The following is a 576,716-nucleotide window of genomic DNA, read 5'->3' on the forward strand; positions in this document are numbered from 1 at the left end:
ATCTATCCCCATGCTGAGGAAGCCGTGAGTGGTGGGGAGTGTGTGAGAGGGTGCAAAAAGCCTTCTCTTTCTCTTGGGGAGCATTGGAGAGTTGAAGAGCACAGCTAAAAACACCTTGACTCCTAACTAGCCATCCTTCCTTAAGAATACCCGTTTTGTTTTCTGCCAGGTGCCTACTTTAGCAGCCAGGATCCTCTGGGAGAGCTGGGGACATCCAGTCCTGGCCCTGGGTAACTCCAGTGAGTGGCTAGGCTGGGGTGTTTTGTCTCCAGGAAAAGTCCAGGCTCTTTCAACCTGTTTCATCTTTGGCTTCCTGAATTTGAAAGGAGCATGAATCAAGCACCATACCTGCAGAGCTGGTGACATCTGTAACTCAAGGTGGAGGAAGGAGAACTGCCCAAGGGAACATTCCTGCAATAATCTGCCAGTGGGTACCAAATTCCTGCCCCCATCTCCCCTCGGTGGGCATTTCCCAAGAGTCAAGGAACCCACAGATTGGATTCTAGCACAGTCTCTGGCATGATTCGTAGCTGTGTGTCTTTGGACAAGTTATTCCAGTCTCTGAGTGTCACACAAAGGGACTTGTTTTGACTAGATGGGTCTCCACATCTCTTCTAGTCCATGCGCACTAGGATTTCAAATTGAAACTCTGCCACTATTCAGATTTTACATGCCCTTGGGGGATCTACAGCCCCTTTCTCCCCACATGTCTTGGCTGGAGCTCAAGTCCTGGGCTGGGCCCCCAATCTCTTAATCATTAAGAGTAGGGCTGTGCTTCACTAAGGGCCAGCTGGGCCTCTGACCACCTTCCTTTTCTCATATGAGGTCAGGCAACCTATTCTCCCCCCTAATTAGAATGAAGCAAGATTCACACACCTAGCATCATAATGGAGCCTGGCGAATAAATTTCCATTCACTGTGGAAGCTTTAGACTTCACAAGCAAACTTCAGTACAGATTTTTTAGCCAGCCTAACTACCTCCCAGAAGCTACATAGGTTCTAAAATTAATCACATCCTTTTATTTTCCCCCATTCCTATTTTACTTTGTTACTCACTTTAGCAAGATGGTCAAAGGTGTAGTTCAGCAGTTCCCAACCTGGGGTCTCTAGACCTGTAGGGATCCATAAAGGGAGAAGTAGAGGTCTTTGAGCTATTTTCAATATTTCCAAAGCCTGACAGAAACTGTGCATTATCCGAGATAAGGCTGCATAGTCTAAATAAAATGTTAAGTTGCTTAGCGTTTTAGCCGTATTCTATCAGTTCAATGTGTAGCTTTAGCTATCAGATGTTGATCTGAAATTGGAATTGGAAGGCGTGTGTGCCTTTGATGAATAAGAAAGGAGACACACTATTAGTTTTACATGCAGGTTGCTCATTAGACAAAATATTTCAAGACATGGGGTCTATGTGGGTAAAATAATAAAAAGCGCTCTTGATGGTAAATAAACTGGAATTCCAGGTCTAGCTGCCCATGAACTTAACCCACAAATTGCCTAAATGTTACCATTTTAGCCTTGCTTAAGGGGGTGCCTAAATGAATTTGTCAACTGCTATGATTCCTTTGCTGTGGGGTATACAGATCTGTTGTGGAAGAAGGCCAGGCATCTGCCTAGATAAGCGTTTTCCAAATTAGAGAACTTGAAGACATTCTAAGGGAGCTGTGGAAATAAGAATTATAGCAGGAAGAAATGGTGGGTCCCTGGAATTTGCTGACATGCCAAGGTCGGTATGTGTGTTTCTGGGTACATGTGAATGTATGTGTGTCTTGGGGCGTGAATAGGTTGGGGAGAATCTAGATGTGTATTTGTGTGATTGATGGATGGGTGTAGGTGGTTGCAGAGTGGAAGCGAGAGAGAATTTGTATGTGAGTGAGTCTATAGTGCGTGAGTGGCTGATAAACAAGTATCCCTGGAGTTACATGCAGTGTGTGTGTGTGTGTGTGTGTGTGTGCGAGGCTGGATATGGATTGAGTGGGAGATGAGTGGGCAGGTGGGGATGTGTATGCATGTACATAATTGTGTGTGGATATACAGGGAGTGAAGTGGAGCCCTGGAGCCTCCTGATAGAAACATTCGGGTGAAACTCTCCCCTAGGCATCTGCTGAGTGCAAAGACAATAGACAGAGTTCACGATTTCATGGATTCTAAATAAACAGAGGGCTAAATTAAGTCCACCTGAATCAAAACAGCCTGTAATAAAGGACAGAATCAGGGGGCTGTCTGATCTTGTCTTCCTGCCCCAGCTGCAGAGGCGGGCTGTTTTCTCTGGCCAGTTCTGCAACCCTGTAGGAGTGAGCAAGGGTGCTGGGTGGGGACTAGTGAGAGGAAAAAATGGCTTCTGCTCTGGACAGCTGCCTGGGTGCGACTAGAGTGAACAGCTAAGTCAAGGGTCTAGGGATTCTTTCTATGGGGCTGAGAAAGTGAAACATCGTCAAGAGATGGCAGGCCACCCTCTTGATAGCCTGTGGGGAACACAGCAGTGGGCTGTCACCTGTGCTGGTTTCCTGGTATTTTACAAGATACCTGTTGGCTGGCATCTCGAGAACTTGTGCTTCCATGAGCGGATGTGGGGGTGAAGGGCAGGAACACTGTGGCCTCCTCCTTATGATGGAGGCCTAAGTCGCCTCTGACCCTTCCAGCATGGGTGGCCCTGATCCCCTGTCTGCTCTCAGACTCCCCTGTCCACCTGACTCAGATTTTGGGAGACTCTTTCTCAAGAACAAAGGGTTCTTTAGCCCAGGATCTGTGGGTTCACAACAGGACCCCCATTCTCAGCACAGGAAAGTTTGGGGTCTTCTGTTGGCTGTTTTGTTTTTCCCTCCTGTTAGACTCATCCCACAACATATGGGGAAATTCTTTTGCTGGTGCCTTTTCCTCCAATCAGTAATTTCTCAACGTGTGTTTATAGACCTCAGAATGCCTGGGCTGAGGCCAGAAGGTACCACGCCAGCCAGTAGGAGAGGGATGAGGGCACTGTGGTGAAACTGTTGTATCCTTGGTGAGTCCAACAGGCTAGGTCACGTCCCTGGATACTTCAGTGCCCCATCCACCTCTCCTGTGCTCCCTGTCCCCAGCCTGTTCTGATGATCCATGTAGCAGACTAATGTGGGCCGCCGGCTTCCAGACCCTCCCAGCCCCTCTAATCCATCCCCTATATCACCAGACAAGTGTGCTTTCAAAAACCCACATCTGACCGTGTTACTCTCCATTTCAAAATCTTTTGTGTGCAACAGAATCTCTAAAATCTTTGTCCTGGGGCCAGCCCGTGGCGCAAGGACTTAAGTGCTCGCGCTCCGCTGTGGCAGCCCGGGGTTTGCCGGTTCGGATCCAACGCACTGCTTGGCAAGCCATGCTGTGGTGGCGTCCCATATAAAGTGGAGGAAGACAAGCACGGATGTTAGCCCAGGGTCAGCCTTCCTCAGCAAAAAAAGAGGAGGATTGGCAGATGTTAGCACAGGGCTGATCTCCTCACACACAAAAAATTAAAAAATAAAAATAAAAAATAAAATCTTTGTCCTGATATTTCAACTCTTTTTTTTTTCTTGCTGAGGAAGATTAGCCCTGAGCTAACATCTGTTGCTAATCCTCCTCTTTTTGCTGAGGAAGATGGGACATGGGCTGACATCCATGCCCATCTTCCTCTACTTTATATGGGAGGCTGCTACAGCATGGCTTGATAAGCAGTGCATAGGGCCACACCCGGGATCTGAACCCGTGAACCATGGAGCATGTAAACATAACCACTAAGCCACAGGGCCAGCCCCCTGATATTTCAACTCTTGATCTGGTCTTTACACTCTGACATTTTGTTGTTGTGGTTGTTGTTGTTGTTAACTGCGTTTACAGCATCTCTTTTTGCTCTGTGAAAACAAGTTTCTGCCTAAGGTTGTTGAGGATTGGCTAAGCAAAGACAAAAGAGGAAATTACAAGGTAAGGAGATGTTCCTGTCTGCCTACATTTCCTTCTAATACTTTTAAAATTGTGTTTGCGTTTAAATTTTTAATCTATTTGAAATTTACCTTCATGGGGGATTTTTTCCAAAATGGAAAGCACCCTATTGATGTATCCATCCTTCTCCCATCGATTTCAAAATGCTAAATCTATCATATAAAAAAAATCCGTATAGTCTTTTAGAGGATTTACTATTTTATTCTGCTGGTATATTTATCTATTCTGATGGTTGTCAAATTACAACCCATGGGTCAAATCTGGTCCACCACAGTCCAGGAGCAAAGAACATTTTTACATTTTTTGATTGTTTAAAACTATAATCAAAAGAATATTTTTTTGACGTGTGGAAAATACATGAAATTAAAATTTTAGTATCCATAAATAAACTTCTTATTGGAACACAGCCACCTTCATTTATTATGTCTTGTGTATGGCAGCTTTCACACGGCAGAAATGAGTAGTTACAATAGAAACCACATGACCCACAGAGCTGAAATATTTACTATTTTTACAAAAGATGTTTTCTCACCCCTGATCTGTTTATTCCAAAACCAACATCATATTTTTTAAATTAGTCCCATTTTATAGTATGTTTTGATACCTACTAGGCAGGTGAGGATTCAAGTTTTGTGAGGCCTAAAGCTTACCTAATTTGGGGGCACTTGCTTTGAAAAAAAGAATACCAAATTACAGTTAGAAAATTAGATATAGGGGCCGGCCTGGTGGCACAAACTGTTAAGTGCGCGCGCTCCACTGCAGCGGCCCGGGGTTCGCCGGTTCAGATCCCGGGCACGCACCGATGCACTGCTTGTCAGGCTATGCTGTGGTGGTGTCCCATATAAAGTGGAGGAAGACGGGCATGGATGTTAGCCCAGGGCCAGTCTTCCTCAGCAAAAAAAAAAAAAAAAAGAGGATTGGCAGATGTTAGCTCAGGGCCGATCTTCCTCACAAAAAAGAAAAGAAAAGAAAATTAGATATAAAAATGAGTATTTATTGAAAATGGGAAAAAGATCACAACATATTACACATTTTTTGAAGTTTTTAAATACTAGAAATATCACAAAATCCAGAAAAATTATATATTATCTATATCAACTAACTGACAACAGCTATTGTCCTCCATTTTGGGGGCTGTATACTCTGTATCATCTTCCTCACATAATAACAGTTTTGTTATATATGCTGTAGAGAGAAATGAAAAGTTATTCAAACTTTCCTCTAACAGTTTATTAAAATTTAGTTTTTTATTATTGATAGCTTTAAAAGTTTCTTTCAGCATTACATCAAGTTACTGGTAATTATAGGTAAAGTTTTAAGATTTTTGTCACATTTGGAAAAATGTCTGCTTAATTTCCTTTATACCTGAGCTGTAAGGTTTCAAAGCATTTCAAGTTTTCTTGTGCTGTGATAAATCTAAAATACTCTTAGAATTAACAATACTCATTAGCTATTTTCATGTCCATTTTCTTGTTGTAGTAGCCAATTACAAATTTAAATTATTTTTTTTGTTACCTACATATTGTGTCGAATTAGCAATAAATGTAAATATTTTTCCAGTGTGTTTCTATGATTCCTCATTTTCCTTACTTGGATTATAAATAATCTATTCATAACTTCTATTTAAAACATATCTTTCTCTTGATAACTATGACTTTTGTTATAATGTGGCGATTTTTTGTTATACCTTTCTCCTCAGGGTCTGCACGATTCTGTTCATTTTATAAGTCATCTTTATTGCTTTGGTTTCCTGCTTCATTTTTTTCTCTGACTTCTTTCTCTATTCTTTAATAAATAAATTTAAAGATGACAAAGGAAGTTACCTTTTATATCCATGCAAATCAGAAGTCTATAATTTTTCACTATTTTATTGAAACGTTCCAAAACTTCTTTTCCAAATTGCAGTTAAAAGAGTTTATTCAAGCTTTATCAACTTTACGAATAAATTTTGCATCTCATTTGCTTTCTGATTTCTCTCTTCAAAATAAAATTTAGAGTCCTGAAAATACCACTGTAACCGCACGGTGAAGCTTCAGCAGTGTGTTTTGGGTTTCCGGCTGAGGGAAGCGGGGTTCGGCGTAGACGTACGGGGTTCACAGTCACAGCTGTGTGTAGTTTGGTTATTGCGAAGCCATCTTGGTGCAGCAAAAGCTTCCAGCAATGGCCGCTGTGTCCATGACCCCATCATGAACCTGTCCTGTTGCCACTCCAGCACCACAGGACACAAGCTGAAATGTGCCAGAGGGCAAGACAGAGCAGAAAGAGATATACAGTTAGGAAATCTTAATTTGGCAATTTTCACAAAAACATATAATTATGTCAATATGCAGCTGGGCTCCTCCCAGGGCCCAGGAGGAGCCAGGAAAACCGGGGTCCTGAGGTTGAAAGTTCATTTGCTTCATGACAAATCCACCTCCGCTAGCAGGGCGTTGTCCGTTTTCAAAGTTACCTTGGCTCTACATTTTTCTCTTTCCTACAAATTTGAGAGTCAGCTTGTCAAGTTCCATGAAAGACTCTGTTAGGTTTTTATTGTGATTGCATTAAAGTTATAGATAAATTTGGATACTGTTCTCGTCCCCACTATACTAAATATTCCCACCAGGAATGAGCGATGTCTGTTCACTCCGCCAGGCCTCTTTGATGTCCTGCAGTGAAGTTTTCATTTCTCACAATGTATGTTTGTACTTGTTTTTGAAACTATTTTTGTTCATTGATCTTGAATCTCATTACTAAACGCTCTTATTAGTTCTATTTGTCAGCAGTCTCAGTAGAAGATTATATTGTCCATAGTAAAAAAGATATTTGTCTCTATTTTTCTGATATCTATAACCCTTTTTATTTTTCTTGTCTTACTTCATTAAATAAAACTCCAAGTACAGTGCTGATGCTTCCAGTAGGCACTTTTATCCCATAAAAGGAGTTGCTCTCTATTCCTGGTTTTCAAAGAGGTTTCTTTAGATTATTTGGTTTTTTGCTTGTTTGGTACAAATGTTGAATTATAACAAATACTTTTTTTACATGAATTAGGATAAGCAAATAATTTTCTCTTTGTATCTTAGTCTAGTGATTTACATGAATAATTTTGCTAATATTTCCTTATCTTTTTATTCCTTTCTTCACCTGTAATTTTTAATTCATCCGTAGCTTTGTCCCTTTTTAATTCAATTGTTTATTTTTGTCATATCTCATCTTTCATTAAGTAAATTGGCCAAATATTTGTCTATTTTATTAGTATTTTTTAAGAAAGAGTTTTTGGTTTTATTATTATCTATTATTTCTTTATTTTTACTTTTTCTGTTGCTTGTCTCTCTTTTTATCAAGTTATTACCCCATGGGGGTGTAGGGTTCCTTGGTACGTTGATGGTCTTTTTCCTAGCTCTTGAGTAAGAAACTTTGTTTATTAACATTTAATCTTTCTTGTTGACTAAGAAATGCACTTAAAGTTATAGATTTTCGTCTGGCACTTATTTAGCCACATCTCACAGATTTTCTACACAATTCTCCTGTTGTGGTTCATTTCTAGTCTTGGCAAAGCAAAAATCCTTTGTAAACAAGATACAAACCAGGCGAGCCATAAAAGGAAAGATTGGTAAATCTGACTACGTGAATGTTAAAACGCTCTAAAGTGCTAAGTTAAAAGACAAAAACAGACTTGAAAAAAATATTTCCTTTCCATGAAAGGACAATTTAATATTCATAATCTAATAATGATTCCTACAAATCAACAAAAAATAACCCAATATAATACTGACAAAGGATATGAACAGGATTTCACAGAAGAGTAAACAAAAAAAAGTGGCCAGTAAATAGGAGAAAGATGTTGAATATCCCAAGTAATAAGTTAAATGAAAATAAAAACAAGAGTATGAAACCCTTTCTCATCCAATAAATTGGCAAAGAGGGAGTCTCAGAAAAGAGAGTATAAGAGGGGTAGAGGCTCAAAGTTCATATGTAAAGAAAATTCAATAGCTATTCACAATTAAAACTCTCACAATCCACAACTGGAAGTAACCTTCTTCAACCTGATAGAGGGCGTCTATAAGACAACCAACAGCTGACGTCATATTTAATGATGAAATAGTGAACAAGGAACTAGAAAAATCAGGAACAAGGAAAAGGGATCTACTCACATTACTTCTATTCAACATGAAACTAGATATCCTAGCCATTGCATTAACATAAGAATAATAAATAAAAAGCATAAAAACAAAAAAGTACTAAGTAAAAGTGCCTCTATTGTAGATGACATAATTGTTTACATACAGAATCTCAGGGATTCTATAAACCAACTACTAAAACTACTAAATGGGGCCGGCCCCGTGGCTTAGCGGTTAAGTGCCCGCGCTCCGCTACTGGTGGCCCAGGTTCGGATCCCAGGCGGGCACTGATGCACCACTTCTCCAGCCACGCTGAGACTGCGTCCCACGTACAGCAACTAGAAGGATGGGCAACTATGACATGCAACTATCTACTGGGGCTTTGGGGAGAAAAAAAAGGAGGAGGATTGGCAAGAGATATTAGCTCAGAGCCGGTCTTCCTCAGCAAAAAGAGGAGGATTAGCACGGATGTTAGCTCAGGGCTGATCTTCATCACAAAAAAAATAAATAAATAAATAAAACTACTAAGTGAATTTAGTAAAGTCACAGAATAAAAGGTAATAAACAAAAGTCAATTGTATTTTTATGTTCTAGCTGCAAACAATTAGAATATGAAATATCAAAATTCCAATTACAGGTGCATCAAAGTATGTAAAATATCTAGTGATACATTTTAAAAGATGTGCAAGACCTGTACATGGAAAATTAAAAGAAAAAAACGTAGGAAAAATTAAAGAAGACTTAAATAAATGAAGAGGTATACCATGTTCATATATTAGAAGATTCAGTGTTATTAAGACATCAATTCTCCCCAAATTGGCCTATAAATATAATTCCCAACCAAAATCCCAGCAAGCTCTTTTTGTAGAAACCTACAAACTGACTCCAAAATTTAAATGGAAATGCAAAATATCTAGAATATCCTAAGAAATTTTGGTAATAAAAAAATTAAAATACTTATACCACCTGATATTAAGACTTAATGTAAAGCTTCAGTAATAAAGACAGTGTAGGTATTGGTGAAAGGATGCACATTTAGATCAATGATTAGAATAGAACATCCAGAAATAGACCCACACATATATAGTCAATTGATTTTTGGCAAATGTACAAAGGCAATTCAATGGAAAAAGGAAAGTCTTTTCAACAAATGGTGCTGGAACATTTGGATATATATATGACAAAAAAACACAAAAAACCACTAACCTCAATTCATACCTCATCAATGGAGAGCCCAGAAATATATCCACATTTTACAGTCGTTTGAGTCTTGACAAAGATGTCAAAGTGATTCAATAGGGATAAAAAATTCTTTTTAACAAATGATTCTAGAATAACTAGATATCTATATGAAAAAAAAATGGACCTCGACCCCTGCCTCACACCAAATACAAAAATTAAGTCATAATTGATCATAGACGCAAATGTAAAAGAGAAAACTACAAAGCTTTTAGAGGAAAACATAAAAAATTTCAGACTTGGCAGAAGTTTCTTACAGAAAACAATTGACATAAATGAAAAGATAGTAAACTATATTTCATCAAAATTAAAAACTTCTGCTTATCATAAGACACCATTAAGGAAATGCTTAGGCAAGCTACAGATTAGGAGAAAATATTCTTAAATCATATATCTAACAAAGGACTGCTGGAATCCTGCATATAAAGAACCTCTACAACCAATAATAAAAAGACAAACAAGTCATTAAAAATTGACAAAAGATTTGAATAGATACTTTAAAAAATAAGACATACGTATGACCAAAAATCAGACAAAAAGCATTTAACATCGTTTGGGATCAGAAAAATGCAAATTAAAACCACAATTAGATACCTCTACATACTTGCCAGATTTGTGTGTGTAAATTTAAAATGACTGACAATACCAAATATTGGTAAGATTGTGGAACAGGTGAAATTCTCATACAATGTTAGTGGGAATATAAATGGTACAATCACTTTTGAAAAAGGTCTATCAGTTTCCTATAAACATGTACCTACTCTATGACCCAGTAATTCCACTACTAGGTATTTACACAAGAGAGATGAAAACATTTGTACACAATAAGACTTGCACAATAATCTTCATAGTAATTTTATTCATAATAACCCCAAACTGGAAGCAGTCCAGATGTTCATCAATAGGAGATTGAATAAATGCACAGATATATATTGATACAATAGAGTAATACTCAGCAATAAAAAGGAATGGATTGCTGATACCCTCAACATTATGGGTGGATCTCAAAGACATTATTTTGAATGATAGAAGTCTTACACAAAAGAGTACATGCTATGAGATTCCATTTATATGAAGTCCAAGAAGAGGCAAAATTAATCCATGGTAGAAAATAACTAGAACAATTGTTGCCGCCGGAGGGTACGGGCAATGGCTGACTGGCATGGGAGCTTTCTGAAGTGATGTTAAAGTTCAGTATCTTTACAGGCATTTGGGCTACAGAAGGGTATGCATTTGTCAAAACTCATGTACATTCAAGACTTGTGCATTTCATTGTATGTAAATTTTATTTCAAAGGAAAAAAATCCTCTAAATGTATACTTAACTATAGCTGATGGCATGAATGTTGAAATATTCAGGGGAGTGTATACTGATATTGCAATTTACTTTGAAATGCACCAAAAACGAGATAAATTAATGGATGGGTAGAAGGATGGGTAAGTAGATAGATATCTGACAAATATAGTAACAACGTTAATGGTAGAAGCTCGATGGCAGGTGTATGAGTATTCACTGCAAAATTCTTTAAACTTTGTTGTATGTTTGAAATTTTTCATAATAAAATGCTAAAAAAGAAGAAGAGGAGGCTCCCAACTCCACAAACTTCTTAAGCTTGAACCCTGTAGGAGCCCTCGCTGTATCAACCTCATCAGGACTCTCCCTACAAAAGAAGGGAGAGGGCTCAGCTGGCTCCCAAAGCTGTTATAAATTCAGTAAAAAAGGGTCTTTTCCTACCCATGGCCCTTTTCCTTTGTAAAATGAGTGAGAATACAATGCTTTCCTCTAATGTTTAAGCATTCATTCGTGTCTTCAAATTCATAAAAGGGACAGTAGAGAAATGCTGAAAAACAAACATATTTGGAATTTGACAAATGCTTTTCTGTCAACAGTAAGGGAGAAGCTAGAGTGTGAGATATTGTATGCTTTGACAGAACTAGTCAATTATAGTTTTCAAAAATAATAACCTGTAGTTGTTAAAAAAAAAAATCAGACGTACACAGAAGCCAGAGTTTACCTCCAATCCATCTATTAATGCTCCCGGACTGAACAATCCACTTCTGGGAGATAAAATTCTTTGTAAAAGGCTTCTCTGCAGTATGGGATCTGAAGATGCTGACATGAGAGTTGCAGGTAGAAATCTAAGGAAGGAAAGAAACACTGCACTGAGACAGGAGTTGAGAGCCAACATGGTTTAGGTCACCACAAAGTTGACTTCAAAGTCTCTCTAACTCAGCCTTTTGGTGGTGCTGCCTTGGAGTCCACATCTCCCAGATTTTCCCGTTCAGTTCCAGGGTTGGGCACTTAGCTCATTTTGTTAAAGACAGCACAGCCAAAGTACAACTGTACATGTGTTCCCCTAGATGTGTTTGCCAGGCGTCTTTCATGTTAAGACATTATCACATCACAAAGAAGTTTTTGAGCAGGCTTCATGCCAATTTTCTTGTTTCAAACACGATCATTGGACACAGCAATAGTAGTATTAGGAATTTCTATTCATCGAGTCCCTACTGTGTGTAACACACTAGCTCACATGCTATGCCTACGGTAACTCCTAGCTTCAAAACACACCCTGAACCTCAGCTTCATATACTGGGATACTCAAGCCCAGAGGGGGTTAGCACCTCATGTTTCTCAGTTGGTAAGCACTGGGGTCAATATCTGAGTCACGTCTGCGTGTCTCCAAAATCCATGCTCTTCCCATTTCATCCTCTTCGTGCATTCTGTGACTATTCTGTGTCTACACCATACCTCTGTCTACCCAACTGAAGGCTGGAGACTCAAGAGGTCTCACTGTCTAAAGCAATACCACCAACCAAGTAATTCACAGCTAAATTGAAGTATTGAAGAAGAATATTGAAGAAGTGTTGACGGCCACCCCAGGCCCCAAATAGGCCTGCTTTTATGCCCAGGAAGCCAACCCAAGAGACAGGGCCTCCTTGGGCTGCAGGGCAGAACTGAGGCCTTCTACACCTAGAAAATGCAAGCCGCATCTTTTACCCTGAAGGCCTGAGGTAAGAGCTGAATTAGGAACTCCCCAGGTGTAAGGGGCATATTCTTACCAGTGAAGTGAATCACTCCCTGAAGCATTCCCCTCTCATACTGCTCACAGTTCCATGGTTTGAATATACAGTGAGATGCAGGTCAAGAGCATGGTCATCTACAAGGCTGGATTTTATCCCCAAGTCAGCCCGTCATTTACTCAGGGAATTTCCCAAGGCATGTAATCTAACTTAACCTAACTTAACCAACTAAAAATTTCCTCTGAGTTTCCTCCCATCATTAAGATTCTATGAGATTAGGAGTTTTAAGATACACTTTGAAATAATAGTCTTCAGAAATCAATTCCTCTCAATTATTTTAACAAATTCCTAGAAATATGCAGTATTTAAACAAGCTTCATCTCGCACAGTACTGGGGACAAAGATGGTGGCCTGTACCATATCCGGTGGAATTAATTCAGTTTCAAAATCAGTTCTGCAAGGGGAATATTATCCACATTTTACTATAGGGTCATTAAAACTCAGAGAATTTAACTTACCTACTTAAGATGGGGCAGAATCCAGATTTAAGTCTGGGTTTTACTCCAAGTTCAATGCTCTAACATATCATAAAGCTTTGCTTTTAGATCTGCAAATTCTGCAAATTTCAAACTCTTATTTAAAGGGTTTAGTCTTCATGACTTATGTAAGTCAAGTGATTACAGAAAGCCCATCCACTACGGCTGTGGTTCTTAACTGGGGGAGATTTTGCTTCCCAGGAAACATTTACCAATATCTGGAAATATCTTTGGTTGTCTCTACTGGGAAGGTGCTGCTAGCATCTAGTGGGAAAGACCAGGGATGCTGCTAAACATCCTACAATGTTGTACAATGTAAACAGCCTACTATTTGTGGGGGGCGGAGGGAGGCATAGGATGCCCCCCCGTAATAAAGAAGCATATTACCTAAAATGACAATAGTGCCAAGGTTGAGAAACCCTGCACTGGGGTGTAGAGAGGTGGGAGATGAAGGAAGGGAGGGTTGAGGAGGAACATGTCAGAGTTAATACTTATAAAAATTTACTATAGCATGATAGAAGATGTTCTCTTTCCTTTTGATGATATTTTTTTATCCAGACCCAGAAGAATTAAGCAGAATCAAAATCGGAAGACAATCATGTATCATTGGTGTTCCAGAGCATAAACAACAAATTTGACTTTTTAGGTCCTACAACCCACGTTCTGCCTGAGGAAGGGTAGAGATGTAGGGTTTCAAAGCTGAAAACTTTCATGGTCTTCTCAATCTGCAAGCTATGAAGCCTGAGCGTCGACAGTGGGAGGGGAGACGGCCACGGCAAAGACTTACTGCCAGAGATCTGATAACCCAAAAGTATGTCTACATATGCCACAGTTTCCAAGTGGTTGTAGTTGTTGTGACCAATAAAACACAAATTCATTTAAAAACCCTACTGAGTACATTGGCATTGTTTATCCTTTTAGTCAGTGAGTTAAAGAATTAAATTACTATTATGGCAGATCAGATTAGGGGTGATTGCTACTGAACTAAAAGAATTTTGTTGAAGTATATATAACCAGGGTAGTGCCTGAAATTTCCCTGGACCCAATATGGAAACCATCACCAGTCCTGGGTAGATTGATAGCTGTGTCAGTCCTGTGGGAGAGAGTGCAGAGTTGATTCTAGTTGGTGGAGAAATTTTTCTGCTTAATTCTGATATCAAATTAGTCTCCGGCATGATAACCAAGTCTAGGAATTCTAAATGCCTGGCCTTCCGGGTTCTCAAAAGGGCTCTGAGTCCAGTCTGCAGGGTGGAGGGCAGGGCGCACCCCACCTCCGCTGATGGCCTCAGCCCTGACCTAGTCAGCACACACAACATCTTTCCCCCATGGACAAATGACCCTCCTAGCCATTCTCTGGCAGGAGCCTTCTTTGCCTGGTAATAAACCCTGCTCCCCAACTGTGTGAAGGTGAGAATGTAACTTAGAGATAGAAAGAAAGAAAGGAACCAGATTTGGACATAATACCCTCACACAAACATCAGAGTGAAACCAATCGGGTGTTTTTATAACATCTGAAACTTAACCCACTTACGAAATATTCCTAAAAATCCTGATCATCATCTACCAAACGCAAAAGTGTTCTGGAAACTCACCACCTACCAGTGTGCCCCGACTTCCGGCACGCTGCTCAGAGCGTGTGTCTGGTCAGGCCCTGCATGCGGCCACGGGCACGCCTCCCCCGCACCTTTGGGGCCGTGTGGGGTGGTGGACAGCTCAGGCTCAACACTCAGCTAGACCTGGGTCAGATCCCAGCTCGGACTCAGACTAGTCATGTGATCACGAATCTACTTAACTACTCCAAACCTCAGTGTTTCTCCAGGACAAAAGGGGCCGGTAGAACCACTCACAGGGTTTTTGTTAAGGCAGAAAGACACAAGATGTGTTTAAACCAATGTTTAAGTCTCGTAGCGTGCAGAAGTCACCCTTCTCATTAATATACAGACACAATGATGAGAGCTCTCCACCTCCACAGGGAGGGGAACGCTGGGGGCCACCTCCAGGCTTCTGAGGATCCCGGCAGCTAAGGGAGCAGACACAGATTTTGCTGTCCCCTCTTGCATCATATTCATATTTCTGCTCCTTCAGTGTCCTCCTGCTGGATGAATTCCCAGTCATCCTGCTGGACGGCTCACACTGTGGCTGCTGTCCTCAGACTGCCCAGCTCTGCCTCAGCCTGAAACAGCCCCTCTTCCTTTGTTTCCAAGGCCCAGCTGATCCAAGGCTGGTGTGTAGCAGAGTTTACCAAGAGTTTGGAGCAGGGCTTGTCAACCTCAGCTCTACTGATAGTTGGGGCTGAATAATTCTTTGTTGTAAGGCCGACCTGTCACTGGAGGACGTTTATCAGCATCCTTGGTCAGTAGCCACTAGATACCAGTAGCAACCCCACCGTAATCACAACAACCAAAAATGTCTCCAGGCATTGCCAAATGCGTGGCAGACCAAATCGCCTCCTCTTGGAAACCACTTCTTTAGAGGTAACAGAGGAGGGATTAGACTGTGGCGTAAAGGAAAACAAACAGGTTGACACTTAATAGCGGCGGTCTCAGGGCCTTCTTCCCCTGAGTCCCAGGATGCTTCTACTGAGCTCTTCTCCTCCTTTTCCCTTTTTTGCAGACCCCACTCCCCATCGCTCTCCTCTTGGGCCTGTTGCTTGATTCAGTAGAATAATTTCTCTCTTTCTTAATCTCAGTTGACTCTTACCTAGACAAGCCCGTATTTCATGACCACCGATCCCATCAAAGTGTTTTCCTAAAAAGAGAAAGCCCTCTTAGGAGAAAAAAACAGAACTATTTCACAGTTGTGAGCAGCAGACCCAGGCTGCCTTTAAAAACAGTACCCCCCACCCCCATCTACAAATGTAGAGCACACAGCACAGTGTGTGGCACAGAGCACACACTCTGCAGATGACGGCTAACATCGTGACTGCTGTCCTTGCGTCCAACAGTGCTGGTACGTGTCCATCAGCTTCTTCAGTTATCCTACTGGGTGCCCTTCGAAGAGGAATTGAATCAATTCTTCTTGACTCTGGAATTGGCCTGTGGCGGTTCATTAAAAGAAGGCCTTTTTCTTCCATCACTGTATCATTGAGAATCACAGGGAAGCATAGTTTCCAATAATGAAAATGTCATCTGTTTAAGGTAGAAAGTCACATGTAATTTCTATTATATGTGACAATAATTCCTATCAAGGATCTGAAGAGTGTGTGTGTGTGTGTGTGTGTGTGTGTGTGTGTGTGTGTATGAGAGAGGGTGGAGTGGGGGCAGGGAGCCATGGGTTGGAGCACAGGGAGGTTATTTCAGGGGAGCACATGTGGCAATTGAACTAGGAGGGGGTTTAACACCCACTGCAGCTCATAAGGCTCGTTTCCCTCTTTGCGGAAGCTCTCCACAGCCAGCCCAGGGCAGACTGCTGGTGTTGTTGCCATGCTTCAAGGCCTCCTTGTCCTTGCCTTATAGTTTCCAGCTTCACGGTTTTAAGTGTCTCCCTTTGCCAATAACATTTCCCCTGCTGCTTATGTCCTTTCCGTCTGACTTCTATCGATTGTTTCCTCCCAGCCCTGAAGTTGAAAAGGCTGAAGCAGCTCATGTCCCCATCCTGCTGGCAGCCTCAACAGCAGTCCTATCCAAGCATGGCCTGGAGGGATCAGGCTTCAGCCCCAGACCATGTGTTCCATGTGAAGACCATTGACATCACAGCTACCTGGTCACGGGTCATAGAATGTCAGAGCTGGGAGAGGATAACTGAAGCATCTGTTCTATCTGCTCATGTAACAGATGAGGAAACAAAGAAGAAGAGAGGTGTAAGGACTTGCCCAAGGCCACCCAGATGGTCCGTACAGAGCTAGAACTTGAACTCAGGGCTTTTTCTGCCTGATTCACATTAGGACAGTTTCCTCTACTCTTCATTCCATTTTGGAAGCAAAGATCCATCCCTACTCTAGAATAACCCTATGTGAGGCTGCCACGGTACATGCAGCCCTCTCAAGGGGTAATTTGGTTGAGTACTCTAAGGGACCCAAATGGTAACTCAAATTTTGTTTGGGGGATTTAGGGTCTCAGCTACGCTGGGGGTAACCTCAATATGTCAGCAATTCCAGCGAAAACCCCTTCCGCCAACACAACCACAAGTCTTAGGATGCCAGATTCTTACAGAGAGTTATTGCTGTTTTAATCGCTGGGACATTCCATCCTGCTTTACACGAGGGGTGGCTTCTGAAAAAATTGTGTATCTGGTGAAAACTTGATTCATAAAGGCTCTGGGTCCACATCACCTTTTAAACAATTCACACTGAGCCATGGTGGCAGCTATGGTGGAGGAGGCATCCACAGTTAACACAAATAGGACTTTTTTTAATGAAATCACATTTTTTCATTGACTTCTATTATAATTCCCATGAAGCTCTAATGCCTCTTAATTTCTGATTGATCTTTAATGGGTGGTGGCTTTTAAGGCTTTGGCATTTTGGTTTTCTACTCTCTTTCCTTAAAATAAGCAGTTTGTGATCTGTCAAGGCCCATTTAAATACGCAGGGAAGGAAGCCATTAGGGGGACACGGTTATTAGGTAGTTGCTATTTAAACATAACTGTGGCAAATCCCTGGGTAAGCCAAAGACTTGTTAGGTAATAAAAATAATTGCCTTTTAATTGGCCTTTTTGGTAACTGTGGATTCTTTTTCTTCCTTTTTTTCTATCTAGCTTCCTCAGGAGGCAGTACAGAACATTGGGAACAATTCATTGAGTCAATCCAGTAATCAAGATTTGACACTCTGCCATTTATTTGCTTTGTCATTTAGGGCAAATCATTTAACCACTCTATGTCTCAATGTCCCCACCTGTAAAATGGGATTATCATGATGATCAAATTGGAACACAGGTTCGCTCCTTCTTTTCCTCTTGTGTTTTCTTTTATTTCTCAGGGCAAACTGGCCAAGAGAGTGGAGCTGAAGGCAACCAGTGCTGTTTAAGGACAGGGTGATCCTAGACCATCTGCTGCCCTGTCCCCAGTTGAGACTTATTGGCACTACCATGTGACCCATCGCTGGCCTTCAGCAATGTCCCTTTCTCCCCTGTGAGTGGATCCTGTAGGATCAGTGCCAAAGCATCCGCACAACCCCAAACACAAGAGGCAGTTTCAAGGTCCCTCAGCCTTTGCATATATTGTGCCAACCATCCAGCATCTTCCCCACTTTGTCCATTCTGCAACCCCCTTTGATGATTTCAGGAAAGACTCAGCACAAGCACCACCTCTCCTATGAAACCTTCCCTGACCAATACCCCTACATGGCCAACTTGACCTTTCCCACAGGCCTTATGTACAGGGTCCCATCATTGGCTCTATAAACTTCTGTGGAGCTTTCTTGTAGACACATCTGTCTCTTCAATCAGTTGGTGAGATCATTATACAGAACGAGCTTGACTTATTCAACATGTATCAGCATCCAACATTGTGCCCGACACAGTAGGTGCTCAGTAAATGTTTGCTGAATAAGTGAATGAATGACGTTAACTGAAGTTGATGGCTAGCAGGGTATTCTGGGTTGAATAGTGTCTCCCCAAAATTTATATCCACATAGAACCTGTGCATGTGGCCTCATTTGGAAATAGGGTCTTTACAGATGTAATCAAGTTAAAATTAGTTCACACTGGATTGGGGTGGGCTGTCATCCCACGACCAGTGTCCTTATAGGAAGAAGGAAATCCAGACACAGACACATAGACAGAGAGAAAACAGCCGTGTGAAGATAGAGGCACAGATTGGAGTTGTGCTGCCATAAGCCAAGGAAAGCCAAGGATTGCTGGCAACCACCAGAAGCTAGAAAAAGCAAGGAAGGTTTCTTCCCTGGTGCTTTCAGAGGGAGCATGGCCCTACAGACACCTTAATTTCAGATTTCCAGCCACCAGAACTGTGAGAGAATAAATTTTCATTGTTTTAAGCCACCCAGTTTGTGGTACGTTGTGACAGCAGCCCCAGGAAATGCAGACACGGGGTAAAGGCGTGTCTCTGGGCTGTGGAAGCAACCAGTGGAAGGGCTTCTCCAACCCTGTTCCTGTTGACCGAATGGTTCCTGTTGACCGAATGGACTCCCTAACACGTCTTCTCTCCAGCTTCCCCTCCCACTCACCCCCTCACAATTCTTTTAAAATTTTTCCTCTTTATTAATAACTCAAAATACCTTTCCACATCCTGCTCACCATTCATACGTTTCCGATCTCTCTTTAATATCCAGTCTCTCAACAAACACTTATGGAGCACGACTATGTACCACGCTCTTAACAAACGCCACACAGACATGCATGAGATTGACCTGCCTTGGGAGAGTTCTGAGTTTAGGGACAATGTTATTTCACGGAATTCTCACAACATCCTTATGAAGAATTTATAATGAGCCCCATTTTAAAGCTGGGAAACCTGAAACTCATGTGGGTCAGTTTAATGTCCTCAAGTCATACAGACAGTAAAAGCAGGGCGGGGTTCTAGACCCAAGACACCCGAGTCCTTCTACCATCTACAGGGTAGTTCTTTCCACTCCAGCACCCTGCCTGGACTTCCTACCTGCCCAGCAGGGAAACAGCCAGGGGAAAGTGAGAAGTTTCCAGAATGTCTCTCTTATTTGCTGTTTATTTTTCTCCCTCAAAGCTGGGGAGACAGCTCAGTGTCTGGGGTGCTTCTGCCTGGTCATATTCTGGCATTCTCACGGGTGAGCTTGGGCATGTTACTTAATTTCCTTGTGACTTAAGTTCCCCACCTGTACAATAACTACCTCATGGGGATGTGGTGAGAATTAAATGGGTAATTACAAGAAAAGCTCTTATTATGGAATATGGTAAGGGCTCAATAAATGTGAGCTCTACTCCTATGACCACTAGTTCCGTAGCATCATCGTTATTATTTTTCTCAACTTCCAGCTCCACCCCACCCCTACCCGCATGCCCATATTCCTCTAGCCAGTGCACATATACACCATCCTGAGAACTCTCAGCATTTGGAGTTCCAGCCCCTCTAATGCCCAGGTCCAGACAGACGTGTTACTTTGAACTATGTGACATTGCAGATATAAAATTGTTACTGACCTACAAAAATGGAACTTTCATATAGTTTAATCTAATAGATGCCAACTCTTTTTCTCCCTTAAAATGGAGAGACATAATCAAGGGTATCTGGCTAGCCTTCCAGAAGAGAAATTTAAAATTTTTTTAACTTTAATAATTTAAATTTTTTTTAAAACCAGCTGGAAGGAGCTATGGATGTGTCTGCCCCTTGCAGCCTCCCCTGGCAAGGAAGGAGTGGGAGCCCAGGAATGGAGTCCCTCTGGGCAGAAAAGGGTCCCAGAGCCCACATCTATGACGGAAGGCAAGCCCAGAGGTGAGGGGTGAACCCTCCCTCCCCCCTCTTGCACAAACAGTCTAAGATGGGATTTGGCCCAGAACACAGTAGTTAGCACTTTGGCTTCTAAAGAATGAGGAGGAGGATTTTAAAACTGTGAGACAGAGAACAAGAGGATCTGTTCTCAGAACGCCTGAGCTGTCCTTCTCTTCAACTCTCTAAGGGGGGACCGCAGACTGACTTAGGTCAGGTGGGCAGGGCTGCCTTCTCAGGCTCCTAACTCAGTTCCTTTGAAGGCTGCTCAGATCTGCTCTTTCTCCCAGAAAGCCCCACCTGCCTCCCTCCTCGTGTTAACACCTCATTAGCACCCTGCTAGCAAGAAAATCTATTTAAACAGCTCTTGCTGACACAGCAAGCCTTCCCCTCCCATTGAGGATTATCTCTCAGTTCCCTTCTGACAATGGCACAGCTGGGCGTGGGGCCCTGCCCAGCTCAGTTCTAAGTTGCCTGGCCTCTGCCCTTGCTCTACCCAAGCCCAGCCAGTGCATGCTCTCCCATGTCTGCCAGCACTGGGGGGGGGGGGGGAGGTGAGGGGGAAAGGGGAGCAGGAGGCTCTCTAGGATCTGGCTGCATGTGACTCCAGTAATCCCAGTCTCCTTGACTTTGACTTTACACATAGATGCCAAAGGAACCATCTCCTAGATGTGCTATTAAAGGACTCCAGGGATGTTCATTCCATCAGCAAAACCCATTCTCTCCACTGAAGCCACCTGAAACACAGCAGACATGGTCACAGAGGCATTATTATCCATTGACTCTTTGACTTTCTTTGGTGTATTCATCCAAATGACTTTAACAAACATGTATTAGACACCTACCATAAGGAGGCCCTATTTGGGGTTTGCTCTGGTCTCAATGTCTCTTGTCAGGGGGAGGTACCAGGACAGTAGGGTTGTGGGATTGACAGGCATTGAGCCAGAAGGGGAAGATCTGCAATGGTGAGTCTTGGAGGCATGTGACTCTCACCAGCTAAAGAGAGGAGCCCTGCCGTCTTAGGGCAAATTGAATGATCGGAGTATTTGTGCATCTGCTGGGGTGTGCAAAAAGGGAAGGATACAACTAGGGATATTAGAAGTTGCTAGAAATGTTTTAGTCTCTGGTCCTATTTGGCATCCCTCCGCAATGTTGGAGTTTGGACCATGTAGTGGACTTTTGGATCCTGCCCAGCCATAGTCCCTTCTAAGTGGAACTGTCTGGTGCCAACACCTGCTCAAAGGTCAGGTTAGGCAGCTATATTTTGTATCACATGATCCCTTCCCCTAGCACAGCTGATTGCACCAGGGCAGTACCCAAGAAGGGTGGTCCTTCCATAGACTTGCTGTGAAGAGATAAGCTGAGACCATTAAAATCCTCTTGTCCAATTAGAACACGCAGAAAGACGGAGCACACCAAGCAGAGGGCATGATGAAATGAAGCACAGAAATGCAGTTGGATATAGATGAGCTGTGGGCAAGCCAAATTCATGAAGGACCAGAAACGGTAAGTAAGCAGAGGAAGTGAGGGGGTGAGAAAGGAGCCCAGAAAGGAGCAGGGGTACAGGGAAAAGAGAAGAAAAGAAAAGGGGGAGAAGAGGAGGAGGGGAGAAGAGAAGAAGGGGTGTGGAGGGGAGGCAAGAAGTGGAGAAGGAAGGGAAAGGGAAAAGAAGAAACCCCACATGGCAACCCCACGAGAGGGAAAGTGGAAGAAAGAGAGAACAAAAGCTGCTTCCATCTGTGGTGACTGTCCAGTTCTTCCTCCAGTTCCCATTAAAATTACTACAAACTCCCTTTTCTGAGGTTTCTACTCCTTGCAACCAGAAGACATCAACTACAGCAGACTCTAGAAGATGAATATGCCTGTCCTCAGTGCTGGTGTGTAGATGGAAAATTACAGAAAGTAGGAAGTCCTGAGGCACAGCCCTCATCTGAAATCCTCAGGGCTGGCTACATTTCAGGAGGCAGACGTTTTCAGACTTGAGAAAAGAAGTACGTGCATAGACTGTGTGTTCTGTCGCATCTTCAGTAGGGTCTGAGGCAGCACCAGTAATCAAACACATAAATACGCCTGCAGTGAAACATGAATATACACACTAAATGGATAACCTCAGGTCAGATAAGGTCAATTTTCACAGCCAAATGAGTTCAGATCAGGTCAGGTTTTGCTGCCAACTAAGTTATGAAAAAGCTTCCATTTTCTGAACTCTTCCGGAATTGAGATAAGGCATTGTGGGCCTGCTGTATTTGCCAGGGAAATACCAAGCTCACTGTCTGTGGCCTTAGTTAAGGCAAAAACAGGGAAGCCCCACTGATGCCTGCTTGGGCCGCAAAGTAATGCCCACACAGGAAGCAGCCAGAGGGTCTTGGAATGTGGCCAACACCCCTGCTGGCAGCACCGTCCTAGCTTGGAGAGCTCGGGGCTCTGAAGACTCCCTGCACATCCATGTGCACTTATCCTTCTTGACCTTCCTGCAGAGAGGTGTCTCTTTTCACAAGACTCAGCAAATCCAGCCCCCAGGGATCTGGCCAAGAGTCATTGGCCTCGTGCCCAAAGACCTCATTAAGCACCGCCTGCTGTGGGAACCTGGGCCTTCCTGGAGCTGCTTCACCCTCCCTCACCCCCAAAGCTGTTGCTTTATTAGATTTCCTCACCTGTTTGCATTTTGTAAGGCGGAAGGGCCTCATCGGGCGTGGAACCCTTACCCAGCCTGCTATGTTGTCCAGAACCTCAGGGAAGAAGACCCAGGTCCATCTGGTTTGTTCTGATGGAGGAGTGGTGCTTGAGCCGGTGGGGTCTGCAGGTTCACCTCAATTCCCCAAACGTGAAGTGAGCACTTGTATGCACACGGCCTGCTCTAGACGCTTTGGGAGCACCTGCTGTGTGCGAGGCCCTGGTCCAGACGCTTCAGGGGACACACAGAGGAATAAGACCCAGTTGCTGTCCTCAAGGAAGGGAAGGGAGTAATAAATGTTCTTGTGGCGTGCTAAGTGCTAGATGCTTTACATATATTAACACACTGGTCCTCATGTCTGTCCTGGGAGCTCAGTGGGCTCATCTGACATTCCAGGTGGGGACTTGGGCAATGGAGGTCTTCCCTCCCAGGAGACAAGACCTGTGGAGCTAGAGGAACAATCTTACAAAGCAAAACCCCACTGTGGACAGGTAGAAACTTCTTAGTGTTTTCTCCCATTTAGAATGTCCTCACACCATATTTCATATAGATGTCTTTCTAAGCTGATGAGGTCGTTAGGACTTGGATTATCATTTTACATGTTATATTATAAAATAATATATACACATATAAATATATAACATATGTAATTATATATCATATAATATATTATATACATATATATAGTATATATGAAAATTGAAATACCAAGTAGATAACATACTTACCCAGGGTCACACTAGTATTTCTAAACTCAGCATTCTGGATGAATGTGCCCCAGAACCAGAATTATTCAAGTGACCTAGTTTTCAGGGTGTGTGTGTGTGTATGTGTGTAGTGTGGTGTATTGTGTGTATGTATTGGATGAGGCTGGGGACACAATGGGAGTATACATTAACCTTGATTGGAAATTGGATTAAAACTGATCAGGATGGGACTGTGAAGTAAAGAGTTTGAACTAAATAAGCTGTTTTTATTTCAATAAACAGTCACTGACCCTTTTGTGTGCCTGGTTGTTAGAAATGCAGTTATTGTTAAGACCCTGCCTGTGCCCTCGAGGAGCCTGCTACAGAGCAGGTGGGAGGCCTCTACCTGAGTCCCTAGAGAGCAGGGGGATCCTGCGGTCCTGGAAGATCCTGGGACAGCATTAATCTGCACCAGAGTTTAGCAGGAATCTAGCACAGAGAATGGTGCTCAAGAAGGCTTGGGTGAATGAATGAATGAACAAAAGCGTAGGTGAACCCTCAGTCCACGTTCATGCCCAGGGTCTGAGCTCATGTCTTCCTCCGGTGACACTCAGCACTGCCTGGGCCTTAGTGTCAACTGGACCTCAGATAGGAAGGGTCTTGCTCCAGGGAAGCCCATTCCAATGCCCGGAGCTCCACCTTTCCCCGAGATACCAAGGCCTCACCTCATCTCTTATAGCCCAGAATGGCTTTTTCATTTCTGCCTGGTAGGCATGACCTCCAGACCCCAACTTAGCTTGTTCTTATCAGCTGACCACTGGGACCAGCGTTTTGCTCTTAACCTCCTCTAGGGGCTGGAGTCAAGCTACTGGATTTTCACGTGTCCCAGCTTCCTGAACAATTTTGGGCTGGTTGAGTGGGTTTCCCCACACCACACTCTACCCTTCTGCTAGGGCCCCTGTGACTTTGCACTAGACCCTCTCCCACACCTGGCTGACCAGCTGCCCCTGTACCACCTGTTTCCCATCGCCACGCACTCCACCTGGTGGGCTGGCCTTCCACCCAACACCTGCAGCTGCACCTGCCCGCTCGGTGGCTGGGCCTAGTCCCAGGTCTCACTCCATCCCAAGGAACATATGCCATTGTGATTGGCCAGGTCATGCCTGGTGCCCTCACTAGATACAACAGCCAGCCTGGCCCCCAAACTAGGGGCTTGCTGGGGACTGAGACAGCTTTGAGAGAAACATCTGGAGTAAAAGAAAATCGGAGCAGAACAGCAGGGCCATTCATTCAACTGCCAGGGCTGGGCAACCCTGAGCCAAGGTTATTTGATACAGCTCTTCCCCTGGAAGTGTCACTTCTCCTGGGCTCTCCAGTGTAGCCTTGGCAGAGAGGAATTCTGATGACTGTGGGGAGGGAAGTGATGGAGGCCGTATGTATGCTGGATCATCACAAATGCGGGGGTGGCTGCCTCCAGGCTGACCCCCAGGGCTTAGTCCTGAGAAATGAGTGTAGGAGCAGCAGGAAGCAGACCTCTGCCCCAGAGCAGTGCTGCTGCCCATTCTGCCTAGCCCAAGTCTGGGGCTGCTCTCCTGACCCTCATCAGCCTCCCAAGTGTGGCCACTTGATGCTTGATGAGAGCTCAGGAAGCTTCTGGAAGCAGGATAGAGAGAGAGAAGAAGTGTGGCCTGTTAGACTGATAGAGAAGGGGGCAGCTTCCAGGGGCTTCCAGGGCTCAGCAAGGTGCCCGGTCCTGCCCCAGGGGCCAGAGTGCAGTGCAGAGCCAAGGCTGAGCCAGGGGTGCACCCCACAGGGAGCCCTTTGTTTCTGGGCTGGTTGTTTCATCAAGAATATTTATGAGGTTAAAGAAATTGGAGGAAAACAAAAATGTATTAAGACACCTCCCGTGTGCCAGGTATGTTCATAATCTGTGCATCTCATTTAATTGTCCCAATAACCCTGACAACCATCATTACCTTCATGTGGCAGGTGGTGGCACTTGTGGCCCGGAAAGGGTAAGACACAAGCCCAAAGGTGAGTGCCTGAGAGAGTGTCACTGATCCGAGGACTGCGTGGCTCTAAGTCCCCTCCACCACGTATGGTTCCACACGTGCCAATGGGATTAAAAACCAAAGAAAAGATAAACAAAATGCAGCACATCCATACAATGGAGCATTATTAGCCATAAAAAAGAATGAAGTACTGACACATGCTACAAAATGGATGAACCTTGACAACATTATGCTAAATGAAAGAAGCCAGTCACAAAAGGCCGCATATCGTATGATTCCATTTAATGAAATGTCCAGAATAGGCAAATCTATAGAGACAGAAAGATTAGTGGTAGCCAGAGGCTGGGGGGGGTGGGGAGAAATGGGGAGTAACTGCTGAATGAGGATGGGGTTGGGGTTTGTTTGGGATGATGAAAAAGTTCTGGAACCAGACAGTGGTGACATTTGTACAGCATTGTGAATGTCCTTAATGCCACCGAATTGTACACTTTAAAATGGTTAAATGACAAATGTTATGTGTATTTTATCACAATAAAAATACAAAAATAACAAAATGTAATCCACTTTACCTTGCTGACGTCGCTTGCAGGGGGGAGAAGTTCCAGATGCCCACTGAAACTGCTCAACTCTATGTCCCTCTAAGGCTGCAGGCTTAGAATAATCCAACCCCAATGAATGGGCAGTGGGAAAGGGAGTCTGTCCCTTTAAAACCTAACCACCCCTCATCCACACAGATGTATAGAGTTTGCAGGACCCTACTTGAATAGAAAAACATATACATACGAATGGGGCATCCATGCATGTAGAGGAAAATCTCATTCATTCACACTAATTACCATAATAATAACAGCTACAGTCTGAGGGGTCACTGTGTGCTAGGCATGATGCAAGGTGCTTTTGATTATACATATATAAAATCTTACAACAATTCAGCAAGTGTGGTTTTATTACCCCCACTTCACTGATTGGGAAACTGAGACTCCCGGAGGTTAAGTGGTTTGTCCAAGACTGCCGAGTTGATACGTAGCAGAACATGGATCCAAAACCTTTTTCCATTTCCAAAGTTTATGCATACCTAGTGGAAGAACTGCCTAAAATAGAGAAAATCCTAAATAATAGAATACGAATAAATTACTGTAGCTTCATTTTTTCCAAATACATTAACCAAAACTGGCAAATAGAATATTTCCTGAGAACAGTTTCTAGACGTTATGCATTACCTATAAATTGCATGCTAAGGTTTTGTTTGGAACTTGAGCTTTTATGTGCTGATTTGTGGTATAAATGTTCACTACTGGAAAAAAAATTATTTGCAAAGAATAAAACGGACTTCAGTCTTTAGCCCAGCGTGGAAAGTCAACAGTGCTAAATTAGTGGAGACCAATTAGTGAGGTTTGGATAATGTGTAACAGAGGTGGTTTCGTCACCATCCAGTCCCATCAAGGAACGCTTTTGGGCTTATCTTTGCAGGCAGCCGCCATCATCCTATGCGAGTCAGAGATCCCCTCCACTGTTTTCCACAGGGGTAGTGTGAGGGGGAAGTCGTCTTCCAAGTCCTGAGTACTTGAAGAAGGAATCATCCAGAAGAGGCAGTTTGGATGGACTTTGCGAAGTCTCAGGAGCTGGGGCGGTCTCTGTCAGCTGAATCACCCAGTGGCTATCTGCAGTCGCTGTTGATGGAGAGCCCTCGTGGGACAGCGACCTACTTGAAGAACAGCTCCTCGGCCTGGGCGCCACAGTGACCATCCAGTTGGCGGAGAGTGGAGGAGAGCTTGATTTCATGTTCAAGTGGCTCCCGAGGGCCAAGCACCCGTGGGGCTTTGTCCACACGCCCTCCTCTCCCCTCACCTCTCCAGTCCTCTGGGAGGGCTGAGAACATTAAGATTAGTATTGTTCCCACCTTGGCTTTATTCCTTTCCAGTCTATTGTCATGGGACACACTGCGCCAGTCACCTCATGGTCTTCCATTTTGATCCTCAAGATCTTGTACTGAAAGTTTAAGTAAAGTTATTTTTCGGTGTCTCCCATTTTAACCACCCTAATTCTTCTTGAACCAATGTGAAGCCTCCAACTCAGTGGTATCCAAAGTGGGGTGCAAGATAATTCATTTAAGTATGAGAAAAAGATATTAAACTTCAATATGCTTTTTCAAAACTTAAAGAAATTATGCTTCATTAGCTTTAAATATATATGGATCTACAGTAGTACACATATATATTTATAAGTAAATACACATGTATCTGTTCAACTAATAGGAGTGCACAATAAAAAAACTCAGAAACTCTTGTTTTCAGTGATTACAAAGGGTCAATATATGTAATGTGAGGAAAGGAAAAGAAAAATAAAAGATAACTATTTCAAGATGCTTCTGCTTTCATTTATTTTTACACATACTGCCAGTGGAGACTAAACGTCCTCTTGTAGCAGAAATAAAATACTATAACGCGTGATACAGTCCAGATAGATATTAATCTATCTGAAAAAGTGCTCCTAGCCCAATGGCGCCAATAGGCTGCATTGATCCTGTGATCTTGAAGGAGAGAGTGCAGAAGTAAGGCAGAAATTGTTGCAAAATATCTGATTTGCAGGGCTGCTTTTGGGGTTTGTTGTTGTCCACACATTACATTCTGTGGCTCTGTGAAGGATCTCATTTTAATGTGAAGCCGAGCTCAAGATTTGTGGATGTGGGCGTATGCAAATCTATGTACAGCATTGGTGAGAGAGGCAAATGCCCTTATCGGAAGACATGCTTCTAGTCCAGGGAATAATACGTGCCCTTATGCCTGGCTTTTCTGGCCCAGAATGCCCCAGAATGCAGAGCGAGGCTGAGTGGCCCACATGAACATAGACCTCAGCCTTGAGCTTGAGCTACTCACAGCCTCCTTCCTCCCTCAGCCTCAGTGCTCACTGAGATCATGTTAAGACCTGGAGGCCTCTCATGGGGGAGAGAATAATACAATTTTCTTATTGTACAATCCATTTCATTCCCAGCTGCGGGATTAAATTTATTCCTTTCTGAAGTGTTGTCTGTGAGAATAAATCATTTAAGTTTATATGTTTTCGTTGCTGTGGCAACTGTGTGGCTAATTGAATTCCAAAGTGTCTTTCTGGATTTCAAAGCCATGATAAAGAGCCAGAGCACTTAACAGTGGGAGTCAGAACAGAGGCAGAAGAGGCGGTGGAAGCAAAATTAAAATGACACGTTCTCCAACCGGCTCCTGAGATCCCAGAACAATGCCACTCTGAAGAGCCATGCAAGGGTGCAGGCGACTTCATCTGAAGAGAAACGCTAATGAATGTTGCCGGGGCTTCTCAGCAGAAGCACCTGCGTCTTCTGACCCCAAAGCTCATTGGTCTCCCTCTTCCTTTCCTGCCTGGCCTGCTCATTCTGCCAAGGGCAGAGGCTGAATCTTTTCACACTGAGGGTTTACTAGCAGTTAGTAAACACCTGTCCAATAAAAGCTTTTTGGATGGATTGGAAAAGGATTACCGGAGGCAATTTGAAGGAAGCTGGCTTTTCTTTTTTTTTTTGCAAGGAATATCAACCCTGAGCTAACATCTGATGCCAATCTTCCTCTTTTTTTTTTTTTTTTGCTTAGGAAGATTGGCCCTGGGCTAACATCCATGCCCATCTTCCTCTACTTTATATGGGACGCCGCCACAGCATGGCTTGAAAAGCAGTGCGTCGGTGCGCACCCGCAATAGGAACCTGCGAACCCCTGGCCGCTGAAGCGGAGCGTGCGCACTTAACTGCTGTGCCATGGGGCCAGCCCCAGGAAGCTGATGTTTTTTAAGGGACTATCCAATGCTAGACACTGTGCTGGGCATACATCCATCACAAACTCAAAGCAACCCTTATAAGCAGGTGTGATTGTTCCCCTTTTAGAGATGAGGAAACTTCACGCTTAGGTTTAGGGAACTTGTCTACTGAACATTCACTTCAGCGGCAGATGCAAGATGTACCCAGGTCCGTAAAACTCCAAAGCTCATACACACTTTACACTTTCAACTATTTTTCGCTAGCTCCCCCAATCACAAAAATGCACCATGTCCCCTGCAGCGTCTCCCTGTCTACATTAGCCCACTGCTCCTTCTCCTTTTCTGTCCCTCCTTTCCTTCCTTCTAACTTTCCTTCCTTTCTTCTTTCTCTTCCTTTCTTCCTCCCCTCTCTCTCTTGCTTAATTCTTTACTCTCTTGAACAACTTTATTCTTACTTGTGAATATGACATAGGCACACTATAAAAATTTAGACAATATAAAACAAAAAAAGGATTAGAAAAACCACCAAATATCTCACCACCACAAGTAATACCCCTCATTAGATGAGCATTGTTGCAAGCCTCCCTCTATACACATGCAGTATGCAGTTAACACTTTTTAATGTGCTCTAATGTCCTTCCTGTTTTAGATAAAATGATTGAATGGAGTTATGGCTGAACTTTTCCCGTTAGTGTTTCCCCATTATAAAAAACAATAATTACTGAAAATTAATCCATGGTTGATACAAAAAAACATTAAAATGTTGGAGTCATTTTTTAAATTACTTGTTTCATTTGGATAATGTTAACTAACACCCCATCAGGAGAAACATGGAAATTCCAATATTGGTTTCCATCAATTTTTGTTACTTACAGTATAATTTTTACATTATTCCATAGTTTTTAAATCCTCAATAATTTAAACAACTATAATTTAGATTAGATTCCATATTAGAAAAGATTCTCTGCTAACCCCCACAGGTTCTTCTTTGTGGAATTATTTCCCTGTTTTTATTGGGGGGGAGGAGTGTGGCAGAGGGACAAGAGGTTGGCAACACAGTGACTCTGTCTGTCCTTTAGCTTTGTAATTGAATGACAATTTGCTTCAGTTTATAAAATTCTTATGGCATACATTGTTGTTAAACCTTGAAGAAATTGCTGCACAGTCTTCTAACACAGAGGGTTTAAATGGCATTTCCTTTTTTAACCATAGTTCTACATTTAACTTTTGGATGAATTAATTTCATCCTCAAAGAGTTTTGTTTTGTTTTTTAAGTTGAGTCCACTGGTTCACCCGATGGCGGCCCCAATTTGAATGGCAGCAGAGCTGCCCGTGGTGTTCTTGACCCACACTCACTCCCACTGAACTTGTAGATGCTGTCCCACTGCTTCTACATATTGATTTTGCTGTGAAAAAATATGAGACCAGACTGATTTTCACTCCTTGAAGACTTTCTTTCTCATTCCTGGCTGCCTCAAAATTCTTTCCTTATATAAATTTAGGCAGAAAATGTCTTTATGTTCTCCTGGAACACGGTTTGACCTTTCAATGTACAAATTAATTTCTTCCTAAATTTGAGGATAATTTTCTTTTATTATATCTTCAAATATTATTTCTATTCCATTGTTGGATTCTCTTCTTCAAAGACATCATTTAACCTGAGTTGAATTACCTTTGACATCCACATCTATTCTCTTGTCTCTAATTGCGTTAAACTTCTTTTTCTTGCACACACAGTGATTTCCTCAAGCTTTTTCTCTGTGTCAGTAATTTCGTTTTTGACTATATCTCTTACGTCTCTTGCTGGTTTTGATTTATTTATTAGTCCTGAAAGGATACTATTATTGGTCTTCTCTGCTTCCTTAATTCCTTAAGGTCACTTTTTCTCTTTCAGTCTGGTTATAAAGCTCATCTTACTAAATTTCTATTATTATGTTGTTCTATAATTCTAAGCTCTCTTGGAGAAGTTTCTCCTTTTTTTTTCTCTTCAAGACTCAGCTCTATGAAGGTATTTTGAATGCTGTTTTCCTCTTACCCATCTATCTATTTATTGAGTATTCATCCATTTCTCTTTCTTTTGTTATCTATACGTCTATATAATTTTGTTATATATATCTATTCATCATTGCATTTTTTTACTAGTTCTTTCTTAACATGGATAATTATGTCCAGACTTTCTATTTATTCTGATCTAGAGTGGGTAAATTCTGTTTGACACTCTTCCTACTTTAACTGAAACCTTTATCCATCAACAGGAGTTTGAGGGTTGAGTATTGTGTGTCATCAATTTTTCTGTAGCCTGGGAAAATCAGGAAGGAAAGAAGGCGTGCCCAGCAGGGACTGAGTTTTCAGAGGACTCAATGAGGTGCAAATGTCCTTTGACAGAATGTCTGGCTGACATTCCAGCCACGGCTGGACACCCTGGAGGTGCACTTGGATGGCTCCCCAGACAGAGTGGAGCCCTGGGCCCTGGGCAACTCTGCTGACTTTCCTGCCTCTGACTAGAGTCTCACAAAGTCAGCAGGGGCTTCTATACCCAAGGGTTTGTCCTTCGCTTTCCTGCACTCCTGCAGCCACTTATCTGCAAATCTCAGCATTTTTTTCAACTCACATTATTTCTCCAGCATCACTTCCAGGGGCTGCAGGGAGGAACAGGAATGACAACAAGTCCACTAGCATGTTTACTATTATAGCTGCCACTTTTTTAAGTTTATGGCACGAGGTTATACCCCAGTCCCTATTCATTTTCTGCTAGAAAATTGTTTTCAGGTTCTTTCCCCTCTTTATCATTTTTAATTATTGGGAGAGATTCTGTGCCTCTGCTTAACTGCACCATCTTCATACAGAAATTCTCTTTTAGTTTATCATTCCCTCAAGCAGCATAATGGCCTTAGATTTAGAAGGTCTGTAGACATTGATGTGGAACCCAACTTGATCCCTATGAGAGTAGTTCTCAACTAGGGCCAATTTTGCACCCCTCCCCCAGGGGACATTTGACAATGTCTGGGGAACTTTGATTATCATGACTGGGAAGCTCTACCATCATCTAGTGGGTAGAGGCCCAGGATACTGCTGAGCATCCTCCATGGTACAATCTGATGCCAGCTCACATACTCACAGGAAAGCTACCCACAACAAAGGATCAGCTGGCCCAAAGTGTCAATAGTGTGGAGGTGGAGGAAACCTGCCTTAGTGCTAAGTGCATTTGGGCAATTTTTTTAACCTCCCTGAACTTTACCGACTTTGTCTTTAAAAATAATAATATCCATCCAAGACTGTTGCTAGATGGCAGATATTTTTATGTTAATGATCATCACAATAATATAATGATAATACTTTTCATTATTATCAGCATTATTATTAGTTGCAAAATTGTCATTTTTTGAACAGATGTATAAATGCAAGCAATTACCTCACCTATTCTGACCTTTATTTATTGCAAACAGAGTTGAATTCACTTTGGGGGCAGCATTGTCTTTCACTGACTCTTACCATTTCAACTGTTTTTGTTTGTTTGGTGGTGGTGGTTGTTTTAACTTGTACTGTTCATCTTTATTTCTCTCTTTAAAGAATCCTTGGCCCTTTATGAGAAGAACAGCTTCCTCTTGCCTTTTTTTTATTGAAAGTATATATTTTGCTTGCCTCCCTTTATATGACTGCCTCATAGTATACATGTCCTCCAAACTCACTCAGTTGTATCTATAGAGCAGTAAACAGCACCTGGAGGTGAGAGATAGAATTATTCTTAGACATCACCCAATTCTTGTCTTTTACAGATAGGAAAACTGAGTTCTCAGCTCATGGAGACTTGAGTGCCAGGACGAAAGTGTGAGAGAAGGACACCTTCCAGCATCATGGCCAGAGAATTTGACCCGGGCATTGGATCAGAGGGGCCCTAGAATGATTCTGACTTGATGTTGTGAAAAGAAGGCTTGAATGTTCTGCCTTGTCTTATTGGTAGAGAGTGGCCATAGTTTAAATATGCCCAGTGTTGGTTGTCTGCAGTGCACTCAAGCTGATAGTACAGAATATCATCTTGCCGTGTTCCTGTCTTAAGATCAATAAAGTGGGTGCAATAAGATAACCACCCAAGAATAATATAGCCTGACACTGAGGCAGCCACACTTTCTAGACTCTTCTTCCTTGCTCTCAAGGTCTCAAAGCAATATGATCACAGCTAGGCTTGAGAAAGAGCTTGTCTCCCTGGCCCATAAGATAACACATAGGAGGGAAATGGTGGCCCTGGCCTTGGACTTCCTGGCTCTGCAAGTTCATCTAACCAGCCCAGACCTGCCTGCCCAGAGGAGTCTTTGAGAAAAACTGAAATGTACACTTAATCATGTGCAGGTGCATATGTGTCTACATGTCCTCGTGTTTATAAAGGCAGCAGAGCATTATAGAAATAGAGCTTCAGAGTCAGGTGGATGTAGGTTCAAATTCCACCTCTGTCCCATTTCCTAGCTGGGTGACATTAGGCAAGTCAATTAACCTCTCTGAGATTCAGTTTTCTCATTTGGAAAATGGGAATAATAAAGTCCACCTAAACAACCGGCAGATGAACCTTAAATGGTAGCTTTTGTCTTTCTCTATCCCTCTCTATCACTCAGTTTTTGACAGGAGGACAAATTTTTATTTTTGTAAAATACATTCCAGTTTTGAAGCTCTGGGAGCTGTTATTATTCTTGGATCCATTAGTGGCTGCCATTGACCTTCTGCGTGTGTGACAGTCAGAGACAAATAGCCATGACCAGGCCGAGGGAAGCTTGAGAGAGATGGATTAAATTTGGGCAATGCTTGGAAAAGTGTGGAAGCTGGAGTTTTCTTTTATTGTTTGATTTAATGAATCTCAAAAGGGCTTGGCCTTGGGAGGCACAAATCAGTCGTGTCACGTCAGTGCTGTCGGGGCCTGCCTGTCCACCTATGTAGAGCAAAAGCCTCTCAGAGAGCACCCAAGCCCAGTCAGGGAGGCATTTAGTTCTTGGTAAGAGAAGCGAGTGATGGAGACCACCTTCAAGCAGATGAGGAAATTGATGATGACGGTGATGGTGACGCTGATGATGATGGTGGTGATAATTATGATATGATCCCTACCATTTATTCAGGGCCTAGTAAGTGCAAGACTCTGCACTAAATACTTTGTGCATATCGTCCCAGGACCTCCTACTGTAACAAGAGAACACTATATGACGATGTGTCTTTTACGTAAGAGAAAATTGAGGCTGACAAAAGTGAAATGACACACCCAAGATCCCCAGTTGTTTAATGAATGAGGAAGGCTTTGGGAGAATGAGGGGTATTTTTCCTTCCTAGTTGTTTGGGAGACAAAGTGATGATGAAGAAATAGAAATTTTCCTTGAGAAATCCTCACAGGTAATACGAAATAGAAACAAAATTTACTGTGCAGTTAGACAAACGTAGGCTTGAATTTTGTCCTTGCCTCATATTTGATTGTTTCCTTTGGAAAGAAAATTAATCTTTCTGAGACTCAGCCTCTCCAAGCCTCAGTTTCCTCATCTAGAAACATGAACATAAAAATACATAACTCATAAGGAGTGGTTATGACGGCTCAGGGAGGGTTTATCGAGGTGCCTGTCTGGTGCACGGTAGGTGATTAATTAAAGCTAGTTTCCTTCTCAGGGACCTAGAGGAGGGCCCAGAGCAGGGGAAGCTCAGGTTTGGGGGCCCAGGTAAGCTCTGCTGCAGCTGGACCGCAGGAGTTGAGAGTGAGACTGAGGGAAGTTTCAGCTGTGGGGGTAACACTGGGAGAACAACACAAACAGCACGATGGAAAGTGGCCTCGTTTCTTCAGAAAATATGTAAAGTTTCTATGAAAGAGATGCGTCCATGTTTGAAAACATGCCATTTATCTCAGGGAAAATTGCTGATCATTTTTTTCTGGATGTAAAATCCTACATTTGTAGGGTGAGAAAAAACACCATCATAACTCTCCCTGGGTCTTTTGGCCAACCCTTGATCTCTCCTTATTCAGTCTGAGAATCCTCTTGGACATTTCAGAACAACATCCCGCTCCTACTCCTCTGATTATGCTTGAAGGATGGAAACTTAAATGTGACGAGAGCATCAACTCAAGATAAGTGAGTCCAACTCTGTTTTGTCTGCATGAACCTAAGCCCCAACCAAGAATTGGAGACTAGTGGTCCTTTGGTTCCACCTGTGGACTAGAAAAGGAGGAATAAGAAAAATGACACGGTAGCCACCATCCAGGCAGAATCTGGCATTCCTGATATCCTACCTCACCAGACCTCTTTCAAGTGGTCAAACGCCATTTTCACTCTGAGTTACTTTTTGCCATTTATTCCCAGTGATTTTGAATCACAAGAGACATTCATCATAGGTGACCATATCTCTAACATACAGACAGGTGTCTGTCACGAGACACAAGAGGTAGCAGTTAAGTCCTCTTATTTTGGGGTGTCAGGGCCCTAACCTCACCCTGACAGATAGAACCAGGGGCTCAGAGCCCGGCTCATCCCCCAAAAGGACAAAGTCCCTGATGAGCATACCATCAATAAATACTAGAGCAGATGCCATGAAATTCCAATCAGAAGAATTTATAATGTGAAGTCAGATATTATATAGTGAGAAATAAATAAACAGAAATTGTCAGTTAAAATCCTGGCAGCTGGGGCCAGCATCAGAGGCAGTAAATGAACTAACTCCATAAATCACATTTATGATCAGCCCCATTGTGTGTAACTTTGACAGTGGGGTTTTCCATTATGTAACAGGAGACAGTGGCTTGCTGTGTCTCATAGAGATGGGAAATGAACAGAGCCGGTGTGTCCCTGGAGTAGTGACTTGAGGGTGTGAGACTACGATTGAGACATTGCCCTTCTTTCTAGGTCAATGTGTACATTAGGGCTTGGAAGAGTGTTCTGGCTTCCCACCTGAAGTAAAATCCAGGAGAATGTCAAGGGTCTCACTAAATTCTGTTTAGTGTATATCAAAGTCCTAGAACTTACCATACACAACACAAGAGCAAAAGGAGGGAGAAGTTGGCTCTGTTCTGGGAGAAACCAGGGGAGTCTCTTTATCAAAAAATCTTCTCTTAGCCATCATCCGAGTCATGAACTGAAATCCTGTCCTCCTTTGCCATCCTTCTGCATCTTTTACCCTTGCTCTTAGTAACCTAGACCATCTCTCTTCACTGTGGGATCCAGAGTGCGGGGTGAAGTCTCCACGCTCTATCACACCATAGTACATCTAACATGATAGTGCTTCTAAATTTATTACATCAAAGAATGAATGAAAGATTATCCTAAAAGAGATGTCTTCCAAACTGCATTCCCCTTCCGTGTTCTTTGGCTTAGAACCCTCCACTGCGCTCCTGGGCAGAAGCTTCTATCCATGTGATAGAAAGTATAGAGTGGGGATTAAGACCATGTGTATTAAACCCAACTGCAGAGTTCAAACTCTGTCTCTGCCTCAAGTAATTTGGACAAGTTATCTGAACCTCTGAGGCTGGATTAGCACATCTATACAATGGAAATATTAATATCTGCCCCAGTTAAAAGGATTAACTCATGCAGACCACTTAGCAGAGAGCTTGCTTGGGAAATAGTGACGTGTGACTTTAATATGAATGATCATTACCACGTCCCGGCACCTTCCCCCTTCCATGGCCTCTTTCTATTACATCTTAGCATTTGTCAGCAAAGGCTATTTGAGCTTGAGTGACAAAAAGGGTGTGTGAATATTCTCAAAAGTCTGAGGAGAAAAGGACTAATGACCAGGACCCTCATAGAGACTCTGATTGAATATAAAGAAGGTGCTTTCTCCTTGGGCACGGGCATCTGGCAATGATCTGTAGTCAGAAGGTGGCCTTACCAAGCAACATCTCCCAGGCTGTCCCATCCAACCTTCCCTAATAAAACTGAGATGCCCTGAGAGCTTTCCAAAGAAGCTGCCCCTCCCTACTTAACTGGCCCTTGCAGCTCATCAGCAAGCCGCAAGCAAGGCAGTAATTAGACCCTCTGCTGAGCCCTGCACTGGTGATTTGAATAATTGAGAACATTGCAAAGCTTGGTGTTGGGGGAAAAGAGAGGCTAAAATAGAACATCTCCCTGGTTAATAGCTATGTAACCTTGAGCATCCCAACAGGAGCAAGGAACAGGGCATAGCCTAGGCCAAGGGCCCCTGAGCCCTGAAACATCAGAGGAATGTGTTCTGAGAGGCTCAAGTAGTATTCCTGGGAGCTCACTCCTGTATATGTCTAAGATCCATGCCAAAAATTACCCCCTTACCTAGGACATCAGCTCTGATACTTGTGTCTGATGAAAACCCTCCAGGCACTTCTGCCATTGATGCTGTTATATGCAGCCCCCAGGTTCAGTCTGAGGGATGGCCAGGTGCTATTTCTGAAGTTTCTCTGTTAGACCATTGCTTCTTTGTGTCACCACTGGTGTGATGAATTTTTAGGAGCATGTTGTCTTTATACAACAATATCAGCCATGCCCTCCAGTATTGGAAGATACTTTCGTTTGAGAGATTGTCCCAGTTTTTGTTCACCTGAGAAGCCTGGGAATAGGCAAGTAGTTGAATGAGCTTATCAATCAAGGACCCTCCAGACCTAGAAATCCATAATCTTATCCACTCCTTGGATTGTCATTCCAAATTAAACGCTAAATAATGAGTCATGAGGGTGTGAGGACATTCTGAAGTGCAGACGTGAGCCCCCAGGGCCTCCTTGGCCTTGTGTGGAGTAGGAAGAACTCTTTGGAGAAGGATGAGGTTGAGGGTTTCAGGTGTGTGGGGTGGGACCCACTGTCTCTCACTGCACTTCCATCAACTGCCATCGCTAGACTAAATAATGAAAAGGCCAAGCCACCAGGCCTAGAATTTAGAGGACATTCAAAATCCTACTTTGAGAAACATCTACTTTTGCCTTTAAGTGGCCCAATTCTGCCACAGATGCTGCCATAGGAAACCACTGATGCAAAGGCAGCTGCATGCTGGAGAGGCAAGATATTGATTCATAACTTCCATGTTGTCAAGTTGTTCAGAATTCTGGATCTTGACTGTCTTCACAAGTGAGGTTCATGAGGCATAATGGTAGCACTTTGAATACGGTACTCATTTGTACATCTGGGCCTTGGAGAATGAGAAATCCAGTTCAACTCAACAAATGTCAATTAAGTACACGCGATGCACATATCACTACAGAGAAGATTGGCCCTTGCCTGGGAAGACTTAATGCAAGTTCCACTCACTCATAAAAAGGAGTTTAATCACAAGGGACTTTTGTCCCAAGCCTATAAGGGGCCTAACTATGACTTTGTAATTTATGTGTCCACGTGGCAAGGGCCAGGTGAAAAATATGATTTATTTCAAGGGACAGTTGAAGCACAAAAGTCTCTGTCCCTTAGGTATGTCAGCTTCTTTCACAGGAATAAAACTTTTGAAAAGGTTATTTGGGTTTTTTCCATTCAGAGCCATACAAATTATACATCTTTTTAAAAGTGGTATGAACAGGTATTCTAGGGATAAAGACACATTTGATACACGGAGATGAGGAAGATATTTGTATCACTGTCTGAAACCCAAATGTCGTGTAAGTTGATTCTCAGCAACAGGCTTTGAAGGGAGATGTGCTTCCAGAAAAGCTGCAAGTTTACCACCTGGTACAGCCAAGCAGCTGGTCTAGAAAGGTCTGGAGCATAACCTGGGGCTCTTGCATTTCCTGAATTGAATTCCTCTTTCAATACTTGAGATATTGTGTGGTGAGATCTAAACCCGTAAACCAGTGGTTCTCAGGCAGGGCAATATTTTGCCCCCCAGGGGACATTTGGCAACATTTGGAGACATTTCTAGTTGACACCCCCAGGGTATGGAGCAGAGGAGGAGTACTACTGCATCTAATAAAAATGCTGATAAACATTATACAACACACAGAACAGCCCCCCACAGGAAAGAATTCTCTGGTCCAAAATGTCAATAGTGACAAAGTGGGGAAACCCTGCCTTAGACCTTTCTCGCTCTCTGTTGAACTCTCATGAGTGAAATTATAGCCTGTGTTTCCCTGTCTCTCCCCTAAACCCATCAATGTGTTTGAAAGAAATTAAGGGCAATAAGTCTTGAAATCTCATTAAAGAAAACACATCATGTGATGTAAAGAAGAAAGAAAGATCTAGAGAAAGGAATGGAAATTGAAAAGAAAAGAGAGAGAGAGAAGAGTTTTAAAGTAATTATGCCAAAGAATCCTAAAATCTCTGGGGTAAAAGGATATCCGAGGGAACATATCTTAGCCCACCTTAGGAATTTAACTTAAATGACTGTAACTGGGAAGTTGAGCAACACGCGGAGTGATAGGATATAGAGCTGGAGGTAGCCAATCCTTTCCTTGGGCCCCGCCTCAAATCGTAAATGTGTGTATATTCTTCTTGAAACACTCATCTCAATCCAGTATCCAGCTTAGAGGCTACCTTACACATTGCGCAAGTCACTTTTACCCTCAGCAAACCAGAGACCCAGTTCTCAAGATAACACTAAATCCTACAATCTGTGCGTACGTTCAGACTTTCCCAAACTTTGAGCTACCCTTAAATTCAACACACTTCCCTACCAAATAATGAATCCAGATAAAACAAGGGCGTTGATGTTTTATACTTTATTTGAGAAGAGACCCTACATAAACTATGTCAGGAGGATATAGTTTACACACGATTTCATCAATCAATAAATGGAGTCGTTAACATAACATTGAAGATATGATACCATGAGGAAGACAGACATATGATCAAGGAGTATTTACAACTCTCACATATGATATATTTATACTGGAGATGGATATATACATATATACATGTACATGTGCATATACATACATATGTCCATACATACACACACATATATACATATATATGTATAAAATGTTTTTAAACAAAAACCAAGAAAAGAGTTTGCCTTCTTGTAGTAATTAACCATTTGAAAGTGAAGAATGGTTGGTTTTCATTAGTGTCATGGTGTTAAATCTCTGCCCCCACATTGAACTCCAACACTGATAGATTCCAATGAACACACGTTTGCCTTGGGATGGAAGTATGAGGGTGAAGAATGGGGTGATGAGTACGGGGCCGAGAGTGAAGGACATGCACAATGGGAAAAATGACCTTTGGTGATACCATTAAATCATCCTTTTGTATTAAACATAAATTATTAATACAATTTAAAAAAATAATTTTCTGTTTCCTTTTGAGGTTGGGGAGGAAGGAAGAGCAGGGTAGGGAATAGAGAAAGGGAGGGCACTTGCCTTTTCAACACATCCCTTAATATCAACTGAGAACACATTCCCCCGACACCGGGGCCATCTTACCATATTAGAATCCGTATTTTTTTGCATAAAGGACATCTTTACATAAGAATTGTAGACCATGAGCCTCTTCTCCAAAGGCAAATACAGTCATCATTTTAACTAAATTGATTCTCTGAGACTTGCCAGGATGCAAATAAACTTAGCATAACCCATGGATTTATTTATTGTAAAGGAAATGAATGGAAGAAATAGTACCTCAAGGAAGGGGCACTATTTGTAAAACCCAGGTTTACTAAAACCTCAGTAACCCAATATAAGTTAATAACTTTGGGATTCAAGTGATGAGAAGCAAGCATGATCAGCACTTTCCAGTGGCCTGGGAAAAAAACAAACAGGCATCATGGAGGAATATTTCTAAGTCATAAAGGAGAACTGAGGAACAATCAATTGAGATTAAAATAAATGAAGTAAAATCCAGTTGAGCACACCTCAACTCTGCTGCTGCCAAAGTTTCCACCAATGAATGATGGCTTGGCAATACTATATCCTTTGCTAAACTTTTTCCAAGGCATGCCACATTGTGTTTTTTTCCTAAACTCTGCAAGATTAGCTTGGTCTCAGAACAAGTATGTGTATGTTTCACATGTCTACTGCCATATACACCATTGCTCAGCAGTTGCTATAATCCAACTAACCCTTCAGTTGGCCGATATATTTATACATACATTGGGAAACACACACAAACACATGGGGTCTGACAAGATATAATCACTTTACATATATTTAATACAGAAAGCTTAGGGATGGGAGTGGAAATCAGTTACAACAGCACCTAAACTTCATTCGCAAAATTCCTCTCTGAGAACGTAATACCCTACTAGTGCACTGAAGTAGGTACCTGCTGATTTTCCAGATATTGAAAGTTTGCTGCACAACATCAGCCTAAAGATAAAGGGACATGTAATGTCCAGTAGCAAACAAATCAGTGTACATCATTTACACAGCAATAAATCGTTCATTTCCCTTGAAATAAGATATGTAAAGTAGCACTTAGTTTAATACAAGTTTTGTTCTGCTTTAGACCTAGCTGTAAAAAGCCAATCATGCAAAAAATTACCTCCAGTTTTAGCTGGATATTTAAAGGACACTTCTCCTGAAAACAAGTCCCTTTCACATAGGGAAGGGAAAATATCCCACTCAGAACAGCCAGCATTGGCTGCTAGTGGAAAATACAAGACTTTGGTGTTTGTAGGGCATTTGCCTTAAGAACCCAGAAGTAGCACTGAGCTCACTTTTAAGGAGACAGAGGGCTAGAAGTGCCCTTGAGAGTTTTAGGAAATTTCCAGAAAAAGTACTGAGAACCTCTACAGGATTTTATTCTCTGACCTGTTCCTTCCTGAGACTTCCATTGGCATCACCTCTACCTCTAAAGACGCCTTCTTCTGTATCTCCAAATTCAGACCACCTTTCCCCCTGGCCAGTAGATCATTTGTTTCCTACCAGTCAATCTGCAACTTCTTCCTTTCTGTTCTAAGCAAAAAGATTTTCTCTTATCAAGCTCTCCTATAGCTGTTGGTCCTCCACATACATATTCTTTCAAAACTAGGACTGTTCCTTGATTTCAATATAAAAAAAAGAGCTCCTCTATTCTACAGAATTCTAACAGAAAATTTTTGACCCTTCCCTTCCCCAGCCCTCACATAAATAATCTAGAGACACTTTTCCCATGGCTTTTTTTTGCATGGCAACTGTGAGCAATGGAATGAGATGTCCTCAAAAGGACAAGGAATGGAGGAAAGGATGGATTTTCCTCAGATCCACACCAAGGTTAAGAATTGCAGTCCTATTGAACTTGCTTCTCTGGGATCTGGCTCTAACCTGCTTCTACCATCTCATTTATCCTTAAAAAGAATGCTTTATGACCTTTAAATGTTACAAATTATGATAAGGAACACTGAAGAAGGGGAAGAAAGTGGAACAGTGGGTACGGTGGAGTGTTCAGAGACTTGGATGGTCCAGAGGCAGTTGAAGTGGAATTTATCTAACACTTGTGAAATAGAAAAAGTATTTAAGAGGAAATCTTCAGTGACTGTCGTACCTTCCTAGCACTGGGGCCATCCTGACATGAGAGGGGAGGATGCTGTCCATTAGTTAAGAGAAGAAAATGATGCCTCCAAGACGACATCTATGTGTTATTGTGCTATGTGACAACTGGCCAATCACAAAGAAAAGTGACAACATGTGCTTCCGCTACACTCATTTTCTCAGTGCATTCCTTCAGTCTGGCCTGATGGAGGCCTTAAGGGGCCATTTGCATTTTTCTATGGTTGTTCCAGGCAAAGTTAGCTGCTGAACAGCACTCAGGATTGAAGAGTGGCTGCTGCCTCACTCTAAGTCTCCAGAATGCCCAACAACAGCATCACTGGGCACTTTTCTGTCCTCAGAGTTCACAGTTTCTCCTCAACTTCTGTGAAATATTGCCTACAAATGCACACTGAGTGAAACATAGGCTCAGACATTGTCGGAACTGTGCAGAAATTTTAAAAATAAAGTGATTGCCAATAAGCAGTCCCCATTGGGGAGTTTACAAGTCAATGATGCCTTGTGAAGACTTTCTGCAGGAGGTGCCTGTGCCAAAGTGTGCCCTCCACTGATGTCCACTCCTCTGAGCCAGGAGACCTGGGTGTTAGCCCAACCCCCATCATTTGTTAGCAGGTCCAGGATGTGACAGAAACAGCTAAGCCACCAGGCTTGAAAGTAAATAGAAGATATAAGCACCAAAACTTAAGAATAAAGTCTTCCAGGTTGAGGACCCAATGGATAGGAACTAAAGGAAAAACCTGCCCTTCCTTGCCTGGAAGGTCATCAGGACAGCAGGTCTTTGGTTTAATTGAGGGAGGTGTTTGCTGTCCCTGGTGCTGAAAACAGATACGTAGGCAACATTGACAGATGGGAGAAGCAAGAAACTCCCTATCAAACTGAAAACTTTTTCAGCAGAGGCTGACTTTAGATGACAGGCCTCAAAATATGTTTTAAACGCCTCTTTTCATGTCATTTCCAATGAATGCAGCTATGAAGTGACTCTAGTTTGGGACAGAGTTAATGCATTGCGATAATGCTGATGGGGTAGTTCATCTAAAACACCTCCCCTTTCAGTCGCTACTGGTACACTCCCTCATGTGATTCAAGGACCCGAAACCCTGAGAAAAGGAGCCTATAAATGGATGTAGCATCATAGTCTGCAGAAACCGCCTACTGATTTCTTTTTCCTGATGCCAATTGCAGACATGGTGTTGATTTGGCTTACTATGACTAAATGTTTCTGAAGGAAATATTTGGGCAAAACTTTACCACACACTGAAACATGGGTCTCTGACTTCCTCTCCACCTCTAACTTTATTGTCACTTTCTGAGAAACTGAGCAGAGTTTTACTGTGCTCAAGAGAAAGTCTAAACTCATAAACAACTACTTCCTAACTGCCCCCAACCCACTTCCCTAGCCAACACACAGAGACACACAGAAATCTCAGAAAGTAAAACCTACTTGAGAAAGAACATGATTCTTCCCTTAACAGTACATGAATCCTTGCCAGAAAGAGCAGGACTGCTGTTTTCTCTCACATTCAAAGTGAGAATTTTCTTGCCTCAACTTGCTTTCTTTTCATTTTATTTTAACAATGCTCTTAAGCTCACCCGCCAAGGCCCACAAACATAACCAAGAAGAGTCCTTGATTCTGCGGGGTAACAGAAAATTAACATGGGTCATTTTTGGTTGCTTCCAACTCCAGTGGGTCAGGGGAGCCTTTGATTTTAGACATGAACTATAATCAATCTTTTCCAGTCTTGAAAAGAAAATATCCCAATGGCCCCCATGAAAGCCTAAATAAACTCTCAGAGAGAGGAAAGAAAAAAGTATTAAAATAAGTTATTGTTGCTCCTGTTAACATACCAGATCAAATTTTCCATATCCAGTGAGTTATTTTTCAAATGATACCTCTGAAATCCTTAAATAATCAGACTTGTCGCTAGGAAGTTACACAGTGAAATGGCTTGTTCAAGGCAGGCCTTCACAGTGCTGTGAGGGAGGTCATCTCCTGAGGACTATCAGAATGAATTCTGGAACATCGCCCTGAGCCAGCTTGCCTTCTCTAATTTCACACCATAATTTAAAATCCTAGTCATAACCCAATTTCGACTCTCATTTCAAAGAAAGCCAGAATGCTTTCTGTCTGCCGGACAGCTGCAGGGGAAAATCACCTGGACAGAGGTTCAGAACAGAGGTGTGGCTCTTCTATATAAGACAAAAAAGAAAAAAAAAATGAGCCCAAGGTGAAAAGAAAAAAAAGGAAGCTGAGATATTAGGAACTTGAGCAAAAGGTTTGTGAATTTCTTAGGATTTCATATAATCAGCTTTATTCTGATTTCTCTCTGGAGTGGTCAAAATTCTATTTTTTTTAAATCATGTATAGCACTTAGTAAGTTGCCTCACACCTGATTTTCGCTTGGAGATCTAAAGGAAATTACATTAAAAAGATTTAACTGGCCAAGTTGTCACCACTGTGAAGTATTTAAAATAGTAGCTGGTGTTACAAACACCTGGGATTATTTTAGGGGTCACAAATGACATCACTATTGGAACCTTGGTAATCTGGCCTCAAAATTTATTGTCAGGGGCTTCATTTTCAATCAGATACATTTCTCAGTGTGAATCTCACTCACACTTCTTTGTCGGTGCCCAAGGCTATTAGAAGTGTGTTTAGCATTTGGTCTTCACCCAAGCAATTCTTTCCATCTTACGATTATTTCCTCGTGTACAAAATGCTGGCCACAGAATGAACGTGATACTACTTCAGGATCATTATCACTTCAGGGGCTTCCTGCGAGATTAGTTTTACCACCCAATTTATAGAGGAAGCTTCGTATAGTCTTCACTTTAAAAAACATTACGTTTAAATCTACAGAACCACGTGAAGGTAACAATGGATGACGTGGAGTTAAACGCAACAGTAGATGACATTTGCTACAAAATGTTCAGGGTTCCATGTCTGAAAACAAAATCTATGAACAATCCCTTTTCAATGACAGAGCCAAATGGGTAAAACATCCTCTTTCTGCTGGTAATTTTGGAAAGGTATTTTCCATCCCTAGATGCCCAGTGGTCATTCAAAGAGGAAAATGCTGATGGTGAAATCTAGCAACCAGACTGCAGGAGGGATTTAAGGAAGGTGTACCTCAAAACACGACACATTCCCCAAAGCAGCTCACATTCAGTGCTCAGCAAGATTGTGTGCAACACTCACTGCCCGAGCGCGAGCTCCACTTATCCGAGGGGTCTGGTGGGGCCCACCCAGCACTTTGGCAGGTATGGTCTCATCTGGTGTTCATAATAATCCGGGCAGGCAGGGGTTGGTAGCAGTGCTCTTTTGTAGATCAAGAAGCTGAGGCACAGAAGAGATAATGCTTTTTCCAGGATCACTCAGTAGGAAATAGAAACTCAGAAGTCCTCTCCCTCCTGGTTCCATGACCTCCCCTCCATCCCACTTTCAACTTATCCTGCCATTTTATCATAGACAGCATTTAAAATAGACCCCATGTCTTTCCTAAAGAAATGAAAGTAAAAAATTTTAGAAATCTCATTGAAAATACTAGGGACCAGGAAAAGAAACAACATTGAAGTATCTCCAGAGTTATGAGAAAAAATGATATTTAAAAAACAATAGGGGTTGGGTTAGACATGATGAATTTGTTTTTAATGGTAAATGTGGGTAGTTAATCATAGTTTATTATTGTGTTTTTCAGAGCCACTTAAAGGACACATAAAGTGTCTATCGATATATAGTGATTTGTGGAACGGAGGGTCTGGTCTCCCACATCCTTGGGTGATTTCTTCCGCTTCATTGTTCCCTAAAAAGGGAGCATGTTCTCAGGTTCAGTTCTGTTCTTAAGGTATAAACCTTTCTGATACCATCACAGTAAAGATCTCCTTTGATTGAAAAAGACTCTTTGTCCCCCCTCAAAATTTGGATGCTGCTGCAAATCTGTATCAATATTATAGCCTCTCCACTAAACAAATAAACACTTTGCTGACGTGTGGTGCTCCTATTCCACAGGGACATAGTACTCCCACACCAATAGGAGCCTAAGAAAAAAGAAAAGAAAATGATGGTTTGCCACTTACCAGTACACTTAACAGCCAGAAAAAAAGCTAGAGAGATTTGAAGGAAAAGCTGCTTATAGCAAGGCTTGCCTCTTCTAACCAAGCCAGAAGGAAGGGATGACTTCAAAAAGACAGACCACAGCATTGTAACAGGCTTGTTGTCCCAGAGTCTCTTGTGCAAAAGCCACTGATGAGGTGCTAATGAGGAGCTAATTACTTGGTCCGAGGAGCTGGGAAGAGACTGATGGATGGCCGCGAGAACACACTGTTTTCTTCTCCACAAACGTAGGTTAAATCACAGGCATGGTTGATGTTCAGGCTAGGGAAGAGGGAAATGGGCCAGCTGGGCTTTCCCTGACTTTGCAGAGATAGAATTGGGCCTTTAAAGGGGGTGGGGGGTCTGGAACAGCAGTTGGATGAAGAATTCAGAGTTTGAAGAACATTCAAAGGAGCGCTGCAAGAGATGAATCGAACACAAGATAAAAATAGGACTGACTCTTCAGGGCGGGGGTGTTTGCACACTTGTTCTAGGTGAGACCTCGAGGAGATACATTTCGATGATAACTGATCTGAGCAATGGATGAGAAATAGATTGGCTTGCCCCATCACTGCAATCAGAGAAGGGGCAAGGTCTACAACCAGCTGCCCCCTGCCCCCTTTATACTTGACCCAGATAACTGAGGTGACTGTGCACAGTCACCTACCAAGTAACACTCAGTCTGGCTGGCTCACTTCCAACCCAGTGATCTTCTCATGTCCCATGTTAACACTTTCACTTCAAGTTCCAATTCTATTTGAATGTTTGGGTTATATATTTAATTGTTTCAGCCCCAAGGTAGGTTCAGTAATCTGCTTGAACTAGTTCACATTTATATTTGTACTTAATATGTATTATTCAGGCCCAAATTCAGTGCCCCGTCCCCCAAATTAATTAAATAAAATCTGCATCAAGATTGGGTTTGGTTTTGAGTTTCTCTCAGAAAACTAGTCTAGTCTTTAAATATGAAGGTTCTGAAAACTCAGGATTTAGTCTCACTTTAAAAAGCCCTAACTTCATAAATGATCCACAGTGCAAAAAGTCAAAGGTTGTGTGATGATAATAAAAGAAAGGGTGAGCTATAGATAAATTTAAGAAATCACACACCTGGTGAACACTTATTTGCACATACACACACATGGAGATGAGTAGGAGAAACAAAAATGAGGCCCATTAGCTTGTTGAACCATATTGGACCAATAGGAGTGTAGAAGCGTTTGTGTGTGTGTGTGTGTGTGTGTGTGCATGCGCGCATGTGTGCACATGAACAAGTATCATAATATAAGTAATAAAAAAGATGAATGCAGTCTGCACTATGTGAGCCTGAGCATCTAGAACAAAATACAACACTGATAACTGCTTTTAAATGAAGTCATCAGGTTTGCTTCTGTATGGTTGTGACATTACTTGGCCCAGAAATCTATTTTCCCAGTCAATAAACACTATGTCCTTGGCTGGAAACTTTCATTTCTCCTAAAGAAATATCTAAGAATATACAAGGAGATTCTTGTTACTCATATTAAAGACAAAAAGCAAAGTAGGAAAAACAATTTCAAAGAGAATCGGAATAAGTAAAACCCCAGAGAAATTTGTTCTCCGAACTTTAGGGCAAAGTATTATAAAATCCTGAGGGGAGTTTCCAAAAACAGCCGTGATGCTGTGGAGCAGATCTGCAGAGGCTGAAAGTGGCTGCGTCTGAGGTAAAGGGCCTTTCTCAAGACTTTTGAGGAATTAATAGCCTTAGTTCACAGAGAATTTGTGATTTTAACTTTGAGGTTTCACTGGCCGTTGCGCCTCCATGTGGCACCACATAGTGAGTTAGAAAGGGTTCGGGTCATTCTGGACCCCATCACCCCGTAAAGCGACAGCTGGCAAGCTGGGGCTTGGGTGACAGCTATATCCTTTGTCCCAAGCAGGACAAAAAGGAGCTGGGGCTGCCTCTCTTGTAAGGACCATAGAAAACACCTGCACAGACATAGGGCAAGCCCTTTGACTATCAGACCCACAGCCACCTGTGGCCACCTGGCTGCAGTCACGACCTGTTTCATCTGGACCTGGAAGTGCTGGAGGACTGGGGAGCCCAGAGCAGGACTCATTGGCACAGGGCACACTAATTCTTTATAAACCATTTCACTTTGCGCAGTGGCAAGATACACTGGGAAACTGTTTGTCATCAGCAGAATGGCTTTCATGCCTTGATTTACAGTGCCCTCAGGGGAAAACCAATACGATGACAACCACTGGCCCTCTGAGCAGAAAGCCTGGCTCAGCACCATGGTCAGAGAGAGGTCAAAACTCCGGCTCCCGGGGTCAGATTCCAGCCGCGGCTCCTCCACTCCTGGAGACTAAAAGTTCATGGACAGAGAGAGCAGTGGGTGGGGAAGGGAGGGGGGTTGCTGAGGGTAGGGCACTGAGGGTTCCTGACAGGATTTGCAGAGACACGCCACACACACCTCAACGAGCTCTGCAGTAAACCTCACTGCACAGGTTAATCTAGATGTCAGCGTTGTCTGACAGCACTGAACTTACTCCAGGGCAGGGCTCCTTCAGAAGTCTTAATAGAACAGTCAATTCCACCCTGTCTGTAGGAAATGAAAGTTTTCTGCTTTGTGTGCTGAATCATTCAGCGCCAATTTTCTCACTGTTTGAAGTCCACACTGTTTGTGGTCCTGGGATTCATCTTGTGTTAAGACTTGCACTGAGTTTGAGGAGCCGGATTGTCAGTGCCATGGAAGCAGGAGGACAGGAGCCAAAAGAAAAAGAAAAAAGAACAAAAATGGAAGAAAATCTGCTTACTGAGATTTACTTCTCTACTACGGAAAGCAAAAATCAAATCACCTGGACCAGGTTTATTTATTCACTCCAAAGGTGGGCTCGGAGGCGTGAGCTAAGTGTCAGGTAGCTGTTAAATGGAGGTGGAATGTGGACGCTTCTCCAAGAAAAAGCAAAACATTTAAGGAAGCTAGTCATTTGAATATGTCCTACCAGTTAACATATTACAAACTTCTTTTGTGTGTGTGTGTGATCCCCATACACTCTTCTCAAATGAAGGACGAACTACCAGGCTTAGACTTGAGCACTCACGTTTCTCATTGGGCTTTAGGGATGGTGCAGCTAAAACAGTGTCCAAGTATACAGTGGACACCTGGGTTCTCAGTCTACCTTTGCACATTCAGGAAGGATGTCTAAATTTATCATCGTCCAAAGTGAGGAGAAATCCCCTCCTCTCATAAGATGTTAAACTGAAAAGCAAGACCTGAGTGCCAAGGCACTTCCCAGAAGCAGACATCCAATAGGCCTTTCCTCATCTACATTATCTTGACACACCTTCTGTTAGAAACGTCTAGTATTCTTGGCCGTAAGTATCTCTTGCAAGCTACAAGCTTGGGTCATGGTACTGCACACAAAGCAATGTTTACCTTGGTGATTAGGAAAAATTAATTAATGCCAGGTAGCTGTAATGCCCTGCCTCTCTATGATGGGAGATAACCCAGCACGCTGGTTTAGGACATTGTCCCTACTGCACATGTCAAACCAAGCTTTGTTTTAAATTTGGAACTTAGTTAGCTAAAGAGGAAGGGGAATCCAAATTTTATTACTTTGATCAAGAATTTCAAGTACTTTGAGGCGGTCCCCCAGTCCCCAGGGATACCTTGGGAAATAGAAAAGTGTCTATGTTGGCCCACTGAGACTTGGGCCGGAAACATCACTTGTTGCAGAGCATAGAAGTATTTTAGGCCGTCAACAGAACTATGCCTGGGAGAATGCACCAGGGAAACAGACTCTATCAGAAGCCAAGATTCAAGTCCTTAGGGTGGAACAGCCTATGGTCCTGGCAAAAGTCCCAATACACAATGCAGTGACACAAATAGTTACCACATCCACCACAGTCAGCAATGCCTTTCAGGAACAGTGAGCAATTATCAACATCTCACATTCTCTCTGTCGCATTCCTCCTAGGTGGTGGGTTTAACTTCAGTGCTGGTGTACTCAATACCAAACCCCAAATGGAATGTGGTAGAAAAGGCTCCCATGTGGTAATCTATCAAACAACCAGGAAGAGTGATTTTCAGATGCTCAGAATGTTGTCATCAGCATAATTTAATTCAGGGAGCACCAAACGATCAAACTTTACAAGATGACGGATTTCCCCTCAGTACCTTTGTGAATGTCTCTTAGGCCAGTCCATCTCTGGATTTCTTACCCCTGAGAAATCTAAGGCTCAAAGAGATGAAGCATTATGAAATCAATGTGCTGACTCCAAGCGGACCTTCACTAAAGCCCTTCCAATTAAATATACAGATATAAGCATACAATGTCTACAGGCTATGCTTTCCCCAGGATGGCACTCTAGTGATGTTAAGCAATCTTGAAATATTTTCTGAAGTCTATATTGATATTTTAATAATGATACAAAAACTTGGAATTTTCTTTTAAAACCTATTAAGGGTTGGCCAAAAAAATTTATTTGGTATCAAAGAAGAAGTTGGTGCTCCAGGGACCAAAAAGGTGCCATTTTTTGCTCTAAGGCAAACGCCTTTCGGTATTCTAGCAGGTTGGCTCCCAACCAAAGCTGACAATAGACATCCCAGGGACAGTGGAGGGCAGCTCTCTGGACGGCCGGAACATGGGTTCATTCAACAAACATCTATAGATCTTTCTTTGCTTCAGACTCTGAGCAAAGCACAGGGAAGACTCCCAAATCTCAAGGCTGCAATCTCAAGTTGCAGCAACTGTACCTTGAGTCAAGATAATACTGCTGCTGTTTGGTTTGGAAAAGGACAGCAAGGAAGCCATTAGTCGTTCCTGAACAGAAAAGGACTTTGGTGAATCGTCTGAAACTTAAAATGGTGCCTTCTTTCCAACATCCTACCTCCTTAAAATAGCAGCTAATGGGAAAAATCTCGATTTTTGACCAACGTTTAGATTGCCAGTGGCCTGCATGACAAGTGGGCAGGCCTGTCTCTGTATCTTGGAATAATTTCTGCCAACTTGGGTATGTTGGTATTGAATGGAGTACATGGCTAGTTAGGAGGACTGCCCGGTGGAAGTCAGCCCAGGGGCCAGGTGGCATCCTCCCTTGAAGAGCACAAAAATGCGGCCCTTGGCTTATCAGCCTGGCTCTTCCCACCAATACCCCTCAAATCTAACAGTCACTGAGCCGTTCCTATTTGCCTTCTATAATCAATTTCTTGCCATTGGTAACTTTTCCCCCTCCCCTTCCTTACCTACCTTTCATTTTCTCTCTTATTTCTTACAAGCAAGTTTAAAAACAAACAAACAAACAAACAGCAACAACAACAAAAATACAGGTGGGAACAGAACATAGATTTTTTTTAACTGAAAGGGACCCCCAGGATATCTATTCCAACCTCTTAAATGTCTCAGATGAGAAATCTGACCATCTGAAAGATTAGCAGACCTAGCCAAGGTAACCTGGGTAACTAAGAGCTAAGCCAGGAATTCCGATAGTCTTTCCACCACCTCACACGTCCACCTAACTTCCCATGTATCCTGTACTCTCCCAGCATGACTAACTCACTTTTGCTTCTGAGTTGAGTCTCATGCAGCCCCAGAAATTGGCTGTCAGCTCTTCTGTTGGTGTTGGTTTCTGTAGTATTTAGCACCAAAAATACTTGCACTAGTGTATTCCGCAAAGTAAGCATCATGAGAGAAGAATGGTAATGTTCATCCTGAACCCAGAAGGACCAAAGATCCTTTGCCTCCAGTGGGAAGCATCTCTCCAAGGATGATTTGTGCATGATCTGCTGAGTGGAGGAAGCACCAAGTCCTTTGTCTGTTAACAAGAGGAGGCTTAGTGACTCTTAAGATCCACTCAGAGGTCAGGGACATAGTTAGAGGGCAGCACTTGGTTCATATCCAAGGCAAAGAAGAACTGGGAGGACCCTTGTCCACGGCACCCTACTCCAAGGTGGGCATCCAACAGCAGCAAGTCACTCTCACTCAGTCCAGGAAGGGACCAGGTGAGGATGGCATGGCAGGGAGATCAGCCTGGATGACCTGGAGCAGCCATCAACAGTCATGATGGAGCTCACATCAAGCTACACTCTCACAGCCGCTCTGTCCTGGTCTTTTAAAATGCAGATTTTGGTATGGAGGAATGAGAGTGGGGTGAACTGGAGTGGCCATATTGGCTAATGGGATGTCATTTCAAGAGTCATTTATCACATTAGGTTCTTTGAAAATAAATAAATAAATAAACCTTTGCCAGTGCTTCTCAGGTGTGTAGGAAGGCTTGAAAGGAGAAGGAGACCAAGTACTCCCTCAGGGCCTAAAGTAGCCTCAGACACTTCAGCCTCTGAATTGTTGTGGCATAGCCGCAAAGAAGGAGAGAAGTGTCTCACTGAAACCGACCCATGCCCAGGCCTACAAGCCCTCAGAGGCAGCTTTTCCCAACTTGTGCAAGGCCTGTGGAGGGCTGAAGGGCATTCCAGAGTGGACTGAGAAAAATGACACAGCAAGTCAATGCTGTTAGAATCTAAGAATTTCAGAGCTAGAAGGGACCAGAGACTAGCAAGTACAGCCCGCATTTTGCAGATGGGGAAACTGAGACACAGTTAAGTGAGTCTTATTGGTCCTGCCCCAGAACAGGAGAAATAATAAACTCAGCCCCCTCTCCAGAGCCCTAGAGTACCCATTCAATTTCCACAGCCCCATTCTCTGCCTCCTTTACTCTCCAAAAATCTTTATACTTTTTTACCTGCCGAGGTTGATAAATCAACATGCAGACTCTACACAGAGAGTCCAGCGAGGGCAGTGAGAAAGCAGGTCAACCTTCTCTACTCCCCCTTGCTCTTTTTCTTCTACTCTTAAGACAGGCAGCTGCTCACAATGAACACAAGGAAGCCATGAATCCCAGGCCAACACAGAGGCCTGCGGGACTAAGACAAGGGCAATCTGACAACTCTGGTCTCCTTCCGTGCTTCTTGTTCCAAGGAATTGCTTTCTTCCATTAGGCCGTGATGACTCAGTGCCCTGAGTTGAAACCCTAGCACGTTCCTCATACCTGGTTGCCCACCAGCCTCTAATCCCTTTCCATTGTCCCGCTGCTTCTTCCCAGACCATCAGTGGGAGCCACATTGTGTCTGTTTGGGGGATGATGTGGCAGCAACAGGAGCCTTTGAGCCTCACATCTCACCGGAAAACACTTTTCCCTCAGGCCCTCCCGATCGCTCCCTCCATGAACATCTTTCCCTTATTTACCCCACTCAAAACCAGGCTGCATAACTCCATCCAGCACTAACAGCCCCAGAATAGACCAAGGGCCTCCAGGTGGAAAGACAAGAGGGGTAATTGCCATAGGATAGCAAAGGATTCCTTTGAGGTGGTCAATCCAAAGAGCTCTCCTCGAAAGTCCTCAGGGCTGGAAGCACAGCACAGAGAGAACTCCACACCAAACCCCAGCTCACCTTCCTCCCCTCCCAGTCCAACTGAGCAGCCTCACTGATCCATGAATCCCAACCGTGGCCTATAGTCCGAGCACAGCTCTTTTCTATTTGAATAAAAACATTTGTTGGTCTAAAAAAAGAAGAGAAACCACAAACATAGAATTCAGTCCTGAACCCCACATAGGGATGCCCACACTGCGGCTGACCAGGACGTCCAGGCTGCCGACAGTCCCTTAAGCTGGCAGGGCATGGTACAGGCCAGAGGCCCCCAGGAGGCTCCAGTTGGGCAAAGGCCAGCCCATTAGATCGCTCTGTGCTTGGAGTACAGTAGAGGGGCTGGTGGCCTGGGAGGGGCACGTCCTCTCCTCCCCAGCAGGAGGGCTCTGTGGGGCCAGGCTGTTGGCTTCCACGAGCATTTCACTGTCATGTATCAGAGAGGCCCAGAGATCTGCTCCTGTTGCAGTCCTTGACAGCAGCAGCCGGGAAGGCAGTGATTCCCCGGGTGCTGGGGCAGAGGGAGCTGGACTCAGCCCAGATGCTTCATTCTCTCTCCCTGGTCGGGGCTCAGTCCTCATTAAGATGCCAAGCCTGCAGCAGCGGCCATGCATCGGACATCTCCCAGAGAAGCCTCGGCCCCTCCCCCTGCCCCCAGCCCACAAAAGCGATTTCTCAGCCCCTGCATTTTCACAGTAGCTCAAAGGCAGATGCATCAATCCTTCCAGGGGCTAGAAACGTGAGGAGAATGCCAAGGGGCTGGGTGCAGGTGCCAAATAGATTCTCCCCTGCTGGCTCCTGCCCACTCCACTGCCTGGCTCCCTGAAATAAGCATTGCCCAGCCTCTTGCTAGACCTGGCTCCCTCCCCAGCAGTGGGGTTACCTGGGACTTGGTAGAGGCCCAGGGAGTGGGGGCTAGGACCTAGGGAGGCAGGATGAGAAACAGAGGACCTCGAGGGGCATACCTTATAATGACATACAAGGAACTAAGTCTCCTGCTGTTGGGATCCTGCTGTGTCCATGTTCGTAGACAACAGGGAGGATGCGTTCCCTACCCCCTAAAACTCCCCAAAGGGCTGAATGTGGGAGGTGGGGCCAAGGAGTCTCCCCAGTGATGGAAAGACAGGAGGCAGTGCCCTGATAGGGTTTGGATTTCAGCTTTTCCTTCTGTGGTTAAGTCCAGAAAGTCCAGTTCTTGAAGTTCAGAGGATAGATGACACATGTCTTTCAAATTTAGGAAGGAACTTGAGCGTGGTTTACACCCGAGCTGGATGCAGGCCACTGTCATCATGGTGGTGGTGCTGTTGTTGTTGTTCTGTGTTTACCTGTAGGCACCATCATTGACTCCCAAAAGCATCAGGACTCTACTTTCTAGAATGGATAAATGAGAACCTTGTCTTGAAGTGGAGGAAAGGGGGAAGGCATGGGGGCAACGGTCAGGGGAGACATGAGACGTTCCAGAGGCCCCTGGGCCAGTGATATCTCCTTGCTGAGTGCAGTCTATGTGCTCTGCCCATGCACCTGTGCAGAGCTTAGGGGTAACACATCTGCCCAGGTGATCACCTGTGCACTGGTGATTTGCACTCCACCCTAGCTCCTCCCGTCCCAGCACGAAGATTGTCTTTCTGAATCGTCAAGTTCTTCTGCTCTGAAAAGCCGGAGCTAAAGAAGCACGGGCCACAGCTTAAGTCAACGGGAATTTTCATTTGCATTCGTAATAATATTTAAGATTTTCTGAGTTGTTACAGTCTTATGGTTTCTGTATCAGCAGCTTCTCTCTGTATTAGAGAAGAAGGTATCTCTCTGTAGATATAGATAGATAGATAGTTAGATATATAAATATATATATATATATATATATATATATATATATATATATGCCAAACTGCCTTCCAGGGTTTTTTCTTTCTTTTTTTTTCAGTGTTGTATGTGTAGCAGGCACTTGAGTTTATATAAAGATGTTTGCTTCAGTCAAGGATGGAAAAAAGGAGTAGTGAGGTGGAAAAGGAGGGATGTGAGGCCGAGAGAGAGGAGGCAATAGAGTATGAATTCGAGACCACCGGCCACCACTAGCCGAGGATGTCCAGGTAGATGGGGGTGGCTTTCCCCAAAGCATGGAGGATTTTGTAGATCTCCTTGATGTTCAGCCGCTGCTGTGGTTCCCTCTGCCAGCACCCCAGCATGACATCATACACCTCTTTGGGGCAGACTCGGGGCCGCTCCAAAACACGACCTTGGGTGATGCACTCGATGACCTGAAAAAATGAGAAGCAGGAAGTTATAACCAAAGCTCAGCCTGGTCCCTGTGGCACAGAGACAGCAGAAGGCAAGAACTTCACTGATAAGCTTCAATGCGGAGCTGGGGTACCCACAAGCACAGGCTGAAGGCTGGAGAAAGCACCAAGTTTCTCATCTGACCTATGCATGGGCTACTGGCTGGTTGTGCCCACTGCTGCCCTTTGCACTCCACTTCTTGGGCCAGGTCTTCATCAACTTCACACACACTCTTCCTTTTCCTTTACTCTTCCTCTCTAGTCCTGAATCTCATCTGGATGACTGAGCAGCATTCATTTTCCACTCGGCAGTGGGGATTGGTGTCTGACCTGCCTCTCCCGCTCTCATGAGGCTGCATGACTTTGAAACCCCCTTGCAGGAGCTCTGCACCATCTGGTCCCTCCATGCCTATCTCACCTTAGCTCTCACATCCTGGCAAGCTCCCCTCTCAGTCACAGCCTCTGTGCACATCACCATGCTTACCGCTAAGCCACTACATAGGTTCCCTTCTCAGTGAGGCCCATCCCCTCTGCTCTTTGCACTAAACCCAGTATTCCATTTCTGTCATGGTCCTTAACACTAGGACCAACCACTTGTTTCACCACTGCCCAGCTGGGTGGCCACTGTGATTCAGTTAACCTCATAGGATCTCAGTATCCTTATCTATAAGATGGGAATCAAATGTCTGTCTTAACTACCTCCTGAGACTATTGTAAGGACCAAAGGAGGCCAAGAGAGGGGACTGTATGGCCCAAAATACCGAAGGCAAGGCCATAAGGAGGAGTAGGAAGAAAACAAATAACATACGGCTGGACCAGCCCCAGCTGGCCGCATTAGGACCACGCCTTAATTTGTGGTTCATTTCCAATTCCTCAAAGGCACTTCTTTGCTGACACTGAATATGTGAATTTTCACAGGTTGGTTTTAATTTCTCCCTAACTCACTACTGTGTAACCTTGGGTGACTGACTTACCTTGAACTACAGAGTCCTCATTTGAAGATAGGTTGCGATGATAAAAATACCCAGAATCATCTTGAGTTGGGTACCTGAAAAAACGTTATTTCCCCTCCTTGCCCCCATTAGTCTGTACTTAGTTGGGCAAGAGAAGTGTCTTTTCTCCTTTTATCTCCCTATGCTGCCCCAACAGCACCTTGTCTGGAGTGTTGTCTCAGGTGACTCTGACCCTGCAATGGCTTGTCAAACCATCACTGTGTCAGCACCTTCCTGGTCTCTTTCGCCCTAGAGTCTGTGATGGCCCAACAGCCTCATTTCTTTGCCAGCCTGATAGGTGTCCAGCTGCTCATATTCCCGATTCTTATTAGAGCCCCATCTCCACCCTCCATTACCCTCACCTCCATGAAAAGGGATCTAGTTGAAACTGCAGTAGCAGCTGCTAATGCAAAGATCAAAAGCACTCAGCAGCGTCTCCTCCAACGTGGGGCTATCCAGGTGGTCATTTCCATAAAGAAATCCATTATCAGGGACTGCCAGCACTTGGCTGCTGTGGTGGGTGGAGTGGGAGAGGTGGCTGGGGGCAGGAAGCCTGCCTTCAAGGCCAATGCCCCACCAAGCAGTGTTAGAAATGACTATAAACACCTTGTTGGCTACTAGGAACCAGCTTGGGGATCCAGGACAGATATTCTACTGAAACCAATAGCACCATCAGTGCAGAGCCCCACTTGACTGGGGCCACCAAACCACGTGGAGGCTGTGCTCAGGGTGCCTCTGTGTGCACGCATGTGTGTGGGTGTGTGTACACATGCATGTGTGTGCCCGCACATGTGTGTGTTTGTGTTTACCACCAATCTCGCCCCCAAGGAAGACAACAACTATTTTTTTAAACACCATAACAAATGGGTTCTGTTAGATACTCTTTCATTTTTTTAAAAAGATCGTTAAAATGTTTTGTCCTACTTTGGGAATTGTGGTCAGGACACATTCAGCTTGTGAATGATGAGATATTACAGATTTAAAGAAACCTTCTTTTCAGTCTTTGAAATTCACTTAATTAAGTGGTGAGGGCATAAGAAAACAAAGATGAACATAGTTTCCAAGAAGAAAGACACTTTCTTGAATATTCAGATAAGATTGCAATATTAAAAGGTCCTAGTGTTCACATTTTCCCAGAAAACAGAAGACCATAAAAATAATTGCAATCTTTTATAGGTCTGCTGGGTTGGGACATCGAGCCTCTTGCTGTCTACAAACTGTACTGAATTCCCCGGGGCAACATGAATTTAGTCCAGACATAACTGAGAACCATCTTGACTGGCTTTGCAGGCAGGAGTCCTGTGACCGTGGCCAAGCTTACTCCGTGCTGCAGAAGCTCTCGCCTCTGAGACCCTGGCCAGTCTACTCTAGAACCCCAAGCAGTTCCCTTTCCTTTGCTCTGAATCTCGACAGGTGTTTGTGTGAAAAGTACTGAGTTAATATAGCTAAAGTGCTTAGAAAAGTGCCTGGCACTAAGTGTTAGCTGTTGTTAAAATTTGATTACTAATGTTTTTATTACTATTGTAAATCAAAATTATAAAACTATATAACGTGTTTATTATTATGTTTACTATTATGATCCATTTCATTCCCGAAAGTCCACACACAGCTCTACCAATAACACGAAATTTGCCTTCCCAATTCGCTATTGTGCACATCCCTGGACCTAGCATGCCTAAAACATCTGAGGATCCAGATTATTTGGGCATACCAAGTAGTAGGTGTTTCCACAAGATGGCACAATTGAAAAACTCAGCGTTGTTCTTTGTTTTCATTTTCTGTATTAGGGAAACATTTGCAATTTTTAAGTGTAGCAGAACAAACAGAACCGTGACTGGCGTCTCAATTTAGACATTTGATTTCACGCTCTTTTTACAATTATACCACATTTCCTACAGCTATAATTATTTTCCTACTAAGAAGCTCTCCGGAGCCTCCTGCTCATGCCTACATTTATCTTCCTGGCTCCAAACCCTACCTAGTCTTTTGTATACTACGTCTAAGTCCTGGCCCGTGATGTCTCTTATCAGCCTTCCCCTAAATTGAGGTTCCAATCTGTCCCCCTCTGTACCTCTGTGTTTGACAGCTGGAACCATGGCTGCTTTCCATAGGTGAAGATCTCCCAAAGGATCACCCCGAAGCTCCACACGTCACTCTCCGTAGTGAACTTCCGGTACATGATGCTTTCAGGGGGCATCCAACGGATGGGGAGCATGGTGTGTCCTCCCACCTAGAAGGGGTCAAGATATAGGCACATGTAGAGTGACCAGACGGCCAGAATCAGTCACGCCTGTCTGCACTCTTCATATGCAGATGCCATTCTCGATGCATCTTATTCTAAGACAGCCACAACTTGAAGCAACTTGTGTCAAAGGGCCAGTGGAGACACTGACATCCAAGATCCTCAATGCTGGAGGCAGCTAGAGTAGCCATTAGAGATAACACCTAAGGGAAGGTAGGTTCCTTGGTACGGAATGTAAAGAAAGATCACAAGATGATGTAAAGGGAGAGAGAAGGTTTCAGAATCCTGTACTACAGTAAATCTAACCTTGAGAGGAGGTCCAGAGGGAAGTCAGAGGAATCACTGAGGGAAGCCATCCAGTATCAGCATATTTGCAGACATCAGGGTAGACTCCTTGGCCAAGGTGGTTAAAGCACAATATGGTCCACATGCATCTAGTTTGTAGAACTATGACTTGAGCTTCTACCTAACAATCCTGAAATTCTCACCACAACCTAGGACTCAGTGTTTCAAGTGAAGGGGACAGTGAAGTTCCAAACCTGTGGAAGACTACATGCTACTAAGAAATCAGGGGCACTAAAAGAGAATTCATGACAGTTCTTAGTAAGATCTCAAAGGCCAGTAAGTAAGAGAGTCTTTTAAAATAGCCTAAGGAGACCCATCTGTGGGTCTACAGAGCTGACAGTCAAGGACAAGAGGAAGAGACTGACATTTAGGGCACCCTTTCCCGAGAAAACATTAGGGAAATCCTCACTGCTCAGCAGGTTAGTGGTATTGGCATAAGTGAAAGAAAATTCACAGCATGTTTTAGACTCAGGTACTAACTGCATCTTTAGTAAACAGAGCATCAGAAACGGGAACTTTTGGCTAATACATGCAATTTGTTATTAGAAAACTGCTTACCATTAATAAAAGGAGTTCTCTATAAATGTCCTGATGAACTATTAATCAGAAATTCTCATTTCTATGGTGGGCCAGTTGGAGGAATAATGATGAATACTTAGGAAAGAATGACTTCTTGGGAGATGGGCAATCTTGTGTCCAAAAAGGGAAGTTATGTTTGCCTTATCCACTTGAAATATTTTAGAAGATAAATGATAATAAGGATTTGCAAAAGTTGTCTTAAACCTGGGATTTTATAATCAAGATAGCTTTGTATCAAGTGTAAAGACAAATGAAGATGTTTCTTTTAGACAAGCAAAGACTCAGAAAGTTTACCACTCAGTCTTTCAGAAAATAAAGAAGCAGGAATTAATTGAGATCGTACTCATGAAAAACAGAAAAAGAATCTAAAATATACAATGACATGGAACATAATAAACAGTGCAGAGCAAATAAGCTACAAAAATGCAATTTATATCTAAATAATGGTTGTTAATTTGGTAGCAAAATGTAATACAGTGACTAATAAAGCCTTCCTGTAAAATAGAGACATAAAGTAAATAAAAATGTTAATAATGTTAATAGTACTACCCCTGATACTTTTAACAATACTTATCAAGAATGAAATTTGCAGATAATTTCAACCATAAGTGCATAGAAGAGTTGGCAGAGAAATAATCAAAAACATGACAAAGGCTTTGTCTTCTAGTAGAAAGGGAAAGGGAGATTAAAGTCATCAATTGTTGATTATAACAGTTTAAATTTAAATGTGCTTGCTAAAATTTTAAAGTAGCTTCCAGAATAGAAATAGCACATATAGTTTCCAAACCAGTTTTAGGAAAATAGAACCAAAAATTTCTAACCAATACCAAAAAGACTAGGGAAAGGAGGAGTGGGATAATGATAAATAGAAAGCATAAAAATGAAAAAAACATTTAAGTAATATCACGATAGACAATAAGTGCAAATGGGTTACACTACCTCTTAAATAAGAGAAAAATTTATGTTAAAAAATCAAGATGCATGTTATTTAGAAAAGACATATCTAAACGAAAACATCAGAAAATATTGAAAATGAAAGAATGCAAAAATACAATAAATAATAAAAGAAAAAATGAATATATAATATGTAAATATTCAATATACATTATAATATAATATAATAATAAATAATACAAAATATATATTGACTATAGAATACAGAATGTATTCACAATTGAATATACATATGAAAAAATATCAGAATGCCAAAAACGAAATGGAGATAAAGTGGTTTATACTATATTTGAAGATGGCAAAATTCACCATTATGATAATTATGAACTTTTATGCCCCAATTAACATAGCAACAATAATGTATAAAGAGTAAAGCAGGTTATAAAGAAAAGGGAACTGACAAATCTATAAGTATAATGGAAAATTAAAACACTTCTTTCACAAATTGACAGATCAAGAAGACAACATAAATGAAGACACATTTTAAAAATACAAACAATGAGTTAATTGATAGATTTAAGTGTTATATATGTCTTTCAACCTCCTTAAAAAGTTGTATATTATTTTCAATTATCTAAGAAATATTTATAAAAACGAATCACATATTATACCTCAAGGAAATATGAAATTCCAAGAGAAAAAAACAAGTAAACATAAAGTAAAAATAAGAAACATTTTCTGTACCAAATAAGATAGGAATTAACACCAAAAAGGAAAATTTTTTGAAAAGGTTTTCTTTGCACAATTGAAAAAACCTATTCATTAAAGAAAATAATTGAAAATAAAATTTAAAACTATTTGTTATAATAATTAAAGTCCTACTCATTGAAACCTATGGAATATAGCTAAACTAATGATTGGGAAACATACTATACCATTTAAGGATTTATTTTTACAATAGTTAAAAATATAATTAAATTAAATAAGGATTCAACCAAAAGAAAATTAGTAAAGACTTACAAGACAAGTTTATAGAAAGCAATAGAAAATAAATAATAAAGACAAAATGAGGAATTGGTATAAAAAAGGGCAAAGCAAAACAAACAACCAAAAGGGGAAAAAAACAGATTATAGCTGCACAATCAACTGCTAGTTTTTTTAAAAGTAATACAAACCTTTGGCAAGGTTAATAAGAGACATAGAGGAGACAACGTAAGATGTTAAGAACATTGCAACAATAAATTTGAAAATACAGATGCCCGTGATTTGTTTACTAGAAAATATTAATAAAAAAAAGAAAAGTAGAAAGCTTGAACACAAAAGCAATTACAATTGTAGTAAAAAAAATACATTTTTTTACATACATAAAAATACACAAAATTTAATATAGTTTAAAAAAGGTTCAGATGGTTTTATGAGTGAGTTCTACTAAAGTTTTCTATCCTATTTATACTTTTACAAAAGAAAAAAAAGATAAAAATTTTCCCAAGCCACTCTCTGTGGCTTGGATGTCCCTGATGACAAAATCAATCAAATTTAGCACATAGCCTTAAATATATGAATAAAGACATAGAAATTTTACCTCTATAGGTATAAAACTATCTGTTATGAATATAGTCTCCAAATCTGAATAAAAAATTATCAGAAATATATTATAAGAATTCCATATTATAACTCAATACTGTTTATACTAGAAATGTAAGAATGCCTCAGCCTTAAGGTATCTGTTTAATTTACTAAATTAAGAGATAAAAGAAGAAAAAACAACCTTTCAAAAGATGCCAAAAATTTCCAACACATTTTCCTGATTAAAAGCCTTAATTCATTAGTAATAGAAGGTAACTTCCTTTACACTAAATATCATAATTATTAATAAAACATTAGAAACATACAATGTATCTTCTGTCACTGATTTTATGCAATACTGTTCAGGTGGTCCTAGCCAATGCAATAAAGCAAGAATAGAAAACAAAGTAGAAATACCAAAAAGGAAGAGTCAAAACTGGTATTATCTGCATATGATATGACTATTGAAGACAATTAACTAAAAAGGAATTAGAACCATTATATGATTTAGTAAGTTATCCAGACATAAAATGAACATAGAAAAATCAAACTATTCTTATACACCAGTAGCAACAACTTCAAAATTCAATGGAAAATAAGATTGTCTGTACAAAAGCAACAAAAATGTTTCAAATTCCTAGATATAAACTTTAGCAGAAAATTTACCAGGTCTATTTAAAGAAAGGTGTTGAAAGGAAAGAACATCTGAACACATAAAAAGATATGTCTTTTCTTTGGATAGGAAGATTCAATATCATAAATCTCTCATTGTCCCCTCAAATTCATCTAAAAATTTAACACAATCTAAATGAAAACCCCAAAAGAATGATGTATGAAAATTGACAAGATGATACCAAAATTAATCTAGAGGAGTAAATACTTGATAAAAACTAAGATACACTTGAAATAGAACAGCAAGGGATATTTTGCTCTATCAGATTACAAAACATATTATCAAACTACAGTAATGAACACACTGTGTTATTGGCATAGGAATAGACAAATTTCATTGATCAGTGAAACAAAATAGAGAGTCCAGAAGTAGACTCATGTATAAATATTGGAATTTAATATATGAAATGATGGGTTAGTAATCAAAGTGTTGGGACAATGAACTATTCATTTAAAAAGTACACTTAGATACCTACCTCACACCATATACAAAAATCATTTCCAGATGGATTAAAGAGCTAAACATAAAAAAACAAAACAATAATAATATTAGAAGAAAACTTAGAAAAGTATTTGTATAACCTCAGGAGAGAAAGGCCTTCCTAAACAAGACACACGTTCAAGAAGCCATAAAATAGGATTCAGAGATACGACTTGTATAAAGTAAATACTTTTGCATGGCAAAATACAAAATAAGCACAGTTAAAAGACAAATGACAGAGAAAATATTTGCAGTATATGTAACCGACAAAGAATTAAAATCCATATATTATAAAGTGCTCCTTTAAATTAGTTAAAAACAAGCAACTCAATAGAAAAATAAGTAAAGAATAAGAGTAGACAACCCACAAAAGAGCTACAAATGGACACAAACATGAAGAAATGCCAATTAAAACAACAAAGAGACATATTTTCGAATGTCATGTGGGAAAAATTGAAAAGATTGACACTATTTGGTGCTTGAGAGGGTATGAGGGTTATTCTCAAATGGCACTGGTAAGATCGAGGCAGCTTCTTCTGAGGGCAGCTTGGCAGAATCTGTCCACACTAAGGATGTAAGTGCCTTTCAACCCAGAGATTTCACTACTAGGCGTCTTAGAAAAATACTTGCTCATGTAAGCAAAAATACTTGGTTGAAGGCCTTCTTTTTAAGGGCAACAATTTGTTCATCATTGAATGTATATGCAGCAGTTTAAAGGAATATAGTCGATTTATGTGTAGTGATAGGTAAATATGTCTAGGATATATTAAATGAAGATGCAAGATATTAAAATATATTAGCATTCTTGTTCATGTAAAAATGTGTTTACGTAAGAAAACATATTATAGGGTAATAATGTTTAACTCTGTAAAAGCAGAGAAAAAGGTCCAGAAAGACAACCATTAAATCAGTGGTTTCCTCTAGAGAGAGAAGTGAGAGTGAGCACAAACCAAAGAGAAAATTCTACTTTTTACTATATGTATTTGTATGCTATTTGAAATTTTATCATGATCATGTATCACATTTGAAAATTCAAAAGCAATAAAAGGAAAAAGTAAATATATGAATAAAGAGAAATCAGTGGACCTAATTTATTTAAGTTCTGTGTCAAAAGATGACATTTTTTAAAGAAAAGTTATGTTTGTGATAAAATCTAGTAGAATGCTTTATTGTATCCAGTTTCTTGAATAAAAAAAAAATTATACAAGTCAGGAATATAGGAATATTTCTCTTGATGAAAAATTTTAAATAATAGATTCTTCCAAATTGATGCTGGTGTTTGCCTTATTTGATGATTTTATACACAATCCAAAAGAAGTGTTCCAAATTGAAATCTCTAAGATTACAAACAGAGAGAAACTCAAGTATGCTCGTGTAAACTTTGATAAGTTTAAGTGTTTGGGCAGCAAAGTATTAAAAGGGTATTAATTGGTCATAGCTGCCTCACCCAGGAGAACTTGATTAAGATTTTCGGGGGGCAGCACCACAAATATGGGTGAAGTTCACACAGCATTCCTCCAGAAGTGGACTAAAAGATTTCAAGAGGCCAGCAATACAACAAAAAGAGCAGTAAATTCAGAAGTCAGAAGCCCTGGGTCCTGATGTGACTTTTGACAAGCGCTTAACCACTTTGAGTTTCAATTTCCTCATCTTCCACATAAGAGTTAAGCAACGGCCCTGCCTAAAGTGAGACGATGTATGTAATAACTCACTGAGCATCATTAAATGTAAAAGTACGCACATAAAGTGCCACGACTGGTCACTGCATGTGTCCTTACGTGCACTGTGCAGCATAATGAACCTAATTTCCTAGATTTCCATATTTCCAATAAGATCCACCTAGACTACATGGATTTTCCTCCAGGGCTACCTACATTCTTCTCCTACATTGGAAAGATCCAGTCTGGGAAAGGTTGTGGTCAAATTCTTCCTGAGTAAAAAATATTGACAAATATCCTCATGGGAAAACTTAGCCAGGCAAGGGATGAGCTGAAATAACAATCCTAATAAGAATAATATTGATTAATGCACACTGGGGACCAGCCACTGAGTGTTAAACGCATCTCTCATTTAATCCTCTCTCTCACTCTATGTAATAGGATTCCCTATTATCCCCATTTCCCAGATGAAGATAGGTAACTTGCCTAGGCACCGCATGAGAAATATTAGCTAATGATCCAAGCTCTCAATGAGATACATTAAGGATCTAAGAGCTGAGCCTTGAAGTAGGAAACATATAATAATAAGGCAAAGATTCCAAGAAATGATTCTAGAAATAAAAGAAATACATGGAGATCTTTGGATTATACTACCTTGGATGACACCTTCCACCACCTCTATTACAGTAGTCCCCACTTATCTGCAGTTTTGCTTTTGGTGGTTTCAGTTACCTGTGGTCAGCTGTGGTCCAAAAATATTAAATGAAAAAATCCAGAAATAAACAATTCATAAGTTTTAAATCTAAATAAGCCGTTATAAGTAGTGTAATGAAATCTCGCACTGTCCCATGCCGTACCACTCCATCCTGCCTGGGACGTGAATCATTCCTTTGTCCAGAGTATCCCCACTGTATTTGTATATACTGCTGATAGTACTTACTAGCCATCTTGGTTATCAGATTGACTGCCGTGGTATCACAGTGCTTGTGTTCAAGTGCCCCTTATTTTGCTTAATAACGGCCCCACAGCACAAGAGTAGTGATGCTGGCAATTCCAATATGCCGAAGAGAAGCCACGAAGTGCCTCCTTTAAGTGAAAAGGTGAAAGTTCTCGACTTAAGAAGAAAATCATATGCTGAGGTTGCTAACACCTACGATAACTTTTATTACAGTATATTGTTATAATTGTTTTATTTTATTATTAGTTACTGTTGTTAATCTCTTACTGTACCTAATTTATAAACTAAACTTTATCATAGGTATGTGTGCATAGGAAAAAACATCGCATGTATAGGGTTCAGTACTATCCGTGGTTTCAGATGTCCACTGGGGGTCTTGGAACTTATTCCCCGCAGATAAGGGTGGACTACTGTATTATGCATTCAGGTATTGTCAGCCTGGTCATCCATTATAAAGTTCTGTTTCTGTATTATGCATTCAGGTATTGTCAGCCTGGTCATCCATTATAAAGTTCTGTTTCACCTAAGGATGGCAGCAGCCACTGATGATCATTGCCCAGATCCATTATTCCATTAGTGGCTGCAAAAGGGTGACATTCTAATTCTAGCATTCCTCTGAATATATTAGTTGGAAATCTTCTATAAATAAAAACTTTCCTTCATTAACTATTTGGTTATGCTGATAACAGTTTATGTAGGAAACACTTGATTCTCTCCCTTTATTTACCAGTTCTCAGAATAATGAATTCATTACCTGGCATCCTCCAAAGGTGACCAATGAGAAGTTTGTTTTGCTTTGGTTTGGTTTAAGAAGCATTATGAACTCTTTTGTGTGTGTGTGTGTGTGTGTGTGTGTGTGTGTGTGTGTGTGTGTGTTTGTTTTAACAGATTTGGAGTGTTTCGATCTATTGTAATTTCTCTTGTTGATGTTTACTGTTCCATCTTTTGCCAGTGGCAGCCTCTTCAAGTTGGTGCTTCTCACATTACCCCAGTAGTTTTTGATGGCATCCTTGTTTTCCGACATGAGAAAATATTCAAGGCTCATCTTCTACATTTGCTGCCCCAGCCCTAGGATCAGCCATTTCTCCAAGGAGCCCTGGATCCTTTTGGTGGACAATGGAATTTAGAGACTACATTATTGATGCCAGGAGCACTCATTGCTTTTGGGTTGGTCATTATTTCTAGGTCATTATGGTGGAAATGGCTAGGAAAAACTTTTCTCTTAAAAGAAAATACATCACGCGTTCATATTGACTTTTCCAACTCAAGTTTAGGATTACAGAGCTTTTACTTAACTTCTTTGATTTTAGATCTGTATTTTTTTCTTATGCTGAAAATCTTGATTCTGACAACATTGGTAATATCACTCATTTGCTTTATTCTAATATACACTGTATATATATATATTTCAAAATAACAGTTCAAATATCATTACTAACAATATGATTACTGGAAGCCATCTACAATCTTTGCAGTTCTTTTATCCTTAGGATATACCTATTGGGGACATACATAAAACATTGCTATGTTTTAAAGTCATTTGAAATAATTCCTTTCTGTGAAGTCACCAACTTAATACACAGTTAGGTTTATTTGTTTCATTTCGTTTTTTATTTTTAATAATTGCTTTGCTTTTTCTTTCCCATTTGATTTAATGTTGCTCTATAATGACATAAAAACTCTTACACAGTTTCAGAGTCAAAAGCAAAAACAAAGTACTTGAGATCTAAGTCTAATTCCATCTCTGTTCACTCTCCTCATCTTGATCTCCTCCTCTCCCATAGGTAACCATTTTTTGTTTGTTTTTAGTTTATTCTTCTACTGTTTTTAACACAAGAAAATATTGATTATATTAATTTTCCTCACTTTCTGAGATAAAAGGTAACATCTCATACTTGTTGTATACTTTACTTTTTCCACTAGGGTTCCCCCACTCCTTTTACGGCTGTACAGGACGCCATTATGTTTGACCATATGCCATGACCGTAACCAGTTTATCCAATCAATCCACTATGGATAGGACTCAGGTTGTTTCCACTCTTGTTGTTGCCAACAGGGAAGCTCACCTTTTCCACAAACCTCAAGTGATTCTCACTCCCCCCAAAGAGTAAGAGCCTAGAATTCCCATTCGGGGTAACAGACATAGACTGTAGTGCCCACTGCAGTGGGTTCAATCCAGGGTCTGCGTAACTTTGGAGACACATGAAGTCTTTCCAACAGGTGCCCAGGCAAGGATAGTTTTAAAGGACTTTGCAGATCCTCAACTCTCATATGGATTTTTTCTAACATTGAACTCAGACTCCTCTGTGGTCCAGCAATTCCCTTTCTCAATTGTGCATAGACACACACACACACACACACACACACACACATCTGTCACTCTCAAAAGGAGAAACAAATCTCTTACTCATCCTGAATCTCAGGAGAGAAAATCTACAAATGAATAAACTCTGTGAAACATTGGTACAGGTGTTGAAAATGACTGTCCCTAGTAAGTGGGAAAATAAATCTTTTCTCAAGTCGGGTAGTTTCCAATTCTTTTTAAACAACTAAAGGGGACAGACCTAAAAGAATTATCAGCTAAGAGAAGATTAAAAAGAAATTTTCGTAAGAGACCAATATGTGATTTCAAGCAAAGAACTAGCTAATAGTTCTAAGAATTATGTCACATTGCTAAAACAAAACTCCTTCCTTTTCCATCATTTGTTTATTGTGAATAATGCTTCTCAGTTCTTATATTTATAAAAATGAAAAACAGGAATAGAATTGATCCTGAACCTTCCTTACTTTAGCAATAAATAATAATCATTAATGAATACATGGACTAATTAAAAAATAGAAGAGATGTATTTCCAAAAATATTACACTTCTTTTCTTTCACATTCATCAAAAGTTGTCAGTATTGTCATTTTATATGTACAGTATTTTGATCAAACTGCCTATTTTTGTGTATTACCAATAATCGTAATGATAACTCAATCCAAAAACTCTTAATGTCTAGAAACTTATGGTCATTGGACATTAAAAATTAAATTTAAATCTTCATACATATTTTTGTCACGCTAAATTATGATAGAGCAGCCAATAAAAGGCTTTCATGCATAAAACCATAATACATGAGGATAAAATTTGGTAGGGTAACTGGAATGAAAATATAAATGCAAGAAGAAAAAGGACCTGTGTACAACTGACTGTTTAAGAACTTGTTCATGTGTTTAACAGATGATGTATCAAACTGCTCTGGTATTTAAACTGCATTAGATACATTAAAGGAGTCGTGTATTTTTTTTAATGTCAATATTTACAATATTCTGGAAAGAGCATCATTTGCAACTATTTAAAATTATGTTGAAGATTTTAGATGGCAACTTAAAATGTGCAAGGGGTATACATGGTTTATCAAAATTCTTTCAGGGGCATAAAAGTTTGAAGACCAGAGAACTAAGAGACCAGAGACGAGATGGAGCACCTAGCAGTGCAAAATTTGGGGTCCTGTCTCTTTGGCTACAGTCTATCTTTCCCTGAGGTTGTGTCACTCATCCTCAGTCCATCAGCAGTATAAGGGGAGAGCATGTGAGAAGAGGGAAGCAAAAGCAGCAGCCTCACCCTCGGCCACAGATGCCTGCCTGACACCCCAAACCCCATTTCTTTCATTCAAGTCTTCAGCCCTCACTCCCAGCTGTGCCCTGAGGGCCAGGGGTAAGTGGGACTGAAGGTGTGGGAAGCTGAGTGGCTGCAGGCTCTCCGGTTCCAGTTTCCAATGGAGCAGAACGTCCTTCAGCAGAGTGTTCCTCCCGGGGCACCTCCCACCTCCCCACCCACCCACAGCCATCCCTTCTCTTCTGAGCCAACCTTTCCTGAACAAGGAATTGTCTTGCTCATTTCCGTAGAGTGACGCCACCTTTCCCACAGGCAGAGGAAACCCACGGTTCTGGGTTAAAGAGACTCATCTGAGCTCCAGAAGGCTCTCAGCCCTCTGCATCTAATTACACAGAAAAGGAGGCAGCTGGTGGATTCCAAAGAACACGCAGAAGGCCGCTCCTCCCAGAGGCTCAAAGTGTCCATCCTCACACAGCGCTAACGAGGTACAAGAGACAAAGTGATCCACACAGTCCAGATAAAGAAACCAAGACCAGCAAAGGTGATCAAACATGGATCCACAGGGCAAGGCAGTTCTGGAACCAATGGCAGAATTCAAGCTTCCTCCGCAATCACTAATCTGTATGGGCTGAGTTAAGAATCTGTAAGTAGATGAGAAGGCGTGGCTTTCTGAAGAGTTGTAAAAACTTTGCAACATACGTTAATGGCAAAATAGCTTCATCAGGATGTTATCTTAAAGACTGTCATTTATGGTAAGGGTCACTATTTTTTATTTATTTAATTTTAATCTTTCTTGATTGCATGTCTCAGAATATAGGAGTCTCCATATGCATTAAAAAAAAATAACAGGCTTAGCATATGCTTTCCTCATCCCTCGGAAAGTCTGGTTTCCCACATGACCCAGAGGCTTTGCCTCTTCCATTCCACTCTATACGTCTGAGGGGAGCATCAGCGAGGCAGGCAGTCACCTTGAACAGGCCCCCAGCAGCAGTCCCAGCAGCCACCACTACAGTCTCTAAGATCATTGCCACTCTTGTCCCAGAGGGTCAGGGGATTTCATGCACATGGGCTACACATCAGCATTAGCTACATCTAGTACAGTTACAGACATATATACATCTGGAGGGAGAATGTTTCCATGAACATACATGCACATCAATGCACATGCATGTGGGTACAGTCACAGATACAAACACAAGTCTGTTGGTCATGCCCTGATCACATGAAGTTGGTGAAGTCTCTCTTGGACATCTCCTGAAATAAATGGCCTAAATGTACCAGGAAAGGCCCAAAGTGCTCTTCTAATATGTCCTGTCTCCAAGACAGCAAACATAAATGGTTTCACTCTAAACCATTGATTAGTTTTGCTGATAGCTTCAAAACTTGTCAGAATGGCATAGCCCTCCTTCCTGGAGTTAACCCTTCTCACTGCCTACCCCCTCTAACTGCTGGCCTTTCTTAATAGCTCCTTCCGCACATATATGGGAGGCTGCCAGAGCCTTAGAAATGGCCATCTGCCCTTCGGGAACTCTCCGCACTTCTACCCTCTCTCCTTTTCTGCTCCCCTCTCCCTTCACTTTCTCCACTTGGCTATTCTGAGTTGCGGATGCTATATTTTCAACCAGCTTTTCACCTCTCCGCCCAGCCCCATTTGACCATTCACTAGTCAAGTGGCTTTCGTGTCTGAACCCATATTCCCTTCAGATGCATCTGGATTCCTGGTGCATCTTTGTGGAACCAGTCTACCCTGTGATTGCACTCTGTCCAGCTACCCAAATCCAAGTTCATCAGAATCCAGGATATAAAAGGAGAGATTCAACACTAAAGCTGTAGCTCATGAACATACAGGGCTGGGAAGGGCCTTGGAAATTACCTAGCCAGCCTCGGAGCATGGAAACCTTGGCTGGAAGAGAGGCAGTGACTTGTCCAAGGTCACTAAATACAGTAAATGAAATGAAGCTCAAATCCCATAGGGTCTTGTTCTTGTTTTTAATGTGAACTTATCACTGGAGAATAGCATACATACATAAAAGTATACAAATAGAAAATATACAGATTAAGTTGGATCAAGTTTAAATCTCGGCTCCATAGTTTCCTTCTTTCCACCCTGACGTGTATAGCCTTTGGGTCACCTGGCAGAACTCTGTGATTCCCCCAGTTGTGTGGCTGCACGCCTTAGGGATGTATTAGTTTGAATAGTCCATTGATTTACATCTACCATATGTGTGTGTGCACTCACAAATACATGTCTGTCTGCGTCTTCACCCCAGTTATAGCAATTTCATGAATGAAACATTTACACAAGAGATAGAGATTTTCTAGAGTGACATCAGACTTCTGACTTAATAAGGCAGACTTGTTTGCCTTCTTTTTGCCTCTCTTTCTCTTCCCAATAAAGTAGGGCAAGCTATTATCTAGCTTCTTGTAGACATAAACTGAGATCTCAGCCCCAGGTTGAGTAGGTGCTTGGAATTCTTTGAAGGGAAGATGCAGAGGAAACTCACAAAGACATCATTCTAGCCTTGCTCCCTCTGAGCAAGGCTTTGTGACAGCTTATGCAAAAGGCATCCATTTAGCAGAATCTCAGAGGAATGGCTGTCTCAGGCTGAGCCTCTAGCCCCAGGATTAGGAAAAACCCTTGGAGTCTTCCAAAATACAAGGAGTTTAAGAGCCAAACTGTTTAGCAGTGTGAGCCTAGAGGATAAATAGGCCCATTGTGATTCTCCCCAACTCTCTTACCTAGAGCTGCATCTGTCAGGAGCAAGTTCTTAGATGGAAGCTCCAGGAACACATACCTTTTATAACTTCCCCTTTTGTTTTCCCATTTCTAAATCCTGTCTAAATGCTGGCAGTCATTCTGAGACCTAACCGTCCTTTACTGCCCCCAAGCAATATATTTTTTATAGAGCAGACACTGCAAGTCCAAAGATGTGGTTTGAAAAACAACTTGGCCTTTATTTTCTTTTCCAAGTGCCTAGACTTGGAATCTCCTGGCTACACTCAAATCTTCTCATGGAAACAAATTTTAGGGACGTTGTTAAAAGAGCTCAATTCACTAAAAAAAGCTGGAGGTCTCAGCTCAGCTCAGATCCATAGATCCATGGATCCATTGGATCTAGACTGATCCATCCAGACCCCAAATGCTTGCTAAAATTAGTGGACAAAGGAAGATCGAAGAATAAAGCCTGCTTGTGATAAATCTAGATTTTTAATTTACCCCGCACCACTGAGGCACTGATAGGTTTTGGTTTCGATTCAGATTTATTTAGCAAAAATAAGATAATCCCTTTCAAACAAGATTGAATTTGCTAACTATTAAGACGCCAAAAAAAAATATCTGAAAATTATAACTGATATTGAAAATGGGCGGAGGAAACAGAGGATCCAAAGGAACTAAGAGGATAATGCATAACTCAGCCAATGCCAGTTACTAGCTAAGCAACCTTAGGGAATTTATTTAACCTCTGGAAGACTCAGCTTCCTCAGGTGTAAATCATACATCTGCACAGAACATGTGCAGAAATTAAATGTGATCATAAATGAAACAGGCATGGCAGGTTTTCAATACATACGCATATACCTATTACTTTGAATCTAAATGTTTCTTGGAAGATGTTAATTTCTCAATGATAATGTTATTGTTTATTGTACAGCACTTCCCAATTTTTCCAGGGCCTTGGACATTCTGCCCAGCGACCTTTCAAGAAGGAAGCACCATTCTTGATTTATGGATAAGGAAACCAGCTGAGGAATGGAACGTCAGCAAGTCTGGTAGGTAGAGGCCAAGCTACAAGTTAACCCATTGCCATACTCCAAGTCCTTCTCATTACGGATTTTGTGGGTTCAAGACAATTCCACCTACAAGCACTGGGAGCAGTTTAAAGTGACTTCCAGAAACAGCATGGCCACAAAGTCAGATCCTTGGACTATTTGGCTGTTTACAAAAGCAGAGTTTAGACACTCAGGAAGAGCAGCTAATGTGAATCTCAGGAAAGATAAGACCAGGCTAGTTAGAACATGGCGTTCTCCTACAGACTGAGCTCAATCACTGCTTATCCTATGAGTGAGGCCTTAAAGCAGGGAAAAAAAGGAAGAACAAGATGATTTGAATTTAAAAAAGCAAAGAATGAGACAGGATCTTTTTCCTCAAAAGGCAAACCAAGCAGTAAACTATCTCCTCCTGCCATCTTCTCAGTGACATTAATAACAATAACAATAATACCTCCTATTGATTGAACATCCCACCAGCCTTAAGATGACAGCACTGGATTCTTTAATCACAATTCTAGTTTTATTATATCATCTGATGAGCCCGAGCTTTTGGTCTGAGTGCAACAGTGAGCAGACAGCCGACGTGCGCCAATGGCTCTGTGAGAGAAAGAATTTTCCTAATAATTGATGGATTGTTCTCCCTCGCAAACCAGTGAGGCTCCACGTCTAAGTAAACTCAGGCTGGGTGCCCACATCTTAAGCTTTGGGTGAGAGAGAGGCTAGACTAGATGGCCTTCCTAATTGAAGGCTTTTTTTTCCCTAATTCCAAGGTTCCAACAGCCTGACACACTTGACCCTCCATTTGTGACGTCTGTTATGCAGACCCCATGCTTGGATCATGGGAGATCCTTCTTGCACAACCCTGTTGGGGTCCCAAATCAGCTGTCCTAGAAAGAGATGGCTTAAAACAGCCTCTGTTTGGTGCTCTTGATCTTTATTTATCTCAGACAGAACTTGTTTGGACTCATTAGAGAATGTTGATAAAGCATAGCCAGTAGCATGAAACTACTCTTGGAAGTGCTAATGTGGCGCGTTAGTGCCTACAATGACAGGGGTTTCTGCGCTGATCTGACACCTGTCGTCATTAGGGGCTGCTTCTGTACTACCTCTAAGAGAGGTTTTGCTAGCTGTGGTCTCTGCATTTTCCTTGTTATGAGAACTTGGAGCGTGATGTGGTTCACATGTCTCTCATCTCTCTGGGCCAGGGTTTCGGAAGAGGCAGGCAGCTATGTGTCTGGGCCAGTAAAGAAGTAAACCAAGGCCTGAAACTTCTGGCAAACTCTGCACCCTGCACACTCTACTCAGTGGTGCTGAACAGGGGCAAAATGTCCCATTAGAAAAGCCAGTGGGTGCAGAAACAAGTCCCCAGAGTGGGAGCAGAAGGTGGCCCACCCTAAAGCAGACCTTACGACATAGGCAGCATAACATCATGATACAGAGTTGGACACATGGCCACAAATTCATAGCCCTGTCACCTCAGGAAATCACTTAACTTCTCTGACCCTCATTTTCCCCATGTGTTAAACATCAACCAGTATTTACCTCCTAAGATGACCATGAGTAGTAAATAAAATAATGCACATAAAGCATTTAGCACAGTACATGGCACGCAGCAAGCCTCAATACTTGGAAGCGAGTAACAGTCACAGTAATTTTGTTGTGGTAGTGCTAGCAGCATTGTTCTCTTATCAATACTTGCAAGAAGCATTCTCTAGTTTCGGGATTAGATAATATAGGGGAATGTGTTTTGAACTTCTACGTACGCGGGTAGATGGGAGTATTTGGTGGCACTAAAGATTTAGGCTGGATTAGAATGTAAATTTCAAGTGTCCTTGGCTATCACTCTTTCAATGTAGGACTATCCTGAAGAAGAAGAAGTCTTTTTTCGTTTTGTGGTACGATAATAAGCAAACAGAACCTTGCCTCCTCCTCCTCCCTCCCTCCACTTGCCCTGTGCTCTTAACGAAGCATTCTCAGTCCTCCAGTTGCACTATTTAGTGCAGGTTGAACAGGTCAGCCAGAAAGACACAACTGTAGCCAGAGGTAAAATCTGCTACTTCCAAACCAATCCAAACTAATCATTCTAGCTGGAGGGAGACTCGGGCCTTTGGGCTCCCCTTTTGTTTTATTAACTGCCAGCTGAAAATGCCAGAAGGAGCTGGGGAAGAAGCGTAAAATGGAGGACAGGGAACACTTTGCATATTTTAATTACTTTAGTAAACAATACGTACCACAGCAGAAACCTACCATGATGGCGACACCCCCAGGCAAAGAGAAGTCGGAGAGCATCATGGGACGTGATATAAAATGTATGCAACTCCTCCTTAGACTAGAGGCTGCCTTATCCAGCTTCTCTGAGCTGGAGCTGAACTTCCAATCCATCCACTAACTAGCTGCTACAGCAGTTCCGACTAGGGCAAGGAGAAGGTGAACAATATGTGACTGTTCACACACCCAAAGCTTTCTTGAGAATTGAGTGCACCTCTTCACCCAATGGAAACTGGGATGCTTCTTTGAGTCATGAAACAAGACCCTTTAATTTTAAAGGATGGACACTTGGCACCTGAGAGGAGAGAGCTCACAGATCACTTGCTAGATCTCTGGCAGGACGACAAACATGAAGCAGTGGATAAAGTCCTCCATCTTCATTTAAAGGTAGAGGTTCAACTTAGAAAAAATAGCAGGTTAAATTCTCGAGGGAAGCCTGCAGATGGGTGATAACAGCAGTTGAAGCACTCTGTGAACTGCAAAGTGATTGATCAACATAAGTTAGTAGCATTGCTATTTTTATGCATCACAGGTTCCCAGTTAGCCCTTCCCCCGAGAAATTCCAGGAAAGGGATATTGATTAACCCACCCACACAGCCCTTACAGAGACTGCTCCAGCATCCTGGGAGAGAGGCAGCTGGAAGGAAGTTCTGACACCAAGGGAAGCCATGGAATTAAGTGGAAAGAGCAGTGGATTGAGACTTAGGTCATCTGGGCTCTAGCCCCGGTTCTACCAGTGTGTCACCCTATGGTTTTGGCACCCTGTGCTTCCTTTTGGTCTCAATGTTCACATCTGGAATAATGGCATAGTTGGACCAGAGGATTGCTAAGATTCCTCTCTACTCAAACATTGCATGAGATTTTCCAAAGTAAAATTTTCTTATTTGTATCAACATACCAAGAGCATTGAACCAAGCTCATCTCAACGTCCTTCCCAACATCAGCAGCATCAGCAGCCTGACTTCCCAGAGTTGTGTGTGTATGTGTGCATGTGTGTGTGTGTGTGTGTGTGTGTGTGCGTGTGTGTGTGTGTTGTAGGCAGGCCAAGAAGAGCAATGGGCCAGAACTTGGGAGCTCCAGGGCCCTGCCTTAGGTTTACATCATACCACCTGGCTCATCCCTGGGCCCCTGTGTCCTCATCTATAAAATTGGTAGAGTGAGGGAAAGCGTTGGGCTAGTTGATCTTTAGGTATCATCTAGTTCCAAAACACTATGATTCGGTGAAGCAAAGACTGGATAACCTCTGGATGCCCCTCCCAGCCCTGTGAGAAGGTAGAGTTCTGAGACGAACTCATTCCACACAGCCTGCTGCTCTACAACTGGGTCCCAGGGTGCCTCTTTGCAGGAAAGATGTGAGCCAAGGGTGGTCTCAGATGAAAGGGATGGAGAAGCTGTCCCTGCACACAGCATCTGGCATCCCAGGCTATAATCCGAGGCTTGCAGCTGTGGGCTGCTCCTTCTCCTTTTATAAACAAGCCCTACCCCTTGGCTTCTCCTTCAAGGTCAAAAGGCGGGGGAAGACTGCTCTGAGGATGAACCCAGGAGAAAGTCTTAAATGGTAAGCCAGGAATCACAGTTGGATGTTTTTTCCAAAGGCGTTCCTACTCTGTTATATACATTCATGTTTCCAAAAGCATAGAAAGAGGATTAAAGCAAGTGGACTTCTTATTTCCAGGCTAATGAAACTGGGATGAAGTACCTTTCTTGGGGTCACCTAGTGGGTCCCCGAGAAGTAGAGCTAGGCTAAGTCTGGGGTAGGTAATCCCCAAAGGTAGAGCCCTCATCTTAATTTATTTAAACCTCTGGTCTCCACCACTACAGAGATAGAAAGAGATGCTCTCAGTATTCCAAGGCTGGGGTCAGAGGTGGAAGCCTTGTCCAAGTGAACAGGGATACAGAACAACGACTTATTGAGGGTTTACACTGTGCTAAATGAGTTAAAATGCACTGCTTCATTCAATCCTCCCAATTGCCTTGGCTCTGGAGATTATTACTATTGAAAGCATTGCATAGATGAAGGAAGGGAGGAAGGGAAGGAAGGAGCAAGAGGTTAAGCAACTTACGTGAGTTCAAGAGGCTGAAGAGTGAAAGATCCAAGCCTCACATCTAAATTACTCAGATTCCAAAACCAATGTTCTTTTGAACTACCAAGTCAGAGTTCTCCTGCTTTTCCAAGTTGAAGGAAGACTCACTGGTAAAAATGTTTTAAGGCATACAAATTGATGGGTTGGGTGGCAGATTTTGGAAAATGTGATGGAAATCCTAGAATTTGATTTCTATAAAAACATCCATATAAGCCAAAGAAGGATTTTCAATCAGAAATATCTAAATCTGCAGATGCAATGGAATAAGTCTGGAGCCAACGTCGGCCCAAAGAGCACTCATAAAAATGACACCAGAAAACATTGTACATTCCTCCTCGTAGGCAGACTGGAAGAAGCAGTCAGTCGTGGGCTTTCCTTCCTCAGTCTTTCCTTGCAGCTTTTCTCTGCATAATGTCTGGCCTGACTCCTGCAGAAATGACACTGATTATTTAATGCCCAGTCAGCTGGGCTCCCCACGGCAAGGCCTCTCTGATGAAGCCAAGTCTTCGTTACTGATCATCTAAGTCCCAGACAATCTGCTGAACTGCTGCAGCATTTGTCATCACAATTTTCAAAACTCATTAGCCCTCATTGTTTGGAAATCTATTTCCCATTAATGTCTCTTTCTCTAAGATCATTGTCTCAGGCAGAAAAAGAGGAAGACAGAGAGAGATGGAGGGATGGTAGGAAAGTTGAGTGGAGATAAGAAGGAAGGAGGGAGAGAGAAAGTGACATATGTCAAGCCTGGTGATTTATTTGGGTCTTAGAAGTAATCACTTATTTCTGGATTTTAAGTCCTAAATAATTCCTAAATCTGGATTTTGTGATTATTGAGACAATACATTGCCTTTTTGCTTAAGATAGGTTAGGTTTTCTCTCACTTGCAGCTGAAAGAATCGTAATATAATACTGAAAAATTCAACTCTCAAGTTAGTCTCTATTTCTAGGAACAAAATGTCTATTTCTAGAAATGAATCTAAGAAGAGTCAGAGAGATCCCGCAGGCCCAGATAGAAACCAACCTGACCAGATAGGGTGGAACTCCACAGTGCCTTCTCTCACGCACCGAGTGTCCTTTTCTCCTTTGCCACCCTGCATGGCGGCACTTACATCCAGGGCTCCACTAGCCACAAAGCATCGCAGGGACAGAGTTTACAAATGTGGTTCTGAGACTGACACCTGAACTGAAAGCTTTCCTTGCATGACTGCATCCACCCAGATCGCAGGCTTCTTCAGCCCAGTGCATTTGGCTGGAGGTCACATTAGACATCTACTTCCCATTAAGGTTAACCACAAGTGCCAGATGGGAGGAGGCAACAAAAATCAGAGGAACTAGCTAATGCTCCAGAAAGGTAGGGACCAGCCCTGCAGACAGAGGCAAAAGAGACAGTGGAACTCATATTATTCCTGCCATCATCCCCAGACAGGAGGTCCTGTCACAATTCTTCCAGATACATGGATTTCTCATGAGTCATTTGTCCCAAAAGGATTGTGGAAACAAATGGACTTGACCAACTTTGAAGATAAGATCCAGAACAAGGAGCAAAGAATGTCATCACAAAGACTAGGACAACCTTCCTAATGAGCAGTCCTGGATGGCACAACCAGAATGATTCCCTTCCCTTCTCTGTCCTCTTCCCTTTGGCTCCCTCAGCCCCTTCACATGAAGACCTGAGCCTCACCCCATTCCAGGCCACTCCCGCAATGCTGCTCTGGGGGCTTGCTCTGTTCCGAGACATCTATTTTCAGTTCACCAGAGAGCAAAATGCCAAGGGAACTAGGAGTTCAAAGATTAATTACCTTTTAATGGGCAGAGTTCCTATCTCTGGATTAATCTCCAGGTGAGAATTCAAAGGACGGGCACTGGGAACACACAACCAATTTCCCTAAACTTATAAGGACACGACATACCACATAATTAAGAGGCATCTCCCACAGGAGAATGTATTAAGGTCTCCCCAAAAGGCCAGTCTTAACTATCTTGAATTGCAAGACTTGGGATAGCAAAGAAAAAATGGGAAATCACATTCTGCAATTTCCAGGCTGTTAAACTATGTTGGTTTTTGATTCCACCAAAGTCCTAGTGTATTTTAGAATACTCTCCAGCTCATAGACAACTTCACTGCAAACTGATCCACCTCACAACATCAAAGACAGCTGAAAAACACTAGCACACAAATTGGGGTGAAGAAAGCTCATCCTAAGCTGTCCTTGTGCGCCTTGGGCACACAAAGAGACAGGTATGTGTTCTCAGGTTCCTTAGAAAAACTGGGCTCGTTTGGGTGGGGAGATACACCCCTGGGCTCCCAGCATGCTGGTGTAAAGGGTGTGCCTGTGATCAGGTCTCTAAGCAGCTTCCTGGACTGGGGCACACTTGTGACCATGTGCCCTCACAGACTTGTGTCAAAGGCCTGGGCATTGTCCTTCCAGCTGCAACTAAACTCTTCCTAGAATTAAGACACGCCATGTAAGTGGCAAGGGGAGCCTTATGTAAGCGGTGAAAGAAGGAATATCCTTGTCAGCTTGAAATAGAACCAGTCGTTCCTAATCTTTATCCCTTTTTCCAACTGGGACTCCACAGAGCACATGGATGCAGAATAGAGAAGCCAACCAATGTTGAGACAGGTTACTATTTTAGAAGAAAAGGTAGTTTTCTTGCTTGTTCGTTTTTGCCAGGGAGGGACTCAGAGGGATAAGTCAGAGAAGAGTATCCTGGGGGAAGATGAATGATGCTTTGCTCCTTCGACCTTGGGTATCAAAGTGATGGAGGGAAACAAGACAACAGGACATAAGCAGTAAAGAACCAGGACTAGGGACCAGCCCGGTGGCATAGTGGTTAAGTTTGCGCACTCTGCTTCGGTGCCCCGGGGTTCACGGGTTTGGATCCCAGGCGCAGACCTACCCACTGCTCATCAAGCCATGCTGTGGTGGGGCCACACAGAGGAAGATTGGCACAGATGTTAGCTCAGGTACCATCTTCCTCAGCAAAAAGGGAAACATTGGCAACAGATGTTAGCTCAGGGCCAATCTCTTTCACCGAAAAAAAAAAAAGAACCAGGACTTGATGGGGCAGCCATAATTCAGAAGACCAGAGTGAGGGACATTCAAGTGCCTGGAGTATATTCCTAAGTGACACTGACATTGTGATAGTGAAGAAAATCTTTGGTAAATGACAGAGTAATAACTTCTCTCTATCTATATCACATATATTGTGGAAATAAAAGAGACATTGCTTGATGTACATTGAGTCCTCTGAATAAACATGTTATAGAAATCCAAGGGAATAACAGCGTTGCAAGTGGAAAGATCCTCTTTTAGCATAAAAGGAAGACTGGAGAGGGCTATTGAAATTCCAAAATAATTCTTCACTTTGCTATACCAGTTCTCTCTGGTGCATGGAAGTGGTGGTTTGCTTGCCACTACCTAAGTTTTTTTTCTGGGAAGTATATGAATGTACATTACAAATAAATACAAGGTCACACAGTGATATTGATGTTAAGTATAACCATAGTCAGATGTGGTCCAGAGACATCCTGCTTCTCGCTAGTAGTATTCTCAAGACTGGATGAGGTCAGTCTGTGGATTCCATTCATAAAAGCAGGCAGGAAATTTAGGATTCTTTTCAAACTCAACTCTTCACTCAAACCCCTGTTGAAAAACCTTTGTCGAGTCTCAGACCTCTGCATGCATTCTCCCCACCTCTATCACCTACACACAGACCCATGCACCGTCCCTCCTTCCAACGTGCGTGAAACCCAGGAACACTGACACACTGAAGTCAAGCTTCACTTCTGCCTAGGATGGATGCCACAACAGGAAGACTTGCTCTCATGCCCCCAAAATTTCCCATGCCTATCCCCATTCCCAATGGCAAAGACACATGGAGAAGCAGCAGAAGTTGCTGTACCTTCATGCACAGTCAGCAAAGACATTGACAACCACCCCAACACATCTACTGCCGCTGATCCAGCCATGCACATCAGCCCATTCGCAGGGCCTTGTGGTAACCCAGTGAGTCCTACCTCTCTTTTCTTTGTCCCACTTCCTGCCAACTGGTATCTACGGATGGATGCTGAGACTAAGTGATACGGGTGGGATTTCAGACTTAGTTCAACCTGGGTTTAAATTCTGGCTCCACTATTTTTAGTTCTGTGTTTAAACATCAGTGTCCTCATCCCTAAAGTGGGACTATCATAACTTCTTCATGGGAACAATATAGATTAAATAAATTGACTTGCTCCAAGCCCCCAGCAAGGTGCCTGACTGGTGTAGGTGCCCTGCAAATGTAAGTTGCCACCCCCTACCACCGCCAAGGATGCCAGATGGAAGAAGGAAGGGCCTTAAGACATCCTGAATGGCCAGTGCAAGATTGAGGGGCTTTCTACAAAGATGATCCCCAAGTGGATGAGTCCTCAGCCTTATTTGTTTTCTGATGCCTTCTCCATCAGTGACGGCAGCAGGAGATGAAACCTGACTATCAAGCAGACAAGGTGCTTCCAATGCCATGGTGACATGATTCTCCCTCTTCGAGTTTTGTCATTCCAAAGTTTGTGAGTATTTCTTGCTTTAGACTCAGAATTTCCAAGTCTGACTTGTTTCAGAAAAATTTTAGCCAAGCCATGAAAGCCTTCCTTGGTAAAATTAAATAAACTAAAATACATCATACTCTTTAGATGACTCAATTGCTTTGACCTCCCTGTCTTAAACGGCACACACTCACATATCACCACCACCACCAGTACCACCAAACACTTCTTTTTCTCTTCTCAATTTTCTTCTAAGGATCTATTATTCTCAAACATACTATATATTTCATTTTATCTTTACTTTCTATCTCTCCTATTAAAGGCAGAGATTTTTGTCTGTTTTATTCACAGTTGTATCCTAGCACCTAGAATAGTTCCTGACACATGGATAGAGTAACTGTATGTCGCAATTTACTGGGGAAGACTTCAGTTTATGCCTGTGGTATCTAGTTAATCATTAATAGCTTCTCTTTTCACTCTCAGAGGTGCCCAAGTTTAGACAATCAAACATATACAGTTGATTAATAATAAATATTTGTTGAATTTAATTAATTAATGTGACCAATTTGATACTTTAATTGAACCCATCAACTCCTGAAATCAAGAGTTTTACCTGAATATAACTGAAATACATATGATGTTTTACAAGCGTAAGAAGAGATTGATTAATCTCATATTATGGTCTTTCTTTCAAAATTCTTACAAGGCTAGCAAACATGTTCATTCTGATAAACTCTAGCTATACACAGCTGTTAGCATTGAAAACTCCTAAACTTTAATGCTGTTATTAGTAACAGTGCCAAGAGGAGACAGCCACAAAAATGTGATCCTGAGAGAACCTGGGAGGCTATGTTTAATTTACCTCCCTAACCAAATCACGAGAGAAATGAATGAAATCATAAAAGCATCCCTGTGCATCTGCCCAGGAGACTGCAGCACCAGGATAATACCCTGTATTAGAAACTGAGGCTTCTCACTTCAAAATGAACTACAACGCAACCAGTCAGTGTTTGGAAACAGCATCTGGCCTGTGGGAAAGCACTTTGAGATGACAAACAGGACTTGTGTCTTCCTATTTTGGGTGGGATTTTTAAGGCTGCGTAGGTAAATTTTATAGTTTTATTTTCCCAAGTGGACCATTCCCAGAACAGATGGAACAGCCCCTAGGCAAAAAAATGGAAGGAAGCCATCCAAATCAGTCTGATGATCAAGGCAAGATGGAACTTAGACTGACTCCACAGTATGTCCATTTCCAGGCCAGAACTTACCAGAAAAATTAAAATGGGGAGGGGGAAAAACTTTCCCCCAAATTCTTGGGGATATGACTCAGTCATGGAGCTCTGTAATAACTGTCCTGAAAATCAAATTTCTTAGACCAAGTTTCATCTGAGGTCAACAGGGAGACTGTCAGTTCTTCAGACCCTTTAGCCTATTCTTAGTTTCTTAAAGGGAGTCTCTTATGGAGTGTAGGTACCCAATGCATATTCAAAACTCAAGGCCACGCTTCCTAAAATGCAAGAAAGCAGCCAAACCATCGTCCATGCAGAGCCTCCAGCCTCCACCGCACACACAGGCCTGGACAGAATCCCTGGCAGCCATTTGAATTTCGGCAGCTCTCCCAGATGTGCACCTAATTTTAGCAGATCATGGCCCTTCCACCCCCACCATGCTTCCTCCCCATGAGACAGCCCAAGCATATCAATGGCTGTGGCAGGAAACTTCCATGGAAGTTAAATGATGCCCCATGGTGGGAGGCAGGGGAAGAGAGGTGGGAAGCAGCCCCAGCCCATGGAAGTTCCCCTCCAAAGCCTAGAAGCTGTCAGTCTGTGTGTGGACTGCCCTTCCCAGCCCCTTGGTCCCAGAAATGAAATCCAGACTCACTGTGGAAGCTGCTGGTGCTGCTAGCCTCTGCCGCTGCCATGGCACGCTGACCGGGCCCTGCTGGCATGGCCCTTCCTGACAGTGAGTTGGGGAGAGAGCAGGGTAGGGGGAGAGAGAAGAAAGGGATGAAGGCAGAGGAAGGAAGCATGGAAGGATGAAAGAAGAGAGGAGAAGGGAAGTGGGTGTATCTTTAACTGAATGGCATGTCTCTCCTGGCCACAGCCTCCAAACACCTCTCTCAAACCACTAGGGAGGAAGGCTGACCACACCAACCCATCTCCAAGGCCCTCACTCAGGAGTCCACCCCTAGATGCTACCCATGGCTCAGCAGACACACCATCACAACACTCCTAGTACATGGCACCCAGCTGTCTTCCTTTGTGAGCCACCAAGATCAAGTGGCTTCCCTCCAAGGGCTCAGTTCTATTCCCAACAGGATGAGCATCCTAGCAAACTACCACTCCAAAGAGAAGTGAATTTTATCTAGAATTTTCAACCAGATAGGTCAAAGAAATAGCAGCTTCTCCAAAGCTTGTGAGGGAATATTTGTTCTTCCTGTCCTCAGCAGAAAAATCACTGAAGTCACCACCACTTTGAGGGCTTCCCTCACAGATCTCCTTCCTGCCTTCCCAATTTGGAAAGGAGCTGAGCTAGCTGGACGTCATCTGTGTGGAACCTCAGCCCTCCTCCTCCATGGTGGCAACAGAGTCAGTGTGTACGTTCCCCATTACTACTCAAGGAAAACCCACATCCCTTCAAAGACCCCTTGAGAAGCCAGAGGAGAGGGTGCATTTGGCGGCCTTACAGGAGGGACTTGATGTAACTTAGCAATGGCATATCTCAGGCACCTGCTGGGTCAAGAGCTGTGTACAAAAGACAAGAGACACAGCCCCTACTCTTAGTCAAACCAGACAGAGAAGCACAGGAACGACCTGCAGAAGAAGCACATTTATGGAGCAGCACATCCATGTGTCTAACCAATAGGGTGATGCTGTGGAGATCATCCAGAGAAGACAATGAAATGGAGATCACTGGGTTTTGATAGTGCGGAACAGACAGAGAGAAAGAACAAAGAGAGAGATGAAAGAAAGAACAGATGGGAAGTTGGGAAGAAAAGATGTTATAGGCTGAATTGTGTCCCCCCAGAATTCATTATGTTAGAGTCCTAACCCCCTGTACCTCAAAATGTGACTGTAGGTAGAGATAGGGTCTTTAAAGACGTAGTCAGGTAAAATAAGGTCGTGTGGGTGAGTCCTAACCCAATAGGACTGGTGTCCTTAAAAGAATAGGAAATTATGGGGCCGGCCAGTGGCGCAAGCGGTTGAGTGCGCGTACTCCACTGCGGCGGTCCGGGATTCGCCGGTTCAGATCCTGGGCGCACCGATGCACCATTTGTGAAGCCATGCTGTGGTGGCATCCCATGTAAAGTGGAGGAGGATGGGCATGGATGTTGGCCCAGGGCCAGTCTTCCTCAGCAAAAAAGAGGAGGATTGGCAGATGTTAGGTCAGGGCCGATCTTCCTCACAAAAAAAAAAAAGAATAGGAAATTTGGACACAGATATGTACAGAGGGAAGCAGATGTGAAGAGACAGGGAGAAGACGGCCATCTACAAATCAAGGACAGAGGCCTCAGAAGAAAGCCTCAAAGCCTGCTGAGACCTTGATCTCAGACTTCTAGCCTCCAGAACTGCGAGAAAACAAGATTCTGTTGTTTAAGCCACCCAGTCTGTGGCACTTTGTTACAGCAGCCCTAGCAAATGTATGCAGAAGCCCTCATGCAACGGTGGAAATGAGCAAGTACCATCGTGCAATGGGGGGCAGTCTGGCTGGGGTGGGAGTAAGGGGGCTTCTTGTGGGAGGGTCAGGAAGGAGACTGGCAGAGTGCTCAATGGCCTTGTAGGCCAGGGTAAGAAATTTAAATTTTTGAGAAATGAGGATTCACTCAAGGCTCTTAAACAAGCATGTGGAACAATGGAAAGTTTGAGGAGTATGGGTAGGACACCTCTGAGACTGAAGGTGCATGCACTGATGTGAGAACTGGTCTGATCAGGGTGTAGACCAGAGTAGTTCCTGCCAACATGCAAAGACACTGAGGTGCTGTAAAGAGAGACAAGGCAGGATCTGATGAGGAATTAGGTATAAGTGATGAAGAGACAGGTTCATAAATGACCCCCCTTTGGAGAACCACCCAAGAGAGTTCTCACTGATGCTAACAGACTGCCTGTTTGAGAAGCAGGAGGAGGCCGTGGTGAGTTTTATCTCCAATAAGCCAAGTTTTAATCGCCAGTGCACTCTCCAGGGGAGACTTACAGATTAAGCAATCAAAGAGAGAAGAGGTAGAGGCTAAAAATGTAAATTCAAACAGCTTCTGCATAAAAGTGAAAAGAGGTTAGAGCCATGTGAGGGTGTGTGAGGTTTCCAAAGTTGATGTCTAAAATAGCAGCACCAGAACTTTAAGTGAGAGGAAAGGGAGGTAGAGAATGGCTAAAAAGGGGAACAAATTGTGGAGGGAGGCATTAATTCCTAAGGTACTGAACAAGAACGTTGAGCAGTAGGGGAGTGGAAGGTGGGAGAAAGAACGGGGCAGTTATTAATAATGTCATTCAACAGCTAGTTCACAAAAGGATTAGACTTTGTAGAGGAAAGGCATTTGAATTTGGCCATGATGAGATAATTAGTGACCCCAAAAAAGCAGAGTCAATAAAATAGGAAGATCAGAAGCCCAAAAATTAAGACAGAAGATGAAAACGACCTATTTCAGTAGTCGAGGAGACAAATGGAAGTTGGAAGGGGCAGAAAGGTCACATGAAGATTTTTCTTTAATGTGGAAGAGATCATAGATTTTAAAGTGGAAAGGAAGGAGAAAGGCTTCAAGGCATCAGAGTGAGACAAACATAGTCACAAGGAGAGGTGGACTAGAGATAGGACAGGCGACAGATGGTGAGGTGTGAGGGAAGTGAGAAAGAATGTAGACGCGTGAATTTGTAGGTATGGAGAGGGTGAATTTGGCCTAATATTTCATAGCATCACAGAAATACATACTTGACACAGTTCCTTGCACATGCATAACACAGTTCCTTAAATTACTATGCCACTGTGCACCTATCTAAGCACTTTCTATTATAGAGTTGACTCTTAGGATCTGAGAATTGGAAAAAAGTAAAACCTTGAGGTCATCTACTGCAACCTCATGTCCAAAGCATGTGTCTCTATAACATCTCTAAAATGTGGTTATCCGGATTTTCTGGAAAATCACTGGGGACAGAGAATGCACTATCTTATAGGGTGGTCCATTCCATTTTAATATAATAAGGGTAACTGCCTGTGACACCGTGCTTCACCACTCCAGAGTGTTCTAACCCTGCCACTCCTGTAGGTGAGGGAACGTGTTGCAGAGCCCATCCACCAGACCAAAACGATAGAGGACAATCCCCCAGAGCATCTCTGAATGTGATGAAACCTGGTTTTGTGATTTCTGATTGTCTCAAACTTCAGTGCCCTGGAGCATCATCCCAGATCGGTCATTCACCAAGAGGTACACATGTCTCCTTGTTTATCTCACTTAATGGACATTTTTGGAATGCCTACCATATACTAGATATGGTGTTAGGCACAAGGCATAAATGACTGGTGAAATAAGGCATGAATATTGCCTTTTCAGAAATCCCAAACTACTGTGAACAAATAAGCTGACAGATGTTCTTGAGAATACCTTTTCACAACAAACATGTAAAAAAAAAAATCACTTCCTGAAACACATGTAGAGGTACTAGGGCAGCATTCCCTGTCTCCGATCACCACCTCCCCTGCTCCTGGCATCTCTTCATTACGCTCCAGTTTCACTGGGTCTGTGGTACATTTTTGGGACTACACTTGGCTCAAATCACCTTGCTGTTGCTTGCTTTACTACCATCCTGGAGACGTCAAACTCCCAGAATTCGAGTCTCCTTGCTTTTTACTGTGTCCAGCCCTGAGTCACCCCAACCATTTCCTTCCTTTTCCTCGAATATCCCTGCCACAAAACCCTACTAGAAAAAGGTCATGGAACTAGCTTATTGTAGGTTCACACTTCTAACTCTAAACTCTATCTAATCTCACGGAGACTGTACTATACTGGTACACTATTCAAAAATTTTATTCATTGGTTATCATTAAAAAGACAAAGGTGGGGGGCAGCCCAGTGGTGTAGTGGTTAAGTTTGTGTGATCCACTTCAGTAGCCCAAGGCTCAGGGTTCGGTTCCTGGGCACGGACCTACGCATGGCTCATCAAGCCATGCTGTGGCAGTGCCCCACATATAAAAGAGGAAGATGGGCACAGATGTTAGCCCACAGCCAATCTCCTCAGCAAAAAGAGGAGGATTGGCAACAGATGTTAGCTCAGGGCTAACCTTCCTTACCAAAAAAAAAAAAAAGACAAGAGAAGGGCTGGCCCCATGGCTGAGTGGTTAAAGTTCTGCATGCTCTACTTTGGCGGCCTGGATTTGCAGGTTCAGATCCCGGGGGGGGACCTACTGCACTCATCAGCCACGCTGTGTAGCCATCCCACATACGAAATAGAGGAAGATTGGCACAGGTGTTGGCTCAGGGTGAATCTTCCTCACAAAAAAAAAAGAAGAAAGAAAAAAAACAAGAGATAACAAGTGTTAGTGAGGATGTGGAAAAAAGGGAACCCTTATACACTGTTGGTGGAGATGTAAATTGGTACAACCACTACAGAAAACAGTATGGAGGTTTTTCAAAAAATTAAAAATAGAACTACTATATGATCTAGCAATCCCACTGCTAAGTATATATCCAAAGAAAATGAAAACAGGATCTCAAAGAGATATCTGCACCCCCATGTTCATGCATAATTGTTCAAAATAGCCAAGATACAAAAACAATCTGTGTTTCTGTCAACAGATGCATAGATTAAGAAGATATAGTAAATATACAATGAAATGTTATTCAGCCATGAGAAAAAAGAAACACCTGCCATTTGGAACAACTTGGATGATATTTGAGGGCATTATGCTAAGTGAAATAAGTCATACAGAGAAAGACAAATACTGTATGATATCATATATATGTGGAATCTAAAAAAGCCAGTCTCAATAGAAACAGAGAGTAGAGTGGTGGTTACCAGTGGTTGTGGGATGGGAGAAATGGGAAGATATTGGTCAAAAGGTACAAACTTCCAGTTATAAGATGAACAAGTCTGGAGACTAATGTACAGCATGGTGATTATAGCTAATATTTTTGTATTATATACTTGAAAGTTACTAAGAGAGTAGATCTTAAATGTTCTCACCAGAAAAAAGAAATGGTAAGATGGAGGCGTTAGCTAACGCTATGGCGGTAATCATTTTGCAAAATATAAGTGTATCAAATCAACATGTTGTACACTTTAAACTTACACAATGTTATATGTCACGTATATCTCAATAAAACCGGATACAAATTCTATTCACGAATGACCTCACATTCCTTAAAAATCCTCGCTTGTGAATCAGAACATTGAACTCAACTCTGCCCTCATTTTTCACGCAATCTGAGGAATACCAATTAAACTCTCTGAGCTGCAGTTTACTTGTCTGTAAGTAGGAATAATAACTTCAGCCTAGTTGACCTCAAAGTACTTTGATGATGATCAGAGAGAAGCACTGGACTTGTGAGACGGAAGACCAATGTTCTTCTCTTAACTCTACCACTAACTAGATGCATGAACTTGACAAACACCTATGCTTTCTCTGGGGTACAGTGTCCTCATCTGTCAAATAAGGGGGTTTGACAAGATGATCTCCAAGTTCACTTCTGGCCAGGATTTCACAAGTTTGCCAGTATAGCTTGCTTACCCAATTTCAGCCCGGCATTTATCAGGGCTCTCACAAAATATGTATAAACAAAAGAGGTTAATGTGTGTAGGAGAAGAGTCCATTTGGGAGAAGTCATAACCATGAAATGACTATATTCAAAGAATGATAGTTGGATCAACATCTTCTTGGGAGCAGGACTGCAGCAGAAAACCCAAGTCTGGACTTTTCAACCTTCCAAAACATAAGAAATAGGCTTAAAGTTATTGCTGGTACATTAATACAAGTTGCAGATGGCACAGAGTTGGAAGGGAAAGCTGTATCTAGACTATGAAAAACCATGGCACAGTGGAACAGGGAACCTAATCTACCAAGAACAAGGGCATTTTTGCTGTACATAAGTTTTAAAAAAAAAAACTGCTTAAGTGAAGTGTGAAGGAAAGGCCAATAGAAGATAATGTAGGATATTGGGATACTAGTCCCATCTATGTGAACCTGGGCAAATAAACCTAAGTTAGCCCCAGTAATGCAGGCCCACCCAGCAAACCCCTTCCTCAGTACACAGTCCTTCAACATAGGTGCATTCAATACACTCACACTTCTGCCTCCTGAGAACTCCTCCACTTGTGAGAAGCTAAGGTTAGAGCACGAGTAAAAGGGTCCCGCAGAATCCCTGAATTGAGAGCACTGATTGGGATGGAATATGCCAGGACTGGAAACAATATGACACAGATGCCACCAATCCCCTTTCCTATACACACGGCAGACATCACCAGTTGATCACCACATGCTTTTTCACTGACTCTAGATGTAGCCGCCAAGTTCTTCTCATCACTCCACTCTGGCAACCACTACCAGTTAATCAGAACTGGTACCTGAGATCTATTTGCCATCCCTGGGACATATAATGCTTGGTATCAGGGCAATCAGATTTATAAGCGACCAAAGGAGTCATTTTTAGGCATAAAGGCAATTCAGTGATGTGGAAAACATTAGGGACTCTAACAATAAAGTGATTCCTCCCAAGTATTTGGAAATGAAGAAAATACGACTGGTCCCTTTAAGATCAGCATAAAATGGATGAAACTATGGATGTATATCCAAGGTCATCTGAAAAAGCTTGAGTGGCTTCCAGACCATCATGGCTCGATGGTACCCTGACTGAAGCAGATGAAGACAGAATATGTCTTTCAGAAGGGGCACTGGCTGGTCACAGAGGCCTGGAAAAGGGGATAGTCATGGAACTGGGTGGTGGCAACGTTCATCTCTCTCCTGGCTTTGGTCAAGGGAGAGAGAAGAATTTAAGCAAAAGACTTGGAGTATGTCTGAACCCTCTGGGATGGATATATCAGTCTTTCTTAGCTGGATGTTGCTGACCATTGGATTCATCTCACTCCCCTGCTCTGATTTCTTCCTCTTTAAGCAATATTCTCAACATGATCAGGCTTTCCATGCAGGCTGGCTTACTGGGAGTGAATGCTTTGATCATGTAGCCTTTGAATAATCTGGTCCCCTGTATGCATTAATAAATTGTCCTTCTGGTGCTAACCGCAGTCTCATGGGCATTTTAATTATTGTGAGACATTCTCTCAGGCCTCTTCACTGATAAGTAGATGTTTAGGCCTTGGATGGGAAATCAGATATAGCTGGCTTTCCCTTAGGTGACACCATTACATCTCCCAGATGTACCTACCAGAGTCCCTACACACTGACCCCGGGTGTCTGGCAAGTCGGGACCTATGAGGACCCACTTAAAGCTGCTGATGCCAATGGGGGCATTATTCCTTCCCCATTATAAACATCTGACACAGGATTATATATTTTTAAATTAAGCACTTTTATTGAGCACTATTTATTTATTTATTTATTTATTTGCTGAGGAAGATTCGCCCTGAGCTAACACCTGTGCCAGTCTTATTCTATTTTGTATGTGGGTTGCCACCACAGCATGGCCACCAACAAGTGGTGTAGGTCCGTGCCTGGGAACTGAACCAGGGTCACCAAAGTGGAGTGTGCCAAACTTAACCACTAGGTCACAGGGCCAGCCCCTATTGAGCACTTTTTATAAGAAAAATCACTGTGATGAAAATGGAGTGGGTTCTTTTGTATTCAAGGGAATTTATGCCATAGAAATCTCTAAGACGTGCATGTACCCAAATGACTCAAGGACATGAATAAATAAATAAATACAAAGATCAGGAAGTTGGGGTGGGTAAGGAAATGATCAACTTCGAGAACAAACTGGGCCACAAATCAAAGGTCCATCCTGGCTATAGAGGCTGGAGGGGATGACTCAGTGGAAGAGAGGTAGCCAAGGTTGTCATGGTGATTGGGACAGTGGGAGAGATGGTACACTGACCACCCCTGCCAATCAACTTCAGGACGTTGATAAACTTGACTCATTTTTCCCCAGAATGTACGTGATCATTTATTAAGCAGAATATACCAGTGGCAATGGTGGTAATAGTAGTGGTGGTGGTTCTGATAAAACCAACAGCACCCAAGCCAACAGCTCACAAAGCTCTTGCATATCCATTATCTCACGTTATGCACAATCACGAGCAGTGACCATCATTGCCTATGATAAGAAAGCAAAAGCAGAGAGGACTGGACTTCAACCAGCCTTCTCTCTATCTCCAAGGCTCTGGGGCATATGACCCTGAAATCTTCCTCTGGGGTAACAAGGGGTGGTACACACTGAGGAGGCCTGAAGTTCTAATTCCAAAGACATTTGTCTACCTTAGAATTCATGATGTTCAGTTATCAAAAGTTAGCAGTTGGAATTACCAATTCCACAACAGGAAAGCTCTTCCTTTGATCAACTAGAAGTGCTTTCTCTATCCTCCTGGGCTTCCAACAGACCCACTGGAATGTCTAAACCAGTCCCAGAGAAGCGAGTGGTTTTGTTTTTTATTTCCCCGGTTTCTCTTAAGTAGGCTATCCTCCTTTCAATTTTAGTATCCAGCACCAAAGACCATCATAGGAAATACTTTGGCTTGTAACTTATAATTATTTAAAATTTCTTATATATAATTTCTACCTTATTCACTTACATAGAATAATAATTACCATCTATTGAGTGCCTAATAGGTACCATGCAATTTGCATACATTATCTTATTTAATCTGCTCAACAGAAGAAATTGTTGACCTTTTTTTTTTTCAGTGAGGATCTAAGACTTAGAGAATTTAAGGAAATTTCCTAAGGTCACATAGTTCATAAGCAGAAGCTCAGGACTCACAGGAATATCTATCTACCTCACTCCAGAACTAGTGGTGCTCTGCTCACTTTCTCTGGACTCTCCCCCTCCCCACCTCAGCTTTGTCCTGTGGGATTAGCAAAGCCTGGGAAAAAAACACAAAAACAACAACAACAAAAAAGACAGCCAGGAGTAAAAACTGTGTATAAAATTCTGAATTTCAGATATGATATTGACCCAGTTCTCTGCCTCCTCCTCCTCCTATTTAGACGCAGACAGATCACAAAGTCTTGGGCTTTGAGGATTATGAGAGAAATACAATTCCCTATCAGAAGGAAGTCAAGGGAACACACTGTTCTCTTTACATGCAAATATCTTAATTACAGCTGGTAAAGAAGATATTTGTATGGAAATTTATGTATCTTTATATGTTATATATTCAGTTTGCCTCAGAAAAAAAAAAGACTTTATAATTGAGGAACCCATGCAGGGTCTGTTGTAATACACGCCACTGTCAGGCAATAAAGGCGCTGTCATTCCCGCCCTCCATGGGAGCAGAGACGAGTGGAGTGGAGTGAATCCACAACCTGATTCAATGGCCTCAGGCCACCTCAAGTTCTTGGAATTTCCTGACGGGCATCTCCCTGTCTTTTTTCCCCAATATCTGTCTCCATGGAGATAAGGCTGACTGGGATAGCGATAGGTCCATCCCATGCCTGTACCACCGTCACTGACAGGAGGAAACAACTGGATTTCAAAATCGCAGGGAGATGAGACCAAGTTTAGGAGACCACTGGAAACTTCTCTCAGGAAGAGGATGTTATTTTTGGCATGACAAGGGAGGGAGATACTTTTATTCTATTGATTCCCCACCAGTCAAGATACATCCAATGAATAAAATACAACTAATTACCTGTGAAAAGCACAAGGCCATTTTGGTCGCACTGAGCTTCTTAGCATTTTCATGAGTGTTACAATGCCTGTTTTATAATATAAACGTTTTTTTATCTCCACTAAGGATATAGGGTGAAATAGACTTACCTTGCAGCAGCTAGGATTCTGGCTAGACATAACTGAGAACTTCCCTCTTCTAAAGGGTATTACAAATTGGAAAGAAAAGGATAAATTTCTCACTGATAATAGCTTCCCTTTGCCACAGCTGGAAGTAATAAGGGGGAACCTGTGGAATCCTGGGAGATGTACCGGAATAGAGGAGCAAACCATCTGTCTGGGATGATTTTGATGCTATTCTGCCTGGGGCCACAGAGGTGATACAGACGACATTTAAGACTCCTTCCAGCTTCATGTTTCTTTAAAATTGAATGATTCGGCATTTGTTCATCTGTTTCTAATACTCTAGGGATGCAGAATGGACTGGGTGGCCTAAAAGATGCATTTGTAAAAAATCCAACCTGACCCTCAATTTCACGGTTATTCTTTTTCAAGCTTACCATCCAAAACTGCAAGAGGCTTTGCGTGTCCAGGCCCTGGCCAGTTCACCTTTCCAGGCCTCCCTGATTCCAACGGCTTCTCTTCCATACTCCACTGCTACCACCACAGCGTGGGGCCTCATTGCCACCTATCTTGGGCCATTGTCATGGCCTACCTTACTGGCCTCTGTTCCCTCAGTCTATCCTACAGGCCACTGCCTGACGACTTGTCCTCACACTCAGCCTCATTTACACTAAAACAGGTGACAAATCTTCCATGACTGTTCCTCAGCTACCCAAGTCAGAACAGTTGGTCTTTCAAGGGCTGCCGTAGTGGCCCCATCCTTCTTTTACCAACATTTCCTTCCATGCATCTCCCATGTAGCCTCAATTTTGGCCAGTTAAGTGTCACATTGTTCTAGACCACTCTCTCAGTTTGCCTGCCTCCAAACTACCTCTATGTCTTTGCTTGTGCTAACCCCTCTAACAGCAATGCCCTCCCAAATTTCAACCCACTGACTGCCAACCAACCCCTCAAAACATAAGTCACACCTCTAATTAGACGGGTTTTTGAAATTTGTAAACTTTTTGCATGATTTGCCTCCCTTTGGCTTATGGTGGAGCTACAAATTTTCATCCTGTTTTATACTCCCTATGAGATTTTAATTTCCTGAGGAATACAGATTGTGTTCTCTTCATCCTTGTACATAGTCAGGAATTAAATGGAATTCTGCTCCCAACACATAGACCTTGTCAATGGCTACGAGATTTGGCACAAGGGGAAATAAACCAGCATGGACAAGCTTGAGCAAAGGTACAAACTCGATCACTCATCCTAAGGCTGTATAAATGCTCTAACAATGACTTTGTTTTTGAGGAATCTCAAGGCTTAACACAACACCAACCTTCTCTGAGGCTTATCTATAAAGTGGAGGCTAATAACCCCTAACTACTTACTTCTCTGGAAGTTTCTCAGAAGACTCTCTTCTTCTCCAGGCAAAGCACTAAAAAGTGCAAAACTCCACAATCAGCACGTGTGACATGACCATTTCTCCTTCAGCTGGTTTGGGGGTGAGAGCTTATGTGATCAACTGGTAAGCCACAGAGAGGCAGAAGAATCAGAGGGACTCAAAACCAGAGTTATTCACTCACTGATTCCCTGCTGTTACCATTCTTGTCATCACTGTCACTATTATGTGTGGCTGGAAGAGCTGCGCTGGATCTTAACTGGGGTCCCGGTGCTCAGCTCTGCGGGAAGCCCCTCTGCTAAAGTGCTGCAAGAGTCTCACTGACTGGGGGCAGGTAATGGGTGACAGAATGCCATGGCTCCTTCTTCTTCCACTTGCACTAGAGTAGCTTTATGTTTATCTACCTATATCTACCTCTCTATCTATCTATCCATCCATCCATCCATCCATCCATCCATCCACCCACCCGTCTGTCTGTCTGTCTGTCTGTCTATCTATCTATCTATCTATCCATCCATCCATCCATCCATCCATCCATCCATCCATCCATCCATCCATCTATCCATCCATCCATCCATCCATCCATCCATCCATCCATCCATCCATCCATCTATCTATCCATCTATCTATCTATCCATCTATCTATCTATCTATCTATCTATCTATCTATCTATCTATCTATCTTTTAAGGTTCCATTTGAAGAAAAGGTTTTACTGCTTAAAAAAAGTTATGTTGGAAAACTATGCATCTAATCCAACCTTATGAGTTGAGAGTCAAGAAAACTGATCTAAAGTCAACATCATCAGAGTGAGTGAGTGAGTGAACCAGAACTCAGTCCTTTAAGCCCCATCCAGGAAAAGGAGTAGTGAAGCCATCAATGTACTTAAGTATGAAACTGCAGGATATTCCTCAAACTCTCAACCAAGTTTCCATGAAGTGACAGAAAACAATGCTATTGGTGTGGCCAGCATCTGTAGAGAGGTGAGAAGCCTTAAGACAATGAAGAAGAAAGACAGGAAGTGCTCATTTCATTTATGATAAACTCAGGTCCATGGCAAGAAAGGGATTTGTCCCATGTCAGTAGCTACCACAGGGACTAAACATAGCCTTCCTGCTTCTAGTCCTGCATTCTCGTCACCAGATTACTCACAGGTTGCCAAAAGCCCATGAGCAGAGATGGGAAGTACTCCCCAGGACTAGTATTTCAGAGGCAAATGCCCAAAATAACTTCTTCACCTCATTGTTAGAGTCTGATTGTTTGCACATCAACCTCCTGATCATCATGTCCTCTCCAAGTCATCTTCACACCAGATTGTGTGGGTTCCATGGCTCAAAATACCTGGTCTTGCCCTATATTCACTTCTGCACTTTGTGGAATGCCTGAGTTGCAGGTAGATGTCCCTGGCACTATCACTGGCTTGGAATAATGTATAATACGGCCCAAGAAGGTTGGAGGTCTAGAAGTACTGAGATGGATGGAAGAACCCAAGTAATTCCCATCATTGAAAAAAACATCAAGAAAGTCTGCCCAGTAATTCTTCTGCCCACTGGGCTGATTTTTGGCTGATTGCCCTAAATATCTCAAAGGAGAAAAAGAAGAAAGAGTAGAAAGCAAACTTCAGTCACTAAACTAGATCCAAGTATTGCAGGAAGAACCGATTTCAAAAATGGAGGTTGTTCCCTTATTTTATTCAGAAGGGAAAAAGGGGCTTGGATATTGAATAGCTCTGGTCTGGGGCAAATCAAGAGTAGAGAATGCTTGAGACAACTTTGGCTTTATTTTTGTACCTTCAGCCGTGTCTCCCTTCTAAAGAAACCAAGCCTCCTACTCACTTATCGTTATACACAAAACTTAGCCCCATAGAAGGTAAAATCTAGAGACCATAGAACCAGAACCCAACTCCAGATTTTACAAATGAAAGTGAAGCCTCTAATTGGCACCATAGACACAGAGCTGGCATTGAGACCAAGGTATTCTAAATAGCAGGCCTGTCCCTCAACAGACTTGGATTCCAAAATGTCTGATATTTTGTAGATAACTAGTGTGCAAATCCTTTGGTTTTAATCAAGGAAACAAAGTTGTAATACCCACAATTGGCATAATTCTATCCCACACACCTTCCTCCATGTTCATTCCTTCTGCAGCTTTGTGTAGCTTAATAGGTCTTAGCATTGAAGTTGTTTTTCAAAATTCACTCAAGATGTATGTACTATGGCATCAAGCCCTACAGTCGACATTCAGGCAACTAAAGCTCTGAGTATGCCCAGATTTCTACTCTATAGCCATGTCTCCTGGTCAGCACCAGGTACCCTCTCCCAAAGCTGAGGAAAAGAACAAACATACAGTTTAGGGACTAAGAATCTAAGGAGATTCCAAGCCCTCATCTAGCCTCCTAATCTAAGCTCTCTCAGAGAAAGTGAATTCCAACCCCGTCTACTTGCTGTCTAAAGATGGTGGCCAATGACTGTAGGGAGGTCTAAAGGATTCCTGTAAGAGTCTGGAGTTATAAGTTGCTCACAAAATAGGGTGCCTGAGCAGTTTCTTATAGCCCACCTACCCTGCTTCCAGGACACAGGGAATTGTAGAGCCCTGGGGCCTCCTGAAAGTGAATCGAGGGTTGCCCTGGGGCATAGGAGACCAAAAAGAAGACTATATGATAGGACAGTGGATGCCCTCACCCCTACTTGAACCACAGAAGTCCCACTGCCCCTAAATAACAACTTGGCTAAGTTCAGAGTGGTATCCTGGAGTGGATCCTGGGACAGAAAAAAGGATATTAGTGGAAAAACTGATAAAATCCAAAGTCTGTATTTGGTTAACAATTTGTACCAACGTTAATTTTTCAGTTTTGACAAATGTACCAGGGTCAGCAGTAGGGAAAACTGGGTGAAAGGTATATGGGAACTCTCTATACTATGTTTGCAACTTTTCTGTAAATCTAAAATTACTCCAAAAAAAATGTATTTATAAAAAATAAGAAATGGGAAAATCATATTTCTCTGGAATGGAATACTAACCTTCCCCCATTGTTCTCCTCCAGATAAACAGGAACATGGGTAACACATTATTAGAACATTCCAAAAACAGCAAGAGAACAATCAGGCCCAGTAACTGGGCTCTGGACATTGGACAGCCTGCATGAGATCCTCATCTTCTGATAGTCAGTGTAACTTTTCCTTCCCTCGTGCCTGGATCTACTCAGGAAAACCTAATGTCTGAACCATAGGGACAAGTCTGCTAAGTCCTTGCCAAATGGGATCAGCATCCTGCAAAGAGCAGTCGGTCCAGCAGCTGATCCTCTCCCAGGCAGTTAAGCAAGGGGTCAGGTCTCCCTACTATTGCCCTCGGAGAAAGGAATTAAGATTCTGAGGGTGGCTGGCAACCACTTGCCCAGGTGGGGATGAAAGGAGCTGTGAGAGACCCGCCCTCTTTGCACTGTTCCAGGTTTCCAGGAGGGCAGCTCTCCAGTCCGAATCCCCTTTCCAGCCCAGAGCTCCTTTCAAGAAACAACTTCTCTGATTGGTGGGAGATGGGCATGCAGACCCACTCCTTCCTCATTCTGATGGGCATCTGCCTGCCTAAAGAGAGCAGAAATGAGCAGCAAAAATTCCCCCTCTCCCCCACAGGGCAAAGCCTGCAATATTCCCAGGCTGCCAAAATTGGGCTAGAAAACCTTGGAATTCAGTATGAGAGACGGCTGATTGTTGCCACACAGCAAGGCACAGTCTGCAATGGTTCTATGAGTATTCAAATGCACATTATAATCTCCAGCTGCCTGCCTTCTCTATCTCAATGGACTCAGAACTCAGAATTTGGGCAGGGAAGAGGGGTGCCAGTTGAGGGATGGGTCTCCCAAACACCCCAACAAAAAGCAAGGGGCATTGATGGCATCTTGTGATCCTGAAAGTCAGTTGGCTTAAATTGCCTTCACTAGCCTTTATTTATTTATTTTTTTTAACAGAAGGGTATTCAAGGTTTGCTCTTTTTTGTGTGTGTGTGAGGAAGATCAGGCCTGAGCTAACATCCATGCTAATCCTCTTCTTTTGCTGAGGAAAACAGGCTCTGAGCTAACATCTATTGCCAATCCTCCTTTTTTTTTTTTTCCCCCAAAGCCCCAGTAGGTAGTTGTATGTCATAGCTGCACATCCTTCTAGTTGCTGTATGTGGGACGCGGCCTCAGCATGGCCGGAGAAGCGGTGTGTCGGTGTGCACCCGGGATCTGAACCCGGGCCGCCAGTAGCGGAGTGCGCGCACTCAACCGCTACACCACCGGGCTGGCCCGCCTTCACTAGCTTTTAAAGATAAAAGTAAATAATGAGCTATTTCATGGACCACTGGCTCTCCTCAACACACTGCCAGTCATTTGGCTTCCACCTAAGGGCCTCTCCCCACTGAGGCCAAGGACCAATTAATTAGTCAACAAGACGTTGAGGAGCCCTGGGCTTTCAGCTTAGGTGACTCAATAATCAGTCAACATTCTTGCTGGTTGTAAAATTGAAAGGCACGTTAGAGACCATATGATCAAGTCTCAGCCCCACTCTAACTTCAGGTCCTGATTTAACCAATCAGGGGGCTTCCCTCCCCAGCCCTCAGTTTCTGGATCTCTGTCTTATTCTCTAGGGACTGACATGGTAGGAAACTCATTTCCAGTACGTCAATGGGCCCTAGACATCTTTGGGATTCTCTTGAAAGCTCTGAGCCCTCAAAAACCAAAACCACAATAAAACACCCCACATGCAACATTGTTCATACAATTTCAGGAAGTCTTAGAGTTCCCAAAGCCCTTCCTGGGACCCTCTACAGGCTGAGAGCCTGGGCTTTTAGTCAAGGACCTAACCCTTCTCTCAACGGCACTGGGTGGCTTCAGCCAGAATGTGGAGTATATTCTGGATTCCCCCTTAACCACCATGGATTTGGAATAGAAGCTACTCCAGTTACATTTCTTCCCTGTTTTTCTCCTGGATGTATTTTCTTTTCTATTAACTTAGACCTCCTTTGATTTTGAATATATCGCCTTTCCCCACCCATTCCACAGGGTGTGTTTTCTTGTGAGTATGCCTTTTCTGCTTTCCAGGGGGATGAACCAAAGCACCAAGATGGCAGGTGAGGCCAAGCTCTCCCATTGCTTACAAATGTCATGTGACGCCCGGAATTTGCAAGCAGAAGACAAAACGGGGCCTCTCAGGATCTCCATGTTTTCTATGAGAGTAGCAATAGGAAGTACGAACACTTTGTCCTAACTTTCCTGATAAATCATCAGATGTGGGATATATGCTATTGGAATGGAATGTTGGAAGAGGAAGGAGTCTTTCTTCACCCATACTGTGGCAGAGGTTGCCAGGTGCTCATAACAATCCACATTCTTCTCTTCTACTTGGGGATACAGTTAGACTTCATTTCTCAGCCTCCCTTACAAATAGTGAGGTCTTGTGGCTAGTTCTTGCCATGAGGAGAAGTGACAGGCCCCACTTCCAGGTCAGGTCCATTAACCACGTGCATTCCTTCATGCCTGTTTCCCCTTCTGACTGGCTGGAATGGGGATGGACGCCTAGGGTGACCAAGGACACCACACAAGGAAGAGAATAGAGCTCCATCAGCCTGAATGACCATGTGGAGGAGGGCTACTCCTCCTCCAAGTTCACCTGCTCACACTGTTATATGACCTAGAAATAGGCTTCTATTTCTGTTGGAACCATTATATATTTTTGCATCTACATGTTATAGCAGTTTGCCTACCTTCACTAATACCCTTAGGTAAGCCTTGTTCAGAATGTCCATTTTGGAATTGGGGAAGACATTTATACTTTAGCTCCACTAATAGTGATAGTAATTAATATTTATTAAGCATTTATTATCTTAAGAGCTTTATATTTATTCACTCAATTCTTATAGCAAATACCTGTGAGGGGGGCTATTAGTCCCATTTTACAGTTGGGAGATACAGAAAGATTAAATAACTTGCCCAAGGTCATATAGCCAGGAATTATAGAAGCTGAGATTCAAACCCAGGCAGTATGGGTCCAAGAGCCTGTACTTTTTATTACTGTCATGGGGGCACCATGACATCCATAAAATCAAATATTCTACCAGCCAGATCAGCTTGTTCTACATTATTCTCACAGCCTAAGGGTTACTGTTGTCATCCTTTCCAAGGGTTTCAAAGAACCCTGACCCGGAATCTCCAGCTTAGAACCCAGGGCTTTGCCATCAGCTGCCAGACCTGCCTATGTCCCCATATGTGTGCCTGCCTGGACTTTGGCATACTTTCCGTCCTCATCTCCTAGACACTTGACTCCATCACCTACCAAGACCCCACTCTGACTTTAAGTGAGTCACCCCTGACTCAGACCACCAATCGCTGCCTCCTCTAGATATTGACTCCAGATGCTGCTTCTACCTGCTTAGACAACAGATTCCCCACATCATCTCCAGAGACTCACCCCACCTAGGTGGGCATCCGTTTGCCTGTACAGGCTCCTCTTGATCTGGCCTAATCCACTTTTGGACGAACTCCAAATTCCCACTCTGACTTCATTCATTCATTCATTCACATTTTTATTGAGTGTCTATCAAGTCCTAGGCACTGTGCTAGGCACAAAGGACAGTAGGATGAAAAGGAAGGCACACTTCCGGGCCTTTGGATCAGTAGGATGAGAGCAGCAGCCCCCTCTGATCCCATTCTTCCTGGATCTCAGCCTATCGCCTCCCCTCCAAATCAAAACATCTGAAACTACTTCTATTCTGTTCTCCTCTTCAGGACTCTTGAAATTTTTTAAAATTCTAGATTTGACCTCTCATCTCTGAGTATTGTCTGACGTTCCGAGAAAGATATAATGGTACCTGAACCCTGCCCTTGTCAAAGCCAGTTTAAAGGCAATCTCAGAAGCATTGAAGCCACAGGAAGAAAAGCTCCCTGTCATTTGACATAGTCTTAAGAAGGGAGAACAGATCGCTCTGGCACTGTGGTGCAGTGATGCTTGTTTTCTCTCTCTAAATATGTAATAGGAAATTAGGCAGTTCACCTCTGTAAATCGTTCACATACCACTCATGCATGAGCCAGATGGTGCCTCTTTAAGAAATTAAAAATGAAAAAGAAAGAAATAAGGAGGAGTTTATCTCTTCCTCTTCCCCTGTCCTCATCTACACACTCGAATCTGCACCGGGCAGGTGAGCACAGACACACACAACACACATACAGAGACCCGAATTATCTGCATATAGCTGTATTAGGCACCAGAAACCAGCAAACTCCTAGGCCCAAGAGATTTCAGTAACCTACAGTAGCGGAGAGGTGCTAACCTGTCCTGGGTGTCAGCTTGCAGAGAGAATCCTTCAGTGTTCTTGTTACCTAATAAATCCCTGCATTCCCCCGGAGCCTCAGCCAGTGCACCAAACAAAACAATCTTTCATAAATCACCCAAACATGGGCTTAGCTCTAAGATTCATGAACAGCAGCAGATAAACACTGACCAGAAGAACAGGCAAGGACCGAAGACCCAGTATTTCTACCTAAGTTGAAAACTTGGGAAGGAAATGTTCCAGAGGTGGTCAACTTAAAGACCCTACTCTTTTGGGGCAGCTGCATGATCCCAGCTCATTTTCCAGTGGTCAGGAGATTCCTCTCTCTGACCCAAGAACTGCATCTGGAAATAAGATTATCCCTGGAGTTCTCCTGCCTTGGTGTGAAGAGGAGTAAGGAAGATAATTACAAGTAATAGTTTATCCAGTAGGTAGTGTATTCCAGGCTCTTTACACAAATTAACTTGTTTAACATCAAAATAACTCTGTTGAGAGACTACGTTTGTCCTTATTTTAAAAATGGGACAATTAAATAGAGGTTGGAGAAAGTTCATTGAGGTCTCATAGCTGCTAACGGTGGTGTTAGGATATGAACACAGGTAATATTAGGCCCAAATACCGGACTCCCTTGTCACTCTGATATCTTCCAATATGGATAACAAGACTTCGAGGTTCATTACTGATGTGACTTCAGGCAAATCTATTTCTGCCTTTTGTTTTACAGAAGGTGAGGGAGGGGGAGCTGTGTATACATTAGGACATTGTGAGCAACTGAACATGAAGACATGATACAAGCTGCTCTTTAAATATAGAGAGTGTACTGTCTACCCACCATCAGTGGAATATGCAGTTTTCCAATGGTGCACTGTGTTTTTACTGCAATAGCTATCATATTTCACACATCCTTACGGACCAAAGACATACATTTTCAAGCCAGCTAGCCTCAGCTTAAACCTGGCTTAGAGCTCATGAAAAAGGAACTGTGGATACCTAGAGTATGGACATTTTCTCACCTCACTCTCCCTTCCTTAAATTCCAATCTGCCCTGGAGTCCATAGAAATGAGACGAATTTACTCCTTGCAGCTCTCCCAGGATTAAGGAGCAACAGTTTACAGTTGCAAAGCAGTATCATTTGGAACTGTGATCTTTCTTTTTCTCTTTTAAATTAGCATCAAGAAATAATAAATGCACTCCTTGAAGCAAGTTTGAAAGCTGAGTTTGCACACATTCTGGTCAGAAATTGTTTCCCAAGACCCTGGTGAAGCCAGTAGAGACCAGATTGGCATAATCAAACATCTGCCTCACAGAAAAAACAATGATCCATCCCTTGCTTTCATCAACCCAACATAAATCCGAGCTCAGCTAGACGGCCCAGCAATCCCCATTACACAGAGTGCAAAGGCAAATTAAATGGTGCCAGCTCCAGCTAGACTCACGAAACCTATGACCCATGGGCCCTTAGTAACCACACCAATGCCTCTCTTGGAAATGACTGAAGAAATTGGCCTAGATGCTAAAGAAAAACTCCGCTTTGATATTTCCTGGCAGGTCTGCCCTGGCCATCAGTCTGTGTCTACATCGTGCTCCATTTTCCATATCTGGGGATGTTGGACAGGGCAGGTGGCTCAAGAAACTGCCTAGTTTGCTGCAGACATTCTACTTTCCCCACTGTGTGGTCTACTTTACTTCATATTATTCTCTCATGATGGTATATCATCTGCCATCCTTTGGTTGTACCATGAGCACATCACTTTCTAGCCACAAAAGGCATTTCTCAAACATTCCATTTTTCTCCAGGCCATGGCTGAAATGAAGTGTCTTGAGTGACCAGTTTTAATATCTAGGCAATCTCATTCAGGCAAAGCCAGCAGGAGCATCCAGATAGAACTGATCTGCAGATGCCAACCCCAAACTCCCAGCCTCTTGGTATATCATGCTCAGGCCAAAAGAACAATCATATCTGGGCTCTTTGATCGTCCATTTCCTACAAAGAAGATGAGACAAATGGCTACCACGTCTTTTGACCTCTAAAACATTATCCCGCCCTCTCTTTGAACCACCTGTCCAAACTCCTCACCCACTCAATGTTCCCAAAGTAAATCTCCGATTTTCTTGAGGCGTCTGCCTCCTAATCATCTTGCAGAAGTTATCCCATTTCTATATCTCAGGTTGCACCCATATTTCCCCTTTTTGAGATAAATGACACTCATGCCTACTCGTCCTTTCCCTGGCAATAATAACACTGTCAGAAACCACTTAATGATCCACGGGAAGGGTATCCCCAAAGACTAAGGGAAAAAATAATTCTGGGAGCAAAATAAGACATCTGTTAATGTAGATAGACAACTGTATTGAAGTAAAATTGAACGTGATGTCTCCTCTCATAATCAGAAAGCTTTTTCTAAGGCCAACCTGCACCTCACTCCAAAGTTGGCAATGATGACATGTTTTCTTGCCTCATTTTTCCTAAGCCATTTGGATAATTCTGCTTAGCAATACATGAATTATTTTTGCTACTTTACTTTGGGTTCTGGCTTCTCATCAAGATCTACCTTAGAAGACAAGATAAGCCTACATGACATGGTCACCAGATAATTTCAGAGAATAAAGTGTGTTATGGGTGAGGCTGGATTGGGGACTGAGTTGGAAGATATTAAAATGTAGCACCAAGTTGAGCTTGTCTGTGTGTGTATTTGGGTGTACACACATATATATGAGTCTGTTTGCATGAAGAATGAGTATTGAGGCAAGTAGGAACACAATGCATATGTCATCGTAATGTAAGGATACAGTCAAGTTAAATGTCCAAGAGGAAGCGTGAAGTGAGCTATTGAGAGAATAATAAACAGGAATGTCGGATGCAGGAGTGCCCAAAGGGTGACCATCAAGTGTACTTCTGGGCGTGGGTGTGTATGTGTGTGCTCCGGAGAGACAGGGTTAATGGACAATGACAAAGACATGTGAGCAAGGTGCTAGTCTGCCGCTGAGTCCTGCAGCTGGAGCAGCCACCTTACCCTGTAGTAATCGGTGCTGTAGACATCTCTGGACATGCCGAAGTCTCCGATCTTCACCAGCAGATTGGCTCCAACCAGGCAGTTCCTGGTGGCCAGGTCCCGGTGCACAAAGTGCTGGGAGGCCAGGTACACCATGCCCGAGGCAATCTGACTGGCGATGTGGAGCATCTGGGAGAGCCCCAGCTCGCCTTTCGTCTGGCGTGGCTGCCCGTCCACGAGGATCATAGCATCTGGCCCATGGGCCCTGTGAGGGGTGGGGGAGCAGGAAGGGGACAGAGAGAATTCAGGAGATCAAGGAGAACAGCCTGCTTGACTCCCTATTCTCTGGGATGCACCACAGAAATGAGCAAAATTTCCCTTCTTGGCCTACCTATGGCCTATTTCTATCTATCCAAAATTATATTATGTGAGTGTGGATATGGGTAAAAGGCTACAACCAGATTCCCAACTAAGACGACGCAGATGTGCTCTGACGGATCAGAGAATAAATCTACTCTTTTAAATATTTTACTGCTCTCTGGGGGTTTCCCAGGGTCTAGATGTCTAGTGTAGAATGACTAATAAAACAACAACTAACCTGACAGAGCCCTTACAATGTTCCAAGCACTGCTCTAAGGATCTTAAATATATTAATTCACTTAATCCTCCCACCCCAATTTTGAGATAAAGAAACTGAGGCACAAATTATCAGATCACTTGGCCAAGGTCCCAGAAGTCCCAGAGTGGTCGTATGGGTAATCAGGAGGCAGACTGAAACCAGATGAGTGGTTCTAAGGAGAGCTTTAAACTTTAAGGAGCATCAGGAGGGCCTGCTAAACAGATTCCAGGGCCCCGCCCTTTGAGATTCTGATTGGCTAGACGGAGCTTGATTATTTGCATTTCCGACAAGCTCCCAGTGTGATGCTGCTGGTTGGCAGACCACACTTTGGGTAGCAAGACTTGAGTCCACACTCCTAACCTCTCCACCACACTGCCTAGGACTGGGTAACTTCTGTTGGTGGCAGGGCAGGATGGAAAGACCCTGTAACCCTGAAGCAGAAGCCTGGGGAGCCCCATCACCCGCTCCATCCCAAATCAAAGCCCAGATTTATCCTAACACCTTGCCCTGTCATATCGATCACTTTTAGTGTTCACTCTTTTCTCCAGAAAGCCCAATGAGCCGTAACCACACCCAGGGCCCTTATTTATGAAGTTGTGGGCCAAGGAGCCCTGGTGTACAGCAAGGCCTCGGCCTGTTTTACTGCTTCTCCAATTTCTACTGAAAGGCACCGTTAAATATGAATACGGTCATTTTATTATCTCCTGTGGTCTCTGCCTACCTCACCCCTCTGAAGGAGGACTATTGCATCAGCTCTCAAAGAAGGGGATCAGCAGGCAAGCCCACACTCCTGTCTACCGGGAGAGGATGCTGCAGTCTGCCCTCAAAAACCACCAGCTGGGAGATGTGAGAGCAGGAAGGGCCTTCAACTCTCTTTTTCTTCCTCCTCCCTTATATTGGGCATGACAGTGGTACAGAGAGGCACCCAGGAGCTCTCTTTAGACCGGCTGGTGGCACTTGAGGTGAAGGCACTGCTGAATCCATGGAGAGGACATAGTGGAAAATGGAGCATGTCCCTCTAACCCCAGGGGAACGGAAGCACGGGGAGAGAAAGATCTTGAATATTGAGAAAGGGTGTCACCTGTGTTAGAAACTACCATGGTTCACAGTTCTGATAAAATAATAATTGTAATAATTTTAATAGTAGCTATCATTGAACACCTAGCTACACGGAAAACTCATCTAGGTATTATACAAATATGGTCATTTAATGCTCATAACAACAAACATGTGAAACAGTTATTAACAGTCTTGTTTTCTAAGAGAGAATTAAGGTTTAAAACTTGCTCCAGGTTACATCACTAAGACATAACAAATTCAGGATGTGAACCCAAGTCTGTCTTATGATAAGGACAGAGTTCTCCAGGAAAGGAATAAATTTCATTGTGAAATCACATTTAGGAGGTTTAGAACATTCTACAGATATTTTCAATTCCTTTAGGGCCATTTTTGGAAATCCAGCTCATAAGAAGAGTCCATTATCTGCTACCAACTATTTCCATTTCTCCCTCAAAACCACAGCAACCTATTGAATGTCCAACTTCAAGGAGATGCTCATCAATTTTTGGTGAGTGTGCTGGAGTGTTCCATGATCTGCATCTGAACTCTGAAAATCTCACAGAATTCAATGAGATTCAAAAGGTGGCAAAGACCACACACTAGGTTTTGAGGGCCTGATTGTTCAACCTGCTTCCTGGGACCCTGAATTCCACAGACCTTCACACATGGCTCCCCCTCCACTTCTGGGTACCCCTTAAAGGTGGCTGATATGGGAGGCAGAGAAGTGCTAATTCTGCTCTAGTGGTGAGATGCTATCTTCTCTGGGGAAAGTAGACCCCCCCCCCGAAACTCCATCCAGAACTTTAGGCTGGGGTTCCGGTCTCTTACCAGTTCCATCAAGAGCATCTCAAAATCCAGATGATCTTGCTCCGGGTTTGGGGACGCTCTTCTTACAATAAATCCCATCTTTCTAAAGCAGTGCTATCCAACAGAACTTTCTATTGATGGAAACATTGTATACTGCACTGCCCAATATGGTAGCCACTAGCCACATGTGTCTATTGGGTACTTGAAATGCGGCTAGTGTGACCAAGGAACCGAATTTTACAATTTTATTTAAAGTTATGTAAACTTAAGTTCAAATTTCATATGTGGCCACCGTACTGGACAGCATATTTCTAAATTTATCCAAGGAAAATATGTTCTTTTTTTCAACCATCTCTTTCTCTTGATGAATTTGTAAACTTATGCCTTCTTATTCATCATCACAAAGTCTCTAGCAAGAAGGTTTCCAGGAGGGGTATAAGGTATTGCAATGCTGAGAAACATAAGAGACAAAGCGCGAAAGCTATTCGCACGATCAGGGGAAAGGATGGCCCTAGAATCCAGGAATTGGAAGTTATACGCTGGCAGACCTTCTGGGCTCCCTCCTTGGACACATTCTAGACTCTGCTTTTTTTTTCAGTCCACTTGGGATCAGGAAGGAGAATACAGATTACTTGTCATAGCATCCTCAACTTTTTCCCGCTAGAAATCAGGGACAAAGGCCTGAATCGAGCTGCTCAGGAGATGATGTAGAAGAATGAAAGGTTTCTTCTCATTTCTCATCCCCAGACTTGTGTTCAGAGAGGCAATATGACTTCTGGCTCCAGAGAGAACCCCGGGGTCTGGTGGGGCTGGGTTGGGGAGGAAGGGGGTGGACAGCTATCCTTGCTTACCTGAGGAACTTGTTCAGGTCTCCATGCTTCATGTACTCAAAGACCATGATGAGGGGGTCCCCATCACCACACACCCCATAGAACTTGACAATGTGCTCGTGCTGCAGGTTGGTGAGCAGCTCGGCCTCCCTCTGGAAGTCCTTCCGGGCAGCCAAGGTGGGATCCTTCAGGGCCTGGAAACAACACAGGACCTGGTTTTTAGCAATCAGAGGGCAGGGGTCTATCTGTTCCCCTCCCGGGAAGAAACCTGGTGCCCATAATAACAACACTGCTGGTTCCCAACAACTAAGATTTTAATTAGGGTTTAAAGCCCATGAGGCTAAGTCACAACAGCCAGGCCTGCCTCCTTCGTCCTTTGGCATTTTCATCCCTGTAGAAACAGAAATCAACTTTCTGACACCCACGACCCATCCACCAGCCAGTTATTTCAAACTATGTTCACCTCAGAGCCCTAGGCTTCCTCAGAGATTACTGGGAATGGCAGAGGCAAGGGGCTGCGAGGTGGAAGGCATCACAAAGGCCCCTTGTCCTAAGGTTTCCTTGAAGAAATGGTCCCACAGCTAAAATAAACAGTGGGAAAACCACTGCCCCTGTTGCTTTCACTTTGTAAATTAGCCTGTGCCTGCAGCCTACAGAAATCAGGCAGACAACCTAATCAAGTCTCCTTGCCTTTTTTAGTCCTTGATTTTAGATTGTGAAGGAGTGGATATTTGCAGAGAAATGTGAAGGCTTGGCTTCTAGAAGGCTCTGGTGTCCTCCTAGTAGGGGGTGAAGGGAGCATCGGGGGTAAATGGGACTGCAGCTGTGGGAATGGCAGTTAATGGGCAGAAGCCTGAGGATCCACCCAGGACCAGGACCGGATAAAGTGCCACAAAGTCTCAGGTTAGGATGGGAGGATGGGCATCTGTTGGCCACTGAAATGTTACAACTCAGCTCCAGTGGGAGTGGGAGACCCCCATGTGAGGGGGAAGCACCAGACCAGGCCACTTGCCCCCGGGCCCAGAAAGAGAAATGGAAGAACGCTGGTCAGGAGGGGTGTCAGCTGCGCATGTGGATTTTCCAGCACCAGAAGGGGGGAGACCAAAGTGGAAGACTTTGAGCACACCTGAGGGACTTTGGACAGGGCACTGCCATGGGGACGGGTCCCTTTCTGCAGGAGGAGGAGCCTGGGCAGGTGTGCTCACACACTTCGCCAGCCTTCCCACCTTCCCCACGAGGTCAGAAGGCAGGGGCCAAACATCCAGTTGCCTCAACTGACACCATTTAGTAACCTCAATAGACGCAACACAAGTCAACGAGGGAGTGAGTGTGAAATTTGCACACCATTTTCAAGTTAGTAAAAATCCAGACAGACAGGAGATTGTCTTGCATTCTCTCTGCCAGGCATTTGGCCTCTGTGGGTTATTGAGGCAGATGGACCTCCCTTGCAGTTCATTCTGCTGTTGTAAAGGCCTCCCTAGCCAGAGAATTTTTTCTTGCCACCACATCCCCCATTAGCTGAAATCCACAGGGCTGCCTTGGCTTAGAGCACTGCAGGAACGTGAACATGCAAAAATTGTATTGGGGGCGCCCATCAAACATTTATCAGTCATTAGCAGACATTAGAGTTGACAGGTTCTTAGCATTGAATGGGCCCCAGACACCATCTGCTTCCACCTGCTTATTTCCGGAGTTGGAGAAACTGAGGCCCAGCCCTGCCCAGGGATCAGCACACATTCACACATCTTAAACGACAGAAGTTATCATTAAACTGGACCTCAGAAACCTCCTGGTTTCAGGCTTCACAGTGCCCCCAAGTTCAACGGCAATGCCTCTAGGGCCATCAGGAGGGCCATGGTCTCTCAGCCAGAGATCAAGACCCACTCCAACTTTAACAAGCACCACCTTTCGTTCCTTTCAAAATTTGGAGGTTTCACCAAAAAAGCGTTTGATTAAATGATTCTATTGCTAACAAAAATGTTGGAAGTTATCTAATGATAACTGAGATCTAGAATGGGGGAGTGACTTGCCAAAGATCATGCAAGAAGTAATAGCTTGAGTCTGGAGCCCAGGATACTTTCCTGTCCAGCACATCTACTTGAATGAATCTATCCAATGAATTGGTCACTAGGCAAAGTGGTGCCTTGCCCAAGGCAATGGTGGGCACAGAAGTTAAAGATGTGAAAGGGCAGAGGAGAGGGTGGGACAGGCGAGGACTGTGGGCTGCCAGCACAGCAGCTGGGCCCAGCGAAGATGCCAGGCTTGCAGAGCAGGCCAAGGCCACAAGGAAAGTGAGAGATCCACTGGACCATTGCTGATTTTTACCAGCTCTGTTCTTAAGTGCTTTCAACTTCAGCTCTGGCTGCCTTATCAGGGAAGCTACCCAATAATAAAGAAATAGGCTGCCGTGTTTCCACCTACCAGAATCAAGACATTTGCAAAATCTTCTTCTTATGGGTGGAAGAAGGCAGGGAGTCATGATGAGAGGGAGCTTCTCCCGGTGACCCAGCTCCCAGCTGCAGCCCTGAGCTGCATGGGCTGGGCTGTGGGTATAGGATGACTGTCAGTGATTTATTTATTTTCATGAAGAATAAGAAGGAAAAAAAAAAGGAACCCCGCATGGGTGGGATGGGAGAACACAAAGATTTATGTGAACACTGGATTTATGAGAGGGAAAAGTAGATCAAATTTGGGGCCAGCCAAATGGCCTCTCTCCATCTCTGTAAATCATTCTCTTGCACGGTCCAAAACAATGGCAGCCATTGGATATTTCCGTTCTCAGCTCTCAAGCAGTGCCAGCCAGCATCCCCAAGGTTGGCACCCTACACTGCGAGGCAGATATGAGTTCCCCATTTGGGAGATGGGGCACAAAGCCATTGCTGTCTCTTTTAGTTTTCCCATACCCCTTCTCTCCTCACCTTCACAATAGGTTTTCCAGCTCCTGGGTCAAACCTGAAGTTCCTACGTAATTGGCAAAGGATCGGGTGCAGCAACTGGGGTTCAGAGCTGCAAGTGGCCCCAATCTCCAGGGATTGATGCAATTGGAAAAGAGATGATAGAAAGAGAATAACAAGGAAAATCAGCTCAGAGACTCTCTTGCCCCTCTCTGTGGAGTCCACAGCCAACACCTTCTTTGGATCCGGGAAATTTCAAAATGTGGCATGGGAGGTGCAGGAAGATGAGTCTTGCCAAGGGGTCTCTGAAGCCCTTCCAGCAGTATCCAGAGAACAGAGAGGAGAGCTGGAATTCTGCCCCCCTTGTCTCTTTCTTTTCCCTCCCACATTTGAAGGCATTGCCCTTTCTGGTCTTCCCCGCTCTATGCATCAGGTCTCATGTCCAGCCCTTGCCCTGCGGAAGGGCTTCAGTGGAGCTGTTTAGTAGGATGGGAGGGAAGTAGTCTAGATGGCAAGAACATTCAAATTTCCCAACAGTTCCCAAATCCGTCAGAGTCATTTAACTTCTTCATGTTGTCCAGCCTGGGAGTTCTGCTGCCTTCCATTTTTGTTTTCTTTTATTTAGGGGAGATATTTGAAGGTATGTTCCATTTTGGATTTCATTAACATACTGAAACCCATTTTATTATATGCACAGGGATACACACACATTCCTAAAGGTTGAAACACACACACACACACACACACCAATCAACCCTTTGAAATGAAGGTATGAAAATCACCTTTCTCTTATTCTCTCAAAATCCACTGTCACTTCACCTTCTTGAGATTCCCAAATGATTTTATCAGAGAAAAAGATGGGTAGTTACCACATACACAGGTGCCTTTCTCTCATCTGTCTCCCTAGCTTAAAACTGGCCATCAGCTTCCCACTGTTTTCAGGATAAAATCCAAACTCCTTCATATAGTCAGGGACTCTAAATATCAGATCTCCCCATCCCTCTCTGCCTCCTATCCTCCAATACACTCCCTTCCCCTCATTCATTACACTTCAGTCTCACTGGTCTTTCTGTCCTTCTTTCCCATCAAGATTTTATCTGCCTCAGGCCCTTGGCATGTGCTGTTCTTTTGATCAGAAAAACTCTCAACTGAGCTATATCCACAGGACTGGCCTGATGAGCTGCCACTGTCCATTACCTCTGTGGAACATACTGACTGGTGCCCATCATACCCTGAACACTCACTGCTAGTTAATATCCAAAGAGGTTCCTCTGTCTCAGAGAGGAGCTTACCAAGAGTCAGCAGTGATTGTCCCCAAATTCATTTATGACAGTGAAACCTGTTAATGTCATCACTTAATATAATGAAATGTCATGGAAATCAAAGAAAAAGGAGTGCATAGAGTGGACTGTTTTTATGGAACCTAGGATGAATACTTTGCAAGGACCTTCTAAATGTCAGTGGTTAAAAAATGTTAAGAGCAGGAGGAAATTCTATTTTTAAAAACTGAGAAAATAGTAAAATTCTGAGATTCTGCACTCAGATTGTTTCACAAATATTTTAAGTTCCTGATCCAATTTAAAGTAACTGAAACTGGAAATCATGAGCAACCAAAACAAAAACAAAACAACCCTCCAAATCAAAAGGAACCCAAAAGCTGAAGTTCAGACATACCAGAAGAAACATCATGTTAAATCCAAATAATTAAAATTATCAATAACAAAAACATAAATTTCCTGCAGATAAAATTAATTTTATAGGAAGGCTGACAAGGATGCTAAAATAAGTAAATGCTCAAAGAGGGTGAAGAAATAATTATTTTAAAGAACAGAGAAGGTATGCAACAAAAACAGAGAGAAATAAGATTAAGATAACAATAAAGTTAAGAACCAACGGATATCTTGGATATCAAATATATGGTCATTGATGTTAAAACGAAAATCTCCATAGACAGGACAAACTCTACACTAGATAAAGCCACAAGAAGAATTCACGACTTGGAAGAATGCCGAGGTTCACCCAGAGGAAAGCACGGAGAGACATGGAAGAGGAAAGGCAGCGAGGAAGGTCTCATTCCCTCATCTGTGAATGAAAGGGGTTGTCTGGGTTTGAAGGCAGCTCCACCACGGATTATCTGCGGGACCTTGGGCGAATTGCTTAACCTCTCTCTGTGCCTCCATGTCCCCTCCTATAAAATGGGGACAGTGCTAGTGCCCAGCTCTTAGGGTTGCTGTGAGAATGAAACATTAACATTCACACATGACTTATGGCAGGGCCTAGCGTACAGTTTGTAACTCTAACGAGTGTTGTCTGTTACATGTTGTCATCATCATTACCATCTTCTCCTCCTCCTTAAATACCCCTTCTGAGCTCTAGTATTCCATGACTCTGAGAGGTGAGCTACCTGGGCCTGTGTGTCTCCTTTAGTGCCCCCCCGTCCCCCAGTACCTCGTATAGGGCCAGGCACATGGTGAGTGCTCAATGAATACTTGCAGAATGAATAAATTAAGCATATTTTTAAGAATACGATAAATCCTTAACAGAAAAATCTTTTATAGTACACTGATATATCACTAAGCTAACACCAGTGCATCTTCAATGTAAATAAAAAATAAAATATTGCCAACTTCCCAGAAATGCCCCCCATCCTGTGCCTTGCCCCTCTGACGTGCTTGCTTTCACCCCGAAGGTAACCACTACCCTGACTTATGGAATTCACGTCCTTGTTTTTTTAAAACAGTTTATACTGTCTGAGTATGAACCCCTGGACACTAGAGTTAGTGTTAGTTAGTTTTACTTGTTTTTGAACTTTAAAAAAGTGAAATCATACATGTAGCATCATATATATACTTCTATATCTGGCTTTTTTCATTCAACATTGTGTTTTTGACATTCTTCCTCATTGTTGCATGTAGCTATACTCCATTCATTTTCCTTGTTAAATAGTTTTCCATTATATGAATATACTACCTTTATTTATCCATGTTTCCATTGATGGACACTGGGGCTGTTTCCAGCTTTTGAATGAATGCTTTACAAACATTCTTAGACACATCTCTTGATAGATACATAGATAGATAGATAGATAGATAGATAGATAGATAGATAGATAGACAGACAGACACACAGACACACAGATACCTGTTGGGAATAGGTCTAAAAGTGGAAGTGCTGGGTCATACAGTACACCAATGTTCTAGAATACCACACTGTTTTCAAAACAATTATGCTCCTTTGCATTCCCTCCTGCAGTGTATGAGAGACGCAAGCTGCTCCATTTCCTTGTCAGCACTTGGCGTCGTCATTGCTGTTAAGCCCTTCTGCTTGGTGGATAGTGGTGTCTCATTATGGTTCAATTTGCATTTTTTGGATGATTAACAGATTGGACACCTTTCTCATATACTTATTGGCTATTTGGATATTAGAAGAGACTCTTTTGAGATCGTTAGAGCAAGTGTATTGTTTGTCAAATTACCATGTAAATGTGGCACCACCTATTTACAAATATCATGAACTACATGGTTTTAATGTCACACTTACACTACACATACATAGAAATTATGCTCTGTCTCGTCCTGCTCTCCATTTATTTTATGGGTATTCCTCTTGTCTCCCCAACAGACTGCAAGCATCTTCAAAATAGAGGCTGTGATTTCTTCTCTTTGTTTCTACCATAGCAACTGCTAGGCAAAATTCTTACCAATTGATTTAAAACTACAATTCGAGAAAACCTAATCTTGAGTAATACTTGGATGCGTTTTCTGGAAGTCCACAATTACCCTGCATCCAAGAGGAAGGAACCTGCAAAAAGGAGGAAAATCTAGAGGACAAGGAGCAGGACACACAGTTTCTTGGCTGTTCTCCAGAGGAGATGAGCATTTCCTCCAGGGGCTGGTCACCGGGCAGCAAATGGTGTCAGATCCCAGAGCACTCATCTCCTCGGTGTTCCCAGACCCAAGGAGAAAAAGAAACCCTTTGAAAAGGATGAAAACAGAAACATCTTTTCTGCATTACCCAATCTGGGTACTGCCCCCCAACACCAGACCACTGGTGGGACAACATTTCCTAGGGTTTTAGACCATCACTTCATTTGCTGCTCCAAGTGCAATAAATGTTCAGTTTATTCACCCATCCCCAGACGGATGCTGGAACACCCAGTGGATTAGTGTCATCCCGTAAATTAAAAGTTTCAGAGCAGTGCAGATTCTAAGTTTAGGGACAAAATTAGAAAGCTTTACACATTCCTAGTGCAAGCTGTCTAAAGACGCCTGCACTCACCTGACCATCCCACGTCTACGGAGACACACTGAGCAGGTTTATTCTCGGCATGTCTACCAATAATAATCATTAGCCTTCTACGGCGGCAATACTCTAGTACTTTATTTACTTTCTAGAGCAGAGGTCGGCAGACAACACATATTTTTAAAAAAAAATAATTATTGGAAAACAGCCACCACCATTAGTTTATGCATTGTTTACGCTGCTTTCCCACTACATGGGCAGAGTTGAGTAGCTGCAATGAGGAGCGTGTGGCCCTCAAAGCCTAAAATATTTATTATCTGGCCATTTAGAGAAAAAGTTTGGCAACCCCTATTCTAGACGTCAATGCAAGCTTGGCAGGTCATATGTCATGTGTGTAAGCACATTCACTAATATCAACATCAAGACTCATGATGACAACAGAGATAAACAGCAGCTCCTCTTTATTGAGCATCGACTGTGTCCCAGGCAGCGACCTGTGGATTTTACGTATGTTATATAATTTAATCACCAAAATTTTAAGGAGGAGATATTATAATTTCTATTATACAGATAAGGAAACTGAGGCCCAAAGAGGTTAAGCGTCTTGCACAAGGCCACACAGCTAATCAGTGGTGAGGCTGAGACCCCCCACACCCCAGGCTCTCTGATTCCCAGGCTCTGCCTGTAGCCTGCACAGCACCGCCTGCATCCATGAGGTCATTTACCCGCTGTGGACGAGCTGCTTTGCAGATACAGAATGCTATGAGTACCGACACCCAAAAGTCACAGAAGCACGAAACTGCTGTTGTGAGGGCACCGTCAGAGCCTCAGTGCTAAGGATGGGACCCTTTTGAGGTCCAGGTGGGAGTCCTCATGAGGAACAGCATCTCCTGCTCCCAGTCCAGAACATCAGGCAGACATCACACTGGCCTCAGAGGCCTGCTCGCAGCTCCCACAGGGGCCACCCCACGCTCCAGAGCAGGGCTCCCGAGACCCAGAGATGCCTCAGAGAGGCTACTTGACTCTTGTTTGTGCCAATCATGTTCAAAGAGTTGTCCAACATTGATTTACAGAAGCTGCTCACTCCTGGAGGCAGGGCAGCGGAGGGCAACTACCGGTAGCAAAGTCACTTCTCTCCTGCCCCAAGCAATTCAGCTCCAGCTGCACAGCTGGCTCTGCAGCTGGTAATGGACCCATCTAGCAGCTGCCAGGAGGCAGATACCCACAGGCACACTGCCCCTTGGGGTCTGAACCTGGATCCCATGAGATGTTTCTAAGAATTTCTTCCAACTTCACTCACTGTTGTCCCTGTTCTCAATACCTGACCCCCACTCCATCTCCTTCCACTCCCAGTGATGTCTGCTGCCCTCGACTGGGGCTCCGAGGGCCTCCTTGAGCCACCCACCTTTCACCCAGCTCTGCTCCTAAGAAATGGTCTAGTGACTGTCCGGGCGGGACAACACATCCTACAAAGTCACTGAGGAGGGAAGAGGGCCAGCTGGGGACAGAGGTGAGCCCAGGGCATCCAGAATAAAACGAGGGCTGTCCACAGACCTGCCTTGTTCCTCCAGCCGTACCCCAGCACAGCTCTCTTAGGTGTTGCGGCTCTTGACCTCCAAATCCACAGTAAGTCGGTTTTGGTCTGGAGGAAACTTCATTGCCTTGGAGCAAGGGCCCTGGATGCATCTGACAAAGCCAGTTTCTACCATCTTCCAGCATGGAGTGAGCGTCACCTTGCCACTCCCCAGCCCCAGCCAGCCCTTTTCCAGAGGCCCACGTGCCTCTGGGATTTACCTTCACGGCCACCAGCATCTTGTCCTTGGTGGGGCTGAGGTTGTAGCACTCAGCCAGGAAGACCTTTCCAAAGGCTCCCTCTCCCAGTTCTCGCTTCAATACGATGTCCCTCCTCTTAATGTGCTGCACATCTGTAGGAGGGGGACAGAGAGGAGAGCAAGCAAGTCAGTCCTAGGCTCCTGTGCTCATGAGAGGCACAGGGTGTCAGGAGAGCACAGGGGTCTAGGGCAGGGAGTTCTGTTCCTGAGTCCACAGCAGGGAGAGGCAAACTCTAGCACCCCAACTTGGGCATGAAAACTGGTGTCACACTGTGGTTTGAGAGTCCGGCCCAGAATCAAATCTCAGCTCTGCCCCGACTAGCCCCTAACCTCTCTAGACCACCACTTCCTCAGCTGGAAAATGAAGTCAATACTAGCGAACACACAGAATTCTGGTGTAATTAGCTCTAGTTCCTGGAGAGAGCATACAGCAGTCTCAACAGTTAGTGTGCACAGACATCCCAGGGGATCTTGTTCAAATGCATATTCTGATTCAGTGGGCCTGAGAATCTGCATTCCTAACACCACCGCCACCACCCCCCGCCCCCACCACCCCCAGGTCCTGTCCATGTGCTATTGACCCATGGACTGCACTGTGAATAGTGAGGTCTCTGGAGCATTCCATAATTGTGTTGGAACACTGGATCCACTTTCTTGCTAGTTTTTGAAGCTGGGAAAGTTATTTCACCCCAGAGCCTCAATTTCCTCAACTGTAAAATGGGATTAACACCAATACCTTACTCCCTGAATTCTTGTGAAGATTAAACGAGATAACCCATACAAAGAGCTTGGTCCAGTGCCTGGGACAAACTAAACACACACACACACACACACACACACACACACACACACACACCACACACACACACACACGGACACACACTGGGTCTTATTCCAGCATAACGGCTGGAATGCCCCTAGCACAGTGTCTGGTTCATGATAGAGACTACTAAGTAGCAGCTAAAGTTATCTGGGGAAGCCTCTGACAAATCCCTCCCCTCTGAGAGAGAGCAAGACCAAGGAGATCACGAAAGCCAAGTCCAGAGCCTGCCCCAGAGCCAGGGGCTGTGCAAAGAGAAGGGTCGGCATTGCCTCAGCTAATGTAGCGACCTAATTCAAGTCTGTCTGCCAGGGGAAGGCAAAGATGTAACGTCAGCCCTCCTACCTATTTGGAAAGAATGTTACAAAGAAATTGTACCAGAAGTGGGCTGGCGATGAAAGGAGCCAGCCGGAGATTACTGACTGACCTTTCCATTAATTGTTCAACAGGCAGAAGCCCATTAACTACCTGTATTCATATTATGAAGAGCACTGCAGAGCCAGGGAAGAGGATTGTCTCAAATGACCTTGTCAAAAAATGAAAGCTGAAGACAGAGGACCGTAGCAGATTGTCCCCACGAGGAGGGAGAAATATGCCAGGGACAGAGGGGTGCAGCTGCAAGGCTTTGGATAGTGCTCTGGTTGGCTTGGGGATTCCTTTCAGAATAGGCTACACAAATCTTTTTTTTTTTTTTTATCAGAATTCTTGGTATCCCCACCATGTCCCTGATGACCTGCCCGCAAGGACCTGTGGGAAGAAGCATTTGCAGACCATTATTCTCTCCTCCCCAGGAAGACAGACGTGCAGACTCCCGGGTGCTAGTGGCTGTTCCTCCTAGGCCACAGGGCCACCAGGCAGCTGCTTTGCCTGCCTTTACAACAAGAATATTGAAAATTATTTCCCTTCTTTGCACCCTCTCTCAATCTTGCCCAGCCCCTGAGGAACGGTATTGTTGGCCTTGAAGGAGAAGGCTCAAGAGTCTCCCACTGAGAGAAAATGGGAGGTCAGGACCTCTCGAGGGAGGCCATCTGCTCGTTGCTGCATAATGATTCCCAGGTGACCACTGACAACGCGCAGCTTCCTGCAAGGTGAGCGTCCTGGCGTGGCCTTGGAGAGGAGATAGGGCTGGTGATGGCAGCTCTGCAAGGCCAAGCCCGTGCCTCTGAATATTCAGGGATTGGTAAAGAATAGGAAGTCAGGGGTACTGGGTTCAAGGCCTGGATCCTCCACAAACTACGGGCTTGCACACTTCATAAAACATCTTGGGTCTCAGTTTCCTTGTGTGTAAAATGGGTGTGGGGGTATAATCCAAGTTCTACTTACCCACTACATGAGCTTTATTGTAAAGGTTTGTAAACCTTTAAGTCCTCTAAAATGTCAGTGTTTGTCAGTTTTCATCATTATTGATACTATTTTACAAGAAGGGGACATGAGGACCAAGTCAGAAGTCCTCGACTGGTGGCCGAGATGGGACTAGAAACCAGAGCATAAGGTCATGCCGGAGTAGCCAAACCACTTGGGGACGAGCCACCTTCGGCCCCAGACCCCACCCCAACCCCAGGCTCCTCCGGCATCGCAATAGAACAGTGGTCCTCAAACCTGAGCTGCATCAGAATCACCTGGAGGGCTTGTTGAAACAGAGTGCTGGGCCCTTCCCCCAGAGCGGCCTGAGAATTTGCCTTTCTAATGAGTTCCCAGGTAATGTTGATGCAGTTGGTCCGGGTACCCCACTTTGAGAACCACTGGAACAGGAGGACATTGGAGGGTAAGGAATCAGCCAGCTGACGACAGATGTTCACCTTTGCAGCTTGGCCTCAACAAGTCCCAAGCACACCGATATCTTAGTCTTGCCTCACCGTGGCCCAAAGACGAGAGGAGGCCTGCAATCCTGGACTTACCTCCAGGCTGCTCCTCCCCTCCCTAGCTATGTGGCCTAGGCTGAGTCAAGCCCCCTCTCAGAGCCTCAACTGCTCATCCACACGATGGAGATCATGCCTCTCTTGCCTTCTTATGTTCTGGGCACATCTCTAAAAAGGAAAACCTGGGTCCCTAAGTCCACCTCCGGGCTGGGTGACCTCATCAGCTCCCCAGAGCTTCTCACTCAGCTACAGTGAGTACAGAATGAGAAGGGAGGAGCTCTATGGAGAGCCACGCTGTCCCACTGCTGTGCCTGGGTCACGTCTTGGAATCCTCCATCTCCTCTTGCTCCCTTGGCAGCGAGAATCACAGGCCCTGGAAGATTCAGACAAGCCAAGCAGGAGCAGCATACAGGGGGCCGTTTCTCGACACTTCCTCCCAGGAGTTGAGAGCCTGACGGCAGCTGCAAACCCTGGGCTGTGCGAAGGGGGAGCTTTGACAGCTGTGGTCCTTGAACGCAGCAGGGCGCAGGTGACCATGTTACTAGAAACTCATCTGCTCCCTATGTGAAAAAGCCCGAGCAGAAGCCTCCCACAGACCAGAGTGTCTTCCCCAAATCTGCAAACGGATCTTTTTCAGAGACGTGGAAACATCTAGTGGCTCAGAATAAAACAGCCTTGGCTCACTCTAGTTGTCTTCAGGGAGAAGTATTTTGAGACCAATACGTGAGCTCAGCCCATGGATGGGGTGGTGAGATCTGAAAAGGAGCAGCAGAAGCAATGGAAAATGAAAACAGACTCCATTCCCCCATGAATCCTCCCCAGGGAGGGAACCTCCTCCCAGCCACCGGGGTAAAAAGCCCTGCAAGGTAACCAGGGAGATTCGACAGAGAGGCTGGATCGTGGCCAAACCCAACAGGAAAATCACTTCCATGTGGACAACCCCATGTACCAACAAGACTCGAGACTTCAAAACATGATCTGAGCAGCTTCCTTCCCTGAATCTAAGTGGGAAGAAGTAGGGTAAAGCGGATTCATTTGTGCCCAGTCTTACTGTTTGCTCAACATTCGATTCTCACGATAACCCTGAGAGATAAGTGTTGTACCCCTGTCACAGATAAGAACATGGAGGCAGGGGGTAACTTTCCAAAGTTCACAGAGCTAAAGCATGGCGAAAGAAGGACTCTCTCTTCTGTTCATGGCTCCTGAGCCGCTGTTCTTCCATTACACAAGGCTGCCTCTCCTCTGCCCTCCCCTACTTTGTGGCCACCAAGACAATCTGGTCCACAGCAGCACAACCCTCCATCTTATGCTTCTTCTGCTCCTGCCCAATTTCTCTTAACCTGCTTATCCTGGGACTCCAGCACAGCATCTTCCCAAGGGAAAGTGTAGCAGATTCCCACCCCCAGAGGCCCTGGGAGGAAGGTGTGGGAGGAAAGGGCGCTGCCCAGGCCCTGGGGAACCGCTGGAGTGAGCCATTTCCATTTCTGACGTCCACGTGTCTATTTGGGCCACTGTTTGGACTTATTTTTAGCTCACACAGTGCTGCTCAGAGCTGCCTCTGGTGAAGCCATCTGACCTGCACGCCAAAACATGATGGATTTTCCTAGGAGGAGCGGGCATCAATCTCCTTTTACTGCCTGGCTGGCTAGCCCAGCAGAGTCTGGGTCACAAGGCTCAGAGGCCGGGACACTGGCAGGGGAGGGGAGAGAGGGAGATACAGCCCCGGCCGTGGGACGACCTCCCCATCTCCCGCAATGAGGGACTGTGGAGAGAGCAAGCGGCCGGTATCCCACGGGGAGGGATCTTTGGGAAAGGAAAAGGGTTCCTGGCTCCTCCAGCCTGGCTCTTCCCTCCCTCCTTATTTTGAGAGAGCCACCAATTGAGTTCCACCAGAGGAGGCCACCCGTAGAGCTTCTCATTCCCGTAGGACAGCTGGTTCATCAGACACAAACGCTGAATGAGGATTTCTGTGTTTCAGTCATGACTCAAAAATTTTCCTCTGTACCAAGGACCAAGATAACTATTCCACGTGTGTGGGATTCCCTTCTGGGAGGTCTTCCAGGCGTGGAGCAAGCTTTACCTAGAGCAGAATCCCTAATTTAAGGAGGTCACCAGGCACCTCTGCACAGAAGACCTCAGAGCCCTGAAAGGTCAGTGGGCGTGCTGTGGTTATCCCCTCAGCCTGCCTCTATTCACTGGGGCGGCCGCATCCTGGGGGAAAGAGAGGGTTGCCTGCAGTACCTCTGTGACCTGCACAGATCCACTGGACAGACAGACATGGCCAGAGACACAGGGGACCACTGTCAGATTCACCTCTATGTTCTGGGAAAACGGGGATGTGACAGGCATAAACTATTCAAGCCTGCCAACCAGGGATGAGTAAGAAGCATAAAACCCCCTGAAAGGTGTTGCTGAAAGAGTGAGGGCGTGGGAACAGAGACAGGTCTGTATCTGAATCCTTACTCTGCTGCTAGCTGTGCTTTACCCTCTCTCGGGCGAAGGTTCCTCATCTGTAGAATGGGACCGTTGAATATCTACTGGGCAGAGTTGTTTAGAGGACTGATTTAAAATTTTTAGATAATAGGAAATGTCTGAAACATAATGGACATTTAACAGAAGTATGTTTCCTTCCTTTCTGCAAGATCTTCATTTTAACTAAGAGCTCAATCTACCTGAGAACAAAATAGTGGCTTAGAAAGAAACTTGGAGCAGGACGGTGATTTTCTTCTAAAACAAAGTGGAATGAGGTTGCTCAGTGAGGAACCAGTGCTGACTCAAGGGGTCACCAGCAGCCTGTCCGAGCCTGCCATGGTGACGTCCAACCTCCTCCCCTTCAGAGTCCAAAATAGTTTGTGGGAGGAGGTTGGTCAGACAACGGAATAAAGACCTCAAAGGCAGAGACAGACACCTACTAAAGATTGCCATTGATCAGTAGAGAAAAACCAGATTTCCCAGGGTTGGTGGTTATAAATAATGGTGATCCTGACCCTGCTGTATGTCACACAGCAAAGTCAGTCCCCAAAAGCCAGCATGCTCCCTCAGTCAGAAGCAGAATGCCTTCCTAGAAATTCATGGGTCACCTCAGTGCTTGGGCTAATTATCGACCAGGAGGCCATGCATGTGGGCAGCACTGAGACGTCCTTCCCTGAAGGCGCTCGTCTAAGGGACTCAGAAGCAGGCCCTCCCAGCACCCCAGAGGGCTGGCCAGTTGCTTTCTTAGCTACCCCTGATGGGTTCTCCTAACCACCATGCCTTCCTCTTCTTCCCTGGCCCATGGTAATACCCAGTTCCCAGTTGGTTCCTAGGATCCTTGCTGAGACTTCTCAGATCTTTCCCCCATCAATTCTGTCTCATGCTGTGCTTGTCTCTTTCAACTTATTGTTATCCCCTTGTGCCCTTATTAATAATACAAATAATTGCCATCGATCAAGCACTCACCCTGAGCCAGGCACTGGGCTAGGCACTCACCATGCATTGTCTCATTCATCTTCACAACTCTCTTAAACACACTTGCTATCCCAGTGCTACAGAAGAGGACGCTGAAGTTCAAGGTGATTAAGCAACTTGCCCAAGATCACCCAGCTGTTAGGGGTGGCCCACAAGACTCTAAAGTCTAGTATGAGAAGTCTGTGTCACCTGCCATCCTACCGTCATGACAGCCCCGTTGTCTCTGTAACTCTCACTGCAAAGAGAGACACTGCTTTCTGAACTCACAGTAGAAATCAATCACATCTATAAAGACACAGAGAGAGTCATTTCATCATGGAACTCATTCTTGCCACCCTTGGTCATCACTACCTAAGCTTAACACGAGCAGCGAGGATGCCTTCTGGAGATGAGGATGGCACCAGAAGGCAGAAATTCAAGACCCCAATGCAGAAGAACAGAGGGTCTCGACGGCCTCGGGGGCTCTCACATTACAAGGTGAGTTCTGAGGGTGACTGCGTGCATGAAGGAGGAGGGAGATTCTTGGCAGGAGAGGGAGGAAAAGGGAATGAGGAGAGAAAGGGAAGATCTCTAGAAGTGTGTGTTTTCTTTTCACTGGCCAGACCCTAGGGTCTCAGGCTGCCAAAAATGCTCAGAAGAAAACATTAATTCCATACCACACATTTAATTACACATGAAATGGAATGTCTTTAAATGGAAAAGAATAATATTCCCAGAGCTCCAACTGTGGGTTTTTGATGTGGCAGGAGGGAGATAGAGGGCCAGCTCGGAATCTTTGAGGGGGAAGGAGACCGCTGAGAGGGCAGGACCCCTGCCTTTGCTAGAGGTAGGAATTTCTGCCTGCCATCACAGTCGTGCCCTCACCCCTTCTCATGGCCCCACTGGCTGCGTCTCACCTCATGCTTATGCGTGGCAGGGCAAGTGGAATTTTCCCTTCGGTAAGAGCATGACCAAGTAAATGTGCCCCCTGGCCGGTTACAGACCCTTTATAGTGGTCTGCAGCCAATCCAGCCAGCTCTCCACCTGGACAGATGAGCAGAGCTAAACTCTCCCAATAACTGCTCTTGCAAAGTGATCCCTAGATGATTTACAGGCTAGGAAAACAAGAGGACCTCCGGAGTTCATGTCAAGGATCAAGAGAAGATATTTCAAAGCCTGGAGAGCCAACAAAAGAACTCTGCAGAATTTTTCTCGGAGGTCTAGAATTTAAAATTTGTCCCCAGTTATCTACCAAAAGAGAGTAACAATGATATGGAAAAGGATTCCAGGTTGAATGAACACCAGCACCTTCTGCTGCAGTGCTGTCCTGGGATGAGGCTGACTCAGAGGTCTTTGTCTGAGACCCCGATGTTTCTGCTGGCCAGCCTATGTTCCAGCCAAAGGCTCTTCTCACTGAATTGGGACTTCCTCATGCCACATGATTTTCAGAATTTGATGGCTTTGTAAAGGGGCTCTGAAGGGTGCTGGCAGCTGCTCATGTCAAAAGGGCAACATAAGGTGTTATTGAGTTTGTAGACTGGGCCTAGCACAGGGCCCAATACACAGTAGGTCCTCCTTAAATATTTGATGAAGGAATTAATTAAGTAAAACGCCCTCCAAAGCACTGCTAGAGACTTTAGCAGGGATAACACTAAAAAGACGGAGGAAGGAGAAAAGCTGAGGGAGTCATAAAAAGAAAGGAAAGATGAGTGAGAACAGGACAGGATCCAGGAAGTTCCAAAGAGCAGCCTTATTTATGTCCTGGCTCCAACACTGGCCCCAGGAACCAGGATCACATTGAACCAGGACAGTTGTGAGACCCACATCCTAACCCTCAGACTCCAGCACTCAGACTTCTAAACAAAGTGCCCCTGCGGTCTGCATCTGCGGAAGCTCAGCGAACACTAGGTCTCCGCTCCAGGGCACGTGCGCACCCTGAGGCTAGAGGTAGCGGACCCCGAGACACCGTGTTCCCACCAAGATGAATAAATAAATAAGACACCCTGCTGTTTCTGGAAGCAGTGAAGAGAGAGGATCAGCAGAGGACTGTCTGTTCTGGGGCTATTTCCAGCTCACGTTTCCTGACACAAGAAGTTCAGAGAGTGAGGCTAAAGTTCAGATGTGTCCCTGCCCCCAGGTGCTACTTCCCAGAGCTGGACCACCATGAGCTCAGGCATTTACTGACACCACGGGGCCCCTGACACTGGCGCCCCTGACCAAGCCTACCTTTTCACACCCACTTCCTTCACTCCATGTCCTGTTGGCCCTTCCCATGGTGAGAGGACCCCTCTGGCTCTCATTAAGCCTTGACTGCCCGAGCCAAGAGTAAAGAGCAAAAGAACCCCCCAAGGAAAGCATCTGGAATTGAGAAGTTAGGTGCTGAAAGATGAAGCTCAGACTCCGACTGGGAATCTGTCCCTCTAACTTGCCCAGTTCCCCACTTCCTCCCCCTTTTCTGGCCTGAATGTTTCCTTTCCAACTTGACAGTGACAAACTCCCACTCGAAATGCCCATACAAGGGGCTCATTCTGCATCTCAGTCTCCCCAGAGGCTCTTCTCCTCCAGCAGCTGTCTAGGGATGCTGCCTCAGCCTCTCATCCCTGGCATCTAACTCTGTCCCCCAAGTCTATCTGGTGACATCATAGTTTCTCACCAGCAAACACAGAGCCTAATGCATTCAAGCTTGTTCCTTCCAGCTCTGGAGCTCTGGGCCAAGACGTAGACTGCAGGGCACCATAGAGCCATGCGGCTACAGCTTCACACAGGAAGTCTTGAGGTCAGGAAGCAGAAACGCCTATGAGAACCACAGGGTGAACAAGAGGAGGGCAGACCAAAGGATCACAATCACCCGCTCATGGAACATGCCGTTGGCCTCCATGACTACCAGCTATCTTGCACCCAATAGGAAACTGACCCCTTTCAGGCAGGAGGGGGAGGAATGGGCATTATAAGACTGGAATAGTCAGAGGCAACAATATATCCAAATATACAAAAAGAAATACAAAAAGAAGACGACAAGAAGGGGGACTTCTTGTAAATAAACAACAGGCTTAAACCAAGAGAAATGAGGCAGAGCATGGCTTTGAAAATAGGCAGAACTGGGTATGAATTCACATTCAGCATCACATCTTAGGAGGCAGCATTTGGCAATTTACTAAACCAGTCTCAAGCCTTGATGTTTTCATGAGTGAAAATTAGAAAATTTCCATCTCATTGAATTGTCATGAGGATTCAATGAAATTATGCATGTATAGTGATGCTTTTGAAGCATCTTGAATGAAGTAATGGCTGTAGAGATTCAGAAAGGAACATGCCAGTTCCTTCCTGCCACCCACCCTCTACTCAAACCTTCAGTGATCCTCCCTGATTACTTAATCTTTCTTAGCCTCAATTTTCTCACCAGTAAAATGGAGACAAAAAAAAAAAAAAAAGTGCTGGGGCTGGCCCAGTGGCATAGTGGTTAAGTTTCCGTGCTCCACCTCAGCAGCCGGGGGTTCATGGGTTCAGATCCCTGGTCAGGCCTATACACCACTCATCAAGCCACGCTGTGGCGGCGTCACACATACAAAATAGAGACAGGTTGGCACAGATGTTAGCTCAGGGCCAATTTTCCTCAAGCAAAAAGAGGAAGATTGGCAACAGATGTTAGCTCAGGGCCAATCTTCCTCACCAAAAAAAAAAAAAGTGCCTATTGCATGGAGTTGTGGTATCTTTAAGTGAGATAAGAGGTGTTAGGTGTTTAGAACAGTGCAAGGGCACATAGCAGGTGTTCAATATGCATTATCCTATAGTATCTATGCCTTCAGGGTAGTCTTTAATCCTAGTTCTTAGTCTTTAGTCTTAGTTCTGATATTTGGGAGCTCTGATAACCTGGCCCTAATCCCCAGGCTTCTTCCTCACGAATTCCCTACTTAAATGCATTAAATAGGCCCAACAGATGAATAGGCTGGTTATCCACTGTCCTCTGAGCCCACCTCATGAGTTCATTCCCACGCATCCTTACCCACACCATTCCTCCATCTGGGGTACGCTTCTCCCACTTCCACTAATAGAAATCAACCCATGCCTCAAGACTGGCTTTAATCCTATGTTCTTCATAAGATCTTCTCTCAATCCTCTTTAAAAAGATCTTTCTCTCCCCTCAGGATATCTACTCTTAACTGAAAAACAGGTATCCTGGACCACCTCTGCTTACTTTGCTGTTTCCCTACGTAAATCCAACTCACCCGGGAGTAGCTCAGAGAAAACAAGCTCAAAACACCCTAGCTACCTCACTAAAGCAAAGGGCATTAGTAAAGGCCAGTATCAGATTTTTATGTATACTTTCGGGACATGAGACACAGGATTCTGGTTTATTGGTGGGCACAGGCCCACAGTCTCCCACATTCACTAGCTGTAAAATGTTGCTGCTGCCTCCAAGCCTGAAGAAGTCTGTTCCCTCTCATTCCTTCCCCACCGATGAACTGAGTGAAGACTTAGGCACAAAGTACCCTAGGAAGCGAACAGGGTAACCAGTGAGGCCATGGAACCCCACCTTAGGGGGCTTTCTTTAGGAAGGTTCAATTTCAGTCCTTCCCAAGCAAGAGGTAGGGTTCAGGCCCCAGAGAGAAGGTGAACCATGGTTCTGAAGGAAAAGGAAGGCAGGACACCCTGTCAACGAGAATTTTGAAAGGAATATCCCCATGTGGGGCCCTCAACCATGAGATTCTTTATTCAAAAGAGACTCTTCTTTTCTCGTCTTTGCACAGGGCTTAAATTTGGACATGATTTGGCCCTTGTAGGACATACTTATGCCCTCTTTGAAAGGGCTTTTGCCCTGGGGGCGGAGGGAGACACCTCTCTGGCTGCTCTGGTGACCCAGAGTGTAGCTTCCTGTCTTCCCCCAGCTGTCCGGAGGGGTGGTGATAAACCTCACCTGCTAATCCCCACATCCTCCCCCTGCCCCAGGAGCCCCAGCTCCCTTACTCCTCCCGACTCAGCTCAGCTCACACATGCTTCCTTTTCAGTCCCGTTGGCACAAAGGGCTCTTTGCTGCGGGGTCACCGCGTGCCCACCCCATTCAACCCGGCCAGGTCTCCCTTCACCAAACCTCGGTGTTTGTACACCCGTTCGACCAGACTCTGTTGAAGACCCTTGAAGCCCACATCCACAGACTGTGGAGGCTGTCGAGGGGCCTGGGGAGTCCGTGGCTGGGTCCCTTCCAAGAGGGATGTTCCCACTTCCAGCTCCCACTCCTGGAGCTAAGGCATCCGCCAGGCCTCCTCACCCCCCCCCCAAGCACCCCCGCTCTGGTCCTCACTCTCTTCAGCCCCGTATCTGATGGGGTTCAAGGTCAGAGGTCGGAGCCTGTGGGTCCTGGCCATGCGGGCCCTCGGCGTGGGCAGCCTGAGCTTGGCGGTGCCAGCAGATTCGTTCCGCACGGCCTCCACGATCCCGGATCCAGCCTCCCCTGCCGAAGCCTGCTTGCTCTGCCAGGTGTTTTCCCACCACATCCTCTGAGCTGACTTCCAAGAGTTCCCCCACACCAGATGTTAAACGCACTGGCCGGTGGTTTCCTGGCCTGTCTCCTGATCCTCCCCCTACCCTATAATTCTGCAAAAACCAAGGGGAACGTCAGAACTAGTGGAATTCTGGGTGGCCCTACCTGACCCCTGGAATCCTTCTGTGGACTTGGCAGCTCAGATTAGGTCTATTCAAGTTCACCAAGTTTCAAGTTTGCTACCTCTGGCACTGGCTAAAGTCATCAGCAAACACTTGTATGGTGCCTTGGATCAGAAGATCATTCTTTCTAGTTCTCCAGGCGCCCAAAGAAACAGAGCCACATTGAAGTTTGGGCTTTGATTTTTTTCCTTACCAGTCCTTGGAAGATCCCAGAAGTTGGGGGCTCAAGCGGCTGTTGGGACTGTTAGTGGAAAATCAGGTGAGGAGAGAAGACCTTATTGAATATCACTAGACCTGTGGTGGTGACAACTGGCCACCTCTCATTGTTAGGCCTGGACACACTTGGGTGGTCCCCAAAACATCAAGAGGGGACCTCTGGGGCATCAGCCTCAGGAATCCACAGAAGACATACTCAGGAGCCCCCCAAGAAGCCATGCTCTCATCCCCTGCAAGTGGACCCCAATTCCCTCCTCCCACTGGCCCTGGGGACTCCTCCCCTCTCATTTTTCAAAAGAGATCATTGCTTGACATGGCGACATCTACACACCGTCTGTCTACTGCAGCCATCTTCCCCAGAGGCCACTGCGGCCTCCCTCTCCTGATCCTTACCACCCCTTTCTCCACTCTTTCTCTGAAAACAAGCTCTTCCTTCCCCTTGCCCACCTGCCCCTTCTCCATGTGGTTATTGGCCTTCATGACTGGCTTGCTCTTTACTGCTTTCTGCAGCTGCTCTTGTCCTGTCCCACCTTTTCTGCATGTGTGTGCGTGTGCGTGTGTGTGTGTGCATGCTTTCTTTTTCTCTGAAATAGATCTTCATTACAGGCTCCCCAGGCAGCTATGAAGGGCTCCTTGAACCTCTGGGGTGCAAAGCTCTAGCAGGGCCACAGGCCCAGGCTGCCGTCTCCCTCCTGCCAGCTCTCGGAGAGGCTAGCCTTTGAGCACGCGTCCCTTTGCACAGCCCCGCCAGGCCCCATGGACTGCAGCCAGAGGAACTATGTGAGACAAGCCCTTTCCCACACCACCTCTTTTACCCTATAAACCGGCCCTTTCCTTCTGTGTCTCTTCTCTGGGAACTTACCCATTTTCCCATTTCCAGCACAAAAAGTACAGAAGCTGAAGGACCAGGCAGCTTTGGCCTCCTCCTGCAAATGTGTCTTGTGTCAATTACACGTGGATGTCATCCTGTATAACTATTCCATATCTGTGAGATTTTGGATCACACATATGTGAATCTCCAATTACTCCAGGTCGTGACTTAGGCAGAATGATTTAGGATATCCAAGTTATAAAATAAGGAAGGAATTAAATATTTGGACTGAAGACTAGTCATGGAAAAATAAATGTTATCTGCAACAGAGAAAACCACTTGATAAATGTCTCATTGAAGTGAGGAGACCCCCAAAAAAGTTTCTAGCAGACCAGAGTTTGGTAAATGGACTTTCTTGTGCAATGTCCATGATCACTGATTTAACATGTGTGAAAAGCTGTGTCATGCTCTTCACCTGGTGTGCTGTCTGTTCTGTTTTAGTTTAGTGGATGTTAGAAATAAACAGATTAATAAATAAAACCACCTGAAAATGTGTTTATAAGTTCCCTGACAGGCACAGTAATCTCAAGGGGTCTGATTTTTTTATTTTATAAGTCCATTCATTTCTCATGTGCAATTCTTTGGCCATAGATTTCCCAGGAGTGTGGTAGGGAAAATGAACCACGAGACAGTGCTGTTTCCTGGTCCTGAAGGAATGGGAGAGCAGGGGTGGACAGGCATGGTGCACTTCTTATGCCATAGTGGTTAAAGGCCCACCATTGGCGTTAGACACACCCAGCTCTGCTATTGACTAGCTATGTGACATTGGGCATCTTACTTAATCTCTCTGAGATGACATCTCTTCTCATAAATGTGATCTACCTCAGAAGTTTGTAAGTAAGAGATAATATTAGTCTGTAAACCTCTTAGCACAGTAGAAGGCATCTAGTGAGCACTAGTTCTTTCTTTTTTTTTTTTTTGAGGAAGATTGGCCCTGTGCTAACAGCTGTTGCCAATCTTCCTCTTTTTCTTTTTTTCTCCCAAAAGCCGCAATACCTAGTTGTGTACCATGGTTGTAGAGTTGTAGCTCTTCTATGTGGGACGCTGCCTCAGCATGGCTTGATGAGTGGTGAATAGGTCTGTACCCAGGATTCAAACCGGCGAACCCCTGGCCATCAAAGCAGAATGGGCAGGCCCCAAGTGAGCACTGTTTCTAAGATTCGTTTCTGCTCTCTTATCCAACATCGCTCAGTTTGGGCTTCCTCACAAACGCTCACTTGCCTTGGCACCCGTGGACACAGAGATGAGCACAGATTCGAAGGTCCTTCCTCTTCTGAGAACACAGCCACTCCACCTGCCCACCAAAACAGGAATTGTCCACAGAAGCCTCTGCCTGCCGCTTTCAGCTGCAGAGAACTCTGATTGCTCCAGACCACAGGCCTTCAGACGGGGCCCCTGCTTGGCTTACGGAGGCTGTTTGTCATCTGCTGTCTATTACAGAGCATCAGGAGATCTGGGACCACGGTAAGGCACAGCGAAGCCAGAGTGGGTAACACATGATAAGCTCCCAGTTGGTGGAGGTCACTGGAGGAGTTGTTACACTGGCATACGGAGCCTTTGGAGGGGCTGAGTGGTGTGTCAGCAAGGGAGCAGCTCTGTGTCTGGGTCCTGGTTAAGAGAGAGCTGGAAAATGTCCACCCACGACAGCCTGTAAGGAACCCTTGCTCCAAACCTACCTGGCAGGTATGGCCACTGGCCCACCCCAGTCCCCTGCATGGTGGTGGTCCTAGACAGAAAAGACACCAGTTCAACAAAAATGGTCATTTTAATAGTGATAGAAACTAGGGCACCAACCCAGACTCTCCCACTTACTTGCTGAGGGGCTATTCATTCAATCTATAATGTATTCAACCAACGTGCATTCAAGTTACAGTGTGTGTCAGGAACTGGGCTACGGGCTGGGGACACTGTGGGGAACAAGAGACCCTCCTGGACCTCCAGGAGCCCACTCATCTAGAGCAGAAGACAGACACGTCACTGGGCAATGCCAATACAGTGGGATAAGCCCCACTGTGGGGTAAGGAGAGGACTCCGGGGCACCTGGAAGGGGCATCTAACTGAATCTTGAGGGGTCCGGAAGACTGCCGTGGGGGAAAACTATCTACTCTCTCTGAGCCTCAATTCCTTCATGCGTAAATGTGGAAATATATCTAAAAATGACTTTCACACAACATTCAGATGGAAAATAGTCCAGTTCTGTCATCCACCAACTTGGGAGTGGGGAGGTCATGTAGAGGAGAGCCACCCAGGAAAGCTGGCCTTGCTCTGATCACCACACCTCATTCTCTAGCTGTGCCTAGAAATCTCCCGTCGCTGAGGCACAACAGCGATTTTTATTGCCTTCTTATCCAACCTGCTTGGCTCTGGCCAACCCCGCTCAACATGACTTATGGAACCAGACCACCTGGGATCAAATTCAGCCTACACCCAGCATTTTGCTCTGTGATCTTGGGAAAGTTACCTAACTTCTCTGGTCCTTGGTTTCTTTATCTGTAAAAAAGGATGTAATAATAATAGGGCCTGCCTCATAGAGGCATTTTGAGTATAAATGTGTTAGTATGTGTAAAACACTTGGAAAAGTAAATTAGGCAAGCATCATTAAACATCAGCTACCATCATTGTACCGTCAAGATCTTCATTGTCATGATGACCACACTTTCACAGAGGGCACATTTATGCTGGTGGCACCCTTCCTGTGGTGTCATTGTTGTGTGGTGTCATTAAGAGCCTGAGCCTGACTCAAACCCGCCTCCACTGCCACTAGCTGTGTTAACTTTTGGAGCCTCAATTTCCCCATCTATGAAATGGGCTACTAAGAACACCTGTACCATGGTATTGTTGTAAGATTAAAATGAGGTCATATGTAGACAGCAGCCAGCCCAGCACCTGGAACAAAGGAAGCTCTCCGTCAATGGTAATGGCTGTGCTACTATGAGGTTAACACAGAGGAAATAAATGGTGACATCTCATCCAACTGCCGTCACTCTGTCCTTTCAGGAGGGGTGACATATTTCATATAAGTGAGAAATAAATCTCCTTCTGCTTCCTTTGCCTCTCAGAGATTATGAAAGAAGGCAAACATTTTAAGTTCCTGCTAGTTCTCCATGCTGCTAGTGGTTGGACGCGAAGCAGACGGCCCGTTGTTTAGTAGAGCACATTAATTATTATTCTGTGTAAACACAGAAGCAGGCTAGTGCTGAGTAAGGAAAGAACTCAGTTGTTCTGTACATGGAAGTGCAGTGATTGTATTTCTCTGGGGGGACATGAGCAAGGAGAACTTGAGAGAGAAAAAAGGAGAGCCTAGCAGCATAGGGGTGGCCTGTTGGTGGGGTGGCTGGAGGATTTTTAGGAACAGAAATGTCCATGATTCAATATTTGGTCATTTGTGTTGCTACCACATAACCTTCCCACATAACATCAAAACTGTAGCAAAGCCACTGTCTACACACAAACTCTGCATTTGAGTGATGTTATGAGCATAAAACACTGAACAACAGGCATGTGTCACGTATTGAGGATGAAAATTTGGAAGAGCAGTGGTTCATGTAGATGCTGAGACATTCTGTAAACTCCCCCACCCCAGTGAAAGCAGGAACTTGGAAGTTTTCACAAGAAGAGTGAGACAACCTCAGCCTACCCCATCCCTGGGCCTCCTTGGAGAGATGAGGTGGAATGAATATGTGGGGTAGGGCTCCAACAACTTCATCTGAAGGATGCTCAGCTGTCAGCTGGCTTGTGAAATCCTTCTCATTGTCCAAATCCCTACCTGCCATCTCTGCGTGGTGTCTAGTGGTCTTTCACATGAAGCACAGCCAAAAGAGAACCCTCAGTTCTTATCCCTGCACCTGGCCCTGCAGGGCCTCCCTGTGTGGGAAATGGCATTTCCATTCACTCAGTGGTGCAAGCCCCCAATCCACCAGATTTCCTTGATGGATCTTTCCCGCAGTGCCACCAAGCCCATCAATAAATCCTGTTGACTCTAGCCTCCAAACGTTTCTCAAATCTATCCACATCCCCAATAGATCCAATTCTTCCCATCCTGCCACAGCCATCCTCATCCAAGCCACGATGATCTCTCACCCGGGCAATGCTCTCCTAACTGAGCCTCCATTCTCCCCCCACCTCACTGCCATCCCTCATCCCCCACTCTGGAACACGGTCAGCCAGCCAGGGTCATCTTTAATAAAAAGTGAAGTGGGAAACTTGGTGTCTCTCCTCTGCTTCAAGTCTGAGTTTGGAGAGAAAGCCAAACTCACTTTATCATTGCTCACAGGATCTGACACAGCCTTCCCTCTGACCCCATGACCAGACCCTCCTCCACCACCCCACTCCACCCCCTCCACTCTATACCACTGCCCATCCTTCTCTTCTCATACATTCCAAGCTCAGCGCCACCTTAAAGCCCTCACAGCAGCCACCACCTGTCCCTGAATGCTTGCTCTCCAACCAATCAACTACAAGGGGTCACTTCTATCACAGGACACTGTTTTAATTTTCATGCATAGCACTACTGCCATCAGATAATTCTCTTACTGACTTATTTGTCTATCTGTTTACCATCTGGTCTCCCCAGTCGAATGCCAACTCTACAAGAGCTAGGGCTCTTTGTGTCTCCATCAGAACTGTACCCCAGCAGCTCAACACCTATTCGTTGAATAGATGAGTGACTGCCTTGGTGGGTTTTACTATCGTTATTTCACGGCTCCTGTGACTGAAAACATCGAGTGAGGACTGGAGATCTAGCACCAGCCAAAGCGGCTGCAGCCTCAGCAGAATTGAATTCTGAAACCAAGGCAGACATGGTAGTTATTAAACCAGGACAGTGCCCAGCAGGAGGGCAATCACAGCTCTGAATTAATATCGAGCCTAAGGCCACAGTCATCTGAGCATAGATTCTACCAGTAAACACAAGAATGCCAAAGTTAGTGAAAATCAGAACCTCAGGAATCCCACCTTCTCCTCAACCTGAGGCGCTACACTCAGGCTGGTCCTTGATCACAGCATTAACTCATTAAACCACTGACACAGACAAACAAAGGCCATTTCATCAACTGGAAAGTCCTGAACTTTCCACATTGCCATTAGGTGTGCTCCATGAACCTCTTCAAGGGTAATGGCTAGGAGGAGGCCAGGCGTGGAACCTCACTCAATCTCTGGGACACCAGGTGGGTGTCCTTATATGGCGCCAGCATATTCTGCCATGGGTGCCAAGTTTAATTCTCAGCATAGTGGGAAACTGAGGATGCAGGAGTTTGCCTGCTGTATTTCCCTGGCTGCATCCCACTTGGTGAAGTGAAGAGCAGACCCCAAATTTGGCTGCGATGCAGCCAAAATCAAATGTGCAGAGAAATTGAGTTCAGCCAAAACTCACAGTAATGGAAATAGGCAGTGTTTTGCCTCCTTTATAAATGAAAGTTCATCAATATCTGGGTCCCCTTCCCAAACAAGACTGACCCAGGACTTCCTTCCAAGGGGACCACAGAAAAACTCCTTCAGTGCGAACTGACTCACCCTCGGTAAGTTTGTTCTCTACTTCGCTAAGGAAATAGAAAGAAAGTCCCTCAATTCCCTCTCTCTTCAATTCTACTTACCTCATTTTTATCTTTCCCTCATATCTTAGATGAACTGACAGTTCTTTCTTTCCAAGGTTAACTCCTCCACCCAAGCTCGTGTCTTCAGTTTATTCCATTGACTTCTTGGGTATTGTCCCAACTAGTTTTTCCCTCTGTTCAATACTATAAATCTCTCCTTCCCACTGACTTCCCACCCCATCCTAATAAAAAGCATTCCTTGACCCTACCTCCCCTGGAAATTTCTCCCACGTCCCCTTCATCACCAGACTCATTGACAGGCAGTTTACCTACTCGGGCCATCTTCCAGTCTTCAGCGCATGTCTCAAGCTTTTACACTCTTACCACTTCCCTCCCTGACCCATCTGTCACAAAGTCATGGGGACCTCCTGATGCCCGAATACAACAGTTTTCTCTTAGTCCTCATTCAACACAGGGGCATCTCAAGTCCTTCACAGCCTAACCAACGCTTATGTGAGCTCTCTCATCATTAGCTATCTTCCCCAGGACTCGGGGTGCTCACTTATCTTGTCAGACATAGTGACAGGATAGTGACATATGATCAGGATTTTGGAATTCCAGGAAGCCCAGAACGTACAGATACTTATCACAATGTGGTGTATGACTTCATTGTGCATGGCCATGTCCCTGTGAAGCAGCGACCAGATGTGAACCATGTTTGTAACCCTGATGCATAGCCCTGCACTTTCATTAAGTTTAGACACTCATTAAATTATTGAATGTCATTAAGAGAATGTGTGCCACCAAGGCATAAAAAACCTCAGTTAGTTGTAAGGGTGGACTTCCAGGAAAACTGGACACACTCCTTCCTGGGAGATCTTTAAAAGGAAAGGAGCATTTAATTAATGCATTAATCGCTTTTGAAAAATGAACAACTATTTATCAAGCACCCACTGTGCTGGGCACTGTAGCATTAGCAGATTTGCAGATTGGCACGCCAGCTGCAGCAGGAACTGGGGAGGAGGAGGGAGAAATCAGGCAGGGAGGAAGCAAGCCAGGTCTGAAGTGGCTGCAGCGGCAAGGCCGATTCCTGGGTGTGCACCATGCTCTCTGAGAGCCCCTTCTTCCTGAGCTGGTGTAGGTCCTGCCAAGGGCACAGCTAGATGGAAAAAACAATGAATGCACACCAGCATGTTGGTGAGGGCACCAGCCCTCCCTCTGGCCTGGCCATCAGTGGCTAACTCCTGCTCCAGTCGCCTACAACTGCTTCTTTGCAATCCTGTTGCAAAGAGGGAAGAGAGCAGTCTCTCAGAGCTCCTTCCCATCCTGTACTTCCTTGATTCTCAGCTGCCCTGGTTTCTAGCAGGTTGCCAGAGAGCCTCATATGGTGGGCTACACATGCCTGAATGGGCTTCCAGGGCTAGTATCCATTGTCCCTCCCTCAGCCTGGCAGATAGGAAGAGCCAGCACCCAGGGATGCTGGAATACATATGGCATCTTGGCCGCCACCTCTAACAGATGACCAACGAACAGCTTGCTTGGGCTGTAGGAAGTGACACAAACCTAATTGCACTCATTGGTCTCGACTTCAATGCTCCTCCCAGGCTCAGTTTTTTTCTCCCTTCCCTGTTGCCACCAGATCTTGATCCTCAATGTCATCACCTTATGCTTGTCTGTGCCCCGACATGTTCGGGTTCCTTCTGTATCATCTGCTGTGCTGTCCATGCACCTTTCCTTTCCCCAGGACCTCATCTCCAGCAGACAAGAGCAAGGAACTCAGAAAAGAGGAGAGTAAATTTCCCCTCGTGGTCAGCTGCTGTCCCATGCCCACCTCAGAAGGATGCTAAGGGCCCTTTTAGAAAAAGAGGAGGAGGCATGTTGGAACCGCAGCGTGGGCTTTGCTGTCACCACTGAGAGCTGCAACAGAGAAAACATGGCTACCACTTGGCCTCAAAAGCTGCAGATTTAGATAACCTCATGATCAATCTCTCTGCCCCTTCATCTTTCCTGTTGCTATCTCCTTGAATCTACTCCAGCTGGTTGACTTCTCTCCAGTTGGGACCCCTCTTCTGCCTGAAGCGCAGATCACTGGGTTGGCTGGAAATGTCTTGCTCTGAATTGTCTGTGGCCTTTTTTATACAGCCAGCTTCAATCTCTACTGTCATGCTCCACTCAATATGTTCCCAGGAGGCCACCTGCTTAAAGGCCAGGGCAGGAGGTCAGGATACATGGGTACTGCCTCCTAACCCTCACTCTAACCTTGAGAAAGTCAAGGTGCCATGCTTGGTTAGCCATCTGGATGACATGTGAGATCAGAGGCTTCACTCAGAATCCCATTAACATTTCTGGACTGTGCAGCACAGATTCCTCAACCCTAAAACGTGGCAAAGCTCTGGCCAGAAGAGCCTTTTGGAGAGCAACGTTATAGGGATGTTGGCAGCACTTTGAAGTCACCTGGGCAAAGGTAATGGCTCCTACATGCACCAACTTGGCTTGCTGAGCTCTGAAGCCACCATGTTCCAGAAGGAGATGGTTTTCCCTAAGTTAGCTCTCAGTTACAAGAAATCAGCTCTCTATAATGAGAGCCCACCGGGTACCTGCTTGGGGAAACCTAAACGCTCAGAGGTGTCTGCAGTGGGCCGCAAGGCAGTGACACACAGCGCCTCCAGTGGGTACTGCCACTCAGCCATCTCCCTCATTCAGCTTAACTACCAAAAGTATTGAAATACCTGCTCTGTTGTTCATAAAATAATCCAAATTTCCAAACATAGGGGCTAGTGAAATAAATATGATATGTAGACACGATGGAACATTATCTAGCCATTAAAAATCATGCTGTGACTCTCTGTTTATTGAGGCTATGAGGAACCTCATTCTGATTTATTACTACTGAGGGTACACATTGATATAACCTATATTGGTTATATATACAAAATAGATACACCAAATAGCCTATGGGGGTGATTTGGGCTTATATTAATATTATATTTAGGTTCAACCATATTTATTTAGGTTTAGTATATTTAGATTCAATCCATTGCAGTTATTTATAAGAGCAAAATATTGTAAAGAAATTAAATTTGTATACACCAATGCAATGGAATAGTATATATCTCAAAAAAAAGAATGGGGAAGCTCCAGAGCTCCAAGAAACTGGCAGGGAAGATACAAAAAATTGCAGAATAATATGTATGATATGTATTATATGTGCAAAATGGAGGGAAAATGAGAACATATATTCATATTTGTTTATACATAATTTGTTTAAATGTAATTCATAAGGATGCATGATAACAGTGGTTACCTGTGTGGTGATGGTGGTGGTGGTAGGAATAACCTGCAGATAACGGACAGGTGTAGGAAGAATTCATATATATATATAAAATATATAATAATTGAGGTAAATAATACCTCAATTACATACATATATTTATTATATATATTTACATATATATTTATTATATTTACATATATTTGTTATATATATAAACTTTATTGAGGTTTTATTTACATACCACAAAATTCACCCATTTTAATGTACAATTCAATGATTTTTAGCAAATCTACCAAGTTGCGCAACCATCACCATAATCCAGTTTTAGAACATTTTCATCGTTCATTTACAGGTAATCCCCATTCCCAAGCCCAGCCTTAGGCAACCACTAATCTACTTTTTGTCTCTATAGATTTGCCTCTTGTGGACGTGTCCTACAAATGGCATTATACAAAATGGGATCTTTAGTGTCTGGCTTCTTTCCCTTAGCATATCATTTCTGACATTCATTCATGTTACAGCACGTATCAGTACTTCATTCCTTTTTATTGTTGAGTAGTATTTCATTGTATGTATATACCACATTTTGTTTATCCATTCCCCAGTTGATAGACATTTGGGTTGTTTCCACTTTCTAACTATTTTAAAAAATGTTGCTATGAACATTGGTGTGCAAGTCTTTGTGTGTGTGTGTGTGTGTGTGTGTGTGTGTGTATTTTTGAACCAAGTGAATATATTACCTATACAAAAAATTTTAATACTGCAAAAGATTAGTTAAATGGCACATGCAAACAATCTTATAAAAAAGGGAAGTAGCAAAATAATGTGTGTGTGTGTGCACGTGCACAAAGAATGATATGATTCTGTTAAATAATTAAATAAGTACATAAAAAAGATTAGAAGGCAGAAAGCTAAAATGTTAACAGTGTTGTCTCTGGGTGATGGGATGGTGGATAATTTATGTATTTGTGTGCTTTTCTGTATTTCGATGAATTTTCTACTGTGAATACAAATTACTTTTGTAATCAGAAAAAAATACAATGTTATTAGAAGAAGAAAAAAAAACATCCTTCCCGTTCAATTTCTCCAGGGTCTTTACCTCTCTGTTACAGAAAAATAACCTCCCAATACTCTACAAATGGGGGAGGGGAGGGTGCAGCCCATCTCTCTCTCTGTATAATGCTGGTCACAGCATCCGGAAAACTGCAGATCCCCAATAAATACCAATCAATTTTGGAGACCTCGAGATCAGTCTCCATGGCAACCTGACAAGGGCATGACACTATATGAGCACTGCCCTGGCATGAAGATGGTCCAGCAGGAAGGATGCCTGCCTCGGGCAACCCAAGGTTGCCAAAGGACCACGGTATTTAGCTGTGGCAATGGAATCAGGCCTCCAAAGACTCAAAGAGACTGACATCTCTCTAAATGATGGAACATTGAAAGTCTTACCGGATCATCCTGATTGTGAGGTTCCCTGAACTGCCATTTCTATTTATACAGCTGCAAACAGGTGTTATGATTCAGTATTTTTAAGAACTATATTTAATAACTGTGTCCCTCCTCTATGCTTACCTTGTGCATAATTTCATCACACTGCTTCATAATTACTCACTTGTCTGCACCAGGCCTGTCCCTTACATTTGCAGGACCTGGACAAGAGAATAATTAGAAGCCCACATCTCACGTGTCTGAAGATTTAGAAGTTATAAATCAAGCTAACACACTATTAAATAAGGTACATCCTCTCCTCTTGTTAAATATATTTTCAGTGGCCTGAAGGGCCAGGTATGAATTTAGACATCTCTGGCTCCTTGGAGTTATGAGTTGGGACATGTAGTGCCAGAGAGCTGGCCCCCTGCCTGCTCTTCTTCTCCATCCCACAGCAAAAGGGATCTCATGTGCATGTATGTGCACACCCAGCCTGAACCACCCCACGCTCACACTCCTCTCTGCCCCTAAACAGCAGCCCCTTGGCCCACCCTTGGGCTTAGCAGTGTGCACACCTGCAGTACAGCCCATCCTTAGGAGAACGGACCAACGGAGAGGCCTGCACATGTCCTGCAGGTGGGCTAAGAGCCATCTTGGTAAGGAATTGTGGTTTAGGCAACTGAAACATAGTCTAGAAGGCGGGTGGGGCCCAGGCTCCAGGTGGTCACTTCCCATGGCCCTTGGGCTCCTTGCCACTGAAGAAGGACCCTGAAAAGTATGGATCCCTCTTCTCCAAGACTAAGGGATACCTGTCTGTGTTCCCACTACCCTGAGTTTCTCACACCTTGGCACTATTGACATTTGGGGCCAGATAACTCTTTATTGCAGGGGCTGTCAGTGGCATCTACCCTCAGTTGTGTCAATCAAAAAGGTGTCCACATATGTCTGCTGGGGGACAAGCACCCCCAGTTGAGAACCACTGCACTAGACTATGAAGCTCTTGAGGACAGGAAATACAACTGATTCCTTTAGTGGCAGAGTGCATAGCACAGAGCAGATGCTCAATAATTGTTTGAAGGGTGAATGGATGAACCAACATCTGCTCACGATCTTAGAGGCGTTCTTGAAAGACATTACTCTTCTGGTGAGGACTGTGAAATACTAGTGACAAAAAGGTCCTCAGAATAAGCTAAGAGCAGTTCTTGATCCTGAGCGTATAAGTGATAGTTCTGGGTATAAAGGTAAAAACGAGAGGAGGCAGGAACACTGCCATACACCCAGGACTCCACAGTCGGTCAGCTCCCTCTGCCTGATGTGTGCACAGAGTTAACCCCAGGAGGCTCCCTAAGACATTACGCATTTCATAGTCCACTCTTCCTCTACCAAGCTGCCCAGGTTAGGAGAATAAGGGAGGGGCCAGGATCTCTAAACTTAAATAGACACTCCTATGGGACGTAGTAGAACACTGCTGAGCCCCACCTGTTATTTAGAAAAATCCAAATGTGATGCACAAGGAGGGCTATGCTGCACGTGATGGGACTTCTGACCTGCAAGGTGCTGATCATAAATTCTCTTCATCCCCCTGCCATTCATTCCTCCTGCTTTCACCACCACGATTTTGCAAACTCTGTTCATGCTGAGTCTCTTCAATCATCCAGTAACGTTTACTGCTACATCAAGCCCACGTTCCTTCTCCAGAGCAAGCAAACATCCACCACTCAGTTTTCTTTATAATAGATGAAGTCTTTCTTGTATATTTCCCACATTCCTAGCACCTCAGTATATGTCCAGTTGGGTTTGAGTTGGCACTCAGGGGGCAGTTGGTGACGTATGCATGAAGAAACAGGGTTCTGATGGAGCCCTATAGTTGGAGCAAAGTGCATGACTGGTATCATTCACTGGCACCAAGGAACGCAGACTTGATTTCAGAATCTGCTTGTGCCTCAGTTTTCCCTAGAACAGCAGGTCTCAAAATGTGGTCCAGCGACCCCTCGTGGCCCCATGACCCTATCAGAAGATCCACCCATCAGAACTATTTTCCTAGGAATGCTAAGATGGTCTATGCATTTTTTCACTCTTGTTCTCTCACAGGTATACACAGAGTTTTTCCAGGGGCTTCCTGACATGTGACAATGTCATTGCTCTCATGGCTAAATGGAATGTGTGTGTGCTTGTGTTTGTAAGTGTTTCTCAGTTCTAATTTCAATGACAGTAAATATAGATGAACATAACCCACATAACCAAAAGCTCTCAAGGGTCTTCATAATTTTTAAGAGTATAAAGGGAGAAGTTTGAGAACCACTGCCCTAGAGCAACAAGGCTGGTCACGCTTCTACATGGTTGAAAGTACGAAGTGGAGGAAAAATATTTGGAAGACCTTTCTGAGAGGTAGAGTAAGTGACCGAGTGTAAAAATAAGTACATTTTCAGAGTTTTATAACAGGAGTGTCACGGTGACATTTTAACTGCAAAACGTTCTCTAGGTTCTTTGAGGTGGAAAAAAACAAGTCTAGAAGAAAAAGCAGAAGTACTAATATTTTCAATAAAAGCAACACATCCCAAATACAATAGACCTGTTTGAAGGTTTTCCAATGATCTGATTTGCACTAGCCTCACCTCAACATCCCCAACCTGTCCCAAAATTGGTTCCATTTGTTTGCATCTCTGACAGCGTCAAAGGTGTGCAAAAACAATTAGAGGGAGAGTGACTGAGAGCATGTTTACACTATTTGTGGAGAGGGAAGAGAGAGCATCTGAGGTTTGTAATTTTAAATTTAACTGCAATCTTCAGATTATCAGTGGATTTCGATTACCCATGCTATAGACGTGATTATCAATCAGAAGCACTTTTTTTTAACATCTACACAACATCACTAAGCAAAATAAACAGATAGATGAAAGACCCCATTTCCTCTGGCTTTAGCACCAATCCTTCCATCACTTCTGATTTTCCCTTTTTTAATTTCTTTCCTTCCTTCCTCACCCCTCACGTAACGTGGATGCTGTTTTCTCTCCCCGCTCACCCCCAACCAGGTACTGAGGTATTTGAACACATGGCATCATTCATATGATAAAAAGGCATATGACAATTGCCTCCATTTTTCAAATGGAACAACTGAGAGATAATATCCACCTTCCCAGATCAACATGGCAAATTGGTAGTCAGGCCAAAACCGAGATGCTTCCCGCTCATGCTGGAGCAGGGGTCCCCTGAATCCTTGTTTGAAGAGGCACAGGCTGGAAGCTGATGGGGATGGAAAGAGATGGTAAAGGACATTCTGGAGACCCTTTAAAAGAAAGAGATAACTCCCCCTGCTCTTTGGAACAATCATTTCCAGGGATTACCTCCCCACAACTCCCATATCCAAGGACATTAATCTTCTCCATTAAAATAATAATAGTAATAATAATAATGGGTAACTCAAGGAGAGGTCAATAGCATGTCACCAACAAGAACAGCTTCCCCAGTTCAAGGCTGAGGCAGCTAAATAACGGAATGTGAACTATCATCTTAAGCCTGGCCACTCCTCGACAGCCTGCTTCCATCTTCTGTGCTATAAATAATTCAGAGTTTTCTTTCTTCTTAAATATCACAAAACCAAGTCGGAATCTTTATGTGAAGGATTCTGCTGTGTCCCTCTCTCCCTCCTCCTCTCCCTCCCTAGCTAGCCCCAGCAACTCCCAGGAGAGTGACCCCTCAAGCTTTAACATTTATTCTTTGACATTTCATACTATTTGTTAGGCAGAACTGCCTTCTTGAGATCAAAGTCGGAAATCTTGCCAAGAATTCCCGCTTGGCCCTGTCCAACTGTGACAGAGAGGGTCTGTTAACCCCCAAGTATCTGCTTCCTTCCTCATCCAGAGAAATTCACTAACCCCCACCCCAAAGGGCAGCCATCCCTGTCACTCTTACCCCCTCTTGCTTTCAAGCTTCCCAGCCCTTCAGGAGGGGGCAAAGGGCACTCTTCCCATGTGATACACGGAGACACTCAGCGGAGAGAGATGGACCCAAGAACCAAAAGATGCCCCCTCCCAGGAGACAACAGTGATTCATGGGGACACGGCATTTGGGACACCTGTCTAGGTAGGGTCTCTTACCTGAGGAAGAGCAAGCTCAGAGACAAATACGAAACAAGGGAAGGCAACTTACCCCAAGTCATTTTGCTAGTGGTAGTGCTGAGCTTGGGCTCCAGGTCTTCCTTTCTGTGTCTACCACTAGATGATGTCACCTCCACCAGCCTGGGAGAGTGGCCAGCTTTAGTGCTGAAGTCTTAATGACTTACCATTTTCTTCTGAGACAGCACAGTGAAGATGTCCTGCTCTTCATAAGAGCACCTACCCACCAGCTCCCAGAATCATTCCTGCCTCTGTGCAAAGCAGAAGGCAGAAGTGAGGGACTGAACCTACACCAGGGCAAAGGTGTCGGGGTGTGGTTGTTCATCTTGATATAAGAAAGTTAGAAGTTGATTAATATATCCTGCTTGGTTTTTCTTCAAATAGCTTCTGACCACACCATAACTCAGTGTTTCCTAAAGTGTGTGTGTAAGTCTATTAATAGGTATCAAGTGAAGAGCATTATATGTTTAATTAGATTTGGAAAGTGGTAGGACAGAAAGGTTTATTTAAAGCAGGACTTTTCAGGTCCTTTAATATCCTAATGTGCATTGTGAATCTACAAGAGGTGGCTATACCATGCAATATTCTCCAGTTATTTGATGGGCTCTAAGCATCTCATGAGACCAAAGGGAAGCATTGCTGTAGCCAATGAAAAAGGGAGCACTTGATCCTCACGACATCACTTATCTAACAACTGGAGCAAGAGAAAAGGTTTCTCTGTAAGTTTGGGATTCAAATTAAGCGAGAATCATATTACAGAAACTGATGTTTTGCCCAGAAAACTGATCAAGTCATGTGGGACGACAGTTGGTCAAGTAGTTGACCCAATAAAGTTACTAAGATGGCTAAAGATACCACCTTGAAAATGTGCAATGGGGTTATTCTGGTCTTCTTAAAGACCAGATTGGTCCTTTGGTTTCAGGGGTACTATGCAGCTATCACCTATTACGGTACCAAGAAATGCCAAATTGACAGGCATAAAAAGTGAACAATTCCATGAGTCATTCAAACATGGACTCAGAAGCTAAATTCTCCCAGGAAAGACATTCTCAGAATATGTTCTATATTGGTGGTGCCTCCTGTGCTCCTCACTGACTGTGGGAAAAAACAGACTCGAGTTCTCACTGGCCGGCTCTGCATCTGGATCCCTCTGAAGTAAAAGGCCTCGGTCCAGAGCTGTGGCCCTCAGATGGGAGCAACCAGAGAGAGTCATGAATCCTGGCCATGCCCTCTGGGCCAAGCTGAGCTTTCAGAGACTAACGCTCAGAAGCAAAATTGCTTTGAGATTTCCTCTAAGGCTCTCCGTCATGTGAGTTTTCTCTCAGAATTAACAGCGAGGGAATGCTGACACTTTGATGTATATGTAATACACAGGCTAGACTTAGTTAGCATCTAGCCTGTATTCTGGAATTTTCCTTCTCCCTGAGATTGTTTGTAGGAGGGCCCTGGGAGAGGCATCGACATTGGTCGGCCCATGGAATAGAGACTTTAGGACCCGCCCTTCTTGACTTTGGCAGCAGAAGGGCAGATCTTGGAGACTGCTTGTGTGGCTGAGAAACACTGGAAGTGAAAGAGCCTTTGTAGGTCCAGGGGTCTCCTGTGTCATGGAGTCTAAACCCTCTAAGCTTTAAACTCAAGCACTCTCCACGTCATGTGCTCCTGACACCCTCAAGAACCTAGCTGTGTGAAGTAAATATTTCCCTAGGCCTGAGCAGCTGATAAGAACCGTGTCACAGACTCTGTAGACAGACATCATTCCTCTGATGGCACCTATGAACCCTCCCCACAATCCCATACTATCTCTTTCCCTGAGAAGTCCATTTGGGGGTAAGGCTTGCATGATGTTTGGCCAAAGACTATTGCAAGCCCTGCAGAGTAAAGAACATTATGATGCAGCTCTAAAACAACAGCACAGGGACCAAAACAGGCCAAACCTAGTGTGAGCTTCAGAGTAAGAAAGTAGGTGGCATTTTAGAGCTCTGTAAAAGAAGTATCATCAGGCCATATTTGACAGCAATGAAATCATGTTACTGGGGATAGGTCATTGCCCTTCTCACTGCAAAATGAACTTGGGGACAAAGGAGAGAAGACTGTATTTTTAAGGGAAATAGGCCAATTGTTCCAGTGAGGTCACCAAAGACAGAACCAGGCTTCATTATGCTGCCATGGTAACAGCACATGGGTGGCAGAAACCGAGAGAAAAGAGAGCCATGAAGACAAGCTGGTTGTCATGGTTAGCCATCAAGGCCTCCAGCATTACTTACCAAAGTCAGGCTTGGTGGGGTTTTCTGAGCTGACATGATGCTCTGTCCCTCAAACTTTGATGAAGCCACAAGTCAGAGACTGCAACCCTGGAACTGATCGCTTTGGGCAGCCTCGCTCCCTGGTCTTCAAACCCTCTCCATAGCTGAGTGGGGAGTGTTGACCAGCCCTCCAAACTCTCAGACATCACTTGATTTCACTCTTAGATAGGGGGTGAATTGCTCAGTGTCTTTGCCTCTCAGAAAAGTCAAGCTCCATTCTTCTTGCCTTATGCCACATGCCCCTGTCTCCACCCTGAGCCAAATCAAAGTCAGATTCACCTACATCAGAGAGGCCTAGAGCAGCTCCTGTTTGCAGAGGGTCATGGGAAAACACCACGATCCTGAGAATCCCAGGGATGCCTCTGGTACTGTGCAGGAAGCTCCCGCATCTCCTGTTTTCTAGGCTTGAAAGTCTCACCAAGGCCCTCAGCCAGGACTTCTCTACCTCTGTCTGTTCCCTGGGAATTTGGTAACCCTGCCTTTCCCCTCTACCCCAAATAGTTCCAAATTCCTTCCCCAAATGGACCCACACAGACCTGGTCTTGCCTTGGGCTGGAGCCCTTTGACACAGAATTTGAGCCATCACCATCCTCTAAGTCCCCGTAGGGTTCATGCTTCTCAGAGCTCCTCCTGTCTTGCTTGTTTCTTTCTCTCTTTCATGGGAGCCAGCTTGCCCCAAAGGCCAGCTCCAATGTCTTCCTCGTTCTCCCCCACCCCAGAGCACACAGAACAGTTGAGCAATGCAGTCACATCCCCCCGGAAGTCAAAGGTGGTGGGGAAGGAAGATCTAGCCCTCTCAGGTACACATCCAGATATTTTGTGACAGGAGGGGAAGGTGTCCAGATGGAAAGGGACAAAAATGCAGAGGAGTCTTAGACTTTATCCCCCAGACAGAAATCTCCCAGAGCAAGCAGAGCTTTAATCCCAGGGGAAACTGGGGTGACTTTATGGAAGTTTTACCCACCGAGCAGGAGGAATTGGGATTAAAATCCTACCCAAATGCGCCTCAGAACCCTGATGGAATTTCCAAACCACCAGAAAAGCAGATAAGGGACCTTCTCTCTCGCCAGCACATGTCCTTCAACTCACTTTTGGGCTCCGGTAGGGTTGAAGAGGGAGTCTTATTTAGCTCGGGAATATATTGTCAGATAAGGCTGAGGTCTTCTCAGGAGGTGGGAAGTGCAGGGGCTGGTAACAGGATTTCTAAAAGCAAAATGCAGAACCAGACCTGCCCAAGGAAACTGGAGGCTGCAGGCAGCTTCGCCCATATCAACTGGCATTGGAGTGGCAGTGTGGTGGGCGGGGCAGAGCCAGGAGAGTGGGGGCAGTAGAGCCCCAGGCCTCGCTGGACAATCCAAATGCAAGCCAGGCTCCTCATCACTCCCACCCTACCCACTGCCCCATCGCCCCTTCCACTGTCACGCTGAAGAGAGTTCCCTCTGTCCTTCTCGGAAGAGCCTCAGAGCAGCCAGGTCACGCTATCCTGGCCCCTCCCTCATTGCTACCCTTGTTTTGCTCTTCCTTTCAGAGTCACTCTGGCAGCAATTTGTGAGTCTAGCCAGAGCTCAGAGTCAGTAAACCCTGAGGAACAAAGGCCCTCTGCCTAATCCGCATCTGGTGTGGTTCAGGAAACCACACAACAATAAAGTCGCCTGGCATTGATCTGCCCACTCTCGTGCTGTCTCCGCAGCATCAAACCCTCCCTTGCGCCTCACTACTGTATCTGAGGTGCTTCAGCCTCTGCTCATGCCTGGGCTTGACCTGTGGGAACGGGTATGAGCCAGGGGAGGTGTCGCAGCCCAGTCACTTCTGTGCTGAGGTCACACCTGTGGCGGGGGAGGTGGAGGTGAGAATGTGGCTGCTGCGAGCTTGGCTGCAGAAAGGAATTCCCACACAAGATGGGAGAGACAGGGCAGCCCAGAGGCCAGCTTCTTGGCTACCAAACTGAACATGCTTAGCCTCTGTCCTTTCCCTGGGTGAGAAGCACAGGGCTGAGCTTCCACACACCAGGAGGTCTTTGAGGTGAAGAAAGTTCAAACGGGGGTGGGGAAGCCAGTACCTTCCTGTCTGAAGCCGGTCACACTTGCCTGGACCTGGACAGCCTCACTGACCATCCTGAGGATCAGGTGTGTCTTATCCAACAAGTTCCTCCCGACATCAAAGATGCCCCCATCATCTGTTTGGGAATCTCACCAACTGCAAACGAGGGGATTAACCTTAGACCTAAGACCAACTACACTCTAGGCATCCAGGGTCACTAAATGCTAGAGTGGACGAGGAAAGAACATTGCAGACCTTTTCTGGGAGTCTTTAAAATCACTCTGTTCAGGTGGTTCCAGAAGAAATGTAGGGATGGCATCCAGACCCAAAGACCCCTGAAAGACTTCTTAATCTCGGTAGTGGGGTAAGGGGGCACAGTGATGGTGGAGTCCCCAGGACTGCAGTCTTCCAGGAGCAGAAGATGGGCTGGTTTATGGGGCAGCAGAGCAGCCAAGAACACTCTGAGGTCAAGGAGACCTCATGTCAGTCCTGGTTCTGCTGGTCACAAGCTGTGAAAACCCCAGGCTACTTCTTGACTCTTTCTGAGCCTCTGCTTCCTCATGGGTAAATGCGCCTGGTTCTGAGTAGGTGCTTCATAACGTCGACATAATGATTATTATTAATGCTCCAAGCCCCATTCTTTGGTGGTTGGCAACCAATTCCAGGATCCCACATAACCCTAGTGAGAGATTCAGGTCTTTCCAGAGCATATCCCTGGAAGGCCTCACACCTGTTTTCACCACGGTCCTACACAATCTTAAGGGCATAGGGAGTTCCCCACTCTCCAAGCTTCAGGGAATAGGGTTCAGAATGAGCGCCCCACAACTACCCCTCTAGAAGGCAGATCCAGAGAGCACCTGGCAAGCACACTGGGTTCACTGCCTGTGTCAGCTGTGAACCTGTGCCGCAGGACCGAAATGTCAGCTTGAGTCCAAGAAAGCCGCTGTGAAATCCTGTACGTGCGATTCCAAACCCAGATGGCCAGGGAGCTGCACGTCTTGCTGGTCCCCTGAGCCTCCCTGCATGAAGCCAGTCCAGGCTGGCATGCTTCTGGGCTGAGGTCAGCTCTCCAGGTCCGCCCTGTGCCAGCTCTGACTATACCACAGGCTCTAACATTCGGGTAAATGCCGTCAGACTTCAGGGCTCAGCAGAAAAACAGAAAACAGGGTCCAGGACACTAAACACGGCTCTCCTGTCTCAGCCAGGTCCCCATTCTGCCTGGCAACTTCCCCATGCTTCCCTGCCATCTGCCATAGTCTCTTCTGCTGCTACTCAGGACCTCCTCGACTCTCCTCAGATCTTCTCACTTGTGGCATAAGGCCGTACCTCACACTTTGTATACAAAATAGAAGCCACCAGATAAGAAGTCCCTCATTTCCTTGCTCCCAAACCTCTAAACACTCATCTCTCCTCTTGTCCCCTGCCACATCGGGAGAGCTCTCCCTCCACGAGGCTGGTGCTAGCCCCTCCTCCTGAGAGATAGTGGTTTGCCCTCCCACCTTCTCAGGGGCCATTTCTGTTCATCACCTTTTCTCTCAGGCATCGACAGGCCCTATGCATCACAATGAAGCAAAGCTCAAATCTCTCTCTTATTAAAAATGAAAGTTTTCCCTTGAACCCATGCCTCCACGGTCCCAAGGACAGTCCCAACCTTTGGGGCATCCCTGTTCCAACCCTAGAACCACTGAGAACTGGAGAATGTAGAGCTGGGGCAACCCCTACCCAGCCCACTCTAGAGGAGAGGAGCTTCCATTTGGGGTGGGGTGGGGGGGCTCAAACCAAACTAGACTTCAATAGGAGATTAAGTGAGAGTATGTAGAAAAGTACCAACCTAGCCTGATCAGTTCCCTGTTGGACTCCCACCATGAGTCGCCCACTTGACTTGACTTGTCTCACCTTTGTCCCTAAGTAAGCAAGCTCCAACAAAGCCTGCTGACGACAGTGAAGGGTCCAGATCCGCCCAGGAACCCTGCCCCAGCCCCCAACCTCCACTCCTGCTCCAAGTCTCCCACATCCCTTCCTCCTAAAAGAAAGTTGCGGAAGGCATTTCAACCCTTCCTGCTGTCAGGGCCCAGGGACCCAGTGCAGACAGATGGGCCAGCTCGTCTATGCATTCTGTTCTTGGTAGGATCCCAGGACCCTTTTGCTTCCTCCCTGCTGGCAGCCCACATGAGACCTGCCATGAGAGTCCGGCCCACCTGAGTGTGTATGTGTGTGTGTGTGTGTGTGTGTGTGTGTAGGTGTGTGTGGGGGTGGGTATGTGTATGCGGAGGGGTGTCTCTGAATGATCAGCAGGTTGGCCTGCAAGCCCAGAGCTCTCTGGGAAAGGTCACTTCCCAAGATCCACAGAGGAGGTACAAAACCACTCCATTGCTGATGCACTGCCTTGCTGATGCACCAAAGATAAAGGACCCCCAACCCCACTCCCAGACCCCCTTATACATCAGCTCCGAAGAGAGAATCTCTGTAAGCCTTGGCTGCTCGGACAACAGAACAGTCCCCCAGCCACCAAGGAGGCGAGCGTCTCAGCGGCCTGAGTTGTGTCTGGAGGAGTCAGATTTGAATCTTGCTTCTGCCTCTTGTGCTCTGTGACCCTGGTTGAACCATACCTCTCTGTACCTCTAATTCTTCCTCAGTAAGATGAGGAAACACTTCACCGTATGGGCTTGACCTATCTGGAGGGGACTCAATGAAAGCAATCAATGGAACAGATTGCAAACACCTTTGTGAACAGGACTGAGCTAGGAAACTGCTTTAAAAGAGTAACAGTAAAATAGGAAAAAAAAATGTGGGCAGTCTGGAATTTCTATATCTTTAATATTCTTTGCAAAATTGCCAAATAAGAGGTCTGATCCAGTCATTTCATTAGAAAATAAAGTGTTTATTAAGAAACTATACACTGAACACTCCTATAAGTCTCTGTGGAAACACAACGCCCCATTGTCATAGCACAAGGTGAGGAAAATGACAGAATAAAAGATGCTGGGATGGATGGAGCCTGGAAGGCTGGGAATGAGGTAATGATTTACAATAATTAAAAACATCATCCTCAAGCTTACTCCTTAAAGCCACACTCGGGAGGAGGCCCTGGCCCCAAGGATGGGCAGGACACAATGGGGAACAGCCTGACGTGAAGCAATGGGGAGCTGGAGGGGGGCCAGATAAACACACACCTTGAGGCTTGGAGAGACACTGAATCCCCATGTGATACTCTGGACACTCAGGTGCCTGGGAGGCTACCCCAGATACCGGGCAAGAACTTGGAAACTTTGTGTTTTTAAACCCCATGGAGGCATCTGTAGAATCAGGCTGGAACCTGACATGAAGAATCACCAGCCACAGGACCCAGGAAGGAAAACTTTAAGTGGGAATCTTAATTCCCATGTAAATTTGCCAAAGGCAGAGAATCCGTTATCTATTGCTGTGCATTGTCACCTCAAAACTTAGTGGGTTATAACCACCAGCATTTTGTCCTAAGAGCTCCCCATGGGAGGCCCATGCTCCATGCTCTCCACCACCAAGGGGGCAGCCTGTGCTGACTTCCCACAACAGAGGCACCATGAGTGGGTGGAACTGGGCCCAGCCCAAAGTCCACTCAGCCAACGTGGCAGCAAATCTGGGAGTGGTTCAGGCCCTACAACTGCGCCTTTCCTACAGAAACAAGGGACAGTCATCCCCTCCCCTCTCCCCAGTGGATCAAGTTGAAAATGGGGGAAACAAACCCCCTCTTTGGGAGAGGGTGGCCATGGAGTAAGGCATGAGTAAAAGCAAGCAAAGTAAACACATATATTGACCAGAGAACAGGAGGACACTTCCACTGGTGCCATGAGAGGGGCTGGAGGAGGCCAATTTTTACTTCTCTTCCCCTTCAGTTCATCTTGGCCTTGAAATGGTGGTTCCATTGGGTTCCGAAAATTCTGAGTCAAGAATAAGTGAAAGTGGGGGAAGAGAGCCAATCCTAGGATCATGGACTAGCAGGAAGGGCCTTGGTCCCTGATTCCCTTGGTCCCTTGTGGTCCTAGTAGGATGGCCAATTCACGGGCAAGACCTCCTGTAGCCAAAGCTTGTCGGAACTGCGGATCTAGGGGCCAAGGAGGAGCCTGGAGAAATCCCCCTCTCCAAAGAGTTTTCTAATATCACACTCACTGTGAGCCGTTCCAGACAGGAGAGGAAGTAGGGGGAAAGTGTGTCCAAAAAAAGTATGGTTTTCTCCACCAAAAAAAACATAGAAAATGATTGGTTTCCATTCTTTCCTCTGAGACCTAATCTGGTGCCAATACTTGGGCCTGGCTCCCCCTCCTCTCACCGCGCCGTCTCCACCTCTGCTTAGATGCTCTTCCCCACTGGAGGTTGCAGGGCGACGAGGTCACTAAGAGGACAGCCTGGTATCCTAGGGAGAGCCCACGCTTCCAAGCAGGGAAAGTGAGGCCGGAGCACGGCTGGACTTCATCAGGCTTTCTCGTGGTGGTTGGGTTGTTTTTGTAAAGCAAGAGAATGGCTACTGTGTTTAAAAGATGGTTCCTGGTGCACAGGTTTTTAATTCTCTTTATTGATTCTAAAGATGGTGGCAGGAGCTGCCTCGGAGGCCAGAACAAAAGGAGCACAGTGATGATTGGCGGGAAAGGGCAACCCTGCCAGTGGTGGATGGGAAAACACCCGTCTCGGTGGTGTTAAAGGGTGCGGGGGCACCGGTGGCTCATGCAGTTTCTACTTAGCATCCCCGGATCCAAAGAGAACAAGGCCTAGAGCCTCCAACCTCTCAGAGGGCCCAGCTACCAAGGTGACAGCAAAACAGGGAGGCTTAAAAGGAGTTTTTAAAAGCCATGACGTCCTTTGCTGAAATAAACATTGACATCCTCAACATAGATGCCATGGTTAAGAGGCTTGGAATGTCCGGGAAGGCTTATTGGATTCAACATAATTTCTCTGAAACCTATAAAAAACAAAAACAAAAAAACAGAAAAACAGAAAAAAGCAAAATAAAGTAAAAACCAAAACCCCCAAAGAAGATTAAAACTAGGAGGGGAAACAGAGAGGGAGCTTAAAAGGGGGGAAGAACTGGAGATATGGATACAGATATATTGGAAACAGCCAAATGAATTGTCAGCAAAAGGGAAGGATAGGAGGAGGGGATTAACTTAAAACTAAGCATGGTCAGAGAAACTGGAAACACTCCATTTTGCTGCGGCCTCCACTGAACCGAGGAAGGGAAGTGAGCAAAACATTTGGGGGCTTGGCCTTGGATTTCACGGAAGAGGAGAAGCAGCCTCATCTAAGTGGGAGGAACCCCTGACGATGAGCTGATAGGTAGGTGGGAGAAGGGTCTGCATAAACGCTAGGATCACTGGGGCCTCCCGGGTGGGAGGAGAATGCTTTCTCAGAACTTACATTCTTAAGGGATACCAGAGGGCCATTTCTAATCCTAGGAGCTGGAATTATATAGACCACCTTTGACCACACCTGGGAGTGGGGGCGCTATACTTCCAAGACTATAAGCTCTTTCTCATTCACTTTTTCATCTCATTTTATCAGGTCAGTGGAAGGCTTAGGAAATGATGGCTGATCTCTCAGCCGTCTCATAATTCCAAGTCTTATAGGGGATGGAATTATCCTGGAGGAGTAACATTGGTGGCCGCCAGGTCATGGGCAGACTCAAGCAAGGAGGACTTAAATGATAGCTCAGCTCCTTTCTGGATATACTGCCATGGACTGAATCAGGATGTTCAGAGATGTGAGTGTTTCTGACCAAACCTCCAGAAGGAGCTTTCTCAGTCAACCTCAAATCAAAATAGTGTCTGTAAAATAATATCTTTACAAGACTGTGTTTGTTTACATGTGTGTGTATGCAGACAAGATAGGAGCAAGCCTATCATTTCATGAAAGCTATGTGTAGACATGCGGAGGGCATAACGGGCAGCTGGACGCTGGGGACGTGATGGGGAGAGATTGAACTGGTTCCATTGAGACTTTCCCCTCCTCCTATCCCAGACATATTACGATCAAAACAGAGTTGAGTCATCTTGGGTGTTAGCAGCCCTCCCTCTGCAGGGAACGGGGTCAGATTTGTGAAGATAGATGGAACTTTCCTTGTCTATGACTTTATGTTTAGAGGGAGGCTCAATTTCAAGATGAGACATTTCTGTGATCACTTCCCTGTGCTAACCTGGGACAAGGGTTTTCTTGGGTCTAAGGCAGAGGAGAAGGCAGGCCACTGGTTTGGGCAGCCTGCCTAGAAGGTCTGTGACACCACTGTTCCTCTCCAGGCCATGGTTCTTCTCTTGCTTCTCCCATATCCCTCACCTGGGCCCTATGAAGCATCCTCCCCTGAAAGACTCCTCTAACCCAAGGGATTTTAGTACCAATCCCACACTGGGAACCTAGTCATCCCCCAGTCTTCTGGGACACATGGAGACTTAATGAGGTCTTAAGATCTTAAGAATCAACATTGGTGGGGGGAGGGGTCTGTACTGCATACAAAGATGTTAAAGGAGGTAACTCACCATGTGACCTTGGGTAAGACACTTCCCCACTCTGGACCTCAGGTTCCTCATATATATAGTGAGTTGATGGGACTAGATGATCTCTATTGTCCTTCAAGTTTAATATCCCATGATTGTCTATGTTTGAAAAGACCCCTGGCAGAAGAGGCAGACATGGGGGAATTAATCGTCAGTATTGAGCCCCAAGTGCAAAAACATAGGGAAGTATTTTTATTAAGTGCACGGAAACAGAAATCCAGGTGTTCCCAGCTTCTATACTCACACTGCTTTACTCATAGGGGCACCTGGTTTATTTTATGCACGAAATCTAGATACATTATCCTCTGAAAATGGCACAGTGGCAATAAAGAACTGTGCATGGGAGTCAGGGAAGAAAGATTTGCCATCATATGAACTCTGTCCACCCTTTCCCTAACATGCTTGTCCTCCTTTCCCTTGTTGGCCCAGAGCACCCTGAACTTGTGCCCATCACTGCTACTCTGGATGCCATTCCTGGGACTGGAAGGATGATTCTTACGACTTGGGTGATGACCATACAGGTCCAAGACCCTCTTTCTGGCACTTTCTCTTCCATAGAGGAAGTTTAGCTAATCTTCAAGAGGGATAACTTGACAAGGGGGAATGAGTAGGAGACAAGAGTGGGTGTTTGGCCCCTTAAAACCTTTCTTGCCTTAGATGGGGCATAAACAGCCAGACAACAAAAGCTGTTGGTTCTCTGGAGACCTGAGGACTACAATTCCTATGAAAGAGATAGCACTATAGCTCGAAAGTGAAATCTCCTTTGGAGGCCATGCAGCATTCGTGGGCCCTGGCAGGCTCCCTGTCAGATCCATTAAATGCAAGGGCCAAGCCTGCCTAAGCCTCTGCCAAGTGTCCCTGAAGCTGCCTCCATGAACATGAGCCTTTTCCCATGTGAGCTGGGATGTGAAGTTTGTTTTCTCTGGAACTCTTTCCCAGGTGGAGCCTTTCCAAGATTCTAAATGTTGAAGCCTGATAGCATAAGAAGCACAGCTCCAAAATCCTCCATTCCTCTCCCTCTTCCTCAAAACAATCCTGGAGCAGGAAGGAAAAGGCATCTGCCAAGGTGAGAGCAGCGGAGACCAGGATCAACACGGCCACTGACTGGGGAAGGGATAGATGGGCAGAGGGAAGGCCAAAGAGGGGCAAATACACCTCTGAAGAAGGCCTCCCACTCCAGTGGCCCACAGACACCCACGGCTAACCTTTTCCTCCATCTGTCAACAGCTTTCCCCAAAGTCATCCAGCACAAAGTTACTTGTAGGCCCTCTGTAATTCAGAACAGAGCCTAGTCTTCAAGGGATCTCCAGGTATATATTTCCTGAGAAGTGAGTCAGAGACCTGGGGATCATTTTGGGAATGGGAGGGGAGCTAAGCTGTGAAGGAAGAGGCTAGGGGAGAAGGTGTGCTGAGCACTCACAGGATTGGATGCGAGGTTTGGGAGCCAATCCCATTGAGCTAAAAGCAAGTTCAATCTTCAAGGGCAAGTCCTTTAATATTCACTGCAGCAAGAGAAGGGATGGCTCCTATAGCCTTGCAACACAAAAGATGGCCTAGACCTTCAACCTCTCTGTTTTTCTGACAATCTCCCAGATCCTAATCATCTCCCCATCTCTGGGCTTTCACCCAGCCCCACTCCTGTGCTCTGGCCTTGGGAGTCTAGAGCCTCCAGCTTCCCTGCGCCTGCCTGCATCTTCTGTCTGCATGCTCTTCACCCGACTTTGGATTTTCAAGGCCTCCATTTTGCTCCCTGCTTCTTCCTTATTGTTATCTGACATAATAATTTTATTACCTAATTCCACAAAGTGGTTTAGGTTATGGCCTTGATAAAGGGCCCAATACCAAATGGACCTCTATTGGATTATTTTCCAACATTTCCTCTTTAAATGTATTCGTTTGTCATCTTAAAGTTGCTACATCACAGTGACGCTTAGCACTTACATAGCATTTGCTGTAAGAAAAGCACTATATACTCAAGAGTGGGTTGAAATACACAGGAGTCCTGGCACTGAGGTCGTGGGTGGCTAAATAATAGGAAAACAGAGGCACAAAGCAATTCAGATCCTTGTCTGGAAAGAGAGTGAGAGCAGAAGGGGGCAACAGGATAGATGTCAGAAGTGGGGAGCCTGCTCTGCACCCTACCCCAGTAAGGGGGCATTCTTGACACAACCTCCCCACCTTTCCCCAAGAAGGAAGAAAAGGTGAAATGTTTTGACTCGTGCTGCAGGTAGGCATGGACTGAAGAAGGGAGCCCCAAGCAATGCCCAATCCTACCATCAGATGCGTCACCAATCACCCCGGAATCCAAAGATCTATCTAAGTTAGTGACAGGGCACTGCCTACAGCTAATTCAGTATCCCCCAATATCTTTAAAAGGTTGATAACATTAACTCCATTTTACATGTGGGAAACTAAGTCTCAATAATATATTAAAAAAAAAAAAGATAACCCAAGTTCACTTTGTGGCAGAGTCTGATATTGAACCAAGCTCTTCATAACCCCAAAGTCCTTATAATTAACTACTTTGCAACATAGCTTCCATCTGTTGAAAATCTCTATCCAAGACAAGGAGGCTGAAATGGAGGTCAAATGGAGGCAGCAGTGGTGGGGACGTTCTCCAGGGGAAGCAGGGCTTTAAGTTTAAGTACTTCTGCAAGGCCCAGATGAAGGGCCGGAGTTTTCTTTCCTTGCCTACAGCTTCTCTAGCTATGGAGATGAGCATCCCCATGTGGCACTGCCTCCGGCAGATGCCCATCTAACTCTTTCCCAGGCTGCTTCAGTTTCTGCACTAGCAAGCCTGCCACACCCGCCACTCTCACGATAACACTTTGCATGTATTAGGACCTTCCAAGTAAGGAATCCCAGCTCTATCTAGACATTGACTCCTTCATTTTGATGTTACTCCTGAGAGTTCAGCTTAGGAAGGATAAAAGATAAACCTCATGGAAGAGAGATAATAATGGATTTGGAGAGAAGAAGAATTATTCAGGACGTAGGCACACCAATAGCAAGAGTGTGGAATATCTGAGAATACTCCTGGGAAGACAAGCATGGTGCCCAGAGGAACTTTCTCCCCAAGGCCACTGTGTGAACACGCAGGGACAGGAAAGAATGCATGATGGTAAAGAAAGCTCCCTCATAGACATCTCTTGCTTCATTTCCTGCCTGTGTGGTGTCTCTCCAAGATCATGGGAAGAAGGTCACTAGTGGTCCCTAGGATGTGGTTATGGTTGCTTTGTTCTGTACCTTTGCCTCCTGATGTGGCTGTTGCTTTTTCAATCTAAGTTCTTTCTTCTCCTGCCATCAGATTCAATAGAAGCCTGGTGGCACTGATCCTGGTGGGTGAGACCCAAATACCTAGGCTTCCTGGCCCACAAACTAGCTTGCTTAAAACTCTCAGATCTTTTCCTCTGTTATTCTGAGGTTGCAAACCTAACCTATAGGCTATATGTGGCTCTAGGATGTGTCTTTTCAGAATAAATGTTCGGTTTCTTAAAAAAATTTTCACTTAGTTGCCAACATTTAAAACTTGGGAGATTTCACAGTTAAAATATCCCCATTCTAGCTTCCCTTAAAAATCCAAAGGTTCTGGCAATGCTGGGCCAACATTTCTGCTCAGTGATAAGCAGCTAGAGCAAAGTGGTGGCCACTCAATTTAGACAGGAAGTGTGTTCTCCAGTTTGCCATACTCCCCACCACTCCTTATTACCCTCCACCTGGCCCCTTCATTTATTTACAACACCTGCATGGGTCATCCTAGCATCTGAATTTAAAACTTTACAATAAACATAAAGCTAGCACGAAGTTATGAATTGTGTGCTAAAGACCAGGGAATGCCATCTCAGCAAGCCCCACTGACTGTCCGTATAATGACCAAACTTATGCTGCCTCTGGTCATAGTTAACAATTATAAATAAGGGGCTGGAAACCTACATTAGAGGGACAAACCTATTCAGAAAGGTGAAAGAATTCAGGAACTGAACTGTATGCGTAAGGGAGCACTGTGTTCAGAAATCAGGTTCCCAACAAGAGAACATGTTGGAGACTATTTACAATGCTGATGTTGAGGGAGAAAGTAGCATTTGTATCATCAGCTACCTGTGCCTTCCACATTGCTTGACATGTGTAAGCACTTGACCAAAGGTTGTCAAGTGCCAGCTAGCCAGACTTTTTAACACAGCTACTATATTTCATGGGGCACGATCTGACCTAAAATATTCTCATGTCCCTATAATAACAAACATGCTACAAAGGGTTCTATGAAAGATTGAAATGTACTTGGAACTGCAACGTCCCTTTTGTATACTTCACGGCTAAGAGTGTTGAACTGGGATCTCCAGCTTCAGTCCACAGTACCTCTACCTGCAAAGTCGCCTCAATACTTCTGGGAAAATAAGTGACGAGATTGCACTGGCCCATGTGCCAAGTGTGGTTCCAGCTGCGTACAGGTGCTCTGAGGGAGGGGGCTGAGGATGAATGTACCCCAAATGTGATTCAGCTCATGGAATCATGCCCACGGGAAGTCACAGTGGGAGGGCATCCATGCCCAGATGAAATAATAGGGCCTGGAACACTGAGATTCCCTGAAGGAATCTTGAAGGCTCTTATGACTCCCCTGGTGGTTACTTCAAGGCTCACACTCAAAAGGAGGAGTATGTGCCCAGGGGCTTCACCCTTGGCATCACTAAGATTGTCCTAACAATAAGGTGAGCTTGGCTTAAAGGAGTAAATGTTAGTCCCAGAGAAAGAGGAATTCCTTCCACTCCGTGACATGGAGGAAGTAACCTCTTAGAATCAAAATACTCCATATGTCATGGAGTAAAATTAGTCACATGGCAAAATCTGTTTAGTATTCTCAAAATTAACTATATAAGGGACAATTTGTAATACCGGGACATCTCGTCTTGGTTAATTGAGAGAAGAGAGAGCCTCAGGTATTAATAACTTTACTCTATTCCCTCCCTGCACTTCAAAATGCTTGTCTTTATATTCTGCATTTTTTTTCCTTTCTTGATTCTTTCTACACTTTTAAAATGTTTGAAATATCTCAAATATCAGAAAAGTGTAGAGAATAGCAAAACTATATGCCCATCACCCAGCATTAATAATTTATAATATTTTGATAACTTCTTTCCAAATTTTTGAGAAAAATAATACATGACACCTATGGTTGTGAACCCATGTGAGTCCACGCATGATCCTGTTCCTGCTCTTACCCCTCACCAGAGGTAACCACTGTCCTGAAACAGACGATTATCATTTCCAGGCATCTTTTAATAATTTTTCTATCTAGGTATATATCCATAAGCAAGTTATAGTATTGTTTTGCCTAAGTTTAAACTTTAAAACAAGGGATGTTTTCTAGATTTATCCATGTTGATACATGTAGCTCTCATTCATTAATTTTAACTGGTGTAGTCTACCATGTGAATATACTACAAACTATTGGATGTTCTACCAACTGACATTTATCTCCATTTTACCATTATTCAAAAAAAAAGTTGCAATAAATATTATTATACAAGTCTCTTCACATGCATGTGGGAGAGTTTCTCTAGGGCAGCAGTTGGCAAACTTCCTGTAAAGGGCCAGATGATGAATATTTTAGGCTTTATACAAATCATATAGTCTCTGTTGCTACTACTAAATTCTGCCATTGTAGTCTGAAAGCAGCCACAGACAACACGTAAACAAATGAACATGTTCCAATAGAACTTCATTGACAAAAACAGATGGAAGCCAGATTTGGTCCCTGCCCACAGGCCACCATTTGCTGACCTCTGCTCTAGAGGCTTGTTCCTCAAAGTGTGGTCATGTGGACCAGCAGCAGCAGCATCCACTGGGAGTGTGGTAGAAATTCAGTGGGGACTCTCAGACCCCACTGCATCAACATCTGCATTTTAACAAGCTCTTCAGGTGATTTCCATGTGCAAAAATGTTTTCGAAGAATGGCTTTAGAGGATATCCCTAGAATTTAGCATATATAAATCTTCACTGTATTGCTAAACATTTCCACAAAGTAACGGTACCAACTCATATTTCTATAATCACTAAATGGATGAACTTCTTACCCTGTATCCCCATATCTGATAACATCTGATGTTTGGTGGGTGGTATCTCCTTGCAGTTTTAAAGTGCATTTCTCTGATCACTGCTAAGGTTGCACATCATCTCAATTGGAGTTTCTTGTTCTGTGAACTCTCTATTCATATCCTTTCCTCATTGTGTGTGTGTATTATATACATATATATGTTATGTGTATATGTGTGTGTGATATACATATTATGTATGTATGTGTGCATGTGTGGATATATATAATTATTATTATATAATATATAATATGTACATATACATAATATATATCCACACATACATATACATTGTATATATAATAGTATATATAATGTGTGTGTGTATATATATATATGTTGTTGGTCTTTTTTACTTGTGGGAGTTTGTTATTTCTTCTGTATGCAAATTCTTTTTTGGATACATGCATTGGAATTATATTCTCTCAGTCTATGGTTTATCTTTTAACTTTGTATATGGTATCTTATATAGATTTGTTTTTAATTAATGTAGTCAAATGCATTATCTTTCCCTTTATGTTGTTTAAATCTATATCTTAATAAGATCTTCCCTCCTTGAAGTCATAAGGATATATTCCTTTTCTTTAAAAGTACTACATTTAACAAGTTCCATTAGAGAAGAATTCCAAATAATTTATGCAGCGACTCCTCACTGAAGGAGGTGGAGCTTAACTCCTCACCTTGAGTGTGTGCTGTTTATCAGCTTCCTTTCAAAGAGCATGGCAAGGGGAAAAACATGACTTTACAGTGGAGAATCCTGGCAAACACTGTCTCAGCCAGGTGATCAGGGTCAGCATCATCAGTGAGGTCATGTGATGAGCACATACGCTTGACATGATGTGATGAGGATGGCACTCACCTCTGTGGTCTTCCTGCCCAAAATCCATGACCCTAACCAACATGCTTAAATTGGGAGACACTCTGCATAAAATCTGACCAGTGCTCCTCTAAACTGTCAAGGTAATCAAGGACAAGGAAAGCCTGAGAAATGGTCACAGAATGGATGAAGCTAAGGAGACATGGTAACTAAATGTAATGTGGTATCCTGGATGCGACTCTGGAACAGAAAAAGGATATTTGAGGAAAAACTGGTGAAATCAGAATTAAGTATTGAGTTTGGTTAATAGTAACGTACTGAAGTCGGTTTCTTAGTTGTGACAAATGTAACATGCTGATATAGGATGATTACAATAGGGGAAACTGGGTGAGGGGTATAGGGAATTCTCTGTCTATTGTTGCAACTTTTCTGCATATCTAAAACAATTTTAAAATAAAAGTTTATTTAAAACAAAAAGTTCTACTTTTAAATTTCACCCAGAATTTATAATTTATTTTGTGACCAGTTTGAGATAATAATATAACTTTATTTATCCTCATGTGGTTGTATTGAATAGTTTCTCCCTTTCATACTGATTTGCAATGACATATCAAAAATATACACATACACATCTATCCATCTGTCTATTTATTTTTATATCTACATACATACATATGTATGTTTTCGGAGTGCTAAAAAAAAAACTATTATAGTTTGGCCTATTTGTCTCCCCTGTCTTAATTACAGTAACTTTGTCTTTTTGTCTACTAGAGCAAGACTCCTCAATCTTTATCTTTTTTAAAAGAAATACCTTGGTTGTTCTTTGTCTTTCATTCTTCTACGTAAATTACAGAATAAGCTTATCGAGCAAGTGTCTTCAAAAACCCTGCTGGGATTTTTATTGGGAGTGTATTTAATTTGTAGACTTGGGGGAGAATCAACATCTTTATTATATTGGTCTTCCTATTCACAAACAATATATATGCTCCATTTACTCATTCTTCTTTAATACTATTAATAATGTTTCATATTTTTCCATAAGATCTTGCATATCTTTTGTCAGATTTATATTTTTTACCTCATTTTTTTTTGTTTTATTTCATCTCTGCTATTGTAAATATGATTTGTTTTCAGTTAACTTTTCTATTGGTGTTGAGGGAATATATTGATTTTTGTTTATTGATCCTGTATTAGTAATTTTGCTGAACTGTCTAATTAGTTCTATAGTTGCTTTATAAATACCCTTTGATATTCTATGTAGGGTGATCATATCATTCATGATAAGGATGGTCATCTACCTTTCCAATGCTTATATTTCTTTTCTTGTCTTATTGCATTGGCTAGAATCGCTAGAATATTGTTGAATAAATGCCATGATGACAAGTATCCTTCTCATTAGCTTTTTTTGCAGATTTCCTAATTTTGGATTATAGTTAATTTTGAGTAGGAAGGTTTTTTTCTTTTTTTCTTCTTTTCCTTTTGTGCTCAGTTATCACTGTCTAATGTTTTTGTTGTTGTTATTATTGCTGCCTCCACCAGGACTCCTAGATCTTCAATTCCAAACCCATCCTATAATGATGGCTTGGGGCCCCTAAAGGGTAATACTATTTTAAAATAAAAAGCTTATTTAAAACAAAAAGTTCTACTTTTAAATTTCACCGAGAATTCATAATTTATTTTGTGACTGGTATGAGGTAATAACATAACTATTTTTCCTCAGGTGGCTTTATTGAATAGTTTCTCCCTTTCATACTGACTTGCAATGGAATATAACAGAACAGTCTTCAACCAGTTGTGTGGCTTAAGTCAGTTCATCATCTCAAAGACTCCATCTTTATATCCTCTCTCCTACTTCCTTAGGCTCAGAGATTCTTAGAGCCTAAGAAGAGCATCCACTGTGCTCTCAGATGGGGTTTGGAAACATTATTTTTTCAGATTCTTTTCATCAATGTGGAAGAATATCCCCAGCCCATGGCTTCAAGTAGTGACTCTAGCTCTGATCCCCTGAAAATCTGGAGCACATATAATTCTGCCAAACTCTCCAGAGCTAAACTCCTGTCCTTACTTTTTGCCTCCAGACTTGGAGCCCAGCATGAGAATGAATGTAGCTCTGCTCATCAACCTTTTGTTTCTGTACTATTTCTCGTCCATCAGGTTATTTATCTTGTTTTTAGGTCCAGCTATGAGTTCTCATATTTTTCTGTCATTGCTATATGTTTGGAGCAGAGGAGGTGCACTAAAGCATGAATTCACTGCACCAGCTTGAGCACGGCCAAATTATTTCTCTTTCTTTCTATGTTAGAGAAAAACATATTTTTTTTTTGTTTTCTTAACTCAATCCTATCTCCAACTTCCTTTTCAATTATTTCCGGTCTCTCTAGCATCTTCCATCAATCGTGTTCTATTTCCCTTTCTGCAGAAAGTTATATATAGTCACCTCTATCTTTTAGTATGTGCACATGTACCAAATCCACGTATGCCCATATTCCCAGTCTCTCACCTAGTAAATGATGGAGCAATGTCCTCTGCTTTCCCACACCATTTGCTACCATCTCATTCCCTTAGTTCCTTTGGGTACAAACATCTCATATGATTTGATCCCACTATAACCTCCACTATCTCACAGATCATTAAGGCTTAATTTCCCATAATCCAAGTTCTATTCCTTCCACAGAAACTTCCCTCTTGAAAGTCACCAATGGTTACCTCATGACCAGATTTTCTCCATTCCTCTTCACCTTGACCACTCCACAGAATGTGGAATCTTGACCACCCCATATCCCTCTCGACACTTATAATACTGTGTCACTCCAGTCGTCTTCCTACCTTACTACTCCCCTTCTTTCTGTTGGCTTCTCTTCCTCCACCTGTACCTATGACGGTTTCTCAAGGATCAGTGCTTTCACCTCTGGCTACCCAAAGTGTGCTTCGCAGACCAGCAACAGCAGCATCACCTGAGAGCTTGCTCGAAATAAAGAATCTCAGGCTCCACTCCAAACCTACTGAATCAAAATCTGCATTTTAACAGAATCCTCAGGTTATTCCTATGTACATTAAAGTGTGCCATTTTCTCATCTCTCTCTACTTCTCCCTCTACACTCCATCATTAATGTCCACTTCCAGGGGGGTGACTTTTAACATTTTAACTCCAGCCAAAAACTCTCTTCCAAATTTTGTTCTCACAAATGCCAATTGGCTACTTGACATCTCCATTATTGTGCATCATAACCAGACACTCAACATTTCTATAATCCCCAGCCCAAACAATTTCCCTTCCCAACAGGCCAATTCTTTAAAGTCACTACCATACTTATAATTACCCAGGCACAAACTCTTGGAGTCATCCTCATTTCTTGCCAACGTCTTCCTAATTCCCCATACCTAATCAAACATCAGGTTTCAATACTTGTTTTGCAGTATCTCATGTATACATCCTTTTACTAGATCCCCACTTCAGCAAAGCATGGCAGAAAGATCTGGAGACAGACTGACCTGGCTTCCGAATCCCTGTTCTATCACTACCAGCTGTGTGTGACCTTAAAACCTTAAGTAAACAATCTAACTTCTCAGACCCTCAATTTCCCCTTCTGCAAATATATTCTCATTGGAAATAGCATTATCTATCTCACAGGTGGTGTTGTGATTAAAAAAAAAAAATGAGGTCAGCACCTGGCAAGTGAAACACACTAGATGATTAACAAATGTTGGTTTATGCTTCCTCATGACCCACCTCAATTCTAGGGCCACTATTTTGGGCTTTCTAACATATTCCTCTGATTCTAATCCCTAGGTTGATCCATCTGACACATCATTGTCAAATTATATCACTAAAACATCACATTCACTAATCCACCACCTTGTTCAGGAGCCAACAGTGACTTGAAAGTTCCTTTGCATGAATCCCAAATGGCTTAGTCTGCCACCCTGGTCTTGCCACACCCTGTTTCTAACCAAATATTCTGGCCTTCTCACTTACTCCTCCCCGTTCACAATCTCTGGTTCAGATAAACTCGAAGCTGATCACACCTAACACACTTTAGCTTCTGTCCTCACGTTCATGGTATTCTGCTGTCCCAAATATTTATCTCCTAACTAATTTTTCCCATCCAATGCCCATTAATCTTTCAACATCAGCTCAAATCACACTGTCTGTATAAGTCACTTGACAGTTAATTGTGAATTTCTATGTGATATTTCTCCTCCTATTACCTGGAACTGTTTTAAATATATACTAGAGTGAAATTTTTCATGTATTTATTGTTCATTTCTCAATAAAATCAATTTTTAAAAACCTAAATATCTATAAGCACTTACACATGCCCAGGCAATGAACTAAGTACTGTGCATGGACTTCCTCATCTAACTTTCACAGCATCCATATCAGGTGATAACTGTTATGGTCCCTAGTTTGTGGATGAGAAAACAAAAGGGGTAGAGATGCTCACTAATTCATGCCAAGGTGCTCTGTTAACAAGATGCAGAGCCATCTTGAATCCAGGCTTTCTTATTCCAGCTCCAATGCATTTAACTCCTCTGCTATATTGAAACCCAAGCAGGAAGCATGTCTAACAGTTCTCTCTATTTCCCACCTGATAGATGACGATTTCAGAGAAGAGAAAACCTGCTTTTTAGAACCATGTGATATGACTCATGTGTGTGTGTGAATCTGTATAACAATATGCCACATTATTTCAAGGTTCTACTATAGTATCTTGGCATTTGCAAAGCATTTCTTCTTCTAAAAACTTTAAATGATTATGTTAGCCTCCAAATAACTCGGTGAGGTAAGGAAAGAAAAAAAATTGTTGTCTTAACATCAATGCCTCCTACCCCCATCTTGACCACATGGCCCCCCTAGAACCAAAGTCCGCAAGTCTGTCTGCTACCCCATGGTGCCTGACTCTCCTCAGGGACATGGCCATATTGTCTAGGATCTGATGAGCAAAAGGCAAAGGCCGAAGTCTAGCAGGAAATCTAATCAATAAAGTCCAAATCCCTGGACGGTATCAATTGTAGGCAGATTTTCTTAGAGCAGGGTACGGCTAATAGGATTGGGTAGCTTTCACATTCTAAATTTATAGCCCTAACAATTAAACAATATAAATCTATGAGTTGCTTTTCTGACTCTGAACTCCTACCATTAGTGATGATGAAGATATTGAAGATGATGATGAAGGAAAAGATAAGACAGAGCAAAAAAGGGTCCCACCGTATATTTGTATAAAGCATTTGTTCTTAAACTTTCTTGGGGCTTTCTTTAATTTGATGAAAGTATGCCTGTACACACAGACACACTAAAAAGACTCATTTGTTCTGGGCAGTGGAAGTGTCACGGTCTAGCTGAAGAGCCAAATTAAGAGCAGCAGATATATGCTGTATAGTTCACAAAGCATCGGCACTTTGCAATGACAGACACTGTGGCGGATGCCAGCAAATGCAAATGCAGGCTCAAATTCCTACTTTCATTGTGCTTCAAATCTCCAAACTACTGACATATGTTGAGGGCCTCCTGTGCTCATGGGCACTATGTTCAGAGCTGGGAAAAGGGAGAGGGAACACCAAGATGAGTGAGACACATTACTACCTAAAAGAGGCTTAAAATCCAGTGTAAAGACTGTGAAGGCTACACCTTTCCAAGCTTACTTAGCAGTAATTTTGCAAATACCTGAGTATCAGTCTTTCAAGATCAAAAACAAAAAAGGAAAGGGAAGTTTACAGTCAACTAGGGTCCTAAAACAAATGATTATAATATGGGATCTACTCTAGTGGATGTCAAGAGAGAGGCACCCGCCTAGAGCTGTGAGAGTTCAGTGGAGGAGTGATCACACACGACGGGGAAAGAGGAAGTGGGACAGATGGTCACTGAGCAAAAATGCATGGGGGGCATTGCAAATGGTGGGAGCAGCATGGACAAAGTACTGCAAGTGGGGGACAGTTATGGGTTGATTTGTGCCCCCCAAAAGATAATCCCAGTCCTTCAGAATTTGAACTTATTTGGAAACAATATCTTTGCATATGATCAATTTAGGATGAGGTCATTAGAGTAGGCCCTAAACCAATACGACTGTGTCTTTATAACAAGGGGAAATTTGGACACACACATAGACACACACATACACACACTGAGAATACCACGTGAACATGAAGGCAGAGATTGGGGTGATGCGTCTACAAGGAATGCCCAAGATTGCCAGCAAAGTACCAGAAGCTAGGAGAGATGCATGGAACAGATCCTTCCCTAGTACCTTCAGAGGGAACGTGGCACTGACGACACTGTGATCTTGGATTTCTGGCCTCCAGAACTGTGAGACAATAAATTTCTACTGTTCTAAGCCCCCAAGTTTGTGGTACTTTGTTATAGCAGCCCTAGCAAACTAAAACCAGGAATTTTGTTTTTCCCAGAAAAGCAGAGTATAATTTGGCTGGAACACAAAGCAGGAGTAAGGGAAAAATGGGGAACCAGCTCAGCAGGGGAGGTCAGGAAAACAGTGTCGGGGGAATACCCATGAGTAATCTCATAAAAATTGTTCATCACCAATCAAGTGACAGTAGTGGAGTTAAACTGGAGAGAATTTAGAAGTGGGGATTTGTATGAATTGATGGACAGATAGATAAAGACTGATAGATAGATAAAGATAGCTTGATGGATCAATAGATATGACATGGGTGGATACATGGATAAGAGATTTAGATTAAATGATGCATCAACTAATGGCAATGACCTTTCTACTTAATGTTAAAAATCAATTTCCAAAAGTTGAATTCTGTTTCCCAGTTTCAAAACAATGTCATGTAGGTTTGGGAGAACAAAAGTCCTATAAAGTCACAGAAATGACACACCTGAGAGAGCAGTCCCAGGGAGCCCAGGGAGGCCCTGGCACAGGCAGACAGAGCCTGCACTCAGCAACTCTATGCTACAGGGTGTGGGGCTCCTCCACCCTTAGGGACCTCACCCCTAGGGAGGGCCCTATGACCTCAGTTAAAACAGCCAGATGTAACAGAAAGGACTTCAGCTCATGAAAGCAGTACCCAAGAGTGGTAGGGCATTCCTAGGAGTTAACTACAGTGGGAGACAACCTCCTCAGAGCAGTTTGCATTTGCTATGAGGCTTGAAGGAGAGAGAAGATTTCTAAAAAGATGAAAAGGAAAAATTATTCCCAGCAGAGAGAACAACTTGAATGATGGTCTTAGTGGGAAAGTACAAGATACATCTGAGGATGTGCAAAGAGTCCCTGTTGGGAAATAAATGGAGACGATTAGCTTGGGAGGGAAGATGAAGGACCTTTAAGAGTTTGGGCTACGGATGAGTCTTGAAGGATCTGAAACAAGGGAAGAGTGGTGGTGGGACTAGGTAAGGCAGGGGCTCACAAGCTTTTTCTGTCAAGGGCCAGGTAAGAAATATTTCTGGCTTTACAGGCCATATGGTCTCTGTTGCAACTACTCAATTCCACCATTGTTGCATGACAGCAGCCATAGACAATACGTAATGAATGAGTGTAGCTGTGTTCTCATAAACTTTAATTATGGACACCAAAATTTGAATTTCATATCATTTTCACGTGTTACGAAAGATGATTCTTCTTTTGATATTTTCCAACCATGTAAAAATAAAACCATTCTTTGTTCCTGAGCTGTACAAAAGCGGGTGGTGGATTGGATTGGGCCCACAGGCTATAGCACGTGGACCCCTGGGGTAAAGGGTGACGGAAGCAGGCTGGACAGCAGTAAACTAGGGCTGGGATCATGGAAGGACAGCCAAGGGGATGGACTGCAAAGAAATGCAAAGGTAGCTCATGCAAATCAGAAACTTAGCATCTGATTAAATGTGGGAGGTGGGAGAGGAAGTGGGGCCTGGGCAGACCCAGAGCTCTCTAGTGTGAGGGATGATAGGACCATTAGCAACATTTCGGGGAATGTGAAAAAGAGCAGGTGTGGCAGAGCAGGTGATGCTTTCAGTACAAACCCAGGAGAGCATCCTGCAACCCTTAAAGGAAGCATAGCAACACTTGGAATAGGGATTAGCAACTTTAAACTCTTGACTTTATTTCATCAGACCCAAGGCAAGACGCTTGCCGTTCAACGATGCTCTTCAAGCTACACATTGCAGCACACAGTAATTCTCAGCTCCAAGCACTGTAGTACACTCCGTTCGGAGTAGAGCCGCTTTAGATTTGATTAGTGGAAGGACTGAGACTAATGTTAGGTCAATTTATTTCAGAAACTTTTTTGTGTGGGCATGAATTCTTTTGGAATTTCCCCGTGTCTATTATCCCCCTAAGCACACTGGCTGCCTTAGGAGACAGGAGATATGATCTCTAGGCTCTAGATTATTACTATAGTCAATTCATTCAATGCCTTAATGCCCCATTTCCTCTTCTGCAAATGAGGATGAAACAACCTTTCTTGATTAAGGAGCAAAGAGTAAGGTATAATTGCTGTGATTGTTTAACATGACAACAGGTAAAGGGGAAGGAGCAAATCCTACATTTCACTTCTAGTTCTACCATCAAGCAGGTGTGGATCACACACAAGTGACGTCACCCCCTGAGCTCAGTCCTACCACTGTATAATGGAGACAAGCACACTTCCCTTGGAGGAGTGTACAGATATGTACATGAAATGCACAGTGCAGTGCCTGGCCACAAGTAGCATGAACTAGAATCTAATTCCAAATGTAACCCACAGGCAACGTGCAATGACGCGGCCATACATGCGCTAGGAAGCGAGACAAGGCAGTGAAATGACAAGATATTTGCTTTGAACTCTGTTATAGAATCTCCTAATACTACAAATCCTTCAAAACTCCCAGGTAATGCTGGTATGAATACAGCTATATTCTTATCACCCTGTGTGACCCTTCTTAGGTTTATTATTCCACTAAATTGACAGGCTCTTGAAGGTATTCCACCTGCAAATATATACCCAGACAGACACACAAATAGTTGAGAGTGCGTGATTTTTTTATATGAATGCTTTTTGGCAGACCATGTGCTCTCAATTCCAAAAACACCACCCCTCCCTATTGTCACAACAGACCATGGGCCCGAAAAGCATTTGAATGTGTGAACTGGTATCAGACTGTGCAAATAATCATGTTTTCACCCACTGTAAAGACCTTACTCCTCCCCAAGTATCAAGTGTAATCAAGTCTTACCATTATCTTACCATATAGTGCTTTTGATGGATACATGTTCTTTGAAACCCATGGGGAAGATATGAAACTGGGGTACCTTTCCTACATAAAAAAATCTGGGGTAATGGTTTCTTCAGAGACATGCCACAAGCACTTAGATAAAACTTGTAACCCTTACGGACGCTTGTAGAGACCCAAATTTCACCTCATCCCACGCAATCTGCGTAAGTGGCAGTAGATTGAGAATTAGATGATCCCTGTGGGACAGAGAAGGGTCATTACCTCTCCAAGCTTCAGTCTGTCAATCTGTAAAGTGGAAATAAAACTTTTATACCTTGTCCTCCACGAGGCCATTATGAGCTTTAAACAACGTAATGTGGGAATCTGCTTTGAAAGTTGTAGTGCAGGATTTCTTAGCCTCAACACTATCGACATTTTGGGCCAGATAATTCTTGATTGTGGGGGCTCTCCTGTGCATTGTAGGATGTTTAGCAGCATCCCTTTACCCACTAGATGCCAGTAGCACCCTCCACCTTATTGGGACAACCCAAATGTCTCCAGACATTCTCAAATGTCCCCCGGGGGGGGGGGCGGTACAGAGTCACTGATGTTGAGAACCACTGCTATAGTGTGTTCTATACCAGTAGGGGAGGTCACTGCAACCTGGATTTCAGGACCAGGAGGAATCAGGACCCTTAATGCCAATTAGAGTTCTGTCTTCAGCCACAACATATTTTGATGCTCCCCAAAGCCATGGACCATTAACAGGACTGAGAACGTCATGGCTGCCTGCTGTGAATGTGCGTGCCATGGCTGTAGGCAATGTGGTCAAGGACATCTTGACTGCATGAGCTGTGGGGCAGTGGCCATGCCAGCAGTGGATGCCTATACAGTGGCAGTGTGTGCCATGGCTGTGTAGGAGCCAAGGATGCAAACAACCCATACTGGATTCTTAGGGGTGAGTTTTTTACAACTATGTGAGTTCATGTTCTGATGCATGCTTTTAATCCATGTAAACTCACTGCCAACCACCCCTTATTATACCATATTAAGAGGTTTAATCACTTTTAATCAGAGTCTTTCCTAGATGACCGGAAACAGAAACTAGAGAAATTTCAATAGCCATTATGCCAACCAAGAGCAATACAGACTCCATTGGAGCAATCTCCCGTGCTGCAATCATGCTAATTAAAGGCCCCCAGAAGAGTCAAAATAAAAATGTAAAATGAGATTTGTTCAGGACTTCAATGATATACTGCCTCACATGATCAAGTTCCAATAAACCTGGGCAGGGAGTGGGGGTGGGATAGGAAAGGCATTGCTGGCTGCAAAAGCTGACCCACAAGGCCCCAGGTGTGATGTACTGGGGTGGCAGAAGGCAATTCCATCAATCCTCAGCAATGGAGTTCCCCAAAGCCTCCTCATTTCCAGGCAGTTCCTGGGTCTCCCCAGAGTAAGACAAGGCTCCATGGGTGCTTCTGAAAGCTTCTCTCCTCTACCCGCCTGCCCACTTTGTGAAGTGGGTTTGGGCATGAAGCTACTGACTTGCATCAAAGGATATTTTAACCAACACTTCTACGAGGAGCACCATTGGATCTATTTTCAGGATGCTGGGGAGTGTAATTCTGCATCCCACACTCTGTTCTTTATGAGGTACTGTGGGAGAAGCTTCTGTTGCTCCACAACATTTACAAAAGTTATTCTTCCTCTGAATAGCAGTCTGTAACCTATGATGTTTACCTCTGTGCTTTGGCCACTAGGATGCCCAGAGCCAAATCTGCAAGCTCCCTCTAGTAGCAGGCACTTAATAGTCTAATCTTTCCACTAGTTTTATTTTATTTCCTTACTTATTCTCTCTATTTCCAGATATTGCCATCCCCTTCATTCATATTGTTGCATTGCCTCTGTATATTTTTGCAAACCACCTCAAACACTTTTTGCAATGAGAAGGGATATCACTGAATAAATAACATGTAGACGCCGTCCCTTCTCCCATGTAAATTTCATTTCCTATGCATTGAGTCATGTAGATATTTCCCTGGGAGGGATACAGTGGGCCCCATCCCACAAAGCTGCTGTGGGTATGGGCATGATGAGGAGCTGAGGACAGTGCTGAACTGGGAGAGTTCACCTCCAAGACTACATCTCTGAGACCTGGGATAGGCTTATGGAATTCTGAACTCAGATGAGGAAGATGGCATTGGGACAGACAACAGAGGCTTAGCGGAGAATATAAATGACGCTTATCACAAAGAGAGAAAGGGGGAGAGAGAAGCTCTTATATTGCATTATAATATGATTCAGCAGAACTAGCCACGTTTCCACCATCCTCTGTGAGAACCTACTCAAAAATATTGATTAAAATGCTGATTTTTCTCAGCTCCTGGCCCACAGACTCAGAATTCTGAGTATGCAGAGCACAAACTTCTTGGTGTTATGATAGTCATATTCATTTCTTTTGCTCCCAGTGTGGCAATTTGGGAGCCCTCAGTGGAAGCCACAGGATTCAGGCACAGGTAAGAGCTAACAGTCAGTGGATACATGCCCGTACGTTCATTCTTAAAATGGTGAAGTATGTCCATACCAGTTGGTAACTAGCCACTGCCTCTAGTACCCAGACCCTAACACTATTCAGCCAGCCCTAGCCCCTCCTCTGAGAATCTCCACAATCTATCAGGAAGGGCTCCATGCAAGGCCTGGTGCAGGCATCTGTTCGAATTGGGCAGTGTCCACGTAGGTTTGGTTTTTTACAGAATTTTTTTGACTGAGATATAATTTACATGCCACAAAGTTCATTGTTTTAAATTGTACAATTCAGTGGTTTTTAGTATATTCAAAAAGTTGTACAACTATCATCCCTATGTAATTCCTGACAGTTATCACCATCCTCCCACAAAAAACAAAATTACAATCCATACCTATTAGCAGTCACTCCCCATCCCTCTCTCATTTCAGCCCCTGGCAAACACTAACCTACTTTCTCTCACTACGGATTTGCCTATTCTGGACATTTTATTTTAATGGAATCATACACTTTCTGGCCTTTGTGTCTGGCTTCTTTCACTTAGCATAAAGTTTCCAAGGTTCATCCATGTAGTCACATGTATCAGTACTTCATTCCTTCTTACAGTTCAATAATATTCCATTGTATGGACATACCACATTTTTTAAAATCCATTTTGCAGCTGATGAACATGTGCATTGTTTCCACTTTTTAGCTATATGAATAATCCTGCTATGAACATTGATGTACCAGTTTTTGTGTAAACATATGTTTTTAATTCTCTCGATTATATAACCAGATGTGGAGTTGGTGGGTTAGGTAACTCTATTTTTAATGTTTTCAAGAAATACCAAACTGTTTTCCAAAGTGGCTGCACCATTCCACCAGCAGTATATGAAGGCTCCAATTTCTCCACATTCTCACCAGCTCTTGTTGTTGTCCAACTTTTTAATTATAGCCATCCTAGTGGGTATGAAGGGATATCTTAATATGGTTTTGCCTTTCTCTAATGACTAATGATGTTGAGCCTCTTTTCATGTTCTTATTGGTCATTTGTATATCTTCTTTGGGAAAATATCTGTTCAAATCATTTGCCTATTTTTCAATTGGGTTGTCTTTTTATTGAGTTGTAAACATTCTTTATGTATCCTAGATATAACTCCCTTATCATATACATGATTTGCAAATATTTTCTCCCATTCTGGGTTGTCTTTTCACTTTCTTAATGGTGTCCTTTGAAGCACAAAAGTTTTCCATTTTGATGAAGTTCAATGCATAAATTTTTTCTCTTGTTGCTCATACTTTTGGTGTCATATCTAAGAAACTATTAACTAATCCAAGGCTACAGAGATTTGCACCTATTTTCTCCTAAGAGTTTAATAGCTTTTTTTTAATTCTTACATTTAGGTCTTGGATCCATTTTGAGTTAATTTTTGTATATGGTGTGAGGTAGGGGGTCCACCTTCATTCTTTTGCATGTGAATATCCAGTTGTCCCAGCACCATTTGTTGAAAAGACTATTCTATCCCCATTGAATTGTCCCAGCAACTTTGTTGAAAACCAACTGAACATAAACATAAGGGTTGATTTCTGGACTCTCAGTTCTATTCCATTGATCTAAATGTCTATCCTTATGCCAAGTACCATACTGTCTCAATTACTATAGCTTTGAAACAAGTTTTGAAATTGAGGAGTTCAGGTCCCCCAACTTTGTTCTTCTTTTTCAAGGTTGTTTGGCTATTCCGAGTCCCTTGCATTTCCATATAAATTTTAGGATCAGCATGTCAATTCCTGCCAAAAAGGTAGCCTGGATTTTTGATACAGATCGTGTTGACTTTGTAGGTTAATTTACGGGATATTGCCATCTTAAGAATACTATCTTCCAATCCATAAATGTGCACCAGTTGTTAAATGAAAGTAACATTCGAAAAAAAAAAAAGTTAAAAAAGTATAAATATTTATGCATTGATATAATAATGGTCCTGGGAGGTTTTAAACTCCCCATTATTAGAAGTATTCACAGGGAAGGTTGATAATTTTGGCCAGGTGCAGTATAAAAGGGATTTCCTCTATATGATGGATATTGTTCCTTTAAAGTGAAAATCTAGAGTTTTTTTGAGTCTTTTGAGTTTTTTCCACTTCTAAAGCTATAAAGCACTCAGGATCACACACATGAACTGTACCACCATAAAATCTCAAAGGATAGACATTAGTTGAGTCAAGGATGGATAATGAAAGACTTTGTTCAAGATATCTCCACCAGAAACCTGACTCTGCCCTCAAGGAAATGGTTAATCTGTTGATAGTGCTTATGTGCCCCAACCCTCATCCTTGCTGACTGAGGTTGCCAGGAATTACAAGAGAGAGCCCCACCCCATCAGTATCCCCATCTACCACCAAACTGGGAACTGCCAGTTGAGGAATCTTTGGGATCTCTGCTTCAATCTTTAACTTTTTTTTTTTATCCTGGAGTAGCAAAGCAAAGCCATAGACAAACAGGTGTACAACTTCACTGTTAGTCTCACATTGAAATGGAGAGAAACAGTTGTAACAAACTAAGACTCAACTGAAAACCTGAGAGGCTATGCAAAAAAAAAAACAACTTCCTGGAAGCCCAGGGAAAACGACTTTGATGAATCAAAAGGCCCAGGTTCTTAAAAACCAACCAAAAATGAAAACAAGCATGGCTAACCAGGTAAATCTCAGCCTATCACAACAACTAGGATATATTTAAAAATACAAACAAAAGGCACACTCTTCAATCAAACAGAAGAGGAAAGAAGCCTGGCGAGCTTGGTAAGCAAGCCCACATCAGACACTCAATGAGTCCCAAACACTCAAGGGGCATTTTGCAAAACCCTCCAAGGCCAGAGAGAAGACTTTATGTCTATCAAAGGCAGCATACAAGCACGTGAGTCTTTAGTTCCACCCAATAATCACAGAGCAAAAGGTAGGCCTAAGGTTGAGAAGGGGCCAAAGGAGATAAAATCACTGAATTATCTGACTAATTCTTTACTGAGGCAATCAAATGCTAGCCACTCCCTTGTCTTTTGAAGCAGACAGATGTGGCACAAATAGAATGTTCTGGATTTAATTGATAACTATATGGAGATAAACTGGGAGGTCTAGAAGCAGCCACCTCTGAGCTTTGAAGCCACACTATGAACTTGTAGACCTGTTGACTAAACTGCTCTTATGCTCCATGGAAACTGTATGCCAGTGTGCTTCAGAGTTCCCTAGAGAAAAATCTTAACTGGCACGTTCTGAAGGCTTACTGCATACCAGGCACTATTCTGAGCACCTGCCAGATTTTACTTCCTTTAAACCACATAACTCCAAGATGCAGGTACCATATTGGCCTAATTTTACTGATGAGAAAACTGAGGTACAGAGAGAGGTTAAGTAACTTTCCAAATGTTACACAGTTACCAGGAGGCAGAGCTGAAGGTGAGATGCCTCTAGTAGCCACACACCTAAGTATGACAATACTCTGCTCCTCTAAGAAGCAAGAGGACTATGTAACAAATTTTCAACCAGGGAATCACTCTCGCTTAAGCCAATATAACATATGGAGGAATAAACACTTTTCCGTAAGGAAAAGTCAAGCCTGATGAAAATCCTCAAGAGAGTAAATAGGCACAAGGGTGTGGGGAACCAACTGCTGTGATATATTTGGATTTTTTTTGGCGCTAAGATTATCCATCCAATGGCTATTTTTAAAATGGAAGTCTCAATGGTAATTGAGGAGATATATCATCACGAATGGGAGACTGGTCAGAGTCTCTTGGAAATCCTTCCCCAGTCAAGAGCAAAGTCTCTTGCTTCAGGACCACACACCCATAAAAAAAGAGAGACAGGATGAGTATCTCTCCTAGCCTATATGATTTTCTCGAGGTGCTTCTGTTTGCTGTACCGTTGACTTAACTCCATACTCTACCTTATCTGTCTTGTCTCTCAGCATCTGTGCCATCCTCCACCCGGTCTGAGGCCTTATACTTCATCCATCATAAGCTCCTCCACTCTTTACCTGCTCCCTCCGTCCTCAATGTACCTCCTGGCATCCTTGATCTCCAAGAGGGACTACACCAGAATACCTCTGATTTTTAGATGATCCTAAGCTCTTCCAGGTAATATAACGCTAAAAGAAAAGATATAAAGTACAGGAACATCTCAAGAGACTTTCTGAATGTGCCTTGGGCAAGAGGAGGGGAGTGGCCCAGAAAATGGGCAGACAAATTTTCACATGGGCAAGAAAAGGGGAGTGCTTTTCATCAATGGAAAATCCAAACTATGCAGCCTACAGAAGACACTTAGGACAGATTGAAAAGTATTCCTTGAGGATATGGTCTCAATATGTGCTACTTTGGCCAAAAATACCAACACACTGCCAAATATTATCAAAACAGCTATTGGAAAAAGAACACATTGTCCTACCCTTGTGTAAATTCAAGGCACATTTGCATCAAGAAGAATGTGTGCACTACTGCCTTCCATGGGGCAAGAAAGATATGAAAAAGCTAGGGAAGGCTGAGGGGAGAGAAAACATTTAGAAGAATTTAGCAGGTGTGTAGAGAGTGCGAGAGGCCAAACAGAAAAGCTGTATAAGACTCAGCCTTGAGATACAGGGGTGAATGTGAACAATATCAAAGTTCTAGGGGAGCAATATCAAAGTTGTAGAACTAGGGAAAGGATTGGCTCAACTGAAAGATGATCTCCCCAGCATCCAATTCCTCTTGATCTGCACGAGCAGAAGGAATGGATGGAGTTTATCACAGCATTTCAGGATTCCATATGTGAAACAGCATGCTATTTAATCCTCCCAATGCCTAGCAAATGTCATTGATTATTACCATCTTATAGATGAGAAAAATGAGGCTCAGAGAGCTTAAGTAATTTGTGCAAAGATATGGTGGTAGAGCTGGGATTTAAACCTACATTTGCATAACTCCAGTGGTTTTCTACTGCATCCTTTTCCCTCTCTTGACCCATGGCTCCTTGCTCACTAGGATCCGTCCCTGTTAGGCTCACCCACACTGGTCTTCCCCGATTGATGCTGCCTGGACACACAGTGGTACCACCAGAGAGGCCTAAGTAGATGTCGCCATGTTGCCCTGAGGAGAAACCAGGGCAACATGAGCTTATGAGCTTGACCTCCAGGTCAGTCAATATGTCTGATGGCCCCAGGCAGGCCCATGAAGTAATAATGTCACCACCTAGGACGTTTTTGCTTAAACAAAAGTCTTGTGGGGATAAGGCTTCCCTTGTCAATTGCCCCAAATAGCCATCAGTGACTCCAGGGTCTGGCAATGGGCCTGTTTCTAAAGCCTAGAGTTTATCTGCCCGAAAGTCACACTGGTCTTCACGGATTCCTTCACAAAGGCACCTGATTTTACCCTCTGTATGGGCTCTGGCACCGCACTGTGTGGGAAACCTCCCTTTGTCTGTAAAACCTTTAGACTGCATGAATAGAATAGGTTACATCAAGCCTTGAGTTCTAGTTAATATTTCAACTCTGAAGGGGCCTCTTTTGTATTCTCCAAATCCTGGAATAACTGGCGTCTGCATATCCACAACCTAACAGCCAGACAGGGCACTAGAAAAAGATGCTAGTAGAGAATCTTCCCCCTTACTGACATGAGCCAGGGACCCCCACATCTTCCACCATATTTCACAGTCTGCACCCCAATCTCCACAGCACCCCATTTTCTCTCAACTAAGATTTTCATCCTTGAATAGTATTAGCAACCTGTCAGAGATAGAGTGATAAATTTGAAGAGATCTTTCTTCAAATAAATACGGTAATAAATAACCTTGGTAAATCCAAGGTTAACCAGAGCATCACAGGTTCATCTAGGAAGAACCTCTCATCCCTGAATATGCTGATGGGCACACGGGCTCCCCAGGAGGCAGCTAGGATATACAGCACTTCCCAAACTTATTTACAGAGGAACCCTTTCTTCAAGGGCTTCTCATAGGATCAGTGATCTTCAGAACACATGTAATTGGCAGCATCTGTAGCTGTCAAAATAGCTCCTCACTTTAAGAAAGAAAATTAAACTACCCATTACCAAATCCAGCAGGCAGTGGAGTGGGTGACTAAACAAGAATATTTCAGTCATCCAAAAAATCTTTTTCTATGACCTCTTATAGCTATTCTAGGCTTTTTTCTCCTTCTCCTCACTCCCTCCATAAGAGTGTAACTCAGGAAAGGGATTTAAATTACACAGGGACGAAACCTCTGCAGCTATTAATATCTTATATGTCTCAAGTGTCTTTCATCGCACAGTGCTTTTCAGATCAGTGACTGAGGCCGCTTCTCTCGTGCAGCACCTGGTGCGATGCCATGCCCCACCAGGAGCCCGTGGAAAGAGGATTACAGTGATCGTCGTACGCATCCACAGGTCATCTGAAAAGGGACTACTGGTGGCTGGTGGCGGCCTCAGCAGAGAGGCAGCTCTATCTGGGGGCAGCAGCCCTCCACAGGCACACAGCACACGTGGCTTCAGTTGGAAATAAGGGATAAACTGAGAAGCCCTGCCCCATGGGATGGCCTGCTTTTGGGACTTGAAGAAGCAGTGAGCAGCTCATTGATGCGAAAAATGGGCCAGAACATCTGTGGCTTCAATACTGAGATTTATGGGAAAAAAAGGCCTGAGCACAGACACATGCACACATGGAAACATGCAGATAAACAGTTGGACTTTCACATGCATGTACAAACACACAGACTTATATACACATAGCCTATGATGGACAGTCTCCAAACTGTGGCTGACCTAATACAGCACCACCTCAGAGACACAAAGATAACACCACAGGTCATTTTCACACTCCCTTCCTCATGCAAGGAAAAGTACCCAAGGCCCATCTTATGCGAGTCTGCTCAGCTGAGCGACATGTGAGGAGACTGCCAAAAAGCATGTGGAGCGCTTCAGCTGGTGCCACCTGAGGAGCAACTGAAGGACGTGCGAAGGTTTAGTATGAAAAGAGGGGAGACGTGGCCGCGGGCTCCACTGTGGGGAGGAGCAGGTGCCAAGGCCTTCCCTGTGCTAGGACGTGCTCTAGCCACGATGGGCACGACAGCTTGTGTTGCAGTCATAATAACTCTCCGACAGGGGCTCTCTATTGCCCCCATTTTACAGACAAGGAACCAAGGCTCAAAAAGCTGAAGTGGCTTATTCAAGACACACTAGCAGTTGGCAGAGCAGAACTAAAACCTGGTGTCAAATCCCGTGTCCTGCTCTCGACATGCACTGCTTGCTGAGTGGCTCCAGACAGAATGATGAGGTCCAGGGAGTGGGTCCCCAGGAGGCTGCTTGCAGGCCAAGATAGGGCGGCCTTTCTCACAATCAGAACTGTCTGCTAGTGGACTGGACTGCCCCAGAAAGAGCCAGATTTTGGTCACTAGAGGAACGAACTGAGATTGGATGACCACCTGCTAGGGACGAGAAGGAGATCCATGCACGGAAGGATCTCTCGTACCTCCTTCAAACCTAAGATTTTCCTCACGTGGACTTTTTTGAGAAACAAGAGAAGACCTGTACTTAGGAAAGCTATCTTATCTTCTGCCTTCAGCCTGTTTCCAGATATGGGAAATTCTGTCGTTAGGGATGTTCTCATTTGAATCAAGGCAAGGACTGAAAAGACAAATCTGAAGACCTGCATTCTAATTCTTCCTCTCTTCTACACACAAACCGCCTGTGTTTCCTGGGCAAGCCACTTGACCTCTCTATGCCTCAGTGACCTCATCTGTAACATGGGTGGATGAATGGGACACCTAAGGCTCCTTCCACCCTGTGATGCTGCATTTCCAGAAGTCCTCGGTTACCAAGCGAACATCCCTTCACAACTGTAGCTCCCTAGCATCATGGGCAGAGAGCAGTTGCCAAGAAATTATCTACTAGGATGACTTGGCCACATTTCTCTAGAGATGCAGAGATCCAAGGGAAGCAAAATATTTTCACACCCTGAAAAGAAAGAGGTTCCTATTCAGAAGGGAAGTATCCCCTGAAAGAGAGAACTAAAAGTAATTGGAGTTGGGCCCATCTGGGAGAAGAAAAAGGTCAGAATCCTGAGACTAACAGAGAGGACTATACTTCCAGAACCTGAGAGAGGAAAAGAGGTCGTTCTTGGAGAGGTTCCATGTGTAGGATGTTGGCAGGAAATGATAAGTGGAAAAGGAAGGTGAGGCACCTGGTTGTAATTGTATCAATGCCACCAAGTCACAGTATCTCTTGGGACAAGTGTCTTAACCACTCAGGGCTTCTGTTTCCCTCTCTGTAAAGCAACAAGATTGGACAAAATCAGTAGATGCCAAATTCACTTCTGCATCTGAACCTCATGAGAAGCTGGCAGGCCCACGCTCAGACCAGAAACCAGGATCTCAGGGTGAGGTCCAGGACACAGGGGTCTCTAAAAGCTCCTGGGTGAGTCCAATGCAGACGTCTGCGGATGTATGTCTGGTATCTATGGAACTAGGTGACCTTTAAGCACTTCATGTTTTAAATTCTCTGACTCCAGCAAGTGAGTCTGTTTTCCTGTCCTTCATCCCAGTCTCCTGGCACTTGAGGTTCTTGGTGGCGGTGGAGTTACAATAAGGAGTAACCAGGGCTCTGCCCCCAGCGATTCTTCATATTAAACAGATGCTACCATCCCTTTGATCCATGCTCCATTATTCATAAAGTCATATCAATTACTGAAATATTATCTTGACCACTACTGGGAAATGGAACAAATAAGATCCACCTCGTGAGCATCACCTCCTTTTGCTATCGTGCTGGAAGATTCCCTTTCCATTAGCAGCAGCTCAGATATCCCAGACTTCACAGACCAGCCCCCTTCTTGGGCTCAGAGAAGAAACAAAACGAGACTGAAGGAAAGGGATGTCAATGCTCCGCTAGAGGAGGATAGACTCCTGATTCTGTTTTCTGTCTGCTTCTCAGGGCCCGCTAGTTGAGGGAGAAGAGGTTACCCTAGCGGAAAGAGAATTGTCATCACCTACTTATTTTTGAGACTTTATAGCTAAAGAGGTCTGGGAGAAATCTCAGCCTCAGTGGCATATTCATGGAGTTTAATTCTCCCTGTGGTTAAAAATGTGGAGGATAATTCTAATGATGATGATGATGGTGATGATAGCTAACATTCAATTTATGGAGCTATTACTATGTGCCAAGCACTTTGCATACATTTCCTTTATTCCTTATTAAAAAAAAGTACTATAACTGAACATACCCATAACCACAGACCCAGTAATTTCAGTCATAAGTACATCTCCAACAGAAATATGTGTGTGTGTACATACACACATGCATATATACACGTGTGTATATATAGTCATCAAAAAGTATGGTTTAGCATTTTAATGTCCACAGCAGCATTATTTTGGATAGCAAAAAAAATGGATAAACCCCAATGTCAACCAACAGTAGGATATAAAGGAACAGTGGTACATTCACACAATGGAATACAACACAGTATTGAGAATAAACTAAGTCCAACTACCCAGTACAGTGTGGACGAATCTTACAACTAAAGCAAGAGTTAAAGAAACTAGACACAAGAATACATATTGTACGATTCCATTTATAAAAAGTTGAAAACCAGGCAACACTAATGGATAGTGATAGAAGGCAGATAATTGGTTACCCTTAGGAGGGGTTAGTCCTGACTAGAAGGGGCATCAGAGGGCTTCTGGGTACTGGTTATGTGGGTGCGCTTACTTTGTGAACATTCGTGGAGCTGTACATTTATGATTTGTTCACTTGATTTATATCTCAATAAATAGTTTACATTTAAAAAAAAAAGAGGGTCACAAACTAAAATGGCCACAAAAGCCAGGTGAGCACTGTAAAGAAGTGGGAGGAGTCAGGTGTAAGACAATAGGGAGTGAAGGGGACTCTGGCAAAAGGGAGAAAACATGCTCAGTCTAGAGAGGACTGCTTCCTCGAGGCTCTAGCTAACAGCTGCCATGCAGGAATGCAAGCCAGTGTTGCCAGAGCCTTCTAAGTTTTAAGAGAAACTGGAAAGTCAGAATTTTTATGGGAAGTTTCCCAAGTTTCAGTTGTTAGGAACCAATGCAAAAAATCGTATGCTTTGCATAGGCCAAACCACACACCTCTGTGGGAGGCATGTGGCCCTGGGGCTGCGGGTTTGCAACTCTACCCTGCAGGTGCTGTTTTGCAGATGAGAAGTTAAATGATTTACTTAAGCATTCACAGCTGTAAGCCCTAGAGCTGAGGGTGGAACTCAAGCCCAGATTTGTCTACCAGGACATGTGACCTCTGATGTTACACGAGGCCCCTCCCCTCCTATTCCCAGAGCCTCCTCGAATGCAGTCGGGGAGGAACACACCACAGAATGCTTTTCCTTCCCAATGATATTGTGGACTCCTTTGTCCTCAGAGTCACCAAATCTATCCAAGCCAAAACACATGATGTGGAACAGAGAAATCCTCTTCCTGGTCACGCATGGGACTTGGCTCCAATTGCCTTCAAATCTAGAAGGCAAGGCTACGTGGACATCTTCCCCATTTCTCACTGTCGTTTCACTGCTCTCTAGCTCATTTCTCCACTACCAGTCCCTCTTGATCCTTGCAATCTGGGGACAAACCTCATCCCTCTGCTCCAGGCCTCCAAGACCCAGCTCCTCTCCAGATCTCCTGGCCTGGTCTCTGCCCACTCCTTCAGCCTCTGACACCACCTGTCTTTTGCAAACTCTCTCTACCTGTGGACATGGTAGCCATTCCCAACAGCTCGGTTCAGTCCATCTCCCTTCCTTTTCTCTCCCTAGAATATGGCCCCAGCCCAGGGCTCTAGTTTGGAACTTCTGCTCTTCTCTACGCTTTCTCATTCTGCATCACTTCATTCTCAAAGCTCCAACCAGCTAAGATATGAATATCCTGGCGAAAGGAGAAAATTTTATGTAAAATAAATTGGAAGTTCTTTCTCCAAGCTTTTCAGTATCTTTTCCTGAAGTAAAAGGAAAAGGTTGAGAAGAATTAAGCTATGCTTTTTTTTATTGTAAATGATTAATACTATGTGGAAGATATTCAGATATTGCTAACATATTTTATTCCTAAAAGCAATTTAATACACTTATCAAACAGGAGAGTTTTATTTTAAAAGATACACATTATATTTTTGTCCACTTAAGGTCCAATAACAGAACTCATAAATGTAAGAACAAAAAGAGAGCAAAATGTATTTTTACCTCTGGCGCTGCTGGAATTTACATGCACACACACAATGTCAAAGAAGTGACACAGTAGAAATAGCCTGGGAAGCCAACGGGTCTAATTGTATCATTTGCAGACACAACTCACTGTGTCTAAATCACTCACCTGAGAGCACACCGTGGGTTAAGAGCAGTCACCTGGATCTGGCTTGCCAATTTTTAGTTCAGAGCTCTTGCCATCACACAAATACTGCCACCCTCACACGACCCAGGAAGGGGAAAAAAACCCATCTTTTTTGACAAATTTTCTTCTTGTTCCTTTTTGATCCATAGCTTGTTGGGGGATATTTTTATCCTCCAACAAACATGGCACACAGGCCTTTATCACCTGGCTCTGTCACATGCCTTACACCCCACTCACCCAGAACTACTGACTCTCCCCAGAACACACCTCTCCACTTTGAACATGCTGTTCCCTCTGCCTGGTCAGCCTCTCAACTGTTCCTACCTGTAATTCCTACTCACTGGTAAGCAAGTGCCAACATGCTTGAAAACTCAGTCTCCAGCTTGCTTTAAAAAAATCAAAATAGAGAGGAATTTGAGAAAATTTAGCTGGGGACTAATTAGAATGTGGCTCTACTCATACGTCCATGAAGGACTTACAAAATGCGTACATTTCCATATTGAACAGGAAGAGTTAGACACACCTAAATTCAATATATTAAAGGGCATATGCTGTATTCATATATTTTCAGAACCTTTGGAAATCATAATTAAATTCTCATTAATATGATATATTTTGACAAAATCACCTCCTCAACCTTGGCAATGAGGTGAAGTTCTAGGGTTGGGCCGTGGTTGGGATTAACTCCAAGGAGAAGCCAGGACTGAAGATGCACAGGCCCTAGCCACATGCATACAAGCCAGTCACTGAATGACGTCAGCGTAATGTGATACTGGCTCTACATGGGTAGACATTTCACATCACACATTATTTTAGAGGGGAAAATGTGACTCACAAATGATGTCAAACCAAATCTGCACGGCCAAATACTCCCGGGGCAACCTAGTAGGGCAAAAGTGTTCTCATGACATTTTGAAATTCCTTCTTGAGTGCAACTGAGGCAGACTGTAATAATCGTACTCATAGTCCAAGAGCTAGAATTTACCGATTGTTCCTAAACGCAGGCAGCTGTTTCAAGTCCCTCGCATACATTCTCTCATTTAATACATAGAAAGACCTGATGAGACTGGTCCTCTCACTATTCCCATGTCACGACAGACACATGGAGACTTCAAGAGATGGCACAGCAGCAAGACCAGGCTCCAATGTCCAAGTCTACAGAGCCGGAGCTCCTCATGTCCATGGCCTGTGGACCACCAAGGAGAATGTACATGCTGTTCTTTGCAGAATTCCACGTTCAGCTACCTGACTCCCATCCTACCATCTCTACAACATCTACAAACCCACATGACAATGGGCCCCTGGATGGATTGGGATAATCCAATGCAGCCATTTTGACACAACTGCTAGGACATGGAGGTTTTGATAGAAGGGAAGCATGTTCACACAGCTTAAAATACAAACCTCCACACTTGCATCCTTATTATTCCCAAGAAGCGTACAAAGCCGGCATCCTTACCCCCTCCCTGACCCCTCCCCACACCTTGCTTACACCCCATTTCTCACTCTCACAGCACTCTGACCCCAAGCTTTGACAAAGTTCCCCATATAGAGGGGCGAGGGACAGCTCAGAAGTCACAGCAGAGTGAGGATAGGGATGAGGATGAGGGTCTCTTGTTTATATTACTGTTACCCAAAAAAGTGTTTTTACATATTAATATCAAAACAACCAAATCAAAATGACCTATTTGTTTGCTTATTTGTGTTCATAGCATGCAAGATAGTATCTAAAACTTAGCAGATGCTCAATAAATGTTTACTACATGCATGAAATTTTAAAAATACTGCCAACAATTGTATTGAAACACATCTCAACTTCTTCAAGTATTTTATATCAAGGGGGAAGAAAGCAACTAGCAATATCTCATCCTTTGGTTTGCATCAGAATCACCTGGAAGTCTTATTAAAACACAGATCGCTGAGCCTCCCCACCAGAGTTGCTGATTCAGTGGGTCTGGGGGAAAATCTCAAGAATGTGCATTTCTAACAAGTTTCCAGATGATGTTAATGCTGCTGGTCTGGGGACCCCCTATGAGAACCATTGTCATATAAGAACAATGGTCTTCTGAAATTCTACTGTCAATAGTTGAAACTGTATAGTGACAAGACATTTTAAAATAACTAACACCATCTTTCTTTGGGTCAGAGTTTAACCAGGTAACGGAGGTGTGGAATGAAAACATAGTGTCTTTCCTAGCACAGGCTCTGCACACAGTGGGCCATCAGGCAGGGTTTGTTGATGAAATGCCTGAAGATAAGAACTCATACACTTGGTGATGCTGTAACAACCAGCTTTCCACAGACACAAATAATGAAGATAAATCCCAGTATGTTGTTTGTCAACTGTAAATCATGTCAAGTCATTTAGAAGTTGAGGAGTAGAAACGAATTCCCTCTGTGAACTGATGCATTAAGTAACATGAAAGCTGTATGGGAATCAAATGGATGTCTAGCCACAAGTTTGCTTCCTTTTTAATGCCTTTAGGAACTCACTCTTCAAAAAGATCTATCGAGTTCAAACTACATTTGAGATCACGTGCAAGGACTCCTGTAGCAGCACCCAACTTCAAGAAGCTAGCGAAAACATTAAGACATAACTGTGTCTTACGCGGGATCCAGTGGGGCAGAGTAGCCATGCCCCTTGCAAGTTTACTAAATAAAAAGAATCACTCCAAAGAGAAACGGCAATATTTGAGGTTCTTAAAATTTGTGCAAGTGTTGGAACAAACTGTTCTTGATAAGGATGCCTCTTGGGTTCAACTGTAGAATTCCCCAAAGACACTAAAACCAATTTCTGTAGCAATTACTGCACCTGAGTCAGAAAGGTCACTTTTGTCAGACATTCCTTATTAAATGGACCAGACAAAATCAACTTCTTTGGGGGAAATGAAAAGACTGCGTTTCCACTTACAGGTTCAGGAGAAGTGAGAAGCATCGGGAGACAGTAGCCATTGGACCTAGTCCCACTCCTGCCTCCAAATAATTACGTGGCTCTATGTCACTGAACTATGTGTCTGGTTCTCAGTTTCCTCATCTATAGAATGAAGAGATTGGTCTTAACGGATGTCTTAGATTAAAAAAAAATGTTATGTTCTATCAGAAAGTTAAGTGAAAGAGAAGTAAAGAGCAGAAAAGGAAAAACTTTGCTTTCAGCCAAATCCTATTACTGGAATAATTTCAGGTCCAAGGTTTGAAGGCAAAAATATAAGTGAGGATCATATTGCAATTGCAATTGACTGGTTATAAAACTGAGGACAGCTAGGACTTGATCTCGGGTTGCCACTTTTCAACATGGCAAAAATACAGGATCTCAGATGCTCCAGGAACGAACACTTCTGGGATTCTGCCCTGCATATCTCTCCTGCAACATGGGAGCAGCTTCTTCACAGGAACACAGTCTGACTCCTCTTACCAGCTTCAGAGACTTTCTTTTTTTTTTTTTCCAAAAGCAAAAGGCATTGGTCTATCTATGTTTAGAAATGTGCAAAACAAATCAAGAAATAAATTCATATGTGGAAGGACAGAAATGCTAGTCTCAAAATCCAGGCAAACTTCCATTTTTATAAGCCTATGAAGACAATATAAATAAATCAGAAGGAGTCGAACCTGCTGGCAGCGACTGCAAATCTCTCTCATTTTCTAAATAACGTTTCGTCTGCTGAAAGGTACAAGCAGCGAGTGTTTCACTGCGCTCCTTTCTAGAACAGAGTTCTTTCTATGTCTGTTTGAAACTGTCCGTAAATTCAGAGAGAATCACCTACTTTGTTTTACCTTTTTTATTATAATGTTGATGGTTTCTTTACTCCTCAAGTCATTTATTTCTAAGAAACTGATAACAATGACAAACACGGTAAACAAAGACTGGAACTATTTAAGAACAAATTCTATGAATAAATTCATAATTGTTGTTTCAACAACCCACACTATGTAATACATCAAGAGGATCTGCTCTCTCTACCCAGGGACTCTTCCCCAGTCCCCTGTGACCTCCATCCCTGCCCCTCCAAAGCCCCTTTCTGCTTCCAGCTACTGCTACTGTTGCCTGGAAGGTCCTTATCTTCCATCTCTGCCCATCTACATCCCGCCTGGCTTTCTAGAAAGCTCAAATCCTCCGGCCTCTATGGAGCCTTCACTCGAGCTTCTGCTCCCCTAATTTAAACAAGCCAGTGCTCTCTCTGCACACCTGGTCCTTTAGTAGTTTTGGGGTCTCTGTGACATGCGTCTGGGATCCATGCCTTATGCCTGGATCTCCGGGAACTGTTTACGGCCTTTCTCCCCCACTGGAGTGTGGACTCCCTCACGCGGGGACCATGCCATTCTATTCCTTTTGCAGCCTCATTGCATCGACTCTGCATCATAGTAGTTGCTCCATAATTATGAGCTCTGTGCAAAAACCATCTTCTGTCCTCGTTTTTCTCCTGCACTGTGTTTACTCTGGAGTTGGCATTGTGATAGAGAACAAAGGCTTGCATTTGATTAACTGATTGCCAGCTCACAATGGCACCAACGTGAACACGGCCCCGGCCACACATGTGGAGCCTCTAAAAATAGCTGCATAATTTTTAATGCTGTGAAATAAAGGTCTATGAAATACTGTTAAATGACAAATTCAGATTATAAAACCATGTGTTGAATATGATCTCATTTTTGCATAATATACACGTATGTATTGGCATCTGCATGTCTGTGTGTGTTATTTGTTTGTATGTGGATCTATGCAAAGAAAAAAGACTGGAAGGCAATGCACCAACATGTGCATAGCATTTGTCACTGAGTGCAGTAAGTGGAGTAATTCCTATTTTCTTCTTTTTCTGGATTTCCCCCAAAATACTTACAATGAGCATATACTACTTTGGAACCAGAGACAACGTTAGGCTTCATTTTATTTTTTTCTTAAGAGGCATAGAGAAGTGAACCAGAGTTGTGAGTCATACGTCACCATCAACCAAGGATCAACTACAGAACATGGAACTCCTGCGGTGCCTGGTTAAGGCATGTGGGGAAAAGTCGTAGACAGTTTTGTGTAAGGACCAGGAATCTAAATTTTCACCATAACTGTTCTTTAGCATTCCGTTACCCCTTCCTCTGAACTTTCTCCCGGACCCCAGGGGTTGGAGCTATTGAGGTCACTTTGCTGAGACCAAGAGGAAGGACTGAGTTTACTTCCAGCTTCAGAACTAGACCAACCTCCACGGCCAGCCTCTTCCCCAACAGCAGGGCATGCCTGCTCCCAGGGGCCTCTCATTCAACGCCTCTCACCATTTACATTCCAACAATGTAAAATGACGGATACTTTTAATACAAGAGACCCGTCATTTATTTATTAGCTGGGGACAGGCGCTGCAGCTGAGAAGGATGCATTATAAATCAACTCCTTTCTCAGCCATTAAAAATTAATACAGTTCATAATGTAGAATGTCAGTAATTTCTTTATTTGAGCAGAGTGTAATTTTTTTCTTTTCTTCCAGGTTTTGTTTTTACTTCCTCCCTTCCCTGAGGATACTGTTTTTTCCTAATGACTGGGTATAAATTACCCCAGGGCAGGATATTGGGAAATATAGCCCTTCAGACAGAGGTTAAAATGGAGGAGTGGAGGAGAAGCTCTGAAAAAAAGAGCACTGACAATTTCCCCTCAGAAATACAGACTTACTGTACCTCCCATTTTGCCTCATGGAGGCTCATTTATGACATCCTTCATTTGTTTCTGACCCACCCTGCACCAAAAATGGAAGGCATTTTAGGTCCCTGATAGGCCAGAGGGAAAGAAATATATACGGTGGGTAATTTTAGGTGTGTTGGGGGGTCTCTGTGGATTATCTGCTGATGGTTGCTTCCTTGAAAAGGGATCTTCATTAGCTTTCCTATTGTCTCCAAATTAACTTGACATTCACCAAAAGAAACACAGATGTAGAAGCCCTGCCCCAGACTAGAAGCCCTTCAACCAGCTCCCCCCTGAGGCCTGGGATTCAAGGATGCCCAGTAGACCAGATGATGCCAGAATATACCAGTAGGCTGATAAATTGAGGCTCCATGAAGGCTTCCCTTGGGTTCTTCCCCTGGGTGGCAGCTCCAGGAAAATCAAAACTGAGAATCAGAAAGAGGGCAACTTCTGCACTCCCTGACTTCAGAGGACGTAAAAGGAAGAACCCAGAAACTATGTGTTTTTGAATATTGAGAGGTTTCCAATGGTTGGGTCAACCAAGATGACTTTCTCAAGACCCTTGCCAAGGGGTGTGTAGAAAGGGGAAGGGGACCTTTCCAAACTGCCTGTGCTCCCCTCTGACCAGCTGTCCTGGCTCTGAGGGGTCTCCCTGAGAGCAAAAGCACGGCCCCAGCCCAGGCTACCGGTGTTGATGTCTTTGTCAAACCAGCCATGATTGAGTTAAAGCTCCTAAGTAACAAATCCTCACAAATCCCCAAGCACATATTTAAAATCTATTTTCAGAATTACACTGAGCATAATTCAACCAATCAATGAGCCATTAGGAGTTTAGTCCCAACACTTCTTCATTACCCGTGGCATTAGGGCTCCCCGACTCAGCAGAATCCAGTGCAAAGAGTTGCTGCCTCACCAGCAATTCTAGGTTTGGGGATGAAAGCTAATATGGTGCCTGATGAGAGACACCAATCTGGGTGACAAATTAAGCTACACAGCCACCAGGCACAGGATAAAAGGAAGCTTGGCTGAGAAGGAGGCCCACTTGGCTCCAGGGACCTTCATCCTCCTCCTTCCAGCGTAGCTCTTGCAACACCTCCAATGCCCATCGCGAGCTGGACCCTGCTCTGGGACGCCTGCCTTCCAGGCCTCTGAAGCTCTAAATGACCTCCTGGGGTGGGAGTGAGGAGGGGGCTGCCTACATACGAGCCATGGGAGTCCTAGAACGGGACTGCCTTCTGCTGACTTGACGGTGGGCACCTTGGGCCACCCATGCTAGCATCTGCCTGAAAATCTCCAAGGTCATTCTCAGTCTCCCAGAAGGCAGGGGCACAGGCCGGAAGTGGAGGTCAGCTAATAGTGAGAGCAGGCAGCCCAGGCCAGAGAAAGAGGCATGTCCCTAAACCTGAGTGTGAATCCTGGCTCCAACGCTGAGCAGCGAGTGACTCTGGATAAGTCCTTTACCTTCCCTGAGTCTCAGTTTCCTAATCTGTAAAGCGGGGATCACAACACAACATTCCAGGCAGGTTTAATGTAGAAAGAGATCTACTGAGGGGAGGAGAGGGTGGTGGGCTCTGCCATAGCCCACTTTTGTCATTTCCTAGCTGTGAGACTACAGCAGATGTCTCAGCCTCCCCTGTGACTCAGTTTCCTCATCTGTGAAATGAGGAAAGTAACAGCACTTACCTCATATGGCTTTTATAAGGATTAAACAATTTATTATATTTAAACTGTTCTCAGTGCCCAATAGCAAGTACTATGCAGTGTAACATTTTATGATTCTTTCCATGTACTTAAAGTTCAGAGCCTGGTCCTTAGGAGGTATTCAGTAAGTGTTACTTCTCTTCTCTTCACTACTCCTGCTCTTAGCCTCCCTTCACCAGCCCCTGCTCCCACCTACTCTCCAGAAACCATGCTCCCAAAGGACCACAGAGCAGCTCCCGGGAATCCACACAGCTTGTTCAACCAAGATAACTGGATCCAGCTAAAACCACATGAAGAAATTTGTCTTTGCTCGGGCATGTAAGTGTAGCCTTGAAAATTAGCAGGACAATTTACCAGACCAGAATAGCAGTGACGAAAACCACAAATTACCAGCTTGGTCTCCCTAAAAGGAGAAATATGACGAGTAAAATTTATAAGAGATCAGTGTTCTCACCTTCCTCCTGCCACCTCTGCCCCAAGAAGCCTCTGCTCGCTCCTGGAAGAGCAGGAGGCCCGATGACTAGGTGAGCATATGTTTCACCCTTGGAGAAGAACGGTGGTGGCAGGCACTGTCATTGCTAATGGCCATTTCCCATTTCTTCCTCTCTAACAGACTCTGATTCTGTGGGGGTATTCACTCCCCTCCAGGTGGCCGTATACCTCAGGGGAATTGAGTTCTATCCCCAAGCCCAGGGGAGAATCTAGGCGAGCCTAAGGTGCTTGTGATAATCCCATTTTCTTTATGGGTGACTGGTTTAGGAATAAACATATGACATAATTCTGGCCAATGGGACAGGAGGAAAAGACTGCTGGGAGCTTTGGGAAAAGGTTTTCTCAATTTCAATCAACCCACAAGAAGAGATAACTCTGTGCTGCCCCTGGTCCATGTGTTTGGTTGTGATGCTTGGAGCTCCTACAACCATTTTGTAACCATGAGGAGAACCAACCTGGTGGTAAAGCAAAATACAGAAAGGCAGAAGCAAGGGAATCACAGAGAAACAAAACTAGAATCCTAATGTACTTCACCAGGAGCCTCTCTTATCTGTTTACTTGAGTTACGTGATAATCAATTTTCTTCTTGTTGAAGCCCAGTGGGTGAGGACTGTCTAGTACTTTCAGTCAAAAGAACCTCAACGGATACAATCTGAGATCTGTGCACAAATACTTGTGAGACCCATATGCATGTACATATGTGTCTGGAGGTCTCATGTACAAGTCTGCTGAGAAAGAATGAAGGGGCTGTGTACACATGTATAAGAACAAGCAAAAAGCAAGTCACCTGAATAGACAGGCCTTAAAACCCTAACTACAGAGGGTACCATATGGGCACAGACATACAAGTAACTCAGTATGAGGCACCTGGGCAGTATACAGAGGAGCAGGGAAGCTTGTGGGCATTGTAGTTTCAACAAAATAATGTTTGCTGACAAGAGGAAGAGTAAACAAAGAATAAAATACAAACAAACAAAAGAATTCCACCACGAATCCCTCTGCCATCCCCTAGTTGAGCCCACAGCTTTTCGGTCTCATTAACCCAAAAGGAAATTGGCCTGAGCCCTCTGCTCATCTACATCGATCATTTCCTGACAACCAACATATTACAGTCCTGACCCCTAAGAGCAACACTGTGGCTGAGGATCTGGCTGATAAAATGCTATTTCTTAGAGTCAGGGGAGAGACGTCAGTGGAGGGAAGGATTCTTATCTTTTCAGAAATAACTTCAAGTTTTGAAAACTTCTATTTTTGACACCATCAAGCTGGTTTCCCCCAACAGCACATTTGATTCAGGAATCATAATGACAGTTGTAAAAATATTGTTGTCAAGGCAAGGATGATCATGTATGTACCAGTTAGGCAAGTTGACAGAGCCCCTTCAAATTTTCCTGCCACTTCATCTCAAAAAATACCAGCTGAGGTGGTCACCTTTTCTTATCTCAAGTTTAGAGAGGGTGGATACATCTGAGCATCATCCAGTTGCTGAGCTGGTAGGCTGGGACCAGGGTCTAGGACCACCCACACTCATGTCACTTTCTTTTCTAATGAAAAAGGATCCCCTATAGCCAAGGGCTCAGTTCACTCTCTCAGCTGGCTGAACTCTGCCCTGGCCCACTCCACGCCAGAAGCACTATTCCCTTCTTGAAATTAAGAAGTGCTCTGACCTTCTAAGCAATGATTTGGAAACTGTGGGTTTGGAAAGCAGCTTGCATCTTGGATTGAGCATTTCTCCTTAGGAGCAGCTCCCTGATGTTCCAATCCTAAGCGGCAGATCTGCCTGGAAACAAGGAATGCAGTGAAAATTTGGCCATGACCAGCATCTCCAGATCTGGGGGTTTAGGAAGCGTTAGAGGCACCTGCAAGAGCTTCCAGGCAGAGAACAACAGACAAAGACCCCTGATCCATCTGAATGAAGGGCACTCAGTGCTCTGCCAGAAATCATGAAGAATGCCACCACCCCAACTCTGGGCATTCCCATTGAACACGGCCACTTCCCGTCCCTCCCAGAGGCTTGGGAAGAAATGTGACAGTGCACGTGCCAAACGAGTTCAGGCCATCTGGGCACAGTGTCAAATGAGTTACATCTGCTGGGGAGGCAAAAAACAGAACTCCGAACCCCCAGAACAGCCTGGAATGTGATCCACTGGACATCTGTGTCCACGGAGATGCTAACGCATTTACCTCAAAACTCAGGATCAGTGGCTCAATAAGTCTGAAAAATGCTGCAGACCCAAGGCCGCCCTTGCAAAGTTGCAATGACCTTTACCATTAAAGGCTCTCAGAATCCCACAGTAAAAACTTATTCAATCCAGGTTTTCCCAAACTTATTTGACCACGGGACATTGTTTCTGAGAAATGCTTATTAACATCCCTCAGAGCACCATTTGGGGAACCCTGCATTAAAGGCAGCTGGGGAGAAGATGGAAGGGTGGTTGGACTCTGGGCTTCTTGGCTAAGAGGTGGGTAGCGCTTGCGTTTTTAGTTGTTGACTGTTAAGAATACAGCACAATGAGAATGAGAACCTCCCAGCCTCTCTGGCACATCTCCTGTCAGGAGTATGACGCATGTGTTCATTCATAGGATATGGAGATGATGACCATTTTCTTCTGGAAAAGGGCTTCTGGAAAGAGAATACTAATAGGGACTACCACTAATGATAGAGCCTCCTGCTGTCTCTAAGGGTGAGGGGGATGTCTTTTTTCCCTTTTCCTGCCTTTCAGCCTTTGCCCATAAAATAGGAATTTCTGTCTCCTTGGAGACACGAGAAGTAACCCCCAGCCCTTCCCTCAACCTGTGTTCTTGGCTTCTCCCTGTGAAAAGTGAGTGATTTATCTGATGGGTAAGATGGGCAGGGTCCGTCATCTAGCATCATACTTCTCTTCTGCGCAGGGCTAAGGCAGAAAAGGGAGACTCTCCCTGCATGTGCGGTTTTCCAGTGAGCTCCTAAGTTTCTTGACTTGCAAAAGATGAGGCAGACCATGACCCTCCATGCAACCGGATAGACAACATCTGCTCTGCAGACCCAACTCTTGTCTGCGCATCCCAAGTTCAAGACCTGGGAGAGGCATCAAGAAGCCCATCTTGGCTTTAAGTCCAAGCAACCTTCTTAAGTCTAGCAATAAAGCCCAACTTTTGATTCTTATCTGACCCCTGTGTGTATTTCTCGGCTGGTTCAAAATTATCACCCTTAAAAACAAGTACAGACTGGATGCCTGAATCCAGGTGCAGGAGAAGAGTAAAGATATCTCTGGAAACTCTCGAGCTGGAGAGGATCTCTGGAGGGGAGTTAATCCTCCCACTCCTTGAAGACAAGACTGAGGCCAAAACGTGCCAAGAAGACAAGTAATCCTTCTGCTTCTAGGGCTCTGGGCAGGAAACAAAGGACCCACCCCACATCTTACTCACTTTCAGCTGTTGGGTGCGACTTCCCCTGGGCTCACATTCTACCACGAGATGACTACTCCAGGCTGGCTGGGGGTTTTATCATTCTTCACCTTCTCCACCATGAAGCACAGGCTTACCCCCCAAGCACTTTTTCTAAGCCAATTACTGTGTATTTACAGTGAGCATAATTAGACCTAATTACTTAATTATCATGACTGCATGCAGCTACTAACTTTGAGTACGTGATTATGGCAGGGAAGCACAGAACAGATGAAGTCATGATATTCAAGAGGAAAGCAGATTGTTTGGCTCAGGGAGATGGATGTGAGTCTGTCCTTTTGGACCCATAGGTTACAGCTCCAAAGTGCCTGCTCAGGAATGTCTAGGATTTTCAGATAGTTTAGGGGAAATGGTATCTTCTGATTTTTTTTTCTTCCTGGGATAGGGAAGAAAATGACAAAATGCCATGCTTGGATTATGCCTAGATCTGAGAGACTTGGGAGTCAGGACCAAACAGAGGTTCATCTCTAGGGGCTGAGACCCTCAGGACAGGCTCAAGCATGTGGACCCAGGACTCACCGCCTTGACTCCCAAGATATCCCATTATGGCATCATCTGGCTCTTTCTAGAAAAAAATGAAACTGGTAATGTGTCTGAGTAATCCTTTCCTCCTTGGGCTCACCAAAGTTAGCATCACAGGATTCTCAGGAGTCTGTTACTTATTCTAATTGGATCTGAAAATAAGATTGGAGAAAAATCCAAGGGGAACAATCTTAATTTATGTTCATTTAAAATGTTCTATGAAAGACTGCCTGGCAAGCAGAGCCTGGAGATACCCAACCAGTGAAAAAGGCTAAGGCAAAATATTATTATTATCTTCAGCAAGACGTGACCTACAGTTCTCCTAAAGGGGACTATAAAGATCAAACCAGCAAAATAAAGGACGAGACGCATCAGAATTGCCCACCACCACATCGGTCCTATTCCCCCCATATCACATCCAGCCAATCCTGCCTCCTAAATCAACTATGGGAGCAAACAGCAGTCCCTGGCATGCCAGCCTCCTCTTTTCAGCTGCACTCCCAGAGGAGAAGCTCCCAGCCCAGCCCTGTAACCAGATCCTCTTCCCTCCATCAGGCAAGTCCATCGGGACTTCTGCTAGAGACAAACCTAGACAGCCTTATTCTGCAGTAGCTGCAGCTGCTGCTGCTGCTGTCTCTGCTACTAGTTCCAGGAGGGGCCCCAGTCTCCCAGACAAAGGAGCCCATTTTCCATATTTCATCTGCAAGTCCGTTATGCTGAGCTAAATGGTTGGGAATAAACACCCATCATTATCGTGTGCTAAGCAATCTTTGTTCATATAGAAGGAGACAGAAATCTCTATCACGCCGATGCACTATTAATACTGCATTACGCACACAGGCTCTGTGCTCCCCACTGCAGCTGGGAAACTGGCCTTGGCAGCCAGTTTCTGGAAGGCCTCTTCCAGAAAAGGCAAGATCCATGGCCAACTGGCCCAAGAGAGGAGGAGGAGACAAGCCACTCACTTCTGATGAATCAACCACCGGTCCCAGCTAAAGGGACACAGTCCACAGACCTTGTAGCTCCAGCTTTGTTTATCTTTGTGGAAGTCCTTGTCTTGTAGGCTGGTATGTTACGAGGGATGCATCAAGCAATTGCCCTGGGGAAAGAGAGTGAGGCCAGGACCTCTAAACAGCTGCAATGTAGCCAAAGAGGTGTAAGGAAGGGTGGTCCTCCACTCTACCCCAAGGCCCACTGGAGAGTGACTGGCACTGAATAAGAGCTCAAAGGGTGTTTGTTGACTGACCAAGAAATGAAGGAGAAAAGAGTTGGAGGGAACCAACACAGATGGGGTACTGACAGCCTAATGAGAGAGAGGGCCTGTGAAGAAGACCCCAGGACAGAGTGCCAGGGCCGCTGGGGTGGATGAGTGACAGATCTAGGTAAGCAGCATGAAGAAGTGGTCAGCCAGACAGGGCTGAAGGTTGATGCACATCTATGGTTCAAAGTGTAGAGACTCACTTGGAAAATGCAATCAGTGTGGGAGGCCTGAAAGGCCAGATCCAGGTCAAAAATGACACCTCGGGAAAGAGAAGGCATTAGCAAGGCTTCAGGGAACCCAAAAAGGAGAAGAATTCGGATGCCAGAAGAGATGAAGGCCAATGGTGGCTCAGGGTTGGCACCATGGAGAATTACTATAGATTCTGAGATGCTGTGAAGACACAAGCACAATGGTCAGTAAATCAAGAGGTCAGTTTTGTAGTGAACATGGCAGTTGGCCTCTGACTAATGACAAGTCAGACATGAAGGATGCTCACAACTAGTCTATGTGAATATCCAAGAATTATACAGTCATCATTGCTGGTATAATTTAGAGCAGAAGAGGTGTATATATGCACACACATGTGCGCGCACACACACACACACACTCCAGAAAGCACACAAAGTAGGCGGGTGTGCATTGACAAGTGCCAAGAGGTCCTCAGACAGGAGCTGATCAGTGGAGGCCAGTCTAATATGAAATGAAAAGAACCTCTCTTGGTACAGCCACTTGGGAAGACAGTTTGGCATGTTCTTACAAAGCTAAACATACTCTTACCGTACCATCCGGCAATCACGCACATAGGTATTTATGCAAATGAGTTGAAAACTTATATCCATACAAAACTTGCACACCAATATTTATGGCAGCTTTATTCATAATTTCCCAAACTAGGAAGCAACCAAGATGTCTGCTGTGGCTTGAGTTGTATCTACCTCCAAAATAAAAATATGTTCAAGTTCTAACCCCCATTACCTTAGAATGCGACCTTACTTAGAAATAGGGTCATTGCAGATGTAATTAGTTAAGTCAAGATGAGGTCATACTGGAGTAAGGGGGGCCATCAATCCAACATGTCTGGTGTTCTTATAAGAAGGCAGCCATATGCAGACAGACACACAGGGAGAACATTGTGTGAGGACAGAGGACTGGAGTGATGTGGCTGCAAGCTAAGAGATACCAGCAAACCATCAGAAGCCAAGAAGAGGCAAGGAAGGTTTCAGAGGGAGCATGGGCCACCGAGACCTTGATTTTAGACTTCTAGCCTCTAAAACTGTGAGACAATAAATTTCTGTTTTCTGAAACCACCCAGTTTGTGGTACTTTGTCACAGCAGCCCTTGGAAACAAATACAATGTCCTTCAATAGGTGAATAGATAATAGACTGTGGTACATTTAAACAATGAAGTATTATTCGGTGACTAAAAAGAAATAAGCCACCAAGCCACGAAAAGACATAAAAGAATCTAAAACGCCTATTGCTAAGTGAAAGAAGCCAATCCAAAAAGGCTACATACTATATGATTCCTACTATATGACATCTAGAAAGGCAAAACTACGGAGACAGTAAAAGGATCAGTGGTTGCCTGGGGTTGGGGAGGGGAGATGAATGGGTGACCACAGAGGAGTTTTAGGGCGGTGAAACCATTCTGTGTGATACTGTGATAGTGGATACATGACACGATGATTTTGTAAAACCCATAGAACTGTACAACACAAAGGTGAACCCTACTGTAAACTATGGACTTCAGTTAATGATCAGACATCAATATTGGTTCATCAATTGTAACAAACATACCACACTAATGCAAGATGTTAATAACAGGGGAAACTGTGGCGGTGGGGGTGGAGTGTGAAGAAGTATATGGGAACTCTCTGTAATTTCTGCTTAATTTTTCTGTAAATCTAAACCTGCTCTAAAAAATTTAAAAACAAAAAAAACCTGACCTAACCCCGAGGCCAAGCATTCCCTTATCTGAAGGCATCCATGGTCCCTTGGGGACTGGATTCCATGGAGAATTCAGAGCGTGAGATAAGTGCCGACAGCCAGACCAAGGCTGACCCACCCCCTTGACTATGGGACCTTCAGCCATGGTTCTCCTCAGAACCCCAACCCTGAAGGGCCTATCCACAGAGCTGGCCTTATCCTGGAAACAGGGAGAAAAGCGAGGCTCCACAAAACAACAAAACTGTCCTCATTCCTGAATAGCCAGCTTCCCTGAGTTCAAGAGGTATGGAGTAAATGCTGTGGACCACTGGAACCTTGGGCAATGTGATCTGATAGGGAAAGGATGGAGGCTGGAGTCAGCAGGTCTGGGTTTGAATCTCAGCCTCTCTCTTAACAGCTGTATGATTTGGAACAAGTTACTTAAGCTCACTGAGCCTCGGTCTCTTTATCTATAGAATAGGTGTAGCAGCCTCTCCCTCAGCAAGTGGGTGAAAGATCGCATGAGATAAAAACATCGGGTCCAGAGGAGGCTGTTGATGCAGACCAAGGACCTTTCCTGCCATCTGTGACATGTGACATGTCTAGAGAGTGGGGCCGTGGAGTGAAGACACGCTCACCAGGCATCATCTGACACACAGTTGGTGTCCTCTCTGACCCTAGTTCCATACTGTTTTCTATAGAAAATGAAGAATTATGACACAGAAGAGCTACTTCTTGGAACAAACTCAAAGTCAGGTTTGGGAAACAGAACACATATTTGAGAAGTGACTGGATGACCTAAGATTTGATTCAGTCATTCGAGACCAGTGCACGGCATTTACTCTAAGCCATGGGTTCCCAGGAGAGAAAGGTCACTCTGTGATCCCACTCTGTGGGCCTAGGAAGAGGCTGGAAATGAGCCAGCTGTTGAATGATGAATAGGGTGTAGAAAGGAAAAAAGTGGTGTGGGGTGATGTAGAGAGGGGAGACGGACATTTCAAGTAGAATTACACTAAGGTAGCAGGTGGAGGTGTGGAACAGGAGACCTGGAAAGAAGTGATTAGGGATGAAGGCTGGCAAATCATTAGCAAAAAGGTGAAAGGTGAGAATGCTCAGCTCTGTGAGTGGTCCCAAGGGAGCAAAGGGTGCCTTCTGTGTCTTGGAGACCAGCTATGGTTGGCAGTAAGCCCCTGAGAGTAGGGACCATGCATGTCTTCTTCCCCGCTGTTTCCGGAGCCTAAAAGAAGGCCTGACCCAAACTCTCAATAAATATTTATTGAATAGATGAAAGGAAGAAAAATCAGCACAGTGTGAGTGACTTGGATGCTAATGAAGAAGACAGACTCAAAGGAATATGGTCAAGTTTTGCAAAGAGATGGAGGATGGAGAACTCAGGAGTTCCGCGGAAATGGGAAGAGAAATGGAGCTGCAGGATGGGGAGCTTGAAGAGGGTTAGTGGACCGGAAAAGACTAGAAAGAGTAAAGAGCAGTATCTGGAGTGGGAGGTGAGGAGAGGATGGGCCACCAGGATGGGGGGAGACCTCTGTTTGCAAGTCCACTACGAGGGGTAGAGATCAGAAGGATGGAGAGGTTGGGAGGGCTGACTCTGAGAAGGTGGGGGCACCATTTCCTCTGAGACAGAGACAACCTGTGAACAAAGGCAGATGCCCTGACCTGGAGTCAGAAGAAGAGAAGGAGGAAACAGCTTAGGTCCTCCAGATGGCCTCAGCTCTGCCTCACGAAGAGGCAAAGTTGTCTTTTGAGAATGGGTTTTGGAAAAGGGGATGAACAGAGAACCCCAGGGCCTTAACGAGAGCCAGGGAGCCCTCCAACTGGCCTACGGCAAAGAGCCACAGTGTGACTCCTAAGACAGCAGCCACAGTCCAGCCCAGCACATGCACAACTATTGCAGCCGAGCTGTCACAGGGTGACAAAGGTAACCGAGGGCCCAACATTGCTACAAATACCTCTTAACTTCTCTCAGTGACCCATCTAGACTGGCCCCTTGGCGTGTCATTCTACAGGATCCAGCCCAAAATCAGCGCTGTAACAAGGAGGGCTGAACCCATTTCCTGATGCTTTTGAGAACCAGGGGGCTTTAAATAAACAAGGAGGGGGCCCTTATTAGGCTTCAGATTCCATATACATTCCTGGGCTGGAGCATCTTTATTCAGCACTTTCAGAATCCCTGGAAAGGTTGAATAAATTCAGAATAAAGACAACACCAAATGCAGAGCGCTCTTTGGGAACGTAGGCAAAAGGACACGAGCATCTGATAAGGAATTGTACTAGGTGATCTCTAAATATCCTTGCAGCCCTGACATGCTATGAAAAATGCTGTGGACCAGATTGAAGACAGATAGAAAGTGAGAAGTGAGGAGAGGAGCCGCATCCTGATCACTCCAGTCAGAAAGGTCCACCATTTATGATAAACACATGTAAAGAAAGGAAAGCGCTTTTGTCCTAAATCCATCACTGGGGGGGACTTGGGGAAATGATGGGAGAAGTCAGGTAGCACTACGTCCTTGCAATTTCTTCCCATATCACACATTTTTAAATGGGACGAGGAAGGGAATCAGACAGGCGAGCCCCTGGGGGACCCACAGTATGAGCATTCCTCCTCCTTTAATCCTCTGTTCTTGCCATCCCCCCAAAGGAGTGACCCCGGCCTTGTCTGCAGCGTCATAAATGTTCTCTGCTTATTTATCTGCCAAGGTGCATGTGGTTTTAATTATTTATGATAGTGTCTCCTCGCACATGGGGATGTGTCTTGGAGTCACTTCCCTGAACTGATGGAGCCTTTGTAATCAGAGACCTGCTGCCTCTCAGCCTGTAAATCTTGGCGAGGAGCTGGCGGGCGCTCCCGCTCGCTGTCTGTGTGAGTCAGCCATGGATTCGCAGAGGGAGGATTAGCCAAATCCAGTTACGAGGCTCCTGCACACAGTTTGTCGTTGCCACTCATGTTTTCCGAAAACAATTAAGAGCCACCTCTGTCTATTGATGGGACAAAACGTACCGCTTCTGTGAAAAGGACTCTCTCACTAATTTTGAAGGCTTCTGACAATCTGAAGTCATCTCATGATTTTCCTCTCATAAGGAATTGTTTGTTCCCTATTCCTTCAAGTCTTTGTCAATAAACCCACTTCCCTTCCATCTCCACTGACCTCTTCTTGTTCACATGGAAGTACTGTATGGATCCTTGGAAAGATCTCCACATGGTTTTCCTAAATTCACCCCACCCGGCAATTGTGCCAATAACCTGGTATCAGGAGCTCACGAGCACAGATACGACCCAGAGACCACACTCTGCACCAGGAGCCCAGAGCCTCCACTAAAGGGAATACAGACTGTCCTCACTGTTCACGGATTCTGTATTTGCAAATTCACCTACTCGATAAAATTTATGTGTAACCTATAACCAAACTCGCTGTGCTTTCACAGTCATTCACAAACATGAGGAGTGGTGAAAACTCTGAGTCACCCAACACGCACGTCCCCTCGAGGTTGAACAAGGCCATGCTCTGCTCTCTGGTTTTGGCTTTTGTACTGTAAACAAGTGTCTTTTTCATGGTCTATTTAATGCCACACTTTTTTTGCACGCTTGTACTTTTTGTTGGTGATTTCGTTGTTTAAAGTGGCCCCCAAGCATAGTGCTGAAGTGCTGTCTAGTGTTTCTAAGAGCAAGAAGGCGGTGGTGGGCCTCATGGAGAAAATAGGTGTGTTAGATAAGATATGTGTGTTAGACAAGCTTTGTTCAGGCTTGAGTCATAGTGCTGTTGGCCCCGTGTGCAATGTTAATGAACCAACAATACATATCAAATAAGGTGTCTTTAAACAGAAGCACACATAAAACAAAGTTATATATTGGTCACTTATAAAAATGTTATGACCAGACGCTCACAGGAACCTAATCCTATATTTCCCTTAGGAACAACGGTTCAGTGTTTGCTAACTCAGTGTTCACAGTGACTTTATAGAATATAACTCCAGTGAACAACGAGAATCAATTGTATATTCAACACAGCAATGCCTAAATGTCTGTTCAAATTCAACGCCACTCTAGAAAACTCAGCAACATCAACCCTAGACCAAGTTTGGACCCATGCTACCACCACAGAAGGGCTTCCCTCCCAGCCACACCCAGGTCAGTCCAGGATGTGAGACAAGGGCATTAGCCAGAGCAGAACCACTCTCTGCACTATGTCCCCCACTCTCTATCTGAAACACAGATATCTTTCTTCCCTTGCCCAGCCCTGGTCCAGAACCCAGGTATCCTCCTTCTAACTGATACTGACGGGGGTGTGTGATAAATACTGAGACAGATTCTGGAGGACACCCAAGGTTGGGAGGCAAATGATGACCTTATTCTGCCTCAAGCCCAGTCCCTCCCACTGTGACAATCCTCTTGCTAAAAATCAGAGCCAGAAAAACAGAAGCCAAGGTCGAAGGGGTAGCCAAATGCCCACTCTGCTATAAGACGGACCAGTGGGAACAGCAAGAGTTCTGTGAGCTACAAACAGTGTGGCCCAAGTACAGAGAGCTCAGCCAGGGGGAGAGCAAGACCAGAGGCACTTCTTCTGAGTTTGACCCTGAGACCAGCTGAGAGAAGAAGAGAATGGATGGCAGAAGCCTGGAGGCAGGGAAGGGGAACTCAGCCTCCTGGTACCTCAGTTTTCCTGTCTGTAAGATGAAGCCTTCACCTAGCCCATCCCTGAGGTCCCTTCCAGCTCCAAGGCAGTCTCAGGGGCCTCTGTGCTCTCTCTCCAGAAGTAGGTGGAGGACCATTTCCTGGGGGCAGAAGCAGTGGGAGGGGAGGGGGTGTGTACTGGGGTTGCTGGGCCTAGATTGAACCTAGGGACACAGCAAGGGGACACCTGCTGGATGGGGGTGCTAAGCTGTGCAGGCTCTGGGAGCTGGCAGAGGCCATAGCAGAGCTTAGCAGAAATACAAAGAGGGGGGCTGAACCAACAGGAGGTGAGAGATGAGGAAGAAATAGGCACCCTGAGCCCTCTGATCTGAGTGAGGCACCTGCAGTGGGGAGGTGAGGGGTCCTAGCGCTGGGGCCATGATACGATTCTCAGAAAGTGCACGCTTCGGGGCACTGGAGGGGCAGCTAGAGAGATGTTTCCATTCAAAGGGTACTCACTGCCCTTCATTCCCTTCCCCTCTCGTGGAGGTTGGGTGGAGGGTCTGATGACCTCAGGGGCTGTTGACTGAACAGAGTCAGGTTACATTTCCTAAATACAGAGGCCAGGTCTACAGAGAAGACCAGCCTTGTCTGTGCCCCCTGTCTTATTGGGAGCACCTCTCCATGTGGGTCTGGGCCTCCTGCCTCCAGGCTGCTCCCCATCCCGAGCCCTCTCTGCCCAGGGGCTCTGCCCCAGTGAAGTCCCCTTACCCAGGCTATTCTTCAAGTTTTGAGACAAACAGGGAAAGTCTCTTAGAGAGTGGGAGGTTAGTGGGTAGTAAGTCACCTCAGAAGGTTCCAGAACCCCAGCTACATGGTATATCGCCATGCCACCCTCCCCTCCCCAGAAGGGACAACATTCTACTCTGGTACTCACATGTGTCTGGCTTGTGGCAGTTGTGTCCCTGACGGAAGTACTGGGGGTTCTCGATGACTGGGATGCGGGTCATACCGATGACCACCGTGTCCGGCCCGGCATCCAGTGACGAGGGTGTGGTGATGCCATGGTTGATGTGGTGCAGTGGGCTGGCTGAGTCCTCTTCACCACTGATGACAGCCACGGGACCTGCACACACCAGGAGAGACACGGTAGCCCGGTGAAGTCACATCTGGCTAGCGCCCAACCCTGCCTGCAGACCCATTCACTATTTTTGCCACCACGTTTTCCATAAGAGTAAAATCCATTGGAAGAGGATTCCCAGAATGCTCCGGATTCTGAATTCAAAGAACCACCCCTTAATTCTCTCTCTCGAGAGAAAAATCCACCCATAACACCATGGAAACAGCTGCAAAACAAAAAAGTGAATCGAAATGACTATGACATGAATTATTTTCACTTCCCCCAAATCCAAATTAGTTCAAAATAATGCAAATTTTAAATGTGTCTTTGCTTATGTAGCAACAACAGGATAAAAAAATGACAAAGTGGTAGTTTGTACCCTGTCCTTCCTCCCTTCAGGAACTTTAAAAAACTACTGATACCAGCTCCCACCTCCAAAGATTCAAATTCAATTGGTCTGAGGATGCAACCTGGGCATCAGGATTTAAAGAACTCCCATGTGAGTCCCACGTACAGCCTAGAACCCCTAATCTAGAATCTCTAATTAGGGCCTTGGAGGCTGAGAGCCATTCCAGAGTGGCCATGAGATTCCTCTAGGAATGTGATATAGCTTTCACTGGACTCTACTATCAACTCTTCCCAGCCCACAGGGAGATAAGCTCAATGTGCACCTGGATCTAACCTGAGCCAGCTCTCACAGGTGACAGTAATTAGGCTGCATCACTATTAGCCTACAGGCAGCTGGACCAGCTGCCCCACTCTTGAAAGATCCATATTGCCCCAATGGCTTCAAAGAACACCATTTGCATCTTCGCCAACCCCAACTCCACCATTTTCTAAGCCAAAAAAGAAATCCAGTAAATAAGATTATTTACAAACACAACTTGACAAAGATAATTATTGCTGCAGTCTTGGTAGAGCGATGATTCTGTTTGGTGGTGTGATTCTCCCATACATACAAACAAAACTCCTGTAAAGTGAATTAGCTGTGACTGTTTGTGGCTTCATACAACTGGCGTTTTAAATGGCTGCTTTGCAAAACACACGGTCCCAAGACAAAACGCCTTCTGTGATTTGGTTTTGCAGCTTGAACAGTATTTCCACTGCAGAAATCCATTACATCTTACTGAAGTTTATGGGGAGAATATTTCCCATCAAACAGCAAGGTGGAGCGCCAATGAGGCAGAACTAAATGGAAGACTAGTAAATGCAAACTGAGGACACTGAATTCCACTCTGTCAGTACAGACAGGCTTATTCCAATCCACGACAAATGTCTGACCGTGTTTGGAGACAGGCGGAAAAGTAGCAATAAGCAGTTGCCCAAACACTTGCAATAATCACTTGCCTTGCAACAAGAGGCCAGTTCCTGAAAACACCTTGTAAACTTTTTGAAAAACTCCACAGTGATTTTCAGTTAAACACGGAAAGCTGAACACTGGTCTTTATCCTCCTCCTCTCCCCAAATGCCACCACAACACAAAGCAATATTTGTGCACAAAGAGAAGGAAGGGGAAACGAGGAAATAAGACATTTCGAAAGATGAAAAAGCAAAGGAGGATGCTTGCTTGCAGAGAGGAGAAAGATGCAGAAGAAAGGACCACCGGGGCTACAGGGGGAGTATTTACAGGAAGTCAGTTCTGCTGGGGATGCCCAGTACTTGAAGGGACAGGGTACTGTGGAAGGCTGGGGTGAGGCTCAGGTCGGGAACCAGGTACTCAAGCCACTACCTCACCCCCATCCCTCCAGAGTCTAGTGGTTTATTCCCAGAGAAATTGAACTCAAAAGGCTCAGGAGAGGGCCAAGGTGAAGCATGAAGCTGAGCCCCTTCTTCCTGCTCCTAGAACAACAGAAACCAGGAATAATCCTGCCTACCCACCCACCTCACTCCCAGTCTCACCTCACACCACGCCCCCTGCAGGAGATCAGAAAATGCTTCTCTGGAGAAACTGAATGCCTCAGAAAAGACTTCTAGGTACTGACATTGAGGGGTCTCCCAGTGCAGCCAAGCTTACCGTGTGATCAGGCCATGGTGAAGCCTAATAGTTGACAAGACCCCCCTGTACACACAAAGTGCTTTCCAGAACTCAATTCCTACATATGAAGAAACAGTCCAGGATCACCAGACGCTTCAGCAAAGCTTCAGCATGAAAGAGAGAGTGCAAGACATACGGACAATCAGGGCCCTGCAGGAAACAGAGGCAGTACAGGGAGCAGAGGCCTTCTTCTTTTTTAATCACTAATATCCTCAGAGAGATAGATGAAGACATTGTATCCATAAAACAAGACGATACACAAAATGTAAACAATTAGAGGGTAAGAAAAAGTCCTTGGGAATTAGGATCATCAAAATGTGAAAGTCAAAGGAGAGTGGAAGATAAAGTCAAGGAAATTTTCCAGAAAGTCAAACAAAAAGGAAAGAGGGGGTAAATAGGAAAGAAAAGATAAGAAAATTACAGACCCCATCCAGAGATCCAACATCTGATTGAAAGATGGGACGTGGGGAGGGAAAGGGAAAAAGGGAGGGAGAGAGAATAGAAAAGATAGAAGCAAAAATTTAAAAATTGTGGAAAAATTTCCCCAAATTACCTGCCTACCCAGTTTCCAGCATAATTAACACATGCATGTGTGCGCACACGCACATACACACACACAAATCAAGGCACAAAATTATGAAATGCCAGAACCTGGAGAATAAAGAGAAGATACAAGAGCTTCCAGGAGGGAGGGATGGGTCACATTTCAAAAGAAAGAGGAATCAGGAAGACAACAGAATTCTCCATAGCTGTACTGAGCAATTCCTTCAAAATTTTGATGAATAAATTTTCAGCCTAGAATTCTACACTTAAAAATTTATTCATCCACTGTAAGGGCAAAAGAAAGGTATTTGCAGACGTGTAAGATTTTACCTCCCCCTTTCTTAGGAGGTGAGGCTGTAGCAAAACAAAGGGGCAGATGAGGAAAGAGGGAGTGAGAGATTCAGTTCCCAGAAGACCACACAACAGAAGGCCCCCTGCACCTCGCCCCCTTCTGTCCTCAGCATTATGGGATATGGGTTGCTGTAGTGATGTGGAGGAAGGACAGGAATCAGCAGGAGTTTGGAGAAGGTATAACACTGGCACATTGACTCGGCTCTCATCAAGTCAATGGACAGCAAGTGGTGAACAAAATGTTCCAAGAACCTCTGATCTAAAATGCTCTCTGCTTTCTTGACATTATTCTAGGATCTGAAAGTGCTGGGGGTAAGAGCCACGGGGAAAAGAAGTGTCCTGCCACAGGCTCCCAAGCCATTACGGGTCGGGGCCGGGGACAAGGCTGCCCAGGAAGACTTCACAAAAATAACAGAATAAAGCAGACTTTGGAGCCCTGGAGAACCCAATACTTACAATGCAGGCAGTGAAAAGGGAGCAGGAAAGGAAGAATGAGAAGAAATGGCCAGAAAATCAGGTGAGAATCAGAAAGGCTATTGTGTTAGAAGTCAAAGGAGGAGAATTACTAAAAGTTCAAGAGCATCATATACTGAGGCCAAGTAGGATGAAGAATGAGCTTAATGAGAGCAGTTTCCATAGAATGCAGGAGAAAAAAAACTAATTATAGCGGGTTGAGGAGTTAGTTGGAGAAATCACCATCATCATCATCATCATCATTTTTATTGAGAGCATCCTATGTATCAGACCCTGTAAATGTAACTTCTTGAACTTTATAATGCCTCTGTGAGGTCGGCATCATTGTTTGCCCCATTTTACAGATGGGGCACTGAGGCATAAAGCAGTGACCTGTCCATGGACCACACCCAGCAAGGAAGTGATGATGCTGGAACTCAGTCCAACAGTCTGGCCCCAGAGCCCGGGCTCATAGCCATTACGCAGCACTGCCTCCCTGAAAGTGCCGACTGCGGGGGGAGCACTTGTTCTAAGGGACACTTGATCAATGCTGGTACATTAGCCTCCTCATGTGCAGCTGCCTTCCACCGCAGGTCCCTAAGACCTTTTTAAAGATGTTCCTCTTGACCCTTGAGAATGGGAACAACAGTGAGTCACCTCATTAGACTCATCCCGATAGATTACAGATAATTCATCATCTCCTCCTCTTCCCAGTGCTGCTATACGCTCTTATTCAATGACAACCACATCAGAAGGAGCATTGCACCGTCAGATCGCTGTCCAATCCCAGAGGCCCTCTTAGACACCCTCGCTCTTCCATAAACCACATTCCTTGAAATAAAAGCCAATAAAGAGTACATAGCCCCATCACTTCAAAGGAGGTAAGAGGAGACCCCTGCAGCTCGCTCCCACCTGCCTGTGGCAGAGTCCAGCAGTGCTCCCCACCAGGCCTGCGGCTGGCGCTGGGCAAGGCAAGTCCTCCTTGGACAGGGCTGTTCTGCATATGGCAGGCTATTCAGCATCCCTGGACCTGGGCATTAAAAGCCAGTCTGAGGTTCATCAATTGCAACAAATGTACCACTCTGTGGGGGATGTTGATAATGGGGGAGGCCGTGTATGTGTGGGGGCAGGAGGTGTATGAGAACTCTGTGTACCTTCCTCTCAATTTTGCTGTGAACCTAAAACTGCCCCAAAAAAGAAAAAAATCTAATAAGAATTTTTTTTAAATAAGTTTATTTTTAAGCTCTCTTTATTTTATCCCCTTTTCACAACCTTCTTTCCTTTTTTTTTTTTTTGAGGAAGATTGGCCCTGTGCCAACATCTGTTGCCAATCTTCCTCTTTTTTTCTTTTTTCTCCCCCAAGCCCCAGTACATAGCTATGTATCATAGTTGCAGAGCTGTAGCTCTTCTATGTGGGACGCCACCTCAGCATGGCTTGATGAGTGGCGAGCAGGTCCGCGCCCAGGATCCAAACCAGTGAACCCCAGGCCGCCAAGGTGGAATGTGCAAACTTAACTGCTACACCACCAGGCTGGCCCCAAGAATTTTTTAAATAAGTATTTTTAAAAAGCCAGTCTCCTCACCCAATACACAGTACATTTCTCAGTACCCGTTGGGGTGACAGAACTCCCCCAGGGTGAGAACAGCTGATAGAGGCACTAGCATTCCCTCTAGGAACCAGTGTCCCTTTCCAGATCTGGCCAGTTCTCATGTCACTTGCTTCAGGAAAACCCACAGACCTGTGGCCCCTCTGAGGAGGAAGCATTCTTCTCACCTTAATAACCACAGAGAAGAATTTATTAAGATATGAGGAAGGGGGCTGGCCCAGTGGCGTAGTAGTTAAGTTCGCACACTCCTCTTCAGTGGCCCGGGGTTCGCAGATTCAGATCCTGGGTGTCGACCTATGCACCCTCATCAAGCCATGCTGTGGTGGCATCCCATATACAAAATGGAGGAAGATGGGCAGAGATGTTAACTCAGGGCTAATCTTCCTCAGCAAAAGGAGGAGGGTTGGCAACAGACGTTAGCTCAGGGTTGATCTTCCCCTCCAAAAAACAAAAACAAAAAAAAGATACAAGGAAGGGACGAGTGACGGGGGAAAATCTCATCTGCTGGGGAGCTCCTCTATTTTCCAAGCCCTAAGGCAAGTTAGCAGAAGGAGTCAAGCTTGCTGTCTTCTAAGCTCTCAACACACACACACAGACAGTCTAGTACCTGTGATGGGCTTCTCTGCTGTCACTAATCCAGTCCTAATTACACAATTATTTTGTTATGCAGCGCTAAAAAACAAAAGAAAGACAATCAGGCTTATAGCCTTTCTGTAAGTTCGAGCTTTTGAGAAAGTCCCAGGAGGGAACACAAGTTTGCTCAGACACTCACATCACATGATTCTCTTCCCAAAAGGGCGCCTTTTTTTTTCTTCCGAACTGTGGTGGGTTTTACTCTTCCAGCCACATCACAATAGAACTGTTGGATAATTAGAGAAAGTTTGATGGTCCCGACAGGTGTCTGGCCCAGCAGGATGGTTCAAACTGTCTTTCCAGAGTCTGTCTCTTTCCCTCTCTGCTCCTTCTATGGGAAAAAATAAGGAGGCAGTGCCAGGAATAGCTTAGATTTTCATAAGTGGTTGATCCCAATGTGGGAGTCAGGTTCCCCCAGAAAGCAAAGGTCTCTGATGAGACCACGAGATGGAATTTCGCTGTAGTAGAGTGAGCTCTGACCCAGGTGGATGGAGGTTCTGTCGCAAGGGAATTGAGGGCCGCAAGTCACTGTGAGGACTGCAGGGACAAGGCATCCTGCAGAAGCCTCTGGGGAATCAGGGTTCTTAGTGCAAAAGCAGAGAGGGAAGTGGTGCACTGCCCAAAATGAAGGAGGGAAAAGCAACAGCCCCCTGGTAATGCATTAACACAGAAACACTCGCTGCCCTTTTCAGACCAGGCGAAGGACTTCCTTAGAATCACTTCACCAATGTCCTACTCTTGTCATTAAATCCCATTTTGTTCCACCAACTACCTAACTTACAAAGTACTAACAATTCTCAGAAATCTGGCCCCAAGAAAATACAGTCATTGGTTCAACACGATGGCATTTGCCCAGCCAATTTGTAGAAGTGGTTCTTCTCCAATTTCCAAACAAATGACTCAGAGTCCCAAGGTTGTGGTTATAACAAAAGGAAAAGGGGAGAAAAAATAAACTAACATTCACTAAACACCTACTGTATGCCAGATATGTTGCTGGGCATTTTTTTCTCTTCTCATCTGATCCTCAAAATATACAGTTATTCCCATTTGATCAACTAGAAAACTGATCCTCTAATAAGTTTAGTTTTCCAAAAATCACCTCTCCAGGAAGTGATGAGCCTGAATTGGAACCTATGTTTATTCGTCTCCAAAGTTCTTACTCTTCCCACCAAACTACCCATCTTCCCAATAGTATGGCTGACATGAAGTATTTTTTACGAACAGAATTCAGTGTGAATACATGAGGCCATATAAAGAAGCTGAGACATCTGAATCAAGGCAGCTAGGCACAGATCACCAAATATGTTCAAGGCTGAACCAACTCATATAAGATAACTTCGAGCAGTCAAGGCTTACATTTATGGCTAAGTTGTAAAATCCTGGGGCCAGAATTCATCCATTTCTACATTCCTTCATTTATCCCTGTACTTCCTTCCAAGGGGAGGAGAAGCTTATCTACCAATTCAGAAAACCGTCTTAGGAACCGTGATCATTATCACTGTCGTTCACCAAGGATTTCCAGGCCCTGGTAGTTCCACAGTTTTCTGCACCCCTTGAAGTTAAGCAGTAATTTGTCACTTCCTTTGGCTAAGGAAAAGTAAAGTAGAAGGGATATGCATCACTTCCACATGGAAGCTGTAAGATCCTGTGCATGAACTGCCACATTCTCTTTTTCTTGCCTTGGCAATTGTGGAAGCATGAAGCAGAGCCCTAGTCAACCTCAGTCCCTGAGTGAGGCTGACATAAAACCAAGGGCACCTGGGGACATGCAGCCTTCGTGAGAAATACAGCTTTGTTCTCTTAAGTCATTGAGATTGGCAGGGTGATGTTTGTTATCACAGCATAACCTAGTTCATGCTGACAAATACAGGAATGAAGCCATCTCACATTTAACAATGTTACTTCAATCCTTTCCTTCAGATGCTGTGTATGCTTCACACCGTCTTCAACAAATCTTTACAAAAGTGCCTTATGCAAAAGATGTGCTTATCATCCTCAATGATGTAATTCATCTTAAAATGCCTCCTCCCAACTCTCTGTCCCAAAATTGAGCTCTAATCTAAACTAATCTAGTTCCACAGAGAGCCAGACCATGACCTCTATTGCTGAAAAAAAACTCTCCCCCACCCAACCCCAACCCGGGTCTGACTTGGGAAGTAAAGGAAAACAAACCTGAATGGGTCTCATGCTTTTTTAATGTGTCAGAATGAAGCAAACAAGCCAACCTTTGGATTAAGAAAATGATTTTTTAAAAACCTCATCCTTTCCCTACTGATAAAAATCAAACATTGACGTGTCCCTCGTGGGCGAGAGCTCCGCATCAACAAATCTGGGAGCAGGAACTCATAAAACAGAAGAAGTGAAAGCACAACAAACACAATTAAAAATCCAGCCATGCTCAGAGAGGGATTCCATTTACTGTCTCATAAAAAGAGCCTCGTCCTCAGCGGCAAACAAAAGAAAATCAATTTCTTGATTTTTATTGGCAGATGTGGGACAGAGGCCAAGTGAACATGGGCTGTGCCCAGCAGAGTACCTGGGGACAAGGTACCAGCTCTGTTCCTGGACCAGCTCCTCTGCTCCCTCCCCTTTCTACTTCCTCCAGCTTCCAGACAGACTCTGCCACTGTGATCTCTGGGGCACGCCAGGTCCTGCAGGCTGCCCAACAAGGCATGCCCTCCTCACTTCTCTGCTCCTCTCCCGGAGTCATTTCCCAAAAGATAAGCTTTTTTCTCAGGTTCCAATTCCCTCCCAGCCTCTTACAGGAACCAAAGGCGTTATTCATGCCTCGTAGCATTCATAGCTTGGACGTACCGCTTGGTGAGTGAAAATGATGCTGCTGATCAACCAGCCTGAGAACACATTTAAGGAAAGGGGAGGCAGGACGGCGCTCTGAACACTTGGTTTTCCTTATCTCAGTTAATCATCACAACAAGCCTGGGGGTAGATCCTGTTATCCCAGTAATGCAGTCGAGAAAATTGAAGCTCAAGGTTTCATAATTTGCTCAAGGTCACACAGTTAATAAGTGGTAGACAGACCCACGTCTATCTGACTTCCAAGTTCGGGCTCATTTCACTGCACCATGCTGCCTAACCCCCAGCATTGTTTTTCTGACATTGGGATGAGTTAGATGGGGTCAGTCACAGTCTCCTTCCCACTCCCAATCTTTATTCCCATAAGACTCATTTGTAAGAGAACTGGCTTCATTTAGGAGTGGAGCTCATGACATTTCCAGCAAACTTTAGACCCACAGTCTGTGCACCAGTTTGTAGCTGGAAGGGGCAATGCCTGTGAAGGAGTTCATGGGCAGAAGAATGGCAGACAGCAAGGGGCCTGAGAATGTAGAAATATGCAGCTAGAGGGAAGGCAAATGTCATCAGCTTTCTCCGAAGACTCTTTATACAAACGGTATTTCAGAACATTCCAGGCATAAACAGGAAGAGAGTAATTACCTTCCAATTGCATATTTAAGACAACTGGAGTACAAAACGCTGGTGTTTTTGTCTAAGGTCCCATAAAAAAATTGTAGTTAAGTTTCAACATTTCTAAATTCAGCTTTAGCCACTGTACTGTCACTAGTCAGTGTTACCCCCAAATAGAGGCATTTATCTCCTCTAAAGAATTATCCACAGCTTTTCCCCCAACCTTTGGGGGACTTTCGGCAAATAGAAGGAAACACTACATGCAGTAGAGCGTGCTGTGCTAGGTGCTGCCATGTTGAATCACTGATGTCTCCATGCCCTTCACCCACTCACTCATGTCACTTTTCTCGCTAACTAAACTATATTGCATAATCTGCATAATCTGATTTCAGCACTACGACCAAGAGAATGAGAGCCCAAAGTCCTGTGGGCTAAGCCCAATGCCTCTGATTTGACCTAGTTCACAAATGGGAAACTCTAAAACCTCTCTGGTTGACCTGTAGATGGTTTCAGTGTGAGGTTCTTTAAATTAAAGTGAGCCATGACTAGTTAGAAGAGATAGAGACAACTGATGCTAAGCAGAAGAAAATTCTTTTCAGGAGAAACTCAGGGTCTTAGGGGCACTGGCTGATAGGAGGGTTCCCAATTAGAAAAGCTTCCTACAGTTGCCTGGGTCTCACACACTGATTTCCAGGCAATAGCTTATCCAAGGTACGTCTGGAGGAAACACTTTTCAGGGTGTTGCCAAGTACACATGGAGTGAAGCTATGGCACATTACCACCTGCAGAAAACCCAGCTTCTTTCTCCAGAGTGATGGCTTTAGATACTCAAACAAAACACCATAATAATAATCAATGTCTGCTGAGCACTTGCTGACCGCCACGCACTGTCTGGGCTTCGTGCACATATGATCTCATTCAGTGCTCACAGTGGCTCAGTGAGGTGGGTTCTGTAATCAGAGTCAGAGCAGTTAAGCGGTCTGCCCAAGGTCACACAGCTAGTGACAGCACTGCGATTCTTGCTGGAGCTGTAGGACTCCCGAGTCCATATTCTCAATCACTCCCCTACCTGTACCTACCTGTACATGATCAAATGGCCTCAAATCAGTGAGGTCCAGAAGGAAAACACTTCTGAACCACAATGGCCCTAAACCTAAGATGCTGAAATGAGGCCTGAAGTTATAGTTGGAGAGAAACCATGAAAGTCCAGTGGCTTCCTCCTGGCCATTCTGAGGTTGTAAACTCATTCTCAAACCCTGAGAGTCCGGAGTGTTCACACCCAGCTCTCCCCTGGCCTGGGCACAGAGCCCACCACCTTATGTCAGACAAAAAGATATTTTTCTCGTTATTAGAAAACGCTCACTGGGAAGGTATGAGGCTTCCTAGGAGCTTCAAGGAGGGAGAGCAATGAGAGTCACAGACCACAGAGCCTTTTAGAATGGGGGACCCACGACAGATGTTAACTAGACTTACTGTGGGGATCACTTCACAATGCATACAAATACCAAATCATTATATTGTATACCTGAAACTAATATAATGTTATATGTCAATTATATCTCAATTTTAAAAAAATGAATGGGGGATCCCATGATTTGTTGCATTAAAATCCATAATCTAACAGCAATGGAAGCCCTCAGATCTGTATGACACATCATTGCTTACATGGTGCTTTCTTATCCGTGAATTCACTTAATCACCAGAGCAACCCAATGAAATATGCAAGATAGGGACCACGTTGCCCATTTCACAGATGAGGAAACTGAGGCTCAGAGTTGTTAAGGTGACCTACCATGCAGTCAGGGGAAAGCTGTGACTTGAACCCGGCTCTTCTGACTCTTGATCCAGTGCTCTTTTGAGCTCACATCAAACTTACTTCCTCTAGAAAAGCAGAGGGTAGCCACGGATCTCAATTCTCCATCTGGGACTAAGATCCAAAATGGCATCTCTGGGAGCTGCCAGGACTCCCCATCAAATGGGTCTTTGTGGAAGTTGTTTGGAGATTTCACGAGTTTGGCTGGGAATCTCTTACCTAGGATTAGAAACTCCCAAAGAACACTTACAAACTGCAGGGTCAACACACCTGAAAGAGGAGCATAATAAACCCAGACAAGGGAAAGTGTGCATCGAAAAAGGCAATGCAAGGCCAGAGTCAGCCCCATGAATGTCCAGCAAAACTATCCTACAGGACACAGATCCTTGTGACTGCCCCTGGAAGAGACCAGAGAGCTGACAAGACATGCCAGGTTTCTCTCTGGTCTCCAGACGAGGAACCAGGGCTCTCTCTTGGTGCCCAGAGAGTTCAACAGGCCTGAACATACATCTGCTGAGGGCTGTACATGCCCTGAACCACGCATCTTCTCACTGAGGGACCTCAGGCCCTGCCCTTGCAGAGGTGATGGGCTGTGCAGGGGCTTCCTGGCCTTTCTGTGGCCTCTCACCTACTGCTTGCTGGAGCAGGCCTTGGCACCTGCCCACCTTTGTTGGCACATCTCCAGCCCCAGCTATCTGTCAAGGCACAGTGCTGCCTCCAACAAGACTGTACATCCAGGTCTCAGGGTGCCATAACAGGAGCCTTCCAGCCTGCTCCATAGCAAGGATATATCCATGGACAAGTCACCGTGTGGTCCTATGAAATTTTACTTTGGAACTTAGTTACGCCATTAGCCTGTATTATGATTTTCATCAGAAACACTGTGTCCTTAGAAAACTATGAAGAAGTCACATCTATCTGTGACCCCTACATCTGAACCTGTCCTGTTGTTAGATTGTCTTGGGGTCAATACTGACCCATTTCCTTGCTCATCCCAACTCAAGCTTCTCAGCTGGTCCTGAAGTCTCTAGACCATAAATCCCTAAAGGTCGAGGACTCTATCCTGTATATCTCTGAATTTCTTTGAGGCCCTAGTAAAATACCTTTAATACAGCAGGAAATTAGAAAATACATGTCGTCCAAGTGCCATCCCAGACATCGATAAGCATTGCCTCCCTAAGTTTATTAGTTTCCTAGGGCTGCTGTCACAACATGCCACAAACTGGGTGGCTTAAAACAACAGAAATTTATTCTCTGACAGTTCTGGAGGCTAGAATCAGAGATCAAGGTGTCAGCATGGCCATGCTTCCTCTAAGACTCTGGGTAGAATGCTTCCTTGACTCTTCCTGGCTTCTGGTGGTGGTTGGCAGGCCTTGGGCATTCCTTGGTTCCTAGTAGCATCACTCCTTTGTCGTCACATAGCCTTCTCCTCTCTGCATGTGTCTGTCTCTGTGTCTCTTCTCCTCTTTTTATATGGCCACCAGTCAAATCGGATTAAGGGCCACCCTCCTCCAGTATCACCTCATCTTAACATACATCTTAATTATATCTGCAAAGAGTCTATTTCCAAATAAGGAAGCAGGGGTTAAGACTTCAACATATCTTTTTGCAGGACACAATTCAGCCCACAACACCAAGTCTCCCATCTGTCTTACTCTCAGCACCAGGCCTGAATGGCAATCACAGGCATAAGGGATGAAATGGCATAATCAGGATGGTGATAAAACTGGAGAAACCTCAGTTCTCTGGGGTGAGTTGGGAATGCACCCAACAGGCAGTTAACCTTCCAGGGGCCACCTTCCAGAACTGTAGCACTAAGCCCATTTCAGAATCCTCAAGAGTGACCTAATATTTTAGTTCTCGATTCACGCCACACCTTCCAAATTGGCCCTTCTCACCCATGTGCTCACCACGTGGGCCAGGACCGGAGCTAGGTACTAGACAGAGAGAAGAAGAAGACACCCCTCAACTCATGAAGAGGCCCCCCACGTCTACAGGCAGAACACACAATAAACCCAGAGAGATGGCACATGTGATGAGAACCACATTACTGGTGTACCCAGGGTAGCGGGGGGCACATGGGAGATACTGAGCCAGGGTAGGAGAGAGAGGAAGGCAGCTGAGAAGGACCTCCAGCCCAGCAAACACTCTGGCATTGAGGCCCATCACCCTTCATCCCTGCAAACAGTCCTTGCCCCACCCCAGAGGACTCACTTTCCATCCCATACCACAGAGCCTATCTCCACTGACACGGTGGCTGTCACCTCGAAGGCACCTTAAACCTTGGCTGCGGCCTCTTCTCCCCGCACACCTGGGTAGCAGTTGGGCAAGGGCCAAAGGAGCCCCTATTAATCTCTTGGCTCACTCATCACTTTCACAGACACGTTGTAAAAATGATATAAGCATTTCATTCCAACAGCGCTGCAGCAGGAAGTGGGGTAGATGAAGAGGGTCAACTGATTTCCAGCATGTGAAGGTATAAATATAACACCAAAATCAATCAAAATAACACCATATCAGCTCTGTGATCTCTTCCCTTGTATGGCACACTTTATATACTGTAGTACCTGCTCCTGTTTACACACCTGCCTCCCAGCCCCCTGCAGGGGCTCCACTGGCCAGGCCAGCACTCACAGTGCCATGCTCTCTAAGGAGTCCCTTTGGTCACACAGACCAAGGCAATGATGTCACATGCATGCTCCCCACCAGACCCTCATAAATGTGCCAGAAATTCCATGTATGCTCACTCAGATGTGCTCCTGAGCAAGAACACGTATGAACTCATACATAAAGTAACACTGGTTTATCGCTCGTTACACAGGTATGTAAGGAGACTTACTGATCCGTGTTTCTTTACAATTTCACCTCTTCTCCACCACTAGACAAAATATTTCCATGGGCAATGTATATAATATACTTATGTATAATACATCAAAAATATTGAATACTCAAACCCAAATACCCCAAAAAGGGGTGGTAAGGTGGATGGGGTGGGAGGAGATTCTAGTAGTAATGAGTTAGCCATCTATTTTTCTAAAAATAGACACATGGACCACATTGGCACAAAGGAAAAAGTCCAGAGATCTAACCATATAATCTGAAAACTCACATTCTTCTTCAACTTTGTGACTTCCTGCAACCACTTTTAAGGTGTTATTCTTGTACTGACTTCCAGATCAGGCAATACTATTAAACCTACCAATTCATAAAAACTTCTCACTTTTATGGGACCTCCTCATCAAAACCCTGTTTCTTCACGAATCCATAAACCTCAGGTAAGGAACTACCTTAGCAAAGAAAGAGTATCTCTTCATTCAGTTCAGATATGCTTAGTTCTTTATTTTTAAAAGGAGGGTGACCGAGCATCCTGATTTTCCCAGGACAGTCCTTGTTTATACTTACTGTTCCAGTATAATGATTAATAGTGTCCCCTTTGGTTTGAATGATAAATGATATAGTCACCCTAATGAAAAGTAACTTAGGCCTCCTGTGTGTGGGAGTGGAGGGTGGAGAAAAGATGGTCATGGGTAGGATCAATTGCTGTTTTGGACTCCAGACACTAGAGGGCAGTGTCACAGGTAAGGCAGTGAATCATTCTAGCCAACATGCTTCCCTCCTAATTTTCTAAACTCCCTTTGAAGCAGTCTTTGGAGGGGCCTGGCATGTATCTTCAGAATATCCATATAAGACTTTGTCCTTCTTTGGTAGTGAATAAATATCACTTGATGATGATGCAGCCATTGATTTTCCATTCCCTTCTCCCTCTGTTCCCTTCTCTCTCCCCCAACCCCTTCCTCAGGGTGCAGGTCAATCAATCTTAGGCCGTCTTGATCTACTTGGAAAGCTTAACTGTCATGAAGCTAAACCACTTGTCCTCTGGCTCCAATCTCTTAGAGAAATTAGTGCCAATGGAAGTGTCAGTATCAATTTCATAATGTTATTGGATGAAGGCAAGGCTGGGCCAAGTCCCATACTCCTGACGGGCTATCAAAGTGATGAGGATTATGGGTAAGGGGACAGACAGCTCTGACAGGAAAGGCAATGACTCAAGATCAATTAGACTGACAAGACTATCTTTCAGCCATATCGCTTAATGCTGACATGGGTACGTTCCCCACAGAGATTTGGAATACTGCATACAGAGTTTTCCTGGTGTCTCCAGGGGTAACTAGAGAGCCTAGAGGCTAGCAAAGCAGCCCTTGGCCCTACACCTCTCCCAAGAAGATCTGAATGAAGAGTTCTAACAAAAGAAGGATTTTGCTCTCGTGAAGGGAAGACTGAATATCTGGCCCCTTTTTCCTTTTTCTTTTTCCTGCCTTCTAAAGAAAATGTCAAGATAAAATGTAGGCTACGTATTTAAATTTAATTCCTTTGCAGAGTCGAGGGAAGGCTTGGGATTATTAAAATGGAAATCAAGATGTTGTAAAAGTCAAACCATCCTAGCAGGAGAGGAGATTTGTCATGGAAGGCAAGAGCAACAGATGGATGCCACGAGAGTTCTGAGTTCTAGTCCAGGTTCTTACTGCATCGTCACTGTGAATACAGCTGTGTGCAATCAGGAACCAGTCACATTATTTCTTTGGGGCTTCAAATGCCTCATGTAAGGTCAACCATAACCTCCTGCTGCCCTGCAACACTGTGAGGAAATGAAATGCCAACAGTGCCAAGGGCAACCGAGGGATCAGAGGATTATTTTAAGACCTGGCAAGATGTGTAGAAATTGCTTTTCTTCTGTGCTTGATAGAAGATGCACACAAGCAACCCTGGAGCTGAGGATGTAGTGGATAGTGGGACTGAAGAGAGAGAAAAGTAAGTCTTATCTCCTGCTAAGAAGTGCACCACATGCAAGGAGCATGAAAGTGATGCTCACACTACTTCTATGGTGTGCCTAGACTGTGTTAAATTCTCTAGCTGAACAGTTTCTTTCCCCTAGTTCTCATGAGTTTACGTTCCCAGGGCAGCGGGCGTAATTTTGAGCCTGTGAGGTTACAGCTATTTAAGCAGGTCTGCTGTATTATTTTTTAATTGCTTAACAATATTGTTTGTTAGCATTCTGTTAAAAACCTCACAGTGTTTCATAATGGAATTTCAAATTCATCCTATTTTAAAGTGTCCATTTCAGAACATGTGTGTGTTTATGGGGTTCGCTAACACCAATATTAATTGATCTTGACATTGACTTAAGCAGTCAGGCAAAGCAAAATGATATATGGAAAAGATCAGTATGTAGCAAGCCTTAGCTGGGTAATGTCAACCCTGGCCAAGAGGCTGTTGTCAATATGATCTGGAACTGCTGACTTCCCAAACACACTGAGAACATTGGCCTAATATGCAAATATGTGAATCAAGGAATGCCTCCCAAGGTGCCTTTAAATAGTAGGCCATTTAAAGGCACAGTAAAAGGCAGAGTAGTGCAGCTGAGGGTATTTTAAGATCATTAACCAATTGAAAGAGAGGTTGGGGACAGAGAAGCTTGAGGTGTTAGAAGTTCCCACTAATCAAAGATGGTTCAGAATCAATGATTAAGCATCTCTGGAATTGCTAGAGAAAGCTGTAGGAAAGCAGTAAAGAAATTTGTTAGGCATACACATGGTATTGTTCTTCTCGTCATGCTCATAGACTCAAATGTGACATACTTCACTTTCAACGGTTTGGAAACATACCTATTGGGAAAGCTTTAATAGATTATCAACTATTTTCACATAACAGTTTCTTCTTGGAAGATAGGAGGTCTTCATTATATCAACAATTTACTAGCAGATTTTTTTTTTTTTTTTGGTGAGGAAGATCAGCCCTGAGAAAACATCCATGCCAATCCTCCTTTTTTTGCTGAGGAAGACTGGCCCTGAGCTAACATTTATTGCCAATCCTCCTCCTTTTTCTTCCCCTTTTTCTCCCCAAAACCCCAGTAGATAGTTGTATGTCATAGTTGCACATCCTGCTAGTTGCTGTATGTGGGACGCCGCCTCAGCATGGCCTGACAAGCGGTGCGTCAGTACGCGCCCGGGATCTGAACCCGGGCCACCAGTAGCGGAGCGCACGCTCTTAACCACTAAGCCACGGGGCGGGCCCCTACCAGCAGAATTTTTTAAAAATGCAATTAAGCACTATGAGTATAAACAGGAGAACTTCTAAAGAGAAGTAAAGGAAGCATCAATGTAATATCTGGGTATTTGTTCATTGTCCTTCCCTATTGTTGGTATGAATTCAAAGCTGTGTGTCGCAGCCCACACAGAGAAAATGATTTTCACAGGTGGGAGGAACTCAATGGTCCCAAACAAGATGCTTCTCAAAGTCACCACATTATAATCCTTAAGCTAACAAGTGGCATTTGTTTAAAAAATGGTTGACTTCCAATAAGCACAGGTATCATTCCCATCTTGATTTGGGTTCACAGAGGGTCTATATGTGGAATGTTTTCAACCTTAGACATGAATCATGTGTCTTTTCAAGGTTTTACTACGTAGACTGAGTGATCCATAAATACTACATATATACATGGATGCATAACACACGCACATGCAAATGAACAGGTGTTATCTATGGAGCATCCTCTATACTCCAGGCACTGGGCTGTGCTATCCTGTATTTTCTCACTTAATCAAACTACTGTTGGATGAATGTCTACTATGGCCATGAATTGTGCCAAGCAACTTATAAATATTGTTTCATTTAACCCTTACAATCTTACAATGATTATCTCCGTTTTTAGACAAAAAAACGGAGGCTCAGAACTATTTCATTAATCTGTCCATAGTCCCTCAGCGGATAAATGGTGAAGCTGGAATTCAAATCCAAGACCATCTCATGCCAAGACCAGTACTCATCCCATAACATACTGTCTGCCACAAACTATAATTTTAAGAAAAACTAAACAACAATATGAAGAGTAAGAGAGCATATTTGACATTATCCTTGGGTCTCTTGCAGAATTCCCATCAAATTCACTCTCTAATTTTATTTAGGTGTGTCCTGATTCATAAATGTACAATTTAGTCTTGACACTCAAAAACCTCCATTATTTAATTATGTACCAACCACAACTCCTACTATTAATTAGTAAAAATACTGTTTTTGTTATTCCCCAAACCCACAATCTGTCTATCCCTGTCACACCTGTGCTCCAGCCCACCCATCAACGCTGCACTTCCAGGAGCCAGCTCAATTCCCACCACTGCCTTCAAGTCTTTCCTGAAGCAGCCTCTCCCTCCTCTTTCTCCCCATTCGACTTGCCCACCATTCCCTTCCTTCTCTAAACTCCTGCAGCACTTCTGAAGACCAAGGTTTCCTGTCACTTCTCTTGTCTCAGTCTATTGATTCTCATTCTCTGCAGCCCAAGGATAAGGCTTTAGAAAAGGGGAGGGGCAGGTTCTGACCCCCTCTTTTTATTCCTCTTGACTGAGAAAAGACAACAGCGCTCATCACGATGACCACAATGTCTAAGTCACAAGCACACTCCCACTGCTCTAACTACTATGACCTCAGTCAGGTCACTTAATCTCTCTACATATTCGTTTCCTCATTTATAAAGTGGGGTTCATAATAGGAACTTCCTCATCAGGCTATCATGAGGGTTAAATCAAATATTTATGTAAACCACTTGGCATGGCATAAGTGCTCGTAAATGTTAATAATAATACTAATAAAGTAAAAACAAAAAAACACAAATGGCAGTTAGCTAACTCAAGAACTTTGCTGTTGATATTTTTAACCCCACACTAATTCTCAACTTGAGAGCCTCTTGTTTTAATATGGCCACTAATGGCAGCGTTCGCATTTCTGAAAGTCTCCCATTCTATGCTAGGAATTAGAATTAACCAGTGCTTCTCATCTCTGATCAAAGAAAGAGTACTTAATGATGCAAATAAGAAATGAGCTTTGTTAGAGGTAGAAAAGAGGACCTGAATTGACTGATTGGCTAACTCTTCTTGGCTTCCATGGACTTCAGCCTGAATCTTCACCTATCCAGGAATTTAGTGGGGACTCAATAAATTATAAAGGGCAGTGCTGTCAACTATGCTAGATGGACATAGTTCCCTAATTTCCATACATAAAGGAAAGTGCAAAGTGATGTAGTATTTCCAGGTGTTCACCTGAAATAGCTAAAAGAACAGGACAGGAAACACACAGCCCTTGACACAGGGATCCCTCACCCCACATCATGTTCTGCAGAGAGGCTGGAGGAGAAATAAGCATGGATGCCATCTCTTAATCTCTCCATGACATGGCGAAAATAGGAGACTGTGGTTCAGAGGGTCGAGCATACATGGCTGGAAAGTGGAAAGGTCAATTTGAACCCACATCTGTTGGACTTAAAAGCCACTTCTCTAGTCTTTGGGCAGGCTCGCTACTGCTGTAGCCCCAATATATTAAAGCCCACAGGCATCTTTTGAAAGGGCATCCGGACTTCTGCTGCCAGAGGTCTCAGGGGCCACCACGTCCAAAAGCTGAGTCTCCCCTCCAGCCATGCATTATGATACTGTGAGGTTATACATAATTAATGCTGATTGTAATCACTAGGAATTAATAGATTGATTATAATAGTGAGCTAAAAATGACTTATGCTAATAAATCAATGATGAATGAGATGGGAAAGTGAAAAGTCTTTGGGTAATAGGGCCAGGGGTGGGGGTCGTAGGGAGGGGAATATAGTCTTGCGTCGCTTAACGATGGGGGTAAGTTCTGAGAAATGTGTCGTTAGGCGATTGTGCTGTGTTAGAGCGTCATAGAGTGTACTTACAAAAACCTAGATGGTAGAGCCCACTACACACCTAGGCTGTATGGTACCAATTTTATGGGACCACTGTCGTACATGTGGTCCATCGTTGACCGAAACATCATTATGGGTACATGACTGTATATATGCAGAAAGTTGCCAGCAGACATCACAACCAAGGTGTCACAGCAACACAAGCACTCACCCATGGAACAGCTTGTCAGACCCCAGGTATTTGACCAAGGAGCTGAAAATTAAAAACAGACTTTGGGCCCAAGGGGCATCAGCTGATAAGTATAGGGGCCTCATTAGCTGTGTGACTTTAGATAAGTTGCTTAACTTCTCTGAGCTCTGGTTTTCTCATTAGAAAACTAAGTTATAAGCCTTCCTCCTAGATTGTCCATTCATCAAATTCGACAAACATTTATTAAGACTCTACTATGTGCCAGGTGCCGTTCTAGGAACTGGGAATACAACAGTGAACAGAACAAAGCCCCTGTCTTGTGGAGTTAACATTCCAGGGGGAGGCAACAGACTACGGATAAGTAAACCAATAAATAGATGTCAAGTAGTAATAAGAGACACACATCAGCGTAAGGGGGACAGATAGTCACAGAAGCTAATTTTATATATAGGGTGGTCGTGAGGGTTATAGGATCCAGTGGGCTCAAAGGGCCTGGCCCACAGTCAGCCTATGGGCGCTCCACGAGGTAGACGAGGCGAGACCTCAGACCTGGTAATCAGCAGAAATGTTAAGCTCTGGGGGCCTTGAGCAGCTTCCTGGGACTGATACACAAGGTCCTTGTAAAGGGTACTTTTCAGGAACAGTCCTTGGAACCTGCAACCGTAGATGCCTGCAGTTCACCCTGAGTTCAACAAGAGCAAGCTACCGTGGATCTGACCCCCAACATACAGTAAGGCCATAAGGTACTTCGGTTAAAGGGAAGGGCTATGATGGGAGAATCTCCAAGTTCAAATCCAGGTTCTTCGGACCTCAGCTGTCCTCTCCTGGGCTTCAGTTTCTCCATCTGAATAATGGGAAAAATAACAGCACCTAATTTACAAGATTCTAAGATTGTTGTGAGATCTAAATGAAGAAATGTCTGGAACATACTTAGCACAGTGCCTGGCACACAGTAGGGGCTAAATAAATGTTAGCCATTATTAATAGAGTTATTAAGTTTGGATATGTGTATGAATGCCTTGTGAAGATGAAATGCTGTGATTAAGGGAACTGCTAAGAATTGGAATTTCATGTCCTTCGGCAATTTGCTGTGAGTTCTCTTCCCTGCAGATTGAGTTCTGCAAAAAGGCAGTGATTGTTTAACTGGACACTACAGGAAGTTGGCGGAAGGAAGGATAGACGCCAAGGTAGACGGAATGTGCCCTGCTGCGTGTCAGAGGGGAAACAAAGGCTGAGAATTAAACTCGTGGTAATATCGCGGGCCCCACCCCCATGACTGATGCAGCACCAGTTCTGTATAAGCCGGCGGCCTTTCTGGGCAAAAAGAAATGGGAATAATAAAACCTGCCTCATTTGTTTGTACTGCCAGTTAGGCAGTCAGTCAATTCAAAAAATATACTGAATGCCCATTGTGAGCAAAGCTTTGAGTAATAACATGAATAGCTACCATTTGTTGAGAACTTAATTTAAGCCAGGCATGGCGTTCTGTATAACCTACTGATCCAGCTCACAGCCTCTTCCTCTATGAACTCAGGTCTGAGTGCCCCGCCATATTCACCCACCCCCTGGCCCAGCTGGAAGTGACCCCTCCTTCCTTGCCTCCAATCCCATCCCCCAGCATGGCACACAGTCCACCTTGCCCTGCAGCTAGTTATGGGGTCTTAGGTACCCTACCTTCGCAGGTCCCTCCAGAGCAGGAACATGTTAGAGTCATGTCGATATCCTGCAAAATCAGCAGTACATCGGCAGACATCCAGTATGGTTAGAATAAATGAACGATTGAATGAATGAATACTGCAAAATAGCATGGCACCTCATATTTCAGTTCTAGAGTTTCTGCAAAGTACTTGGTAGCTGACATTACGGTGGCAACCCCAAGGATCAAGTCAGAATGCTCCTGGGGCTCCACCTCCTCCTGAGTCAGTAGGATTCATAGAGCCGCCGCCCCTAGCTTCTGAAAATATAGCAGCACTTAGTATGTTCCAGGAGTTGTGCTCTTTGCATGCATTTTTTCCCCCACTGGATTCTCACAATTCTATAAGGTAAGTATTATTAATATCACCATTTTGCAGATGAGGAAACCGAGGCTCAGAGAAATGTAGTCCCTTGCCCAAGGTCAGGCAGGTGGAAATTAACAGAGCTTGGATTTGAACACATATGTGTCTAACCTTAGAGCCAGAACATTCTCTGGGCTTTACGAAGCCATGAGGTGGCAGAGGGTAGGGGAAGGAGTAAGTCTTATCTGCGGGTGTAGTGCATCCTGCGAGCTTAGATTCTGGCTATGAATGCAAATCCCAGCCCCCATGGTAAAGCTCCAGAGCCTAGGAATTCAAAGCTCTTTGCCAACATCCTTTTCAGCCCTCCCCATCTCTCTATAGGAAAGAGATTAGAGGAGATCTGTGCCACTTAAAAAATTAAAGTGGGAGCAGTAGGCAGATGGGGCATGTGGCGTCTTGACCACATCCAACAAATGCCACTGTGAATCAGTGGCACTTCTAGGAGACAAAGCACTTCCTAGTTTTGGGACTGGGCTCAAGCTTAGATTCTAATAATGCACTTTTATGAGAACAACCAAATAACATATTTCCTGGAAATATAAGATATATTAAACCAATGACCCTTGCAAACATCATCATCATCATCATTATAATCATCATCACGGTATCTCCTTACATTTGCACAGCCCTTTATGATTCCAAGCACTTTCACAATTTACCAACTCATTTGCTTCCCTCTCCTGATTACCCTCTGACACAGGTAAGGCAGGTAACGTCCTGCCCTTCCAACCAGTGACAAAACTAAGACCCAGTGAATTGCCCAAGATCGCTCAATCAACCAATATGAGAACCCAGGGTTTCAGACTTCACGTCCCCATGCTATGGCCACACCCCACTTTGATTCCATGCTGCAAAATACTCAGGATGAGGAGCAAGGCATTAAATGGGGCAGTCACAAAGTGCTAAATCCAAAACCAACATTCTCCCTTCCTAGCAGCTGGAACAGACTTCACACATTCAGGCTGCCTTGATAAGGAAAGTAGGACAGGATTGAAAGGGGCTCCCAGCTTATCTCCCCATCATCACTGAAATGAGCCAACCAAACTGCGAGAAGCCTGCAGCTGGCAAAAAAAAGTGCCCCAGTGGCAGAATGGTGTCGAATGTAGGTTAAGGCAAGGCTTGCGGTCAAACTGGAAAGAAAGCAGGCAGACGAGACAAAAAAAGAAAGTGCCAGCCCCGGGGTTCCACCAGTGCATGTGCCCTAGAGCTGTCACCTGAACAAATCAGTGAAGACGAGATGGAGGAGGCAGTGGAAGCAGACTCTTTTCATATACATGTATTTTTAACGTGCAACCTCGATCATGTGGTAGAGAGTTGAAGAAATATGTGTATAAAATGGAAATAGAGCAAATATATGTCTTTTTACAGCCAATTATTCATACAGAATGATAGCTCTTAAATATTAATAATAAGTAAATTTTTAGGTCATAAGGTTGGAGATGAAGGGAGATGATAAAATTTCTCTATTTTTTTTAATCCATGGTCCAAATTTAGAAAAATAAATATGGTAAACATTCTACCTACAGTTGGCAATCCTTACATAGTTTATCATCTGCCTCAGGGCCTTGGTTCCGCTTGGGAACAAATACACCACTTCACCTTGACAACAAGATCATAATTTGGAGCTGGAAGAAACTTGTTTCAGGAATTAAAATAATCTCACACAAATTTCAAATACGACAAAGAGAGAGTGTTTTCAGAAAAATGTGTAGCTCACTCGTCACCGACTTCCACAAAACCTTCATGTGCTTCCTCATGTTTAGAGAACCTCTAATTACAAGAGTGTGTGGCGAATGCCTTCTGCCACACTCCTGGTGTCTTCCCATTGTGCTGCGTCAACAGAGGGCACACAGCGCTCCCTTTCTTGCTGACAGGCTTAGGGACAAGACTCTTCTGATGCCACCATCACTTGAGCGATGCTGGTATCAGGAGCAGAAAGAAACGTGTCCTGACCAAGGGTAGTTATTTGAGTTCCTTGGCCAGTCCTGGAAGGTAGAGGAACAGGAAGCTCCTGGTGACCCTCAAGGGAAGGTGGAGGTGCTTCTGTGCTGCTGTCAACTACAACCTCAGGAGAGCACCTGGGAAGGAGGGTCCATCCTCCATCACTGAGCTGTGAGATGCCGAGGCAGCCCTGACTCCCACCTCCCAGCAAGCCAGGCTGCCCCCAAGCTCCCTCATGCGACAGCTTTGAGCTACTGCCCAGCCCTTTCTCCAGCCCACTCAAAATGACTCCCACTGTCTTTCTGGGAGAGGATTGACCTCTTCTGTCTTGTTCTTCCTCTGCCTCTGATGATGTGCCGGGTGAAGCCTGCTGCCAGCGTGGGGCTGACACACCACTGACACAGTGAATCACCTGCAGCAGATAAGGAGGGGCCGGTGAGTAACAGCCGAGCAGATGCTCAGACCCCAGAAGCCAGGGGGTGGCAAAGCTCTCTCTGCCTGGGTGAGATCTCCCACAGTGTCCAAGCCCATCCCTCTCCCTGGCAAGTGGAAAGTGAAGCAGATGGCAGAGAGCACAGCCCAGGGCCTTGGACTCGGACAGGGTCAGGAGCAGGTTTGCAGGAACTCAGGTTGCTCCGGGTAAAGGGGAAAGCTTGAGTGTCCTGCACAGCAGGTAAGCACAAGAACATCAGATCGATCTTGGGTTCAAATCCCAGTTTCTCCATTTCCTAGCTGAGTGCCCATGGGGAGCTTACTTAACGTCTCTCTGTTTTTTCATCTATAAAATGGTAATGATAAGACAACCGAACCCACAGCGTTGTTGTCAGGGATAAATGAATTAATATATGGAAAGTGTTTGGCATTCACTATGTTATTATCGTAAGTGAAACTGAATATCTTTCTTCCAAAGGTCAAAGGTTAGTGAAAATCTTAGATCAAACAGGGAAAGTTCTGTCTTTGAGCCTCTCTTTTCCTGCATGACTCCTCACATTGCCATTTTCTACCTCTCTTCCCTAAATCCTGCCCCCAAGCAACCCCAGCACCATTACTCTCCAGCACAGCCCACTGCTCACTCCTGAGAAAAGAAATTGCAAGCTAACCCAGCAGAAGGCCCCCTGCATATTCAGACACAACCATCTCCAACTACTCCACCCTCCTCTGACCTGACCAAACCCACATGGCTAGGAAAGTGAAGTGGGGTCACATTCAGAAGAGCAACTCAAGAGCCACATGTCAGATTCTGGAAACCTCAATGCCATCTCACACGTGATGATGATAAGCAGAGGGTCTGGGTGTCAGTGAAGTGTCCCCCTTCATTCTCCTCTGAGCCAGTAGAGAGAAACGTGGGACTCTGGCGTCTTCCCAACAACTCAGACATCCACCATGAGCAGCAAGCTAATTGCTAATCCACAGGAGACGCAGCAAGCCTGCAGAAGGTGTGTGGGCCCTCTATTTCACCCACACACAGCCCTCTATCTGAGGTCCATTAGAGCTCTCCTGGAAAAGATAACATATTCCAGCAGCAATGGGTCACAGGGCAGAAGAGGGGCCGGTGCCACTCTAAGAATTTGATGAGCACCTGATAGCAGCAGCATAAATAAGCCCTTTAATAAATTAGAAAGCTATTCATTTAAATGGATTCTGCCGTCCCTTCAGTGCCAGTTAATCTGTAATTCAGATAGATCAGGGAGGGCTCTGCTGTGAGACAGGAGTCCAGAATATAAAACGATTTTGTCCCCAAGAGCCAAGTTTCACTTGGCAAGCAGCACACACGTCCTGTGTGTTCACTGCATTGTTGCTCCCCTCTCTCTATCACCTACAAACCCCAAGTTACAGGCACAGACCTGGGACAGACCCATGTAAACATGACCTACGTACATCCTCCCTCTGCACACGCCTCTCACCTTCCATTCTGTGCACAGCTCCAGCCGCGTATACTGATGCCCTGGGCGAGCGCCCCAAGGTGCCTCAACCATCACAGGCAAATGAACATGCCAGCAGGTGCCTGCACCCATTTTCCAGAACACCCCCCATGTCTGCAGAGAAAGCTGCCTTCACTCTGATCTATAGTGGAGGGAGGAGGGGATACTAGGTGTTATGGGCTGCATTGTACCCCCTCAAAACTCATATGCTGAAGTCCTAACACCCACCACCTCAAAATGTGACCATATTTGGAGACAAGGTCTTTAAAGACGTAATTAAATTAAACTGGGGTCATTAGGGTGGGCCCTAATCCAGTATGACTGGTGTCCTTAGAAGAAGAAGAGGACACAGACATGCACAGGCAGAAGACCATGTGAAGACACAGAGAGAAGACGGCCACCTACAAACCGAGGAGAGGGGCTTAGAAGAAACTAACCTTGATCTTGGACTTCTAGCCTCCAGGACTGTGAGGAAATAAGTTTCTCTTGTTTAAGCCCCCAAGTCTGTGGTACTTCATTACGGCAGCCCTAGCAAACTAAGCCATGAGGGATTTGGTGCTCACAGTGTCGCTCAGCCACCATAAAGGGGGCTCAGCCTCTATTAGTAAACGCTGGTCAACCTCTGCACAGAGACATTGTCTACAGGACCCTTCTGGTCTTCGATGGTGTGATGACCAAGGCCACACTGGATGTTACAAAGGTTTGCCAACTAGACTGTACTATCAAATTTCTGCTGCTGCTGCTTCTATCACTAGTATGGCATGTGTGAGCCCAGCTCAGCGTCAAGGTCGCAGCATTCCCAGAGTGTCCAAAGCCCACAGACAAAGGGTAATAATGACAGCAATAAAATGGCTACCATTTTTGGAAGGTTCAACGTGCTAGGCCTGTGCTGAGCACTCTCAATCCATTATCCCGTTAATGCTTCCAACAATCCTATCTATAGAAGGGAAGTACAACTATTGTCCTTACTTCAGACTTGAGGAAATTGAAGTTCAGTGATTTAAGGGAATTGTGTGAGTGATGAGCTAGGCCAGAAGCCCCTGATTTAATCACTATGATAATTTGGGTTCCATTTGGTGGCACCAATATTGACTGCCTTTGTTTTCTTTTCTAGGCCCCATGCCGAGAGGTGCTAGAAAATGTCTGGTCCTTCCAGCCAGGGGCCTGCTTAGTTCCTGTCAGGTACAGGGTGTGGCCTCACAAGTCCCTTGAACGGCTGCTGTGGGCACAGCAGAAATTTCAAGTTTCTGACGTGACTTCCCAAGCAGGGCGTGAAGGAAGAGACCCAGCCTGAGCAGCAGAGACCCTGGGTCTAGTCCCAGGCCTGCCCAGCTGCTGACCGTGAATGCTCTCGGCCTCAGCTTCCTCATCGGAAAGGTGGGGACTGTCCTGGTCAACTCCCAGAGCTACTGTGAGGCCCGATGAGATGATAAAATGAGGAGGAGGACATGCTGGGTCATGTAACAAATACTGATGGAGTGCTTGCAGGGTGCCAGGCCCTGGGAACACAGAAGCCCAAGTCCCTGCCCTCAATGAGCTTGAATTCCAGTAGGTGAGATGGACGATAAAGAGAAAAGAATAAACACAGAACATACCGCTGGGAAGTACTAAGTGCTATGGAGAAACACAAAGCAGGGTAAGGGGCCAGGTGTGTTGGAGGAGTGGTGGTCAGGAAGCTTCCCTGAGGAGGTGACATGTGAGCAGATGCCTGGACGCAGTGAGGGACGGAGCCATGAGACTGTCCAGGGGAAGCATGTTCTACGCAGATGGAACCACACATGCAAAGTCCCTGAGAACACAGCGCACTCAGCATGGGCAGGAATAGCACAGAGGTCGGTGGCGCTGGTGGCAAGTGACTGGTGGGAAGAGAAGGGGAAGATGAGGGTAGAGAGGCAGCCTCGAGCCAGGCCACGCACGACCATGTGGTCCATGGGGAAGAGCACGCACTTTGCTCTGCATGTGACGGGAAGCCATCGGGGGTTGAGCACCAGGGAGTGGCCTGATCTCATGTCCTTTCCACAGGATCACCTGGGCTGCTGTGTGCACATAGACTGTAGGGAGAAGGAGAAGTGGAAACAAGAAGCTCCATTCGAAGGCCATCTGATAGTCCAAGAAAGAAAAGATGGTGTGCAGCCCAAGCGTAAGAATTTACTTTTGCTCAAGAATATTTACCTTTAGCCATTGATGTCATCTTCACGTTTACTCTCAATATATTCTAAAATTTCAAAGTGGGTGATTTTTGCATCTTGGTATCAAACAGGGTTTGCAATGCTTCTCTTCCCTTTTCTCTCTTTTATTGTCTTGTTTTTTAACATTTAAAATAATCTTCATTAAGAGAAAAAAAGGAGTTGTTTTTAATTTGCTCATCTATTTCTATTTTTTCATGTACATTTATTGATTTTTATGTTGAAATATTTCTTTTAATATTTCAAAAACAGACCCCTTGTTTAGCAGCTTTCAAACCTGGCATCAGGTAATAACCTGCTTGCCAAGAAAGTGAGCCTCTCCCCTCCCCCCACTAATAAGAGAGCGATAAGTCATTAGAGATGCCTTTAATAAATATTAAATAAATGAACAAATTTAACTTTTACCTGACCGTGAAATTTGTACCTGCAATAGTCAAATAGCACCGTCAGGTTTGAATGTTTAATGATCAAACTGGGCTCCGAGAACAGAGTCCTACCACAGCCTCCCCACCACTGACTGACTTCCCACTTGACCCCCAATAGTCAAAAGGGACACAGAATGCTTGTACCTCCCTCTCCAAGACGTGGAGAGGCACGTGGCTGCTAAGAGCCTCCTGAATGCCCTGCATTCAATGCTCACTATAGGTCAGAACAAGTTGATATGAATTAAGAGAAGCAGCCCAGAGCCACGGCGGCATGCCTGGCTGGAGGAGACGGGCCTACTGATTCCCACTCCCCCCAGAGCCAACACCCACAAGGCCAGTCCTTCCCGCTTCCTGCTTCTTCAGCTGGTGCCTGGCAGGGCGGTGAACCCAGGCCAAGCGGACGTCAGACAGGCTGGGCTGCTTCCAGGGCTTCAAGGCCTCACACCAAATCTCCTCCTTGGAGTTGGCCATGACGCAGGAGAGCTCGACGGGGAAGACTGCAGTCTGTGGGGCACCCAGAGCGGGGTTTGAGATCCAGCTCTACCGCTTCGTCACAGTGTGACCTCTGTTTCCTTTCTGAGCCTTGGATCTCACATCAGTAAAATGGGGAGACAATAATAGCACCTCCATAGAGGTGTCTTGTAAGGATGAAAGTGTTTTGCATAGCAAATACCCCACATATGATAACAATTTCTGGCATTGACTAATAGTTGCCAACCCTTTATCCCTTATGTTCAGTTGGGCAAATGTCTTCCCAACATAAATACTACATTTCCCAGCTCCCCCTGCAGCTAGGTATGGCCATGTGATTCTAATTTGGCCAATGGGGTGACAACTTCTAGGAAGTCTCCTTAAAAAGAATGAAATGGGGGGGCAGGTCCAGTGGCCTGGTAGTTAAGTTCAGGCACTCCGCGTTGGCAGCGAGGGGTTCACAGGTTCGGATCCCGGGTGTGGACCTAGGCACCACTCATCAAGCCATGCTGTGGAAACATCCCACATACAAAATAGAGGAAGATGGGCACAGATGCTAGCTCAGGGCCAATCTTCCTCAGCAAAAAGAGGAGGATCGGCAATGGATGTTAGCTCAGAGCCAGTCTTCCTCACAAAAAAAAAATAATAATAATAATGAAATAGGCCTATCATCTACCTTTCCTCCCTCTTGACCCTGAAATGCTAATGTGATGCCTGGAGCCCTAGCTGCCAACTTAGCCCATGAAGCAACATGGTAAAGATAGTAGAGCAGCAAGATAGAAGGACACTGATGACCACAGAACCAAAATAAAAACCTTGGACTGCCTATCTCCAGCCTTCTTTTTCCCAAGAGAGAAACAAATGCTGATTTTTTTAAAGCCATTGTTATTTGGGGAGTTTTCTGCTACTCAGACCCAAACTAATTCTATCACTTTATCATTACGATCATTGTTCTCAGTATTCTTTTTGTCAGAGGGATAAAGAACCTCCTTTCCTTGGGTCACTGAAGGTCAGCCCCGGGTTTCCCTCTCCCTGTGCCTGCTCTGTCAGCTCCGCTGTGCCAAAGGCCCAAGGCCCCCCATTCTCCTCCACTTCCAGAATCCCAGGCATTTAGAACTTCTCGTTTTCCCCACATAATGTTTGTGGAATGAGGTACTTTCCCCTCTCCTTCACACACATGCTTCACACACATGCTTCCACTGATTTGGAGTGGGGGGAAGGTCAAAGTCCTCAGACTGGGGTTCAAAGCCGGGTTCCATCCCTCACTAGCTGTGTGAAGTTGAACAAAACTTACTGAACTCAGCTCATGTAGAAACCTAGGATACGACTACCTCATTTGTTTGCTGTGAAGACTAATTCAAGTGAAGGGTCAGGAGGGCGCTTGGTGCTCCCTATGTGTTAGTGATGTTGATGATGATGATGATGACAACGATGAGAATGAGGCCCGCCTGCCCAGCCTCATATCTCACTTCCCTGCTACCAATTCATGCACACACCAGAGCCAGGCAGAGCTGTTGGTGGTTTTCTGAACTGGCCTATGATCTCAAGTCTCCTGTTTGTACAGATTTCTAATCTGTTTGGAAAGAGCTTCTCCAACTACTTGATTCTCTATGTTTCTGCAGACTCGACTCAGGTGCCACTTCTCTCAGAAGGCCTTATTGGACAACTCCCATGCCCCACTGGGCATCTCTGCTGTGCTCCCAGAGCCCTGGGCTGGTAGCTGCCTGAGCTCTCAGCACTCTGGCCGGCCCTCACCTCATAACCTGCCCACCTTCTGCTGGAGACTGAGTTTTCCCCAGGCATTGAGAGTGGACTTCATATCTGTACCTAGCACTGAGCACTGAGACAGCCCCTGGCTAGCCCCAATCATTAGTAGCACACTTCTATTCTGCTGTTTTATCTTCATGCTCCAACTCCTGGCAAGTATCCATCTCACATGTGGCAGTATTCAACAAATATGGGTTGATGGGGTAGATGGACAAATGCACTGCTCCCTACAACTTTTCTCTGGTCATAAAAGTCCAAGGAACCAGGCACCCAGAAGTAAGAAATTGATTAGTTGGAGGAAAAGAGGAAGAATCTCCCTTGCTGTGTTTTGGTCACTGTAGTGGGTTGAATGGTGTCCTCCCTCTCCCCCATAAAAAGAGATATGTCCACCTGGAACCTCAGAATGTGACCTTGTTTGAAAATAGAGTCTTTGTAGATGTCATTAAGGTAAGGATCCAGATGAGATCATACTGGATTAGGTTGGGTCCTAAATCGAATGACAGGTATCTCTTACAAGAGTCAGAAAAGGACACATAGAGACACACACACAAAGTAGAAGGCCATGTGAAGACAGATACAGAGACTGGATTTATGCAGCCACAAGCCAAGGAACACCTGGAGCCACCAGAAGCTGGAAGAGGCAAAGAAGGATTCTCCCCAAGAGACTTTGGAGGGAGCATGGCCCTGCCAACACCTTATTTTGGACTTCTGCCCACAGAACTGTGAGAGAATAAATTCCCATTGTTTTAAGCCACCAAGTTTGAGGTAATTTGTTATGACAACCCTAGGAAACTAATACAATCACCTAGGCATGGACCAACTGACTTTATAGACAGTGCATCAAGGCCACACACTTCCTCCAGCTCTAAACTTCACATCTATAATCTCTACATCCTCTGCTTTTGATCCTTTCCTTTCTTTTTTTTTCTAAGTGGCAGCAGAGACGCCTGCATTGTCTCATTTAACACTCTCACAGCCTAATGGGGTCAGTTCTATGATTTTCCCTGTTTCACAAATGAGGAATCTAAGTCTTACAGAGGTTGAGTCATTTGATCCGTGATGCACAGTTGGGACTCCCATCCAGGTCTGTCTGGCTCCCATGCTCACAACTTCTATATTGTCATTCCTCCTAGTCCCTCCTCCACTGCAGTGGGGCTCAACATCTAGATCAAGAAAGGCTGGAGGTTATTAAACAAACACATAGAGACAGAGATTGGATTGGTGGTTACCAGAGGGGATGGGGGGAGAGAGGAGGGCGAAAGGCATAATTCGGCACATGTGGGTGGTGACGGGTTCTAGTTAGTATTTGAGTGGTGAACATGATGTAATCTATGCAGAAATAGAAGCATAATGATGTACACCTGAAATTTATACAATGTTATAAACCAATGTTACTGCAATAAACAAAAAAAGAAAAAAAAAGAAAAGAAAGGCTGGAGGTGACAGAATACCAGAACTCTAAAGAAGAGCCAAAACTTAGTTCAAATAAGATTTCTGGGGTCTCTGCTACTCAGCCCAAGTCCCATCCCTGATCCTGTGTAATTCCTTCACTTTGGGACTCAACGTCCCCTTACCCTGTGCTCACAACAATGGACCACATGGTTTCCTTGTGGGAGGAAGGGGGTTGAGAGGGAGAAATCGTAAATGAGAATGTCTTTTGGACTGAGGGTTCCTTAAGCACAGGGACCTCATTTTGGTTTTCTTTGTCTCTCCACAGTGTCTTCTGGCACAGTCACCGGTACATAATCTATGCTTGATGAAGGTTTCTTGTACTGAATCAAGGGGCTATGAAAACTAGGTAACTATACTACTATAGCACTATGGCTCGATGGTGTCCATGAATTTTACAGACTCAATCCATGACTCTATTTCCCCTGCTCATTGTAGAGATAAGGTAGAGATCATCTTAGCTTCTCACTACTAAGAAGTAACCAACCTAGCATGGAAGCCCGGGTTTTCCAGTTCTAGCCCTGTCCTTTGTCCACTGGATCATCATCCTGCCCACCAGTGTGATCTTTCCATCCACAGGGACAAAAAAAAACATCATAATCATGGCCCTGGCTCTCTAGCAGAAAACTTTTTCCTTAGTCCTGTTTCTAGTTCAGAGGACTTTACAATTGAAGTCAAAAGTAAGCAAGGTAGAACCTTGAGAAGCCCATATGGTCCCTGTCCCCAAGTCAGGTGGTTTGAGGCTCTGCCCAGTGACCAGATGGCTGCTCAGGGCTGCCCATTCTCTGGGACACCCGCCTGCCTGGAGTGGAGGGAGGGGTGTTCCAGACAGCCAGGACTGGGCAGATACCCCAGAATATCACTGGAGCAGAACCTACGCCCCTACCAGATGCCATCTGGATGCCTGTCCCCTCGATTTTTATTCTCATGAATCCTCTGGGGACAAGTCCAGCTAAAGACTCAATAAGCCAAATTCCTATTGGAAAAGTTCTCCTGGGAAATATTCCCCTTCTTAATTATGCAAATCTCTCTTGTCTACAAACTTGGCAGGAATTTTAACCCAATGAAGATTCAGTACCCCAAGTTCTCTGTTGAACTACATCTAAAACTCTCTAATCAGACAGCTTTGGGACTTGTTGAATTTCTCCAGTGCACCCCTTGCCTGATCCTCCTCATACCCCTGTGAGTCACACTAGCATAATTCTCATCCAACAGAGGGAGAGAGACCGTGGTTCAGAGAGGGAAGGTGACTTCGTCAAAACTGCCTACAGTCAGGGCTAATCCCTGAAAAGCACATCTGGGCCCTATGATATTTGAGATAACGCCATAGCAGCCGAATCATGTATAGAAGGCAAAACTCCTGATATAAAAGAAGCCACCACTGGGCTCTTTCACCCTGGTGGGGAGAGAACTGCAGTTTGGCTTTCTGACATAAACTATTTTGACATCAAACTCCTTGAAGGTAAAGACCTTATGTTCCCATGCTCCATGGTGCAAACACATCCCAGAACAAGGCCAGATATTCAGCGGGCACCCCAGACATGCATGGGAGAATGATGGGTAGTTGGCTATCAAGACAAGATCTCCCTCAAGGACAGTGAACATTTCCCTCTTTCCTGGGAAAGGAGAGCGAGAGATGAAGATGGGGTCACTGTCGAGGATAAAAGGCCACACCTCATGATTGTAGACCCCCTTCTGATCCAATCATTCAAAGAAATGACTGAAGACCCATAAAGAGATGGACATGCTGTCCTGCCGTCCTGTATCTCAGCCTCCTCCTGCCCATTTTGTATGCCCTTGCATAGAAAATTCTACAGCCAACCAGCACAGTCAGGAACATTTGTCCAACAAAGTTCTGCATGGACAGAGAAGGGAAGAGGCAGAGAGCGGAGAAGGACATACGGGTGGCTACCTGGCTCAAGTTCACCCCAGCTGTTCATAATCTTCCCTGGCTACCTGTGGGCAGAGCCTTGGCCAAGACCATATCCAATCACAATAAAACCACAATCATCAAAAACAAGAACAGTGCTACCCTGGGATGGATTTTTTTCTGTGTAGTTATGACATTGGGCTGCAGCCTCCCAATATATGTCCCCACTCTTGTGTAGACAGCCTGCCTCACTAGTTCACCTCCTGGGTGGGGAACCTGGCATTTCTCTCTGAATGTCCACAAGGACTGGAGCCCTGAACCTCACTCAGTGGGTCCCTTGGGAGGCCCTGACCCTCACTCCCCTTTCCAGCTAGCCCCTTTCCTCTCAGGCTGCACTCAGCCTTCCACATCCCTGTGTCAGCCCCACCCTGATACACACACCCAAGTTTGCCTTCAACAACCCCCACCCCACTCCCAGCCCCACTCAGACAGTCCTCAATTAATCCCACTCACTCAATCTGCCCAGCATGCTGCGTGGCTTCTGGAAGTTTGCAGTCTGCCTACATGTTTCAGACCTTCTCTTGGATCAACTCCATTGAGCGTGCAGAACTGAAGGGCTCAATCCTATTCAGCACAGCCCCTCAGATTTGTAGACTCCCCCACGCTGTTTTTGGTATACTTCCTCTATATTATTCTACTATCCCTGGTCTATATATATAACCGCAGAGACTCCCATTAAGCATAACTCCCTACAATAATTATCTATGGTTTCCACGTATTTATCTCTGGGATCTATTTAGATAGAGTATCTACCATCCCTCCTGGATCTATTTTCATGCCTCTCTCTGTCTATAGTATTTATCTCTATTTTAATATGACTGCCTTTTTTTTAACCCTCAAACTGGGACAGTTCCCAGGGGGACGGGTTTTGCCTGCAGTTAAAAGCAGGATGTGATTCTACACGTGCTCAGCAGCTAAATTCTTGGTGGGTCAGAGCAGCAGTGCTTGTTCAGCAGAAACATATGGACTTGGAAAGCCGAGAGGGCACAGAGGATGTGGGGGGTGCTTCAAGCTCTCTAGAAACCCTCCCTGGGTGAGTCCATCTATAAGGAAGGAGAATGAGAAAGAAGACGGCAAGGATGGAAGAATCTGGAGGCACATTCTGAGTTCAAATCCAACTCTACCTCTTATTTAAGTCCTCAGCCTCAGTTTTCTCTTCTATAAAATGAGAATCCTGCAAGTCCCTAACTCATAGGGTTGGGGTCAAGATTATGTGTGATGTACATGAAAAGTCCTTGACCCAGGGCTTGCTATAGAGTAAGTGCTCATCAATGAAAACTACTGCACTTAGCATCTTTGTTATTATTCTCATTATGTGGTGACACCTTGTTTGGTGGTTTTTATGAAAGTCAACACCTTGCAGGCTGTGACTGTCTTAGGATGGAGACTTATTGATATGTCTATTCCTAGCTCAGGAATAGAGTGGATAACAAACACACATTTAACAAAAGAACATACCTAGACTCTTTCTTGAGGAGATACAGGAGAGGAAAGGTGAGGATACAGAACAACAGTGAGGAATACTCCAAGTGCCAGCACTGGGCAGCTTCGAGCTCAACAAGGTACGCAAGATATTTCACTGACAGTTAAAGAGCTGAGCTATGGGGCTTAAAAGGGATGTACACAGCCTGGGACAGCTGCTGTGGGGTGAGCAGGAGCTGAATCAAAGACCCACCAAAAAGCAGTGAGGGTCCTGCTGGAGTTTGAATGCCAGTTCTGCAGTGGACCCACTTAGCAGGGGTCTATGGCTGTCCTGCTCAGCAACTCAAGACTGGGAAAAAAGAAATCACATGATAGGGACCGGCAGAGTCGGGGTTGTTAAAGCAGGGAGAGCAAGAAGAGCCAGTGTCGAGCAGTCTAGGGCTTTAGGGAGATGCCTTGAATGGCTAACAATGGGGCGGGTCTGGATGGGAAGCCAGTGGAGCCAAGAGGACCCAGAGGTGACAGGGGGACAAGAGACTGGACGTCAAGGTAGGTTATAAAGGGAAGGTACAGCAGGAAGAAGGAAGGGAGGGAGGTAGAAAAGTCTGGATCTTAGAGAAATTCCAAGCCATAGGGCAAGCCAAGGAGTAGCCTTGCTGTTGCACAGCTGAAATGCAACGGAAGTGAAGGTCACTGATGAAGAAGGGGTCAAGGACATGGGGAGATGAGGAGTGACAAGGGTCATCAGCATTGCTTCAGATCTCAGAACTTCAGTCCTGCTCTCAAGCTCTACAGCAGAGGAGTGAGACTTTAGAACAACCCTGCAGAAACAGATCCGTCATAACAACCTCTGGGCAGGTCCTGCTTGCCTTCTCAATCCAAGATGACATCACACTGTAAGACACTATCAGGAAGGAGGGGGCTACTTGAGCTCATGGTAGAGCACCTGGTAGAGCACAAGTTTCTCCCGAAGGGAAAAAATTAAAAGGTGCTAACCAAATCTACAAGCCTGGGCAGAGAACTGAGGTGACATGCAAACATCTGGGATTCCAATGACTGACTAGGCAATGGTGTCAGAGGGAGCAAGGGATGTAGCGAGCCTAGGTGCAGGCAGAGCCACACTGGCTTCTCCCATGCAGAAGCATGCTCCCTGTAGAGTAATGCCAATGGAAGATGATAGTAGTAAGAAGCAAGACTCTGACACTCAAGATTCAGAGATGCCCAGGCCCATGTTAACAGCGCTGGCAGACAGATGGGGCCACAACATGGAGAAAGCTGGCACAGAACATGCAGGATTTTGCTTCCAAACTGCCAGATGCCAGCTACAGCTTTCCATCTGCCTGTTCTCATCCTCTCCTTTAGTGTTTCACTGTTTACATGGTACAGGTCCAAACACATTTGCTGACCTCACCAAGGGAGGCTGGTTTGATGAAAAGGCCAGAGACCTCAGCACCCAAACAGTTCATAAAAGCAAGGTGCCTCCACTCTGGCAGATACTCAGTAAGCCAGAACTCACAGGTCATTGTTTAGAGTCTAGAAAGATCTCAGAAAAATCTGAGATACCATAGCAAGAACCACTACTCGCTACTGTGGAACATATAGAAGCTTCAGCTGCCACCCACCCATCCTGCTGCCTTTTCTGTCTTGCTTCCTTCCTCCCTCCTCCCTTCATCCTTAGTGTTTCCATGTGAGGCAGGGCAATCAATGGGAAAATGAAGGCCCCCATCAGTGAATTCAATAGGAAACTGGCCTCCATGGGCAGCCCTATTCCAAAAAGGAGCCAGAAGGGGCAGGAGGAGAAAAGGTTAGTACTGGAAGGAGAAGTGGGAAGTGCCAAGTGCCTGGGGTGCCAGCCTTGGGCAGCTTCCTTAGCACGACCTGTGCAGGCTCTGCTGTAGACCACAAGAGTCCTCCTCTTCCCCTCTGTCTCCTGCCTTGACCCCCCACCAACCTGAGCCCAGAAGGAGGGGGAGGAGGGGTGTGGTACCCACTGAGGGGGCACTGAGGTAGCTGTGGGCACTCTCTCTGGCCATCAAGCAGGATGGGACACAGAGGATCATCACAGATGATCCAGATATGGTGAGATGGGCAGAGAAACATGACAAGGGATGTAGAGAGAACTTCAGCTTTTCTCTCTTCAATTAGAGAAGGTCACGTCTAGAGGACTCTAAACCGAGATGGCCAAAAATCAGCCAAATCCTTTTCTTCCCACAATTCTTTGCTCTTTCTATTCTAATTCCTGCTCCAGTATTTACTCCCCCTCCCTTATCACTAGATCCTCCTCCACGCCCTCCCACTACTCCTCCAGCCCCATGAAACACAAGCCCATCCACTTGTGCACTCAGTGCCCACTGTATCTACAGGGCTGCCTGGGAGCAAGAGCCCAGGCTGGGGCCACAGCAACAAGCCTCTTCTTGTCCTGAACTGGAATCAATGAATCGTGCTCTTAGCAACCAGGCGCCTAAGAACCACTTTTAACCAGCACCCAAGAAGAAAAGCCACAACTAAAAGCCAAGGAGAGAAAAAAGGAGGGCCAGATGAAAAGGAGAAAGCGAAGGAAGATTCCTAACCCTCTAGCAGAAAAATAGATAAATACAGGCTATTAGGGAATAAATAAAAGACACAGAAAGAGACATCAGCCTGGCCTGGCATGATTTTTTTCTTTTGCTGCAGTAATGATCTGATTAGGGTTCAATCCTACCGCATTCGTCATGTCCTGACTCATCCTCACGGAGCCTCAACTGCCTCCAGAAGACGGATGGCACTCATGCAGGAGGCAGCTCCTATTAAGTCCAGGGCCCGATGAGCTGGGGATTGTACATGCCTCCCTGCACCTGAGGCCCAGGGCCTCCCCACATCCTGGCGATGAGGGCAAGGGGCGGGTGCTGCTTTCCTCCTGACTGATTCTGCAGGGAGCAGCGAGTCTGGGCAGCCACTCTCCAGCCTTGCCTGCCTTTGTGCCTGAGCACACGATGCAGGTGGAATGGAGGGAGCCGCGGTACGCACTGCTTCGAAGATTCCAACCTGACCCTTCTGCGTGGTTCTCTCTTCCAGTGTGCCTGCCCAGGCTGGCAAAGGCCAGAACGCCAGAGAGGTATACAGGTTGGCACAAACGAACACGTTCAAGAGCACTGCCTTCATCTTTGAACATCTAGATCAATGCTTCCAATGCAGCCGAGATAAGGAAAAAGGAACAGATATTTATCAGGCAACTCCTGTATGTTAGGCACCACGCCGTCTGATTTTATGAATATGCTCTCATTTAATCTGCACAGCAAGCCTGTGAATTAAGATGCCATTATGCCCATTTTATAGCTAGGAAAACTGAAGCTGGGGGAGACTAAATGACATAATCCAAGTCATATTGCTGGAAAGCACTGGCGCCCCTGCTGAGAGAATGTTGGAGAAAATGGATTGACTAGCTATGCTAGAAGCACCAGGATTGTGCTAGAAGCAGGAATCAGCAGGCACATGATTCGGGCTCTTGTATTTGGTCTTTACAGGGCCTCCTTCCCCTAGCCTCTGCCGGGCTTTCGAGTCCCGCTTCTGTGCCTCAGATCCTGACCGTGCCTGCCCCGGCAGAGTAGTGTAGTCCATGAGGAATCCTGGAACGGTTATCTGGGTTCTCACAGATCCCAGGACAAAACCAGCCCTCCACCTCACACTCCCCGCAGGGGCTCTCAGACCAGCTCAGCTCAGGACTGCTGTGGGTTTTCTCTGGATCGTTACAGTGCAGGACACTGCAAGGCAGCTACAATTTACTGGGGGGGGCTCCACTCCCGAATCTTGCATCAGGCTGAAGTTGCCCTTTACTGTCTGTTGTTTTCCATTTTCTTTCTTTCCTTTTTTTAACTGCTTTTAGTTACATTTGGGTAAGGCAGCCAAAAGCTCCAGGTCATCTGGAAATAAACACAGTTTATTCTTATTGTAACACAGTTAATGTGCAATTTGATGGGACACACAATATGTTTGGGAAATTTGGGGAAGTGGTAGCAAGAGGGTGGGGGTGGGGTGGGCATTTGAAAGCTGAGAGATTTGGCAGCCTGGCTGCGGGGGCAGAGGGCTGAGGAGGACTGCCAGGCTGCGGGGCAGAGATGGGAGGGCAGGCAGCGCTGGCAGGGGGAGATCAGGAAGCCATAGATGGGCAAATCCAGAGCTAGGGATGTTTTGTTTCCTGGCTGCCTCCATGCAGCCCAGTCAGGACCGCTCACATTTAGGGGAAAAGAGATGAAGCATTTAGTAAGCACCTACTACGAGTCTGTTCCATCCTCACCACAGCCTTAGCCCTTACGTCCACTTGAAAGATGGGAAAACTGAGGCTCAGAGAGCTTAAGGCCACAGAGTGGCAGAGACAGGCTTTGCCCTCATGCCTGACAGATCCCAGAGCTGACATTAGACACCAGTAGTTCTCAAAGTGTGGTTTCCAGACCAGCAGCGTCAAAGTCACGCAGCAACTTGTTAGAGATGCAAGTTCTTGAGCGCCGCCCCAGCCGTAGCGAATCTGAAACTGAGAGTATGGGGCCAGCGACTGGGTTGTAACAGGCCATCCAGCGATTCAGATGCGGGCTGATTCAGATGTGCCCTCAAAATCTGAGAACCACTCTCTGCTTTACCTCCTGCTGCGAGGGGCCATATGGTGGGGGAGGGTGCGGTCCACAGAAGCAAAGTAAGACGTTCACTGAGACCCCTCAGCTTGTCAAAATGATGGGCAGTCTGTCACTAATTAACAACGTACCAACTCCAGGAACTAAATATTTCAATTTGTTACAGATACATGAAGGACAGGTGGGGAAGACGGCGAGAGGAGATGAGAAGATGCAAGACTCAGGTGAGGGTCCAGGGTCCAGAGTGCCTCCCGGAAAGGGGAAATGAAAGGTTCGCATGATAGCAAGAGGGCGACGTTCATATGAGATCAGTGCCTCCAATGAGTTTTTTTTTCTTTTTTTCCTTTTTCTGGTGATATTTATTCCCAAAGCAACTAGGATTAAATAGCATGAAGACTTGTGGCCTCAGGTAATTTACCAAATGGAAATCGGTCTGTAGAAGAAACGTACAGACCAAAGGGGCTTGTTTTGTCTCTCATGGACATGAAGACAGTGCCAGAAGACAGTGTCTCTGATGATCACTGACTGTATGCCCAGCACCAGGGAGCCTGCTTTCCACACACCACCAGGTTTGCTCTCACAACAGCCCCACCTTCCCATTTTACAGTAGAGGAAACAGAGACTCTGAGAAGTAAGTATTTTACTCAAAGTCACACAGCTTGAAAGCAAGGAGCAGGATGCACTCTTGCCTTGTTGCTAGGAAGAACCAAGTGGCCTCTGGTCTGGCACTGTCCGTTAGAATTTCTGTGATGAGGGAAGTGTTTGGCACTGTCCAAAATGGTGACCACTTGCCACATGTGGTTATTGAGCCCTTGAAATGTGTCTAGCATTAATGAGAAGCTGGTCTTTAAATTTTACTTAATTTTAATTAATTTAAATAGCCACATGTGGCTAGTGGCCATTGTATTGGAGAGTGCAGATCTAGGCCAATGGTGAGTCCCACCTCTGATTTCAGGCTGATCCTTGTCCGCTGGATGACTCAAGGTCTGAGAGAAGTGGAGACAGAATTCTAGCACAGGCCCTGGTCATAGAACAGAGCAGCAAATACCCTTTTGCCTGGATCACCCTCACCCGGCATCCTCTTGCTGGTAAACAGTGATGCCAATGGCCATGCGTGGCCTGGTTTTCCTGTAGCTTGGACAAACCAAATCTCTCTTTTCCTGGGGCATCCTCATTCTACCACCAGACTAGAAAAATTCATCTTGGCATAAAGGTTTCCCAGGATTGGAGTTGGCCAGTGATAGTTAGAAATTAACCCAAGTCCTTAAATAGTAATATGGCCTAAACAAGCTACTGAGTTCTCAGAACCTTGGTTTTCCCATCTGTAAAAATGGGAATGAAATAATTACCTCTGAAGGGTATGAAATGAGGGTATAGGCATGAAATGAGCCGATGCATGATGTAAGGCACCTCCTACACTTCCTGGCACCCTTTCCCCCTCATCTCATATTCCACTACACAGTTCCTCTGGGACCTGGAAGCTTCCCACTTTTCAGCGGTTGTTCTGGCTATTCGTGGATTATAACGCACCTCACATCTCTACTTAAACAATATTTCCCCAAACTCCTTCCAGAGTTGGTGTCCTGAATCCACAAGCAATTGTGTAGTCACTGCAGCCAAGCACCCCAGCGGCCTGCACCCCTCAGCTGCCTAAATCAGCTGGGTCCCCCCGTGATGGGCCTGGCCACACCGGCTCCTTCCTGCTTGGCCTGAATTGAGGTCACGCGAGAGGGCCTCACGTCGTCCACAGGATCAACACTCCATTCACGTAACGTTGGCTCCCGTCCAGCCAAGTCCACAGCTAGGACGTCTAAAATCAAATTAATTTTGCCTTCACCAGTATGATTGTCGATAAAAAGTTATTATTCAGTCAGTGGATGTTTTAATTACCAAATGTCAAGCACTGTCACCTTCCATTAGTTTAATGGTCCTGAGAGAAAGAGCCCTGAAAGGAACTCCAGGAGAATCCCAAGTCCCTCTCTGTCCCTGAAGAGGACCCACAGAACCACTTCACACCAACCATTCTGCATTCTCTTCTTGAAGGTCCCCAAGGTGTAAAGTCTCCCCCTCTCTTGAAGAGCATCCATGCACCCCAAAGTTCCCACTATCCAGCTGGAATCTCTCTTGCCTCAATCTTGTGATAGTTATTTGCAAGAACAGTAGACACTGGTTTACAGGAAATAAAGTAGAGGGACCCCAAGCACCCTCTTGGAAAGTCATCTGAGAATCCCAGTCTTGCTGCTGACCATGGGCCCATGGACAAATTGTGCAGCTTCCTGGGGCCTCGATTTCCTCACCTACAAAATAAGGATAGTCATACTGATTTCACTTGAGATGATACACTTGAAGCATTTGTCTCTGAGCCTGGATCACACTCACTATCCAGTGTATGGTATAAACTAGTTGCTGATGATGCTGTTGTCATTATTATACAGGAACATACAGAGCAGATTAAGTGGGCTTCCCTCTATGGAGTCCTTTCCTGAGTCCCCACTATATCCTCCTCTTTAGTCCTCTCATGCACCATGCAAGGCTTCCTTCCTTCACTCCTTCATGGCTTCATTGACTCAATTAATATTTATTGAATGCCTACCATATGCCAAAAACTACCTTCAGGCTGGGGATGCGTGAAGAAAATGGATAGGTTCTTATCCTCAAGAAGCTTACAGAAGGCGAGCTGAATATTTCACAAATGAGCATACACACCACACACACAGAAGCATTTAAAATTGTGATGAATGCAATGGTGGGAGAGTGCAGAGCACTCAGAGGGAATCATAGAGAGGACATAACATAGTCTAGTGAGTTGGGGAATCGCAGGTTTTAAGACACTGTCAAGGATGAAATTGCATGTCTCCAGGTAGACTTTGAGTTCCTGGAGGGCAGAAAAAGAATCAGTTCCCAAGATCTAGCAGAGTTTTCAGCTAAGACTGAAATGTACTAAAAGTTAGTTGAATTAATGAAGGAATGGAAGGTTGGATGGATATAAACATTTTTGCTATACCTCAGTTCCTAAACTTGGCTTCTGGCCCCTCGCTCTCATACCTGCCCTCATTTACTGGGTTTTGCCTTCATTTTCTCTGCTTCTCAGCATCATCTTGGCCTCACCCCAATGCTATGTATCCAGTCACGAACTGCGTGCCTTGAAAATGCCTCCTGGAATGCTATTTCTTCTCAAAAACCCTTACACAGACAACATTTTCCACTCTGCCCTCCCAGTCCTGTCCCTGCCAACCCTCGCCTTCACCCAGAGTTGTCTCCACTTCTTCCAAGGGGAGTTTAAAAATGGAAAGCCACGTGTAAATAAGAGCCTTGAGAAACCTGACACCTTGGAGGTAAGCACTTTATGCGGAAGGTGGTTTATGCCTGAGTCATTTGTCTGGCCACTTTAGACTGCAAGGCCTCAGGCAGGGACGTCAGCTTCATGTCTCATAGCATGAACACAGTAGGGGCACTCAGCAAATTGTAAATGATGATGCGGATGAGGCAGCAATTGGAAAGACTGAGTAAAACACTCCGCAAAAACTTCCTTCCTGCACTCAGATCTCTGCGGAGCTGGGACATAGCCCCACGTCCAGTCTGTGTCTCAAGGCACCCTGGGACCAGAGTGGCTGGGCTGTCACACTAGGTCAAGGAACTTTACTCCAGTGGTAAAAAGCAGGTAGATATCCTTCCCAGACACCTGTAACCTAGAAATACTGGTAGCAACAACCACACAGCGCAGCCGATGGAGGGCTGACCAGTGTAGGCTGCAAAGAATGACAGAACCTGGCAGGGATCTCGGAGCAAGCCCTAATGTGGCTCTACCTGGCCTCATGGGCTATGGGGATCCAACCAGAAGTTCCCACTGCCTTGGGAAAGGCAGCAAGGAGAGCAGCCCCCAGACCAGGGGCCATGCCACTGAGAAGAGAGAGAAAATAGGTTCAAGAGTTGGCTGGAGCTTGGATCTGCAACGTGTTAACGTCATGGCCTTCAACCGGTAGGCCCATTAACATCTCTGAGCCTCAGCTTTGTCATCTTAGCATGGGGCTCAGGGACTGTCATGAGAACCTACACTCCATTGTGGGTTCTGGGGGTATAGCTGCAGCAATGCAGACAAGTCCCTGCTCTCAGGGAGCTTCCGTTCTAACTGGAGAAGAAGAAACAAATGAATCTCTTACACGGCAAGTCAGGATAGGTGCTACAATAACAAATAAAGCAGAGTCAGGGGAGAGCAAGGTCAGAGAAGACCTCTGTGATCACGCGACCTCCGAAGAGAAACCTAAACAAAGTGAGGAGGCCTGAGGAAGCAACACTCCAGACACAGAAGAAAACGGGGCACGGGTCCTAAGGGAAGATGTTCTCAGTGTGTCTGAGGAGCAGCAGGGAGCCAGGGCGGCCAGCGGACAAGCAAGGGGAAGGGGCTGAGGTTTAGGTCAGACCGTGTACGGGCTTGGGCTTTCTGCTTCATGAGATGGGAAACCACAGCAGGTTGGGAGGAGTGACAGAGATCTGCGGTGCGTTCCCAAGGCCCCTTCTAGCTACTGAGGAGAGATCAGAGCGCGGGTGGCCAGCGGGAGCACAGGTGATGCTCTTTTCGGACATCACAACTTGTGGAGCCAGAAGTGATGGTGCCGGAACCAGTGGCACTGGTGGAGGTGCTGAGAAATGGTTAGACTCGTGACACAGTTTGAAGGCAAAACTAAGAGGACTGGGATTAGATGTGGAGTGAGAAAGAGAGACATCAAAGATGCTCCAGGGTTTTGACGAGGGCTAGGCCAGCACCTGGCACTAAGCAGGGGCTCAGTACACATCAGAGCCTTTCTCCCTCCCAGACCCCACCTGCCAGCAGCCCCCATGCTAAAGGAGAGGGACACCCAGGACACCTCCTCATTCCAGAAGCTTCAGAGACAAATGGGTACAGAGAGAACTTGGGGGAAAGAGTGGCAGAGCCCATGTCACCAACAAATCCTGTCTCCAGGGCAGAGAGTCACGAGCTCTCAGCTCACAGTTTAAAAGGAGATTGGACATGAGAGTATGGCCAGCTGATACAGAGTTGACTAGGGGCAAGAGAATTCTAGTACAAAACCCTCAAAGGACTTAATTTTGTTTTTAATTACACATAATACACATTTACTGGGTATGCTATTTAACCCCCAAATTCCACCTCTATGAATTGACAGAAGTCTGTGCAAAAATTCAAATAAAGGACATTCATCAAAGCATTATCAATAATGGTAAATTGGAAACAATCTAAATTTCAAGCCATTAAGGATGCATTAAATCCCTAATTTGAAAATGGCAAAAGAAAAGCACATAGCAGAAAATAAAATTCACCCATAATCTCCATACCTAGGAATAAACATAATTAATTTGCTGGCATATGTCTTTCCAAATTTTTTCTATGCATCTATATGAATTTTTTGTTAATATAAAATTGTGATCACATTGAATAGACTGACTTACAATCTGACTTTTTCTATGTAGCAAATATTGTAAATATTTTTCATGCCATTAAATGTTGTTCTATGATATACTTTAATGGTTTCATGGTGTTTCATTATTCGAATGAACCATGATTTACATAACAGATTCCGTATTGTTGGATGTTTCCATCATTCCTAATTTTCCATCATTACAAATAATGCTTCAGTACACAACCTTGTACATGAACTTTCGTGAACATCTCTGATTATTTCCTTAAGGTAAGAGAAATGCCAAGACATAGAATGGCTGAGTCAAAGAGAATATTTGTTTTTAAGGTTTTTGAAAAATACCGTCAAACAGCCCTCCAGGAAAGTTGTACCAATTTATACTCCCATAGCAGGGAATGAGAGCCCCCATTTCTCCACATCTAAGCCATTGTGTATTATTATTTTTGCCAATTTAATAGGGAAAAACCGAATCTTGTGACTAATTTAATTAGTGTTTCTTTGATCCCTACTTAAGCTGAACAAATTTCCATAGGTTTATTAGCCATTTCACTTTTTTTTTTAAATTCTGGGAATTGCCTATTCCTGCCTTTTGTTTATCTTCTTCATACTGATTTTTGAGAGTATATTAGACCCAAAGGCAATTTATAAGGAAAAGTTACTCCAAAAGCCATCACGGGCCTGATGACCAAACATCACTTACAGAAAGTCCTGGTAGGCTTGGCTAAACCCCATAATGCCTTGGCTTTTCCAACCTCGGGGCCAAAGTACCCAAGATTAGTGAAGGGAGGAGCTGAGAACCAGAGCCGAGACGACAGAGGCCAGTCCCTGGCCTGGTTTTCACCAGAGGAGGAGAGCAGTAGGTTGGGGACACAAGCATGGCACTAGTGGCTTCAACATGGGAAACATTTGGCATTTCCATTGGAAAGGAAAGAAAGTGGGCACACACGAATACAAGTGGCACTATTGGTCCAACCAGCCAAGGTAAAAAAAATGACTCCCCTCTCGAGAATGAAAGTGTGAGTATGCGGCAGCTTCAGTCTGAGAGTCCCTCTGTTTGCTTTCCCTTGCCTTAGCACTAAACTAAAATAGGCTGGGATTAATTAGCCAGGAGGGGAATTGTAAAGCAGAGCTGTACATAGTTCACTTCTAGCACTGATCGGCAGAGGGCAGCTGCTTGGGTTGGAAAGAAAATTGTTTTCCAAAAGAGAATTGAAATCTCCCTCCTGCACGAGTGTGCCTGCCCTGGCAGAAGTTCAGGCCTCCACATATGGACCCTAGAAACAAGAGAGGAAGCCCCAGGGCCTGGATCCAATGATGGGTGCAGAAGCTCAGGAGCGGAGAGAAGGGTGGGTGGGGTGGGATAGGGTGGGAGGTGTCCCACACCTGCAGGACAACCAGGGAGCTGCCCAGCGCGCCCCCTGCTCCTGTTGCGCTTTGACACTATGCAAATTGCTGTCATGCTTTGTTCAGGCCACATTCCTCAATCCCACTGATCAACTGTTTCCCAGCCAGAGCTCAGACACGCTAGCCCAACAAGGCTAATTCGGTCTCTTTAAGCAATCTTCCAATTGCCTATGACATACACAGTCCCTTTCTGGATGCCTAGCAGGCTGATCTTGGACACTCTATCCTCTTACATGCTTCCAACTTGCCAAGTATATCTGAATCTAAAAGTGCGGAGCAGTGAGGGCTGTGTAGGCAGTGCCCCCCTTTCCTCAGAGACCCCAGATTTCTCTGCTTATCAAGATGGTGAAGACAGGAGCTTAGGTGGTCTGTCAGTATAAGGTGGCAAGAAGTGCCTGAGGCAGGGCTGGCTCCCACATCCACTTGTGCCGCCATATTGCAACCCCCTCAGGGCCCCACCAAGCCTCCATCCACCACTTCACTCTGAGTTTTGCCTTTGTGATGAGGCTGAGGCTACTCAATCAGAAGCCACTCAGGTGTCCTCAGCTCCACCACGACCCTCTTTGTCACTATAGTCCTGCTTTGAGCAAGAGACCTTGCTGGTACTTTCTGAGGTTGACCCTTCCCCATGCCCTGCTCTGCCCTCATCCCTGCACCAACAGTCTCTAAACCCAGACTCTCACTCACTGTGCTAAGAGGTCCACCTGACAGTGGTGCCCCCAGACTTTAGGGGGGAAGGAGGTGATGATGATTGCTCTAATTTTCAATTAACAGATCATATGCATACAATTAAGAGAATCAAGTGCACTGATCTTAACGCATACAGCTCGAGAAATTTTATATAGGTGTGCACCTGTGTGTCACCACCAGCCAAGTCAAAATACAGAACATTTCCAGAGCCCCAAGAAAGTTCTTTCATATCTCCTCCCAGTCATTTCCAGAAGTGACCACTATTTGACTTCCATCAGCATTGATTCGTTTTGCTTATTTCTGAACTTCATGTAAATGGCATCACATAGTATGTTCTCTTTTGTGTCTGTCTTCTTTCACTCAACATAATGTCCATGAGACATTTATTAACTTTGCTGCTGGCACTCAAGGCCAAAGAATTTAGTGGTTCCTATTCTCGAATACTGCTTGTGCTTTTGATCTGTGTTCCAAGGAGCCCTATGAGTCCCACTAAGCAGGGGAGAAGGGGCAGGAGGGTGTAATGGGGGGAGCGTGTGACCCTCTGGTTCATCTGGTGAGGCTCCTTCTTTTTCTGTTTTGTACGGCAGGGGGTGGAGGGGTGCTTCCATTAAGATTTCTCTTGCCTACAGAGTTCTAAGGCAAAACAACAACATGTTATAGAAGCTGCTCAGGGTTTCTCCAAATATACTGTGTTTCTCTGCTCCTTGGTCAAAAATTGAGAAGGAAGTTAGATGAAAACATCAAGGCCAACACACTTTGGGACATCAGGATGATACCAGGTGAAAAAAAAGCTGATCCTCCCTTAGGTATCCTTATTCCTGTCACGAGACCAGAAGACATTCCAGCCTCCACCCTCTTCTGACAGCAAGAATGGTATCTAGGAGATCCAAGACAGAGGTCATCACCCTCCACCCCACCCCCGCTATGGTCCCCCTCCCCTGGACTTCAGGGGGTGGTATTTCTAACAACCATGTCTTAACAAGAACAGATATTCACGTTGCTGAGAGGGGTTAAGATAGGATGGGCCAATATGTGGCGGTTCATAGTCAAGGAGCGGGCAGCGATATCCCACATGTCAGTGTGGCTCATGTCAATTTCTCATTCCCCCACAGGTTCAAGGTCTTTGCAGGAGTTAGACACTGGCCCACTGCCCCATTGGAGGGCACAGGGGAGATGGTGGGGAACAATTCAATTAAGAACAAAAGGACTGCAGGCTTGAAGAGTAAAAAGAACAAACCTAAGACTTGCCGGTAACTGCCTTGGCTCTAACCCCACTCCCGCTGGGAGAGAGGGGCATGGGGAAGGGGAGGTAGGTAAGGCTTCTCCTGCTCCTCCACAGCCTCTGATTCTGTCCCAGACCCTGGCGGAGACAGACACACATTTTGACAAACACTCTTCCCCTAATTTTGAAGCCCCTGTGGATTGCAAGGGAAATTTAATCCATATGTCTCTGATTCATTTATACTTAACTCATCAACATGATGTTGTTTCATAAGAGCTGTTTTGTGTCCAAGTAACTTTTTCTTTTTTTAAAGCTCTTAAAACCCCAGGTTTTTCCTTCAATTCTGGAAATCACACTGTGCCAAGAGAACAGGAACTTGAACCCTTAGAAGTTCAAACCGGGTTTAAAGATCCTGCTTCCCCAGAAACCCCAACCAACCAGAAGGGTGTCCCACTGCCCCTTGCTCCGCTGCACCACGCTGGGAGGCAGAGACCCTAAAAGCAGCCAAATCAGCCCAGGAGAAGCCTGGAGAAAGAAGCAGCATTAGGCTATTTCAGGGTCAAACTGTTCTGTTCACAGCCAGGGCCGTGCTCCTCAGAGCCCGCAGAGGCCTGCAGGCTGCAGGAGGGAGATAAAGCAGGCCAGGAGTTTCGTTCTGCTTCATTAGAAGTAGCATCTTGACTCAAAACAGAATCCCTACAAGCAGGTTCCTCTGGAAATGACCTGGGGCTCCTGGTCTGAGCTCAATCATGGGCTTTGGCAAGGTCTCTGGAACGGCAGTGAACTTGGAAGGTCCAAACCAGATGGATGGAAGGAAGACGGCTGCTCCAGCCTCCCCTCCCTCTCTCGCACTCCCACACCTTGCTGAGCTGCTCTGCAGCTGCTCAGACACAAAGATGTCTCTCTGTCCCTGGCCCAGCAGAGCCCCCGGTTATCAAGATGCCAGTAAATGAGTGGGTTGATTTTCTTAAACCTCAGCAAAGGACTTAAATGCAGGCAGAAATCCTTAGAAGGATGTACTGGGGGCCACCATAAGCTCTGGTCGGCCTGTGGCCAGCCACCTCCTCTCCTCAACAGGGGACTATAGAATTGACAGCATATGCAAGCCCCAACATGGGTAGGCACACGGTTTGCACACACAGCATAGTTCAGATAACCTATATTTCAGGAGCTAATGATCCTTGACTGCTTTTCCAGAGAGCAAGAAGAGAATTTAGCATGAATTCTTATGTTAACTAATTCATAGGGTCAAAGAGTAGAAAACAAGATAGCAATGTCAAATAAAGTAGAGGCAACTTCAGTGCAGCCAAGAAGCCATCGCTGATCCTCTTCTTCCTACATTGAAAAACAGGCTTAAAGTAAAACAGCACCAAGATAAGGGATGGGGTTTTCAGAGACAGGAACCCCATCACCCGTAGCCAGGGAAGCACATTACAGTGTGGTAGTTTGGAATATTAATATTCATTCCCCTCCCGTTCCCTGCCCCATTGACTCTGGGCTTGGCAAGGCCACTTGCTCTGGGCAATGAAATGCAGGGAAAGTGATGGTGACAATTCCAAGGCAAGGCTTTAAGAGGCACAGCATGTTTCTGCTCATCCTCTTGCACTCCTGCCATCTTCCAGGAGAAAAACATGCTCTGCCCCTTCAGCCGGGGCTCCCAAATGAGAAATGTGGAGGAGAACAGGACCTAACCCACAGCCTGAGCAAAACTCAGCCAAGCCCAGCTGGCATTAGCCCAACTCCAGCAAACCCACAGGCCTGGGAACAAGAAATAAATGCTTGTTGGAAGCAATGGAATTTGGGGGTGTTTGTTACCCAGCATTATGCAGCAGTAGCTGACTAAGACACATGATTATAATCTCTAATAACTAGACTATGAAAAAGCAGCTGGGTCAGCTCTGCCTTCTATGCAAGACATGCCTAGGCCCACTCTTACTCCATAAAACTGGTCTCCACAGCAGTCCAATCTTCTATGTTATCGTCAGTTTATTACTTCATTCCATAAACAACTATTGAATATAAGCTGTGCTCGCCACTAGGCATGCAGAGATTCATTAGGACACAACCACGGTCTTAGGATCTTATAGGTTACATGACAGACAGACACACAGAAAAGCATAGTACCATATGCTTTTCAGTGGCATAGACGATGACAATGGCAGAACAAGCCTAGGATATGGAAGCTCTACAGTCTAAGAGGTATACCTAACTAAGGCCTGGGGCAGAGTGCAGGTGTGGGACAAAGGGGGGTTGGGAAAGGCTTCATGGATGGGATTGGTGTCTGAGGCCTGAATCCTAAGAGATAAGCAAGACTGTCCTCTGGGGAGAACTCTGCCAACAAACCACACTTTTCTAAACCTTCAGAGCAAGTGCCCCATTTCACCACTACAGACATGGCCATCACTCCTTCCGTTATTCCCTCATGTGTTCAAAACACCTTCCTTGAGCACCTTCCAAATGCCAGACCTGCGTTGTCCAATTCAGTAGTGAGCACTCGAAAGGTGGCTGGTCTAGGTTGAGATGTGCTGTAATTGTAAAAACACACTGGATTTCAAAGACTTAGTACGGGGGGAAAAAGGGATTTAAAAGATCTCATTAATTTTTAAAATCAGAAACATGCTGAAATGATAATATTTTGCATATATAGGGTAGAATAAAATACATTATTAAAATTAATTTCACCTGTTTCTTTTTTACTCTTTCTTTTAACATGGGTACTAGAAAACGTGCAAGTACATACGTGGCTCTCATTATATTTCACATAGACAGTGCTGTGCTAGACTCGAGGCCCAAATCTGGCAGCACATGGGAATCCCTTGGGGATCTTATAAAAATTCTAAAGCCTAGGCTGCCCCCCCAGACCAATTAAATCAGAATTTCAGGGGTGGCACCCAGCCATCAGTATTTTTTTAAGCTCCCCCGGTGATTCATGGGCAGACAAGTTCAGGAACCATTGTTCTAGCAAGATGCAAGGAAAAACGCCCAGCTCTCTTATGGTCTAGTGGCGAGACAGACGCGGTCACTGTTCATCTGCGTCTGTCACTCTAGACTACGCTGTGACAAGTACCAGTGTGCTGAGTCTGCAGGGGCAGAAGGCTGGCCCCTCACGGCCTCCCCACATGCGTGTTTCAGGAGAAGTAGGAAGACACGCCCATCTGCCCCCACCCTGGGGCAGCTGCTGGCTGATTTCTCCAGTCCCTCTCCTGACCAGCGTCCTGTGGGCTGCTCTCTGCCAGCCTCGCCATCAAGAGAATGGTTTTTCAGAGGGCCAAGCCTAGGCCAAGAGCCACGGCCTCCTTCCCCGTATCTGAGCAGAGCCAGCCCATCACTATATTAGGTCATGGAGAGGTTTCCAGCAACAAAACACACACACACACACACACACACACACACACACACACACACACACGCCTTAAAATCATTTTGCCCACACAGTTTAGCTGAGTACCATGTGAAGATAATATAACAATTAACAGGACACAGCAAGATCCCCAGAGGCAAAGCATGCACCCCAGGGAGTCATGAAATGTAGTTGTGTGTGGAAGCGAGTTAGTCCTGCAGAGTAAATAAGGTTCATGAGCTGAAAAGTTGGAGGGAAAGGGCCCCACAGGGACTCACTCAGCAAGGGTTGCCTCCTCACAAGTTTTCTGCAAGGCCCCAGGCAGGGATCCCAGGGAGGGGCTGCTCTCTGGTCTCATCTTCCTGGCATTCCGCCCCCCACAGAGTCCCTCTTGCTAGAGGCACTGTCCCAAACATAAGTTTCTGCTGTCACTCGAGAATTCTGGTCCTCAGCCACAGAAAGCACCATGACAAGTGGGAACAGGAAGAAGAGAGTGGAAGCGGGATGCAGCCACGAAAAAGCCGTGGACGATGCTGTGACTTTCCTCCTGAGATCAACAGGACCGGATAAGGGAAACTGAAGGAGGCAACGATGTAGACGATGGGGCCTTCTCAGACGGGGACACCTCCCTCAGTGTCAGCATCGTGGGAGCCCAGGGGCATCAGACAGACTCAGGAAATGTTCATGAACTTGATCGTGGGGCTGGTTTCACGAGTGTATACAATGTCAAAACCTCACATTGTACACTTGAAATATTTCCAGGTTATTGTATGTAAATTAGACCTCAATAAATCTGTTTAAAAAATAGCAGTGCTGAGCTGTGAGACTCTGGAAAAGTCATGAAACTTTCTGGGTCATGGTATCCCCGACTGCAGAACAGGTACAATAAAAGTACCCGCCTCTGTTGTGAGGCTGTTGTGAGGAAGGCCAACACTCAGCCCTGAGGCTGGCTTGGAAATATCAGCTCCTATGTGTAATACAGTAACAATAAATAATGATTGCCATTATCATAGTAATAACAATTATAGCAGTAACATGAGGCAATAACTTAAGAGGCAGGACACATTTCTGCTCATCCTATTGGGCCCCTGCCATCTGCCATGAGAAGAACGCGCTCTGCCCCTTCACGCTGGACCCCAGCACGAGAACATGGAGCATGGTAATAGTAACAATATAGTATTAATAGTAATGATGTAGTACTATATAGCAGTAACAGTAAGAGCATGTAGTAATAGTAATATAATATATATAATGTAGTATATATAATATTATACATATATCGGCATACATAACATATTATCATAATAGCATAAAATATAGTAATAAAATAAACGTAATTTAGTAACCGTAACAGTGACAATTATTGTTGAAGCTAGAGCAGCATGAAAGCTGTCAGGCTGAGTGTGGGCGGTGACATGAACTGGCAGCCTACATGAGGTAGTATTTATGGTTCAAGGAAATAGCGGAACAGGGTTCCTATCTCAGAAGGCCCTGTAGCAGAGGATGGTTAAGAATGCAGGTATTAGGCTCAATCTTGGCTTCCCTACTTTCTAGCTGTGTGACTCCAGGTAGGCTGCTTAACTTCTCTGATTTTCAGTGTCTCCATGTATAGAACGGAGCTAACTCTATTACTGTCTCTTAGGGTTACTCTGAGTGTCCCATGGGAATATTCACATTCTGTGCTGAGCACAGTTCCCAGCACAGAGCTGATTAAAGAAAGCTGGCTAGTTTCATCTCCTCAGCCATCATCATCATCAAAGCCACCAAGCTGAGGCCACTTGCCCCCTGCTGTGGGCTGAGTGACATCTGAGCTGCCCTTAGTGCTGTGTGATGGAGGGAAGACAGCTCAGGAAACCAACATGCCCTCATTCAAATCCCACTCTGCTCTGTCCTGGCTGCATGCCTGGAGGCCAGTCACTCAGCCTTCCTGAGCTCAACCCCCTTATCTAAAACATAACTTAATAACCAAGAGCCTTACAAATGCATATTATTTAACCCAACCACTCCATTTCTAGAAATTTAGCCCAGGGAAGTAATCAGAGATGTACACGGAGATTTATGTACAATGCCGTCCATCGGCACATTTTTAAAATAGTGAATAGCTGAGAACAACTTAAATGTCTAACACAGGAGACTAATGACATTGTGGTGCATCCAAATGATGTAATACTGGGCATCCATGAAAAACAGGCTCTCAAAGACCGTTTAAAGCCAGGGGAATTTTCGTGACATCTTATTAAGAGGAAAGAGTGGTTTACACAACTAGCAGGGTCACCGTTAGCCTCAGGGCATCTTGGGTGAATCTGCGAGAGATGCTCCCCTCTGAGGGACACTGCTCCAGCCTCACTCCCTGCCCTTGAGCAGGGCACAACCTGCTCTACTGTACCCAGCAGCCATTCCTGCTTCTACCCTGGGCCCCTGTGGTTTATGACCCACCCCGCAGCCAGGTGGCCCCTTCTAAAACACAAGTCAGCTCACGTCTCTCCCCTGCTTTACACCCTTCACAGGCTCCGCACTCACTCGGAATGGCTGCTAGAGTCTTTGGCATGGCCTGGAAGGCCCTACGTGGTCTGGCCCCTTATAAGCTCACTGGCTTCATCTTCTACTACCCTCCCATCACTCCCCACTCTAGCCACACTGTCCTTCTTGCTGCTCTTTGAACCGGCCAGATACACTCCCACCTCAGGGCCTTTGCACTGGCAGTTCCCTCTGCCAGAAATGCTATTCCCCAGATATCCACATGGCTCCCTACCTCACCTCTGTCAGATTTACTCAAATGACATCCTTTCAACTAGAACTTCTTTCTGTAGCCACCCTCTCAAAAATCGCAGCCTCTCCGCAACACACTCTGTCCTTCCTCTCAACTCTCTCTTTTTATTCAGCACTTATCACCATTTGACGTCTTATGTGTTTTGCTTATTTATTGGGTTGTGCTCCTCTCCCTCCTCTAAAGGGAGACCCCAAGGGCAGGGTTTTGTCTGTTTTGTTTACTGTACCCAGTGCTGCAAACAGTTCCTGGTACATAACAGGTGCTAAATAAATTTCTGCTGAATGAATGAAGTTGGCACAGTATAATCTGATGTTGATTTTACATAAAGCAACTCACAGATAGGAATTATCTCAGAATGGTGGGAAAGCAGGTAATTGTTACTCTTTTCTTGTGCTTTCCAGTATTTTCCAAACGTCTACATGACTGCATATTACTTTAGCCCTTAAAACGAAAAGAGCCATGGGCACTAGTTTTCAACAGGAATAACAAGCCGACCTCACCAGGTGGTGGCTAGTGAGTACTGGTTCCCCTTCCCATGCCAGAGAGGGCACCTTAGGGAAGGCAAAATCAGTGGGTCATTTGGGGATCATAAGAGAATAAGTGATGTTCCTTTTTATGAGTAAAAACCAAAGAGAAATCCCTGCCCGGTCTAGAAAAGCAGGGTTTCTCTAGAACTAGACCCTGCTTTGTCCTGCGGGTCCTCCCAAGGTGAGGCCTGTTCTGTGCCCCATCCCAGGACCTAGACCTGTCTTGTCACCAGCCCTCCCTGTCACTGACTTCCCACCTAGGTCTCACGAATCACCTCTGCCAAGCTTGCTGGAGCCACCCCAGGGCGTCTGCCCTTGTTCCTTCTCCAGGAGCGCTCCCTCTCAGATAGCTGTAAGGTGCATGCCCTCTCTGCTCTGCTGGCCCCTGTTCTAGAGTCTTTCCTATCCAGAAGAGCACCCCAGCCCCTCCACCAGGTGCATCCTCTTGACTTTCTTCTTCTCCATCTTAGCACTTATCGCCACTTATTGCTGATGTGTTATATATTTATTTGTTGGTTTATCGTTTGTCCCTCCTGCCCCCCTACAGAATGTAAGCTTCACAAGAGCATAGACTGTTTTATTTACTGCTGAATCCTAATATGTAAACCAGTACTTGGTGCACAGTGGATGCTCAGAAATGTCGGAGGAAGAGAGGGAGGGAGGGAGAGAGGGAAGAAGGAAAGAAGGGAGGAAGGGAGAGAGTGAGGAAAGGAAGGAAGGGAGGAAGGGAGGGAGAGAGGGAAGGAAGAAAGGGAGGGAAGGAAGGAGGGAGGAACTCACCCCCTAGGCCACACAGATAAGCATTCTTCTATTCATATCTATATAAAGAAGGGGAAAGAGTGAGATCTGCTCAGAATCTCTATTAGAGGGGTCGGCCCGGTGGCGCAAGCGGTTAAATGCGCGCAATGCGGCCGCCCGGGGTTCGCAGGTTCGGATCCCCGGCGCGCACCGATGCACCGCTTGTTAAGCCATGCTGTGGCGGAGTCCCATATAAAGTAGAGGAAGATGGCCATGGTTATTAGCTCAGGGCCCATTTTCCTCAAGGAAAAAAGGGGAGGATTGGCATCAGATGTTACCACAGGATTAGTCCTCCTCACACACACACACAAAAAAAACTAGAATCTCTATTAGAAAATCACTTGGCAACCCTGGCAGGAAATCCTTAATGTAAATTCAGCCATGGTCATCTCTATTCTAGAAATGACATGACAGCAGTTCTCTCTCTCCAGCCCTCCCAAGGAAGTAACACCAAACAGATAAATAAGTTCACAGTACCAACCTGCTGATAACGTTCAGGACTCAGCTTTGCATAGTCTCCTCCACCTTCTCATCCTCCCTCAAGCCCCCTTACCTCCACAGCTACTGACCCACCCACAGTCTCACCACATCCCTTGCTCAGGTTCCAGACACTGGCAAAGCACGAGGCAAATGGCAGCTGGTTCCTCACTGCTGCTCCTTCCTATCTCCTCCTCTCAGAGGCAAGTCCATGGCCTCCAGCCCTAAATGTGGGGAAGAATGAGGTTTCCAGGACAACCTGGGTACATTCCTCCTCTCCCCACCCCTCTGCGAGCCTGTGCACAGTCATGGTGCTCAAGGCATCGGACCAGGACTCTCATCTTTAAAAAAACCAGCCAACACCCCTCACAGGAGAGCTGCTGATTTCTAAATTTAGTCTCTGTGCCTCCTCTGTGATCTGTGACCCACAGAAGCCAGAGACCTGAGATCTACTGTGACATTTGCTGTGATACAAGAACCATGGTAAGTTGGGAACTGGTTTTACTACATGCAGCTTATGCTGATCAAAGAAAGCGGGTTAAATGGATGCCTAAAAAGACTTTGGAAGACCAGCTTGCCTGCTAGGAACTAGGGCAGACTCGTGGTGTCTTAAAGTTGGGGAAGGAATTAGCAGAAATGGCAAATGTATGTCACCTGGAATGTCAACCCTAATCAACTGGGAGTGGATATCTAAAGCACTGTGTTGAGAGGGATTCAGGGCCTCAGTCCAAGCCTATCAGTGCCATGATCCAGTAGTGATGTCTGCCATGGGCACAAGGGTGGGAGACCTTGCACATCTGACCCATAGGTGTGGACTAGAGGAAAGGGGTGCGTGAGCCTTGGTCATGGCTCTCCAATTCTTTTATCTCCACGGCTCACCTGCCAGATGAACATCCCCCAAATTATGAGCAATTCCAGTGCACTAACTAAAAATCCCACCCCTTTCTGTCCCACTCAAGAGAAGATATCAGAATGCAAGTTAGTGAAACCAACATGAATCTGCACTAATGTATTAAAAAAGTAAATCTTCTACAAAAACTGGCAGTTTAATATTGCTAACAAATTACGTGCATCCCATTTCACAGCAGATCATACATCACACGAGGCAAACAGGACCAGGGCTCAGAGACGCCATCCCACCATACGGGTGCAGCAGTGCCAAGGCACGGCCTCCGGAGAGCTCGCAGCTACTTTGCCCGCAGCCCAGACTCAGCCTCAGGCTCCTTCTCAATAGACACAACCTCCCCAGGCAATCAGAGCCGCACAAGTAACTCCCACTGCAGGGCCTCCAGGTCAGCGCCTGAAGGTCCTGTATCAGACCAGCTTTCTCTGACCATCTACCCTGGAACATCTGAGCAACTGCCGCACCTTTGGCGGGTTTGAGCCATAAGCAGAACCAGAGCTTGGTTAAATCTCCAGCAAGGAGACGTTTGCTTTCTCACCCCTGGGGTCCTCACGTGGCCAGGGTGTTGACTTTCTGGGGGAAATCAGGCCATCAGGCAAAGCTACCCAGAGGTTTGCCCCAAGAGTATGAAGGTGTGTTCATTTCCTAGGGCTGCTGTAACACATTACCACAAACTCAGTGGCTTAAAACAACCAACATTTATTCTCACACAGCTCTGGAGGCCAGCAGTTGGACATCAGTATGGCTGGGCTGAAATCAAGGTGTCAGCAGGGCTGCACTCCCTCTGGAAACCCTCGGGGAGAATGTGGTCTTAGCCTGTTCCAGCTTTTGGTGGGTGCCGGCATCTCTTGGCTTGTGACTACATCACTCCAACCTATGTGGCCAGCACCTCCAAATCTCTCTCTGCTCCATCCTCAAGTCGCCTTCTCCTTTGTGTGGGGTCGAATCTCCCTCTGCCTCTCTCTTATAAGGATACAGATGAGTTCATCCAGGATCCACCTAGATAATCCAGGAGCATCTCCCCATCTCAAGATCCTGAATTTAATCACATCTGCAACAACCTTTTTTCTTTCTAAGATAACAGTTACAGGTTCCGGGGAAGAGGACCTAATGTTTTGGGAGGGTGGGAGAGTGGCATTATTCTGCCTACCACAAAAGTAAAACCAAGTGTCACTTTACTTCAGTGCAAACATAAATTTTTTTTCCTTTGATAAGGAATCTCAAACAGATGGGGAAGCATTTTCTGGCAAGGAGGAACCTCAATTTGGATCATGAAGTCAAACATCTATTCTTCCCCCGGAAAAAGCCAATTCTGGAGGGAATTGAAAACAGGAGGAAAGGAAGGGAGACATTCTCATATCACCACCAAACGGGCAGCATGACTGGGGAGCAGGGAAGGGAAGGATCTGGAAGGGACACTTACAGAAGACCTACTACGTGCCAGGCAGCCTACTACATGCTTTACTTACACTTACTCCTCTTCTCATCTGTATGGATGGGCATCCATTACTCCACTTAACAGATGAGGAAACCCAGCCCTGCAAAGGCAAATGGCTTGCCCAGATCACACAGCTCATAAACAGCAGAGTCAGGATTGACACAGACAGGCTCTGTCTGCCTCTAAAAGTCATGTTATTTCCACCACAGCATATTTGTCTCGGGTGATGCAAGTGAGCATGATAATGGTGACCACGCAGTCCGATCTGGAGCTAGCACGGTAACCATAACACACAAGCATCCCCTCCCCTGGGCACCTGGACCAGAAGGCAGGGTTCTTACTACTGACTCAGTAAGAATCCCTTAACCCTCTCTCTGGGCTTCAGGATTCTTTGTTATAAAGTTAATATTAATAATATGAGTCCTTCTCTTGTGTAAATAGCTCTCGTTTACTGCACGTCTCGACAGCACAAGGTGGTATCATCCTCCCCTTTCCTGCAGGAGAGTGAGGCCTGGGGAGGGCAAACAGCCTGAGCAAGGTCACCCACATGGTGGAGCCAGGATTATATGGCGCCCTCCCTAACTCCAAACCCCATGATATAAGGAGAGGGTTAATTCTCATTCCTCTCCAAGGACACTGTGTGGCTCCCTAGCAACTGTTTAGAAAAAGCCAGTGGAGTGGGCTCTTCTTGCTGCAGCCTGTGGGAGAAAGTGAGCTACAGAGGGGTCTTGGAGAAAGAAGGAATCGTCCAGGAGCTTCCCCAAGGCAGATCCCTCCCAGCCTCCAGAGAATGCTGGGAGGAAGAATGAGATCATACCCATAAAATACTCTGCCTTCCAGGAAGAAGGATTACGTGTAGATTGTGAGCACCCCCTGCCCCCCAGGGCTGGGCTGTGCACAGATTCGGAAACCAGGGCCGGGGGACATTTGGCACTCGGCAGTGCTACCTGACCGAGCAAGGCCCCAGGGCCCTGCAGACGTGAAGGCATCTTCTTCCTTAAACAGTTGATTTACTCCTGGGGAATAGCTTAGACAGTAGGAAGAATATGGCTCAGTGTTTTCTATTGTTGTGAATTATTATTATTGCTTAGATTAAATCTGTCTAAACCCATCACAACAGAATGAGTCTGATTGCCCAAATGCTTATTACAGAATTATTAGTAGAAATTTAATGGCTAAAGGAAGGTAGACGCCTCATAGATCTTGTTTAGACCACCAATGGCTCCCCAACACTAATTACCTGGAAGTTATGGATAAATCCTAATTGATGGCACCCTGGGCTGGCGTTAGCAGAACCTGCTACCAAGGGCCCAGACTCTCTTTTAGCTCCAATGACATTAGAGCATTGCAAGAAGAAAGAATGAAAGCATCTCACACTCTCTAGGTAGTTGACTGTCTTCATATCAATGGCCACATTCTAGAATTTAATAATCTCTTCAGAATATGCTCCACTGGGAAGTCACATAAAGAAATAGCTGCTATTTGGAGGGAATGTCTCAGCAAAGGTGGTCTTGCCTCACCCTTCTTCTTACTGAAATGAGACTAAGAGTTGTACAAATTCATCCCCCTTTCAGACCTGTTTGCTAGCCTACCCAATTAATTGCAGATCAACATTAAATCTTCAAATATAAATTTCAAAAAATATAATAAATTGGCTAGAGCAAGAAACTCATTAGAAACCAAATAAATGGGTGCCTACTCCTCCCCAGGTTTGGAAGGCTTGAGGAGTAAATTTAGGTCTAAATATTTAGCTCTTATAACTTTGGTGCCCTTCAGGATGAGGTTGGGGATAAAGGTGAAGTTTGGATCCTCCAATTTCTCCAAATTCTAATCCAAAGAGATCTACATCTCCAAGCCACCAATTCCCCTTCCTTTTTTTAAATTACTTTTTATTGTGAAATGATTACAGACTCACAGGAAGTTACAAAAAATAGTACAGATAGGTCCCATCCACCCCTCACCCAGCCTCCCCTAGTGGTGCATCTCACATAAGCATGGTGCACTATCAAAACTAGGAAATTGACTGACACAGTACTCAGATTTCACCAGGAAGCCCAATCTCCTTTTGCAGTGGTCATTTGTCCATTTTTAGCTGCCCAGCATTCATTCCCTAATAGCAACTTGATTTCCTATTGGGGAATCATTTTTCTTCATTGTGTGTAGTGTAAGTGGGAGGATAATTTTAGGTGGTGATCTTCCAAAAGGAAGTCAGAGTGACTTTCCTCCCCATTTTCTACTCCAGCACAAACAAGGGGACCAGAGAGCCTCTTAACCATTCTGTTCCACTACAAGATGTTAACTATGCGGCCAGCTTGCTACATCATGGAACAAAATAGTATTCCCTCCCATTCCCAAACCTGCCAGCACGCTCCTCCCCTGTCCTGTGACATTCTGAGAGTCCTCAATGTCCTTCCACCAGTTACCTTTTGCCTAATTAGCCAGAATCAGTTTCTGTTGCTTGTATATACAAAATGCAGACTCAATCATCCATCATTACTATGAACAAAGAATGACCCGGGCTGGGGTCATGCCCATTCAAGAAGACCCCACTACACCTTGACACAGGTCCAGGGGCAGATGCTGCTGAGGCCCCACCCCACATCCCTAGCCCGTCCGAGTTCACTAGCAATTATGGCAGACAGATTCAGCACCCTGACTGCAACCCTCCCTCAACAGCCTGCATTTCTGTTCTTTGCCTGAGGGCTTTCTCTACCACCACACAAGTGTGCTTGGCCCAGAGCAGGTACAGCCCAGAAGTGTAGAGAAGCTAACACACCTGGGACAAGCACAACTAATGAAAGGAGGATAGGGGTCAGCGAGTAGACGCCCCAGCCCCTCCACCTCCACGGGGAGCAACTTTGAAGCGTGTTCCCCCACAGTCTCTCAGATGGTCCCCAGCAGAGCTAAGCTCCAGGTGTCCACAGCAGTAACTGCTCATTGTCACACCAGCTCTTGGCTCTCTCTTCTTCCCTTCGCATTTTTCCACTTGTTCCCATATGCTTCCTGGAATCATCTCCCAAATAGACTACCTGCACATCAAGTCCTCACATCAAAGTCGGCTTTTGGGTAAACCTGATCTGAAGACTGAAAAACAGACAAGAAAGAAGAGAGAATTTGATAGAGCTTTTTAGCTTATTTGGTCAGAGGCTGCGTGGCTATTGGGCACTTGAAACGTGGCTAATGCTACAGGCCAAAATGATAATATTTTGGATATATTAGATTAACTAAAATACAGTATTAATATTACTTTCACCTATTTCATACTACCTTGATTAATATGTCCACTAGAAAATTTAACATTACACATGTTGCTCAAATATATTTCTATCGAACAGTACTGGTGGGAGCAATGTGTCAGGTAACAGTCGGGACATGATTGCTACCGTCATTGATGCTGGTAGCATGATAAAATGAATGGACCAGAGGCCTACGAAAAGTGCCATGATTACTTATATGTCTTTCTGAGCAACTCCTAGGGTAACAGTAACTCATGCAGAAGAATTATTTTTACCCGGTGCAAGAAGGGGAGTGGGAGGAGGTACTGCCACATGCCGATAGTGGCTTTGTCGATTGGTCAAACTCTTCTGTAAAGCCTCTTAGCAATATGTTCATCCTCCGCCTTCAAATTGTAATTCTCTCATCAGGAATCTAAGCTATGGGACTAATTCTAACTAAGGAAAATGGTATGTACAAAGATGTTCACCTCATTGTTATTTATGGCAGTATTTGTCACCTAAGTGACCAATAAAAGAGGAATGATTAAATTTAAAAAGATAGATTTACCTGGACTGAAAAACATGCAATCCTTTAAAATGATGGTTATAACGGTTATGTAATGAGATGGAGACTATTTACGATATCAAGCTACGTGAAAGCGACGATATAAAATTGCATAAAAACCATGATAAATATGTAAAAAGGACTGGAAGGAAATGTGCCAAGATGTAAAGAGTGGTTATTTTTGGGTGTCAGGACAAGGGTGATTTAACGTTTTTCTCTATTTCCCAAGTTCGTTTTATGGGCATTTTCTACTTTGATAACAAAGAACAAAGAAAATGACAATTTTCTTTAACATGTCAGCTGCTAAAAGCGTGTGCTTGTTTGCAAATGATGTATCATTATACAGTACCCTTCCATCTGCCAATTTATGTTATAAAACCTATCTTGTCCTCTGACAAAAAGAAACAAAGGTAAATCTAGTTCAAGCTGCTTCTGAGACAAGGCGGCCAAGGCGAGAAGCACATTTCATACGTGGCCAGGGGACTGTAAGCACGGAAGAACTGGAACTCATAAAGAGCAAATCACACCTGACACGGCTGTGACGTCTTCTCCTGAGTGACACAAACAAGAGGGTGGCCAAGGAGACTGGTGAGATGAGAGAGTGCGACTTCAGAGAAGTTACCGACACCGCCTCTCCCCAAATCTTCCTTGAAAAATTAATCCCAGTGGGCTGGACTGTGCATGCTGTCAGCTCCCAACATTCACGAGGATCATAAGCTTTATTTACAGAGGCTTATCTTCCAAGCCATTCCTGGAGCTTCAGCAAGTCTGCACATGAGCCATGAAGGTGCTTGGATGAAGATAACAGAGGCGTGGGTGGGATGGAAACACTCACCGGGAAAGGATGCACGACAGAATGCCTGATACAATGCAGTGTCTTTTTTTGAGCAAAGGGCCCAGTTAGTAGGCAGGCTATGGAGTGGTTGCAGAGAGGCCTAGAGAATGTGTTAACATCTTTATTAACAATCGGGAAAAAGATGTCAATAGAACATCAACTCACAAGGAATAAATCCACCAGGGCCAGAAGACTAGAGGAATAACAGAAAAGGAGGGACAGAAGCAAAACCAGGGGAAAAGGAACATGGAGAGAGGTTGTGAATGACAGGGCTGCAAACAAGTCACGTGCCTTGGGCACAAAATTTAAGGAGGTGTCAAAAACTCAGTAATCAAGAAAAGTAATACTATAGTGTAATAGTCTAAAAAAAATCAAAATTAATGCAAAAAATCCATTGATTTTTTTTTTTAACCTGATGACTAGGGCCAGAGGGAACCAAGCTCCACATGGTTAACCAATGAGCCAGCAGCCAACAACGCCCAGTGGAGAGCTCAGTAAACCTTAGATGGCCTGGATAGAGCTTACGACTCCACCCTCTGTGAACTGAAGTACGCCTTGGCTAACTTACCACCTGACAGCAGGCAGAAGTAGGTGGAACAGAAAGAGACACCCAGCCAGGATATGTCAGAAAAGGTCATAAGAAAGAGCACACTACATGGGCGTACTACCGACCTTTGAGGCACAGAAAACCCGCCCACTAGTAAGACATGACCCTATGAATGAATGTCCAGGGTTCTCTCCAATCAGATTAGAAACTCCCCCTGCCTTGGGATAGACTGGAAAGGGGACAAGGAGATGGGGGATCCCCGTCCACCAGCACAAGGACCTGCCTAGGACCACAGTGGCCTCCAGTGCCAGCTTCAGGACAGCATCTCCCCTGGTCCAATGCAACAGAATTATTGATGGTATGAGGAGAGGACGCTAACAGAATAAGCAAGAGTAGCTCTTGGTGATGCCCCCTGAGTAAGAGACATTCAGTAAGATGCTCCTAACTCCTCATGAGCTGCTAGACCTGAATTAAGGATCTCTATTTAGTTATACAAAAAAAGTCTTTCTATAAATAGACCACCTGGAAAGGACAAAGCAAAAAGAAACTTGGGAATAAAGAATTGACTTAAAGGCTCTCAAAAGAATCTGCCATCCCCAACATCTCCCCAGGAAGACTCCACCAATAGCTGCATTTCAATCAGCATCCTCCAATCAGCTGAGGAATATCTCAACTCCAGCTTGAGGATTACCTTTCAGAATCCCACTGCTCTTCAAAGCCTGTGTATACTAGCTCAAAAGGCCTCCTGCACAAAGATATAACCACCTTTCAGTCACAGTTGATGGAGAGCATCTTGATGGCTCTTGATTTATCTCTCATGGCCTTTCCTGATGATACTAAAACCAATAGTTTCCTACTAATAAGTACCTACTGGGAACAGACTAAGAACTTCATGGATATCAATACATTTAATCCTCTCAACAACCCTATGTTATAGACATTATCCTTCCATGTTACAGATAAGTAACACTGAGGCTCAGGGAGGTAAGGCAATGTGATGGTTAGTTTTACATGTCAACTTGGCTGGGCTACGGTACCCACTTATTTAATCAAATCCTAATCTAGGTGTTGCTGTGAATTTATTTCCTAGATGTAGTTGACTTCTAGAATCAGTTCACTTTAAGTAAAGAAGATTCTTCGATAATGCAGGTGGGCCTTGTCCAATCAGTTGAAAGGCCTTAAGAAAAAAAACTGAGGTTTTTCAGAGAAGAAACTCAGCTTCAAGAGTGAAGCATTAACTCCTGCCTGAGTTTCCAGTCTACGAGCCTGCCCTGCAGATTTCAGACTTGCCAGTCCCCACTATTGCATGAGCCAATTCCTTAAAATAAATCTCTTTATATATACACACACATACATACATAGACAAATATAGATATAGCTATAGATAGATATAGATATAGATATAGATATAGATATAGATATAGATATAGATATAGATATAGATATAGATAGATATAGCTCCTATTGGTGTGGGGAGTAGAGTAGAGCATGATTCTTCTGATTCGACGAGTGGTAAAAAGATGAGGCAGCTTCAATACTGCCCATGGATCAAAGAGGCAGAAAGACCTTAGACTGTGCAAAGATAGGTAGAAGCCTCTTTCCCTCTCAGCATCAAAAGCCCATCGACCCATGCCAGTCTTCCACTCTCAATAAAACCACTAGAAGGGAAATCACAGGTGACAGAGACTTTCAAAGAGCACAAGTCTTCAGCAGCCAGGCCATAAGTCTTCCCCACAGAAGGTGAGGGAGGCAGGCATATGGAAATCCATCCACAGCCTCCCTTCCCCCCATCCCGAGCCCCCACCCTAACTAGAGACAATGGGTTCCATTGTCTTTGAGAGCCAAAGTGCAGAAGGAGACTCTAGCTGCCTCCCAGAGGCCCTGGCTGGAGCAGTGCAGACTGGACTCCATTCCATGGGACACCAATGGACAATTCTAGATTGCAGACATACTTCCATTTATACTTGGCTACTGACTTAAGTTTGCTGTGCTACTGAGTCTCCTCCCCAGTCTAGGATTCCTGTCATAATGGCCCCTCCCCTCCCTCAACTAGCCAGACATCTGGAGGAACACACCTGCTCTGCCTCCAACAACAGAGCTGATCCCAGGGCAGAAGATACCATGTTACAGTATATCTTAGCTACAAATAACACTAACTTAAGATTGCTGGTTTCAACGTGACAAGTTTTGATAAGAGGAGTAAGGCACATACCTTAAACACGGAAAGATGATGACTTTTTGTTGCATTGCAGGTATGTCTAGGAGAACTGTTGCAGGAGATCCTTCCAGCTCAGACATAGGTAGGTTATAGTTTATACATAAAACATATTTCTCAATCTCTTTTTGAAATCCATTCTACTGTTTCTAATCAAGATGTGCATTTCCTCAGAACAATCTTTGTCTTCCCTATTGCAATCTGAGATCGTGTCTTCATAATGTTTGGTCACTGTTTCTTCCTTAACAGTCTTTCATGAGGACAAAGATTACAGCTGCCAGCTTCTCACTTTATCATCAGCACAATGTTTTGACTTTGGTGAGTTGCCCTTCACAGTCTCATGCTGAAGCCACTTCCCAGCTATCAACTCTGAGATTCAGTTGCTTTGAATTGTGTATGAGTGTCTCTGCTCATTTCCTGGCTGATTGCCCTCTCCCAGCCCTTTCTGCAGTCTGAGCGCCTGCATCTCCACGCCATCTCATCGTTCCTACAGCCAGCTCTGTGCAGTGAGCTCAAAGAAACTGTGATGCGACAGCAGTGAAAGTAAAGCGTTCCTAAACAGCTCGCTGGCACTGGCAAGGAGATGGAAGGAGAACATGGTGGAGAAGTTATCCACCAGGAGGGGCTAAGAGGCCAGAACCAAAGGGTCCATTCTCTACTCAACCACCCTTTTATGTTTAGAACACAGAGCTTAACTTTACTCTGCGTCTGCAGGTTGGGCTACCACTTAGCCTGGTGGAACTCTGCTAGTTCTCACTTGACTTGCTAGCAAGCCTGAAATTCTCAAGTCCTGGTGCTCTCAATAGACTGATGTCTCAGTAGACAGTAGCCAAGAGAAGGCAGTGCAAGAGCTCTGATTACTAAGACTTCATTCATCTTCCCAAATGACTAGGAAGGATTGTCATAAATAATTCAAACTGAACTACACTTAGAGACAGCATTCTGGTGAGGCAGTGGACACCATTGCTATCACGGCTTCCCCAGTGTATTCTTGAAATTGCCAAGTCCAGGCAACGCCATGGCCCTGCTGGGTACTGACTTAAGCATTGGCCTGACTGCCCATGCTTAAGGCCTCAGAAATGTCCACCTAGAATGAGGGGAACATTCAAGGAGGGGCCCTTGACACAGCCACTACCACCTAAGAGTCATAGACGGCTGGGCTTGGGAGAAGCCTTAGCGATGAGGTAGCCCAACCAGTTGGCTCATTCTAAGTCATGGAAATGGAGGATCAGAGAGAACAGGGGACTGCCCCAGGCCACACAGCCATTCAGTACCTGAGGCAGGAGAACTCACACCTCCTTACTATTGGTCTGATACTCTTTCCACAGCCCTGACACACTGCTGCTTCTCTGAGTCTGAATTTATCTTTCTATAAAATAAGAGCAGGGCTATATCTTTTCTCTGTGCTTCGTACAAAGGTTGAATAAAAATAACTCCATAAAGTACTTGAAGTTCATCAAAAGAAGGGATGTCATGAGTAGAAATACACACACACACACACACACAGGGAAGCACTGCCTTTCTCTCACCTATGAGATTTCTAAAAATATGCCAGCAGACACTTTCTGAGCACTGACCACGTGCAAGTCACTGTGCTGAGTTCTTCCTATGTAATCTCAGTTAACGCTTTCAAAACTCTATCAAGTAGGCACTATTTATTCACATTTACATATAAGGACAACTGAGGTTCAGAGAGTCTAAGTGACTTAAGAAAGTGTCAAGTCTAGGACTCCAGTTCCAGTCTTAGCCCAGAGATTGTGCTCACCGCCACTGCTTCCCGCTGCCCCCATCTCACCCCACCAGCATTTGCTAGTGTGTGGATATGCACATGATTAAGTATTCTGCTCTTATGATTACATATTTCCTTTGAGTCTGTCCCAGCTTCCACACTGGTTTCTGCTCATAGATGAGCTGTGTCCCTCAAGGCCTTCGAAACGCCCCACAGTGGGTGATCCATAATTGCTGACTGATGCAGTGGCTGCTGCCACTGCAGACGGAAAAAGGTTAGCTTGGCTTCTGCCAAGCCTCTCATACCTGATGCTTCCTGAACAAAGCCAGGCTGAAAACACGCACAGAGGGAGCTGAGAGGGGCCGAGAAGCTGAGAAGGCATGGCCTGTGTTCTTCCTTACAATCATCCACATTTTATAAACGCACCCGTTGCCCCTTTGCCATGTAGCCTCAGGGCAAATGGATTAAATTCTGAATTAAGTAAATGAAATAGTATAATATACAAGCAATGTGAAAAGAAGAAAGCAAGATAGAAGAATAAGCTTTGCAGAGTAATGGAAAAGCTAAAGAGATGGATCTATTGAATGACGTGGAAGAATTTTTGAGAAATATTCTTTAGTGAAAAAAACAGGTCAAAAATGGTATGAATTGTTCAAGACTATTTTCATTTAAATATATGTGTAAAATATCTATGTGAATACAGATACTTAGGTATAGCTCTATGGTTACATAGCTCCGTGTACGTGTGTGTGTGCACGCGTGCACATTCACATGCGTTATGCTAACAGTAGTAACTGCTAAATAATGGGATTACCATGATTTTTCTCTCAGAATTTTCTAGATTTTTCTATGATGGAGTTTTACTCCTTGTATAAAAATAAGTACATAAAATACAGAACAAAAATAAAGGCATGGGGGGCCGGCCTGGTGGCATAGGGGTTAAGTTCGTGCTCTCCGCTCCGGCGGCCTGGGGCTCGTGGGTTCAGATCCCAGGCACAGACCTTCACACTGTTTGTCAAGCCATGCTGTGGCGGTGTCCCACATACAAAATAAAGGGAGATTGGCACAGATGTTAGCTCAGGGATAATCTCTCTCAAGCAAGAAGAGAAAGATTGGCAATAGATGTTAACACAAGGCCAATCTTCCTCACCAAAAAACAAATAAAGGCACGAGCCTTCCTAGGGCTACCATATGACTGGGATCCCCGGTTTCGAGGCCTTTGTTAGTCTAGAAGGACGGCAGAGGCAACGGCAGCTGCCCTACCCACATGAGGACTCTGTCCACAGGCTCCCTAGGGAAAGCCAGGCAGAGGCAACAGCCAGCACTGAAGGCCCTCCCTGGCCTCCCTGGCCCAACCATGGCCTATCCCAGGTCTGCCAAGAGCACTCACAGAGAAGGAGTCGAAGTCTATCCGCTTACAGATGGGCACGTCTAGTTGAGAAGGATGGATAAAGCCTGCCCATGTGCAAAATTTCTGTAGGAAATGGCGAAATGAAAATGTCACATAATTTCGGACCTAAACTTACCAAATAAAGTGCTGTCATCACTAAGTCCCAGCTGGCCAGACTTAGTGGGAGAGGCCAGATTGGAAGTGGTTAGAACATGGGTGTCCAACAGATCAATGAGATGGAGTGGGGCAAGCAACTGGGGGACAACCCAAGAGCAGACCAGTGGAGGACCAGAATCACAGAATGTTACAACTAGAAGGGATCTTGGAAGCCACTTAATTCAAATCCTTCCTAGTACAGAGGAGAAAAGCAAAGCTCATAAAATAGCCAAAGATAAAGTACAGGCAGGGCTAGAACCCAGATTTCTAAACCACCCATGAAACTCCCCAAAATAAAAATTGCAGGGGTCAAAAAATAGACTTGGGTGTCCCTTACTGGAAGCTAGAGCCTTGCTAAGCCAAGTGTGGCTGGCAGACCAATCAGCTTCACCTGGGAGCTTGTGAGAAATGCAGAATCTCAGACCTATCTAGACCTATTCCAGACCTATTGAGTCAGAATCTGCATTTTAAGAAGATCTTCTAGTGCTGTACATTCACAGTAAACTTTGAGAAGCTCTAAACTAGAGAATTCTCCCTCTGATCCACCTCTCCCTGCCCGCCCCACCTCTAACTTTTCCCCAACCCAACAGACTGCCTCAAAATTGATGGCAATAAAAAACAAAACAACAATGCTCCCATTTCTAGTCAGCAAGTGCTTCTCCCCCATCCACGGGGAGCCTTTGCGAGGCACTTAAATCTCTCCGTTAAGCAAACAGCACAACCAACGGCGCGTGGAAGAACAGGTGGCAGATCGATGGTGAGGGCCCCCAAGAGCAGCAGGTGGGCCGGGTCATTAAACTCTGCAGGTGGACAGGTGCGGCAGCCAGCCCCTCACAGAAGGTGGTGAAAACCAGGGTGCTCAGTCCCTTACTGAAAGAGTGTGCTGAAGGAGAGAGGGAAGGGACCAAGAAAGCAGAGAGTGCCCCGGCCCCACCCTTGTCTCTTGGTCCTTCATCCGTAAGCCAGCTGATACCTGACATTAAGCAAGTCATTCATCCTTCCTGAAGCTCATAAGCAAAAGGGACAACAATTCGTGTATCACAAGTTCGTGGTGAAAATCAAATGAGAACATGTAGATAAACTGCCAAGCACAGTGTCTGACACATGGCGAGGGCCCCATAAACGGGAGCTTTCCCTGCCATGTCCTCATCCCTCCATCCCTCCCACCTCCTTACCTCCCAAAGGGCTTGTGCTCTGTCAGAAAGAGGCAGCGGAGGCCATAATGCAGGTTCACAACCTTGGCAGCCCACTGAAATCACCTGGGCAGCTTTAGAAACTACTGTTGTCTGGATCCCATCCACTGAGATTTTGACTTAATTGGTCTGAGGAGCAGCCCAGCCACCAGAATTTTTGAAAGATCCCCAAGTCCTACCGTAGGACCAAGGCTGCAAGCCACAGCCATAATGGGACCTGTGGATTACTCACAGCTTGTTTGAATGGAGCAAAAGTCATAATTATTTCTCCCCTCACCACATTAACTGAGTGATTACTACACAGCCAGGGACTAAGCTAATTGCTTTATATATATAACTTCATTTAATTCTCATAAAACCCTGTATAGTAAGGATTATCCCTCTCATTTGTCAGCTGAATAAATGGAGGCCCAGAACAGTTCATAAGTCAGCATAAGTACCACAGCTCCCAAGCAGCAGAACTGGGATTTGACTCCAGGTCTGTCTGACTCTAAGCTGTAACAAGCACCAGGAACATAGCTAGGGAAGAAATCTTAGTGGTGTGGATGCAAGAAGCAGCCATAGGATTGGCCCGATTCTGCACGAGGTGGTGGGTAAAGGAGGAGACATTGAGGGGGAAAGAGAACCAGATAAACATGGTGTGATCTTAGGGAAGGCAGTCCCATCCTAGTGTCTTCCTGTCCAAAGGACACCATGGGGGTGGGAGGAGGACTGCAATGCATGGGAAGAGCTGTTAGCTGGAGAATATTCCCATCTCTATCTTACAGGCAGTGAACAGGCACCAAAGGAAAATATCCGAGATCACATGCTCCATCACAGTAATAACAAGACTGGAGGTGCTGGTGGTCAGGGGAGGAGCCCCAGGTCCCAGCCCTTCAGGTGCAAAGCCCAAGGTGGCCAGAGGACATCCCCGCACCCCTCTGCCTCAGGCAGTCTGCCGACATTACTAATGCTGTGTGAGCAAGCCCAACACGGTCAGTCTACTGGCAGAGGCAAGCATTCATCAAACATTCCTTCAGTAACTGTGCAAGGTGCCATGGAAGGAAGGTACATGATGCTGTACAGGCCAATCCCAGGGGCTCCCGCCGGCTCTGAGTGGCCAAGGCAGGCCTGCTTAGGGGAGTGAAGATTGAGCTGAAATGAGGAGGAGGAGGAGCTGGGAACCCATGAAGCTATGGAGTAGGGACCCTTTGAGGCAGTCCAGGTGGAGGCACACTGCAGTCTTAGGGAGCACGGAATGTTAGAGAAGCAGAGGAAAGGCAGGAGTGGAAATCCACAGCAAGATGAGGCTAGGGATGCAGCGGGGGCCAGACCATGCTGGGCCTGGGCTGCCATGTCAAGGCTGTCGGCATTTCTCCTAAGAGCAGCAGGGACCCTGGAGAGTCTGGAGCAAAGAGTGGGACACAAGCGAACTTCCACTGCAAAGTCTGACTCGGAGGCTTTGACTACAGTGCAGAAAACACATCGGAATGGCCAGGCCAGAGAGATGTGGGAGGTCTGGTTAGAAAGTTGAGGTAGAAATGGAATACTACTCAGCCATAAGAAATGATGAAATCCAGGCATTTGTGACAACATGGATGGACATTGAGGGTATAATGCAAAGTGAAATAAGTCAGAGGGAGAAGGTCAAATACCGTATGATTTCCTTCATCAAGTATTAGATAACAACAACAATAAACAAACACATAGGGACAGAGATTGGATTGGTGGTTACCAGAGGGGAAGGGGGGAGGGAGGAGGGCGAAAGGGATAATTCGGTACATGTGTGTGGTGATGGGTTGTAATTAGTATTTGGGTGGTGAACATGATGTAATCTATGCAGAAATAGAAGTATAATGATGTACACCTGACATTTGTACAATGTTATAAACCAATGTTATTGCAATAAACAAAAAATTAAAAAAAAAAAAAAAAGAAAGTTGAGGTAGCAGCCTGGGAAGATGGAGGGGTGGCAGTGTGCAGAGACAGAGAGGGGTGGCTTCAGGTGCTATTTAGGAGGTGACATGGACAGAACTGGGGCTGTACCAGAGTGGGCAGGGGTGGAGGGGTGGGGACTGGAGGAGGACAGGAAGGTGTCAAGAAGAATGACTCCTAAGTCTCTGGCCTACAGGATGTTCACTGAGATACAAATGATGGGGGTGGGGGGGGCTCACCCCTGAGCACGGTTTGGGGCACAGTGGCTGAGGCACCTATGAAAACTGCTGCTTCTCACCTGTCTCAGCCACCTCTCTGTACCTGAGCCAAGCCTTCCCAAGGCAGGCAGCTAGAAGTCACGACCTCAGGTGGAATCAGGAAATGGTGTTTCTGCCAGGGTGTGCCATGGTGTTTCTGGGAGTTATCATGTACTTGGAAAGAGAGAGGAAGAGAGAGCAGAAAGGAGTGGGGGCGTGGATTAAAGGGCCACAAAAGGCCCCATTAACCTGCAGTCAAGTATCCACCTGAGGCAGGATAAGCAGCTTATTAACTGATAAGAGGAAAGTCTGCAGCTGCTGGCTTGGGGAGGTTGCCACTGGTTTGTGAGCAGCAGGAGGCTCTCAGATGATGGAGGGAGGTAAAGGACCATCTGTCAAGGGCTTTCTGCAGCTCCTGGGATGGGGACCCTCCAAGGCCCCCAACAGTCCTGGAGCCCCGTCTAGCCTGACTTTCAAATGCACGATCGTGGCTAAGAGGATGCAGCTCTGGAGTCAGACAGACTTGCTGACCCTACCAGGGTTCTCAGAATCCGATTTTTCTTATCTGTCAAAATTGGGATGATAATATCAACCTCAGAGGATTCCTGATCGTCAGAATAATGGCAATAATTACATAATTAGCTACAATTTGGTTGAGCAGTTACTATGCTCTCGGTACTAAGTTCTAGGTGATGGTTTCTGTTTTATGTACATTATCTCAGTTAACTCAATGACTAAGCCAAGCCTTTAAGATTTTATATAATATGCCAAGATCTCAAGGCAAACTAGGCTCTTTCTAAATGGTAGCTATTGGTATTTTTATAAGAATAAGCTCAGGGGGTACTGACCCCCCCTTATTGCTGCCTGGCAAAGCCGTCAGGCTGAACCACCAGTCACAGAAGCTGACCCCAGCCGAGGAGATTCTGCTTCCCCTTGAGTCAGGGAGGTGGTTGAGGCTCAGGCAGGCCAAAGTAGGGAGAAGGCAGGAGGAAAGCAATGGCCCAGAGAGCAAAAGGCTGCAGTCTGCCTGCCACCATCACTGTCACTCTTGTTCAGCCCTGTTGCCGACTGCTCCATGGACACCTAGGGGGGTGAACGGTGAACACAGCCCATCTGGAAACATGCATGGTCATCGAGGGAGGGCCATAAGAAAGTCTCCTGATGCCCACAGGACCTGGAAGACCCCAAGACTGCTCAGGACCCCACGCAGCTGAGGCATCTGTGAGGTATAGAGCGATCCCAGGATTTGTACCACCACCAAGTGTACAACTGTAGCTATCCCTCCTTAGCTTGGGAACTTAGAGGGACTTGGGGACACCTGATACCCTGGGAACAAATTTTGAAAGCATTCGTTCCCAATGGCTAGAGAGAAATAGGACTGTAGCATTACAACTTTCCTCCCCAGCCCTGCATTCAGGCATCACTGACCACGTGATCTTGGGCTAATCACTTTGTCTCTTTCAATTGCCTTATCAGGATAATACAGATAATAGCTACTGCTCAGAGTTGTTTTAAGGCTTAGGTTGTGTCTGAAAAGTGCCTGGCATATAATAAGCACTATACTAATGGTCACTATTTGTAATATGATCTGCTTCTTCAAATATAAGGAGCTCTTGGCAGGCTCCCTCATCTTTTGATTAATTTTTTAGGGTACTAGGTCAGTCTACACCAGGGGTCTGAAACTATGGCCCGTGGGCCAAATCCAGTCTGTTGCTTGTTTTCGTAAATAAACTTTTATTGGAACACAGCCAAGCCCATTCATTTACATGTTGTCTATGACTGTTTTCTTGCAACAACAGCAGAGTTGAGTGATTCCAACAGACACTGTGTGGTCAGCAAAATCTAAAATATTTGCCGATTGCTAATTACACCCAAGTTTCTCAAACATTAATGAGCATCACAATCTAATCACCTAGAATGTTTCTTAAGAATACAGATTCCCAGGGCCTTCCACCGGAGTACTGAATCCAGGAGATATGGCCCAGGGATCTGCATTTTAATCAGCCCCCACCACCATCAATGATTCTGACACAAGTGGCCTGAGGACACATTGGGAGGAGCCCTGGTCTGTGCAGCCAGCAATCCTAAGTGACACTAGAGCCCAAGCTGTTCCCATGAAGGGGCAGATGGAGCCTGATGGGGGTGAGTCAGCGCTCTGCACCCAGTAGGGAGTGCGTCCTGTCCCCTCAGCAGCTTCCTGCTTCGTTTTTGTTTCAAGGTTCAGTGCAGAAAACTTGGAAGACAAAGAAAACAAAAATCACAAAGGATAAAATACAAAAGCATCTATAATCCCACCACCCAAAGATACCTACTGTTTACATTCTGACCTGTAAGTCTGTACCATCCCAGTATTTTTCCCGAGTCTATGTGTGAAAATATTTCCTCTTTATTTTACAACAAAAACAAACGAGATACTGCTTGCTGTCTTTACTCACTTGGAAATATATTGTTAACATTTTCACATGTCAATAAGTTTTGCTCTAAAATATCATTCTTGATATGTAACTGTGAAAAAAAAGAATGCAGTAAATATATATATGTATCAAATCATCCCCCTGTACCCCTTAAATTTACACAATGGTATATATCAATTATATCTCAATAAAGCCTGGGAAAAGAATGCAGTAGATCTCTGCGAATTGATAGGAAATAATCTCAAGATAGATTGTTAGCCAAAATAATGTGGTACAGAACAATGTGAATACAAGGGGCATTTGTATAAAACAATGGGAAAACATCCATCATTGTACAGCACAGACTCTCTCTGAAGGGACAGGCAACACCCTCTACATGGTGGTGCCCCGGGAGCAGGAAATCAGGCAGAGACTGAGACTGACTTTTCACTACATTATCTTTTACTCTACTGGGCTTTCTTACCATGTGCACGTATATCCTTTCAGAAATATTAAAAATCTACTTTTAAAAATTGTCATTTTTAACGTCTGTGTTGAATCACATCAATGTATGGACCTATGTATGGACCACAACGTGCTTAACTAGCCATTTTTGTTAGATATTGAAGCAAAAAATTCTTTTTTTTTTTTGTGAGGAAGATCAGCTCTGAGCTAACATCCATGCTAATCCTCCTCTTTTTGCTGAGGAAGATCGGCTCTGAGCTAACATCTATTGCCAATCCTCCTCCTTTTTTCTCCCCAAAGCCCCAGTAGATAGTTGTATGTCATAGTTGCACATCCTTCTAGTTGCTGTATGTGGGACGTGGCCTCAACATGGCTGGAGAAGCAGTGGGTCAGTGCGCACCCGGGATCCGAACCCGGGCCGCCAGTAGCAGAGCACACACACCTAACCGCTAAGCCATGGGGCCGGCCCCGAAGAAATTCTTAATTTATTAAGTTGACTGTATGTCACCGTGGGAAGAACATCCATACACATGAATATGGGTAGCCATTTGTGATTGCTACCTTAGGTTAGATTCTCAGAAGTGGAGTTACTGGGACATGGGCTTCTCATGATTTTAGCCTTTTAATAAAAATTGCCAGACAACCTTCCAGAAAAGCTGCCCCAATCCACATACTCAGCAACAGCCAACATGAGTGTCCATTTCCCCATTCTCTTGGACAGCCCCTCATTTCTGTTAGTGCTTCTCCTCAGAAGGCCGTGAGCTCCACACACGGCCCAACCAGGCAGGCATTTCCCCCCTGCAAAGCCAGCCTAGGCAGGGGCTGGTGCTGTCGGAGCCATTTCCACATGTAATAATAGTGCTCAAATCCTGCCTGCTTTTCCCAGAGGCCAAGCCAACAATGGGGTGCCCCTGGGCGCCCCCACCACTGGTGCAAGGCCAACCCACTGAACTCAATTTATTTGGAAGAATTCACTGTGAAAAGCAGTTCCTGGAACCACCAGGCGCCCTCCTCGGGGCTTCATGTCAGGCCATGCTGGCAGACGGACAGACACTGGCATTCTTTTCCCCCTGCGTGGGAACAGGTTTGCATGGCTGCCACAGCACAGAGGCCCCTTTGAACTCGAGATGCCTGTCAGGTAGACAACCTCAGCATTTCTGGGACTGATAAACTGTTCCAGTCTTTGGCCAACTATGCAACTCATATTCCACAGTAAATTGGAGGGCAGGGCAGGCGTCCAGTGCAAATACCGACCGCTGGAGCAGCAGGACTGAGGAGCATGTAATTCCAGTCTCCAAGGGCAGCATCTCTGAGGCCAGCAGGCAGCCTGGGTGACCACTAACTTAACCCATGGGGCCTCCTCCACCGACAAACCGGCCCCGATCCACTCCAGGGCCTGCCAGCCCAAGCTTCTCAGGTTTCCTATAGCCCCCAACATTATCTTCAAGATCAGCTGTGGGAGGAAGAGCAAACAGGACATGGAAGTTTCTAGAAGAAGAGAAGAACTCTGGGAATGCTTGCCTGCTCACTGACTGCTGGCCTCTCTGGGGCTCTGCCCCCACCTCTCTTCAATGGGGATGTCAGTGTCGAAACCACACATTTGTCATTGAGATCAACTGATGAGGTGACAGGCTTTACAAGTGCCTTTGTGTGGAAAGAGGTGGCAGATTGGTTTGAACCAAGGAAGCCACTACAGAAGCTGCTTAGGAAAGATGAGAAGCTTATTTACCCAAAGAGGGTAGAACTAAAATGCCTTGGAAGTAGTGGTTATATTTTATAATCTTACAGTAACCTTATTCCAGCCAGCAGAGGAAGCCTTTGAGGCAGGCTGATTTTGCTAATGGCGCACAGGAAGAAATGGAAAGCAGAGATGCGACCTACATCCCAGGTCACAGGCCTAAGGTTTTCAGCAGTGGCTTACTCCCTTGTTTTTCATAGTGTGGGCCGTGGAGCAGCATCTTCTGGAAGTTTATTAGAAATGCTGATTCTCAGCCCTTCTCCAGACCAGATCGGTCAGAATGTGCATTTCCACAAGATCCTCAGCATCCTCTAAGATCCATTTGCACAGGAAAGTTTGAGAAGCACTGGCCATCTTATTACCCATCGTCTCTGTGCAGGTTTAAGACAGTGGCTCCTAAACTTTAGTGAGCATCAGAATCACCTAGAGAGACTGTTTGTCCCCCACTTCACCCCAGGTCTGACCCAATGGGTGTGGGGCAATCCCAGGCATCTGTATGTTTCACAAGCTCCCCAGGTGATCAGATAAGGTGGTCTACAGTCAGCAGACATGACCTGGGCAACTAGTTAACACGCAGCTGCCTCTTGGATTGACACTATTGGTTCTCCACCTTGGCTACACAATTGAAATCACCCAGAGAGTTTAAAAAAAAGCACACTCATGCCTGAGTTTGACCTCTAGAATCTGATTTAATGGTCTGAGGTGCAGCCTTGGCTTAGGGAGTTATATAATTTTACCAGGTGATTGCAAAGTGCAGCTAAGACTGAGAACCACTGATTTAGAGTGACCTCATTTAAAACCTGCTTTTCCTACTACCAGCCACATGACATCGGGCAAGTGAACCACTCTGAGCAGCTTTCTCACCTTTAGCATGGGGAGAATGGCCACCTATGAAGACTAAATATTATGAGATATACTAGATACCTGGCACACAACAGGTACTCAATAAACATTCAGTGCCTCCTATTCTCTTCCCCTGCTATGATTAGAAGCAAAAAATCAACAGATATTCCGGTCTTTACCTCAAATCCCAGTTTCTCTCTAAAAAAAGAAGCATAGAAATCTCTGTTTCCTTCATCAACATTCAGGAGAAGACTAAGGCACGATGGCCCGAAACCATGCCAGAGTTTGTGCTCAGGGAGCAGAACTGGCTTCATGGGCCTGCACCCTGGCTCTGCGCTCAGAAGGGCACCACGCTTGGGGTATAATGCTCTGCTGTAGCTGTCTCGAAATTGTAATACTTTTTGAGCATTTTGCACTGGGTCCCACAAATTAGAGAACCAGTCCTGTGAGGGGGGAAGCTGGCTTGGAGACTGGCTCGTGGATGTCAGCAAATCCCTCTCTGGCTTATGGCAGCAGAATTAGTACAAAAGAAAAGAATACAGGGGCCTGCACCAGAGTGACTCGGTGAGTCTCTCTCTCAACTAAACGTACTGGGGTATCAAGGAAGGGAGAAAGAGAGGGTGTTACCAACTCTCTGCGAAAGAGCCAAGGACAGACCAACTGGAAGTTCCTCCTCCCTTCCTCTGGACACTGCGGGCCTGGAGCAGTGGGCAGACACACCCCCGGTCTCTGAGGAGCAGCTGGAGAAGGATGCAATTCCTCCTCCTGCAGCAGACCCCTTGACCACCCTGTTCAGCTCATCCCCCGGATGAACGCACAGCACGAAGGGCAGGGGAGTGAGAAGGCACTGGGGCCAGGGACCTGTGGCCGTTGGCTTGTTTGTTACTGTTTTAAGTGTGTGGTGTTTCTCCCTAGTCCAAGATCCTGTTTCCTGATCAACAGTTGTTTTAGTCTCTCTGCTTTGCTGCCTGCAATTTCAAGGGCCACTCTTCGGACATCTCAAAGCCTCTGCAGAGTTCATGGGAGAATGGACGGCATAAACACAGGGCTCGGGCACTGCAGCCACATGTAAGTTTCTCATTAGCCAAAGCCCATGATCACTCTTCCTCTGGGCAAGTGAGAGCCCTCAGGACCCACAGGAGAAGATGCAGCAGAGACGGAAAGAATGTGCCATAAGAAGACGGGATTCCATTGGAGCAGTGTCTGCAGCTTGAGTTTGCAGCAGCAAAAACCATGTTGGGCAAAGAACACTGTGAGAGAGTCCAGGTGGGCGGCGCCTCCACTCCTGGTGTGCCATCCTGGTGCCGTGATGCCACAGGCTGTCTGGATCAGGGAGGAATTATGTCACCAGGACTACTGATGAATAATAAAACACTGAAGTTTGCAAATTTTTTAAGAGTAAAAGTTAGTATGGATTTGATTTTATTCCTAGTTTTAAAAATCCCTTTTGCCAACTCCTATTCTGATATATTTGTCTTAGGTGTGAAACTACTGCGAGGACCAGCTCTCATCCAAAAGCCTGGTTACACCCACAGGAGTGTATAAGCCATATGACCCTTATCTGTCACACGTGTAGCAGGGGACAAAAGGTTGAGAACTTCTAAACTGAGGTATCAAAGGGCTGTTAACCCTATGGGAACCAGCTGCAGCAACATGGATTAGTAAGAACTGTGTTCTGCTGCCAAAATCAAATGAATCGGAGAGGCGATTGCTTTGGCTACCGAGCCAAGCATATTGGCCATCCTTGGCTCTGCTGAACAGGATGCAGGAACCTGCCAAGAACAGCCAGCTAGCAGGTAACCACAGAGGAAAAACATTTTGTATCAGACTCTATTTCCAGGGATTTCCTTCAAATAAAAGAGTCAGAGCTGGAGAACAGCTGGTTCCCTGGAGCCCTAAGAGAGAGGAACGGAGCAGTACAGCCTTAATACGACCAACGGTGACAGTGCAGAGACATTTAGGACCACTCATGCACACCTGCAAAGCTCTCACAAAGACAGGGCAGCAAAGGCATGCCAGAAAAACACACACTGCCCTCCAGCCTTCTTCTCAAAGCTCTGGGGCACCACCTTCCAGAACTCAGTCACCCAGCGGGGCAGGGCTTCATCTGCCGCCAGAAACTCTCAGTGAAGTCCAAGGCAGAAGAAGGGAAGCAGAAGGCTCCTGGATTCAATTAATTTATGTCCTGCCTGTGGACTGGCCACACACTTAACCTATTTAATTTAGACTCGAACAAATACTAGGAATGTTCTTTGGGGTTGCAGGATCTGTCAAGGAGTCTGAAAAGAGGGAGGGAGCCTGTGAACATGTGTTAGGAGAATACGAGGACCTGAGGATAACAATACAGGAAACAAATCCAAAATCATGCTCAAAAATATGTTCAAAGAGTCACCTTCCACCAAGAGTCCCAAGTTCAGAGTCATCGCAGGGGCCAGAGGTACCTTCCTCCCATGCATACTTCAATTCAGAGGATGAAAAAGACAAAGAAGTTTAGAAAGAAAAACAAGCAAGAAGAAAGAATGGATCTATTGCAGGAAGTTGGTAAACTCAAGTCCTTCACTCAATTTCAGTTCTGCAGGGTGCTGCTTTTGGCTTCTGATCCCCTGTTAAATAGAGGTCAAATAAGTGTATTTATTGGAGCAAAAGAAGCTGTCTCATCAATGGCAGCAGCAGTGTCCTCATCCAGGGTCCAGGTCCCCTTCAGTAGTCTCAGAAGTCTCTATCTACATCATTCTCGTTGCATCAATTGCCCTGCTCTGTGCTCATAGCTATAGACACATGGACCCTTTATCCTAGCTGAGGAAGAAATGCCAGTTAGAGCATAAAACCTTAAGACTCTGAGATCCCTCCCAGCCCTACTTCCATCTAGCTGGAAGAAACCCTTCTCAGTCCAATGTTCCAAGGTTAGGAGAGGGCAGAAATGACTCCTTCCCAAGTCTCATCGTTCCGTTTAGCCAAGCAGTTGAACCAGAGTGATAACAAGACCACCCAACGTGGGCAGCAGCCCCTAAGACCTTTTGGCAGGAGCGAGTCCCTCCAAATCAAGACTCTGGCACAATTCTACAATCCACTCAGAGAAGAGCTACCATCTGTTTATGGAAAAAACGTTAATAACCCCTATTCGTAATCAAATAGGCAACCACTTTAAGTACCTATTAACTGACACTAACTCACGATGGAACAGCCCTAGAGTGCCCATCCACAGGCCTGTGAGAGGCACCAGCACACACCCAACCACTAGGATGTAAGCAAGCAGTAGCTGATGAGGCAGTTAAGGTACTACTGGAAGCCCAAGCAGCAGCTCTTGACTCCCTTCCTTCCCAGCCTTCCAGCTTCCGCTGCCTTGCCATGTGGTCTCCAACGTGTCCAGAAAGAAACGAAGGAAGCAAGACTCCTCCATCAGTTCCCATCTTTCCCCCAGGCCAGGTGCGTCCCAGCTTGAGAAAAGTGGATTAATAAGAGGCATTTTTGAAAGCCCCATTCAAGTGGGACAGCATTCAAAGATAATTAGACCCAGTGTTGGAAGAACTGAGCTGAGTTACTCACAATCCAGCTTCATTTCCCAGACCCTCCCAGGCTCTCTGTGGGGAAGCAGGGCCAGCACTGCTCCAGCTAGCCGTGTGCTTTGGCATGTCATTACATTTCTCTGGGTCTCAGTTTCCGTATCTGTACAATGGGGACATTAGCCTAATAAGTCTTAAGGTCTGCTTCAGCTCTGTTTCCTCCGTGGGAGTAAGAGGAAGTCAAGAAGTATGAAATAACCCCCACAGTATCTCTGATCTAAAATCATTTAAAGACATTTACGAGGTAGTTGCAAGGTAACAGGCCAAACAATGCATGTTCTTTTTACAGGCTGCAAAAAAACCATTTATTTGCTTCTTTCTCCATTACATAACAACGATACACATCTTATTTGAAAACTATAGGGCACGTTTTATTGTTTAAAGACACACTAGTATCTTTTACCTGGTTATTGTACTAGTAACCAAGTGAAATAAAGAAGGCAGGTCCACTGTGGAGGTTCATGGTGGGCAGCTGAGACCAAGGAGTTAGGTCACTTGCATTGCGATGAAAAGTGGATAGGACTGCAGGCAGGGAGTTCTAGACCCAACTAGGCCCAACCAGACTGTGAAACCAGAGCAAGTCACCTTTTCTGAGCCTCTGTTTCTTCACCTGTAAATACAGATGCTGGAGAGCCCAGCTAGATCACTGTCGTGGTCTCCTGATGTCTAATTTAAAAATAATTCGTGAGGATGAGCTTGGTATAAATTCTGAACCATATCACTTCCAGGCCCAGGATGCACTGGCACAATATAATTAGTTGTTAAAATACTGAAATATTTGTACATATCTCTGCACCTCCCAGTATATGGCCCCTGCCCTGAGTCTCCTGAGCATCCACCTCCCAACCACTCCGTGATCCAGCACTCAGAGAATCAACACCTGGCACAGCGGGGAGCCTCTAGGCAGGGGGCTGGCACCCCTTCTGACTGGGCAGTGCTGCACCACACCAAATACTTGAAGGATCCCCCCTGCAGCTCTAAGGCATTGGGTTTCCTTAACAGCCCAAAGAAACTGCCATTGTCTGCTCAGCACCATTTTAAAACCTTTGTGATTCTAAGAAAAGACGAGCTCATTTCCTAATGTGACCCCACTCCAAGCCAAAATTTTGATCAAGATGGCAGTTGATAAGAGTAAAGAGGTGTTTGAGACCATGCATTTTCAGTTCACTTCTATGAGATCCAGTTAATATACTCGTCTCCCGTAAAATAGGTGTCCAGTAGAATGTCTACACATACCAACATGGAGAAATCACTAACACATGACAAGTAAATAAAACAAGATGCAGAAGGAGACTAGGAGCATAAACATGTATATAAATTAAAACACACCTAGAGTAATGCATTTTGTAAATGTAAGCACATATGTATAAATAGGCGTATGTATATGTGTATGTATTTCTTCACATTCTGCATGTATCTGTGACCATTCTTGGGAGTACTGCTAGCTTTAATCATGCTGGTTAAAACTGCTGTGGCACAAGTTCTCTTGTCCAAATAAAAACGTATTAATAAGATCTATATACACAGATATATATACTTTTGATTGTTTTCTAGATGTCTGTGAATAAATGTAATTTGTGACTTGTGAAAAATAAAACAAAACAAATATATATGTATTGCTTATTCTGAGTGGTGGGAATAAGGAAGTAAAGTTCACATTCATAATTCCTCCTCATCCACACACTGTGTTCCAGGCCCTCAGATGTGGACAGTGGGAATTATTTATGAGTTGCCCCCATCACTCTCACTCTACTTCCACTGCCCAGACACCTTGGATTTCCAAATTAGCCCTAACTAGCCCATTATTGATTTACTAGGTGTGCTTTTTTTTTATGATTAAAAATAAAGTCATTCATTTCTAAGTTCAAAAGCATTTGTCAAACACTGCGCGAAGTTTCAGGCATACAGAGCTGAGTGATCTGTTGTTTCCGCCTAGTGGCTCCTGGTCTAGCAGGACAGACAGATGATGTGTGAGCAAAATAATGATAATGTACTGGGATTAGTGTAGAATAAAGGCATTTTTACTAAATATTGTGTGGGACGAAAGAAGGCATGATCGAGTCTTGGGAGGATAGCCCTTCATGCAAGGACAATAAAAGGAGACTGGAAAGGCTTATACACAAAAAGAAGGAGAAAACTCCAACCATGGGGCCCCTTTTATGTGCCAGTTACACACACAGATCTCAACACTCACAGCGACCCAATGAGGCAGGTGGTAACATTCCCATTTTGAAGTTGAGGAAACAGAGGCTGCGAGAAGTTAAATAACTGTGCTGAAAACAAAGAGCAATTAAGTGGTACCCCAGATTCTAACCTAGATTTGAAAATTCAAAGCTGAGGATGGGGTGGGTATGAAGAGATGAAGGTTCGCCTGAGTCAGAGTTGGGGATTTCTGGTACCCAGGCTTTCACTCCTTTTCCTGGACTGGGATGCTCATTAGCAGTAAAAGATCAAGGGTGTATGCAGCCTGGGGCATTTGCTTCTTCGTCCCAAAATGAGACCTAGACACAATCAGGCATAACAAAGATCTGAGAGAGGCAGACTTAACTCTAAACATGTCAGCCTTGGAGACACCATCTCATCTTGCCTCTAACTTCTTTAGGTATCCTGACTTTAGAACAGGGGCTATTTCATTTCCACCTCTGGGGACATGGTCTCCTGGCCCAAGAAGGGCCAAGGAAGGCAGCTCAGGCGGGGAGAGGGGAGCAGGGGCTAGGAGAGGCTCCGAGGACAGCTGAGGGGAAGGCACTGCCCTGGGTGCTGCCTAATTCATCCGACATGTGGACACACTGTTCCAGAAACCGGATGACAATTAATAGGAAAAATCTACTCTCACAGTGCTGCCAAGCATGTCGCAGGGTCTCAGCTGGTGGCATGCCTCCTCAGGGGGAGAGCAATAATGCCCTGTTCTTCCTTTTGGTCGAGGTCCTGATATTTTCTCAGGTGGAAGGAGGAAGAGCTAGGAAGATTCCTCTCATGGTAGGAAAACTTTGCACAAGCATTAGAGCCAGTCCTCACAGCCAGGAGCCCAAAGATTATGCTAAGATTAATGGCTCTGGGCTTGCTCAATGGTCATTCATCTTCTAAATCTGTGAAGCCCTGTTTGGCACAGGGGAGTATTGGCAGATTAAACATCTCTAATCAAGGTGCCTAACAGTGGTCTGATCATGTTTAAGTCATCTGGCTTCGGGCCAAACTTTTATCCCTTCTTTATAATTTGCCTCCACGTATTTCTCTTTGTCAAAATATTTCATACGATTCAAGAAAATCTGGCCTGCCTTGCTGTAACTTGTTCAGTTTAATCAAAAGCAGAAAGAAACCACAGAGGCAGAAGGCTTCTGGGAAGCCAGCAGTCTGCCCCATGTCTTCTGCCCTCCTGTTCTTCTATGGATATCTCTTGCTATATATCAGTGTTCTAAACTTTTAGGAGAGTCACAGAATCTTTTGAGAATATAATAAAATCTATGAACTAGGTCCATTCTAAGCTCCCCCCACCATCAGGTACAAACACTCAAACATCTGCATATAAGTTCAGGGGACCACTATCCCTCTGAATCTCATGTACACACTTTCCTTCAGTCCCTGAGCCCTAAGGTCAGGACCCCCTCATCACAGATACCAGCTCATGTGTAGAAGCCAAAGAAATTCATCTTTCTGGATCCCATAATCTCACTGGAAGATCCCAACCTGAATCCTAGCTCAGCAACCTGATGGCTTGTTGAACCTTTCATCATCCCTCCCTACCCATCTCCTATCTAATTTCAGCCATAAATGGAAACCCCAGCTGGGAGTATATCTTGAAATTCAAGTTTCTGTCTAGGAAGTAGTACCCAGTTCCCTTGAGCCATTTGGTCAGATCCATCCCTGGGACCAGGCAAATGGATTCTAATTCACCCTTTGGTGCCACTACCCCCACCCAAGCCCTGGTGGAAAGCCATATCCTACACCCCTGGCCATCATGGGGTTGAGTGCTCTGTGTCGTGGCAGCTGGCCAGCAGACTTAGCAACCTTGTTGCTCTCGGCATCCATTCTAGGATTCTGTGTGGAGCTGCGTGCTGACATACCACTGCATGGGCAACTTTCCATTGCCCGAGTCCACCACCCTACATCTAGCTGTGCTAATACCTTCTCATCACAAGTCCAAAGATGGGTGCAGACAAGACAAAAACCAAGTTACTCAAACAAGGAGTCCCTTTACCTGCCAATAATGAAAAGAAACTTAAGTCCTCCTCATTTGTTCTAAAATCCAACTTCCTTCTCAAATTATCCTCATTGCACCAGCCCAGCTAAGCAGTGTTTTCAGCCGTCACAGCAAAACCAGATGGTTCACAGTTTGCTCCCCACAGATACCATCACTGCCTTCAATCCATCATTAACCAATAATAAAAGTGTAGTCAGGATTCTCCTCCAGGACCACTTAAGTCTGCTACCAGAGGCCCTCTCAGAGAGGAGGAGATTAAAACAGCGTCTTGTGCTCAAAAGCCACCATGTTTCCCCCATGAGACCCTTGCAAATGAAAATCCCACCTTACCCTTCATTCCAAATTTGGACCGTCGACCGTACTTGTTGATCATGATAAAGAGAACCACCAACAGGACACAGGCAAAAGCAGCAAGTCCAACAGCTATGGATACCTATTAGGAGCCAAACATAGAAAGTCAAGAACAGTCACAGATAACCCGAGAGCCAGACAAGGTAATGTGTGCCCAAATGAGAACCGTCCTATTGAGGAGCAACTGTAGCCCTCTCAGAACTTTGCCACTGAGTGAAGTCTTTAGAAGTCATTTATGAGACCCTAAGATCATTAAAAAAATAAATTACCCAGCTTGACTAGAGAAAGTTTCGTGATTTAGTGTGTTCAGCCCCTCTCATCTGGGGGCCATCCTACAAGATGCAAGAGAAAGCCTAGAGAGACTTCCGTCTTGTTTTGTTGTTGTTTTAATTAGCAAGCAAATTCTGCATCTTCACATTGAAATTCTTTACATAATATTCTTATCCAGGAGGTTCTAGGAGATCTTGGCTCTAAAAAGACCCCTTTCCTCCCCTGTCCAGAGAAATCTCAGGCTCTGAGAGTCAGGTGGGGGAAGACGGCTTGAAAGACCCACCCAAGGAGATGCTCTGGGTAACTTGGACTTTTGTAAAAGACTCGCACAGTTAGACGCCCCTTTGAATCAGGCCCAGCCAGGTTCCTAACAGAGTGAGGATTTTCCAACTGTTCTCTTCCGGACCCTAAGGCTGGGAGCAGATCCTCAAAGACTTCTTCAAACAATGAATTATTCTCATCAAACAAAGAAGGTTTCAATCGCCTGAAAGGAGGTCATTCATCACAGCTTCTTTCTGCCATCTATACTGGGGTTTCAAGTAAGGCAGTATTTGGGAAAGTTAGTTACTCAAATGAAGTCTGAAAATGACTGCATCAGTAAACACCCTCCTCTTGACCAAAGAGTGACTCACCCCAAAAGTGTCTTCCTCTGGTTTGTGGGTCACAGTGATAGGAGGTGTGGGGCTTTCGTAGACTGAAAACCAAACAGAGAAGGAGGGAGGTGGTTAGCTTACTGGCCATGAGAGGCTCAATCACAGTCCCCAACCGACTCCCAAGCCCCCTCGAGAGTTCCTGCTGGAGAACATTCCTTAAAGCCAGACTCTTACTGCCTGACCCTCCTAGGCTTTGCGGGAGTCCCCAGAGACCAGGTCCCTATCCAGCTGTCTGGTTGGCACTGACAGCTCAAGGGCATGCTCCACAACGAATAAAAGACCTTCACTCCCATCCCCCTACCCCATCCCAGAGTAAGTCATGTCACCTGGGCAATGTGGGCTGTGATCTATTAGAGAGAAAAGAGGAGAAAAATGGTTTGGGATCCCAGCCAGGGTCTGAATTCAGCACATTTTGTTGGTAACAGCAGCCACTACTGACACTCGGCTACTCTCTGCCGTAGGCACCCCTTTGCCTGTCCCCGGCTCTCCCCTGCCTTTCCTCTTTCCCCCTTCACCCTTCAGTGAGTCCGGGAGGCCCGTGGCCCCATAAACAACTCACTATCCATTCCCCTAACGCGGATTTCGGAACACAATGGCAGCTCACATTAAGCAGCAAGTTCATCTGACCAGAAAACACCACCTTTTCCCAGCGAAACCTGGATGGGAGGCCAAGTGTCAGTTTGTCCTCCACCTAAAATCACCTCCTTAGCGAGAGACGGCCCCAAGTCAGAATTCTCTGGAGGGACATTCTGTGAGATGACCAGCCCTCTAGGACTGAGGACAAATAAAGGAATCACAGGTGAGAGTTACATCCATGCCACACAGCAAGGGTGTCCCTAAACAGGAGCATCTGCTATCTGAGGCCACATGGGGCAGAAATGGCAGCGACCACTGCTGGGGGAAGAAAAAGAACAGGAAGAAATACAGATTTCCCTACAGCCCATGAGCAAAACACCAAATCCTTTTGGGATTGTCTAGTTCCAAACTGCCTAGCCCCAAGTTGCTTATAAACTGAGCCTCAATAATCCTATTTGAGGACACACGAGCCTATCAGGAGACCTTGTAAATTACAGCTCTATATGAGGTGAGCCCTGGCCAAATTCTGGGGCCCTTGGAGCAGGTGAGAAATACTAACAGGTGTAGACACTCCACATTCTCTCCTCGAGAACAACTGAGATGATCAACGAGGGCCTACCACGGCATATGAAACTCCACATCCTTCCTAACACCACCCCTTTCCATCCAGGTAGGAAGACTCACAACATGGTCAGACTTTACAAAGCTCCCTGGGGGAAAGTGAGGCACAGGGCAGCTGCCCAAGAGGTGTGGGCTTGGAACTTCCCAAGAAGTATTTCTACTCTCCAGTTCCTTTCACAGTTCACTGAGATGCTCTCAGCTGCCGTGGGTCTGGGGATGGTGGTGGAATAGGAAAGAGGGCTATTTGGATCCCATAGTTACCAAAAGTATCAGAATAAATCAATTTTAAAGCAAAAGGTAAAGCAAACTTACTAGAGACAAAGTTATCCGTGCTCTCTGCAAAAAAAGACAAAGATATAATTAACAAATGTAATAAAACCCAGAATAGACGCACTGTATCTTCCTAATAGCTATGACCTTTCCTACTGACCAGGATCCCCCATTACCCCAGCAACTGAAAACTAAAATCCTTGGCATGTCACCCCTCCCCCGCACTATACTACCTCTGTAGGAGGTGATCTTCCAAATGGAGAAAAAATAAGAGACAAAGCTCCTGATTTCAAGGGAGGTAGCCTGGCCCACCTGGGGACTAGAAACCAAACTCTGAGATGGGGAATTAAATCTAGATACAACGTCTCCCCAGTGGTCCTCCCTCCTCGAGGCCCCCAGAGTACTGGGTGTGTTGGTGGTACATTAGAGCCAAGAAGAAATGCTGCAGGGTGGGCTTCTCTGGATCTTTCTGGAAAATGCCAGCTATGATCTCCAGACAAAATTCCTCATATCCATATGTAGAGTTTATTCTAGTAGGTAATTGAGATGTTTCTTGGGAATCTCTCTAGAACCTACCCATCCCCCCAGATGAAAATCTGTCACTTGATCTTTGGCCTCTAGAAATGACTCACCTAATAATGAAAGCTCATCATCATTAGACATTGATTGTGAGCCAGGGGCTGTGCTAAATGCTTTATGTAATAAATCACTCAATCCTTATAACCATCCTAGGAGGTAGGTAGCATTATCCCCATTTAACAGCTAAGGAAACAGGCTTATAGAAATTAAGTAACTAATTGAATCTCACTTATCTAAGAAAGGATAGAGCTAGATTCAAATTTAAGTCCAGGCTCTTTTCCACTCTATCAGAGATTCTCAAACTTTAGCATGCAACAGAATCATCTAGAGGGTGATCACTACCCTTCTCCAATGAAAAAAATGAGGGCTCCTTGGAGAAATGTATGATTTCAGGCTGTGGCAAAGAAAATACAAGATGTGCCTGGAACATCTTGTGGTACTAGAAAGTAAGAAAGTGCTCAAAAATTAACGGGGGCATGGAGAAAGGACACAGGAGCCAACGTGAAAAGGTTTCCAACAGCCAAATTTGGGACAATTCAAGCAACAAAATAAATAATGACAGTCATGGACTGTTATGGGCTGAATTAGATCTGCCCAAAATTCATACGTTGAAGTCCTAACCCCAGTACTTCAGAATATGACTTTATTTGGAATAGGGTACTTAAAGAGGTAATTAAGCTAAAAGGAGGTCATTAGAGTGGGCCCTAATCCAATATGACTGGTGTTCTTATAAGAAGAGGAGATCAGGACACACACACCCAGAGGAAAGATCACATGGAGACATAGGCAGAAGATGGCCACCTACAAACTAAGGAGAGAGGGCTCAGAAGGAACCAACCCTGCCCACACCTTGATCTCAGACTTCTAATCTCCAGAATTGTGAGAAAATAAATTTCTGTTGTTTAAGCCAACCAGTCTCTGGTACTTTCTTATGGCAGCCCTAGCAAACTAATACATGGATTATAATCCATAGGACAAAAAGAAAATCCATGAGCCCATACCAATATAAATAAATAATTTAATAAATGAATGGGAAGAAGAGAAAGCTCTTCCTTACAGTAGAATTTCAATTAATAAATGTAGAAGGAATGATGGAAATAGAAAAATCATCATTGACAAATACCACAGTAATAATTGTTTCAGGCAAGAATCATCAATGAATGCTAAAATTAATGTGTGACAGAATAAGAAACAAGATATTTACAAAGTTTCAAAATATTATTAATCACAAAGAGAAAAATAATCTCCTTGTAGTGGAGAAACCTGGCAGACACCATCTTGACTAAGTGATCAAGTTAACATCATTAGTGATGAGATGTATGGACATCACGTAGCCCCTGATGAGATGTCCTGAAGGGGCCCAACATCACTTCTGCGGGGTTCTTGCCAGCAATGCACAACTGGGATTTAATCATGAGAAAACATAAGGCAAACCCAAATTGTAGGTCAGTCTACAAAATAACTAGTGAGTATTCTTCAAAAGCGCACAGCCCATGAAAGACAAAGACAGACTGAGGAACTGTCCCAGATTTAAAGAGACCACAGTGATATGGCAACTAAGTGCAATGTGTAATCCTGGACTGGATCCTCGAGAAGGAAAGGACAGCAGTGGGACAACTGATAAGATTTAAATAAAGCCTGTAGATGCGATAATAGTGCTGTATCAATGTTAATATCCTGGTTTTGATCATTGTACTGTAGTTACGTAAGATGGTAACATTTGGGGAAGCTGAGTGAAGGGTATAAGGACCTCTTTGTACTGTTTTGTAACTTTTTCATATAAATCTCAAACTATTTCAAAATGAAATCTTTAAAAAAAAAAAAAACCATAGATTATCGGTCCTCACCCCAGAGTTTCTGATGCAGGAGGTCTGGCGTGAGTCAGGAGAATTTACATTTCTAACGAGTTTCCAGCCGATGCTGAGGCTGCTGGTCCCTTTGGGAACCACTGCATTATACTACACCTCTTCCTGCCACAAGCCTACCACACCAAGCAATTCATTCATTCATTCATTCATTCATTCCTTCATTCATTGTGGGTCTTCTGTTTACCAGGCCCTTGGCTAAGCCCCCACAGTCATTGTAACCACAGCTCTATTAGTAGGAACCAGCAAATATTCTTCTCTATCTGTGGGGCAAAGGGTGCTCTCTGTGAAGGAGTCCTTCAGAGAAAGTCCTATTTACAGTAAAAGCACTGCTAATAGGCTGCTTGTTTGTTGTCCATTTTGCATTGTTTTGGGGGAGAGCAACAGAGCGTTCTCCAAATTCCTGAGTGGGCCCTTCATGCCACCACCCTCTTCTAAACTGCAGGTGACCAAATGCCTGATTTGGGGGGAAGATGGAGGAGAGGGGTGCTAGCCTTGGCTTCAGAGCCTGAGAAAAGAGAGGCGCCAGATCAATTTATAGTTCACACTGATTTGCATACTTCTCATAAGGCTCCCATTTATTAGAGAATATCCTTACATCAGCCAAATGTTTTGGCCGAGTCTGTGAACCCTGTAATCTCCCAATCAGCCTATGTGCTTAGCTCCTTTGCTGAAACCTGGAAGCATTTATACATCCAGGAAGCACATGAGCCTTGGAACAGGGAGACCTCCAGGTCCTCACCTGCGGGGGGGACTCAGATGTTTGCACTGGAAGAGGATGGTACCCAGGAATTGTCCTCACCTCTGACCTCCACCAGCAGGCTGGGATGACTGGACCGGTATGCCAAGGCACCCTCTGCACACAAACAAGGACTGGGCAATGAAGGCAACGGTCTCCTCTAGCCCCAGACCACATCTTCTCCAGTCCCCAAACTCCCCTTCCCCAGGAAGGGCCCTATGGGAAAAGCCAGTGGAGTCCAGAGAAGGGAGAAGAGAGAGAGCAACTTGTGTCCAGACAGAGAAAGGAGGACTGAGAAGGGATGACGAGAAGAGATGCCCTGGCTTTAGATGTGAGGAGGGAGGAAGGAAGCTGCTCCAGACACCTGAGTGCACTGCCGATCCCACCGAGAAGCCTCACTGCACTATCGCCATGTTCCACTGCCGGACGGTAAACATGGGGAGAAACACGGCCACCTCCTTTCCCCAGCACCAGCAGGTTGGGACCACACTCCAGACTCAACAAGTTTCTTAGAGGAAGAAAACCAGCCTTGACAAGGCTGAAAATGCTGGAGCAGTGGTTTCTCCCATTGTTTGCACCCAGGGCCCTGAGGGAATTGTCATAAAAATCATGATGAATGGACTTCTTGGCTAAGAAGTAAGAATTCAAGAGTATGGCAGCTTGCTTATTCCTAAATATTTTGTCAAGTACTCTCAGATATTTGTTGCACATATGCATGCATACACACACACACACACACACACACCCCTTGGCAACATGCCTCCTTCTATCACATCATCATCTAAGGATCCCCAACTCCACATTCTCCCCCACACTGCAGTCTTCCAGCTACTTGGCCTCCCCTGCTCCTCCCCTCCTGACACTAGGATCTCTAATTCCTCACAGCTTGCCATGCATGCTCAGATCCCTCCTGACAGCCCCTCTCAAGTCCTGCAACACCAAAGAGGATTCAGCTTCATGCTTCTAGAACAAATCTCCCTCACTAATCCTTCCAGGGACCTCCTACACCAAGGCTGAATGCCATGCTAAATGTTCTAGTGCTTCTCTGGAAATATTTCTCTGGAAATACCAACATTTGTACAGCATGCAAATTTTCTAGAACATTTTCATTTTAATGTCCTACCCTGAGAAAATCCTTACTGATGGAAGCCTCTGCATTGGCAGATTGCTCCATTGAAATATATTCATTCTAATCAAATCTCTCCCATGGGTCTCAGGACCATGAACAGTCATGAAAAGAGACCCTCACCTTCAGATCTCTGTTTTCCCCCCAAAACACATCCCCTACAGTCACCCTTAAATGTTCTTTCAAAAACATAAAAAACAAATAGTAATTCTGTGCTTACTCCATGCCAAGCACTGTTGTAAATACTTTAGGTGGATTAATCCATTGTATGTGAATTAATCTTTACCACAACCTTTGAAGTAGAAGCAGGGGATTGAGTAATTTGCCTGAGATCACAGAGCTGATGAGCGACTGAGAGAGTCTCTGGACCTGGCACTGTGGCTCCATAACCACTGCCCTAGACGAAACTGCCTGAAGATTTAGAACTTACTAGGTTAACCAGAGCATGATTACTGGTTCCAGAACTCCTGAACTTGTCTTCTCTCTCCATCCCAGGAACCTTAGGATGTAATAGCCAACCGCTGCTGAGCCTTTCCTCTGTCCAGACACAGAACTAAACACTCGGCACACGTCGCTTCGTGGAATCCCCATGGCAACTTAGGCAGGAGCTCTTGTTATCATTCCCATTTCACAGATGGAGAAACAGAGGCACAGAGTAGTGATCATCATTCGTCATGTGCCAACCAGGTACTAAGCCCCATTCTAGGAGCCCAAGCCACCCGTCTAGTAGGGCCACAGATGGGATTTGCACCTCGGGCTGTCTGATTTCAGAACCCTTATTCTTAACCTCTATGTTCTTCTGCCTGGGAGCCGGAGAGGGGTACGTATGATAAATATGATGTCCCCCCACCCCCACATCAAGAGAAGAGCAGGAATCCAGACCTCCTTCATATCCAGGGCTCAGCAGGCACGAGGTTTGCTACCTGCTCTCCTAGATAATTTACTCCCCTGAACATTGAGACGTTTTGTCACTTGACACGACCAGCCCCTCTTTTCCCTGTCACTACATTTTCATCATCTATTGATTCCTTTAGGTTCATAAAACAAGCAAACCTTCACCAGGGTGACCCTGGCCGGTGTACATGGGTTTGAGGAAATGACTTCAGATGAATTGTTTCCCTTCAAGCTCTGCTGTGGCTCCACCCTCCCTCCTGCCTCCTGGGGCCAGAGTCCACCAAATACCAGAGCTGGGGTGGCAAATCAGGGAGCATCTGAGTCGCCTGGGGGCTTGTTAAAACAGAGACCGCTGGGCACCGCCCCCCCGGGAGTTTCTGACTCAGTGGTCTGGGTGGGGCTCGGGGACTTGAGTCCCTAACACATGCTCAGGCGATGCAGACAGACACTGCTGGTCCAGGGACCACCTTTTGAGAACCACTGGCCTAAAAAGAATTGACAAGGTGACGAGTGTATCCAGAGATTATGAGAAGGAGCTGCTGTGTCTCACAGGGACAGAGGAGGTGTCTGTATGGCTGGGAGGATACAGAGGAATGCATGCCTCTGAAGGGGAGGGAGGGCAAAGGAAAAGCTGTGCCCACCACACATCCCACCACTCCTGCTGCCCTGTGGCTCTCAGGATACCCTCTGAGGGAAAGAGCCTAGAGTGGGTCACCCTCCCTCCTGAGCATTCTAGGGCTCCCCACTCTCTCCAGGCTCCAGGAACTCCCCTTTGGAAACAGAAGTATTGTTTCAGGGGGCTTCACTCCTCACCCGCCAGGATGTCTAGACTCTCCTCTTTAGAAACAGAAGTCATTCTCTAATCACTGGGTGGGCACAGGCAGGGTGGAGAGCCACTCCTGCCCTTTATGCCAACGAGACCTAGCCTGACTTTGTGGCCTGTCAGAGCAAATATCTCTAACATCTAGAAGCTGCTGCTTCCATAGTGCAGCCAGGACTCTGCTAGCTCCCCAAGAGAGCCAGCGTGGCCCACAGCAGGAAGTGCCCTGAGGCCTTTTGCTGGGCACGTTGGGGATGATGTTGGAAAAGTCAGACCACAGGGGACTGTCAGGGTCTCAAACATCAGCAGGTCTCGATCCTCTCCTGAGTGACGGCTCCATCATCCCCTGGACCTGAGTGGCAGGAATTCAGCTTCACATGCAGCCTCCTTTCTCCAGAGTCTCGCTCCTGGAGACTCTAGGTCGAGTTTCCCTGCACTGAGATAAACAAGGCCTCCTGGAGGAGCTCCCCCCCGCCCCAGTTATCTGCAGGCTGTGACGTCGCTTCACACGGACAGACGCTGCACAGTGCCAGCTCTCACTGCCCTCCCTTCTGTGTGTGCGTGTCTGCGTGCCATATCAGTCTACACTCCTCCTTTGTCTCATCAGAGCCCCTGGGGACTGAAGGCCAAGAGGTCGTCCAGTCTGTTCCCAGCAGAAATCACCAAGGTCATCAAAGACACATGGCGTCATTGACAGAAACTTGTCAACTGTTGAACCCACCAAGACATTCTGCCACCAGTTTCACTAAACTCTTTTGGTGTTTTCTTCTCCTCCAACTTGAGGAAGATGTTTGAAATATTCTAGCCCAGAGAGAGAAAGACAGAATCACCTCCCAATATCCAGTCAAAGTTTTTTCATCACTTCAAATACTACCCCTGGTCCACTTGACATTGGCACCATCACAGGCTGAAAGCATCAGGCACGCCTCCATCAGCTCACCACGGAACAAGACAGGAAAGGGGCCACACACCTGGAAGCCTAGATTCTAGCCCTGCCTTGCTACCAACCAACAAGTAGAAAGAGGTTCATTCAGTTCACTCATCTGTGAAATGTGGAGACCCTGAAGCCCCCTGTAATGGAAGGTCATTGAACCATCACTATGTGCCAAAGCCTGTGACATGTGCTTTATATAACTTAAGACATTTAAAAGCCACAAGATTCTTATGGGAACAGTGTAATCATGCCCATTTCACAGATGAGGGAATTGAGGCTCTAAAAAGCAAACTTTCAGGTCCACAGTCTCACAATAAATAAAGGTCTGGGTCAAGATGCTCCATCATTCTCGCCCAACTCTCAAGTCCCTGCTTTCTCTACCATAACAAAGTATGCCCTTATTTGCACAACTGTATATTTCTGAGGGGGTCTTGGGTTTTACTGTGACAGCTATTGGAAAACAGAGACTTAATCTAGTTTACACAAAATGCTAGTGATGGCTGAATATGCTCCAATGTGTGTTTGCTTGCCCACGATAACAGTATTAACGTTGATGCTGCTTTTCCTCTCAAGCTACCACACCCCATCCCCCCCAAGCTCCTAGAAGGAATCAGTGCACCCCGAAGCTGCACTGCCCTCACCTGGAAAGGGCTCCTTGAGGAAGTGGCCATTGATGGTCTGGTTGGCTGTGCCCAGTGGGTTTTTGGCAATAAGGGTGTAGTTGCCATTGTTGTAGTGGGTGGGCTTGTTGAAGAGCAGGCAGCCCTCGGAAACCTCGCCCTCCTGGTAGTACTCCACATGGATGATCTTGGATTCCCGCAGTGGCTGCCCGTTGTGCAGCCAATGCAGTGTGGGCGGTGGGTTGCCACGCACCACGAACTCAATGCAGTGCTCCAGGCGCAGCTCGGGCTCCTCCAGGCTCACCACGCGTGGAGGGTCTGCCGGGGGACAGGCCAGCTGAAGCCCAGGACACAGAGTCTCCTGTGTCCTGGAGCAGCCTTCCAGGAATCCCAATTCTTCCCCACCCAGCTCTGAAAAGACAGGGAATCAAAGGTCCCCCCAACACCACCCCAAAAAAGGGGAAGAGATGTCTATCTTCACCCAAGCTTCCCGGATCCACCATAACTGGAGGGTTCCCTCTCACGACTTTTTATGGGTTTAACAAAAGGCAGACTTGGGCCAACATAGGAGCGTCCTGAAGGTGTAGTTGAGTTGGAGGCACACCTTCTTCTGAGGGACAGGAACACCCTTTCTGGGGTTACTAGCCAAGGACTGACTTGCTTAGCCCTACCCTACAGGAGTCTTTCTGCCCCTCCTAGTAGACCAGGCCCACTGCTCTGGCTCAGCATCGTCCCAGCCTCTTGTGCCAGCATCCCCTTGGTACACAGCCACCCTCCACAGTGGCATCCACTCACAGTGGACGGTGAGGGCGACGCTGGCATTGCTCATGCCCACCACGTTCTCTGCAATGCACGTCAGGGTGAAGCCGTTGTCCTCACTCGTCACATTTACCAGCGTCAGGTTGATGGCGTGTACATTGGTCCAGTTCAGATTTGTCTAAAACCCCAAAAAAAGACATCAATCAAACAGTTTCTACAAGGGTGGCCCCCCCACCTAACCCCTAAACACTTTTAGGAATAAAGGAAAGCCGAGTAGAAGGTAAAGGAAGCCATTCCAGTGAATGACACCAACCAAGTGTCAGGCTCTCTACAGTCAACAGTTCAGGTAATCCTCATATTTACCCTACGAGGTGAATGACACTATTATACTCATTTTACAGATGAGGAAACTAAGGTACAGAGAAGTTTAGCAGCATGTTTAATAAGATGGCTAGAAAATAATGCGGCTGGATGGAACCCAAGTCTACATGTCTCTTCCTGCCGAGGCAGGACCACGGACTTTCCCTTTTCTTCTTCCTTATTCTCACATCTCTTGCTTTGATTCATGATTTAGCTCATTAAGACCAAGAGGTGATGGCTCTCCAACCTCCTGATGGGGCCCAAACCTAGGACACCTACCTGGTGGGTGTTGATGGACTGTAGTCCAGTGACTATCCAGTCCACATCAGGCAGGGGTGATCCAGAGCCATTGCAAGTGATGACAGCATTGTCACCCTCTCGGACGGTCAGGTTGACATGGCTCACACTGATCTCAGGAAGGTCTGGGAGGGAGGACAGAGTGGGTGAAAAGATAGGCAAACGCTTACAACCAAAACTTTGTCCATGGGGTCCATGGTGGCACTTCTTGCTTTGCCCAATAACGACTCCAATACAGCCTGCTTGAGCTCTTGGAAGGCTCCCAAGTCCCAGAAGCTTCACACCACCGCCCGTAGACATCAGAACTCAGAATTTCAGCCTATGCAGTTGGACTCTCCTACATGGCAGGGAGTGGGTGGGTGTGGGGCAGTTGCTCAAGGAATGCAGTTCCAGCAATTAAGTCAAATGGCATCTTCGACTCTGGGCACTGGTTCTCAAAAATTTGGCTTGCTTCAGATTCCCACAGGGAGCTTGCTAGGAATTCAGATTTCTGGAACCCATCCCCAGACATTCTCAGAAAGTCTGTGGTTGGGTGCAGAAATCTGCTTTTCTAAAAGTGCCTTAGATGCTCCTGATACGGGAGGTCCAGAGACCACTTTGAGATACACTCCTTCAGGACTCATTGACAAGTAACTCACAAAAAGAAAGGAATCTGGTCTGATGAGAAGGGGCACAGTCAACCCCTTTCTGTATTCCAGAAACCAACCTTCCCATGGCTGGGTCGTGAAAGGACAGGAATGACCAAGGAGTTAAAAGGTAAGTCAGATCCGCACCCGATGCAGAGTTCAAGGCTAGGAGGCAGTGGGGAACGGAAGGCCCTGGCTTTCCAGGCTAACATGCAGCACCATCTCTTGCATCTGAGGCATGCCTCCTGGAGCCAGCCGGGGCCAGGCAGGTCACTCACCACACTGACTGATGTTCATGCGGAAGAGGGGGAGCTGGGAGCCGTCGGCACCAATGCAGTAGAGGTTCTGGCTGTTCAGCCTGGCCTCCCCCTGCTCCTGCCACAGCTGCATCCAGCGGATGTCACAGCTGCAGTTGAAGAAGTTCTGCTCCAATCTCCTGTGGGCAAGAAGAGAGGGAAAGGGAACTCCTGAACCCAAGATGGCCCAGCCCCCTCCCCAGCTCTAGGACTGTGAGCTCCTAGGACTTGCCTGCTCTTCAGAGATTAAAGAAAGAAGAGGTTTAGCAAGGTCTCAAAAGAAGTAAAAAAAAAAAAAAGCTTATGTAAGTCCATGAATTTATTTAGTTTTTAAACTAATAAACTCATTTAAAAAAAGAAATCCACCCCACTTAACTCACCTGGCAAAAAGACCCTTTAAAATACGTCAGCTTGGGATGCTCCTCTTCTCAAAGCCCTCCAGTGCCTTCCCATCTCACTGAAAGTCACAGCCAAAGGCCTAGGGGATCTGCATCCCTCTGCATCATCTCTCTGACCTCATCTCCTACCGCACCTTCCCCTCCTCTTCTTCAGCCACACTGAACTTGCTGTCTGTCAAGTTCACTAGGATAACCAGCATGCTCCTGCCTCAGGGCCTTTGCACTTGTTGTCCCGTCTGCCTGCAGAGTTCTTATCCATAACATATTTGCTAAACTGGCTCCCTCACTTTATTAAGGAATAATACGGTCTTCTCTGACCACCCTCTATAAAAAAGCCACCACCAACCCCTGCCCTAATACTGCCCAGTCCCTTCTTCTTTCTAGTATTTGTCACCACCCACCATCAATTTAAAGATTTTTTTGCTTGTTTGTTTATTATCTGTTTCCCCACATAAAAAATTAAGCTCCATTGAGGTCGAGACATTGCCTATTTGGCTCATTGTAGTATACCCAGGATCTACAACTGAATCTGGTGCAAAAATACTTGTTGAATGATTAGAGGAAGGACTGGAGGATGGATGGATGGATGGATGGATGGATGGAAGGAAGGAGGAAAGGAGGGAGGGAGGAAAGGAGGAAGGAAGGAAGGAAGGAAGGAAGGAAGGAAGGAAGGAAGGAAGGAAGGAAGGAGGCAGGGAGGGAGGAAGGGTTACTCTCCCTGGGAGTAGGTGGTTAACTATTTCCAAGATCTGCTCAAAGCCCATCTTGGGACCAGCTTTATTCTTTCATAAATTCAACAAAATCCTTAATAAGCACCTGTTCCACGTCTGGCCGGGGGCTGAGTGCTGTCGATACAGAGATGAATAAGACAGTCCCTGTTCTCCAAGAGCCCTCGGCTTGGTGATGAAGACTGTCTGATGGGGAAAGAGTAAAGTTCAAGGCCTTCCTTCTCCACTGATTTTCCCTGTGACTTAGAGTGAGTCACCTCCCCTCTAGATGGGGTTATCTCAACAGGGGGACATTGAAGGGCATTAGTTGATGTAAAACTGTTAAATTAAAGAGCACATGATAAATCTAAATGCCTGGATCATTAGGGGGAACATGATTCTCTTTCTGGACTAGTAAGGAGATGAATCTGTTGTGGCCCAGAGGGAGGGGTGCTTGGGTAACTGCACTAAGACCCAGGATATTTTTGACAACTGGCAAATTCCAAAATAGTTAAGCATGCATCAGAATTACTCAGAATTACTCAGGAAACAGTGAGGTCCCTGGGGGAGGAGTTGGTGTATTCTAGCCACTGGGAAACGGCAGATAGAATGTGCGAACACCGCTGCATGATACCCTCTTACTCTAAAGTGCTGGTGACTTCTCTCTGCACACTGCACTCTTTCAGAAGAGGCGAAGGGAACTAACCTTTATTGAGCATCTGCTTCTCACAGCTACCCTACAAGACAGCCAGTATTGACCCCATACAGATGAGGGACCCCCTCTTATGTTTGGAGGGGTTAAGTCACATGCTCAAGGTCCCTGGGCTGTTGTGTGACAAAGTAAGGTCTCAAACCTTAGCCTGTTGGATTCCAAAACCCACGCACTTTCCACCCCGTCTGCCATGCACAAGGCATTGTTAGGCGCAATGGGACATGCAAAGAGGAGTAAGACAAGATCCCTGACTTCAGGAGTGCATGGAGGAAGAGACGGCGGGGGGAGTTAGAGGAGATGTTGTAGGCTGAGATGTGAAAACAGGAAGAAAGGTTGCACCTGGGCACCAAGTTTGTGTGAAGGAGCACTATGAAATAAAGCTAGAAAGGTGAGTGGAAGCCAGATGGTGGAGGACGCTCACTGCTACATCAGGAAGTTTGGAATTCATCCAAGAGGCAGTGAGAACCATTGAGGCCCTTGGAGCTGGAGAATGATATGAACAGAGCAGGTCTGTAAGAAGAGTATTATTGTACAGGATAAACTGGAGAGGAAGAGAGCTAGAGACTGGTTAGGACAGCAGTTAGGATGTCTTATAAACGTAGGGTCACCGTGTACAGTCATGAAGTGTGTGCAGTTCTCAAAGGCACCCAGCCAAAGGGATAAACGTGAAATGAAATCTGGTCTGCACAGCCTGACCAGACCCAGTCCTGGCATGGGGCTACATCCACCCAGAGGGGGCATCTTTTCTCGTTCACACATAGGCGCCACATAGGATGGCAGGCTCTAGGTTGATGTTCTCCAACTTTTGGGTTTCAGAATTCCTTTTCACTCTCATATATTACTGAGGGCCTCAAAGAGCTTTTGTTTATGTGGATTATATCTATCACTATTTACCGTATTAGAAATTAAAACTGAGAAAATTTTAAAACATAAGAATGCATTAGCACAAACTCCATTAGTCATCTGAGTAATGATGTTAACACATGTCTCGTGGCCTCTGGAAAACTCCACTGTACGCTTGTGGAAGAATGGGATGAGAAAGGCAAATAACGTCATAGTGTTATTATGAAAATAGACTTTATCTCGTGGTCCTCTGAAAGGGTCTTGGGGACTCCCAAGGGACCCTGGACCACCATTTGAGAACTGCTGCCTAGTTAATAAGGGTCAAGAGTGGAGTGGTAAAAAGTGGGGAGAGGGAGAGGGAAGATAGAGCAAACATCATAGAGGAAGACAAGGTGGTATTTGGTGCTTTGTTGGAAGTAGAAGAAAAGAGAAGAGCGGAAGACGAGCCCAAGGTTTTAAGCTCCAGGAGACAGAAAATCAATGGAGGAGAGAAGAGTCTTTGGTTGAAAACAGAAGAAAATGGAAAGGAAGAGGGTCAACATACTAGGAATGGGGTTGGGCAGGGCTGAGGGATGGGCAGGGAGAGATAAAGGTCCTAGGAGAGGAAAGGGAAAGATGGGGTCCAGAAGCCTTGGAGATATGTGCCAGGGGTTAAGAAATAGGAGAGAGAAAGAAAGAATGTAGATAGGAGGAAATGAGAGTGAAGCCACACAAGTAATAGGAGAGTAACATTTGCATCACACTTACCAGGTACCCAGCACTATGCTGAATGCCTTACACGCATCACCCCATTTAACCCCCACAACAAGAGGAAGCCCAGGGAAGGGGACGTCTGATGGCTTCCTTAGGAAGAGCAGAAGGTCAAATTAGCTGCCCAGCGTGTGCGGGGCAAAGGGAGGTGGGAGGAGGTGGAGCAGGAGTTTGGATTCACCTTATAGGGGCTGCAAAGAGAAGCCTGGCAGCCTTGCTGGAATGATACTGAGGGTCCAGATGCTTGAATATAATCTAACCGAACCAGGCCAGCCTGGTTTGTCCCAGCTGCTCACTTGACAAGATGTGCTCATTCATTATCAAGCAGTTGTAAAAATACAAATTATCCACCTGGGTGGAAAAGACTAGACAAGTGAGGGGCTTGGCTGGGCTGCTTCAAGCCACAGGTACTTTACTCAGTCCTGCCTCCTGTCTGAGCCCCGCACTGCCGTGTATCCCAACATCTCAGGGGCCCCCCAAAAGGCAGACAGTGTCAAAGCGTCCCGAGGCGAGTGGGAAAATTTGATGAGATATCTGGGACAGGCCTAAGACACCACCAGGCAGGAGCACACTTTAACAGCTTTTTTGTTTCCCTCCATCCTTTTCCTCCAGGACCTGATCCAACAGAAGGGATGCACCATGAGACCTGGTCCTTTCCTCCAACCCAGAGTCTCCTGGAAACTGCAAAAGAACCTTGAGTTTTTCCCCCATCCCTCTGGACTTTCCTCCTAGAGAGCAAGACACTCACAGCAGAAAACATTTTGAGTCTCAAAACAGTGGCACCCTGGGCAAATCCACCATTGTCTTCATATCCTGACAAGAAAGGATTCAAACAGCGAGGTGGGCCAGAAGCAAAGAAGGGCAAGCCCTGGGTCTAAGTGATGCTGTCCGTTCTCCCATCAAATCAGGTTTCTAGCAGACGACCCCTTGGCCAGGGCTTCAGGGGCAGACTCCAGAGCCTAAAGCAAGGCTTTCCCTGCTCCATCAATAATGCAGGAGGCCCCAGGAGTAATACAGCAGCAGCTGCTTCAGGGTAAAGCTTACCAACACCCAGCCCTTGCCCCAAGATGGCCCCGGGCCTAGTCATAGGGCCCTAGGGGCTTCCCACAGATTAACTCAGGCCCATCCAGGCACGTGAACAGACACTTTGCTGCACAGCCAAGGCCATGGCGGGGTGTTCAGAAAACACCGACTCGCCTCCAGTCATCACTTCGGTTTTCTTCTCCCTTCCACAGCATCAGTGCTGCCAGTGGTAGTCCTGGGGCCAGACAGTGGAAAACTAGGGAGGACCCCAGATCTGCTGTTGCAGAGGAAAGCATGCCCAAAGGGCAAAGTGATCAGCACAGGCCTCCTGAAGAGAACAAAAGTCTGATGGTAGAGAAGGTACACAAACAAATGATCTGGGTTGAGCCAGGTGTGTCACCTTGGGCAAACATAGCAGGTTGAATTGTGTCCCCCAAAAAGTAACTGTGAATGTGACCTTATTTGGAATTAGAGTTTTTGCAGGTGTAATCAAGTTAAGGATCATGGGATGAGATCCTTCTGGATTTAGGTGGGCCCCAAATCCAACGACTGGGTGTCCTTACAAGATAAAGGAGGGAGAGAGCAAAGTCAAAGAGACAGGGAAGACAGCCATGGAAGATGGAGGCAGAGACTGCAGTGACGTGGCCACAAGCCAAGGAACCCTAGGTGCCACCAGCAGCTGGAAAAGACAAGGAAGTGTCCCTCCCTAGAGCCTTTGAAGGGAATGCAGCCCTATCGACAGCTTGATTTCGACTTCTGGCCTTCAGAACAGTGAAAGAATCATTTTCTGTTGTTTTAAGCCACCAAATTTGTGGTAATTTGTTTAGGCAGCCCGAGGAAACTAATACAGCAAATAATTTAATTTTCCAAGGCTCTGTTTTAACTTCCATGAAATGGGGGTGATTGTGCTCGACCTTCTTTCTTCACCAGTTATTATGAGAATTAGTGATAATACATGTTAACGTTCTTTGTGAATTAAAAGGGCCTATAAAGAGGCCTGAAATTATTATTATAGTAACACTATTATTAATATGATTGCTTAGTGACTTCTCTGAGACCCGTGGAAAGTGGTCATGGCCAGGACAGGGAGAAGGAAAGTGCAAGGATCAGCCCAAACCCATCCCAATACCAAGTTAATATTTTACCAAGTCTATAAAATGTGCAAATTATACTAGAGGTAATTATGACTTTGCTTTAAGAAAATGAAATATTCCGATCTATTTTAATCATGTCTGCTCCGCGCGTGCAGGGTATTAAGAGAAGCCTGTTCAAGATACACTAATGGCCCTTAGGGTATTTACGGAGGGTTTCTGTGCTGTGGGTTTATATCCTCTGGTGCCTCTTGCCTTTGCCTAAATTGTATCACGGGATTCAGAATCCAAGCTTCCTTTCTTTCCAGTTCATTTTTATCTCTAAGACAATCTCTTTGATTCTTGCTCTGATTTCTGGACAGACAGTTCCAATCTTCTCTGTAAGGAAAAAACACCATCTTGCCATAACCAGAAGCTTCTGAGAGCACTCTGAAATGCCAACTCAAATTTGTTCAAAACCATGCCATTGGAATAGTGCTGGCCACTCCTAAACAAGTCTTGAAAGATGCTTCCGGTTCTCTCAGTAAGAGAAACACAACTTGGACTAGCGAGGTCCAGGTCCTCACGTTACGGTGCTCGGCCACAACCATATCCTTCAACTCACAAAAGTAAATGAGAAATGAGAACAGGAAGGCTCTGGCACATGACAAGGGCTCTGATATGCTAACTTGTTCGGGTGTTTTTCCCCTGTGATTCCACTCAGGGAGACACCATCTTGAGAGTGGTTTCTGGAAGGAGACGCTAAGCATGTGGGGTGTTTTGCTGAGCTGTATTAGGAAAGAGTATTGGTCTTTTGAAACAGCAGACTTGGATGGGGTAATGCTAATAATCATAATACTAATTCCCAGAGTTACCATTTACAAGCTCTGTGATCTTGGACCAGTTGTTCAACTTGGCCAAGCCTCAAGTCCCTCATTTGTAAAACTGGTTATAATGATACCTCCCTCATGGGATTGTTCCAAGGATGAGACAGGACCTCTTTCATATTAGGAGCTGAATACACACCTCTTCCTTTTCCTTCTCTACTACTGGAAAAGTCGTAGACGGCCCTTCCGTTAGGGAATCCCAGCAGCATCGGTTCCTATGTCAGGGATTCTCTAGTGGGGGAGGAACTGGTTGGGGTAGGCAGAGGTCCTCAGTGACAGAACGAAATGAGCTAACAAATCCTTGAATACCTTAGCTTGCCCCTTCTGTTCTGCAGAAGGTTGCTCTAAGCCTCACGCTTTTGGCTTTGTGATCTTCTGGCTGCCACAGCACACAGAGCCATGTCCCTCTGGCCTCTCTCCTCCAGGGCCAAAATTCTTTCTCCCTGCAAATACCCGACCCATCCCCACCCTCCAGCCCACAGGCTCCGTTGGGCAGACCCTGGAAGTTTAGATGGCTTGTGGCAGATGGCGCCATGTGGACTAATCAGGAAGTCGGACAAGAAAATACTACCCCTTCTTCCATTTGCCAGGAACTGGGATTGTTTGGATTTTAATCATAGCCACAGCTAAGAGCCAACATGCCGTCCCTCCAGCCAAAAGATACATTTTCCACTCTCAACATTCAATTCCTCCTCAAAAAATAGACCCCTACCAGGGCGATTGCTCCTTAGAGGGGGGCTTCTTTATTTCCCAATATAATTTTTTTCTTATTTAACAATATGACAGAAATATAATACTCTGTGGACATGGCGGCTCTCACACAGTGACTCACACTAGAGGGAATGTCTTCATTCCTCCATAAGTCACATATAGCTCACCAATGTATTGATCTCAGGCAAAGATGAATGCAGAATCCCATGATCCTCTGAGAGAAATCTGACATTTTCTTTAAATATATATCCATGGAACAAGTGTTTCTAAAACTGCATGAAACAGGCCACCAGGGAAGCACACCATTGATTTCGTATCTAGTGATTTTTTTTAGAAGGAGCACTGAACATTTTCTCAATAATTCAGCCAACTGCAGACCCCAGATGTCCCCTGGAGAGATGCTGTTCCTGGCCTCCCACAGATGAAGCGGTAGGCATTCCAGGAGAACTAGATGCAAGACTCCCAAGAAAGAGAGCCCATAATTAGCTCCTTTGTGTCAGGGCCCTGATCAGTGCTAGGGCAATGAAAGGAAGAACTGCAATCATGCACTTTTCAAAAATTATCGTAGAACAGATCCTTGGATTGGAAACAGATTGCAAAAGTTGGGAGATAGCTGAGCATAGCGGTCATGACCTTGAGTCCATATGCTACCACTTATTTTATGGGTGACCTTAAATAAGATACTTAACCTTGCTAAGTACCTCAGTGTCCCCAAATGTGAAGTGGTAGTAATAATTCCTACCTTATAGAATTAGTATCAGGATTAAATTAAATAATGTTCATAATTCTATAGATTGCTTGGCATAGTGCCTGGCACAGAGTAAATCTCAGAAATCAGTGTTAGCTGACCACAGCTGTCATGTCAATTTACGTCTAAGGTCTTTTCCATCTACAAAGACAGGAATGAATACAAGGCACCAAGTGTAACAGTCCGACATTTAGATGTCTGTGACATAGTCTGGTTTTTCAATGCCTTATAAACAAATAAGTATATGTTTACCTTTTTCCAAGCTCAGGTAGGAGTTTTTATTTTTTTTGTTTATTTTTTTTTTTTTTGTGAGGAAGCACAGGGCTAACATCTACCAATCCTCCTCTTTTTTTGCTGAGGAAGACTGGCCCTGGGCTAACATCCGTGCCCATCTTCCTCCACTTTATATGGGACGCCGCCACAGCATGGCTTGCCAAGCGGTGCGCCGGTGCGCGCCCGGCATCCAAAACGGCGAACCCCGGGCCGCCACAGCAGAGCGCGCACACTTAACCACTTGCGCCACCAGGCCGGCCTCTCAAGTAGGAGTTTTTATTGGTGCACATTTGTATCTCAGCCATTTGTGACTAAAGAACTCTGATCATTACGGCTATTGTGCCCATACCAGAGGAGTAGCCTGGTGGCAGGGGTAAAATCCTAAGAAAGGAAAGCAACCCACAGCAGTATTTTCCTAAACACCCCCTCACTGTCCAAGAGACACTCTCTGTACCTCTCATCTCTGGAATGGCCTTTTGAAGCATCCGATGGGCATTTAGGCCTATGAGGATAAGTAGATGCAAGGCCATCACGGGGTGATAGGCTATTGGGATGCTGGATGTAAATATCCCCTCCCTGCCCAGTTGGTCAGAAAAGGTGAGCTTCTGACTCATCTGTGAACTCAGGTCTTCCCACGTGGAGGGAGAACAAGCTGAAAGGTCAACGGCATGAGCAGGGATCCAAGGTCATTGCCTCTTGATAAAGATAGTAAAGCAATCTGCATTCGGTGAATTTGGATCTGAGTCACCAAGTAATGGGAACACATGAGCAGCGTCTCTGGAACCCAGACTCCCTAACTTCATCCATGCCTCAATTCCTTTTCAATTTATTCCTTGATTTGTTCCCTCAACATAATATGCTGTCCTTCATGCACAGAGATGACCCTGATGACTCACACATCAACATGAGTTATTTTTTTCCAGCAGTGGTCACAAATTTTCACTTACCCATCCAACGTGTGTTTGTGCAAAATGGCTGGCTGGGGTAGAGGTACAGTGATCAGCCTCAGAATGCAGCAAAGCTAAGCAGGCCACAGGCAGATTGAATAAATATATGGCCTTGGCACCAGGGATGCCCATACTCAAGCCAAATAGGCTGACAGGAGATCAAGAGTGGTGAAAAAGACATGCAATCTGAAGCCAGAGGCCTGGGTTCAAGTCTTGGCTCTGCCAGTCCCTGACAATGCAATCTTGGCTACATCTTGCATGCCTTTTGGGGGCTCAGAACCCTCACCTTAAAATGTAGAAACACATTTTATATGGGAGGTATAATAATACCTACCTCCCATGATGCTTGTGATGATAAATCTAAGGGCATGTAAATGAAAGCACACCTGATAATCTACAAAGTTAATGTTATGAATGTTATTATAAATTGATAAATACTCTTTATTATTATAAATATCAATACTATTATGACTAATTACCTAAAGATCACAAAACTAGGTCCTGCCCAGAGATGAGATTCCTGTCTTCTGAAATGTATTTTGCCCAGAAAGAGCATCAGAAATCAAGCAACAGGGTGGCCCGCTCTCACTGAACATGGTACACCTCGTGTCATCCAACCCAAGGAGCCCCTTCAAGTGTATGCCCAGCCTCAGAGGGCCCCACTGCCCGACACTTCTCCCCGCCACCTCTACCACAACTCCACTACTTGGAAGGTCTTCAAACCGAACTTACAATTCCCGAAGACTTAGCGTCTGGAAGAGCTGCCATGACAGTGTGGTGAGCCGGTTACTGGACAGGTTTCTGCAAGACGGACAAATAAAGGAGAAATTAAAGGGCAGATCTGGCATAATTAATGCTCTTGGTAGTAAGCTTGGTCATTTCACAGGAACCTGGTTTTGTTCTTCTTCTCCTTTGCTCCATTCTGCTATCCATAGGTCTGCCAGTAGTCCACAGATGAGGTTTGGAGAAGATTCTGAGGCCTTTTAAAGGGCAAGGTTTTACAAATCAAAAAAAACAAGAGTTCTCTTGGTCATTCTCCCATAGCTTCTCACAACAACAAAAGTTCCAGGTGCCTTTCTGAAGCTCCCTTTCTACAGGACAGAGAGCTCTCAGGGTACAAAAGCCGACAAGCATCCTTTCTTTATTATTGAGGTAGAATTGACATCCAAAAACCTGTGCATATTTAATATATCCGTCTTGGTGAGTTTGAAGGTAAGTATATATCCGTGAAACCATCACCATAAACAGTGCCAAAAACTTAACCATCACCTCTAAAATTTCCTCCCTCTCTCTCCCTATTTTTTTTGTGTGTGATAAGAACATTTAACGTAGGATATACCCTCTTAACAAATGTTTAAGTATACAATGCAGTATTGTCAATTATGCACTCTGCTGTACTGTAGATCTCTTGGACTTATTCATCCTGCGTAAGTGAGACTATGTACCCTTTACCAACAAGCATTCTTATTCACACAGGACAAAACAACTCTGCAGGTCACCTACATTCCTTTTAGCTGATCCCTCCCCCAGCAAACATGCCCATCAATGATCAAGTCATCAGCCTTTTGTTCACACTTCTGTTCTCCTCCTAATGGCTATTTAATTATTTTCATTAGGATGTACAGGGAAAAGGAGTAGCCATTAGTCTTCTGAATAAAAGAAGAAACACGCCCACAGTTATTACTTTGCCAGGCTCAACAAACAACTTTTGATGTGTTAAAGGCAGCAGTTCCACATTGCAAGAATGACATGGAACAATGTACTCATCTACTGAGGAGAACGGATGGCAGGAAGGATTCCACTTAGGTAAATATCTATCCACACACACACAAGCATGTGTGTATTTGTGTCTATTAAGCACATAGGCAATAAATGCAAACGCAGAGTCTTATTTACACACACATGCTTACAGGTGCACCTATATTTAAATGACTTCTACAACAAATACTTGTTGAGAGCCAAATATAGGCGACACTGTGGAATGGGGGGGTGGATGATTGGTAAGGTCCCTCTGGGACTTACATTCCAGTTACAAATGAATAAGCAATAGATTTGCAGTTTGTGATGAGTAGAAGGAAGAGTATAAACAAAGTGATGCAGGGAACTGATGTTGGAGAGCGAAAGGGCTACTTCAAGAGGGACAGGTGCTTAGAGAAGTGCGTGCACCTGAGAAGGTAGCATCGGAGCAGAGACGAGAAGACTGAGGACGAGCAATGCCAGGGAAGATTGTTCTAGGCAGTGGAAGCAGCAAGTGCAAAGACCTGAGAGGGCCCGGGGGCCACAAAGGAGGCCAGAGAGGAAGGAAGCAGGGGAGAGGGGTCTGCAGTGAGTAGGAGGGGGGGGCAGGCCACTCCCACCTTGCTGGCCATGGTAAGGAGTTTGGATTTTATTTTAAGGAGCAACGGGAAGGAAGTAGATGGTTTTATGTAGGGAAGTGGCATAATCTAACTATCATTTTTAAAAATAGGAGGCCAAGACTGGAAGCTGGCAGACCAATTAGGAGGCTGCCGCAATATTCCAGGCGAGAAGAGAGAGTAGAGATAATTAAGCAGATGCAGTCATGCGAGCGAGGTGTTGAACTTCCCATTGGATTGGATCTGGGAGGGGAGGGAAAGAGACTTGAGCAACCAGGCAAGTGGAGATGTCATTTAGTGAGATGAGGAAGGCTGCAAAAGGGTCACATGTGAGGGGGAGGTGAGGATCAAGAGCCTCCCCCTTGCAAATACTAAGTTTGAGACCCCTGTTAGCTATCCAAAGAGAGAAACCAAATAGGCTGCTGGGTGCCTGGGTCTGGAGGTCCTGGAGAAGTTCAGGCTAGGGGAGGTGACAGAGTGTACACAGCTCATCAGAGGAACAGATGCTCAAACACAAGGACAACCTACAAGACTGGGCTTCCCTTCTCATCTGAGGCAGCCCTATCTTTCGTGACAGCCTGTGACTGTGTTAGGGAGGCAGCCCCTCTTCTGAGGGTGCAGGGGACTGTGGAGAAGGGAAGAGAACCACAGGTAGGTGACCCCCAAATCTGTTGCTCTGCTCCCTCCCCTGCACCCAGCACTGTCTCCTTTCAGAGTCCTTAAGCCCACATAGCCCTCTCTAAGATTGCCCCACACCCCGACACTCCCTCCCAGTCCTCTCCGCAGGGCTGTAGAGCACTGGTGTGAGTGACAGCACAGGCTCTCACTGGAAGTCATAGACCTTAACCCATCCGCACACTCAGGTTCACAAAACCCTAACCACCGTGTGTCGTATTCTGACAAATTTCCTCCATTCCCCGACTGATCAAGAGGAAGGAGGTGATGACAGAAGTGTGTGATGACTGCTTGAGGACACCAATGGAGCACAGCTCCCCATGGGGTTCCCTCTTCTGCTTGGGAGGGTGGAACAGGGGATCAGACGCATGCCCCCATCAAGTCGCTGACTTTACACTAGGTAGTAGACCCGAAGCTCGGAACTTAGGGTCAAGGGCAACAAGTTTTGGTACCACCTTGTGAGTCTCCATTGCCATTCACCTTCACGACATTTCAGTAAATGGGAGCATTTGCTTCATCCAGGTAGGAGTCTTTGTTTCATTTCGCTTTTCCTGGTTTGCTGTCTATGCACAACAGCATCATCAACAGCAGCAAAAGTTAGACCCGGCCCAGCCCGCCTTGAGCTCTCCACCCCACTCCAGCACCAGCTTGAACAAAGCCCGTGGTTCTAAAGCTGAGCAGCAGTGTCCTGTGGGAGCCAGCAGCCAGAAGCCCCAGATCCACCGAGCCGTGGGGAACATGCAGCCGCGGAGGGAGAAGCTGGAGGTGGGAGTGTCCCAGAGGAAGGGGCACCCCTGCCTGTCTCCAAGGGAGGAGCAGCCAGGAGTGTGCCAGGAGTTCTTGGGGAGCCCAAGGCGGGGAGCAGGCTGCCAGCAACGTCCTTTCACAAAGGTCATGTTTTGCTACATTAGGCAGAAATGTCAAGAGAAAATTGGATTCTGAAGGAAAGAAAATAACAGGCATTCCGGGCAAATAAAGAATAAGAAAATAGCTTTATCTGCTTATTACAGGTTGGGCGGGGAGGAGCCTGGGACACCCGGAAGCGGGAGGGACTCCTGCTCCCCCGGGGGGGGGGGTCTCGGCTTCACCTCCTTCTCGCACCTCCCCAACCCACCAAGCCCCATGGGAGGAGAAAGGGCCCCTGGGATTCCTCCAGTTCTCTGACCAGAGGGAGCGCACTGCAGCACTCCTGGGGCACAGGTCACCTTCTCCTCTCATTGGAGGGAAAGGCTGCCCTCACTCCTTCTACAGCGCAGCTATTCTCCTCTTCTCACACCTCCCTGCCTCCCCGCACCACAACCACATCAACAGCTGCCATTCACCAAGAGCTTACTGAGCATGGGGTACTGTGTTAAGCACTTTTGCATTCATGATCTCATTTAATACTTACGGCAACCATACAAGGCGGGTAATACTATTATCTCCACGCTACAGACGAGGAACCTGGGGCTCAGACGTTGCTGTCCAAAGTTGAACAGCTCTGAGTAGCCTTAACGAAAAGACTCCAAAACAGGCAACAAGCGATATACCCAGGAACATTTGCAACCAATACACAGACACGTAAACTCCCAGTACACACACTCACAACTCTGGGCCCTGCCTCTGGGCCCCGCAGCAGTGGGTGTTCCCAGAGACAGCGACACTGTGCTACACAGGTCCCAGGAGGAGTGCAGTGCACACAACCTGTGCAACTGTACACAGCACCCTACCATACACACACAATAGAAGGATCCAGCCCCAGAGCAAAACATATACACAAAGAACAAGTAAGGCAAACACACACCCACCACAAGACAAGCAGGGCATGCCTCAGGCCATCCTGCCCTCACAGGCACTCATAAACACTCACGGTGCAAAGTGAATGGGGAAGCTGAGGCCCAGGGCTTTAACAGAATTACCAGCCGCTCAGAATGCACTGCCCCTGATTTTCCTTCCAGCTGTTACCTCACCTATATTCACCTGTCACCAGTTATTGATGGGCTGGTTACCCTGCTCATCACACAAGAGTTAATTAAGAACCATCCTGCCTCTGGGCCCCGCAGCAGCCTCTTCCCGGAGCCTCGTCCCTAACAGATCCATTACCACCCGTTTCTGACTTTTGCTTGGGTCAATGGCCAGCTTCCAAGCCACCTGACCATTGGAATTAATTTGGTGAGCAAGATTTTACAAGATAATGCATCAAACACTTTCTCAAAATCAAGCTCCGTGACAATGCCCCCTCTATCCCTCATCTGAGACTAGCAAACAAAGTCATTAATTTTGTCCTGCACTATTGCTCTCGCACAGCCCAGACTCTGGGGCCTAGGGTAATGAACGATGATGATGCAGCTACTGGCTGCTCTGGGAACAGGGAGTGAGACACACAGATGGCCAAACTCTGACCCAGAGGAGAGAAGGGGCTGATGAGGCCCCTCCTGCGTTAACCCCGTGGTGAACAGGGATCCTCCCAGGCAAAAACCTCAGCATGGGAAGCAGTCCCAGAACTGTCCTAAAGGGGGCACCCAACTGCAGCAGGATGGAGCCCCACAACTGGGGAGGATGTCACCCTCTAAGCTGGGAATCCTACTGTCCAAGAAGAGGGTCACACAAGATGGACCCTGTTGCCAAGAGAAGCCAACCAGATAAATTCTTGTTGCCCCAAACACACCACATCCTTTGGGGCTGAGAGTTGAGAAGGGGACACTAAGCCCCATCCACAAAGTGACCCTGAAAGGGCCAGCCCCGTGGCTTAGCGGTTAAGTGCATGCGCTCCGCTACTGGCGGCCCGGGTTCAGATCCCGGGCGCGCACCAACACACTGCTTCTCCGGCCATGCTGAGGCTGCATCCCACATACAGCAACTAGAAGGATGTGCAACTACGACATACAACTATCTACTGGGGCTTTGGGGGAGGGAAAAAAAAAAAAGTGACCCTGAAAATGGAAGGCTTCATGGATCTCCTGAATTAAGGGTGGGGCAGACAGTCAGAAGCGCCTCCTCTTCGACTGGTACAGGCAGGCTCAGGGGGCAGGTTATGTCTTGGGACTCAAGTATGTAAGGGACTGTTGGTAGCAGGTGCCCTGCCATCCCTGTGCGATTAAACCAGACCGCCCCTCCCCTGCACTGTTGAGCCTGGCATCCCCACCTGCTCATGTCAGCACTGCAGAACCTTCATTAGGGTCTGCTCTGCTCCCATTTCAGCTCCTGGATGGTCTGGTCACTCTGCCTCTGCGTCTCCTCAGACCCTCTCACTTTGGTTTTCTCTTCTACTGTTATGTGCTGAACTGTGTTCCCACCAAATTCATCACTTGAAGTCGTAACCCCCAGGACCTCAGAATGTGACTTTATTTGGAGATTAGAGCCTTCAAAGAGGTAATTAAGGTTAAATGAGACCATCGGGATGGGCGCTAATCCAGTATGACTGGTGTTCTTATGAGAAGAGATTAGGACACAGACACGCACAGAGGAAGACCATGTGAGGACACAGGGAGAAGACGGCCATCTACGAGCCAGGGATAGAGGCCCCAGAAGGAACCAACCCTGCCGACATCTTGATCTTGGACTTCTAGCCTCCAGAACTGTAAGAAAATAAATTTCTGTTGTTTAAGCCACCCAGTCCTCTGGTATTTTGTTACAGCAGCTCAAGCAAACTAATACACCTGTCCTCAGCCCCACATTTGCCCCAAAGTCCTGACAGCCAAGTTGGCAGCCCAGCTGAGATCCTGAAAAGCCTCTAGTCGTGATTTTCAGTCACCACCCCCTCCATTCTGTCTATGCCTGCTCATCCTAGGGAACTAGCTTCCCAATCAGGTTCCAACCGCTAAGATCCAATCTGGTATCTGTCTAGTGGGTCAGCTCCCCCTGGGCATCCGCCAGTCTCCTCCTACAAAAGATTGTTGAAAGAGAAAATAGAGAACTAGGGGTGTGTTCAGCTTGCCTTCCAAAGACGAATGCCGCGGTCACCGACTTCTCCTAGAGGATTCATCCTGCTGTTTGCAAAAAGCACTCTTCTGAGCACCTTATGGGCTCAGCACAACAAGCACCATTAACCAGAAAGCAATAAAGATCAAACCCCTCCTGATCTCACAGGCTCCCAGAGCTGTGGCTTGCTGGCTGCAATAATCATGATGTAAATCTTATTTCGTTCATCCACCAAGGCAGCATTTTGAAAGTGCAATTCTTCCTTCCTGAAGGTCCAACACTCCCTCAGCTATCTGTCTGTCCTTTTCTAATTTTCCCCATAAGAGAAACACCTCCTTGGTCTTCTTAGAGATAGCCAGCTCCCTCCTCCTGCCACACCATACCAGGCCTCTTTTGAAATTGCTGAAGAATCTGGAGGAAAGGTCAAGAAAGGGGAATTCCCTGATGCAGCACCAACCCCACATAGAGTTTGCTGGAAAGTAACAAACCGTGGGAGAAGGATGAGGCTGACAGTCCACCGCCCACTTCTCCAGAAGCCAGGGAACTCACACCTCATCAGTCTTGACCTTGAGATTTTTGGGCACAGTCAGCCCCACACTGGAGACGGCTGTGGCCCATCATGAGGAGCGGTTAAGGGGGCTGCCGCCAACCTCCTGGGACTGAACTGGTGGGAGGGAAGGAAGCACCATACAGTCTCGTCACCGAGTCCTGCTGCCAGCCACCAAGGAGGCCCCACGAACCAAACCCTCAAGCTCCAGTGCCTGTGGCAAGGAAGCAGGTGCTGCCGCCCAATGCTCCTCGGGAAGGCCAAGAAATATTTTTCTACATCATTGATATATTTGCTTTTCCCTCAATTAAATTGCTGTAAAAGGGAGTGGGGGTTAAAGCCATTTGAGCCATTTTTATTCAGCTAAATTACACTGGATGGCTCATTTAATGAACTTTAACGAAGTCAAAATGCTTTCTCTAATCAAATCTCAAGTGACGTGACTGGTGTCTCGACCTTCCATCAGGAGACTGGAGGTGGCTCTTCTACGAGGCCCTGTGCTGGGCTAGACCAGGGCTTCCCAGAGCATGTTCCCGGGAATCCAAGGTCTGCAGAATGTTACGGGTATTACAAGGACAAAAAACTCATGTTGCTTGAAAAATGTGGTCCTAAACAAAATTAAACGGGCTTATTCACTGCAGAACTTCTCAGAGCCTTTACTAAGAGAAGGATCTGGTCTACAGAATCTCTCAAATTTCTGGACCACAGAACCTTCTTCATGGAGTGTCTAGCATGAATATCACCATCCCACAGAACATACTTAGAGAAATGATGGTTGTGATAAGAAATACATATTTGGTCTTCGTCCACAATTCCTGGCTCCCAGCCCTCAAAACCCTTGGAATTTCCTGAGTGCTAAGAGCAATGGGAGCGTCTTTTGTTATAATATTTGGTCTCTTGTCCTCAGTGCCTGAAACTGCTTCAGAGAATGAGGTGACTTTTGGAAACCCCTTAAAGATGAGGGGGCTGGTTGCCAGGGATCGCAGCCCCACCCCCGATCTCCAAGAAAGGGAGAGGGGCTGGACGTTGAATCAATCACCAAGTGCCAATGATTTAATCAACCACTTCTACATCATGAAGCCTCCAGAAAAAAACAAAAAGAAAGTACTTGGAGAGCTTCCAGGTTGGTGAACCAGCACTCTTCCATGTGCCACTGAGCCAGGCCTCAAACTCCACGAGGACAGAAGCTCCTCTGTTCAGCTCCTTGCTCTATGTGTCTCTTCACCTGGCTGTTGCTTCATATCCTTTAATATCCTTTATAATAAATCGGTAATCTAGTGAGTAAACGAGTTTCCAGAGTCCTGTGAGCCATTCTAGAAAATTAATCCAATCCAAGGTAGCTCTAGGGGAGAATCTGTTTCCTTGGATTTGGACCCAAGAAGGGGTCCCGGGAACCTCTGATTTATAGCCAGTTGGTCAGTAGCACAGGTGACAATCTGGACTTTCAATTAGCATCTAAATAGTGTGTGTGTCAGGTAGGGGAGCAGTCGTGTGGGACCGAGCCCTTAATCTGTGGGATCTGACGCTGTCTCTGGGTAGACAGTGTCAAAATTGAATTGACTTGTAGGACACCCAGCTAGGGTCTGAGAATTGCTTGGTGGTGTGGGGAAAAGATCCACACATTGGAATCGGGTGCAGAATCGCTAACCATTGGATGCAGGGGTCAGCAAGCTATGGCCAGCAGCCCAGCAGTCTGTTTTTGTAAATAGAGTTTCATTGGAACGCAGCCATGCCCATTCATTTGCCTGTTGTCTATGGCCATGTTCTAGATGGAATAAGAGTCCTCCAAAGATGTCCACATCCTAGTCCCTGGAATCTGTGAATATGTCAACTTCCATGGTGAAAGGGACTTTGCAGATATGATTAAGAGAATGGACCTTGAGATGGGAAATTATCCTTTATTACTCTGTGGCCCCAATGTAATCAAAAGGGTCCTTAAAAGTGGAAGAGGAAGGCAGAGAGAGATGTGACTAAGGAAGGAAGGACAGAGAGATGTAATGTGCTGGCCTTAAAGATGGAGGAAGGAGCCACAAGCCAAGGAATGTGCATAACCTCTAGGAGTTGGAAAAGGCAAGGAAATGGATTCACCCCTAGAGCTTCCAGGAGGGGACACAGCCCTGCCGGCACTTTGATTTTAGACCAGTGAGACCCATGTTGGAATTCTGACATATACAGTATAAGAATAAATTTGTGCTTTTAAGCCACAAAGTTTATGGTAATTTGTTACAGTAGCAAACTAATACAAGTCAATTTTGTATTAGAGCATCAGTGTTGAGTGGTTACAACAGAGATCAAATTGCCTACAAAGCCTAAAATATTTAGTACATGGCCCTTTACAGAAAATATGTGCCAACCCCTGGAGTGCCAATCCACTCGCCAATAGAAATATAATGCAAGCCACATACACTATCTAAAAGTCACATTTTAAAAAGTGAAAAGAAAGAGGTGAAATTGATTGTATTAATATATTTTACTTAACCCAAAATATCATCAATTCAACATGTGATCAATACAAAAAAATACTAATGAGACATTTCATATTTTTTTTGTGGGGGGGGGGTACTGTGTCTTTGAAATTCAGCTGTATTTTACACTCACAGCACATCTCAATTTGGTCTGGCCACATTTCAAGTGCTCACTAGCCATGGGTGGTCAAGGCTACCATATTGGACAAGGCAGCACTAGACCATCTGGGAAGGCCAGGCATTGAGGCACTGACTGAGGTCCTCAGTCGAGAGGAGCAGTCAACGGGTGGAGAAATATGACTACAAGTTCTCCAAAGCCAAGTCAGGTGTCCTTTCCCCGGGGGCCAATCTGTCCCAGAATCCAGCAGTCACGGAGCTTGTTGTATGGAAAGGAATCTCTCCAGTTGTCCCCAAGTACAATGCCACATCACTGAGGAGCTGCCGGTGTCCTCTCAGGCTGGAGAAGCTCAGGGCAGGAAGGAAAAGAGTGGCCAGGGCTTGCCACGTGCTGAGGGGGTGGAGAAGGACCATGGCTGGACACATGGGAGACCAGACTTGGGCACAGATTGCCGGACTCTTCCAGAATGCTTGGCCCACCTAATCAAGCCCTGACTCCACCTGGAAGTTCAAGTCTTTCCATGCAATGACCTCAACCTCCTGTTCTCATATACTCTCTCATCACCTCCCTCCCTCCCCGCCCCTCAGCCCCTCCCCAGAACTAACCCTAATGACCCGCCATGGATAGAACGGTACCCCGGGCTGGCCGCACCCTTAGAGCTCCCTGGCACTCCTTCATCTCCACTCCATTGCACCTGCTGCTCTCTGCACCATTCATGCTCTTGCTCTCCATCCCACAGGCACAGTTCAAACAGTTCTAAGTATGGCCAGTGCCACCCACTCTGAAACCTTCCTTCCCTCCTCCTTCTCCCACTGCCTTTTGCCTAGGCCTTGACTACAATCCATGTCTCAGACCACTGGCTTTGAATGTCAGCTGTGCACGTTAGCCTCCTCCCAACAGCCTGCTTTTGTTGAAGGCAAACAATCACTTCTTTTCACTTTGATATCCTTTATAGCACCTGGAATACACTAAGTGCTCAATAAATGTGCAGCTAGTTCACCTGAATTCCCATGAAACTTTGGCAACACATGGGTCTGGGTGCCAGACCTGCCTCTGTGGCTTCTGTACCCAGTGACCCTGAGTAAGTTACTTAACATCTCTGTGCCTCAGTTTAGGGCATGTCCCCTCGAGTTGTGGTGCAGATTAAATGGGGTATGGCAAACAGGGTCCAGAAAGCAGCTGGCACAATGCCTGGCCTCAATAAACACAATCTATCGCTGTTCATGTGTGGTGTCTCTTCCCTTATCTGCCCATCTTCAGTCACGACTGAAGCCACCCAAGCCCATCAAAATAAACGCCAGAGGCCCAGGCAATGCCCCCTGAATTCAAGCATCAACAAAACCTCAGTTCAACAAAGCAACACAGCAAACCATTTTAATGAGATAACAGGTAGCATCTACTCCCCTGGAGATGTGCTGGTGTCTGTGCTCCTGCCCATCACAGCTCACCCTCACGTGCTTGGGCAGAGCGTGAAGGCCCCACAGGTCCAGGGAAGATGCAGCCGTCACCCTGAGGCCTGGGGGGCTGGGTTTGTTCAGATATCAACCTGCATCTGGGTATCCACCACGCTGCCAGGCCCAAGAAAAGGCCTGAAAGTCAGCTGTGCTCCTTCATGCTGTCTGCTTCATACCAGACCTTGAGTGTTATTGAGACTATTCTGGGGGATTTTGTTCCTTGGGAGTTTCTTTTCAGACAAATTAACCAAAAGCTAATTGCCCTGAAGCACACGAGCTCTCTCTGGAGCCCAGTGGGCACGGCCTGGCAGACACTGGGCGTTCCCCCCATGGCCCTGCCCAGGACAGAGCAGGGCAGGCCTGGCTCCGGGAGGCCACCGCCCCAAGAGAGGCTCCAGGACATGAACGATGACGCGGTGATGGGGCCAAGGCATCAGATTCATTTTTTACTCAAGAGTTGTCGTGACAAGACGAAAATAAAGACACATACAGCATCTGTGGGGAAATCAAACTACGATTACTGACTTAAAGCAAAGACAGGGCTATTGTGGGAGGAGGGAACATGAGGGGAGCACAGCTGTGGCCACACCCCTGAGCTGGTGAGACAACTGTCCTAAGGTACTGTCAGGACTAGGGAAAATGAGTCCAGAGAAGGCTGGTGGGAGCGGAGCCGGCAGGGACAGGAGTACCACGCTGCTCTTCAAGATGCAGAAAGAACACACCTGCCAATCACCTTCCAGCAAGCAAGACCAGGCACCTGTCTTCGTTCTGAGATCTACTCTTGGGATTCAAGGAAAATCTATGGCTCTCTTAAAAACAACAGAATTATGAGAAGAAAGCCGCTTTGGGCCTGTTTATAAAGAAATCTGATTAGGCCAACACTGCAACCAATCCCTCCTTCAAGATGAGTGGTCAGAGGGAACACAGGCCAAGTGTGAGTCTGGGGGGCATCTAGGGGCAGGTCCTCCAACTTTGGGCACCAGGATCCCCTGGAGACTTGTACAAACTGGACAACCAGGCTCCACCTCCCCAGGTTTCTGATTCAGGAGGTCTGGCCTAGAACTTGCATTGCCAAGTGGTGCCCAGGGGATGGTGATGCTGCTGGTCTGGGAACCAGACTTCCAGAACCACTGATCTAGTGAAATTCTGTTTTCCCGATAAGCTCACTTTGGTTCCTATCGAATCCTTCTGTCCTGAAAAGTTAGACAATCACACATATATGAGAGAATAAAACAGTCATGTGTCCAGATGTAAAGAGACACTCTGTCGGGAGCCGAGGAATTCCCACAAGGCCTCCTGGGAACAAATGCCATGACTGATAACTAGAAAGGGGACTTGGCAATCCCCGTCTGAAACCTGGTGGAGGATTGCCAACTGGGAGGTGCCACAAGACAGTCTGGAGAAGGCTGTCACAGCACTGGAAACTGACTAACATGAGCCCACTGGGCCCCTGCTGCCCGAAGCGGCTCCTGGACTTGCAGGACGAGCCTGGCTATGCCCTCGCCCCTCCTCACCCTTCTCTGAGTGCAGGGCCTGGGTGTACCACCTGGAGACAGTTTTAGGGGAACTCGTGGGGACTCCCTCCAGGAAGGAGGCCTTTTTGAACTCCATGTCTGGCGATCCTGGAGGATGGAGGCGGCTAGAAATCAGAGAAAGTGAGAGGAAGAGCAAAGGAGGTCAGGCTGCCGTGGGGATACATAACTGTGGACAGAGAGCAGAGACGCAGCGAGGGTGACAAGACTGAGCATCCAAAATGCTGAGTGTGACCAAAGGCTGGGGCAGGACAGCCTCAGTGACAATGGCCGAAAGGGTGGTGCTGAGGAGAGGGAGGAGACAGGCACAGAGCAACGGGGCCAGAGCCACTCTCAAAGAGGAACGACTGTGCCTGGGCCTACCAAGGGAGGCCCACGCTCCTGGCTGCCCGAGAGTGGGTCCCCTTGAGGCCGGAGGACAAGCCAAGAAGCAGAGACCTTAGCCCAGAGCCTGAGGTACTTTTCTAGGAGCCTGGAGCACAGTGCCATCAACTAGGGTTGAAGGGTTAACTCAGGCCGCTCTCTGGAGTGGCCAGGGCAGAGCTGCAGTGGCTTCGCTGACAGCTGCCTGAGGGCTTCCGGTGCCTTTGAACCACAGCAGCTCGGCCTCCTGTCCCACCCCCTTCCCAGACCAGAGCCTGTGGATTTAAAGCAGCTGGACGCTGTCTGCCTCCCTCCTCACAGAGCTGGGGAGGACACGTGAACGTCACTGGCGTTTGGAAGCTTCTCAGGAGGCTGAGTCATGGAGACTCAGTTGTGGGATCACATGAGGAACCAGGTAACGGATTAACTTAAGGTGGAGCACATGGGAATGGACAGTGCAGGGAGAGCCCAGCCAGGTGGTGTGCTGGAGAATCTCAGGCCCCCACTGTGTTGCTCGGGGAGGCCGCATCCCGCAGGGCAGGCAGAGGTTCTCAAAGGGGTCCCAGACCAGCAGCATCAGCATCCCTGGGACTTGTTGGAGACGCACATTCTCAGGCCCCACCCCAGACTTGCTGAGCCGCAAACTCGTGGGTGGGCCCAGCACCCCGGGTTGTGTCACACCCTCCAGATGATGCTGACTCACGCTCACATGTGAGGACCACTGGTGCTGTGGTAAAGAGCACGGACTTTGGAGCCAGACAGATAGGCCAGACTCTCAGCTCTAGCCCTCCCAAATTGTGTGACCCTCCCTGAGAAAGATACAGAACCTCTCTGGATCTGTTTCTTCATCCTGACCATAGTAAGTCATAATAATATCAGCCTTATGGAGCAGCTCTAAGGAATAAGATGAATTCAATGCATGTCATGCACCCAGCACAGTGCATGACACATAGTAGGTACTCATGCATGGCTGCTGGGGTACTGCAGGGGGTAGTAGCAATACCAGCTAACACGCTCAGTGATTACTCTGGGCCAGCTCTCTTTAAAGGTCTTACATGTAAGAGCTCGCTTAAACACAACAAGGACCCCATGAGGGATGTGCTGCTGCCATCATCACCACCCTCATGCCCTCATCATCTCTGCTTTACAGAGGGGAGACCGTGGAGCAAGGAGGTTAGATAACCTGCTCCAGGTCAGCAGCTGCTGCAAGGAGAGGCCAGGAACCGAACCCCAGCAGTCCGGCTGCAGATTCTGTGTTCTTTACCACCTACTAGTAGTAGCAGGAGGAGCTGTGCTACTGGGGTTCCATCTCCCGTGCTCCCAACAACCCCCACCTGTCACCACCACCAGAACAAGATCCTACTGTTCTCAAACAGAATTTGGAAAACCTTCCCCACCCCCCAGGTCTGGCAGGACCTGAAGTCCTGGTCTCTGAAAGGGGAACTCAAGTCAAATTTCCCACTGTCCCCTGGACTAACTGGGACCGAGTGTGAAAGCCAAAAAGCATGGAGATCCATCTGCTAGCACCAAGGAAATGTGTGGGGAGCCGTCCACCAGAGATGACCTACATATTCCCCCTTCAGTCCAGACCCCAGGCAGGGAGGGGTCTGGTAGAGTCACACTCACAATTACACAGGGCTGGAGCATCCTGGAGCCCATTTCCAGCAGGGATGTGGGCAGGAGATCCGAGCGGGAACAAACATGCTGAGCTGCCAATGAGTGCAGCACGAGTCAGCCTCTTAGTGTGCCAGCATGGTGCTGGGGGCTGGGCATATTCAGGGGCTGGGGGGATTCTTACCAAGCATTGCTTCTGCTGTGCCCTCAAGGTGCTGAGGAATTCCCTCTGCAGCCACCAGATTTTAGAGACAGCAAGCAAAATGGAAGCACAATAAAGAAATAACAGGGCTCCAGCTTCATATCAAATGCTTGTACCTGTAACGAACCAGCAGCTTCTGGGACTAAGAATTCTAAACAAGACCCTACCACAACAGCCCGAGTCTCCTCCCCCAGACACTCGGAGGCACCATGACAAACAAGGACATAAGGCTTCCGGGAGGTTCCATCCTTGCTTGGCCACTTTCTAGCTATATAATTCCTGGACAGCTCATTTCACCATGCTGAGCCTCTCCTCCCCAATAAAATAGGAGCAAAATCTCCACCACATTAGATGTGCGTATCAAATAAAATGAAACATACAGACGCCTCACACAGTGCCCATCACATGTAGGCACTCAATGGGCTATCACTTCTAGGAAAGACTCACAAAGAAAAAAGCTGATAACACCTCCAAAGTGACTGTGAACGAGGTAGGGAGTCCGCCAGGGTACGGGGAGGGATGAAGGGCGGAGGCCACACTCAAGTTCCCAAATCCTTGGAAGAAAACAGGCACGTGGAGGGAACCATCGCCGCAGGAGCAACAAAACAAGGAAACTCGCACCAGACAGTGTGCTCGGCAGACGCTGCTAAATGGTTTCCAATTAATTAACTGATTACACGATAGAACAGAAGGGGATTCGAAAGAGCACTGTTGACCTTTAAGAATAATTAATATCATCAGGATAGCAAACTCATCCAAGGAAAATAACGAGGAACATTTTCATATTACATTCAAAGCTCTGGATGGGGAGGCAGATGGGCCTCATCTCAGCAACACCCCAGCTCCCTCCTCCTGCTCCGGCTTCCTGTCTACCCACCATCTTTCCCCAGCCTCTTCCTCCCTATCCTGAGACTTCCAGGCAGACCAGGAAGACCTCTGGACCTCCCACCTCTGCCCAAGAGCAGCTGCTGCCCTGGCCCAGTCCTGGGGCTACTGTGTTTGCCAGGGCAACAATAGCAGAGACAGGAGGGCTGGTGAAAGGTACCCCATTATCACCGAATGGGAGGCGGACCTGAAAGGAGCACATCAGCTTCCCCTTCACAGTCCACATGGGTATCTGGAAGCCTCTCTCCCCACCTGGTGCACTGCCAGGGTCAGCATCTCACAAGGACACCACCCCATGTCTGGGGTAGGTGCCCCTTCTCCTGGCTCCCATCTCACACAGTAATTCCCCCATCATACCCTGATGGATTAAATGATACTATATCTGATGGCAGATAGTCCACACAGTCTGTGAGGTTAAGGGCTCATCTGTCTTGGTCACAATTCTATTCCCAGCATCCAGCAACGTGGTCTTGTTGAGTTGATCTGGAATGAGCTCTCTGTCCCAGACAGCCTTCCTTGACCCTCTGGCTCCTCCCAGAATGCGTGGCCAATTCCAACAGATCCTCCACGACTCCCTGAAACATCCTTCCTCTAAGAAGCCTTCTTGACCGCCACCTCCAGACCATCAGTTCTCCCACTCACATGCTCCCAGAGCGTTTTGTCCATCCCTTTAGTTCAGCCCTTGTCACATTGTCAAATAATCTGTCAACAGTCTGGCTTCCTATCAGACAGTGGGCATCCTAAGAGCGACAAAGTGGCTTTTCTCTGTGTCTTTGTATCCCTGATACAAGCAGTAGACCTGGCATGTAGTAGGCATTCAGTAAATGTTAGTTGAAGGAGCCCAAGGATAAATGGAAGTAATTTGGCTAAAAGGAGGCAAACCCTATACTTTACCCTTCTTTCAATAGTTCCAAGGATGCTAGATTAATTCAATAAGTACTAATGACAGGGGACCACACATCCTGGTTTCCCAAAGTAGTCCCAGTTCACACGTGTCATCCTGGAATCCCATCTAGTTAGTTCCCCTTTCACTCTCAAAACTGTCCCAGTTTGGACAATAATTTTATTGAATTCCTACTACATGCCATGCACTCTTCTAGGTGTTGGTTTACAGCACAGAACAAAACAGATAAGCAAATTCTCTAGACGAAATAAGTTTTAGTATCAACTCAGCTTTTACTATGTTGTAAGGTGACCTCCACCCCCTCAATCATTGCAAACATACTAATTTGGTACCTAGTCCACACCAGGCAATGCTAGACACTGGTGCACGGGGTGAACAAGACACGTTCCTCCATGGAAATCTGCTCATTGACTATGTTTCCCGAAGAATCTGGGGAAGGGGGCCTGTCTGAGAAGGTTTTGCTTGTGGTTCAGAATTTGAACCTTCCCCACGGTCTTGAACCCTTGGTGGCCCCGCAGGGAGGGGGGATACGGTCAGCCTGACCACAGCCCACACATCCATGCATGTCAGCTGGCCCAGGGCAGGTGTCCTTGCTCTAAAATCTCCTGTTATTTCTAATCCTTAGAAAGGGCAGGTCAGAGGGTATTTGCAAGAAAATCCAGAGTTGAAGAATACAGGAGACCCTGGAGAACAATCCCCAGAAGCCCGTGACTCCAAGGAGACCCAGCCTCACTTCTGACCTTCCTCCTTACTCCCCAGGTTCTCATCCGTCTTCACACAGACTGCTCCCATCCCAGCTTATTCTAAATTGCTGCCGAGTCCAGGATCCTATAGCTGTTCTTATTTCCAAAGCTCAAGTGGCTTTGCTTCCACTAAAATCCTCCATGTCTCCACTCTCTTCCCTCCTCAGTTTCAGAGGCACTGGCCTCCTTTCTCACCTTCCCTGACTGCCAGCAGCAGCCGTGTCGTCTCTTCTCAGCTACAGCCATGGGAAGAGGCCAGCTGGCCCCATCCACCCACCGTACCTCCATCCCAGTCTCACTTCCAATGTCAGCTGAAAACATCTCTTTTCTCCTTTTAATTAGACTTTTCTGCTCCATCTCTGTTATTGGCCTCATGACTCAGGGCTGTAATTTATTCACCAAACAATGTCATTACAGCACTGTTTCCTGTAATTTATACCCTGCACAGCCTTTTGGCCTCTGTTGTCCAACCGTGCAAAATACCTGGGGAAAGCAGTGTTCATTCCTATTCCCCACGGCCTCTCTCCTGCAGAGACCGGGCAGAGTCCACGGACACTTATGCAAGGAAGACATGAGATAAGAACTCTTATGTCATACTGAATATATGGAATCTAGAGCCAACTCCACCCCACTTGGTTCCATGTAGATTCTCAAGCAGCTGTTTCTTCACCTGCCCCAAGGCTGTGTGAAGGTCGAATATAAACTGGGCACAGGAGGGCATCTGCCTACAGAGACAAGGCACTTTGAACTGAGACTTAGAGAAAGGAGAGAGAGGAGAGCAGAGTGAACGAGCACAAGGGTACGTGGGCCTGGCAGAGGCTGGCACTCCCAGGGGCAACCATCCACAGTGGGATTTGAGAACTGTGTTTCTGCTTATAATTCTTTTCACAAAGCAGAAGCAGAGTTTGCACTCTGATCACAATCACTGTTAAATAAAAGCATGCAGGCAAATCGCACTGAACAGTTTGAATTTCACAAATCTTTCATTGAACAGGGTGCCAAACTCAACTACACCTTTCTTAGACCAGGATTACTGTGGCTGACCTCAACTTCACTTAAAACCTTGAGCTTTGATTATTCACCATAGCCAAGAAGTGGAAGCAACCTAAGTGTTCCTCGACTGACGATTGGATTAAGAAAATGTGGTATATATATACAATGGAATACTACTCAGCCATAAAAAAAGACAAAATAGTCCCATTTGCAACAACACGGATGGGCCTGGAGCTTATTATGTTAAGTGAAGTAAGCCAGAAAGAGAAAGACAAACACTGTATGATCTCACTCATATGTGGAATATGAACCAACACATGGACAGAGAAAACTGGACTGTGGTTACCAGGGGCAGTGGGGGTCGGGGGTGGGGGGTGGGGGGTGGGCACAAGGGGTGAAGGGAGTCATATATATGGTGATGGATAAACAAAAATGTACAACCCAAAATTTCACAATGTTAGAAACCATTAAAACATCAATAAAAAAAAAAAAAAAAAAACCTTGAGCTTTGAACACAAGTGCCAGCAATTAATTAACTTGCTAATCATTTTTCCCTGCTACGGGGATTCTTTCCAGAATCATTAATGATAATCTTATGAACAAACTAAAGAAAATTGAGATACAGCAATAATTTTATGAGAAATAGAAATTTCTTTCTATTTGAGTTGTGTGTTGTTATTGAGTACTTGTTAGGAACTAATCACTGAAGATATTAGATATTAAAGATATTAGTCTACTGAATCTTCCCCAAAACGTTTTATGGTCCATATTATTATGATTTATTCTCATTTTACAGGTAAAAAAAATCCATGGCTTAGAGGTTAGGTAGCTGTTCAAGGTTACAAAGCTGGTAATGTTAAAATAGGGCCTGAGTCATCGTGTCTGACTCCAGAATCCACACCCTTAGCACACTACTACAGTGTACACCTGTGTGGTGTATGTGTGTGTGCGTGTGCATGCACATAACCCAGAAGCTGTCTTGACCTCCAGTTGGGGACTCTGTCTTGCACATCCAGGTGAAAGCTTTCCAAGAATGAAGAAGGCACAACATCATGAAGAATAAACCCATGAGCACCACAACTCAGCCAGCTCTGCTGTGTTTCTCCCACAGTTTGTCCCCTCTGACTATTCCTGTGAGAAAGCACATGAAAAGTCCACTTGTTTGGGGCCCCATCAACAGAAGCAGCACAGGCTTGCTAAAGGGATGGGCATAGCAATCCTGGGGCACAGACCCTGGGAGCTCTGCCCTGGAGGAAAGAACCCCCCTCCAGCTCAGTTCCCTTCCCAATTCCACAGGCCTAGACAATTCCCCAGCTCAGAGCAACCAAAGTCATAAATCACAATCCTCTTCCCCTCTGGATTGGGCCTGGGAGGAGAGAAGGCAGGAGAAGCAGACCTCTCTCGCATCCCCTCCCTTTCTTATATCTGGATCCCACCAGGGAGGCTGGCAGAGAGCAGGCCACCTGTCCACCGCATGTGTTAGGCTCTTCCCGAATGCCACATGGCACTTACTTGAGGACACAGGTCATCTGCCAGCAGCTGTGATGATGCTACAAAGAAGACAAGGCCGAGGCCCGGGCCTGGGAGCCTGGGGAGCTGTTCATAGCTCACTGTGCCCAGGAGGGCTCCCTGGGCTCTGGCCATGGTGCTGAATCTCCATGGAGAGGGACATGGAGGCTGAAAGCTGAGTAAGCAAAAATAGTAGTAGCAAGATATCAGTTTCCCTGCCAACAAGAAACCATTTTTCAATAGTTCTTTTGGGAAAGTTGGGCTCCTGACCACCCTCAGAGAGGAGAACCAGCCTTTGCACCATGATACAACAGAAAGAACATGAGTTCTGGAGCAGACATTTATGGATTTGAATCCATATCTCTAGCTGTGTGACCTTGGGCAAATTACACAACCTCTCTGAGCCCCAGAGTCCTCATTTGTAAAACAGGAAGAACATCACTTATTTGAGCAGGATTTACTGTTGGAAGAGTGCCTAGCAGAGAGTGTAACACAATAAATATTTCTTCTCTCTTAGTCTTAGCTTTGTTCCCTGCTTGCTTTCAAATGCACACACACACACACACTCCATGAGTTTTCTCCCTCTTCCTATATAATATCGCATATCTTCCCTCAAGGACAAATTTAAGACCCACGTCCTTCTCAAATCCTTCCCCAGCATCCCTGGAATACCAGAATCTCCCTCCCTGGTAGGGTCAGCACCAACCAGCAGATGTTAGCATATTGGCATCTCTTGTCTAAGAAAGCTGATTTTACCTTCCCAACTAGACTGAACATTCCAGCTGCAACTGGACCAAGTCCTGCCTTAGTATCTCTTTTCCTCCCCCATCCCCAAGTCCCAGTGCTGGCCATGGGGAGGCATTTCCAAAGCACCTGTTACCTGCCTCTAACAAGGCCCATCATAGCATTATCCATGCAATCACCTCAGAACCGAACAACATTGAATGTTTTCAAACTACTTTTGAGTTAGTTTCTGGCAATGACCCAACTACCATAATTGCCAGTCAAATCAGTGTTGGTATGTGTTCCCCAATCAAGGAAAGGAAACTAAAAGAAAGAGCAAGGTGGTGACTGATCTACGGAGCAGCTGACCAAGACCTCTCGGAGGTCCAAGCTGACGTCTCAGAGCAGCACCAAGACCCTGAGATCCAGAAACCAGGTGAGTCTCCTCCTGGGTATCAACAAAGACTCAAGAAATAGCCCAGCGTAGCAGAAAAGACAAAGGACTCAGGGTTTCAGCCCTGGGTCCTGGTCCACACTTTGCTCCTTCTAGCTCTGTGGCCTTGGGCAATTCACTCTCTATTTCCTCAGCAATAAAATGAGGCTGACAGTAATTGCTACTTCACCTTCACACTGCATATTAAATGAGATGGTACTTTTGTGAAGTGGTTATACAGCACGATGGCCATGTTGGTTATGAGAGCATATTGCTCACAGAATTAGTCATTAGTTCTAAGAGGAAACATGTCAGCGAGACTCTCACAACAGCACACCACGTGGTGACAATGTCCACTCTATGACCAACCACAGGGCCCCACACAGACACATCCACTTGTTTCACAGGGGTTTAGGGAGACCTAAGAGGTGCCTACCATGCTCTAGGCACATTAATGAAAGTGTGCATCCAGTACAATAGAAATAAGACATTGCATAAAATTCTGGAATGATGCAGAGCTATAGAAAAGAAAAGATCTAATATCTGTAAGGAACTTGCTACGTGCCAGGACTTCAAATGCATTATCTCATCCAAGTCCCAAAACAAGCCTATGAGGGAGAGGATTTTATCACTAGGGAAGGAACCAGCTCAGAGAGATCAGATGACTTGACCAAGGTCTTGCAGTGGGTCAGCTGGGAATGGAGCCCAGTTCTGACCGACTGCTGTGTCTTCGAACACAGCATGCTGCCTCTTCTCAATGCTTAACCAAAGGGGAGGGGCAAGAAAATCCTAGTACAGCCCCATACCTATGAAATCACTTAATAAATGCTGTTGATGATCTGTGAAGAGACCAACATGGGCTCTCAAGCATGCCTAGTCACAGCCAGCGAGCAAGGCTTTCCAGAGATTGCAAGGGTCCAAGCAGAGATCTGCACCAATGAGAGAGCCAAAGGGGAGTAGGAGTGAGGGAGGATGGGAGGAGAGGGAAAGAGTAGAGAGAGAGAGAGCTGCTGGGGATCAGGGCTGGGGAATGCAATTATTAATATTCTAAATGGAGTTCTGACTGCTTAAGCTTCATTTAAGAACATGCCTGACTGTATAATTACAAGGCCTTAATTTGTTTTCTTTTCCGCACAATAAATAAGGAGCACACAGTTGCTCTTTGCAAACACCACCTTTGTTGGCAGTGACAGAGGCTCCTGATTGCAGGTGGACAACTGGCACATGGAGGGGCAGCCCCACTGCCACCTGGAGGTGGTGAGCTGCCCGCTCCCTGGGGCATGGTTAGGCTCACAAGATGTAGAAAAAGACAAGAGGACCAAAGTGCCCTTTCACTGTTGGAGGAGGACATTAGGGTGTGCGAGTGGTAATGTCATCCTCCTTAACTCCCCTGAGGAGCAGGCATTGCTGGAAGCACCTGGTTCTGAGTAGCACCAACACGACATGGAACCAGGCTCAATGAGCATCAGGGGAGGGTTTTCAATCTCTCAAAGGCAGAAGCCTATTTTCTACTGTCCTGTGGCTGTGCCCAACTCACTGGAGACCTTTGAGCTTTGGACCTAACCATGAGAAAAAGGAAGCAAATGATCACACAGCCCCTCCACTGAGTCATCCCTTCATTCATCCACTGGCATGTCTACCATATGCCAGGGCTAGCCAAGTGCTGGGTATTGGGTGGTAGAGGAAAGAGGCAAATGCCTATCCTCAGGGAGCTTTCAGCCCAGTAGGGACAACAAACATCACATAATTAAAAGTATAAGTAAGAATTTCAAATGTATACTTATTGGGACAAGTGCAATGGAAGAAAAAGAACAGGGACCTAAGGAGAGTGACAGGAACAGCATCTGGGTTGGGAGGGGCGGGCGGGGGAAGTAATGGGAAGCTTTCAACGGATCCTCCAGCTGCAACTGGAAGGAGGAGTAAGCACTAACTAAAGAGAGTGGGGGCTGGATGAAAGCCTTCCACTCCAAGCGACCAGCACAGGTAAAGGCCATGAGCTGGGGCGGGGGTTGGGGGGGCATCTTGGAGGTTTGGAGGGACGCGCGGTGCAGCGGGAGCAGAGAGCACAAGAAGAGGTAGAGTGGGAGATGTGCATGGGCCCTGAGGCTGGGGGTTCCTAGGCCCGTACCTCGCTGTCCCACCCCATCTCTGCCCAGGCTACAGGCTCACCTGGTAGACTGAGACAGCAAGTCTGGCTCTTAGCCTAAGAGCATCAAAGCCACATTTAGGAGGACCAGATTGAAATGTTTAAACCATCTCCTTGACAGTTGCAGGGAAAACAAATGTGGGATAGGATGGAGAGTGGCAGCTCCAGGGACACCTCTTAGGATGCTGTGGCCCTTAGGACAGGGGTACATAAGGGAGGCTGGGGCCTTGGACGGGGAAGTGCCAAGACCTCCCTCTGGATGGAGGCATGGAAGCATCAGACACCCATTGTCTGGCAGCAAATGGGGCACGTAGGGAGGGGCCTTGTCCTTCTGCAGCCCTGACCCCCCTCCTGCTCTGGCTCTCCCTAATACGAACAGCTCCGTGGAGCTCCACTGCCTTAGTGAGAGAGGTCTCAGATCACAGACCAACCTGGGAGACAGGAAAGCTAGAAGCAAAGACTCTAACCTTCTTGTACCGCCTACTCAGGGGCCACAGGGCAAGATGATGGTGGGAATTATGCTGTCAGCCTGATTCCAGGTTCAGTGGGGACCTGTGGTCCCTCAAACACACCATACTTTCTCTTTCACTGCCAGGCTTCTGGACATACAGCTCAGGTTGTCCTCTACCTGGAATAGGCCTCACCCAATACTCCACCCCACATACCCCCACCAAGGCTCTTTCAGCTGCTGACTCACTCCTACCCTCAGGTTTCAGATTGTCTCTCATCACCCCAGGGGGCTTTCCCTACTGTAATCCTCCCTTCCCAAAAGATGTATCACCTGCCTTTGCTAAATGCTCCTTAGTCCCCATCACATCATAGAGTAACTGCCTCTATCCTTTGCCTCCCTCTCCTGCCCCTAGACTATCCCACTGAAGCCAAAGACCTAAATGCAATTCGCCTCGGCAGGTTTGCCTGAGACACAGTAGGACCACAGTAGATGTTCCTGGCAGGAATTAATGTGTTCATGTCTCAGGAAAGCACCACATGACCCCAAGGGCTACTGTGAGTGGACTTGACAGGACTCTAAGGCACAAAACATCAATGGGTAAATGCCAGGCTCAGGGACAGGGGATGCTTACCCCAAGGGAGGAGGCTGAAGTCATTTGCATCAGCAACATCCTTTACTAAATCTTTATAACTTGATCTCCAAACCGAGAGAGAGTCACATTTTTTTGTCTCTGTTTTTAGCCAAACCCAAGAGGATAAACCGTTTTGGTCAAGTTTCCCTAGAATCCAATGTTTAGAGGATACCCCCTCACAGCATCCCACGGCAGCATCTGCTGGTGGCCACCAAGCACCCAAGAGGTTGGCAAGGAGACAACAACTCAGCAATGTCCAAAGCCAGCAAATCAATTACAGACACAACGTCCCCTTGAATATCCTGTCAGGTGCTCAGGTTCCACACTCATTAAAGTCCTTTCTCGACGTTATTCACTCAACCCTCACAATAACCCTATGGGGAAAATGCAGACAACAGGATTAGATCTATTTTATAGATGAAGAAACAGGTGACAGGTGTAGGGGAGGAGAGTACCTGTTTGCTATCTAAAGAAAACAGGTCAGCACTGTTTCCACTTGCTCATAACAACGCGTTGACCATCACCAGGGCGTGAGGAGCAGCAGAAGGGCCAGGCCACCAGACTCCTGGGGGCTTGAGCTCTGGGTTCAGGTTCCCAACAGGATCATCATAGGGTCCCTGAGGACTGCTGGGCCCTCTCACCATGGAAAGTCAAATGAACTCAGACGACCTCCCCTAACCCCAACCCCAGGTAACTCTAGTTGGCAACAAAGGCCCCAGTTAGGCAAGACAGATGCAGTCCACCATCTTGCAGAGAGAGGCAGGTGGTCCTAAAGGGTACCTTATACCCAAGGCTCGGGGCAGCCCTCTAGAGAATTCAACCCCTCTGCCTGTACCGACTGGCCCTTGCCAGATGCAAATAGGATGGGAGTTATTCTGGGCGGAGGCTTCAAAATCATGGAAAAGCCAGAGGCTTAACCACATTAAATAAATGCAGATGTAAACTCTGAGGTGGAGAGATGACCAGACTCAAGGAGAAACATCTGTCTGGAATAAGGATGGGACCTAGGGCTGAAGTGGGCAGCAATGGATATTTAGGAATCAGAGAGTTACACGCTGTAAATCTGGCTCTTACATCTCCCCACATGCCTGGCTCCAGGTCACTACTATCCCTTTTTTCTGTCTCAATTCCCTCATTGATGATGACAATAACACGCTAATAAAGCACCTTCTGTGCCAATAACAATACACTAAGACCTCCTATGAGCAGGCAAGGGTGCAGGGCCTTGAGATCGCCCCAGAAGCCTGGGAGGGGCTCCACTGGCTCCAACCAGCTCTCCAACATGGCTTTCTAATTCTCTCACCTCTTGAATGTCTGGTCTCCCCATATAGTGGCTCAGAATCCCAGAGAAGGCTGAGATCCAGGTGCTTAGAGCTTGGGCTTCCAAAAGCCTTTAACAAGCATGGAACTTCTGAGCTTCCGAAATAGCTTCCAGGATCCGGGACAGATCATTTTTGAGCACCTTCTACGTGCAGCCACTGAGGTGGGTCTTTCTGTTCCCTCTTTAATCCTCACAGAAAGCCTTGTGAGGTGGGAGTCATTTCCCAGGGTTCTGGGAAGGATATGAGACTCAACCCCTTGGCCAAGAACACAAAGTTAAACAGTTGGTAAAGTTGGAGTTCCAATGTCCCCCTCCAAAGTGCCTGTTGTTTCCACTCTTTCATTGACTCCCTCATTTATTCATTCATTCCATCGTTCATACTTCAAACATGTATTTAATATTAAAGAAACACGATTTAATAAGACCTAGTCTTTGTCCCTCAAGGAGCTTGCACATCATGGGGAGACACACACCTTTCCAAAGGTATATTTCAGGTCTGTCCTGGACTCCTCAGGTAGGCTTCAAGGTGAATGTGGGGAGCAGTCCCTATTGGCAGCCAGGAATGAGGTCAGTCAGTGGCAGTGCATGGCTTAGCCCCTCTCTGGGAGCCCCAATGCCCTTCCAACCCAGAACAGTCACAATAGCTGGATCACCTGGAAGACCACCTGGAAAGGGCAGAGGCCTCTGAGGACCAAGGCAAGGCCCAAGAGACAAAGGGGTTAACCCTGGAATAAAAGAGACTTCTGCAAATATACCAAGAAGAAACCAGGGAGAAAGAGACACAAGACTGCTGGCTAAGGAACGAAGAGGGAGAAAAATTAATGATGACTCCAAAATAGCCATGAGACTAATCTCATTTTCTAAATCTGTCCTTAACAAGAAAAATGGAGACAAGAGATGTGGACAAATGGGAAGTAATGAAGCCTTAGGGGAGGGGGAAGAAAAAGAAAAGAAAATCTATTGAGAATAATCAGGGCTGGAAAATATGGGCACATGGTCTAATCCCTAAGGCTAGGAACACACAGCCCAGAGGCCAGAGTGTTTACTCAGCATCAGACAGAGTCTGTAGAAGGCAAAGCTGACAAGGTTACAAGAAAACTCTTCAAGTTCCAGAGGATCCTAGAGAATGGAGATAGCCGAAATCAAAAAGAACACAGCCTCTACGGTGAAGGTAGGGCTTCAACTAAGAGAACTGCAAAATTTCACAAACACTTTGGCTGGCGAGTGAGGTGGGTGCCACAGTCCGGGTGACGTTGGGTCTGCCCCGGGTGGATCAGAATGTTGGCCACAAAACAAAGTGAACAGAAAAAAGTTATCAGGGGGGACATCAATAATCCTAGGACCACAGGGAGTCTGGAGGAGAGACACAAATGGGCAAGAAAAAAGAAACTCAATTTAGGAAGCTTGCCACCTGCCTCACTAGGGAACAAGAAGCAAATCCTTTCCAGTGCCCCAGAGAGGCAATCAACCAGGAGACTGAGGGTGTGAGGAGACTGGAAATTGACTTTCTTTGGAGGCAGCCTATAAATGAGTGGAGGCTAAGAAATTCCAGGTTGAAAACCCGGAGCTTGGTGCATTCACCTTTTGGATTCAATAGGAGCAAGAAGGACTCATTTAAAAGAGGAACAACAAAGGCTCTGCCTGGTGTCATCAGATGTCACAGGGGCTGAGATATGGGAAGAATGCAGGCACCAGACACACCTACAGAAATAACACCACTCAACTGTGCTAGGAGGTGTCAAGCGTTGAAGCTGCATACACAGGCACAAAATCTTGGAATGTCAGGGCAGGGGCCATAGAGTTGATCTAATCTGGTCCACATCTCTCCTTTCCCACTCCCATTCCCGGATTTTGTAATGGGGTTTGCCACCTACAGACACAGTCCTGCCTGGGACTGGGGCCAAAGACAGCCAGGGCTGGTGACATGGAAAGCAGCCCCATGCCTCCTGGAAATGGGCAGGTTCAGAATCTGCTGCTCTCACATCCATATATCATAAGCACAGATTTACCTCCATCTGCTCCATCATTAGGCTTCATCTCTCTGTTGAACACCAACCCTGTGTGATCCTCTGCTAATGGCCCTCCGGAGTACCAGCCAGTAGGCTAAGGGGCATCGCTCACTCACCTAGGCCCTGCCGGCCACCAGGTGTAAAGCAGGACTTGGTTTCAGGACTCCGTTAGTACTCTCCCATAGTCCTTCTCCCAAAATTTCCCCTATTCTGAGAAGCGCTGCTCTGAAGCTTATTGCCTGACCCTCTTCTCCAGTTGGGTTCTGGAGAACTGACACCAGCCCAGGCTGGACCTGAGGTGGCCACGGCCAATGGATGGTAGAATAGAGTTATTAAGACGATAGGCTCTGGAGCTCTAGAGGCAGGCCACCTACAGTTGGCTTCTGTCTCTGCCACTTAGTAGCTGTGTAAACTTAGGCAAGTCACTTAACATCTCTGTGCCTCAAATTCCTCATCTGTAAAATGGGAACAATAATCATGTCTACTTACTATTATGAGCATAAAATGTCATATAAGGTGCATAGACGCATGCTTGGCATACAGTCAGTGCTTCACTAATGTCCTTGGAACTCACCGCATTGGAATGCCTGCCCCTCCAGGGCAGTAGGGGGAGGGGAGGGCCAAAATAAAGCCAACAACAGCTTTCCTCTGGCCCTGCCCCTTGATGGCCCAGATGCCACCTTTCTTCCAGAAAGAATTTCCCAAAATGCAATGAGGCCAGGTATGGGCCACTTATAACACTGCCTCATTTTACAGACGTGTAAACAGACTAAATGGGTTACACAGCTTACCAAGGTCATAGAACAATGCAGAGAAAGAGCAGCAATGTGCCAGATGTGGTCACCCAGCACCAGCAGAGCCAAATGGTACCTCTCACAACTGAAAGCCATCCAGGTACTGAGCCCCTCTCCACACTCACGTGGACCCAAGTCCAGCATCTTCTCCCCTCCTGGAGACCACCAAGACACACCACTGCATGCAGTCCTGACTCAAGCTTCCCAAACCCTTAGATCTGTGAAAATCCTACTCCACTGACAAATGGCTCCATTTCTAAAGCCTGTTCCCTTGGAATTCTTTCAGAGTTTACCTGCTGACCAGACTCGATGGCCCGGAACCATGAACACGTGTCTAAACAGCTCTGGGAGGAATTCCAAAAGGGAAAAGGGCTGTTCTCACCCCACAGTGAGCCGCAGCCTGTGCCATAAGCAAGCTGTCCATCGATTCCAACCCACACCTCCTCCAAAGCCACTGTTAGCTCCTCCATGAAGCCTCCCCAGCCACTCCAGCCCACCTCTAATCCACAGTCGTACTTAAAGTCTAAACCAGCGGCCCCTCCACCACCTTGTGTTGGAACACTGGAGAAGGTCAACCGTTTGTGCAGTGCATCAAAGGTGTGAGCTGTGTCACAAACAACCCACAACCTCCAATACAGAACCTCTAATAAAGAACTTCCTGTCTACAATTTACTTCTTTATACGTATAAATTAGAGAAGGTTCAAAGTCATCCTTGCATCCCTCTCCCTTAGGTTCTGAGATCCTTTCTTGAGTAGGAGAGAAAGGAACAGGATGACAGTTAAGGCACCGAGAGTTATTATGCACTCCCAGGAGCCCACCCGCCCCGTGCACTGGTTACAGCCACTGTCATTCCTGGTTTATCTTTTCCTTTTTTTACCTTTTAACAACAAAAGTTTACTTCTTCCTCATACTGCACGGCCATAGCAGGTCAGCTGTGGCTTTGTTCCCATCACCTTCCCAGTGAGACTCAGGCTAATGGAACAGCCTCCGTCTGCAACATTAACATCCTCTGTGCCATGGCAGAGGGCAAAGAGACATGACAGACCACACATAAGCTCTGAAAGCTTCTGCTAAGGAGGGACGCAAGACACACACACACACACACACACACACACACACGCATGCATACTCAGGCACATTCATCAGTTTTATTGATATATAATTCACGTACCATACAATTCACCCATTTAAAATGCACAATTCAATGATTTTAAGTATATTCACAATGTTGTCTAACCATCACCATAATCACTTTTAGAACATTTTTTCCTCACTCCAAAAAGAAACCCCATACTCAATATATTCCTGATTCATCTTAACCATAGGGGAGATTATAAACTATGAAGGAATTCTTTTATGCGCATAAGAATATGGCATAATATAAATCTCATTTGTCACACCTGGAATAATATTTTTTAAATAGCTGAGACCTGCTAGGTGTAAACCACACATCCCAACCACCATACACCTTTCTCTAGGACATCCTTGGACAGGGTTCTTAATTCGGGGTCCAAAGGAAGTGTGAGAAATGGTGTGTGTGTGTGTGTGTGTGTGTGTGTAGCTCTTTATGAGGAGAAATTCCATAGCTGTAATCACATTCTCAAAAAAAAAAAATAAAAAGATTAGGAGTCACTGTCCTGGCTTTGTCAAGGCCCCATGTTCCCCAAATAGATGGTAAGTTCTTTAAAGCTAGGAACCTAGTCCTAATACATACACATATGCAGTATTTTGTGGGGGGAACACAGAAGATGCATATTTATTCAGCTGCATACTGAGAAGATGACTGTCACAATGTCACCTAAAGAATAATGACAGCAATAACAGATAATATATATTGGGTTCTTATTATGGGCCAGACATTCTTCTCAATGCTTCACATGCATTAACCCATTTAACCTTGTTAACAACCATATTATCCCCATTTTCCAAATGAGGAGATTAAGGCACAGACATGCAGATATGTTAAGTAATTTGCCCAAGATATACAGATATACATGAGAGAGCCAAAATTTAAACTCAGGCAGTATGGTTCAAGAGCACATATTCAACTACTCATCAAAATAACCAAATTGGTTGATAGGATTTAGAGGCAACAGCTCAAGCACTAGGTTTGATGGAAGCTTCTGAGCAAGTAGAGCTGTATGAGAAGAAAGCTCAAGGAGATGAGTTGCCTCCATTGTACATTTCATGTGACATTTTAGCACAGTGATGTTGTGACATGATTCTGTCCTATTTATAAGTCTTATAACATCAGTGCTTTGCATATTATACTTGCCCATAAGTCCTGTCTTTTAAACAGGACTGTGATGTTTTCTGCCATAGACAGAAGTCTGAGGAGCTCTGGCTAGATAGGACTCAAGGAAAGTCAACAGGATAATGTGGTGGAAAGAGTGTCACCCTGACAGTACCGAGACCTGGGTTCTAGTCCTGGCCCAGCTCTTACCCCAGGATCTTGGTCAGAAGTCTTCTCCACTCTGGACATCCATCTTCTCATTCACAGAATGATCAAGTCAGACTATAGTCACTTATACATTCAACAAATAGCTACGGACCACTTGCCATGTAACAGGCATTATTCTAAGTGCTGGAGCTATGGCAGTGAACAGCCAAGACACTGCTCCATGAAGTTTACCTTCTAGTGGGGAAGACAGAGTATAAACAATGAAACACATGACTGAATGAGATACTTTAGGATGGTCAAAAGTAATAAGGGCTGAGGACACTATTAAGCCACATAATGTAATAAAGAGTGATAAGTGTGTAGGAGAAGAAAGACTACTAAGACTGAGAGGTCAGAGAGGCCTGGCTAAGAAAGTGACACTAGAGCAATTGATGAGAAGGACACAGCCATGTGTAGGGCAGGGGATTCCTCTGGGTCGGATGGATCAGCAAGTACAGAAGCTCCAAGCGGGAAATGAGCTTGGCATGTTCCAGGGATTGAAAGGAGGTTCATAGGCTGAGAGCAAGGGGTAGGAGTGCAAGGAGAGTAGAGAGGGAGATGAAACCAAATCAACATGCATCCTGTGGCCCTGGTGAGGGGTTAGCGTTCACTCTAAGTAAAGTGGGAAGTAACTGGAGGGCTTTAAGCAGCGGAGTGACACGATCAGACTTATGTGTTTGAAGTATCACTCTGGCAACTGTGTTTGGAAAAAAATGTATGGGGCAAAGTGGAGGCAAAACATCAGCTGGGAGGTTATTACCATAAAGCCAGAAGAGAGGGTGGTGGCTTGGACTAAGACATGGAAGGCAAGAGAAGTGGATATGGATATAAAACGTTTTAAGGACTCGGTGAAATGAGGGACAGAAGGGTGGAGGATGGCAGGTAAAGGGAAGAGAAGAGTCAAAAATGACTCCTAAGGTCTTGACCTCAGCAATTTGATGGATGGTACCACTTAGAAAAACAAGAAACACTAAGGGTTTAGAGCAAGGAAATGGAATGAAATCAAGAATTCTGTTTTGGCCAAGTTAAATCTGACATGTGTCTTAGCCCCCCAACTAGAGAGGTCAGGTGGACAGTTTGATATAGGAGTCTAAAGGACAGGGGCAGGAATTTAAATTTGGGGGGTTAGCTCCAGAGCCCCTGCCAGCTTTAATCATCTATGATTCTGTGAAATCAGAGACCAACCAACAGGAAGGAAATCATTAAAAACAGCAAAAATATATATTGAGTCTTTCGTAAAGCATTGTCTTAAGCACTTTCCAATGTCATCTTTTTTAAGACTCAGAACAATCCTATGATGTAGGAACTCTTACTGTCTCTTCAAAGCTCATGGAAGTCCAGTAGCTTGCCTAAGTTGCCCCAGTAGGATGTGGAAGATCCAGGATTTGAACTCTGGCCTTTTTATCTCCAAAGCCTGTGCTCCTGTTAGCTACACAGCGCTCAATGGCTACATCCTCTGTGTAGAACAGAGGAGGAAGGACACACGTGGAGAAGCAGTGAGCGGACAAGTAGGCCAGTTACATCCCTTTGGGACTTGGAGGAAAGTCTCAACGCAGAGGTAATGGCCAGGTAGAGAGGCAGTCTACTGATAGAATATCTACATGTTGTCTGGGAACCCAGAATGGGGATTATTTCAAGGATAAAAAGCATTGAGTGATTTACAATACATGATAAATAATCTCACCATGTTCTCATCCCAATAACCTCATCCGTGTCCTGAAAGGGCAGGGACTCTGGCCACGTTCTCTTTCCCACCTGCCCAGCATTGCTGACTTTCTCTCCTTGTGAACATAACACAATTGACACAATCATGCCCAAATCAGGGCGTTCTCCCCCTCCCCACACCATCAGACTCCCACACAGGTCAGCTTGGGGCTGGCTCTCTCAGCTGAAGATCAAGTGTACATTTCCTTACAACAGAGAGGAGTAACTTAATGTGGCATCCAGAGCTTTGAGGGTAAAAGCAAGAAACTGAACACAAGAAAAAGCCCACCACAACAACTCTAAGGGATTAAATAAATTCTTTTATTTTGGCTTGCTGGAATCTTATATTACATATTCTTGGAAATAAGTGGGCCATAGGCTGATGCTAAGAAATCTTTTATAATAAAGATATTCAGGTTGTAATGTAACTGTTGTTAAAGGATTTGACCTGAATAGGAAAAGAAACTAAACAGAGCTTTCTCAACAGAACTCTTTGAGGATGGATGGTGCTAAATTCCCAGGGGAAAGAGCAGCTCTCTGTAATAAAACTTTAAAGACCCCCACCCCTCCCATAAGGAGTTCTTGCTGAGAAAACTAGAGAGATAAAACACACCTGGGATGTAGAAAAGGGCACGTACTTCAGAGTCAAAGGGATCAGAATCCAAACCCTGACTGTTCCACTAACTACCACGTGACCTTGGGGGAACTCAGTTACGACTTCTGAGTCTCAGTGTTCTCATCTAGGAAAGGGGGGTAGGGGAACCCAAACTTACAATTACTGCGTGGAGCGAGATTGTATTTAGAAAAGCCCCAGGCACAGCCCTTGGCACACAGTAAGTTCTCAATCAACACTAGCCTTTCCCTCTTCTCTTCTGATACCAGCATTTTTTATGCAATTTTCTAAATACCTTAATAAATTTTTTTTAATTGCTTCAGTGAAAAACTTGCCCCTTCTGTCCCATGAGATAAAGCAGAAAGATTCCTGGAAAGAGAATCAGAGGACTTCTTGGCAGTTCCACTTTTGCTGCTTACAAGTCAGACCCTCTCCAGGCTGTCTCCTGGGCTATAAAAGAAGGCTGCTAACCACAGTCCCCCTCCCCCAGGATGGCCACGAGAATTAAATGAAATAATGTATGAGAAAGCACTTAGAAAACCATGAAGTGCTCTACAGATGAGGGAAAGTACCATCTTTTGAGTGCGGTTCATAGACAGACATCTACGTTGTTCTACTTATGGGGACCCCAGTGGAGCTCCAGCCAGCGTGTGAGCCATGCCAGTGAAAACAAACCCCAAAAAGGAAGAGCTGAGCCAGCTGCAGAGGACACAACCCAAGTTCAATAGTGCTGGTAGATGTGATCTCAAATCAGATGGAAATAAAGTGTAAGCTCATCAACTGCAATTGCTTGGGTCCTTTCTGAAACTAACAGCATTGAGAGAGGTCTACAAAGAGTCCAGAGCAGGGGACTAAATGGAGAGAACAGAGAATCTATCAGGTTTATTCACCAGTGTTCAAGGAAGAAAGACACCAGGGACTGCAGATATGAGTGTTCCAGTCACCAGAGAGATAGACTGCATTGTAGGACAGAAATCCAGATTTTCCAAGATAAAGTAGTGGCTACCTAACACCTCCTCTTTGATTCTATTATCATCACCACCACCAATAACAGTAATTACTACCATTATTAGCAACTGCCATTTCTGAACCCTATTTACCAGGCACTGGGCTAAGTGTTGTATGTGCCTCCTGTCATTTAATCTCTACTGCAGCCCATCCCTAGGTAGGCATTATTATTACACCCATTTTACAGATTAACAAACAGCTATTCCAAGCATCAATTTGGAAAAATCTTTATCCTTAAGAATCCTTAATCCAAAATCTTTAAGATCAGGGAAAGGATATAAAGGTCAAGAATATTGCAGTCTCTCAAAGAATTTCCATTGATGTATACAAATCAATATTTTATTTTTTCACATTCAATAAAAGATAGAGAAAACTGAAGCAGTCAAGAGGAGATGCTCAGTCACTCATAAACCTTGAGGTAGGATCCAAGAGTCTGAATCTCCAGCCTTCTTTGTGGCAGACAACTTGGCTTTAACATCATTGGTTCATTTCCAGGCATAAGGAAGAATTACACTGACTAATGCAACAGCAGCTTAGGGGTGGGGGACAATGGAACCAATCAGAACAATTTGGATAACTTGACATTGGTACAGGGCACAGTGATTTCACTTCCTGCTTTTTATTCTGTACATAAGGGAGAAGAAAAGACTTCTCAGCCATCACCCCAAAAAAAAATTAGAAAAAAGCCGCCAAGCCAGGGCTCGGCAATTAGTGTTGGAGTAAGTGATCATCTTGTGATTGCTCAGCTGGGGCCTGAAGACTTGTAAATGCATTTAGAGGACAGAAATAGAAGATGTTGTGAGAGAACAGAGAAACCTGGCCCATTTGCCAGGAGAAAATGTCCTGAACTGCCAGGAAATTCACTCAGTTGGGATTTGGGGTATGTCTTCATAAATGGGAAAAGTTAATAAATAAACCCATGGATGAAGCCAGCGCATATGCCTCGACCTCTTGACTCTTCTCTCTATGAACCCCAGGTTCCTCTGGAAGCCCCACTGTGCCTGTCAGAGCCCCTTGACCAGGTGCTGACCTTCTCACATCAAGCTAAGCAACCAACTCAGCCCCAGTATGCAGCCAGGCCTAAATTGGGGGTCAACTGACAATGACCCATCCTTCTTGCTCCTGATCCCCTTGCCGCCCACAGCAAGTACTTTAGCAAGAGCTGGCCAATGTGTCCAGGAGAAAACAGGGTCCAAGGTCATGGGCAGGCTCACTGGTATCATCAGAACCTACTCCAACCAGATCCCTCCTGCCCCCAAAGCCTTGAGAACCTTGCAAAGCCTCACCAGCCTGTCACTCCACCACCCAGCAGACCCCAGATCATCCCCAAAGAGACAGTGGGTCACAGCCCTCTTCCGGGATCTCAAGGGTAAGTCAAAGACATGTCCCATTACAACCCACTTCAGAGACACCTGTAACCTGAGGTGCACCACTGATCCCACCTCTGTAGCCTGTAGAAACATGATGGGTCCTAAAGCCCTCTCGATTTCCCTGAGAGCTGCAGATGACAAAATGCCCTAGAAGACTCTGAGCATTCAGCCATTGTCCTCAAAGGGGACAGAGCTTCTCCACGTTGACAGCTTCTCCCCCCAAAATACTACCTCAGACCACAAACTGGCCCTCCATATCACCCATGGAGTGGGTTTTTTTGGCCCATGGAGTTGATAGGTTTATTTTTAGTTGCCATTATTTAAAACTTGAGAGGTTTCACTGGACCTCCAACTCTTCCTGAAAACACAGTAAATCTGGCAACACAAGGCCCCACCTCTACACAGTAGCCGTCAGCTGGAATTTCTTACTGGCTGCCTCTTTCAAGTGGACATGTGGTCCCCAGCCTCCACTGTCCCCACCTGGTCTGCCATGGGCATTTAGCTTTGTGACCCTTGTATGAGTTAGTACGAAAAGGGAGACATCTCAGAGGTCAAAAGTTTCTCCCCCTGGGACATTTTACATTAAAACTCAAATCCTCAATAAAATAAACACCTGAAACATCTGGTCTAAGGCCCTCCTCTGCTCCCAGTTACACCCCCTAGCTGCAAAGAAACCACATCAGGAGAATCCCACCACAGAGGCTCAACTAGGGCAAGCGGGCGAGAGCTACGTGAGACAGTTGAGATGGAGGTCTCAGTCCCCTGCAGCAAAGACATGGGGCCCTGAGCAACGGCCATACAGTGTGATATTTCCAGAAGGAGAAAAGAAAGTTCAGCACAAAAGAAGGGTGGCCATAACATATAAAAAAAATATTTATCGAGCACTCACTATGAGCTTGGGAAAACACACAAAGGCCTGAGAAGTGGGGCCAGAACTCCCCAGAAGAGAAACAACTCCCTCTGACAGTGCTCCATGATGTCTTCTCTTTCTGCACCTCCCCTCCCCCACACTTTCCCAGAGCTGCCCTTGGATGCCTCTCCCTATGAGATTCCCATCCAGCCAGGCTGCCCTTCCATTATCAAGTGCAAAGTGCCTCCAAGGACAACTCTCAAGTGGCCAAAGGAAAGACTCGTCTGCACATCATTCCTCAATTTTCTCCCCGCATACAACAGACTCCACTCTCCCTGGTCCCTGTGGAATCTCTGCTCTTGGGGAACACACCCAGTAGATATCCAAGATGGCCACTATCCTCAAAGGAGAGCTGACTGGACAGCAAGCATTCCCCTCGGGTGCAGTGGATTGGCACTTCCCCTGATCACTTTTTCAAGTCCACCTTCTCCTCAGGATGTAGCGATCCTCCCATCAAATCTCAGACACTTCAGCCCAGAACTAGGCTTGGAGAGGAAGCACCAAGCTCACGTGATTCCACCCGCAGGTCTAGCCAGAGCCAACCCTGAGGAGGCCCCTCCACCATCAAACACAGCAGGTAGGGGGAAGGAAGAGGTAGGGTAAGGGAGGCACAGACAGACAGAAATTCCACCGGAGCCATGCAACCTCCAGCTTGTCCCAAAGCTATGTGACCTTATATATGGTGTCTCCACTTCTTGGAGCTCTTCTCCATTGAACCCAGAATCTATTTAGACACAACACTTGGTCTGGTCCTGCTTTCCCTCTTCTTCTAACCCCCCATCCCAACATACACACACACTTATGGACCTACAAACGGTCTCAAAAGTGTAGTAGTCACATCATATACGACACGTGGAATTTCCTATCATTTATATTCCTATAAAGTGCAAATTTCATCACAGAAAGTGAACAAACTTGGGGGTCAAGGGACCCTCCCACTATGCCCTGGTCCTGGGCTTTCTTTCCGACAGGAACCTTAGAGATCATCAAATCCAAAACCTTCATCTTAAGAGGCAAAATCTGAGGCCCACAGAAGTTAAGGGACTTGCCCCAGGGCACACAGTGGCAAACCCAGGTCTAGATCTCAGGTCTCTGTCTTCCCTGCCCAGGACTCTCTCCCTGCCATGGGCCCCCCTCCCACACGCCCACTCCCTATGGCTCAGCACCCAGCTCTACTCACATATAGCGCAAGTGTGGGTTCTTGGCAAAGGCTCTGGGCTGGATGCTCCGAAGTCCTGAGTTCTTGATGGTCCTGGAGAAATAGAAAAAGAGGGTTGGCAGAGCTTAAGGTGCAGGGGGACATCTACTCTGGGCTGAGGCTGCCAGGAGGTCAGGGCAAGACCAGACCTGTAGCTGCCCCTGTGAACTGAATCCCTTCATCATCAGCCATCACTGGGTGGTCCAATCAGGGGTGTTCAGTTGTCGGGGAGAGCATCTGGGCTTATACCCCACTGGGACCTGGGGGATGGTTCGGGATGTGAGTAGGCAGGGCTAGCAGCTGCCTTCTACCTATCTTGGCAAGTGGGTAAGAACAGAGCTCCTGCTCATAAATCTGGTCCAGCAACTATAGGGCTGCTGCCTATAGGGCCCTTTGAGCCTCCTCCCTTCCTCCACCCTGAATCCCCCGCAGCCACTAGCACTGAGGTCCAAAGGAGGAGGTGGCTGGGAAAGTGCATACTCTCTGGGGACCGTTAGTCAAGCACAAGGCTGAGGAAAGAACACTAGCCCAGGAGACTGGGTTCAGGTCCTGCCTTGAAACCCTGTCTACAAGGTGAGACTTCACACAACCCTCTCACCTCTGGAGGCTAAGATGAAATGTGGGAGGGTAAAGGGACGGCCTTTGAAGCCCCTGGCATTCCCTAAGTGGGCAGTGCCAACTCTATTAAAAGAGGACCCCCCATGGGGAAAGTACAGACAGCAGCCTTGAAAGACCCCTCACCTAGCCCCAGAAGGCTGACAGGTGGACCGCCCACCCCCTCCATCGGGTGAGGCCCCTCCCATGACCTGGTGCACTCACAGCTTTTGGAGTCCGGTGTAGAGCTCCATGTCCACGGCGTTGAGCGTGTGCAGACCGCGCCAGTTCTCTATGTGTCTGCAGGGGAGGAGGAAAGGCAGGGTTCAGGTCAGCTGCGGGGCTGAAGGAAAGGTGCTGGCTTTAGAGCCAGAGAGACCTGGGTTTGAATCCCGTATCGGCCACTTGCGAGCCAGGCCTTCTGCCAAGTCACCAAATCTCTCTGAGACTCGACTTCTTCCTCTGCCCAGTGGGATGCACACCACCTGCCTGACACGGTCATTGTTACATCCAAAGTGCCTGGCCCATGGACAGCATTTAATGCCCCCCCTCAGCTCCAGGAAGACTCTACTCTTTAAAGACCTGAAACCCAATCTCCCTGTGGGTCTTCCTGACTTCGTTTCCTTCTGTCTTCTTTCCTTTGTTTTCGTCTTTAGGATTTCCTAAGGAAAGGCTCATTTTCTTAGTTGTTGCTCATAATAAAGACAATACAAACGACTCAGGTGGGGGGAATGGCTTGCTGGTGGGCATGGCTTTTGGGTGGGAAAACCGAGAAGGAACACACACCTGCCTCAGGGGGCCCCAGGGTCCAGACACCAAAGTCCCCATTTGGGTGACCACAGCCCAATCCATCTGGAGTTCAAGAACACCAATAGCTTGATTTGGCAGAACCTAGTCCACAAGGGAGGGGGAAACCAAGGTACCGGGGAGGCAGCACAGTGTCACGGAAAGTATGTGAGAATGGCAGTCAAGGAGTCCAATTCTAGCTTCATCTCTGTGACTTAGATTACAGACCAGCGGCTGTGAGCAAGGGCTCTGACCTCTCTGGGCCTCTTGTGTCTTCCTTTGTAAAGGGGGAGGGTTGCACTAGATCAACAGTTTCTCCCCCTTCTCATCACAAAGATATCCTTTTAGAACTTTCTCCCAAAAGATCTCAAGTTTAAGGAGGCTTGTGTTGAGCAAGCACACTACATTTATTAAGTAATAATTAATTCATCTTCTTGGATTTATTAGTCAAAGATGTAAATCACTGTTAACCACCATTAGCTTTTTATCAATAGATGTAAACCAGCCCTAATTTGCCCAGTGAATAAATTCCACCCCAAAGCAAATGAACTCAAAAGTTCTGTGAGCACGGGAGGGCCTGTCATGATTATGGGTTTGATTTCTGTTAGGTGTTTTTTGTTTTTTGTTTTTGTTTTTGTTTTTGTTTGTTTTTTTTTTGATATTGACAAAACTCCAGGGATAAACATCCTCCATTACTGCTTTTGGGGTCCCCAAGTTGAGAACCATCAGACTACTGACGACCAAGGCCCTTTCAAACTCTAGAGCTGTGTGAGAGGTTACCATTCACACACACCTGCTATCCCAAGGAGTTCCACGGAGCCTCAGGAGAAGGCCTTCCGCTGCCCGCCCCACCCTCCCCAGATCTGACTCTCCCATCAGTGTCCCGGAGGTCCAAGCACCCTCTTAGCGAGAAGTGCAGAGAGGTGACAGCTCACCCTGGGACAGAGTTACTGAAAGCACACTTAGGCCAGAAGAGAGGCAGCCATCTTCCCCAGACGTCTCCTCCCTGGCCCCACCACACCCATGGCTCTGCCATCTGCCACCAAGTGTAGCCAGAGCCAGAAGGCAGCAGGGTGGCGGTGGCCAGGGCCTCTGGAAGAATTTCAGAGTCACACAGTGACAAGGTATGCCGTTTTGTACCACAGTCTTTCGGAGCCCCTGCAGAGCAGCCAGACACACTGGAATTTGCCAGGGACATGGACCAGGTGGCCAGGTCAGCATTGAATTCCAACTCTGAAGTCTTCTCCCTAGGAGCCCCATGGCCCTAAGGCAGTTTGTTTGGTCTGGTCCCACCAAGGCAGGGACCCTGGCTCCATTTCAGATGAAAAGGAAGGCCAGAGGAGTAGAACGACCTGTGCCAGTGCCCCCAACCCCAGGGTGTTCGCTGGGCCATTGGTCCATGGAAACTAGCAAGTAGATTGCAGTATTCCTACAGACGACCATGCATTCATGGGAGACCAGCGTCAGACAAGGATATGCTCCCATTAAGCAGCTGTCAATCAAGTTGTTTAAATAAATGCAATCATTTTTTTAGCCCACATTAGAATTCCATAAATGTGTTTTTATTATGGTTGAGTTGTCAATCATTATTGCATTCTAACACTTCACCCTACTCAGCCTTCATGTCCTTATGCCCACAAATCGATGCTCCCCCAACACAGGCACACACTGGGATATGGCAGGGCAATGAATGAAGTCCTTGGTGCAAAGGGCTCCCTGGTCAAATGAACACGGCCCCTGCTTCCTCTGTGGGGTGTGAGTCTTCCTATATCAGGGAATAGCATTTTGACAGCCACAGTGCAATGGCATAAGCTAGGAGTCTGGTCTCTAGAACAGGGTCGGCAAACTACAGCCCAGGGTCCAGATCCAGCCCACCGCCTGTTTCTGTACAGCCTGCGAGCTAAAGATAGCTTTTACATTTTTAAAAAAATCAAAAGTAGAATCCTATTTTGTGACATACGAAAATTATATGAAATTCAAATTTCAACATTCATGCCTGTTCATTTACTATTGTCTATGGCTGTTTTCGCACTACAAGGATGGAGCTGAGTAGCTGCTGCAGAGACCATATGGCCTGCAAAGCCTAAATTATTTACTTTCTGGCCCGCAACAGAAAAAGGTTGCAGGACCCTGCCGAGAGCCAGGCTGCCAGGATGCATATCCTGGCCCCACCACTGCCTCTATCTAGGTGACCCTGTCCAGGTTACTCCACCTGTCTGTGCCTCAGCTCCCTTATCTGTCAAATGGGGATAATAAAATGCCTCCAGCATAGCAATGACGTGAGGACTGAAAGACTACGTTAAAAAGCCCGTGCTGGGCCAGCCCCGTGGCTTAGCAGTTAAGTGCGCGCGCTCCGATGCTGGCGGCCAGGGTTCGGATCCCGGGCGCGCACCGATTCTCCGGCCATGCTGAGGCTGCGTCCCACGTACAGCAACTAGAAGGATGTGCAACTATGACATACAACTATCTACTGGGGCTTTGGGGGAAATAAATAAATAAATAAATAAATGTAAAAAAAAAAAATAATAACCAAAATGTTAAAAAAAAAAAAAAAAAAGCCCGTGCTGGCAGCTGGGGGCACACAATACATCCTCAGGAAATGCTGGCCAGCCGCGATGATTATTTTTAACCCTCTGCCTTGCAGAGGCTGAGCAGTCTTTTCTCAGTTTTCAAGCTAAAAATGGTACATCACGGTTCTGCTGGAAGTTGTCATTTCTCAGCAATCATTGATAAAAACGCCATGTGGCAGAAGGGCGGAGGGGTGGTAAACCTGTCATTCATGACCTGCAGGAAAACTGCTCAGGCAGAAGTTATAAACAGGTTCAGGGGATGCAGAGACAGCAGAGCAGGGCAAGTTCCGAGGGAGGCGCAGGGGGTGAGGGCACAGCCTGACAGCTGTGGACGACATCGGCAGGGCGCCCGCCAAGTTTTCCTGTGACTCATCACTTGGTACCAGCCCTGGGGGGTCAGTTATGGTAACTCTGCTGGCTGCTTTGTGCCATTAGGGAGGTCGTGAGTTCCAGTGGAAAAGGCAGGCTCTAAAAATACAATAAATAAATGAGATAAGGTATGAGAGTGGTTGGGTTTGCCTTCGCTCGCGGTAAACAGTGGGTACTTGGCCTGGTACGATTACAGGTGGCTTCTCCTTTCTTTGTGCTTTTCTGGGTTGTCCAGTTGTCTTCATCGAGTATTTACTTTGTCATTTGAAAATCAATCAATAATGATCATTTTTTAAAGGAAAGTTAGGCGCTTGAACCCTGAGCAAGGCAGTCACTGGTCACTCTGTTCCAGGACCACAGGCTGCCCCAGCCCATCCCTGCAGCGAACACTCTGCCGCCGCAGGAGAAAAAGAACTCAGAGTGACGCTAGGAGCAGGGGCAGCGGAACGGTGAGATCCTGCGTTTGCCCACTCTGCTCGCAGCAACGGAGACCTGCAGCCTGGTTCTCAGTCTGCCTGCCCCTGCTTCCATCAGGAGCAGTGAAGGGAGGGGTAGAGAGAAGATGAAGAGGAAGACTCCAGGCCCCCATCCCTACTTTAAGAAAATTATCTCCACTTTAGTCTCTTTTAATACAGTAGCTCTCAGCTGGAGGCAATTTTGCTCCCCAGGGGACATTTGGCAATGTCTGGAGACATTTTTGGTGGTCATACCTAAGGGGAAGTGAGTGATATGGGCATCTAGTAGGTAGAGGCTAAGGATGCTCCTAAACATTCCAGAAATGCACAAGACAGGCCCCACAATCAAGAATTATCAGCCCACAACGTCCACAGTACTGAGGTTAGGAAACACTACTTTATTACACGAGGCTTCTGCCTAAAATTGCCATTGAAGAAAGAGTCTCATGGCTTAAAACAGCAACAATTTTGAAAACGACTGCTTTGTAGCCAACGCTAAGAGGCCCCAGGCCAAAACCAAAAGGGTTGCCTTCAGGTCACTTGGTCCAGGTGAGAGGAAAAGATCAAAACCAGGATCCTGAACCCTCCAGAGCCAAGGGCAGTACTGTGAGGAAGTGAGGGGCTTTTGGCCCCCTGAACCATGGTCAAATCCAGGTTACACGTCTCTTCTCACCAAGCTCTGGCTGGAATCCACTGGCCAAGAGTCTTTTCCCTCCACTGAAAGTTCCTCTTCTGCATTTCTAAGGCCCCTTCATTGCATGGAAATGTGAAATGCTCCATCCCGAGAGGCAGCCCAGTGCCCTGTCCCTACCCTCTGGCCACTGCCCTTCCTTGACATCACAGAATCACAACTCTTTGCCAAGAGCTAATGTGCATCACTTTTCCAGAGAGAGGGAGGAAGTGAGGCTTAATTCATGGCAATGCTGAGCTCCTGAGCCAGAACCCGGCTGAGGGCTGCCACTCAGAAAACCTCAGTGAGGTCCAGGTGGGCCCCCGTGGTCAGAGAACACGCTGCTGCCAGGTGGACTTGGGTGGGTCGGAGCCAGACGATGGCTCAGGTGCAAAGTCTCTTCAGAAGTCCGAGAAAAACTATCAGAAACGAACCCACTCCCAATGCTTCACAATAACAGCTCCAGTCCTGGGGCAGAGAAACCCAAACCACAGACAGCTGCTCCACATCCATTTTAGGGATGAACTAGGGCACAAGTGAAATATTAATTGATACATCCATAGAGAATTCAAAAATCCTTTGTGCTAGAATAAATTTGATTGTGCTTTTGTACCATAGCTTTCTTCCTCCTTCTGTTTGGCTTGGGCCAATATGGAAATGAATTGGCAATCTCCAAATATATAAAAATTAAATGGTACAGACTGTGTGGCCCATATTTTAATTAAAAACATGTCATGTGGCTACGTTTAAGAGTTGTTTATAGCTCCAATATTTAAGTCCTATACATAGAAAACTCTAGAACACTGAGATGTCCACTTCCATCCAATACCAGGGGACTAAGGTTGTTGGCGAGGCCCATGAGAGGGGCAGGGCACCCTTCACCTGGCAGAACTTTCCTCGTCACGTCAGTACTCGGCAAGACAAGGGATTGGTTGGTGGCACTTAGGAGCATCCTTCCTTCCATTAGACGTGGCAGGCCCAGTACTGCCTCATGTTTCCAAACCTTTTCTCTCTCCTATCTTGCTGGCAGATCACTATTTTCACTGTGACTTCTCACTGCTATTAATGAGCTGTTCTTCATAACCAAATTTTCCAGACAACTAAATTTAAATGCAAAACCTTTGCATGTTCAACCTCCTTGCTGGATGTTTCTTTTTTCCCCTAAAATGCATTACACACCTCCTTGACTTTTTAAGCAGAGTAGGCAGAACATGACTTACATTTTCTGGATGATCCTGGATCATCACAGCCAACCTAACTAGTCTGCTGAGCTGTAACACAACAGCCCCCTCAGAGGCTCTTGATGTATGCAGAATCTGTGCTCCCACCCAAAATGGCCCTACCCTGACATCATTCCTGAATTCTAATGGTTATTGCATCAATTTTTAACAGTTTTCCAGCTCTTTCTTTGCTATCAGGCCGTGGCCATCACCCCTTAAGCACCTGGCCCGGGGGCCCCCCTCCCTTCAAACATGCTCTGCCAGGCTGCTCTGCAGTGCCTTGGAGCCCAGAGGTTAAGAGCGGGCACCTCGGAGGCAGGCTGACCTGGAGACAACACCCAGGTCTGGCACTTAGAAGCTGGATGCCCCTGGGCCAGTTACTCAGGCCTCCAGTCCTCAGTTTCCTCATAGGAAACCCAGCTGTGAGGATTAGATGAGGCAATGCCCAAGTCCCCCATTCACTACTGATGCATAGCACTAGTGCAATAAATAGCTGATACCATTACTATTGTTGGAATTGTGTAAGAGTAAATAAAATCTGCATAAGGATCTAAGAGAATAAGAGAAAATTCACACACACACACACACACACACACACACACACACAGAGGCACCTGCACACACATATAGATAGGCAGATATTTCTCCCTCTTTTCTTCCTTTGTTTCTCGTCTCCTTTCTGGATAACTGAGGTTACAGATAACTGAAATATTCCTGGAGGTGTAGTCATAATTCATATTTCTCTGGGGGTACCTAAATGTCCGCCAATATTATTATGTTCCATACACCCATTTTTGGAGGTGCATCTGGCAGGAGGCAGTTGAAACTGGCATTTCTCAGATGTTTTGGTAAATGAGAACTCCAGTCCTCCAACAGAGAACACAAGAGCCTCAGATAAGATTGTGTTCAGATGTGCCTTCTCTCCAGACTGTTCTCCATCAGACCTGAGGCTCCCATCCCCTTCTCACCTGAATCCTGTTCTAAGACGGAGGGCCGAACTGAAGTATGGAGTTCAGTGCTTGGGGAAACTAGCCTAAAATCCCATTTCCTAACAAGTCAGCATTGGAGCATGCACATGCATGAGTGCATGCACACACACACACACACACACACACACACATGAATGTGCTGTGCGTTTGACTTCGAAGCTTTGTAGGGCAGTGAGGAAATTGATTTGTTATCCAGGCATATTATGTCTAGTGATCCAGACAGAAGCATTAGCTTTCAATTATCTGATATGTTTAGCATTATAAACAAACCGTCTGCAGCAACAGCTCCACAGAGCTCAGGCACCAAGGCGGCTGGGGAGGAGATACATCGGATCACACCAGCCAAGTCACCCGGCTCTCCTTCCCTTGACAGCTGTCAAGGGGGTACTAGATGCCTGGGGAGCTAGACCCGAGAGCCTGCGGAGCCTTCTTGGGCCAGCAACTCCAGCACGCCAGCACGTTAGCACCCCAGCTCTATAAGCAGCTGCAAGCCAAGGACCACAGTGAACCAGCCCTGCATCTGGGACACCCCCCCCCCCCGGGACCGCAGAAAGGAACATTCAGATCATGCAGTGAACAGATGGGAGACGACAGCATCTGTGTTGGCTTCCTGATCAATTCCAAAGCCCGTGCCAGGAATGAGGAACGTTTGTGCACACACCTGTGCTCTTCAGGTGCTGAGATGCTGTGTCTCCTAACAGAGAAAAGATCAAGAGCGCACCCTCTCTGCTACCCTAGGAGCAAGATTTCATCTGGGAGTCAGACAGTTCACTGGCGAGTCTAGGCTGTCCTGCTTGGCCCCCAGTCTGCAACCAGACTGACTCACCCCTCGCCAGTCTATCTGCTCTTCTCCACTTCACTGCTGCTGCCTGGGCGGGCAGGCGCGGGACTCCAGCATGCCCACATGTCGGCACACCAGGCAGCCACCACCTCTAACCTGCAAACAACCATTGCCTCCTGACCAGCCTCCCTGCCGTCACCCACCAGCACGATCACACTCCCTCCTGCTTAAAACCTTCCAACCACTTCTCTTGGCTCTCACAATAAAATCCAAGCCCTGTGCCACGGCCCACGAGGTCCTGCATGAGCTGGCTCCTGTCTGCTTCTATAGCCCCTTCTCTCAGCACCTTCCCCTTGTTTTCTGGCCCCCAGCCACACTGGCCTGCCTTCTGTTCTTTAAACACACCAGGCTTATTCCCAACGGGAACTTCCCTGAAACACTTCCCAGCTCCTTTGAATCCCTCAGGTCTCCACTCAAAGGTCACCTTCTCAGAAAAGCCTGCCCTGACCCATGGGAGCACACCCCTCCTTCTCCCTTCCAGCTGCTCCCTGGCACAAGCCCCTGTGTGTGTCCTTCACAGCCCTTAATAACCATCTGTAATTGTCATTTGATTATTTGATTACATGTTTGTCATCAGTGTCTCCACGCTGGAACTATGATGCATGAGAACAGGGATCATATCTGTCTCATTCGCCACCAGAATCTCTAATGAGGACAGTTACCCCAGGATAAGTACATACCCAGGAAGCCACCTAGATGCCCCACCCCATGCCAGAGGCTTTCCATGCTCAGCACCTGCACAGTCCTCACCCTGGCCCCCCTGAGCAGCCCAGAGCCCTGGTCTGACTCCACAAGCTCCCTGAACTTGATCTCTGAGGAGGGATGTGGCCCAGGGCACACCATTCAACATCCCAACTGGAGACACTACAGAGCCCAGAAACAGGGTGATCCCAGAGGTCTTGGCAGGCCCATGGACCAGATCTCCCTCCCAGATCTCAGGTCTGCTGCTCACAATCAGTGTCAGGAGTGGGGAAGTGGGCAGGGCCCCCTCTCGCCAAACATGGGAGGAGATGAGACCAGAATGCTCTTGGCACCTTGTCACATCTTTTTCATCTTTCCCTTCCCCCACATGACTATGGCCTTCACCAGACACAGGAGTCTGTGTCTCCAGTGGCATGCAAATACTCAGTGACATCTGATGGAATGAATTAATGAACAATGAACGAACCCACAAAATGATCAACAGCAGAACTTAAGCGTTTAGCACCCTATCAGCAACACATGTGGACCTTCCCCTCAACTGCTCTTGCCTTCTCACGAACTCATTCATTTCTTCTCTCTCTTCTCTGCACTCTCACTTTCTCTCTATTAGATTTTTCCATCACCATACAAACATCTTCTAGGAGATCCCACTTAAAAGGAAAATCTCCTTGACTCTATGTCCTCCTCCAGCTACGAACTCATGTCTCTACATCTCTTTATGGCAAATGTTTTCAAAAGAATTTTCTACACTCTCAGGCCCTACCTCCTCGCCTCCCTTTGATTTTTCATCCCATTTTGTCTTCTGTCCCCACCACTCTACTGAAACTACATTCTCAAGGTCACCAGGGATTTCTGCATTAGCAAACCCGATAGACTCTTCTCTGTCATCCAGTTACCCAATCTCTCAGCAGCATTTTACTGGGTTAACCACTCTCTCTTTCTTGAGACATTCTCGTCTCTACGGATTCCTTAACTCCACTCTCTCCTAGGTTTCCTTCTCCTCCCGTGGCTATTCCTTCTGAGTCTCCTTTGCTGGTTCCATATTCTCTGTCTGATCTCTAAATGTTGGAGTCTCCCAGGTCTCACCCCCACCATGCTATGGGGATCTCACCCATGTACTGGCTCTGAACACCATCTGTGTGCTGATGGAGCCCAAATGTTTATCTCTAGTCAGATCTCTCCCTGAGCTCCAGGCTCTTCTCTGATATCTCAGCAGGTCCAACACCAGCTCTTGCTTTCCTCCCACTTGGGCTTTCTCCATCTCAATGAATGGCACTGGTACCACCCAGTTGTCCAAGCCAAACTCCATCATTGATTGCTCCCTTCCCTCCCTCCAACATCCACACGTTAGCAAGTCCACCTCCACAACAGATCAGCTCTGTCCACTTCTCGCCACCTCCACTCTTATCACATGGGGCCAAGACACCATCACCTCTCACAAAGACCGCTGCCTCCAAAACATGACCACTACTTCCACTCCAGTCTGACTAAAATCTGTCCTCCACACAGAAGCCTGAGGGAACTTTCTGTAACATAAATCTGATCACTTCCTTCTCCCCCACCCCCACCCCAGAAAACAAACCTCCAATGGCTTCTCCTGTACTTGGAAAGAAATTAAGACTCCACCACAGCCAGCAAGATCCTACATGTCTGGCTCATGCCTCTGCCTCCTCAGCTCAAACAAACCTCACCCTTGTTCACTTGGCTTTAGTCTCTGGTCTCCTTTCTAATCTCGAAACACCAAGCTCCCTCCCTCTTCTCAGGGATTCGCATTTAGTTTTTCCTTAAAAGCACTTGGATGCTCTTTAAATGTCACGTCCTCAGAGAAGCCTTCCCCAGCCAACCTAACTAAACTCATTCTGTATAACCTTCCTCTGGATCAATAGTCCTCAAGCCAGGGGTGGATTCTGCCCCCAGAGAACATTTGGCAACGTCTGGAGACACCATTGATTATCACGACTGCGGAGGTGCTACTGGCATCTAGTGGATAGAGGCCAGGGATGTTAATAAATCTCCTACGACACAGGACAGCTTCCTCACAGCAAAGAAGTATCCAATCCAAAATGTTAATACTGCCAAAGTTGAGAAGTGTTGCTCTAGATATTTCCTTTATATCACTTGCCAAAATCATAATTACCTCATGTCTGCAATTGTGTCTCTCCCATAACAGGATGCAAGCTCCATGAGGTAAGGCAACCTGTCTATCTTGTTTGCTACTGTATCCAAAACACTCAGCCCAGTTCCTGGTTCATAGTAGAAAATTTCAATGAACAAAATAATAAATGACTGTCCCTCCTCAGAACCCTGGGACCTTGTGGCAAGATGTGAAAAGGTCATGGTTCCCAAGATCTTGATGGGACCAGCATCTTCTCCAATCATTTGAAGAGATTAAGGTATAAGAAGCAAGCTGTGCCCAAGGGGTTGGGGTGAGGGGGCCAGAAGCCTGTGGCCCCTAAGAGACAGTCTCCTCTTATCTATAGATGAGTCAAATCACATTGATCATAAGACCTCCAGTCCCTACTAGACATCTCAGCTTTGAACTAGGAGAGAAAGAGGAGGTCTTTGATGAAGAGCAGAAACAGCCTGAAGCAGAGACACATTGACTTTGACCATTTCTCCCTAACGGGCCTTGGAGGAGAAAGTCTGAGCAAGAAGGAGAGTCTGGTCCAGGCCAGAGCAGCGGCTTGAAAGTAATCCAACAGTGCAAGCTCTATGCCTAAAATCAGCTGCCCCAGGGGTCCTGAGAGTGCTGCCCTTTGGGTGGCCAATTTCCTTAGGAAAATGTGAGATGGCCAGGCCACGCTTTACTGAATTATAAAGCACTTATCACTTCTTTAATAACTAGCCACATGGCAGACTTAATTCACTCAATATGGAAGTTATAAAGGCGAATGGGTAAGCGAGCATTAAGCTCAAGTGCATTGCATCAAGACTTACGAGGGCAATATTTTCCCCTGTTAAGAGGGGAGATTTCCTCACTGCAGCTCCGCCTCAGAGTTAATGCTGGAAAGTTGCTCCAAGGCTTGGGGCATTTTCATTGTTAGAGGGTAATTCCAGGTCACTGGGAGGAAAGGGAGCCCTTAACTTTGCAGGAATAATCATCCCCGGAACCTGAGGGTGTCAGAGTGATTAGTCAAGATAACCATCAGAAAGACAAGACCACGCTGGTGGTGCCTAGTGCTCTCTCTGCGCAGTGAGCAGGGATGTGACCAAGCCATGGCGAAGAAGACAGAAGTCACAGGACAGAGGAGGAAGGGTGGGCTGTGCCAGAGCTAGAAGAGGGATGTGGAGTGAGAGGCTGTAGGGAGGGAGGCGGGCTCCTTTAAAGACACCAGTACTGAAAGGAACATCGGCTTACATCTGAGACTCAAGAGGAAGACATGAACAGCATTAGCCCTTGTAATCTGAAAGGAAACCAGCCCTAAGGTTGGTTCCAGAGGATTCCATTTAGGGGGCTGGAGAGACAGTCTTCCTCACTCAGTGAAGGAATGCAGGTTTTCCGTGTTAACTTATCCCTTCCTTGCTTCAGCATTGCAAGCAGTTTCCTATCCTCCGGCAATAAACCGTCTGTTCTTGTCCCCGTATCTTCACTCTCTTGGAAGGCATCTCTCTATTCACATGACTTCAATTAGTGCCTAATTAGGGATTAATTCTAGCTCTACAGCTCTACCCTTGATGCCCAGCCTCTCCTGGGTTCTGTAGTTCTTGTTCTCAAACTACGCATTCCCCTGGACTCCTAAGAGCAAATATGGAGAGAACAGCTCGCTCTTACCTCCCAAACTCTCCCAAACTACCTGTGCTCAGTCCTCCGGAACCGAAACCTTAGAGCAGAGATGGTAAGTGGATTCCAACTATGTACAACATCAGTAGTTGGTCAGAGCCAACACAGATTGCTGTGTTTGGAAGGAATCTGTGGTTGAGCAGGAAAAAGAGCTGTGATCAATTAGTGACGTCTGCCACAGGCACAATATATAAGGGACATTGTAAATACCATCTATTAACCACATCTATTCAAGAAGCTTTTGACATCTCTCTCCCATTCTTCTTAGATTGAAGTCCAACCAATCTCTCTTCCATGATATTTCTAGTGACTTTCTCATCTTTTTATTTCCACAGCCCCTGTCTGAGAGAGCCTCATGCCCAGAAGGATACAAACTCTTAGCAGACCTTTCAGCGTCTGGCCTTTGCATCCTAATCTCTTCAAGGCTCGACTTTCTCAACAATGACTTTGAACATGTCCCTCACAGGCTCAAGGCCCCCCAAGGGCTAACAAACACCTCTCACACCAAACCAAAGCTTCTTTTAGGAAGCCTTAAGCCTCCAGGGAAAGCTGTAACTGAGGAGAAGGGTTATATAAAGAGCCGCAGACCCTTTGAGGGCAGAAGCAACTTTTCCTCTACTCCCTGTGTCCAACCCATCGCACTACTGAAATGCTTCCTGGGGCGCAAATCCCGAATGAAGCTCGAGAGGAAAGGGGGAGATGCTGGGACTTGTGTGAACAGCTTTTGTGACTCTTACTCCCATCATCCCCAGATCCCCTCATCCTTCTGTCACAGAAGATAAAAAGTCGAGCTGCTTCAGGGAGGTGTGCTCACCCCAACAGAGAAGCCAGCCTGTCGAGCTTCCTCAGACCCTCTCCTCCCTGGTTCTTGCCTCGATGTTTGGAAGCAGTTTGCTGTAGTTAAAAATAATGGTCTTTGGAATCAGCTATGGTCTTGAATCTCCAGCCTGCCACTGACCAGCTGGGTAATTTCCCATGGTCTCAGCATTTCCATGTCTAAAATAGGGACAGCGATGCCGACTTCATGGAGGCATTATGAAGATGAATTAAAATAGTGTTTGTAAAAGGCCTAGCACATTGTCTAGAATATGCTAGAGCTCAAAGAATGTTTATTTTCCCATCCATAAAGAAAAGCAGAGTGATATAATAAGAAATATATATATTTGGTCTCTGCTCCCCATTTCCTGACTCACAGTTCCTAAAATGCCTGGAATCTCTGAAAGGATGTGTATTTTGTATGTTAATAAGACAACTGGTGGCTGGGAGCTCCTGAATAGCCTCAGGATGGGGGCTGCTAGCCAAGGGAACCAACCACATGATTAGAGCATTAGAACTTTCAGCCCTGCCTGACTGGAGGTTGAATTAATCTAATCACCAATGGTCAATGATTTCATCAGTTGTGCCTACATAACGAAGCCTCCATACAACTCCTAAAATATGGGTTCAGAGAACTTCTAGGTTGGTGAACACATGGGAGTTCTGTGTGGCTGCTGATGTATGTACGTGGCCTGTCACCTGCATGTCAAGGTGCGAGGGTGGGGCACCCAGAGAGAGCACAGGATCTCCGTGTCCCTCCCCCATACCATGCCCTATGCATCTCCTCCAACTAGCTGCCCCTGAGTTACATCCTTTTATAATAAACTGGTAATCTGGTAAGTCAACTGTTTTCCTGAGTTCTGTGAGCCACTCTAGCAAATCACCAAACCCAAAGAGGGGGTCCTGGGAGCATCCATCTGTAGCCAGTCGGTCAGAAGCCCAGGTGACAAACTGGACTCGTGATTGGTGTCTGAAGTAGGGGGTTGGTGCAGTCTTGTGGGACTGAGCCATTAACTGTGGGATCTGACACTAACTCCAGGTAGAGAGTGTCAGAACTGGACTGTAGGACACCCCTTTGGTGTCTGCAGAGAATTGGAGAATTGGTTGTATAGGGGAAATTCTCCACACATTTGGTAGCCAGAGGGAAATATTGAGAGTAAGAAAAAGAAGTGAGTTTTTTCTTTTCAAGCAGTCACTGGATCGTGCATGGACTGAAGTCAGGAACTGGGGCCTCCATGGCCGGAAGAGTGCCCCTGCTTGTAGCTGCAGTGGCTGAGGCTGTGACATGCACGTAGTGTGAGACCCTCATCCCCACATCGCCCCATGGCCGCCGCCTCCTCCTGTTAGAACACAGCCTGCACTTAGCAGGTCAGCCAAACAAAGCCCTTGCCTTCCAGGGCCGCTTCCCTCCGGCTGCCTCTGAGCCGCTCTTCCTCCCCTGCAGCCCCTGGGTACCCAGTGAATGTTTGTGGAGCTGAACATCTCTGGGGTTCCGTGTACGCAGCATCTTCCTCCCTCCACTAAGCTTTTATCAAACCATCCTCACCTGCTTGCAACCATCAGCGATCCAGCCTCACCCTCCAATTAGGAGAATTACTTCTGTGTGGCTGCTGATGTATGTAGGTGGCCTATCACCTGTGTGTCAAGGCATCGTTCACTTGGCTCCCCTCAGGGGAGTGTAAATCCCTTGAAAACAAAGCCCGCTGCATTCTCTTTATTTGCGTGGCCCTCCTCTTGCCCTGGGCTGGGTTCTAGCCATGAGTGGTCAGAACCTGCAGCGATTCCCAGCAGCTTGTTCTTGAAACTGGGAGCAGGTGGGCTCCATCCTGCAGTAGAAAAGAGCTGTTGAGGGTGCGGGGCAGGGCCGGAGTCCAATGTCAAGGGTCACAGAAGCACAAACCATGGAGCCGAGGAGAGATGCTGACTGAGCAAGGCTCCTCAGACCTCCTCCTTCAACACCCAGCTCACACAGGGCCCCTCCTTCTGAGACCCTTCCTTGGCCCTGTCTGTCTAGGTCATGAGTGCCTCAGCTGTGCTGTCTGTCACAGAACCAGGGCTAATATTCGAGACAGGAAACAGCTAGTAGAGCACAAACTCCAACCAAAACGGGCTCCAGCCAAAGGGCTGGATCAGAGCCCCGGGGCCTCCTCCCAAGCAGGGCACTGATGCTCACTTAGCTCCTGGATCCAGGAGGAGCCGAGGGGCTGCAGCATCGGGTGTGGTCCCTTAGGGGGCTCAGGGCAGCAGGTAGTTAGTTACCCACTGCTCACGATGTTGCCTTGTGGTCTTTGACACACCCATCTCCCCACGAGCCTTTGAGATCTTTGGGGGCTAGGACTGTGTCTTTTATCTCAGCATCCCCACACCACCACGCAGGGTGCCTGGTTCCTAAAAAGCCGTCAGTAAATGTGGCACAGAAGTGGCAGGAGCTCTCCTGTCCTGAGCTGTCAGCTTCACCTGGGGTGAGAGCTTTTAATACCCTGAAACCAGCCCACGGAGGCCCGAGGCACCATTGGGGTATCCCCCAGGGGACAGGAAAGGTGAATGCAACAAAGACACTAACGAGGGCTCTGTTAGGGAGCCTGGTCAAAGATGCCCACTGGAGCCCGACCCTCTGCATTGGGGGTACTAGAAACCCCAAGGTCGAGGCAGTGCCTCTGCCTCCCACCCCAACACCTGGGAAACTGCCTTGGGAGGCCAGCATTTGGCCCCCACCCTGCAGACATTTCTCCTCTCAAGGCTGGTAACGGTGGGGTTCACTCAGGAAACCGAGGGGCTTGGTAACGTGGAACCCCACAGCTGGCTCCCGGGATGGGGTTTAGCAGGCAGGACAGCCTGGGCTGCGCCTTCCAGGAGCAACGGCACAGGAGAAAAAGCAGTGACGGTGCCTGTGAGCAAGTGAAAGGGAAAATCTATGAACTGGAGAGGGGCGTCGGAGCCAGAACACACTGGGGATTTTCACGAAACACCCCTATCAGATCGCTTCTCATACCAGCACGAGGAGAAAGAAACAGAGCACGTGGCTGTCAGGGTTGGGGGTGACAAGGAGTAAACTGGCAGCATTACTGAGCACTAACCATGAGCCTCTGGCTACAGAGCCCACCCAGGCCCAGCCGCTCTCACCATTAGGAAGGACTTACGGCCAGAAGCCTCTCCCAGTGCCCACCTGCCCCACCCGCTGTCAATCTGGAGCACCTTTCCTCCGCAGGCTCATCTCAAGCCTGGGTGGGGCTGGCCCAGCCAGACTTAACCTCAGCAGCAGCTGGGGCCTGGAACTCCACTCCATTCATTCATTTATAAAGCACCAACTATGCACCAGCTGCCTCAGCGCGGCATGTGGTGTACCTGGAGTGACCTCCTGCAGCACCACGCCGCAGCCCTCCTTCGGTGCCCACCGTGAGTGCCTCATCAACACGACGGGGTCTCTACCCCAAGGCCTGATTGTCACTTCAGTGAGATGCTGGGGCGGGAGCGGCCGCTCAAATCCTAGCAGCTCCGCTGAGCCCTCATAACCCAGAACACACACATCAGCCTCCTTTTCCCATTGGATGGGCCCAGGTTCTGCTCACACTTTCTCCTCACCACCTGGCTGATGGCTAACAGGACCAATTTCAAACCAGGTGAACTCCCGCCTGCCCCTCTCGAATCACAGCATTATCAATTTTCTGTTAACAATAGCATTGCTGCCCAGACCCCCATATTAGAGCCCGTCAGCCATTCGAGCCTAGATCAGATGCGAGCCCTGACGCCCTGCCCAATCTTGATATGTTGGAATGGGAATGCTGGCTATTCTCTGGGGACCAGCCAACAACTGCGTCAGTTTCCCTTAGATCTGAACTCACCTGTCCCTTGCTTTCTTCCTTTTCTTCACCAGCATGCCACTGGGAATCCAGAATGCCTGATAGCTGTACTTATGGGTATGAAGACACCTACCACCAGTGAGTCCCATGGGCCCTGTCCCTGAGTTCTAATGGTGTGTGAGGGCACCGTGGGGCCACTCAAGCCACCCCACCACATGCAATTCAAGAATGCAAAGCCCAGGCCAGCACAGTACTTGCCTGTGTGTTTCCTGAAGGTGAAACCGCACAGTAGTTAGTATTCAGCTCAGATCCTTGGGGAAACTTTGTGGCACCAAACCCTCACTTCCTGGGCACTTCTTAGATGCTGTGTGTGTGCAGAAGGGTCAAGGTGCAAATGAGCCCCAAGGAAACACTCCCAATTCACCCCATCTAAACTCAAGGCTGGCTTTGGCCAGCCCACCGAGGCAGAGATGACTGAGTCTCTGCTGTCCCCTGTGCCTAAATCTGTGAGATGTTAGCCATGGCCTGTGGGTGTCTTGGGGTCCCAGTGCTTCAGAACACAAGGCCAGAGGTTGGGCTTTTTCTTAATGGAAACTTCCTATTTGCTCAAGATGGCCCCGACCACTTGGTCTGCTCATAAGAGGTTCCCCCAGAATAAACATTTACATAGGGCACTCCAAGCTCTTCTTATAGAGAGCAGCTTTATGAACTAAAGGCTATAAATGATGCTCTAAATTATTCTGACTCTCTTCTATTCCCTCCCTCCTTTCTTTGTAAAAGATAGCACATTTCCAAGAAGTCTGGATCCCTGAAAAGGGACTATACCAGGGCTGAAATCTGCAAATCTATTTGTGTTCGAAGAGAGTCCGGGGTCCACAGATTAGCATTCCCAAACACCTCTAATGGCTTTTCCTCGGTTGACTATTGCTGCCAAAACCCACATGAGCCCTCCTCTTGGTCTTCATTTCTTGCCTTCCAGGTCCTCTCCTAATTAATCCCACCCCGCATAGGAGGCAAGGGGAAACCTTCTTCACGACCACCCTGCATCTCCGCGGTATTGCTTGGCTTCTTCCAATTTCACTGCCTTTGGCCATCTCCCCCATTTCACTGGCTTTCTCTCCCTGCACCTCCCTTCAGTCATTCATCTCCTCTCCCAGCCAGCTGATCTGTGCAGTCTGAAATCACAGTTGGTGACGACTGACAGAGTGCCCCATTCTCTAAAGCAGAAGTCTCAAAGAATCCAGAGAGTGAGTCAGTGTTTCCGAAAGCCATCCGGCACTTAGCAATCTCCTCTGGACTGTTGTTTGGGGAATTACAGGGCTAAAGGTACCCTTTTTGCTAAGAGATCCATTCAAGCTCATCTTCAGGGTATGCCCAGCTGGGGCCCCAGACCTGTCCCTCCCAGAGAATTCCTCGGGGGCCACCTCTCCATAACTGGTCCAGCCCACCTCCTCACAAGGACCCGTGCAGATGTGTACAGTGCTTTTCCTGGAGAGGAGTAAGCACCGAGGAGAGCCTCCATGTCTACAGTGTGGCTACCAACTGCAGGAGGCAACCTGTGTCTCCAAGAGGCTGAGCAAGTCCCACAGGCTTGGTTTCAGCCAAAGGTGAGAGCCTAGAACAACGAAGGCCCAAGACCACAAAGGTCAAGAAGGAAAACTGGCATTACCATCTCCCTAGGAAATAAATAGCCAAATGGCTAGCAGGAAGATATGGTCAGACAGGGGCTGGGTAAGACACTGCAAACCTTCCGGAGCAAACACTACGTGTCCTGTGCCCCTCTGATGTCCCTCGGAATGGCCCACTTCATGCCGATGGCTGACTCCCTCTGCCAGCTCCATCTCTTTGCCTGAGAGCTTTCTCCAGGGCAGGCCAAGTGCCTGGGGCACAGAGCACCCCAGGAGCACCCTCATAGCGGTGATGGTGGACAAACGCCCCAGATCCCTCACCCGCCCCTCCCTCAGACAGGATAACCCTGAGGCCTTCGGTCCACACCAGCTCCCATAGTTTCCTCCTGGACTGAACTCCAGTTGTCCTGCAGTGGTTGCTGGCTCGGCGTCACCCTTTCTGGCCTCCTGTATCAGTTCCCCATCCCACCCCCACTTAAGTTTCCTAGGATTACATCTCAAATAAACTGCTTGCCCTTGGATATTTTTCTCAGGGTCTGCTTTTAGGGGTTCCCAAACTAAGACACCATTCCGCCTACCAGCTGCTAGACACGGAAACCCCGTCCGTCTTTCCAGCTGTAGCTCCTCCTGCATGACTCAGACTCCAATAATCCATGTAAAAGGATAAAAAGCTACACCGTTCTGTGTTTTACTGTGTGCCAGGCCCTGCACTTACCCCATAACCTCATTTCAACCCCATAGCCACCCTAACAAATAGGTTTTCTCGTTCTTGTTCATAAATGAAGGCACTGAGGCTCCCATAGGTTGGGGGACCTTCCCAAATGTCACACAGCTGAGAAATGTGGATATGAACTCTGGTCGGCGGATTGTGAAGCAGCCGCTCTTTGTCCCAACACTCTACTGCCCTGTCAGCAACCTGGCTCCTCCCCATTGTACCCCCTCTCTCTGGTCTACCCTCTCCCCTAATCTCTCCTGACTACAAACACGCCCTGCCTGTTTCGCAGGTATTAAGAGGGCCAACATAAAAAGCCATATAAAACTATAACACATTATGAAAATGTAGGGAAGTCACATTTTGAACATTTCTACTTATCCTTCAATGCTACTCACCCCACAAATCTTGCCTTGATCGCCTGATCCTTGGCTGAGCTTCTCTCTCAGGCCCTACCACATTCAGCTTGGCAGGGGAGTTCTTTGTGGGCCTATCTCATCTCCCTCAGGAAGGCCCCCTTCTCTGCACCCTGGTTGCACCACAGAATGTGCTAAAAATTCCTTCTGAGTGAACTAATCAATTAGATGAAGGTGTGAGGACGGGAACCCGCACAAGCCACACGCTGGCCTCCCACATATCCGCAGCTGCTGGTAAATACAAGCAGCCTGCAGGCATTGAACAAACGTCCACTGAGGGCCTGCTTCCTGCCAGCTCAGGCCCTGGCTCCGGCCCACTCCTCAGGTGTCACCTCCCAGCAGGGCAGGACAATCCCGGCCAGGAGGCCTAGCCCCTTCCCATCTCAAACTCAGTTTGCCCCACTGGGCGCCACTTTGATGGGAAGTGAGGGGAAAGGAAGGGGGAACTTCATGGCAGAGATTATGCATTTCTGAGATTCGTTGCTAATGAAAAACAAAATTTAAAGTCTGGGCAATATCTCCTCTCACCCTCACCCCTCCCATGGGGAAATAAGCATTCTCAGGAGCTCCGTGAAATTAGAGGGAAAGGAGGAAGCAATTCAGGGCTTCCATGTGACAATCATTAAAAGGGTTTCTCTCCCTGCTGCTAGCCTCAGCATGTGGCTCCGTACACAGTGGGAAGACTACAGATTTTGACTCAGGTTCCAAGACACATTTCAGCTGGAGCCTTGACGCCTTAGTGTCCATGTAGGGTGAGAAATAGGGGACAGGACACAGACCTCTCTGGCTCAAGGGACAAGACGTGTCCAGACTGGCTGATGTGGTCCTGGGCTTGAGATCCCATGTCGCCCCCCAGACCTTTGGGGACTCTCCTGCAAGCACCTGGACGAACTTGCACGGGAGTCTGAGAGCCCAGCAGGGCATTAATGCTCACATGGAATGACACTTATTATCTGATCTGCCATAGATTTCTTCTCAGGGGTCTACAAACTTCTACAGACATGAGCTCTGCACAGCCTAGGGATGCAGGAAATGTATCCAGCCAGAGCCTCTATTTCCAGAGCACCAGCCACACGCAGCCTTCTGAACAATGTGACCCTAAGCCCCTGAACTGGTGACTCCAGAGTCAGCCCCCGAGCCTCCATATGATCCCTGCTGTTTCCCCAGGCCTTGAGTAAACAAAATGGCGGGTCTGATCACAAGAGGTGGGCCCCGGATAGTTTAGGGACGGGAGGGCGCACAGGCTGGATAGAGGTCTCCTGTGACCCTGACCCGCCATAGCGAAACCCATCCAAGCCCCGCCCCAGGCACGCACGAGGGCATCCACGATGAGTCATGAGGTCCTGTCGTGCCCCCACCTCAGACCTGGGAAGAGGCCCCTAAAGAAGAGATGTTCAGCTGCAACCACCGTGGCCACACCTTCTGGGATCTGCTCTGCCCCTTTTCCCATCCATTCTCACAGCAGCTAGACATGGTTTTGAAACACACTTGTAAAACTCTTCAATGGGGGCCCCGGGGTCTGAAGCAAACCCAAACTCCTCAATGTGGCCGAGCAGTGTGGGCTGGGCCTTGCTTGTCCCTCAGCCGCTCTCCCCACCCTCTGCCTCACCCCTGCACTGCAGCCACAGGGGCTCCCTGCTCAGGGCCTTCAAGACTACTTGCTAGCACTTCAGCCTAGGAGACCATCCCCAACACCCCTCCCCACCCCGCCAGCTCCTTCAAGTCTCAGGAGAATATGCTTCCTCAGAGAAGCCTTTCTAGACCACAGGACCAGGCTAGGTCCCCCAGGCGTTCGTTATCACAGAGCCCTGTGCTCCTCCTTCAGAGCACGGATAACTAAACCTGTAGTTACCTGGTCTAGTGTATCTCCTCTACTCTATTGTGGGCCCTTCAAGGCCTGCCTTGTCCATGGCCCAGCACTCCAGCCAGGAGCTCAATAGGATCTGTCAAGTCACTTGACCCAAACAGGATAGTTTTACAGGAGGGCGACTGCTAGGACTGCCTCAAAGATCTCTAGAGACTCCCCAAGTACGTGTCCCCAGGATGACGCTGACTTACATGGGGGAGGCTGTCCCATGAGCTGCAGTGGAGCCATTTTTCACTGCTGGGCCAGTGGTGACAACTCAGCCACCCACACAATGTTGCCCTTTCACCCCAAATTTCTGACTTCCTGCCCACAGCCCAACCACACCCCTTACTACACGGTTTCTCAAATGAAATCCTGGTTCCTCCAAAAGCGTCTGTTAGACATATCTGAAGAGCTCCAGATGAATACACACAGCTGTCCTTTTGAAACAGGTGTGTGTTATCAACATGGTTTAATTCAACCACAGACGCTTGAGCTGCAAAGCAGTGCGGTGGGGGCAGAGCTTTCTTCTCCAGAGAAGAAAGTCCCCTCCTTCTCTGTGTCCTCGCAGAGATCCAGCACCACCCATGCAAGGTCACACAGCAGAGGCCTGTGACAGAGGTGGAAGAGGCAGATCCCCAAGCAAGACCGCCCTCCCAGATAAGCCGCTGTCCCTCCTGGCTTGCTGGCCTTGCCATCAGCATCACCCTCGAATCCAGCCTGAACACACACCGGGCCAGAAGGGCCTGGCTCTGGGGAGATGGCAGAGATGTAGTTGCATGTGCAATCTTGCCCCCTCCGCATTGCCTTTACAAGTCATGATTCTTGTAGACACAAATCAGCACGTTCTATTTGAACCTGAACAACAGGTAACCTTGTGGATCTTGACAGACCGGCCTCCAGAAACTCCCTACTGTGCTTGGACCCTAAAAGCATGAGGCAAGCAAGGCTGCTTTATTTGCGTCAATGCCAGTCTGCTCCCTGGCATTTGGATCTATTGCAGTCCTCCATCCGGCATGGCTACAGTGTCCCTCCACACACTTGGATCATTCCCAAGGAAATGGCAATGTCAGAAAAGGGAGTCATTCCTTCCAAACAGCCCATGCCTGAGGCCTCCCAAACACGGCACTCAGTGTGCCCTGAGAGGCTTCCATCTCCCAAAGACCACCTATCGCCCACCTTCCTTCTCACATTCAGTAGTATCCATCAGCTCATCTGATTCCTGCCTGGTCCCAACCCCCTCTAGATGCGTCATTTTAGGGAGAGAAGGGAATGTAAAATGATGACCCTCTAAAGGGAGGCAGAACAGAGTGGATGAGAAAGGAAACGAGTCTCATAGTGAGAAAGCCATCTGACATTTGTGTGATATCTACGTCATTGCTTCTCAGACCATGACATGCATGCAAACCAGCTGGGGAGCTGGTGGAAATGCAGATTCTGACTCAGCAGGCCTGGGGTAGGGCCTAAGATTCTGCATTTCTAACAAGCTCCCAGGTGATGTAGATATTGCTGGTCCATAGAGCATACTTTGGGTAGCAAGAGTCTGTCTACACGATGCTTGGCACACAGTTGGCACTCAAAAATATTTGCTAGGTTGAATTAAATTGTAGGAGGAGCTGGGTTTGATGGCAGGAATCATTAACAAACGGTAAGTGATAAGCAGGAGTAGTCAATTGCCATTTGAAGAAGTTGCCACCAATGGCTGGCAACCCGGGCTGCACATTAAAATCACCCAGGAGCCTTTTAAAATGCCAATGTCTGGGCCCCACCTTCAGAGATTCTGACTTCACTGGTCTGGGGTAGAGCCTGGACATTTGTAACTTTTAAAAGCTTCCCAGATGATCCTAATAGGTAGCCAGGTTAGGGTACCACTGAATTTGGTAAAACTGTGTCACTGCCAGCTAAGTGCCAGGTGCTGTGCACTGAGGGAAGCACTGGACATGTGGAACTGAGTGAGGCCAGGTCCCTGCCTCAGTGACGAGGCCCACTAGTGGGGGAAGCAGGTCCACAGATGACTCTAATGGAAAAAGTAATACAAGGCATATTTATGTGAATTGTTCCGGGAATACAGATAAAGAAGCAACTGACCCAGCCTTGAGGAAATGGGAGGAGAAAAGGACAGAGATCAAGAGGTGGTGTTATTTGGGCCTTAAAGTATAAATAGGAGTTTTCTAGTCAGACAAGGGAAGTAGCTGTCCCAAACCATTTCTTCCCCCTATTATTGGTCTTAGGGAAATGACTGGCCAGGACTGGCCTGAATTCTCGGCCAGCTGCTTATGCCGCCACAGGTAGATGAGGAAGGTGTATGCACAAAGGTCAGTGTAATGCATGTTCTCTGTTACAGGCTGGTGCTCTTTGGAAGGCCGCATGGGAGTGGCCAGGATGCTGTATAAGCCAGAGTCCAATCAAGAAACAGAGCCCACACCCTATACTCGAGAGAGGAAAGTTGATGGGGAAACTAGTGACATGTTGGACTTGCAGAAAAAACAGAGAGCCACATCGCAACCCAGAGATTAGCAGCAGTAGGAAGCCCACAAGCTGAAGGGATAAAAGGAGGAGGTGGTGTGAAGCCCAGGGTCAGAGCTGGCTGGTAGGAGCCGGCAACAGCGAGGACTGCCCAGCAGGAGCTGAAACTAATAAGACAGGGAGCCATTGCTAAATACGCAGATGAGACCTGGAAAGGGGAAGAGGGGAGCCTGCCTTCTCCCTTCCCCCTGCCCACCCAGCTCAACTAGTGCCTCCCATTGGCCAAACCCAGCCTGGAGCCACTTGGCAAAGGAGGCTGGGAGATGCAGTTTTCAGGGATCAGGCTCTGAAGGGCAGGAAATGGAGCATGTACAGGTAAATAACAGATTCATTCTGGCCTTCTGGCAAAAGCAGGCTGAGCACACCCCTCATCTCATTTTCTTACACTTAAAACTCTGTCTTGGCCTACAGCACAGGTCCCCAAACAATGTACTGCAGACATTGTCCACACAGGACCTGGAGAGACCACCTGCCACCTCTAGCTGCAAATACCCTCTCCATTTGTCCCCACGGTGCTACACAAATTATCCATTTCTCTGTATGCAATCATGTACAAATGGGAAGCATGGCTCTAAGAAAAAGCTAAGAAAGAGGGATTGAAGGCAGGCCACATCTAGGAAGAGAAGGTTCTTCTCCTCGAACAGGGAGGGCCTGTCAAGGTGAGGCAGCCCTAGACCCATCAAACTGTGCCAACCACCTGAGAGCACCAGGCGAGAAGCAATTCAAAGAGGAGGCTGGTTCCTAAACAGAGAGGCATGACCTACTCTGTCTTTTTCATAGAATCCTGAAGATGGACGAAATTCTCTACAGGAAACCAAAAACTGCCCCAGCCTCAGGTTTTGAAAGAAGTAGGAGGATGCTGCAGAATGTTCTGTATCTCAAGCAGTAGTTCCTCTGCAATTCCTAAATTCCTTTCTTGGCTTTGCACCCTGCTGGTTTGGAACAGAAGAAACTGGCCAGAGGGAAAGCTCAGATGCAATGACAACTCTGCTGGGCAGTGGCCCTGAACACGGTGCTGCTGGGTCCTCCTCAGGCCCAGAACCACTTGCCTTTGGTTTTATTTAGAAATTCCTCTAAGTTCATCTCTGTCAAGTTCACGGAGAAAGCTCAGGCTTGCCCTCACAATAACCAGTATCACCAAAGTCTTCTGGTTTATTTATTTGCAAATGGACTGTGAAAGCTCATCCGGAGATTGTGGCCAATGAGTACAGCCACTACTGTGCCTTTGGCCAAAGAGTGGACACCTGGGTCAGGGGCCATCTGCAATGGATGGCAGCTTCAGGAGACACACAGAGCAGTGAGCGAGGAGGGAGACACCCCTCCTGGGGCCAGAACAGTCAGATACTCCATCCACATCCCCAACACTTCATTTTATTCAAGTTGGATTTTTATACTGCAGTCATTTTTTTAAATTGTAATGCAAAAGTTTTTTTTTTATTGAGATAAGATTCACATAACATGAAATTAACCATTTTAAAGTGTATAATTTAGTGGCATTTAATACATTCATTATGTCATGCAAGCACCACTTCTATCTACTTCTGAAACTTTTTCATCACCCCAAAAAGAAACCCCGTATCCAATAAGCAGTCACTCCCTTTCTTCTTTCTCCCCAGCCCCTGACAACCACCAATCTTCTTCCTGTCTCTATGGGTTTACCTATTCTCGACGTTTCATATAAATGGAATCATCCAACACATGATGCTTGTATCTGGCTTATTTCACTTAACATAATGTTTTTGAGGTTCATCCATGTTGTAGCATGTATCAGAAATTCATTCCTTTTTATGGCTGAATAATGTTGTGTTGTAGAGATATACCACATATTGTTTATCCATTCACTAGTTGATGGACATTCGGGTTGCTTCCACATTTTGACTATTTAAAAGAGTGCTGTTATGAACATTCATGTTTAAGTTTGTGTTTGAATACCTATTTTCAAGTCTGTTGGGTATATACACCAGAGTTCCACTCAATTTTAAAGGATTTGAGGGAAATATAATGTAGACAGACTATAAAAGAGCAAAATTGGGTATATAAGCAAAATAGACTCTTAAAAGGGAGCAAAGGAGTATGTGTTTGTAGGAATCCAAGATGAACTATTTCCCCAATCAGGCACTGAATTTTGCCGTGGGTTTCCTGGCAGCTAAGGTGAAAAGGTAAACGAATCAAGTTACTGAGAGTCATTTGTAGAGATAAACATTTTTTTCCCTGACATTAAATCCAGAAAGGCACCCGTAATATGGATCCTCATATAAAAGATTGTGTTTGACATTGTGGAAAACACATTCTTTACATTTCTGCAAGAGACAGAAATGTTCTTCAAATGAGTGGGTTTTTTTTTCTTTTTAATCAACTCTATATGGATCATGAACACATTTAAACTGTAATTCAATAAAGCCAATCTTGTAGGATAAAGCCAAGAAAATACAGCCCAGACACACTGCTTTCTAAATGCCCAATTTAATACATGAATCACACATGAAGAACCCCAAAGACAGAACAGTTGAAGCGTGCATGGACAGTGGCCTCTCTCGAACAGTTCGTTTCTTCAGCCTGTCTCTGGGCTCTTTAACACGTGCCCGTGATGCAGATCGTTTACGCTGCTCGTTCCAGGGAGAGCTGAGACGTGCAAGAGGGAAAGCTGTCCCTCAGCTGTGGGTTTTTGAGCCACCTTCATGTTGGCAAACCCGGCTCACCCAACAACGTTACTCCTGGGACCTGCACTTGGCTGCCCTCTGATTCTCCCTTCGCCCAGCTCTCCCCACTTTCCCAACCTGGTCCAAGCTTCATCAAAGCTATTTCTGGTTACTGCATCACACACACACACACACACACACACACACACACACACACACACCAGGCCCCCCGACAGCCAGCACTGTGTTCCAGTCCTGTGGCTGCCCATGGGCCGAGGAGAAACTCAGCTGACAAACCTCCAAACGTTTCAGCTGAGAGCTGTGTCTGAAGGACAAACGTCAGGGCCCCTGGGCTGGGCGGGGCCCCACTCCACCCTCACCCCATCCCGGGTCAGAAGCATCCTATCCGCTCCTGGGGAAGCTGGCCAGTACACAGACGCACACGGCCAGCGCACAGACGCACACGGCCAGCGCACAGATGCACACGGCCAGCCTCTGTAGGGCTGGGAGGTGCCCCGCCCCAGGCACCTGTTTGTCTGAGGTGAACATATGCCTCTTCTCTGCCTGCCAGAGACCAGCACGCCTGGCTTTCCCGCGCGGATCCTCCTCTGACACACAGGGATGAGCAGGAACATTTATTGATCGTCTACTACCTGGAGTTGTAAATCTTACTTCACATAATCCTCACAAGACTCTGAAGGTGGAACATCGTTCCTGCTTGACACATGAGGAAACCGAGGCCCATGAGGATTAAGCAACTGGCTCAAAGGTCATAGCCCTTCCTGGCCAAGGGAAACTTACACTGCTTTTAAGGGTATCTGAGTTCCCTCACCTCCTACCTTGGAAACGGAATGAAATGGAAGGAGGGACAAGGACAAGCCCCCTACACACTCACTGGAGAGTCTGTTCAAGTTTGTCCTGGCCCTTCTCATGCAAAGTTGAGCCTACAGAGTCCAGACAGACAGACAGACAAGGCCATCGGCATCACGTGGGCTGTGAAGAGAGCTCTGGGGTTCAGAAGCAGATGTGTAGGTGGACCTCAATCATAATAGCACGCACACAGTGCTTACTCTCTGCCAGGCACTCTTCTCAATGCTTTGTATTCATTAACTTATTGTAACCCTCAAACACCCTGTGAGCTAAATACTGCTACTATCTCCATTTTACAGAGAAGAAACTGAGGCACAGAGGGGCCAAGTAACTGGCCTAAGGTCAACAGCTTAACCAGGATTTGAATTGAGGTGATATGGCCTGGGCATCCATGGTCTTAGCCATCGTATAGTTTCCTACGGCTCCCATAACAAAGTACCACAGACTGGGTGGCTTAAACAACAGAAATTTATCCTCTCACAGTTCTGGAGGCTAGAAGTCTAAAACCAAGGTGTCAGCAGGGCCAGCTCCCTCTGATGGCTCTAGGGGAGACCCCTTCCTTGCCTCTTCTAACTTCAGGTGGTTGCTGGTAATCCTTCACATTCCTCGGCCTGTCACTGCCTCACTCCAATCTCTGCTCTGTCTTCATACAGACTTCTTCCCTCCGTGTGTGTCTGGGTCTTCACGTGGCCTTCTTATGAGGACACTAAATCATTGGATTTAGGGCCCACACTAATCTAGGATGACCTCATCTTAACTAATTACGTCTGCAAAGACTTTATTTCTAAGTGAGGTCACATTCTGAGTTTCTATGTGGCATGACTTCTGGGAGGAAATGTCCTCCCAGTATATTCAACCCAGTATAGCCAAAATGCTAGGCTGTTTCTGGAAGAAGAAGTAACTAGAGCCAGAACCCCTCTGAGCCAGGAAAATATAAAGCAGAAAATGAAACCAGAGAGAATCAAGACAGAAAAGGAGCCCCCAAATGAGCAGTCTGCATCTTCCCAGATGAGATCTGGCTTCCTCGGGCACGCCTCCCCGCATGATCCCAGCTTGGGCTGGACTCGCCACCCCACCCATATAACCAGCAGGCACAGATCTGCCCTCCACCCGGAGGTGAGCTCCTGAAGGGCAGGGCCCCCAGGCTCATCTTCACACCCCAATGCCCAGAGCAGTGCCTAGTGCGTAGCAAAGGGGGAACAAATGGCTTTCTGGGTCCACCTTCTTCCCCCCATTCCTGTGCCCGGTTTCCTCCCTTGTCTAGAATTTAGGCTCAGGAAGCAATTCTGAAGTTCAGCGATGGCAATTTATCCAGGGAAAACAGTCCAGTTTGTTCACAGCCTCCCTAACAAATCCAAATTCAAACGGAGAGTCACCCCTGGGGGTCGGGGAAGGAGAGCAGCTGTCACCAGGGATGGCCCCGAGCAGCAGGCCCGGCTCCAGGGCAAACGCAGGCCCCTCGCAGCTCCGCCTGGTCCTCACTACTCCCTCCCTCATTCAGTCACTCGCTCCTTCATTCAGTGCCCACATTCACCCCTGCTCACACTGTCATTTACTCAGCCCCCCTGCAACGCCCATGGGGCTGGGAAGGAGCTGCTGGGAGAGAAATTCAGAGGGTCAAAAGGCAGTTCTCAGCAGAGAGACGCTGACGCAGGGTTGAAAGATGGGAACAGAAGAGGCCTGGGGAATTCTAGAATGCGAGATCAGGACATTTAGGAGCTAATGCTAGCAAGAGAATGAGCAATAAATACAGAGGCATATTGCAAACTAAATGCAAGGTGGACCACCTCTGGTAGGAAACTTATTATCCGCTGCCTTAGGGGAGGGAATTGGTGACTGGGAGGGTAACTTTTCACTACCTTTTGAATATTGAACCACATAGAGTGCCATATGCAAAGAATAAGTAAAACAGGAAAATGTAAACATTCATGCCCAGGGTCCTTGCTCTTAACCCCTACTCCATGCTGTCCCATCATCAAATGGAGGAAACAATCCCCTTGCCCTCACTAGGTTGTTATGAGATTTGAATAAGAAAATGTATGTAAAGCTCATGCGGTGCCCAGCCCAGGTCAGTGCTCAGGGATGTTAGTGACCCCATCCCACGGCACTCCCATGTAACCCAGGATCAAACGAGGGGTGGGGCAGGCTGCCGTGTTCTAGCTCACCACGGGCAGGGAGGGCAGGAGCTGTTGAACTCCGACCCCAGAGGGACAAAATGCTGGGCTATCAAAAGGCGGCCTGAGCCAAGTGTGGTTTGCATTAGGACTACTTCCTGAAGTCAGGTAGCTACCTTGCTCCTGGGGCTCAAGGTCCAACATCCTGGTCATACCAGGGCTGGGTAACGAAAACCATACACGGTGGCCCCAGGAACTTGTCCCAGCTCCCCCGGTGTGCCTGGAGCCTGGGAAGGAGAGAAACCTTGCTGCAGAATCAGATGTGCCCAAACAGCCCTTCCTTCCCAAGGCTGACCAGCCCAGCCTGACCGCCTGGCCCCAGCGATGCCAGGACGAGGCAGGGGAAAGCAGTTCTGCACAGCCCCAAATTGGCAGTGAGGCCTGGCAGAGGGCTGAAGCACATGGGCACAGCCAGAGGGAGAGCTGTCTCCTTAATCCAAGCTCAGCGGCTGGAAGTGCCTTCTGTCATCTCATCCACCCTCCCCTAGAACAGGACTCCATGAGGCACATCCCCTGGGGTGGCCCGGGATGGTGATGGCAATTTGCTTGGGGAATTACCATCACCCCTTCTTAGGGGAGCCCAGTGTCATCTCAAATGCACATCTTCCTCCCCCTGCAAGAACTCCAGAAGCTATTATCTGCCCCTCTCTTCGGAAACTTACTGCATCCTGCCTTGCTATAGCTGTCTGTGGAATAGCCTCAGGTCCACTTGTCTTTATCCATGAATCCTTTCAGAATAAGAACTATATTTGGTTGTGACTCCGAAGCGCCAGCGGAGGGAGGCAACCTCAGCAGTTGGGGGTTCAAGGTTGACAGATCTTCAAAAAATTACTCTTGTGGCCAATAAGCACATGAAAAGATGCTCAACATCACTAATCAACAGGGAAATGCAAATCAAAACCTCAATGAGATACCACTTCACATCATTAGGTTGGCCACCATCAAAAAAACAAAATGTGTCAGAGACGATAGGGAAAAATTGGAACCCTCATGCACTGTTAGTGGGAAAGTAAAATGGTGCAGTCCCCATGAAAAACAGTATGGCAGTTCCTCAAAACATTAAAAATAGAATTACCACATGATCCAGAAATTCCACTTCTGGATATATACCCAAAAGAATTAAAATCAGGGTCTTGAAGAGATATTTGCACACCCATGTTCATAGCAGCATTACTCACAATAGCCAAAAGGTTGAAGTAACCCAAGTGTCCAATGGACGGATGGATAAACAAAATGTAGTATATCCATATAATGGAATATTATTCAACCTTAAAAAGGAAGGAAATTCTGACACATGCTACAACATGGATGAAACTTGAGAACATTATACTAAATGAAATAAGCCAGTAACAAAAAGGTAAATACCATATGATTCCACTGATATGAGGTACTACATTAGTCAAATTCATAGAGACAAAAGTAGCACAGTGGCTGCCAGGGGCTCAGGGGAGGGGAATGGAAAGTTGTTGTGAATGGATACAGAGTTTCAGTTTTGTACCATGAACAGTTCTGGAGATCAATGTGAATGTACTTAACACTACTGAACTGTACACTTAAAAATGGTGAAGATGGTAAATTTTATGTTATCTGTATTTTACCACAATTAAAAAAGAAAAATAAAACAGACTCTTGTGACCATTCTCCAGGCCACCCGAGGGGGCCACCATCTTGGAAGAACACTTGGAGGACAGGAATCTCAGCTCTTCCCAAAGGCCGCTGGGGGCCCCAGAACATCTCTGCGCCCCTGAGATGAGCAGAGTTGTTCTGAAGGAACCATTTCTAATCTAGCCTGACCCAGTACCCGTCACCAGGCGAGTCATGTGACACCCCGCCTGTAAAATGGGAAGAGAAGCATCTGCCTTCAGTATAAGCAGGTGCCCTGTGTTGAGGCCTCTTCCGGACGTTCCTAGGAGGCCCCCATAGAAAACTGCCCAAGGGGAAACAAGCAGGCCACTGCTGCAAGGCCATGGTCACTGCCAGTGGCAGAGAAGATCCAGGCTATGGAGCCAGACAGACCTGGATGTGAACGCTACCTCTGCTACTTCCCAGCTTTGTGACCCTGTGCGACCTACCGGATCTTTTTTACTTACTAGATCTTAGATTTCCTCCTCTGCAAAACCAGGTATAATGATCAGCGACAGCACTGTTCTGAGGAACAGAGACGATTCTGGCAAGTGGCGGGCACATAGAAGGCACTCAGTAAGTGGTGTTACAATGATGATTATCCTGAATTTCAACCACCATGTCGTCAGCTGGAGCCCCCACGTGCCTGCTCTCAGGCTCACAGTCCACTGCGGGGCCTGAGGTCCCTGGGAGGTGTTATCCTCAGGCCACATGTGATGGTGCTTCTTCTGTGCCCCACACCAGGACCGGAATCTCAATGACGTCAGTGCCGGCATCGCCCACTTGTGCCTGCTCCCCTCACAGGGGGTCTGGGTTCACGTTAACTCTGCAGGAGGAGGAGCTTTAGGGAGCCCAGGGACTCCTTCAGCCTAAGAGTTCCTCATTCTCATCCAAACCCACCTGCCTGTAAACCTAGCGTGTGTCCCCATCAGGGCCTTTCTCCATCCCGGGGGCGAGGACAGTCCGTACCGAAGAGGGCATGAGATCACCCACCTGGTCTCTCACAACACAGCCTGGATGACAGATGCCATAGCAACAGCCCTAGCAACAATGACAGGAGACAACCTCCTGGACACAGACGGATGCAAAATATGTAAACAACAACCATCCACGAATGGAGGAAGGGCTGCAGAGGGTCAGAGGCACGCACACACGTGCAAATCGCCCTGTGCCTGGACACAGAGGGAAGCCCATTAGCAGGGTCCAACTTCCCCTTTCAACACCAAAGCAAAATAATCAATGGGAAAGGGATAGGGGAGGCTGGAAATTCCTTTGACCTGCAGCAAATTAAGTTTAATCCTGTCCAGCCAGCTGTGTGGCTATTCGGATACAACTGTGCTGTCTATTTGGTATCTTGACAGCTCCCTGATACCCAGAGGCAGGGGCCAAGAGGAGAAGCCCAGGCTGGCAGCTAGACAACTGTGGTGGGATCCCAGAGCCACTTGCCTCTTGGGACTGGACCCGCAGGGCAGAAGGCTGGGCTCCTGGCTTCAATGCCCATCAGCAATGGAACCCAGCAAAAGTCTACAAGTTAGAACCAATCCTGCTTCCCTCACACTGGGCAGAACTCTGGAAGAAGACATCATTCTCTCTGCATAAGGTCGACTGAGCCCAGGTCTCCACCAGCCCAGCTGTGAGGGCACTTCCATTTGCAGAGCAGTTCATTCTGGCGGGCACTGAAGCTCCTGAAGTGATGACTCATCCAGGCTTTCAGGGGTGATTAAGGTCAAAGTCAAGACCAGAAGAACACTGATGGCAGTGACGAAGATATACTGAGCACTCTCAGGTGCCAGGCCCCACACTGAGTACCTTACAACATCTCGGGCCATGCTCTCCACACCCCTCTGAGATAGACGGCGTTATCACCACTGCACATACGATGAAACCAAGGCCCCCAGGATGACTTGCTCAAGGTCACACAGCCCTCACTGGGAAACTTCATTCAAACTCAGGAGTGCCCTCACCTCCTCCCTTGCTCCTACTAGCCCATCCTAAAAGGTAAACCACATACTCCAGGAGAGAAGAGTTGCAAACGCCTGCAGAAAATCACCAAGTAAATCAGGCTACAATTTAATAGGCTTGGGTTTAAGAGAAGATGTAATCAGAAGACCAAACTACAATAAGATAAAATAAAAGAAAAGAAAAAGAACGCCAGCAGCAGAATGGCAATGACCACAGTGGCTCTGGGTCACACACAGAGACACTGCAAAAGCTCCCCAGGCAAATGAACAGTTTAAGCATTTCATGGGGAGGGGAGATCCCTGTGGCAGGAGTCCAGCTGGAAGAGAGGGGAAGGGAGACAGCCCACGAGAAAAACCACAAATAAAATCCCAGCTTCTCCTACCCAGAAGGACAACTGGCACCTGAAAGACCACCAAGCCAGAGTCCTGTGGGCCAGCCTCCAATGGGGCCTGCTGGAAGAGAAAACACCACTGATATGCAGGTACAGATGGCGGTTCAAATCTGGCTCTGCTACTTAGTAGCTGTGTGACGCTAGGCAAGTCACTCACCTTTCCTGTGCCTCAGATCTGAGAAATGGGCAGAACAAGGCCCAGCACGAGTTATTAAGGATGACATGTGATCAGAGATGGGAAACGGCCCAATCCTACAAGGCTTTTAGGAAATGTTGGCTGGACAAAGGCCCCTCTCCAGGCAGTCCTGGGAGACCACACATCTTTTGGACCACCCATTTTTAGCATACGGCCACACACGCGGCCAGCCAGCTTTTTCCCAGCTGGAGCAGGAATATTCTAAAAGCACCTCCTTCAAGCCAGAGGAGTAGCCGGCGACAGGGATCCCCATTCCCACCCCACAGTCTAAGAACAACACATCCATAGGAAATGATCATGGCAGAAAGGGCCCAAGAGATCAACCTGTCCAGAGTTTAAACCCTAGATGCACATGTGAAACTCCCAGGGTACTTGTCAAAAATGCTGATTCCCGGGTCCGATCCCAGACTACAGGGTCACACTCCCTGGGGATGGAGCTCAGTCCTCTGCACTTTTAACAAGCTCTCCTGGGGATCCTGGTACAAAGCGAGGGTTGGGAATCTCGCCCAACCTTTTCATTTTACAAATAAGGAAACTATTGCGGGTGGACTTAATGCTGATTAACTTCAATTACTCTTTTCCTGGTTGTAAAGTAATACAGACTCATTGCGGAAAGTTTGGGAAAAATAAAAAGATGAAGAAAATTAAAGTCACTAATAATCACGTCTAGCAGAGATAACCACCCTTGGAGTTGGGGGCCCTTCCTGCCATTTTCATTCTTGGGCAGATGAGAGGATGATGGATGCACAACTCGAATCCTAGCTTTTCTTCACTTATATTTTATCTTAAGTGTTTTCTGATGTCATTACAGATTCCTAAGAAAAAATCAATGCAGATGAAAAAACTGAGAGATTTTAAACATGGTAAATAAACAAGGTAAGTAGCTACCGAAAGCCAAGAGCAGGGCCAGGACCAGGTACCCTGACTCTGTTGCTCTGCTCACTCCTCCACCCAAGGAGTTTGCCGCCCCCCAACATTCACACCTGATCAGGGATGCAGGCAGGAGGAAGAGGCAGCGAGGCCAGCCGCCCAGTGATGGGGTCTGGGGAAGGGGGTCTCGCTCAATGGCTAAGAAGGGCCAGCCCAGGGAGCCAGATGACAAACAGAAACTAATGACAGTTGTCGAGACAGATTAGGCTGCACAATAGAAAAATTACAGGGCTGTCTGGACCCAACAATTTAAGATTAATATATCAATACAGCTTATGTGACACTGGAGAGAGAACAGCCTGAAGAAGGGTTTCTTGCACACCTTATATGCACCTGGAATCTCTTGGCCACAGAGGCTGGCCATGCCTCAGAGCATGAGCCAGAAAGCAAACTTTTCGGCGCATGCAGGGTGGGGCGGGGCGGAGGGGCTGTCTGCTGGCCAGCTGCAACAGGCCCTGTACCCAGGGATTCTGTCACACAGGCATAGGGACAGATCCCAGAGCCCCGACTCCAACACACGCGCGAACCTACCTATGCGCCCACATTGCCTGTTACGGAGTCTGACACACAGTCGGTGCTCAAGCCTCACAAGTCTATGAGGCAGGCACCATTATTATCTCCATTTTACAGATCAGGAAACTGAGGCACACAAAGGTTCAATGACTCCCACAGCTGGAAAGGAGCAGCCTTAGGATTCAACCTCAGGCAGGCCCCATAGTCTGTGCTCTTACCCCTGAAACTGCCCTTCAATAATGCAACAATCATAAATTTAAAAAAAGACTTCCTTCATTTTACTCATCACCTTCAGTTATGAAGCATATCCACACACCATTTTGCATAGAACTCATAGTTACCATCCCATGAAATGTCCTGTGACTTCCATCAGATAGGTAGGGAAACCAAGGCAGGCACATGGAGCTCAAAGACTTGCCCAAGACGTTTAGGTTGTCCAGTTATTAGGTTGAACTACATAAAATTGCTATTGTTGTAGACCAAAAGTGGCTGAATATGGCACTTTGACGTGGACTGACTGCTTCTTAGAGGTAACAGCAGTAATCTATAACCAGAGCACCCCTATCTGGAGTGCTGGGTGCCAGGCACAGAGTGAGGCCCCCGGAATTCTCACAACTGCTCTATGAGGCACGTGCCGTTATTAATAGCAGGTCAGGAAACTGAGGTGAAGGAGACATCATGACTTGCTGAACGTCCCACAGTCAGGCAGCAGCAGGCACCAGAGTGAGACTAAGGGTCTCTGTGGGGCCAACAGGATCCTTTTGGGATGCTGGACTGCCTCGCCCTCTGCCCTGAGTGCCCTTCAAGCTCACACCGGGCAGTGGGGTGAGGAGGGAGAGAGGGGGTGGGGGCTGGCAGGAGGGTGGGCGGAGGGGGTGGCATTGCTGCGGGCTGGGGAGTGGTTTGAGGCTTCGCAGAGGCAGACGTCAGCAGCTCCGGCTGGAACACCCCCCAGCACACAGCCCCAGGGCAGACAGTGACCCTCCCCAGAATCAGTGGAGTGGATCATCCTTGACCAGCTGGCCAGGGCACAGCGTCACACCAAGGCCACCCAAGAGAACTCAGTGGCCTGTGTCGCCAGGCGTGAGTGCCGGGGGTGGGGGGCGGCAGCTGGTCACAGCTGTGCCCCTGCTGCATCACTGCTCCCTCGCTCCCCAGAGCCTCTCTCTGGCAACATGCTCCAGGCCCAGGAGCAGCTGGCAGGCTGAGGACGGCACTAGGGACAAGAGGGCAAAGGCCACGGGCAGCAGGGGTGGGAGGGGTGCCTGGTGCCCAGAAGCAGGCTGGGGAGGCCCTGTGTAAGGAGGAGTTGTGACGCATGTGACAATGAGCTCTGGCCAAGGCACTGTCACCACTCCACTGCTCCATGCTCTCAGACAAGGAACCCAGCTGTTCCAGCCTCCGCTTGTTTCTTATGTGTAACATGGGCATAATAACAGTAGCTGCCGCCTTGGGCCATGGGAGGATTAAATGAGATATTGCACATTAAGAGCTCCTAGCACAAATTTAGTGCCTGATAAAAGGTGGTCGTTATTGTTATTAATGGGGTGGAAGGAGAGACAGACAGCTATGGCCCAGGGTGGAGATTGAGCCGGAGGCTGTGGCCCACAGGCAGAGGACCAAAGGGACGAGAGACCATGAGGCAGGGAGGTGGAACTGGGGACAGGATGGGAGCAGTCAGATGGCATTCACGCTGTGAACTCCGGGGAGGTGCAGAGTTAACAGGCAACTCCTACATACCTAGGAGGCTCCGACTGTGCCTCTAACTGTCCTGTAGGGTCTGCACCTGCTCCAGGAGGCGGAGTCTGAACGCTGCAGGACAACAGCCTGCACTTCTCGCCCTGTCGAGGGGACAGTTAGAAGTCTCCTGTGTGAGCATCAGGCCTGAGAGGAATGAGGGCCCATGTTCAGATTAGGGTTCTACCTGCCAGGTTGGGGGGCCATCCCAGGCACCGTGGCTGAGAACCTAGAACCGAAGGGGATGGCCCAAGGCAGGCTGGGAAGTTGGAGTGTGAGGCCCGAATAGCAAGTACTTAGGAATCTTCAAGCACCTGCTCCCCAGCAGGGGAAGAGCACGCCCAGAGCACGCTGACAAGTCCCGTACAGTCTGCACTTCCGGGCCTGAACAAGCCAGGTCCAAATAGTCTCTCCTCCACCTCCCAGCTGGGTGACTTTGGGCATGTTACCTACAAACCACTCTGGGCCTCAGTTTCCTCGTCTGTCAAGTGGAGCTCATGACAGGATTAATTCTGACCTCAGACAAACATCGTAATTATTCCTGAGATCATCTCTGTGAAGTCCATGGCAGGGCCTGGATCATATTAAGACTGCAATAAACAGTAACTATCACGACGTCACTATTACTCTCATTGTGCCATTTGGCCAGTGATGCCCCTTCTTCAACAGGAAGGCATGGCCCAGGTGCCTACCAGGAGTGTTAAGACTCTGGGAAGGCCAGTGGGGCTAAGACGCGGCCTGCCGCTGACCTTGAGGAGTCCCCCCTCATTAGGGAGGCCACATGTTAGATCCTGGCACCATCAGATGGGCAGAGGCGGCAGGGCAGCAGAGGTTTGCGTGAGCCCCCACACTCCAGGGGCCCGGGAGGTGGGGCTCTGCAGGAGTAGCCGGGAATGAAACTAACCCCTGGGGAGAGGGCAGAGCAAGTGCACAACTGCAGCCCTTTGCTTCGAAACACTGACTATTCTGATATTGCTTGCTTTTTTCTCCCCCTACAATTATGCCACTTTATTCTCCCTTAGTATTTAGTGAAATTATTTCATTTAAATGCCAACCAGTACCAAGTGGATGCAAGAAGGATGGTGCTTCTCATGGGGGCGTGTAGGGAGCAGACTCCTGGGCCAGGGGGTGATGACGGGAATCAGAAGGAATGAACCTCGAAACGGAACAAAGGGGGACGTGTTGAGAAACCCCAGTGGATCTCTGCCCCTCCACCCACAGGGTCTCTTTCCAACGTGGGTCAGCGTTTTTTGCTTGAGTAAGAAAAGCCATTTCTGCACAAAAAACCGTCAATACTTGGTCCTCTGCTGGGCTGCACCTTCTGCCCGATCCTAGAGACCCACCAGTCAGAGCTGCAGAGCCACTCCCCCCGAACCCCAAGAATGCTCTGGTTTCCGTGGCAGGGACCCCGGGATGCTATTCCAAGAAGGTCCTCAAAGCAAGCTGCAGATGAATGAAGTGAGAAGATGAGGAATGGAGAGAGAGGGGAGAGGGGAGAGGAGCCAGGAGGAGCTGGGGCAGGGCCGCAGTGCATGGGAGGCCCCTCTCCTAACACCCTGCTTTAAGTCATCCCACAGTCCTAATTCATGAAGCAGGATCACATTACCAGAACCAGCTGGGCACAGCCCACCTCCCCTCTTCTGACAGTGCTGAGGTTTCCCACCCGCATCCACACAAACCGGATCCCAAGCACCCCCAGAAACGCAAGGACCCCCGACGGCCTGACATGAAACACCCCGTGGAAGGCAAGGGAAGGAAAGGCTCCCCCGGAGGCTGCAGGAGGGGCCAGAACAAGAGGCACAGATGCCTTCCTGGGGGCCCGCTGAGCCGCCAGCAGCGGTCAGTCGCTGCCCTGACACACACAGCCCACAGCTGCTTCCACCTCTGGCCCTGAGCTCCTCAGACCCCAGACCCCAGACCCCAGAGAGGTGGCCCTTATAAAGGGCCAGTGTGACAAGCCAAGGGTGACTCCAGGAAGCAGCCTGGAAGTCGAGAGAGCTCTGGACTCAGAGTCAAAGGCAGGAGTGTGAGGCCTCACCCTTCATGTCTGCACTGTGACTCAGGCAAGTCCTCCCGTCTCTGGGCCTCAGTTTCCTCCTCTGCGGACTGAGGGAAGTGAACCAGACCATGCCTCTGTCCTCAGCCCCAACTCTGAGACTGAGAGTCCTAAGACCAAGGCAGCAAGTGCCAGCTGCCTTAAGCAGCACCGCGCCCCTCCCGTGTTCTTCCTTTCCTCCGCACTTGTCCCCCTCCTCAGCACACCACTAATACTGCTCTCTTCCACCCTGTAGAAGCTGGTGCGCCACTCAGCACCCCAGGGCCCACAGCCCCCAGAGGATTCCTCAGGGGAGCTCCCGGGAAGTGCCAAGTGGATGTGTGAGCGGAGAGGAACTGGCCCCCAGCAGTCCATGAGGCAGCCCTAAGGTGCCCGGGTGCTGGGGCTTGGGGTGCAGTAGGTTGACCCACGAGTGGGGTGCATCTCCTTTTACTACACTCACATCCCAGAGAACTATCTGGCTCCAGCAGTTTCAGACACAAATTGCTCCAGACGCAGCCCACAGTAGGCGAGCAGAGGTTCCTGGAAGACGTTGGCCACCCCAGGATCCTTCTGACCAGGGGAGATCTTGGGGCCAGGGATGTTCAGCCTTAGAAGCCCCTCCTCCCCATTCGCAGGCTCACCCCTGTCCTGACTCAGCACCAGGTGGAGCACTGAGCCGTCTCTGGGCTGCCTACTGCTTGCGGCTGATACAAATCTCCATCGAACTCCCATCCCTGCCCTGGCCCCACACTCATCTCAGCAGAGGATCTTTTATTTTTATTTTGGAAACACTGGCTTATAACATTGTATAAATTTCAGGTGTACATCATTATACTTCTATTTCTGCATAGATTACATCATGTTCACCAACCAAAGACTAATTATAATCCATCACCACACACATGTGCCTAATCATCCCTTTCGCCCTCCTCCCTCTTCCCTTCCCCTCTGGTAACCACCAATCCAATCTCTATCTCTGTGTTTGTTTGTTGTTTTTATCTTCTACTTATGAGTGAGATCATACGGTATTTGACCTTCTCCCTCCGACTTATTTCACTTAGCATAATACCCTCGATGTCCATCCATGTTGCCACTAATGGCTGGATTTAATTGTTTCTTATGGCTGAGTAGTATTCCATTGTGTATATATACCACATCTTCTTCATCCATTCATCCCCTGATGGGCACCTAGGTTGCTTCCAAGTCTTGGTACTGGAATAAAGAGCAGAGGATCTTTGTCCTACTCTACTATCAATAAAAGTAACAACAATAATAATATCTCACTTGTAGAGAGCTCTTGGCATGTGTCAAGCAGCATGCCAAGCCTTTTACAGGAATCATCTTACTTAATCCTCTCAACAACCCATTAAGAAGGTACTGTTATTATCCCCAATTTACAGATGAGGAAACTGAGGTTCAGAGAGGTTAAGTAACTCACTAAGAAGATCTAGGACATCTGACTTGAGCTTTCTCATCTTCTTTCCACTTCCTAATGCATCTGGATATTCTCCTTTTCCACTTTGCTTCCTTTTGCAGAGAAACAGGGTCCCTTTTCTTTTATTCATTCAAGACCTAGCACTCTGCAAGGCACTGCAGACTCAGCCATAGGAGACTGTGTCCCGGCCTTCCAGGAATCAGCCTCACTTTGTGTCCCTCGCTCTCTTCCAGGTCCTTCAGCTTCTCCTTTCCACCAGCTCCTTCCATTCTGCCCACAAGCACCGTTCAGGCCTCCACATCCTTTAAAAAAAAAAATGTGTTTCCTAGCAACCTATCACTGGCCATCCTTGGGTAACCAAAACCCTGGAAGCAAGAGCTTGCCCTTGCTGCCTCACCGTGCCTGTTTCTCCCCCTCCCTTTCAACCCGTCCTCACCTGGTCAAGAACTTGGCTGACCACTTCCCTCCTCCTAGAGGCTATGTCCCCCTGGCCGCTGCACCACGACACACTCCCTGCTAGCTGGCTCCCTCTCCGGCCCTCTCTCCCTACGCCAGCCTCCAAATGGAGATGGCTGAGGCTCTCTCCTTGGCCCTCATCCCTTCTTACTGCTCACTCATGCCCTTGGCTTCAGCTCTCACTTCTAGGCACAGAATTCACAAATCTCCAGGGTGGCTGTTAAGCCCAAGGCCAGCCCAGAGAAATTCCAACTGCTGTCTAGACGTATGCCTCTGGATTTCCAAGCCAACCCCAAATCCAATGTGTGAAACCAGATGCTGCCCTCTCCTTCCCAATCCACTTCCTGCCTGGTCTGCCTTTATTGGCAATGACCCCCCACGCCCCACCCTGCCAGGCTTTCCTCTTTGGAAAGCCAAGCTCTCTGACTCTTTACACGCCCGCTCGACCCAAATCCTGCCAGTCTGACCTCTATGCCATTTCCCTCTCCCATGCCCTCCTCTGTTTCACCCTAACTGCCCTCCTCCTAGCTCTGATTTTCATCTCTCCATCTGGAGATGATTCTGCATCTCCAATGGGTCTGCCCACCCCAGGTGTCTGCTGTGTCCCATCCATCTCCGACTGCTATCAGATCAGTCTTCCTGAAACCACCCCAGCCCCAGCCCCCGTACATAAAGAAAATGCCCCAGCCTGCGCCCAGTCCTCTGAGAGCTTGGACAAGTCCTTGCCCTTGTCGTACTGCTTCTTCTTGTCCAGTGTGTCCCCCCATTCATGTCCTTCCTGACTCCCCAGGGCAGGACCAGAGCCCCCCAGGATCCCCGCAGCACACGACCCCAGCTCCCTTCACCTCCTCCCTTGTGTTACAGCCGTCTACGGGGGGGACGTGTATAAGCCCTCTGGACACAGTGGTACACATGGCCACTGGCACCCCCGAAACCTCCCCAACTCCCATCTCCCTGGCCTCTGCTCACTGTAGAGGCTGGAGAGTCACATGACCACTCACCCGGCCTCCCTGGCAGCGGCGGGTTGGCCACATTTGGAACACACAGAAGTCTGGGTAAAAGGGTGCCTCTGGGAGACACCTTGCTTTCCTGGTGGACACTCTTCTCCTCACCCTTGTCCTTCCCGCCTTTACAAGGACCTGTTGGCTGCAGCCATCTTGCAACCACGAGATAAAGGCCAAGAGAATCACAGAGGGTGTTCCTTTGACATAACTGAGCTGCTGGAACACCACCAGCCTCCCTCTCACTGTCTAATTTTACATCAGAAAAACAAACCCCTACATGTGTAAACCACCAAAGTCGGTCTTCAGTTACTTACAGCCAAATGCAAGATCACATACCTGTACTCATTCAATTCTGACAGCCACCCTGCAGAAAGGGGTTATTTTTCACATGAGAAACTTAAGCTCACAGAGGTTCTGTGACTGATCCAACATCCCAGAGGCCATGAGTGGGAGAACCAGGATTGAATATGCCTGACTCTTAAACCCAGGCTCTTTCCAACCTGCTTCGCCATGCTATATTCCAGTGTTTGTTGATGACTCAGTGAGCGAAAAGACCATGCACTTAGCAAATTCTCTTCTGTATGACCCTTTAGAGATGTGGGGAAGGGCTATATCCTGCCCTAAACACTTCCTGTCGGAAAAAAGATGCCTTGGGTCAGCAGCTAATGCAGTCTGTGATTAGTGCTGTTAATAGGAACCCACAGAGGACCTGCCAGTGGCTCATCAGAGTTAGGTCTGGGCACTTCAGGCAATAACTCCAGGGACACCAGCAGCCCCAAGGCTCTGCCCCAGCTGCTCTCTGCACACAGGCGGGTGCGGCCTCCCTCACCTGCTCACAGGCACTTGCTCACTCCCACCTCCCACCCACAGGAAATGAAGCAATCAATGGGACAAATATTTTATCTAGTTCCCCACATGGTTATTTTATTCAAAGTGAATGGATCAATGTAGCCCAGGGAGCATGGAGCAGAATTTCTCATTGAACTGATATCAGGAACATTTGTTCCAGCTTTGAAAATCTAATCAAATTACAAGGCAGCTGATGTACAGGGCTGGGGAGTGAGGGGCGGTCCCAGCACCTCCGGGTGGAGGCTGGACAAGGAGTCCAGAGAGAGCCCAGGTTGGCAGGCCTGGGAGCATGAGCTCTGAGCACCAACTGCCTGAGCCCCAATCCACTTAGTTGCTTGCTAGCTGGGTGACCTTGGGCACATGACCTAAGTTCTCATTGCCTCAGTTTCCTCATCTAAAAAACGGGAATAATAATGCCTACCTCATTCTGTTGTGTAAAGATTGAATGAAAAGTGCTCAGCAGAGAGCCTGACACACAGTAAGTACCCAATGTTGGGTGATGCTATTATTACTATTGTCATCATCATCATCACCATTGTCATCATCAACATCACTATTATAAGGACTTTTTCAGCTAGGAGCAGGACAAGAGGATGCCTAGATTTTCCAGGATGGTTCAAAGCTCATGTATGGGAGCCTGCTGTTCCCGTAAGTAAGCTCACATGTTCTCATTGTGGAGTCAGAGAATGTGATAATGGGAAGACTGGACATTGTGGAAAGGATCCTTTTCACTCTTAACAGACAATCATGGAAAAGTCATTTGCCTTCTCTGTAAAACAGAACAGTAAGCTCTGGCCAGCCTTCCTCAGAGAGTAGTAAAAAGTTATTGTGAAAAGACATTTGGGTGTAGGTTAATAATTTTCATTTTAACTTTCCCCATTTTTATTATTAATAATCATCTAACAACCAGTCTTCTTGCTGCTCTACTGGAATGCCGACATCCTGACTTCTCCTATTACCTCGCAGTATACCTGTTTGGGGATGAGCTTAGAGCAAGAGAGGCAAGCTCCTACCTACAGAAGCGGCGAGGTGAGGGGTGGGAGGGGCAATGGGTGGAGAAGCCAAAAGGACCTCGTCAGTAAAGACAAAGGTAAAATGGTTTCAGAGCCATCGTTTTTAACAAAGCTCTCGCAGGCGAAAGCCCCTCTCCTGGAGAAACGCCAGTTGGTTGGACACCCACTGAGCAGGTTGGCTGGCGGCTGTGACAGATGAGCTCCAGAACATGCCCCCTTCTGTAACAAGCACTCTGCTGCTTTCTCAGTGGGTGAGACTTCACGGAGAAGGGCCGGATCACAGACATGATGGCCATGCTAATCGTCTCTCACAAGCAGATCGACTCAGTGTGTCCCAAATGGAAGTCACCATCCCACCCCCTCACCTAGTCTTGATCCACGCAGCACTGTTCCCCCCTCACTCAAGGTCTGGAAACCTCAGTCCCTCTTAACACCTCCATCTCTCACACTCAACAGGTGAACTCAGAGGGGTCTGGAATTTTTGCACAGTCTATTTGAAATCCTTTCCCTCTCCATTCCCCTTGCCACCCGCCCACATCACCATCCCTGAGTTATTGCCATTGCCTCCCGCCTTCTTTCTCTACTATCTGCTTCTCCTCTTCCTCAACCCATGGTATACTTGACACTCAGATTATTCTTCTTAAAACACAAATCAAAGTTACCTGCTCAGGTACACGTAAATACACACAACGTGCACACACACAATGGTAGTTTCATCCATACACTGACTTTATGCAAATTGAACTCTATGCACCCAGAAAGAGTGAGACAAAAAATAATAACTACTTTTAAAATGCTGGTGCTTCTGCCCCCATTTCAGTCAATGAGAGCGTCTCTCAGAATAAGCATGAGAAACACACTACGAACCCGCTGCACCCACGGCTGGTCTCAGCTCCCGTGTGCCTCCCATAGTGGCCACAGAGTCTTCAGGGGTCACTTTCCGCCTTATGCACTGGCTCTAGAATAAACCCCACCATAAGACTGAAGGAAATCCACCAAAGTATGGGTTTTTTCCAGGTTGCTAGGACTATGAGTGATTTCTTTGCCTATTTTATACTTTTTGCTGTTTCTAATTTTCCATTGGCAAATATAATTTTTTAAAAAGCCATTTGAAGTTTCTTCACTTAAAACTGTCTTCCTAAACCTTCGACGATTCCAGTCATTAACTCAATAAAGTCCAGATGCCTCAGTCCAGCATTCAAAGCCCTCTCCAAGTGAGTCCCAAGGCTCAGCTGCGGTCTCTCAGGCCCCGCCACACCCCCTACTCTCCAGGCAAACGGGAGCCCTGCCTCTGCTCCAACACACCGGCCACTGTTGCTGTACGCTGCACCTGCGGCCAGAAACATCCTCCTTGCCCCCTCCCTATCCAGATCTGAACTGTGCATCAAGGGACACCCCTGTATCACCTCCTTCACCAAAGTTTTCCTAAACCCCACCCCACCCCCACCACATCCCATTCTGTGGTGACCTCGCTGGTCACATCTGCCTTCTCTTGAAGAATGGGTGCACTTGTCTGACCTCTCTGAACCAGTTTATTCCTCTGTTGTAGCCTCTGCAATATCTAGCTTTGCACATCACAGGTGCTCAAATAATGGAGGAAGTGAAGTGGATTGAACTGAATTGGATAGCCCTGGTTTGACTTGGCTTGATTCAGTAATTATATTCCTTAAATCAAAGTTTTGGTAAATTTGGCAAATTGAGCATTCAGCAAGGCTTTCAGTGAGTTGCCTATAGGCAAATTGGCCCTTTGCTCATCCGTCATTTGGGCAATTGGCCCTCTGTTACTTGTTTTCCGGGGGACTGGCTTCTGAGGGGTTGATCCCTCGCGCGGTGACTTCTGATTTTCGGTAAATTTACCCAGAGCAGACAGTGAACGGCAGTGGGATGTACCAAGAAATGGCCCCCGAGGCCCGCTGAGGACCAGGGGAAGCCCAACCCCAGCCCTTCAGAGACACTCCAAGACTCCCAGCCCCGTGAGAGCTGTGAAAAGCTGGAGGACACGCACCCCTACAGAGTTTTGTGGAGCAGTGTCACTACCTCCAAGCACCCAGGAAATTGTCCCCCAGCCTCGAGCTCCTGTCTGAAGGTTAGGACCCACTCATGGGCTACACCCACAGTGGCAGGGCCAAGGGGGTGCCCGGCTGCCCCAACCCCTGCCCTTCCCCCAGCCCAGAGCGAAAGTTTGACTAAAGCTCAATGTCTTTGCTTTTATAAATCTCTGCCTTTTAATGATGGCTTCAAGGCTGAGGGGAAAAAGGACCATTAAACTCACTGAATAAGTTAATGGGGCAGAGAGAATCTATTTCGGAGCCACCCCGGGCTATTTTCCTCTGGAGCTAAAGCCTGAATAAGCAAAAAGAAAAAATTAAAACCATAGAGCGCATTGCCAATAAATAACCCCCAGTGTAATCTCTCAGCATCCAGGACTTCATTTGCAGAGATATTATAACGCAGATCACTTGTAAAACACCTCTAGTTTCAGAGTTCCACCTGCAGTGGTGGCTGGGGTCTTACTACCTGCCCAGTTCCTTCCCGCCCTGCAAAGGGGACGGAATGGGCTGCTCCCATCTGGGCCGAGGCCCTTCAGGCATCATGGGGAGAAGCTGGGACCCACAAACTTCAGCACACAAAGACAGGCATCCTCTAAGAGGAAACCCCAAGACCCACCAATCCCCCAGCTGTAGAGATTCCTTCGAGGACTTCCTAGTTGTCGCCTGCCTTCTTGAGTTGCAGCCTGGTCCCACTGTCCTGGAACCGGAGACTCTTCTTACTCTTCCCTCCGCACACACCAAACACAGCTTCTTGGCTCTTTTGCTTGGACGACTCCCCCTCTTCAGAAGACTCCTCTCCTGCTCCTCAACCTCCCTCCTCCCTCCTCCCTGCCCTCCCCTTCTCCTCAGCACACTTCCCTGCCTCCTCCAGGGAGAACCGGTGCTTCCCTAGAACAAAGCTGGGAACACAGCTCTTAGGGCCAGGAGAGCACAAATCATTAAATAAGTCAGAATTCCTGTTGGCAAATGTTGAGTCCCACTAGACACACGTTGTTTACTCTTTAATATTTAAACATGTTAATTAAATCTCTGAATAAACAAATATATTTTAGCAAGTGGCATTCCTGAGTCGGAGCTCCTGTCTGCCACCAGGCACCTCGGGGCATTTCAGGTGAGGCCAGGCCTTCTTTGAGGGCAGCCAACATGTTGGCAAATGAGGTCCAAGATCACCGCCCCTTCCCAGGCTGTCAGGTCAGGCAGCCTGGACTTCCGGTCAGGGGGCGATGGACTCCACTCAAGTCCAACCACATCTGCCCTTCTCAGGACCCAAGAGGTCTGGTACCCCTGATCCCTCACGGCTCCCCTGATCTTCAAAAAGGCCCCACAGCCTACTCGTCCCTAGCATGAGCTCTCCTCATTCATTCATTCATTCATTCAGGCATTGGCCCAGTGTTTATTTAGCCAGACAGATGCTGAGCACTGGAAACAAAAAGATAAACAGGACTGAATCCCAGTCCTCAACAAGCTTACAGCTGTGCTTAAGAGAAGCCCATCTCCTCAGGCCTGGCGTGGTCCTACTGCTCCAGCCAGAATGACCTCCCTTCAGCTCCTTAAGGGTTCTCTTGCTTCCGGGGCTTTCTTCATGCTGTTCCCTCTACCTAGAATAGCCCTCCTTGGCGTCTGCCCCTCCTATGTGGCCTCTCCAACCTCACCTCTCCCCCTGTGCACTCCACTCCCTCCCTCCACCCTACCCTGGCCTCCCTTCCATCCCCCAACACGCTTCTAGCCCATTCCCACCTCAGAAGTGCTGCGCTTGCTGGAAAATACTACCTTCAAATCTTCAGGAAGCTCTGCCTCTTTCTCACTGTTCAGATGAAGGCTGGACTGTTGTCTCCTCCCGAGCCCCCTCTCCCCAGCCTCACACAGAAGCAGCCCCCACCTCCCCGTCGGTCCTCACGTCACATCACTCCGCTAGTCCCTTCACAGGGCTTATGATGAGCAGACATTATCTGAGTGATATACGTAAACACTGATCGTCCCTGCTCACTGAACTCCCAAGCCGGAACCTCGATGTGTGTGTGTCACGACATGACCAACATGAAGGAATGAAGGCTGTTTGTGTCTCCATCCGCCACCCCGCTACTAGCGTGCGGGCTCTGTGAGGCAGGACAGGCTGATGCCGCACCCGCCTCAGACGATGAAGGAGTAAGTGGACACACGCTGGTCTGGGGCTCCCCGACCCCCAAGTCTGAGCACTCTGCAGGCAGGGCTCCCAACCACATCATTTCAGGAAGGAGATGTGGATCCAGGGGTGTTCTCTGGCATTCATCTGTCTATCGCCAACGGGACCCAGCCCAGGGCCCTGAGAGGGGCCACACGACTAGGGTGAATGGAGAACTCAAGAAAACAGGCCAGCCCCTAGCCAGAGAGCACTTGCCCAGGGGCCCAGCCCTGCCAGAGAGCACCACATGCCTGCCTGGGCCTGGCTCCCACAGTGTCAGAGAGAACAAGGGCACTCAGAGGACCAGGAATGTCCTTGGGCTGGGGACACCAGAAAGTGCCCCTGAGAACAGCCACGAGCTTTTTCTGCCTGTTCAGCCCTGCCTCCGCAAGAAGCATCATGTCACAGTGGAAACCCCACGGGCCTTGAGTCAGATAGGATCCCAGCTCTGCCACCTACCCAGCTGGTGACCTTGAGCAAGTGACGCCACCCCTCTGTCCCTCAATTTCCTTATCTGCAAGACAAATATATAACAGCACCTGTTTCAATGAGCCACGAACATGTGTCTATCCTAACCCAGATTAATCAAAAGCAGTCCTATTGTGTAAACCGGTACAACCACTCTGGATAAAGCTCTGGCAGTGTTTTATAAAGTGAAATATAAATTTATCATACAACCCAGAAGTTCCACTCCTGGGGATAGACTCAAGAGAAATGAAAGCATGTGTTCACAAAAAGCCTTGTGCAAGAATGTTCATAGCGGATTTACCCATAATAGTCCAAAACTGGGAATAGCCAGTGTTCCAACAACTAGGAGATGAGATAAAAAAGCTCAGGCATTCCCTAAAATGGAGTAGTACTCAGCAATAAAAAGGAACGGACTACTGGTATTGCCGCAGCGCGGATGAACCTCAAAAACATTTTGCTAAATACATAGTATTGTTGCTGCAGATGAGGCAAAAGTAATTTATTGTGGAAAAAATCAGAACAGTGGCTACCTTTGGGGAGGTGGAGGCAGAGACTGATGGGGAGGGGCACGGAGGAACTTTCAGGTGGGGGTGGTGGTAATGCTCTGGATCTTGCTGGGTTTGGATTCCCAGATGTATGCATTTGTCAAAACTCAGAGAATGCGCACTTGAGATTTATGCATTTTATTGACTATAAAAACTACCTCCAGGGGCCGGCCCGGTGGCGCAAGCGGTTAAGTGCGCGCGCTCCGCTGCGGCGGCCCGGGGTTCGCTGGTTCGGATCCCGGGCGCGCACCGACGCACTGCTTGGTAAGCCATGCTGTGGCGGCGTCCCATATAAAGTGGAGGAAGATAGGCACCGATGTTAGCCCAGGGCCGTCTTCCTCAGCAAAAAAAAAAAGGAGGAGGATTGGCGGATGTTAGCTCAGGGCTGATCTCCTCACAAAAAAAAAAAAAAAAAAAAAAAAAAAAAAACTACCTCCAAAGAAAACAATAACAACAAGTATTGAACTCTAGTTTAATGATATACTAAATACTAAAGTATTTAGAGGGAGTGTACAAACATCTACAATTTACTCTGAGAGTCATCAGAAAAATAAGGCAGATAATGAGTACACAGAGGGACGGATAGAGGGATAGACCATGTGATAGAGAAAATAACTGCAGAATCCAGATTGTGGGTATACAGATGTTCACTGTAAAACTTTCAAATTTTGTGTATGCTCGAAAATTTTCATAATAAAATGATGGTATAGGGAGAATCCTGTTTATTTACATGCCCCAAGGAAAGCAATTCCAGAGCCCTATTTTGTGGCCCACTCTTTTGGGAAGTTCTTCCTTGATGCTAACCAAATCCCCACAGCCTGTGGTCCCAGCTCATTGTCATCTGGGGGGGAGTACAGGGGGCCTAACTTGGTGGCTGATACAAGCGAGGTGCTCAATGGTAGCTGTTGGAATAATTGATAAATTAGTTCATTAATTAATAAGAGACAGTGCCTAGGGCATTTGGTGTGGAGTTGTTTTGCTTATTTGCACCTGTGATCTCCATCAGACGATCAGAGAACTGTCCTCATGGGCCCTTCTCAGACTTTGCACTTGCTTCTCTGTGTCCTTCCCTTTACCTGCCTCTATTTCTCCTACGAATGCGCAACCTCCTCCACAGGGCTCCTTTGCCCACAAGGCCAACCAAGCAGATGCTTAGGGCACCAGCAGCTAGACGCACCAAAACATGTGAAAAGTTCAGCTCCGGTGAAGTTCTGTAGGTTTCTGCACTCAGAAAATCTAAGAAAGATTCTATTTTAATTGCAGCAGACAGGCAATTTTTTTCTATCTTATGATTGTTAGGAGCTGAATTGTGTCCTCCCCCAAATTCCTATGTTGAAGCCCTAGCCCCAGTACCTCCGAATGTGACTGTATTTGGAGACAAGGTCTTTAAAGAGGTGATTAAGTTAAATCAAGTCATTAGGTGGGCCCTAATCCAATATGACTGGTGTCATAAAACAAAGAGATTAAGACCCAGTCACACACAGAGGGAAGACCATGCGAGGACACAGGGAGAAGACGGCCACTACAAGCCAAGGAGAGACGACTCAGGAGAAACCAACCCTGCCCACACCTTGATCTTGGACTTCTAGCCTCCAGAATTGTGAGAAAATAAATTTCTGTTGTTGAAGCCCCCCAGTCTGTGATATTTTGTTATGGCAGCCCTAGTAAACTAATACAATGATTTAATATCATTTTTATTTTAACTTATAAATCTGGTGGGGTATGATAATCTTTTTATTCCTTAAGGCTTCTAAAGCTTTATTTTAATAGAGAAAAAACAAAGGATTATACATTAAACACCTTATTTACCCATTACCTGGAAGTAATACATATTACTTTTGTCATATGCTAAGATCATAACAAAAGAGAAGGCAGACATCACAGATAAAGTTCAGAGCCCCATGCCCTGAAAGTTCAGAGCCCCAAACCCTTCATTTCCTCTCTTGCTCTCTAGAACAAAGGCTATCATGAAATCGGTCTGTATCCTGTCTCTGATTTTATCTTTTTACTCCATATCTGTGTCCATAAACCATACGTTATAATGGTCATTGTGTTTCTTAACTTACATATACAGTACATCATTCAGCAACTTGTTTTTCTCATCAGCATTATGTTTTCAAAGTAGAGCCATGTCATTGCACAGAGAACAAGGTTTTTGTTGTAACTGCTCCATAGTATCCCGTCACACCAACCCCGTGGTTCCCTTCTCTCCTCCTCTCCCTCCCGACAACGTCTGAGCTTTTCCCCGTCTCTTGCTCTCGCACACACTGCTGCGATGGACGTGGGGATGTGGGCTCTGGAGTCGGCCTGAGTATGGATCCTAAACAGGCCCTTTATACGGCGGCCTCAGGCAAGCTCTCACATCCTCATCTGTGAAATGAGAGCAGCTCTCCGCTCACATGGTTGTGCAGATTAGATGAGATGCCATAGAAACTGCTTGGCCCAGAGAAAGTGCTCGACAAACAGCAGCCACTATTACCATGTGCTCCAGAGACTGGAGAGCTAGGACAATCAATAAACACAGGACAACAAAGAACATCTCAAAGGTGGGACTTGAGTGACAGGCAAGCCCAGGTGAGCAGAATGAAGGCCAGAGGCCTTCCAGGCAGGGGAAGCAGACTGACCAAAAGACTGAGATGGGAAACACCTGGGAGGTTTCAGTAACACACAGTTCAGTTTGCTGGGGCAGAGGTTCCTATCAGGCAGCAAATGGGAGGCAAGACCTGGAGAGATGTTGGAGCCTGAACAGGAACACAGAAGTCTGAACTTTACCAAGAGCAATTAGGACCCAAGGAAGGCTCTTGAGCTGCAGTTACAGAATTAACTCCCTGCCTCCCAAATAGTTTTTTTTTTTTTTTTTTTGGTGAGGACGATTGGCTCTGAGCTAACATCTGTGCCAATCTTCCTCTATTTTTGGATGTGACATGCTGCCACAGCATGGCTTGATGAGCGGTGTGTAGGTCTGTACCCGGGATCTGAATCCACAAACCCCTAGCCACCAAAGTGAAGCACGTGAACCTAATCACTACACCACCAGGCCGGCCCCCCAAATAGTTTTTAAAAATCAACTTTGAGTCTGGAAGGGCATTCTGAAAATCAATGGTGCTTTCATTTCTCAACTACGTTTTGGATCATGTAGATCAGAGCATGTTCTGGTCAAGGCCAGGCCAGCGGGGAAAGGTGAGTGTGGGGGCCAGGGTCAGGACAGAGACAGACACGGTGTTCAGGGTGCAGAGAGAAGAGATGAAAGGGAAGTGGAGGGAGAATCCAGCCCCTGGGTGAGCCCTGTCAAAGTGGGCTTGGGAGTGGGTGAGTGTTCTGGAATGGGCATATTTAACCGTTTGGCAGCCTAGGAAACTCTATAAAAATCTCAAGCAGAATACCACACCACCTCTGTCTCACCCCAGGGAGTAGCTTGAACGCTATCTATATATCAGATGTTCTCAAAGTGTGGTCCCTGGACCAGCAGCATCTGTATCACCTGGGTACTTATTAGAAATGAAATCGTCAGGCCCCACCACAAATCAGAATCAGAAACTCCGGAGTAGAGCCCAGCAGTCTGTGCTTTAGCAAGCCCTCCCGGTGATGGGGATGCGCACGCTGCTGTGAGGACCACCAGGGTCTCTTCCCATACCCCCCCCCCCAACCACACAGGATCTGCCACACTTCCACCCCATCCCCAACCACTGCGTGAGAAATAGTAGAGGTCAGAGCCAGAAAGGCCCTCAAAGATCACATGCTCAGGCCCCCTGATTTTACATATAAGAAAAGGGAGGCCCAGAGATGGCCAGTGCCTTGCCGAGACTCACCCAGTAAGTTGGTGGCAGTGACAGGACCCAAGAGGTCACTCCATTCTGCCCAGAGCCCTCAGAGCACATTCTCTGAGGATGTGGCCAAGGACACCTGTGTCCATGAAATTCAGGGATCCCAAACTGGGATCCCAAACTGGGTCCCGGGCCCCCTTCTGCCCCACCCTCGTCCCACTTCCAAAGGTGAAAACCAGGACAGCACGGTATTGTGTCCTATCCGCCGCGGGGTGCCTGGGAGCCGACGGAGGAGGGCTGGGCCCAGGACTAAAGGCAGATGGGGGCCGGCAGGAAATGGGAGAGGCATCTACAATACCGGGGTATGGGCAGGGGCTCTGGAGCCAGACCTGCCGAGTTCAAACCCCAGATCGGCCACTGACTAGCCAAATGACTTAGGACAAGGTCCATCGCCTCCCTGTGCCTCAGTTTCCCTGTGCCTCCATAAAATGAGGATGACAATAGTACCTGCCTCCTTGGGTTGTACTGAGGATGAAATGGGGCTAAAATAAGACTGTCCTTAGAACAGCCCCTGGAACACAGTCACTGCAGCGTTTGCTCTCGCTACAATGAGGGCAAGTTTCCCTAGAAGATTCTACCAACAGGCGGCTCTGCTGAGGGCAAAGCTCAGGACCCACAGATGAAGAGCAAAGAGAACGACATGCCCAGGCTCCGGGCAGAGGCATGTGCAATGTCAGCAAGCTGGGGACCTGCTCTAGACCTGCGAGTTCTGGTAGAAGAAATGAGCCTGTCCTATTGGACAGGTCTTTACTAAGCTCCTACCAGTGCTGGGGCCTGGGGATATACAGCGGGATGAAACACAACCCCTGCCTCCCGGAGCCCACAGCACAGTGAGGACACAAAACGTTAAGGAGCCCGATGCCACACAGGGCACGTGGGTAGAACTCCAGAGTCTCAGCTGGACTGAGCATCTGGTCACACCACCCTCTTCTGTCCAGTGACCTTCCTGGCAGGTAAGGACGGCACCAGGGAAGGTAACAGAGTGGCGCCCCAAGGCTGGAGCACACCTGATCAGCGTCCAGGCAACGGCGGCCCTGAGTGAGTGACTGACAGAAGGAGGGCAGGTAGACCAGCAAGTCACCTGGTGGGGCACAGTGTGTGGCCCAGGACAGAGAGAAGTGGGATGCAGAAGCAAAAAGAGGCACCACATTTCCATGGAGACAGGAAGTGACCCTGGACAGTGAAGCCTGGACAAGAGTTGGAGAGGCATGAGGTCACTCTTCCTACACTGCTGCTCCCCCAGGGCCCACGGCACCGCCTGGAGCTGGAGAGGAGGGACAGTGGGGCCTCTCATGTTCCCGGCCAGGGCTGGGGCAGGCCCAGCAGCCTGGGAGCCGGATCTGGGAGAAGGAGGGCGTGGCCCGACCCTATAACACCAGGTGGACCAGTGTGTGCATGCCAACTGGCCGTTCACCTCGCCCCGGGCTCTCCTCCACCCCACATGTGGCGGAGAAAGGCTGAGCCCCCAAATCACTTCTGACGGAACTTTCCCCCAGGAACTTGCCCTGGGGGACAGAGGGAACCTGCTACCCCCTCAGCACAGCAGGCCACCTTCCCCACTGCCTGGAGGTAGATTCCCACGAGCAGGGTCCAGGTGGCAAGAGAAAGGGGCTTGACCTTACCCGTCCTGTAACTACAGGGAGGCTGTCGACCTCATCCATCCAGCTCACGGATGTTTTCTCAGCTCTCACAAAAGGGGTTGGCCCATCGCAGGATCTCAAATAAACACACTGAATAGATGCAGAAATGGAGACATGGACGAGGGTCTGGAGAGCACTCAGCCACCTGCTCACGAACACACTGTTCCTTCACTTTCTTCCCCTCTCCCTCTCACAGCCCCTCTCCCCCTAGGCTGCACCAGGGGCACCTCCCTCATAAACTACTTGCCCCCTAATCTTTGTCATACACAGCCAGAAAGTGACGGAGAAGAAACTCAGTTCGCCTCTCTAGACTTCCGTGTGCCGCTTCCCCTAACACATCCGGAGCCTCTTGTGGCAACAAGGCAATGAGTCAACTTCACTGCCAGCAGCCATGATCTGCCAGGTAACTCCACTGTTTTCAACATTAGGTGGACCCAAGAAGAAGGAAATCTAGAATTTTTAAATCTATTTTAAAAAATTGCACCCTCTCCACCTTAGGGAGGCCACATTTTCATATATACACATTTTTCTTTAAACTTTACATTAGAGGCATTTTCTAACATTCTGTTCCTGCTTCTCCTGAGACTTGTAGATCCTTGGTCCAGTGCCTGCCACCCGAGTTGACTCTGAACTCCAAGAGGTAAGGGCTGTGGCCTTCTATTCTCTCAGCGTGTGTCCCAGGCTTAGCACGGCGCCCGGCATATGGCTGGAGCCACGGGCTGGGAAGGAAGAGGACTGACTCCCTCCTCTCCGGTCCTGCAGGAGGAAGGGCCAGGCTGGCCCTGCTACCGCCTCTGCCCCTCCTCCCCCATAGTCCAGATGCCGGGATGGGCCTTGGCAGGCAGCGAGGCAGGCGGCCAGACACCTGGGCACCCCACAGCCTAGGTCCAGATGCAGCTCGGCAGCCACAGTGGGCTGAACGCGCCGCCAACGCCAGGCGCCGGGAGCTGTCTGTTCCGCACTTGGAAGACGGTCCTTTGAAAAATGGAACACAGGACCTCCCCTCCACCACCCACCCCAGGGACAGAAGCCAGATGCCCCCACAGGACATGGGGCCTTCCCATGGAGGAGGGAAGGCTGCAGCCATAGGCCACATGGCCTAGAAGTCAGGGAAATCCACCCCTCCCCTTCACCACCAGGGGCTCCGAGGAGCCTTACTCTTCTTCTACCACTCTCACTCCGAGTGCCTCAAAGACAAGGTTTCTGCCAAGGGAATAAACTACACACCTCCTCCACGGCCCTGCCCCCTCCCCCTTTCTCCTGTTATTTCCCACTTGGTGTCTTATCGCCACATTTGTTAAAATGACTGCCGCTTAAGAGGTGGCAAGGAGTCAGAAACACAGTCTGGAGCAAAGCTGATATTAAATAACTTCCTGAGACTGGCATGTCTGCCAAGGCTCCCTCCTGGATCTCAGGTGGATAATGAAGAGGTTACAAAAAGATGAAGAGCCAGAGACACCCCATTCCAGCCTCAGAGCCACACCCCCGCCACAGGAAGGGCCCCCCCCTTCTCTGGGCTGGAGTTGCTGCACCAGTAAAGCCTGAAGCTTAGCAGTTACCACTAAACCCCTTTCTCACGTGTTCCCACACACCCCTGACACACACACACACACACACGCATCTGACACTCAAATCCAAGCTGCAAGAGCCCTCCCAGTCAACCAGCACAACCGCTCCGTTTTCCAGATAAACTTACTGAGGTTCAGAGATCTTGAGTCTATTGGATGAGGCCAACCAGATTACAGATTAAAGCATCTCAAAAAGAGCAGTACCCCAGGAAAACACTGGAAACAGTCTGGGTGTTAGATGCTGGGATTGGTTGGCTACAATAAAGTCAGTCAGTTGCACATGTGTGTTCTGTGGTTGTGACCTCATACCATCGGCCCAAGCAACAAACACCCCCAATGGTCATCATCACACTAATGCCCTCAGAGAATCATCTCTAGCCATTAGCATTTGAAGCAGAGAGAAATTCAGTTGACAAATCCTCTGAAGCTGATATTCCCTGATGCAGGTTCAGTCTCATGTGCCCCAACAATACCTAGCAACTCCCCAACAGGGCCCACCATCAGCACCCTACACCATCAGAATACACTGCTGTTCTCCATTCCAGCCACTGGGTGTCACTGCTGCCCCCAATGAATTGGAACCATAGAGCACTCACTGGGGAGTAAAATGACCCCACCAGGCCAACAGGATCCCATAAATATCTCCTGCACTGTGTCCTGACTCCATCCTTCTTCCACAAAGAGACAGATGGCCGATCTTGGAGTATCCACCATGTTGCAGACACTCTCCACACATCATGTAATTTAATCCTCACAGCAACACCTCCCAATAACACCTTGCTTTGAAGGTGAAGAAAAGGAGACCCAGAGAAATTAAGTAACTTAGAGTTCAAAAAAACAAGCAAGGAGGAGGGCAAGGATTGGAATTTGAGTTTATGCCAAATTCCATGACCTTTTCACTACACAATTTAGCCTCCCTTGACATATCAGACTCTGTGCTATGGGCTCTGGTTCAATCAAGTTGGTTGGCCATGACCCTCAGAGATGCTGGCATCTGGGAGGAAACCACGGGCAGCTTTGATCAAAGGCACAATCACAATAGGGCAAGCTAAATAGCGCCTCCCTCCCTGCAGAAATCATGGTCTAGTGCCCTCTTGTGGCGTAACATGGAACTGGAATGAAGGTGCATGGGAGGCTCCCAAGGATAGATCCACGGGACTGAGAGTCACCCTCCTCCCACTGGATTCCTAAATTCTTTCTCCCAGCTAGAGCTGACAGGCTTAGGCAATTACAATAGCCAGAAGGGAATCACCTAGTGAATGGGAAGCTACGTAGGAGAAGAATAGCAATAAACCCACATGAGACAACATCACAACATCTGCGAGGGGCTGAGTGCTGCTGAGTTATCCTGCATGGAGATTCCTGACAGCCACATTCCTGGGGCTGGGGATGGGGAAGGCAGGCAGGGGTGGAGATGGGAAGGAAGACCCGGCCTGGGACCCTCTGCTGCTTGGTATCCCACCTGAGTCTATCAGTGGGAACCATGACAATCTCTCTGTTCTTTTGGCAGACGTGTGCCTCAACCACTTTGTCACCTTTTCCAAATACACACTATCTTGGTCCTTCTGTTGCCTCCCTCAGCTTTGGTCCAGGTGCTAGCTCCTCTCATACAAGTTCCTCTAATCCCTCTCTCCAAGGACCCAGAAATGTCACTGCCCATCACCTCTGAGAGACTCCCATCGTACCACTTGCCAGTTTGGCCTCTGTGTATCCATCATATACCAGGCACTCACCATAATCTCATTTAATCCTCACAACTATTCTGTGAACATGGATATAGTTAGTAGGATCTTTCAAATGAAAAAACTGATGCTTAGAGAAGTTAAGTAACTTGCCTAAGCTCACACAGGGGCAGAGCCAGGATTGAAACTGAAAGCTGTCTGGGGAAAGAAGCCACTATTCTTCCTACTACACTGCCTCTCAGACAAAAGAACCATTTTGGTTCTTGAGCACAGGAAAATCTTGGGCACAGGAATTGTTCTAATGGAAGACCCTGGATTAGAAGATTAATCTGCCAGGGTGTGCAGGATGAGCTGGAAGAGGGTTAGAGTGGAAGGAGGAAGAACAGAGGAGGGCCATAAAAAGCATCCATGCTCGTGGGGATGCAGTGCTGGAGTGTAGTAATGGGAAGAGAGAGAGAACCAGCACTCAGAGTTTTACACACACTTACACACGCTCTCACTGAAATCTTACAATAACCCTGTATTATTATTATCTCCGTTTTTCAGATAAGGAAACTGAGGATCAAGAAAAGTAGCCAGCCCAGGGTCACACAGCTGGTAGAGGGCAGAGCTGTGATCTCAAGCTTCATTTAGTAGGTTCCATCCATAAGCAGGGTCATATATGCAAATGATCTCCAGTCCAGTAGGAGGACCACAAATGTTAGCTTCATCCCTGCTCTTCAGGGAACCAGTCCTGAAAAAGTATCAGAAATAAGTAGGTGGGGAAAGACTAGCCACAACAGAGAGGGTCCCACCTGCAGCCCTGGGTCCAGCAGCCATGGGATGGCCCTCAGGACAGAGTCACAGATCCCAACCCCACAAGCTGAGTATCCACCACAAAAGCAGAAAATCCTGTCTCCAAAGCTGATAACCACATTGGGGAGACAAGGCTCATTCGTGGACAGACTAGTGCCTGGAACATGACAGCTCCTGCTCAAATATGAGACTGCCTGGAACAGACAGAGAACAGCCAAAAGAACTTACAGAAAGGAAACAGTCAAAACCAGCCAGTCCAGGCAGGGCCCACGACCCTGGTTTGTGAGGCACTTTCATAACCATCACTTTAGATGGGCATCTCTGTGAGCAGAGACAGGGTCTGGAGAGATGAAGGGATAGCGCCAAGCTCTCATGCATGGTAATATCAGGACTTGTATTTACTGAGCAGCTACTTGGTGTCTAAGTAATTCCCAAGCATGGCATGGGGCACAGGGAGAGGGGAGAGATGCCTCCACACTTGCGCCAGCACATCAAATGGCGTGAAGGAGTTCGTAAAGCTCACTTCTTCCGTGACACTAACCCCACAGTGTAAGCGTCTGTCAACTTCTCTGTGTCCCCATCAAGACTGATCTTCCTGAGTAGGAACTATGTCCCGTTCATTCATCTCCATTACCCTTGTGCAAATGTGCTGATCTCTCCTGCTACTGAGACAGATGAGGTGGGAAGGAGAGCACTCCAGGCCAACTTCCAGCCACCCAGGGCATTCTCCCGGCCACCTCCTGGAAAGCTCAGATCCAGGAGACACATCATCACGGAGCTGCAGATATGATGGAGGCAGGGTCACCTCTGCTGAGAGAGGCCCTGCCTAGGGAAGAGTTGACCTCCCTGCTCAGCCCTGGCTCAGGAAAGGCTCTGAAAGCCAGGCTGCTGGTGCACAGCTCAGCAGGCTAGTGTCACATTGCAAGCTCTGCCCGGCGCAGCCAGCCACCAGCCTCGAACTGTCTCGTGCACAGCACTGCCCTCTGGTGGCCACCAGGGGTCTAGTTGTAGACGATCTTGGCAGGCAGGAAGCCAAAGGCTTTAGCGCTTGTTTACAGAGACCTCAGACGTGATGTGCACAGAACACAGAAAAGATGCACTTGTGTGTGCGCAAAGACGCCCCCAGACGCGCGCACACAGCCCCATTTACCGTGGGAGGCAGCCCGGATTAGGGCTGCGGATCTAAGATTGCTCCCTTCATTCTCTCTCTTCGCAGGAGACTAAGGGCTACTTTCCCTGCTTCTGGAAGAACCCAAATCCCTCAGCCCAGAGCATATGCTAGCGAGAAAAGGAGACCCACACCAGCGGGGAGCCAAGGCCCAGGCGTTCTGGTCTGCCTTGTGCCAGGAATTCACTGGGTGACTGAGTCAAGTCCATTCACCTCTCTTTAGCCTCAGGTTCCTTCTCTGTGAAACCGGGTTTGGCTCCAGTTATTTCTGAGCCCCTTTCCAGATGGACGATTTATGGATCACAGTGTCGATCTTCTTCCTAATTCAAAAACACTCCCAGACGTCTAGAAACGGAAATAATCAACCTGTGCCTGACTGTTCAGAGAGCTCACTGAGTATGTCATCACTGGTCTGACAGCGGCCCTGTGAGCCAGACAGGATCCATCACCCAGAGGTGACCCAACTCCCAGAGAGGAAACCAAGGCCAGAGAGGTGCTATGATGTGGCGAGCTCATCCAGCCAAGAAGTAGCAAAAGTGGGGTGTTCCCACAAGTGCTTGCCTTGCAATCTCAGCGGTTTTTTGGGTACTCCAGCTCTCTCCACGGGGACAGCTGCAGCTATCCCCCATGCTCATAGCTCATCCCTATGGAGAGACAGATGGAGCTTCCATGAGCAACAGGGGTAGAGAGATGGAGCCAGAGGAAAGGTAGAGGGGAGTAAAGGCTGCTCATTTGAGGAGGAACAAGAGAAGGGCCAGGAAGAATTAGAATTCACCCTTCAGGAGAGATGCTCTAAACGTTAGCTTCTAGCTCTAGCTGCCCAGCACTTCAGACATCCCGCTTCTGCTCTGCACCCAAGGCAGCCTGGGAACCCCAAAGCTCTGCTTAGAGAGCCACCCAGCCCTGCACTCTCCCCTTCAGGCTCTCTGGCCGTGGGCAGTCAGGACATGGTGCTGACCAGGCCTCAGCCCAGAGTGGAGCTGGCTGAGAACTAGCCACCAGCTTCCTGAATCTCTGCCAGCCTCAGCTGGTACCTTGTCTCCTGTGGGAGTTGACCTGACCTCAGAGGCCAGGACACCATGGGGTGGCCAAGGAGGCCAGGGAAGAAGGCTTGGCTAAGACACAGCCTCGGAGGAGGCTGCTGTTGGGAACGGGTCAAGAGGAGAGCCCCAAAGCCTCCTCGGCCACTGGAGGCCTGTCTGTGACTGAACTGGCCAGCGGGGCTTGGCCAACACCATACCCATCATGATCTCATTCGCCTTCCGTCCAACCCCAGCCAGGGCAGTTCTCATCTAAGGAACTGTAATTTTATCAAATAAAGGATCCTTCTAGACCTGCATGTCTACCCTTTTATTTTATTATTAATTATCATAGTGGTCATATATTTGTGAATGTACGTGTGTGTATACCAGTATATATTAGTATGCATAAGAGTACAGCAAAAGAGTATAGGCAATATAGTATAACATTAAATGTCAGACTGCTCTGCCATTTACTGGCCGTGTGAAATTAAGCAAGTTAAATTCCGTCTCTGGACTCAGGTTCCCCACCTGTAAAATGGGACTAATAGTACCTATCTCCTAGGGTTGGTGTGAGGCCGTAATGAGGTATGACCTAGAAAGCGCTTGGAACAGTGTCTGGGACACAGTGAGTGCTCAATAAATGCTAGTGTTATTAGTTACAGTGTATCAATAGCTTTCTCTTTGCCAGCACCCCACAGGGCGCTGACCCTCACATACTCTAAGGTAGTTATTATCATCCTCGTCTTATACACAAGGAAATTGAGGCCCAGAGGGGGGCAGGGGTTTGTCCAAAGCTGGGGAGAGGCCAGGCCCGGCGGAGTTCTGGGGAAACCAGCTGCCAGTCCCCTCTCCGGGCTTGGTGTCTGCTGGGGAAGGAATCCTGAATCTCCCACCACCCAGGTCGGGGACACTTTTGATGGGACAATGGAGATGGGGGGACGGGGTCAGAGGTGAAGCTAGAGAGGAAGGCCGGGCCCCCAAGCCCACAGATTCCCACCCTGAATGTAAATGGAGCTCAGCAGGAGCCCTCACCAAGTGGATTTCTAATTGGCGTGGGCTGCAGGCTGCGAGGAGCCCTGGGGCTGCCAGCCCCGCACAGTTGCTGTCTCTGGGGACCCTGAATTTGGAAACATTGCCCCAGAGGGAGCCACAGTGGTGGGCGAGGCTCTGGCTTTGACAGAACACCCAGAACGGGCACCAGGGCAGAGTAGGAGAAGGCAGCGCCTCACCAGCACCTGGGGACAGAAGTATTCCAGCCACCCGTGGACCCCAGAGAAGTCCCTGCTGTCTCTGGGCCTCTCATGGGACCCTCGTGGGTAACTGAGGGAGGAGGCGAGTGCCACAGTCCCTTCCAGCTCTGAATCCCGGTGAGCGCTGCACTCAGGTGCAGGCAGAAGTGTGAGGATCCTCGTGGCAGTTCTGAGGGCTCACTGGGCTGGCTGCACTGGAGCCCTCCCCCTTGATGATCTGATCCATCAAAGGTGAGCTGCCACCACACCCAGCCCCCAGGAGTCTTTGTGTTCCCAAAGTGGAGACAAGCAAGGCTCAGGGGAGACAGATGACCTGAGCTGATGGCTCAGTGGGTCACCAACAGATCTGGGGAACCAAGTCCGGCCTCCACTCAAGCCACCCTTAGACTCGATTGCCAGGACACTCAGTCACCCTCCAAAAGACCCTCAGAGATGGGCCATTCCCTCAATATGCCCCTTGCAAGGAACAGAACTCTCTGGGGGAAAATGGTCTGCATCTTCCTTCCCAACGAGCCACAGGGTGTACAGCTGAAGGCCCACGGCCTGAGAGAGAGTGGAGTCAACAGAACCAGAGAGGCCATGAAAGGAGCTCCAGAGAAGAAGCCACAAGACTCTTCTAGAACTTTCCCTGCATGAGACACACAGCTCAACCACTGGGGCTCAAGTTCTGCTCTTTATTTTGTTTGTTTGTTTAATCAGCAAAATGGGACTAGTAATCCCTGTTTATGTACTTCAAGTAGCTGTGGCAAAAACAAACTCCACAACTGAAAAACAGAAAACACGATAGAAGCCAGTGCTGAGATATCCATGGAGGTGAAGAATTTGCTACACAGGGACAAGAGGCCGGATCCAGAGGGGTCCTAGGAGACCGCCTTTTGAGAAGTGGCCTAGCCCCCAGGGGTCAGGGGCCGTAGGAATCCGGATGCGGAGCTGAGATCCCTGGCGCCACCCACCTGACCCCTCCTCCTATTTCCCCTGCTCCTCTCCTAGTTATCAACCCCTCCTTGGAACAGAACCCAGAGGGGAGCCAGGGGCCCCAGGATCACCTCTTCTCTCATCACCCCTTCTCCTCCCACACTCAGGCCCTTCCAGTCACAACAACCGTGGGCATCAAGCTTTTTGATTATGTACACATTAGCAATAAAAAATTTCTCTTGCAACCCCAAAACACTCATATTTATTAAATTATATGCTTATATATCTTCAATCCATACATTAAATATTAAATATCCCCTTTTCTAGACAAGAATAATTAAAATAGAAGTTCTAACATTTTCTTCTCACACCCAGTGGAGGCCCCCGCTCCGGCAATGAGGTGAAGCTTTGCAGAGGGACGTCTCCTCCCAGCCTGGAGCTCAGGGTGGGGAACAGGGAGCCACGAGGCTGGGGGTCAGCCTCTGAGGAGAGGCTGCAGGCCCCGGCACATTCTCACTTAAAGTGTGGCATTTGGTCTGAGCAGTTGACTCCAAACTGTCTGGCACTTTCTGGATGGCTCCCAGTTCTCTAGAGGTGGGAAGGGAAGGAAGGAAGGGAAAAATGGACAGTGGCCAACAGCCAGTGACGGAGCACCCTCTGCCCGCCTCCTGGTGGCATCACCAGGGTCAGCACAAATCCCAAAGGGGGTGCCCTTAGAAGTGGCCTTGCAGAGCCTCATTGGAGATGTTCCTTGGGCCCTGGAATGGCATATGTCCAAGCTGGAAGGGATACTGCCCCATGGTCTCAATTCATAATTGAATTTACAGGCTCAGAAAGGCTACAATCCTCTACTACAGCTCACAGCAGCTTAGGGGCAGAGCCAGGGGTGGGACTCACATGTCACATCCCTTTCTCTAATCCTACCCTGCCATTGGCCAACTGGAGGCCCTACAGGGAGGCTGGAGATGGTGTCTGTGATCTCAGTATAAGCCACTGAACAGAGCACTCAACATGGGGACCCCAGGCGGCAGCGGAGATGCCACCATACTGGCAAAGGTCATAGTGATGGAGGGCCACAGGCTACCCAGACTCCCTCCCAAGAGCCAACTGGGGAAGAGGCCTAGTCCACCCCTACAGTCAGAGAGGAGGAGGAGGCAGCAGGCAGGGCAGGCAGGGCAAGAATGGAGAGCGTCCCAGGGGAACCGGCATCAGGCCCCTCCCTTCTTCCCAGCAGCACACTCCACTTCAGCCAGGCAGGAGGACAGTGAGCTCCTTGCAGGCCCCTAAGCTGCCTCCCAGGCTCCAGGCTCCACCCTCCAGGGGCCAGTTCACCAGCACTCTCAAATCCAGAGCCAGGCTGGGCTGGTCTTATCCAAAGCTGTCATGTGCTCAGGTGCCCTGGAGCTGCAGAGCTGATGCCCTGGGCCCCAGGGTATGCCTCAGGAGACTGACTTGGGCTGGGGGCTGGGGGTGGGGGGAGGACTTTGGCTCCAGGGAAGGCCTGGAGCCCACTCATCAATAGCCCAGCCTCCAGGCAAAATCCCAGGGCCTCTGGAGTCCAGGGTCCCCAGTTTTCATTCTGGAAGTACCTCTTTCCTCAGGGCTATCACCACTCTCTCTTCCAAATCTCACCTCAAAGGCCCCTCACACCTCTGCCTACCTCTCTTGAGCCTAGCCCCAATCCTGGGTCTCCTGACTGAGCCCCATTACACCCTTGGGGCCTGGCTCACAGCCCTGCCTGCATCCCACTCTCACTGGTAATTGTCAAGGCTGGCTCTCCCCTTAATCCTTAGAAAGCCTGAGAATTGAGGAGCAGTACAGCAGCCAAAGACCAGAATGATCCTTCACCCAGCCAGGGGAGGGCCTGCAGGGAAGACAGGGGAAATAAAAGCACTCCATAGCTGGAAACACCAGGGACCCTGTGGTGGTGCATGCAGAGACCCAGCTGGTGGCTCACAGGCCCAGTCAAGAGCCCATAGTCTTCATAAGCCCAGGTGCCCAACGCCAAGAACACCAGGTCCAGTGATACCATCTTCTCCCCCTTGTTCTCTCTAACAGTCAAAGTATGTACCATTCCAACCCAGCCCCAGGCAGGCCTGGCCTAGAGAGCCAGCCTAGATGGCCCACCTCCCAGCTACCACCCTCTTGCCTTTGTGATGTCAGAGCCTGGTTGGGCGCGGCCACGCATGGACCCTTCTAGGTAAGGTTACTGTGTGTCAAGAGCTCCGGTGGCAAAGGGATTGGCCTCCTGAACAGAAAGAGGCCAAAAGGGAGGGCCCTTGGAGAGGGGCGGAGGTGAGACCCACACTTTGGCCCTGATGCCTTACAGCTGATTTTCTCCTGATCCTAATGGGGTAGCGGCCTCGGCCATCAGAGGCACCCTCAGCCAGCCTCAATGGGTACACAGGAGCCATGCCACACACCACTCCCGAAAAGAAGGACCACAGGGAATCTCTCGTCCCTCTTAAAACTCAGGTACAAGCAGTTCAGTACCTGAGAGAGGGACCCCAGGACTGCACAGCCCCAAGAACAGGAGGGTGAATGTGTGGAGACCAGCCCCAGTTCCTTTAGCAAGGCGTGATGGAAATCCAGGTTCTGCCCCAGCCTCTCCCTCATCCCCTAGAGCCTGAGCAAGCTGCCCCCAGGGCATACACCAGCACCAAGAGCTTCAGGTTGATGGAAGGCTGGTGGACTCCTTGACGCCACATCTCTGGTAGCATCAGAAATCTGAAGAACATGCTCCCTTTCCCAGGTCACACTAAAGTAAGGTCCCCTCCTCTGCCTGGAGGGCTCCTCCCTGTCCCAAGCCCCTCCTTCCAGGCAGCTTCCACAGGCAGCCCCCAGAGTGGGGGCCTGGGCTTTGCTGTTGCACAGACAGAGGCATAAGCCTGGCTCACCGCTGGGGCTGTGTGCCCCAGGGAAAGGTACTTTGCCACCTTGAGCCTCCATTCCCTCAGGGGTGAAACAGGGATGGTGACATCTGCTTCCCAGGGCCAGCATGATTCTCCGCCCTCGCTCCATGGTCCTCTGCCTCCAGGCTACTTCCCCGAGTTCAGTCAATACCAGCCATAGATATAACAGGGCACTGGGGAGAAGATGGGTGAGGAAGGGTCATTTGACCCATGACCTCTGACCCTCCCCCACCTGCCACTCGCACAGCTCCTGTGGGAATTCAGTTTCCTGGCTCCTAGATATTGGGGTGGATTTCAGGAAAGGAGTCCTGACTTCCTGCCAAAAAATCCGAATCCTGAAACAAGGATGAGGACACACAGAGAGGGGTCCCAATCCAGTCCCTGTGTACTGTTCCCTCAGATGCCCTTCTAGGGTCCTCCAAAGGCAAAGGGGACAAGAGGCAGCCCCATCCCCTCCCATCACAGCTCCATCTTGGACCTTCTGCCTTGAAAGGCCAGCCCAACTCTTCCTTATCAAACTGCTCCCCAGGCATCATTTTCAGAGGAGCGACACCTCTGCATGGCTATAAACAGCCTACGTGGTTGTGACCATCCCTGCCTCCCGCTAGCTTCCTACAGATACACACATCCTTGGAGCCGAGAACAAGCTAGATGAGGCTCACCAGCTCCCAGAGCCCCACACTGGGCACCTTCTCTCCAACCCTTGGTCCACCCAATCCCTTGGAAATCCAGCTCCTCAGGTCCAGCTCCTGAGCCCCTGGGCCACTGCTAAGCTGCTCCCTCTCCCTCCCACACACACACATACAGCGCAGACAGTGCACTTCCAAGCCAGAGTTTCCCTGACAATCTCACTCCTGACCCTCCTCTGCATCCTTGGGGATGCTGGAATGCTGTGGCCTGCAGGGCGGGAGGAGCAGAGCTGGGTCCATCCTGTCTCTCCTGCCTTCCCACCCCCACCCTTGGCTGTTTATCTTGGCATCTCCAGCCAGCCAGGTTGAAGGTGATGAAGGGGTGAGTGGCAGAGCCAAGACATGGGTCAAGCTTGTCTCCTGGGCCAGGAGTCAGGGACATCTCCTGGGTACACTTCCCTAACTGTTAGCTGCAAGAACGTGAGCAGAGTCTCCATTAAGCCAAGAGGAGGGCTGGAGGGCTTTAGAGAGAGCAGGACTGCAATTCCCGGCTTTGCAGCCCCGTCGCACTGGGGCTGAGGCACAGGGAGGGCTGATGCCTGGGAGAACAGCGCCAAAGGCAGACCAGCCCCGCCTGAGTCTGCCCAAATGCCTTCTTCAGATCCTTCAGATCTTCAGGGCAAATGCTTCTCAACATCCCATCCAGTTTGGAGCTCCCCAAGGGGTGAGGGCCCTGGGGGGAGACAAGTGAGAGCTACCCCCTGAACAATCCCAGTGCCATCCACACCCTTCTCTGGATGGCAGGGTGGGAAGGAGGTCACCCGGCTGAGGGCAGTGGAAGAAAGATGGGCAGGCTCCTGGACCCTGAGCTCTTCTTTCTCCCCACCCAGGCTTCTGCCCCTGACCCCTGCCAAAGGAAAATAACAACAATAAAAAAGAAGCAGGCCACCACAGGTCTCACTCAGACCGGGCAGAACCGAGCAAACGCCAGTCGGAGTTTAATTTTCCAAATAAACGGACCTGCACGATCATATAAGAACCCCCACCCCCAAAACACGCAACCCCTCTCTTCTGCCTTCACCATCCTGACTCAGAATTATCGGAGCAGTTATCAAAGCTCAAACAGGGACGGGATCTGTAGGCGCAGATGAGGGTGGGAAGGGGGGGCGTCTCGGAAATGCCCAAAATGGGGTTGGAGAGGGCGGGCGAGAGGGAACGGGAAGAGGTAGGCGTCCATGACGGCCTCGGCATGTCCAAAGTCTCCCCGCGAGCAGCCAGCTCCCAACTTGTTTACTTGTCAGCGTGTTTTGCTGTTTCCAAAAGGAAACAGTTAAAACATCTCGGCTGGATCGTGAGCAGTCCCTATCCGTCACCTTCCCTCCCAGCTAAGCGCTACCGCCGCTGCCGGCGCCGCTGCCGGGGAATCAAATCTCGTCTACTTTATTCCACTTGAGCGTGGCCAAACTGTTGCTATTTAGCGGGGGGCAAAGAACCCGATTCTCAACCTCGAAAGGAACCACAGCGGGTGAAGGCGGGGGCGGGAGCTGGGCCCCGCGTGCCCTCGGCCAGCTGGGGTCCTCTCCGGGGAGAGGCACACACACGCATCACTCGATCACGCCTCGCCAGGGCCGGAGTCACCTGGAATACGCAGCCCGAGAGCATCTCCCGAGCCAGAGCGAGCCTGACACGCGCCCGGCGGGCGGCGGGCAGCGGCGAGCTGGGGCGGGCAGAGGGCCGGCTCACTGCCGCGGGCGGGCGACAGGGAGACGCGGAGCGAGGGGAAGGCGGGCTGGGGAGCGGCCGCCCGACTTACATGGAAGTGATATTCCTTGAGATGTCCGTGATGTTGATGCTGGCGTTCCCATTGCTGTTCCCCGAATCCTGCCCTTCCAGGAGGGGGAAGAGGTTCCCATCGTCCGGCCGCCGGCAATTGATCTCAGTCTTGCTGCAGACACAATTTGCAGGGCAAGCCAGCACGGAGCCCACATAGTCCAGCCAGACGCTTCCCAGCAAGAAAATCCGCCAGAAACTACACTTGGCTGGGCAAAGAGAGACATCCATCTCCGATAGCTGCTTCTAAAAAAGAGGAGGAGGAGAGGAGAGGGGGGTGGGGTGGGGGGAGTGGGGAGAGTTGGGGGGGAAGGAAACAAAGACGGCGAGGGAGGGGGGAAGGGGGAGGGGGGCCTCTGCCTTTGAAACGCCGTGCGATCAGATGCAAAATCCTTCAGCGTCTGAAGCCATCGCGGCCGCCGCCGGGTGGGAGCCGCGGGGAGCGCCTAGTGGCGCGGTCTGCCTGGCATGGTGGCCGGCTCGGCGCTCGCCGGATCGCCGAGTCCGAGGCTCGGGAAGCGAGCCGCGCTCTCCGACTCCGAGACTTTGCAGGGTTGCAACAGACGGTGGGGAGGCAAAAAAGAAAAAAAAAAAAGGAAAAGGAAAATATGGTGCGAAAGTCACCAAGTCCCACCTACTGGGCAGAATTAAAACGGACACACCTGCAAAACACACACACACACACACACACACACACACACACTCTCTCTCTCTCACACACACGCACACCCGGAGCCCGGGAGAAGGAGGAGGAGGAAGATGCAGTCGGAGCTGCAGCAGCCGCGGCGAATGGCTTGCCGCGCGCCTGCAGAAATGTACAAGTGCTCCCAGCCTTACGAAACGCACGGGTTATCGGAGCGTCTTCCTCGGCTCCCTCCCTCTCTCCCTCTCCCTCCTCCCCTCCCTGCTCGCAGCCTCCTCCCCCTGCCCCCCGCCCGGGCTGGGAGCGGCAGGAGAGCGGAATCTCCCCCCTCCCTCCCTCCCTCCCTTTCCCCTTCCTCCTCCCCACACCCCTCTCTCTCCCCGCCCGGCCTCTCCCCTCCTTCCTCCCCACCCACCCACCCACTCGCCGGCTCGCGGTTCTCGCCCGCACCGCCACCCGCAGCCGCGCGGCCGCCCGCCCGCCCGCCCGCTCCACGCCTCGCGGCCCGTCGCCCGCTCTCCGCAGCCAAGGGAAACCAAGACGGAAGGGAAAAAGTTGCAGTTGGGATTGCGAGGGTCTGGACTGGGGAGGGGGAGTTGGTGAGCTGGCTGCGCGACGCGGAAAGGCGCTCTTCTTTCCACTTTTTGGCCCTCGCGCTGCCCGGTTTTGCTGCAGTCCGGACTGCGAGAGGAAGTGAAATGAACGCCGCCGAGGTGACCGGGCAGCGTTCCTGAGCCTGGGTGGGGGGCACAAGCTCGCTGGCGGCGACAGGGGATCCGGGAGCGCACAGGAACCCCAGAGAGGCACCCAGAGCCGGGGACGGAGGCCGCGGACGCGCGGTCCTCCGTCTACATGACACTCATTTCCGTCCTCTAGAGTCCAGGAGCTGGACTCGGCTGGGAGGGGACTGTGGGGCAAGGCCGGGTGGGTGCCCCAGCGCCCCTGCGCCTTATTGGCGGTGGGTTTTGCGTTCGGCCTTGGCATGGAGCGGGGAAGGAAGGAACAAGCGCCAAAGGGCTGCGCCCGAGAGCCGAGGTGGCCCCGGGCGAGCTGTGCGTGCGCGAGGAACGGCCGGGAAATTAAGATGCAAGGGGCATTTTTTGGCCAGCACCAGGCCGGCACCGTCAGAGACCGGCTTCTCTCGGGGGCGCTGCGCTGGCTGCCGGGCGAGGGGGCGGGCGAGCTGCTTTCTCCGGATTCGGGGGCGCAGAACCTCCCTCCTTCCCTCCCACTCCAGCACCCCTTCCTGGTAGGGGCGCAAAGCATGTGCAGCCTTTGACACGAGCTTAGATCCCGTTGGGAGAGAAGGGAGGGACCCCGCTTTTTGCCTCGGTGGGGATTTTTTTTTTTTTTTAATAAAACGTCAAAATGCCAAGCGTGAGGTGTTTGCTGAGAAAACCGGAGCCCTCACTGTCGGAAAGGAGAAGAAAGGGTTAGGGAAGTCCGAGCAGGCAGACACACTACAGCATTCACACGCAGAAGAAAGCGCTGCTCTCCTCCCCGAGCTGGGATGAGGGCAGGCGAGGAAGCGAGCACGCTGAATTCAACTGCAGCCAGCATCTGCTTCTCCCCCGCCCCCTGTGGATTCCGATGCAGGTCATGCAACTTGCAGGCAAGATGGGGGAAGGGGGATGCGGGTGCCACCCTCCTGCCCGAGGCGCAACCACAGACTGGCCGGGCGCCTGCGAGTGGCACTGTCGCTGTGCGTAAACTTGGAAGAAAAAGAAAGAAAGAAAAGAACATGCCTATAAAAGGCAGTTTTCCCCACTCCCCCTTACATTCTGCCTTCCCTTGGCCTCAGTGAGACTTTTACCCCCTGTTGCCAGTATGGCCTTGTCCCCAGACTGGCATTGCCCTCCCATCAGCAGGAAGGGACAAAGAGTGGAGACCTCCTTAGACTCAAACCAGCTCCTACTGGCCCTGGGCCAATCCCTGATATCCTTGGCCCGCTGGGAATCTCCCTGCCACTTCAAGTGCTATTCTGAGATTGGCTCTGGAATATTTGTTTGAGTGTCAGGGAAACTGAGGCATAGTCAAAGCTCTAGCTTGACCTCTCCCAGGAGGTGGCAGAGACACGCAGGGAACCTTTCTCAGACGGCTCCAGGGCAGACCCCAATAAGAGGAAATGCCAAGTGGATTTAGCCCAGCATCAATTCTCCAGCCTGGAACTAAAATGGCTGTGTCTCAAGGATGCCCAGCACACTTTTTTTTGAGAGAGAGAAATGATTTTTAACATTTCCAGCACAGAAGGGGGGCTGGAGGTCATCCATAAGTCAGAACAAATAAAAAAATTTAAAAACCCCTATGGAGATGGTAAAAATGCAGGCTCTGAAGGAAGGGACCCTGATGGGACAAGAACTCTTTCATCTGGACAGTAAAATGGGATTAAGATGGGATGTAATGTTTATGCTAGAGCTCTGGGCCTGAGCAGGAAGTGGCAGCTGACAAGGAGGAAGGTCCTTTTTCAATCAGATGATGGACTGGGAGTGGTGAGAGCAGAGAGTCCTATTTCTGACCATAGGCAAATCACTTAAGCCTCTGGGCCTCAGCTTTCATGTCTGTAAAATAACTAGATTGGACCTCGATGCCCAAAGTGTAGTCCTCTGACCAGCAGCATCCACATCACTTAGAAGCTTGTTAGAAATGCAGCATCTGAGGCCCTGCCCCAGACCTACTCAAGAAGAATATCCATTTTCACAAGCTCCCCAGGTGAATCGTAAGCACATTACAGGTTGGGAAGTCCTGAGATGACGCCCACAGTCCCTTCAGCTTGAATATTCTCTGATTTTACATGGACCTGAGCTGGAGAGACTATTGAGAAAAGAAGAGAGATCAATGGTGTGAATTCTCGCAATATTACTCAGTTAGGGTGAAACAAACCAGTATTTCAGATGCAAGGGCCTTGTCAAAAACAGACCTGTGAAGTTTCGCTACAAGTGCAAGAAGGTGCTGACGCTGCCTAGGGAAATATACGCATGCTTCATCAATTCTTAACCTCTGAGAGAGGCCAGATTTGGACGAGGATGCAGGAGGAAGTGTCCAGCATAGACACCCTCCTCTTGGTCAATAGGGGTCCAGAGCATTTCGGGTATCTTGTCTCCTTGGTAAGAATGCTCTGGTCAGCAAGGAAGATCGCCTGTCACATCATCACGATTCCCAGCCTGCAGCCATCACTGGTCCTCAAGAGATCATGACCCACCTCAGCTTCCCGCCAATCAGAGGATAATCCCTCCCATCTCTTGCTGCCAGCTGTGGTCTTAGAAATAAGAAAATTTCCAGTGTATTCCCAGCTGATCAATAAGAGGCAGGAATGGGCAAAGTTTTTTAAACCAAGTAAAGCTTTAAAAACATTTTACAACTGATCATATGCCTTCTGATACCAGGGGTGTGGAGAAGATGGGAACATTCCCAAGATTTAGATGTGGTCTCCCACCAGACAGGCCAGAGTGGGGGCTGCCTCCCAGAGCACAGTGGTCCAACCTTCCTGACACCTAGAGAAACTGAACACATGTATCATCTCAAAGGGCATGTTCTAGCTGTGTGAGCACCTGAGATTTCTCCTTGACTATTTGTTTATAAGGTATCCCCAGAGCCAAAATTCCTTGCCACCTAGAAAAGGAGGAAGGGAGTGGAGACTCAGGAGACATACAAACAAGATGCTGACCCGGGAATCGTCACCTCCCAGTCCTCCCACCACTGCAGACACCTGCCGGCCTGCTGCTCACCTGTCTGCCTGTCTAACCCAGCCACATCCCCTTTTCCAATGAACCCACACCCCCAAGGCAGTGGCCACATTACTGTGATGAAGACCCCAGGCATTTTGGATTCACCTTCTGTGCCCCACTCCTACGGTGTCAGCCTAAACCCAGAAGCTGTGCTGCAGGACTTTCTAGTTTGAGCAGAAATGGGACCCGCTGCCTTAACTCTGAGCTGGGAAAGGAAATGTGGTACTGGGTGGTGACTGGGAGGAGCACAGGAGGAAGCAGGGAATACTGGGCCCTGAAGAACTTGCTGTTCCAAAGAGCTGTCTGGAGCTGGCAGGCGTGGACTTGAGTCAGAGAAAGAGGCCTGTTTCCTTGGTGGCCTGTGCTCAAGATGCGAAGGAAAAAGGCATGTTTGGAGGCTGGGAATCTGTGATGGTATCCAGAAGGCCAGGAGTCAAGGAGGGAATTTTGGCCCTACAGGGAAAGAGAAAGCCAGCCCATGAAGAGGGACAGCCAAGCACCAAGGTGTCCAACCACAGGAGGCCCCAGCTCAGGACCCCGACTCAGGCCCTAGGGCACACAGCTGCCAGCAGGTTGGAACAACCTCCCTGGGTCAGAGCCCCTTGCCTTTCACTCCTGTCCTTTAAAGATTCGCTGAGGGGTCCTAGATTCTCCCGTCCTGCTGATGGGAGTGGCTGGAGGGTAGGGGGCAGGGCTTGAGGGTGCTTTCCAGTGATGCCGTCCAGGTGATCTTCCACTTATTCTAATTACCCTGAATTATAGTTCAGGGACTCTCTGGGCTGGACAGGCCTCCCAAGGCCAAAGACCCACAACCCCACTTACACAGAAATCTCTTCAGCAGCATCCCCAAGTGCCCAGTCTGTTCCTACTTCAACACTTTCAGGGACAGGAAGCTCATACCACCCCAGGCCTCCCACTCCATCCTCGAATGGCTTTATTCCTTGAATAGCCTTCAGCGTGAAATAATGAAACCAGCCTCCTGAAGCTTCCACCCTTGGTCCTAGTGCTGCCACCTAGAACCCCAGGGAAAAATCTAGTCTCTTTTTTACAAGCCAGTCAGGAGGCTGCCCACCTCCCACCTCTTCTCTGAGCCAAAAATCCTCAGTTCCTTCCCTCTACCTCAAAACCACAGCTTTCTGATTCTTTCTCGCTCTGTCATTAGCAATGCATTCAGGTTTGTCAATGGCCCCTTGAAAGTGTGGCTCCAAATTATGCAGGCTACAGGTGCTCTGACCTTGGGGACAAGAGAGTAGACAGCTCTAATGAGACGAAATACGGTGTCATGTAACAGACCCCTTGAGTTGAATTCACCACCCAATAGCATTTGAACCTGCGAAAGGCACGCAGCTCTGTGCCTCAGTTTCCCTATCTGCAAAATCGGGGTTCAACGGTATCTACCTCACACGGTTGTTGCTAGAGAATGCAGTAAAGCACTTTGAACAGTGCCTGACACACAGCAAGCATTCTGTGAGTGTTAACACCATAATTCCACCTGTGAGGTTCAGCTGGGAACCCCAGCACCGGTATCCGCTCAGAGCCAAACACACAGCTGCCACAAAGCTCGTCCGCACACGCGCGGCGCAGCGCCCCCTGGCTACTTCCTGCCTCCGCTGAGCTGCGCGGCCTGTCCAGCCTCTGCCCACAGATGCTGTGGGCTCCGCTCCTAGACCCTAGTGTCTCGAGAGGCCATGGATGGTTGGAGACCCGGGTCCCTGGGGAACAAGGCGCTGGGCGCTGAGAAGCAACCCTGCAACCCTCCCTGGTTTCCTTGCCAGCTTGGTGCCCCTTCTGGGGGAGACGCTGGCTTTGGTCAGCCTGTAGTGGGGTAGCCCCTGCTGAGTCACCGCTGGCTGGGCTGGGCTGGGAATTCAACACCGCACCGTTCCTAGCCCCTTGGGCAGTGGCACGTGGGGGTTCCCAGGGCGGGGCCGCTGCCTTGTCCTGCAGAGAACAGGGTCCAGGGCAGCCAGCTGGATTCAAGGAATAAAATTAAAGTGTTAGGAATCACTAGGCTTCTGGGGAGAACACCCAGAAGGCGATCAGAAGAGGCTTCAGGTAGCATCACTGACAGGAAATGAGGCACCTAAAGGGATTGCACCCCCACATCCCCCAGGGTGCACCCACACACCCCTTCATCATAGACACAGCTGCCTTCCCAGATGAGCTCTCCCACAGTAACTTACATCACACCTGCTTTGCACTTTACCCAGCCATTTACCTATTTACTGACCAGAGGGCAGCCAGGGACAATGGCTTTCATTTGGCAGAGGAGGGAACTGAAATCGACAAAGTGGGGCAGAGACATCTGAGTGCCTTCCTGATTCCCAAGAGAATGTGCTTCCTGTTAACAGCTTTCAAAATGTAAGTTCCTTGAGGACAAGGACCTTGCCTGTTTTATTACTGGTTTCCCAGCCCCTTAAATGGTCCTGAGACCATAATCAATGCTCTATACATATTTATTAAACAAACCCCGGCACTTTTGAACCTCTCAACACATGGTAAATAAGGGTGCAGTTCTGTCTCCCCCGGACTGTAAGCAACCAGAGGTCCAGGACTGTTCACCATGTCCTCCCCAGGGCCTACCTCAGTGCCAGCCCGGGAGTGCACACCACACATTTTGGGGGTGATTTAACGAACCCTTTTGCTGCCTGAAACCCCATGTGTGTCCCCAAGAGAAGTTTGGGGCAGAAGTGGGGTGCTTTAAGCTGACCACCTCCTCCGCACCCCAGAGTTACACTTGCTGCTGCAAACTTGTCCCTGGAAGGGCAAATATCAAGGGACTTCCCGGGGCAGAAAGATGAGTAGTTCCTGTTCTCAGCTCGAAAGTCAGGAGAAGGTTGGGAACAGCAGCTTCCAGGGCAATGCCAGACCACCCCGGCCCTCACCAGGCTCCCCACATGGAGCCGGGGCCGGAGCCAGGCCCAGTAGCCATGTTACTGCAGAAAGCCCAACGCTTCTCCCCATCTTCTGGGGCCCCACTACATCCTACCGTCCTTCTTAGCCAATCCAGCCCACTCTCGCTCAGCTCCCCAGCTCCTGTTATGCCTTCACCACCTCCCACAGTGCCCTTCTCTCCACCTGCTTCTCACCAAAGCAGGCTGTGTCACACCTTCCCCTGCCCTGGCTCAGACTCCTACAGCACTGGCTTTCAGATCCAGCTCTGCACTAATTCGCTCATTTAGTATCATCAAAAACCTTTTGGGCTGTGTCACCTCGGGCATGCTACATAACTTCTCTGATCCTCCCCTTCCTCCTCTGCAACATGGGGGACCAATGATTACAAGGATCAAAGAAGATGTAATATATAGAAACACCTTGTGGACATTGAACACTATGCAAATGGCAGCCACTGGTTCCTGCTAACCAGGCAGTGGACACCAGGACCTTGGCACACTCCATCAGCATTTCACACCTGACCCACCTGCGATTATCAACCACCAAGTGATCTCAGATTGAGGGAGATGCCAAGGCAACAGCCTCGTCCACACCATGCATTATGTTCTCTCTTCAGAGGGGTGGCTAAGGCGTGAGTGGTAGTCCCAGGCTAGTCTGCTTCAGACCCCAGCCCAGCACCTGCTAGCTGGAGACTGGGCGTATCATCTCACCTTGCCCTGTCCTTCTCCCCTGAAACGTGCTCTTGGACATTGCTCATGGATATTTCCCTTGCCCTGTAGTTTGGGAATGCAATCATAAAATGTGCATAATGCACCTTCCCCAGGGTTTGGCATATAGTAGCTATCCCTTCTCTTCTTTCTTGTTCTTTCTCTTCTTCCTTAGGGGCCCACTCTTTACCAGATGGTTCAGCCCCCATATTAGGGTGCTCACAAATTCTTCCCTCCCTACTTGCTAGAAACCATCCTGGCTTCTATTTCTTTAAACAGCACAGATCTACAGCAGCTCAGAGGGCTGGAGAGGCGATGCCCCAAAGTCCATAGTCTTGGAGAAGGAAAGACTGCCAATATATCTGGGACTCAAAGCAAGAAATCACCAAATCGGCTCCAATTTCCTCTGGCACTAACAATTACTGGGAACAGCGCATGCACACACATTTAAGTAGGTATCAAGAGCAAGTGGAAAACGCCCTTCCAAAAATTTGTCTTATTTGCTGAGACACCAGTGTGGGGATTGAGGGGAAGCGTTATGTTGGAGGGAGGGGGCCTGAGGAGCCATGCTTGCCTTTGGAACTAAGAGACAGCTCCCTCCCACAGGCTTTCTGCCACGTCCTCCACCCCCTCCCCAGCCCACAGCACCAGCTGCACTGCCTGGGAACCAAGGGAACAAAAGCCCAGCCCAGGGAGTTCCGGAGCGGGGGTGGGACAGGGGATGAAGGTGGCAGTGGGGGAAGGTGCAAACCAGCACTGGTGAGCCCTGGCCAGAGCCCAGGTCAACCCCCAGAGCCATGCAGTGGGGGTGCGGGGTAGGGAGGGGGTCCCAGAAACCTGGCCTGGACACACACCTGGAAGACACCACAGGTTCATCTAACTGGTGGAAGCCAGATGACTGTCAAAAGTCGGGGCCACTAGGGCTTCCCCTTGGATGCCTTCTTCCTGGTGTCAAGTTCTAGAACCATCCTGAAGACTCCAAGAAAGAGAACCCAGGAGCCCAACCCTCTGAATGCATGGCTGTGATTCTTTCCATGTGCCCTGGGGCACACGCAGTGACAAACTCTACGCTCCCCTCTCCCAGGGCTGGATGGCCTTCCCCAGAGTGCTCACCTAAAGGATCTAACCTCTTTCCTGCAGAGATAATAGTCCTCCCAGGGCTCAGTGCCCACCTCCCGTGTTTCGATGTAGCAGGGACCATCCAGAGGCTGCACCCACACACTAAAAGGGGAGCTTCACCCTGGGCCACAGCAAGCCATCTCCTCCGATCCTGGGGCTCCAGGGATGCAGATGAGCAGAATGATGACAGTGATGACGATGATGACAATTGCAACCACGTATTGACTTTTGTGTGTAACATTTGTCTATACTCTTTATATGCACAGTTTCATGGAATCCTCACAAACACCCTGTGTTACAAACGAGGTTAAATCACTTGTGCAAAGTCACTCAGCTAGTATGCTGTATGAGCCAGGTTGTAAACCCTAACCACTACGCTCAGGCACCGAACCACTGCTGACGTTCAACTGCCCCCTAGCGAGGCAGCAGGAAAGGGGAGGATGACACCTCTGCAGGGGAGAGGTACCACCCTGCCTTTTTGCACTCCAACAGCCCTCTGCCAGGGGTTTTCTCCTTGTAAAGGGAAGAGGAGGGAGGGAAGATCCCAGTTGTGATCACAGGGCTGGGCGGGCTGGTGCAGTTTCGTTGGGAGGATGGTTAGTGTCAACCTGCCCTGTGGTCAGGTTTCACCTAACTAACCCCTCCCCAGGAGGAGGTCCCTGTCTCAAATTTCTCCCGGCGAAGGGCAGGAATTCTAGAGGTAGGCCTTCAGCACAGCGGCCACCTACCCGGGCGTCTGTAATAAACAATCAATAATTAAGAGAGGATGCACATTAGCCTTTGAACAGGTTCCAGAGAGAGTTTATTTTTGATCTTACACGAGGCGAACAAGTGTGCGCTTGAATCCTGGGGGAGGCTGTGGGCAGTGACAGAGAGATGGGGCGAGGATGGGCAGCGGGAGTGGACAGCCCACCTGTGGCAGGAACCTCCAGCCCGTGCGGGGCTCTGTGGGAGCCGGGCTACACAGGTGAGCTTGGGGGAGCCAGGTGGCGGGTGGGTGAGCATTCGGAGTGTGCTAGGCATGCACGTATGTGAGCAGGCTGGGGAGGAAGGTGGGGACCGGGGCGTGTGGGTGGTTGTGTGTGTGGTGAAGGCGTGCTGGGCTGGGGCAAATGAGGCTGCTTAATAAAGAGCGTTGGGGGAATCTTCATTCCTTGTGCCAGATTGAGTTAGAAGCCGTACTTCTAATGTGTTAGCTCTCTGATACGAAGACTACAGAATAGAACATTTTAAATATCAGCCCTACTTCCGGACTCTCACTTTTCTCTCCCTTCACTCCCTGCTGGCCAAGGAAGCCAGTTCACTTTCCCTTCAACTTCTGAGTCTACTGCAAGTTCCAGTCCTGGGACTTTAGGAAGAAGAAAGAAGATACTAAAGTGCAGTTTATCTCTAAGGTCAATTTATCACGAACCCCACCTCCCCCACACATGTCCCCAAACTAATAATAATACCACAGATTTATAATTATAGAATGCTAACATTTGAAGGAAACTTAAGGATTAACTAGTCCAGTGTTTCTCACACGTCTCCAGCCAGAACCCCTAAGCACAGAGGAGAGTGAACCCCCATGGGGGGGGAGGGTGAGGAGTGGGGGTAAGGGCTGCAGGGGGCATGAAACTTCTTTGAAGTCTTCCCTTTTATTTTTAAAATTTATGCAAATGTGTCATTCTACTGCATACTACATCCACATATGTTTCATTATAAGCTAATATTTTAAAATCTCTACATGGAGTGAAATGGGTGCTCCTGGAGATGCAGGCCATGTTCATTATCTCTGTTCCTTCAAAGACCACTCTGTGGAAAACTTACCACTTTAAGAAGCACACATTTAGACTAAACCCCTCCTCCCCATCCTTGCCATTTTATAGGTAGAAAAATTAGGCCCAATATGACTAAGTTATGTCCCCAAGGCCACACAGCTAGTTAAGACGAGAACGAAAGGCTTCTCTTCTAAGGCATCCATTCTGCCATTCAAATCAGCAAACAACAACAACAACAAAGATTCTGGCTAGAGCTCTCAGAGCCTCCTGTCCCAAACACAGCTGCCCCTCCTGGACCACACACCTCTCTCCCCAGTGGAATACTACCTTTTAGCACAACAGCATTTTATGACAGATTTTTATGACATCATCTCTCTAAGCATCGTTCTCCAAGGAACACAAAATTCTCTGACACAACCTCACTCAGGCCTGAGGACAATCTCCCAAAATTCAGCAGAGTACAGCAATTTTTGGTGTTTATTGGATTCCTATTTATCCTGCCTCCTTTCTTAAATGGATTTGCAGGGAAATATGATGACCTCTCCATTGTATAGATGGGAGCAATGTGGGAACGTGACTTTCTCAAGGTCACACGATAGATTTGGGGCAGTAAAGTAGATGGGATCTCAAGCTCATACTATACTGTCTAAAGAGATCAGGAGTTAGCCACTTGGCCTCGCCGAATGATTCTATCAGCTTCTGCTCTGAAGCATCTACATTTGCGAGCCCGAGCTACCAGAGTGGGGCTGGGCAGGGCTGGAGTCGAATGGGCAAAGGCTCTGAGTAACTCCTGCTGAGCTCAGGAGCACAGGCTTGAAAAGTTTCTAAAAATACAAAGCACGTTTCTTGCAGGGGGTCTGATTCAGTTGACTTTCCTGAGGATAGACAACTTGCTGACTCCATGCTAGGGGCCAGTGGGCAGAAAGACTTCCTGTTTCTCTCTAGCTGACTCTTGGGCTGCAGTGGGGCAGGATGGGAATATCCTCACTCCTGGCATCTCTCACCTCTGATGGATCCAGTGAGAATGAAAAAGAAGAACCCTGGAGCATCCCAGAGACCACTACTGCTGAGGCTTGGCTCTGGCCTGAACTAACCCCCTCACTCCAGGCTGCTCATCCTCTCTGGCTTCAGGGAGCCAGTCCTCTGCAGACAGTCCTGGAGCCTTGCTAGGACAGGACCCTGTCCACCTGAGGATAGAAATGATAGCGACAGCTCCTGATTTATGCCCCTGTTATCCTGTAAGGGAGACAAGAAGGCAATTTAAAAGGCCAGCAGCATCCCAAGAAGCTCAGCAAGGAGCCCCCACCACCTGCAGCTGCCCAATGGCTCCCTAGTCAAAGCGACCTGCCTCTGAAGGGCGAAGAGCCACCCTGAACAGGGAGAGGAGGGAAGAGAGAGCGATCCACCAGTGCCCATCATTGCAGGCGCAGGTGGACTCCTAACCACCCGCTGAGCTCTCTCCTTGCCCGACTTTCTCAGGTGAAGAACCAGCTGCTTAGAGAGGGAACCTGAGGGTACACAGTGAGGAGATCTGGAGCAAACTTGAATCTGTCTGACCTCAAAGCCCTGCCTCCTAAGCAGCTAGGGAGCAGTGGGATCTAGTGGAGGGAGGGGCGGCAGGAGAGAGGGAGGGCGCTGCTGTTAGGATAGGGGAAGGTGGAAGGATGGTGAGGCCCAGGTAGAAGAGGAAGGCAGGAGAAGCCTAGAGGAAGATAGGCACAAGCAGAGGAGGGGAAGGAGGGTGGTGAGGGGGCTCAGGAGGCCTGTCAACCCCAGGTGGAAGGTGCCAGGTTGAACTTTCTACTGGGGCTCTGGAGAAATGGATTCTGTCTGGAGCAGAGGCAGAAGAGACCAGGCCAACTCCAGCCCTGGCACCTCCTCATGCTCCGCTGCTCCCAGCCAAGCGGAGGGAAAGGACAAGGCCACTCCCCACATGGGAAAGCCTGGTCCAGCCCCTCGTTCAAGAATAAAAAGAAAAAGACAGCAAGGGGTGGAAGTCGCAGGGTGGCTGACATTTTGTCAAAAGATGCCTGGATTTCTGGCTCTCTCCTGCTTTAAACCTTCCATGGATCCCCACTGCCTACAGGACTCTAATCCAGGCTCCACCGCCCAGCGTCAAGCACTTTCCAGATCTGGGCTCACCTCCCTTTTTAGCCTCCTGGACCTTTAGACTGCCCTGGTCCCCTGCACCTGGGCTCCAGCTCACTTCACGCCTCACCTGTCCCCACCCTGACCCATCTCTGCACTTCTGCTCCCTGGGTCTCCACAGCCTCTACCTGTCAAAATCCTGCCTGGCTTTTAAAGCCCTGGACATCCTACCTCCTTAACAAACCTCCCCAAGTTCTCCTGCAAACCTCTCTCCAACCATGTTCAATGGATGTCGGCTCAGCGTCTGTTGCAGCATCGATCAGAGCTGTCCTCGGCTCAGACGGCTCTAGATATTCTGCCTCCCTCCCAGAACTCTAGGTTCCTTGAAGCCAGGGCTGCTGTATTTGCACACAGCCCAGCACCTGTGTTGATCTAAAAACATTGAATTAAACTAGGAAATTAAACCAGAAAATAATGTTTCCTATCCTTTCCTTTCCCCCACCTTCCAACCCAACAGAATCTTTCTTGGGGTCCCAGAGACCAAACTTGCAAACGGAGCAGTGTGGTCTGTGGACAGAGTTTTAAGTTGAAGGCAGGTGGGGCTGAGTCCACTGTGCAGCTCTGTGTGAAGCTGGAGTTTGTGCTGCTCTGGAGAGGGGCTCAGAGATGTGGGATCTCAAGGTCGTTAGGAAACTGGCCTCCCATTCCCGCAGGGCCTCTGGACAACTTGGAAGGAAGTCCAGACATCTGAGAACTGAACTAGTGACCACAATGATTTCCTTGCTCCAAGGAAAGTCATGAACTGAGGCCAGCGTCAACTTTGCCTGTCCCAGAAGAATGGGGTGTTTGCAAGAGCAAGATACAGCACCTAGCAGCCACGTGGCCACCAGTGTTTACAGGGGCTACAGAAAGCAAAGGCCGATACCCCCTGCAAGGTTGGCCAGAGTGTGTAGCTCCTTCTGCTCCTCCCCCTCCTCTCCCCAGCAGCGGACAGCCCAAGGCACCGGTTCCCAATATGGGGTGAGCAGAGGGGAAAACCAGGTCCATTTCAAGATTCATTAGACATTCCAGGGGAAAATGAATGGTTGCCAAATGAGAAGGGAAAGCAAATCCATACCAAGTGAGATGCTGCCCTCAGCTCCTGCGCTCTGCAGGGATTACAAGCAGTGCTGGGGGGGGGGGGGGGACAGAGCATTGGCTCTCAACACCTGCCCCATGCCATCCTTCAGTGAACCATTGGCTGAGGGCCGACAGCAAGACTGTCCAAGTGGCAGGGAAAGAGAGAGAGAGAGAAGGGGACTCCAGCTAAGGTAACCAACTTGTCCTGCTTTGTCCAGAACTTTCCAAATTTTAATACTGAAAGTCCTGCATCCCAGGAACCCCTCTATCCAGGGCAAACCAGGCAGGTCAGTCACCCTAATTCCAGCCAAGCAGATGTTGTTGGACCAGCACCCAACAGCCTCCAGTTGTAGGTGCCTCATACTACAGTGTGAGAGGTGGAGAGGGTGGCTCCTAGGGGTGGCCCATGTGAAAGGTACCTGCCACCACCCAGCAAGCCCCCATGCTGAGGCTCGGAAAGGTTGCCTGACTTATCCAAGATCACAGAGCTAAGATTTGAACCCTGGCTCCTTGCTGGGAAGCGGGCAGGAGGGGAACAGCAGAAGCCTTCGTGTCTAAACTATCCTGCCTGGGGGACCCATTAGCATGTGAGCTCTGCTGCTGGCCCTTGTCTTCACCCAGAGACCCAAAAGAATTCAGCACAATTAGCAGTCACGGGCTCAGCAAGTAGCCGGGCGCAGTCACAGGGCCAGTGGGAGAGGCAGAGCTGGGAGGCCTCTGACCTTTATAGCTGTTTCAGGTTGTGGCTAAGTGGCCCCAAGGAAGCCCCAGGGTGCAGAGGGATGGGGAGAGACTTGCTCTTAGTCTCTGTGGCCCAGAAGGAAATGCAGGGGCTTCAAACTTAACCCCATCCTGGGCTTGCAAACCTCCAGGGCACTCACCCCCTCCTGAGAGGGTCCACATCACATCTGCCCAACGGGCCATCTCAGCACTAGCAGACTCGCTCCTCGCATCCTCCTGCTCCCCATGCCTTGCTCTATCCTCCATAAAGAGCTCAGGGGCCTTCAGTGGTTTTCATGTGAGCTGGTTTCTAGTCTCCTTGTCCCACTGCTCCCTCGGTGTCTGTGTCAGCACAACACATCTTTTAAAAGACAGCTCTGGCCCTGAGTTGGGAGATAGCAGTAAAGATTGGAAAGTGACACGGGGAGAAGGGACAGAGGGGAGGTCTTCTAAATGAGCTGGTATTAAATGAATCACATCTCCAGCTCCCCAGGACTGAACAGAACACTCCAATAGTGATTGATCAGAGCTCGGATCTTCACTCTGAACATTCTCCCAGCAGGAATTCATTTATATGGCACCCCCACCCCACGGCTGACTAGTATCAACTAGAAGCACTCAAGTCTTCATGTGGGCAATGCCTGAGGCCATGCCTCTCGCATCCAGGTGGCTTTGGGAGCAGAACTTTACTTTCATTCCTGTTGTACCACTCCTTGTTGATTCATCCTTCCACTCTCATCTGTCCAGATCTTAGGAGATCCTGAAAATCACCCACCCCTTCTCCACTTCATGTCAGCTACAGGTCTGTTTGGCCTACTTTATCTAAGTCTTCAATAATATTGCACATTCTGCAGAGTTTGAGTCTCAGCTAGAGAAAAATAATTTTGTCTGAGGAGCACACGCCCACCCAATCACTTCAGTGCTTGCTCACTTCCCTGCCGAGACAATATCCCCTGTGTGTACTGGCTGTGCAGACTGAGCCCGCCGGCCCAGCTCCTGTCTAGCAGAGCTCCCAAGGACGGTCCCCTCCTTTCCATTTTCTGATTGGTAAGCCCCAAAAGTCCAGCATTTCCCCAAGCTCTGGGCACTGGGGAGCTGAGACCAAATGCCCAGAGCCCCAGTGTCCAGGCTATACGTCGTTCGTCTCCTCTGTGCATGTGAGGAGGTTTCTTTCCTTCTTGGTGAGATGTGCCTGGCCCATTGCAGTTATGCAATAAACGTTCATCAAATGAAGGAAAATGAAGCATATTCAACAAACATGTGTGAAGCTCTGAGCTAGGCATTGTCTTCCAGAAGGGCTTCAAGGCCATCCTTCCCATTGTTTATCCATTGGGCCATTCCTAAAACCCCTAGGGTGAGGGACTACCGGTGCTTTTAAAGATCTCCAAGGGGGAAAGGCAACACAGTAACATAGTCTCTGCACAGCCACTGACTCCTCCCCTCGGTCGCGCACACCCCTACTGAGCATGGGCTGTGTGCCAGGCCCTAGGCAGGCGCTGAGGACGTGGAGGGGATTAGAAAATGACGGTCTCCTGAGGAAAGGAGCTGGGGAAACAACTCATTCTTGCTGTGTGTGAAGGGCCCCTGATGGGGTGAAGTAAAACTTGCTATGAGCGCCCAGAGGGGAGAGAGCCTCCCCTGGCTTAGAGGAGGAGATATCTGAGCAAGAATGGAGGCAGGTTCCTATATCTCAGGCAGGTTCTCTTATCAATGCATTCCCAATTCCTAGAGGGGAGACCAGCCTGTAAGGGCCACACGGTTTAGTGAATGGAAACAACTGCATTCTCCTAGCCACTCCCATGTCCTGAATCAACCCTCATGTCACAGGGCCCTATATCCCACCCAAAAGCACTGCTTGGCAGGCAGAGCCCTTTCCTATAAGCGAAGGCTGCCAGTTGCTCCGTCAAGGCCCCGGCTGAGCCTCAGCTGGCATCTAGCACCACCTACTGGCCACAAGGGGAAAAGCAAAGGCTGAGCTGCCACCACTCCCAGGAGGGCCCCTGAAGTCATTCCTGGCCTGACTGTCACACCCACCCCTTCACACTCTGATCTTGCCCTCAACCCCATCCTCCACCCAAGGGCAGAAGGCAACCTTCAAAGGAGACATGGACACTCTGAAGGAAACAGGAGGCCACAGAGCCAGCTGGTGCCGTCAGTAGCGTGAGGGAGATGAGACAGAGGGTAGAGCAGGATGAGCTGGTAAAGGGGAGAAAAGGGAAGACAGGCAAGTGAATGAAGGTTAGAATCAGGCAGCGGAGACAAGGAAGGTGCTGGAGGGTTACATGGAGTCTTCCTGGAGAAGGATGACTAAGTTCTCCTGGCGAGTCCGAGGTCCCAGGAAGAGGTCACATTCCAGCCACTGCAGGCCAGGTGCAAAAAGGTGCCCTCATGCTAGACAACATTACTCCTCTTGTATCCAGACGCTCTGGGCAGCTCCTCCCAGCCTCCAGCCTCAGGGGCCCAGCACTTGCCTGTGCTGCTCCTGGGATGGCAGCTGGAGTCAGGAATACCCTTCCTGGTGCCCAGCTCTGGCTTTTCTTAGTTGAGAAATAGCAGCGGAGATTGGGAAGAGACAAAGGGAGAAGGAACAGGAGTGAGAGTTTCGACATGATCTGATGTTAAGTGAATCACATATAAAGCTCCCCATGTAAGATTAAATTGCAGTTAAGCATCCTTTGGTTTTAAATCACTGGCTCAGGAATTTCTGCTTAGAAGGGAGCTTCCTGGGCACTAGCAGAAGCTGACACCCCTGCTGGTCCATGCACTCTCCTCTTCCCGGGGCTCCAAAGAGGGGCTCACATCTGACCTGCTGCCTGTGGAGAAGCGTATGGGGCTGCGGGTAAAAGCTCGGGCTTTGGAGTCAGACAGACTAGCCCTGGACCTTGGGCAAGTCACTTAACCTCTATGAGCCTTGGGCTTCTCCTCTAAGAAATAACAAAGCACTTCATAAGACCGTTGTAAAGGGTAAGCACTACAAACCACTTAGCACAGTCCCTGGAAGATAAGCTCGATACATACTGGCTAGAAAAAAAAAGGGAAAGAAAGACCTCAGCCACTTTGTCGCTGAGCACCTTGCAGGCCCTGGCTTGGAGTTCTCAGCATGGCTTACAGCCTCCCCCAACCAGCTCACAGCCTCCCAGGGGCGAGGGAGGAGAGGCGGGGGAGAGGCCTGTTCTCGAGCAAGGAAGATTGCTCCTGGGGTGGGTGATGACTGCACACCTCACCCACAAGGGAAGGCGCTCCGAGAGAGAACAGAAAAAGCCAGCGCCTATCCCTGCTGCGTTCATTATTCAGATCTTCCCACAGCCCGGGCGGGCTCTGGGGGTGTGTGAGAAGCAGCAGCCAAGGCCAGTTTTGCCTTCGTTGCCTGAGGCATGGACAGCAACCCAGTGCAGAGCCCCAAAGATGGGTCAGCCATCTTCTGGAATCCTGGCTCTCCAAAGGTCTGGTGAGGGGGTGACAGGCATTCAGAGGTGAGCTGGGGCTTCCCAAGGAGCTGGCTCTAGATGAGCTCTTCCCAAACTCCGCTGTGTGTAAAACCACCTGGAGGGCTGGTTAAACACAGACTGCTGGGTCCAACCCCTGGAGATTCTGATCCCCGAGGTCTGTGGTGAGGCCTGAGATTCTGCATTACGATAAGTTCCTGCTGCTGCTGCTCTGAGGCTAAGTTTAAATTTAAGTCAATTAAAATGAAAAATACAGTTGCTCAGTCCCACTGGTCACATCTCAGGGGCTCAGTAGCCACATGTGGCTGGTGGCTATCATATTGGACCGTGCAGATATAGAACACTTGCATCATAGCAGGAGGTTCTGTTGAACAGTGCAGCTCTGGAAAGTCTATCCTGAATGATGAGAATATCAAAGGAGATGAAGACTAGGAGAAAAAGGAGTGTGTTTCAAAAGCCCGGGGAAGTTGAGGGTATCTGGGAGCTTGAAGAACCCATGACGGGAAGACAGGCCCCTCAAAGACTCTGCAGAAGGATCACGCTGTGATTTGGAACATCAGGTGGTGGCCCTCGCTCCTTGCTGACCATGATGGAGAAACACGTGGCACCGGGGAACACAACAGAGGGGCATGTTTTAAAGCCAGCTTGGGGGAGTCGATGGAGGTGGGTATCCACTAAGATCTGAAGGGAGGATGAGTAGGGAACCAGGCCTCCAGCAGTTTTTTGCTCAGCTGTGATCTGCTTGCCCATGGGCTTGTGGGTATCCATGTCACTCGGGATGTGAGCAAGTGGTTGGGTTTTGTTCTGTGGGGCAGGGCGGCCATGAAGGACAGTGTCTGCGCCAGGCAAGGAGCCTGAATAATGTGATGCCTGCTCCGAGGAGAAGCATACATCAGAGTTCTGAACAGATGGCCCAGCAAAAGGGGTTAAGTAAAGAGATGGCTGCGAGAAGCCTTGTCAATCGCATTGGAGTGGAGACCCAGGAGGAACAGACTTTCTGTGGGTCCGAAATAGCAAGTGCCAGGGAGGAACACAAGCCGCCTCCCCTGCCCCCTTCCTCCCCCTCAGGGCACCCTCCCTCTACCCGTCTTCTCCCAGGGACAGAGAGAAGCTTCTGACGACAGCTCTCCAAGGGAGGGGGGGAGAGGAGCTCCTGTGGGTTCTGCCACGTGTGTTTTGGTCACACAGACAAACGGCACTGTCCTTGAACACAAAGGAATCAGCTTGCGGGGCAGGAGGCTGCAGGTTGCACCTCTGACTGCGCCTAGACTTCTAGGGCCTCAGAGCTCACTTCCAAATATTCTGACCCTGACCTCAGGCCCTTGCTCTTCCCTCCCTCTGCTTCCTTCTGTAGGAGCCCTGCCCAGCAGACCACCCCCTGCCAGCAAAGCTGCTTGGCTGAAAGCACAGAGACCTGGAACAAAGCGGGATGCTGGCTGGGTCATTTTCAGGGCTCACCCAAGTCCCTCTTCATCTGTTTTATCCCCTTTGCTTCCTCTCCATTTCCAGACACGGCTCTCTACCGTACGCCTTCTCTCCCTCTTTCTCCTCTCACATCCTTCCCTCTCCTTCTTCCTCTTTCTTTCTCTGCCTTGCTTTCTTCCTCTCAGATCCTTCCCTGATCCCTAAGGAAGACAAGGCCATTCTCAAGTTCGAGGTCTACTCTGAGCTTCACAAAACCACCCCACACCTGCCTGTCCACCTCCAGTCCCAGAAACTCCAGAACCAGTCTCCCCTTTGGGCACACGGCCCAGGAACAGCCCTGCCTGCCTCTCCCGCTGGCCCTTCTCCTTTCCTAGAACCTCTGTCTACCTACACACTCCATCTTTCAGCCTCTCTGACCACTCTTTCCTGTCAATCCCTGCAGCCAGAGTCAATGACTCATTCTAGGTTTTTCTTTTTAGTTTCTCCAAACTCATTATCCCTGACCCCAAGGTAAGTACCTTGGACCCTGGTCTCACCATCATTTTTAAGCAATCATATCTTTCCCATTTATAAAACCCACTGTTACATTGGATAACGTTTTTGTTCTATAAGGAAGGCAGATTTTATGATGCCTTAAAAATAAAAAATTATATTTAGCATAAGAAGGATTGCAAAAGGCAAAAAGAAATCACCCACCAACTCAAATCTAGCACTTCCAAAGAACGCCGCCTGGCTGGACTTCCTTCTGGAATATGGTGAAAAATCATCACTCCCTTGGGGTGGTGGGCAGGGATGCCATCCTGAGAGGGAGAGTAAAAACTGACAAGTGTTTCCAAAATTTCCTTTAAAGATCTATTTCTTGGTGCAAACTCTAGACCAGAGTTTCACCACCTCAGCAATATTGACATTTGGGGCTGGATCATTGTTTGCTGTGAGGGCTGAGGGTTCATTGCAGGATGTTTAGCAGCCCTGGGCTCTATCACAAGATGCCAGTAGCATCCCCTCCCAGTTGTGACAATGGAAAATGTCTCCAGACATTGCCAAATGTCCTTTGGGAGGCAAAGTCACCCCTTATTCAGAACCACTGACCTGCCAACAGGCATGTTTTCATGTGACAGGGAAGAGATTGGTGGCTCTGGACAATCTTCTGAGGCCCTGGGGGAAGGAATACAACTCTCTCAGACTCAAGTGGGGCGACTTCCCAGCTTGGGACCTAACCGTTTGGCCTCTTGGCCTTAAGAACAGTGACAATGGTTCACGGACATTGAGCTTCACCATGTTCCGGGCACGAAGCTACAGAGTGCACCCATATGTTATGCATCACACACCATGTAATCTCACCACGCCGGGGAGAACAGAGACTCGGGGAGGCTGAAAGGTCAGTTTAACCCTTAATCCTCCCTTCGTGTTTGGGCGTCTGTCCCTTATCCCCTTGGTTCTCTCTTTGTAGAGATGAATGAGTGCAAACAAGTACAAAGTCCATGCTACAAACTTCAGTGTGCAAGATATTTGCAAACATTAACTCTAACACTCTACATAATTTCCAGTCTTGAACCCCCTTTGTCCTGGTTGGCAGAAATGAAATCTTAGTCCTTCTTGAGGCTTTCCTGCCCAACATACTCCCTGGGGTTTGGTCAGGGTTTCTGAGCCTTCAGCTGTGCCAAGACATGATGGGGGATAGGCAGTGTGAAGGATGCTGTCCCTCTGTAACCAACTGTCCACTCAGATTACCACTGAAACATCCACTGTCACTCTCTGTATGGCCCATTTGGGTCTGATGGCTCACTACTACTGCTTGAGACAAGGACTCCTTTTCAAGGCTGCATATAGTCCCATGTGGCAGGCTGTATTCTCCAGAGAGGACCACAACAATACCATCTTCCATCCCATGTGTTCTTCTTACAATATGACTTTGAAACTCCTCCCATCGAGAGGTGAGGGTCTTGTGGCTAAAGCAAAAGTGACATTATGTGACCCTAAAGGGAAGTACAGCTCCACCTGGTTCTCTTGGGATGCTTGTTCTTGGAACCTAAGCCACCAAGCAATGAGGAAGCCCAAACAGCCACATAAAGAAGACACCTGTGGGTGTTCCAGCTGACAGTCCCAGCTGAGATCCCAGCCAACAGCCAGGAGTAACTGCTAGACATGTTAGTGAACCAGCCTTCAGATGGTTCCAGCCCCAGCCGCCATGTCACCCCAAGCCTTGGACTCTTCCCAGACATCTTGGAGCAGAGATACACCCTTCTGATGGGCCCTTTCTGCCTTCCTGACCCACAAAGTCTGTGAGCATTACAAAATGATTGTTTTACAAAATTCCGAGTGTTTATTATGCATCAGTAGTAGGTGGAACATCCACCAATATGCAGACACACCTGTCTGGGGTCTTGCCTCCTTGCTGGGGGCACTGCCAGGGAACAGGTCATGAGTCCCCACTGATTTAGAATTTGCACACCTTGCTCCCCCTCTCTCCTACCTGGGGATCTCTTTCCAGTCCAGGGTGGAGGGTCTAGCTTTCCTTTTTGTTTCTCCAAAACACTTTATACCCAAGCATCCCATCCATCTTCCTTTCAGCTCTCCGTAACTCCTCTAACTTTGCCTAACGCTTTGGGCTTTTGAAGCCCAAAAACCTATGAGATGCGCAGGCTTTTCAGGTGTCCCACCAACTCTCCTGTAGGGGAAGGAGCACAGAGCCAGGGACCTATTTCAAAGGGAGAAAGGAAAGGGAAAAACATCCCCTGGGAGGGGGAAAAGAAGTGCACAGACTATTTTTAACAGCTTTATTGAGATGTAATACACGTGGCATACAAGTCATCCATTTAAAGTATACAATTCAGTGACTTTTAGTGTAGTTACACAGTTGTGCAATCATCACTACAGTCCATTTTAGAACATTTCATCACTCCAAAGAGAAACCCCACATCCCTTAGCTATCATCCCCCGGTACCCCATACCTCCCAGTGCCTGGCAACCACTAATCTTTCTGTCTCCGTAGATTTGCCTATTCTGGACATTTCATATAAATGGAATCGTACAATATGTGGTCCTTTGTGATGGCTTCTTTCACTTAGCATAAGGTTTTCGAGGTTCATCTGCATTGTAGCAGATGCACAGATTAACATCTCAAGGTGTCATCAACCAGGGACATCCTGTCAGCTTCCCTTCCCTTTGCTCCAAATCACGGGGAATGTGTTTTTGGCATGTAAAAAGGAGTCCTTGTCATCACACACACAGTCATTCCACATATGCCTTGGGCAGTGGAATCAGCAACTAAACCCCAAATTTGAGGTCCACATTCCAAAGTGAAATGACAACAGAGCTCCCAATGACCCCTCACTCTGGCCTCTTTCTCCATGTGATTAAGTGCCCTGTGGGTGTCTTGAATGAACTACTTACTCTGCTGGACTATCCAACCTCCCGCATGGACCTGCCCTGCCCAGCTACCATGAGCTCAGACAGAAGGCTAGGAGCTGGGGAGAAAACCAGCAGGGCCCAGGCCTTGCCCAGGGTCTCCAAAACACAGGGCTGGGTGCAAGGGCTCCAGTTCTCAGGGTTGCTGGCATGGAGGGCCATGAGCAGGCAGGGTTTAGGACCCAGCTCTCACCAAGTGAGAATGGCAGTGGGGGTTGCCAGTGGAGGGCTTGTGGCTTGCCTAAGAAATGGATGAAAAATGGGCTGGAGAGGAGCATGATCATCAATGAACCACAAAGCCTTTTAGCATCCATTTGCGACGGCTGCTGAACAAACAATTGCAAACACACCGGTCACTCACTGGGGCGTGTGTCTCCTGGGACAGCCTTGAAATCCAGCCTGAAGCCCCATCCCCAAACAAAGCAGAGAGGATGTGCCCTCGGCAGCCCCATCTTGGTCTCTGTACGTAGATCCAGACCTGTAACACTGTAGCCCTCCATCTCCTTGCCTCTCCCCATTCGTTTTCTGGTCCTTGGCAAGGAGGAGACCCCAACACTTTTAGCTCAGTGAGCACTGCTCCATGATGAATAGAGATGAGTCGCTGGGCTCTGCTGTCTTAGTAACAACTGTTTAGATATCAGCTTTCAGAATCAGATCCTGTTTATCTAATCCATCCATTGCTTATCATTCCCCTGTTGGAGGAAGGCATAGTTCCTGTGTGTTAAGGATTATACAACAGGTTCGATTCCTCTGAAACAAAGGACAGGAGGTTTGGAGAGCCCTTGATTTAGAAAAGCAGGAGCAGGGCTGTCCCTCCAACATTCCCCCTCCATCCTCCATTCACTCTGAGGGTGCCAGACCCAAAGGCCTGGTCAACTAGGCTTGGTTTGAGGGTCAAGAGTGCGCTCTAGAATATACAAAGCCCCGAGGATCTCATAAAGGGATATGAATTCCTCAGGAGGACAAAAGATTAGGTTCATCCACCCCACCCCCAGCCACCCTATGCCCCCTTTGATCCATGGACCAGCCAGATCCTTCTAGCACCTTCCAGACACAGAGGCTGGGGGTGGGGTCTCTCCGAGTCGGGGGTAAATAGGAAAGCTGGAGACAGAGAGTACTGAGGGACAAGGGCAGGCTTACAGGTCCCCCAGCTGACTGTTCATCAACTGGAGGGTGGACGCTGTTTTACTGAAAGGGAAAACTCCTAGTTAGAAGCCAGAACAGAGTAGATGTTCAATAAGGTCTTGTTCACTCTGAATCTGTCAACTCTCCAGCACTTTAAGAGCCATTGGCAAAAAGAGGCAAAAAGGATGATAATGGGAGGTGTCGGGTGCTTTGAGAAAGGGCTTAAAATCAACTGAGTCGGGCTAGAGAGCACCCTTTCCCCAGACTTGGGTCCCTAGTGTCACCAACTGGGCAGGCAGAACTGCCAACAAGGCTACAAAGCTCTGTGTGCCCCTCCCTCTCCCCCTGCCCCCACTGTCCCCTCCCCTCCCCACCCCCTCACCCAGTGACGTCCGCCTGTTTATTTGCTGAGCCCTGGTTTAACAATGCGCTGTTTTTATGAGTTGTGCTGTAGTTCTTGGTAAAGCACTTTAATCCACTTTAATGCCCCCACTCTGCTCCTCCGTGACAGCCTGGCGGTTACTCTAATGCATCCCTCTCACCTCAGGGTTACTAATGAGGTCAGAGGGAACGCAATATCCCAACTGAATAATTCACTAATCAGATGCTACAGACTCCAGTGGTAAAATTTATTTCTGACACCTAAACGGCAAATGGGTTTGTGGACACACTCATTCTCTCTGCTGCAGAGCTATTTCTGCTAAATGGAGGGCTGCTGTGTTTGCTTAACAAAAGGGCTCTGGTCTGGCCACAAACGCATCTCCTCAACAAGCGCCTTGCATTTCTTCAGGGGGATGGCTGCCGGGTGGGGACCGCCGAGGGTGGAGCGCTGTTTAGAGGGGGATCACACCAGATGGGGGCTGCCTTCCAAGCCCCCTTTCCCTTTCCTGGCTGGCAGCAGGTGCCCTCCCACCCATTCTTGTGCTAGGCAACACGAAACACCTCAGATGCCTGCTCCCTGTTAGACCTGTCCAGCGTCAGATCAGTCATTCTGACCAGTTCTCCTTGCAGGCACCTTGCAAATGTGTAGAGAGCTCCCCAGAACCATTCCCCAGGAAAATGCAGACATTCGTTATAATTTCGCATTCAGTTTTTGGGGGTTCCCAGCTCCTCTAAAGGCCTTGGCCTCAGGATAATACTCTTCTCTGCATTAGGCTCTGCTAATCACTAGCGTCTTTTCCATACTAGGAATCCATTTTCCCAATTTATAAAATGGAGAGGAAGAGCCAGAGGTCTCTAAACTCCCTCCCCATCCTGGGATTCTCTGCACCTCAAACAGAGCCCCCAAGGCCCAGTTCTTTATGCACCAGCCCCGTCAGAGAGAGAGGACCCTCAAGGGGACGTCTGCAGCCTCCAAGGGAGGAGTTGGCCCCTCAGCCTCTAACATCCCCTCCCTCAGGGGCTGGAAGGACACACATTCATCTTCAGAGTCCATCCATGAAGAGTGTCCCCTGTCCTCCACAGGTGTGAAGCTGCAGTCTGAACTCCAGCCAAAGTTTCCCCAGAAACCAGAGCAACTGCCTTTGTTCTAGAACATTCCAGGCTTCCTTGGATCATGCCAGATTTCTTTTTACCTCTTCAAGTGACCAGTGCCCAGAATATACAAAGTCAACCAGAGTCCCTGTGTTTTGGGTTCAGGGTCTCGGATAAAAAGGAACGTGGGAGGCCCTGTTCCAGCATCCAGCCTCTCACAGCACCAGCACAACAAGCCAAGGTCTCTATTAATATCCTTTGAACTTTATTGCCAAAAAAAAAAATAATATATGCATATGTGTACAAGAGAGATGAACTTGAATATCCCTCAAAAACACAGGCTATAAATCAAAATTATCTTCAATTCTCCAACAGACCCTACAAATCAGACATCCTTTGTCAAGGAATTAAAACCAGAACCTTTGGGGATCCCTTTCCTTTCTCAAACCCCTGCACCGCTCACCACGGTCCAGAGCCCTCCGGGGTGCCTCAGGCTCTGACCAAAGGGCTGGGGAAGGGAGCTGACTTGGGCAGGTGCCTGGAGCTCAGCCATGGCCTGTTGCCTGCCCTGGACAGGAACAGAGTGTTCGGGAAGGCGCTGGAGCCTTGGGTGTCTGGAGTAGGCGGCGGAGCAGAATGAGCACAGCCCTCATCTGTGTGTTTCTATTAATCAGCAACCATGCCACCTGAGGCTGGTCGTCCGACCCACCTCCCGAGACCGCGCCAAGGTGCTGGTGATGGCAACAGCTCAGCAGCTAATGAACGGCCCTCCCCGCAGCAGAGAGGGAGAGGGAGGACATGCATCGCATCCCCAGGGCTGGCGGCTCAGGCAGCCTTAATTTCCTGTCCCCTAGTGCAGCCCCTCCTGGCTCCCCTCCTTCACCCTGCCACTCTCCGGCTCCACAAGAGCTAAGAGGCCCGGCGGGGGCACAGTCACTTGGCTGAGTCACGTGTGCCCTCCAGGTCACAGGTCTCCAGTCTGCTTTCTGTAAACAGAGGCAAAGGTGGTGACTCCCCACCAGCCTGTCTGGGCCGCCCAGCCTTGCAGACTGAAGCAGCCCACACACACCCCGCACCTCGCCTCCCTCCACCACTTGACCCTTGCTCTGAGATGTGACTCCAGCTTTGCACTCTGATTCTAATTTAGGAAGCCTCCTTCTCGCCTGGTTCCTGGGAGCCTTGAGCCAGGCATGCAGGTCTGAGTCCTGAGTTGCAGATTCAGACAGATTAACACCGTCGCTCCTGGAGTGGAGCCTGGCTGTGCCGGCAGACTGTCACCAGCAGGTCTAGCTGTCACCAGCAGGTCCCAGCTCTGGCTCCCTGGTGCTGGGCAGTGTACTTTGCTGCTGACTTTTCCAGAATCTATTGCTTCACCCCTCCTCCTCTTGGTGCTCAGCCTTGAGCCATGACGCTCTCGTCCCCTTTACACCCAGAATGAGACTGTGTTGGCCTGACACCCCTGGCTCCCAGGCCCCCGCTTCTCAGAAAAGCAAAGGGAACTGACATTTGCTGAGTCACTTCCATGCACCAGGCACTGTGCTAGGGACTTCATCCTTGGGGCAACCCTGGGAAATATCATTGTCACCATTTTACAGAGGAGGAAATCCAGGTTCTGATAGGTTCAGTAGGTCACCTGTGTTCCTACCCACTTTGCTACCTTGTTCAGCTCAGGAAGAAAGAGCAACTGAGTCCTGAGTGACTCGGGACACCAGAAGGGCACTCTGGAGGTGAGCAGGATGAGACCTGACCCCGCACCTCCATGGAAGCCCCACAGGAAGAGAGAACTGCAGTTCAGACCCTCAACTTGGGGGAAGCACGCCTCCTAACCAGAAGTAGTTACTCCTACCCAGGATATCACAAGCCTGGGTTCTCAGAGGAGGCAGTGTAGGACAGTGGAAAGAGAACATGCAGGGTCAAGTGTCATGACTCTGCCCCTCACTGCTGCATGGACTTGGATAGATCCTTTTGCCCCTAAGCCTTGGGGTCTGCCTTATGGGAAATGTTGGACTAGATGATCCCTCATATCCCCCTTAAGTTCTATCATTCTACATTGGGACACAGATCCTTTATACAAGGAGGCAATAATGAACATGATCATGACCAAGATGCTAATGATATTAATAATAATAAGTCAAAAAAGAGGAACTAACATTTATTGGGATCGTGTTACATGCCAGGCATTGTGTTGTGTGTTTTACATGGATTATCTCATTTCACCGTCAATCCTATAAGAATCAGTATCATTCCCATCCTACATTTGAGGTAACTGGGGCTCAGAAGGGTTCTACATCTTACCCAGGATCACACAGCTAGATATTGGTGGAGCCAGGAATCACACCCAGGATCTCTGACTTCAAAAACTATGCTCTTTGCCACTATTCTAGACCCTTCTCTACTATGCTACATAAAAGACTTTGCCAGTCCCTGGCCAGACTGTCTTGAGCCCCACTGGTAGAGGGCAGGGCACGCTTTCCAAGGAGTAGCAGACTGGGTGTTATAAATCTGGATTCTACACCCAACGGCTTTAACTTGCCCTGTGGCTCAATTTCCATCTCTAAAATGGGACAAAAGAACCCTTCTTTAAAAAGCCTGTCTTAACCCAAAGTAGGAGGGATTTTAAAGAAAGGAAACTCAAAAGGAGTTTGATTGCCTATAAATGTTAGGTTGGAATTTTGGATTCCCTCACAATTCCAGATCCTCAAAATGCCCTCAATCTCACTGATTTAGTTTCTCCCTCCAGGTTGTCCACACAAGAAGACAAGTATAAAAGGATGTTCTCTCTTCTTCACATTGACTCATTTATATATTTTTCCATTCATCTTCATTCCATCCATTCATCCACCCATTCATAAACTCCTTTTATCTTTTAACTGGGTTAATTTACTCAAACACTCACATATCCACCCACCTATACATCCATTCCCATCCATCTACCCACCAACCTATTTATCTATTCATCCATCTATCTATTCACTCATTTATCTCTCCTCCCATCCATTTATCAGACCACACCTATCCATTCATTGACTTAGCCATAAATTTCATCCATCCTTGCATCCATCGACCCACCTATTCATCCATTCACCCACACACCCATCCACCCAACCTGCACCTACTCATTCATCCATCTATTCATCCACTTACTCATCCATCTATCTACCCACCCACTCATTTATCTATCCACCCAGTCATCTCTCCATTCACCCATTCATCTATCTCTCCTCCCATCCATTCATCAAATCACACACCTATTCATTCATCTATTTATTAATTTATTCATAAATCTCATCCATCCTTCTACTCACCAATTCACCTTTCTATGCAACTACTTTCCCATCCACCTACGTAAAAATTTAACTGTCAACTCACTCATCCACCCATCCATCAGTCCATCTACCCTTTCATCAATTCTTCCATTCATTCACTCAACAGGTTTTGACCACCTGCTATATTCTAGAACCTATATTATGTGCTGAAGAGAAAATGGTGAATAAATCACTGATTCTGCTTTGAAGAGGTCAAATTACAATGGATGAGAGAGTGACACAAAAATAGGCAACTGCAGTAGGGAATGATGAGGGGTTGCTAGTGGGAGGCATAGAGAGATGCAGAATTTAGAAGAAGGGCCTCTGTGGAGATCAGACATCTGCCCCCAGGAGCTCACATCTGGCATGGGTTTCAAGAGGTGATTAGGAGTTTGGTAGGTGAACAAGGGAAGTCTGTACTCAGCAGAGGCAACTGCATGTGGAAAGGCATGAAAGCATGAGAGAAAACAAAGCCCTAGAGCAGAAATTCTCAACTGGGGGTGATTTTGCCCTTGAGGGGACATCTGGCAATGTCTGGAGACATTTTTGATTGTCACAACTTGGAGGCAAAAGATGCTGCTAAACATCTTTCAATGTACAGGAAAGCCCCCTTCCCAAAACAAAGAATTACCCAGCCCAAAATGTCAATAGTGCCAAGGTTGAGAAATGGAGAAATTTGCTAAAGAAGAACAGTAAATAGTTCAAGATGGTCGGTGTGAAGAAAAGAGGAAGCAGTGAGAGAAAATCCCAGAGAGGTGGGCAGGAGCTAGATCAAAGATTGCAAACCACACTTATTGAACACTTACTGTCTTGTCAGTTCAGGTTGCTATAACAGTTACGGTAGACTGAGTAGCTTAAACAACAAACGTGTATTTCCCATCATTCTGGAGGCTAGGAAGTCCAAAGTCCAGTGCCTAGTGAGGACCCGCTTCCTAGTTCATAGATGGCCATTTCCTCACTGTGTCCTCATATGGCAGAAAGGGGAAGAGAGTTCTTGGGATCTCTTTTATAAGGCACTAATCCCATTCATGAGGGCTCCACCCTCGTAACCCAATCTCCTCCCCAAGACCCCACCACCTAATTCCATCACATTGGGAATTAGGATTTCAACACATGAATTTGAGGGGCACACAAACATTCAGTCCATAGCACTTCCTCTGTAGTAAGTTTTGTTCTAGGCACTGGGAATGCCAAGATAAACTCAGATCCAGGTCCTGCTTTTTAGAGCTTTACAGTCTCATTGGAGAAATGACATATATGCACGAGGGGAAGGGAACCTCTAGTACCTGAGCCACTACAAGGTGTCAATCTCCATTCTTCACGTATATTATTTCATAGACTTCTTACAATAATTCCATGATGTAGATGCTTTTATTTCCATTTTCCAGATGAGAAAGCTGAGGCTCAGAAAGTTTAAAAAAAAAAAAAACTGGCTCTACATCACACAATAAGTGAGTGGTAATGCCTCAAAGTCCATGCTGCCTCGCCCGACAACTCAAGGTGGCAAATTACTAGTAGAGACCCTGATGGAGAATGTGGTCCACGGAGACTTCATGGAGAGAGTATAACTTTACCAGCATCTTGAATGAAGAGAAGAATCAGAGATGCACGAAGGACAGGGGAGGCAGGAGGATAGAGCAGGTAAAGGCACAGGTGAGCAAGAACGTGGCAGGTTCTGGAAACCGCAGGTGGTTGGGGGATTGGAGGATGGAAGAGAGGAGGAAAAGAGTCCTATTCAGAGCCCATTGCAGCAAGCCGCATGGGGCCCTGCAGGTAAGATGCTTGTGGCCATGGCAGCCCAAAGGACTCCAATGGCACAGGCATTAGAAATGCCCCGTCAACACCCTCTGAGGAGTGAAGAGAGAGAAAAGGAAGAGGTGAGGGGAACTTTATGTTTCAAGCCTGAGTTTTGCCTAGAAATATCTGTTCCTGGTCCTCCGAGTATGGAAATTTCCTCTGCCTGCCTCTATCAGTTTCCAGGTGGAAGGGACAGTCCTCACAGATGAACACAGGAGGGCCTGCTGCTATATCCTGCCCCGGCCAGTCCTGGAGGGACAGAACTGCCGTCTTTTGGGGCCTCACATTCACCTCTATTAAGAGAGCCGCACCCGCAACCCACCCACCATATACATCCTCACACACACACACACACACACACACACATACACACACGCATGCCAGATCTGAGGATTTAATGGATACTGCTCATCAGATGAGGGAGACAGTTTGCTGAAGAAAATGTTCACTGGCCCCACTGCTCTGAGCTGCAACAAGGTGAGAGGCTTAAAGAGAATCAATTGCATCCAAGAAATCTGAAAGGAGATAGGGAAGGGGAGGGGTGGGTTTCAGCAGTAGCCAGAGAGACAAGGCAAGGGAGCCATAGCCCAGGCCAGGGAAAATCTTTGCCAATTGAATTTCTGACCCTGGCAGGGAGACAAGCCAGGGCAGGGAGAGGCCTGATCTCTGTGGGAAGAGCCCAGTGTTCCTGGGTCAGAGGGCGGCCCTTTGCCTCATACAGAGGCACGTAAAAGAACAGGAAAATCCTGCCCCAGGAGGGCAGTGCCCTCCCTGCCAGGCGGCCCCACTGGCTCCTCACGTCCTCCTTTTCTCCTTCACCCCTTAGCTTTTCAGCTCCCCTCCTGGTAGGAAGCGGATGAGGGGAGTTCCAGAGACTCTCCATCTGGAGTGAGGCCTTAAAGGTGGGGACCATCCGGGCCAGGAAGAGGTGTGAGTCTGAAACAGGGCCTTACCTGCCACCTATAGAGTCCCCAAGGAGGAGGCAGCCCCCCCAGGCCCTGCTACATTGCTCTAGACTCAAAAAGAATCTTCAATCACTAGTCAACCGGGTTCTTTCTCTCTCTGGATCTGGAGGTCCCACTCAGAGAGTACCTGAGCTGGCCATGCTTGGCTGAGCTGTGAGGGCATGGTCAGTGCTACATCCACAGAAGACCATACTGAGGTAGTGTGGGCCAGAGTGTGGGAAACAGGGTGTGTGTGTCTGCACTCAGGTTGTCAAGCAGCAGGAGTCAACCTTAGCCTGCTCCTTGGGAGAGAAGAAGGCCACCCAGTCAGTGTTCTCCCGCTCTGGGCTGATGGGTTACACACTGTCGTCTTCATCTGGCTTTGGTTTGAAGAACAAGATCTTAAAGGTCTGTGGGAGGAGACCTGAGGACATGGGCTCAGGGAGTGCTGGGAAAGCAGTCCCCTGATTAGCCAGGGCTGTCTTCACACTGCAGTGAAAGGCAGGACTGCAGACCCTGCCTCACACCCAGTGCAAGGCCTGTCCAGTGCAGTCTGGGGTGGGCATGCCTCAGGATCTCCTACAGTGTTCACAACAATGGAAACCCTTCCAAAAGCAATGGCTTGCTGTGGGGTACCATCAAGGTGCCCTTCTTCCTTTCATCAAGGATCTGCCACTCTGCCAAGTACTGTTATGTGCATTACATGCATTGCATCCACTAGCATTGGTTTGTTCAGGGCGGCAAAGCACTAAAATAGTGCCTGACACATACTGGGCACTCAGTAAATACCTGTCAGGGGAATAAATGTTTGCTTTATTTAATCCTCGCAACGGCCCTGAAAGGAAGACAGTTCTGTCGTCACAATTTGCCGATGAAGAAGCTAAAGCTTACAGAAGCTAAAGAACTCGTACTAGGCCACTAAACTTGTGAGCAGTGGAACCAGGACTTGCATCCATGTCCATCTCACTCCAGAACTCACATCTGTCCTCATCCTGACACAATATTATCTTGCATTATAATCAAAGAAGCATCATCTTAAACATGGGAGTTGTAACATGTTAAACAAGGTACCGTTCGAATATGAATGGAGAGAATTACCAGGGCCAGAACCAGCCAAAGGAGGGATGCCTTGTGGGGAACTGGAAGAAGGGAGGAGGAATCGAGGGGTGGTCTTTAAGGGTCTAAGGCCTTTTCTGTCCAGGCATGGTAGGCACATGGTTTACCATGGAGAAAGTCGCTTCACCAGTAGCCACAGAAATGCCTCATGTAAGGACACAAGGACATGGGACCCCCTAGGGTCAGGAACTTGTTGGCATTGTCCAAGAACTGGATCAGAGAGAGCATAGGCCACCAGCACAGATATAGAGCCACCTTGGAATGATGGAATGATCTCTTGTATCTTGATACTGGTAAGGTGGGGGGCTCACCTGTGGGCGTTCATGGTCTAGGACCCCTGCTCCTCCTCCCTCTCGCCTGCCCAGACCCTCCATGGAATGGCCACTGCTATTCTGGAACACCTGGTGAGTTTAGATGTCGTGAGCAAGTTTCCTCAGGGCCTGATGCCCTCGGTGACCTCAAGCTCACCCAAGGGGGGCCTGGTGCTGCCACCACAGACCAGCATCTCTAAGGCCCAGCCACCTAGACCCGTCACATTCTCTTCCCCCTCCCATCCACCTTCCAGCCCAGGCTCTCTGCACCCCCAGGGGACATTTTCTTCTGTCCCAAGGGGCTCATGCCAGCCCCTCCAACATTGTGGCCCCTCCCCCAGATCAGAGCCACTCCAACCACTGCAGAGCATGGGTCAGGCTCTCTCTACCATGGGGAGATCATTATTTTAGAATGTGCCCGCACCTCTGGGAAGTGTCAGTGCACAGAGCAGAGTGAAAATAACAAACCAACACCACCCAACAACAAATGCCGCACATCACAACAGGGACCTGACAAATGAAGAAAATAACTTGGAAGGGGGAAAAATAGATTAAGGCTCTGAGTCTTGGTAGGGAAAGGGAGGTGAGATTGAAGTCTCCAAAGGGTGAGTTCTCCCAAACTAGGGCACTGACCCTGCGGCCCTGTGCTCGACTCCCCTCTCATATCAGGTGACCCGGGCAAGGGAAAGGTGTGGACGCAGACGGCAGACACTGGAAGTCCTTTCTGGAGGGAAGGTCAGTTATGAGCCAGGCTAGATTATCTGAAATGGGGTCACCAACCCCAGAGCAAGAGAAAGAGCAGGAGTCAAGGAGAAAGGCCACACTGGGGCAGAGAAACTAGGGAGACCCTGACTGTGGTAGGGCAGCACAGGAGAAGAGGATGGCCACAAGCTTGGAGGAATGCTGTGCCCAGGGTAGCTGCTCTTGCCCATTTCACACACATCATGAATGGGCTTTGAAAGGTGCGTCTGTTGTCACTGCCTGACCCGTCTCCACTCCCTGTTCTTGTAACAGAACCCACATCCCCTTCAGGGACCAATTCCTCCCTCATGCACAACCACGATATGGGGGGTGTGCTGGCCCCAGCCTGTAGCTTCAGAGGTGGGCAAATGGCCCAGGCCTGGCCCATCAGAGTATTCCATCCCCCTGGCCACATCAATAGCTTGTGGACAGGCTTGAGATAAATCCTGTTGAGAAAAAGAAGCTTGCGACTGATTGCTAGCCAAAAGCTTGACATAAGCCTTTTGCTACCAAGGGCTGCCATTTGGAGGGGGCCTGCCTGAGAGAGGAGAAGACAAATGGAAAAGAAATGGTGGAGTGAGAGAGAAAACTGATGGTATCATTTGAACCTCTGGAGCCAGCTGTACCTGACATTTTGGTTATACAAGTTGATACGTCATACTTGGGTTTAAGCCACTTCGGGTTTGGTTTCTGTCACTTGCAACCCAAAAGACCTTAATTCATCCAGATACTGCATGTGCATTAAAGAGGGTGATGCCACCTAGGTCCCTTATTACAGAAGCAGAGGAGCCACTGGCCAGACAGAAGCTTTCCCGGAGTATCACTGGGGCTGATTCCACAGGGCATCTCGCAAGAAGCCAAAGGGGTCAGCAGACTAGGCCACAAGGGAGGCGTCCCTACATCATGATCTTGCCTGGCACACTTGATGGAAGGCCAGGCCGCACGCCAGGGCCACAGACATGAAGCTCGTGTGTGTCCCCTTCCAACATCAGACTCTTTGAGTGTTTGTGGTCCAGCATCATGTGATAGCAGTGGCCTCTCCCCTTTGGTCCACTTGCCTGAAACACTAGGTGGTAACACTGAGTGCTGATCCCACTCTGCTTTGTGCAACTGTAACTCTTGTGCATAGCTTATCACCCCAGTAAGTTGTGCTCTCTCTGTTGTCTGTTTAATGTAATGGGACTATGAGAAAATTTTGGTTTGTTTTTTTGGAGAAAAGGGTTCCTCTACCATTTTTCAAATTTAAGAACCAGTGGCCTAAAAGTCATTTTTTAGCCATGATTAGCCTTGTCTGGGACAGGGGGTTGACCTCTGCATCTGTTTACTAGCATGTCTCAGTCCTGAAAATTGGGTTTCTTGACCTTATAGCCCCAGTGTAGGCAACGTTTTTTTTTTGTTTTTTTTTTTAACTGTGGTAAAATATACATAACATAAAAGTTACCATTTTAACCATTTTAAAATGTACAGGTCAATGGCATGAAGTACATTCACATTGTTGTGCAACCATCACCACCATCCATCTCTAGAACGTTTTTCATCTTCCCAAACTGAAACTCTGCACCCGTTGGACAATAACTCCCCATATCCTTCTCCCCCCAGTCCCTGGCAACCACCAATCTACTTTCTATCTCTATGAATTTACTATTCTAGGTACCTCATATGAGTGGAATCACACAGTATTTGTTCTTTTGTGATTGGTTTATCTTACTGAGTATGTCCTCAGGTTCATCTATGCAACACAGCTTTTGAGAGATTTTGTGAATATACCTACTAACTGTAGTGCTTCAGTTCTTTGCTGCAATGGCCAGCCCATCCGCTTTATTTCACACCTGGAGAAGGTGAAGTATGGAGAAGGGAATCTGTTTTTTTAAGTATAGGCCCAGCACTTGGTAATTCCAGCCAACTTGAATTAATACTCCTGGTACCGAGCTGCTGGTCCCTCATGCATTTGGTAAACCTCCCTCTTAAAATCCTTTTCTGACGAGCAACAAGGAATCAGATGATGGCTCCACCCAGAAAACTCCCCAAAATAGAGGAAAGTAGTCCCAGAAAAGAATAATTCGGCTATCTGTTGATTTGCTTCTCTCTCCTCCCATTTCCATCCAACCTCATAAGTTTGGAGGAGAGTGATTTTAGAAGAAGGTATGGCCGGGTAAGTTTGTGTTGCTGTACCCCAGTCTCAGAAAATAAAACCTTATCTGAGTGAATTCATGTGACCTTAAAAAGAATTGAGCTTCTGTTCCTGAGACTCCCACCAAAAAAAACTGAATCAGACGTACTCCTAGATACACTCACGCACAAATTCCGTCAGAGGCCACTGGATCCTGCTTCTGAGGCTTTTCCAGGTCAACCATTCTGACGCATTACTCTTTGCTCTGGTCATTCCTGAATTCTACATGACTTATCACTGCAACTTGGATTCCACTCTGTCTCAGGTCCCCAGCACTTTCTAGATCTTTTACCAGCCCTAAGTTGGCTTCCCCTTAGACAGTTTTCTAAAATTTGCCCTCTGACCCCATGCATTGCCCTCATCCACCTTTGGATTCCAGCTGCTTCCAGTCCCAGTCTTGAAAACAAACAGGCCAGGGAAGGGAGATGGACACTACACCAGAGAGCCAGTTCTCCCACCTGCCCGATCCTGGCCCATGGGAGGACAATAGGAAAACCTGGCACATTCTACTGAAGGTTCTCATTCCTTTCCACTGAAGTCTCCCCTACCCCACTCCCGCACAAGGCCAGCAAATCCCCATACCCTGTCTCCTGTCCCTACCGGAACACCCCTGACCTTGCTGGGAAGTTAAGGCCAAACTGACTGAGTGTGCCTGTGCACATCTAGTAGGAAATAAACGCAATACCTAACATTCCCTTTTAGTTTTTTTTTTTTTTAGATTTTATTTATTTGTTTTTTCCCCCCAAAGCCCCAGTAGGTAGTTGTATGTCATAGCTGCACATCCTTCTAGCTGCTGTATGTGGGACGTGGCCTCAGCATGGCCGGAGAAGCGGTGCGTCGGTGCGTGCCCGGGATCCTAACCCGGGCCGCCAGCAGCAGAGTGCGTGCACTTAACCGCTAAGCCATGGGGCCGGCCCTGACATTCCCTTTTAACGTAGGTGATCTCACCTGGGCCTCATCTAAGGGGCTAGGTTTGACATCACTAGAGATTCTGTGAGTCCTTTGATACTCCCCTGATTGAACGGACAGGTGAGTTTTGTCCCATTGGTGTGAAGAACAAGAGTCTGGTTAGAAGTGCATTAAGAACCTTACCGTTTTGGGGCCGGCCCCATGGCTTGGTGGTTAAGTGCACGTGCTCTGCTACTGGCGGCCCGGGTTCGGATCCCGGGTGCGCACCGACTCACTGCCACTTCTCCAGCCATGCTGAGGCCCTGTCCCACATACAGCAACTAGAAGGATGTGCAACTATGATGTACAACTATCTACTGGTGGGCCTTGAGGGGGAAAAAAAGGAGGAGGATTAGGCAATCGATGTTAGCTCAGAGCTGGTCTTCCTCAGCAAAAAGAGGAGGATTAGCATGGATGTTAGCTCAGGGCTGATCTTCCTCACAAAAAAAAAACCTTGTCATTTCGTTATCCAACAAACAGACATGTCCCACGTAAGGGGACACCGGAAAAATGAGAGGTAGAAAGAGATCTGAATGGACCCAGGTCCAAATGCTGAATTTTTTAGATTCTTTTATCTTAGTTTCACTTCTATAAAATGAAAGTAATATGTTCTATTCAAAGGGTTGAGGAATTAAGTGAAATGGTGGAGGTAAAAGTGTTTGACATATTGCCTGACACATAGTGGGTTCCAAATGTCACTTTTTCTTTTTACTTTCCTCCTTCCTTCCTTCCCCTTTTCCTCAAATAAGTAATAACTTATTGAGGGTTTAGACTCCCTCAGCATTTTCCTTCCCACCTGCCTCACAACCACCCCAGCCCCACCCCAGGAACAGACATATGTCTGATTAGTCCAGGCATAGAGCATTAATTGGGCCACGTGCACTGGGTCACTGTGTTTCTTTTGTTTTTTGTTTTTTTGAGGAAGATCAGCCCTGAGCTAACATCCATGCCAATCCTCCTCCTTTTTGCTAATCTTCCTCCTTTTTGCTGAGGAAGACTGGCCCTGAGCTAACATCTATTGCCAATCCTCCTCCTTTTTTCCCCTTTTGCTCCCCAAAGCCCCAGTAGATAGTTGTATGTCATAGTTGCACATCCTGCTAGTTGCTGTATGTGGGACGCTGCCTCAGCATGGCTGGACAAGTGGTACATGGGTGCCTGCCAGGATCCGAACCCGGACCACCAGTAGCAGAGCGCATGCACTTAACCGCTAAGCCACGGGGCCGGCACCTGGGTCACTGTGTTTTTAAATGTTGTGTGTCCACATTCGGCTCTCTCTTCCTTCCAGTTAATGCAGAGGACCGTCTTGGGACCTGGCTGTCCCTCTCTTCAGGGCCTTCCTCTGTTCAGCTGGCCACAGGTAGTAAACACCAGAGATTTGCATTCGGACTTTAAGTCATTCTTTATCATAGAGTCCAGCATCAGCCCAGCTCTTAATAAAGTGGTTCTTTACTCCCATTTGGTTCTTTACTCCCAATAAATATCTTGAAACCCTGTAAAAAGATAGTCATCAGGTCAAGACATGAGCTTTCCTGGGTCTCTGGCAGATATACCATCAAACTTTAACCTAACTTGTGCTACCTCCCACCAAGGAACAACTTCTGCCTGGCCTTGCAGTGTTCCTTGGATGCTTGGAAGAATTCCTTCAGCCTAGACCTTTGCTCAAGCCATAGCAGACCTGTCCACCTGCCCCAAACAACCTCACCTAGCCAGGACACCTCCAAGTTCACCAGGCTACCTCCCCTCATTCCCTGCAGCAGGAACTGAGAGAGGTGTGGAAGGGACAGACACCCACCCACAAGGAGACAGTCAGCTTGCAACACACAATGCACAAGACAACTCTTCACCCAGGAATACTCGTTAGGAGGAAAAAGCACTTCACAGGCTGAAAGGTAAAAAAAAAAAAAAAAGAAAGCAAGACTCTTGCTAGAGAGATGAGGGGCCTCAGCCTCCAGCCCCAGATCTGCAGTCCAGTTCTCTCGCCATCTCTTTTAGGTAGGTCAGATTTTGTGGCTAAAAAAATTGATGCTGTCCACATAAATATAGTTCACACTGCACTGCACATATTTATAAATATAAGTGCTGTAGCACCACCACATTGCCTGCGAAGAATGCAAGCAGGCTGTGATTAGAGGTGAGCTGGTTGCTGATTGTAGGTTAATTAGCTCTGCTAATAAACTGCCTGTAGCTTTACTTAAGAAAAATAACATATTTCATCTTAGGTAGAACAATTAGAGTACATGTAAAATAGATATTTTTGCCTAATGAGTATTTGAAATGCTTGCTTTGGAAAACAATGCACATATACATACACACACCACTCTTTTCTTTAAAAAAAAGGAAAGAAAAATCCAACCCTCACGGGGCTGGCCCTGTGGCTTAGCGGTTAGGTGCGCGCGCTCCGCTACTGGTGGCCCGGGTTCGGATCCCGGGTGCGCACCGATGCACCGCTTCTCTGGCCGTGCTGAGGCGGCATCCCACATACAGCAACTAGAAGAATGTGCAACTATGACATACAACTACCTACTGGGGCTTTGGGCAGGAAAAGAGAAAAAAAAGGAGGAGGATTGGCAATACATGTTAGGTTGGGGCCGGTCTTCCTCAGCAAAAAGAGGAGGATTGGCATGGATGTTAGCTCAGGGCTGATCTTCCTCACAAAAAAAAAAAAAAAAATCCAACCCTCACATTCCCCCAATTGGATTGTGGTGAAGATGAACTTCAAAGATTCGAAGTGGTTTTCCGAAAGCTGATCTTCAGCTGATGATCATTGGCAACAGAGCAAGTCTTAGTGAAATCAGAGTTGGATCCCAGTGGGAACCTGGGGGCTGTGGGATGAAGAGCAATCCCGGTTGCTAAACAATAGGGCTCAGAAGAAATACTTTAATTAGTAGTGAGGGTTATTTGCCACGGGCATCCCTAGGACTTAGTCAAGGTGCCAGTGAGGAAAGAGAGCCAATGAAAGAGCAACAGCAACTGGTAGACCGCAGGGCCATAGGTGGTAGAGGCAGCAGGATGGGGCTACGACTCCAGACACGAGATCAGGGGACATGTGGATCCGAGGTCTGCACAAACATCTGCTCACCAAGGGCCTTAGAAACTTGGGGCTGGAAGAGACCTTAAAACCCATCTGATTCTGGGATGGCAGCAACGTGATGTATGAGTTACCTTGCTCTCCTCCAGCACCTCTTTGTAGATATGGCTAATTGCTAGTAGCATCCTTTCCTACTGGTCCTAGGAAGCCACGCAGAATCGGTTGGAACTAGTCATCCCTGATCTTTGCCATCCCTGATCCAACCTGCCTCTTTGCTTCAAGGTAAGAAAAATGAGATCCAAGATAAATTCGTATTGTGTTTAGTGTTGTAAGTGACCTTCACAAAGGTCTCTAACTCTTTCTACTATAAACTACTTCCAGGAGATGTCCAGATATCTGTAGCTCTTGGTTTCATCAAGGCTATCCTCAAATAAGTCACCATAAAACTTCCAGAATCCGGAAAAATAATCTGTAGGAGTGTAGGCCAAGAAAGTGATGTTTGTCCCAAAGAATCACCTTTGAATGAAGGAAGATACAAGAATATAGGTTGAAGGTGGAGAAGGATCAACAGAGCCATTAGGTTGCACACCAATAACAAACTTTCTCACAGGCACGGAGCCAGGTGAGATGGTGATGTTGACTGAAAGGAACACTGTTCCAGTCAGGGTGTCTTAGTTGCTAGGGTTACAATAACAAAGTGCTACAGACTGGGTGGCTGAAACAACATTTATTTCTCACAGTTATGGAGGCTGGAAGTCCCAGATTGAGGAGTCAGCAGGTTTGGTTTCTCCTGAGTCCTCTCTCCTTGGCTTGCAGACAGCTGCCTTCTTGTTGTATCCTCATATGGCCTTTACTCAGTTTCTGCACATCCTTGGTGTCTCTCTCTCTTCTTATAAGGACACCAGTCCTATTGGATTAGGGTCCTACCCTTACAATTTCATTCAACCTTAATTACCTCTTTAAAGGCCCTGTCTCTAAATACCAATGCCAGGGGTTAGGGCTTCAACATAGGAATTTGGGGGAGACACAATTCAGTCCATAACACAACTCACAGCCCTTAGAGCTGGAGGGGTCTCAGAGGGCACCACCTCCCATCCCTGCCCAGTGCAGGACTCCCTCTGTAGGACATGGGCGTGCTCTTCCAGCCTCTATCCCAACAGTGACAGGAACTCTGCATCCACACAAACACAGGTGCGTGGAGGAGAGGCTAGCACTGCTGCCAAATGGTGGTTATCAATCCACCACTGGGGTAGGCAGAGTAATGGCCCCCCAAAGATATCCACGTTCTAATCCCCAGAATCTGTGTGTAGGTTAAATTACATGGCAAAGGGGAATTAATTGCAGATGGAGTTAAGGTTGCTAATCAGCTCACCTTAAAATAAGGAGACAATCCTGGATTATCTGGGTGGGCCCAGTGTAATCACAGGGGTCCTTAAATGGGGAAGAGGGAGGTGGAAGAGGAGAGTCAGAGGGAGATGTGACTGTGGCAGAAAGACACAGACATGCAACGTTGCTGGCTTTCAAGATGGAAGAAGGGGCTATGAGCCAAAGAATGAGGCTGGCCTCTAGAAGCTGGAAAAGGCAAGGCAACAGATTCACCCCTAGAGACTCCAGAAAGGAACGCAGACCTGCTGACACCTTGATTTCAGGCCAATGAGATCCGTGTCAGACTTCTGACATACAGAACTGTAAGATGCTAAGTTTCTGTTGTTGTTAGAAGCCAAGTTTGTGGTAATTTGTTACAGCAGCCATAGGAAGCGAATACAAGAAACTGATGAAGTTCTCCCAAATGCTGACAGAGCGGAAAGGACAACAGGCCTGGAAGGAAACTCACAGAAGGATCAGAAAAGAGTGATGGCTGGGCCCCTACCACTTGGGACAGTAGCCCTACCGCTCTCCATTGATAGAACATTTCAGACACGTACTCGCTTTGCTGAGTGAGATGAACTCATGGGCCTAGCTCGGTGCTGGCACAGAGTAAAGACAATACCATTCCTTGTGGCTTCATGGAACCCCCTACTGAGCCCCTAAGGAGCTCTAGCCTCATAGGACAGGACTGGTTCACATGGGTGTCTCCACAATGACACCATCAGCTCCTCGGGCCAGAGCTCTCAGCTTTTCATAAGGGCTACAGGATGAATTTTGGAGTCAAACCTGAGTTCTCAATAGCTATTTGAAAGGCAAGGCAACCCAGAATTCCATTTGCCCGTATAGACATTAGCATCTATAAAAGTCCTGCTGTACAGCATTTTCTTTCTGATACACTGCATTTCTTGATGGCAGTTTAACCCTTCGAATGGTGGCCTCCCCTGTAATGTCATTCATCTTCTCTAGATGATGACTCCCTTCATCTGCTCCCTTCACCCTCTAGGGCTTTGGCAGACAAGTCAATGAGGTATGGAGATCTAGACCCTGCTTTGGCAGGAAGCCTCCCTGGGGAGGGGAGATAACCAAGGAGGGAAGGAGGGCAGGGGCCCCTTGGAAGCCATAGTTTCTGCCAGGCCAGGGAGCCAAGCTGAAGGCATGCTGTCCAATCCTGGAAAGCCTGGCAGACGATAAGTACAACCAGTTTTCCTTTCTCTCCTGGAGCCTGGAACTCAGGGACATGTGCAAGGCACGTCTGGGCTTCAGTGTAAAAATAAACCCCAGGCTGTCAAGCCCCAGCATATTAATGACAATTAATGATTCGCTCTAATCCTCCCCAGCTCTCTGTGGGCATCTGTGACATGCTTTGGGCTGGACAACCCTCCCCACTCCCTCCGCCTCCTGCGGATTCCATCCATATGCTAAGCTGCTCAGGAATGCAGGTCTGGGAGGGGAACTTAACGGGAAGAGATACCCAGGACAAAATGCCCACTCAAGTGTAGCTGGGGAGGGGCAGCCCATTAGCTATGGGCCGGGGCCCCCTTCTACCTGCTCTTCCCTGGGACCTGCAGGACATGGGCAGCTAGCCTCTCCTTACAAGCCCTCCTGGGCTGGGAGCTGGGACCGACAAAACTGAGGCCTCCAACATGTGCTCCTGAGGGTCAGATTTTGGTGTTTCAGGTGCTCCTGCCTCCCAGCTTAGACCCCATTCAAAAAGCAGCGCCATTTCACCCCTGCTGACCAGCCCCAGAAAGGCTCCATCCTCTTTAACCCCTCTTCTGGGCTAAAAGTGTCTCAGAGACAGAGTTCCCTTTATGCATTTCCGCAGTTCCCCCACTCCTCATGGGATGCGTCTGGTCACCCCATGTCCCTGCTTTGACTATAATATGAGGGGGTAGGGACAACATCTCCATGCTCCCCATTCGGTCCCAACTGCTTGGCAGGGTGCGGACGTGTTACAGGTGCATAATAAATGCTGGCTGTCTGCCTGGCCAACTGGCCACGTGTAGAAAGTGCTTAGAACTGCACCTCACTCTGCCAAGTGCCCTGTGAGTGTCAGCTCCTGTCCTTCACATCAACTGTTCCATTCAATCCTCCCACCACCCTATGCCTTAGGTGCTATTATTACTCTCATTATTTAGAGGAAGAAAATAAAGTTCCTCCAATTGAAATAACATTCCAAGTCCCACAGCTCATTGGTGCTAAAGCCAAGAGTCAAACCAGGTTGGGTCACCTCCATTCCATCAAGGTCACTCACACAGAGATGGGTCCAAGCCTCGCCAAGCTGAGCAGAGCTGGAGTTCAAGCAAAGTGTTTGTGGATGATGACGGTTCACACATTTGACTTATCAATACTTGAGAAATGGGTGCAGAAGGCTGGAGAAGACCTAGCAAGAGGCATGAGGATGTTCGTGAGAACTAGCCCTGAGGTCTGGGTGTTTCACTCTGGGTTTAGAGGCAGGGAGAGTGTTGCCGAAGCTGAGGTAAAATTATCTGCATTGCTGGTCATGGGGCCAGGATTGCTCTGCAAATCTAGGAGTAGGTGCCTGGGTGGCCCCAGCCCAGCCCATGCATTTATAACCCACTCACACAGGTGAAGGAGAGGAACCGCTGGAGGCTCTGCCTGCTTCTCCCTGGGCTCTAATGAGAGGGAGATAAACTTTGCCTAGATAACATGCTGCCTTTTCTTGCCAGTTTGGGATTAAAACCACAATGAAAAAAAAACAGAAAAACTGAATCAAAAAAGCTCCAAAAAGCAAGTACCTTGAAGACCTTTCCCCCTTTGAAATCTCAGTAATTGGGCACTTATCTAGGGCAGGAATGTGGGCTTCTCTGAGCCATTACAGAAACACACACAATGAGGAAATTGTTGCCTTCTTAGTCGCATATGGACGCTTATTATTCCTTCTGAAGCTGCATTGAGTTTCCATACTGAAAGTCTGGTGGCAAAGGAAATCTCCGTTCCCAGGTCCCCAGCTAGCCTTGGTAAAAAGATTCAGGTTGCTGTCATAGACTCAAATTTAACCACCAAATTCCTCCTTTTAAAAACACAACCTCCCACACAGGCTGTCCTGTGTTGTGATGCAAAATACCCAATTCTATAATGTTTATGCTTCCATTTCAGGCATCAGGGCAGCCAGGAGGATTTAACCTGCTCACCACTGCACTTTCATCTGGCTTAGTGTTGCTGCGCCTGTGGCTGCAGCTTCATGTTCCACCCAGCCTCTCCACCCACCTGCCTTCTCATCTCCTGAGGCCTGAGTGTGGCTCCCCTGGGGACCCAAGCTGAGAAGCACCTTCCGTCTTTGCCCTTTCTTGATCCCCCAAGACACAGAATCCTGGGACTTCCATCTGAGTTCTCAGATTGAGGTTGCTATTTTAGAAGAAATCAACAGGATCCACCTCTTCCCCTAAGCAAGCAGCACATTCCTTGAGTTTTTCTTATAGAAAAGGATGGCAATATGTAACAAGCCCCCACTCTCTTGATCAGTCCACACAACCAAGAGGCAAACGAGTCTGAGCAAACACAGACCAGACAGAAAGGCATATTTGTTGAGCTGTTAAACCAAATCCTGCATTAGGGTCTTTAATGATCAACCCCTCTTCCCACTTCCCCTATACACACACACACACACACACACACACACACACACACACAGCTCTCTCCATTGTCTATGCCAGCACACCAGTCCAGGCCTTTCCCCAGACTATTGCAATAACCTCCTGTCACATCTCACACCATTCGTCTCTCCCCACTGATCCAGCCCTGCACACTTTTCAGAGGTTGGTTATGCTACTGCCTTGCTCAAAACCCCTCAGTGGCCCTCCATTGCCCCAGAATAAAGGTGATCCCTTTAGCCCAGCATTCAAGACCTTTCCTAACCTGGCCCCAGCAAATCTTTTCAGCTGTATCTTTCACAGCACCCACACACTGTCTGGTCAACTGGTCTACTCCCCATCCCTTGTGCACACACCCACAATCCTCTGTCCTATGAATTTGCTCATTCTACATCCCCTGCCTAGATTGTCCTCTCTTCCACCTCTACCTGTCAAATCCCACCTCTCCTTCAAAGCCCAGCTCAGGTGTCACCTCCTCCACAAAACTGCCCACACTTAGCACCGTACCTGGCAAAAGCAAGACATTTTCACACGGCCAATTTGACGCAGTCTTTGCAATGCAACTGATTTGGCTCAGCCATGTCTGTGGTTTTTTTTGTTTGTTTTTTTGAGGAATATCAGCCCTGAGCTAACATCCATACCAATCCTCATCTTTTTGCTGAGGAAGACCAGCCCCAAGCTAACATCTATTGCCAATCCTCCTCCTTTTTTTTTTCCCCTTTTCTCGCCAAAGCCCCTGTAGATAGTTGCATGTCATAGTTGCACATCCCTCTAGTTGCTGTATGTAGGACGCTGCCTCAGCATGGCCAACAAGTGGTGCATTGGTGCACGCCCGGATCCAAACCTGGGCCGCCAGTAGCGCAGCACGCACACTTAACCGCTAAGCCACGGGGCCAGCCCTATGTCCGTGTTTAAAATCCCTGAGTCCTAGCTTATCCTAAGTCCCATCCCATCCCTCATACTCACCATGAGAATGAGGGTTGATCAGAGGATGAGGTTTGGGGATGGGGTGAAGATGTCCGGTTTAGACATTTCTTAGTTAGAAAATAGTTGGGAGTATAAAGGTTTGGTTTTTCAGTGCATGAAAATGTTTCACTGTTAAGACAATTGCATCAAAATCTCCTGTCTCTGCCTGCCCCAAGGTAGGTCTTCCATATGCTTCTTGAATAAGGGATTAAATAAATGAGTGAATGACTCTCCCACAGTTCTTTGTAGCTTTTCCCCTCCCAGCCTGACTCCCCGCAGCACCTCCCACCATGCCTTTCCCTACTGCTAGAACCACTGAGCCCCCCTGCCCTCTCAGCTCCTCTCCACTCAGAGCTATGGCAAAGGGAAGGAAAATATCAGGAGCCAAAGGCAGCCCTCCTGTATGCAGTGGCTCAGTCAGGGACAGGGACGGGCCACTTTGCCAGAGGGCCTACTCTATTCCTCGTCTCTGTTCTGATCTGCTTCTGCCCTGACCCTGAGACCAGAGCCTATCCTTTTTCCAGGTCTCAGACTTAACTCTATCCCCAGTTCTACACTTCCTCTGTGGTTTGGCTTCCTTCTACCCAGAGACTAGAGTCTCAACACTGAACCTCAGTCACAGGACTAGAACTCTGCCACCAGAGCCCAACCTCTCTGATGCCCCCTGCCTGTCACTGCCCAATGCCTCCCCACAGAATGCTTACTACCAGGTACTGTCACTCTCTTCTGCTAGATTATAGTGGGGGATACTGGCTAGATTCTCACCAAACCCATCCCCTCTTCCTTCTGGCACATACCTACACTTCATTCTGGGCAATATACAGCAGCCAAATGCCTGCATTCTGACCAATGGAATGTGGGAGAAAATGGTGAACTGTACCTCATCTCCAGACCCAGCCCATAAAGTTTCTTGTTCAACCTCCCCCTCTCTCTCTCCCTCTCTGCATGATTGCATATGAGGATGAGGCTCCAGCCTGCACCATCCAACATAGTAGCCGCTAGCCACATGTAGTTATTTAAATTTAAATTACTTAAAATGAAAGAAAATTAAAAATTCCATCTTCAGTCGCACTAACCACATTTTAAGTACTTGATTGCCACAGTGCAGAAATAGAACATGTTCATCATTGCAGAAAGCTCCAGGACAGCACTGCTCTATGGGGCCATGTTGAGCAAAGTCTGGCCCTTGAACATAGGCTTGGAGCAGAGTTGTCTCCTCCTCCCCAACCGACCTTTAAGAGAACTAATGTGAGAGAACAAGAAATTACCTTTGATTGGGGTAAGCTGCTGAGACTTTGAGATTGTTGGTGACAGCAGTTAGTATACCCTAACACTAGCCTCAACTCTGGACACTGCGCCCAGCCTCCCTGGGTGTCGTCTGTGCCTCCCTCCCTATCCCCGGAGGGTGGGAAAAGCAGTCAGGATTTTAGCCCCTCTTCTTGACCCTTCTTCCTTCCTACACAGGTCTGTGGCTCTCTGCATCCCTTTCCCAACTTCTGCATTTCTCAAACCCTTTTCACCATTTTTGCCAAATCCATGTGCCACCTCTGTTATTGTTTACTTAATATCTTTCCTTAAATGGGCTCCTTTTTTATTTAAATAAATATATTGCATAACAACACTTTACGTAACTTCTTAAATGGAATACTAGTATTTCTTGCTGTATTAGTCAGGGTTCTCCAGAGAAATAGAACCAATATGAAATATATATATGATATATATATTATATATATATATATGGAGAAAGGGAGAGAGATTTATTATAAGGAATTGGCTCACACAATTACAGAGGCTGACAAGTCCCAGGATCTGCAGTTGACGAGCTGGAGAACCAGAAGATCAATGGTCTAGTTTCAGTCCAAAGGCCTGCAGGCTTGAGATCCTGGAAGGGCTGATGTTTCAGTTCATGTCCAAAGGCAGGAAAAAACCAATGTCCTAGCTCAAGGCAGTCAGGCAGGAGAAATTAATTCCCTCTTACTCAAGAGAGGGTCAGCCTTTTTGTTCTCTTCAGGCCTCAACTGATTGGATGGGGCCACCTACATCAGGGAGGGCAATCTGCTTTACTCACTCTACTGATTCAAATGCTCATCTCATCCAGAAACATCCGCACAGACGCACTCAGAATAACATTTGACCAAATGTCTGGGCACCTTGTGGCCCAGTCAAGTTGACACATAAAATTAACCATCACACTTGTCACAAACAGAAGATAAATACAATGAAAACGTGACAATATTATTTAAGACCAGCTGGTATCTGTAGCCTGTCTTAGGCTCTGGGCATGAGGCTTGCTATGTTTTCTCTATTTAAAGGGAGATTAGCAAGTTTTGGGGAGGTGTTAAAAGTGAGCTGATACCACACTGAGACTTTCACCTTAAAATAATCATAAGGATTGTACAAGAATCCAAAAGGGAACATCTTTCCCACTGAGTGATTCAGCTCTCCAATGCATGTTCATATCCCACCTCAGGTCATCCCAGTGCCTACCAGCAGGATCCACACCCACTTGGGGGCCACTAGGCTAGACTATGGACCTCTGAAGGCCCAGACCACATCCTAATGACAGTCACATCTCCCCTGGTGCCTCGCACGTAGGAGCCACTTAATAAACAGTGAATACTGAGTGAATACATGGCCGGGAACATTCTCTGACCTAGTTGGCGGTTTCTGTCAGAAGCAGAACATCGTGACAAAGGAAATGGGACTAGAAGTTAAACCACACTAAAGGTTCCATCTACCAAACAGCTCCTGTGGCACTTGGGGGCAGGGCTGTGTCTAAAGAAATTAAAACATTCAATAGCCCTGGGGACTAGATTAAGACTCTCTGAGGCTCTAAACTCTGTCCCACGTCATCCAAAACACCAGACAGTATTTTCACAGAAAGAACACTGAACATTTATATCTAAACACAAATTAAAGCTGCATATATACAAAAACACAGTGTATTAAGAAAGAAGAAAGAGGGGGGAGAGAGAGGAGCAGGAAGAGAGAAGGCAAAGAAGAAATGGAAAATGGAAGAAAGAGGAAACCTGAAATCTGATTGTGGCTTTCCTCAGCATGAAATTCTTCAGTGATTTCTCTTCATAATAGGGACAAGGCCAAGCTCCTTTTTAGATCCATAGAGCTCTGGATCATTTATAGCTAAATTGAACCCCCTAAGACCACCCAGTGTCTGCAGGTCCCCACAGGAAGAGCCAAGGAAAGCCATCCCCATGCACACTCATGGACTACCCAGGGCCATCACTAGCTGATAGGGCTTAATTTCACCCAGGACTCCCTGAGCCAAGGGAATTCTCAAGGATAGATTCAGAGAACTGAGAACTATTTTCAAATTTCAAAAAAACCTAATGGGTATCATATATTTTCCTGCAACAAAACCTACTAAACTACCTGCGGTCCCATAGCAGGGTCTTGCACTTACCTTTAATGCTACATTTCATGTTCCTGCCTGTGTCCCCAAAGGAGTATGAGCTCCTTGCAACTGGGAACCATGTATTTGCCTGATTTCACTTTTTTAAAAAAGATATCCTCAATGCCTGCCACATAATAATCCTTAAACGATGTCTGAGAATAAGTCAGTGAATGAATGAATAAAACAAATAAAGGTGATACTATACTGTTTTAATTACATACTTTGTTATCTATGTCTTTGAGTAACCAAAATGTGAAGGCAAATCTATTAGTAGTAAGTGTAAATTATTTGGAAGGAAAAATCACTCAAAGAGAAAGTAATGAAAGGGGTCCCAAGCAACGAAGAGGTTGGGAGCCTTTGACAGCACTCATACACATCTGTCTCCACACACAAAACCTAAGAAGCTCCCCGGGGAAGTGCCCTGGAGACACAGTCACTTCTAAGCTACCAGCTCCTAAGGCAGTGTTTCTCAAAGGGAGGTCTGGAGACCCCCAGGATCAGAATCAATGGGAAATTGATTAAAATGCAGATTTCTAGGCCCTACCCCAGACCCAGAGAGTCTGAATATCTGAGACTATCTGGACTCCACATTTCTAAGTTCTTTGGGTCATTCTTAAGTACACTCATGTTTGAGACCCATCACCCCAAGGGTTCCTGGGCAAATCCCATTCTAGCCACCTGCTGCCGGGCTCAGAGCAGCTGTCTCATCCCCATGCTCCAGCTGTGAGTGCTTATCCCTCACCTGGGACCCATAAACATTGTACTGGAGAGAAGATGTAGTGAGAATCAGGCATAAATCATGCTCCTCTGCCCCTCTTCCCACCCCTACCTTCCCTTAAGGAAGGCTCCAGCCCCAGGGACTGCTCACCGGGTATTTCAATAAACTCCAACTGGCCCTTTATCAGATGGTCCAGTCAATTAGAACTTCATCAGGAATCAATTTGTGAGGCCCAGCTGAGATGTAACTATAGATCAGGGCAACGGCAACTGATTATCCCACTAATGGAATATTCCATTGATTAATTGAGTATTTAAATCTTTCAGAGCGTGGCCATGCTCGCTGCCATTGTTGCTGGATGAAAGGGGTGTGGAGAACGGCTCGGCCAAAGAAAGGAATGGTTCGTTCTTCACTTCATTTATCAGGTCTCAGCAAAATAACAGGTCTGTCCCGGGTTCTCAGAAAGCAGGAGCATAACAAGTCCTTTAGCACACTGCAGGAACCGCCCACCAGCTGACTGAGCCAATCAGAGGAAGATGGGTTTAAGTTCTTCATTTTCCTGCAAGGCTGAACACCCAGGGTCTCAAAGAAACACCCAAACCAGTGCTTCTCACACTTGCCAATCACCTGGAGACTTGTTAATACACAGATCCCTGAGCCTACCCCCAGTCTGATTCAGCAGGTCTGGGGTGGGGCTTGAAAATTTGCATTTCCAGCAGGATCCCCAGTGAAGCTGGGACCACACTTTGAGGAGAACTTATCTACAATTTATAAACATACATTTTAACAAGCGGGGAGCTCTCCTGGGCTGGGTGGGGGTAGTAGGAGGCAAACATTATCTAATACCTATCTGAGTTATGCTAGAGTCTGAAATTTTAAAATGCACATTATGAATGCCAATGCAGTATTGACAACACTAGTGCTCATGCATGCTGCATCAATGAAAAGGCTGATGTATACCACACATTTTACTGGGATCCTTGATTAAGAGTGATGGTTTTGTTTGAGGCTTACACCCTAGCTTCTCCAGGCCTGGATTTCCTTGTGCTGATGCTGCCCATTCCTGCATCATAGATAGGCTCACAGTAAGAAAGCACATAAAGCACTTAATGCATGCTTAGCACACAGTAAAGACGCAAGAGACGGAAGCTATTACTACTATTACCCTGATACCCAATACCTAAAAAGGTCTCAGAAGTCGGGCTCCCGTTGGGGAAAAGAGGGATATGATTGTTGTTTGTCGAGAAGCAGATGTGTCTGCTTAAGGGATGGGAAGAGCCAGGGAAAACTCCCTGCATCTTTTCCAGTCGCTGCATTGGGTCTTTACCGAGTGACTATGAAGTTTATGCCGTGCAGAACTTCCAAGGGGCAGAATCAAATTTCCCCGAGCAGCCGGTAGATTGTGAGGGAAAAGGAAAGAAGAAAGGAAACTGGCATTTACTGAGGCCCTCCTATATGCTATGTACTTTTTTCATAAGTGATCTCATTTAATCTTTATGAAAACCTGGAGGATTTGATATAATTATCCCCATTTTTCAGTTGGAGAAACTGAGACCTAGAAAAGGAAAAGAGAAAAGGAAAGCTCCAGAAATCAGCTGGTGGGCTGGAATTGGAGCCCAGGTTTGCTTACCCTAAGGTCCATGCTTTCCTCCACACCACACCGTGTCCCAGTTCTGGGTGTCTGTGCTGGCATAGGTGAGTTTGTGGGTGGTGCTACCCAGTCATAAGACATATGACTGTGGAGGTGTATATACATGCCACACAGGCGGATACAGGCCATCCATATTCAAAGCACACTGGAGTAAGTTATTCTAGTTACTCAGAGTTGAGCCTATCCCCCCGAGGACTTCTTAACACCAGGTCCGCTCTTTCCCTGACAAATATGGATTGCTTCATTGGTCCTTAAATTTTCATTTGAATGACCTACAAAGCACAAAGAATGACAGCAGTTCTTGAATTATTTTAGTCTCTAAACCACTCCAACAGGGCAAAAGATCCCATCAGCTACCTATCGTATAGCTCCTGAAAACGAAAATCATCACCAGAATTAATGGCAAGACAGGTACACCAATGAGTGATGTCTGATTTTCAGAAAATATCAGAGGGCAATTATTCATCCATGCCACAGCAAATTGGAGCCACTGTCATCTTGTAAAAATTAATCCTGAAAGTGATGCACCCATCAAAACCCGAGGGCCTCTCGTGGGTATGTCTGAGAACCCCAAGCTCTGATATCATCTCTCTCCCAATGACCTGCGCCCGTCTTAGAAACTAATAAAGAGCCTGAGAGGGTAAGATACTTAGATAAATCTGTCTGCCCTCAGAACCAAATTTCATGAACATACTTTCCCATGTCTTTCTTTCAGCTATTTTGGGGCACCCATGACGTGGATCTGTGTATTATTTAGTGTCATATAGGGTGCTCTAAACTGGGTGTCCAGGATGCTAACTCAAGGCAGGCTTTACCACTAAACAGGCTTTTCTGGTAACCTTAGAAAATGGTTTATCCCTATTTGTGCCTCAGCGTCCTCAGTTCTAATGTTCTATGATTCCAAAAGATATTCTCCATTTGGCTGGTGGGATTTTAAGGGTCCTGCCTTTGCAGTGAGGGCTCCTGCTCTAGACAAGGATGTTTCTGCAAACGGTAATTTGAGCCTGAGCAGACAAAGTATGACATAGACAACTCTTTCATAGCCAGCTTTATGGAAGGCAGGGACAGCATGAAAAATTCAAAAAGCAAAGATCAGAATTTAGCCAATGGTCTCAGACCACGCCCCAGCAGAGCCTTTCAGACTTCTACCACGTCCTGTGCGGTTCTGAACCCTGCTGACTGCAGGCTCATCCTGGCCAGTTCCTGAGCCAAGAAGAGCCAGCCACACAGCTTATTCAGCTCTCTGCTTCACTCACATGAGAAGGACTTTTAGAGGTGGTCTATGAGTTGAACAGACTAGGTGGGCATGGGGTCAGACACTTTCATAATTGCCCAAGGCAGCTGTAGATCCGACTGGTGTCTGAGCTGGGATTACAGCCCCTCTTGCATACACTGAGCTTGACTTGGTTCTCTCAGGTTACCAGCCCTTGGCCCAGCCATCCACACTTCTACACGCTACCCTGGGAGTGAGCGCACCTGGGATTTTCACAGCCATGGGCCCCTACACAATCCATTGGCTACAATGGCTCAGTGTGTCCACAGTTTCCGCGATCCTCTGAACTCCATGCAGTGGGTATTGATCCCTCCATTCTACAGAAGAGACATCAAGTGACACTTCCAAGGTTACACAAGTCACAGCTAATAAGTGGCTGAACTTGGGTTTGATGTCTGATCTTTGTGACTTAAAAGCCCTTCCAGGGAACGAAGACCCCATTTTCCCTGAGATGGGGATGCAGGCTTTCAGGGCGCCTGAGGGTAATAGAAGACAGCTGCTGTGCCCGCATATGTCTGGTACATTTTTGTAGCGTGAGAAGCTCTCTTCTCTCATAGCAACCACTTGGGGTTTTCAGCTGCTAACCCTGTCCTCCAGGGCAATAGCAGTCTAGGCTGGGCAGGACCGCGTTCCCACACCCCACTCCAAACTCTTTGTGTTAATAAACCCTGGATCCCACTTCTTTCTTCCCAGCTTCTCATTTATTTTTCCAAAGAGCACAATAAGCACAATTGATTTAAAAATACAAACCTCTGGCTTACGCACAGAGGCATTATTCAGAAAGGTTAAAAACGATGAGGAGGCATTATTTCCCATTAACCTTACTTTGTAACCTTGCAACTGAGACACCACAAGACCGGGGTGGCCTCCCTTGATGGCGTCCTGTGTAGGTGGCTGTTTCAGGTGGGCAAAGTGTACGGCAGTGCCTGGGTGCCCTTGGCTCAGGGCGGGCACAAACCACAAAGGACAAAGCCTTGTAAGTCAGCAGAGCTGGAAGAGGCCTTCCACACTATCTGGTACAACTCCTTTCTTTGCTACCTAGGGAAAGTGAGGGTAATTCCATCCAGAGAGACAAGGAAACCTAAGGAATTTGTGAGTCAGTGTGAGCAAAGAGCTACATGAAAGTCTACAGAAAATTCAATCAGAATAGGGGACTTGGCCTCCCCTTGGGGTGAAGCAAATATTTTCTGTACTGAAATGCCCCACTGGGAATTAAGCTTGCATTTCCCTCTCTTTCTAGAGAATGAGGTAGTGGAAAGGCTTCCTGGGAGGACCTGACAAGTGAACCCTGGAAGAGTCTCTAGAGTGGGAGTAGACATCATAAAGGAGAGAAATCACCTATGAGAGGGTGGGCAAAGGTGGACTGCTGTGTTTGGAGGGTCTGAAGAGAGTATAAGGGAAGGGAATGTGATTAGGTCCTGAATCTCAGAGGTGCCACATGTCTGACCTAATCCTGACCCAGTGCAGCTGTGCAGATGGAAGGACATGCCCAGAGATGCCATCCCAAGATAGAACTTTCTTGGGCCTGGAATGTGAATGAGGGTGCATGGAGTCCCAGGAGATGAAATGCAGGGCTGGAGAGCAGTACCCCCAGGTATGTTGTACACAGTAATTATTTCCTCTAGCAGAGCCTCTCTCCCTGCTCTTGGCTCTTATCACACTGTTTGTAATTCTGATGGCCCACATTGCAGATTCCTTGTATGAGCTCAAGTTGGTTTAACACTGTCTTGTCTCCCCCTCTATAAGAGGAGCTCCTTGGGGGCAGGGTTCATATCTTATCAATTCTCAATGATTTACACATTCAGCCATCTCCAGGGTCAGTAGGGAGCAACTGGGGCTTGCCCCAGAAATTGGGAAGTGGTTCTGCTTGGCCCAGATTTGTGTGGGAGGTGTTAAGAAGATCCAACAGATCTCTAGCAGGGAGGTTGGGATAATGCCAGGAAGGGTTAACCGGAGGCCAATGGGTCTCCCAAGGTAGCTTCTGCACCTGTAAACTTACCAGAATCCAGGATCTGGTCCTCAAACTGAGATGCTCAGAAACTTGATGTGTTAACACATTAAGAGTTAATCTGTTATTTGGGGAGAACTGACATCAACTGAATTCTTCAGAAGGATATACAAACTGGACTCTAATTTATTGATTTACATTGAAAAACATGTAAACATAATGTCCACGCAGACTCGAGTGCCTGGATCTGTCTGACTAGAGCAATCTCTCCTGGTTAAAATCCTTCCCATTGGCATTTAAACATACTCAAATCTCTCTCATCTGAAAAAGAACAACAAAAACAACCTACCTCTCGCCCCCTGGCCTCCCATCTTCCTCCAGTTTCTACCTATCTCTTTCCTCCTTTTGAGAAACAAAGTTCTATAAAGAATTGTTGATTGTTATTACCTCAGTGTTTTTCACTGCCCACTCACTTCTCAATCTACTTCAGTATGGCTTCTATCCAGCAATGACATTCAAGATAGTTAGGTACCAATATGGTCTGGAAACCAATCAACGAACTATAGGGTTCTGACAGAGTCTTAGAGACTCCCTGCTGCCTGAGAGGTTGACTTTGTTACTGGACCATGGGAAGGTGGATGGATGAGCCAGGGAAAGAGCCAATAAGTTGGGGTGGTGCGGGATCATTTAGAGGGCTTGGGTGGTAGCTATTTACCAATCAGTATATAAGTATTTTAATATTCTAACAATGACACGGCTGTATCATCAGGTATGGTGTGAACACCAGCCTTGCTCCATCACTCCATGTCATTAATGACTTCCATGTTGCTAAATCTGGTAACGATATTTTTCAGTCTTCATCTTACTTAATCTCTCCACTGTGTCTGACATTCTTGACCATTCCTTTCTTCTTGAAGCACTCTTTTCTCATGTCTTCCCTGGCCTCACACTTTCCTGGGTTTCTCCTACGGTTTGGGCAGCTCTTTTTCAATCTCCCGTTCTAGCTCATCCTATTCCACCTGGCTATTAAGTTGTAATTCCTAAAAGTTCAGTCTTAAGCTGTCTCCTCTTTCAATGCTATCATTTCTCCCTCAGCAATTATATCATGCATCTTCAATCTCAATTTACACACCAATTAAGTCACATTTTATATCACCAGCCTAGAACTTTCCTCTGAGTATCAGCTCTAACCTCTGAGCATCAGCTCTAACCATTTGAATGTCTCAAAAGTACTTCAGGAAAAAATATTTACAAAGCACATATCTGATAAAGGACTTGTATCCAGAACATACATTTAAAAACTCTCAAAAATTGATAATAAAAAACCACGATTTTTAAATGGGCAAAAGATCGGAACAAACACTTTAACTAAGAAGATACATAAATGGAAAATAAGCACAAGAAAAGATGTTCAACATCATTAGTCATTAGAGAAATGCAAAATAAAATCACTAAACGCCTATTGAAATGGCTAAAATAAAAAATATGGACAACACTCAGCGCTGGTGAGAATGTAGAGCAGCTGGAACCCTCATACATCGCCGGTGGGAATGCACAATGGTATAGCCACTTTGGACAACAGTTTGGCAGTTTCTCATAAAGTGAAACATACACTTACCATTTTATCCAGCAATCCTACCCTATTTATTATCACTATTTATTCAAGAGATATAAAAACATATGTTTACACAGAAACCTATATGTGAACATTTATTGTGACTTGAATCATAATTGCCAAATATTTGAAACAACTCAAATGTCTTTCAACTGATCAATGAACAAACTGTGGTACATCCATATCATGAAATAACACTTAGCAATGAAAAAGAACCAACTACAGATACATGGAATGGTAAAGATGAATTTCGGATGCACTATGCTGAGCCAACGAGCCAGACTCGAAAGGCTGCATACTGTATGATTGCATTTAAATGACATCTGGAAAAGGCAAAACAGAAAATAGATCAATTGTTGCAAAGGGTCTTGGAAAGGGACGGGAGGAAACTCTTTGGAGTGATGGGAAACAGGGCCAGCTCCATAGTTTGCAGAGCCCAGTGCAAAACGAAAATACAGGGCCCCTTGTTCAAAAATTATTAAGAATTTTGAGACAGTGACAGGATAGCATAAACCAAGGAAGAGGCCCTTCTAAGCACAGGACCTTATGCAACTACACAGGTCACATGCCCGTGAAGCCAGCCCTGGATGGAAATGTTCTACTTATTTCTTGCGGTGGTGGTTACACAGTGCTATGCATTTATCAAAACTCATAGGACCATGCACTCAAAAGGATGAATGTCACTGTAGGTAAATTAAACCTCAATAAACCTGACATAAAAAAACTGAGTCTTGTCATGAGGCAACCTCACACTGACGCAGGCTGAGATTCATCCTCAAAAGGAAAGGCCTATACTCTTCAAACTGCACATGAAAGTCAGGGAAATATTGAGAGAACGTTCCAGACTGGAGGAGACTGAAACGACGTAGCAACCAAATGCAACATACATTCCCAAATGGATCTTGGGCCAGAAAGGGAAAAGACCTAGTTGGCATGGTTGGTGCAATCTGAATGGGATTTGTGGTTTATTTCCTGATTTAGGGGCTTGTATGGTAGGAACGAAGGAGAATATCTTTGTTGGGGGGAGTAGTTAAGGAGGATGAAACAAATGTGATTAAATGCTGACTACTGGAGAGTCTGGGGGAAGGGGATACATGAGTTCTTTGTATTGCTCTTGCAACTCCTCCTTAAGTTTGAAACTCTTTCAAAATAAATTATTTTTTAAGTACTTCAGGATCAACAGGTCCAAACCAAACTCATGATCTCTCCCAACGCCCCCCACCCCCTGCCCCGAGAACTTAGCCACTTCCGGTGTCCTTGTATCTCAGGAGATGGCCCCACTTGCAACTGGGTAAGTGAGCCAGAATCTAGAGGGCTCCCCTGATGCTCCCTCTTCTCCTGCAACCCCTGCTTACCTTCCAGCTTCTTCTCTCCCCCTTCACCTCTCACCTCTAGCCAGACAGGCCTCTGCCTGCCCCAGGGGCTGCACACATGCTGTCCCACCACCAAACGCCACTTCTTCAGGAAAGCCCCAGGACCCCCTGTGCTGTGCAGCCTCAGAACACCCTGCACCTTCCCTCCTTGGGCGTCTCACCAGCATCATTCTGCATTTGTCTACACAATTCTTCCATCAACACTTGCCTCCATCAGGAGGCTATACGTCCATGTGGGCAGGGACTGGGTCTGGTTCTGCCCACTACTGTCCCAGGCACATGGAGGAGCTCCACGAATATCTGCTGATGAATGTATGGAGGAGTGAATGAATCCTGGCATGTCTCTTTGAAGGGCCAAATTCTCATCAGAGAATTGTTCTGGTCAGCTTCATGTCATGGCTGAGGGGAGGGAGCTGTTGTGAGATCAGAAGGCTGAGATGGACTTCTATTGGTCTGGTTTCCCTACATGTTTGCTTCCCAAACTCTGGTTTTCCCTCTTTAAGTCAGTCTGATCCCCTTCTGAGAGATTCTCTTTTTGTAAGTGTGTCAATTTACCCAGCCCCCTAATAGTCAAGCTTGACTTGTCCTGTGACCTCTCATTTTGCCTGTCATTCACAAATATATGTGTCTTTTGAGGGAGCTTAACTCTTACCAGGCAATTAAATTTCCCCTTACTAACAAATTCTGAGGTACCATATGGCAGAGCAAGACTCATCCTCATAGCACAAGGGGCCTAGTGCCTCCCCCTGTGGAGTCCAAGACCAGCAAAGCCAACCTCTGTCCACAGTCCCATCATGCACCCCCAGGACAGCTCTTGGGGCAGGAGTACACACACTAGTGGGTCCATCCTGGGGAAGGTGGCCCAGAGGCAGAGGTCCTGGGAGTGGGCTCAGGGCATCCAGGCAGTGCGGTCCAGAAGAGAGTGTGGGTTTGGGTAGGTGTATCCCCCCTTTGCCCCTTGGGGAGGGGCACAGCCAGAGGAGGGCCACCAGGTCTAAGGGCAGTACTGCCATATGCACCCCCGTGCACTACCTACTGTGGCAGTTTGTGTTCTGGTCTATTTATTTAGAGGGCCGCCAAGGCATCCATGAGGGAAAGTGAATAAGAAGCATAGTGCTGGAGCATAGTACCTTACTAATTGATACTGAATGCTGACACTTGTCTGAATGAGTGATGAGGTCTGAATATGCAGCATTTTTAAAGAAAGACATAAAAGAATTTTAAAATCTTAGGGACCCAGGCCACCATCCTTACTTTAAAGAAGAGTAAACTGAGCTCCAGAAAAGCTAACTCTCCAAAATTGAGCATCTAAGTGACAAAGGCATGACTGGAACCTGGGGCCCAGAGCATTGCTAGCTGGGCACCGAAATGCTGCTCCTACCCTCTTAATAGCTTCAAACACTCTCACGGAGGAGGCAGTGTCATGCAGGGGAGAGATGTGAGTTAACCAGCATAAGGGCACCAGCCCAGGGGTCAGGCTGCCTGGAAAAATGCTGCCCCCACCTCTTGAGAGATGTAGTAGCTTGGGGCAAATTACTCCATCATGCTAAATTTGATTTTCTCATCTGTAAAATGGGTGTCCTAAGAGGCCCAGATTCACCAGGTTTCAATTGTCGGAAGTATTAAAATAAAATCCATGTAAAGTAGATAGCATAGTGTGTGGCATAAAGAAAAAGCAAAAAAAAAAAATCTAGAAAATGTGAGTCACTATTTTTTTTATGACAAAGAGAATGACATTGACAAAATATTGCTGGTATCCTCAGGCTTTCGGAATGGAGGCTTAAGCAAAGATTGGGGTTGCCACATTCATCATTGGTGTAAGAAGAGTGGTGGGGTCTCTTGAATCTCAAGCACTGTATTTCTAATTTCCTCCCAACAATCCTGCTGAGGCAATTAATTTATATCATCTCTGTTTTCTCTCTTATTACTCTCTCTCCATCCCCCTAATCAGGCTCTCAAAACTGATTCATCTATTGTACTAGTTTTTTCAAGGAACAAGCTTTCAGTTTTATTTATCCTTTCTAATATACTTTAGTTTTGATTTCATTAATCTCTGCTTTTATCTTTATTAACATCCTTTTCCCATTTTCTTTGGGTTTATTCAGTTGTTCCTTTCGAATTTCTTAAGATGATTACCTAACACCTCTCCTTTTTGGGGGGAAGGGGATTCTTTCTTCATTAATAGTGAAGGCATTTAAGGCTATAAATTTTCCTCTGAAAACAGCTTTCACTGTGTCTGATAGATTTAAGGATTTACACCTTCTCTAAAGAAAGACTTCTGAGCACAAGTAAACTTAAGCTCAGGCCTTTAAAAAAGTGATCTCAAATTCAAAATAATGAGATGCACAGCTGACAGGTTAATGCTTGACTGCTTGTCCTTAAAGCTTTTCTTCCTTGCTCCCCCACCCCAGCCCCGCTGCCAGTGTCCAGGCCTGCACCGTCTCTCCTTGAACTTGTACACTAACCTCTAAGCATCTCTCTGCTTCCAACTCTTTCTCCACAATGTGGCTTCTGTAATCTTTCTAATTCACAAATGTGGTCTCATCGTTACCCTGCCTCAAACCTTTCGGGAGCTCTCTCACCACAGGATAGATTTAGCATGGTGGACACGACCCTGTGTCTGAACTCTTGCCCATCTCCAGCCTCGACTACCCTCACTGCACCTCTCCACCCACCCTGATCCTTCACCCTCCAGCAGAAAGGCACAGCGTATGCTTCCCTGCACCCCCGGCTTGCTTTAGAACCTCATCCTTTTGCTCTGCAGGCCACCTCTGTCCATTGTACTCATCACCTTTCCCCTGCAACCCTCTCATCTGGACTGCAGAGCCACTGGCTTCAGGAAGCTTCCCTAGGACTCTCCCTGCCCCCTGGCAAAGCACCTCTGGTTCCCACAGCCACTGGATGTTGCTCTTCCCTGCCCCTTACCACATTGCATTAAAATAATGTTTGCTTGTTTATCCACCACTTTACTGTGGGCCAAAGACACGTTTTGTTTAACCTGGGTCCCCAGCCTCTCGCTCAGTGTTGAGTGTGAACCCATCTGATCCACACCTCAAAGCCTTTGCCCTTGAGGGTTTTTCAGCCCTGGCTCTGGAAAGCAAACACCTGCTGGGAGCAGGTGCTGGTCCCCTGCCTAACCTCAGCACTGCCTCCTCAGCAGTGAAGGACAACAGATGGTCCCCTCCAGTCTCCACTAAACATCTGGTGGTAGAACTCAATGACAGGCAGGCCTGTTGGCCCTTCCACTGGGGCAAATGATGTGGGGTGAGGGGTCTAGTCTTCATTGGGCACTTTCTATTCAGCAAGAACTTGACTGAGGGAACCTCACTTAATCCTACAAGGTATTATTCCCATTTTCCATGGCAGGAAATTGAGGCAGAGCAGTAGTTCTCAGACTTTAATATGAACACAAACCACGTGTGAGTCTCGTTAAAATGCGGATTCTGACTCAGTCTGGGCGGTGGCCTGAGAGTGCATTTTTAACAAACCTCCAGGTGATGGTGATGCTGTGGTCCACAGACCTCACTTTGAGTCGCCAGGGCTTAAAGAACAGGATGAGGTGCCTTCCTTCTCATTGTACAACCTCTAGAGCAGCACTGGCAGAACTATCTGCAGAGATGGAAATGTTCTACAATCTGTGCTGTTCAATACAATGGCCACATGTATCTAGTGCGACTGAGGTCCCGAATCTTTAAATTTTTATTTCATTTTACCTTACTTATATTTAAATTTAAGTAGCCACATGTGACTAGTGGTGGCTACCACATTGGGTCAGTGCAGCTCTAGACAAATCTGAGGGGAGAAATGGCTCAAGAACTAGCCCTTCCCCAACAGTGGTCCAGGGGTGAACACATTCAGAAGCTCAGGCCTGGGAAGCTCAGGTCGGCCGGATTTCAGCTCAGGTGCAGGAGCCCCCCTGAGATTCCAGCTAACAGTTGGGACAGGGTAGGGGCTGAAGCAGCCCATCTGGGCACTGGGATGGGTGCCTGAGTGGTCCCTGGTTGAAGGGTGAGGAATGCAGTGGAGGTTACTGGCCATTGCAGCAAGCCAAGGCTGAGGGCAAAACCGTTACTAAACACTTCCTCTGTGCCAGGCACTCTTGCAGGCACAGGACATATTGGTTCATTTTCATCTCCCACAATTTTCTCTTTGTACAGATAAGGTACAGAGGTTAAGAAACTTGCATGAAGTCACACAGCTTGTGAGTGGCATTGCTGGGATCCAAAGCTCGCAAGTCTGGCTCCAGAGCCTTTGCTATTGACTATATGCTAAAATTGACAAGGAGGTGGTCTGTCTGGCTTGGAAACAATTGCATTAAAGAATGTCTAGGACCTCTGGCATCCTAAAGTGGACCGTTCATCAGGGTTTCCAGGGCTCTTATGCCATCTGCTCCAGTGAGACGGCAGGTCAAGGTGGAGACCAATTGCCAGGACTGAGGCTGTTATCACCATCACTAGGGCAGGGAGACCAAGAGCCCAAGCCAGTGGCGCCTGGGCAAGCCCTCCTCTTCTTCTCCACCACATTGGGCCCAGCCCTTATTCTGTCAGACATGAACACACTCTAGCCTCATCCGACTATCTCCAAGTTGCAAAGAGGGTCCCAGAGGAGAAGGGCGGAGGGCCAGGCAAGGTGGTATCCATGGGGTAGAAGACTCCATTTCACGCCAACAAGGCACACCACAGGACACAGGTAAGAGAGAGGTCCCCTCTCTGGCCTGTCTTGGAGCCCACATCAAGAGTGCTCAGGCAGCTGCTGGCCCTTTAAATGGAGCCAGCTCCCACTGGGCACTCTTAAAGCTCACTTCATTCGTGAATTAAGTCCCTGACATCCCATATCTGTATGATCAATATGTTTGTTTATTAGCAGCAGCTGCTGTGTTTTAGCGAAGGCGGTGGGCCCCAGTGAGAGGGCTGCTCGGTAACCACAGAGCAGGACCTGGGACGGGGAGAAGAAAGGCCTCCCGCTGGCCTATGGGAGCTGGGGCGGGATAGGGTTTCAGGATAATGGTCCTTTAATTGAAATCACTGGTTCAGTAGGGCTGTTGGGTAGGGAGCTGTGCTGATGGCCCCTGGCTCGGCCCCCCTGTTCATGAGGCCCATTAACTGGTGGATGTGCTCCCAGCTGCAGGGCTGGGAGAGCAGCAGCGGCAGTCGGGGGAGATGAGGCTGCGGCGGGCAGCCCATCAGCATCCGCGCAGCTGCTGGGGACGGTGCTGGGGAGTGAGACTCAGGGCTTGCCCTCTCTCAGGATACAAGACCTGCCGACTTGGCCTCCCTGGCCTGGTCCCAAACCCCAGCTCGGCCCGCTTGTCCCCACCCTGGGTTCATTTCGCCTCAGTGACTCAGGAACCTCATTCCCAGGCTGACTTATGTTTTTCATGAAGAGGAAAAGACTCATCATTTTCCAGTTCTGATATCTGCTCTATATTGATTCAAGATCCCTGCCTCTTGTCTGTATGTGGTGCTGGAGGTCCAGGGAGCAATCCCGAAATCACTAATTCATTCATTCATTCATGCATGCATTTGGAAAACATTTACTGAGCAACTTCTATATGCCGAGAACCATACTAGGTTCTGGGAGCACAAGAAAAAAGAGTGTAGTCTTGCCCGAGAGAGATTTAAAGTCTTATGGGGGTAAAAATATGCGAACCTTGACAACACAAGAAATTAGTAGATTTATTGAGAATATATGTGATGTACAATGGGAACATAGGAGATGAAACCTCTACGTCAGGAAGATGGAACCCAGGAAGGTAGCATTTGATCTGAAGGATCCTGCCCTAAGCTTTTAAATTAGTAAATGTCCAGGCCAATAAGGTTCTTCTGTTTCTTTCGGATCTCCCATTCCAGTCTGGACCGGCAGGTCTCCTCTACACCCTATAACATGTACTGTGTAACATAGCCGGGCAGGCCATGCAGTGGTTCTCAGCTGGGGGCAATTTGTCCCCAAAGAACATTTGGGGCAATGTCTGGAGGCATTTGTGGTTACCACAATGGTGGTAGGGGGAGTACCACTGGCATCTAGTGGGTAGAGGCCAGGGATGCTGCTAAATATCCTACAATGCCCTGGATAGCTCCCCACAACAAAAAATTATCTAATCCAACATGTCAATAACACCAAGGTTGAGAAACCCCGGGCTACGGTGACGTCTTCATATTTTATCCTGAGTGAGATGCGAACACAAGCTCCTTCACCGTTTCTGCCTCACTTCGGAACTGCCCTCCTTAATCCATCCATCATACCTAACTCCAACATGCAACAAACCCCTCCAATGGTTAGTCTTGCTGCCTATTCCTCCATTTACATTGTCACCTTGACCTTTGGGGTTTGATGTTGAGTACCATTTTCTGTGACAAGACCCTGGATATTTCTACTTCAACCCCCAAATCCTCTAATCTTGGGGATTCCCTCCTGAAAAGTATTCCCACTGGGCTTACCCACTTTTCCAAACGTGTACTCACTACTATCTTCTCTCCCATCCTTGTTCTCCTGCCTCCACCCCATATTCAGCTTGAAGTGTGGACACACGGCTAAGACCACCATTCCCCAACTCTCTCACTAGAATCCCATCCTCCCCAATGTCTCATCCTTCATCCCTACAACGCACTTAGGCATGAACACAGGTGATACTAGTACACAGAAAAGGTCAAGTGAACAAGTATAACTGACTTATAACCCTACCTTTGCCAGCACCTGGCTTAGGCTATTGAGCCAAAGATATGCCTGAACCCAAAAGTTCTGAGGCACGTTCAGTATCTATCTCATTAAGACATCATGAAGTCAAAGATTCTGAGAGATTCCACCCTCCTGATTCTTTTTTTTTTTAACTAATTTGTGTGTGTGTGTGTGTGTGTGCGCGTGTGTGTGTGTGTGAGGAAGATCAGCCCTGAGCTAACATCCATGCCAATCCTCCTCCTTTTTGCTGAGGAAAACCGCCCTGAGCTAACTTCTATTGCCAATCCACCTTCTTTCCCCCTCCCCCTTAGCCCCAGTAGATAGTTGTATGTCATAGTTGCACATCCTTCTAGTTGCTGTATGTGGGACACCGCCTCAGCATGGCCGGACAAGCGGTGCATTGGTGTGCTCCTGACATCCAAACCCAGGCCACCAGTAGCGGAGCGCACGCACTTAACAGCTAAGTCACGGGGCCAGCCCCCTCCTGATTCTTTCTGTACAGGACGTCCAATAGAGAATCTCAGGTTATCAACTTACTGCCCACTGGCCAACTTCTAGGAGACTATAGAAAAGGTCAATTGTTGCCCTTGAACTTTCTAAACCAAAAATGACAAATAGCCATCTCCAATAAATTGATGGTAGCTGCCTGGAGCAATGTGCTGGGAAGGATTCTGGGGCAGTGGGAGACCAAGGAGAGTCCTTGGGGTGAGGGTATTTGGGGGTCTCAACATTTCTTCCTCCATTCTTTAACATAAGACAGCTTTGATCCCTCACCCTCACCCCTATCCCAATTAGGCAGCTGGCCCTAAACCACTCCTATTACAAAAACTCTAGAACCTTAACTATTTGAGGCCAAGGTTCAGGAAGAAAGACAGTCAAGATCAATTAGCAATGTTTTCAAATATATAGAGGTAAGAGGAATAGAGGCCATGTGCCAGATGCTTGCCACTCTTGCATCTAAATGGAGAATGAATTCTCATACACTCCTCATGCTATATTATCAGTAGGACAGTGACTACAGTTTATGGTCAGTGTGTGGGTCTTCATGAGAGACTCAAACAAGTACTGAGATGGATTACATCCTAAATGAAGTTGACAACACATTCTTGTTGGTTTTCACCTGTGGATATGTGCACAAAATCTGTTTGGCGATATAATTAGAAAACAAAACTGTCTCCAATCTGCAAATTTCAATGACCCACTCATTGGAGAGGTACCAAATGTGTGACTTTGTTTCCCTGAATGTCAATATACATATACCTTAGATTATCCCAATAAGCAGGGATTTTGGAAGTCCCCAAGAATCGAATCAACCACTTAGCCAATGTTTGAATACACTCTCCAACATTCTGCCAAGTTGCCCTAGTTTCTGTCTGAACAAACCCATGGATGAGGACTCACAGCCTTCTGCCCAGTGCAGCCCATTGGACTGGGCTCAGCCAGAAGCTCCGGCTGGTTAAACATCTTCCTTAAAGGGAACAAAATCTATAGACCTATGCTTTCCATCCTTCAGCCTCACTTTTCCCCCATGAGGACTCTCAGAACAGTCCAGTCCTCTTTCAGCCATCCTTCAGCCACCTCCTAATAGGATCCTATAGACTAGGGATAGGCAATCTACAGCCCTGGGGCCAGATCTGGCCCTCTACCTGTTTCTGTAAATAAAGTTTTATTGAAACACAGCCACACCCATTCATTTATGTATTGTCTATGGATGCTCTCACACTTCAGCAGCAGAGCTGAGTAGTTATGACAGAGACCACATGACCTGCAAAGCCTAAAATATTTACTATCTGGCCCTTCACAGAAAAAATCACCAAGCCCTGCTGTAGACCACAACTTCTTCAGTGCTGCACTGAACAAACCAGCTCTTGCTAGTGCTCATCGTGGGGCATGGGTTTGAATCTTTTCACCTTCACCACCCTGATCACTCTCCTCTTAACAACTTCCATTAATTTATGTTCATTTTTTTTAAAGATCAATCCCAGAACTGTGCTCCTGCAGGGACCAGACAAGACTCGTCTCCTTGATTTTTCTGAATAGCGAGCCCCTCTTCCTGGAAGATTGCATTTGCTTCCTCGTGGTCAATAGTCACTGCTGATATCTGAGGTTTTCCCTGTTGACAACAAAATCGCACCACCTTTACTAACATTTACTGATCTCTTGCTATAAACTGGGCCAGTGCTAAGTATTCATTTTATATCATCACTTTGATTGTTTCCATCCAACTACCCTACAAAGGAGATCCTACCATTATCCCCACTTTATAAATGAAGAAATTCATGGCTCACGACAGTTAAGTAAATACCCAAGGTCACACATTCTCAAATGACAAGGCTAAATTTCCCACATTTCTTTTATAACAACAGCTTTCTCCTTCCCAGGTGCTAGGATTTCATTGGGTTATATTTGGTTATGGTTCCCAGAAAAGTAAAATTTGACTTTAATTTGACAATTCAGCTCACTTGCATTTATTTATTCAATCATTTATTTATTCAACTAATAGCCCATTGAGCAACTATATGTGCCAGGCCTTGTTCTAGGTGCTGGGATAACGGAAGTGAACAAAATGGACAAAAGTCACTGCCCTCATGGAGCTCACCTTCCAGTGGGGTGAGGGAGAGAAGAAGAGGCATAAAAAAATAAGACAAAGATATATCAGAAGGTAGTAAGTGCTATAAGAAAAAAAAAAAAAAGCAAGGAAGGAATAGCTTGCCGGAGTCAGGCAGGCTTACAATTTTAAGTAGGGTGGTCAGAATAGCCTTGCTGGCAAGGTAACCTGTAGGAGGTAAAGGACTGAGCCACATGGGCACCTGGAGGAAGAGCCTTCCAAGCAGACGAAGAGCAGGTGCAAAGACCCTGGGGCAGGAACATAGCTAGCATGGTCAAGAAGCGGCAAAGAGACCAGTGGCTGGAGTAGAAGGACCAAGGTGATAGTAATAGGAGGCGAGGTAAGCACAATAGATTGAATGTTTGTATCCCCCACAAAATTCATATGTTAAATCCCGGTGGCCAGTGTGATGGTATTCGGAGGTGGGGCCTTTAGGAAGTGATTAGGTCATCAGGGAGAATTCTCCTGAATAGGATTTGTGCCCTTATAAAAGAGACCCCAGAGAGCTCCCTCATCCCTTCCACCATGTGAGGACATAGTGAGAAGATGGCTATCTATAAACCAGGATGCAGGCCCTCCCCAGACACCGAATCTGCTAGCATCTTGATCTTGGACTTCCAGCCTCCTGTATTGGGAGAAATAAATTTCTGTTGTTTGTAAGCCACCTAGTCCATGGTATTTTGTTATAGCTTCCTGAATGGACTAAGACAGCGAGAGAGGTAACAAGGGGCCAGACCCTGCAGGGCTTGAGGCCTCAGTGAGGCTTCCGGGATTCACTTTGAGTGAGAAGAGAAGCCACTGGAAGGATCTGAGCAAAGGAGGGATATCGCCTGACATACGCTTTAAATGGCTCCCTCCAGCTGCTGGGTTTAGAATGGACTTTAGGGGACAAGAGTGGAAGCAGGCAGAGCAGTGAGGAAGCTGTTGAAATAACGCAGAAGACAGATGGTGGTGGCTTGAACCAGGGTCATTGCAGGAGATGTGGGGAGAAGTGGCTGGGTATCTTTTGAAGGTAGAGCCAACAGGAATTCCTCATGGATAGAGGATGTGGCATGTGAGAGAAAGAGTGGAGTCAAGGATGCCACCAAGATTTCTGGCCTGGGCAACTGGAAGAATGGAGTTGCCCTTAACTGAGATGGGAGAAGACTGTGTGAGGGACAGGTCTGCAGCGGATGATCACAAGTAAAGTTTGGACATGTTAAGTCTGGGATGCCAAAGAAACCTCCAAGTGGAGGCACTGAGTAACAAGTTGGCTCTGAGAATGAAGTTCAAGGAGGATCTTTTTGTTCATTCAGCCCTTCATTTGTTCACAGCTGTCTACTGAGTGCCTACTTCAGTTCAGCTAGTTGCAAAGGCATCAAAATGTTTCTGGAGAAAAAAATAAACTTGTATTTAGATCAATACTAAATGGCACATCCTACTATCTTAGACTATTAACAACCATCGCTCCTCCATCAGCAGCACCAGCACGCCCCCTACACGTACACACACACAGGCCCACAAACCACAGAAGGATGCAGCCTCCACAGAGGAAATTTTGGGAAAAGAGACGGGGGAAAAATGAGGCAGACGCACCCTGGATCGAGGCAGAGAGAACTCTCTCTCAGAGCTCACTGTCCTGCCCCCCTGTGCCTGACACTTAGCTTCTGCAGCTCTCCAAACTCCCCACCCCCTCCACATCTCCTCGCTCCTCCGGCCTGGCCACCTTCTCTAAGACGAATGGCCCGGCAGGCACCACTGGCCAAGGAAGGTGTACAGCCTCCTTCTAGGACTGCAGCAAGGGAAGATCCCTATGATCTTAGACGACATCCTTTTTTTTTTTTTTTTTTTTTTCCTTTCCAGCTTAATTATGGCTTCTGGCAGAAAGGGCTCAGCTGCTGCAGAAATCCGCACTCTGAACTCGCTGGCACAAAGGTTCCAGACAGACAGACCTAGGGAGACTTTTCTCTTGGACTTCGGCTGGGAGATGGAGACTTTTTAATTAGAAGTTGTTATTAATGGGAAATGCTGCAAATTAAAACTAGGCCTCCTCCCTCTCCCTCCTTCCTTTCCCACTATATTTATCTCTGATCTCAATTAGAAAGTTCAGGGACTTGCTGCTGAATAGAATTTGTGGAGATGAAAGCTGCTGGAGACACCAGGAGGGGGTGAAGACGTGGGAGTGGAGGGTGGGGGTGGAAACTGGAGAAGGAAGCGGGGAGCTGAGCCGGGGCAGAGAGGCGGGGAGACCACACGCTGGCCCTGAGCTCCAAAACAGGTCCCGGAACTGCCCCCAAAAAGTCCTCCTCTGCTTTTCCTGTCTCTAACACTGGTGACAAACATCTCCTCTCCTCTGTGAGGGAATAACTAGTCACTGACACACAGATGAGACATCAGAGGTGGCTACACTCTGAAAGGGACTGTGTGTGGCAAGAGTCAGTGACAACTTCGGTTTTGATCAGTTTACACATTTTCAAAAATTTTCAGATGAAAAACAACCTTATTTTTCCCAATTGCAAAGATAACACGTGCTTGTTATTTTAAAAATTCACATATTAAAGATAAGGTTAAAGTAGAAAAGAATAAAGTGAAAATCATTTGAAATCTCACCACCTAAAAAGATCTACACTGTTAATAGTTTCAGTGAACATCCTGCTTACTATCCATCTCTGTCTCTCTTTCACAATTTTATATCTTGGGGATAATGCTATATATATCAAATGTCCTGAGGCATGCTTCTCCCTCAACAAAATGTATTGTGAGATATATTTCTATATCAATCAACATAAATCTATGTCATAATGTTTAATGGCTACATGGCATTCCATTATGTGGGTGTATCATAATTTATTTAACCAGGCCTATCTTGGTGGTCATTTAGGTTGTTTCCAGGGTCCATTCTTACAAACACCACTGTGCCTTCCCTTTCTTTTTTTTTTTTTTTTTTACCATTTTCATAAACATATTTTTTTATTAAGGTATAATTGACATATATTATATTGGTTTCAGGTATATAGTATAATGATTCTATATTTGTATATACTGCAAAATAATCACCACAATAAGTCTAGTTACCATCTGTCACATACAATGTTACAAATCTTTTTTTCATTTGATAAGAACTTTTAAGATTTACTCTCTTGGCAACTTTCAAATACGCAATACAGTATTATTGACTACAGTAATACATGCCATACATTACATCCCCATGACTTGAAATCTTGTCATTTGTGACAACATGGATGGACCTTGAGGGTATGATGCTAAGTGAAATAAGTCAGACAGAGAAAGACACTCTATGATTTCACTTATATGTGGAATCTAAGAAACAGAACAAACAAACAAAACAAAACTCATAGATGCAGAGAACAGAATGATGATTGTCAAAGTGGAAGGGGTATGAGGGGTGGGCAAGACAGGTGAAGGGGGGCAAGAGGTACAAACTGGCAGTTATAAAATAAAGACGCCTTCTCTATTATAGAACTGAGCTGGGACTGGCCTGCATGGCTCCCTCCATCTGCCCACCACATGGGACTTCCCAGGGTCCAACAGCTCCACCTATGGGCTGGAAGACCTCAGAGCAACAGCATTTCCTCACAACCTCTGCTCAGAGTTGGAAGCTGTTAAGTGCAGGCCTCCAGCCCTGAACATTCTGCCTAGCAGCCTAGAGCTGTGGAAAGTTGCATTATCAGAGGATTTAGAACAACCAGCAAACCTCCTCTCGTGGGTTAACCTCTTAAGTGGACCTTCAGAAGGACAAGGGCACAAGCTCAGCACACGCACTATGGTTTGCTATGATTATTCTATCCAACCATGAGATGATATTTGGAAGCATGATCATGATAATCCAATTCCACCAAAAGACAGCAAGAGACAGAGGGAGAGAGCTGGCGTCAGAGCTGGCCAGCCCCAGCGGGGAGCAAATCCTGATGCCTCCCATCCCAGCCACAGGACAGAGGTCAACTGACTTGGCCTCTCTGAGTCTCACTTCCTTCATTTCAAAATGGTAGTAATGATACCACCCTTGCAGGTTTGTTTGAGAATTAGAAATAATATATTGAGATGCTCACCATATGGTCAGCAGTGGTAGCTTTAATTATTATTATTATTAGCATTATTTATCATAGCAAAATAACAAAGTATTAATAACAAATTTCTCTCTATCATGCCTTCTGCTGGTCTTACAGGGAAGAAGTACAAGACACGGGCTCTGCCCCCAAATCAGGCACAAATCTATCTGTAGGCAACTCTCCCAGAAAGCAGGTCTTTAGAGAGGCATGAAATGGCTGTGGAGAGTGAAGGAAGTCTTCCTGGAGGAGGCGGCATGGAAGATAGAATGAAAGGAATATGCAGCACAATGAGGGAAATTTAGGAATCAGGGGTGGGAAAGGACCTAAAGATCATGAGGTCCAACCCCCTGTTTCCATACTTAAATGGAAACCCCCTCCACACGGGTCTCTGTTTGCCCAACTCCAGGGATGAGTCACAGCCACACCTGGGAGGCAACACTTTCCCTCTGCCAACATCTAAGAGAAAATTCTCCTGCTCAGAGTTGAGGAAGTGCTAGCGTAGGCTTTCTGGACTGTCAGGATGATTAAATGCAGACCTCTGAGGGAAGAGAGACTGTGCAGTTATACACAGGGTAAGCAACCATGGTCTTGGGTGGCTTTGGTTGTCATCTGCCAAGAGCAAGGACTGGTCCAGATGACCAGATGACCTCTTGGCTACATTAGCCTTGTGTCCCATATTTTGTACACTTGTTGTCCGTGATCTGGGTTTACAATCCAGGCTGAGGTCTAACTACTGCTGAGGACCTCAGAGCACACCTATGACAGCCAGTGTGCTGGTGCTGAGGGCAGAGCAATGGATGGGCGAGGGCTCTTCTCTCCATCCCCCACCACGGCCCCCATCCAGACTCCTGGAGCCTCTTTCATAGGCTACTACAACAATCTAACTCGCTCCAACAGTCGTCCTCTTTCCACTGTGAGCCCTCCCCCACACTACTGCCAAATTATTCTATTGCAGCTGCTCCCCTGCTCCAAAACCATCCATAGCTCCCCACCGCCTGCACAATGAGGTTCACATGCATCAACTCAGCACGCAGAACTCTCTATTATCTGACCCCAACTCTCCCACTAGCTCTACCTCCTCTCCAGACGTACAGAAACATCTGATGTCTCCCATACATGTCCCACGCTTTCTCACCTTCCTGTCTTTGCTCAAATAATACCCTCTCTTAGCAGCGTCTCTCCTCCAGACTCCACATGTCCAAATTCTACCCATACTCCAAGGTGACACCTTTGCTGGTCAGCCATTCAGAAGTGACCCTTCTCTCCTCTGGATTTCATTTGTACCTTTCATATGGAAGTTAGCATTTTGAATCTTTCACAATTATTAATGATTCTGGAGTATGAGCCTCGTAGACTCATCCTAGAAGACAGGGATGATGGCATTCACATTTGTCTGAACACTGTGACAACGACTACTAGCTGACTGATGTTCAGGACACACTCCTAGGTCTTAGGTCAGTCTGACTCTCATCAACTATGGGTCCTCAACTAAGTCACAAGGGAAAGCCTCTGTTTTCTCATCTGTAGAATGGGGCTAATAATACCTTCAAGGTTATTTGTCCATCATATAGCTAACAAATAGGATCCTACCCTCCACAACAAAAATGGTGATGAGAGAGGCAACCAACAGAGCAATCTCTAGGTAAGGTGCGTGGAACAGGACAGAAAGAACTGAAATGGGGTTGGCCCTGCTCCTCGCCTGGAATCTGGGCAAAGTTCACTGCTTTCCCAAAGCTGGTGTTCTGGGAGGTGGGGCAGGGGATCCCTGGGAGGCTAGAAACCTAACTTTGCATCCCTTCTGGAGATCCCCAACCCTCTGCCCATCCGTCAGAAAGCTTCTGGACCCTGCCTCCACTGCTGGAAGCCCTGACCTGGTCCCCTACCTCTCCCCTTGAATCCCTCCTCCTCTTCCCCTCCCCACCCAGAGTCCCAGGCCTTGCCTGCCCCCTGCCGGGGGACTCTGGCTCCCCAGGCAGCAACACCAAGGTGTTCACTCTCCCAGCCAAGCAACTCAGGCTCCAAAATTACCCCTTGTCTGCTAATTGCTCGCTGCTATCTCTCCCTCTCTGTAGGAATATCATTGCCAGCAATTAGCACAAAGATCTTCTTCTACTCTAGTTAAGATCCCGAGCCGCAGTTAAATGCTCCCAGATCCCATTTAAATGATTTCAAATGCAATTCATTCTGGCTCATTAAATAATTCCAGGGCTGGTTTTCATCCTTTTACTACCTTAGAAATCTCTTCTTCCAGAGAACAAAAAGAAAAAATGAGGGAGGGTTGATAACAGGAGAACGGTCCGGTCTGGGAGAGGGAAGGAGAAGGATTTCTGTGCTGGCCTCTCCAGCGCCTTGTTTTGCAAGTCTCTCCCTTCCTCTGGCTCCCACCCCAGCTCCCCTGCCAGCTCTCTCCCTCCAGCCTTTGCTCTCGGAAATGACTTCACCTGACAGCTATGGATTTAGAGCTTTTTTGCCAATTACTTATGCCCAGTGAGAAAATAGGTTTTTAATGTCTGTCCTTGTTCCGCCCAGCCTGGCTCCCTCACGGTGAAGTGAGCCCACAGCCCCTCTCCCTGAGCAGGCTGTACCCCTTGCCAAAGGCTCCGTTCACGGGGCAGCGTCCACGCTCTAAGGCGGAGGTACCAGCTGTGCATGCGGCTTCCCTGTGCAGCCCAGTTCAACATTCATTCATTCTTCATTCATTACTAAGATTTACTGAGCATTTTCTATATGCCAGGTACCAGGTGAGCACTTTACATGTATTAATTTGCTAAATCCTTAAAACAACCCCATAAGATAGATGCCCTTATTAAAGCGGTTTTACAGAGAGGAAGGTTAAGGCTCCAGAGAAGCTTGAACAATCACCCAAACCACATGGCTGGTAACAGCTCAAGTCAGGACTGGAGCTCAGGCACTGCTGTTCCTGGACGTGCATACCCACCCCATGCACAGCCCGTGCTCGGTGCTCCGACCTGTGCAGGCCCTGGCACACCTGGGCAGGCCTCCGCAGGCCCAGTCCCTGCCACTCACAACTCACATTCCACTTGGGGAAACAACCACTTAAACTATTTTTCTATAACACGGCACATAGTCTGGTGAGCGCTGTGATCAAGGTTTGTGCAAAGTGCTGAGGGAATTCAAGGAGCAGAGCCATCCATTCTGCCTGGGGAAAGAGGAGGTTGGTTGGAAAAGACTACAAAGGGAGGCAGCCTGCCATCCAGGCCTTGAAAGCTAGGAAAGAAATCAGATGAAGGAGGGAGGGGAAGGGCATTCCTGGGAGTGGGAACAGCATGAACAAAAAGCTCAGAGGCTTGAAAGAGCCCAGCCTGAATAAGTAGCATCATCCCAGGTGAGACACAAAATGAGTGTGGCAGGGGATTTGTTGCATAAATATTACTCTAGAGCAGTGGTTCTCACATGGGGGTGATTTGTCCCCCCACCCTCACCCCCTCGTGGACCTTGGGCAATGGCTGGAGGCATTTTGGGTTGTCACAACTAGGCAGGGAGGTGCTACTGGCATCTAGTGGGTAGAAGCCAGGAATGCTGCAAAACATCTTCTAAGGTGCAGGACAGCTCCCACAACAAGGAATTATTCACCCCCTAAATCTCAATAGAGCAAGTGGAGAAATCCTGGTCCAGAGGAGTGATGGTGCCAAGGAACGCAGAGCAAAGCGAAATCAATTCTGATTGAAGAAATAAGAAAATGTTCATGGAGAAGGGGCATTTGAACATCTCTTAAAATGGGCGGGGTGGACAAGTAGGGACAGAAGAAAGACATTCCCGCCACGGGAGAGAGCATGAGCAGGACCCAGGGGGTGGAGAGTTAGGGGCATGTTCAAGGGACTGTCCACTGCCTGTTCCTGAGGAGCAGGCAAGAGAAAAGGGCTGGAAAAGTAGTTTCAGGTTAAATCTTTGTGAGCCTTAAAGCAACTGAGAATGGTTCAGTAAGGCCGTGGGAAGCCGTGGAAGGGCTCTGAGCATTAGGAGACAGGACTCAAGATACACTTGAACTCATCAGGCTCTAATTAAATAACCAGGCAACGGCAGGTAGAGGCTGGAGGAAGGGAGACCAGATAGGAGGCCGTTTCAATGGCAGGAGTTTCTGCCATCCTGAGCTTTGGAAAGTGGCAAGACAATCGGAAGGAGAGGACAGTTCCATGAGTCTATGCAAGGGAGAGGAGGACTGGGAATTGCAAGGACCTGGACACCAACTGCATGCCTGGGAATTGCAAGGACCTGGACACCAACTGCATGCCTGGGAATTGCAAGGACCTGGACAGCAACTGCATGCCTGGGAGGATGGAGAAGGAGAGGAGAGGAGGGCCTAGGGAGGCATCTCCATCTCTGGGGAGCAGTGAGTAATGCAGGCCACAGAATGGCAAGAGCAGAGGGCCCCCGGAGGAAGGCTTCCTGCTGACCAGGACCCAGCACCTCTGGGCGAAAGCCAGCAAGTGGCAACACCAGGCACTTTGCTCATCTGCAGTCCCAAGGGGGGTGCAAAGGGTGGGCCCAGGAGGTTGCAGCCGGAAGGCCCGCTTGGAAGGGCCTGGACAGCATCACCTTGGCAGAGAAAGGCAGAGACTGAGCACCAGGGTCTGCTGGTTTGTGGTGCTGATGCGGACGGTAATAACAACAGCAGTTACTGTGTCTTGGGAGTTCACCCCATGCCAGGCCCGACACCAAACACATCACAGGACTGAGCCATAGCTGAGCCTCGCTTTACCCAGCAGACAGTTCCCTGGGAGATACACAAACCAAGCTGCTGTCAATTAATTTAAAATTTAAAAGTAAGTTGATAGTTTAATTTGTTAAAACATGCACACATTACTTTTGTAATTAAAATTATAAGAAATTTTTTAAAAGTGGAAACCAAGATTTATGCACAAATATATTCACTACAGTATTTTCTAGAACAGCTATGTGTTTGCCATCACTGCATCACCAGCTCCATTTCAGTCATTGCACTGGGTGAGTTTTACATGAAAACAAACAACTATTTGCTTAAAAAAAAAGAGAAAGAAAGTTTTCTTTTAACAGTCTGGCATATAGTAGCACTTCAATAAAATGTGTTGAAAGAATTCTTTAATTCATCCCAGTTAGAACAGAAGGGCACCTGATTGGGACTGGGCCTCAGGTATGTGTAAGAAACAGCAGATATGAATGAGTGCCGGATCATGCTGGGCTTGTCTCTGAAATGAGTAGCCTGGGCAATGGGAAGTGGGGCTGGAGCTGCTTCAGTCCCTCCTGCCCCAGGTCAGGTCCTGGGAGCTGGGGGAGTGAGTCTACGGCAGCAGCAGTGGAGCAATGACCCAGCAGGGACTCAGGAGTGGGGACCCTGAGGAGGAGACCCAGGAAAGCTCTGTGAAGCTTTCACAGGTGCTGCTTGACAGGTGAAAGCTTCTGTGAAACCGAAAGGGCTATACTGAAGGAGTGCCATAGAACTCACTGATGGCCCTGAAACAAAGAACCTCAAAGTCTCAGTGACATACAATACCAAGCACATCTTTGTCACTCAGGAGTCAGTGGGTCGGCTAGGGATGGCTCTGCTCCACGTGTCTCTCATCTGCCTTTGGGAGCAGTGAGCCAGCCAGGATGTTCTCAAGGCAATGACAGAAACTCAGGAGAGCAAGACCAACTGCACAAGGCATTCCAAGCTCCTTCTTGCGTCAGGTCTGCTAATACCCAACTAGCCAAAGCAAGTCATACGGCTGAGCCAAAAGTCAAGGAGCAGGGAATATACTTGCCCTTTTGTGGAAGGGGTTACAAAGCCTCAGAGCAAAGGGCCTGGATATATGCAGGCATCGAGAATTAAGGACAATAATCAACCACACATTCTCAGCCCAGAACCTATTTGCAATTTCCTATTCTCATGTACCGAATATGCTCAAAGCAAGTCCTGTTACAAACTAAGAGTGGCTCTTTGTGATGGATGCATGCTCTCTCCCCTGAGATTCTAAATGAGAGCCACAAAAGAGAAGTAGGGTGCAGGGAGAACACTGGCCTGTGAACTGGAAGTCTGGGTCTTTTCCATGTTCTTGGTGCTCAGCCTACCGAGCTTCAGCTTCATTTGACACTGACCTAACCCTAACCTTAACCCTTTGACACTGTTGATCAACTTTTTCTTCATGAAACCGTTTTCCCTCTTTCTAGAACATCATTCTCTTACTGTTTTCATCCTGCCTCCACCCCCACCCAAGCAATTCTTTCTCCGTTTCCTTTAAAGGTTTCCCTTCTACCACCTGCCCCTGAAATACTGGTGTCCTCCAGAAGGATGCCTTAGACTTCATTTCTCACTCTACACCATGGATGAGCTTCAGAGGACATATAAACTCCAAGAAAATTATTTAAACTGTTTAAACTCTTCTCTGTACACTTCTGAATTTCGGGTTCATGGGTTACATAAGATCCATGAAAGGGTTCATGGTTGCCAATAGGTTACCAATCACTGCTCTGCTCTCTTCCTGGTTGATTCTCATCCTCCTTCAGGCTTTGAACATCACCCCTACCCTGATGACTGCTAATCTTTATCTCCACCGAAACCTCTCACCTCTCTCTATCCAACTGCTGGCTTGGTCCCACAGGCACCTCAAAATAAATCCATGACAGAGCTCCAAGACAGAGCTTATTATCACTTCCCCTCATGGATTTCCAAACTCAATGATGTCATCATATTGCCCTGTCCTCTACACAGACTTCAAAAAGTTGTGTCTGCTCTCTGTCTTGCCTTCTAATTATTTCTTAAATCCATACCTTCCCCTCCATCCCAACTATCCGAACTCAGTGGGAGCCAATATCTCTTATCTGAATATTCTCCCAACAGGTTTTCTTGACTCCAATATCCCCAATCCATTCTCCTCCATGACATCAGTGGTTCCTTCTAAAATCCAAATAGGATTATGCAAGTCTCCTGCCTAAGATGCACCCACAATCTCCCATTGCTTTCAGGATCAAGTCCAAAGTTCTTGGCAGGCCATAGAAGCTCATTATGAGCTGGTTCCCGCCTACAAATCCAGCCCCACCTCTCCTGACAAGCACCGTGGCCAATTATTTGGAGTTCCCAGAGTACATCATGCTCCCTTCACCTCTAGACATTTACGTGGCTGCTCCCTTTACCCTTCTCCCAAACTTTCACTCTTCCTGTAAGACTGAGTTTCGACATTACCTCCTCCAGGAAGCATTCCCAGACCCCAGACTGGGTATGTGCCCCTTCTCTGAGCTCTAATAGAACCAAGGAACTTTTCTGTAATAGCTCCAATGAGGTTGTACTGTCCACTGATCTATAAATATCACATGAGCCGGAATACTGTTTTTGCCTCCTAAAGGCCTTACAGCATATGATACAATAGCAGGTGCTCTATCAGTGTCTGTTGAATGAATGAATAATTAACTAATAGAGGAATGGATAAAATGTTGGTTGTTCCTCTTACCTGTCTTGTGATTCGGGGTAAATCTTGTATCTCCTATAGGTCTCAGTTTCCTCATCTGCAAAATTGAAACAATAGTCTAAATATTAACGCTGAACAATGAATGGTGGCCCATTCACACAACTGAAAATCACATAATCAAAAAATCTTTATCAAGACTATGTAATAACATGGAAAATGCACATGATGTTAAAGTGAAAAATTTCAGGATAGAAAAATAATGTAGACAGTGAGATTACAACTATATAAAAAGAATAACTGCACACACAACATGTTCCCACACACAAAGGACTGGAAAGACATGTACCAACATTTGTCCTTGGGTAGTATGCCCATGCATGATTTCTCCTTCACTTTATATGCCTATATTTTCCACATTTTCTTTAGAGAATGTACATTATTTTTATGATGAAAATTAAACTTTATTACCAAAAAAAAAGAAAAGGAGAGGTTTCTAAGAAAAGAGCCCTGCGTCCTCCTCACTTGGCAACGTTTTGAATGCCTCCCAGCACTCTCAGGGAGGGAACTGATCATGTCCCTCCCAGGTCGTCTAACTCCTCTACAGAAGCACGTCCCCCCCACCCCACCACTCCCACTGTGCTCACAGGCAGTGCTGGGAACCGAGGCGCATGCAGTGAGGACATCTATGAACGCCATACCTAGAAGGAACTCTGCCCCTGGTGTTGTGACGATGGGCAGAAATGCTCCGCAGGCTCAGATGCTTCCTCTGACCTGTTCAGCACAGGGGAGATGAACGTCTTTCCGAAAACTTGCTGTGTGAGAACACACTCCTGGAACCTGCTCTTTGGGACTGCCCATTTTCAAGGTCTCAACCTTTGCCTTTCCATCCCAGGAAGGGCATCCCACTGCATCTCATTTAGAGGCATCACTGCTAAATCCGAGATATTGTTCTGACCCGCGTTGGAGGGGTTTCTAGGAAACCCACGTTTTCATCCACTGCTGATGGGAGTGGAAAATGGTATAATCTTCCTGTTGAGTCATTTGGCAAGATGTATCTGACCCTGATTTTTACTTCTAAGCATTTATTCAGGAATATGGCAAGAGATAAAACTCAAAGACTGTTCATCAAACCCTATTTATAATACTAAAAAATTGGAAATAATGTAAATTCCAAAATAGGGATTGATTAAATCAATTATGATAGAATCATTAAATGGGTTACCATGCAACCATTAAAATAACAAGGTAGGGGAATAGCTAATTACTTAGAAAATGTTTGTGGCATATTTTTAAGTTAAGAAGCAGATTACAAGACAGTCTATACATATGATCCCGTTTTGCAGTATGTATAAATATATCCTAAATGTATCTATAAGCATAGGAAAGAGACTGATAGGATAAACAAAAAACTCTTAGTGGTTATTTCTGAGTAATGGCTCTCCTTCTTTTGGCTCATTTCTATTTTCTACGTTTTCTGCAATTAGTTTGGATTGGTTTTGTAACATGAAAAAATATTTTAGAAGGGTTATATTTTTAACAATCTTCCAATTCTCTTGAGCCATCTTATTTTTTAAGTCTTGTGCTATGGATTGGCTGTCTTTTCTCTAGTTCTACTCAGCTCCACCTTCTTAGGGTTTAGGGAATATGTCTGATTATGCCTAGCTTCATCCACTTCGAGATAGCATGGGAGCTTCTCAAAGACTCTAATCATATCTTCATCAACCAATCTCTCCTTATCAGTTCAAGGAGTAGAGTAGTAGGACCCCATGTGTTTCTCCCTGTGTGCCAACACATGAATTTAACAGTAAGGCAAGTCTAGAAAGTGTTAGACACTCAGCTTGCAGTTGAATGGAATTCTAGTTGGTTGGACTTCCCCCTCCCAGGCTGCCCCATTCTCGGGCAGGTTGTTCACTGCACAAGGCACCCATACAAGGGGGCACGTGGAGGCCGAAACCCAATCCTTGTTCTGCTCACTGGGCCACGTACCTGGTGCAAAACTCTATCCTTAAGGCAGAGGGAGTCCTTTTTATAATTCAGAAGGCAACCATCCTCTTGCTAATCATGGCGCCTTTAGGGCTGAGTCTCCCTACAGGGGATCTTTTTCTAATTTGCACGAAAACACTGTGGGCTAACAGTGGCCTTGTCTCCTACACAGTCTGCATCAAGAAGCCAACATGGATGTCCTCCATCAGTTCAGGCAGCTTACATAAAGATATTAGATCTCTCTCTTTCTCGTATAATCTCCTCAAATACTCTCCAATTTGCTTCTACCTGAGTTCCTCTACCCTCTCCTGGAGCGAGCAACAGCCTTGCATTTTGCCGCATGAAGTGGCAGTGGGGTATTGTTCAGGTTCTCAACCCTGGCTAACATTATAATCCCTCAGGGAGACTTTGAAAGTCCAAATACCTCAGCCACACCTCAGACCAATGAAGGCAAAACCCCTGGGATGGGACCCAGCAGGGTTGAGAAGCACTGTTTACTGGAAACAACTTGAAGTTTAGGGAAAAAAAGTCTGGTTTTAAGGCTCAGTTCCTCTGCTTATCACCACAATCTTGGACAAGTAACTTTACTTTTTCCCAGCCCAGTCCTCCAACCGTGAAACCACCAGATAGATGTTTTCCAGTCAAAATTATACTGTGAACTGGTAAACCCTATAAATGTTCTAACACTGATCCCAGAAGGAGAAAGCAAAAGAGACACAGCTACTGTGATCAAGAAAGAGGGGGGGGCGTGGGCAGGGGGAGGAACAGGCATGAGGTGCTAAAACTTTGGCTCAGCAGGCCATAAAATGGCAGCTGAGAATTACAGGTCTAGATGCTCCCTGAGATTCCTCTCATCTCTTAAAATTGGTATTCTATACATGTGTGCAAAGCTGACAGAAAGATAAACTTCTGCGCTTCCACATGGCTCAGAGGGGATTGTGAATTGCCTAAATATGATGCCATTTATTTTTTCCAGATTCAAGTCATCAGGCTCAGAGAATTTGCTGTTTTTGCTACTCTCTCCTCAGACCATCCTGAGCACTCACTTTCCCATACTGGGCAAAACCTTTTAGCTATTACCAGTCATTTTCCAACCAGTTGGCTCCACAGAGATCAGCAAGAGAAATAAAGTCACCTGGCCAGAGAAGTGAAAACCTCTTAAGGATTTTATCAAATCTCTTACCTTTTCCCACTTTTTCAGCCCCTTTTGCAATAAGCCACATGTCATTTTCCTCCACATGGAGAAGTATTCTGCCAGGTGATCTGATGCAGTAGAAAGAATGCTGGGTCAAGCCCGAAAAGATTTGAAGACAAGACAGAGCTCCACCACTTCCTAATTGCTCAAAGAAGCATACCCTCTTGAGCCTCAACTTCCTCATCCATAAATTGGGGATGGTGATATCTGTTTTACTTTCCTCACAAGGTTTGTGAGGATCAGTTGATAAAGTGCAACTGAGAGCAATTAATAAACTCTATTATTTTAGCCAAGTTTCTTATCAGGTCTGCCCAGCCCTCAGACTCTGTGGTTCACTGGGGCCAACAGCATGCCCCTGGCCATGCTCATTCGATGAGGGATGGTCACATGACCTAAGATGACCAGTGAGCCTTTTGTTGGTTCTATTGAGAAAAAGAAGTTCCATTTTTGCTGGGAGCTATCTTGTCCCCACAAGGGAAGAGGCTTCTAAAGAATGAAAGCAACAGAGAGAGGAGCAGGACAAAAGATGTTTAAAGACAAATTTCCAATAATGTCATTTGAGCACCTGCATGAATCCATTCATTAGTTCTTTCATTCAACAACTAGTTATAGTGTTCCTCCTATATTCTATGTCCATTTCTGGATGTTTGGCATTTGGTGACGAACAAAAGAAAGACCCTACCCTACTGGAACTTGCATTCCAGTGGGAACCCCAGGCAATAAATAAATACAAAGTAGATACATAATATAATGCCAGGTAATGATAAGTGCCACGAAGACTGAAGGGAAGGTGTTATTTAGATAGACTGATTGAATCTAGCTCTACCTGTGGACTCTTAACCTTTGTGAGCAAATAAAGCCTCATTGTGCTCAGCCATTGAATCGGGTTGCTATCAGTTGCCATCAAGAGTCCTGATGAATACAGCTTTACAAATGTAAGGATTGGTCATGATGCTGATGATGATCATTACAGTAGCAGCACAAAAGCCTCTTGAGCCTGGGAATCCATGTCCGAGATATTTGTGCCAATGGAACAGCCCAAGGACAGGAAGTTATCAATAGATTTCCAAAAATATTCTCCATGGACTTAAACACATACGAAGGTCATTCCTCTGAATTCATCCACTGTGTCAGTTCACTTGAAAGTCACAAATTTAACCTTAAAAAAATGTGTTTAGACGGGCCGGCCCTGTGGCTTAGCGGTTAAGTGCGCGCGCTCTGCTACTGGCAGCCCGGGTTTGGACCCTGGGCGCGCACCGACGCACCGCTTCTCCGGCCATGCTGGGGCCGTGTCCCACATGCAGCAACTAGAAGGATGTGCAACTATGACACAACTATCTACTGGGGGCTTTGGCGAAGGAAAAAAAACAAAAAAAAAAAAAAAGGAGGAGGATTGGCAATAGATGTTAGCTCAGAGCCAGTCTTCCTCAGCAAAAAGAGGAGGATTAGCATGGATGTTAGCTCAGGGCTGATCTTCCTCACAAAAAGAAAAAAAAATGTGTTTAGAAAGTTGGAGCTGTTGATCATCAAGTCAAACAAATCATCAGGTTGGTCACCTGTGGCCAGTTGGCTTTGGGATATTGACAGGACTAATACCTATCACTTATGTGGATTTAAGGGAAACTCTAAAAGCATTAGGAATAATGCGATTCAAGAGTGTCCACAGCCAGTACCCACAGTCAGCTGACTTCCTGCAGTTCTGACAGAGTAGTTAGAGGCTGAGAGTTGCAAACTCTGACCTTGCACAAACCATCGTCCAGGGTAAGAGTGTAAATGCCCAATAATGTCATCATTCCCACAGAAGTTTTCTAAGTTTGGGTCCTTCAATTTTAAATTCCTAACACCCAGGAAATTTTTTAATGTTTTATAACTCACCCTCACTCCCTGCTTCACACACACACACACATACACACAATCTCTAGAATTCTGGTGTGATGACTAGTATTTAAGAAATGTCCCAACAACAGGGTCTTTCCAGCTTGAGCTCTTGGAAGGACATTGGAACAACTTCTATCATGTTGATGCATAGGATGTACAACCAAATAAAGAAAAATGTGAAACTGGGTGTTCTATCATTGTCCTCCTGGGCTGCCACACCCACACTGTGAATAATACTCGCCTTACTCAGATTAAGACGTGTGCAAGCCAAGATGAGCCTACTCAAAAAACAAAACAAGTGCTTCAAGCCTTCTGGAGCTGCCAGAATTTTCTCAGGTTTCTCTTCCACAAAATGCAACAATTGCTGAGATATTGCATTATGTGCTGGGGAAAGGTGTTCAGTATCACTGAACTAAACAGCATGAGGACCCTTTCCAGAATGTTAAGCAGGTCTTGTCTTCTGTAGCAGGGCTGGTTCAAAGTGTTGCACACCAGGACTGAAATGAGCTTTGCAAAGGCAGTATTCTGTCAGGAGTGCTGTGATTATGCTTTTGGCCCCTTTTGCACGAGAATCTTGACTCCAAGAAACATATGATCTACCAGATAAATATATATCTCAACATGTCCCTAAAAATGTTGAAACACAAGATGTTACATGAGGAAAAAGTTCTATGGTCAAGCAAGTTTGAGACACTCCAGGTTTAAAAAAAAAAAAAAAAGACGTTTAAGTGATAACACACATTGGTCAAGCAGAGCCTTTTAAATGATAATACACATTGTGAATATCCCAGAGTGAGGTATGCCAGGGCTCCCAAATTCATTTTGTCACAGACATTTTTTGGGTGGGAACACCTATTACCACCCCACAGAGCACAATTTGGACAAACCAAACCATAGCAATATTCAGTAGAATACTTTATTTCCCAGACATTGGGGATTCAACACAAAGGATTAAATAAGAATGTTTGAACTCACACCCCATGGAAAGACATTAAAAGAGATTATACTCTGGATTTAATCTAAGTATAATTGAATCCAACAAACTACAGATTAAAAAAAAAAATTCCCTACTTATGAATTTCCAAGTTACAAACTTACCTAGATACAAAGCCACAAAATAAGATCACATCAACTTGGCCTCCCACCAACAGAGGGTGATAGTTATAATGCAAGGTCCTTCCAGTCTGGACCATAGAGTCCTTTGTTTAAAAATGGCAATCTCGCTGAGTTTCTACTTAGTTTTGAGGTATTTTGCAAACATGATTAATTCAACGGTGTCCAGCGAGCACAAAAGCAGAAAATGTTTCAAAGTGCCTGAAATAAAAGGTGTGCCATTGTGATGGAATTGAAAGAGGAGATAATAAAAGACTGAAAGTGCTGAGAAAAAATAATGACGCTGCACTCACGTGCTGTGATGCGTTCCAAAAGGAGGCACGGTTCAGAAGGACAGAGTGCTTAGCATGCACTAACCTGCTACATATAAGCCATCCATGATAATCAGCAAGAGAGGAGGGAGAAGGACAAACGCAAGAACTTGAGAGCAGGGCGCTACAAGATGAGCACCCACGTAGGCTGCCCCTGAGCCAGATATTAATTCAGGAGAAAGCTGGGACTTTGCTCAAGGACCTGGCGGCAGAATGTGGTGAAAGCACCATTGTTGAAGTGTTTATTCATTCATTCAGCACCTATTTTATTAGGCGCCTAATATGAGCCAAACATACTTGCTACTGCTGGGAACATGTTAGTGACTAAAACAGACACAGTCCTTACCCTTGAGAAACTTACAGTCTATGGGGAGATGGGGGTGGAAATGGGCAATAAATGATAAAAACAACTGAAGTGAAGATGGGGTGGGTGTTGGTGTAGACATGGTCCTTGGTTCAGAACTAGGAGTGGATCCTAAGCTCCGGGCCCTTCAAATCTGCACAGCATCAGAGTGAGTGGGGAGGTGGAAAGTGAGGCTATCATGGCGGCAGAGGCACTCCATGGGATGCCGGTGGAGGCAGGAGAGAGTTACCCAGCTCCACAGACTTTCCTAATACCCTGAACTCATCTACTGTGGAGAAAAGATGGCCCATGAAACACTTATCAACATGAAGACAAAGCATCTGCTGGTTTTAAAGTTTCAAAGGACTCACACTCTAATTAAGTGGAAGTGCTCCCAGGGTCTTGGTCCCTCTGGACTCAAACAAATGGACTTACAAAGAATGTAACCTGTTCTTAAGTAGAAGAATTTCTGTGCTAACTGGCAAGGCTGTTGTATTAATTTTTAATTTTTTATCGCTAAAGAACTGAGGAAATGTTTAACTGGATTTAGCTAAGAGAACTGCCTGTTAACCTGACCTGGGTTCTTTCTTATTTTGTGCACCCAGGAGTCTGCTGAGCCTCTTCTTTTCTTCCTACACTGGTCTTGACCCACACTGGTCTGCATCTCTTGTGTCAAGGCCTTCTGTTTGCAGGCAGAAGGCCGATTTCTTATTTAATAGGTCAAAATTTAGTTCAGCATTTATCCATTATGATGCTGTGTTTGCTAAAATTAAGTTTGGCTATGAGTAGTAGAAAATTCAAAATAACAATGGCTTAAAAAGATAAAAGTTTATTTCTCTCTCAAATAAAACCTGAGAGGAAGCCGGCCCGGTGGCGCAAGCCATTAAGTGCGCGCACTCCACTGCGGCAGCTCGGGGTTCGCTGGTTTGGATCCCGGGCACGCACCAACGCACTGCTTAGCAAGCCATGCTGTGGGGGCGTCCCATATAAAGTAGAGGAAGATGGGCACGGATGTTAGCCCAGGGCCAGTCTTCCTTAGCAAAAAAAAAAGAGGAGGATTAGCAGATGTTAGCACAGGGCTGATCTCCTCACAAAAAAAAAAAAAAAAAGCTGACAGATGAATAGTCCAGGGATAATGGCAGTTCTGCTCCACAAAAGCCCCGTGAAGCCAGGCTCCTTCTCTCTTGTAGCTCTACCAAGCATGGCCTCTGTTTGCTCATGAGCCAACGTGGTTGCTCCAGCTCCAGCTGTCATGTCTTCATTCTCAGACAGCAGGAAAAAGAAAAAGAAGAAAAGTTCCTTAACGGAACCTTCCTGGTAGCTCCACTTACCACCTCCACTTATATCCCATTGGCTAGTCATATGCCCATATCTAGCTGCAAGGGAGTCTGGGAATTTATTCTCCATCAAAAAGAGAAGAAGGCCTGCCTTAGCTGACAAGCTCCGCAAGTTATCTGTTACCAGTTTTGTCCCCCAGTTTTCATGGCTCTGCTGTGCTGTTCTTCATCTGTATCCCTACCTCAGCTCCTTCTAGGTTCTGTTGTCTATAAGAAGTCATATCTCCCTCTTCTTTGAGAGGAAAAGACACATTTATGATTTTGTCAGAGCTGAAACTAGCCCATTGGGCAAAAACCCAGACACCAGGATATAGCCCATATATTATTAGAAAACAATTTATATAGATAACAGCAGCTTATAAATTTACCTTTTAACATCATCATATCCACAGCTCTATGGATTCAAGTGGTAATATTATTAGAGGGTCTGAGCAAGGGAGCAAGGAAGGAAATTAGTTTTTGTGGAAAAGCCATGTAATGCCACACATGAGCTTGGAAGCACTTTACCCACTTACAACCCACAAGAAACAATTATTGGCTCAGAGAAGTTCATTAACTGTATTACATCATTCAACACCTATTTCTTGAGCACCCACTGTGTGCCTGCCACTACTTTAGGCACTGGGCATACAACAGCAAACAAGACAGACAGGGCCCCTGTCCTCATGGTTCTTGTGTTCTAGTGGTGGAAAGGGAAGCAATAAACAAATAAATCAATAATGTAATCTCAGTGGGTAAGAGGAGAGAATGACTGGGGCGGGTGGACTACTGTAACACAGGGTGACATACGTTATTGACTAATAATAATAGCTAACTCTTACATAAATTTACCATGGAATAGGCATTATCCGAAGACTTTATATACACCAACTAATTTAATCCCCACAACAATTCATCCACTCAGGCCACAGAGCTGTTACCTTGCTCAAGGTGGCAGAGCTGGGATTTGAACCCAGGCAGGCTGGCTCCAGAGTTCTTGCCCTTAACACTGCACAATAATATCGTCCCGAGAGAATGAGTAGAAGCCAGCCACGTGAAGAACTGGGGAAAGAACATTCCAGAAAACAGGATATGCAAGTTTAAAGGCCCTGAGGCTGGACCTAGCCAGGATATTTAGAGAACCACAGGTGGAGAGTGTGACAGAAACAGGCTGAGGTCCAGTGACCTGGGGCAGGGAAAGCCAGCCCAAGTAAGCAACTGCCAGAGAGTCACAGAAGCAGGTCTGTGTGCTGCCTTCTTCCCCATCACTCATCCTCTCTCAGGGTGACACTGCCCCAGAGGTACTGAGCGGTGCTCAGCCACACAGCACCCAGGACCATCTACTTCCCACCCAAGAGCAAGGTCATCTACAGAGGGGCATTAGGCCGACACTGATACAAAAGCCCTTGTTTTTCCTGGACTTAAGAAGGGTCACCATTTTTTCTTTTATAATTGCTCACCTTTATAACATGGCTGATCATAGGGCTTTTGGGACTCCTTGGAGGAAGAGCCTACACCTCCCGCCCATCCCTGTGTGGGCACTGCAGTGTCTCTGTGTGGTGTTTCACCACACTCTCAACAACAAGCAGGAGAAGCAGTGGAAGCCACGAGCTCTGAGTGGTCCAGTGCTGTGCCCCCATCCACCTGCACCTGGGCCGGGCCTCTTCCCTGGAGGGTGTTAGCGATGAATACGGAGCTCACCTCCTCAGGTGAGTTACTAACACCATGTAATAATGTCCCTGGATCAATGGCTCACTGAGGGGTCCTTAGAGAGCCCGTCTGAAGAATTTAAGCCAGTAACACAGACTATCTGTCCATAAGACATCTTGTATTGAGAAGTCACCCACATGCTTATTCCACAAGACAAACATCACCTTCTGTCTCATTCTGCTGCTTGAAAATCTCCAATGCTCCCATTCCTATAAAATAGAAAAGCACTCCCAGTGCGTACACGGCTTTTGATAACTCGGTTTCTGCCTCACTGTGCAGCTTCATCTCCCACCATTCTCCATTATGCCCACTTTGCTCCCTCACGTCAAACACTTTCCTATTCTGCAAACACATGTCCGCTGGTTCAGGCTGGGCTCTCTTCCCAGAATGTCTCCACACCTTCTAGAGAACTCGCTGTCTTTCTTTCTTTCTTTCTTTCTTTTTTTTGTGAGGAAGATCAGCCCTCAGTTAACATCCAATGCCAATCCTCCTCCAATCCTCCATGGGACGCCGCCACAGCATGGCTTGACAAGCGGTGCGTCAGTGCACGCCCAGGATCCGAACCTGCGAACCCCAGGCCACCGAAGCGGAACGTGCGCACTTAAGCATTGCACCACCCGGTCAACCCCTCTCCGTCTTTCAAGTTTTCACTCAAAGTCCACATCATCCGCAGAAACCTTCTCTGACTTCCCCAGGCAGAGTTGGACACTCATTCCCCCCAATCAAATAGCTCCTTGCACATTGTGCTGTAACGTTCATCTGCCGTTTCCTCCATCACGTGCACTGCTTAAAGCAGGGTCCAGTTTTTATTTACTTATGTCCTTCAGTAAAATTTTAGAGTCTTTTCCAGAAAGATCTGGCACATGTCCTGTTCAGGATTATTCTTTGGTACCATTATATAGGCTTTATTGCCCTTGTGAAAGGGATTTTCTTCTCTATTATTTTTCTAGTTAATAATTGCTGATATATTGGACATTTTTTTAAGTTTTTATTTTTATCAGTCTACGCACTTAAGGTAAAGAGTCATCTGATTCAAAGACTTTTCTTATGATAAACATCAAGCTCCAGCCCTCCTTCTCCCTACCTCCTTAACCGCCCCCGATAGGCAACAACTTTTAATTCTTTTAGATGATTCTTTGGTATTTACATTGCTATCTCTAAATACCATGCTTATTTATTACTGCTTATACTGCTATTTCTTGATTCTTTATTTGTAGGAATGATCTGTTAACTTCCCACTGCAGAAGATGAAGTGCTAGCTCTTTCCTCTTCCTTTCCCCGCCCCCGACCAATATACACATACTTCCCACCTGTATTAGCTTCCTAGGGGTGCTGTAACAAAGTACCAAAAACTGCATGGCATAAACAACAGAAATGTATTGTCTCACAGTTCTGGAGGCTATAAATCCAAAATCAAAGTGTCGGCAAGGTTGGTTCCTTTTGAGGGTTATGAGGAAGAAATTGTCCCATGCCTCTCTCTTAGTTTCTGGTGGTTTGCCAGCAATCTTTGGCCTTCCTTGGCTTGTGGCAGCTAACACCAATCTTCATATGGTATTCTCACTGTGTCTCTGTCTCTATGTCCAGATTTCCTCTTTTTATAAGGACACCAGTCATATTGGAATAGAGCCCATCCTAAGGACTTCACCTTAACCTGATCCCTCCAAAGACTCTATTTCCAAATAAGGTCACTTTCACAAGTACTAGGGGTTAGGACTTCAACATCTTTGGAGTGAACACAATTCAACCCATAACACGATCCTTTCAGACTATATAATTATATTTTCTCTGGTTAGATTAATGTTCGGTATTTACATTGTAATGAATCTATAGTTATTCAGAGCTGAGCCACATAGTTCCATTTCCTTTCCTGAATAATTTTTTAAATCCCTGGAGTTAATAATTATCTTTTATTCTGTTTGATTAATTTTTATGTTCTTATCACTAATTCACCTGAAAACTCCCTGCCAGTTACCTAAATAGTTTTTCATCACATTCACTCACCTCAGCTGTCCTATCAATTTCATCTTGAATTACCCCTTCCCAAGCCTTCTGACCTGCTCTAACCTGGTCAGATTGCCCTTTGGAGGATGTCCCTTCACTATTGTGCTGGAGATTCTCCTTATTGCCTGTCTCCTGGATCAGATGTCTTCCTTTTTGTTAGTTACTCCTCTGATTTATAGAGCATAGTTTTCAGTAGCTTCCTAAGAAAGAGTGTATGGGAGGTAAATATTTGAGATTTTTTTATTTCCAACGATGTCTATACTCTATTTTCACACTCAATGGATAGCTTGACTGGGTATAGAACTGTAGGTAGGAAATCCTTTCACTTTAGAATTTTGATAGCACTACTCCATAGCTTCCAACACTGCTGTTGAGAAGGCTGAATCACTCTACTTCCTGATCATTCTAATGAACCTGTTTATTTCTCTCTGAAAGCTTATAAGAGCTTCCTTTGGTCCACAGTTCTGGTAGGCAGAATACTAAAATGACCCCCAATGACTTACACCTTTGTATAATCTGAATGTGGACACAATCTGTGATTTGCTTCTAGCCAACAGAATATGGTAAAGGTGAAGTAATAGTCACTCCCTTGATTAGGTTACATTCTATGGCAAAGGTGATGGGGTAGTCATTCATATGATTACATCTTATAAGACTCTGTCTTAGACTGGAGTGAGGGATTTTCCTGTAGGCTATGAAGAAGCAAGTTGCCATGTTGTGAGAGGGCCTGTGAAAGGGCAGTATGGCAAGAAACTGAGGGATTTCTAGGAGCTGAGAGCAGCCCCTAGCTGACGGCCATTAAGGAAGCAGAGACCTCAGTCCTACAACCACAAGGAATTGAACTCTACTAAAAACCACATAAGCTTGAAAGAGGACCCCAAGTTCCAGGTGCAAATGCAGCCTGGACTGCTACCTTGTGAGACCCTGAGAAGAGGAGCCAGCTAACCCATGTCTAGAACCCTGACCCATGGAAACTGTGATATAATAAATGTATGTTGATTGGAGCTACTTATGTTTATGGTTTTATTTATTTTAATTTATTACACAGCAATAGAAAACTAATACAATAGTATTCTAAAATTTTATGATAAAAACTTTTTGTGTTGATTTTTCATGTTCTCAAGTAATGGAAAATTTTCTTGAATTATTTTATTGATTATTTTCTCTCATCCATTTTCTTTGTTTTATCCTTCTGACTCTTATCATCCAGAGGTTGAACATCCTAGATTGATTGATAGATAGATTTATATATTTTTTTCTCCTGCTTTGCATTTTTCCATCTTTTGCTTATGGTATCTAAGAAATTTGGTCAGCTTTATCTTCTAACCCCTCTGTTGAGTTTTTCATTTCTGCCACCATGATTTTCATTTCTAAAAGCATTCTTTTTTGGAGATCATTATGTTCTTGTTTCATAGATGTAGTGTCATCTTTTATGTCTCTAAAGATATTTATGATAGCCTTTTTCATTGACATTTTCTTCTCCCTTCAATCTCTATTTCCTCCCTGTTGCCTTTTTCTGCCTGCCTACAACTTGTTTGGGTTTCAGTCTTTCACATTAGAGTTTTTCCCCAGGTTTCTGGTGATCATACATAAGAGTAGGGTCCTCAAACACGGACTGGAAGCTCTGAGCCCATTGGTGGGACTTGCTGACTGTGAACGACACTGTCAAGTGATATGACAGGCCATTTGCTAGGGAACCTCAACATCAGTCTCTTCAAGTCTTTTTTCTTGAGTCACTCATGTTCCATAAAGAGGATTCTTCCAGTCTCCAGCTAGGAAGGTAAAGGCCTGTGTTCTGGGATTCAAGGAGGAAAAGGAGTAGGAGAGAGGCTGGGAGTCTCAGTATTCAGTTTGCATTCAGTCATTTGTGTCCCCCAATTTTCAATATGGTACCCCTGACTTCAATTGTGCCTGGTATCCCCTTGTCCATGGACCCTCTCTTCTACCTCTCCAGAAAATAAACCATTTGTATTTTGGCCAGGGTGAGAGGGCTTCCTACCAAGCAGCAAGGAATTGGGAGTGGGGGGGATGTAAGGAGCTGACTGCTTCTTTTTTTTATTATGGTAAAACATATAACATCAAATCTGCCATTTTGACCATTTTTAAGTGTACAATTCAGTGGCATTCAGTACATTCACAATGTTGTGCAACCATCACCACTACCTACTTCCAAAATTTTTCATCACCCAAAGCAGAAACTCTGTACCCATTAAGCAATAACTCCCATTCCTAACTGCTTTTTAAATAGCTTTCCACCAATCCTCTTTACTGCTCCCTCTACCTCCAGTTCCAAAAGTCTCTAACGCCACCAATCCTTGAGGCTTAGAGCATTCTATGTGTGTAAATCTGTTTGGTTCTTAGGATTCTTCTGGCTTAGGATTCTGCTGGTTTAGGATTCTTCTTTCTCATGTCAGCTAGTTAAGTTACCATTTGTCCATCTGCTTTCTAGATTCCAAAATGATGTTGCTATCTCCACTCTCATTCTCCCTATCTTTGTGGATTTATGGCAAAAAAGGGAACTCTTTACTTGTAGTTTTAGTGGCATTTTAGGACAGTATGAATTTAAATGAGTGTACTTAATCCACCATTTTTACCAAAAAGTTGATTGGGTATCTAGTTCTTATATCTGGCCACCTTGCCAAATGCTCTAACTTTCAGTTACTTTTCAGTTCATTTCTTAAGTTAAATAGCTGATCATATTGTGTACAAATAATGAGAGTTTTAAGGCTTCTTACAACATGGTCTGTTAAATTGATGCAGTTCTCCCCTCTAGCTACAAACACATAGAAACATTTGATATTATTTTTTAAATATAGCTGCACTTGAAAGAAAGAAAGGGAAATGTCATGGTGCTAGAAATCAAGAGAGAAGCCAGAGCTAAAAAGGTACAGGAAAGGTCATGGCCACTCACAGAGGGTTTGGAGTCATAGATCAGGGTTCTAACACCCACTTAGGTACAGGAGATATTACCTTGGCTCTTGAAGTGGGGAAACTGGAACTGAGCTGTAAGAGGTGCTTTTTGTGTCCCATGTCATATGCCTTTGGCCAACCTCTCATTTCCACATAGCAAGATGCTAGTGTCCCACCTCTAGCACGCACATAAGAGCAGGGGCCAGGTCACGTGGGGCCTAATAAGCTAAGGTAAGAAGTTTGGAAGGGTTTTACATGACAGAATGATATTATCTGATTTATGTTTCCAAAAGATTCCTGTGGCTGCTGTGTGGAGAAGTGGATATTACTGGAAGCAGGGAAAGAAGTTGGGAGGGCATTGTAGTAGTCAAGGGGAGTTCTCTGATTATCTATCGCTGCACAACAAACTGAACTTAGTAGCACCGTCCATTTTATTATGCTCACGAATTCTGTAGGTCAAGAATTCAGAAAGGGCACAGTGAAGATGGTTTGCCTCTGTTCCATGATGTCTAGGTCCTCAGCTGGGAAGTTTCAAATGGCTGGGGATGATTTAAATGACTGGGAACTGCAAAAGCTGAGCTCAGCTGGAACCATCAACTGGAATCCCTACATGTGCCTCTCTTGGGCTTCCTCACAGCGTGGCAGCTCAGTTACAAGAGTGAGCATCCGAAGAGAGTGGTCCAAGAGAACCAAACAGAAACTTTTTATGACCTATCCTGAGAAGTCACATAGCATCACATCCACCATACTCTATTGGTCAAAGTAGTCCCAGGTCCATCCAGGTTCAAGCGGAAAGAACATCAATCCAAAGATTGGGGTTCTTGTTTGGGGATCATGTTTTAAAATTGCTAAGGGAGAGATGATTATGGCTATAACTAATGTGATAGCGGTAGAGATGGTGTGAGAGGACATATTCAAGACACATTAGGAGTCAAGCCAAGAACCTTGCTATTGAATTGTGTGCTAGAGAAAGGGGGATAATATAAAAAAATGAATCAGGGATAACTCCGAGGTTTTTGGCCTGAGTATCTGGGTAGATGGTAGTGCCATTTATGAGATGGGTGTGGAGTTATCCCAGAAGGTTTTATTTCATTCAAAGGGAAAAGTTAAAAGCAAATTACATTTTTGACCACCTAATAAACATAGACTTTGTGATTGAAATGTGCTTTTTCATTTAATCTTTAAAACGACCCTGTAAAGTAGGTATTTTTATTTCTATTTTTCAAATGTAGAATCCAAGATCCCAAGAGTAAGCTACTTGCATAAGGTTACACAACAAGTAAGTAGCAGAGCCAGGATTCAAACTTCAAAGACTCTCTACTCAACCACTTTCCTTCCCAAGGGGTCATTGAAGCTCAGAAAGATCAAGTAACTTACCCAAGATCACACAGCCAGGAAATTACAGAATGAGACTTTAAAATAAGTTCTGGCCCAATAAAACCACACATATACGGACAGCCTAATCTTCGACAAAGGAGCTAAGAACATAGAATGGAGAAAGGAAAGTCTCTTCAATAAATGGTGCTGGGAAAACTGGACAGCCACATGCAAAAGAATGAAAGTAGACCATTATCTTTCACCATACACAAAAATTAACTCAAAATTGATCAGACTTGAAGGTAAGACCTGAAACTATAAAACTCCTAGAACAAAATATAGGCAGAACACTTTTTTTTTGTGAAGAAGATCAGCTCTGAGCTAACATCTATGCCAATCCTCCTTTTTTTTTTTTTTTGCTGAGGAAGACTGGCCCTAGGCTAGCATCTCTGCCCATCTTCTTCCACTTTATATGGGACGCCGCCACAGCATGGCCTGACAAGCGGTGCATTGGTGCGAGCCCAGGATCCAAACCTGGGCCGCCAGCAGTGGAGCGTGCACACTTAACCACTACGCCACAGGGCTGGCCCTGGCAGAACACTCTTTGACATCAGTCTTAGAGGAATCTTTTTGAATCCCACGTCTACTCGGATAAGGGAAACAACAGAAAAAATAAACAAGTGGGATTTCATCAGACTAAAGAGCTTCTGCAAGGCAAACAAAACCAGGATCAAAATGAAAAGAGAGGGGCTGGCCTGGTGGCGCAAGCGGTTAAGTGCACACGCTCTGTTGCGGCGGCCCGGGGTTCGCCAGTTCACATCCCAGGCGTGCACCGACGCAGCTTGGCAAGCCGTGCTGTGGCGGCATCCCATATAAAGTAGAGGAAGATGGGTATGGATGTTAGCCCAGGGCCAGTCTTCCTCAGCAAAAAAAAAAAAAAAAGAGGAGGATTGGCAGTTGTTAGCTCAGGGCCTATCTTCCTTACAAAAAAAAAATGAAAAGAGAACCCACCAGCTGGGAGAAAATATTTGCAAATCATATATCTGACAAGGGGTTAATCTCCATAAAATATAAAGAACTCACACAACTGAACAACAAAAAAACAAATGACCCAATCAAAAAATGGGCAGAGGATATGAACAGACATTTTCTGAAGGAAAATATACAAATGGCCAATAGACATATGAAAAGATGTTCAACATCACTAATCATCAGGGAAATGCAAATCAAAACTACACTAAGATACCACCTTACACCTGTGAGAATGGCTATAATCACCAAGACAAAAAATAACAAATGTTGGAGAAGATGTGGAGAAAAGAGAACTCTCATTCACTGCTGGTGGGAATGCAAACTGCTGCAGCCTCTATGGAAAACAGTATGGAGATTCCTCAAAAAATTAAAAATAGAAATACCTTATGACCCAGCTCTCCCACTTCTGGGTATTTATCAACAATCCAAAGAGGCTTATGCACCCCTATGTTCATTGCAGCATTATTCACTATAGCCAAGAAGTGGAAGCAACCCAACTGTCCATTGACAGATGACTGGATAAAGAAGATGTGGTATATATATACAATGGAATACTACTCAGCGATATAAAAGACAAAATCATCCCATTTGCAACACCATGGATGGACCTGGAGGGCTTTATGTTAAGTGAAATAAGCCAGACAGAGAAAGACAAACACTGTATGACTTCATTCATATGTGGAAGATAAACCAACACAGGGACAGAGAGAACAGTTTGGTGGTTACCAGGGTGAAGGGAGTTGGGGGGTGGGCATAAGTGGTGAAGAGGTGCATTTATATGGTGACTGACAAATAATAATGTACAACTGGAATCTCACAAGGTTATAAACTATTATGACATCAATAAAACAAAAATAAGTTCTGGCCCTAAAGCCCCTGCTCTTAGTAGTCTAGGTGGTGATTGAAGGCAACAGGGCATGTGTATCACCAGGGCCCATTTAATAGGAAGAATACAAACTCTCTGAGTAAGAGTGCTAAAGCTCCTTATGGCCCTCAGTGTTCCCTGGATAGCCCTATGCACATCACAGGGCTGTGTGAATGGTAGATGATTCTCCATTTTAAAAAACAAAGAAAGAAAAAGGAAAAGGAAAAAAAGGTCTGCCATTAAACGCCTTGACCTAGAAGTTACTCCCTAAAAACTGTCCACAGATTATCCCATCCACCCAGGGTAGGGTGTTATGGATGCTCCTTGAAGACACAGAGCTGCGTGGGTCTCTGCCAAAGGGGAACATTGGTATCATCGACTTTTGAAATACAAGAGAGAAGCTGTCTGTTTTGCGTAAGTCCCAAATCTTTGATCATCCACAGCATCTTTGATGCTGGTGACAATCTGCAATTGGTGAAAATTAATCCTCAGGCAGGAAACAGGTTAAAGAGGCAGTGAGAAGGGAAGTTAGATCTGAGGAGCGGCACCCTTTTCCTCCATCCACTTCCCACTCAGAAGATGGGGCTGGTTTATTGTCTCTCTCTCTTCCACTGGAAGTGAAGTTTCTTGAGATTTTGGACCTATCTGCCAGGTTCATTCAATCTCTAGTATCTAAAAAAGGATCTAGTGTGGAGTAGGTTCTCAGTAAGTATTTACTGAGTAAATGAATCAATAACCTAGTCAATTTTCTTTACTCCTACACTAGAGGGTGGTGAAATCTCAGGATGCCGAATCAGTTGCAGACTTCCCATCCCAACTGCCCACTACCTGGACCTGTTGGTGCCAGAGGCCCAGGCAACCAAGGAGTGGTGTCCACCTGTGTCTCTCCAGAATGCCAGTCCTGCAGCCAAGAGCAGGTAGGACACATCTTCTATGGTGTCCCCAGTCTGTCCCCATCCTTCCCGCCCCAATCAGCCAGCCTTCGGCCCCTGCCCATGGTTGACACCAGCCTTTCACCCAGAGAACTGCTTGTCTGGGGCACTGGATTCAACAGAGGGCTCCATTCAGGATATGTGATGACCTTAGACAGCCATAAGAGTGAAAAAAGAAAGGGGGTGGTGGGGAAGGAGAAAGAGGAAATGAAAAATGAACTTTAGTTTCAAAAGGAATGAGTTTCCGTGGGAGGAGAGAAAAGAACAAAGTGAGAAACTCTCCCTTTTTATGATAGATTTTTCCCAAACGGGTCAAATTCTTCTCCAGAAACTTAAAGAAGTGGTAATCAAAAGGTCCTCATGGGGGCCGGCCCAGTGGCGCAGCAGTTAAGTGCTTGTCAAGCCATGCTGTGGCGGCATCCCATATAAAAGTAGAGGAAGATGGGAACGGATGTTAGCCCAGAGCCAATCTTCCTCAGCAAAAAAGAGGAGGATTGGCATCGGATGTTAGTTCAGTGCAGATCTTCCTCACAAAAAAAAAAAAAAAGGTCCTCATGAACTTCGGAGGCAGACAGACCTGGTCTTGATTCCTGGCTCTGGCATTTGCTTGCTCTGTAGCTTCTGAGGCCTCTCTGGACCTGTGTTCTCCCCAGAAAGTGGGGAGATGACTGGTATGGTGGCTGTGAGGATTCAGTGGGAGACTGCAGTTGAACATGCCTTGTGAACATGACTTGTGCACCTCATAGCCACTCAAAATGGTGGTATTCATTGTTTTCCTGCCCTTGCTCTCCCGCTGTGTCGAGTCCCTGTCTTTGGTTGGGCTTTGTTTTTTGGCTGCGGATTTGTCCAATCCACAGCTTCTCAAAAGTATCTGACTCTGGATTGTGAGGTCAGGAAAGAAATCTATTTATGAAGGAGATCTGTGATAAATAAGTTATTATGCCTCAAGCTAGCAGTCAGCTGAAGATGTTCCAAGGAACATATCCACCTTCAATGCTGTAGCTCACCCTAAGGGTCTTGTGGTGAATTAAACCAGGGGGCAGCACCGGGAAAGGGAGGTCATGGGGGTGAGGAGCAACAGGGGAGGAGGAGAATGTGGGGAGTGTAGAGGAGGAGGAACAGGGGAGGAGAAGGAGGAAGAGGAATAGGGGAGGAGAAGGAACAGGGGAGAGGGAGGAACAGGGGAGGAGGAAGAGAAGGAACAGGGGAGGAGGAGGAGGAACAGGGGAGGAGAGGGATGAAGAAGAATGGGGGGTGAGGGAGAAAGAGAAGAAGGAGAAGGAGGAAAAGAAAGTGGAGGAGCACGCACACACACACACACACACACACACGTGAGCTCAGGCCTCAAAGATGCTCTGGAGGGCAGTATGAGGAACAGAGAGGGTCCTCTCCAGTCAGGAGACTGGGTCCATGCCGACTCCTAGGGCCCTTTCTCTCTGTGGGCCTCGGTCTCATCTGTAAAGCAAGAGAGTCGGAAAAGGCGGCCCTAAAGCCTCCTCATGCCCTGACAATTGACTTCACAGCAACTCCTGCCCAGGCCCCAAACCACGGTGCCAGAGGGGCCTTGGTGGTGTGCTGGGGCTGGCCTGGGGAAGCCAAAAGGGTGAGGAGGCCAGCAGTGCCCATCACACAGACATCTCTTAGCAGTGGGCATGACTGACCCACTGCTGACAGCAGCAGATCTGAGGCTGCCGGACTCTTGGAAACTCACAAACCTTGTACCCAATCTCCTGAGGCCCTGCTTCCTTGTTCCAGGGCCCTGTTCCCACTGAGAAGTCAAATCATTCAAGGAACTCAACCTCAGGCCTTCTCCTCCCATGTCTCAGAGACAGAAAAAGGCTGGGTTTATGGGAGACGCTAAATTAGACTCATAGAAAGCAGGGAAAGAAAGCCAGCATTCTAGTGTGAGCAGAATAATAAAGCTAATAATACTAACAGCCTCTAGTCATTTGCTGAGAGCATCTGAGAAAGGTTCTCATTTCATTCTCTCCACAGCCATGTGAGGGAGGGGCTATTATTATCCTCACTGTGCAAGTGAAGAAACTGAGGCACAGGGAGGTTAATAAGCTCATCCACAATGAGTTAGTAGGTGGCAGAGCTGGGATTTCAGGCCAGGCCCAATGAAACCGAAGCTTATCCTCAGAGCTTCTAAGCTGGAGGCCTCTGCCACTGCATGATGCAGAAAGAGAGTTCCAAAGAGGACGAGGAAAGTGTGTACATCCTGTGCAGGACACCAGATATTCCTGGGCATGTGGGAGAGCCTGCAGGGACGCAGGGAAGAGAAGTGGCAGGGCAGGCTGTGTCATGGAGCACAGCCCCAGAGGACTCTGGGAACTCTTTGGGAGGAATTGGGGGGTGGGGTGGTCAGAGTATAAACGTTCCTGAAACTCTATGGATGGGAGCTGTACACCTCAGGTCCTCTAATGCAGATAATAAAAACCAACTCTGGTTAGTACATCTTAATCAGAAAAGGAATGTATTGGAAGGAGACCAGAAGAACTAATGGGAACCCTAGAGAACCTGGCAGAAATCAGTAGAGGCCTGGCAGCCACGAGTTCCCCAAGTTCACCCCGGAGGAAGAGGCTGACTGGGACCCTGCTGATGGAGCTCTCCATCACCCTGGCACCCACACCCTGCAGGTGACGCTACTGGACTCTCCTCAGCTGTCTCTGTCCCAATGATTAATCTCTGCAGCTCCTGTGTCTTTGCATCACTCCCTCCACATTCATAAGTCCAGGTAGCAGCCTCCAAGAGGCCCGGACTAGGAAGGGTGTGTGTGGGTATGATGGGGGGTGGATACCAGGAGAGGAAGTGGCTGGCATCTTTTGCCTCCCATGGTGGGAGGCAGGTTGCTGCCTCTCACCAAGATTCTCTCAACACATGGATTCTCCCAAACAAAAAGCATGTCTGGATGTTTGGTAGCCAAACCAGGACAACGTCAATCTCAGATGCCGAGCCATCTGTTTGTTCAAGGCTTGTGACTGCCACAGAGCTCACAAAGGCTTTCTCAGATGGTCACTTCTGGGAGGTAGACAGGGCAGATATTAAAATTTCCAGCTCTGGATGGGAAAACTGAGGGAGATGAATTGGCTTGCCCACAGGCACTCGGCTAGCTAGTATGGGGCATGGACGAGGACCCACAGGTCCCAGGGCCAAGAGCAGCGGCCTGGCCTCCATGCTGCACAATGCCTCTCCCACAACGGGCTGACACACTCACCTGTAACCGTGTTCCCCCAGAACTCCCTGATGCCACCACAGGGTGCCTCCAAGGGAACCTGCTCGCTCACAGCCACCTGGCAGACAGGCAAACCAGAAGACAGCAGAGGTCAGAAGAAGACCTCTGACACCTCTGACTCTTTCTTCTGACAAGCTCAGCAGACTTCCCAGAGACCCTCTTCTTTATCTCCCCCAAATGCTGGGAAATGGCAGACAAAGGAAGGAGGCTAGAGGTCAGAAAAGGGAAGTCACCTGCCACATGACTTCGTAGGCTTACCCCACTAGTACATGTCTGTGGCTCATGCTGGGATTTGGTGCCAGACCCAGAGAGCAAGTGTCAGCTCCTCACCAGCTGTGTGCCCTTGGCATGTCACGTAAGCCTCAGTTTGTTGCGTCAAATGTGAAACAATAAAACAATTGTCCCCCTCACAGTGGTGTGGTGAGAACTGAATGAAGGATGAAGCCCTGACCATGACCATGATGTGTACCGTTGTCATTGTAACCAGCTCCTTGGACAAGCCTCAGCTGATGGTTTACAAACACAAACACCTTTGCTTTTTATTTTATTCTCAACATGGTCTAATGTCCTTTCTCTGCCCGTGATATATTCAGCAGATCACATATGTTTTCTGGTTATTTTCAGATATTAACAGTTTTCACATGTAGTAAAATCTGGATGAGTCCAATAGGAAAATCTCCGGCCTCATCTGATCTAAATGGCTCCTTTCTCCGTGGCTGGAGACTGCACTGGGGAAAGAAGACACCACAGGCTCGTTCCTCCATTCTTCTTGCCTTGTTTCCTGCCCCGTTCACTCACAGTACATCTAGGAATGGGATAGAGGGTTAGGGAGGAGTAGGAAATAAGGGTCATAAACGTTCTCCCTTGACTGGTATTGTTTTGATCTGTCATTGATGCACTCTGTAGGGTTTCCTTGTTTTTTTTTGTTTGTTTGTTTGTTTTTTTGTGGTAAGAACACTTAACATGAGACCTATGCTTAATAAATCTTTAAATGCACATTATAGTATTGTTAACTATAAGGCATGATGTTGTACAGCACATCTCTAGAACTTATTCATCTCGTATAACTAAAACTTTACACCCATTGAACAGCAACTCCCCATTTCTCCCTCCCCCCAGCCCCTGGCAACCACCATTCTGTTCTCTGCTTCTATGAATCTGACTATCTTAGATTGCTCATATAAGTGAGATCATGCAGTATTTGTCCTTCTGTGACTGGCCTATTTCACTTAGCATAATGTCCTCCAGGTTCATTCACATTGTTGCAAATGGTAGGACTTCCTTCTTTTTTAAGGCTGAATAATATTCCATTGTATGTACATACTACATTTTCTTTACCCATTCGTCCATCAATGGACACTTAGATTGTTTCCACATCTTAGCTATGGTGAATAATACTGCCATGAACATGAAAGTGCAGATATCTCTTCATTATCTTGATTTCAATTCTTTTGGATATATACTCAGAAGTGGGATTGCTGGATCATATTTTTAACTTTTTGAGGAGCTTTCATACTGTTTTCCATAGCAATGGCACCATTTTACATTCCCACCAACAATGTTCAAGGGTTCTAATTTCTCCACATCCTCTCCAACATTTATCTTTTGTTTTTTAGATAGTAGCCATTCTAACAGGTATAGGATGATATCTCATTATGGTTTTGATTTGCATTTCCCTGATGATTAGTAAATGTTAAACGTCTTTTCATATACCTGTTGGCCATTTGTATGTCTTCTTTGAAGAAATGTACATTCAAGTCTTTTGCCCCTTTTAAAATCGAGTTATTTGATTTTTTTGCTGCAGAGTTAAAGGAGTCTGTAGAGATTTTGAGAGTGCTGCCTTCCCTCTTTGGGGATCTCTCTGCATGGTGTCCTTGTGCAAGGGAAGTGCTCTCGGGTAACTGCCTCACCACTCCTTCCAGAGCCCACATTTAGTGGTACAACCCACACAACTTCTTTTTGTTGGGAGTCATCTTGCATGGGGTCCCTTCCAAATACATCCAATCCCATCACCCTCTTAAGACTCAGAAAAACTCAACTGGAATTGGGAAGGGCAAGCTCCTCCCACCTCACCTTCTCTCCATGTTCTGACAAGACAGGCAGTTCCAGCCAATTCCAGCCTTTAGATGCTTTTGGGCAAGAGTCAGACCCAGCCCCTATGCCCTACAAACTCTGGAGGACACAAATCATGTTCTCTCAACAAAGCTCCCTCACCTCACTCCACCCAGTATCCCAGGGTCCACAGGGTTCCTTCCCTCATCTGGAGGAGAGTAAGGAACACTCCTCTCCTCCCCTGGTTCATACCCTCTTCCATTATTACCAGGCAGATTACCTAAGAGACCATCTTATTAACCCAACTTTAACTGGAGTTGGGGTTTTGTGCACAGTCCCACATACTCAGGAAAGAACCCAAGGAAGCTGCAAGCTTCCCAGAGAAATGTGTCCTCCCAACTGCTCTGTGTGTCCAGGAGCATCTCTCCAACCAGGACCCACGGATTGAGCTCTGGGGGCTGGGGTAGGCAGACAGAAGTGGTCTCCTCCTCCTCCAGGATGTGCCAGGTATCCAGAAGCAGAGGCAGTCCCTGGGCTCCTGCATGTGAGGACCTGAGGAGGAGGGCAGCTCCTGTGGAAGAGGGAGAGCTGGGGCTGGGGGCTTGGTGCGCCGGGGAAGTCAAGGGCAAAACACGCAGGGACTTCCATGAGATTTCGTCTGCCCCAGTACAACTGGTGGTCCTCACAGAGGGGCATGCTCCAGTCCCCACTGCTTTCCTTCTGCAGAGCAAAGGAGGGAATGGGGACTAAAATGACAGTAGAATAATAATATAACAATAATAATGATAGTAGCCACAATTTGCTAAACTCTCATCACAAGTCAGCACAGGTCTAGGTTACATGTATTGTCTCATTTAATCTTCACAACAACACTCTGTGTGGCAAGTGGAATAATGGCCCCAAAGATGCTCACATCCTGATCCCCAGAACCTCTGAATACATTATGTTATATGCAAGGGGGAATTAAAGTTTCTAATTAGCTGACCTTAAAATAGGGAAATTAACCTGGATTATCTGGTGGACCCAATGTAATCATAAGGGTTCTTTAAAGGGGCAGAGAGAGGAAAAAGAGTGAGTGTCAGGGTGACACTATGTGAGAAAGACCACTAGCCATTGCTGACTTTGAGGATAGAAGGGACCACAAGCTAGGGAATGAGGATAAGGAAAAGGCAAGGAAACAGATTCTCCCCTAGAGCCTCCAGAAGGGAACCCAGCCTTGCCGACACCTGGATTTTAATCTGGTGAAGCCCATTTTGGATTTCTGATCTGCAAAAACTGTAAGATAATAAAGTTGTATTGTTTTAAGCCACTAAGTTTGTGGTAATTTGTTGCAGCAGCACTAGGAAACTAACACAAATGGGTAGTCTTATTAGATGAGAAAACTGAGGCTCAGAGAGATTAAGCAACTTGCCTAAGACCACACAGCTAGGAAGGGCAGTGGGAGAATTGGAATTTGGACCCAGGATTATCTGCCACAAGTCCTGGGCTTTTTTCACTATGCCATGCTGCCATTTATTGGGGGCTTTGGCATGCCCCCTACTGCACACCAGCTGTCTCACTGAGTCCCCACAGCAAGCCTATGAAATCGATATCACTAACTGCTTTGCAGATGTGGAAGCTGGAGACTCGGAGAGGTAAAGATACTTAACCAAGTCTCACAGCCAGAACATGGGAGGAAGGGAAGCCCCTGCCTGTTGGGTTGTGTTACCTTCATTGGCTCCTCCCTGACACTCCCCTCAAGCCAAGCCACTTCTTTCATCCATTCAGTGTTTACTAAATGGCCTACTATGTGCTGGGCACCATGAGAGGTCTAGGATCACAGAGGGAGATGCCACCTCATCCCAGTCCTTGAGTTCCCTACAATTTAGGCTTTCTTATTGCATTTCCTAGTGCAGAGGAAATGTCTGCTGCCTTTTCCCACTCTGGGCCTCTACATCTCAGCACTAATTCTTGGATCACCAAGTCCCAGAGGTCATGGAGCAGGGCCTGACTTATTCTTATATCTCAATTCATGTTAGCCCAAGATTCCATCCCAGAGGGACAGCATCTCAGCCACTGCCACTAGCACAGTGGTCTATGGACAGTGGGATCTGGTTCCATTGCATCTGTGGGTTTCTGGCTTCCCTCTCCTCATTCTCATATTCAACCCCTTAAGGCCTTCCAAGGAAAGAAGGATCTGTCCTAACTATTAGCCTCCATGTCTCTGCACTGATGGAAAATCTGCCCCAAGGTTCAGCCCCATGGATGAGAGGTGCAGGCAGCAGAGGCAGAAGTGGTAGAGAAAAATGTTCCCGTGGTGGCCAGATGTGCGATCACTACAACAGATGTGAGGTGGAGACTGGACAGCTTTGGCTTTCCCAGTTGGTGCTCCTGCCCAGTCTGCTAGGCTTTGTTCCTGGGAGAGGGAGAAGGAAGCCCAATCACTGGCATCTACCCTGGAGGAAAGGCTCACCTGGCAGATATCTCCCAGGCAAACGCTTCTCTTCATCGTGAATCTGTAGATCCTCAACTTCCAACGTCTGTTATCAATTGGAAAGAGGTGATTACAAATGATCAGGCCCTCTTGGTCTTCACACCAGGAAAATGTGAGCTAAGGAAAGGATTGTTGATTACACTTCAAGGACATGACGTCTCCAGACCAAGTAGAGGTTATACGGAGGAGACTTGCTTGTTCATGCAAAAATACTCACTCTCATCTCTGTCTACTGGTTGATGTGCTCCGAAGGACTTGCTCTTGAGAAACACCCTGATGCTTGGTTTTTCCAGATAACATAACACATGGCCAAGGCTCACCCTCCAGGTCCCTCATTCTGTCTACCTGATCCTCAACATTTTGGCTCTGGACTTGGGTCCTATTCCTGGCAAAAAGAAGTAGGGAGAGGAATGGAGGTGCCCATCTTATATGACAGAAACACTCAAAGGAATGCCCAAAATAGAAAGAGAAGATCCTCGGAAAGAACCAACATCAGGACCAGCCTGAAGAGAGAATGAAAGGAGAGCACAAGGTTGACAGTCTTGCAGATGACTGACAGGTCGAAAGGTGGGGATAAGATAACATCCATTCATCCACAGAAGTTTAATGTGCTCCTACATTTTCATGGAGGATAGAGTCTCCTCTCTGGTGAAATACCTGTTCTCCTTCCATTTGGAGAGACAGCCTAATTACAAGCTTATTTGGGGTGAGTATGAGGAGGTGGCATGTTTTGCCTTCAATTTTTGCCTGAAAGCTTAAACAACATCAATAGAATCAGTAGTTTGGAAAAAAGGTAAAATGGGTACAAGCCTGAGGGGAATAAGAAGCCACCGCTGAGGCAGTGCTTATGGCCTGGCTGGGGTCAGGGGACATTCTTCCTTCCAGCTAGGAGGGAATCATCAGAGTTTGCAGGAGAAGGTAGCATTTAAGGATTGAGGGATTGAGAAGAAGAAAGAAGACTTTGCTCAATGAACAAAGGTCTTTGGGAGGAAAACAATAAAAGAGGACAAGCTAGGAAAGGGAAGAGTGTTAAGGAATTTGTTTAATGGGATAAAGAATCCATTTGAGAATCAAGTCAGTAATAAGGCCAAGGAGGAGCTTCCCAGGTTGGGAGAACGCTGGTGTGGGAAGGGCAGACCACAACACTTCAGCCTAGAGGAGTAAGTGGTTGTCAAGGCTATGGCTGTAGGAGCCGCCTTAGGAATAGGTAAGAAGCACAGTTGCTAATGTAGTGGCATAAGGAAAATTACTATTTTACCAGATGGCACTGGAGAATCTCTTAGGGAAGGAACTACCTTTGTTTGTGAAAATATCATCAGAGTTTCTTGGGGGATGCAAGGTGGGATCCTGGAGGACTGGGTTGGAAGGAACCAACGAGAGAGTTAAGCTCCTTGGCAAATTAAATGCATAGAAACTTAGATATAGAGAAGAGAAAAGGCAGGAAGGAGAGAGAAGGCCTAGGAACATCACTGGGGGCTTGAGTTGTTAGAAACGGCTGAGGGACAGGAAAGGGAAATATTCAACTTTAAATGATCTGTTTGCAGTTCTGTGATGTTCCTCTCCTCGATATGGACTCAAATCCAAGGAAAAATCTATTATGCACAACTACCTCATGTGAGCTGTATTTGGGAGACATGAAAGTGCAAAAAGGTGGGTCAAGAAGAGGCTGTGTCCCATATCTGGGGTGTAATCAAGGTGAAGATAAAGGTCCAAGGCACTAAATAGACAACAAGAATTATCAAGCCCCCAAGTCAGAGCCATTGGCGACTAGGAAAGCCTTTGAAATTTACAAAAACCAAGGGAACAAACTAGATTGGCCTCTGCCTTCCCACAGGAAGATAGCTGGGATTTGAACCAATTTCACCTAGTCATTTAAACAGTGCATCTCAAATTTTCATGCAAGATAAAACCACATGGATTCTTGTTAAAATACAGATTCCTGGGCCCCAGTCCCTGAGAGTTTGATTCAGCAGGTCTGGGTGGGGCCCACAGATTTGCATTTCTAACAAGTTCCCAGAGGATGCTGATGCTGCTGGTCCAGGGACCACTCTGTGAACAGCACTGCTTAAGAGACAGCATGACCCTAGCCCCTAACGGTACCCTTAGGATCCTTCCTTCTTGAATCTCTCTTGCCAGGGAACCCAAAAGCCCTTGAAGTCTGGAGGTTCATGTAATACCCAGATCTTCTAATCACTATTGACTGCTACCATACCAGGAAAGCCAGAGGGGTCTCGTGAGGGATGGTCATTTGGGTCCTCCCCTCAGAGCCCACTAGCACTTTTCTCTTCATTCAGCATCCTATTTGCCTGTTGACTTGTCCATCCTCTTGACTTAAACTGTGAGCTCCATAAAGGCAGAGTCTGGCCCATAGTGAGTTCTTAATAAATGTTTGGTAGGTGAGGGAGTGAGTGAATTACCCCCTTGAAGTCCTAAACAGGGGAAACATTTCCCTCTGGACCAAAGTGGGCAGGAAAGTGGGGAGCTGGGGTCCCCAGGGTGAGCATAGGGCCAAAGGTTTCCCCCTTTAAACTCCCATGACTCCTGGTCTCCCAGCCTCCTCCCTCCCTTAGAGACTCTGGGCTCCTCTCCCCAAATTCTAGACCCAAGACTGTGCTGGCAAAGGAGGAAGATGCCACCTCGTGGGAGAGAAAGAGAAGCAAGGAGGGGCTCTGGCCACACAGAGGGGGAGAAAGGAAAGAAATAACATCTCCCCAGAGCTATAGAGGCTGCCTCAGAGCAGAGGGTGCAGAGCTTGTGCAGGAGGCTGCCACCCCCCAGCCCTTCACCATTCTCCCTGCCTCCTACTCAGAAGCAGTGACTAATTGCATCGCATTTCTCTTTGACTTGCGTCACTGAGCAGAGACTGTGTGGTTGTTTTTACAGCTTATTCTCTCACGGATTCTAAGTGACATTTTTTTAAGTGCTATTCCTCTGTCTTAGAGCAGGGCACCCTCCTCCACTCTCTCCCCCTCAATCTCTCTTTCTCTCCCCCTCGCTCATCTCCCTCTTCTGGGGGCTGCTGGCAAGAGTAAGAACAGCTCAGAAGGCAGGGGGCAGGCCCCACAAAAGCAGCAGAGAGACTTTTCTGCTCTCGGACCCTTGGGAGACCCCGACAGTAGAGAGCCCCTCATGAGGTACCTCCCACCCAGCAAGAGAGGGCTCACACTGCACAGCAGCCTGAAAGCCTCACCTGGGCAGCCTCTTTCCTTCTTTCCTTCTTTTCTCCTTTCCTTCAATCTATGAACATTTTGTGAGCACCAGCTAAGTGCCAGCCCCAAGTATAGAGTGGTGAGCAGAACAAACACAACTTCTGCTCTCAAACTGATGGGTGAAGGAGGTGGTCCATTGTTACCCATGAGTAAACTAGCTGTTATCTACAACAGGTATATCCTATAATCTGGCAGGCTATAAGGGCTATTACATTGCACTGAGTAGGCACCAAACCTAACCAAGAGAGGAAAGATGATCAGGGAGACTTCTAGGAGGTGGTGTTACAAAATGAGGATGAGATGTTGTAGAAAGGGGGCAGAGAATGGACAGAAATAAAGCAAAAAAAAAAAAAAAAAAAAAAAAAGCCCTATCATCATAGTTAGCATATGGTAGAAAAAGCAAAGGAGTGAGACAGACAGCACAATGTGACCCATGAGGCAGCCACCTGTGGGTCTCAAGTTTCCTCCTCTATAAATAAGAGAGTTGGGCTGGCTCACCTCTAAGATCCCCTCTAGCTCTAAAACTTTGACAGTCAGGATCTTGCATCATCAGGAAAGGCAAATATAGCACTATGAAGGAGAGCTGTTGAGTGAAGGGGCAATGGGCTTGGAATTTGAGGACCTGTATTTCAATCCAGGCCACTTGCTACTTGTGGGACCTTGGACAAGGCAGATAAGCTACTTGAGCCTCAGTCTCCTCGTCTGTACAATGGGGGTGAGAATGTTACCTATTTCACAGGACAATTAGTAGAATAATCCTGTGAAATGATAACGAGAGAATGCATTTGCAAGTGTATATTGAGCACAAGAGTGACTAAGTTCTGAGTTACTGTTGCCAGGGGCGTGTCTATTGGCCCACACAGAATGTTAAGGACATAGGGATCTCTTTTTAGTTTGAATTTCAAGCAGGCACTCTTCCCATCAAAAGAAGAGGGGTGCTTAAAACCCCAAATTCCAATGGTCAGAGAGCAGAGCATGGAAGTACAGCCACCAACAACAAATTGCTGATCCCAAAGGGCTTTTTTTCCTGCCAGAGAAGCCACTGATGGGGACAGGGAACTGTAACATCACAGGACCCTCCCAAGATTACCAAAGACTTCCCACTCCAAGGGCCTCAAAGCAAGAAGCAGGCATCTCAGCACAGAGCAGACCACAGGCAATAAGAGTACAGAGGGGCACTCAGACCAAAACCCAAACCAGACCACAACCAGTCTCAAATCCACTGGGCTAAGAGGCCTGACCTGCTCCTTAGCGAGGAGGACGCAGAGACCAACATCAGGACAATCCATGTTGTCTCTGCTTGTGGGGATCACTGGTCAACTGTCATAAGAGTGAGCCCTTCCAAGAAATACTTTCGACAGTCCCCAAAAGTCTCCAGTTGAAGAAGATCTCTCGTTCCACGCACATACCTGGGCTGTGGGCACTACCTGACAATTACAGTTAAGATTCCAGTGCCAAGAAGAAGCAAAACCAGGCAAGCCACTCCTTCCAGAATTCTGTTACAAAATATCTAGCATGGCGTTTGGCACACAATGGCTGCCCCCTAAATGTTACTTGAACAACGTCTTACCTGTGTCTATTATTTACAAAGTGATTTTTCATCCATTATCTCCTTTGATCTTGACAATAACCCTGTAAGAAAGTTGATATAACATTACTCAATGTGGGAACCAGTAGTGCTGTTCACCAAACATTTCCAGATCTCCCCCTTTCTGGGCATATGGTAAGATTGCACTTCCCTGCATCCTAGGAGTTAAGAGGTGGCCATGTGACTTGCTCTGACCAATAAAACATGAGCAGAATGATGTGTGTTACTTCCAGGTGGAAGCTGTAAGAACCAATGTACCATCATTTGCCCCCACTCTCCCTGTCCCACTGCCGCAGAAATTGGCAATGCTTCCGGTGGTTACTACTTTTGTCAATCTCTGTCCTAGAATAAGGCAACATGTAGCAGAGACTTCAGTAGACCCAACATGGACATGAAAAGTGAATAAGAAATAAATCTTTGCTGTGTTAAGCAACTGAGATTTGGGGATTGTTTGTTATTGCAGTATGAGCCTATGCTGACTGATACACTCATGTCACAGATAAGAAAACCAAGGCTGAGATAAGTTAAGTGAACTAACTTGCTTTAAGTAATACAGCAAGAGTGGCAAAACCAGGATTTAAAGGGTATTCTTTCTGACTGTAAGTCCAATATTGCAAAACTATTTTGAATCTTGAACTTAGCCCCTTTGAAACTAGAACTACATAAATCCTTTTATCCTTGTCATCAGTCCCTAGGATCTCAGCTTCTGGCAGAAGAACACACAAACAGTCAGTTCATGAGTATCTTCACTGGGTTGAAGCTTCCAGGAGGCTCCAAACTTCCCAAGTGTAATCAAAGCTGATGCCATCAGTAAGCAGATAAGGCCTTATACTCTGCCTCAGATTCCCTACTAATGGAAGAACAAGGAAGATGGCTTAGGTCACTAGCCCTTTCTACTTTCCTATTTAGGATGATGAGAGGAGACAAGAACAGGGATACCAGAAGAACCAAGCGATGGCTGAAGCAGGTGAGGCCAAAAGTCCTGCCTGGGAAGAATCACATCCACCTTAGCCCCAGGCCAGACTACCGGGTAGCTCTGGAGAAGCCTAACTGGTCTGGGAAGGCTGGGAATAACTGTCAACGGAGCTCAGTCATTGGTGACAAGAAGCAGACTGGGGCCTTATAGGTACAGCCGTGTCCAGCATAGACTGTTCCCCTGAGAAGAGGAATAGATCCAGCTCTGTCACTTGGAGGTAAAAATAGCCCACAGTCACTGCTCTTGGCTTAGGCTGCTGGTCCAAACCTTTTAACAGAGGACTTGGGTACACCACACAGCCGGCCTCACCCCAGCCCAGGCCTGCATAATGGTCTCCTGGGCAGCCCATCATGCAGGTCGTCATTACGCAATGTCCTGTGTAGGCACCTCTGAGGTAGGCACCTCATTCAGCCTTGTCCAGAAGTTCCAACATGCTAGGGCAGTGGGGCAGGGGATTCCTGCTTCATGGTATCTTGGCTTCCCAAAAGGAGCACAAGGATGGCCAGAACAGGAAGAGGCTGAGGTAAGGCAAGCATTGACCAGGTGCCAGGCATTGCCCTGGACATTTTACACACTTAAATCATTTAGACTTCACAATCTCCCTGTTGGATTGATGCTCTTTTCTTCATTTTGCAGATGAGGAAACTGAGGCTCAGGAGATAAGTAACTTAGCACAGTGCCTGCCAAGTATTAAGTCCACTGTAAACAGTAATTCTTATTATTATTGTCTTCATCATCATCATCGTTTTCATCATTTGGAAGATCTAGACTTCAAAGAGTTCCATGGTGTCTCCAGATCCCTTCTTTTAGACGTCAGCAAACTCTTTAGATCAAAGTTTCTCAACTCTGATGCAAATCAGAATTACATGAGTTCTAAAAAATTGCATATGCATGGATTATACTTCAGTCCAATGAAATAAGAACCTACAAGTTTGGGGCCCAGGCATTGGCATTTTATCTTGCTTTCCAGATAATTCTAATATACCTTCTAAGTTAGAGAACCATTGACCTAGATGGAAGAAAGTTTTACAATCACCCACCTACCCACCCACATTCCCCATATCTCACTCTCCTACACATGGGGATGGGGTCTCTAAAGTCTGATTTATCCTGCCTTAAATTTTGGAAGCCTAATCTCTGATCACGAGGGATCAGCCTTCCCTAAGGGAAGTGGTGTGTGTGATTGCTGGAGTAAGCAGCCTCTAAGATGGCCCCAAATTTGATCCCCACTTCTTGATTACACTCTTGTGTAATCTGCTCCCCTTTAATGTGGGCTAGATTTATTGACTCATTTCTAACAAATAGAATATGGCAGAAATGATGAGATGTAACTTCCAATATTGGGTTATAAAAACGTGGCTTCCATCTTGGGTGCTTTCTTTTGCTCTCACACTTGCTCACTCTGAAGGCATTTAGCTGCCATATTGTGAGCAAGTCTATAGAGAGGCCTATATAGCAAGGAACTGATGTCTCTAGCCAACAGCCAGCAACAACCTGAGGGCTGCCAATAGCCATGTGAGTGAACGTGGGAGTGAATCCTCCCCTGTGAAGCCTTGAGATGACTACAGCTCCAGCTGACCTTGATTAGAGCCTTGTGAGAGACCCCCAGCCAGGGGTACCCAGATTCCTTACAAACAGAAACTGCGAGACAGTAAATGTTTGTTGTTTAAGCCATGAAATTTGGAGATAATTTATTAAGAAGCAATAGATAACTAATACAATTATCCTTGGGGCTAGAGCATTGTGGTAGGCAGAATAATGGCTCCCAAAAAACATGCCCACATCCTAGTCCCTAGATTCTGTGACTATGTTACTTTACGTGGTCAAACGGATCTTGCAGACGTGATTAAGTATCTTAAGATGGGGAGATTTCCCTGGATTATCCTGGCAGGCTCAGTGTAATCACAAGGGTCCTTAAATGGGGAGGAGGAGGACAGAAGAGTCAGACTCAGAGATATGGCACAGTTAGAAAGACTTGACTGGCCTCTGCTGGCTTTGAAGATGGAGGAAGAGACCATGAGCCAAAGAATACAGGCAGCCTCTGGAAGCTGGAAAGGCAAGGAAAAAGAGCCTCCCCTAGAGCCTCTGGAAGGAATGCGACCTTGCCAACACCTTGATTTTAGTTCAGTGAGATTCGTTTCAGACTTCTGACCTCTAGAAAATAGTAAATTTATGTTGTATTAGGATACTAAGTATGTAGTAATTTGTTACGCAGCTATAGGAAACTAATACAAGTGTGAACACGACAACACTGGGAAGAGCTGTTCCTGCACAAATGTACTAGTCTTGACATCTCTGTAAGGAGCTAGGCTTTGGCTAGTAAGATTACTGGGGTGAAGCTATGGAGTTCATGAGAATAAAGATGAAGTGACTAGCTTGCCCCCTTATGAGAAAACAACTGCAGTTGCTGAGTTTCTTAGCCCCAGGGTACTCACCTAACACCCACCAGCTGTCCCACAAAAGCACATCACAAATTAACCCTTTTGGAGACTTACTGAGAGGGTGGGACTAATGTAGGACAGTGTCAAGGCCATTTGAGATGTCTGTAGCAGCATCTCCAGGTACCAGAAAGGCACACAATTCTCAACTAGCCTTCCTACTAGTATCACCCACTCCCATCTCCTTCCCACCACTCCAATTCCAGGAGACAGAGGTTGGCTCAAGAGTAATGGGGCAGTACTGGGGACTCCCTAGCCCTCAAGGCCACTGAGATTTCCACAGCCATATCTGACTTTTCTTTACTCAAGCAACTAATCTCCCTACTCCCACCCCAAACAACCCAGGAGTCTACCTACTAGATTGCTATTACATTAAGAACTCTCACTTGATTTATCTGATCTAATTTTGTCCCTGGCCAATCAATGAAGTAAGCAGAGAAATGAAGGCTCAGAGAAGTTAACTGATTACAAAGCCAAGACTAGAATCCACATTTCCTGATTCCAGCCCTAGGTTCTGTCCACTGAACCACACTTTTTCCCACTTTTAGCAAAACAACTTGAATTAAAATCTAATCCCAAGGGATGTGAGACAGATGACTGAACTGCCTCAGTCACAGAACTGCTGTCACTTCCCTGTGCTTCAATTTCCCCATCTATAAAATGAAGATCTATAGGGAAACATGAGACAGTTCATGGTAGTGTCAGGGAGCTGAGGAGGAATACAGAAATACCCAAAAAGTCAGCAGCCACGCTCACTCGGATTTCCAGATCCAAAGCTGGAAACCATGAGAAGAAAAAAGAATTCTCCAAAGTTTTTTTTTACAACAAACTTTGAAAACTGGAATGTGGGTGTGAACACTACTTTGAGGGTTTATAAAGTGACACGTGGATCACCTGTCAGGGAGCCAGGATCGGAATGCTGGTTTTAATTACACCGAATATTTCACTTTCTTATGCAGAGGCATAATCAATTATCTTATTTAAAGGCATTACGATAATGTGTGTGTAAAATGGAGCCATTCCCTGTATTGCATTAGATTCTACTAATTATAGGAGAATGTTTGGAGCTAAAATGTCAGCTTGTCATCTGGATGGCTTGTAATTCAGGATTTGCATTCACAGACGGGAAGGGAACTCTGACAAAAATTGCATTCAGCTCCAGCTCGTCTGGCCTCCGCCCCACGGGCTCCAGCAGCCTGGAGAGCACTGATCTTTGCTCTGCCCCCGCTCCTGTCTGCCACAGCGGGAGCTACTTCCTCCTCCCTCCCCCAAGAGGGCAAGATGGGGAGGAAGGGTTATCTATCAGGCAGGGGCAGGATCAGAGGGCAGCAAATCACATCAGCTGCAAAAACGGAAGAGCAAAATCCCTCTTGAAGAACTACTGCTCCTATTTCGTTTTCTTCCTAGTAGCTGAGATTCTAAAAATGGTGTTTAAAGAGATTCGGGTTCCAAAGAATTTACGATCTTTGGCTTTCTTGGGAATAGCAATCTGATTTGATTTAATTCAATGCAACAAATATTTCCTGAGTGCCTACTGTGTGCAGCATGCTAGGGATTTGGATTAGGAGGCAGTGGTTAATAATGGGGGCTCTGGACTAGACCACATACATCAGCCTCTGGAACTTACTAGATGTGCACCATGTGCCAAGGTAACTCTTGTGCCTCTGATTCTTCGTCTGTAAAATGGGGATAGTAGGCTCATTACAAGGTTAAGATGGCATTTGTGAAGTGCTTCAAAGGAGCCTGACATTAATTAAGCAGTCAACAAAGCTTAGCTGTTATTACAGTTATGAACATGACATCCATGAACATGACAGTCTAGGAGGAGAAAGAGGCATTCAACAAGGGAGGGCTTCCTGCACAATAATACCCCGCTTTCACACAGCCATTTGTTTCACAGCAAGTTATTTCACCTCCTGCATCTCACTTTATCCTCCCCAAACTCATACGATTATCTCCCCTCCCAAAACAATCAAAAGGACCTTTCTGAACAATGAGATGAGTGGATTTTCCTCTTTTGAGATAACCCCTCTGCCAAGGAGATGCAAACAGAAGAGGGTTTATATTTAAAGTTTCCTTCCCCTTGGTTGAATTCTCCTCTCACCAGCCCAACTGTCTAATTCTACCCAGCTGCCACCACACTTAGTCCCAACCTACCTTGAGTGTGGAGAACCAGGGCTGGGATATACCAGAAGCCCTTCCTCCAATAGCAAGTAGAGGATGAAGGCAGTCTGCCCAAGCTAGCCAAAGTCAGGGGGCCAGGGTGAGCCAACGCCAGGGTGAGCCAGGGCCAGGGGGCACTCAGAAGGAACACAAAGCTTCAGCCTCCCTCTCCACGGCCTGGACACCATTCCCAGGCCCAGTCCCAGGTCAGCTGGCTATTGATTCCTATTCACCAAGCCTTTCTCCCCTCCTCACCCCTGCCAAGGACCCAGGTGAGCTTCCTTGCATCTACTTGCATTTCAGGACTCCCTGAGCAAAGCTTTGGACTTTCATCTGACCACCCAATGCTCTCAGAAGTGATGACTCCCAGATGAGATTTCACCTGTCTATGCCTGCCCTCAGGACTCAGTGACTTGGACTGTTCCATTCTCCTTGGTTGGAGAGCCCAACTCTATGGCCTGGCCCACCTGGACATGTTCTGCTGCCATCCAAGAGCTCCCAATGTGCTCAGGCCAACTATGACCAACTCAAAGCTAAGTACCTAAAACACCAGCTATCCCAAAAGGCCTGTCAAGATCAGGTAACTTCACCCTCCCCTTCCCAGCATCACCATCTTTCCTCAACTGGTCTTAGATTTTCAGGAGATCTGTGAAGTTGGATCAGTCTCTGCAGCTCCAAGAAGAGCGACAATGCCCCCCCTTCTGTCTTCCCTGGGCTTCACTCTTTTGTGGGTCCTGGTTTTCGAGAGCAGAACCATTTCTGGGGCACTCTTTTTCCTGGAAGTGAAGTTCTAATCTCCAGCCTTAAAGCTTCTTGTTTTGATTTGTTTTTATAATTTGGTTTTTTTTTGGGTGTGTGTCCTTTTAAAAATATTGCATGCCAAGAAAAAGTACTGAATGCTCATTACAGAAAATTTGGAACATCCAAAATAGTAGAAAGAAGGGGGGAAAAAAATCACCCATTAATCTTCGGCCAGGAGGCCACTACAGTTAGCATCCCCTTGTTGAGTTTTATAGATGGGCTTTTTAAAATGAAATCAAATCACAGATTGCGATTGGAAATTAGCAGCACTCAGAGCATTGTGGAAGTGTGGAATCCACTCATCTGTGAGGCCCTCTTGATGGTTCACATTCCCTCCCAAAACAAAGGGTTTCCTGAGGGTCTGACCCCTGTAGACTAAATCTTGAGCAGGCCATGTCAGGACGGCTATCCAGGCTGTTACTTTAGCTATACTTCACTTTAGTCCCTGGAGAAATCTGGGACGTCCTGGCCCTGTGTGTCTAACCTGGCCCTCTTGAGTCATTGCTACGGTCTGAATGCTTGTGACCACCCCCAAAATTCATATGTTAAAATCCTAATCCCCATGGTGATGATGTTAGGATGTGGAGCCTTTGGGAGGTAATTAGGTCATGAAGGTGGAACTCTCATAAATGCCATTAGTGCCTTCATAAAATGGACCCCAGACAGATTTCTCACCCCTTCCACCATATGCAGACACAGAGAGAAGATGGCAGTTTATGAACCAGGAAGCAGATCTGTACCAGACACAGAATCCCACCATGCTGGCATCCTGATCTCTGATTACCAGCCTCCAGAACTACGAGAAATAAATTTCCATTGTTTCTAAGCCACCCAGTCTATGGCGTTTTGTTATAGCAGCCCAAACGGACTAAGACAGTCATCCTTTGGGTTTCAATGGCTTGCTGCTCCCCACACCTGCAGCCCCAGCCCTGGCCTCTCTGCTGAGCTCAGACCCACATAGTTAACTGCGTCCAGGTGTCTCCTCACACCCAGCTGAGTGAAGCTGAACTCGTTCATCTTCACCTCAGACCTGCTCCTCTTCCCACTTTCCTCGGCAGCGTTGTTTACTCACTTGCCCAGGCTGGCCACCTCTGAGGCATCTCTGACTCATCCTTCTTGCTCGCATCAGTCATTCATCAAGTCCTGTTGTTTTGCCTCAGAAATTTCTTGCCCATCATTCCTCTCCTCTCGTCCCACTACCACTGCTGTCACATCTCCTCACTGTGGCAGTCAAGGCCCTTCCTAACCAGCCTCATTCTCCTTTCCAGTCTCATTAACAGTACTTCTCTCCCCATGCAGACTTACTATGTCCCAGGCACAGTCCTGGGCACCTGTCATTGGTGCCCCTCTCAATGACAAAGTGCTCCTCATGAGTCCTGTGCAACATCTGAGAATCCAAGGCTCAGAGAAGCCAAGCAGTTCAGTTATCTATTAATAAGCAACAAGCCCCCTAAAACTCAGTGCCTTGAAACAATGATGATTTTTTATTTCTCACAATCTGGGTTTATAATCTGGGTGGTCCTTTTGCAGGTCTTACCTAGGATCACTCATAAAGCTGCAGCCAGCTGACAGCTCACCGGTAGCTGGAAGGTCACCTTGCTCACACATCTGGCAGTTGGTGCTGGCTATGAGCAAGGAACTTTGGTTCTCCTCCACATGGGTTCTCACCCTCCACTAGGCTAAATAGGCTTCCTTTCGTGGCAGTCTCAGGGCAGCATTCCAAGAGAGTGGAAAGCAACAACTACAAAGTTTCTTAAGGCCTGGGCTCACCTAACGACACTTTCACCATATTCTATTAGTCAAAGTTAGCCACAGGCCAACCCACTGTAAAGGAGATGGAGAAATGTACTCTGCCTCTTAATGGGAGGAGTGGCAACATCCCATTGCAAAAGGGACACAGGGAGGGCCATTATTCATTGAGGGCCGTTATTATAATGAGCTACCACACCAAAGAACTTGTCCACAGTCATTAGCTCAACTTGCAAATCCCAGAATATAAACCAGGGTCTTCTGATGACAATGATCTCCCATTTTCACATTTGCTGCCAGACCTGCTTCCTACCAAGAGGAAGCCATCAGTGGATGGTCACCAAGAATAGTCACAGTGGTGACACTGGCAACTTGAGCTGTGCCATTCAGGATGAAAGTGGCTGTCGACTGGGTCAGCACCACCTCATTTTCCAGCAGCTCTGGCTGTGACAGCAGCTGCTCATCCCACCTTTCCACTCACCATGTCCAGCTTGGCTCCAGCAAGCAGCATAATGCAGGACTCAAGAACTCCCCCAGGTCCCCAGACTCCATTAAGGAACTGATTAAAATTTGATGCTCCCATTTAACACCTATTAGCAAACACAGTGCCCTGCTGCTAGGAAAGAGAACTTGGAAGAAGGGGCCTCCCCAGCTCCCAGCAGCACCCTTCCTGCCAAGGTGGCAAACCATTAGATGGAAGAAAGATACAGCAGAGGTGGATGGGGGAGGAAGGACCAGCACTTCCTGAATCTCAAAGTGGAACTGAGAGTTTGAATCCTCAAGTGCAAGTGTCCCACAGTGGACAGTGGGACTGGGCCAGAGGTGAGAAATTGGCATCCAAGAATCTGCAGCCCTTGGGACCATGAGAGGCACCATCTCTCCCCTGCCTTCCCACCAGGCCAAGATCTAAATTGCCCAGGACCATGAGAAGATGGGTCATGGGTACCCATGACGTACGTAATCAGGATATAAATGCTCCAAATTGAAAGAATTGGATCTCTGTTCCCAAGGTCAGCTATGGGAACTCCCCACAAAAACTCCCAAAGGGAAGAGGATCCAAGAGAAACTAACAGCACTGCATATCTCTTTGCTAAGCAGAATGACTTAGGGACAGAGCATGTCAAACTTGGGGTAGGAGGGAAGAGATAATCAGCCAGATGTTGACTGAGCGCTTACTATGTGCCGGTCCCTGGCACGAAGAGGGGCTTACACAAAGCAGGAAACAGAATCTCTACCCTCAAGGAGTATATAATTTCACCAAGGCTACAGGTGCACTCACACCTGCAGTTAAGTAACAACACAGGTGTTAGAAGCAGCACAGAACTAGGATTTGATTCCTCAGCTTGTCACTTACTAGCTGTGTGAGAAGCTTCTAAAAAGCTAATTCGAATGCTCCTGGCCAACACTTAGCAAACACAGTGCCCTCCTGCTAGGATAGAGAACTCAGAAGGGGGCTTCCCCGGGAAGGCCAGGGTTGTGGCTATTATGAAGAGACTGACAAATCAGGTTTAGTCTTGAGCCTCAGCATCCTTATCTGTAAAATAGGGATGATAAGACTCATTGAATAGGGTTATGATGAAGATTGGATGATCTAATGCATGTGAAAGCAGTTTGTGAATGTTCAATAGCTATTCAAGGTCACAGCCTTGTGATTACTATGACAAGTGTTAGGAGATGAACCTACCCCCTCCAGGTTGTGGACCTTCCTGGGGTCACTGAAGTAACATGTAAAATGAGACATATTAAGGTCTATCCAGCTAGCTTTATTCCCTATGAGGCCCTCTCCCTAAGATACAAAGCCCTTCCAGTCCTACCTCACAACCATGGCCTCGACTACATCCCATAATAGATGTTTTCACAACAGAGCCCATGATAGTCCTGCAGGGAGCAAGGTGACTAGGGGAGCCCTGTGATGACCCTCACCTGTAATTTGAAGGTTCTCCCAACACATTCACCTACCTCCTGAGGATCCTGTGGTTAATTGATGGCTACCCTTATCTCTGCCTCCTCTTTGGCCTTTTCCTCTATCCAGCAGTCTTCTGCTCTGGGACTCAAGGCCCTTGGCTTCCCTTTGAAGCCCCGTCTTCCCCCTTTTTACCTAGAACAACTACTTGGTCAGCCCTCAGCACCACTTCCTGAGGGTAATTTGGACATCACGGCATCAGCGGAGGGCTGGCTGGCCAAGGAAGACCTGGAGGGAGGTGGGGGCCCAGCTGCACCTTGAGGAATGCATCTCCCTGGATTTACAGAGGGTTGGGGTCTCAGCAGAGGGCCACTGTGCCTCACCGGGGGCCAGTGTGGTACAGGTTCTGTTGGGAATGGTAAGAAGTGGACTTTAGGGCCGGCCCCGTGGCTTGGCGGTTAAGTGCGCGTGCTCTGCTGCTGGCGGCCCGGGTTCGGATCCTGGGCGCGCACCGACGCACCGCTTCTCCGGCCATGCTGAGGCCGCGTCCCACATACAGCAACTAGAAGGATGTGCAGCTATGACATACAACTATCTACTGGGGCTTTGGGGGGAAAACATAAATAAATAAAATCTTTAAAAAAAAAAAAAAAAGAAGTGGACTTTAAAGAGAAGACTGGAGCCCTGTGGTGGTCAGGACTTCCCTGCCAGGCTGGGGAGAAAGATGTGCTCTGTTGACAGTGGGAACCCACTGAAAATCGGGCACTTTTGAGTGGTAGAACGACAGAATGGAATTGATGCTTGAGAAGGTGCCCTGGCAGGGCTTGGGAAGGTGACTTTTCTGGGAGGACAGCTTTGTATGCAGGGTGACCAGAACCACTCCCACAGCCCCCTCAGCATCCTCCCAGGCAGGCTTCAGAAAGGAAAACCATAGCCAGAGGCAGCTCAGCAGTTTGCCATTGGTCTCTCTCAGCCACATCCTTGATTCCTTGCTCTGGAGCCAAACCCAGACTCCCAGCAGAGGCTCTACTGGCCCCCGTTCTGTCACTTCAGACCCCTCCCCCTCATCTGCTAGGCTCTCCTCCACAGCCTCCAGTGTCACCAGGCGCCTATAAATATGTCCTTTTGGGCTTTGGGTGCCCCATATTCACAAACTGCCCCGAGCAGAGTGTCCAGGTTGAAAGAGATTGGTGTTTAGAGTGATTACCCAAGATGAGAGCTCCCCTTTGTCACTTACCAGATGTGTAGCCTGGGTCAAATTGCTTAACCTTGGTTTTCTCATCAGTAAAGTGAGACCATAGCCTCCCTTTGTAGAACAGAGGTGGAATTGAATGAGACAATGTTTATAAAGCTCCTGATCCTCAATAAGTGGGAATCCCTCCCTGCCCTTCCTTGGATGCACCATTAGATACCTACTGGCCATCACAGTGAGGGCACATAATGGGGTGCTGGTCCATAAGTGGTACTCCACTGGGGATGTGACCTCAGAGATGGCTTCCTCTCCTCCCTATCCTCCCTTATGTGGGCTGTTTCTACCTATGATTCTCCCTCAGGAATCTCTCCAGTCCAGATTCTTGTTCCTGTCCTCTCTGCTACTGCCTCCATTCAGGCTCTCACCTGCTCTCCTCCCAAACTACTGAGACAATCTCTCCCTGGTCCTCCTGCCATGACCAGGTGGGACCTCCTACAAAGTCAAGAAACTTCCACTGGAGCCCCATGGGCCTCCAGATATGCTCGATTCCTTTTCATGGTTTATAAGGGCTTCCCAATCCCACCCCAACCTTCTCTCCAGTCTCACCCACTCACTTCCCCACCTTGCGCCTATATAATCCAGTCACTTCAAACTTCCCATCATCTGGCAGACACCCCTGCTTGTGCCTCCTCGCTGAAGCAACTGCACTTTCCTCTGCCTAGAAGGCCCACCCCTCTTCCTGGGCCCAGTGAAACTTTCATATACTTAGAGACCCAGGTCCAGCAAAGTCTTCCTTGGTACCCCTAGTGGACTCCATTGCTTTCTCCTCCTTTCCAGGAATCTGCAAACTACAGCCCAAATCCAGCTGACCACCAGCTTGTCTATGGATCACCAGCTGAGAATGGTTTTTACATTTTTAAGTGTTTGAAAAAAATTAAAAGAAGAAGAATATTTCAGGACACATGAAAATGATGTGCAATTCAAATTTCAGTGTCTATAAATAGTTCCATCAGAATACAGGCAAGCACATTCCTTTACCTGTTGTCTCAGGGTGCTTTGGGCGCGACAACAGGAGAGTTGAGCAGTGGCAAGAGACCGCATGGCCCGCAAAATCTAAAACATTTACTTTCTGGCCCTTGACATAACAAAAAAGCTTTCTGACCTTGGTTCCATGCAGCTACAATTTTCATTTCAAATGGCTCTTGTCCTAGGATCCTCTGTCTTCTCTGTGGATGATGAGCAACTGAGGAGGAATTTTGTTCAACTCTGTCCCTTGGGCCTGTTCCAGTCCCAATAGTAGACAATCAATTAATGTTTTGGAAACACCTCTTCACCAGAAACACCTCTTCAACCATCCCAGCTTCCGCAGGCAGGCCCTAATGCCTGGGATCTGGTATCGCTATTTCGCTTTGTCCCTCCAGCCCTGGCGGTGGTAGGGCCTGCTGGAGACACTTCCTGAAGCAGAGAGCAAAAAGCATTACTCTCACCTACAGACTCAGAAACTGCAGCCTAATGGGATGAGCTGACTTGCCTAAATTCATGCAGTGAGAAGGGGCAGAGCATCGACTCAAATCCAGACCTCCCCCTGCAAACTTGACACTACTCTCTCACCTTGTCTAGACACAGCCCACCACATATAGGGACCGGGAGAGCCCCTAAGCTCTGTGGAGCCGGGATTCCTTTAGCAGCAGAGCCCTGAGACCAGAAGCAACTCCCCGGGAATGTTTGCTGCATGGGGTTTATAAGCAGCATTTGTCTAATAAAGTAATTTCTGAACGTCTCACATCCCCTAATTACTTGTCACAATAATGTGAGGCGTCTCCCCACAAGCTTGTTTTTCCCGTCGCTGGCTCAGCGCGGGAGCTCCTGGGCCTGGGGGGCGGAGATAAATATAGCCACCCATTTACTCACCAGTTGGGTTTTCTGAATGCACAACAATACATTTTGCCACCCCGACACACATCAAGCCCATGCACATGCGCACAAGGAGCAACTCCTCTGGGACCACATGACGTCGCTGACACTTCCCAGACCAGCTCTAACTTGGAAAGCGGCACAGATTTGTCCAGCATGGTGCCACCTGGCCACAACTGGGACCATTTTTGGGGAGTTACTGGGAGGCAGATTTGGGTGTGACATAAGGAGGAACTTTTCTAACAATGAAGCATCTAATGATGCCCAATAGAGAACATTTTTCACTAAGTGAGGACAAGTCAGCTTCCGAGGTTCCCTTAGGTTCAAACTCCAAGACATTCTGTACTTGGAAATGTTCCACCCATTTTGCCTCAGTCTCCCGGAGCTCAGACTGGAAGCACAGAAGAGCTGTGTGGGGCTACGGACACGGAGAAAAGGCAAAGATCTCACGTAACATTTCTGTAGCTGTCTTCAAATTCAACCCGTGGCTTTCTTTAGGGTCTAATGCTGGGTTCTGTCACCATCTCTGCCTCTCGGGAGAATCAGTCAGAACCATGACGTGGTGTCATACGTGGTCTCAATTCTTTCCTTTCTGGGTCCACACTCCCAATCTCCCCCAGCCACCCTTCTGGTGTGCCCTGTGTCCCCCACAACTCCCTAACTCCCAGAACCCCCTACTCAGAGCCTTGACCAGAGCCTTTATTCCCCACCTCATGGTCTGGAGGCTCCAGATAAAGCGCTCCAGAAAGAATGTGTATGTTTGTGTGAGTGTGAGTATGTGTGTGTTTCCCCTCTTTCCATATGTGTACATGAACAGAGCTGGCCCCAAATTTTCTAGAAAACAGCCCCACCCTAGACCAGCAGAACTGCTTCCTCCAGGCAAATTCTCATATCTCTCACGGTCTTGCTCAGAGAGTCCCTCTCCCTTGCAAGGTTCCAGGTAGATACGGAACTGAAATATCTGGTTAGGTGGTATTTGTCCAGCTCATCGCAAGGTAGAGATTCATTCCTGGGGTCACAGGACTCCTCTGCTCTCTGGTGTCATTCTGTGAAACACCAGGACTTATGTGTGCTGACAGCAATGCCCTCTGAGCCCAGGTGTGTTAGGTAAATTACAATGGCATTTGCAGGACATCTACATTGATTAGAAAAGGTTTTGGACAAACACATAAGTAACTCCACTTGGAGAAGATAGAGAGGCCAGGTCTTTCCATTATAGATGTCTCCCTTAGAGATCCCTCAATTCCCATCACCTCTGCCCAGCCACCTGGGTCTACCCGAGGTTTAACCTGTCATTGGCTTTTTTCTCACTGGTTATTCCAGAAGATCATATTTTCTTTCTTATCATTCCCCCTCCTGTTCCCTGCTACTCCCCCACAAAGCTCAAGTTTCCTACAGCCCCTTGGCAAGCCTAGGAATCAAAGTAGAATATAGAGTGAACCCAACTTGGGCTGAAATTGCATCTCTACTGAGTCTTAGCTATGTAACTTGGTACAAGCCATTTAACCTCTTTTAGGCTCAATTTCTTCGTCTGTAATGTGGGGATTGTAATATTTATCTCTAAGGGACAATTGTCATTTTTGCCTACCCAGAAACCATTCTCCCTTCTTCTATGTCAACACCATGATTTTCCTCTGAGGAAATCACATCTTTCTCACTCCTAGCCCATGTGGTTTAGATGGGACTGATGCCCCCATCACTGAAAGTGAGCATGAAGCTGGATACCTGAGGGTTACTGTAGCTATTCAAGAAGAACATGTTTGCCTTTTGACCTTGTTTCCAACACAGACATAGATGAATCTTGTCAATTTGCTGTTTTCTTGTTTAACTTGAGGGGTGACTCAGGTCTCGAGGATTTGTGACCTTGTTTTGCAGAAGAAGGAGAATACCTTCGGGGAGGTTGCGATCACCAGGATGACCAGCCCTCAGCAGCCATTGAAGCCCAGACGTCAGATTATTGGGAGTGACCCTTTTGTTTCTCCAAATCTCCTCCTGCTAAGCCCCTTAGTTCCATAAAACCCCCTGCTTTCTGTTCTTGGGAAGGCAGATTTGAGCAAATCCACACTCCCACCTTCTCGTCTTGGCCAACTCAAATGGCGCCTTTCTCCATCTCTAAGCACCGATGTCTCGGTGTTTGGCTTGCTGCACATTGGGCACATGAACTTGAGATTAAGAGGTTCAGTATCAGGCAGATAGCCTTGGGCTGGCCAGTGAGAGTACAGCAACTGCCTGGCCACAGTGATTGGTTCAGGAAACACCATGTGACCTAGGCCAAGCCAATGATAGTCAGCCCTAGGATTTTTGCTGAAGCTCTCTTTCCTTGGGAACTGCTAAAAAGCAGAATATAAGTCTAGAGCTGTTGGTGTCCATCTTTGTCACCACATGAGGTATGCCTGTCTCAGAATGAAACCAACACAGAAGAAAACAGAACTGAGAAATACAGAGAGAAATTCCTTAGGACATTATTTAAGGATCTGGATCTAGCCATGTCTGAAGTTCATCTTTGAACTTCCCAATGACATGAGCCAATAAATTTCCTCTAAGCTAGTTTGAGTTGGGTTTCTTTCACAGGTAACTAACAATCCAGACTAACACACTACCTTAGGGCTTTTGTCAGAATCAAATGAAACAGCATATACAATCATCTAGCAGACTGCTGGCACATAATAGGAACTCATTAAATATTAGTCACCTTCCCAACAAGAGGAGGAAGGAAAAGTGCCAATGGACACAAAACTGAGAATGCAAGAAAGATGTATAATCAACAGAGCAAAAGCCCAGAGGAGGCAAGAAGGGATGAGATCAAAGCATGGATGGAAGACTTAGCCTGAGCAGGATAAGGAACATTTCTTCCTTGAGGGCAGCAGGAAGAAACTCTGGAAAACTCAGAAAGGTTGAGGGAGGAGGAAGAATGTTGAGGGACTTCACAGCAGGTAGCTTGGTCTCCTCGAGCTTGGGGTTGGGGTTCTCTGCACAGAGGGCACATGGGTGGCCTCAGAGGCTTGAAGCCAGTGGAGAAAGATTGTATCAGCTGCTGTAATTGTTAGCAGGAGAAAAACAGAAGGTTGCTGCATAACAAAGATCCTGCTGCCCACAGCCCCTGGGGATCTAACCCACACAGACCCATGCATTTTTCCTACATTTCTTTGGCTCTAATTCTATCTCCCTTTTGAGTCTTGAAAAGCAGCACTGCATCTTGCTTCCCAAGAGACAAGCTCAAAGACCCAAGCCCAGGAAATCACCTTGTGGGAGATCAAGATTTGGCCACCCTAAAATATATCTCTTTACCTTGATTGTTTTCTCTGAGGGACATTTGACCTCCCCCACTAACTGCCTAAAGAATTTGACATGGTGGCTCCTTCCTGGAACAGATCTTCTATCATGATGGCTGTAAAGATAATGTAGGATAAATGGTACAATAGGAAAGGCACCAACAAGCCCATCTTATCGGAAGTTCTGTCTCTCTGGCCACATTCTCTGGATGGCCCTGCAAGGAGCTGCCAGACAAACATTTACATTTATAAGGGAAATCTCCATTTGTAAAGGTATCTCCCTCTCTGTTTTGGGAAGATGGGGGATGGCCTCATTTCTAGAGATTTATCAATGTGGAAGGTGAGGCCTTAAATCTGCATAATAACCTTACTCTTGTTTACTGTGCTTTAGTGGTAATCTCCTGTAACTGACTCCCCCCACCCCCAAAATCCTCCTTTGTCATTGGCTGAATGTGGTATTTAAGACGAGAATTTCTGCTATTGTGTTGAGAAACACAGTGTCCCTGCTTTCTCCCATGTATACGTGTTATTAAACTTGGTATTATTTTTTCCTGCTAACCTGTCTTGTTAATTATTTGGCCAGCCATAAGAACCTTAAGGGAAAGGGCAGAGAGGGATTCCTCCTCTTCTCCCGACACTCTACTCCCAAAACTGACGGAAAGGATTCCTGCTCAGCCCAGCCTCATACTGATACCAGCCCAATACAAGGTTGACATAAGGGAAGTCATATTGTAGGAAAAAAACACATTGTAACTTTTTAAAAAAAATTTTTTTAATTTTTACTTTATTTCATATTGTAACTTTGAATAACCTCTGATTGACTAACCCAGCTGGATATGCACCCTCCAGGAGATATACAGGCTCTGTAGATTTTGTGGCCCCTCCCAGCTGCAATAAGTTGATAACTTTGCTCTTTTGAGTTCCTTAAGAATGTGGTGACCCCCAGGAAGAGAGTCTATGCTGATAGCCATCATCAATGAAAACTGAAAGATCTGCGTAGAGGGCGTGGCTCTGGTCTCATATCCAGTAAAACAAAAGATTATCAGGAATGAGGATAGGATGCCTCCCCAACCCGGAGACCAGCCCCCTATATAACTGGCCTGTAGTCTTTGTTCTGTAAGATGGTTCTTTCAGATGTCAGTCAGCCATATTCCCCCTTGCTAGCAAGCTGTAATAAAACCCTCTCTCTCCTACTACCTTGCCTCTTGACTATTGGCATGTCTTGCAGCAGGCAGATGACCCCCCTTGGGCGATAACACTATGGGTCTTGATCCTGCTGGAAAAAGAGAAATTGGTTCACAATAGAAGCCACTCTTCCACCTAAGCTCTGTCTCTGCTTATGGGGTTCACTTGTCTGCAGTAATCCCCCCCAATCCAACACACCTAAGACCTAAGGCTTCCTTACTCCCAACTCCTCACCTGAGGTCATCCATGGAAATCCTACTCAGTACCCAAGGCCAGACCCAAGGCAAAACTTTCCGAATGCCCAATTCTATCTCTCCTTCCTTCCTCTAAATCAGAGGTTGACGAACGTTTCTGCAAAGGTCCACACAGTAAATATTTTAGGCTTTCTGGGCCATATGGTCTCTGTCAGAACCAACTACTCATCTCTGCAGTTGTGGAGCAAAAGCAGCCATAGACAACACGTAAACAAAGGAGCATGGCTGTATTCCAACAAAACTTTTTATAGACACTGAAGTTTGAATTTCACATAATTTTCACGTGTCATGAAATATTATTCTTCTTTTGATTTTTTTCCAACCATTTACAAATGTAAAATCACTCTTACCTCATGGGTTGTACAAAAACAGTCAGTAGACTGTATTTGGCCCACAAGCCATGATTTGCTGACCCCTCCTCTAAATAATGAATGGCAATGGCTGCCATTCAATAAATTCCTACTCTGCACAAGATCTTCTACTTATATTTCCTTATCTAGACATCGTTCCAGCCTTATTAGATCAGCAGGATTATCCCCATTTTATAATTTAGAGAATCTGAGTTTCAGAGAGCTTTGATGACTTGCCTTAGAGTATCCAGCTCATTGGTGGTATTAAAAAACAAAATTCAACCAAGTAAATTTGAAGATCTAATTGGCTTTATTCAATGATTCATGAATCAGGCAGCATCACATCTAGTAACCAGCAGGCTGCTCCAAGGAGTGGTACAAAATGGAAGCTTTTTACAGGCAGGAGGAGGGTGGGGCAAGAAGGTATTAGCAAAAGAAAAGAAAGGATTGTTTCAGGTCAGGACTTCTTCTTTTGGGGGAAGGGAAAGGCAGGGCTTTATCATGCAGATTACCTCATTAGTGCCAGTCAGGAAATGTCAGATTAACTGTTTACGGGTCACATTCCTGGGAGGGGCTGAAACTGTAATTAAGTCTTGGTTTTGCTGTCGTGGGTGCAAAATGACTCCATTTGGGGCCTGTTATTTCTTTTTTTTTTTTTTTTTTTTTTACGGGGAAAGCTGTGATACAGGCTCAAGACAAGATTGACATGAGGGAAGCCATTGTAGACAAGAAACCCTATTGTAACTTTGAATGACCTCTGACAAACTAACCCAGCTGGATCTGCACCCTCCAGGAAATCTAAGTGCTCTGTAGCTCTTACGACCTCTGCTTGTGCATGTACCTCCCAGCTGCGATAAGATGATAACTTTGTTCTTTTGAGTTCCTTAGGGTGTGATGACCCCTGAATAGAGAATCTATGCTAATAGCCATCATCAATGAAAACCAAAAGATCTGGTGTGGCGACTCCCAGTCTATAACACCAGAAGGTCAACATTCCTAACCCCCTCCCCTATAACCCACCTGCCTACATAACTGCTGTAAGATTTTGCGCCCCTTTAAGATGGTTTTTTTCAGACATTAGTTGGCCATCTTCCCTCTTGCCAGCAAGCTGTAATAAAAAAAGTCCTTTTCTCCTACCACCTTGCCTCTTGACTATTGGCATGTCTTGCAGCGAGCAGAAGGCCCCACACTGGGCGGTAACACTGGGATTCCAACCCAGGTCTGTCGGCCCCCAAAGTCCTTCTACTTCATCAGGCTCTTTCCAAAGCCTCTCACACCTTTCTGAGCCCTCCTTCTCATACTGCCTCATGCTGGTCTGATTTGCAGTTATTTGTAATCTTGACTTAATTTCCCTGCAGAGGTGTAAGCTGCCTGAGGGCAGGAATGTGTCTACTTTACACTCCCCCTGCTGCCTAGCCCTTGGTCAGCCCATCTCAGCCACTTAACAGAGCAATCCACACAATGAGGCCAGTGTTCCTTTAAATGCAAGACCACAAACCACAAAGTGCCCCAGTGCTGCCCAGTAATCCTAGCATGTTTTTCTAGAAATTTCTCTTTCTTACTCTTTGAGACAATTATTGAATACCTCCTCTTCTCTCCACATCCCTCCTCCATCCCTGGTGTTACCACACAAAGGGCACGATCTGCTCACCACAAGACAAAAGCCAATCATCAAGAGGCAAGATGGTGGCAGAGACAAGGCAGTTTATTACAGCTTGCTAGCAAGGGGGAAGATGGCCAACTAATGTTCAAAAGAACCATCTTACAGAACAAAGACTACAGGCCAGTTATATAGAGGGCTGGTCTCTGGGTGTGGGAGGCATCTGGTCTCAGGGCGGGGGCATCCATCTGATCTCCGAGTGGAGGTAGCCACTTGGTCTTAGTTCCTGACAGTCTTTTGTTTTACTTGATATGCATCAGAGACCGGAGCAAGGCCCTATACCCTGATCTTTCAGTTGTCATTGATGATGGCTATCAGCATAGACTCTCTGCCTGGGGGGTCATCTCATTCCTAAGGAACTCAAAAGAATAAAGTTATCAACTTATAGCAGCTGAGAGGGGCCATAAAATCCACAGTTAGTCAGAGGTCATTCAAAGTTACCATATGGTTTCTTTTCTACAATATGGTTTCCCTTATGTCAACCTTGTATTGAACCCGTATCACTGGCTCCCCAATTCCCCCTCACTCTCAGCTGCTGGTCTTATCTCTTGCTTCATTTAGAAACAGAAGCCACACTCGCTGTTCCCTTTACTGTCATCACCAAATCCGCAAACATCCCTCCATCCCAACCCAGAGCCTCTTCCACAAGGCTCTTTAGGATTTGGCCCTGGCTCCCTCAGTGTTCCCATTTCCCACTCTCTCCCTACACTTATGTACCCCAGCCTCACTACACCTCATGCTGTTGGGTGAACAGATCCTGCACATTCCTGAAGGGAAGGAAGACTATCCTCTACCCACTCTGGGTCCTTTCTGGCTGGGCTACAAATTAAATTGACATGAGACTGAATAGCAGGAGAAAATCAAACAAAGCTTTATAACATGTATACATGGGAGAGACCCACTGGGTAACTGAGTATCTCGACAAGATGACGGAGGTTCTCATCTTAAACACTACCTTCAGCTAAAGACAAAGGAGAATGTTGGGGGTGGGGAAATCAGCTATGAGAGATTACCAGAAAGCACAGTAAACAAGAGTATGCAGATTTAAGTCCTTGCCTTCTGCCAATAAGAGTTTCTAGAGATAAGGTCATCCCCTCTTCTTCCTGGTACAGAGAGGGAGAGACATTTACAAATGGAGATTTCCCTTATAAATGTAAATGTCTCTATCAAAGGGTAACTTCTACTTTTCAGAGCTTCTTTCCCTTCTGCAGTTTCTTAAAAGTAACCAGGTCAAAATAATCCTCATGCCAAAGAGATGCATTTTTGGGGTGGCCAATTCTGATCTCCCACATTCCCAGCTCACTCCTTTGCCCTTGCTCCCATCTCCCACCTCCCTTCCCCCTCTCACCTCCTTCCTTCACTCCTTCACTCCCTCCAGTCTCAGGGCAAAGGTTGATACCGGCTCAAGGCAAGGTCGACATAAGGGAACCCATATTGTACAAAAGAAAAACCCTATTGTAACTTTGAATGACCTCTGACAAACTAACCCAGGTGGATCTGCACCCTCCAGGAGATCTAAAACTGCTCTGTAGATTTTTACGACCCCTGCTTGTGCATGTACCTCACAGCTGCAATAAGATGATAACTGCTTTTTTGAATTCCTTAGGACTGTGATGACCCCCCGAACAGAGAATCTATGCTGATAGCCATCATCAGTGAAAACTGAAAGATCTGGTGTGGCACTCCCAGTCTGTAACACCAGAAGGTCAACATTCCTAACCCCCTCCCCAATAACCCAATGGCCTCTATAACTACTGTAAGATTTCATGCCCCCTTTAAGATGGTTCTTTTGGCCATCTTCCCTCTTGCTAGCAAGCTGTAATAATAAAGTCCTTTTTCTCCCAGCACCTTGCCTCTTGACTATTGGCATGTCTTGCAGCGAGCAGAAGGCCCCACGTTGGGCGGTAACAAGGTCACTTCCTCAGAGGACTTCCTGGGCCACCCTGTCTAAAACCATCCTCCTCTATCTTTCTATCCCCTAATTTTGCTTCATTTTTCTTCTTCCAGTCTCACTCCCTGATGTTGTTCCACATATGTATCTGTATATGTGCTTCTTTTGGTGTCTCCCAACTAGAGAGTGAGCTCTTCAAGGGCCAGGAAGGCCTTGCCCTGTTTTGCTCTGTGACAGATCCGCACCATCTAGAACAGGCACATAAAGCAGGTACTCAATAAATATTTTTGAATGCACTAAAACAAACTCAGAGTTCCAGAAAAACTTTTGCCAAATTCTCTTTCCTTAAGATTTCCATCCCTAGAACTTCCTCTCCCTTATCCCAGAGGCCTCCCTTCCTGGCCCCAGGGACCCACAATGATGGGAGACTCCCAGAGACCCTTCATAAAACACTCTCTCCCTCTGCTGCCCTAGCCCACATCTCCAGAGCCTGCTGGCATCTTAGCTATTTCCAGGCCTTGTAAACTTTCTTTAACTAGGGACGCCCAGAGTGGTGCTAGAAACCAGCAGTGCAATTATAGGGCTTTTAAACTGCCAGGCTCCTCTGTGCTCATTTCCCCAGGGGCCCCTCAGAGGCCAGGATTGTGTTAGGCCAAGAGGGAGGAGGCAAGAGCACTCATCTCAGTTAGAGCAGAGCGCCGTTCCAGCTAATGCAGCAGCTCCTGCTCAGGGGCTGAGATGGGGGGCAGCCAGGAGAGCAGCTCAGGGTCCAAGAGTGGATCCAGGGTTCTACACCCCCAAATAGGACATTGGAACTGGCTGGGGTTGGAAGGTCTCCACCAGGGACAGCTGGGGTAGGGTGGGGAGGCACTGACCTCAAAGTTAAGCCCATCTCCTTGGCAGAGAAGCCAGAACTGGCCCTGCCTACCTCTCTAGCTGCATCTCCAGGAAGACCATCTGGAGCTGTGGACACACGTCTGTCCACCAGACAGCCTACGACATGGCAAAGCTTTTCTCAGCTTATGAGTCTGTCTTCTTCTTCTCCAGCCTATAGCTTCTTAAGACTCATAGACTATGACTTTTACATCCCCAGAGCGGGTGCTTAGCCAATGTTTGCTGAATGAAGAAACGGAGAGGCAGGTGGGGCCTGCAGTGCCTGGGGGAGAAGAGAGGTTCCCCCAGCAAGTCTACAAGTCTACCTCACCTATGGCCTGGTATGTCACAGGCTGCTAACTGCTCTGCAGCTCACACAGTTTTCAAGTGGGGGGAGGTGGGGTAGGGAATTTGGCAAGGAGGTAGCTGGCATTCTCTCTTGGCTCAAGCCCACCAGGCACATCCTGGAATGCAGGTGGTGTGGCCCAGGAACAATCACTCTGCAGCTCCGTCCTGCCCCCAAGGATCAGAGGGTCAGTGGATCAGCATATCTGTGCCACCAAGGGCTCAGCAGACACCCAGAGCTCCTGGTGCAGCCTCCTGGTATCCTAGGAGGACTACCGAGACTAGAGCAAGAAGATCCCCCAGGTGTTAGGAAAAGAGGCCCTTCATCCCTCAGGGAGTCTCCTTCATCATTCACAGGGGGTACTTCTGACCCCATGGTTCTAGGGTGGGCTCCCAGAATCTGCGTTTTCAACGAGCCCTTCAGGAGATGCAGAGGCAGCCATTCCAGACCACTGTTTGGGAAGAGGCAGCTCTGGATTCACTGCTATATTGATAAATGATTAACAGCCTAGAAATGCCAAGCAATGCAGTACTAAGAACCTGGTCCTTCCTCAGCCCCAGTCCTGGTGTCACATGTGGATGGCTCCCAAAGTATGAAGGGATTACAGAGGTGCCTCCTCGAGCTCTCCCTGGCTGGAAGGTGATGTCCTTCAGAGGGATGGGGCAGGAGCCCCTCTGAAGCTACTGCCCTCCAGACTGACTGTGTCCCAGCTTCCACACTTGGGGACTATGCCCCACTGTGGAGGGGGGCCTGATCTAATCCCTGCACTGGGCAAGGGGGAAAGGAAAGAGGGAGCCCCTACTAGGCCCCTCTGAACCAGGTCTCAGCAAATACTCACAACCATCCTGCGGGATGGCTATTATTGTTCCCATTTTACAAAGGAGGAAACTGCAGTTCTGAGAGGTGCAGTGGTTCCCCTAGGTAATCCAGCTAGTATGCAGCAATGCCCAGAGCCAGGAGCTCTGACCCAAGGCTGGTATTCTCAGCTTCCCCCCAAGGCCTGAGGCAGTGGTCGCCATCCTGACTGCAGATGAGGCTACAAACTAGATGCTTCCGAGGAAGACAGCCCAGTGGGCTGAGAGCAGCCAAGATAGGAGAGAGGAGGGCTATGGGCTCTGCTCCCAGTGGAGCCCGTAGGATGGTATCTGGATCACCCCCCCTCCAAGCCCCGGCCATCAAGTAAAGAGGAAGATTTTGCTGGTGTGGTGTACCTCCCTACATCCGGCCATGAACCAGGGGAACAGATTGAGCTTGCAAACCTAAAGTGCTAGATGAAAGCCCATTAATAACCCTCCTGGCAATGCCCGACCTAGGCTGCGCAGAGGTGCACCATTCATCAATCTCTGCTGTGCGGCGCTCCAGCTGCTGCACCACAGGCTGAGGAGAAGGGATGACTTGACTTGAGCAGCCTACAGAAGAGGCCCAGAGAGGAGCTGGGTGTGTCCTGAGCCTTCGGAGGGGCCTTAGAGCATCTCTCACCCTAAGGGCTTCTCTCCAGACTTGGCAGCAGTGAGAACCATGAGGGACACCTGGGCTGTTCTTATCCAGAGCATCCAGGATACGCACCTCACCATTGAAGACTATCCCTGGTCTGGAGCTCAGAGACCTCAGGCAGGTTCTAGGTTGGTCTTCTCATCCAGAAAATGGAACTGGTGATGGCTAAGATCCTTCCAACTCCACCATTCTAGGATGCCTATGAAAGCCTAATTGTAAGGAACCAACATTTCTAGAATAACCACCAAGATGCAGGCAGCCTACATGCTCTACACCAATAAGTCCCCTTAATAATCTGACAAGGCAAGTCCTGTCATGATTCCCATTTTGCAGAGGTGAAAACTGAGGCTCATAAAAGTAAAATAACTTCCCCAGAATCACAGATCTATTAAATGACAGATTTAGCCCCTCAGATCCTTTTGGAATATGACAGAATGTAAGTAAATAACAATAACACAGACGGAGGTAGGATTCAAACCCAGGTTCTGGGCCTACAGAGCCCCTGTGCTGTCCCGTAAATTCTTCCTCTACACCAGTGGTTCTCCATGGAGACACCTGGCAGTGTCTTGAGACATTTTTGGTTGTCACAGCTGAGGGGAAGTGGTGTGCAACTGGCATCTAGGGGGTAGAAGGCAGAGATACTGCTAAATATCCTTCAATAAACAGGACAGCCCCCAGCACCAAAGGGTTATCTGGCCCCGAATGTAAATAGTACCACAGTTGAGAAACCCTGACCTAGAGCCACTGAAGACCAGACAGACTCGTGCTGTGGGCTGTCACTGCACAGCACCTCTGAGGTAGGGCCAGAGAGCTCGGGCTGGGGATTTCCAAAGTGTCCTGTGGGGTACGCTGGGTGTAAATGGCTCTTGTGGGGGGATGAGGAATGAGGGGGGTGTGGTTCTTGTTCACGCAACTTTGGGAAACAATGGGCTCAACAAAATTAAGGTGTTTTTAGTACAGGACTTCTCAGAGTGTTTATTGTGTCATGGTCAGTTTTTATAAGTCAACTTGCCCCGACTAAATTCTCAGTTATTCAGTCAAGCACTAATCTAGGTGTTACTGCATAGGTATTTCATAGATGTGATTAAAATCCATAATCAGTTGCTTTTAAGTAAGAGAGATTAACCTAGATAATCTGGGTGGGCCTGATTCAATCTGTCTAAAGGTCCTAAGAGCAGAGCTGAGGCTTCCCTGAAGAAACTCCTCCTGTGGACGGAAGCTTCACCCCATGCATGTGAGCACAAACCTGCCCTTCCTGAGAGCCTGCCCCTCAGAGTTCAGACAGGCCTGGCCAGCCCCAAGAATTGTGTAAGTGTAAGTTACACAATAACTTACACAACTTAATTGTGTAAATTCCTTGCAATAAGTATCTATCTATCTATCTATCTATCTATCTATCTATCTATCTATTCTACTGGTTCTGTTTCTCTGGTTGAACTCTGCCTGATACAATTTGTATCATGATTCATAATCTCCAAGAGTGGAATACAGTTTTATGACAATTCCCAAACAGATTTGGCCAGTGGGCCTTGAAGTTGAGGAGCATCTCATGGGATTCATGTTTAGCAGATCTCTCTCTCTCCGGAAAACTCTGATTTAGGCAAACTGGGCAAGCCGACCATAAGGGAATGTCAGCTCCCTGTGACAGTTGAGCGTGACCATGTGCTCCCACTGTGGACAGAGTTTCCTCACCACTATTATGTCAGCCACCACTTACAGGCTGGGCTGTTCACAAAACACTTCTTCCACATCAGGTCAGGTCAGGCTCACTGGGACACTTCCTGTGCCCAGATGTTTGCTCCCAGTCAATGTCTTGGTCTATAAAGCAGACCTAACAAGCTCTGGCCCTTCACAAAGGGTATAAAGACAAAATGAGACAGTTCATGCAAAGTACCTGGCACGCAGAGGGTGGGGGGTATCCCACCAGTGCCAACCCCTCCTCCCCCCACCCGCTGATGACGAGCTGTGCTAAAACAAGCCTCCTACTATATAAGGTATGAGCAATGTTTTAAAACCACTCAAAATGTTCAGTCATTGCCAAAAGATGCTACGGAGCTCTCCTAGGCCCGTGGCCCACCCTAAATTTAACAGGCCCGTGTTTACAAACCCAAATCCATGCATCTCCGAGGCTCCCACATATCCCAGCTGTCCTCCCCAAGAGCCTCTGGCAGTGTCACCACCAGCTGATGCCTCTCTGAGTGTTCCTGACACACAGCTTGGGCCCCAGGCAGCCACTCATGGGTAGGAGAGAGGGGAAACCAGGAGACACTTCACTCTCTAAGGACCACGGGGACCCCAAGGTGGAGAGTTCAGGCCGGAGCTTCAAAACCAGGACATGTGGGAAACTCTAGCAGCTAAGAGCAGGGGAGCAGAACCTAAGACATGGCTCTTTCTGGGCCCCGGATTTTTCTGTCTCTCTATCCGTCATACTCTCTCTCTGTATGCACGCACACACACACACACACACACACACACCCCTTCCTAGGACTCAGCCATCCTGTAACAATCCAATCACACTGAACAACAGCCAAGAACCAAGAAGAAACACAAGCCCCTAGACTGAACGGAACATAGATCATGGTTGATACTCTAAAGTGCATGCAGATTTCACAAGGGAGAGCAACTCAGCCCTCACTTGGACCCTACTTATCCTTCCTTATAGCATTAGTTCTCAAATGTTAGGGACATCTGAATCACCAGGACAGCTTGTTAAATACAGATCGCTGGCCTCACCCCCAGAGTTTCTGATTCAGCGGTCTGGAACGGGGCCCAAGAATCTGCATTTCTAACAAGTTCCCAGGTGAAGCTAATGCTGCTGGCCCAGGGGCCCCACTTTAAGGATCAGTGCTTCACAGCTTAGATAAGCCAAGTCAACTGGCTTCCGAGCAATACCTGACTACAATCAATCAGTGAGTGTGCGTGCTGGGGGCGGGGCAGATGCTGCTGGTGGTGAACCCTGCCAAAGCCAGGCTTTCTGACAGCTGCAGGAAGTGACAGTTGACAGCCGATAGCAAAGAAAGAGACAGCAAACTATAAAAAGCAGACATAAGAACTCAAAAAGCAAAGCAGACTGAAGCCATCTCCGTTTAGTAAAATTATTATATACCCCTAAGTAAATCCTGAGGAAGCACTCTCTCGAACCATCGGATAGTCATGATATTCATAGTGAAGGTCCTGAAATATGAAGAAAGCCATACCTAGGCTGCTTAAGAGGGCAAGGAAACATAAAACTAATTTTGTAAAAAAAAAATCTACATCTGGGGCTGGTCCGGTGGCACAGTGGTTCGGTTCACGGGTTCAAATCTCTGGCGCGGACCTACGCATCACTCATCAAGCCGTGCTGTGGCAGCATCCCATATACCGTATAGAGGAGGACAGGCACAGACGTTAGCTCAGGGCTAATCTTCCTCAGCAACAACAAAAAAAATTATATCTAATTTGTTGGCAATAAAATCACTTGTGTGCTCAATGGATTATAAACTTGGCAATCTGGAAAATTTTTCTCTGTGTCCTAATTCATTTAGCTCATTACCAAGATTTTACTTCATGTGTGCAGCTGTGTATGTGTGCACCCACACGTATGCACAAGTACACATTTCATATAAATGCATTCCCTAATCTAACTGCTACCCATTCTCGGGGCTCACTTTAAACATCCTCTCCTCCTTGACCATCCAGGCAAGGTTTGGTCCCCAATTAAGGCTCCCTTAGATGCACCCATTGCACCTTTAATTGTTCAAACTCTGTCTTCCTTGCCAGAATGGGAGCACTGGGAGGGAACAGGGTCATACTGCCTTTTCCCTAGGTGCTGCCATTATCTAACCAAGTAAAACACAGTGGGTGCTCAGTAATGGATGTTGAGCATGGATAGCCACACTCTTGCCACTTTTCCTTCATGATCTCAAAGCACCTCGCCACTACCTCCTTCACAGAGACAAAGAGAATGTAGGTCAAGGAGCACAGAGTACATGCCTTTAGGCAGCTCCATGTTCTGAAAGCTGGCAGAACTTGTGCTTATTCCTGCCAGCAAGAGAGCACTGTTTCTCCCAGCTCTCAGTTTTAATCAGAATTTGCATATTCTGGGTGAGGCGGGGTCAAGGAGGAGGATGCAAACTCAATTAGATCATTCCTCTCCAAATCTCCACCCCCTGACTGGTCCTAATGAAGCCATCTTCTATCCCTCCGCCCCCATTCCTGAACCAACCCACGCCCCTCCTTATCCGCTCTCTCCAAACTAACTACCCTGAGAAGGACAAGGCTGGCACTCCCAACCCAGAGCACCAGCAGATATAAAATGGAGCACAAAACTGACTAAGAAGAGAAAACTGTACTTTCCATAATTGATTCATTTGCCTATAAATAAAGAGCATTAATGAGAATCAGCCTGAGCTAATCATTAGCAAGAACCCCCTATGGGCTGGTGCGGGAAGTAGAGAACTCTCCTCTCCTCACAGAACTGATTGCATTAGCCAAGCAGGATTCAAGGACGTCGGAAGACTCCCTGCCACACTCCCCAGCTTGACAACCTATCTTCCTCTCCCCAGCTCCATCAGAGCCTGTGAGCACAGGAATACACTTCTTCAAACTCTGCAGAACTCCGAAGATCATGAAGAACCCCACTAACACAGATATGCAAGTGTGGGATGACTTAGCAGCTGCCTCAGCCCGTGAAGATGGCTTTCCTCATTTCTCTTCCGTCCAGATTCAAATGGATTATGATTCTCCCAAAACTTCTATCCAGAAAGTTTTTCCGGGGAGAATATAACTTTCTAAGGCAGGAGTTTTCCTATTTACCACTAATATCCCAAAGGCACATCTCTCAGACTTCCTTTCTCTTGTATCAGTCAGGGTATACTAGATTATGCTGTGGTAACAAACTCCCTGAAATCTCGTCGACTCTCAGTTACAACAGATTATTTCCCCCTATGCTGCATGTCTGTCACAGGTCAGTTATGGGTCTGCTCCAACAACTGTGCTGAAGCAGCAGCCTCTACTGAAGATTGCCAATCATCACAGCAGAAGGAAAATGAATTTGGCAGAAGCACATGCTGGCTTTTACAGCTTCTTTATTGGCTAAAGCAAGTCACATGGCCATGTTTAGGTTCAAAAGAATAGGAATATATACAATTCTTCCTCAGGTAAGAGTACTAAGGAGAAGGACATCAAATATGAGTTGAATAGTTATACAATTCACCATAACCTTTGACTTTCCAGGCTTCTATCATCCTTATAATACATTTAAAAGTCATCATCACCACCACCCATACCATCATCACCCACAGAACCATCATTCTCCATCACCACCATCAGCACTTTCACCAACCTCATCACAACCACGTCAACATCCTTATCCACAACATGATAGCATTATTACCGCCTGTCTTAACCCAGGTGTCCTGGAGAAGAGATCCTGCCTGGAGAGAAGCTCATCTACTAACATTTTGTTGGAGAGTACCATACCAGGGAAAAGAAGACTGAGGCAGGGAAAGAGGGAGAGCAAATAGAAGGGGATATTTAAGAAGCATGCCACAGTTTCACAACAAATGCAACTGATCCTTCAGTCTTGCAGATCAACTTCAGATCTTAATGGTTCATCTGCTGCACCTCTTCATAGTTCATTTGTGGGGAGGAATAGAGAAGAACTTATCTGTTGACTCCTTCCTGGTCCCCATCTCCCATCGGTCCCAGTCAGCTCTATAGAGCTCCCCTGCTCCTCTGAAATGTATAACCTGGTCTTCCCAGGCAACCATTAGAGAAGCCAAAGCTTCTGGGGGTCCAGGGCACAGCAGTCAGTCACTTCTTGTTCAAGGATCCTCCATCTGTAGTGTCAGTGATGGCAATGCTGGAGATCTGGCTTTACTACTGTGGGAAAAGCAGGGTGAGCTCTTGCTAAGACTGCTCAACTAGAGAGCAAGCAAGGCAAGCAACCAAGGCCCAGGCAGAGGGAAGGTGTAGCTGCATGGACCTGGGGTGGCATACAAATGGAATCCAGTACAGTCTACCCCTTGTGCATTTTAGATCTATTCATACCCATTTATCATACATGAATCTTATATCAGAACAATACACCTTTAATTCTTCCCCAAGAGGTGAGATGAAAATCCAGTTCTTCAAGGTATGGTAAGTTACAATCTTCCAAAAAGACTTAAAGAGGGTTTGCAAGCCAAACTTCATCAGTACCACTGCAGCTGGTCTTAGAGTTGTTACAACTGATGTTCATCATCGCTCTCATTCAGCATCCATTTTGACTGGTATGGATTGCTTCCCTGGTGGGGTGACCTAGACCTTCATCCCCAAAAGATCTGAATCCTTAGTTGCCTGGACCTTGCAGAGCCATTGTTGCTAGAGTTTCCCACAGGCACAGCAGCACCAAAATATGCCCCCAGTGAATCTTCCTCATTCCTGACTTTCTCTTCTTTGTCCCCATTATGTAGCAGCAAACCTAGCTCCACATGGTAATCAGTCTATTATTTCCCCACCCAGTAACTCCTTTCTTTTTCTATTGGTTTCACTGACATAAGGACCTAGAAGTTGCCAAGTGGTAGGTTCAATTTCTAGTTAAGTGGGAACTTTACTGTGCTCCCAGGAAGTCACAATTCCCTTCAATTAATGAGCTCTGGGTCTAAGAACTGATAGAAATCTGGAAACTCGGCAAGGGACCACAATTTTCCACTCTTGTAGATGACATCAAGCTCCTGATGGGCTGGCAGCTCTGACTTTTTCCACATCTATTGAGACATTCATATAGTTTTTCTCCTTTAATCTGTTTAGGTGGTGAATTTAACTTATTGATTTTCAAATGTTAAGGAAATCTTACATTCGTGAAACAAGCCTCTTTTGGTCACGATATATTATTCTTTGTATATATTGCTAGGCTCAATTTGCTAATATTTTGCTCAGGATTTTGACATCTATATCCATGAGGGATATTGGTAATTTCTTTTCTTTTAATTTCCTTGTCTGGTTTTGACATGAAGAAGTTGGAAAGTGTTCCTTCCTCCTTTGTTTTCTTAAAGAGTTTATTTAAGATTGGTATATTTCTTCCTTAAATACTTGAGAGAGTTCACCAGTGAAGCTATCTGAGTCTGGAGTTTTCTTTGTGGGAAAGGTTTTATATTTACACAGGTATTTACCATTTCTGGTGGTTTTCATTCCTTCCTAAAGATCTGTATTTCGATTGATGTCATTTCCCTTCAGTCTAAAGAATTACCCTTAGCATTTCTTGTAGTGCAGTTTTGCTGGCAATGAATTCTCTCATTTCATTTATCTGAAAATGTTATTATTTCACCTTCATTCTTGAAGAATATTTTCACTGGAGATAGAATTTTAGATTGACCTTTCTTTTCCATCAGCACGTTACAGATGTTTTTCCACTGTCTTCTGGCCCCTATGATCACTGACAAGAAGTCAGTGGAAATTTGAATCATTGCCGCCATGCATGTAATGCATCACTTTTCTCCGGCTGCTATCAAGATTTTCTCCTGATCTTTGGTTTTTAGCATTTTGACTATGATTTGCCTAGATGTGATTTTCTTTGTATTTATCCTTGGAATTCACTGATCTTTTTTGTTTTTTGTTTGTTTGTTTTTTGTGAGGAGATCAGCCCTGAGCTAACATCTGCCAACACTCCTCGTTTTTGCTGAGGAAGACGGCCCTGGGCTAACATCCGTGCCCATCTTCCTCCACTTTATATGGGACGCCGCCACAGCATGGCTTGTCAAGCAGTGTGTCGGTGTGCGCCCAGGATCCGAACTGCCGAACCCCGGGCCACCGCAGCAGAGTGCGTGCACTTAACCGCTTGCGCCACCGGGCCAGCCCCTCACTGATCTTCTTAAATCTATCCATTTATGTCTTCACGAAATGGAAATTTTCAGCCATTATATCTTCAAACATTTTCTTTTCTGCCCCGTGCTTGCTCTCCTCTCTTTCTGAGACTCCAATTCCACAGATGTTAGACCTTTTGATGTTGTCCCCCAGGTCCCTGATGCTCTATTCTCTTTTTTATTCAATTATTTTTCTCCCTCTACTTCAGATTATAGAATTTCTACTCATCTGTCGTCAAGCTCACTGACTCTTCTGTCATCTCCATTTTCTTTCACTGTTTTTCACTTCATTGATTTCTACAGTTACCTTTATTATTTCCTCTTCACTACTCACTTTATGTTTAATTTATTCTTCTTTTTATAGCTTCTTAAGGTGAAAGCCAGATCATTGATTTTAAACCTTTCTTCTTAATATGAGCACTACAAGCTATAATGCTTTATTTATTTATTTATTTTTGTGAGGAAGATCAGCCCTGAGCTAACATCCAAAGCCAATCCTCTTCTTTTTTGCTGAGGAATATTGGCCCTGGGCTAACATCTGTGCCCATCTTCCTCTACTTTATATGGGACGCTGCCTCAGCACGGCTTGACAAGCAGTGCGTCAGTGCATGCCCGGGATCTGAAACTGCGAACCCCATGCCACCGCAGCAGCACGCGCGCACTTGACTGCTTGCAACACCACGCTGGCCCCTATAATGCTTTATTTTTATCCCACAAATTTTTACATGCTGTGTTTTGATTATCATTTAGTTCAAAGTACTTTCTAATTTCCCTATGATTACTTCCATGACTTATGGCTTACTTAGAAGTATATTGTTTAATTTCCAAATATTTGGGGATTTTCCAAATATCTTATTGTTATTGATTTCTAATTTAATTTCATTGTGATCAAAGAACATATTCTGTATTATTTCAATCTTTTGAAATACATCAAGACTAGTTTTATGGCCCAGTATATATTCCAGCATAGTGCACATTCCATATGCATTGAAAAAAATGTGATTGCATATTCTACAGATGTTGGATGTGTTGTTCTATAACAGTTTGGTCAAGTTAGTTCATAGTGTTGTTCAAATTTTCTGTATACTTACTTATGTTTTACTGGTTCTATGAATTAAAGTAAGATGATATTAAAATATCTAGCTATGATTGTAGATTTTTCTTTTTCTCTCTTTATTTCTATCAATTTTTGCTTCATGTATTTTTGTAGCTTGTTATAAGGTGAGTACAATTTAGGATTATTATATCTTCTTGATGAATTGGCCCTTTTATTATTATGAAATGATCCTTTTATCTCTGTAATACTCTTTAACTTGTCTGATACTAATACAGCCATTTCAGTCTTCTTATGCTAAGTATTTACAAGTCATATTTTTTACTATCCTTTTACTTTTTTTTTTTTTCTGTGAGGAAGATCAGCCCTGAGCTAACATCTATTGCCAATCTTCCTCCCTTTTTTCCCTTTTTCTCCCCAAAACCCCAGTAGATAGTTGTATGTCATAGTTGCACGTCCTTCTAGTTGCTGTATGTGGGACGCTGCCTCAGCACGGCCGGACAAGCGGTGCGTCAGTGCGAGCCCGGGATCTGAACCAGGCCGCCAGTAGTGGAGCATGCATGCTTAACTGCTAAGCCATGGGGCCGGGCCCCATCCTTTTACTTTTTTTGTGTGTGTGTGTGTGAGGAAGATCAGCCCTGAGCTAACATCCATGCTAATCCTCCTCTTTTTGCTGAGGAAGACCAGCTCTGAGCTAACATCTATTGCCAATCCTCCTCCTTTGTTTTTTCCCCAAAGCCCCAGTAGATAGTTGTATGTCATAGTTGCACATCCTTCTAGTTGCTGTATGTGGGACGCGGCCTCAGCATGGCTGGAGAAGCGGTGCGTCGGTGTGCACCTGGGATTTGAACCCAGGCCGCCAGTAGCGGAGCGCACACACTTAACCGCTAAGCCACGGGGCCGGCCCCCCATCCTTTTACTTTTAACGTGTCTATTTCTTTAGACTGAAAGTGGGTTTCTCATAGACAGCATATAGTTGGGTCTTACATTTTTATCCCTCTGATGACCTCTACCTTTTAATTGGAGTGTTTAGTATTAGTACAAGTACATTTAACAAATTTATTGATATGGTGGATTTAGTTCTATCATCTTACTATTTTTTGCTATTTATGCCCAATGGTTTTGTTTCTCTGTTCTTCCTTTTCCTACTGTCTTTTGAGTTAATTGAATTCTTTGTAGTATTCCTCTTTATTTCCTCCATTGGTTTTTAAACCATAACTCTTTGCATTATTTTTTTGTGGTTCTCTTAGGATTACTATAGGCATATTTAATTTATCACAGTGTACCTTGAATTAATATTATGCTACTTCGCATATAAGGAGTTATAACAGTAAAATTCCATTTATCCCTCCCATCTTTTGTGCTATCGTTGTCATATATTTGCCTTTTACACTATACATTGTTATTATTTTCACTCTAAACTGTTGTCTTTTAAATAATCTAAGAAAAAAATCTTTCTGTTTCCCATATATTTACCATTTTCAACAGTCTTTATTCCCTCCTGTAGATCCAAACTTCCATCTGGCGTCATTTCCCCTCTTCCTCAATAACTTCCTTTAGCATTTCTTATAGTGCAGGTTTCTCAGTCTTCATTTATCTGATAATACTTTTATTTTTGCCTTCATTTTTTTCATTTATTTTGCCTTCAATTCGAAAGATTTTTACACTGGATATAGAATTCTAAGTTGATGGATTTTTTTTTTTTTGATTTTAAATATGTCACTCCATTCTCTTTTGGAATGTTTTTTATGAGAAGTCAGCTGTTCTTATCATCATTCCCCTGTATGCTGCCTTTTTAGACATTTTTATCTGGCTGCATTTAAGACTTTTTTGTATCTATTGCCCTCATCATTTTGATCATGTGTGATTTTCTTTGTAATTTATCTTTGCTCTCCATTTTAGATCTGTGCATTGCTGTTTTTGATCAAATTAGAACATTTTTGGTCAATATTTAAATTCAAATATTTTTCCTACCCCATGCTGTTGTTTCTTTTTTTTTTCCCCTGGGACTCCAAGTACATGTATTCTAAACTCCTTAATATCACTTTCAAAGGTTATTGAGACTCTATTCTTTATTTCTATTTTTTTCCTCTCCGTTCAGTTCAGATAATTTCTATTGGCCTGTCTTCAAGTTCACTCATCCTCTTTTCTATTCTCTCCAATCTATTCTATTCTCATCCAACAGAATTTTTACTTTGGATATTTTATTTTTTAGTGTTAGCATTTCCATTTGGTTCTGTTTTACAGTCTATATGTGTCTTTTAAAATTCCCTTCTACTCACCCATTATATCTTCTTTTCCTGTAAACTCTAACATAGTCATCACAGTTATTTTAAAGTCCTGTCTGCTAAAATTGACATCTAGAGCAGCTCTAGGTCTGTTTATATTGACTGGTTTTTCTCTTAACTATGGGTCTCATTTTTCTGCTTCTTCTCATGTCTAATATTTTTTTTATTATATCCTGGACATTGTGGATGATATCTTATAGAGACTCTGGATGCTGTTATCTTCCTTATAAGAGTATTGATTTTTGTTCTAGCAAGCAGTTAAACTACTGGCAGATAACCTTGATCTTGTGGAGGCTTAATTTTAAGCTTTGTTAGGATAGGTCTTTTCAGTTTTTCCTTTCTCCTAAGGAGCAGTCCTTAGTCCTTCTACATGGTCCTTACTCCTAGATTTTGACCCTTCTGGCATTTTAACAGAAAAGCTGAGATGTTTGTCAAGCTCTTTTATCTAGTCAGAACTTGAATTCTAAATTGTGTGTCCACAGCACTGGGGAGTTGCTGTAGTATCTGCTTAGTAAGATCCCTAGAGCTTTCTTCTGGGGTTCCTTGGAGTCTTGCTCTATGTCTTCACAGTTCAGGAGTCAGCTAAGGATTTGAGGGGACATTGTATGCAGATTTGGGGTGTGCCTCTCCCATGAGCCCCTCCTTTCCTGGATATCCTCCTTTCAATTTTCAGCCATTCTGGCGGCCCTGAACTCCAACCTCCATCTCCTCAGTCCATTAAGAATTCTGTATGAGTCTAGTGGACTGGGAGAGCTCTCAGAGAAAAAACAGATACATGTGGATCTCACCTAGGGTATTTCCCTTCTTTCGTGGGTTTTAGCCCCTTCAGTTCCTGCCTGCTTTTGTCACTCTACAGTGCCTTCAAACAACTATTTTTGTATTTTGCCTTAGGATTTAAAATTATTGTCACTGGGAAAGCTAGTCTGATATAAGGTCCTCTGCCATTATCTAAAGCCAGAAATCTCTTGAAATATTTTTATTATACAAGTTGAGCAACATCTTGTCCATATATCTCACCACCTGAAACCCAGCCCTCCAGATTTCTGTCATTTATTTGGTGAGCATCCCAATGTCATTCCAGGTAAACCCATTTTGATTTGAGTTAACCAGATCAGGTTCTATTGTTTACAATCAAGGGCTGGAACTAATATCTACGGTTTGTATTGACTGCATATTGCTCCTATCTTGACTACATGAGTAGCTTCAAAGACCTCTCCACAACCACTGGCCATCCATGGCTCTCTCTGAAAATATCACCTCAGATCACTGCCACCTTTAATTTTTCTAATTTTTTTCACTTTTTAAATTAACAAGTTGACTTAAAATATTTTAGTTTTATAATAATAATATTTCGGTGCATGGCTAAGCATATTCCTTCCCAATACCATTAAGTCATTTTAACCCCTGGTTTGGATAATGCTTCACTAGTCCCTTCACTCTGCACCCTACTGTCAGAATTCCTCTCCTTTACGTCAGCTCTAAGGGTCTATAATATCCTCACAAAACCATCTGCCTTGCTGTCCACTAATGCATACACACGCACATGCCCACACACAGACATACATGTCTTCCATAGCCAGTAAATGCAGACGTTCCAAACTTTCACACCCTTTCCTCCCAGTGACAGGCAGAGAAGAATCCCAGACAATTAGTAAAGGAGGAAAAGATGCATATTTGGAACATGGTGTACGACACCAGAGGCAGAAGTTGAGAGAGAGAGAATATTGTGCAAGCAGTGAAGCTGATCTAGGAAATTTCAAGAAGTCCTCATGAGTTCATTTGTGCATTGTCCAATCATTTTCAAAATTCCAAATAAAGTGCTGCACTTGTTAACAAGTATGTTAATGACCCTTTAATTTACCCAGTGAAGACCAATTCATAAAATATTCATGCTCCATTATGCAGGATTTCCTCTGTCTCTTTGAGGTGAATCTTTCTCTCCTGGGAGAGACTAAGAATGGGAATGGACAAAGTCTTTTTAAAACTAGATTCCTGGATCACTCTTCCTGCTAAAGTCAAGAAAGGATGAAGAGAAGGAGAATGGATTTTGGTAGCAGACAGACCTAAAGTTAAGTCTCCACTCAGCTTCTTACTAGTTTTGTGACTTTGGGCAAGTCAGTCATGAATAATAATAGCTAGCACATACAGAACATTAAGAGCCATATGTTACTCAAACACTTTAAAGGCTTTATTTCATTTAATCCTTATAACTACCTATTCAGGTAGTATTATTATTATTCCTATTTCACAGATGAGAAAACAACATCATAACAACATGTTATCTGAGCCCTGCCATAGTGGACAGCTTTTATTCATGGCATTTGATCCTTGGTTTCACCAATGCTGTGCATCAGATGCAAGAAGCAGCAGGATTGCAGCTATAACAGTCTCATATGGTTGGACATATCTCCTGGTTGTGTCAATTCCGGCTTTGTGGCTTTCAAGCTTGGGTCCTGGACCTTGTAGAAATTCTGTAAGCTTGTTAGTATACTATATTCATTTTCTATTGCTGTGTAGCACATTGCCACAAAAGTAGTGGCTTAAAACAGCATATACATGTTATCTCATAATTTCCATGGATCAAGAGTCCACCACATTTTAGTTAGGTTCACTGCTCAGGACCTCATGGAAATAAAAGTGTCAGCCAGCTGTGTCCTCTTTAGGAGGCTTCACTAGGGAAAGAGCCACTTCCAAGCTCTCTCGGGTTTTTGGCAGAATTAGTTTCCCCATGGCCATGTGATTACGGTCTCTGTTTCCTTAACTGTCAGCTGAGGACTACTACCAGCTCCTAGTGACTGCTTTTGGGTTTTTGCCACATGCCCCTCTCTATGATATGGCAGTTTGCTCCTTCAAGGCCAGCAAAAAGGCATCTAATATTTCTTCTTATATCTTTAAAGACATAAACTGATTAGGTCAGGCCCACCCAGAATAATCTCACTTTTGATTAACTCAAAGTCAACTGATTAGGGATCTTAATTACAGGAGCAAAATCTGTTTTGCCATACAATGTAACATAATCAGACGAGCAATATCCTGTTATATTCAAAGTTTCTTCCCACACTCAAAGAGAGGGGATTAGACAAGGCACGTACACCAAAAGGAGAGAATCCTGAGGACCATGTTAGAATTCTGCCTACCACATTGCTATAGACTGAATGTGTCTTCCCAAAATTCATATGTTGAAATCTAATCCCCAATATGATGGTATTAGGAGGTGCGGCTTTCTGCATGATCAGCTCATGAGGGTGGAGCCCTCATGACTGGGATTAGTGCCCTTATAAAAGAGACCCCAGAGAGCTCCCTTGCTCTTTCTACCATGTGAGGACACAGTGAAAAGACATCCTTCTATGAACCAGAAAGCAGGTCTTCACCAGACAGTGAATCTGCAGGTGCCTTGATCTTGGACTTTCCAGCCTCCAGAACTGTGAGAAATAAATTTCTGTTATGTATAAGCCACCCAGTCTATGGTATTTTTCTTATAGCAACCTAAACAGACTAAGATACACATATACTATTTTAATTCTCTTGCTGCTTAAACTTGGCAAAGTACGTTCTGTTGTCTGCTGTTGAACCTTGAGCAAAACAGCAAATAATATAAAGAGCAATAGATCTTTGAGGAAATGAGAACACAGGACTAATAGGCTATCCAACCTCATGGGGTAAGGATCCAGTTATCAATAAAGGATGTGATATTGCTAGTCTATAACACTTAGCGACAAAATGATTTCTTAAATATCACCTGTGTCTACCTGAAATGAAGAGCATGGAATGAAGACTTTGGTGGTCAGCGTGGCAGCTATGAGAGAACATGATCAGAGGCTTGAGGAATACAAAAACCATGAAGTAAACTAGGCTTTATAACTGCATTGGTAAACTTAGAGAATAAAAATAAAAAGGCTGGGGTTTTAAGTTTTTCACTCAAAGTATGGTCAGAGAACCAGGGAGTTTCTATGACTACCCAGAAAGAATGAATCTCCTATCTCTAGTAGGGCTAGTGTAACTAAAATCAAGATCAGAGTCTGTTGTAGTTTGTTAGTTACATTGGAGCTTGAACTCAAAGCCCTATCCTGTCTTTTGAAAGGGCAGTTGTTAGATTAGAGTAAGGTCTCAAGAACAGCAACATTTCAGAGGATCCAGAAGACTCTGAATACCCTAAAACCCAAAACCTACTGAGCTTCTTCCTTCCCTGTGTCATGAGGCTGGTTCTATCTTGTATGAAGACCCTGTAAGGACCTCACCTGAGATGTTACATTGTAAGAATTCTCCTTATGACCTATATCTATCCTCTCATTGCCTCCAGACCCATAATGAGGGTCAAATCACAGTATCCCCAGGAGGCCAATTACAAAGTCACACATGGGAGAAGACTGCCAATACACTGAAAGAAACGCAAGATCTTGCCATTTATATTGTCAAAAATACGGGAAGAGAGTCCTAGTTCCAGGTGAGATGGAGTAAGCACACTTTACTCTGTATTTCTCAGTGAATACAGCTTCAAAACCTGGACGTAATGCATGGAGCTACTTGAGGTTTCTGAAAAATAAATAGTAAAAGGTGGAGAATTAGAGCAGAACTTGAAGTATCACTGAACTGGTCGTGAGTGTTCTATTTTTTTCTCTGGTATCTTCCAGCCTAGACTCAAAAAAGTCAGGAATCCAAAGGCACCAGGTACAGACAGAAAGAGCTCAAGGGGGAACCCTCTAGGTCTGGCTCAAAGAGCAAGAAAGGGAACTCCTCCGTTTTTCTTTCTATCTTTTTTTCACTCCTTTTCCATTCTCTTGTGCTCCAATCCCCAGGTAATCTCATGGAGGTAGGACAGGAAGTAACAGTAGGGGGTCTACAGATCCCTAAACTTTGAGGAAAGGAAAACTTCATCTCCAGTTGGAGAAGCCCTAGTCCCAAGAGGGTGAGGCAAACCTCATAGCTTTATTTGTCTCTCTTATTCTTCCCATCACTTGGTTCCAGATGTGGGCACAGCTGTGGCTCCAGATGTAGGTATAGCTGTGTATAAGACAGAGTGGGGTGTCTATGGCCTCACTTTCCTGGATAGAGGACAAAAAAGAGGCACACCAGGGACCTGGAAAGGCCCAGGAAGATCACAGAGATGGAAAAGCTCAGGACAGCAATCCCATAAAGCTGTTTATGAGCTCTGGGCTCACTCCTGAGTTGCACATGTGTGGATTTGGCCCTAAACAACATACCAAAGACTGAGAATTGACCTACAGGAGAGACCATCGCCCAGGTCCCAGACCGGCCACCGTGGCACACAAGTGAGACAGATTCAATTAGCAGGGCAAAGACTTTGAAGACCCAACTGGCATTGAAATGACAACCCAGAGAAGCCTGGTTGGAAGGTGCAGCCTGAACCTAACGGGATCAATTGCCTGCTACAACAAAAACATCGACATCCTCTACAGGATTTAAATAAGACCCGAAGTCTCCTAACATAATATTTAACATGTTCAGGGTACAATAAAAAATTATTCAGTATTAGAAGTATCCCAAAAATTCCAACTCACGTGGGAAAAGGCAATCAGCAAATGCCAGTGCTGAAATGTCACTGATGTTGGAAATATCAAAGACTTTAAAGCAGTTATTTCAAAAATGCTTGAGAAGTAAGGATCAATTAAAATGAAAAGAAAGATAGAAAGCCTCAGCCAAGAAATAGAACATATAAAGAATTCTGAACCAGATAAAAATTTTAGAACTGAAAAACACAATTACACAAATTAAAAACTCACTGAATGGGGGCCTGGCCCGGTGGCAAAAGCAGTTAAGTGTGCGCGCTCTGCTACAGCAGCCCTGGGGTTCGCAGGTTCGGATCCCGGGCGCACACCTACGCACTGCTTGTCAGGCCATGCTGTGGTGGCGTCCCATATAAAGTAGAGGAAGATGGGCATGGATGTTAGCCCAGTGCCAATCTTCCTCAGCAAAAAGAGGAGGATTGGCAGTGGATGTTAGCTCAGGGCTGATCTTCCTCACACACACACACAAAAAAACTCACTGAATGGCTCAACATCAGAATTGGAAGACTGAAAAAGATAAAGATATAAATTCTTGCCAAATTTATCTATAGTTTAATACAATTCCATTCAAAATCCCAGCAGGAATTTTTATAGATATAGACAAGCAAATTCTAAAATTTATATAGAAAGCAAAGAAATTAGCACAGCCAAAACAATTTTGGAAAAGAAGAATTAAGTGGCAGGAATCACACTACTCAATTTGAAGATCTACTATAAAGCTATGGTGATAGAGACAGCGTAGTACTGGTGAAAGGATAGGCAGATAGGTCAATGGAACAGAACAGAGAGACTAGAAATCAACACACATATAGGGACAACTGATATTTAACAAAGGTGCAAAATCGATTCAATGAAGAAAGTATCGTATTCAACAAATTTTGTTAGAACAATTGGGCATTCATGCTCAAAGAAAAAAAAAACCTCATTCTAAACCTCACAACTTATGAAAAAAATTCAAAATGGATCAGAGATTTACATGTAAAACTTAACATTATAAAACTTTCAGAAGAAATATAAGAGAAAATCTTTGTGGCCAGAGTTAGACAAAAGTTTCTTAGATCTGACACCAAAATCATGATCTATAAAGAAAAATTGACTTCATCTAAATTACAAAATTTGCTCTTAGAAAGCCATTGTTATGAAAGTGAAAAGACAAGCTACAAACTGGGAGAAAATATGTGAAATCACATATTTGACAAAGGACTTCTGTCTGGAATTTTTTGAAAAATTCAACAGTAAGAAACCAGACAATTCTATTTTAAAATGGGCAAACCAGGGGCTGGCCCGGTGGCGCAAGCGGTTAAGTGCATGCGCTCCGCTTCGGAGGACCGAGGTTCGCAGGTTTGGATCCAGGGCGCGCACTGACGCACCGCTTGTTAAGCCATGCTGTGGCAGTGTCCCATGTAAAGTAGAGGAAGATGGGCACGGAAGTTAGTTCAGGGCCACTCTTCCTCAAGAAAAAAGGGGAGGATTGGCATCAGACGTTAGCTCAGGGCTAGTCATCCTCACAAAAAAATAAAATAAAATAAAAAGGGCAAACCAGACAAAGAGGATATATGGATGACAAATAAGCACATGAAAAGATGTACATCATTAGCCATTAAGGAAATACAAACTAAAAAACACCTATAAGAATGGTTAACATAAAATAGAAAACTGACAATACAGTGCTGGCAAGAATGGGAAGGAACTGAAACTCTCATACATTGTGGGCAGAAATGCAAAATAATATATCCACTCTAGAAAACAGTTTGGCAGTTTCTTATAACATTAAATCTACGCCTACTATACAACTTAGCAATCCCACTCCTTAGGTATTTATCCTAAAGAAATGAAAACTTACATTCAAAAAACCTATAGATGTGTGTTTATAGGGGCTCTATTCATAATTGCCAAAATCTATAAACAACCAAAATGTCCTTCAAAAAGTGAGTGGGTGGGGGCCGGCCCTGTGGCGTAGTAGTTAAGTGAGTGAGCCCTCCGCTTCGGCGGCCCAGGGGTCACAGGGCCGGAACCCGGGCTGGCACCGATGTACTGCTTGTGAAGCCATGCTGTGGCAGCATCCCATATAAAATAGAGGAAGATGGGCACGGATGTTAGCCCAGGGCCAATCTTCCTCAGCAAAAAGAGGAGGATTGGCATCAGATGTTAGCTCAGGGCTAATCTTCCTCACAAAAAAAAAAAAAAGTGACTGGGTGAACAAACTTTGGTACATCCATACAATGGAAAATTCATCAATAAAAAGGAGCAGACTGTTGACACACACCAACAATGTGGGTGAAACTCAGATGCATTACGATGAATGAAAGAAGCCAATCTCAAAAGGCTACACATGATTCCACTTACATGACATCCTCAAAAAGACAAAACTACAGTGATGGAGAACAGATCAATGGTTTCTTGGAGTTAGGAGTAGGGTAAGAGCGTGACTACAAAGGGGTAGTACAGGAAGATTTTGGGATTGATGGAATTATTCCATAACGTGATTGCAGTAGTAATTATATGAACTTTATATGTGTTAAAACTCATAGAATTATATGCCAAAAAGAGTCAATTTTACTGCATGTTAATTTAAAAATTAAAAAAATATTTATGAGGAACACATGTGTCAGAATGGAGACTCACGGACCTGGGACAGGGAGAGAGGAACATAATTTTAGATCAGTTCGAATTTTCAATCACCTACCAAGGATTCTGGATGCAAAATATTGACTCAGGCAACTGGGAAGGATTCCATTTATTTGCTTAGTTGATGGACTAAAACTAGAATCAACAGTAACCTATATGAATTTGAAATGCCAGAAAGAACTTGATATAATATAGAGGAAAGAACCCCAAAAGCTGAGGACATAAGAATATCTGAACAGATTTATCACAATTCCC

The 576,716-nt window shown here is 46.4% G+C and overlaps 1 protein-coding gene across 4 annotated transcripts; it reads right to left on the minus strand.

Moving 5' to 3' along the window:
- Nucleotides 1-49,647: 49,647 nt before the first annotated feature.
- Nucleotides 49,648-422,785, minus strand: NTRK3 (neurotrophic receptor tyrosine kinase 3). 4 transcript variants are annotated; one of them, XM_058542404.1, is made up of 18 exons: nucleotides 422,538-422,785; nucleotides 354,363-354,437; nucleotides 353,526-353,597; nucleotides 316,266-316,334; nucleotides 306,447-306,604; nucleotides 305,525-305,667; nucleotides 304,922-305,063; nucleotides 304,148-304,444; nucleotides 296,592-296,615; nucleotides 295,062-295,123; nucleotides 294,139-294,241; nucleotides 207,491-207,679; nucleotides 118,918-119,048; nucleotides 110,009-110,181; nucleotides 106,694-106,937; nucleotides 64,237-64,278; nucleotides 59,534-59,692; nucleotides 49,648-56,452 (listed from the first exon to the last, which is right to left on the minus strand). In XM_058542404.1, the coding sequence occupies exons 1-18, from the start codon at nucleotides 422,783-422,785 to the stop codon at nucleotides 56,267-56,269; spliced, it is 2,517 nt and encodes an 838-aa protein (XP_058398387.1). In that variant the 3' UTR covers nucleotides 49,648-56,266. The 4 variants fall into 4 exon arrangements, with proteins under 4 accessions (XP_058398387.1, XP_058398384.1, XP_058398385.1 ...); XM_058542401.1 differs by lacking the exon at nucleotides 64,237-64,278; XM_058542402.1 differs by lacking the exons at nucleotides 49,648-56,452; nucleotides 59,534-59,692; nucleotides 64,237-64,278; ... (1 more) ...; nucleotides 110,009-110,181; nucleotides 118,918-119,048 and adding exons at nucleotides 153,369-155,435; nucleotides 157,003-157,137.
- Between the last annotated feature and the right edge of the window lie 153,931 nt (nucleotides 422,786-576,716).

The sequence above is a fragment of the Diceros bicornis genome, chromosome 5 (assembly GCF_020826845.1).
Source record: "Diceros bicornis minor isolate mBicDic1 chromosome 5, mDicBic1.mat.cur, whole genome shotgun sequence".
In the NCBI taxonomy this organism is placed as follows: Eukaryota; Metazoa; Chordata; class Mammalia; order Perissodactyla; family Rhinocerotidae; genus Diceros; species Diceros bicornis.

What these genes read in the sequence shown, in the direction of transcription:
- NTRK3 (XM_058542404.1), bottom strand. Translation starts at nt 422,785, where the DNA reads ATGGATGTCTCTCTTTGCCCAGCCAAGTGTAGTTTCTGGCGGATTTTC. An exon ending in AGATGCTGGTGGCCGTGAAG is followed by an intron (nt 110,182 to 118,917) that starts GTAAATCCCAGA and finishes TGTTGTTTCCAG; the next exon opens with GCCCTGAAGGATCCCACCTT. An exon ending in GACCTGAACAAGTTCCTCAG is followed by an intron (nt 106,938 to 110,008) that starts GTAAGCAAGGAT and finishes CACCCCTCACAG; the next exon opens with GGCCCATGGGCCAGATGCTA.